General features: G+C 36.3%; 1 protein-coding gene, 2 long non-coding RNA genes and 2 other non-coding genes across 28 annotated transcripts; 3 read left to right on the forward strand and 2 right to left on the reverse strand.

Moving 5' to 3' along the window:
* Positions 1-90,196: 90,196 nt before the first annotated feature.
* Positions 90,197-123,901, reverse strand: LOC125170614 (uncharacterized). Of its 3 annotated transcripts, XR_007154071.1 has the most exons (8): positions 123,609-123,901; positions 120,565-120,885; positions 119,931-120,079; positions 110,484-110,672; positions 102,858-103,046; positions 98,745-98,787; positions 96,762-96,909; positions 90,197-91,693 (listed from the first exon to the last, which is right to left on the reverse strand). It is a non-coding gene; the product is annotated as an uncharacterized LOC125170614 (long non-coding RNA). The 3 variants fall into 3 exon arrangements; XR_007154070.1 differs by lacking the exon at positions 98,745-98,787; XR_007154072.1 differs by lacking the exons at positions 98,745-98,787; positions 123,609-123,901 and adding an exon at positions 122,149-123,271.
* CCDC91 (coiled-coil domain containing 91) lies at positions 123,451-477,228 on the forward strand. Of its 22 annotated transcripts, none has more exons than XM_047867305.1 (17): positions 123,451-123,667; positions 123,910-124,213; positions 125,396-125,464; positions 127,846-127,942; positions 204,586-204,628; positions 206,788-206,866; positions 250,002-250,162; positions 251,083-251,286; positions 252,216-252,320; positions 306,967-307,044; positions 334,452-334,559; positions 388,792-388,884; positions 388,994-389,062; positions 392,410-392,586; positions 420,028-420,141; positions 446,662-446,730; positions 476,133-477,228. In XM_047867305.1, exons 5-17 carry the CDS (start codon positions 204,599-204,601, stop codon positions 476,241-476,243), a joined length of 1,398 nt encoding a protein of 465 aa, XP_047723261.1. In that variant the 5' UTR covers positions 123,451-123,667; positions 123,910-124,213; positions 125,396-125,464; positions 127,846-127,942; positions 204,586-204,598; the 3' UTR covers positions 476,244-477,228. The 22 variants fall into 22 exon arrangements, with proteins under 22 accessions (XP_047723261.1, XP_047723263.1, XP_047723260.1 ...); XM_047867300.1 differs by having other exon boundaries at positions 123,455-123,667; positions 206,788-206,879; XM_047867307.1 differs by lacking the exon at positions 127,846-127,942.
* Positions 436,833-436,940, forward strand: LOC125171380 (U6 spliceosomal RNA). The gene has a single exon (XR_007154297.1). It is a non-coding gene; the product is annotated as a U6 spliceosomal RNA (small nuclear RNA).
* Positions 477,229-499,745: 22,517 nt separating the features above from the next.
* On the forward strand, positions 499,746-510,190 carry LOC125171269 (uncharacterized). The gene is made up of 5 exons (XR_007154237.1): positions 499,746-499,835; positions 505,024-505,213; positions 505,710-505,767; positions 508,454-508,672; positions 509,869-510,190. It is a non-coding gene; the product is annotated as an uncharacterized LOC125171269 (long non-coding RNA).
* A 63,853-nt stretch (positions 510,191-574,043) lies between these two features.
* LOC125171414 (U6 spliceosomal RNA) lies at positions 574,044-574,149 on the reverse strand. The gene has a single exon (XR_007154325.1). It is a non-coding gene; the product is annotated as a U6 spliceosomal RNA (small nuclear RNA).
* Positions 574,150-576,716: the final 2,567 nt, after the last annotated feature.

A 576,716-nucleotide genomic window follows, 5' to 3' on the forward strand; every position in this document is an offset into this window, starting at 1 on the left:
ATGAAACTGCTAGAAAAATGGTAGCAAAGACCCAAGCACAGCCTTCATAAGTATTGAACCGGAGCCATGATAATTTATGAGGTATACTGTGAGCCACTGGCACTGTTTCATACAAAGTACGTCTTACTGACAGAGCAAAGTTCACCTCCATTTATTTAAAGAAACTTCTAAAAGAGATTGTGGTGGACAATGCCTCTAGGTCTGTGCTGTCAAAATCACCTGGATTAAGCATTGTGGCCTGGCATTGTGATGAAACCTGCATTTGTGGTGGCTTATAAAAAGATGAGAATTACCTGTGAGCATTCTTTAAACATAGTGGAGCCTTTTCTGGGCTTGGTATATGTTGCCTCCTTTCCCCATCCCACAAATACTCAGATACTTGGTTGCATTGCACATGGTGGGAGGGTGAACATGGGCATGCATGTTGCACCCATGCACACCTCCCCCACATACCACATACCAATCACTGCTTTCGTTCAGTCCCTCATAGCCTCTCCTTCCAATTGTTCCTCCCCCACCTCCACAAGCTAGCCCTCTCTAGTAGCAACCCTCTGTAGACCTTCCCATTATTCTCTCTCTCTCTCACATGCATGCACACATGCATGCAAGTAAACCTATCCAGCTCTGCTCTCATCCCCCCAGTCTTCTTCTTTTTTTATTTATTATTTTTTTGAATATGAAATGTATTGTCAAATTGGTTTCCATACCCCCCAGTCTTCTAGGTGACAGCCACCTATACTGCTGAACTAATATGTTCTGATGAGATAATGAACAATGATGGCTTTATGTATTTCCTTTTCTCTTGCCTTATTTCAACAAAACCTTCTAGCTGTCAGTGCCTTATAGCATCATGGCAGAACCAGTAAAGAACGTTTTTGGTGGTTGGAACTTTTTTTTGCCTTTAAATCACACTGTTTAGTTGGTGGTTCTCAGGGGGCTAGCTCTGGGTCACTGCACTTGTTTGCTAATTAAGGAAGCATTCTGGCTAAAGCAAATCCTGAAATAAAGCATCGCATCCACCATTCTTGGCAAGGAAGTAGGAATTCAAGGCCAAAACAATGGAGAGTGACAGTGATTCACTTTGGTCCTGAGCTCCCAAGTCTGGAAGTTTCTATAAGATGCTCTGTTGCTCATCTAGGATAATGTTCATGTCTTACAAAAGTAAACGTCCCTACTAAGCCAGACATAACAGTGTCAGTAATAGTCTCTGTTAAGTAATGAGTTTGCTCTTTTGATATTGTGGGGAAAAATGATTAAGTAAAATAGCCAATTTGAACATTGAGGGGTATTTTGTTTTTTTGTTTTTGTTGTTGTTTTTGTGTTTTAGAATTGCTATGTACAGTGACCAACAGTAGTGTTTGATCTTTAGGCTTAGAAAGTAGAGTTGTTTTCATTTGTTAATCTTTCCCTGTATCACCATTTTCTTTCCTTAGTAATTCACTTTTCCATTCTCATTTTTGCTCACATCTACTTTCCTTATATTCCCATTGCACTCCTTAATGCTTCTGGAATTCTTTTCTTTCCTTTTCACATTCATCCTTTCTCCTTTTTAAGAATGCTTGCCCACCTTTTTACCTGATTGCCGGGTTCTTTTATCTTGCAGTACTGGTTCTCCTTATCTAGCTTAAACGCATCTTTCAAACCTACAAAGAGTGAGGCAAACACTTCTTGGCTTCATCATAATAAGTTGTCAGTGAGTCAGGAAATGGAACAGCTGGCTGTATGTTGGCATGAGCTTTACCTTAGCACTGGCCACTTTAGACTCATCACTAAACACATTCTTTTAGAATAAAGTTAGCCTGCTCAGCACACTGGCCATGGAGGGTATTTCTTATTCACACCATGGTTACCTCCCTGCCTTTGTGCAACCATGTGCAGACTCCTTATCCACACACAGACACACATGTGTTTACTCTTGTAAATGGGATTTGATATAGCCTTTAATTTGCAGTTTGCCTTCAAGGAATTTCATTGCAGTACTTTTAGATATGCTCCCTCAACTGAATCAGTTTTAATAAAACATAAATTAGTGGATGGGGGCTTAAATTTGCCAATCCAGATAAAGTGTACAGGACCATTGTAATGTGAGCTTTCTAAATAAGAATTTGCTGGATAAATATAATGCCTTGGGGAGAAGTTGGCAATATCATCAAGTAATTAAGGAGAAAGAAACAGTGACACCACCTTTGGAAGGAATCTAAGATGCCATATAATTCCGCTTTCTTCTTGGGAAACCTTGATTACTATGACATAGGTGCTCCAGATAAAACATTAATTTCAAGACCTTGAGGGAGGGAGAGATGGATTTGTTTCCAGTTCCAGAGCATATCGGTGGAGAAATCAAGACTTGATCTCAGTTCTTGGCAATTTATAGTACAGAAATTTGGATTTTTCCCCCTGAGAATATTACCTTAAAGTTACTATGAAATTCTTTATTCTTAAAAAAAAAATCTTCATGGAGTATCAGAATAGAAACATCTTTATGGTAGCTCTCTGGCCACCCAAACCCAAGTATTCATTGAGATGGACTCATATGAAGGCATATGGTAGAAAATAAAATATTTGGAACTATTTGATCTGACATTGTTAGTATATTGATGATATAGCCTTTTATTTTTCTCTTTCTGGCAACTCATTTTTAGTAAGCTTGATATATCCTAAACTTTTGTTGAAAGGAGAATAACAACTTTATTTTGAAGTTGGGCAAAAGTTCACTGGCCTGGAAGTTATTAAGTGGTTTGTCTCCTACTTATACCAGTGAGCAACCATTTATATAAAGGTGGCGATAATAGGAAGTTTCTTAAGCAAATGTACAGTATACTATAATTTAGGTTCATTGGTTCATATTTGTGTGCTTTTAAAGGTTTGGGGCAAAGTCAGGCAGATTAAAGCAAGACTTATATTGACTCATTAGGCCACCCTAACAATTCCATGAGCATTGACAACCATAAATACAAAGTGAAAAACAGAATTTAGAGCAAGAAAGGGATCCCTAGTTCATGTGACCTAACCTCTCATAGAGGCGCTGAGGCCCAGACAGCTCCCATGAAGTCGTCTACTCTGAAATTTGTACTCTTCTCTCAGTTGTCTGGTAAGATGTTGCTGAATAAATCAAATTTCCCTCACATTAGGAGGATACTAGTAATTTCTGTTTCAGAGCTGAGCAGTTTTTTCCCTCCAGTCTTTCTTAGAAAGAATTTGCTGGCAAATTGGCTAGGACAAGATATGGAGGATTTGGCCATAGAACAAGGCCTAAACTCCTGTGTGGAGTTTACTGTCTTATCCAAAAATTGCATCCTTGATTTCATAACTAAGTTGAGAGTTAAATATTCCCACAATTTGGCATGTGGGACCAGATATCTATGAAATACTTGATATCCATGAAAATGGGCAAGAGATAGATACTCCAGGTGTAGGAGAAATACAAATAATTTAGTGTTTGGCTTTTAAATGCACTGAATCCGAAAAATTCACTGGATTAGACTGAGTTTTCAAGTCCAGAGAAAATCTTTACACCATTCTATTTATAAACATAGAAAGAATCATATGAAATGGCCTATTTTGTAGGTCAAAAATGGTCAAACATCAGCAATGTCTTACAGTTCTACCCAATAGTATGTAATAAAGATGCACGGGTAACTGGAATGTGTCCATACATTTCTAATGACTATGGGTTTTGCATTTGTACTGGTCTTCTTGAGAGTTGGCTGCAGGGGCACCTGGGTGGCTCAGTTGGTTAAGGGTCCAACTTCGGCTCAGGTCATGACCTTGCAGCTCATAGGTTCGAGCCCTGCATCGGGCTCTGTGCTGACAGCTCAGAACCTGTAGCCTGCTTTGGGTTCTGTGTTTCCCAATCTCTCTCTGCTCTTCCCCTGCTCATGCTCTGTCTCTCTCTGTTTCTCTCAAAAATAAATAAACCTTTAAAGTATTAAAAAAAAAAAAAGAGTTAGTTGGCTGCTGTGAATTGATCATTCATCTTGAAAACTAGGAGTGGATAAGCCATAATCCTGGTCTGTCCTTACATATGTCTACACCTGACCCATGTTTGTACTCTCACCACTGCATTCATTTGTTCAGGATAGTCTCATGTTATTGCAGGGAAGCCTGCTGCCTACCTCAGAAGCAATCATGCTGCTGTTTCTATGCAGTGTGTCTTCCCCCACGCCTTGTCTTTTAGTTCCCCTCTTTGCATTCACACTGATGTGCTTCTAGAAATGCTCTGTTGCCTCTTTGTTCTACATGCTCCGACACTTCTGCTTAGCTAAATGATGGCTAATCACAGGAGGATAGGCTGCCAGCTTTTATGAGCACTTTGTGGGGAGACTATCTGACCTTTTTTTATTATATAAAAGAGTTAAGCCAGTTATTAAGGGAAAAGAAACTGAAAAGAAACCATATGAAGAAAGAAATGGCAAAGCAAACCTACTTATAAATCTGCCGACCTTTAATTATCTCGGAAGCAACAACTTCCTCATCATGAATGACGGAAGAAAATAAGGTTGAAGGCTTATCACCTAATGATAACCTTGTGTTGGCCTCAATTACAGGTTATCTGGTTTAATGTATTGGGATGTCAATTTCAGGAGCTCAGACCAGATTTTAGTGGTCAAGAAAGCAGGTTAGTCATAGAGTGATACAGAGAAGCTGATTCAAATACCCTCTTCTGAAAAAGGCAATACTGCTTGATAATTCAGGTTTTGGTCTTAAATCAAATAGGTGATGTTACCTCAGACAGTGCCAGAGCTGACATGTATTTGAAATGTCTAAATTTTGCTTCTTGAGTGCTTTAAATTCCTTCCCAATCCCAAAAGTTAAATTCTAAATGGTGCTCACCTTTACCTCTTTTCCTTTCAGTATATAGTAAAAATTTTGTTTGGAAAATACCAACCTTGCTTTGGCAAAGGAAAGAACTTATTTGGACTTTACAAAATGCGTCTCGCCACCCCCCCCCCACCCCCCACGCCAACCTTTGAGCATTCACCCAGAGCACTCAATAAACCAAACAAACGTTTTTGGAGGTTTGAATTTAATTATTAATTGTTATTATTATTTTTTTTCCTTTGGGCACACCTCTGCATTTTAAGATATACTATTATAAATGTTATCATTTCCAGACCAAACACAGGCAAAAAGTCCTGGAAGAACACAGTTTTGCAGATTAAAGATTTTCAGAAAAACTTGGATAAGTTGTGAATGAGCATTTACATTTTGGGGTGCTTAAAATAGAAAGTATCAAAATGTATCACTAGCCCAAATCCTCATCTGACCCAGATCTTTTCATGGTTATAGACCTTGAAGTTTGCCCTCCATTAGTCTGTCAAAGACCCCCATGTTCTTTTTAGGATTGATTTCTTGGTTTTTATAAAATACAAGGGTCAGTTTCTCTAAGGAAGTTGCTGTTTATTTGGTAAGCCTTACTAATCCTTTTCCATTACAACAAAAAGACAATACAGTTTATCAAAGAAGTAAAAACAGACTGTTGCTGGATATTTTCACATGCTAACTGGCACTTGGGTCTTGTATGTTTTGTTTTTGTGAGATATCTAAGTTTACATGAATAATACACTAGGAGGTTTGGATGATTTCTCAAACATTATTTTTGGTAGTTACAGAAACCAAACCCAAGAGGAATGTATATGTTTGTGACCATTTAATTACATTTCTATGGGCATAGGAGAGGAAACATCATTAAATCGATACTTAAAAGCACCTTGTTAAGGTGAAGCTAAACTCTAGTCTGTATGTCTGCAATCAGGTTCTTGTTAAGTTTTTTAACCTTTTTGATACTGTCATTCAAAAATATTTTGTATTCTTTTCCTTTTCTATTTATCTGATTTGACTCCAATCCATTTTGTGGTGTTGGCTGGCTTTTTGGGTTGAGTCAAATTTTCCATACAACCCAAAATTTCTTTGCTCTCACTCTGGGAATGTTCCTTAGGTCTAGACTAGAGAGCTGAGGAAGAGCTTGTATTAACCTGTCTGGGAAGCATGTTTGTGATTTTTTTTTTCATCTTCTCCCCTCCCCCTTCTTTTAATAAAACTAATAACCTGAGGTTTTAGCTGAAATAATGGAGATGATAAAAGTGGATATGAAAATGCACAGTAGCTACTAATCATGCTGAACTTTCTAGTAGCTCACTTGCCTAATGCTTTTTAATTGATAGAGCAGACATGCTGGGTGTTTGGAGATGAACTGATACATGCCTGGATTTATGTGGCCAGGAGGCTAAGTCTGTACTTGTTGGCTAGTGAGAGAGCAGAGGGGTCTCCAGCTGCGGTTGGGAATGACCTGCTGCTACAAAGTTCAGTCAGGGAGAAAAGTCAGTTTCCAAAGGGCAGTTCAGTCTGCAACACAACCACAAGTGTTTGTCCTCTGGCACCCCAAACACAGAACTCAAGCAATTATCCGGGCAAATCAAACCACAGTGTTTCATACTTTGAGGTCATCATGAAAGGTTATAGATGGTGAGCCCATGCATTTCTCTTTCTTGCTATAAGCTTTCGGTTCCCCCAAACATCATCCTTGCCAGCGCACCCCTTTTTTCCTAATATATATATATATATATATATATATATATATATATATATATATATATGTATATATAAAATCTTCTCGTGGTTGCTTTCTGGCAGTCTCTGGGGGTTTGTGAATTTCATATAGTTATTGCTTCTCCTTTCTCCTCAAATGACATGTAGTTTTCCTTAAAACAGCATTAAACTAAATGATCCCTATATTTTGATTTATTAGCATAGGAAAAGTGTAACCAGGTGGAAGAGAATAAAAAGGGAAAAGGAGGAAGGAGAACTGATATATGTTGAGTGACTGCTTATAGGCCAGGCATCCTACTTGGTATTTTGTGAACATTATCTCATAAACTTCTGTAATATAATCAAGATAGGTTTAATCATGAGGATAATTATTTCCATCCTCCATCTCAATTTAATTAGTAGATACCGCTCCATGCTTTTGATCCTCCTTTGGATGGAATGCTATGGATCAGACTTCTTCTCAAGACAAATGAATATGAGTGGCACCCAGGTGGTTCAGTCAGTTGAGCATCTGACTTCAGTTCAGGTCATGATCTTGCAGTCTATGAGTTCAAGCCTCGCATTGGGCTCTGTGCTGACAGCTCACAGCCTGAGCCTGCTTCAAGTTCTGTGTCTCCCTCTCTCTCTGCCTCTTTCCCTCTTGCACTCTGTCTCTCTGTCTCTCTCAAAAATAAATAAACATTAAAAAATCTAAAAAGAAAAATGAATATGCAATTGTAGCTATCATAAGTAAAACCAGTCTTTAAACTACTTTGTATACACAAACAGCAAACTTTATAGTTTGTGGCAACAATATATCATGGTGTATAGCAGGGGGAAAGACCTGGATTCAAATTAGAACTTTAATACTAACTAGATTACTTGAGTTGGTCACCTTTTATCCTTCTGTTTCTCACCAGTACAATGAAGGTAAAAATAGTATCTACCAGTGCCCAAGTGGAAAGCATTTTTATTTATTATTAATTATAATAATCACTATTTATTGTTAAATATCCAACTGGCATAGCAGACACTGGTTCTTAGAAGGTAAAATTAAAAGCGGATATAAGGAAGGTTATAAAATCAAGGATAATGTGGGTTAGGAAAGATTATATATAGAAGAGGCAAAAGTCTCACAAATTTTTAATAGTCTTTCATATTCCTCTTTCCTATTCCCACAGTTAGCTAGAGGCCTACCACCTCATGCCTGAATCAGATGGCGTCTAGTTCTACAAATGATTTCTGAATGTATTTACGTGCCTTATCATTCTAAAATATAGCTTTCATTTTGTCCTTCTCTCTACTAAAAATCCGCTCATCATTTCTCTTCTGCCTATTTGTTGAAGCCCACGTTTCCCAGTAAAGTGGTAAAAACCCTTAGGATCTGACTCTGTGTTCTAATCACTCTGCTTCCTAGGGTCTGTAGCACAAACGTCCTACTTCTTTGACTTGTAGCTTTCATATGCCAACTTCACCCTTCTGTCAGTCCTACAACATATAGCCCTATATTCCCTTGCTTGAAATTCTTTTCCCTTTTCTCTTCTTCTATCCAAATTCTATCCATCTTCCAAGACCTATATCCTTTGTATTATTCCATGGTGGACTAAATGGTGAGTCTAAATACAATGAGTATGGGCAGGACCTGTGAAGATGATGCAATAGTCATTTCCTTGATTAGACTATATTATATGCAAAAGTAGTCAGATGTCATTCCTGTAATAATGTGACATTGCTTAAGACTCCTTAGTAAACTGGCTTCAGAGAGTTGAAGCAAGAGGAAAGCTTTCCTGCTGGCCTTGGAGAAGCCCTTGCCATGTTGTAGAGAGAGCCATGTGACAGGAAACCAAGGGTGGCCTCTGGAGTCTGAGAGCAGTCCCCAGCTAACAGCCAGCGAGACAGAGGGGATCTTAGTCTCACAACTGCAATGAATTTGATTTGGCAAACAACCAGTGAGCTCAGAAGAGGAAGTTGAGCCTCAGATGAGATCCCAGTCCCAGATGACACCTTGATTTCAGCCCTATGGGACTCTGAGCAGAGGACCCAGCTAAAATGTGCCAGACTCCTGCCCTACGGAAGCTGTAAAATAATAACCTGTGTTGTCTTAAGCCACTAAGTTTGTGGCAATTTGCTACAAGCAATAGAAGCCAACGATAGTGGGTAATTGAAGGCTCCTTAGACCATGGTTGTGAGTTCTGATGTTTAGTTCCTGGAAGCACAGTGACTAGTTCATTGATTCAGAATTTTGTATACTTTCCCGTGTGTGACATAAGCATTGTTTCTGTCTAGGAAATCATTCCGAGAAATAGGGCAACACTGTTATAAAATAAGGGATTTATTGTAGGAATCAGACTTCATACAATTGTGAGACAAGCTGGGAAATTAAAGTCCGGACAGGAGAATGGGAGAATGAGAGAATTATGAGATTTACCAGTTCTGAAGCATTTGTGGGGGTGGTCATCTTTCTTAGCAATAAGAAGGGATAAGGAGAACAATTTATTCTTCACCTTGGACCTCTAAACACCTTGCTGAGATGGTGGGCTGACATTTTTTTTTAAGCCACATTATTGAAGTGCAATCAAATACACGTATTTGAGTGTATGGTTTGGTGAGTTTTGACAAATATGTGCACCTGAGTAACCACCACCACAATCAAGATACAGAACATTTCCATCACCCTAAATAGTTCCCTTGTCTCCCTCTATAGTAATAATTCTCCTTCCCTGCACCCAGGCAACTGTAACATTCTTTCAGTCACTCTAAACTAGTTTTCCCTATTTCAGAATTTCACATGTGTGGAATCACATTTTGCCCTCTTTTGTAATTGGCTTCTTTCACTCATCATAAGGTTTTCTGGATTCTTCCACGTTGTTTTTTTTTTTATATCAATACTTTTCCTTTTTATGGTTGAGTGGTATTTCATCATGTGGACATACCACAATTTGTTTATTCATTCAGCATTTGAAGAACATTCAGGGTTCAAATTTTTGGGTATTATGAATTAAGTTTCTAAGAACATTCATGCACAAGTTTGTTGTAAGTAAATACTTAGGTGGAATGACTGGGTACTATGAAAAGTGTATGTTTAACTTTGTAAGAAATTGCTGAACATCTTTATGAAGTGATTGTACAATTTTATACTTCCATCAACAAAATATGAGAGTTGATTTGCTACATTTCCTAGCCCAGATTTGGTATTGTCAGTGTTTTTAATTATAGCATCAATAAATATGAAATCGTATCTGGTGGCTTTCATTTTTATTTCACTGCTAACTAATAACATTGAGTATGTTTTCATGTACTTATTGGCCACTTATGTAACTTCTTATGTGATGCATTCCCCCCCACCAAATATTTTGGCTATTTAAAAAGTTAGATTGTTTGTCTTATTTTGCACTGTAAGAATTCCTTGTATGTTTTGGATATAAGTCCTTTGCACTGAAAGTATTTTTTCCTGGTATGTGGCTTGCCTTTTAAGTTTCTTAATGATGTATTTCAAAGACGATTTTTTTAATTTGATGAAGTACAATTTCTCTATGATTAGTGTGACTTTTCTGAGAAATCTTTGCCTACTGTAAGGTTGCAAAGACTTTTATGATTCTTTAGAACTCTCTTAGTTTTAGTCTTTATAATTTAGTCTATTATTTATTTTGCATTAATTTTGTATATGATAAAATTGGAAATGAAGAGACTATCCTTTCTCTGTTGAATTTCTTTGGTAACTTGGTCGAAAACAATTTGCCATAAAATTTGGATCCATTTCTGGACTTTTTATTCTGGCTCATTGACCTATTTCTATGTTTAAACATATGGCAATGCCACACTTTCCTGATTAGCTTTATAATAAATCTTGAAATCAGGAGGTGTCCTCCAGGTTTGCTCTCCTTTTAACAAAACTGCTTTAGCTGATACAGGTTTCTTCTGAATTTTTGATAAATTTTAGAACCAGATATTTAATGTCTACAAAAAAGGAGAAAGCCTTCTATCTGGGGTTTTGATTGGGATTGCATTGTATCCAAAAATTCATTTGGGAAGAATGACATCTTGACAATATTGTCTTCTAATTCATGACCATGATATATCTCCCCATTTACTTAGGCCTTCTTCGATTTCTCTTGAATTTTTTTTACAGTTTTCAGTAAGCAATGAATCTATTTTGTAAAACATATTTTAAGTATTTAACATTTTGGAGTCTATCATTAATAATATTATTTTAATTTCATATTTAATTTCTTTACTATTGGTATAGAGGAATATGATTAGTTTTTGTAATTTTCTTTGTGTTTTGAAATCTCAATAAGACAATTTGTAACTTTTTTTCATTCCTTATGATTTCTACATACACAGTCATTCAAATACAGACTTTTTTTTTACTCCCTATCCAATATTAATGACCTTAATTCATTTTTCTTGCCTTATTGCATGTCTGGGATCTTCAATACAGTGCTGAATAGAAATGGTGAGAATGTACATTCTTGTCATGCTCCTGATGGGGGAAAGGTTGGATGGATGGATTGATGGACTGATTTTGAGAGAGAGAGAAAGAGAGAGAGAGAGAGAGAGAGAGAGAGAGAGAGAGAGAAAGCATGCACCCAAGGGGGAGTCAGGGTCAGGCAGAGAGAGAATCTCAAGTGGGCCTCATGCTGTCAGCACAGACCCCAATGTGGGGCTCGATCTCACAAACCATGAGATCATGACCTGATCCAAACCAAGAGTTTGTCACTTAACCAAATGAACCACCTACGTACCCTGGAAAATATTTATTCTTTTACCATTGTTATAATTTTAGCAGTAATTTTTTTGTAGATGCCCTTTATCAGATGGAAGAAGTTGACTTAATTCCTGAGAGTTACTCTACTCTTAACCTCCTGAGAGTTATCATCATGAGTGGATATTGAATTTCTTTTCAAATTATCCTCTGTATGTCCTTTTTTTCTGTTAATATGGTAAATTATACTGATTGATATTTCAAAAGTTAAATTAACCTTGTAATTCTTGAAATATACCCCCAATTGGTCATGAAGTATTATCTTTTTTAAAAATTACTGGATTATATTAATAATTGGTTAAGAAACTTTTTGTTTATGTTCATGAGGAATGTCAGACTTTAATTTCTTTTCTTATAATGATTTTGGTTTTGGTATCAGACCAAATCTAGCCTCCTACAATATGTAGGGAGATGTTCTCTCATCACTAAAGAGTTTGTGTAAGACTTTTATTGTTTCTCTTTTAAACATTTGATAAAATTCAGCCTCGAAACAAATTGGGCTGGGGATTTTCTTTGTTGAGAGGTTTTTTATTTCAAATTCAATTTCTCTAACATATATGGGAGTATTTTTCCTGTTATTAATTTCTAATTTATTTCATTGTGGTCAAAGAACATATCATTTCAATAATTTTAGTTATATTGGGACTTCATTAATGACCCAGAATATATTCTGTTTTAGTGATCATCCTGTGTTCACTTACTGAGTATGCATTGTACCTCTGTTGAATGTAATATTATATATGTTAATATATATTATATATATTAAGTTGGTTGATAGTGTTGTTCACGTTTTCTATTTCCACACTGATTTTTAGTCTTCCTGTTCTTTAATTACTGAGAGAGGAGTGTTGAAATCCCCAGTAATTGTTGATTGGTCTATTTCAGTTGTCAGTTTTTGCTTCATACATTTTAAAGTTCTGAAATCAGTTACACTCATATTAGGATTATTATTATTTTCTATAATGTTTATTTATTTTTGAGAGAGAGAGAGAGTAGGGGAGGGGCAGAGAGAGAAGAAGACACAGAATCTAAAGCAGGCCCTAGGCTCTGAGCTGTCATCACAGAGCCTGACGTGGTGCTTCAACTCATGAACGGTGGGATCATGACCTGAGCCAAAAGTTGGACATTTAACTGAGCCACCCAGGGGCCCCTAGGATTATTAAGTTTCCTTTATGAACTGACTCATTGATTATCATGAAATGTCCTTTTTTATTTATGGTATTATATCTCGTCTAATTTATGTGATATAAGCACTAGTTTTCTTATTATTAATGTTTTCATGACATATCATTTAATATCTTTTCACTTTAAATCTACCTGTGTCTTTATATTTTATGTGAGTTTCTAATAGACAGTATATAATTGGGTCTTGATTTTTTGGTTTAAAGCCATTGCCTTTCCTCCCAACAAACAAAAGTCCAAAGCCAGATAGATGGCTTCACAGATGAATTCCACCAAACATCTAATTTTTTTAAGTGTTTATTTATTTTGAAACAGAGACAGACAGAAAGAGCACAGGAGAGGGACAGAAAGAGGAAGAGAGAGAATCCCAAGCAGGCTCCATGCCATGAGCATGGAGTCCAATGTGGGGCTTGATCTCATGAACCATGAGATCATGACCTGAGCCAAAATCAAGAGTCAGATGCTTAACCAACTGAGCTACCCACGTTCCCCCTAACAAACATTTAAAGAAGAGTCAGTACCCATTCTTCTCAAACTAGTCCAAAAAATAGAAGAGGAAGGAAAACATCCAAATTCATTCTATGAGGCCAGTTCTACCTTGACTCTAAAACTGGATAAAGACACCATTAAAAAAAAAAAGAACTACAGGCCAATATCCCTGATGAATGTAAAGGCAAAAATCCTCAATAAAATACTAACAAACCAAATCCAACAATAATTAAAAAAAATCATTCACCATGATCAAGTGGGATTTATTCCTGGGTTTTAAGGGTGGTTCAATATTCACAAATCAATCAGTGTGATACATCACATCAATAAGGGAAAGGATAAGAACCACATGATCCCAAGGGGCACCTGGGTGGCTCAGTTGGTTAAGTGTCTGACTTCGGCTCAGGTCATGATCTCTCGGTCCGTGAGTTTGAGCCCTACATCAGGCTCTGTGCTGACAGCTCAGAGCCTAGAACCTGTTTCAGATTCTGTGTCTCCCTCTCTCTCTGTCCCTCCCCCACTCAAATTCTGTGTCTCTGTCTCAAAAATAAACATTAAAAAAAATTTAAAAAAGAAGAACCATATGATCATTTTAATAGATGCAGAAAAAGCATTTGACAAAGAGTAACATCCATTCATGTTAAAAACCCTCAACAAAATAAGTTTAGAGGAAACACCCAACATGATAAAGGCCATATATGAATAACCCACAGCTAACATCATCCTTTATGTGGAAAACAGAGCTTTCCCCCTAAGGTCAGGAATAAGACAGATACCCATCATCACCTCTTCTATTCAACATAGTACTGGCGGTCCTATCCACAGCAACCAGACAAGAAAAATAAATAAAAAGCATCCATATCAGTAAGGAAGCAGTAAAACTTTCACTATTTGCAGATGACATGATATTCTATATAGAAAACCCAAAAGACAGCACCAAAAAACTTCTGGAACTGATAAATTAATTCAGAAAAGTCATAGGGTACAAAATCAATGTACAGAAATCTGCTGCATGTCTATACAACAGTAATGAAGAAACAGAAAAAGAAATGAAGGAAACAATCCTATTTACAATTGTACCAAAAATAGTAAGATACCTAGGAATAAACCTAACTGAAGAGGGGAAAAACATATACTCTGAAAACTATAAAACACATTTAAAAAATTAAAGATAATACAAAGAAATAGAAAGACATTCTATGCTTATGGATTGGAAGAACAAGTATTGTTAAAATGTTTATACTACCCACAACAATCTACATATTTAATGAAATTCCTATCCGAATACCAATAGCATTTTTCACAGAATTAGAACAAACAACTCTAAAATTTGTATGGAACTACAAAAGATCCCAAATAGCCAAAGCAATCATGAAAAAGAAAAACAAAGTTGGAGGCCTCACAATTCTGGACTTCAAGTTACAAAGATATATTGATCAAAACAGTATTGTACTCGCTCAGAAATAGACATATAGATCAATAGAAAAGAATAGAAAACCCAGAAATGAACCCACAAGTGTATGGTCTATTAATTTTAAACAAAGCAGGAAAGAATATCCAATGGAAAATGACAGTCTCTTCAACAAATAGTGTTGAGAAAACTGGACAGCAATATGCAAAAGAAAGAACCTAGACCACTTTATTACACCACACACAAAAATAAATCCAAAATGGATTAAAGACCTAAATGTGAGACCTAAAACCATAAAAATCCTAGAAGAGAAAGGTAGGAACCTCTTTGACATTGGCCATAGAAAATTTTTCTAGATATGTCTTGTGAGGCAAGGGAAACAAAAGCAAAAATAAACTATTGGGACTTTATCGAAATAAAAAGTTTCTGCACAACGAAGGGAACAACCAACAAAACTACAAAGGCAACTTATGGAATGCGAGAAGAAATTTGCAAATGGCATATCCAATAAAGGATTAATATCCAAAATATATAAAGAACTTGTAAAACTCAACACCCAAAAAACAAATAATCCAATTAAAAAATGGGCAGAAAACATAAACAGACTTTTCTTCAAAGAAGACATCTAGCTGGAAAGGATGTGTAGAAACGGGAACCCTCTTGCACTGTTGGTTGGAATGCAAACTGGTGCACCTGCTCTGGAAAATAGTGTGGAGGTTTCTCAAAAAATTAAAAATAGATCTACCCTATGACCTAGCAATAGCGCTGCTAGGAATTTACCCAAGGGATACAGGAGTGCTGATGCATAGGGGCACTTGTACCCCAATGTTTATAGCAGCACTTTCAACAATAGCCAAATTATGGAAAGAGCCTAAATGTCCATCAACTGATGAATGGATAAAGAAATTGTGGTTTATATACACAATGGAATACTACTTGGCAATGAGAAAGAATGAAATCTCGAGAGGAAGAGAGAGAGAGAGGGAGAGCAAGAGAGAGAGCGAGTGACATGGATGGAATTGGAGAGTGTTATGCTAAGTGAAATAAGTCACACAAAGAAAGACAGATACCATATGTTTTCACTCTTATGTGGATCCTGAGAAACTTAACGGAAGACCATGGGAGAGGGGAAGGAAAAAAAAAGTTAGGAAGGAAGCCAAACCATAAGAGACTCTTAAAAACTGAGAATAAACTGAGGGTTGATGGGGGTTGGGAGGGAGGGGAAAGTGGGTGATGGGCATTGAGGAGGGCACCTGTTGGGATGAGCACTGGGTGTTGTATGGAAACCAATGTGACAATAAATTTCATATTAAAAAAAAGACCAAAGAAGACATCTAGATGACCAACAGATACATGAAAAGAGTTTATCCTCACTTACAGTCAGGGAAATGCAAATTAAAACTACAATGAGATATCACCTCACACCTGTCAGAATGGCTAAAATCAACAACACAAAAAACAACAGGTGTTGGTGAGGATGTGGAGAAAAAGGAACCTTCTTGTACTGTGGATGGGAATGCAAACTGGTACAGCCATTATGGAAAACAGTATGGAGATTCTTCAAACAGTTAAAAATGGAACTATCCTACAATCCAGCAATCACACTACTGGGGATTTACCCAAAGAATACAAAAACTCTAACTTAAAGGGATACACACACCCCTATGTTTATAGCAGAATTATGTATACAATATCCAAGATATAGAATATGGAAGCAGCCCAGGTGTTGTTCATTTTTAAGTCTTCTTCAGTTGATGAATGGATAAAGAAGATGACATATATATATGTGTGTGTGTGTGTGTATATATATATATATAATATATATATATATATATAAAATGATAGATAATGGAATGTTATTCAGCTGTAAAAAAAAATTGTGATCTTTCCATTTTCAATGAAATGGGTGGAGATAGAGACTTTAATGCTGAGCAAAATAAGTCAGTCAGAGAAAGACAAATACCATATGATTTCACTCTTACGTGGAATTTAAGAAACAAAATCAGCAAAGGGAAAAGAGAGAGAGAGAGAGACAAATGAAAAAACAGACTCTTCACTACAGGGAACAAACAGATGGTTACCAGAGGGGAGGAGCTGAGGAGATGAGTTAAATAGGTGATAGGAATTAAGAAGTGCACTTGTTGTAGTGAACACCAGGTAATATATGAAATTTTTGAATCACTATATTGTATGCCTGAAGCTAATATAACACTGTATGTTACTAACTGGAATTAAAATAAAACTTCAAAAAAAACCCACAAAAAACACTGCCTTTCGATTGAGAATTTTAGTACATTTACATATAACATAACAATATGGTTAGGTTTAAGTTCATCATGCTGTATCTTTTTTGTTTGTTTTTTATCCCTTTCTGACTGCTTTTGAACTTTTTGGTAGTCTTTTTATTATTATTATTTGTTGGTATATCAGCTATTCCTCTTTGCTTTATTGTTTAGTGATTGTTAAATAGTTTAAAATATGCATCTTTAACTGGGGCACCTGGGTGGCTCAATTAAGCATCTGAATTTTGACTCAGGTCACGATTTCATGGTTTGTGAGTTCAAGTCCCATGTTGGGCTCTGTGTTGACAGCTCAAACTCTGGAGCCTGCTTTGGATTCTGCATCTCCCTCTCTCTCTGCCCCTCTCCCGCTTGCTCTCTCTCTCTCAAAAATAAAATAAAAACATAAAAAAAAATTTTTTCTAAGTATGCATCTTTAACTTATCACTTCATATGTAATTTAGGAAACTTAAAGGCGTATAGTTCCACTTTCCTCATTTTTTGTGTTATTGTTGTCCTATGTTTTACTTCTATGTATAGTAGAATAATCTCCCAATACTTAGGTAATATTTTTTACTTCAAATTTTCAATTAATTTTCAAGATATGAAAAATGAGAAAATGTCTTCTGTATTAACTCATATGTTTACAATTTTGCTTCTTTTTCCCCCTATGTAAATCTGATTTTTCATATGATTTTATTTTCCTTTAGCCTAAAGAACTCCTTTTAATATTTCTTGTGAAACAGGTCTGCTGGTGACAAATTTTCTCAATTTTGTTAAAAAACTTCATTTTTCCATTTCTTAAAAGAAGAAGTCAACACATATTATTATCTTTGTTCCTCTATGTGTAATATGTCTTTTTCCCCAATCTAGCTGCTTTTAACATTTTTCTCTTTATTACTGCTTTTCACCAATTTGATTATGATATGTCTTGGTGTGATTTGCTTTGTGCTTATCTTGTTTGGGCTTATTGAGCTTCTTGGATATGTGGGTTTATAGTTCACAATAACTTTCGAAAATGTTTGGCCATTATTTCTTCAAATATTTTTTTCTGCCTTATTCTCTCCTCTCTTTCTGAGACTTTACCTAAACATATGTTCAATCTCTTGATACTGTCTCACTTACTGAAGTTTTAAATTTAAGTCTCTTTTGTTCACTGTGCTTAGGGTTTAGATATTTTCTATTTTTCAATTGGTAATCTGATGTAATTGTAATTATCATTATACAGTTACATTCTGATAATCTAGCTGTATTAGTTTCCTATGGCTGCCATAACAAATAACCACAAAATAAGTGATTGAAAACAATATAAATCTATTGTTTCATATGTCTGGAGACTAGAAATCTGAAATGCAGGTGTCAATGAAGCCTGTTGGGGAGAATCTTTTGTTGTCTTTTCTAGCGTCTGGTGTTTGCTGGCAATCCTTGACATTCATTTTCTTGTAGAAGCATTTTTTCAATCTCTGCCTCCATTGTCACATGGCCATCTTCTCCCAATGTGTCTCGTGCCTCTTCTTATAAGAATACCAGTCATTTTGATTCAGCACTATTTTATTCCAGTATGATCTCATCTTAACGAATTACATGTGCAGTGACTCCATTTCCAAATAAAATTGCATTCTTAGGTACTGGAGGTTCGGACTTCAACACACCTTTTTGGGGGGCACACTTTGCAGTAAAGTTCTCATTTAGATATAACGTTTTTTACCCTTCTAGAAGTTCCCTTTAAGGTATATTTTCCTTTTTTCCCCCCTATATTACAATAGGTGTTTTAAAGTCATTGTTTGCTAACTCCATCAGCTCTAACATTTCTGACTCTGTTTCTGTTGACTGGCTTTTTTTTTTTCTTGGTGATAAGTGATGTTTTCCTGTTTCTTCTTGATTGGACATTACACTGTGAATGTTCTGTTTTTGAGTGCTGTTTTCTGACTGTCTTCCTTTAAACTTTATTGGGCTTTGTTATGGTCAGCAGGTAAGTTAATTGTGGAATAGCTTAATCCTTTTTCAGGTTTCTTTTTAAGCCCATTTTAGGGTGGGCCTAGAATAGCCATTACTCTAGAGCTGGTTTAATCCTACTACTAACATGTGACTCTTTTGGAGTCTCTATTGGATTCTCCCAATGTTCAGAGAGGTCTCTTTTCTCTGAATGGTTAGAACGTAAATATCTCCTTATCCTGTGTGAGCACGGTGAATTCATCCTGTAACTCTCTACTAATTTATCTTTGCCTGGCATCATGAAGATTCACTCTACGTATGTACAGCATATTAATCAGCAAAAGACTCAAGGGGACCTGAAGTCAGGTTTCTAGAGTTCTCTCTCTCTCTCTCTCTCTCTCTCTCTCTGCATAGCTCCCTTCCCTCTAGTACTCAGCCCCACATATTTCAGCTCCCTCATCCTCCTCAAATTTAGATTTCTGTGTGTAGTGCTACCAGCTGGTAAGTGCTTCCAGGCAGAAATCTAGGGTGATTCTAGGTCTTGTTTGTTCCCTTCTCTTAAAGATCACAGTCTTTGCTGATTATTGTCCCAATCATATCACTGTTGCTTCATGTGTTGTATCCAGTTTTATAATTGTTTATGGTGGCAGAAGTGTAAGTTTTATACCAGTGACTTTTAAGTAGGCTCCTCATCTTCAAGTACTTGTGTGTCTTCTCAAGCTTTCTAGAGTAATTGCTACTTTTTACTCACCACATTCAATCAGCATGATATCTTCAATATAGTGGGAAAGTGTTCGTTCTGTAGAATGAAGAGGTGACCAAAGTCCTGTGGACTAAGTTATAATTGAGTCTGGAGAATTAATATAACCCTCAATGGTAGTAGAACTATGGGAAATCAAACAGATATGCTCTGGTTAAAGAGTTTAAAGGGAATGCTTTACGCTGCTTTCTGGCCATGCTGAAAACAGTGGACCAGTATCTAGCTAATGTATAGATAGGGGTTGAGTCCTGCCTGTGCTCATGAATGCCTTAGACCATGTTGTCTATGGAATATCATATCTTGTTCTCCACCCTGCTTTTGGCATCTGCTCTTTTGTAGTCTTGGGAACACCTTGTGTTTTTTTGTACACTCTCTGTAAGTTCTTACTGACACATAGCCACTGACATATTGTGCAATGTTTTCCCTATAATGTATGCCTAATAAATATAAGAGCTTGAGAGCAGCTCAGGGAGACTTCTTTTAGCCATCTTCTCACCTCTCTTGACTTGTGGAGTCTTGAGTAATCCTTTCTGCCATCCTCGGCTTTGCTGAACAAAGCCAAAATCCGAACCCACAATTGGTGACTCCATTGTGATAAGCCAAACCTGCATAGAACAGTGAATGTATATTGGTGATTCTTCAAGCTGATCCTTGAAGATGAAAGCAAGAAGCTTCTGGTGGTCTTCACTAATAAGGTTAAAACAAAACAGTACAAAAGTCAACCAAACAAATTTTCACCAACTCAATAACTGTATACCAGCTGCTAGAGAATGTTCTAGGAAAGAGACTACATCTAAAACAGCAAGGGCAGTTTGAGTCACCACTTGATTAAGAGTATGATCATACACTATCATTTTTCAGAATCCATCTGTCTTATGCACAGGCTTACGAGGTTATTTGAATAGGGATGTGTTGGGAATCATCACTTACATATCATGGAGCAAATCTCTACAGTTCTTCTAGGAATGTGGTGTTGCTTTCAGTTAATATTTGGTGGGTATGGGAAAAGTTCTGGGGGTTTCCACTCAGCCTTTCTTACCATAATAACCCTCATTCTATAGGTCATAAGACAAATGTAGGGGTTCTACCAGTTGCCAAGGTTATAGATTTCAACCAAGCCTTCTAAAATTTTGAAAATAACCATGAAGTAATTTTGGAGACCCACTGGCCCATTGTGAGATGGACCTGACCTGAAATTACACTGATCACCTGACTTCCATTAGCCTGGACTCTAACTGGTGAGCCACAGTGTCTTTGGGTTTCAGGAGTTACTGTAAGTTCAGAGTCAATGTCAGATGATTTCTTTAAAAAGTGGTTATTTTCCCTTCTTCAACATATAGTCATCATGATAAATGGCTGTGGTCCCTTTGGGAAAGTCCAGGAAGAAGAATGATGGTAAGTTGATGGCAGGATACCAGCATTCTTTAGGCTGAATGCTGGCTTCTTCTAGAAGTATACAGTATCCCCAGGCTATCTTTATTGCTGATGTCTTCATACCTATATTGATATTTCTATATATTCCACCCAAACCAAGCTTCTTTTTCAAGGTGGGAGATAGGGGTGAAATGAAATCATGTGAGTCTGACCTCTTCACCTTACTCATTATTTCTTCTTACAATCCTTCAAACTGGATGGATTTCTGCTTTTTTTTTCCTCCATGAAAGGGTCTTTCGCATATCCATCTCTAGTTGGCATATCATCCCTCTCCTCTCCTTACTCTATAAAGGTTGATGGAAAACAATGCAGATGGGTATACATTTGCGGAAAGAGATAATAATATTATCCCCATTTATTAAACTTTATTAAAGCACTCACTAAAGTTTTTTTTTCATCTCTCTTCCATAGAACACCTGGTGCGTATCACAAGTGTTCTAAAGTTTATTTTGACGTAAACTAGACTATATACTTCTTAAGAGCAAGGACTGTTATTTCATCCTGTATCCTTATGCCTATTATACTTTTGGCACACGATAGGCACAAATTAAATTTTGTTGAATGCAGAGCATGAACACTTGAGTGCAAATGTAAACTAGTGTTATTATCAGCAAAAAGTCTGAGTTCTAATTGCAAAATTAGGATGATTATCCTGGGTTAGTAGTGACTGTGGGCCACTACATCGAAAAGGTTTTTCCAACTAGCCAAATCAGAAATCCTTCATGTAGCCTAAGGAAAAAAGTCTTGATACACTGAAGCCAATTATGTGAAGAAAGAGTTACTGGAGCTATTAAAACAAATGTAGACTGACACCCCCAGCTTTTGCAGGACAGAACTCAGAGAAACACTAATAGTTTTAATGATTCCATGTTTGAAGTCTGAAGTTCTGTGAATGAGTCACCTTTAGCATATTTAAATTTATTAACTCGTTTGCTTCTAACAATTTATTTTTGGAATCATCTTCCTTATGATCCAGTTGGGGAGTCTGGTAAGCAAGTACCACAGCCACGTCAGAGTTCTAGAATCAAAGGGAAATGTAAGACAGAACCAACTTCCTCTCCTCTAACTATTCCCCACTCATCCTACACATCTTCTTCTGTGGGTGGTTAAGTTTCTACTGTGGAAAGGAACTCTGAAGATTTGGGGTGAGAAGAGAAAGAATATGGGAAGAATGAGTAAGGAATATGGCAGAGCTGGTTTGCCTTCTAGAGCTAAATGTCTACCAATTGGGAACACATCTTTCCTTCATTTTATTTTTTTAGTCTTTTAGATGTTTATTTATTTTGAGAGAGAGAGAGAAAGAGTGCATGCATCTGTGTGCAGGGGAGGGGCAGAGAGAGGAGCGACAGAATCCCAAGCAGACTCCAAGCTGTCAACGCAGAGCCCGGGGTGGGGGGGGGGGTGGGGGGGGGGGGGCTCGACCTCCCAAACATTGAGATCATGACCTGAGCTGAAATCAAGTGTCAGATGCTCAACTGACTGAACCACCCAGGCTCCCTTCTTCCTTCATTTTAATTTAGTCCAAAGCAGAGGAATGAGGCATTCACAGAAAATAGATCTAGGTTTCCCTCCAAAAGTGAAAATAAAATTCTACTTCAATTTTTCCTTTATTGTGTCTGAGATTTCTCAGTCTTCTCTGCTTCAGGGTGTTCAATCACAAGTTTCCATGACAGCAGGGAACATGTATATCTTATTCACCAGCTATCCTCAGAGCTTTGCTCATATAAATAAAATTTTAATATATTTATTCAATTTAAAATTTTAAATGAAATATATACACATGCATTTTTTAAAGGCAAGCAGTACAGAAGAGTATGAAATACAAGTATTTATCCCTACTTCTTTAGCCCCCATCTCATTCCCGTGCCACCCCAAACCACCAAACCCTTCTTGGTTTTATTTATTCTGGTGATTTCCTTCATATTTATTGATTTATCAATTTTATATATCTTTGACTCTGCATTATAAAAGATGTGAAATTTACTTACCTTATACCATCTCCCAACCACCCCCCAATCATGTCTCAGTTTGTTTGTTTGTTTGTTTGTTTGTTTTAGAGAGAGACAGAGCATGAGTGGGGGAGGGGCAGAGAGAGAGGGAAACACAGAATCTGAAGCAGGCTCCAGGCTCTGAGCAGTCAGCACAGAGTGGGGCTCGAACTCACGAACTGTGAGATCATGGTCTGAGCTGAAGTGGGTCACTTAACCGACTGAGCCACCCAGGCGCCCCCAGGTCTCAGTTTTTATAGTCATGTTACTCGGTTTGGACAAGTTCTGGTTGAATGGGTGAGTGCACAATTCAGTTTCCTTCTTCATGTTTTTTTTACCAGAAGGAGGGTACCCTCTTTCGTAAACCACTGGAAGCCAGCCCTCTGGCGAACAGTGAAGGCTTCCCATGCTGTGCCATTGGGTTTTGGTGTTGGTAAAACCCCTCTAATATGCTCGATGAACTCCTGGTTAATTGTAAAACAGTATCCTTCTCAGAAACATCTGAATTTTATCAGGTCTCAAAGCCATGAGTTGAAGGAGGAAGTCCTGACACTAGAACTTTAATAAAATGTTTAGTCTTGCTCTTTAAATCCTTCAAGATGCCTTGTAGCTTCCTAGTGAGCTGCTGATTTGGGCTGAGTAAGATGAAGACAGTGGAACTTCTGCTTAGTGACTATGGATCACCAACTGTTTTTATTATGTCTGTATTCTGAGGCTTTCTCTTTGGCTGTTGTCAGATGTATCAAAACAAAACATCTCCAGGAAAAAATATCAAAGGACCTAAAATTAATGTGTTATTTCAGATTTCTTCTGTGCCAGCAAAAGAACATCGTCGCTCTCCGACTAATGTCTGATAATACAAGCCTTGCAGGCCAGCCCCTTTAACGTGCTGATTTAGGGCTCATGCCCATTTTCCTCTCTCCTCTTTTCATCTTTGTCTCTCTGATGCAATCAGCATGCTGGCCTTAGGCTCACCTCAGTTTTGTTTTATTTTTTAAGGAAAAAAACCTTTTGGTTTTTCAAGTGAATTTAAGATTTAACTCTTCCCTTTTACAATAGATTCCTTCAATCACAAAGTTGAAAAGTTTTTATTGAAATTTTGTCTCAAAGTGGGTCACAGAAAAGTAGATTCTCATCAGTGATCTACTTTGGTAGCACCATTTTGACTCTCAGCTGCGGTATCCTAAGGAAAGCATACAATTCAGAATTGAAGAAACATGTTTGAGTCCTCAAAGTGCTATTTACTTGCTAGGTGACTGTGGGTAGGTCACCTCAACTCTCTGAGCCACAGCTGTCCCAACTGAAAAATGAAGATAATAACACAGCACTTAGCTCACAGACTAAGTGAGCTCAGTTAGCTTAACTCATCTCAAACTTCCTGTGTCTATAATTAAGTTGTTGATCTTGTTCCCACTCCTGCTCTAGTTCAGTTCTTTCTATCCCAGTCAATAGCAACCCCAATCTTCTAGTTCCTTCTATCACACTCGATGCTTCTCTTACCTCAGATCCAATGCATCAGCAAGTCCTCTTGGCTCTGCCTTAAAAATATATTCAAATCTGATTCTTTGGACCATGTTCCTGACTGCCACCATTGTCCAAGGCACCATCACCTCTCATCTGATAACTGCAAGAGCTGCTTAACTGGTCTCCCTGTTTTACCCTTACCTCTCTCGGGTCTATTCTCGACACTTCAGCCAGAGTAATCTTTTAAAAACTGAGTCTGATGATGTCACTCCTTCACTCAGACCTAGCCATGGTTTCTTATTAAGGCTGATCTCCACATGGCTCATACTGGAACTAGACACCAGTTGTTAAAATATTGAAATCCTTCTATCCCTATTACTAGATAGTCTTTCTCCAAAGTCTCTTCTCCATGAAATTTCCCTTCAATTCACAAGGGGGGGTCTCCACATAATGCACCAACTCAAGAGATAATCCTTGGTACTTCAGAGGGTCCTCTAGGATGCTGCTTCCATGCTCTGGCCAGACATCCATGCTGATGGGTTGCTGTCTGTGTTGTATTTGCTGTTAAACATTTTGAACAACACCTTGTCCTCTTATTGAAAATAAAAGCCAAATCTCCACATTGATGGGATTCTTCGCTACATTTTTTTTACTGCATGTCCTACTACTACTAGGCTTGTTTATTCCGCATAAGCTTCTTGGCATTTCCTCAATCAAGCTAAGTATGCTCCTGCCTCAGGGCCTTTGCACTTGCTCCTTCCTCTGTCAGTAATGCCCCTGCACCAGATATCTGGCCAGCTCTTTTACCTCTTGCAGCTATCTGCTTAAATATCACAAGGCATTTTCTGATTGCCCTATGTAAAATAGAAACTCTGCCCCCTTCTCTACTAATACACCCTAATTATTGCTCTCAATTATAATTTTCTTCTCCACAGCATTCATCTCCATCTGGCATGCTATATAGTTCACCTATGTATTTATTTGTTATCCGTCTCCCTGGTCATCACCAACTAGAATGCAAATTCTCTCAATGCAGGAATTTTATCTATTCTGATTACTGTTTATGTCTCAGTGCCTAGAACAGCTTCTAACAAATAGTAAGTTCTCAATATTCTTTTTTCATTGAATGAACTACTCAGTGCTCAGTTTTCTTAATGAATAAGGAAAATAATACACCCAGGTAAATTGTGAAGATTAAATAAATAATGAGAAAGTAACTTGTAAGCTAAAAGGCCTTGAATAAAGGTTAGTTGTCATCAGTCTTCCCTTGTTGATAAATACTTGTAGACCACAGGTACCACCCCTAACACTGCTGACCACAATAGTCTCCATGTTTGAAAGGATCTCTAAATATTCTTTGCTAGTGTCCTGTGTGTCACAGCCCTGAATGACCCATGGTAGTGCATGTCCCTTAAATCCTGAGTGGACCACAGAGCCTTCTCAAGCCTTCAGGGCAAGGTGTGTGGGTCAGCAGCCATGGGAAGCACACAGCATGTTTTTACTAGCTCTGTAATGCTTCTCTTGTGGGCACATGCAGGGGTGGGGCCAGTGTCCATAGACATTTGCACTCTGGTATTTGCATCAATAAGCCATATAAAGGGAAGACAAAGCAGAAGAGGAAAGAGTAGACACCTGCTTTATTCTCCATGTCTGGGAAGAGAAGTCCAACAGTAATGATTGGTTGAGCATATGGCAATGTCTACATAACTTAACAGGAATGTTTTTAAAATTTAAAGATTTGCTTCAGGAGACCTTTTGGAGACTGATTAAGGATCATGGGGAAAGCATGCAGGGAGCTTTGGGTTGCAAAACATCTAAACCTACTGAATCCCTGTATCACCAGTTCCACTAAACTCTGTTATTATTCTCATGTCTTTAAAAACAAACAAGTAAACACAAACACACAGAGTGAGATGTACTGTGTATTTGGAGTCTAGAATGTAGGCCTTGTTCTCAAGGTAAGCCAAGGTAAAACTACTCAAGACCTGTCAAGGCATGTGGTTCATCCCACTGAAAGCACTGCCCTTCTTTAGAACCTCACACCCCCTTTAATTCAAAAAAGGGAGTTTGTGCCTTTACTATTCTCTTAAAATAAAAAAAAGAAAGGATAAAACACTAAAGTTGTTGAGTGTAGCCTGCCTTGTTACAGATTCCTTTTTCCCTCTGTACCTGAGGTAATGAAGGATTTTGGCATCTGTCCTGAATCAATCATGCATTTGTGGCAAATCAACATAACTCTAGAGATTAAAAGGGGAATCCTGCTTCACAGACCATTATTACAGGGATTAGACCCCACTACTCCATGCATGCTTGCATATTTGAGAGAAGCATCCTTTTACCAGTTTTAAGATAAATATTTAATTCTGCAGGGGTAGGAGTCTTTACGTTTGCACAATGATACATAGCTTTAAGTTAGTGGAAAATAATTTTGGAAAGCAGATCTTAGTTTCCATGTCATAAAAATATTTCTCTCTAGTATTTTGTCCTGACAGCTCAAACAAATATAATATGAGAATACTACCTGTGGCTTATTTTTTTTCTTTTGGTTTCTAATGCTGAATTTATAATCTTCTCTAACTTGGTGTGACCACACATATTTAAAATTCCTGTATCAATTTGATTCGCTGCCACATTTTCTTCTGTGTAGAAAAGGAAGTTACAGACCTCAAATGGCTTTTACGTTGTCTGTGTGATAAGTGCACTATACATATGGAATATCAGATGCCTCATTTCAAGGCTGCTCTTGACATTGCTGCTGCTAATGATTCTTCCATTTAGGAATATTTCCATTCCATACCAAAATTCTGTTGAGGGGGTAAAGGAAAGTGGTGAAAACGGGCACTCGACAGATGCCAGCAAGTTTCCCAGTTGGCTAGGATCACTGCATCATTCCAAAAGGGATGACTGGGGGTTGGAGTTGGGGGGGGGGCAGGGAGAAACAAAAACAAATTTTGGCAGACCCAAGTTTAGAAGAAAAACAATACTTTCACCGAATTTAGCCTCTGCTCTCTGTCATAGAAAATTATAATAAGTACAAGAGAATTGCATTCAATTTTGGTCAAGTATTATTCTTGGAATATGCATTAGTCAGAATTGGCCTCATTAGCAGGGCACTTTTTGAACAGCTATGTAGTGGTTCACAAAGCATGCAGACTCCTGAGAGGGTGTGATTCGAAGTTTAACAAGCTTATTTCACATTCGATAACATATACATTTCAAACCAGGACTCAAACCAGGACTTCCACTGAACCTTTACATGATGAGAAGTAGAGCAAAGTACGTTGACATATAAACATGCAATAACATTATCAGAATTGCCACAGCCCCTTAATTATACACCTACCTATTGAAACCACAGAGTCTATACTAGGCTTTTTCCCGCTTCCTATAAGTCAACATTTTCCATTAAACCTACAAATGCATTGAATTCACATACCAGTCCATGCTGAAGCACATGTTTTTATTTTGCTTCCCTATTTATAATCTTTATTTTGAAAACAACAATTGTGGTTTGGACTTACTGTGAGGCTGAATATTACACATGTAAAGGCTCATAATATTTTTTTTTTCTGGAGGCTCTTAAATCATTTTCAGCCATATTATCTGATTTGCCATCATCACGTCAGTGTAAAGTAGGTACAGCATACGTTTCCAAATACATTTGATGGATGAAGAAAACGAAGGTATAAGATTAAGCAGCTTTCCTGAGCCAACAGTAAAATTTAGGGGTATTTGGCTGAGTTAAAACTGGGCTGCAGAGTAGATCCAGAGAAGCATAGACATAGCCTGTGTCGTGATACTAATGCAAATTCAGAAAGTTGGTAACCCAGGGCAGAGAAGCCAATAGCTCAGAAAATATCAAATCTATTTACCTGGAAGAGGTGCTGGGGAAGATACCAGAGCCCTCACCTAAGAGCAAAGGTATTTCCAGCTGGTTGGGGCTTCTCCCTGAAAACACTGTTGTTGCCCTTTACTTCTTTCTACAAAGTAAACAAAGAAATGCTTCCTCTGGGTCCTGCCAAACTGTTTGTCTTCAAAACTGGTGCTGATTTCAACCCTAGCACGGAGGTACTTTCCTCAGTGACTACTTCTAGAAAAAAGATTGACCGAGTTGAAAGTACTCGAACTTCTGTCCAGATTTGAGGAGTGTATGTTAGCTTACTTAAAGATTTTTAGGTCCCTCTGAGGTAGCAGAGAAAATTATCAGTGCAGCTTGGTTCATTTACTGGTGCTGTTTTACACATCAGCCTTTCTCACAGGATTCTAGCATTCTCGCTTCTGGCCCAAGCCAGAAAGGGTCCAGGTGTGTGTAACTCAGTACTAAAATTAACATCTATGAACTTTTGTAGACCTCACATATTCAGGTTCAATTTTATTTTGCTAATTAGGTTCCAGGCAGGTTTTATTTCTTTTGAACCAAGTCATCCAACCCCCCCCCCCTTTTTTTTATCAAAGAATCTTGGTTAACTTTGATTTTTAATTCTCAGACACCCAACTCGTTGAACCGCCCATCCTGACTCAATACCCTGCTATTTTATTCCATATAAGGCCTTGAAATGTACTCACCTTACTCAGTGAAAATCCCTCTGGGATGGGGAGCTGCCAGCACATTAGAAATGTGATCTAAAGTCGTCTCTGCCCAAGGTTGGTCATATCCAGGTTAGAAGATATCAGGTATAAAATGAGAAAAAAATATTATCTCCCAGCACTTATCAGACCATCTTCTTACAAGACTTTTTCTTGTTTAGTTTTTTAGTTCATTTCTTGGTTTTTCTGGAAAAAATGCTGCAGTTATGTTGCTCACGCAGCCAAAAATCTGCACTTAATTGGGCACATAAAAAAACAGCAGACAGGAAGTCTATTTCCTCACAGAGAGATATTGTGGTTTATGGACTCTGCTTTCGTACTGCAAAGCCAGTGCATTATTTTATTTTTTAATACACTCCTGGTAAGATGTCTCTGGCAACCAAAAAGCTGTTTAAGTGCCCACCAGAATCAGTATCAGCCCAGGTAGAGGTACTTGATTACAAAATGTTAGTTTAATCTGGGTTTGATTTTGAATCAGTCTTAAGTTCTTTAATGTTTCTGGATGCTAGAGAAATAGAGAATTTAATATTTGTGTATGCACTAAGAAAGTTATACATATTTGTGAGAGAGACCGCAGCATCCCAGAAGTAGGGCTGCATTGAGTGTCCATGAGTTCTGGGAAAACATTTAAGTTGCCTGTAACTTCCCCTGCACACACCCTCAATCCACTCCCCTTGGGAGCCAGAGAGTTTCCTGAGGTCTATCAAGTTACAAAGGAGAAGGACGCCTTTATCAAATTTGGAAGATGCTTACTTTTCCAGTTGTCTTTCTATCTCCTTAGCCCTATTCTTTATATTGTTTCTTCTTCATGAATACCTCCTGCCTCCTGCATTTGAGTCATAATAATTAAATTCCTAAGAATACTGAGGAACTCAGAGTTTTAGAGTCCAGCTTCCCATTGACAGATGAGGAGAGTGAGACAAAAAGGAGTTCATGATTTTTTTTCTCCCCAAAGACCTGAAACTCCAGTAGCAGAGACAGGACTAAAACCTGATTTTTCCCTGACACCACACTGCCTTTCTGTGTGAGTGGAAAAACAAAAATGAAACTACTGTTCTCTTGTCACTTGGTTTGAGCCATAAAACTGCGTACATTTGGTTCTAGGCACTTTCTATCTGCTTGTCTTGGGCATAATGCCTCATAATTTGGAAAAATTATATAAGCCCCAATTTTTTCCTAGGGCATGTGAGAAACTGCCATTTGTTTTTAGTAACCTAGTGTCATAAAGTTAGTATGGGCCTAATCCCACTTAAAAGTTAAATGAGAGCTTTGTGTAATTGCTTTGCCTTTTAATTCAGACTAAGCCACAGGTAATCAAGTCTTTCTCTAATACCCTGGCTTTAGAGAAACTGAAATCCATTGGTTTGTACAGGTATCACTGGCCTCAAGCTGGAATTCTCTAATGCTCATGGTCAACTCAATCCATGGAGGGGATTTACGTCATACTAGTGTTTTTGCGTAGTCCTTTGTCTGGGACTAATTTTGACACTTTGCCTGCCAGAGAAGATAAAATTGGGGTCTTTTTCCAGTCGCTGCCCAATCCAGATTCGGTTGGGCACTTCATCAAGAGGATCAGAGAGCTTAGATGTAGTCTCAGTTTCTCAAACTTGTCTCTGATTCTTTGGCTCAGGCTTCAAAGAACTAAACCAAACAGGAAAGAAACTATTGCATATGGTCATGGTTGGATGTATTTTGATTTTGTACTTTTTATCCTTTGGTTGTTATAGAGGGGAATCATGTGTGGGGCTCAATATCTCTGCCAGCTGTTGTGGGGATTTGCGAGTGAGGAGCAGTGCTCCCTTATTTCTATAGGAATGACTGTTCTGGACAGTTTTATAGGAGTGATTTTCTTGGATTGTTCTGTCCTGACTTGGTACTAACTACCTCACAAAGAAAGGGAAAAATAATGATACTCATTATCATTTATTATCAAGTTCCTACTACTCATCAGGTCTGGTTCCAGAGTCTTCATCTATATTATCTTATCTTTCAAATCACCATATAAGGTAGCTTTCATTATTTTTATTTTATAGGTGAAGGGAGAAAAAATCAAGTTCTTTTCCATCAACCTCAAGATAAAGTCCAAATATCTTAATAGGAAGAATCAGGAAAATGTAGTGGTTAAGGTTACAGACTATATGGCTAGGCTACCTGCCTTTAAATCCCAGTCTGCCACTTACTAGTGGTGCAACCTCAGACACATTCTTCAGATTTTCTGTGCCTCAGTTTCTGCATATGTAAATGGAGACACAACCTAATGTGGTTGTTAGAGAGTTAAATATTCAGTGAACTTAAAGTGCTTAGAACAATGCCTAGTGCATAGTTCTAAATGTTAGCTAATATTATCACCATCATCATCATCCTTATTATTGCTTTTAGCAACAGGAATGTTGAATGAGACTTTATTATCTCAGGTTTCAGCTAAAGCTCAAAGTTGGGAACACTGGCTGATAAGTACTCCCACATTTTAAAGAGTTACTGCTAGATACATTTCTGTAGGACTTACTGAAATATAGCTGAGTGGTCCTGATTCTGTCACCCCCTACCACTTATGCAGAGAAAATATTAGAAATTCAAGAATCCTTTTAAGTAGAAAATTCACAGGATTAGTATGTTTCAAATCTAGTGGGTAGAACTGTGGTATTTCCCTAAGACAAGGGAAATTGGCTTTAAATATTGTGAGGTCCCTGAAAGGAGACTGGGACCTTTACTGCACCTGGAGGCTTGCTATGCTGGGACATCTGTAGGCTCCTCTGGCATTGTCCCTGGAAAATAGTGTGAAGAGAGAATTCTGGGAAGTCTGAGAGCCTGCTGACCAAAGAGAGTCATGCTTGCTTCTTCCCTAGTTGATTCTTTTTTCCCCCTAATTCCAATATAGTTAACATACAGCATCATATTAGTTTCAGGTGTGTAATATAGTGATTCAAAACTTCCATACAACACCTGGTGCTCATCATAAGTGCACTCCTCAATTTCCATCACCTATTTCACCCATTCCACATCCACCCTCCCCTGGCAACCATCAGTTTGTTCTCTATAATTAAGAGTCTGTTTCTTGGTTTGTGTCTCCCCTCTCTCTTTTTTTCCCCCTTTGCTTGTTTTTTCTTAAATTCCACATATGAGTGGGATCATAGAGTATTTGTCTTCCTTTGACTGACTTATTTCCCTTAGCATTATATTCTCTAGCTCCATCTCTGTTATTGCAAATGGCAAGATTTCATTCATTTTTATGGCTGAGTAATATTCTAGTGTATGTGTGTGTGTGTGTACCACATCTTCTTTATCCATTCATCTATTGATGGACCCTTTGGCCACTTCCATAATTTGGCTATTATAAATAATACTGCTACAAACATAAGGGTACTTGTATCCCTTTGAATTAGTGTTTTTGCATTTGGGAGGTAAATAGCCAGTAGTGCAATTACTGGGTCATTTCCCTGGTGGATTCTTAAGGAGCAGCCCTTATTGGTAGGGTGAGAAAAAGAACTAGAATGACACAGCTTGTACTCCCACAGTTTCATGTAGTGAGTACCCGTGGGCTTTCTGTGGGTCAGATGATGCCTTGAAAGCCAGATGGGCTTAGATCATCTTAAGATACCCAGCCCTGGGGGAGGATTGTCAACTGGGAGAGTGGAAGTATATGGCCAAGGTCAAAGAGAAGGTGACAGGAGTGGGCTGGAAAACTCATTAATTGTGTGAACTGTGGCTTGTGGAGTCTCCTGAGGAACCTACATCTCTGCTCTATGAAAGGGCTAGCATCTGAATGCCCATGACAGCCAGCCAGTCAGCACTAGTGTTCATTCTGAAAGAACTACAACAGCAGAACGAGTTAGGTTAAAATATATACTTTTATTTGTATTTCTCTATACTTCTCTTCCTCTTCCCTGACCCTGGAAGGGCACTGGATGAAGAGGGAAAGAAAAGACCATGATACCTTATCCAATGCAGATCACCAAGCCACATCTCAGACCACTTGGAGATTGGAAATTTTTTTAATTTTTTAAAATTCAAAGTTTATTATTTATTTTGACAGAAAGAGAGCACAAGTAGGGAAGGGGAAGAAAGAGAGGGGGAGAGAGAGAGTATCCCAAGCAGGCTTCTCACTCTCAGCACAGAGACTGATGCGGGTCTTGAACTCACAAACCGTGAGATCATGACCTGAGCTGAAATCAAGAGTCAGACACTTAACCAACTGAGCCACCCAGGCACCCCCCAAATTTTTAACGTTTATTTATATATTTTTGAGAGACAGAGCATGAGCAGGGGAAGGGCAGAGAGAGAGGGAGAGAGAGAATCCCAAGCAGGCTTCATGGCTCCACACTGTCATTGCAGAGCCCAATGCAGGGCTCGATCCCACAAACTGAGAGATCATGACCTGAAGCAAAATCAAGAGGTGGACACTTAACCGATCAAGCCAGCTAGGCATTCCTGTTTTTTAATTTTCTGTAAACAAACTCTACCCTGGCATCCTGGGAGATTGAAATTTTAATTTAGATTTAAGAAGACTTTTTCCTGTCTAAAAGTGAGTCCTAATTAATGAAATTAAACTGTTCTTTTAGCTATAAGTAATATAAAGGTTATGAACTCTGCTTGAAAGATTATCAAGGAGCAGGGAAGAGATATAGAGCAGAATGTATTTGAATTCTTAATATGAGCAATTAAATATTTTTAGTAACTTGCCCAAGACTACACAGCTTAAATGGCAGCATTTGAAAATGAACTCATGTCTAATTACCAATGCCATGGTATTTTTACTACATGGAATTTCCCCTGAAATTTTGTGGTAAAATTAACCAGAAGAATTCTGTTAAAATGTACTACAACTCTTATAAAAGACTCACTATATTTGCATAACATATTCAAAATGCCTTATAGAAATAAGCAAGAACAATAAGGGTATTTTGGCAGCTCCTTAACATTTAAGGCATGGTAACTTAGGGAAGAATATCTAATCATAGAAGAAGGACACTAGAATGACATCAGAGCTAAGATATACATATATTTCCCTGGTTCATGTAGCTTAGGTGCTGGGCAGAGCCAGAGGAGACATGTTTCTGGGCAAGGTACCTCAGAAGGTCTCCTTTCTGAAGCCTGGGTGTGATCTCACTCTCAGGTGATTACATGGACAATCTTAAGAGAGGACGTCTTTTATTTGGAATCTTAGAGAAAGGAAGCCAACTTTTTTGTAGAATTAGGTTGGAAGAGTGATCATTCTTGGCCCACTCAGGCTAAGCTGACATGTGCTTGTCTACCTAAGGACAGCTTGGAATACTGTGGTCCTACAACCAGGAGCTGAACCTGGGGCTAGGGTTAAGTGGATCACCCTCTTTTGAATGATGGGTGGGTTACAATTTAACACCCTTGTGAACATGGGGCAGAAAAGTGGCATCAAGCCTCACTACAAGTGAATCTTTCCTTTGGGAATCTAAGTCACACTGAGGTCCTTATAAAGACCAGAATGCTTAGTCTTAAAATCTATATCAAGACCAGAACCTTAGCTGTGATTACTCACACATGGAGCTGAGCAGAAACAAATGGTCTGTAAGGCATTCTTATAATTATAAAGGAAATATATTGCCAAAGAAGCCAGAAAACCAGCCTGCCAAAACCCATGACAAATCAACCCAACTCCTGGATCTATAAATTTACATCGACAAGAAGGGGAGTGTGGAAGCTATGGTGGCCCCAAGAAAGTATACTCTCCAGTGTCTGCTTCAGATGCAGCCATGAGAGACAATGGATAAAGGAAATCCTCCCAGAGATCTAATGTCACAGCTCCCAGAAAAGCTGACTGGAGGACTCATACCCCCAGCATGAGGGGTCCCTTCCCAACAGGACTTGATCAGTCTCATAGAATGATGGCAGCTCTGCATTTCCCATTTCCCCTTTTCCAGTGGGAGTTTTATTTCTGTCATCCTGTCCCCCACTCCTTCATTTTTATATTGGTATTCAGGGACAGATAATTTGTCTCATAATTATAGGCCACCATATTATAAAGAGCCACATCAGGATCCTTGATGTAGAGGGCTGATCTCATCCAGAGAATCCTCAATCTTGACCTAGATACAGGAAACGGATGAAGCTTTGGGATTGTATTCCTTGAGAAGGGATGAGGGTATTCTCTGTGGAGAATGAATAATACAAACATGTTCAAAGGGATGGAATGTGGCCAAGGCTATCAGCCATCCCTCAAGATCTGTCCTTTGCCCCTTGTAGATGGGGTGGCTCTGTGAAGTTCCACCTAATGGGTTATGCGCAGAAGCAAAGAACATAATTTCATACCCGCGTCTCCCTTAATGGAGGGACATGTTCTTCCTCCTTCCTCCAACCCATTGGTTGGAATGTGGATGTGATGAGGAGCTACCCAGAACCCTGCAGACACAGAACACCCTAGCCATGGTGGATCTTAGAGAATCCAAGTCCCTGGACAATCTTGTGGAGTCTTGGACTTCCTGCCTTTGAACAGTTACATGAGAAACAATTTTTTATTTTCTTTATGCAGGAGCTACTTGGGACCTTTGTTACATAGAGCCAAATTTTTATCTGTTCACTCATGCTTCTTTAATACAACCTTGAATACATACTGCTAGGGAGTTTACAGTTAGACCTTTCTTTTACTCCCTGAACATTAAGACCAGTTCCCCATACATTTTGGACTCAACAATACACAGCTAAAATGTAAACCTTATGAGGTCAGAGACCTTTTGTGTCTTGCATATCACCACTGTATTCCTGGTACCTAGTAGGCAATCAGTTTTGTACCTTTGATCCATGCTTGTAATTGATCATTTAATTACCCAATTCAGACATGTTTATTAAGTACCCAGTATTCGTGAGATTATGTGCTTGAAGAGAAGAAGGAGGTGGAGGAGGAGGAGAGAGGAGAGGAGAGGAGACGAGAGGAGAGGAGAGGAGAGGAGAAGAGAGGAGAGGAGAGGAGGGAGGGGCAGGGGAGGAGATGAAAGGCGAAGGGGAGAGGAGGGAGAGGAGAAGGACAAGAAGAAGAAAAGGAGGAGGAAAAAGGAGAGGTAGAAGGAGGGAGAGGGGGAGGGAGAGGGAGGAGGAAGAGGAGGAGGAGGAAAAGCAGTAGAAGCAGAAGCAATTATCACTGAGTACTGGGCATCACTCCAAGTGTTTTACACATGCATTTAATCCTCATACAAAGCAGATTCTATTATCATCCCCATTTACATATGAAGAAACCAAGGCACTGAGACTTGAAGTGACTTTTCTAAGGTCACACAGAAAATAAATGGAGTATCTGGGGCTAGAACCCAGAAGCCTCCCCTCCTAATCATAGTACCCTACTGCTTTTCCAAAGAGTAGGAAGATCATTCTTCCTGTTAAAAGTTAATTGAACCTCAAAAGACCACAGTACCTCTAATGCACATTCTGGAAAATGGAAGTTCATATTTGAAAATCACAAAGCCCATTTTAGACAAAAAGTATTATGCATTTGGTTTAAAGAGCAATTATTTTGTCACATAGTAATAGAGCTCCCCAAATGGCTAATTTTAATGCAATGGAATTAACTTTCAAGTACACAAACCTATTTTATAATTTTACAAAGCAACAATTTAATTTCCTGGTCATTAAGAAAAGGAAATTTTAGAGTCTTTACTAATTGTTTAATAATACTTTTGGCAAAATTAGAATACCATTTTTTTCTTTTGATAACTACTTCTTATATAAACCAAGTAAAGGAATAATTCTTTTCCAAAAATAATGTCCAAAATAATATAAAAAGGCATCTACAGACTAATTAATAAATTAAAAATGATTTTTTAAAAAGATAAATATAGTTACTCAAAGCACAGTTCTCACATGAAAAACTAACTGCTAAATGTAAAACAGCCTATAAAGTAGATGGAATAAAAAGAAAGTAGAAGACAAAGTGCTTATATTCAAAACGTTTAAAATCAACTGGACAGTTTCCATCATTTAAATGCTCCAATCATGGCCTATCTCAAGCTACCAAGGTGAGGTCACTAGATATAGAATTGGGAAGGAATGTGCCCAAGCTGGGTCCCTGGCTCATATGAGTAGGCTCCAGCACACCACTGGCTCATGAGTCAACCACCACGTTTCTAATACAAACACTAGTGCCTACACTGTGTCTGGTGTTGTGCTACAAATTTTAACAGGGACTACAAGTAGGATGTACCCAGGACTCTAAGAGTAAGAATGACTTGTGCAAGTTCAGGGAAGCATCTCCTCAGTGAAGCACTGTGGAAGAAAGGTAAAGTAGTCTTTGTCCTCTGGGAATTTAGGAAGACAAAACAAACACAGGAAGACATTTCAAGGGCCACATACAGACTTGATGGGCAGTGCCGTTTGCACATTTTAGGTGCTCAATCAAATACATTATAGTCCCAAATGAATATGAAATGCAAGCCACAGTCCTTCCTGTATAGAAATGCCAACCATCATTGGCATTTAAAATAAAAAGTATAGTTTTTATTTTTAGATTTTGTTAAGTACCTGTTTTCATTAATTTAGCCTATTTGTCTTTGCACTGTCAGAACTCGTGTTACTGTTTCTTTCATCTACCTTCTCCCACTCCAAAGGGGGTAAAACTGATGAGAAGAAACTTCTTGATCTGGTTTAGAGAAACAAAATCCAGATCCCTGTGGATTGGGCTTGAGAGTTGCCATCTGAGTTAATCCTGGCACATTACAGTTACACGATCTACGTTCAGTGTGAGAGCAGAAGTAGAGACTGCTGAAAGATTCAGAATGACAGCAACTGTGATTTGCAAAATGTTTTCAGAGAATCTTTAAACATTATACAGCCACTGACTTGAAGATATTGCAGGTTCGGTTCCAGACCACTGCAATACAGTGAATATTGCAATTAAGCAAGTCAATGAAATTTTTAGTTTTTCAGCACATATAAAAACTATGCTCACATTCCACTGAGTCTAGTAAGTGTGCAATAACACAATGTCAAAAAAAAAACAATGTACATACCTTAATTAAAATGCTTTATTCCTAAAAAATGCTAACCATCATCTGAGCATTCAGAGAGTTGTAATCTTTTTGCTGGTGGAGGGTCCTGCCTTGATGTTCATGGCTGCTGATTGATAAGGATGATGGCTGTTGAAAGTAGAGGCATCTGTGTGGCAATTTCTTACAATGATGAAGTTTGCCTCATAATTAGTTCTTCCTTTCATAAATAATTTCTCTGTAGCATGTGATGCTGTTTGATAGCATTTTCCCCACAGTAGAACTTCTTTCAGAATTGCAGTCAGTCCTCTCAAACCCCACCACTGATTTACCAATTAAGTTGATTAATATGATAAATCCTTTCTATTATTTCAACAATCTTCACAGCATTAGCACCAAGAGTGGATTCTATCTTAGGAAAACACTTTCTCTGTTCATCCATAAGAAGCAACTTCTCATCCATTGAAGCCTTATCAAGAGATTGCAGTAATTCATCAGTCACATCTTCAGCCTGCACTTCTAGTTCTCTTACTATTGCCACCACAATAGCAGTTTCTTCCTCCCCTGAAGTCTTGAACCCCTCAAAGTCATTAGTGAAGGTTGGAATCAACTTCTCCCAAACGCCTGTTAATGTTGTTACGTTGACCTCTTCTCATGAATCCTTTCCGAAAGGTTTTCAGTTGACTTTGCCCAAAGCTATCAGAAGAATCACTATTTATGGCAGCTATAGCCTTATAAAATGTACTTTTTAAATAATAAGAGTTGAAAGTCAAAATAACTCCTTGATCAATGGATGCAGAATGGATGTTGTGTTAGCAGGCACACTATATGTGGTGCATGTACATCTCCATCAGAGTTTTTGCATGACCAGGTACATTGTCAATAAGCAGTAATATTTTGAAAGATATCTTTTTTTTCCTGAGCAGTATGTCTTCACAGTGGGCTTAAAATATTCATTAAACTATGTTGTAAACAGATGTGCTGTCACACAGGCTTTGTAGTTTCATTGGATAGAGCATAGGCAAAGTAGATTTAGCATAATTCTTTTTTTTAAATTTCATTATTATTTTTTTGAAAAAAATATATTTTTTCAGGAGTAGAATTTAGTGATTCATCACTTACATGTAACACCCAGTACTTACCCCAACCAGCATCCTCCTTAATGCCCCTCATCCCTTTAGCCTTTCCCCCTACCCAACACCCAGCCAGCAACCCTCAGTTTCTTCTCTGTATTTAAGAGTCTCTTATGGTTTGTCTTCCTCTATGTTTTTATATTATTTTTGCTTCCCTTCGCTTATGTTCATCTGTTTTGTAACTTAAATTCCACATATGAGTGAAGTCATATGATGTTTGTCTTTCTCTGACTGACTTATTTTGCTTAGCATGATACACTCTAGTTCTATCCTTATTGTTGCAAATGGCAAGATTTTATTCTTTTTGAATGCCGAATAACATTCCATTGGATATATATATCACATCATCTTTATCCGTTCATCAGTCTATGGACATTTGGGCTCTTTCCATACTTTAGCTATTGTCGATAGTGCTGCTATAAACATTGGGATGCACGTGTCCCTTCAAATCAGTATTTTTGTATCTTTTGGATAAATACCTAGTAGTGCAATTGCTGGGTTGTAGGGTAGTTCTATTTTTAATTTTTTGAGGATCCTCCATGCTGTTTTCCAGAGTGGCTGCACCAGTTTGCATTCTCACCAGCAGTGCAAAAGGTTTCCCATTTCTCCTCATCCTTGCCAACATCTGTTGTTTCCTGAGTTGTTAATGTTAGCCATTCTGACAGGTGTGTGGTATTATTTCCTAGTGCTTTTGATTTGTATTTCCCTGATGAGTGATGTTGACCATTTTTTCATGTGTTGGTTGGCCATCTGGATGTCTTCTTTGCAAAAGTGTCTATTCACGTCTTTTGTCCATATCTTCACTGAATTATTTGTTTTTTGGGTGTTGAGTTTGACAAGTTCTTTATAGATTTTGGATACTAACCCTTTACTTGATAAGTCATTAGATTTAGCGTAATTCTTAAGGACCCTAGGATTTTCAAAATGGTAAATGAACATTGGCTTCAACTTCAAGTCATCAGCTGCGTTAGTCATGAAAATGAGTGTCAGTCTAAGGGTGCCTGGGTGGCTCAGTCGGTTTTGTGTTTGACTCTTGGTTTTGGCTCAGGTCATGATCTCATGGTCCGTGGGTTCAAGCCCCGCATTGAGCTCTGTGCTGACAGTGTGGAACCTGTTTGGTATTCTCTCTCTCCCTCTCCCTCTGATCCTTCCCCACTATCTCTTTCTCTCAAAATAAATAAATAAACTTAAAAAGTTAAAACAGAGAGAGAGAGAGAGAGAGAGAGTCTATCCCTTGATGCCAGGTGTGAACTTCTCTCTACCTATGAGAATCCTAGATGGAATCTCCTTCCAATAGAAGGCAATTTTGTCTACATTGAAAATCTGTTGTTTAGTGTAGCCACCTTCATTAATGATCTTACTGGATCTTCTGGATAACTCACTTTAGCTTCTACATCAGTACCTGCTGCTTCACCTTGCCCTTTTATGTTTCAGAGACAGCTTCTTTCTTCAAACCTCATGAGCCAACGTCTAATAGCTTCCAACTTTTCTTCTGTAGCTTTCTCACCTCTTCCAGCTTTCATAGAATTAAAAAGAGTTAGGATCTTGCTCTAAATTAGGCTTTGGTTTAAGGGAATGTTGTGGCTTGTCTGATCTTCTATCCAGACCACTGAAACTTTCTCCATATCAGCAATAAGGCTGTTTTGCTTTATCATTCATGTGCTTACTGAAGTAACACTTTTAATTTCCTTCAAGAACTTTGCCTTTGCATTCACAACTTGACTAAGTTCTGTTTGGCACAAAAGGCCTAGGTTTCGGCTTATCTCAGCTTTCCACATGCCTTCCTGACAAAGCTTAATCATTTCTAGCTTTTGATTTAAAGTGTGAGATGTGCGGCTCTTCTTTTCACTTGAACACTTACAGGCCATTATAGGGTTATCAATTGGCTAAGTTCAATATTGTGTCTCAGGAATAGAGAGGCCCAAGGAGAAGAAGAGAAATGGGAAAAAAACAGCTGCTTGGTGGAAGAGTCAGAACACACACACCATTTACTGATTAAGTTTGCTGTCTTATGTGGGCACAGTTTGTGATACTCCAAAACAATTACAACAGTAACATCAAAGATCACTGATCCCAATCACCATAATAAATACAGTAATGAAAAGTCTGAAATATTTCAAGAATTACCGGAATGTGACACAGAGACATGAAATGAGCAAATGCTGTTGGAAAGATGGCACCCATAGACTTGTTTGATGCAGGACTGCCACAACCTTCAATTTGTAAAAAAACACAGTATCTATGATGTGAAATAGAGCAAATGCCTATATTTGGATTTATGTATAATGGTAAATAGTACACTTAGTTTAGCAATGCAACTTTTTTGTGTGTGGCAAACAGGAAAGTAGTAGTATGTCATAGCTTTTTTCATCTATAAGGAATCTGAGGTTTTACCAAATCTCTTTTTGCTGCAGTTCTAGTGTTTCCTTCTGGCTCTATAGAAAAGGATGACGAAAAGATGGCGAAAAGGATGACGAAAAGCAACAGCAGTTTATTAAACAAAACTCAGAACCTCTGGCTCCAACTTTTCAGTTAGGCTTGTGTAGAAACCACACACTTTGACATAATCTCAATGCTTTCATGGAAGAGAGTGTTCAACTTTACTGGGCGCTGGTGGCCATGGCAATGGTCCATCTGATAATTTGGAAATGCAACAATATTGTAAGTGAAAGGGTGAAAGCTAAGGAGCAAGACTAGAAGCTCCTTGATCAGCTGCCCTTTTCACCTCAGATTTTCCTTCTGAAGTCAACCTTGAAGATTCACAGTGTCACTGAAAGATAGCTATCACCACCATCACATTATCCAACTGGTCAGGCCTTCAACTCTTTTCTACTGTCTCGGTAGATATGTGAACAAATTCTTTTCTTCTCAGTTCATTAGAGACAACATCAAACTTTTTCTAAAACACATGTGTAGTAACCTTTTGCCTACCCCATCTAAATAGTGGATGCTGTATTAAAAGATAACTAATGATATTTAAAAATTCTTGGAAATTTCAAAACTCATGAAAATATGAGTTTTACAGTACAGATTTTTTATCAAAACATATTTAACATCTCTTTCACTTTAATTTGGCTGGAACATTTAATTGGGCACTCAAGTTTTAGCTTCTTTTCTTAACTTGAATTTACGAGCAGTTTGGACATTAGACAACCTTACACAAACCTATGTGGTGAGGGCACTTCCAGTTGTCCCTACTACACATAGATTTGGTGAGCTGCTCCCTCCAGCCAATAGCACCTTGTAGTCTTCCTCTTCCCCATGTTTAAACTCCCAGCTGGTTGCCTCTGTACCTAGGATTCCCTGCACTTTCCCTTCTATCTCCTCAGGGGTCTATGAGAGCTTCTGGCTCACTGGATGTAAAAGGAATTTCTGGGTCACTCCCTAAAGATTTCTCTCCTGGGCTTTAGTCCACTCTTATCCCATATTGGGGATCTTTACTTTGCTATCCCCTGTCAACCCCCTTTCATCTCCCCTATTTCCCGCAAAGGATTCTTCCTCTCCTTCTCCTTCTTTCTCTCCTTTTCCTTCTCCCCCTCCTTCTCTTTCTCAATCTCCTCCTCCTTTTTGCTTTTGAAACATTCATAATTTATTTGTAGGACTAAGGCATTTGATACAAAACTTTAGAAAGCACTTGTGAAAGAATCCAATAACAGTTTAGTGATTTGCTTATTAAACTAAAGAACAATCCTATTTAGCGCCCTTCTCTGTAGGAAGAGATCTAAAGGAGTACATTCTGGAACCACAGTAGCTACATAAAGAAAGTTATTATTCTTTTTAATGTGCCTTCATAATCATTGTCCTACTTCAGCCACTCAGTGATCCTATGAAGAAAGACAGGTACTCTATAATTTTATAGATGATCAAACTGAGGCACAAAGAGACTAAGTCACTTGTTCAAGGTAAGCTCTTAGTTCTGGAGCACGTTGTTGAATTTAAAGGATTCTTCTTATCACTCTTTGTCTCCCTGTACTACTCATATTGTCTGAGGCCTATTCACAAACTTTATATACAAGCTGGTTCTATTCTTCAGTCAAGCCAATCTAGCCTCTCAGATGGTCTCTCTATCATCCAAGTAGTCTTAAAGGCTGACACCATTTTCTGGGACCCTCATATTTCACACCACTGCCCACTACCCCAGGATTCACCAAAGACCATCAACTCTATGTATCTCAAAGGTCTGCACCCAGTGAATCTTCCACTTAATTATCTTTTTATTTTCTTTTTCCATTTCACTTTTTTGTCCTTCATAGCTCAGGTGGTCTGCCTCCTCGAGTACGCGAGTACCATAATCATTACATTTTTTGCCTCTTTGCTTTTTCCTTTCTCATAGCAGGAAGAAAATTAAACATAGAGAAGAAAATAATCTTTCACATACGGTAAGGGAAATATATGAATAGTAAGTGTCACTTGTTCAATGAGTGAAATAATTTCAATTTTCAACATGTTGTATTTCAAAATTCTGGTGGTGACTTGCAAGCAACTGAAAATCGAATCTGATAACAGAGTAAGTGGCTATAGCTCTAAGAAGGTAGATCTGGAAGCACTGACATGTAGGAGGCAATCAAAACCATATGCACAGTGAGTTCAGTGGTGCAAATGAACACAAACAGCCTCTGGTCAGTGTTCAATTGTATAATAATTTATAGCTTAGATAACATCCATCATTAGTTTACACCATCTTAACATTTGCTATTATAGTATTTATAGGATCTTAAAGCTTATACTCATGTCACAGTGAATAGAATTTTAAGTCAAACAGACCTAATTTTTAAAATTGAAGTATAATTGACATACAATAGTCTGTGAGTTTTAGGTGCACATCATATTTATTCAATGTTTTTATACATTATGAAATGATCCCAACAATAAGTCTAGTTACTGTCTGTCTCCATACTAAATTATTATGATATTATTTACAGTATCCACTGTCCCTGTACATTACACCTTCATGACTTATTGTACGGCTGTAAGTTTGTACTTCCTAATCACCTTCACCTATTTTGCCTGCTCTCAACACCTCCCCACCCTGATAACCAACAGTTTGTTTCTGGCATCTATAAATCTGTTTCTGTTTAAATAGACCTAGTTTTAAAAATCAATTCTATCTTCCTCCAGATGTATGAACACAGACAAGTTAGCTTCATTCTTCTCAGCCTTAATTTTCTGATCTGTAGATAGGGGTATTAATAATACCTATTTGAAGTTGCTCTTGTAACATTTAGATTAAAGCAAATTAAATGATACAACATATGTACAATGCCTAAGAGAGTACCTAACAGTTAGTAGCATTTAATAAATAATAGATGTTGTATTAAAGATAGCTAATGGTATATTTATTGTGGCATAATTTCCCATATTGTGGAGCAATTTATTCTTTTTAAAATATGAGGATTAATTTAGGCTTTAAATACAAATTGTCATTAATACCATAAATTCCTGATAATTTGCACTTTTGTTTAAGTTCATTGTGAATAATACATGACCTAAACATTGAATGATGAACAATATTAAGGGGCATCTTTTTCTTCCTGAAAATTGAAGAACTAACAATATTTACAATATATAGAGAGGCATATATTCTTTTATTTGGAAGCCAGGTTTATCGTAATGAGTAAGTATTTATCGGAAACCCAACAGTTGGCAAGATGGTGGAATAAAAAGAAAACAGATGTAACAGGCATTTTTAAAGTAGGCATTAATCAATCTTTCCTTACTTAAGTAATTCAAAATAGAAATATTCATTGAAAATTTTTTCTGTAGTTATAAACTCAGTGCAATTATTATACTTGCAAAATATTGCAAAATATTATACTTCTCTTTGCAAGTAGGTAGTCTCCCATTAGCTAAGAATAGTGATGGTTTATGCTGGGTGAGAAAAATGCTAGTTTGCTTTGCTAATAATGCTCTTGTATCTCCTGGGAGGGGAAAAGACTGGTAAAAACTTTAGTGGAATGATAAATGTTCTAAACTCCTTTTTAATGGGACTTGTTGCCAGTTTCTATGGTTAAGATTTCTCAGTTACCGTATCTGAGCATGCTAGGGTTTTTGCTGTATCACTTGCTTCAGGCCTCATGCCACCCGAAAGTATTATAGGTGGAGCCATGTGAGAGCAATTTTCCTTCGGCACTTCCAGTAACTGAATCTCCTTGGATGGGATCCAAGAATAAAACCTTCTCTACCAAACTGCACACCATGGTGGGCTGTATTATATGTAATGAGACTCTGATGTATGTGTAATGTTTCTGTTTGTTGACGGTTTATGAAAGGATCTTGATTTCTGGTGAGTAAATTCATTGTCAAATCACTCACCCCTTGAAAATTCAGAATTTATTTCTTGCCTCAGAAGATCATTTCTAATCCAAAGGTAAGTTTTTACGTGGTTATTTTGAAAGGTGAAATAATCTTTTCCCTCTCTGCCTCATCCTATGCTAAGAAGAGAAATTGATACCGAGAGAATTTTCAGGTCTTGGGATTACTAGTTCATTATACCTCCTGGAATGTATAATGGTGTTAGTACTATCATTTCCATTTTGAAGGAAGGAGGGGGAAGAGAGCTAAGAAAAATAAACAGGTGGGCAAAGTATTGTCTCTCCAAGTTGTATCTTGTGTTGGTTACCACAGTAGCTTTTCTCGGACAAGCTTTTGTTCAATGTTTGTTGCTAGGTTACTTCATTTAAATCCCATTTATACCTAAAATAAGCCACAGGGTCATTATTTTTATTTTGAATTTTTATGTAAAAAAAAATAAAAAATTATCTGTTAACCTTTGGTGGCTTTTCAGTATACTAAATTCCTTTAAAATTGTCCATATTGGATCAGAATTCTAGTCAATTTTTTTTTCTTTTCCTAAAACAGTGATGTGAACACGTCAAATGACTTAGTGGTTCATCTGGCACAAGTAACTGAAAATTTGAATGCTTATCTGAACTTTATCTGAACTATCCTGAGTTTTCTTGGGTCTGTAAAATTGGAACTGAAATCTCATGGAAACTGGCTTTCTCAAGAAATTTTTGGTGAGCCAGAAATACTGTCAGAGCAGCCTTTCCCGTGGTGTTTTGGCAATTTTTACTTTGGCCCAGACAGAACCAGGAAGTTCAGAGGTGAATGAGAATGAAAAATAATGAAATGGTAACTGATCTTTTTTTTTTTTTTTTTTTTTTTGTACTTCAGAAAGATTCAGTTCAAAATCTTTAAAGACCATATCAGGTCAGTCTTAGTAACTATAGCCCTCATGATAAACACTAAGAGAGATGTGGGATGCTATTAATGACTCAGCCCATCAGTGGTAAAGAAGGAAATTAAAAATTACCATTTCTTCTTGTTTTTCACACTGTTTGGCTACAACATTATATATGGAATTGCAGTTTCTATGAAATTATTGGTCAGTTTAATTAGCATATTTCCCCTGACATTAGCAATGACATGGCAGATAGTTTAATGAATTAATATCAACTTTCCTTACCATATCTTAATTCAAATTCTTACCACTGAGTAGATTGCATTTCCATGGATTTTCATATTTAGAGGTTGAGAACTTATTGTTACAGCTTACAGAGTTTTTAGTAGATAATCAGAGATTTTCATGGAAATCAAGTTTCTATTTGTAAGCCAAATACATCTAGAAGATGCTTGAATTCTGTTCATAGAAGCATCCTGAAGGAGAGAGAGATTCTTATATATTAAAGCAGTAGTTCTCAAACCTTGGTCTACTTGTGGTACTTTTAAGTAGAGATGCCCTGGGGCACCTGATGGCTCAATAGGTTTAGCTTCTGACTGGACTCTTGATTTCAACTCAGGTCCTGACCTCACCATTCCTAAATTCCAGCCCCACATCCGGCTCTGTGCTGTGAGTTTGGGATTCTCTCTCTCCCCCGTCTCTCTGCCCCCACCCTGCTCGATCACTCTAAATAAATAAACTTAGAAAAAATTTAAGTAGACATGCCCTGGCCTAACCCCCATCCATTGCATCCAAATCACTGATCATGGAACCCATAGTACTGCATTTTTATCTTGTTCCACTGGTTACTTTGATGTGTACCAAAGTTCTCACTATGCACCATTGACGAGTGTTCACTTAGGTGTCATGATTGTAAAACGCAATTCTAAATGAAAAATTGTATTTATGTAAGACTTGAAGAGGCTATTTCTATCATTCTTGCTTTATGGTTGAAGGGACTGAGGCTCAGAGAGTTTCAATAGTTTTCATAGTTAAGTGGTGGCATTGAAACTCAAATCCTGCTCTTTTGCTTCAAGCTCTAGACTTTTTCACTATAACACCAATACACTGCAAGCAGGAGAAAGGAGGAACATCTGTGTCTACTACTGAAAAAAATAAAAAAGGAATGTTTGGTTCAAGAAAGATATACCATTATAAACATCAATAACACCAAGTATTTGACAGACATTTATTTCTAAATTACTTATCTAAAGAGACAGAAAGGTAGTTGAGACAATCCACAGATAACTTCTCTCAGATACCTATTTGTAAGTGCTCAGTAAATCATTTGTGATAGAGGGTTGACTTAAAGTTTTTGTTCTCTTTGTAAGCCTTTGCAAATCAGGGCAATGAAAGTGCTAATTGCCGATTCTGAAGGCTGTATTGTCAGTCACTGGGAAGAGTCCATCTGTCTTATTAGTCACTCCATTAATTTTGTGTTCATTTGTGTGCAGAGGCTTGGACAACAAAGAGACCAGGAGCCATGCTGAGTTATTCCATTTTAATTCAATAACATAGAATTCCTGTAGTGTCCTAAAAAGCCAACATTTACAAATGTCTGAAAATTTTCAAAAATCTTCATGAAATTAATGCCACCAAAAGATTCTTACTTCATTGTTTTTGCTGGCTGTATTTTAAAAGCCATTTACCTTCAGTGAACTAAGGGACTGGGCTTTGAATAAATGATGCCCTTTGGATCAGTTGTGTCTGTCTGCTCTGTGATTTGTACAGGATTGGCAACCCATCACCCTGGCCTTTCTCCCAGGCATTCATCTGATATGTAGTCACATAAGATAGGGTAGGGGCAGGGGGACATGAGGGCAGAGAGGGATGATTTCCAAGCTCAAGGATAGCCAGGGGGAGGGGTCTATCCCTAGAGGAAAAAAAGTAAGTAAAGTTTGTATGTAACTAAAATACAAAAGTAGGTAAGGTTTCTGAAAAACACTGAAATGTATGCAAGTTACAACAGACTGCCCTTAGGCAGTTTTAGCGAGTGCAATTGGCACTCATACAAAAGATAACCTAACCTGACACTAACCCTGCCAGTAGTTCAGGGATAATATTTTCACTAGGATGAACTGCTCTTGAACTGTTTCTGTAATTTATTTGGTGCAAACAGGCTTTCCTTCAACATCAGACATGCATGTCTTATGGCCACCCATTTGTTTATTGTAAAAACATATTTGTTATAGCCAATGCAAGCAAAACCCTCCTTTCCACTGGTGTTTGAATTCCCCCTGAAGCCTTCTCATACTGTGTACCACAGCCCTGATGACGAAGTATACGCAAGCTTGTTCCAAACCATGTCCCATGTTGTCTTTGGACTTATCTTCAAAATCTATGGCTAAAGAGCAACTCCTAGTGTTTTATGACCTTTTAGCATGCTGGTGCTTATCCTTTGGACTTGAAATGATTTTCCTTCTCTTGATGAAAATGTCAAGTATGCCTGAGGATCCAATCAGACACTGGACACTGGGCTAGCTGAAAAGAAAGGAGAACAGCTGGCTAGATGTAACAGAACAAACATGTTTTAGAAAATCATGGGAGTGTGGTAAAGATCACTTGGTAGAATCTATGTAAAGTGCTATAATGTATTATTAGTTTCATCACCATCATAGTCATTAATATATATTATATCCCACATGAGTTACCATACTTACCTTCTGGACTGATCCTGAAAGTAAAGGAGACCTTGGATGATTCTAGAGATGATGGCTTCGATAGATACTAATCAATTCCAGAAATATTCCCTTGAGTGGCTACTATGTGCCAGTAAACCATCCAGAAAAAAAATTATTTCTTTTGCCAAATCCAATTATTCTTTTGTATTTGGAATGACTCAATCCCCATCTTGTATTAGTAGAGCAGATTGTTTTAGGTTTATCCCCAAACTTTTGGATACCAACCATCTTTTAGAATGCCAAAAGAGTCCAAAGACCTAATGAGCATTTTAGACTTCATTTATGAGCCTGATAAGAAAAGGAAATGAGGAATAATTGATTTGTCTATTCTTGTGGCCAAGGAACTTCCTGGATAGAGTTGAAGTGATTCTACAGAAGAATTAACACCTTTTAAATAACATACAACAGGACTGTTGCTAATGTGTATGATGCCTTTGAGCAAATTAGAAAAAAGTGCCTCCTTGTGACACTTCACTTCAATTTGGAATATTGTTTTAATAAATATGCAAATCCATTACATCTGTGTCACTCTTTTAGATGTGTTTCCCTGTGCAGTGCACAACTTGCCCAACCATATGCAGTGGCTCTATATGGTGGCTATCTCAGAGAGTGTGGAGGGGATGCAAACAAATTGAACAACACATCAATATTAATGGGTACCCTCCCACAAGAAGCATGTGCTAATAATACTCTGTCACCAAACTACTGTAACTCTCTCCTTCTTTTTAGTTTTCTCCCAAACACATATTTAGTTGGGAACTTGAATTTATCTCCAACATTTGAACAAAAGCCATTTTTATTGCCTTTCCTTTTTAATTTCCCTAGATTTTTTTTTTGTCAATTGAAAGCTCTGGTTGTTTTCCTGATTAATCTAATTCCACTTTGCCTCTCATGGATTATAACCTATCCGTATTTCTCACTAACTTCCTTTTAAGAGATCTTCCTCAAAATCGAATGGATGAGAAAGCCCATGCATTATGTGACCACATAGTACTAAAAAGATATATAGATATCAGATATCTATATAACCCCTACATATCTGAAAACAGTGTGTCACGGAAATTCTGGAACCCTGTAATTCTAAACTAAACTAAAATATGCATATTTATTTTTCTGCCCTTATCCAATGTGTACTTTCCATCATTTTTGTTATGTACCTACATGGCAGAAAGAAGAAAGTGATTGCAAAATAAATCAGTGAAGGTCTTATTTTCTTTTCTAGCTTCAATATCTACTTATCAGAAAACCTCAATATCTAAACCTTTAGGTTGCTTTTATACTCAGGCACTTACCTCACAGATTTTGGTAAGACAAAACTGAATGGATATCTTAGAACTGGATTGATTTCAAAGGGTCAGTTTCTAAAAACATGAGCTTATCTTATATTTATCATAATTAAGACCTATGTGGAATGCTGTAATGTACATAATGCCTCCTCCTAAGTACATGAATCCTTCAACTGTTTGCAGACAGGTGTATAGTGTCCATAGTACCCACCAGTTGATAGAGTCATTCAGGAAGACTTGAGGGACAAAATAGGCAATAAAATTATCACAAAATCTTCTCCATAGAAGTTTGGGTTTGGAAGGTCTGGTTTATTTATCAGCAATCACTTGGTTGATGTGGTAATAGAATGAGAAAGAAACTTTATCAACTGCCATCCCTCACTCCTTTTTATCTATCTCTTCTCTATCCCCCATTTATTTCTACTTTAAAGTTATGGGGCACCTGGGTGGCTCAGTCAGTTAAGCATCTTGGTTTCAGCTCAGGTCATAATCGCGTGGTTTGTGAGTTCAAGCCTGTCAGCCTGGAGCCTGCTTTGGATTCTCTCTCTCCCTCTCTCTCTCCTGCCCCTCCTCCATTCACATGTTCTCTCTCTCTCTCTCTCTCTCTCTCTCTCTCTCTCCCTCCCTCTCAAAATAAACAAATTTTAAAAAATAAAAATAAAAACTATTTCTACTTTAAAATAATACTTTAGTCTATGGCATGGCCATTCCAACACATATAGTGGGAAATTGCTATCTGTCAAAGGCTAGCATACATTAAATATATCTGTCCTCAATTAGTTGGACAAAATAAACAAATGCAAATATATAGTAAGGATTAAGAAAGCCTCTGTTTTTTCTCCCTGAGCTATGCTCAAAAACTTCAGGAGCTTCTATAGAAGAAACTTAAGGGTTCCAAGGAGGTCAGATAAGGGACCTAGCAAGAGATATTCATGGTGTCCCATTCCTATTTCAATCAGAAGATATCTGCTTTTATGTGTCTAATAGTTTTGACTTATGTATAAGATTGCACTTGAACAAAGATTCAACCAATGCAATAAATAGCTTTGGAAACGCTTTGGCATTTAATCCTTAAGTAATTGCTGTACATATTCTCCATTCTAACCTTTGCCTCCATCTAAATCCTCATCTCTTCAAGGGCAGCCACTGTGTCATAATCAACTCTTAGGCTGGCATAATGCTTCTTTTTTTTTTTTTTTAATTTTTTTTTTTTTCAACGTTTATTTATTTTTGGGACAGAGAGAGACAGAGCATGAACGGGGGAGGGGCAGAGAGAGAGGGAGACACAGAATCGGAAACAGGCTCCAGGCTCTGAGCCATCAGCCCAGAGCCTGACGCGGGGCTCGAACTCTCGGACCGCGAGATCGTGACCTGGCTGAAGTCGGACGCTTAACCGACTGCGCCACCCAGGCACCCCGCATAATGCTTCTTAAATAAAAAGGTCTGCAATAAAACCCTTAAAACAATTTTATTGATGTACACCGAAAATAAACTAGCCACCCCATTTTTAATATAATTTCTAGGGATATTGGTTGAGTTTAGACTGATGAAGACTTGTCAGAGAAGAGTAGGGCAATCATAAAGTGAGTAATTTCCAAAAAACAAAATGGTTTTTAAAGCTTTGAGGAATGGCTGGTATGCCTGCATGGCATTTTGTGTTCTGAAACACTGGATGCCTCTAAAAGCAGCAACATTTCAAAGGACATTCTTTATTACTTATTTAATTACTACTTCTGTTTCCTTTTACATTGGTCCAGGTGTGCTTCTTTATTTGTCATCTAAGAGAAGAAGGAAATAGCTCTGCTTTTCATGTTTTGTGGAACATAGTCTAGAAAAAAATGTTCTTACACCTTAAGTGCCCAGCCTGTTACAAAAAGAGAAACAGGTAAATTGTACTCCGCATTTCCAATATCCATCCCCTTGAACTCAGACAGAGCCATGTGACTGATGAAACGTGACAGTAAGTCTCATGTGTCCCTTCCATGTGGAAGCTTGAAGCGATGCTACATGCTTCCCCCTTCTTTTTTCCTTGTGCAGCAGTTTCAGTAGTGCTGTGTGTCCCCGAGTGAGATAGATAATGAGGAACAGAGACCCAGCTGACACCATGGGCATTGTAGGGTGAGCAACAAACACAAACAACAACAGCAACTTTGGCGTTGGAAGCATAGGAGAGCGAAAAAGTGGTTTTTGGATGTATGTTTTTATTTTTGCATGTGGAGTCTGAGTCCAAATGTGTTATCAGACTCTTTTGTGGTCTTCCTGTGATCTGAGCCAAATCACTATGTACAAAAACAAACCACACTGGTTTCCAGTCCCCCCAAAAATCAGAGAAGGGGGAGATAGAACTAGTGCAGCTGTGGCAACAACCTTATTGTTCGAGAATGAGGTGTCTGATGTATAAGTGCCGAGGAAGTTGGAGTATGAGAAGAAGAAGCTACACATATCAGGACAGGGAATTTTTCATTTAATGGGAAGCCATTCTCGCGTTCATTTGTCGATTAGTTATTTTTGTTTTCAAAAATTGGGATGTAAATTTAAATCTCTTATTTTTACTAATTTAAGTAGAATTATGGAGTTCTAGAGTCTAGATTTAATGCTACCTTGGACCAAGTTGCTTTAATCATCTGGGGGCCTAGCACTCAACCCTTTCCAGCCCACAGACTATGTGTGGGCCTGTGATGGAGAATATCTGAGTGTTCTTCTTGGTAAGCATTAATTGCACTCCCATTGCCTTTCATGGAAAACTTGCCAGGAGCCCAAGCCAATATTTAGACTATTGACATTAATTCTGTCCCTCTCCCTCTCTAAGGTGGTATACAGTAACTTCTAAGATCAAATTGTTAGACAAGCAAAAGCTTTTTCAGATTTCCGATAATTTTATCTTTCATTTTATGCCAAAGATATAAATTTACATCCAGCATTTGCTATAATCACATGGCCCTCCACAGCTACCCAAGCAAGCAGCCAGCAGAAACAGGAAGTTTAATAAAACCCTATACTTCCATAAAATGTAGCCTGAAATGTGTCAGGGACCTGAGCCTCCCCTTCCAAAGTGATAAACTAACATTTTATTTTTTATAGTTGCCTATTAATCTAAATATATTTGATTTTTTAAGTGACAAAAGGAAAGACACTTCCAATGGTTACAGTCTTTGATATGAAAATGTATGTGGACATAAGTTTTCATCATTAATTACCAGGGTGTTTCAAAATAATACCTTTTTTTTGTTGTTTTACCAATTTCACACGAGCATAACTCTTGTATAATGATATTTATGGTCATATGTATATTTTGGAATGAACTGTGACATTTCATTTGTATAACATACATCATCATATTTGCTGCTTATCACGGAGAAAAAGTTTTTTCATAATTTCACTGTGATCTTTTTATTGAACATATAATTATAAAATCTTCTTAACTGTAACTGTATACTAAGAAGTGACAATTTAGAAAAATAATATGATGCTGACATATATACCAGAGGTTATAGACAAGGCTCGAAAGCAAACTGCTCTTTATGCTTTGTAAGGATTATGTCCTTATTTCTAAAATTCAATCATACAGGATGGAAAATAAGTTGTAGATAGTCATAAATAAAGGCATGAATGTGACGAAAAAGTTAGAAATGAAAGCAATGAGAAATTCAAAGAGTATTTAAAGGTTATCTGCCATAGAAACTCTTTAAATACAGAATGTGCAGTTTCTAAGTGGATGAAATTAAGATGTTCTCACCCTCTCTTTTCTTAGATATTACACAGGGGGCCTGGGTGGCTCAGTTGGTTAAGCGTGTGACTTCAGCTCAGGTCATGATCTCACGGTCCGTGAGTTCGAGCCCCGCATCCGGCTCTGTGCTGACAGCTCAGAGCCTGGAGCCTGCTTCAGATTCTGTGTCTCCCTCTCTCTCTGACCCTCCCCCGTTCATGCTCTGTCTCTCTCTGTCTCAAAAATAAATAAACATTAAAAAAAATTTTAGAAATTACACAAATAAACAAGAAGAACAGGAAATAAAAGCCTGAAGCTCAGTTCTACGACACTAAAAGATAATTTTAACCCTGAGCCTTGATAGAAAGAAGCCTCCCAGATCTTTTGGAACAGGGATGCAAGAAGATGCTGAGGGAGAGTACAGAGGCTGTGGATCTAATGTAAGGCGGGCAAAGCCCAACTCTTGTTTGGGACAACACAGTTGGATGAATTGTCTAACAGCAAAAGCTTCCTTGGACAAGGTTTGGTGAAAAGAAGGGTAAGGTAGGGCTGCTTGAAGAAATAGAAATACAAATAGAAGCCATGTTGTCAGAAGCAGTCTCTTGGTGAGACAGGGTAGAGAAAAAATAATGCACTGTGAGAAGCCCTGAAATATCAGTCTCTATTGGCTGGAGAGAGTAACTCGTTAATACTCAGAGGCTAGTGTCTTCAGAGTTCCGTGTGGTTTAGAATATAGCCCCCGCCCCCCTCAAACACACAGGTAGATAGTTTTGGAAGAAATAACTTCATTCAAATAGGAACTTTTAAAAAACTGCCATAGAACCATCCAAATATATTCTATATAATTATTGGAAAAATCATGAAGAGTGTTTGCCATTAATTTTTAAATGTTAAGAAGCTGTTGCTTCCATTAAATAGGAATTCCAAGTGTAGACATGAGAGTGTAGGAAAAATAGAGTGAGGCAACAGAATGTAATATAATTTTGATTGGCAATCTCACAAGAAGTGGAAGAGTAGACGAAACCATCAAAGAAATAAAGACCACGCTGGATGCAGCACAAAAGAGAATGCACTATAATAAAAACATAGGAAGGGACATAAAATATTGTAAAGGGAGCAAAATAGAATAGAAAGTTAAAAAGAGATTAGAAGAATTAGAAATGTTAGACCTGGAAAACAAATATAAAGGATCTAACAGACAATATCAACACTAAAAATAATGTTGTCTCCAAGAATGAAACATAAATTATGAAAAAATAAAAATATTTAAAGATATAATTAAAGAGAAGTTTGTAGTATTAGAAGTAGCCTTAGATATTTAGATTGAAGGGTCACATATAACATGAGGTAGAAAAAATTGCCTTAAAAAACAGAGAAACACACCCTGGTAAATTTTCTGGATTTACAAATAAAGAAAAAAATTACTTGAATATCTTGTCAAAAAGATAATTAAGATGGGCTTACAGAAAAGTTTGTAGAAAAGTTCATAGAATGCTAGAACATGGACAAGAAATAAAAAGAATAAACTAAGAATTTTATATCTGTCCAAATTTATTCAGAATAGGTAAAGATAATCCTCTAGAGGAAAACTTCCAGTCAACCAAGAACTGAATGAAAAAAAAAAAAAAAGTAGTGGAATGGTGCATTGAATCCATTTAACTGTCAACCCCAAATGTAAAAAAAAGGGAGAGAGAGAGAAAGTTTATATTTTGGGGGTGAAAATATTTATTTATTTAATATTTTTTAAATGTTTATTTTTGAGAGAGAGAGAGAGACAGAGTGTGAATGGGGAAGGGGCAGAGAGAGAGGGGATGCAGAATCCAAAGCAGGCTCCAGGTTCTGAGCTATCAGCACGGAGCCTGATGGGGGGATGTAAATATTTAAAAAATGACAATGTAACAAATAAGTAATTAACAGAAAACAAAAGACAAATATGCTTAAACACCAAAAAATATGCTCAGTCTCACAAGAAAAGAAATGGAAAGTTTGTAATGAATAGTAAAAGACCCCAAATAGCCAAAACAATCTTGAGATTGAATTTAGAGATTACTTAAAAATAAAATTAAAAAAAATCACACACACTAGGGGTGCCTGGGTGGCTCAGTCGGTTGGGTGTCCAACTTAGGCTCAGCTCTTGAGTTTGAGCCCCCCGTTGGGCTCTGTGCTGACAGCTAAAAACCTGGAGCCTGCTTCAGATACTGTGTCTCCCTCCCTCTGCCCCTAACCCACTCGCATTCTGCCTCTGTTCTCTCAAAAATAAATAAACATTAAAAAAACACTAAAAAGTTTCTATACATCAAAAGAAACAACAAAGTGAAAGGATACCCACAGAATAGGAGAACATATTTGCAAATCATATATCAAAGAGGAAGTAAATATCTGAAATATATAAGGAATTCATGTAACTCACTAACCAAAAACTAAGTCATTCAATTTAGAAATGGGCATGGGACATTAGACATTACAAAAAAGGCATACTGGTGGCCAACAGGTACATGAAAATGTGCTCAACACCACTGATCTTCAGGGAAATGCACCTCAAAACCACAATGAGAAATCACCTCACATCTGTTAGAATGGCTGTTACCAAAAGACAAAAGATAACAAGTGCTGGTGAGGATGTGGAGAAAAGGGAACCCTTGTGTACTGTTGGTGGGAGTGTAAATAGGTACAATGACTATGGAAAATAATATGGAGTTTCCTTAAAAGATTTTAAATAGAACTACCATATGATCCAGCAGTTCCACTTGTACATATTTATCCAAAAAAAGTGAAATCACTGCTTTGAGGAGATAGCTGCAGCCCCATGTTCATTGCAGCATTATTCACAATAGCCAAGACGTGGCAATAACCTGTCAGGTGACAGAGGAATGGATAAAGAAGATGTGATACACACACACACACACACACACACACACACACACACAGAGGAATATTATTTAGTCATAAAAAAGAAGAAAAGCCTACCATTTGCAACAATATGAATGAACCTTGTGGATATTGGTAAGCACAAACTATCAGTACACAAGGTATAAAACAGGTCAAAAAGTGCAGAGCAATGATGCATAAAAAAACAAAAAGAGAAAAATTATGCTGAGAGCATATTAAACACAAGATAAACATCTCTGTGATTAAATTCAATAGAATTCAATATACTGAAGACTTGGTCAGCTGGGCTGCAAGATAGGAAGCACATTGCAGGAGGTGTCATAGTTTAGCAGTTGAGAATGTAGACTTCGGTATAGAATTGCCTGGGTCAAATTTTAGTATTTTGCATGTTAGCTACATGACCTGGAACAAGTGTCATAACTTCTTTATGCCATGAATTAAAGATATGGCAAAAGATATGCCATACCAATATTAAGCAAAGCTGCTATCTTAACATTGATATCAGACAAGATAGATTTGAAAGCAAAAAGCATTAATGGAAATGAGGACTTCCCTGACATAACAAAAGTAATGATCCATGAAGAACGTATATCATGAGCTTCAAATTATATTCAATAGACAAAAACCAAAAGAGATATAGAAGCTCTATTTTTTTAAGTTTATTTATTTTGAGAGAGAGTGTGAGTGGGGGAGGGGCAGAGAGAGAGGGAGAAAGAGAGAGAATCCCAAGCAGGCTCCACACTGTCAGTGCAGAGTCTGATGCAGGGCTCAAATTCATGAACCATGAGATCATGACCTGAGCCAAAATCAAGAGTCAGAAACTTAAACAACTGAGCCACCCAGGTGCTCCTAGAAGCTTTAAATAAAGAAATTTATATAGCTCTATACTCCCCCCCCCAAGAAAAACATATATTTCTTGCAAATGCATATGGAATATTTTTTTAAATCAACTATGTGTTAGGTCACCAAGGACATCCTGATAAATTATAAGAAATTAATATATATAGACCACATTCTCTGACCATAATGCACTTAAATAAGAAGTCAACATTAAAAAGTAGTTTTAAAGAACCTATATATGTTTGAATTTTAAAATATTTCCTGTTAGGCAAATATTTAAATATAAATAACAATAAAAGCAGTACTATATATAACACCTGAGAAATATAACAAAATGGGTACATGGTAGCAAAAGTAAAGCCTTTAACATACTTAAAATAAAAAAAAAATGATTTGAAACAAATCAGTTAAGTGTTCAATTCAGGAATGTAGAAAAAAAGGAAAATAATAAAAACATTATACATGATAGGGAAATAATAAAGATAAGAGCACAAATTAATAAGTAGAAAATAAAGAAATAATATAGAGAATCAACAGGTCTCAAAACTAGAGCTTTAATGGAAAATTTAAAAGTAAAGAGCACATATAATCACTAATTAAAAGGAGACATAAATATGGATACAATAAAGATAAAAAAACAATAGGAACATACTAAATCAACTTAAAATTTAGTTGAAATGGGGATGCCTGGGTGACTCAGTCAATCAAACGTCTGACTCTTGACTTAGGCTCAGGTCATGATCTCATAGTTCATGAGTTCGATCCCCACATCAGGCTCTGTGCTGATAATGCAGAGCCTGCTTGGGATTCTCTCTCTCCCTTTCTCTCTCTCTCTCTCTACCTCTCCCCCCTTCACTCTCTCTCTCAAAATAAATAAATAAACTTAAAAAAAGAAAGAAAACTACAGAACAATTCCTAAATTGACATAACAATCTAAATAAAATATTACAAACTGAAAACAGTTTATTAAAACAACACATTCATCATGTTCAAGTAGTATTTATTCAAGGAATGCAAAACTGTTTCAATATCAGAAAATTTGTCAGCCATACTAGTACATAATCAAATCACAGATGCAGGAAAAGGTAACAATATTGATACACTTATTTATTTATTCAACAGATATTGATTTAGCACCTACTTTGTGTTAGGCATTGCCCCAGGTAATGGGGAATATAACATAAATAAACAGAAGCCTCATGGATTTTACATTCAAGTGGATGAATGGGAAGATAATCAAATAAACAGCTGAATTATATAATGTCATGCATGATAATTGCTACAAAGAAAACCAAAGCAGGATAATGATGTAGAATGTGATCAAGAGTGCTATTTTGAGCAGATACTTGGATGAAGAGAGGAAGTGAGACAAAGTTTTTACTCAGAGAGGACATCAGGCAAAGGGAACTGTGAGTGTGAAGTCTCCAAGCTAGGAGTATGTTTGGATCAAGGATCAAGGAGGAACATTTAGGAGCCTGCTCATTGGGATAAGAAGCAATATAACTTGGATGGAGTGACTGAGCAAAAGACAGAAGGTGAGATTAGAGAGATTGTTAGAATCCTGATCATTTTATGGTTTTGTGTGCCAAAATAAGGACTTTGGATATTATTCTTGATATAATGGAAACCCTTGGAGGGTATTCAGAAGAGTGACAAGATCTGATTTTTGTTCTAAATAACCTCTCTAGCTACTGTGTGGAGAATAGTCTATACTAGTGCAAGCATAATTGATATGAAAGCCAGTGAAAGGGGGTAAGCCAGTCCCAAGAAAACAGCCATATCCCAGACAAAATGCTTTGGTGACTTCTACTAGAGTAGCTGCAGTGGTAAGCATGATTAAATTGATTCATATATAAAATCTGGTAGCAATGTATTGATCACGGTTTTCCAAAGAAACAGAACCAATCGGATATATATGTGTTTTGTCATAAGGAATTGGCATGTACAATTATGGTGGCTAACAAGTTTCAAGATCTGCAGTTGGTAAGCTAGACCCAGGATAGCTAATGGTGTAGTTCTAGTCCAAGTCCAAAGGCCTGAGAACTAAGAGAGCCTGTGGTGTAGTTCCAGCCTTAAGGCTGGTAAGCTTGAGGCCCAGATAGAACCAATGTTCCAGTTTGGGCCTGATGGCAGGAAGAAAACTGATGTCCTATCTCAAAGGCAGTCAAGCAGCAGGAATTCCCTTTTACTCACTGGAGGATTAGCCCTTTGTTCTATTCAGGCCTTCAGCTGATTGGGTGAGGCCCCCCACATTAGGGAGGACAATCTGCTTTACTCTACTGATTTAAATGTTAATCTTGTCGAGACGCAGTATCACAGACATACTCAGAATACTGTTTCACAAAACATGGCACCCCATAGTCCAGTCAAGTTGACACAAAGTTAACCACCATGGCAAACTAGGAATAGTCTCTAGTAAGGAATAGCTATGAAAAACCTACAGATATCACACTTCAAAGGTGAAATTTTAGAAGTGTTCCCAGCAGCAAGACAAGGATTTCACTATAACCACTTGTAGTCAACAGAGTTTTGAAGGTGTCATTGAATAGAATACAAGAAGAAAAAGATTAAGGGTACAAAATTTGAAAAGGAAACAAAACCGTCCTTATTTGTAAACAATGTGATTTTAAACAAAGAAAATCCAGGAGCTCTTCAAGCTACTAGAATTCATAAGAAAGTTCTATAAATTTACTGGACTCAAATGAGCATGCTAAAATAATTGTCATTTCAACAAACCAGCTAGAAGATTAGTAGAAAGGAATACATATAAAATACCTAGTAATAAACCTAATACCTGATAGTTGAGATCTGTAAGAAGAAATTAAATATATTTGAAGAACAAAAAAAATATTTGAATACAGTCATGCATTCTACATTCAAAAATTGTAAAGATGTCGATTTCCATTCAAAATACTCTATAAAGTTAGTAAAACTCTAAACAAAACATGCAACTTTATAGAACTTGACAAGCGATCTTAAAATTAATATAGAAGCACAAAGAATCAAGAATAGCCAAGATAAATCTGAAGAAGAATAAATTGGGGGAGGGGGAAATTTGTCTGAGCAAATAAATCAAGAATTTATAGAGCTATAGAAAATGAGACAGTGTGGTATTGGCATAGGAAGAGACAAATAAACCAAAGGAACATAATAGAGAGCCCAGAAACAGATACTTGCATATGTGGAAACTTGAAATATGACCAAGGTGGCACTACAAATCAATGAGAAGAGGCAGGACTGTTCAATAAATGGTACTGGGACAATTAGTTAACCATATGGAAAAAATAAAGTAAAATTGGATCCCATTCTCACACCATATACAAAAATAAAGTCCAGATGGATTAAAGGTCTAAATGTTAAAAGCAGCTTTTGATAGAAAATATGGAATATCTTCATAGCATTTAGATGTGGAAAAACTTTTTAGACAAGACACAAAATGTAGAGCCAAAGATTGGTAAATTTGATGACACCAAGATAAATTTTAAAAGGCCTATTGTACTTAACAAAGACACAAAAACAAAATGAAAAAAGAAACCACAGAATGTGAAAAGATATTTATAATTCATATAAATGACAAAGGAATTTATTTATTTTTCTAAGTAACTGAATGGAAGAATGAAAAAATCCATTAACAGGCAATTCAAAGAAAAAGTAACCTAACACTAAACATATGACATGCTGCTCAACTTACCAATAATCAGAAGGGAAAAATAACAGTAAGACATCATGTCAGATTGGCAAAATTTAAGTAATGACTGTACCAAGAGTAACACTGATGCTCATAGACTGTTAGTAAGCATGTGAACTGGTACCACTACTGTGGAGAGCAATATTGAAATATTTCATCTCTAACTTAGCTATTCTACTGGTAGGTATATAGCTTGGAAAAAATTTCGCATGTATGGGAGGAGATGGTTGTAAAGATATTTATTGCAGGTTTCTACTGAAAACAATTTAAAATATTTTGTCAGAGAGAGAAGGAGGGAGAGAATGAGTGGGGGAGGGGCAGAGAGAGGAAGAGAGTGAGAATCCCAAGCAGGCTCCGTACTTTCAGTCCAGTGCCTGATGCAGGGCTCAAACTTATGAACCGTGAGATCATGACCTGAGCTGAGATCAAGAGTCAGATGCTTAACTGACTGAGCCACCAGGTGCCCCTCTAATGAAAACAATTTATTTTATTTCATTTTATTTATTTATTTTTAATTTACATCCAAATTAGTTAGCATATAGTGCAACAATGATTTCAGGAGTAGATTCCTTAGTGCCCCTTACCCATTTAGCCCACCCCCTTCCCACAATACCTCCTGCGGTATTTGTTCTCCAAATTTATGAATCTCTTCTGTTTTGTCCCCCTCCCTGTTTTTATATTATTTTTGTTTCCCTTCCCTTATGTTCATCTGTTTTGTCTCTTAAAGTCCTCATATGAGTGAAGTCATATGATATTTGTCTTTCTCTGACTAATTTCATATATATATACACACACCACATCTTTATCCATTTATCCATCAATGGACATTTGGGCTCTTTCCATACTTTGGCTATTGTTGGTAGTGTTGCTATAAACACTGGGGGTGCATGTGTCCCTTTGAAACAGCACACCTGTATCCCTTGGATAAATACCTAGTAGTGCAATTGCTGGGTCATAGGGTAGTTAGAGTTTTAAGTTTTTGAGGAACCTCCATACTGTTTTCCAGAGTGGCTGCATCAGCTTGCATTCCCATCTAATGAAAACAATTTAAAAGCAGAAATGTTATTCACTAGGAGAACAGATTAATAAATTATGATATAGTCATATAGTGGAATACTATATGGCATTTGAAAATAATGCACTAGAGATACATGTATTAAGGTGAATTGTCAAAAGCATAGATTGAAACGCAAAAAGCGAGTTGCAGAATGATACGTACAATAGTTTACTGTTTGAGTAAACTTTAAAAACCAATAAACATTGCCACCTCACGTAGTATTATTTATATTGATGAATATATAAATGCTGAGTAAAGATATAAATTATGCATGGGACTTATAAAACATTAAATCTGTGACTGTAGTAGAAAGTAATAAATTATATGTATCTTATAATTATATTATTTATATCTATTATTTATATGCTGATTATTTATATACCACATTTATTTTATATACATTACGTATATACATTTTATATATATGTATATATATCGAGAGAGAGATAAAAAACACATCCATACCATACTCCCGGCATGATTTCAATAAATTAAGAACTGATTTGGAGTGGTTCTTAAAGCATACAACAGTCCTACTTCTCAATACAAATACCACACACAATCCCTATCTTCTAGCCCCTCACTTGGCATGTGGAAGGCAAGGACCACTTTATATTTGTCTTTTTATCCTCAGTATCTGGAAAAATGAATAAAATAAAGCTTCTCAAAGTGTTCTTTGTATTTAGAATGTGATTGTCGGCAGTCTGCCATGTTTCTAGGGTGTATGTCAGAGGATTTCTGAGAAACCTGAACTATCTTCATAGAAGATGATTTGTTAGAGAATCAGATACTGCAGTTTTCAAATTAAATACACGTATCCAATGAAAATGATTTAAACTGGAAGCACCAACGTCATAGAACAATTTTCTACAATGGCTATTCTCCTTTCAGCTGGAAATAAACTTGGAAGGTGAGGCTGACACTAAAATGGAGAAGGGTGCCTTGGTGGCTCTGGCTCAGTTGGTTAAACATTGGACTTTGGCTCAGGTCATGATCTCAGGGTTTGTGGTTTCAAGCCCCATATCCAACTCTGTGCTGACAGTGCAGGGGCGGCTTGGAATTCTTGCTCTCCCTCTCCTTGTGTCCCCTCCTCCCCCCCCTCCCCCGCCCCCCCCCCCCCCCCGCCTCACTTTGAATGAATGAATGAATGAATGAAATGAAGGAGAAATTTCAGAGTCTAAAATAAATGAGCTGAACAGAGTTGCCCTTCCCTGAACATCTGAAGAGAAGCTACAGCTTTCATAAAGTGCAAACTACCGGAATTCCCTGCGCTGGTTCTTTTTGCCCGTTTACCGTGTGGCATCAACTTGAGAAGCTTGATTAAAACAGTTGTGTCAGAGGCCTTGATGAGTTAATGCCCAAATGGGTTTTTAAAGTCTTAATTCTTCATTCAACTAGTAATTAAAATCCAAAGCTCAACTCAGTTAAGACTTTTTTTCTTCCATTGAACAGGTAGCTTGCTTGTCACGGCAGGGGGTTTCTAAACTCTTTAAGCCCTGATTAAAATATTTTTACAAACACAAGACACAATCACCTGACATTATGTAGTTGCTTTTTTTTCTTTTAATCTTGTGGTAAAAATGTAAGCTGGTAACAGCAAAATTTTTTTTCTTTTGCACTAATTTAACTCTACCAATTAATTTTACTGAAGATTTATTTCATTGAAAAAGTGTTTCACACTGTAGAAAATTTGGGAACTACAGAAAAGCAGAAAATGGAGAATAAATAAAAAGTCCATAGTCCCCTCACTTAAAGATTACTCCTATTATAAAGTTGATGCATTTCCTTTATTTTCATTTAATCACTTCTGAATGCAGTTTTTTGGTTTGGGTTTTACATCATTATAACACACCACAGCATCATTTTTTGGCTTTTGTTTGTTTTTGCTTTTTAAGGAAGTGATAGAAACCTAAAAACACTTCCAGGCTAGTAGGGCTTACCTTATTTTATTTTATTTTTTTTAAGCAAGATATATAAATCAAACTTTGGTTGCATTTTCTTTGGCATGATTCTTAGCTAGATTTTTTAGCTCATTCTTTAGCTCATGTAGGACTTGAAAGGTTTATTCGTCAGGGAAAGAACAGGGACTTTGGAATCTCACCAACTTGGGTTGGAATTATAGTTTCACCTCCTGGTAACTATATGTCCTAAGTGTGTTCACTGTAACAAATATGCACATGGTCCACTTTTTGTATGACAGACACTATTATTCAGTCTGAAGCAATGTATTTAAGCTCTGAGAACCCCCATTCTTTACTCTGTAAAAGGAGAGGAATACACCCTCCCTTGCAAGGCTAATGAAGGTACTAAAGGAAATATAGGAGAAGTGTGCATCATCAAGTACAAGTTTCACTGAATGATGCTGATTTTAGTCACTTAGGAAAATCTCCATTGATTTTAAACACATTAGCATCAAATTACACACATGAGCGCTGTTAATGACAGAAATAATAGTAGTCAGTTACAAAGGAGCAGAAGAAGGTATTTTAAGTAAATCAACAAAAGGGTTTCTGGAAGATTTCACAGTAGCTGCTGTTTGCTCAGATCTATAGAAGTCCAAAAAGTTGAGACAAAGATGAGGAAGAAAAGAGGAGGTGGAAGGCAAGGAAGGAAAGATGAGGAGAGATACAGAAAGAGACACATAGATGGAGAGACAGAGACCCATACAGAGAAAGAGAGAGAGGGAGGGAGGGAAGGAGGAGGTGTAGGAAAAAGAGGAAGGAAAGGAGGGAGGGAGGAAGGAAAGAAAGAAGAATGGCTTTGACTTGAATAGGAAGACTAAAGAAATATATGCAGTATGACTTGATTAGAAGAAATGCAAATGTCTATAAATAGCTAAAGATACAAATCGTAAAAGAAGAGGAATGAACCTCAGATGAGAAGGAAATACTAAAGAGTAGCTGCATTGGCTGGTGGCAATAAAGGATGAATTGGTTCCATAGCTGGATGGGGTGGTCGTTGTGATTTTATTCCAATATACAAACATTTTAAGAACAAAAGCAAAACACTAATTGCCTCCTTCTGACATGGAAATCTGGAAAAAGTTTGTGTTACCTCAAGTCCTTCGGGTTAAATACCTTCTGGGAATAGTCTAACCCTAGTGACAGTGTATTATTCAAAAAAGTCCTAACGTTGGCCAAGCTGTCACACTCCACTCCTCTTCTCCATCTAATTGTTTTCCCCAGAACACCTCTGAATGGAAAAAGAGTTTAGGGCAGGTAAGCAATGGAAGCAGTGGTATGCCTTCCTCCCATCGAAGTGTATTGATTGTAATGAAATAAATAACCTCATTGTTGGGTTTGTCTCTCTAATCTTTTCAATTAAACACCAATGGGAAAAGGAATACACAATTTATAGCAGAATATATTTGTTTATCAGTACTAAGTTGCATTAACTTGGAGTTTTATTTTCTTTGTTGTTTGTAAAGGAGAGCATATAAAATGTAAGGGTGAAAAATGTACACTGTATAAACACTACTGAAGAGGTGAAACTCTGAACTTGGCTTTGGAGGCAGATGGTTGCAGGGATGGGTTCACATGGATCAGAGGCTGCCCTTCAGCAGCGGCTCAGATCCCTCCTCACAAAGGCAATGGAGCTTTTACTATAAAGAAGTGGAAATTCTTTTGATGAGTTTTCAGCGTAATTATTGAAACGCATATGTGTGCTCCTTGCCTGATTCTCTGGTTTCTAAGTTTCGGTTTTACCTCTTTAAGAGGATTACCAGCTCTTGATGGCACATTTGAATGTCTTTTATATTTCCTTCCCTCCTTTGACCTTCTCAGATAGGTCTGATTTGATCGTAGGTAAAGAATGGACCCAAATCATGACTTCTTCCATCCCTTAATCAGTTATAATCAGTACCACTTTTAACCGACTGTAAAATCCAGGGGGGGTTTCTTTTCTTTTCTTTTTTTTAATGTGAAAAGCTTCATCTTTACTTAGAGGATTTTAAGCTGAGGTATCTCTCCCATATATTGTAAATCCTTTCCTTTTATGAAATTTGGAGAAGAGTTTAAAAGAAGGCATTGAAAATAAAAAGATCTATATATACAAAATAAACATAAAAATCTTTAAGTATCGTTATGGCAAAATTACATTAGTAAGAAAGTAACATTAAAACAGAAAAGCCATTTCTACATAAAGCCAAATTTAAAAAAAAATTAAATACAAAGAAGTTCAAGTAGGAATCTAAACAAAAAATGAAATAAATGTATAAGGATTGCATGTATCTAGGGAATGATAACTTTTAAAAGAAAGATATACAAGAAGGGGCAGATATTATAACAGTAGTTTTGGGATGCCCTATTTCTAAATGTTTTCTTTAAGAATGAGGTTTTAATTATCAAAGGAATGTTTAAAGTGAATTATTGCATACATGTATTACTTTAAACAATCTATTGTGAATACCATGTATCAATCATTTTATACCTTTGAAGTTTATACTTTGACATCCTCAAAGCGATGAAGAAAAATCAAATTCAAGCCCCAGGGTGTAAAGAGGAACAGGGAAAGGTCAGGTTGAATTTTTTTCCATGTTAATGATGGTGAGAGTGGGTTTAATTCTTTATTGAACAAAGTGGACCTTTGTTTTGAAACAGCTTCTCTCCTTTAGAAAATTGGATGAAAACAGCCAACTTAACAGCAGATGAGAGAATTTCTTGCTGTGAGGAACAAATGTAATGCTTAATCAAATTAAGAAGTGCCACAGAAATCCACACAGATAGGATAGAATGCCAACTGGCTTGGGCACAAAACTCACGGCTTCGTTGAAAATATCCAGATGCAGTGAAAATATGACATCTCTTTAAATATCTTCCTCTCTCTTTTTTGTTGTATTGCAAACATTTTGATTCCAGGTTCTCCCCCACCCCCGTCACTCTCTCCCCAATTTTCTAATGGCATACAAATACCATAGTTTTAAATTCTTTGGCCTGTTACAACTGGCATAACTTGTTTATTCTTCTTCCAAGAAATATCTTATGTCTAACCTTTCTTCATATTCTGATGCATACTGATAACAAAAGGGTCTCTAGTACTTTTTGTTTCAGATTAGGAAAGAAAAAAATATATCATACATCATGTACAGTCCAAAATAAACAAAACTGAAATGCTCTTAAGCATCTGCTTTGCTCTAGCTTTCAAAGTACTAGATCTGTAAAGGAGGTTCTTTTAGAAAGCACTTTAGTAATAGAGTAAATTAAAGGAATAAAGATTTCTATTAGAAAAAACAACAATTTTGGGAGGGGCATTTACATTTTTTTGGTCATGTTTGGTAATTTATTTCCATTCTTACTTAAAAATTTGAGAATAGAAAGGTCTTATTTCAAATTATTGCAAAAATGTTTTTCTTTGATTAGTTAAAATGGTCCTTTAGATTAGAAACTGATGATAATAGAACGTATTGACTTAACGCTATTTTTAGCTTTTAGTTGCAAAGTAATATATCATTAGTCTTAATCATTATGTGACCTGCAGAAGTAACACAGGCATTTTTCTCCTTACCTCGCAATTTCCAAAATATATTGCTGTTAATTGAGAAGCATTTTTTCCCCATCCATATAAGGGAAAAAATTGCAACTTCCAATTTCAAGGTTTATAGATTTATCACTTTTAGCAGAAATAATTTTGAAACAAAAAATTGAAATAATCCAAATCTCATTGTATAGGTAAGTAAAAGTAGTCCCTCAATTATTTTCTTTTCCTTTTAAAACTAATCACTAGGTAACATAGGACTTTCCAGTAATTGTGGATTCTTTAGATTTTGGTTGCTGATTACACTGGTTTGTAAAGGTTTGTGTAGCTATAATATTGTGATAGGCATTCAATTAAGAAAAGAAATTGAAAAGTTTTTATCTTCTAAGTATCTTATAGATGAATTACAATCATTAATCACAAAATAAGTCCATACTGAATTTTAATGCTATAATAAATGTGCCCTTTGATTATACTTTTTATTATATGTAGAAAAGTTTCATCTTACTGTACACTTTAGTTAGTTTTATGGAGAATTTATCTTTGTGTTCACTATAACACTTAGGTACAGCCACATACATAGTAGACGCTTACTAAACAATTGTTCTTTGTAAGAATGTGAAGCCAATATCATTTCACATAAAATGATCTCACGTGAACTTTCCTGTTCATTTCCCAGAAAAAAAGATTTTTTTGAATAACTCTTGTCTCCTCCTGGCCTTATTTCAACTGTAAACACGTCCTTTGGCAGTCTTTGAGGTAGACTTTTCTGCAACTTTGTTTGCTGATTAATTTACTCACATTTAATGTTTCATTTATTGATGCCCCCATACATTCGTTAATTCCCGGTTACCCCAGGAGACCATTATGCAGGTAAGGACAATTATCTGATTTATATCAGTGATCCAACAACCAATATCTTTTACTTTCCTCTGTTTTGCTAACTCTGGAGGAAATTAAAACAAGTATCCTCCAAAGCGATGAAGGCAAAAATTACATATTTGCCCTTCTTCCCTCTTAGCATCTGACTTTTTTCCAAAATGAGTTAGTGGTTTCAAGTGTAAAAAAGTACTGAATGCTTTACATCACAATACCTTTTTTTTTACGTAACACTATTCACTCAAAAATGCTGTAGAATCCTAAACTCTAAAATACACACACATCTGGAACTGACATTCTATAGTTACGGACGCAAAGCCCTTTAGACCCCATCAGTTTCATTCTGCAGTACTGATTCTGCACCTATGAGAACTAAGCAATTATTGAGGCCAACAGTTGGAACAACAAACGTGTATTCTTGCTTTGACTCTGAGGAGAATGATAGTGTGCTGATCTGGTAAAAATCACCACAACAGGAAAAGCCGTGCAGGTGTACTCATGTTCGGCCCCCCTCCCTGACTCACTGCCATCTTGGGTATGGCTAGCCATTTTGACCATCATGTTACTCAAACGAAACTGCTGACCAAGGAATTTGCTGACCACCTACCTCACAGAAGTATTGTAAGGCTCAGCTGTTAAGCTTTTGTGAGGCAATCTGAAAACATAAGGCGCTGCGTAAGCGTTAATGGTACTGACTGAAGCGTTAATGGTACTGACTCAGCGAGGAAAGGGAGCACACCGCACATTAAATCAGGGGCATTGTTTCTTTCAGTCTTTTGTGGTCATTTCCTGAAGGGGAAAAAAGTACTCTTCCAGGGTGACCAGGTCTGAGCCTGCCCCTGGGAGGTAACTAAGAGGAATTTAAAGACCATAAAGCCATGAATGGACTGTATTACTTTTTTAATCTGGGGAAATCAAGGGTTTTTTTAATTAATAGAATTTTTTTTCAGAGCAGTTTTAAGTTCATAGAAAAATTGATCAGAAAGAACAGAGAGTCCCTACACACACACACACACACACACACACACAGAATTTCCCTTATTATTTATGTCTTGTATTAGTGTGGTATGTTTGTCATATTTGATCAGCCGATATTAATACATAATGATGTATTAATTGACTAAATTAATTGACTAAATTAATTGACTAAAGTCTATAGTTTTTACTTCATACTCTTTGTGATGTTCACTCTGTGGGTCTGAAAATGTTTTTGTTTGTTTGCTTTAGTGAGCCAGAATGGGGGAGGGTGCAGTCGAAATCACACAAACAATATGTGAGAAAGAATGACAAATGGCACCACACTTGGTTTTTACAATGGAGAATGCTTTACATCATTCACTTACATTGTAACTGAATATGCTAGAGAAGAGGGGGAAAGGCTGGAATATAAATGCATATTACCCTAGTCAGGATGATTACAACAAAATATTGATAGAAATTTATAATGAAAGAATATTTTTCTGGGGAGTCTAGAGTCGTGCAAAATTTATTTCAAGCAAATGAGGTGGGAGAAGTCCTTAAAACTCTCCCCCGTGAGGGATCAATAAAAACTTAAGATTAAACTTGGGGTGGGCTTTGGAAAAGTATCAGGGTCACAGAAAAAGGAATTTAAAGCAAAGAATATGGGAGGGTAATTTTGAGAGTAATTCATATCTTTCAAAAATAAGAGCCTGAAAATGTTTGAAATGTGACTTTATGAAGCCAAAAGAAATGTTGGAAAAGAGAAATGCTCAATCAGCATGCTGACTTTCTTATTTGGTTACCATTTTTCTTGTACAGAACCAGCCTTAATCTGTCCAGGGCAAACCCTTCACCTACTTCCCTCCAAGAAATATCAGTTTATGACTTATTATAACTATCAATGAAATATGGAGCCCTGTGAATGAAAAAGTATTTTTGTGAGACTTCTCATTCCTTACTTAAGCTCAAGTAAGGAGTTTGCTTGCAATTAAATTAAAAAAAAATGATCTTGAAGGCTGTAATAATGAGATGACATGAGAAAGAACAAATAGACAAAATACCAGGCTTCATTGAGTCTGAAACAGTCATCACCTGTAAGAAGCACTGTTATCTTATGCATCACTAAAGAAGAGAAAGCTTTCCCAATTATAATTTTAACAAGAATCTTAATTTGAAAGGTGCAAATAAGAAAAAAAATGTGCCTTAGAGTTGATGAAATACAGTTTACGGAGTAATCTGGAAGAGGAAGAACTTAATTCTTTCAGACTGTTTAGAAATGTATTCGATTGCAGGTAACCTATTAAAGGGATCCTTAAATAGTTTTGCATGCAATCCTCCACTAGAAAGATTGCTCTCCTTTTTTGCCATTATGTTTTGTTGTACTGAATGTTACTTATTTGCCAAAAACATTACTGAGTTGCTCAATTTTAATCCCCCAATCTTGAGATACTCTTCTTAGAAAAATTTTACCTTGAATCGGTGTCAGTTTGACTTAATTTCCAAGTTTCCTGAACTCACTGAGCTTCGGTTTTCTGATCTGTAAAAAAGCATCATAATAGTGGTGATTTTAAAAGGTTATTGGGGCACCTGGGTGGCGCAGTCGGTTAAGCGTCCGACTTCAGCCAGGTCACAATCTCGCGGTCCGTGAGTTCGAGCCCCGCGTCGGGCTCTGGGCTGATGGCTCAGAGCCTGGAGCCTGTTTCCGATTCTGTGTCTCCCTCTCTCTCTGCCCCTCCCCCGTTCATGCTCTGTCTCTCTCTGTCCCAAAAATAAATAAACGTTGAAAAAAAATAAAATAAAAGGTTATTATGAGGGACAAAAGGGCACAGTGCCTAGAATCTCATGAACAATAATAATGATACCAACTACTGTCGTAAAGGAACCAGACCAACTGAGTTTACCTTCTTTCTCTACCATTTTCTAGCCATGTTAACTTGGACAAATTGATTATTCTCTGCACCTCAATTTCTTCATCATTAATGGGTTAATGACGGTGGTCTTTCAGGTGCTTATAAGGGTTCAGCGAGGTAGCTAAAACACAATATGTCACCTTCCGTACATTATGCCAGCCATATTCTACTGATTCACTCAAAATGGGATACTAGTGCATGGCATCTATTAAGCATTTAGGTGTTCAAACACTCTATTGTCATTTACTCATTTAATCCACACAATAATCTTAGGAAGTAGCTATAGTTATTATCCTCATTTTACAGGCAAGGAAACTGAGGAACAGAGTAGCTAAGTAACAGTCACACAGCTTTGGCAATGCTGAGCATCATGTCCAGGCAGCATGGCCCCAGAGTTTGTATGCTACTCAGGCTACTTCCTCACAGGCCTAGACTTTACCCTTTGGAATAATATAAGGGAACCTGACAGGCCTTCTGCTAGGCTAAAACAATGTAGACATAACAATAACCTGAGACATGAGTGGCCACCACAGATGTGCTTTCCAGTGGAAGGCAAAGGCAAGGCATAGGACATGCTGTTAAAGAGGAGGATTGCTCACAGCTACAGCATTTGGCACGCAGCTAAAGTTGAGTCACTGAGAACTCTGCACAGCCACATAAGCTGGGGAATAACATGGAAGGTATTTAACAATCTGTATGAACACGTAAACCCAGTGTAATAATGAGCAATCCGTCCCTTAAGTTAACAAAAAGAGAAATAGTTCTAGGCAAATCTGGACATTTATGAAGACAGCCATGTTTCAGGATGAAAGGAATGAAATACTTGTGCTTGAAAATATTTAATAGACAAGTCAAATGAAGTTCAAGGGAAAGCAAGCAGATTGACTAAAATGGTATAGGGAAATGGAAAGATTTAACAATCCAGGGCTGAGAAAATGGCAAGAGAGCTGGTAAGAATGGAAGAAGTATGAAAACTGGAAAATCGTGTTAGCTTATGACCTTGGACCTCCCATTGTACTTGTAAGTAATAGTGCAGAGTTTTAAGATTTAATGTTTCTTTGTTTCGTGTGTGTTTATGTGGGTTCCTAAGCAGGATTGTAAACTCTGGTGGCTGCGGCGGTACAGTGGAAAGCACACTAAATTCGGGATCAGAAGAGAGTTATCTAAGACCTAGCCTGCCTCCCCAGCCAAATGCCCACAGACACACCACTTCCTCTGTGGCAAAGCTTCCTATCCGAGACGTAAAGATAAGAATATCTACTTCAAACAAGAATGCATATGGAAGCACCGTAACAAATGTGTACCACATCACAAATATGAGGTGTTCAGCAGCAGGGAATAAAACAACGACAGCAGGAGATTAGAAGAAAACACTTGAGATCTGAAGACCTGAGATCAAGACTTTTCATTCAGCAGGTCCGTGACTTTGGCACAGAATAATCCAATAATGCCACCTCACCTCTCAGAACTCCAGTTTCCTCCTCTGCAGAACGAGTTAATGGTACTCAACTACTTCAGTGGATTTTTGTGTGTGACACACAACAGCCCCTACACTGTACAGAGCATCACCGAATTTTCTAGAGAAGAGAACTGTGGGATAATGTTTTTTTTTTCTGTCATTGTTATAATGATTCTCGTAAAGTCTGTAAAAGTTCTGTATATGAAATAAAAATAAATATGTGTCGGTTGATGAATATAAGTACATAGTTATCTTAGTGGAAGAGAGCCATATGTCAAATAGAGAGCGGATCTGTTACCTACCCCAGAAGTTCATGTTGTAAAATGCCTTCATGGGAGGGTTGGGCCAGATGATCTCTCAATGTTCCTTTCAGTTATACGGTTCTGGGAAATCAAATAGAGACGGAACAAAGAACATAACAGCAGAAATGAAATTACTGCTTTTCTGTAGACAGTGCTATTTGTCTGAAAATTGTAAAATGTAGATGGGAAGGAGGAAATAACAGGTCTGTGATTCATGACACTGAATGTTAAGAAAAGGTGGGTTTTCTTTGTGGCTATAAAACAAACAAAAAAAGTATATAAACCCAGTGTTTAAATGTTAATTTGCTACAGCACATCATATGTTTATAGCAAGAATTTGATAGAAGCATCAGAATGAAAAAAAAAACACAAAAAACAAATCCTTTCCCATTGCTCCATGCTTATAAAGAAGACACCCAGCTGTCTCCAGCAATGCATATTTACATTTCTGCAGGGAATACCCTGACCCTTTTTGCTGTAGAGACCATGAAACAATGCTTCCATGATGGGTAACATGAAATATTTCAGAACAAAGGAAAACCTTGTGGTTTCTTAGATAAAGAAAAGGATACCCTGTCTTGCATTTCTCGTACTTGCTGCTATGTGCGTGGTTTATCTATTAGCGAATGTACCCTGGGTGCTTTGTGAACAGCCTTCAGACTTGCTCAGCTATCCACATTTTAAAGCAGCAATTTGAAAATCCAAAATGCCTACCACAGTATCTTATATGTTACAGATTTTTAGAGGAAATTCGGCCAACAATTAAATTAACAAGGAATTGATTATTCTTCTGAAATAATATCCGGGCACGGGACATGTTTCTTCCCAACCTTTCTTTCTCCAAACACACTTTCATCCACTTCGAGTTTACCTTATACTGCAGCATAAATCAGTGAGGAAAAAAAGAGCTCACAAAATTCCATAGCATTCCATTTTACAAACTGTAATAACTAGGCTGTTCTGTAAAATGTCTGGTCAGGGAAAAGGCTGAAAGTACTGACTAAAATGAGGTCTGAGTTTCTTCTGAGAATTAGAATTCCTTGTGCTCTTCCAAATCCTAGATGACATAGATAATGGAAAATTAATTTTAATGCTAATGATATGCTTAAATTGGCAAAGATCAGTAGTTATTATGGCCTGGGTTTTGTTCATGTCTTAATTTTGCCATTCTAAATTTTTGAGCAGGTTTTAAAGTACTTAATACAGCACTCCCCAGACTCTAGTGTTTACCTTCCTCCAAAACTCCATCTTTCATTATTTCACTTTCTTCCCACGCAGAGAAGTTAAGTAAGAGGGCTTTGGAACAAGACTACAACTGAATTCAAATCCCAAGGTTTTTGCTAGGCTGTGTGGCTATGGATGAGTTATTTGACCCCTCCATAAAATGGGATGATATCTCACAAGATGGTCATTTTTATGAGTAAGTGAGGAGTAAATGAGATGGTATGGAGAAAATGCTCTGGATTAATTTAAGGTTTCTGACAGATGTTAGTTATTATTACTCCACCTCAGAAGTGAAAGTTTGTGAATATTTAAACTTTTTTTCTAGCTGATGTTAGGAGTACTTTCAAGTGTTTTCACTTCTGGGTTATAATAGAAGTTGGCCTATTACAACTATGTGAAACTGATGAACTCTACCCAAAGGAAATAGATTATATATGCAAACTAAAAAAATTTTAATGAAACACAAATCTGAACAACCTTAGTAAACTGATTTTTTAAACTCCAAACTCTTTTGTATCTCTATAAAGTATGCCTTAAAAACTCTTATAGATGTGTGAGTTTGCAGTTGACTTTGGCAGTGGTGGTGGGAAGGACACTTTTGAGTAAAATCGAATTTTAGAATTGAAAAGGACCTTAGATGTACAAGCGTAACATGGACTCTGGACTTGGACTGCCTGGGTGAGAACACTGACTTACAGGCTTTGAGGCCTTGAACAAGTTACTCAACTCAACTACGTTGTCACTTAGTTTTCTCATCTGCAAAATGAGAATATTATTAGTATCCACCTCATAGTGTTACTGTAAAGATTAAACGAGTTAACATATTTGAGACTAGAGGGACGTCTAGGTTAAGCGTCTGACTCCTGATTTCTGTTCAGGTCATGATCTCACAGTTCATGAGATCAAGCCCCTACCGCCCCTCCCCCACCTCTCTCTCTCTCTCACTCTCACTCTCTCTCTCTCTCTCCAAAATAAATAAATTAAAAAAAAAGAATTTGAGAGTAGAATAGTGTCTGACGTCTCCAGTGAATTCCCATTAAATGTTAGCTATTGTTATTATTTATTATTATTATTTTACAAATGGGGCTATCAAGGGCAAGGGAGGAAGTGAATTTCCCAAGGTCATATTTCAGTTAATGGTAAGGGATAGGGTCCAGTATTTCTGATTTTCCATCTGTTGCTCTTTTCCCACTAACATCAATTTACTCTTGATCGTGGCCTTGCCTCTATATACCCTTCAGTTCTCTCACCCTGTCACCTACAGCTTAGCCAGTGCAGATCTGGTCATTGATTTTTATTGCTGGTGATGTCCAAAGATTAACTTTGGACAGTGAACAGGCGAATAGATAGAGTTTGAACTAGAGAGAGTTTGAAATTTCTGCTCAGTTCCCATCTATGGCCTTTTCTTTGCTTAACCATGAAATACACAAACAAAGAAAAACAGAAACAAAACTGCAGCAAAGCGAGAGAGGAATAATAAGAAAAATGTTCAAGAGAAATAAAAACTGTAGCTCTTGCTCAAAGATTCATGAGGAACTTGAGCGCACTACTTAGACCTGTCCCCAGACCCGCTAAACAGGGCACACAAGGAGAGCATTTGGGTGCAGATGAGCTGGAGAAGGGGCCTGCACAGTTTCCCCTGAGGAAACTGCCCTTTCAGAAAGAAGCGGCAGACAGAAAGGGCGGCAAGCTTGTGAGGGGGAATATGGTGAACCTCACTTGCTGCTTATCTCTTTGCACATCAGTGCTTCACCACCCACTGCAGCCCCTACCTGTTTAACCTCCTGTGTCACAATTCCAGGTGCACTCATCAGCGTGCAAAACAACACGTGTGAAGGTGGACAGATTTGCATAAGAAGATGGATAAATCAAACCCGAAAATGGGTAACGACATGAGCAAGTCATCAATGTAGGCTTGTAACCAACGTTTCCAAGCGAACGAGGTACTTAATAGTCTTTCTAAAAACGAGTGTGGCTTTCTTTTTTGAGGTTACATTTTTTGGCTTTGTTTTGGACAAGTCTTCTGAATTTATTTTAAATGTTAGAAATTGGGTGTCTGCTATTAGGAGGTTGCTTGAGCTTGGATGTTTGTGCTAAGATTTCTTTAGGCAACTTTTTCACCAAAACAGACCTAACCAGCCAAGAATGAATACCAGGGATGAGGGACAAAACCTGAAAAGCTCAAGCAGAAGCAGAGTTGTGTTTTTTTTTTTTTTTTTTTTAATCAAGTCTCCCATATGTATAACATAGAGGTTAAAAGTATAGATTCTTGAAGCCCTGTGACACCACTTATTAGCTGGGTGACCTTGAACGAGCAGCCAATGTTTCCTCTGCCTCAATTACTTTATCTGTTAAGTTGGGATAGTAATAGTCCCCTCTCTATGGGCTGTTAGGAGGATGGAATGAGTTAATTCAAGCGAAGTACTTACAAGACCTAGCATAAGGTGAACACTCAGTAAATGTTAGCTCTGACTCTTTTGAAGACGATCACTTGCATTGTATGCTATGATACACTCTCGTTTGTTTAAAATAAAAATAACAGATTTCTACCCTCAAAAAATCAAGCAATTTATCCATGTATCCAAGAAGAATACATTGAGGACATATTAAGGGCTGATGCAATGGTAGGCATTGCGAGAGATACAAAAGATAAATGAAACACACAGTTGGGTCTCAGGGAACTTAAGGGCTTCTAGAGAAAATGCATGAAGTAGAGAATGGTCCAATAATAAAATAAATATTTATTTAAAAAATATGTACTGACCAACTACTAGGTACCAAATTTTACTTTAATTAGCTAGACTCTAAATCCTGCAAGGTTGGTATTATTTTCACCATTTACTACTGTGGAAACAGGAACTCAGGGAGGTCAGGTAACATACCCAAGTCACGTGATTTGCAGGTAATATGACAGGTAGTAATTTGCAGTCACATAATTTGCACGAGGATTTGAAGTGAAGTCTGAATTCATAGCCTATGCCTTTTCTGCTGCACATCCATAGTTCCAAATCACTAAATTCGTGGTCTTGGCCTGGAAGTTGGTAGCCCCAGATAATAACTGGCAACCAAGGAGGAGCAGAGGTGGGAAACATTGTGTAGGGATGTTTAGAAAACGAGAGGAGAGAAAGATCTCAAAGAAAATCCAAATCCTTGGCTCTATATTGGAGAGCTTAAGCCAGGAAAGGACAAAGGAGAGAGGTGGGTTTCACCTCCTGTACCGGCTCTGCTTGTCGATGTCTGCTGGGATACACGGCAGAGAAGTGTTACCGATCACCTGTACTCAGTGGGAGGAGGGTCTTGTCCAGTGAGCAGTCTTCTGTGGGCACAAGGATGGGGCGTGGCAGTATGGTATCTGCAAGTTCCAGCCTGGGGTAAACAGTGAGCCAGAAAAGCAATTAAAGCAGAAACAGATGAGGATAATTAGAAGGGACAGCTCCAAAGGGCAGAAGGAGGCAGTGAAACTAAACAGAGGATTGAGTTATTTCTGTCCATCCCTTGATGTCTGGAAAAATGGCCTTTTTTGGTTCAGACTATGGTACCACGCCCTAAATAACACTGCAACTGTTCTCAGCACTGTCCCCCTAGTTTGGATTCAGTGGTATCTGCTGGATTCTGCTCCCGAATTGCCCTGAATAGGACAACAGCCTATTGGACATGTCCATGTGGATGTTCCACACATTCCTAACTCTACTGCATCAAAATTCAACTCCTCTGGGGTGCCTGGGTGGCTCAGTCGGTTAAGCGCCCGACTTCAGCCCAGGTCACGATCTCACGGTCTGTGGGTTCGAGCCCCGCGTCGGGCTCTGGGCTGATGGCTCAGAGCCTGGAGCCTGCTTCCAATTCTGTGTCTCCCTCTCTCTCTGACCCTCCCCCATTCATGCTGTGTCTCTGTCTCAAAAGTAAAATAAACGTTAAAAAAAAACGTAAAAAAAAAAAATAACGTTAAAAACGTTAAAAAAAAAAAACGTTTTTTTATAAAAAAAAACAAACAAAAAACCCAAAATTCAACTCCTCATGTTTTCGCAGAAAACCTTCTCCTTTTTCAGTATTCACCATTTTACTTTAATGGCATCCAATCCATCCATTCATCTAACATAGAAACTAGTTCTATGTTTAAATAATAAAAGGCTTCCCTCAAGCTTTCTGTTTCTGTTTATGTGCTATCTCTCTCTTCTCTATCCAAAGGCCAAATGAGTGGATTCTTTGGATGAAGATATGTCACTGCCATTATGGGGTGGGCAAAGAGCTGTCAGCGCATGGAGTCCCCAGGAAAGCCCTGCCGGCAGGTAAGCCAAAGCCGTGAGATTACCAGGGTTCATTTCCCATAACTTTATAACAATGTAGGAGGAAATATTGGAAAAGTGTATCTTTTGTGAGAGGAAAGAGAAGCAGAAAAGTTGGGGATATCCTAAAGCTTCCAAAAAGAAATGAAAAGGCACTAAGAAAAATAAACATTTTCTGCTTTGTTATTTTGTGTAGAAAATATTGTCATAAGGAAACAGGCTTAGGACGTTTTAACCCTGGCTGGAAAAAGACGAAGGCTGAAAATACAAATTGGACAGTCTTTTCTTCTTTTGTTCTGCTATCCCCACTAATCCTTGAACCACCTGGATATGTATCTCGATTAGACACGGCAGAGGTCATAATTGCATAATTTGGCTTTTCACTAAAGCCCTTATAAATTGAACTTTTATTGATGTAGCCCCAAAGCCTTGGTGCAATATTTATATTATGAAAGCACTGACATCATTTCATATAATTTAGTGTTCTTGGCATACTCAAGAGCCAAGAATAAAACCTAGGGTGCCACAGGTCAGGCCCAAGCTACGCAGGCAGGACTGTCTGTGGGAAACTTTTTCTGTGTCTGATCAGGTATAGATTAAAGGTGACACAAATTTCTTTCTTTATTTTAAATGTTTATTTTATTTTTGAGAGAGAGAGAGAGCACAAGCAGGGGAGTGGCAGAGAGAGGGGACAGCCTGATGTGAGGCTCAAACTCACGAACCATGAGATCATGACCTGAGCCGAAATCAAGAGTCATTCACTTAACTGCCTGAGCTACCCAGGCACCCCAACGTGCTACAAATTTCTAAATTTTATTTGTCCCAAGTTTAGTAGGGGTTTTAAAGGATAAATCATATAGGTCAGAGTAAAAGAACCCCATGTGTTATATACGTCAATACATGAGTTGCCCTTTTGAACTATGTTGCTCTATTCATATATATATGTGTATATATATATTTTAATGTATATGTATATATTTTTATGTATATGTATTACATATATAGTTAGTTGTATATATATGTATACATATATATATGTATATATACATATGTATGTGTATATATGTATATATACATATGTATATGTATACATATATAGTTATATGTATATATTTTTTTTTAATTTTTTTTTTTCTCAACGTTTATTTATTTTTTGGGGGACAGAGAGAGACAGAGCATGAACAGGCGAGGGGCAGAGAGAGAGGGAGACACAGAATCGGAAACAGGCTCCAGGCTCTGAGCCATCAGCCCAGAGCCCGACGTGGGGCTCGAACTCACGGACAGTGAGATCGTGACCTGGCTGAAGTCGGACGCTTAACCGACTGCGCCACCCAGGCGCCCCTATATATTTTTAATGTATATGTATATATGTGTGTGTGTGTATATATACATTTTTTTTTTTTTTTTAAATTTGCCATGCTACCCTGGGTGGGTCCTATAAGCTGCTCCAAGCTGTAATGTCCTCATCCATACAGCAGGGGCAATAATATTGCCTAATTCACTCACCATTTTGAAGATTAGGCTAAGCAATCCTGGCACATGGTGTGAGCTCAAATAATGTTGTGTAATAACAATAATAATTCTACCAGTGAACTATTAATTTTGAGACAAAGGAATGAACCCCTGGAAAATTTCTCTACTTCTATTACACAAAAGGAGAGGAAAAGAATATCTGCAAAGTACCCTTAATAGACAATGCTGGGATTTCACCTCGTTTTTCTTAGCCACCCCTTTTATCCCTTTTAAATCAAAGTACTGTAGGCACATAATCTGAAAAGTCAAGTAATAAGTGCTATAGGAATGATGGTGGAAACAGCAGCTACCTCCACTATTTCCTTTCCACCCAAATCCTGCTCCCCAGAGGTAAGCCTTTAACTCTTAGTTCTTCTGGCATTTTTAAATACCAGGCCTGTGGTGATATTTTTCTCTCTTTCCTTATATTTCAATATTAGAATGTATCCATTGACTTCTAAGTACGGGAGATAAGATGGCTGCTTTTTAAAAATTTTTTTTTTTAATGTTCATTTATTTTTGAGAGAGAGAGAGAGAGAGAGCGCACAAGCAGGGAAGGGGTAGAAAGAGAGAGGGAGACACAGAATCCAAAACAGTCTCCAGGCTCTGAGTTGTCAGCATAGAGCCCGACATGGGGCTCAAACTCATGAACTGTGAGATCATGACATGAACTGAAGTTGGACGCTTAACTGATTGAGCCGCCCAAGTGCCCCATGTTGGCTGCTTTTTGAATTTTATACACACACACACACACACACACACACACACACACACACACATCCTCCTTATCTATTAGGAGACTTACATTATATTTAGCATCTCTGTTTTTCCATTTTGATCACCATTAAGTCACATGATGTGCTGTGATTACATTTGACTTATTATACTTTTTAGTTGTCCTTAGAAGTAACACATAGCATGTTTTTGGCTTTGTTTTTTCAATTTCTTTGTTTTCTAGGTATATATTATTAATGTCCACTCAAATTCTGTCTTATCTATGAAACTGCTGTAAATGCAATCCCAAACATATTGGGTAATTTATCAATTCTTTTTTTTTTTTTTTAGTCACATCCCCTTCACTGTCTACTACTCTATTCCAATCCAAATGGGCTGCTCATTGGGAGTACTACATAGCTGCTCTTGGGATTTCCTTTGCCATCACCCTGGGATTTCTCTCTTCTGTTGGGGCTCCTTGTTGTGGGTTCCACATCTTCCTCTTTTTTTGATTTACTTCCCCATGTTAGTGGCACATACATATACTCCGGTAGCTAACAAAGATGCAGGCAAGGCATGTTGTTTGAGTCCTTACAAGGCAGAGGTTGCTGGTTGCTACCAATACTTCTCTTCTCTCAGGGTGACGGAGTATTTAGCTGAGCCCATGCTACCTTCCCAGAGTGGAGACTACATATTCCAGCCTCTTGAGCAGTTATGTGTGAATACTGTGACTGCAGTCTAGAGAGAACACTAGAACAAAAGCATAAGACCCTTCCATGAGAGAGAGCTGTAGTGCACCCTCTTTCATCGCTGGAATGTGGGCACCACGCTGAATGATGGGACGTGGGGCAAATCTAGGGATGATGGGGCAACAAGTTGTGAGGGGTCTGGGTCCTTGAAGACATCATGGAACAAGGCCTCAATGCCAGCTCTGGACTGCACAACCCTGTGCTTTTTTATATAAGAGAGAAATAACTTCTATTTGAAGGAATAACCTGATCCTACTATTATACCTTTCACGTAAGAACGTTTCTTTATCTTTACACTTGAGTGAAAATTGGGTTGAGTTTAGAATTCTAAGTTGGAATGTTGCCTTTCAGAATTTTGAAGTTTTTTTTTAGCTGTCTTCTTGCTTCTAGGATTGTTGAGAAATCTGTTGCTATTTTGATTCTTAATACTTTTGATATAAACTTATTTTTAATCTCTCTCTCTTTAGAAGCTTTCATGGTCATTCTGATATTTCAGGATAGCCTGCTTTGATATGGGTTATTTTTCATTTGTTGTGAAAAGAATTTGAAGGGGCTCTTCAAAATAGAGATTCATGTGTCTCAGTACTGGGAAACAATTTGTTTTTTTGGATAATTTCTTCTCCCCTCTGTATCTATTTCTGAAACTTCTATTACCTAGATATTGGACTGTTCAAACTGATCTTCTCAATTTCTTCTATGCTCTTTCATATTTTCAATCTCTTTACCTTTTATAAATCTATATTCTTCCATGCAACTCTCCTATTGAATTTGTATTTCTTCTATTATTTTTCATTCATAACACACTCTTTGTTCTCTAAATGTATCCTTTTCAAATAGCAATCTATTTTTGAAGGATAATGATCATTTTTTAAAAAGTATTCTTTTCCTTTTGGGGCGCCAGGGCGGCTCAGTCGGTTAGGCGTCTGACTCTTGATTTCAGCTCAGGTCATGATCTTACCATTCGTGGGCTTGAGCCTTGAGTCAAATTCTCTGCTGACAGTGCAGAACCTGATTTGGGATTCTCTCTCTCTCTCTCTGCCCCTCCCTGGCTCTCTGTCTTTCTCTATCAAAGTAAATAAACTTTAAAAAATAAATGAATAAAAGTTGTTTTTCCCTCTTTCCTGAATTAGCTATTCCCTATGAATTTCTTTTTGTCTTTGCTTTGGTCTCTGTCATGCTGGAGCTTTCTTCAAATATATATTTGGCCATATGTTCAAATATAAAAACGATCTACCAAAGAGCACACTATGAAGTCTCTGTGTGTGTAGGGCTGGGGAGCAGAAGTTTCTCACTGCTCACAATATAAGCTTTCACTTACATCTCCTATTTTAAATATGGTGCCTCATCCCTGACCACTACCTGGCTCCTCTTATCCTGAGTCTCTGTTAAATTTCTCCAAAGACTAAACTTCTAGTGTTTCTACACACTTGAAGAAAGCTAATCACCTGGTCAAATGAAGTTGGAGAGGAGATTAGGGATTTAATTTCTCTTACAGAAATTTCAACTGATCCACCTTCTTCTTTTTCTTTTTCTTTTTTTTCTTTTATTTTAAGTTTATTTGTTTTGAGACAGACAGTGTGAGCAAGAGAGGTGCAGAAAGAGAGAGAGAGAGAGAGAGAGAGAGAGAGAGAGAGAATCCCAAGCAGGCTCTGTGCTGTCAACTCAGAGACACACAGGGCTCAATCTCACAAACCATGAGATCAAGACCTGAGCCAAAATCAAGAGACGTTTAACCAACTGAGCCACCCAGGCTTACTTTTCAAATCTACCATCTACCCACTTCTTCGGTGGCATCTGGTGCCTCCAACTCCTGAGACTTTTCAAGGCTCTGCACTAGATTTCCACTTTCTCTTCTCTATTAAATCAGTTACCTCTCATATACTTGCTTTCCAGTTTTGAAAAAAAAAATGTATTGACAGTCCTTGACCCACTAACTGACAATTCATTGACATCATTTTGCCCTTGCCCTCTCAGAGCTTATGTTCTAGGGGAGGAGATAGATAATAAAAACATTTTAAAAATGTCTAATGGTACTAAATGCTATGGAGAAAAGTATATTAGGGTGAGGGAGTGTGTGACAAGAGTGCTACTTTTACATGAACTATGCAGAGGAGATCCTTCCCTTAAGGTAACATTAAACAGCAACCTGAAGAAAGTTAGGGAAGGAGATATGCAGACATCTAGGGGAAATGGGCTCCAAGCACAGAGACATTCAAATGTAAAGCACCTGAAGTAGGAGCAGGAGGTCCGCCTTTGTAAGGAACAGCAAGGAGGACAGTACGGTAGGAAAGGAAGTGAGGTCAGAGACTAGTGATTTGGAGACCAGTAGTGGTGACCGTATTGTTGCAGGGACTTGTAGCCATGACAAGGACCATAGACTTTAAGTCTATGGAGGCCACTGACAGGGTTTTGAGTAGGGAGAGGTTGGATTAAGCTTCTACTTTGTATCCAATGTTGTCTCCTCTCCTGTTTTCTTGGTCCTTATGAACTTTTTATCCTTTTATTGTCTATTGTGCTTTTCATGAAGTTTGGTTATGGTGTGCAAGAGTTCAATCCACCTATTTGACCAGAATTCTGAGCCTCATCTTAAGAATCTAACAGGGAGTTGTCTCAAAAAAATGGAATGACCTGCCTTGAAAGCCAGAAGCATGGATGATCACAGCCACTCCAAAACAAATGGAATTTTGCTTTCTGTGACTCCCTGTGGATCTACACAGCAGAAATGAGCTAATGAGACAAAGTACATTCTTGGAGTGTCCCACAGTACAATGGTTCTCACTGGGATTGGACCTACCCTCAAGGGGGCGTTTGGAAATGTAGCCACTCAGCCCAGAGGCATTGGAAAAGTGTGGAGACTCTTACAGTTTTCTTGCTGAGGGTTCCCCTTCCCTCTGCCACTGTTGTGCCACAAAGAATTATACTACCCCTAAATCCAATAGCAATGCCTATTGAGAAACAGCTTTAATCCTTTACCTAAGAGGGAATCCAGGAATCCCAAGCTCCTGTATCACTCGAGAATGTGAATGAGTCTGGGGTGCCTGAGTTTGGCTCTAACCCTGTGGCTTCTTCGGTGTCCTGAGTTACACATGGAGGCATACTGGATGGTTACATTTGAGTTCAAGCCTTCACTTTCCCTAAGTCAGACTGTGAGCTTCTTCAGGGAAAACTAGTGCATCTTGCATTCACCATGGTTGTAGTCACATAGTTTGTAAATAAATATTTGTGGATAACCCTGAGTTCTGACACTAATTTTATGGTTGAGGCAGTACTTGTGAAGCATGTATCTTCAATGTTGCCAAATCAGACTTGTGTCAATTAGCTCCTCTAATGAAAAATTAGTATGGCACATTTTGTTCTGGCTCCCGTGTGGTAACGCAACCTCCCTTCTTCCTCAAAACTCTGCGAGGAATAATTGCCACATGACTACAGAGCACCATGAGAGTGTGAAATGTTATGTAAGAAGGAGGTGAGGTAGGTCATTATTACATAATGCAGTTCTTCCTATCATGGCTTGGCTGTAACATGGAAGGCCTTGGAGGCAAGCCGCAGAGTGCAAACTGTGTCATCAACACACATCAACTCTGAATAATGAATACTCACCGCTTATAATCATAGATACAGCTGAGCCCACAGGAAATACCTAACCTGCAATCAATCTCCTCGTCGCTGTGGTCTGGCAGGACAGGTGATACCTGTCTTCATGAATTTTTGTGTGGGGAATTCATTTTCATTTCAGAATCAAAATCACAAACCTATATTGACCAGTTGGAAACATGTTGATGGTCTATCATGCTTTTATTTGTTTTTACAACAGCAACAGACCATCCATGGCCACCGCTATTTGTTTATATGACAGCATTTTTCATGTAAAAAGTTATTTTCTTTTAAAGTACTTTCACAATCTTTCACTTGTTCGTCTTCCAACAGTCTTGTGAAGGGGTTAGTAAAAGGGACTCGAACTTATGATAAATGGAGATTGGAAAGCCCAGGATGTTGAATAACTTGCTTACCGGTATCATGGGAAAGTGAATAAATAAATGGTTAACAACCTCATGGTGAACATCACAGTAAAAACATCACATTCTTTGGGAGATTATAGTGCCATTTCTTTGCTATAATAAAAACATTCGGTTTGGTTTGTTAGCCAATTCCAAAATCTTTATCAAGGACTTGCAACGTGTCAATGTGTCAGGCACTATGGAGACCAGGATGTGGTTTATGCTGTAGTTTAAATAACTTTTGAAATAATTAGACAATCCCTACAACCATGTAAAGTATATGAAAACAGAATAAATCAATACCTTTATATTTTTAAAAAAGATACATATTGTGTGTATAATTAATAGAACTTGCCTACAATTGGCAATCAAAAGAAGAGGAAAAAGTGTTAAAGAAATGAGGTAAAACACCATATTTTAATAGCATTAAACGAATAAGAATAGTAAATGCAAATGGCTTGTTTCAGTACTAATGTAATGCCTGTTTGGACTCTGTTGAATATTCAGAAATTAAGATAAAAATGTTGCAGAGTAATGTTTACTTAAAAGGGAAACAGGGATACTTACATATATGCTAGATGGATTAAAGATTTAAGCACATATCAGAAATGATAATATTAATAGAGGTAAACTGCTTTATAATTTTGAGTCAGGGATGTCAACAATCATAAAAGAAAGGATAAATAGATAAGTAGGTAAGCATTATAAGTTTCTATAATCAAAAGAAAACCTATACAGACTAATGCTAAACTTCACATAAGTTTCATGTTAGTATACCTAAGATACCTAAGATACAAGAAATATTAACAAATTAATAAAAATATATATACTCCAGGGGCACCTGGGTGGCTCAGTTAGTTAGGCGTCCTACTTTGGCTCAGGTCATGGATCTCACAGTTTGGGAGTTCAAGCCCGCATCAGTATCTGTGCTGACAGCTCAGAGCCTGAAGCCTGCTTCAGATTCTGTGTCTCCCTCTCTCCCCCTCCCCTGCTCTCATTCTGTGTGTCTCTTTCTCTGTCAAAAATAAATAAACATTAAATATATATATATATATATATATATATATATATACTCCATTTAATATACATATATATACACTCCAATAGAAAGGTAACCAAAGACCCTAAACAGGCAATTCACCAAAGAAGAAATATATATATGATTAACAAATGGGTGAATACACATTTTCCTTCATTAGTAACCAAAGAAATGCAAACTTAAACAATATTTTTCACATATTAGATTTGCAAAGATTAAAAGAATTCAAATATCCAGTGTTGATGAAGTTGTGAGAAAATGGACATGATCGTTGGTGGAAAGAAGTTGATCTGGTCTTTTTTTCAGACAGCAATCTGACAATAGATTCCACAAATTTTTATTTATTTTTTATTTATTATTTTTGAGAGAAATCGTGCATGCATGTGTGTGGGTAAGGCGGGGGAGGGACCGGGAGAAAGGGAGACGGAGGATCTGAAGTGGGCTCTGTGCTAACAGCAGACATCTCGGTGTGGGGCTCAAACTCAAGAACCATGAGATCATGACCTGGGCCAAAGTTGGATGCTTAACCTTCTGAGCCACCTAGGTGCCCAATTCCATATATTTTTAGAGGCATTCCCTATACCTATTCCTTAGCGGGAATTCTAAGGACAAACAAGAGCATTAAGAGTCAGATACATTAATATTCAAAGCAGCATTATTTACAGTGTTTTAAAAAGAGAAAAGTCAAGCAAAAGGAGACTACTTTCAAAATTATAGTTGGTCTATATTTCAAACTCAAGAGTGAAAATGCCCCCAAAGCCAAAAGGTCCAGAGATGAATCCTATTAACGGACGTATGGCTTTTCAGGAGGTTTTATATAAATGTAAATATATAATTAACACAAATGACAGCATATTGAACCCTCTGTTCTGATGTTTGTTTTTTCTTTTTTAATTTAAATATGTTGTAGGCATCTTTCTTGGGCTGAAGAGTTGATATATATAGTCATTGGTAAAGAAAAATATTTACCACATCAAGGAAATGAGGAAAAGAAAAGTTTACAAAATAGCATCATAGCAGTGATTCTTGAACGGAGAGATGGGAAAAATGAGAGAAGTGGATTTTTCATTGATTCTTCTTTGTCTTCTCTCAAAAAATTAGATTTGCTTTTGTAGAAGTCATGTTTGAGTAAGGTAGAGAGCCATGTTTACTTTGAGAAAGATCTGCAAATGGCCCTGAATCAACAGCTTCCCCCCAACCCCCCCACCTCTGGCCTTCATATAGACTCTTCCCAGGTTCAGAATCATGGATATAGATATATCTATCTATCTATCTATCTATATATATATATTTTTTTTAGGATAATAATGTACATGAATACAAGCACAGAAAAAATATCCACAAGAATGTTGACAGCAATTATCTTTGCAAGGAAAATATTCAGGTGATTTTTATTTTCTTTTATATATTTTTGGGGATTTTTAATAAAAAACGAGATTTTCATTTTAAAAAAATGAAGCAAACAAGAAGCTTGAAGTCCTTGAAAACCACGACTGGAGAAATCAGGTGACAGCAGCCCAATATGCAACCACAATCAAAACAAGCTAAAAAAGTTCATAACAATGGATATCTTCTGTACTAAACCATAATTACATGTTTTAACCCAAGAAGCTAGATAAAGTCAAGTGTATGGCATAAATGACCCAAAGAAGCAGAAAAAGTTTAAGAATCTACAGCTGGAAAATGATGATTAAGTGTCAAAAACATTTAAGTTTCTAAATCATGAATCCTATTAAAAACATATAATCATCCTATTAAAAAAAGGGGGAATGTCCCCATAAAATTCGTTAGGAATTTAAAAGAAAAACATACTTTAGATGAAGGACAGAAAACTTGGAATTCATTACCTCCAGAAGAGAATGGAGACTACATACATTAATGGGTTAAAGAATTATTGCATAACAAAATTAACATTAATTAAAGGAAAATGGAGAATTGGGGAGTATGGCTCTAAATACTTTAGTTTGAAATTAGGCAATTTAACCACACAATTCCCCATCAGATATCCTCTTACTACTCTTGCCAGAGACAGAGACCTGAGTTGGATGAACCTGTGTCTGATCAAAGGTCAAAGGCTTTTTTTTTCATTATAAATTCCAAATTAATGGAATATAAATTAATGACAGCTTACTATTTATTATTTGTACTCACAACTGGTAATTTAAAGATGTAGGTGAAATATTAATGGGATAATTTTTTTTATAGCCATGCTAAGAAGATTAAAAAATAACACACAGTTAATGCTAGTCTATTTCTTGTTTTCCATGCATTTGGTGTTCAAGTTTGACTTGCAGTTTAGTAGAATTTGGCTGTATTGTGTCTAGTGCTTCCGGTTTCTGGGCTTGGCAAAGTCACTCCAAACAAGAAGAGCAAGTCACCCCAAGTAAAGAGCAAAATTATTAGTGGACATATGAGCAACTATTACAGATAAAAAGGGGAAAGATAGGGTTCAAAGTGTTTAAGAGGTAAAGCTTTGACCAGGCCTATGGCTCATGGAGGTTCCTTTACTTTTATTTCCTATTGAGAGAACTATTCTTCCAACTTGTCACTGCTTTTTCAATCTGATATCACCTATCGTCCAAAGAAGGAAGTTTCATTTAAATGGAAATGTCTTTGCAAACTGATCTTAATCTGCACTTTTGACTATTATTCTTCACCCCATTCCCATCCGGAATTAGTAGAACTCTTCTTCCTGAAAAGCTTTATCCGGCATTACAATTATCCAGGTATTGGACTATTTAAGTTCATAATTCTTTGCTCCAAAGGTTCCCAGAATTATGACAAGTCATTCTTTTGTTAACATGCTTCTTTCCTTGTTCCCTTTTCTCCTGAACACACAAATACCTATTCTATTTAGAAGTTCACTCGATCTAGGCTCTGTTCCCCCACAATCTCCACCCCTGTTGAAGTCATAAGTTTCTGAATACGACCTGGTAGTCTAGACACACTGTTGATGTGTTTGTTGTCACGTACAGGATCTTATAAAATCAGAGACGTGCATGTAGATGCAAGCCTGCTAGAGGATTTTGCAAGGTAGATGGTGACGCACACGTCCATGTTTTGTTCTCTGGGCAGAATTGACCCCACAGGCTGTAAGATTGGATACTATTTTCCAAATATTTCGTGTGGAAGAATTAACAATGAGAAAGCCAAACCTAATTGCTCTTATTTCATCAGTTAGTAGCAATAGGCAAAAGTTTCTTTCAGTTCATGTACTTGTCTTGAGTTAAGTAACCATTTCTTTTGTTATAAATGAATCTGGTTCTTAACTGTTTGCTTTACTATGCAGTTCTCTGCTTCTCTGAAACTCAGCTTTTAAGAGATTTAAGAAAATTATTGGATAATATTACCTATTGTCCAAATGGTGCAGGAAAGGAATACCAAACACTTTCAACTAGCTGTTCTAATAATGTCTGTATTTATTTATTATTCATTCAACCAACATGCATTCAGCATGTATTACACGCCAGGCATAGTTTAAACTGAAATAAAGACATTTCTCAGGGACCTCAAGGGTTCATGGAGACCCCCCCATGTTATAAACTATGACACAGTGAGAAAAATGCTAATAGAGAGGTACACCTCCATGCTTATGGATGAAAAAAGTAATAGGAAGATGCACATGTATGTGGGGTGGGGGTGGGGGTGATGTTCATGGAATTTTCAAATACCGAACAGGAATTTGCCAGGTGCCTGAGAGGGGAAGAGTATTTCAGGCAAATGCATCAGACTCTCCAAAACCTTGGAGATGTGAAATAGCCTGGCATGTTTGGGAAACTGCAAAAAGACAGTTAAGGCTGAAGCAGAGGCAGTGAGTTAGGGAAAGTAGGGAGACACAATCATAAAGGGGGGGGAGAAGCCAGACTGTCAAGGACCTTTTATGTTTATCAAGGAAAGGAGCTGATAGGGGTGAAAAGTCATTGAAAGGTGTTAATCAGAGAAGTGTCCTGATTAGTTTTGTACTTTAGGTACCAGAAGCAATAGTGTAGAATACAGAATCAGGAGGAAAGGAAGGTGGGAAAGCCTGTAGGCAGGGAGGTCTGGTCGGAGGCTAGTGCAACAGGATAGGTTAGAAATGATGAGAGTCTGAAGAAAGACAGAAATTGTGGTCATGGAGTGGATTCCAGAGATATCCATAGACTCAGACTTAATGACCTACTGGGTAAGTGAGTAACAAAGAGGAAGTGATCCTAAAGCTTCTGACTTGGACACTAAAATCAAACCAAGTGGAGAATTGGAAAGAACATAGAGGGGATTTAATACTGGATAAGTTTAAGGTGTTGGTGATATATCTACTAAACGTGTCTGGTAGGAGCCTAGAAACACAAATCTGGAGTTCAAGGGAATGGTCTGTGCTGAAGATAAAAAGTCGAGTCATAAATACATGGTACCTGGTATTACAGGAATGGATGAGTGTGCCATGAGGAGTATATAGAGAACAGACATGAGCAAGGACAGACTCTTAGAGGAACACCAGGGCGTGAAAGGACCTAATGTAGAAAAAAGAAGCCAAGGAGGGGGAAGGAAATAGAGCAAATAGAGATAGAAGGTGATGAAGTAACCACTACATAAAGAAAGGCAGGCATTTCAAATGGAGTTTGGTAAATATTTTGAATTCTAGGAAAAATTTGTTGCAATAATAATTGACCAGTGCCTGTTAAATTTTGCAGCCCCAGGGCCTTTGGAGACCATCACAAGACAATTTTCTGAATGAAGGAGAGAGAAGCCAGATTGCAATGGATTCACAAGTGGAAAGGAGAGGAGTCAGTGACAACATCAGGGTTGGTTACTATCAAGAAGTTTGAGTGTGAACAGAGGTAAATGAAGGTGAGCTTTCTTTCCCTCTTCTTTTCCACTTCTTTTCTCTTTTTCTCTTCTCTCTTCTCTTTCTTCCTCCCCCTTCTCTTCCTCCTCCTTGTTCTCTTTCTGAGAAATAAAAGAGTTTTAAGCTACAATAAAGAGGTGCTATTCTAAAGAGATGCTTTTATTAGGGATGTTACTACAAACATCTGCTTTTGGGAACAATTCTTTCATATTAGGTTTTTCTCATCTGTAGTTATGTTTCTAAGGGCACTGATCTGTAGTAAACCAGCCTCTATGTTAATAGCCTTCTCCCTAAAGCAGAATTCTACTGTATTTACTTACACAGAAGCGTATGTGGAGTGAAGCCACCAGCTAAAAATTGCAAGAATACTGAAATTGACACTCTTTCAGCTCAATGTGTAAGAGTGCCATACTTATCATAGTCTTTTGAATTATTTTCTTTATTGAGTCTACTTGATAGATCAAACAGTAACTTTAAAACTACTCAATAAGGATTATTTTGTATAAAGTTGAAAGCATTATGGGTAATTTTATGACAATTATGTATAACATGCTCAAGTCTCTCCTCAGGTTTCTTACATATGTAAAAAGAAACAAAATGCATAAGGTGCTTTAAATCCATATGGTTCTTATATTTGGGAAACTTAAGACTGCTTTTAGATATTACCTTAGTAATCCTCATGGATTTTTAGGTTATTTTTTTTTCTGAATTCCATATCATCACCTCAGGTGGAAAGTAAGATATGTGTCATTATGACAAATTTTGCCTCTATCCCAGGAAATGTAGCTCTTGCAGACAGTTTTGGCTGACTACTTGGTTTTGAAAGTCCCACTAAAATGAACTACTCTGTTAACTGCTTTTCTACTCACAGCCTGTATTTTACAGGTGGGAAAACTTACATGTATAGCTCCACAGAACTTTAGGGCAGAGAAAAATATGGAAGGTTAGGACTGTTTGTTGCTCGTAACCGAAAAGGAGAGTAACTGGAACTGATAATAGAAAGGGTGCCATGAATCCAGGCAGGTTCTATCACTTATTTCTTGTCTCCATTTAATTTCTCTATATTTTCTAATCCTGCTTCCTCTGTATCCTGGTCAGTAAGGTAGAATATGGCCCAGGTTTACGTGCCATGACATTAAATATGCTCAACAACATTATATACTGAAACTTTCTCTCCACCACAGTTACTAAGCCTTGGGGAAGAGACATTGATTGATGCCAGCTCATAGTCCAATCAGCCATGGGCCAGAAATGAATGCATGGTCTACAATGGTTTTGGGGAGTATATCCCTGTAGCTTGGGGTAGAGTAGGAGTTAGTTAAGGGTATGGTTGTAGACTAAGCAGATATTCCAAAATGTGCCCATCAGAAAAGCTACTCCCCCACTTTGTCCACACCCCCTGCCACAAATATACCATTTTATAGGTAAGGAAACATTCCCTAGAATATTAAATTATTTGGCCAAGGTTATAAAATGAGAATTCCTAATCCAGTGCTATTTTGGTATGTGACTTAACTTTCTTGACGGTGGATGTATTAGCACTAAGAAACTTTACCAAAAAACCAGTTTGCTTCTCTTCATATCACTCTGAATCTCATAGTCCCCTTTCTCTTATTTTCCTATTTGTTTCTTTCTAAGAAATTAGAGAAAATGCTACATGTAAGAGAGACAATTTTTCAAAAGATCCTACCTCGGTAATATATTGACTTATCAATTTGTTTTTATGCTCAATAAGCATGTTTTATATACAAGTGGGAGGAAGGGAGAGTTGTCTCTAGAACATGAGGATGAAAGAATCAAAACACATGACTTCTACTCTCCCCAAATAGATTTCCTGAATAATCGAGAAAATAATATATCTATATATGAACAAAATAGACAGCATAAGCAAATGTATAGCAATGTAAGCCAAACTGCATGTAAATTTCTGAGGAAATAGAAAATAAGAAAAAGGATGAAAACTTTCAGTAAGACTTTCTGAAGGCCAATTTTTAATAGATCTTACAGGAAGATAGTGGTTATACCTCAGAGGCTGCACATTTATGGTCCACAGGTCAAATCAGGTTTACTTATGTTTTCTTGAGTAGTACTTTAAAAAAATAACTTAAATTGTAATGCCTTTTTTTGTGGGACCTGCTCTTCCCATTGAGCCATACTCTGGACCACTCAGTATTTTATTGCATTCTTTACTCTACCATGAGTATGTTGCCTGCCTCACCCTTGATGATATTCCCTGGATGTGGATTGCCACGATGAAAGAAATGTACAAATCATTTATTCTTGGGAGATGAATATATACAAAGGCAAAGAGCTGTGAGCCACAGATATGTGCATATAAACTAGGGATGTAGTAGAAACAGGCCTGCATGAAGCTAAGAGACTATTGGACTATTGGTGGAATTATACAAATGAAAATGGATAGTTTCAGAGGGCTCGGATGATAGAGGGCCATAAGCACTATGGTCAGAGAATTTAGATTTTTTTTTTCCATTAAGCAGTTTTCTGTCACTCTAAGTTCCTGTTTGAGAGTTACTTGAGTTATTTGAGAAAAGGTACTTGACTACCATATAATGGTTCAACTTGAGGAGGAAGATAGGAGCTCAAAACCGTTTCAAAACCTGTAGGAAATAACAGTTTGGATACGGGTGGTAGTTCTGACAATAGAAAGACAGAAAGGAGCACTGGCAGGTAAGAGAAAATGGAATCAGACAAGAACAATACAGGAAAAAGAAGTTATGAGGCTGCAGTTTCCTCAGAGGGTAAGAAAATTGGAGAGAAATGGCAGAATATAACATTCTGTTACAAAGGTGATGAAATAAATAAAAGCTGGTTTTCATATTAGCACACAGCAGCTCTCAATCCTGTTCGTGGGTCTATTTCCTGCCAACAGTTACTCATGGCTCCAGCTACTTGACTCTGCTGCTTGTCAAGAAAAGAACAGGCAGCCACATGGGGTCTTCTGTATTTTATTCATTACAGCTTCTTTTATTTGTTGTTTTAATGTATTTAATTTACTAAATTATTACAGATGTTTTATATTACGATGCTAATAAGAAAAATATGAAAAGATGCCCAACTTCTTTTAAGTCTGGTAGAAGTGGAAACATTTTTCCTTTTGCCTGTTCAAGTTTCAGTTGATCCTTTTTGAAAATGCTGACTGAAAATGGATGGTCCATACTAATTTCAAGTAGAAGGAAAGAGGAACAAATTTTAAGTGACATTTTGAAGAAATCATTATGTATTCGGCTTTGAGAAGGTTTGAGACATTGAGAATGTCATGAGGACCTCTTGAAGATGATCACAAAATGCATTACTATTCTTTTCTGGGATCTTCATTACTATTTGAGAACACTAAGTATACAGGAAATGCTTATAACATGCCAGCATTATTTGGTGTTAGTAGTTGTTGGAGTGTGTGAAAATCTTAGACCCAACTTTTGTGGGTGGCTTTTGTGGGAAGTACACTTCATGTTGCACAAAGGGAAATAGTCTCCCCAAGAACTGTATTTATGTGTGATTCATATATGTGGATTAGAACACTTAGGGGAAAAGCTCAACAAAAGAAAGCAACTTTCCCTCGGGGCTTCATGATTTACACAAATTAAATTTGTCACTGTTAAGACAGATAGAGCAGGCTCACTTAAGATCGAACGCTCCAAACCCTGGGCTGCATTAAAGCTCATGAGATAGCCACAGGTAACTACATTAGATTTTCTTTGAACTGGTCCTCTAATTGGAGCCCTGTCACTGCAGAAAGCAATTGAAATTTAATTAAGGGACAGGAAACTCCCAAGTCTAATTTTGTCCTGGAGCCGCTCTGTGGGTTGTCTCTCAGGACTTCAACAGCTGTTGAGTGAAGGTTTTGGCGCGGATGCTAAAGGCTGCCCCGGTGAGGCAGCTCCCAATCATGCTAGGGCATGATGGCTTATTTCTAGGTAGGCTAACTCTCCACCTCCGTAGACACTTTGTGTTACACTGATAGACTCCTGTTTGCTTTGATGCAGTTTGTAAGGGCACCTTCAAATAAGGGCCAAATGTAATCATTATAGAAGTAAGTTCTTTAAATTTAATCGTGATAGAAGTAAGTACTTCAACAAAGAACTCGCTTTTTCTTTCCTCTATTCCACTTGTAAATTTCCTGGTTGTTTCTGATACCAAATCCCCCCCAAATAGTCAGGTCATCTGAACTTCGTGGGGAACGCTGAAATGCAATTAAGTGAGAAAATGTAGAAAATATCTTTGCAAAGAGTGAAGAAAACTTAAGATGTTATCAAATATTCTTCTAACAAAAACAAACTTCTTGAGACACATTTATAAATTTCTGTAAGATTCATGCCAAGAGGATAGCAGAACTCCACTTCTTCCCATAGCTCCTTGGAGTAGACCCAATGTGCTGTCTTAGATAGGAGCATGTCTTGCTACTCTAGTGGATTTCTTTTAACCACTCCCCAGGCATGAGGAGGATCTTTAACTGCCTGATTGGCTTAGATTATTTGGAACACAGCTGATTTTTAACGATCCAATATACTAATCTGCGGAGCAACGTTGTATAAATATCATACCTACTGTGCAATGCCTCCAGGGAATAATAAAAACATTGTATTAATATTTTCATAATATGAAGAACTTAATTGCCAATGAATAATTCCTATTTTGTCATATGATCTAATATGTATATAACTACTTGCAAGTTGAACCGGACTAAATTTTTAGAATGGCTGAAGTCCTGAAGGTTCGATTCAAAATGACAGAGTCATGCAGTGGTGAAAGCCTGGGTCTCAGACTGAGTGATGTCAGAATTACCCTTCAGGTATAAAGCAAAGATTTTGAGTGCTGCTCTTGTTGGCATGTTTTCACTGATACATGTGTTTAGGGACATCAGATGGAGCAGAGGAGAAATGTGGTGTGTTACTTCGAACATATAATAAGCCATCGGACAACTGAAAGACATACTGGGGGCCAGCACTGACTGAACTCCTTTAACTGTTCTTTTCTTTGGGAAATGTAAGGGGGGTGGGGAGTTGGATGGGAATCGTTTTGACCAGATTGCTGGTGGAGGCTAGACCTTCACGCTCTACCGACACGGGTGATGGTGGATGTTCAACTTTTGGCATTGTTGGCAATCTTTGCATATGGAGGAAATATGATTAGTAAATATCCCCAACTCACCAATGCTGACCTTCTCAACATTGCTGACGCTTCTAAAACTGGAAGTTTTACTTCAAATGAAGAAACAGTGGGATACTTCACTCTTCTTCCAAATATGTTGTTTGAGCTTCAGAATCTCTCTGACATATTGTTACCATGTTACTGTGCGCTGTAGATGCAACAGACTGGTTAAAGACCAAGTCTTAACCGCAACCATGTATTTCCTTTGTTTTATATATTTAGGTCAGATGCTAAACATAGCTGTAACATATTTTCTTTGTGGTTTAATTTCCTTTGTGATTATTTCTTTTATTTAATGGGAGTGTAAAAATGTCCCAAGGACTAAAAACAAATTGCAGCTCATTTTTAACATAGGCACTAAGAGGTACTCTGTTAGTTTGCCTTTGGGTCAAGATTAAACTTTCAGGATCATTTCGGGTTAAAAATGCAACAGTGAGACATTTACATTTTCTTAACAAAACATAGGGGACTATATTCATGTGGCATTCTTTCATACCCCCTTGGGCCCAAGTCTTATAACAAACAAGGAATGAGAAAATGTGGGCTCCACAGTGACTCTCAGTATATCTCTGGTCTGCGCCTCCCCAGAGATGCCCGTGAGGCGCCTGCACGCAGCACCAGCCCGTAGCTTATAATGACTCCCCAGAGATGTGGAGGGATTCCTGGACATGTAAGAAGGAAAGGCAAACTAAGTCATCAGGGCAGCACCCCAGGACCACCATGAACTTCACAGCAGTGCAACGAGTGATGTGTGTCCATCTTCTAAGTGTTAAAGCTGCAAAGAGGTTTTTCATTACTATCCAGCTTATTAATGTGTGTTTGCTTCTGGCACTTCATTCAGTTTATGCCCTGATAGTGAACAGGTCTGTTTTAATGGTATGTGTAATTCTCATTTCTCAGTAGAGGTGTTGAAATATTTGCTTCTTAAACAAGACAGAGTTTTTTTCTTTCTTTCTTTCTTTCTTTCTTTCTTTCTTTCTTTGTTTTTTTCTTTTTTCTTTTTTTTTTTTTAACAGTTACTTACCTGTTCATTTAGTAAATAGCAGAAATATATATTTTTATCCTTTGGCCATTATGAACATAAAGTATTCATCAAATCCTAAAAGGCATCCTTAATAGAATATCCTTTGATTTTACCCAGGACTTAATATATTTAACACCTGGATAAATTTAGAGTTCTTTTGAACTAAATGAAATCACTGAGAATCTAACAGCTACCAGACAGCTGTTAATAGTTTTAACAACTACTTGCAGTTGCCCAGAGGAAAGAAAATGTGGTCCATATAAAAAATGCAGTGAATTACAATGGGAACAATGGTTTAACTTTAATAAAGGGGAGACCTGTTTATTTTAATAGGACTAATATTTCAATTGTTAAAAAATTAAAAATTATCATTTTAACTTCCTTGAATTAAAAATAATCCCTGAAGAAATAAATCCATGAAAAAAATTAGTAATGGCTTTCTTCCTACTCATATTCTCATTATGGTTGGAGAATATAGTTTGAAATGACATAGATATGTGCTTTTCTAAAAATATTTTTATTTGAATTACAAAGTGCAATTTTTTTCTAAAATTATACTGAGAGTCAATATTATATTAAATGAATGGCAAGATAAACATACAGACAATCTTAAACAGTCTCTGTCTTTTTCCAGGAAGATGTCGGATATTTAAGGAAAGGAAGACATAATTATTAAATGAATATTAGTCTAAAAATATGCAAAATTAATCAACAAAATCAGGCACTTACATAGCTGATTTTTTATTTTAATATTAATAAAAACTTTCCTAAGTTCATGTTTCTTCACCCAAGAAAGGTATAATCCCCTGCACCACTTACCTAATTTGTGAAGATGTATTTTATTATATAAACAAATAATTGGGTATAAACATGATTACACAGATTTAATTCACAATGTTAAATACTAACCATGCTGATTTTAATAAAAAATATTTCCCTAATAAAATCTTATTACTAACCTTTTTTTTTCATGAAACATGTGTTTCCACCACTTCCCAAGACCTGGTAATCGTTCATGCAAATGAAAAAAAAAAGCGTATGTTTTCCATAACACGCATAAGTTGTTCCACAAACATCTGGTAACGAAGCTTTGAAAGCTGCTAGATTCTGAGCCAGCCCAGGTGTTCACTACAACATCTCTAGAACTCAGCAATTGCCTGCAGTAATTTGTTGCAACTCGTATTGGCATTTTTACGGTTATGATGAGGCAAAGGGTGATGACATCATGTTCTAATGTTACGAAGGTGCTGTGAATTCGGTGTGAAAATTCCATCAATGAGTGATTGTTACTGAAATTGACTACATTGGTGGCCATCACATTTTGCCAACTGCAACATCTGGGCACAAGTTAGTAGTGGCGCACCTTGTAAATAACTTAATTGAAATTAATTGCCAGAAGTTTGCAGCACCCTAGGTAGTTTGTAAGTACCATTTCTTATTCTGCAATGTTTTGCACTTGGAGAATTTTGTATTCTCAGATTCTGTTTTAGCAGCTTGGGATGAAAGTGAAAAGTGTAGAAAATGTGTGACGAAACAGCAGGACCACAAGGAAATAAACATTATGTATGAGGAAGAAAACATTGCTATCTATCTGTATACCTACTTTCACTGATAAAATATTTTTCTCACAGAAGTAATTTTAAAATTAATGTATAAAGCAGTTTTTTTAAAAAAGGGCAGTTGAATGATTAGACATAGGTCCCTATTTCCCCAGAAAGAAACATCTAGTATTTTGCCCATGTTGTATTAAATGCTCACTGTGCTGATATAAACATGTGAAATTATTATATACTATAAAACCACATATTTGAAGAAACGAAGAAGCTGTTCGGTGGAAAAACTAGGAGACTGAATCGGAAATACGGGTCCTGTCGTTGCTGCCATATTCTGAAGCGTTTAGAATAATTTTCTAGGTTATTCATAGCTTCATGCATCATAAATCCAAGGAAAGGTAACCAAAAAATAACAAGGATACTGTAGTCAACAAAAATGAATTTTTCAATAAATAATGATGTCAATTCCTTGCTTCTTCCCTTCTTCACTCCTCTTACCTTTGAATTTTTGCTTTTTAAACATTTCAAGAATGGAAAGACGATTAAAGATATGAAATGTTGGTAGTTTAAAATTTGACATGAAAAACCAATTCATAAAGTTTACATTTGCCTTGAAAGCACCACAGCTTATATATTATAATATAAACTTCCATAATGCCCTCAATATTTCGGAAACTTTTATAAAATCTGTTTTAAAAAATAACTATTGTTTTGTTCTGTATGTTCAATAAGAAGATCTACAAAATTAACTTTTTTGACTTTAATGCAGGAAGAACTTTTTCTAACTAGTGTGATTCTTGTTATTTAAAGAAAAATTCTGCAACTTATATTTTTTCCACCCCTACCAAGAAGGTTAAAGCTAATTTTTTTGGTAAATCAGTAGTTATCCTGAGCCCACACTTTCTGAAACAACCAAATTGCTTTTTCTGCCCTTTTCCCTTTTATATTTCTTCGCTTTTGTGCTTTTGCACTTGCTTCAATAATCACTTATATCTGTGTTTTCTATGTAAATTAAAGTAGATAGGGGCTAGTTAATAAATATTCTAGAATATCTAGGACTACCAATTGGTATTCTTTCACATAAAATATTTACAATTCAAAAAATCTCTTCTTCTGAAAGGGGTGGGATATTTCAAATTTTATTTTTTTCTCCCTATAGCTCACTATAACAAAAAATTATACTTTATATAACAATATTTTGCTTTGTTTTTGATAACAGAGACCCTTATGTTCACACGTGAGCTTTTGATATGACAATACAACCTAGCTATTCCAAAAAAAAAGAAAGGATTTGAATTCTTTTTTGAACAAAAAGAAAAAAAATTGTATCTCTATACTTATTCATAAAAGCAATCTTAGTGCTTTGTCATAATGGACATATTGTTCAGGCAAAGTGAGTTCAAGGCACTCTGCAAATGTAAGAAAGGATTCCATTTAATCTTTGCTTTTGTTAGGAACAAGCGTGGAGAGTACGGGCAAAGAAGCAGCTTTAACTTATGGTTTTAATCTTAAATGTTTGAATCCCTGTAAGTTTCCCTGAGGTTAATATTTTAATGGTATCAGATCAAATTAAGTAGAGAATATGTGGAAGGAATGGCAGGCAATTAACAGAGCCATACAAAATCAATGACAGTTGCTTTTTAATCACATTTCCACTCAGCTGTTTTTTCCTACAAATGAATAGATTTTACAATAAAAATGTATAAATCTTTGGAGCTATAGATAGAGCTATATGATCTTAGGATAAATCTTTATGATTTAAGGAATAAAATAAGTCCCTGTTCTTAAGGATCTTGCTATTAATAACAACAGCTACATTTATTAAAGCTATAAAAGAGCCTGAAGTAGAGAGGTGAGTCAGGGATTTTTGCTAATGAGTTGCAGAACTGACTATTCCAGAAGGTTCTTAGGAGGCAGTCCTGAGCAGTGCTAGAAATAACGAACAGAATATGATTCAGATACTGAAGGCAAGCTAAAAGAGATTTCTCAACTGGATATAAATGAATAGTTTTAATTATTTGATAAAGCATTTTTCTTGCTATATTCCACCATTTTTTTTTCGTACATTGTGGTAAGAGAATGATTTCAGTCCAAAACAATTGCAATGGCCCTGAGAAGGTCCTAATAACATTTGGGTAGTAGAAAGGTTAGCAGTGTGGCAATTGATTTTGAAGATGTATTCTTTCATTCCATTAATTTTGTAGCACCTACCAGGCTCTGTGGATATGGAGGCCAATAAGGCTATAGCCTCATCCTGTACTTTGTGCTCATAATAACTATCCTAAACTATTGAAATATGTTAGTTACATTTTATTTTAAAAGACAGGTACAGAGACAACAAAGCAGACCTACAGTGTTAGATGTCAAGAGAATAGTTATGCTTGGAGAAGATGGGAGATGGGTAGAGAAATGAAGGGTACACAAAAGAGGCCCTTGAGATTTTGGTAGTTTGTTTTTTGATCTGTGTGTTGGTTCTATTTGTGCTTCCATATTCACTTTGTGAATATTCATTGAATATACGCTTATAATTTGTGCACTTTTCTTAAGTTATATATTTGTAAAAATTTACATAGAACTAAGGAGAAAAAAGAGAGAGAACTGTTTAATACATACTTAAAAGATATGCCCTCCTTTTTCTTTGTCAACCAAGTTTCGTCATCTTTTTGTTACTATTCAATCCACTACAACATTCTAGTATAGTCCATATGATAGGGGTCTCTATGAGATTGCTAATGACAGAATCACCATCTCTCATGGCCACTCTTGGCTTGGGTCCTTTTGACTTTTTAACCATTCTTTCTTTTCTCTAAATAAGATAGTTCAACAAAAAATTTTTATCTCCTAATTTGACTTTTGTGACACCATACTCTTCGGGTTCTTTTTCTAATTATTAAATTGTTCCCTCCTACCCCCTTCACTAGATTTTCTTCTAAACATTCCTTAGATATTGATGCTCTGTTTTTTTTTTAAATTTTTCTCTTTGTTTACCTTCTTCCAGGGGAATTTGATTCAGAGATTTTATTTTTGTTGTTTTTTTGTTTGTTTGTTTGGTTGGTTTGGTTTTAACTACAGTCTATTAATAATGCTCAAATCCTTATCTCCACCTCCAAAAACCTGAGATCTAGTTCCATATTTTAGATTGTCTACTTGGCATTTCCACCTATTTTTCATGTAAATATCCCAAACTAAGTAAGTTCCAAACTCAAATTATTGTCTCAACTCCAGAAGTCTCATTTTCCTCCTTTATTTCCTGTCTCAATTAGGAGTTCATCTTTAAGCCAGTCATCCAAGGTAGATATTTCTGAATAATTCTCTATTCTATCCTTTCTCTCTTTCAATTCCCATATGAATAAGCCACCATGTTGCTATTAGTACCAATTAAATATTTCTCAGATTGAGCCTCTCTTCTCAATTCCTTTGAAATAAGTATAGTTTGGACCTTCATTATCTTTTCCCCCCAGAATATTTTTATATCCTCATATGTAGATCCCCTGCCTAAGATGTGAAAATCCTTCTCACCTGTTTTTTACATTGTTGCTGGAGTCAGCACACTGCTATTATGTTTGCAGCACCATTCAAAGGGAACTTCCTGCTGGCACAGCACCAGGAACACAGTTGGCTAACTCTTCTTTTAACATCTTCCTTTTGAGATGCAAGAATGGCTAATCTCAGCAACAGCACTAGAATCCAAGGAAGGGTGCCATTCACCTGTCATAATGTTCAAGAGATTTCCATTGGTTATAGGGCAAGTGTAGCCACATTTTAAAAAATGACATCTCATATGTATTTTAACTAAAATTCAGGAGAATGTGATCTCTATAAAATGACAGAAGAGAGCAAGTATATAAATTAAGACAAAGGGAGGTAATTAAAAAAGGACAAAATTTCAAACTAGTTGAATTAGAAAAGAGGACATTTAGAAAATTAAAAATGCAATGGGATTTCAAATAATCTTCATAAGAAAAGAAGCAACAGTGCAGAAAATAAAATCAGCATTTAGAAAACAAATATGGAGAACAAAGCGTGGGAGAGGAGATGATAGATCTATATATTATCTATTATAAACAAGAGTGTAAAGACCATATGTCTTTTCATGTTATCTCCTTGTTCCTTAGAACAAATTTCTAATTGTAGACATATTGGGTCATATGATTTAGAAAAGTTTTAGAATGTGTTACCAAATTATCTTATGAAATGGTTAGATTTACTATTTTACCAATAGTGACTACAAAAACAAATTGTTTCCTATCCAAGCTCACACAACTATTACAAATCTTTAAAAAAAAAATCTTTCTTACCCTATTTTAAATCCCATTAATGTTTACCCTTAATCTTAGAAAATATTTTGTATTGGACATCTCTTTTTTTTTATGTTTATTTTTGAGAGAGAGAGGAGGAGACAGCATGAGGGGGGGTGGGCAGAGAACAAGGGAGACAGAATTCGAAGCAGGATCCAAGTTCCCAGCTGTCAGCTGTCAGCACAGAGCCTGACCCAGAGCTCGAACTCACACTCACAAACCATGAGATCATGGCCTGAGCTGAAGTCAGACACTTAACCAACTGAGCCACCCAGACACCCCTTTATTAAACATCTCTTAAGAATGTTTTGACATTTGCACCAGGTTTGCATCAATAATTCCAACAAATATTTAACTTTAACTCAGTGTTGAACTGCCATTGATGCTCATTTCAATTTTTTCATTATAATTTCTTCTCCCTTTTATTGTTTATTTTTATGCATTTCCCATTGGACAAGGACACATCTTTAAAAATGTTTTCATTAAGAATATTTAGATGGTATATTTTCTGACCCCTTGCATATATGAGAATGCCTTTCTGTTGACTTCATATGTATAGGACAGTTTAGCTGAGTTTAGAACTTTTGAGTAATAGAAGATTCTCTCAAAAGTAGGATACATTGTTTTCTTTTTCAGTGTTATAATAAAGCCCAGGACCAATCTGATTTTTACTCCTTTACAGGCAATCTGTGTTAATGGGCTGAATATTTTGTTTTGTCTTTGAAATTTAAAATATTTATCCTAATATGTCTAGGTATTAGTATCTTTTAATTAATTTAGACTGATTCAGTTATTGAACTATTTCCATTGCAAATGTACATGTTTCTTCAGCTTTGAAAAGTTTTCTATTATAATATTGGTTAAATTGAGAAGAAGAGCACAGATCAATATTTACTCATGGAATTGAGGTGGGGGGAAAGGGGGAAACGAGTAATAGAGGTATCAGGCCCTGAAGTTTTTGTGAGTTATTTCTAATTATCAAGCAATAGGTAATTCCCATGTGATAAATTTAAATTCTTTCAGAATACAGGAAAAGATAGAAATCTTCTCAATTCATTTTCTAATGCAAATGTAATCTTCGTAACAAAATCAAACAAAGATAACATAATATAACTGCAGAAATCTTTCATAAATATAATACAAAAAGCCCAACTAAATAAAATCTTTTTAAGTTGATAGTATATTACCAAATACACCAAAATGAGGTAGGGAATTTTTTTCAAATATGGCTTAATACTAGAAAACCTATTAATATAATTTTATCACATTAAAAGAAATTATATATTCATTGCAATAATACTGATCTTCTTAAATTGGACTAGATAGTTGTTCTCTTGACATTACTTTTCTACCCTTTTATTGCAGAGAAGACGCCACAGATAGAATTTGCCAATAAGAAGCCCTGACATGAGATTTATTAGGCATGAGAAGGAAAGGCCATTATTCTCTGGAGGCAGTTGCAGACTGACAAATGAGCACACATGAGATTTACACTGCTTTCTCAAGAATTCTTGAGAATTACCTGCTGTGGTGTTACAAACTGAAATCTTTACTTTTGAACTCCCTGACCTTTGTTTCCCCTGTTTTTCTAAGAGTTGCATAAGCCCATGATTCCTATACTAAACTCTTGGCACCTGAATTACATGGAGTGCCTTCTGTGTTCCTGGTCGATCCCTGATTGATAAAATACAGAAATTATATTTGATAACATTCAAAATCCAATGCCTAATCCAACTTATGTAATATATATCATATATAGTAGATCAAATTTAACAAGTACATAAAAAATTAATAAAACTTTTCTTAGATAAATCTTGAATAAGTGGAAAGGTGTACCTCATTCTGGGATGTTGAAGATTCATTATTATGAAGATATCAAGTACCTTCAAATTAATTCACATATGTAATAAAATTTAAATGAAAATTCTCATCAGAACTTTTTTAAAATTTTAAAACAATTTTTTAAAATTTGATAAACATTTCATAAAGCTTTCTTGAGAAAATAATGAGCAAGACTATTTATGAGAAAAGAACAATACATAGATAATTGGCCCAATGAACATTAAACCAAATTATAAAATTACAATAATTAAAAATGCAATACAGTGTCATGTCACCATAGACACAGATCAATAGAAGTAGAATAAAAAACACAAAATCTAGTATATATAGGAATTTAATAATAACAAAGCTGTATTTAATTTTTTGTTGTTTCTCCTCCACCAGATTAGTGAACTCTACTGGTGTGTTTCAATTTTTGAATTGACAAACAACTCCAATCCTCACTCCCTCATCAACTGCTTGGGGTTTGACATTTGGGTGCCTAGAATAAATTGCTTACAGTTCTTTTCATCCAAATAAGTGGGCTTTTTTGAAATGGTTCTTGTTCGCAGCCTTAAAGATATATTTGAAATTGAAAGACAATACTGTTAAAAAGTCCATACTACCCAAAGTGACCTACTGACCCAATACAATCAAAATCCTATCAAAATCTCAACAGTTTATTTTGAAGAATCAGGGAAAAACATCCTAAAATTCATATGGAATCTCAAGGGACCCGAATAACAAAACAGTCTTCAAAAGGAAGAACACAGTCAGATGTCTCATTATCTCCTGATTTCAAAACTTACTACAAAGCCATTCTATTTAAGAGTGTAGTATTGGCATACAAACAGATATACAGACAAATGGAATAGAATAAAGAGTCCAAATTACACTTTTGCACTTATGGCCAAATGATTTTTCACAAGGGTACCAAGACCATTAAATGGGGAAATGACAGTCTTTTCAACAAATGGTGTTGGGATAACTGGCAAGACACCTACCAAAAGAATGAAGTTGGACCTTTCCCTTACATCATATACAAAAATGAATTAAAATGGATCAAAAACCTACACGTGAAGAGTTAAAACTATAAAGCCCTTAGAAGAAAACATAGGGAAAAGTCTTTATGACATCAGATGTGTCAATGATTTCGTGGCTATGACACTAAAACAAAGGCAGCAACAACAAAAAATAGATAAATTGGACTACATAACATAGTGTGCGCACTACATAATACTAGTGTGCATTAAAGGGCATGATCAATAGAGTGAAAAGAGAATGGGAGAAAATATTTGCAAATCATGTATCTCACAAGGGGTTAATATTTAGAATGTATAAAGGACGACAGCCCAAAACCAAAAATCCCCAAAGAACCCAGTATAACAATGGGCAAAAGACTTGAATAGATATTTCTCCAAAAAGCTATACAAATGGCTAACAAGCACATGAGGAGATGCTCAACATCACCAATCATTAGGGAAATACAAATCAAATCCACATGAGATAGTACCTCACACTGATTAGAGTGACTGCTATCAACACCCCCCCCCCCCAAAAAAAAAACAAGTGCTTGCGAAGGTGTGGAGAAATTGGAACCCTTTTGCTCAGTGAGAATGTAAAGTGGTGCAGTAACTATGGAAAATAGTACGGTGCTTCCTCAAAAAATTAAAATTAGAATTACCATATGATCCAGCAATTCTACTTCTGGATCTATACCCAAAAGAATGGAAAACACCTTTGTGAAGAGATATTTGTATACCCATGTTCATAGCACCATTACTCACAATAGTCAGATGGTGAAAACAACCCAAGTGTTCAGTGACAGTAAAACTGATAAACAAAATGTGATATATACATTCAGTAGACTAGTATTCAGCCTTAAAAAAGAGAGGAAATTTCAACACATGCTAAAACATGGATAAACCTTGAGAACGTTGTTAAGTGAAATAAGCCAGTCCCAAAGAAACAAATACTTGATTCCATTTTTATGAGTTACCTTGGGTGCTCAAATTCATCCAGACAGAAAATGGTAATTTCTAGGTTCTGGGGGTCGGGGGAAGGAGGGAATGGAGATTGATTGTGTAATTGGTACAAAGTTTCAGTTTTGCAAGATGAAAAGAGTTTTAGAGATAAATGATGATAACGGTTGCACAACAATGTGAATGTATGTAATACCGCTAAACTGTACACTTAAAAATGTTTAAGATAATAAATTTTATGTCTATTTCATAATTAATTAGGTACATATGCAACTAAATATATATTGGAGATATATCTATAAAAGGGAAGACCAGAGATGTTTAATTCTCTTATGCTTTCTGATGATAACTATAACCTCATTTCCTGGTACCTCCCTTTTTCCCCTTTAGGAGAATACTAGCCAATGTTGTGACCTTTCCCACTGCCAGAAATCTTGGGACTAGCTGAATTTTCTACTCTCTCCTTGTTTTCTAACAAGTCAGTGTGCTCAGTGTGCTTCTTAAACTAGATACCATCCTTCCCCTCATGTGGTTTACAATCCAGGTTGAGGTGTATAAACAGCAAAAGGGGCAATCATAACAGAATGTGATGGTGTCAATTTCTAAAATGTTCACCTGAAGTCCTGATGGTACTGAATTCAGTAGGGCTTCCTATGGTAACTTAGCAGATGTAGGTGACTAAGCAAAGTGGTGTTAAGAATAGCATATTGCCTTACAGTTCTAATTGGACATGACATACACTGAGAATATCATATACAATATTCCAACAAGATAAAAGGCTTATTTTTGTTTTAAATTATATATGCATGAGAGCAGGGTTGAGAGGACATAATTAGCATATAAAAGACTCCTTTGTGGTTAACACAGAAAAAAATTTAAAGCTGCAGGGTCCAAGTATGGATAAGAGCTATTTGATTAGCAGGTATTTCAAGGGTCAAGAGTAAAAGATAGGAATATAGAAGTCAAATGAGGAATATAGAAGTCAAATGTGGAAAATTTACTACTAGACCTTTTTTTTTTTTTTTTTTTTGGTGGCTAAGAAACAAGTCCATGCCACTTATGATGTCATTTATTTAATTTGAGTAGAAAAACTAACAGATGAGATCAAGGCAACTACAAAACTTCCTATATGATTGAAAAAATTTCAACAAAAGCAGATGCTTCAACTGGAAAAGTTTCTTTCACAGCTTGGTTTCTGGGTTTTGTAACTGTCAGCAGAGTTGGGCAAAAATATAACAATGTATTTGGGCAAATGAGACTCCACCACAGGCTTTTTCAGCTAATACATAAAAAAAATTCTAAAAATATTAAAGGAAGTCATATTTAGTTCTTTTTGTTTATTCAACCAGATTGTTATTGATTCCTTTAAGTGTTGTATTATAGTTTTCTGTTAAAAAGAAAAAAAATGCACAGAATATGGTTGCATCAGTGAAAGGTTGCAATTCTTTCCTTTTCATTAAGCACAAATTCACCATTTGGTGATATTATGGTATTCTTAAATTTTTAGCAACAATAAGTGTAACAAACCTTATTTTCCTCAGTGGTGGGAGAACACTTTGAAATTTGCCCCATTTAACATAATGATGCAATTTAAGTTTGTTAACCCTGCGTGCTCAATACGTTCCTCTTAAAATTTCACATTTATAAATTTCAAAACATTTGAATAAGCATTTGTTGTTTGAGTAGACTTTTGGGGGTTTCAAGAGCAATGACTCCTCCAAATGTATCTTAATTAATTTAAAAGAACAGAGAAAAGTGAGTATTTAGCTTCATACAGATTTTGACTAGGATAGTCTAAGATTTTTGGTGAATCTATCAATTTATTTCCCAAGCCTGCTTCTCCTGTGTCCTATATTTCAATGAATGAAGTTGTCATTCTCCCACACAGCTCAAAACTTCAAACTATGTTTTGACTTCTTTTTCTCCTTATCCCACCCACATCTGCTTAGGTTTTAACTCATGCCAATTTTACCTTTACAGAACCTCCTACTTGCCTCATTTTCGATCTCAAAGTATGCAGGATTATTGAAATAGCCTTCTAACTCAACCCTCTACCTTTGGATTCTTACTTGTCTAATCCATCCCTCACAATACTGTAAGATCAATTTTCTTAGTATATAGGGCAAGTGCTAATTTAGGTCCGCTCCTACAACTTCCCATTGTCAGCTCAGTTTTGGGAGCATCTCATCCTCGTATTCAATACTCTCATGGACCTTGTTCACAATATAGCTCTCTAGCATTATTTCTACTACTACCTTTTACTTTCTCTTAAGCTCATAGGTCCTTTAACCTGCCATATCCATAATGTTTTCTTTATCTAGGATGTGCTGTTATCACTTTCAATATGTCTAAGAATTTTGCCTCAGCTGCAAGATTCAGCTGAGATTCTGAACCCTTCCCAAAAGCCTTCATGTCTCCATCCTCTGAATTTTCATAACATTTTATATGTATCTACTGCTTTGTACAATTCTGATCATGTATTTAATTTTTCACTTACACTTTAGTCCCTTGATAGATTTCAAGCTCATTTTGAGCAGGATTTATAGGTGCTTTATCTTGTTATATCCCACACTCCAATTGTTCAATAAAGTATTCAGTGAATTATTCAATTGTGTATAAGATTGAAAACTCTTGAGAATTCAGGTATGAGACATGTGAAGGAAGGCAATTTATTCACATTTGAATAATATTATGCATTTGTGAGTCTAAAGAGGAGAACTGAGTTTAGTAATCCCAAGACTATTGTCATAAATCTGAAACTATAACACAGGATTTACTAAAAGCTCATTACCTTATGTCTCATGTAGTGATTGATTAATTTCTCAGTATTAAGAATTCTATGTAGGGGGAATAGATACAACAAGTCTAACAAAACAACTTCCATAATCTATTGTCTTGCCTGATTTCTGGTTCTGATTATTTGACATTGTCCCATAGGAGACATCCAATGCAGGAAGCAGTAGGGCCGATTACTGCACACTGCCCTCTGGTGAGCCACAAGGGTAATCTGGAGGGGAAAATTCAGGGTTGAGAATATAACTCACTCTCCATGTCCAGGATGCCAGCTGGTGCCAAAGAATGATGTCACATTTTGTGATGTGATCACTTCTCTCAATTGTGCTCTCCTGAGTCTACCAGTTCTTTCCATGTAGGTCATCAAACGGCCATCAGCTGGTAAAACTTTCCTCTTCACTTAGCCAAAAATGGATCCAGAATACTTGTAATGAGTTTTACTAAACCAAGAATTTAAAAAAAAAAATTACTATTACTTCCACCATGACCTTTCTCTGCATCTTCAAATATCCCTTAGCATTGCATGAAAACAATGGTAAAAAATTTCTCCTCAGTTTGTAAGGAAAATGGACTTTTAGTAATTGCCATGCTAAATTCTTCTACATTCTCATTAACAAGTCCTATTTTATCTATAAAAATATAGAGCTTTCTTATTCTTAAAGAGATGGCCAAAAACCAAATAACCAACTTAACAGCATTAGAAGTACTATTTGACTTGGAAGGACAGCAAGTATATCTGGCTTTTGACCATATTAATACTGCCATACTGCTGGGTGATATTATTCATTTATTCATTACCACCTGACCAAATACTATCCATGACTAAAAGGGATAATTAAAAGTTTCAGAACAGACATGGAAATGCTCAAAACTCATATTCTAGGAAGGATACAAATAACCCAGTGACCAATGAGGTGTTTCATTGGTTTTTGCAATCAACTGTATTTGCTGTTTGTATGCAATGACGTTTGTTATTTTCTCATCTTATTCTTAACTTAGGGAAACTACATTTTGTATGAATGATGCCAGTAATGGGTAATCTTAAAATAAGTGGATATTGCCTTTCTGAAGAAGAAATAAAAAGACTTGCAGAAACATGGAATAGTGCCATCTTTTTGTTTGATGGCATGCTAATCTTGTTTAAAAAAGGAAAGTCCCCTTTAATAAAAATTTTGACTCTTCAAACTCCAAGAAACTGACCTTGCTTTAGAAGCCCATTCTAACCTTCTAAAATGAAAGCATAATTTTTCCTTATGTTCTTTATTATGTAGTTGAAAGTTTAAATTACTTTAAACTAAAATCCTTTCTTGACTCTCAATCTTTTAATTTTCTGAGGCTGTTTACATGCAAATTAAGTAAACTAGTTTTTACTTCTTGTTAATTTATTTTACTTTCAAGTAAAAAAAAACATTCTGTGGGAGGTTTTATACTGGTTTCTGCTGAATTGTTGCTTAAATGTGGGTGAAGGGATAAATGAATTCAGAGAGAAGTTTAAATAAAATAGCATGTAAGCTCCTTTAACCTCCAAAATTCTATGTTTCCCATGATATCATACACTGGTGAATACTTATTTTAAAGCTTTAAGTATTAATCATATATGTAAGATGTATTTAAGCCCAGTCTTTGTACTGTTGTATGTTATGTGACTGAAAAGTTACCATGAGGAGAACTGGTATAAACAAAATTTGTTTTTCACCACAGAAATAATGTTACTCAGGCTTTGATTAAATAGCTACCAACTCTGCCTAGTAACCATTTAATCAAACAGGATATATTGTGTATTTTTCATTATAGTAAACCCTTATAGAATAAAGTAAATATTCATAAATCAAACAGGGAAACTGATAGCATTATGTGTGAATTAACACAATATTATAACCTATTATATAAAGTTCTTCTTTTGCCTTTTCTTATGTCTAATTTTTTTTAATGGATACCAACCAAAGAGTGAAAACAACCACCAGGGTCATAGAATTTAAAAGGCTTGTTTTAAAATGACTTTGATTATTAGTGTATATGATGTTGACACCTTTTCCTCCTATAGGGCTTTCTAATTTAAAAAATTAATAAACTTTATTTTTTTTAAAGCAGTTTTAGAATCACAGGAAAATTGAAGCCTAACACATCATCAAGGGCCCCCAGTTAGAATGGAAGCATATGAAAGGCAATTTAAAAAATGGAGTTCTGTCCAAGGTTTAGCTTACAGTGGGTTCACTGGCTGCAACAGAAACTGCATGGCCTGCAAAGCCTAGAATAAGTTGCTAAAGAATGCATAGGTAGTGGGCCCATCATATCTCCATTTTGATTCACTTGTCTGGCTCCTCCAAAAACTGGATGGCACCTGGAAGTTGGCCATAGACTATCTCAAGCTCAATCAAGTAGTATCCCTGATCACAGCTACTGATGGTGCCAGAGGTGGTTGTTTGTTAGAGTTAACCCACTTTGTTAGAGTGAATTAATACAGCCTTAGGTACACAGTACATAGCCAATGATTTGTGAGTGCATTCTTTTCCATCTCATTCAGATTACAGCATCAAAAACCAAGTGTGCATGTACATGGGAAGAACAAATACATGTTAACAAAGCAGTAGCAGAAAGGAAGTAGAGGAAAGAGGGTCAAAGAGTTTCTTACAGTACTGGATGTGAGAGGGATTGATGGTTGTTCTCCAGAATACATTATCCCCTTCCTCTTTTGTAATAGAATCTCTGAGTTTTAGCAGGGCACAAAAGCTGCCCAGCTGAAAAAAAAAAAAAAAAAAAAAAACAAAACCAAAAACATTTCCCAGCTTCCCCTGTAGCTAAGCATGGTTATATGGCAAAGTTCTAGCCAATGGGATGCGAATTGAAGTCAAATGTGTGCCTTCTGTGCCATCCACTTAAAAATAAGAAGTATTACCTTTACTTCCTCCTTTCCCTTTTTCTGCCAGTTAGAATGCAGACATGATAGCAGGAGCCGGAGCATGTCAATCAGACCATGCAAAAAAAGCCATGTGTTAAAAATTGGGAGAGCAACAAGATGTGAGGAGGGGGTGATGGCTCTCTATGGAACCACCAGACCAGCCCTGGACTACTTTGCATGTGAAATAGAAATCAAGACTTTGCTTGTTTAAGTCACTATTTTCCAGCCTTTGTTAAAATTGCTTAAACTAGTGTCCTAACTAATGCAGACCGTACAAAAGCAATTAAGTGAGGTTGAACAGAAAGGTTTTGTGGAGGATGGATAATGAGTTTGTTGTGGAACATGTAATTTGCCTATGGGACATCTAGGTGCATATCTCATAGGCAACTGTAAGGTATATTCTGAACTCAAGAGATAATTGTGGCTGGAGAGTTAAAAAAAAACTTCCATGGGATCAAAGGTGGATAATATGCATGAGTTTTGTGGACATGTAGAATGCATTAATGTAGGCTGAGTGAGAGAAGACTCTATACAGAAGATGCCAGTGTATTCCAGAATCATGTGCATTAAGGAGATCAAGTTGGTGGACAGTAGAAAAAATTAACCACAGAGAATGGCTAAATCTGAGTGAGAAGAGAATAAAGGATGAAAACTTGTGGAACAGCTACTTGAAGTGGAGGATAAAGAAGAAGGGAGACCCTATGAATTGGAATGAAGACCTCAAGACTGGTCTGAAAAGTCAGAGAATCCACAGAGAATAATTTTGTTGAAGTTGATGGGGGAGTGAATTTCTGTAAAGAGACAGTGGCTGGTAGTCTCAAATGCATGTATATTTTAGTGAATATATATAGTTAGGAGCTATCTATCGATCTTACATTTACATGTACTGAATGTAAAGCATATTCATGTCACTATAGATTGTTAACAATCTTCATGCTATTACAAACTTGGGTGACATGTTGCCTATGCAATAATCACATAGTCATCAAGGATTTATAACATTTTACTGGAAAACAGAGCATACCATTGTTCATACTCTTTGTAACAGGACTCATATAATCCATATTTTACTCAAAAGCCTATCAAGTATTTTCATAAGAATCTAGATTTTGGGTATCTCCTATACCTAATTTTACTAAAAAAAAAAAACTTTGGTGAGGTAAAAGCTAATTTTATTGTTACTTAATCTTTAGGTACTATTATTTAAAGGCATTGTTAACATTTGTTACATTGTAATTTGGGGTAGAAAAATTAGGCAAATTATCATAATTATGTTGGGGCTTAAGACACATCTTAAGCAAAGATTCTGATAAATGTGTTAAAATAATACAAAAACTTATAATGTGAATAACAGGCAAAACAATATTTTAGTTGCTGGCTTTTAGTATATTCACCTCTTCCCCTACAAAAGCAGTGGGTTTGTGGCTTATTCCCAAAAACAGATTTACACAACTGCAGGTCTCATACACCCTGTGCCTTAATATCCTCATAACTTTATATCCTTATAACTATGCTTTTGAACTTAGAAAACTATTATCAAAGGAAAAATTGACTAGTCTTTCCTTTATTTATAAATTAAATTGTTGCCAGTTACTCCTGCAGTAACAATGTAAGAAATGCACAGGCAGAGTTGGTCTCCAATAGGGACAACTTTCAGATTGGTATAAAGACGTGGGATTCTCTTTACCATTAGGATTATTTAATATCCAAGACTTAAAGAAAGAGAAATAAATGGAAGGGCCTTCCACTGTTCATATGCAGTACTTGGCTTTTCCTGGTCAACTTAAAAAAGTGATCAATTCTCGGGAGAATGCTGCATGGGGAGAATGCTGAGTGGGATTCGACCATGGTCTTTCAAACTCCATTTTTCAAACTTCAGAGTTTTCTCATGATGTGTTAATTTTGTGGTGCACCAAAACTTTTGAAAAAGTTTAATTTAAATTCAATTTATCTTTATTGTAGCAGCTCTCACATGGCTTTCTGCCCAGAGTATTGCTTGCTCCATCTGCAAAAGTGGTAGAGTAACTTCTAAAGAAGCAATATGATGGTTTAATATAGATGCAAAACCTAGCTCACTTTTTGATTTTTCAATATTGTCATAAAAAGTACTGTTTAGCAGCCAGAGATGTGACATTTAAGCATTGGGAGTTATGTGAATAATTTAGGTGTTAGAATTAATCTAAAATATAAAAAAGATTCCAGCATTGATTTTTAATGTTTTTAGACAGTTTCATTCCACTGATGCTTTCTTTTTAAGGATATAATGAAGAGTAAAGGAAGTAGAGTGGACACATGTGCTTCATCTCTGAGTTATCATTTGGAGTACATAGTTAAATGCAACTCATTATGTAAATTAGTTTTTATTAATTTATCATAATGATTACATGGATGAAATGCTGGCTTCTTTTTGTGTATTAGGCACTGAGATAATAAGAGAAGAAGTTCATATTTTTTTATTGACATATAGTTGACATACAATTTTATCCTAGTTTCTGGCATACAACATAGTGATTTAACAAAGTGATGTACATTGCAAAATAATCAGAACAAGTCTAGTTATCATCTGTCACCATACAAAGTTATTATATTATTATTGACTATATTCCCTATACTGTACTTTAAATCCCTGCGACTTATGTATTTTATAACTGGAATTTTGTATCTCGTTATCTCCTTCACCTATTTGTCCCATCCCCCCAACCCCCAACTCTTTGGCAACCACCAGTCTGTTCTCTGTATTTATGAATCTGTTCCTGCCTTTTTTAAAAGATTCCATATATAAGTGAAATCATATATTTGTCTTCCTCTTATTTCATGTAGCATAATGCCTTCTAAGTCCATTCATGTTGTTGCAAATGGCAAGATCTCATTCTTTTTTATAGCTGAGTAATATTCCTTTATGTATGTGTACCACATCTTCTTTATTTATTCATCTATTGATGGACACTTAGGTTGCTTCCATATCTTGGTTGCTATAAACAATGTTGCAACAAGTGGGACTGCATATATCTTTTCCAATTAGTGTTTCCATTTTTTTTCAGATAAATACCCCAAAGTGGAATTGCTGGATTATAATGGCACTTCTATTTTTAACTTTTTGAGGAACTTCTATACTGTTTTCCACAGTGGCTGCATCAATTTACATTCCCATCAACAGTGCACAAAGGCTCCTATTCTCCATATCCTCATGAACACTTCTTTCTTGTCTTTTTTGATACTAGCCATTCTGATAGCTGTGAGGTGATATTTCATTGTAGTTTTGAGTTGTAAATTTCCCTGATAATTGGTGATGTTAACCATTTTTCATGTATCTGTTCGGCCATCTGTATGTCTTTGAAAAAAATGTCTATTCAGGTCCTTTGCTTATTTGTTAATCATATATATATATATACATATATATTTTTTTTTTGGTGTTGAGTTGTATAAGGTATTTATATATTTTAGACATTAACCCTTTATGGGACATATCATTTGTAAATATCTTCTCCCATTCAGTAGTTTTCCTTTTCATTTTTTTGATGGTTTCCTTCACAGTGCAAAAGTTTTTTAGACATTAAGGGAGTGATTTTTTGCCCAGTTATGAATCAAGCCAAACTGTGCAAACCAAAATGGTGGCTAATGACAACTTGCAAACTAGTGTGAAGTGAGAGATCATGTATCTCCTATATAATGGAGATTTCATAAATGGGTTAGATGCTGCACAGAATTCATAAGAGACCTGCTTAGAGGAGGGACCTGATTGAAGACTTTCTTAGTGTACTCTTTCCATATTTTATATATATTGTTCTAAAAACATATCTGAAATAGTTTCCATTGGATTAATGTGAAAGCTGAGTATCATATGAATCTTAAAGAACTGCTCAGGGACAGTACCTCATTTTCAGTCTCACTCTGGCATGAACATAGACAAAGGGAAAGCGAAGAAGGTGGAAAAAACTCCCATTTTAAGAAAATGGCAATTCATTTTCTGACATTTAATATGAAGACAGAGATACAAAATCTTTCTACCAGTTAAAACTCTTGGGATTGAAGGTAACAGAAAACCTAATTCACATTGGATTAAATGATAAATGAAAATTGTTTGGATAAATGAAAAGTCCTATAGAGGTGAGAGAAGCTTTAGAACTGATTTGATCAAAGCTTCAGCTCCATTTCTCTGAATTATATCATCTTTGTTCTATAATCTGTATCTGTTTTTATCCTCAGACTGGTTTCCTTTATGGTCACAAGATGACTATTAAAAGCAATAGGAATTACACGCTTTTCCGCTTGGATTCGCAGGAAGACAGAAAGTTCCTTCCAACAAGCACTGAACATTGGTCCTGAGTTTTGTGCCTATTGGATGATCCCTGAAGCAATTCTTATGGTTAGGGTAATGCCATGATTGACTTGGGACTGGGTCTGCCTGCCCCCACTTATGGTGGCAAGGGGTTTGGGAGTAACTTCTGACCTCCACCAATTAGGACTAACCGTGGAAAAGGTTAGGGTTAAGCTCATCCAATATATCTGAATACTACACAATGGGGGCAGAGTGAAATGCATGTTTGGATAACAACTGCCACATCCACTGTAGTGTACCCTATTGCTCACCACCACTGTAATTAGTGAGCATCTTCTTTCTGTCTCTGCAAAGTGTTATATCTTCATCTGGAGTTCCTTGTGCTCTAGCAACCAGTGACAAGTCACCTACTGACCACAAATGCAAAATGCAATGAAAGAGAAAGGACAAAGTAATTGCAATGAAAACTCCCAATTAAACAGGGTATATCTGGAAACATTACATAGTAGTCACTGATCTTTGTCATAATCTGTAGACAGGAGTAGTTAGGATTCCTGGATAGCAGTGGTATGGATTCTTTTGGCAGGTACTGTTTTGCTCTCGGTGTTCTTTATGGCCCCGTCCAAGATGGTCATTGGGGGAAGATGCTCTTTTTAAGAGGTTACACTATTTTGGCAGCTTATTTCCTATCAGGTTGAATGTAGAAGTCTGAGGCTTAAGATTAAATAGTCACAGGCTATTATCAGTCAGGCTTGAGGTTTATCTAATAATATATCTTCCTGCTAATATTAGGTTTTTGAACTAATTGCTTCTTGTTGCTTCTGTAGGCAAGTAACTATGGTCAGAGACCATGTGTAGTCCAAGTTTTTATATCTTGGAATTTCTCTTTACTAGTAGCCCTTCACACTCTGCCAGTCTGAATTTAGTTTAACGGCCCATCCCAAGATCTCAGTTTAATGGCATCTGCATTGGGGATATTCTAAAAAATGAACCTACAGTCGGGAGGGAAGGGCACAGTAATTTATTCCTTGTCTCCATAATAAGCGTGATGTCTCCAGTCACCTCCACAATGAGTGTGATTTTTCCTCCAGTTAAGCAGAAATTAAACTGTTCCATCGTTGGCATACTGAAGATTATTAGGATTTTAGACATTTTTTGTTTGAGGGTCTGAAGGGTGCTGTTCCTAAAAGTGCAGACTACGGAGTTTGCTAGCTTCTTATAACCTTGGTCATGCAAGGTAGGGACTGTCTCTGAAATATTTTATTCAATCTTTGTATCATGAACACCACTGGTTCATCAATGAGAGTCAATTTATAACATCCATTATGCTAATAGAGAGCCCCTAATTTCACTTATGAAAACCTGTTTATCACATCCATTGATTAGCAAAGCCTCAGGTGTTAATGGAAGATATGATAGCAGAAACATTTATGGTTGCTACGTTTGGAATGCAGTCTTTCTGAATAAATGCCAGCTGAATACATCTAAGGTGGGAAATCTAGATTATGGCAACTGACAACCATTAGGGGATAAAGTAAATTAAGTAACACATATGTGCACATTTATATCACATTACGTACAGGAAAGTATCTTGAGGGAAAGTATAATAGTAACAAATTCAAACTGACTTAACCAATATTCAATACACTATTCAGTAGTCAATACTGAGGAGAGTAGCAAAACGGTCAGACTCCATGCTGGTTTGATTTGAAGGCTCACATAATGGAACAATCGAGTATAGAAAGAGAAAGGGGCCAGAAAAGTGCTTATTTAAAAATTTCACAGTTTGTATTTTACATCCTTTTGCTTATATACAATGTTATAGATCTTTGTTTATTTGATCAAGGTTTTAGCTCCATTTCTCTTTCATTTTCTTGGTCACAAAATGACTGCCTTCGGCAACAAGGATCATATGCTTTCTCATTCACATCGAGAGGGAGAGGGAGCCATACTACACAATTTTGGGGCAAAAGTCCTATGATTGGTGCTCAATACCAAACCATATGTGGCTAAGGGAACATCATAGGTCAGGGTTATCCTGATTAGACTCACTTTGGGATAAAGGTGAGGTTAATTCCACCCAAATTTCTCAGGTGTGTGCCACACAGTGTGGGAAGAGTGCAATAGATTTTGAGAAAGCAAGTATCCGCTACAATCATTTTCAAAGCATATAAAGATACAACAATTACATTATTTTCTTGTTGGAGTAAACAAAATGAAACTAAACTCTAAACATACGTAGTAAAGACTCTGACTCCATATTTGGTGTTTGAAGGTTGACAACTTTCAAGCCTTCATCTGTTCCCTCTTGCCCTACATCTGTGCAGGCTGATGAGAAAGCCTGGGTGCTCCCTTCTTTGGTGCCAGTGGGAAATTCAAGCCACACAAGCCTTGGCCCCTACGTAGGAATTTTCACCCTAGCACCATGCCCTAGCCACCATAAAACCCCCAAGAGCCAGTCTCTCTTCCAACCTCCTTCCACCCTTCTCGCGGCCATTTTGGACTTTTTGGGAAACTTACCCTGCTGTTCCTAGAAAGTCTCATTACATGACCAATAAATCTTCTTACATCCTCTTGGTGCATGTGTGGCATCAGAAGTCTTGAAATGTGGACCAGCTTTTAGGTGGACATCCATCTCATTTCTGTGGATGACTGCAACTGCATATAAACTGCAATAGGACTAAGTTGTGGTGTTTCATTATTCTTACCAGCAAGTGTAGCATCTTCTTCCTGAATCCCCTACCTCTTTGAATGGCACCAGAAACCAGGAATACACCTTCAGTTCTTTCCTTTGTTTTTGCTGCCTACATGCCTTTCAAATCCTTTTAGCCAATTTCATGGGTACCACCTCTACTCGGGCTTCCACAATTCCTCATTCTAGTTGTTGTATCAGTCTTCTTTCCCTGTTTTTCCAGAGAAAAACCCGTTCCCTATCTAATAATCCAACCTGCACACTGCTGCTAAAGTAATTCTCCCCAACCCCACTTAAACAATCCATTTGTTTTCCATTGCCTACAGGATAGATTTCAAACTCCTTCACAGTTTATAAAATTCTCCAACCCTCTTGACCCATCTACAGTTCCCATTTCTCCTATCACATTCCCACACATTCCCACCTTTGCCTCCACTATACCAACCTCCACACTATACTTACCTCTACAGTTCATAGGCAAGGAGATACATACAAAGGTATATGTGCCTGTGTATGGAGCACTCTTTGTCTCTTTTTAGCTTGGCCAATTCCTACTGGTTCTTCAATACTCGTCTTGAGCTTGACATTTTTGAGAAGTACTTCTTGTTGAATGCAGGTTGAATGAGGTGCTCCTCCTCCACATGTTAACAATAAACTTGATTTCAGTGCTTGTTCTCACCCTATTTGATATGATTATCTATCTTTTTCTCCAAATTTGATCCTCTTGAGGGCAGGAACCATGTTTCTCATCTCAAAAGGTCACGATCTATTAGGGTGATGGGCCTGCAAATACATACATTACAAAGGTAAATAATAATACAAGATGGCTTACGAAAAATACCCTGAAAAGTAATAGAGTCATAAGTCCTAACGTAACAGAGGGATAAATTCTAGTACACTTAAGTTCTTGAAGAGATAAGAAGAGGACTATGGAGAAATTAGAACCTTCACACATTGCTAGTGAGAATGTAAAATGTTTTTCACTTTGGAAAACAATCTGGCAGTTTCTCAAAAGGTTAAGCAGAATTAGCAAATGGCTCAGCAATCCCACTCCTAGGTATATATATCCATGAAAATGTTATGTTTACCCAAAAACTTGTATATGAATGTTTGTAGAAGCATTATTTGAATAGCCCAAAAGTGGAAACAACTCAAATGTCCACCAACTGAGGAATGGTTAAGTGAACTATGAAAACATGATGTGAAGTGAAGGAAGCCAGTCACAAAAGACTACATATTGCATGATTGCATTCATATGAAATGTCCAGAATAGGCAAACCTAAAAAGATACAAAGTGGATTAGTGTTTGTCTAAGCCTAAGGGGCAGGGAATGGGAGGAATGGGGAGTGACTGACAAAGGGTACGAGATTTCCTTTTGAGGTGATAAATATATTCCAAAGTTGATTGTGGTGATGGTTGCACAATTCTGTGAATATACTAAAAACCATTGAGTTTAGACTAAAAAAGAAAAAGTAAAAATTACTATGTGAGGGAGGGAAAGACTTCATGGAGGTGGTGAAATTTGGTTCCACTGATAAACAAATGATGTGAAAAGCAGAGGCAGTGTGTTGTGGTGAATAAACAAATCCTTTCATCGGGCAGGCCTGGCTTTGGATCCTGCTCTACCACTTGGTTAAATTACTCTCCGTAACTCTTTATCCTTATCTAAAAAGTGAATATATTAATATACTTACTTTGGAGGATTAATGTTATGGCAAATTAGATAGTAGATTCAAAATATTTAGCCAGTCACATAAGATAATTATGCCAGCACATAGCAAATGTTCAATAAGTATTAGTTTCTATTATTATCGTAAGTCTGTTTAATATTGAATATTGGAGTAAGTGGGACAGAGGAAACATACAGACATATCAATGAAAACTCTCAGAAACTCATCTGAGGTTTCCAGCAGAAAGGGATGAGACACAAAATCATACAAAGGTAACTGTACTTGGTTTAAGAAGCATTTATTGAATATCTTTCTTCTAATCACTAAATACTATGATATTGATGCATATACAAAAACAAATAAGAAGCAGACTCACAGATATACAAATGAAAAGTGGTCTTTGACTTCGTGGTCTAGTAGATAGGTAAATAAATTTGGGTAAGAAAGCATCAATCTGCTATAATGGGAACGTGTTCATGATAGAAACACACGACAGAAAAAATGGATGTAGAAGACCGACTTTTGAGCTCAATATTGGGACTACTCACTAACCACCTGAGCCTCCACTTCCTGGAGAATTGTTAGGATTACTTGTTGACATTTTCCACTGCAAGTACACAGCAGAGATTATTAAAGGCTTGAGTCAATTTTGTTCAGTGGAAAGATGAGAAAATAACATCCAAAATGTTAAAGAATTCCTGTCATACAATGACTATGAATGTTCCAGAGATTTATGCTTAAAGTTCCCAGATTTTACTTGTTTATTTTTCCCACTAGGCTATAAACTCCTTGAAGGCAAACATCTTGAATGAAATCTGGTCCATTCTCAGATTGCCACAACTTAGTCCAGTAAGCCAAGTAGACATTTAATAAAAAAATTGCTAAATAAATGTTCTTCAAATCTCTCCCATGACAAAGATGGAAGAATCATTGACAAGTGACTTGCTAGTTGACTGTTCCTCTTTAACAGTTATTGACACTTTGATATGAACACACACAAAAAATCTATGTAACCACTCTTCTTTTGAAATAAAACCCTGACAGTTATGTCATTCTCTTTTCTTTTTCTTCAGGAGAAATTATTTGACTGAAGGCTTGGAAAAAAGTGGCTTGGCAGCTGAAAAGAAACTGTCTCTGAAACAGAGATGGCATATATAAGTTGGTGTGATCCGGAGCTGAGGCCAAGAACAAAAATAATTCTCAAGCAGAGTCTTTGACTGATGTCATATGGTCTGGAGAGGCTCTGGGTTTAGGTGCCTTCTGGTGCTTGAGTGTTCAGATATGCAGAGAAGAAATGGAGCAGTCGTCCAGTCAACTGTTTCTTGAGCACTTACTACCTGTCAGGCATTTGGCTAAGTTCGTTTTTATTGAACTCTGCCTGGAGGTGGTGAAAACATCAGGCAGGCTTTTCTCAGGAACAGTCCTATAGAATCCCAGATGGGAGTATCATTTTGCGGATGGTTTTATTTGCATACATTAGGCATAGGAACTGCGCCCGTCATTCTAGAGGAATGAGAAGCTATAATCAACAGGAGGTAGTTTCTGCGTCAACCCCTTTCAGAAGGCAAGCCTTCATGGACTACTCAAGCCATTAGAGGCGTGGCTCTGAAGATGGGGCCCTCAGCTCGGGTCACGTGACGCGCGTGTTGGCGTTGAGTGACAAGCGCAGCTCTGGGCGGGCCTTGGAGGAAATCAACTTCCGGGGGCAGAGGTGCTTGAAGCCGGGTGGTGCGTGGGCTATCCCAACTTGTGTGGCTGGGGTCGCGTTCCCCCACGACGGGTTTGGGGTCGTGCCCCGGGTGTGCGCTTGCGGGGCCGTCTGCTGGGGTGGCTCACCTGGCTGTTTGGGTGAGCGGCGCGGAGGCGGCGGCGGCGGGAGCCAGAGCGGGGAGCAGGTAAATGGAAGCTCGCCTTCCGGGCCTGGGTCTGGGGGGCCGGGGCCGCGTGAGGCGGGGGCGCGCCCGAGGCGGCTTGGGCGCGGGCGGGGAACGCGGCCCGGCTTCCGCCTCTCGCTAGCTCCGGCCTCTCCCCTCCGAGGTGGCCGGGACCGGGAGTTGGAGGTGTGACCTGCTTCGGGCTGGAACGGATTCCTGCTGCCTCGGCCCTGAGTGCCAACCGGTACTTGCTCTGCCGGCAGGTTTCAGCCCTTGTACATTCCAGAATCCAATATTTCCGAACGTCTACGGACAAGTGCACGTGATTATTGTGTCACCGAAGCTCCCACCGAACAGAGACTTAGATCCTTGCCAAGTTTTCACCGATGGCGCCTGATTTATGTTTCCCCCTCTGCTTCGTTGTGTACACCGGCGTAAAAGCTCTACAACACCTGTCAGCCACATTACCTTATAGATACTCTGGGCCACATGTTGCTATACAAGGGGCATTTTGAGGTTACGGCAGGAGCCAGTAACTTTCCAAGTGGTGAGGCATCCTTCATCCCTGTAAGTGCGCCCCCTTTCCCCACAATAAAGATGTTTCTTCCGTCTGCCCAAGTTGTATACTGTGGTGGAAAGCTTTGGACATGAAATCTATTTCTGGCTTCACTTTAAGGAGTGGTAACCCTATTAAAAGTAGAGCTGGATGTTTTTTTGGTAGGATGGTGTTGCTGCTACTTTTACTTGCTTCCATGATGCGAGTTGGGGCAGAGCCTGATTTCCTGGAGGGTGAAATCCTGGCCACAGCTGTAGGTGACTCAGCGTCCCCTTAAGAATTCCGACTCTTTTACTTCCCTTCCCTTCTGAACTGTGCAGATATTGATACCACCATCCTCTCCAAATATTTATCCGGGCGGTAGTTGGTGATGGCTTTTGGGAGTAGTTTAAATGCTGCCTGGTGGAATGATTGGGTTGGGCTAACATTTCACCGTACAATTTAAGACAAAATACCCAGAATATTTAGTTGGGTGGGACCACAGGGAGTGACAATAGATTCACTTTGTTCTCCGACATCAGAGAGTTCTACACTTCTAATCATCCCATTTGCCCTGTGCTACAATTTCTGTTGCAATGAGGGAATTGGCTGTACTTACTGTACCTGTTAGGTAAATAGAGCAAGGGGGATGCCAGGGAGAGCGCACCTGTGTGGTGCTGGCTAGCCAGTAAATTGTGTGGTCGCCAATTGCCCTGGTTACAAAGTTGGCTGGCTAGGGTTGTTCCGTGTGCTTGGAAATCTTATTATGAATTGGTTTCCTAGCAACAGTATAAGCCAAATGGAATAAACATAAAACAAAGTGATGAAAGTTAAAATTTACCTCTTTTATTACATGGGAAAATGTATCTTCTTATTGGAGTAATCAGCTCAAAACTTTTTAGAGCTTTTTGTAATCATTTTAATACTTACACCAGAAAAAAGAAACTGCAGAGTCATCAGAGAGGGACAGCACTTACTTATTTTTTTAGTGACAGGACAGCACTTTATTATTATTATTATTATTATTAGTGACAGTAAAGAAAGAAAAAGAAAGAACGATGGTTACTAATGAGTTGATCTGAAGGTTAAATGGATAAATAGGAATTTGCCAAGTAAGAGGCACCCCTAGCTTGTAGATACATGACTCATAAAGTATATAAGATTGTTACAAATAAAGAAAGCTATTTGAAAGTTTATTGTATTTCTCTTAATAGAAGTTGGGGTGGCAGTGCATTGGGCTGGATGAGACCATTTCCATTAGTAAATTGCAAGTGAAATGTTAGGTAAGTTGTTTCTGAATTCTGGCTCATAATCACAATGTTCCTTTATCAACCTGTTGCTTGTGACCTTTGGTCTTGTTAGCTAATCAAATTTTGTTATTTTCTGTTCAAACAGAACTTAATAAAAAAGGCAACTCTTTTTAGGTTAATTCTTTGTATCAGTATCTGTTCTTATTGATAAATCTTGATGGTAAATTGATTTTTTTTATTTGTAATATTTCTAAGGATTTTTTGGTTTCCTCACTGTCTTACCCCCACCCCCAAACCCAGTGAACTGGAGGTAGCTCATTTAATTTGATGTGTAATTTTCAAAAGGGCATGTCCCGTGTCCTTTGAAATTTAGGTTTATTGAGGTATAATTTACAATTAAAATCATCATTAGGTCAAAAGTTATATGTGGATCTTTGACAGTGAGAGGGTTGGTGCCTCTAACCCTTGAGTTGTTAAGGGGTCAGCTGTATTTCATTTTCTTGTCTGATTGCACTGGCCAGAACCTCCAGTATGATGTTGAATAGGACAAGTATGAGTAGGCATCCTTGCCTTGTTTTTTTATCTTAGTAGGTAAGGCATGTAGTCTTTCACCATTAAATAGTTAGCTCTAGGTTTTTTGTAAACAGTTTTCATCAGATAGGGGAAGTTTTGTTAGCCTCTAGTTTGCTATTTTAGCATGGGTGAATATTGTATTTTTTTTCATTGTGGAAATCATAGTAGATTATAGTAGAAAATTGGGAAATAAAGAATCCTATGAAGAAAAAAACGCTAACCCATTTCTGTTAACATGAAATAAGTTCTGCAAACATTTTGCTGGTTTTTCTTTTGGTCTTTTTCTTCTGAAAACATTTTAAAAACAGAATTGTAAATATTGTTTTATATTTTTCTCTTTTCAGTAGCATTACATTGTAAGTGCTCGCTACATCATGAATTTTTTGATAACTTGATTTGTAAGTTCTTGATTTATAGTTAAGCTTTCCTCATTAGAATTAACATTAAACATTTTTGTGCATAACTCTGGTAAGATTTTTTTTAAAGTTTATTTTTTGAGAGAGCACCTGTGTTTATGAGAGTGGGGGAGGGGTTAGATAGAGAGAGAGAGTGAATCCCAAGCAAGCTCTGCCCTGTCAGTGCAGAACCTTACTACTGGCTCGAACCTGTGAGATAAGGACCAGAGCCAAAATGAAGAGTTGGCTTAACTGACTTAACTGACTGAGCCACCCAGACACCTCTCTTCAGATTCTTAATATACACTGCCTCTTTGTTTTATTTGATATTCTTAGAATTTGTCCTCTGCGTTATTTATCGTAATAAATTTTGGAGCAAAATGTGGTAGTCGACATATTGACTTTCTGGGCATCACTTTAAGATAGAATCCTAGAAGTTTAGAAACTCAGAGTACCTTAGATTTTATCTAGTTCAAACCATTTCTTTTATAGGTTTAGAGTTTAAAATGATTGAACAGCTTTCCTGCATACATTGTTTTTTTGCTGCCAATAATCTAGATAGAATTCTGGATGCATTTAGTGTAGTGTGAAATACTTTTCATGTTCTTTTGATAAGAATTATGGAAATCTTTGAGCCTAGCATTATATAGATGCATATGCAGAGTTTCTAAAAACTCCTTGTCTGTTGTTTTATTGAATTCCACCCAGTACCTTTCGAGGTAGGTAGTATTTTTCCCACTTCATAGCCAGAGAAATTGAGTCTCATACAAGTGAGCAAATTTATCCAAGGTTGCATTAATAGTAAGTCGTAGAGCAGGGGTTTGATAAGAAGTCTTCCTGAATTTTCTTTTATTCATATGCTATACTGCCAATACTGAGTTCTTGTAAGTGTTTTGTGTATCTTGTGTTTATTCTGAATCTGTTTTAATTTTGATGCTTAGAATAAACTCATTAAGCAAATTAATAACTCAACATGAGATGGTATCAGTCACTTGTAAAATGTTTATCCAAATTTATGTCTTTGTATATTTTTAAATTTTAAATTAGTTAGACATTCTTTACCTGTACCCTCTTTTTTTTTTACTGTTACAAAGAGTGTTAGCTATAGGACGTATAATCCTACTTAAAGAATTAGGGATATATTTAGTATTACTAGCAAAGGATATAATTTTTAAAATTTTGAAATGGGAAGCATTTTTTAAAATTACAGGTTTAATAGATGAAGAGCAGAGTTAATGTTATTCACTTTAAAATGCAGCATGTAATAATTCTATCGAAGTGGTTTTCCTTAGAAGGGTATGTCCGTTTTGGTATTTACGTAACTCAGTCCAACACATTGTTGTCATATAGAGTAACTATACGAACTAAGTAACCACTGTTTTGTAAAGCATGAAGTCACTTTTTCCGGCTATTTGGGGAAGACTGACTTTTTTCCCCCTTTGCCAGCCTTGTTATCATTGACCATGTGCATCTCCTACCAAAAGAAGGCCTAGCTAATGGAGAGGCCAGCCAAATTGCCTTTTATGTTGTGTCCAACCTTGTGGTAAGATTTGCACGATCATTTCAAGATGCTTTACTTTTGTATTATGAGAATTCAGAACTTCTACCATTGTGGTAAGGATAGTGTTGCGGTATTATGTAAGATCCATTAATCTGTGGATGTGCTTCACTGATAGGGACTCACATGAATATTACTAGAAAAGTACATGGGTAAGGGCACCTGGGTGGCTCAGGTGACTGACTTTGGCTCAGGTCATGATCTTGTGGTCAGTGAGTTCCAGCCCCACAACGGGCTCTGTGCTGACAGCTCAGAGCCTGGAGCCTGCTTCGGATTCTGTCTCCCTCACTCTCTGTCCTTCCTCTGCTCACACTCTGTCTCTCTCTCAAAAATAAATAAAAACAATAAAAAAAAAACTACATGTCTACATGTGTAGACATCATTGAAGATAGTTGGTAAAAGTGAGAGTGTCATTATTTTAATTATGGATTTAATAAAGACAACTTAACATGAGGTTATACCTTTCATTCCAACAGTTTGCCCACATTGGACATGAAAAATTGAAAATAAGCCTATGAAACCTGAATGGCATTAAATGGGCCACCCATTTGAATCACAGGACAAATTGAAATGAAGATTTATTTTCTATTCTGCTGAATGGGAAAACAGTGTTTATTAACTGCTGATGGTTTTCATGAGGCATTTAGATATTTTAAGTTACTTATTTTGTCTGTTATGCAGAAGAGGTATATTTTATTAATTTCTTTTTAGGACTAGTTTCTGCTTAAAGTGAATGGTGTAAAATATCTCCTGCTTATTTAGTATATGTGATTTTTTTTCCATAGTCATATTAGTTAAGGATACTTGTATAGTACCTTTTGTTGCAAGAACCTTTTGTAGGAGACTTTATCTTCATTGGTGTACTGAGTTTTATTTTCTATAGTTCCAAATTTAGGTGTTACTGATCTTGCTTCTCTTGTTATAAATAGGAGAGGTAAGAAATGCCACAGGGTTATTCTCAGTGTCGCAGTCATGCACATACAAAGTGATTTCCATATGGTTGATGAGAAGTCCTCTGAGCACTTAGAATCTAGTCAGATTGCAAAATGTTTTATGGTGTGATTCCTACAAAGTACTTAGGAGTAGAAAATCTTATGAACAAGTGAGGCAGCATATACATGAAATTTTTAGATGATTTTTCTTTCACATAGCAGGACCATGGATATTATCATAGTTACTTTCATCTGAGCAAAATAATTTAGCAGATTGTTTAGGTGGTAAATTGGGAATTATAAGGTGGATCTGATTCTTTAACCAGCATATACTTTTTTTCCCCCACTTAAAGTATTCCAGAAGGCATCTATTGATGAACTGTGCGTGCGTGTGTGTGTGTGTGTGTGTGTGTGTGTGTGTGTGTGTGTACTTTGGGAAGTATACTTTGGGAAGTAAACTTAGGGTAGTTTTTCGTCATTATTTCTTGCAGTATTCTTTTTGCCCCTTTGTCTCTTCTGGAACTGCCATAGTTTTTATGTTGGCATGCTTGATGGTTTCCTACAGGTGTCTGAGGATCTGTTCACTTTTCATTTCTTTTTCTTTCTATTCCTCAGATTGATTAGTCTCAATTGAGGAGCCCAAACATTGGCCCCTGGGTAGGTTTGTCTATTACCTATTGAATGTATTGAGTGTATTTATTGGTGTATAACACACAATGTTAGTCATGGAAAAGAAACAGAGGCATTTAGAAGGATAAAGAGTGATCAAGGAAGAAATCAAGACAAAAGCTTTAGCATTATTAACAGAAAGTTGGGAGTTAGAAAGGAGGAGTTATTGATAGGCTGAGAGAATAATGAGTGGTTTGGGATACTAGAAATTTCAATAGGGGTGAATAACAGGTTCGGTAGGAATGATAGGGTAGTACAAATAGAAGTATCAAAGTTGTAGTAAGAAAATGAATTTTACAGGTTAAAATCCTGGAATTGAAGCAGTTATGTCAATATCACAGGTATCATAGGGACTACCTGTGTTTATGGACCAATTACTGCAATGATATATTGTGATGTATGTAATGGCAGTAATAGTAACCACTATTTTTAAGTATTGATAATGTAGCAAGTACTGCTCCTGGACACTTTCAAACATTTTTTAAAACACTTCTTTTTGATTATTTTTTTATTGAGGTGAAACTTACATAACATAAAAGTAATCATTTTAAAGTGTATAATTAGTGGCATTTAGTACATTCACAATTTTGTGGAACTCTATCTGGTTCCAAAATATTTTCATCACCCCAGAAGGAAACCCAGCACTCATTAAGCAGTCATTCCCATTTTCCCTTTTCCCCAGCCCCTAGCAAACACAATCTGCTTTCTCTATGGATTCACCTGTATTTTGTGTATTTCATATAAATGAAATCATATAATGTGTAGCCTTTTGTGTCTGATTTCATCCACTTAGCATAATGTTTTTGTGGTTCATCTATGTTTTATTACTATTCCATTTCTTTTTATGCCTGCATAATTTGTTATATATATAATATATAGCACTTAGCACACTTTGTTTATCCATTCATCTGTTATGGACATTTGGATTTCCCCACCTTTTTGCTATTGTGCTGATTCACTATTGTGAATAGTGCTGCAATGAACACTTGTATACTAGTATTTGTTTGGGTACTTGTATTCAATTTTGTTGGGCGTATATGTAAGAGTGAAATTGCTGCATAATGTGGTAATTCTGCGTTTATCGTTTTGAGGAATTGCTAAGCTATTTTCCCACGTGGCTGTATATATTGTATGAGGATTCCAATTCTCCACATCTTCGTCAACACTTGGTATTTTCCTTTTTTCTCTTTGGTTATGGCCATCTAAGTGGGTGTGAACTGCTACCTCATTGTGGTTTTAATTTGTATTTCCCTAATGATAATATTGAGCAGTTTAAAGTGTCTTTTGGTTATTTTTGTATCTTTCTTAAAGAAGTGTTTATTAACTTCTTTTGCTTATTTTGAAATTGGGTTGTTTGTCTTTTTGTTGTCGAGTTTTAAGAGTTCCTTTTTAAAATTTTTTATATATATTGGAGAGCACATGCAAGTGGGGAAGGGGGCAGAGAGAGAGAGAGAGAGAGAATTTTAAACGAGCTCCACGCTCAGCTCAGCACAGAGCCTTATGTAGGGCTCCATCCCACAATGCTGGGATCATAACCTGAACCTTAGTTCGACACTCAACTGACTGAGCCACCCAGGTGCTCCTGAGAGTTCTTTGTGTATTCTGGGTACTAGACCCTTATTAGATATATGATTTGCAAATGTTTTCTCCCATTCTGTAGATTGTCTTTTCCCTTTCTTGATAATGTTCTTTGATACAAAAAACTTTTAAATTTTGATTAAATTCAATTTAGTAAGTTTTTCTTTTGTTGCCTCTGCTTCTGGTGTCATACCTAAGAATCCATTGCCAAATGAAGGTCATGAAGATTTGCCCCTATGTTTTCTTCTAAGAGTTTTGTAGTTTTAGCTGTTTTATTTTGGTCATTGATCTAGTTTGAGTTAACGTTTGTTAATTGTGTGAGATAGGAGGTCTATGAAATTTTTTAATTAAATATTTCAAACCTTTAGGGTAATAATACTGCATATATTTTTGTATCCACTTATATGGTGCTTGCAGATTCTGGGCACTGTTTTAAAGATTTTACAAATAATTAACTCATTTAATTAATATCCAAGTGTACTCACCACTCATTTTTTCTCATATTGACATTGCCTTTTGCTTCATATTTTTAAAAAGGAATAATTACTATTGCTATAATTTACACCCTTGAACCCATCCTCTTCTCTCCTTGTCCAAAGTGTAGCACTATTCTGAAGTTGTAGTTTATCATTTCTTACATGCCTTTTTAACTTCACTGTGGTTGTGTATCCATAAGAAGTACGTGTGATGTCTTTTTAAAAAAAATTCATAAAAATGGTGTCATATTTTGTGTATTTTGCTGCCACCTCCTTTGTTTATTCAACAATACATTTTGAAATTTATCTATGTTGATACATATAACACTAGTTATTCATGTTCATTGATTTATCGTGTTGTATGACTTTTACTAATTATTAATCAATTTCCTCTCTTTAAATGACTTCTAGGTTATTACTTTTTTTTTCTTTTTGCTATTTTAAACAACCTGGCAATGAATTTTTTTCTTCACCTTCTCTGATGCACATGAATTTTTCTAGGTTCTGTCATAGAATTTGCTGGTTCTTACTGTAAGAACATCTTCAAGTTAAATATTACTAGATTATTCTCCAAAGTCATTGTTCCAATTTTTACTCTTACTATTAATATCTGAGAGTATGGCTCTCCATCCTTGCCAATACTTGGTATAATTACTTTTGCATTTTTTGCTAACCTGGTAGATATAAATCTCATTGTCACTAACATATCTTTGTCCCTGATTACTAGTGAGATTGACCATTTTTCCACATATTTTATTTCTGTCCCTGATTACTAGTGAGATTGACCATTTTCCACATACTTATTAGTCACATGGATAATTCTGTGAATTGTCTATTCATATATTTGTCATTTTAGTGGGAGTTTAGAAGAGAATGGTGGTAAACATGGATGTTCAGTACTCCATATTTAACTGGAAATGCCTCCTACTCATTCTGGCTTTGGATGCAAGTACTCAAGGCTTCTGCCTGTGAGAGAACCTTAATTGACCTTCCAGAGAAGTTCAGATTCCTTTCTTCCCTCAATCTTTGCAACACTATGTGGTTGCATGTATTTTTAAGCTTATTTCTCTCTCTTTGCCAGACTTGACGGCAAGGGCCAATTTTGCTTACCATTATATCTTTAGCACCTCACAGGTGCCTTGAACATCATAGGTGTTAGTTAATATTTGTTGAGTTAATGAACAAAGGGAAAATCAATGATGAATGAGGGAGCTGATATACATAAGACATTCTGAAGGAGCCAAGGCATCCGAGGAGATGAAAGCATGGGGATGGGCATGAGATTTCAACACTTCTAAACTTTTATTGTAGTTTACATTATATATTGATATTTTCTTTACTAGTCTAAGTGGCTGTATTGATCATTATATTCTTCAGTAGAGCATGGTTGGTTTTTATTAAATAATTGTTGGATGAATGAAAATCAGATCTTAACTGACTTTAGGTTTTAGAAATGGATGCTCCACACTTCAGATTGTTGATAGTATATTATTTTGTTTATGAAGTTACTTAGTTACCCCAATATATTATTGGTGTATATGATTTTACTTGTGTCTTTGAATCTCAGGCATGTCTTTTGTAAACAGTACCTTATTGGATCATATTTTTTATGCATTCTTCCAATTTTTGCCTTCTAATTAGAGTTTTTATTAACCCTTGTGCATTTAATATAGTTACTGGTAAGATAGGACTTATGCTTGTCATTTTACTATTCGTTTTCTGTATGTCTTAATGGGTTATTTATTTATTTTTTTTGGCTCCTTAATTCCTGTATTACTATTGCTTTCTTTTTTGTTAAATAGATATTTTCTAATGTGCCATTTTAATTCCTTTGTTTCTTTTACTATATATTTTTTTGAGTTATTTTCTTAGCAGTAGCCTTGGGGATTATAAACAATATGTTAATTTGTAATAGTCTGTTTGGTGTCTGTTTGGATTAATACCAGCTTAATCTATAATATAGTTCTATTTCTTCCCCTTCTTTTTGCTATTGTTGCACAACTTCTTTCTACACTGTATGCCTGTCAACTCAGATTTGTAGTATTTGCTTTGTGCAGTTGTCTTTTAAATCAGATATGAGAAAAAAAAGAATGACGAAAAAATATACCTTTGTACTGTTTTTTATATTTACCTATGTAGTTACCTTTACTGGTATTCTTTATTTCTTTATGTAGGTTCAAGTATTGTCTATTATCCTTTCATTTCAGCCTTTAGGACTCCCTTTAGTATTTCTCATAGATAAGAACTGCTGGTGATGAGTTCTCTGTTTTTATTCATTTGGGTATGTCTTAATTTCTTCATTTTTGAATATTAGTTTTGCTGAATATAGAATTCTTGGTTGGCAGTCTTTTTCTTTCAGCACTTTGAATGTGTCATCCTACTGCCATCAGGCCTTCATGGTTGCTTATAAGAAATCAGATTAAAAATCTTTTCTTGGATTCCTTGTATGTGATGAGTTGCTTCTCTCTTGCTCCTTCCAAGATTCTCTTTGTCTTTGGCATTTGAAAGTTTGGTTATGATATATTGAAGTGTGGATCTCTTCACATTTATCCTAATTGGAATTGTTGAACTTCTTGGATGTGTAAAGTAATTTTTTCATCAAATTTGTGGACTTCCATAGCCTGATTTCTTCAAATATTCTTTCTGCCTGTGCCCCCCCCCCCCCCTTTTTTTCTCTCCTTTCTTTCTGGTGCTCTCATTATGCATTTGCATATGTTGGTATGCCTGCTGGTTTTCCACAGATCTTTGATGCTCTGTTCATTTTCTTCATTTTTTTTTTTTTCTTTCTGTTCTTCAGACTGGATGATCTCAAATGATCTGTCTTCAGGTTCAGTAATTCTTCTGTCAGCTCAAACATGCTGTTGAGATCTTTTGGTAAATTTTTCATTTCAGTTGGTGTACTTTTTAACTACAGATTTTTTTTGTTGTTGTTTCATTTCTGTGATTACTGTCTTTTCATTAATATTCTCCATTTTGTGAGACATGGTTGTCATAATATCCTTTAGTTATTTAGGCATGGTTTTCTTTGGTAATTTGAGACTATATCAATGAACACATATAAAGTAGTTGTTATTGATATCTTTGTCTAGTAAGTACAATGTCTGGGTTTCCTCAGGAGTAATTTCTATTGACTGCTCCTTCCCTCCCGTATATGAGCTATACTTTTTTTGTTTCTTTGCATATCTCATACTTTCTGTTGAAAACTAGATATTAAAAATTATAGATATATAGTGTATGTAATTACATATTATATATTAGATGATCCATAAGTGTATTGTATGCTAAAAATGTATAATATATATGACATGGAAATTTTGGATATCAGATTCTCCTCACAGGGTTTGTTATTTTTGCTGTTTGTTGTTGGTATTATTGCTGTTTGCCTGTTTAATGACTTGGAGAACTCTGTAAATTCTGTATTCTTTGTCTTGTGTGGTCTCTGAGCATTATTGTCTGTTATATTATGCTATTTCATCTTTTATAATTGGGTATTAAATAGAGGAAATAGGGCTTGTGCATTATAATGAAAAAGGTCATTGAATTGTCAAAACGATTATGCTGGAAGGGGAAAGTAAAGAAGCGTTTATTGAATACTTACTATGTGCAGTGCCGTGACATATTACTTGGAGAAATTGGATTTTCTGGTTAATATATTTCCTAGTAAAGAAAGCCCACCAGAAGCCAAGTATTTTTTGCTTTGGTGAGAATCTCTTATACTTTAACTTGTGGATTTGAATGCCTTAGTAATCCAAGGTAACTGAATTCTTTTCTTCCCTGTTCTGTCCCCAAGCATTGAGCTGACTGGCTTAGCATCTTACAGTACCTGAGAGTCATCATTGGGAATATTATTTCCAGTGCTATAGAAGAGATTGGGATGATTGTTATCTTCAGTTGATAGGAACATGGGGTTAAAATGTAGTTGTATTATATCTTTGGGTTCTTAGAAAGTAAACATATGTGAGTTTTTGTATTTTACTTAATTTGCATCACCTTTGAATTTGAAGAAGACATAAATGGTTTGCCACTATTTGTAAATGTTACGAGAGATGCTTTTTTATATTTACATTAGTCTGTCCTGAGGTGCATTTATTTTTTTGCAGTGAAGCATACGGACATTTCTTTGAGAAGTAATGCCATATTTCACCAATCAGAATTCCCAAAACAAGTAATTTCAAGTTGTCATACTCGTCATGAATTTAAGGATATGAAGGACCTGCTTAATATTACTAAGTTTTTCACAGGAGAGTGTCAGGTTAGGTATTTTCAAGGTGTATCTCTCTTTTTTCTTTTATTTCTCTTACTATGTTTGAATCCTGTGTAATTTTGGGCCAGGTATGTATTTATTTACTTATCACCAGACAGATATCCCATGCTTGGGTGCTGTATATTGCTGCCAGAGGCAGCAACATAAAGTTGTTGAAGGTGATAGAATGTGTTTCTAGAAGTATAGTTAATTCTTCTGTGGTATCTAGTTAATGTAAAATACAAAACACCAACCAAAGACATTTGTACACAGTTAAGGAAGTATATGTTATTAAATGAACTTAGTAAATAAAAATAGTGTCAGTGCCATCACCCAATAGCTAGCATTTTTTGGACTTGATTATATATTTACTCATAGAGGAATAGCATGAGTTGACATTTCTGTAGGATTCTGACAATATGGCATATAAAAAATGTTGGTAGTGTCTAGATTGCCTTTTGGGAAAGCCTTGGATTTTTAGTTAAAATGGTGAAGAGAGAAAGTCTTTCAAATATTGCTCATAAGGGGTCAGGTTTGTTAGGGATATAGCCAATTGTAAAGGGAAGGAGAACTTTAAGTGTGTTTTAGACATGAGTATTGGGTTTTTTTTCATTGACACACATATTTTATTATGTTTTTCTGGAGGAATTAGAGTCTGTAAGCATTAAAAATCTTTCATAGATAAATTTTTACTCAATTAGTAAGTTTGGTAGTGAAAAAATTACAGGTAATTCATACTAAAGTTAGGATCAGATTTTAAAAAAATTATCTTGGTGATGGTACTGGTACTTTAAATTGGAGAAGAAATTAAAATTAGTGGTTAGAACAAGTTTTATATCATCATGGAAAAAAGTGAGCAAATGAGTCCTTTATGTGTTTCCCTCGATAAACAAGTCTATTTCAGTTAAAGGGCTTAATTAGCAGACCTCTGATAAATACATAAACAAGGACTTAATAATTGTCAAAATGGAGCTTATAAAAGTTAAAATAATGGACAACTGAGATACGTTGAGAAGCAAAATTCAGTTCAGTAGAAATCTTTATTGAGCCCTGACTATATTTCAGGTACCTATAGTAGCTACTGAAGGATACAGAAATAAATGCCACTTGGTCTTCAAGAACCTCACAGTCAACTAGTTGAGAGTAATATAAGCTAATACATTGTAGTGAGGATATAGATTGGGAAGGTATGGGCTTCTGAAATTTGATCAGGGACATGTGGGAAGACCCCGATGAAGCTGGAGACATTGAGGCCCCCAATTTTGATGAGTATTCTTTCTTTGCCAGGAGGAGTGCGCCACCCCCCCCCCCCCCCTTCAGTGTTGGTGACCTCCCCATCTGTTGGGAGCTTTTTTTCTTACTCCCCAGTGGGAATGACTTCTCCACCTCTGTTTGAAGTCTGAGGGGATTCATTCTGAATTGCCTAAGGGAGCTGTAATGGCCTCCCCTGAGGCAATTGCCATTGTAAGAAAATGCTGATTCTGGGACCTCATCAAAATAAAAAGCTTCTGCACTGCAAAGTGAACAGTCAGCAAAACTAAAAAGGCAACCTACAGAATGGGAGAAGATATTTGCAAAGGACATATCAGATAAAGGGTTAGTATCCAAAATCTATAAAGAACTTACCAAACCCAACACTCAAAAAACAAATAATCCAGTGAAGAAATGGGCAAAAGACATGAATAGACACTTCTCCAAAGAAGACATCCAGATAGCCAACCGACACCTGAAAAAATGCTCAACATCGCTCATCATCAGGGAAATACAAATCAAAACCACTAGGAGATACACCTCACATCTGTCAGAATGGCTAACATTAACAACTTGGGCAACAACAGATGTTGGCGAGGATGCAGAGAAAGAGGATCTCTTTTGCATTGTTGGTGGCAGTGCAAGCTGGTGCAGCCACTCTGGAAAACTGTATGGAGGTTCCTCAAAAAATTAAAAATAGAATTACCCTACAACCCAGCAATTGCACTGCTAGGTATTTATCCTAGTGTTACAGGTGTGCTGTTTCGAAGGGACACATGCACCCCAATGTTTATAGCAGTACTATCAACAATAGCTAAAGTATGGAAAGAGCCTAAATGTCCATCGATGGATGAATGGATAAAGAAGATGTGTATATATGGCAATCAAAAAGAATAAAATCGCGATTTGCAACTATGTGGATGGAACTGTAGGACATTATGCTAAGTGAAATTAGAGAAAGACAAATATCATATGACTTCACTCATATGAGGACTTTAAGAGACAAAACAGATGAACATAAAGGAAGGGAAACAAAAATGATATAAAAACATATAAAAACAGGGAGGGGGACAAAACATAAGAGACTCATAACAGAGAGAACAAACAGAGGGTTACTGGAGAGGTGTGGGAGGGAGGATGGGCTAAATGGGTAAGGGGCATTAAGGAATCTACTGAAATCATTGTTTCACTATGTGCTAACTAATTTGGATGTAAATTAAAAAAAATAAAATTAAGTATTATCTTGAGAAAAAAAAAAAAGCTGATTTCCTTAGACCGGCCTCTACCAACCCCTCTTTGCTTCTAGATCTGTAACTAGATTCAAATCCCAGCAGGCCTCTAAAAGTGAGGTTTAAAGTGTGACTCATGAGGAAATGTGCTATACTCCAAAAGAACTACTTGAGTTTTCTGATTATACAGACAGAAATCCAAGTAATATGCGTGGGAATGGACACTTCCCAGGGAATCCAGGGAATATGCGTGGGAATGGTGAATATGGACCAAAGGTAGGCTTCAGTAGACTTGGAGATTGGGATGTTAGAGTGGATTTGTCATTTAAGACCTATTCACCGAGACTAAAAGGGTCTAGAAGAGATACCTTTAACCAGTACTAAGAGAAATATATTGTGAGAGGTCCCTGGCATCCTTGAGCTCTGTGATTACTGTTATGTATAGGCTAGGCCTTAGAATGCAGTCACTCAATTGGGAAACCTAAGTGCAATGGGAGTAAATGAATTCCAAGGTGGTACGGGCCAAGTAGTGGTACTCAACTGCCAAAGGTAAGGTGAGCATGGTTTGGACAGCAGAATCAAAGCAGCAATTAAAATAGTCTGTTTTATCTAGACTAGTGACGTTGGCTACTTGATTGTGGTGTTCCTGGTGAAATAGGAATGCTTCTAAATTCTTACTTGATTTGTATAAATAGAGAAGTTCTAGTACAGGTGAATAAAAATCTAGCCTGAATCATAAAAACAGAGTCATTACCCTTCAATCAATTCTTAGACTTGAATATTTATAGATCCAGAACCCCTTGAATGAATGGATGGCAGCGTCCCCTTAAGGAAAGACCCTGGTATATGGCCAAAAATTTATACTGTCAATTTTTCTTCAAGTTTTCCCCAAAGGGACCTGTGGCCCTTTACCAGGGAAATTGTGCACTGGGGAGAGAGTTAATTAGACTTTTTGGAACTACTGGACACTGGCTCTGAACTAACACTAATTCCAGGAGACCCAAATTGTCCTTGTGGTCTACCAACAGAATAGGGGCACATGGGCGTCAGGTGATGAATGAAGTTTTAGCTTAGATCTGTCTCACAAAGGGTCCCCAAGTCCATCCATTGGTTATTTCCCCAATTTCAGAATGCATAATTAGAATTGATATACTCATCAGTTGGAGAATCCCCATTTTAGTTCCTTGAGTAGTGGAGTGAACACTAAGGGAGGCCAAATAGAAGGCCAAATAGAACTGCCTCTACCTAGGAGAATAGTACACCAAAAGCAATATCTCATTACTGGGGAAATTGCAGAGATTGGGGCCACCATCAAATAATTGAAACATGCTGGGATGGTGATTTCTGGCACATCCCCACTCATTGTGTGTGCATCCCCATTCATCTTGCCCAGTGCAGAAGACAGATGGGGCTTGGAGGTTAACAGTGGATTGTTGTAGGCTTATAACCAAATGATGATTCCAGTTGCAGCTGCTTTACCAGATAGGGTTTTACTGCTAGAGCAAATTATCCCCAGGTACCTGATATGTAGCTGTTGATCTGACAATGCCTTTTTTTCCATCCTTGGCAGCAAGGTCCAACAGAAGCAGTTTGCTTTCAGCTGGCAAGGTCTAAAATACATCTTCACTGTCTTACTTCAGGAATATATCAAGTCTGAAGTCCAGTGTTATAAGATAGTTTGCATAGATCTGTTTGCATAGAAAAGGAGTCTCCTTTTACTTCCATAAAATACCGCGTTTGTGTATTAAATTGATGGTATTATCTTGATTGGACCTAATGAGCATGAAGCAGCAACTATAGACTGATTAGTAAGACATTTGAGTGTCAGAGCATAGGAAATTAACCTGATAAAAGTTCAGGGGCCTTCTGTCTGAGTGAAATTTCTAGGGGTCTAGTGGTATTGTGTAGGTGTAGATACCCTTTCTTTCTTTTTTTTTTTTTTTTAAATTTTTTTTTTCAACGTTTTTATTTATTTTTGGGACAGAGAGAGACAGAGCATGAACAGGCGAGGGGCAGAGAGAGAGGGAGACACAGAATCGGAAACAGGCTCCAGGCTCTGAGCCATCAGCCCAGAGCCTGACACGGGGCTCGAACTCACGGACCGTGAGATCGTGACCTGGCTGAAGTCGGACGCTTAACCGACTGCGCCACCCAGGTGCCCCAGATACCCTTTCTTTAAAAAAAGTTTTTTTTAAATGTTTATTTATTTTTGAGAGAGACAGAGTGCGAGTGGGGGAGGGGCAGAGAGAGAGGGAGACACAGAATCCAAAGCAGGCTCCAGGCTCAGAGCTGTCAGCACAGAGCCCAACACGGGGCTCACACCCATGAAATGTGAGATCATGACCTGAGCTGAAGTTGGATGCTTAGCTGATGGAGTCACCCAGGTGCCCCTGTAGATATCTGTTTTAAGTTGAAAGGTGAATTATTGTATCTGGCCCTTTCTACACCCAAGAAAGAGGCACAATCCCTAGTAGACCTCTTTGGATTTTGGAGGCAGTGTATTCCTCATTTGGGTGTGTTATTCTGACTCATTGACCGAGTGACTCAAGAAAGTGCGAGTTTTGAGTGTGGCCCAGAACAAGAGAAGGCCCTGCAACAGGTTCAGGTTTCTGTGCAAGCTGCTCTGTTGCTAGGGTCATATAATCCAGCAGATTCAATGGTGTTTGAGGTGTCAGTGGCAGATAGGGATGTTGTTTGGACCCTTGAGCAAGCCCTGATTGGCGAGTCATAGTGCAGGTCTTTAGGATTTTAGATCAAAGCCTGCCATTCTTGTGGACAATTATGCCTTTGTGAGAAGGAGCTGTTGGCCTGCTACTGGGCCTTCAAATCTGCTTAAGCAGAGGCCATCAAGTTACCATGTAACCTGAGCTGCTTATTGAATGGGTAATTATCTGGCCCACCAAGCCATAAAGTTGGGCATGCACAGCAGCACTCTAGTCAAATAGAAACAGTATGTATGTGATCAGGCCTGAGCAGGCTCAGAAGACACAAGTAAGTTATGTGAGGAAGGGGCTTAAATGCCTTTGGTCCCTTTTTGCTAGCATTTTCTTTTTCTAAGACTGTACCTATAGGCTCATGGGAAGTTCCCTCAGGTCCACAGACAGGAAGAAAAGCCTTGGACATGGTTTATAGATGGTTCTGCATGAAATGCAGGTACCACCTGAAAGTGGACAGCTGTACCACTACAGTCCCTTTCTGGGACGTGCCTGAAGGACAGTGGTTAAGGGAAATTCTTCCAGTGGGGAGAACTTAGGGCATTGCACCTGGTTGTGCACTCTGCTTGGAAGGAGAAGTGGCCAGACAGATGATTGTATTCTGTTTTGTGGGTTATGACCAGTGGTTTGGCTGGATGGTCAGGGACTTGGGAGGAACATGATTAAAAAACTGGTGACAAGGAAATTTGGGTAAAAGATACGTAGATAGACCTCTCTGGACAAACATTGTGAAAATATTTATGTTCCATGTGAATGCTCACCAAAGGGTGACCGCAGCAGAAGAGGATTTTAATAATCAAGTTAATAAGATGACCCATTCTGTAGATAACAGCCTCTTTCCCTAGCCATCCCTGTTATTGTGCAGTGAACTCATGAATAAAAATGACCTGCGGGCAGAGATGGAGGTTACACATGGGCTCAGAAACGTAGATTTTGACTTATCAAGACCTGCCTGCCTGATTATAACCAATGCTGAGTGCTCAATCCATCACCAGCAGAGGCAAACACTGAATATGACACCATTCCCTGGGGTGATTAGCCAGCTAACTGGAGGCAGGTTGATTATATTGGACTGCTACCATCATGGAAATGGCAATGATTTGTTCTTACTGGAATAGACACTTACTCTAGATGTGGATTTGCCTTCCCTACATGCAGTGCTTCTGCCAAAACTACCATCTGTGAGCTCTACGGAATGCCTTATCCACCACAATTGTATTCCTAACTGCATTACTTCTTATTAAGGAACTTATTTCAGCACAAAAGCAGTACAGCAATGGGCCCATGCTTATGGAATTCATTGGTCTTATGTTTCCTACCATCCTGAAGCAGCTGGCTTGATAGAATGGTGGAATGGACTTTTGAAAACTTAATTTACAGCCCTAGCTAGGTGCATCAGTACTTTGCAGCACTGGGGTGAGGTTCTCAAGGAAGTTGTATTCTCTGAGTTAGTGGTATGTGGTATATGATGTTGTTTCTCCCATAGCTGGGATTCGTAATAGGTTCAGGAATCAAGGGGTGGGAATGGAAGTGGCTCTGTTCACTGTTATCTCTAGTGGCCCATGACCAAAATTTTTAGTAACTATTTCCATGACTTTTTGCTCTTCTGGCCTAAGGGTTTTAGTTCCAAAGGGAGGAATGCTTTTACAGTGATGCCACTGAATTGGAAGTTAAGACTGCTGCATTGCCACTTGGACTCCTCATGCCACTGAATCAACAGGCAAAGAGGGGAGTCACTACTGGCTGGGTGACTGATCCTGACTATTGGGGGAGAAATTGGACTGCTGCTTCACAATAGAGGTAAAGAAAAGTATGTCTAAAATACAGGAGGTATTTAGGGCGTCTCTTGGTATTACCATGCCCTGTGATTAAGGTCAATGGAAAACTAAAATAACCCAGTTCGAGAGAAATACTGATGGCCCAGACCCTCAGGAATGAAGGTTTGAGTCATCCCATCAGGGAGTCATGACCAACTGAAGCTTTTGCTAAAGACAAAAGAAATGCAGAATGGGTAGTGGAATAAGGTAATTATAAATACCAGTTACAACCATGTGACCAGTTACAGAAACAAAGTCGATAATAGTTACAAGTATTTCCTTTTAATTTTGTTATGAGGGGCGCCTGGGTGGCTCAGTCGGTTAAGTGTCTGACTTTAGCTTGGGTCATGATCTCACAGTCTGTGAGTTCGAGCCCCACGTCGGGCTCTGTGCTGACAGCTTGGAGCCTGGAGCCTGCTTCAGATTCTGTGTCTCCCTCTCTCAGACCCTCCCCCGTTCATGCTCTGTCTTTCTCTGTCTCAGAAATAAATAAACATTAAAAAATATTAAAAAAATTTTTGTTATGAATCTATTTGTGTGTGAATATATATACACACATAAATTTTTAAATTCTGATTTCTTTATGTAGCATAAAATACATTGAGCGTATACATAGTATTTTAAGTAGTGTCACTTTTATGTCATAGTATGTAAAATTTGGGATATCAAGGAGAAGAGGAAATACCACCCTCAAGGACTTTATCTCATCTTCTGGGGAAGAGGTTAGTGTGTTTCCGGATGTACACAGGATAGTTGTATCATCTTAGGCTTAATTATGACCTTGTTACTGTCCTTATTTGGAGATTAAGTGTGGTTTAAGGAGATGTGTATGGGTGCCAAGTTGAGTAGGGATGGACTTGTGATGGTTAATTTTATGTTTCTAATAGGACCATGGTGTGCCTAGATATTTGATCAAATTTTACTCCGTCTGAGTGTATCTGTGAGGGTGTTTCCCGATGAAGTTAACATTTTAATTAGTAGATTGCCTTCCCTAATCTGTATGGCCCTCATCCAATCAATTAAAGACCTGAACAGAAGAAAAAGCTGAATAGGAGGGAACCCCTGCCTGATTGCTGAACTGGGACATTGCTCTGCTTTTGGACTGGAACTTACATCATTGGCTCTTCTGCTTCTCAGGTTTTTGGACACAGACTGGAATACACCATTGATTCTCCTGGGTCTCCAGCTTGCCAACTATAGATCTTGGGTCTCCTCAGCCTGTATAACCTCATAAGCCAGTTCTTTTAATCTTATTTCTCCCTGTCTCTCTTCATATATACAGTAAAACCTTGGATTGCAAGTAACTTGTTCTGCCAGTGTACCAAGTAACTTGTTCCGTGTGTGTTTGGCAAGATGAGTGTTCCAGAAGATGAGCAAACATTTCTAATAATAACTTGATAAATGAGTGATGTCTTGTAGTGCATGGTATGTGACCCTGAATGTCACATGATCATAACTGAGCTGATGGCTCTTCTCTTTCTTGCTCACTGTGGGATTGTGGGTGATTGTCAATGCAGTGTCACATTTCTGCGAAATCCTCAAAAGTAGGCAAAAGCAAGTGTCGTTGGATAGGTTCTTTGTTAAAGTTGCACGAAAAGAAAAAGATTCCATTGAGCCAATAGATAGCAGTGATTTTGTTAGTGATAGTGAAAGACATCTGCATAATAACCCACCTCTCTCTTGTCTCCTTCACACTAGCCACAGAAGGTTTTCAAAGGTAAGTGCAGGTTAATTTATTTTTCTTTATATTTTGTATTTATTATTTTGTATTATAGTATCTTAATCATTTTTATATGAGTATTTTTGGGTTGTGGAACGAATCATCTGAGTTTTCATTATTTCTTATGGGGAAATTCACTTTGATATACAAGTGCTTTGGATTACAAGTGTGGTCCGGAATGAATTATGCTTGTAAACCAAGGTTTTACTTTATATTTATCTGTAGGACTCTGACTAGTATACCCACCATAAAAGTAAAAAAAAAAAAAAAAAAAGTATTTTTCTCCCAGTACAACCAACAGGTTGTCTTTGGCATAGTGGAATGTCAAAAATGGGGCTATTAAAAAATTTAAATACTGTATGATCATCTTACCACTATATATCTCAAGAAGAATTGCCTTGTAGTTTACTTAAGAAATTACCTTTATTCCTTATAGTATCCAAAAGCCAACTTGAATGTAGGGGTACCTGGATGGCTCAGTCAGTTGAACTCCCAACTTCGGCTCAGGTCATGATCTCATGGTTTGTGGATTCCAGCCCTGCATCAGGCTCTGTGCTGATAGCTTGAAGCCTGGAGCCTGCTTCAGATTCTGTGTCTCCCTTTCTCTCTCTGCCCCTCCCCTCCTTGTGCAGTGTCTCTTCCTCTCTCAAAAATAAATAAATAAACATTTAAAAAAAAAAGAAAAGAAAAATGGTATAATCTATTTAAATTAAAAAAAAATGTTTATTCATTTTTGAGAGAGAGTCTGAGCACAAGTCGGGGAGGGGCAGAAAGAGAGAGGGAGACACAGGATCTGAAGCAGGCTGCAGGCTCTCAGCTGTTAGCACAGAGCCTGATGTGGGGCTCGACTGAAACTGTGAGATCATGACCTGAGCTGAAGTCGGATGCTCAACTGACAGAGCCACAGAGATACCCCAAGAGTATAATCTATTTAAAAAATGACAATATAGAGGGGAGCTAAAAAAAATAATAAAATACTTTAGATGATAAGTCCTGTATAAGGAGAATTTATAGTAAACCTCTTAGAAATCAAGTCTAAGACCTCAGAATTAGAGACACATTTAAGTAGTGTAAGTAGATTAACAAGTATATTGATATTTAATCGCAGTTTATAATGATTTCTGACAACCTGCTTTTGGCTTAAACATATTTTGTAAAACTTAGGTGCTGTTATAGCTGTCATTCCCTGAGTTTTATATTGTTTTTGTTTTATTTTATTAACCCATGTGTATTTAATGTAGTTACTGGTCAGATAGGACTTATGCTTGTCATTTTGCTATTTGTTTTCTGTATTTCTTAAGTGGGTTTTTTATTTATTGTTTTGGTTCCTTAATTCCTCTATTACTGCTTTTTTATTAGATATTTTCTAGTGTGCCATTTTAATTCCTTTGTTTCTTTTACTATGTATTTTTTTAGTTATTTTCTTAGTGGTGGCTTTGGCAATCACTTTGGTAGTATAGACATTTTAACTATTTTTTCTTGCAATCTATGAGCATGGAATGTCTTTCCATTTCCTTATGTCATCTTCGGTTCCTTTCATCAGTGTTTTATGGTTTTCAGAGTATAGGTCTTGAATTTCTTTGGTTAGGTTTATTCCTAGGTATCTTATTATTTTTGGTGCAGTTAATTTCTCTTGCTACTGCTTCATTCTTGGTGCATAGAAATGCAACAGGTTTCTGCACTTGATTTTTTATCCTGCAACTTTACTGTTTACCAGTTCTAGTAGCTTTTTTAAAATTTTTATTTATTTTGAGAGAGAGATAAGAGCACGTGAGGGGAGTAGAGAGAGAGAGGACCACAGAATCCCAAGCAGGCTCTGTGCTGTCAGTGCAGATCCTGATGCAGGGCTTGACCTCATGAACTTTGAGATCATGACCTGAGTCAAAGTCAAGAGTTCAACACTTAACCGATTGAGCCACCTAGATGCTCCAATTCTAGTAGGTTTTTGGTGGAGTCTTTCAGGTTTTCTATATCATGTCATCTGCAAATAGTTTAAGGTTTTACTTTTTCTTTAGTGATTTGGATGCCATTTATTCCTTTTTGTTGTCTGATTGCTGTGGCTAGGACCTCCAATACTATGTTGAATAGAAGTGGTGAGAGTAGATATCCTTGTCTTGTTCTTGGTCTTAGGAAAATAGCTCTCAGTTTTTCCCCATTAAGGATGATGTTAGCTGTGGGTTTTTCATAGATGGTCTTTATTATGTTAAGGTATATTCCCTCTAAACCTACTTTGTTGAAGGTTTTTATTATGAACAGATATTGTATTTTGTCAAATGCTTTTTCTGCATCTATTGACATGATCGTATGGTTCTTATTCTTTCTCTTATTGATGTGATGTATTATGTTGATTGATTTGCAAATATTGAACTACTCTTGCAACCCAGGAGTAAATCCCACTCGAATGTAGTGAACGATTTTTTTAATGTATTGTTGGATTTGGATTGCTAGTATTTTATTGAGGATTTTTGTCTGTATGTTCATCAGGGATATTGGCCTGTATTGGCCTGTAGTTCTCTCTCTCTCTCTCTCTCTCTCTCTCTCTCTCTTTCTCTTTTCCTGTGGTTTCTTTATCCAGTTTTGGTGTCAGGGTAATGTTGGCCTCATAGAATGAATTTGGTAGTTTTCCTTTGTCTTCTATTTTTTGAAAGAGTTTGAGAATAGGTATTTACTCTTTAAATGTTTGGTCAAATTTGCCCATGAAGTCATTGATCCTTGAATTTTGTTTTGGAGTGTTTTGATTACTGATTCAATTTCTTTGCTGATAATTGTCCTGTTCAAGTTTTCTATTTCTTCCTGTTCCAGTTTTGATAGGTTATCTGTTTCTAGAAATTTATCCATTCTTCCTAGATTGTCCAGTTTGTTGGTATATAGTTTTTCATACTGTTCTCTTATAATTGTGCATAATTCTGTGGAGTTGGTTGTTATTTCTCCTCTCTCATTTGTGATTTTATTTTATAAGGTGCTTTCTCTTTTTTCCTGCTAAGTCTGGATAGAGCTTTATCAATTTTATTGATTTTTGTTTTCAAAAAACCAGCTGTTGATTCCACTGGTCTGTTCTTTTTTGTTTTTTAGTTTCTATATCATTTATTTCTTCTCTAATCTTTATTGTTTACTCCTCCTGCTGGAAGCAGGCTTTGTTTGCTTTTCATTTTCTAGCTCCTTTAGGTTGTTTTTTTTTTTTTTTAATTTTTTTTTAACGTTTTTATTTATTTTTGAGACAGAGAGAGACAGAGCATGAACGGGGGAGGGGCAGAGACAGAAGGAGACACAGAATCGGAAGCAGGCTCCAGGCTCTGAGCCGTCAGCACAGAGCCCGACGTGGGGCTCGAACTCACGGACTGTGAGATCGTGACCTGAGCCGAAGTCGGATGCTTAACCGACTGAGCCACCCAGGCGCCCCGCTCCTTTAGGTTTAAGGTTAGGTTGTGTATTTGAGATTTTTCTTGCTTCTTGAGATAAGCTGTCTTGTTATATACTTCCCTCTTAGAACTGCTTTTGCTGCATTTCAAAGGTTTTGGACCACTGTGTTTTCATTTGTTTCTAAGTACTTTTTATTTCTTCTTTTGTTTCTGGGTTAACCCATTCAATGTTTAGTAGCATGTTCTTTAACTTACATGTATTAGTGGTCTTTCCAGATTTTTTCTTTTGGTTGACTTCTGGTTTCATAATGTTGTGATCAGAAAAGATGCATGGTATGACTTCGATCTTTTCGAAATTGTTGAGGCTTGTTTTGTGGCCCAATATGTGATCTATTCTGGAAAATGTTCCATGTGCATTTGAAAAGAATGTGTATTCTGCTGTTTTAGGATAGAATGTTCTGAATATGTCTGTTAAATCCATCTGATCCAGTGTGTCATTCAAAGCCATTGTTTCCTTGTTGATTTTCTGTTTAGATGATCTGTCCGTTGATTTAAGTGTGGTGTAGAAGCTCCCTACTATTATTGTATTATTATTGATTAGTTCCTTTATGTTTGTTATTAACTTTTATATGTTTGGGTGCTCCCATGTTCAATGCATAGATATTTACAATTGTTATATCTTCTTATTGGACTGTCCCCTTTTTTATATAGTGTCCTTCTTTGTCTCTTTACAATCATTGTTTTAATGTCTATTTTGTCCGATTTACGTATTGCCACCCTGTCTTTCTTTTGGCATCCATTTGCATGATACATCATACTCCATCCCCTCACTTTCAATCTGCAGGTGTTTTAGGTCTAAAATGAATCTTTTGTAGGCAGCATATAGATGGGTCTTGTTATTTTTTATTCATTCTATCACCCTATGTCTTTGAATGGAGCATTTAGTTCATTTACATTCAGACTCATTATTGATGGATATGTATTTATTGCCATTTTATTATTTGTTTTGTGGTTGTTTTCTGAAGATTTTCTATGATCCTTTCTTGCTTTCTCTTTTTCATGGTTTCTTTTGGTCATGTTTTACATCCTTTAATTTTGTGAGTTCCTTGACAATTTTTTTAATAGAAATATTCATTTTTACTGCTTGTGTGTGTTCTGCCTTCACACTATCATTTTTGACCTTCCTTTTTCATTTAAAGAATCCCCTTTAATGTTTCTTGCAGGGCTTGTTTAGAGGCCATGAACTCCTTTCATTTTTGTTTGGGAAACTCTTTATTTCTCCTTCTATTCTAAATGTATCATGCCACTGCTTTCTGGCTTGGAAAATTTCTGCTGAAAAATCTGCTGATAGCCTTATGGGGGCTTCCCTTGCATGTAACTGTCTTCTTTTGTCTAGTTGCTTTTAATATTTTCTCTTTATCACTGTATTTTGTCATTTTAATTGCAATATGTCTTGTTGTGGATCTGCTTTATTGTTTTTATGAGGGGGAGGTTTTCTGTGCCTTGTGGATCTGGATATCTGATTCCTTCCCCAGATTAGGGAAGTTTTCAGCTATTATTTCTTCAAATAAATTTTCTGCCCCCTCTTCTTTCTCTTTTTTCTGGGACTGCTGTAATAGAAATATTATTACCTTTGATAGAGTCACTAAGTTTTCTAAGTCTGTTCTCATTTTCCATAATTCTTTTTTCTCTTGTTTGTTCAGCTTGATCACTTTCTGTTATTCTGTCTTCTAAGTCATTAATTTTAATTCATTCCTCTGCTACTTCCATACTTCTGTTCCTTTCATCAGTGTTTTCTCTTGTTTTGTTTACTGAGCCCTTTATCTCTGCTGTGTTATTCCAGATTTCTGTGTTAATGGTCTCACTGATGTCCTCTGGTCTTTTATCAAGTCTAGTTCATATACTTATGATCATTGCTTTAAATTCTCCATCAGGCATGTTTCTTACATTTGTTTTGCTTAGATCTCTGGCGTTGGCCTTGTCCTATTCTTTCATTTGGGACAAATTCCTCTGTCTACTCATTTTGTCTAAGTCTCTGTGCCTGTTCCTGTGTTTTAGGAATGTCAGCCATGTCTCCTGTTCTTAAGGGTAATGGCTTTATTAAGAAGAGGTTTTATAGAGCCCTGCAGTGTAGAGTCCCTTGACCCCATGGCCTGGTGCCTCTGGGAGTATCTCCAGTGTGTGCTGCATGCACTCTGCTGTTGTGTTCTGACCACTTTATCCTTCAGGGCAGTTGCCTGTAGATGCTCTCTTTGCTTATTGTGGGCAGTGTTTGGTCCCTGGGCTGCTTATGGTACATGGTTAACTAGGTGTGCTCTGGTCTGCTTGTGAAATGAGATCGTCCATGCTGTATGTTTGTGGGCTATTTGCCTGCCTTGTCTCCAAGAGCAGCTCCAGTGCCCTCTGGGCTCTCCCTGAGCCAAACACACTGACTTTTAAAATTCTAGCCCCACTGGTTGTAAGAACTCATGAAATTCAGCCCCTCTCACTCTGAAAGCTAATAGTATGGGGATTTGTTTTCCCTGTGCCCTCCCCTATGTGTTAGTCTGCCCTTCTCCATAACCATGGCTTCCTCCCCACTGCAGCAGCCAGGGTCCATTTTTCTCCCAACCTGCTTCTCTGCATTCTGCTTTCTTCAGTGTGGTCTCTCCTCTACCTTTAGTTGTGGAGTTTGTTCTGCCAATCTTCAGGTTTATTTCTGGGATATTTAGGATGATTTTATAGTTATCTAGTTGTATTCGTTGGATGAGTTGAGCCTGCGGTCCTCCTACTCCACCACCATCTTTCCCTTTTCTCTTTAAGCTTTTATTTTTATCACAATCTCATTTTATATTATTGAAAATAGTCATTAGGCCCCTGTTCTCCCTGCTGAAAGCTAAGGTGTTAATTAAATATATTGGTGGAATATTCGTGAATAATAAAATGTAATCCTATGCCAAATAAAGATACTGCTTAAATTAAAAGGAGAGGAGAAACCCATGAACAGTGGTACTCAGTACTCAGTTTGTTTTTGTTTTTTTAAAAGTAAAGTAATTTGAAGGAGTAATCATGAAGACTATAGGATTTCCCCTTTCATAAAACATTTTTAGGGAAAAAGAATGATTGTTTTGATGCTTTCAGCATTTAAAGCTGGTTAATTACCACACATTCTTTCCATTGTGATTGTGTAGCAATGTTGAGGTCTGGAATCATGGAAATAATTTCAAAACTTTTTTTTCTTTTTTTAAATCAACTCTTAGTAGAGTTCTTTCTCTGTTGGTTCTCAGGCTTAGAAAACATATAGTGATTTTCTAAGCAGGGCAAATCTGTGTTCTTCCTGCAATTCAGTTACCTTAACATGGTTTCAGGAATTAAAAGAAAATGTATATATTGTACTTCAAAAATATTACAGAACTCAGTTATTCTAATCAAGAAAGGTGTGCCATCTTTATGGGAAATTATGTGTAATGAGTTGTAGACTTTGTCAACTCTCTGGGAGGAAGGCAACCATAATAATTGAATAAAGCACCATTAATTGGTTATATATGTGAAGAAGTTGAAGCATGTATTTTTGTGTTAGGAACTATAGCTTTCTTTTAAGTAGTTATTTGTTCTTAGCCATTCTTTTTTTTTTTATTTTTTTTTTAAATTTTTTTTTCAAACGTTTTTTATTTATTTTTGGGACAGAGAGAGACAGAGCAGGAACGGGGGAGGGGCAGAGAGAGAGGGAGACACAGAATCAGAAACAGGCTCCAGGCTCTGAGCCATCAGCCCAGAGCCCGACGCGGGGCTCGAACTCACGGACCGCAAGATCGTGACCTGGCTGAAGTCGGACGCTTAACCGACTGCGCCACCCAGGCGCCCCTGTTCTTAGCCATTCTTAACATAGTGGACAATTGGTCAGAGTAGTGCTGTTCTAATTGTTCTTCATCTATGAAACCCAAACTGAGTGTTATTGATGACTTCACGTGTGTGTGTGTGTGTGTGTGTGTGTGTGTGTGTGTGTTGAGAGAGAAAATCATTATGAGGGATGTAAATAGCCTGTTACTTTTATTTTAAGAGTTTCTTTGTTTTAGCTTTTCTGAGTATCATGAAACTACTGTTGTAACTGGGTACAGTGGTGCAAAGACCCCTGGTTCTGGGGATCCTAAACAGAACAGGGTCAGCCACTTGCTACTGACAAAATGGTGGTGAAACAAGAAAGGAATTTATTTGAGTGAGGCCAACACCGGAAAGACAGCAGATTAATGTCTCAGAGACTGTCTCCAAAATGCTGAAAATAGTTCCAGGTTTATATAAGCAAAATGTGGGACAAAGTCAGTGGGTACATGCAAGTGGGCAGTAAATGTCAAGTTGATCATGGTCTTGGAATCATCACATTGGGTATTGCTGGTGTATGGGCATCCCTTTTGCTTGAGGGAGTAGTTTCAGTTCCCATCAGGGAGTGCTTTGCCTACAAGGTCTTTTGCCTGAGTTAAGAGATTAGCTGGAAAGAAGAATTTAATGAATTGAAGTTTCAGACTGAGGTCAAAATGGAGGTAGTTGAAATCCTCTATTACTATCCAAGACGTCAGAGAATCAGTTATAATGATGGTGGAGGAACCAATGCTTAGGAGAATTGCACTTTTGTTTGTATCACTACCACTGCTTTCCTTTTACCATAGCACATGTGTCTTTCTCTTGTGGTAAGAAAATTATGGTAAGAAGATTAAATAAGCTCTTAATGTGTTACCAGGGAATATGTAAAATGAGCTAGATGATAATATTGTGGTACGGACAGTAGAGATGATATGACAGAATAGGCCACGTAATTGAATATGTGTATATTTAAAGATATACATATATACCTGTATATATATTTCATATTAAATTGCATGGGAATATTGAAATCCTCCACTCTGTTGTGTCTTTGAAGTACCCTAGTGTAGTACTGGTTTGCACACAAATCAAGTTTGGTTGTGCATATTTAAGTTGTATGTAGCTCTTGGGAAAGTTTTAGGAAATTTTCTGAAATAGTAATTTTTAACTGACTACCTAATCTATTCATACTTGGAGATGTGCTTCACATTTTTTCCTATATATTTGAAAAGTTGAAGTCAGTAAGTCAATCAAAAATAGTAAGTATTTATTACTGAACAACAAAAAAGGGCAAACTTTTCAGAATGGCTGGAAGAGACAGATGAGACTGGAAATGCAAATTTGAGCCAGATTAAGGAGCTATAGGATCTTACAGTCAGAGTACCAACACCATAATGGTATGATAATAGTATGTAATCATTCTGTTATGTAACAATTTGAAAAAATAAGTTTTGTGTGTATGTGTGACAAAGGGTGGTAGTATGATAGAAACTTAAAAAGTAAGACAAACTTATACTAAGTAGAAAGATGATCATAATTTGGGTATGCCTGATAACTTCCCCAGTCTCAGGCAGCCTAGCTTACTGTACAGAGCTTTAAAAAGCCTGATGTAGTGATGTCCTGTATTTCACTTTGATCTAAGGTTATCTTTTTTTTTTTTTTTTCTTATTACGTCTATTCCACCCATCCCTGTTAATTTTCCTTAGTTTTCCAGTTTGATGACTCCATGATCCTTTCTCACTTCCTCTGTCCTGTGTTTGATCTTTTGGACAACCAATTTTAAGCTTACCTACATTAAGCACTCTGAGGCAGTTTGAATACTGTACACCTTTTTTCTCTAGTTTTCAATCCCTCCCTAGTTTGGTTTTCGTAGCAGTTGTAGTTCTACCTAAGATAATTTTTCCTCTGGCCTCACTTTTTTTTTCTTTTATTTTAATGTAATTTATTGTCAAGTTGTTTAGTATATAGTGTATACAGTGTGCTCTTGGTTTTGGGGGTAGATTCCCCTGATTCATTGCTTGCATACAACACCCAGTGCTCATCCCAATAAGTACCCTCCTCAATGCCCATCACCCATTTCCCCTTCCCCTGCATCAACCCTCAGTTTGTTCTCTGTATTTAAGAGTCTCTTATGGTTTGCTTCCCTCCCTCTGTTTGTAACTATTTTTCCCCTCCCCCTCCTTCATGATCTTCTGTTAAATTTCTCAAGTTCCACATATGAGTGAAAACATATGATACCTGTCTTTCTCTGACTTATTTCACTTAGCATAATACCCTCCAGTTCCATCCACATTGCTGCAAATGGCAGATTTCATTCTTTCTCATTGCCAAGTAGTATTCCATTGTATATGTAAACCACATCTTCTTTATCCATTCATCAGATGGACATTTAGGCTCTTTCCATAATTTGACTATTGTTGAAAGCGCTGCTATAAACATTGGGGTACACGTGCCCCTATGAATCAGCACTCCTATGTCCTTTGGATAAATTCCTAGTAGTGCTATGGCTGGGTCGTAGGGTAGTTCTATTTTTAATTTTTTGAGGAACCTCCACACTGTTTTCCAGAGCGGCTGCACCAGTTTGCATTTCCACCAACAGTGCAGGAGGGTTCCTGTTTCTCCATATTCTCGCCAGCATTTGTTATTTCCTGAGTTTGTTAATTTTAGGCACTCTGACTGGTGGAAGGTGGTATCTCAGTGTGGTTTTGATTTGTATTTCCCTGATGATGAGTGGTGTTGAGCATCTTTTCATGTGTCTATTTGGCCTCACTTTCAAGAAATACTCATTAGCTGGACTACCTGCCTAATGTGCTCTTTGTACTTTGTGCTCTTTGTGTACTTTGCTCTTTGTGCTAGAGGAAGGGACTTAGCACTAGTGACAAGTGTTGAGGCTGTGATGAAAACTCAGAGTTCCTTTACACTATTTATTTATGTATGCTTTGATTAAAAAATTATCCATTTTATTGAGGTGTAACATTTATACAACTAAAATCAATAATCTGGTACTATTAAAATATTAAATAAATCAAAATAACCAGTAATACTTTGATGACGTTTGACAAATATTTACATATAAGAAACCACTACTACATTCATGATATAGAACATTTCCATCACTTTGAAATATTTTCTTATGGCTATTCACAATTGATTCCCATCCTATCATTCCTGGTTCCTGACAATCTGATTTGCTTTTTGTCATTGAAATTTTGCCTTTTTTTAGAATTTCGACCAATTTCACCTGAAAGAAACATTGTAGATGTCATTTTGTGAGTTTTTCTTTCACTTGCTGTAATGAAGGTTCATCCATGCTGTCGTGTATATAAGTAGTTTTATTGCTGAGTAGTATTCCATTGAATGGATATACTACAGTTCCTTTATCCATTTACCAGCTGAGGGACATTTGAGTTGTTTCTGTTTTAAAATTTTTTTACTATTATGAATAAGACTACTGTAAGCATTCTCTGACAGGTTTTTATGTGGATATATATCTTCATTTCTCCAGAAGTAAATAGCTTAGCTAGGAGTGGGATTTCTGGGTTATATGGCAAGTTGTATGTTTAATTTTATATACTACTGTCAAGCTGTTTTCCAAAGTGGCTGTACCATTTTTCATTCTCAGCGGCATCATGTGAAAATTCCAAGTGCCTACAGTATCTTTGCCAAAGCTGATATTTTGGGCTTTTTAATTTTAGTCATTGTAGTAGACGTGTTCCTGCATCTTTTAGTAGGTGTTTGCCTATTTTAGTAGATTTTTACTTGCATTTTGGTATTAGTTTGCATTTTTCTAATGACTAATGATGAGGACTTTTTTTCATGTGTTTTAATTGTCATTCTCATACCTTTTATGAAACTTTTAAAATATCTCTTGCCATTTTAAAGAATTGAGTTCCTCTTGTTATTTAGTTCTAGGAGTTCTTATATTCTAGACACAAGACCTTCATCATATATTTTTAAAATATTTTCTCCTAATCTGTGGTTTGCCTTTTTATATTCTTAACATTACATATAGTTTCAAAATTTTAAACTTGTCAAATGTATATAGCAAAATTTATCATTCTAATCATTTTTAAATGTACAGTTCAGTGGCATTCAGTACATTCACATTGTTGTGCAGCCATCATCACTATCCATCTCCAGAACTTTTATGTTATTATAATTGGTATTGTTTATTTTAATTTTCAGTTATTAGCTCCTAGTGTATAATAAAGTGCAATTGATTTTCTTATTATTGATCTTGTATTCTTCATGTAACTTTTTAGCAGATTCCTTAGGATTTTCTATGTAGACAATAATGTTGCCTGTGAATAAAGATAATATTACTTCTTTTCTACTCTGCATGCCTTTTATTTCTATTTCTTATCTTATTACACTAACTAGGACCTCTGGTGAGAGCATGTAGAGCATGCATCTTTGACTTCTCAAGGATCTTAGGGTGGGTGAGGCATTCACTCTTTCACCATTAAATATGATGTTAGCTGTGAGATGATGATGATGATGATTTTGTAGATAGTCTGTATCAGGTTGAAGACATTTTCTTCTGTATTCACTAAGATTTTTTTTTTTTATCATGATGGGTTTTAAGTTTTGTCGACATTTTTTCCCCGCATTTATTGAGGTGATTATATGTTTTTTTCCTAGGGTGATTTATATTGATTTTTTAAAATATATTCAGTTAAGCTTGCATTCCTGGGATAAACTTTACTTTTCATGATATATTATCCTCCTTATATATTACTGGATTTGATTTGTTAAAACTTTGTTAAAGTTTTTTGCATAGGTGTTGATAATGGGGTATTATTTTGTATTTTATTTTGCCTTAATGTCTTTTTCTGGTTTTGTTATCAGGTTAATACCACGTATCAGTTCACTATTCTATTTTCTGAAAGTTTGTGAAAAATTTGTTTTTTTCTTATATTTCATACAATTCTTCAGTAAAGCCTTTTGTGCCTAAAGTTTTTTTTGTGGAAGGTTTTTAACTGTGAAATCAACTTTAATACATCCAGGGCTAGTCAGTTTGTTTTTCTAGAGTGACTTTTGGAAGTTTGTTATCTTTCAAGGAATTTGCTCATTTCATGTAAATATTTGAAAACATTTGCAAGAAGTTTTTTATAATCTCTTATTCTTTTAAATTCTGTGTGATTTCTAGAAATGTATTGATAATGAAATTCTTTCATTTTTGACATTGGTAATTTGTGTCATTTCTCTTTTTTGTTTTCATTCTGGGTACATGTTTATTAATTTCATTGATATTTGGGAAAAATCCTCTTATGTTTTCTTTAATTTTGTCTGCTTTATATTTTGTGTTTTATTGATTTCTGTTCTTTGTTATTTTCTTCCTTTTGCTTGCTTCGAATTTAATATGCTTTACATTTTTAGGTTGCTTAAGGAGAAATCTTCGATTACTTGAGTCCTTTCTTCTTTTCTAAATATAAGCATATAATGTTTATAAGTTTTCCTCAAAGCGTTTTTCTAGCTGCACCTCACAGATTTTGATATGTTATATTTTCAGTTGCACTCAAAATTTCTCTTATGATTGATTCATAATGGGTTATTTAGAAATATGTTGATAACGGGGGGAATTTCTAGATTTCTGTCATTGATTTTTTAATGTATTATTTCTGTGCTTAGAGAAGATATTTTGTGTGATTTCAGTTTTTTAAAATGCATTGAGACTTTGTGGCTCAGAATAGCATCTATTTTTAAATGCTATATGTGCACTTGTAAATAATGTCTATTCTGCATCTGAATGGTAGAAGTTTTCCAGAAATGTTAATTAGATTAAATTGTTTGATAATATTGTTCAAGTCTTGTATCCACTTACTGATTTTCTTTCTTATTTTATCATTACTTCAAGAGGACTGTTGATATCTCTAGCTATGGTTATTGATTTACATATTTTTCATTTCAGTTCTGTCACTCCTTGCTTCATTTATAATGAAGCTATTATTAGATGCATACACGTTTACGATTGTTATGTCTGCTTGATGAGTTTACTTCATCATTATGAAACCTCTTTATCCCCAGTAATCTTTGATCTGAAGTCTAAATTTATCTTTTTTCATTTATTTTTTTTCCCTAGCTAAAGTGAATTTCTTGTGGCATATAGTCAGGTCTTGCTTTTTATTCAGTGTGACAATTTCTGCTTTTTAAGTTGTTTAGACCATCTGTATTTAATGTGATTAACAATACAGTTGAGTTTAAATATATCATTTTGCTAATTATTTTCCCTTTTCCCTGCTTTTTCTTCTTTTCCTAACTTATGTTGGGTTTGAGGTTGTTTTTTGTTTTTGTTTCTAATGTTATGCCCATTATGGGGTTTCTACGTGTATATTTTGGCTAATTCATTGTTTTAGGGTTTGCAGTATATATCTTTCGTCTACTTTCAAATAATACTCTATTTCAAATATGGTGTAAGTATTTTACAACAGCATTCCTCCATATCCTCTCTCATCATTAATGGTGTTGATATAATTTGTTTACTTCTACATATTCTTTAAAACCAACAAGGCATTATTGTTGTTTTTGCTTTATGTAGTCAGTTATCTTTAAAATTTTTAATTTATCCTCATAGTTACTATTTTTGGCACTCCTAATTCCATTTGCACCAATTCAAATTCCAATCTGGTTTAATTTTTCTTCTTCCTGAAGAACTGTATTTAGCATTTCTTTCAGTGCAGGTTTGTGGCAGAGAATTCTCTCAGCTTCTGTTTGTCTGGAAAAATATTTTTATTTCCCTTTTAAATTTTAAAGATAGTTTCTCTGGACAAAGACTTATATGCTATTATATTATTTTCCCTTATACTTTAAAGATACCTTTCCATTGTTTTCTGGCTTGTATGGTTTTGAATAAAAAGTATACTTATATTCTTATTTTAGTTCTTTTTTTTAATATAATGTGTCCTTTTTCCTGCTTAAATTAAAATTTTCTCTTTTATTGGTTTTCTGTGATAGAGTATGATGTGCTTTAGTGCAGTTTCTTTATGTTTAGTCTGCTTGGGTGTTTAAATCTCTGGTTTTCTAGTTTATAGTTTTCATGAAATTTAGAAAAAATTCAACTATATTTCTTCAAATATTTTGTTCTATAACCTTCCTTTATTTCTGGCTTTCCAGTTACACATGTTTTAGATTACTTGATATTATCCCACTCTTTTTTTTTTTAAATTATTTCTCTGTATTCATTTTAAGTAATTAGTATTGCATTTTTTTAAACTTCATACCTTCTTTTGCTCAGTGTTTCATTTGCTAGTAATCCTGTTCTGTGTATTTTTTATTAAAAAAAATTCTCTGGAAGTTCCATTTGAGTCTTTTTCATATCTTATATGTCTGTCATCATCATGATCATTTTTTCTTCTTTCTTACGCATATGAAACATACTTGTAATAGCTGTTTTTATGGCCTGGTCTACTAATTCCATCATCTTTTTCATTTCTGTGTTGCCACTAAGTGCTTTTTCCCCTGGTTATAGATCATATTTTCTTGATTTTTTGTCTTGGTTTTATCTTTTCTTTTTTAAATTTCTTTTTATTTTTAATTGAAGTATAGTTGACATACAATATTGTTTTAGTTTCAGGTATACAACATATTTATTCCACAATTATATATATTATGAAAAACTCACCATGATGAAGTGTAGTTACCATGTGTCACCATACAAAGTTATTACAATATTATCTTCCTTATGCTGTACTTTTCATCCCTGACTCATGTAATTTATAACTGCAAGTTTGTGCCTTTTAGTCCCCTTCACCTATATTGCCCATCCCTTCTCCTCCTCCTTTCTGACAATCACCAGTTCTCTGTATTTATGAGTATGTTTCTGTTTTTTGTTTGTTCATTTGTTTTGTTTTCTTAGACTCCACCAGTAAATGAAATCGTATGGTATTTGTCTTTGTCCTATTTCACATAGCATAATATCCTTGGTTCATTGATTTTGTAGCAGATGGCAAGAGTTCATTCTTTTACATAGCTGAGTAATACTCAGTTATGCACATGTATCACATCTTTATGTATTCATCAATCAGTGGATACCCAGGTTTCTTCTATATCTTGGCTACTGTAAATAGTGCTGCAGTAAACATAGGGGTTTATTTATATATTTGAATTAGTGTTTTCATTTTCTTTAGGTAAATACCCAACAGTGGAATTACTGGATTGTATGGTATTTCTTTGTCTTTTTCTTTTCTTTCTTTCCTTTTTTTTTTTTTTTTTGAGGAACCTCCATACTGTTTTCCATAGTGGTTGCACCAGTTTACATTCCCACCACGAGTGCATGAGGGTTCCCCTTAGTTCATGTCCTTGTCGACATTTATTATTTCTTTTTCATACTGATCATTCTGGGAGATGTGAGGTGATATTTCATTATGAGTTTGATTTTCATTTTCCTGATGATTAATAATGTTGAGCATCTTATCATGTGTGTTTTGGCCATCTGTATGTCTTTGGGAAAATGTCTGTTCAGGTCCTCTGCCCATTTTTTAATCACATTATGTTTTTTGTTTTTGTTTTGTTTTGGTTTTGGGTTTTTGGTTTTTTTTGTTGAGTTGTTTGAGTTCTTTATATGTTTTGGATATTAACTCCTTATTGGATATATCATTTGAAAGTATATTCTCCCATTCAGTAGGTTGCCTTTCATTTTGTTGATGGTATCCTTCACTGTGTGAGTTTTTCAATTGATATAGCCCCAATTATTTATTTTTGCTTTTGTTTCCCTTGTCTGAGGAGACAGGTCCTGAAAAATAATGCTAAAGGTAATGTCCAAGAATATACATTATATGTTTTTGTTTTTGTTGTTGTTTTGTTTTTTAAGTTTTATGGCTTCAGGACTTCTATTTAGGTCTTTAATCTATTTTGAGTTTATTTTTGCATATGGTATAAGAAAGTGGTTTAGTTTGTACATAGCTGTCCTGTTTTCAAGCATTATTTACTGAAGTGAAGGTCTTTCCCCATTATCTATTTTTGTCTTCTTTGTCATAGATTAATTGACCATGTTAACATAGATTTATTTCTGGGCTCTCTATCCTGTGCCATTGATCCATGTATCTGTTTTTGTGTCAGTACCATACTGTTTTGTTTACTATAGCTTTGTTAGTATAGTTTTGAAATCTGGGTTATGATACTTCCAGCTTTGTTCTTCTTTCTCAAGATTGCGTTGGCTGTTTGGGGCTTTTTGTGGGTCCATACTAATTTTAGGATTCTTTTCTTCCAGTTCTGTGGAGATTACTATTGATATTTTGATAGCAATTACATTGAGTCTATAGCTTGCTTTGGTAGTGTGGAAACTTTTACAATATTAATTCTTTCAATCCATGAGCATGGTATATCTTTTCATTTATTTGTATTGTTTTCAAATTTCTTTGATGCAGTTGTAAATGGGATTGTTTTCTTAATTTCTCTTTCTGCTAGTTTGTTACTAGTGTTTAAAAATACAGTAGATCTCTGTATATTGACTTTGTACTCCTGCAGTTTTACCAAACTCAATTTATTAGTTCTAATAGTTTTTTTTTTTTTTTTGAGTCTTTAGGGTTTTCTACATATAGTATAATGTCATCTGCAAATAGTGACAGTTGTATACATTCACCAATTTGGATGCCATTTATCTATTTATTTTGCCTATTTATTTATTATTTTGTCTGCTGCAGCTATGACTATCCATATTATATTGAGTAAAAGTGGTGAGAGTGGACATCCTTTTTTTATTCCTGATGTTAGAGGAAAAGCCTTCAGCTTTTCACCACTGGGTATGATGTCAGGTGTGGGTTTGTCATATATGGCCTTTATTATGTTAAGGTATATTCCCTCTAAACCCACTTAGTTGAGAGTTTTTACCATGAACACATTTTGAATTTTTCCAAATGCTTTTTCAGCATCTACTGAGATGAGTATTTTTTTTTTTTTTTACCAATCATTTTATTGATATGATGTATCACATTGATTGATTTGCTGTTACCAATCTATCTCATCCTTGACATAAATCCTACTTGGTGAATGATCCTTTCAATATATTTTGAATTTTTTTGTAAATATTTTGTTGAATATGTTTACATCTACATTAATGGGGGATGTTGGTCGATAATTTTATTTATTCTTATTCTGTAGTGGTCTTGTCTGGTTTTCATATCAGGCTAATGCTGACCTCATAGAATGAATTTGCAAGTATTCCTTCCTCTTCTGTTTTTGGAATAGCTTAAGAAGGATAGGTATTAATTCTTTAAATGTTTGGTGGAATTCACCTGTGAAGCTAACTGGTCCTAAGCTTTTGTTTTTTCGTGGTTTTTTGATTACTGATTCAGTTTCATTATTAGTAGCCAATCGGTCTGTTCATATATTCTTTCTGTTTTAAAATTTATTATTATTATTATTATTATTATTAATGTTTATTTACTTCTGATAGAGAGAGAGACAGAGAGGGAGAGAGAGAGGTGTGAACGGGGAAGGGGCAGAGAGAGAGGGAGACACAGAATCCAAAGCATGCTCCAGGCTCTGAGCTGTCAGCACAGAGCCTGACATGGGTCTTGAACTCATGGACCACAAGATCATGACCTGAGCCAAAGTCAGATGCTTAACTGACTGAGCCACCCAGGCACCCATATATTCTTTGCTCTTGATTCAATCCTGGAAGACTGTATGTTTTTAGGAATTTATCCATTTCTTCTAGGTTGTCCAATTGTTGCCATATGATTTTTTGTAGTATTCTCTTGTAGTCCTCTGTGTTTCTGTGGTGTCAGTTCTTTCACTTTCATTTCTGATTTTATTTCAGTCCCTTCTCTCCCCTTCCCCCCCCCCCCCCCATGAGTCTAAAGGTGATATCAGTTTTATTTCACTTTTCATAGAACTGGCTCTTAGTTTGTTGGTCTTTTCTATATTTTGGTCTCTGTTTCATTTCCACTCTGATCTTTATTATTTCTTTCCTTCTACTGTGGGCTTTGTTTTTCTTGTTCCTGTGAGTGTAAGTTTAGATTACTTATTTGCAATTTTTTCGTTTCTTGAGGTATACCTTTATGGCTATAAATTTCCCTCTTAGAACTGCTTTTGCTGTGTCTCAAAGAGTTTTGAACCATTTCATTGGTCTCAAGGTATTTTTTGATTTCCTCATTCATTTCTTTATTGACCCATTGGTTGTTTAGTGTTATATTGTTTAGCCTCCATGTATTTGTGTTTTTCTTGTAATTGTAATTTATTATAATTGATTTCTGCTTTCATAGTCTTGTGGTTTGAAAAGATGCTTGATAAGGTTTCAGTCTTCTTAAATTTATTGAGACTTGTTTTGTGGCCTGACATGTGATTTATCCTGGAGAATGTTCCATGTGCACTTGAAAAGAATGTGTATTGTTTTTGGATGGGAATGCTCTGCATATATCTGTTTAGTCCATTTCGCCTATTGTGTCTTTCAAAACCACTGTTTCTTTTTCGTTTTTCTGTTTGGATGTGTTCATTGATGTATATTAAGGCCAGTTTTCCCCTTTATGTTTGTTAATGTTTGCTTTTTATATTTTGGTGCTTCTATGTTGGATACATAGATATTTTCAGTTGTTTTATCTTGTTGGATTGATCCCTTTTTTATTATGTAATGACTTTCTTTGTCTCTTATTACAGTTTTTGTTTTAAAGTCTATTTTGTTTGATACAACTGTTGCTACTCCAGCTTTTTTGTTTGTTTGTTTGTTTTGTTCCATTTGCATGGAATGTATTTTTCATCCATATGTGTCTTCAGGTCTGAAGTGAGTCTTTTGTAGGCATGATATAGATGGGTGTTGATTTTTTTATCCATTAGGTCACTCTAATGTGTGTTGATTGGACCATTTGAATCATTTACATTTAAAGTAATTGTTGATACATATGTATGTATTGGCATCTGTTAATTGCTTTCTGGTTGTTTTTATAGTTCCATTCTATTCATTTCTTCTTCTCTTGCTCTTTTACCTTGTGATTTGATAACTTTTTTAGTGTTATGCCTGGAGCCCTTTCCCTTTATTTTTGTATATCTATTTTTTTTTAAAGCTTATTTTATTTATTTTAAGAAAGAGAGAGAGTGAGCAGGGGAGGGGCTGAGAGGGAGGTAGAGAGAGAATTCTAAGCAGGCTCCATGTCAGTCCAGAGCCCAGCATGGAGCTCAGTCTCAAGAACCATGAGATCATGACCTGAGCTGAAACCAAGAGTTGGATGCTTAGCCAACTGAGCCACCCAGCTGCCCCTATTTTTTCTGTATCTATTATAGGTTTTGGTTTGTGACTACCAGGAGGTTCATATATAACATTCTAGCTATACAGCAGTTTATATTAAGTTGATGGTTGCTTAAGTTCAGACATACTCTAAAAGCACTTCGTTTTTACTCCTTCCCTCTACGTTATACATATACGATGTCTTTTTTTCCCCACATCTTCTTATTTTGTATATCCCTTAACTAATTTTTGAAGATGTAATTGATTTTACTACTCTCTTTTAACTTCATACTAGCTTTATAAATGATCTACTACCATTATGATATGTTTATATTTATCAGTGATATTTTTTCTCTTCGTAATTTTCTTTTTTCTAGTATGATCTTTTTTTCACATAAAGAAGTCTCTTTAACACTTCTTATAAGGCCAGTTTAATAGTCATGAACTACTTTAATTTTGGGGGGGAAACTCTATCTCTCCTTCAGTTCTTTTTAAAAAATTTTTTTTTTTCCAACGTTTATTTATTTTTGGGACAGAGAATGAACGGGGGAGGGGCAGAGAGAGGGAGACACAGAATCGGAAACAGGCTCCAGGCTCTGAGCCATCAGCCCAGAGCCCGACGCGGGGCTCGAACTCACGGACCGCGAGATCGTGACCTGGCTGAAGTCGGACGCCTAACCGACTGCGCCACCCAGGCGCCCCACTCCTTCAGTTCTTAATGATAACCTTTCCAGGTCGAGTATTGTTGGTTGTAGGTTTTTTCTTTTCAGCACTTTGAATACATCGTGCCACTCTTTTCTGGCCTGCAAAGTTTGTACTGAAAAATCAGCTGATAGCCTTGTTGGATTTACCTTGTGCTGAAGTATTTGCTCTTTTCTTGCTGCTTTTAATATTCCCTCTTTATCTTTAATCTTGGACGTTATTATTGTGTGTCTTGGTGTGGATCTCTTTGGAGTCTATCTTGTCTGGGGCTCTCTATGGTTCCTGGTTTATTTCCTTTTGCAGATTAGGGAAGTTTTCAGCTATTATTTCTTCAATTAAGTTTCCTGTCCCTTTCTCTCTTCTCCTTTTGTCTCATTTCCTATGATGCAAATGTTGGTACACTTGATGTTGTTCCAGAAGTCCCTTAACCTCTACCCATTTTTTAAAATTATTTTTTCTAGGGGCGCCTGGGTGGTGCAGTCGGTTAAGCGTCTGACTTCAGCCAGGTTACGATCTCGCGGTCCATGAGTTTGAGCCCCGCGTCAGGCTCTGGGCTGATGGCTCGGAGCCTGGAGCCTGTTTCCGATTCTGTGTCTCCCTCTCTCTCTGCCCCTCCCCCGTTCATGCTCTGTCTCTCTCTGTCCCAAAAATAAATAAACGTTGAAAAAAAAATTAAAAAAAAAATTATTTTTTCTTTTTGTTGTTGAGTTGGGTGGTTTCCATTATCCTGTCTTCCAGATTGTTGATCTGTTCTTCTGTATCCCCTGTCTTGTATTGACTCCCTCTAGTGTAGTTTTCATTTCAATTATTACATTCTTCAGCTCTGATTGGTACTTTTTTTTACGTTTTTATTCTCTTTGTTGAAGGTCTCACTGAGTTCATACACTCTCCTCTCTAGTCCAGTTAGCATCTTTATGACCATTACTTTGAACTCTTTGTCAGGTAGATTTCTTACCTCCATTTTGTTTCATTATTTTTATGAGGTTTTGTCCTTTTTGGTTTGGAATTTATTCCTCTGATCCTCATTTTGTCTGATTGTTTCTGTGTATATTGGTCAGTTATATACTGCTCTGGAAAATAGTGACCTTATGTAGAAAACTTTCTATGGGTCCCAGTAAAGCAGTTTCCCTTGATCACCAGAAACAGGCATTCCAGGGGTGTCTCCTGAGTGGGCTGTGTGTGCCTTCCTCTTTTGACTGGGCCTCGACTACTACAGTTGTGCTGGTAGGTATGGCCGGCCTTCTACAACCTCCCCCCACTTGGAGTTGCTTTAGAGGCTGCCTGCCTCTGAGATGTGGCAAGCTGGCATTTGCTCTGGAGGGGTGCCTGCTGGGATGGGCAGGTTAGTAGGATGGGTCTGCAGGGGCACACTTGGGTGGGGTGAGCTGTTTTAGCAAGGAAGATGGAGAGTGTTAGAACTGGCTCTTGCCTGTGTCAGGCCACCTAGGCTGAAGGAAGGCTAGAAAAATAACTCCTACCAGTAATTCTGTTCTGGGGGAAAGTTCCTGTTGACCCTTGCCCCTCTGGCACATGCCCTAAAATTAGTTGGTACATCTCCTTCACCTATAGAACCCAGGTGCTCTTCAAACTGCTGCCATTGTGCTTGGTCTTGGATGAGTGATATAGTGCTCTGGCCCTCTAAGACGGATCTTGGTTTCCTATACCTCTTTGGTTCTCTTGGAGTTATACCTGCTGATTTTCAAAGCTAGACATTATGAGACTTGTCTTCCCAGTACAGCTTCCTAGGGCTCAGTGTATCCAATGTGGGGCCTGATCTTCTTGCAGTGGGTTTTGTTCCTGACCACTTCTCAGTCCCTCCTGCCCTTCTTGATGTGGCTTTTTCTTTATATCCCTGTGGTCAAGAGCTGTTCTGCTAGTCTTCAGGTCATTTTCAGAATGAGTTGCATTATGTGTACTTTCAGCCTCAGTATGTCTGTGGGTGGAGGTGAGCTCAGGATGCTCCTACTCTGCCATCTTCTCTGTAGTCTCGTTCTGATTTTTTTTTTTTGAATGGCTGTTGATTTTGATTGGATTCTGATAATTTGAATTTTCACTTGTTGATTGCTAAATTTTGTTGTATTATTTCAAATAGTGTATATTGTTCCAGTTCTCATTTATTTGAAATCAGTTGGATTATTTTGAGGTATATTTTAAAGATTTGTTAGTGTGGGTCCAGAACAAGCATATTGTAGGACAAGTTTAACCCCACTACTAAGGAGATGCCCTCCTGAGGATTCAGCTGAATCTCAATGCATTACAAGGTTTATCCACTCTGACTAGTAGGAACATAAACTGTTGCCAGCTGTGTGTGAGCTCCAGCTGTTGTCCCATCTACTCACTTTTGTTTGTCTTTTCCTAGCCTTCTGTAGTTTTCTGTCACTCGTGTATGGGTTTTACTCATCCCAAGACTTGAGCAGACTTTTTTGAGATTCTTACCCAGTGTAGTTTTCTCACTTCTATGCAACTAGAATTTCTAGTTGCCTTATAAACTTAACTTTTTGCCTTATAAACTTTTAACTCTGTTTCCTTAGCTCAGTTTTGCTTGGGTTCCCCCACTATGTCTTCTAGTTTGTAAACTGACTCCAGGTTGTAAGCAGGGCAATTATAGTGCTTGCTTTACTTTTTTTGCTTTCTTTCAGGTATTACAATCCTATGCTGCCTGTTGTCGAATATCCAGAACCCACTGTTCCATATATCTTGTTCAATTTTCTAGTTATGTTAGTTGAAAGTTAAGTCTGGTCCCCATGTCTCCATTTTGATTGTAAGTAGAATGGTATCTCTATACTGTAGTTTAAACTGTTTTTCAACCTTTGTCATACTTTTCCTTTGAAGTAACTATAGTACAGAAGATAATTGATCCTGTAGGAGTGGGTCGCACTCAAGATGTCTGTGCGTAAACTGCTGGTGATAGGAAATATGTGTTTTATTTTTTCTGTTCACTCTTTTTATCTTTTATTATATTTTATATTTTATAAAGTATTTTATAAAAAGTAGAGTGTCTTCTTGTCCTTAAGTCTTTGTGTAAAATTTACACACTAGGAATATGCACTATATTTTTTGGTAGTTTCCTGTATCTTAGACATGACTTCCCACTCTTAGTAAACGTTGAGAAACAGACATTTCTCATTTCTGTATCCGTAATAGATTATTATAATATTTAGAAAACACACACTCATTTTGGTATAATGTGAAAAATTTTAGTCTAAAAGATTTATGCTGTTTGGTTAATTAGAGATTCCCTAATAGAGAATAGAGTATAGTTGCAGGGTTTTCTTGCTCATTTTCTGAAATGAGTCTAATCTGATCTTTCTCCAGATCTGTATTCTTTCTGACTAGGTGACAATCCCAGTGCTCTCTATCCTTGGCATTATTCTCCTTTTCACTGTATTGAAACTATAGTTTATAAGATAGCTGCAGTTGCCCTTGGAGGGCTCTAATGCTTTGGCTTTTTAGGATTCATGCATGTGGTGACAAATACCACCAGTAACATCATCTCTAAAGGATGAGGACTATAGATATGTGCAATTTAAAATTATTTCTTTTGGAAACTCATCTATTTTTCCATTCTTTCTTTATTTCTTCTGGAACTTATATGTGTTCTTCAAGGTTATGCAAGCTTTGACAAGCTGTGCTTTGCCAGCCTATCCAAGGGAAAAGTCAGCACCTTATATAGAGCCAAAGTAGAGGAGAAAAATCCCCAATTTTTATGTCATTGTGTCGGGAAATGGAAAGCATAGTGGGTATGTGTGCAGATATATGTAAACTTGTAGCTCTGCATGCTGTTGGGTCTATATTGTGTTCTTTTTATGTCTTATAGGGACAATATGATACAGGCCATGGTAAAAAAAGGTTTTTTTTAATTCACTTTTTAAAATAGGTGGATGTTGGGGCACCTGGGTGGCTCAGTCAGTTAAGCATCTGACTCGGCTCAGGTCATGATCTCGTGTTTTGATTTGTGAGTTTGAGCTCCACCCTTGGCTCTCTGCTGTCAGCACAGGGTCCACTTAGGATTCTCGGTCTCCCTCCCTCTCTGCCCCTCCCTGGCTCGCATGCTCTCTGTCTCAAAAATAAATAAATACTAAAATAGGTAGATGTTTTTGTGATGCTGACTGTCAAGATAAAATTTCTATTTTTAGTTAATGTATCTGGTATCTATATGATATTTATATACATAAATGAAATGTTTATGTAGCCTTTGCATTTTACCCTAGACTTTGTTGTGTGCTAGCTTGTGTTTGACTCTGGTTTCATTTGGCCTCCTTTTTCTGAGACTTTACCTATTAAATGTACACAGCCTACCTTCTCGTGTTCCAGTGCAACTTTATGTTACTCATCTACTTTTTTCTTTTGCTTGTGTCCTGGACAAGATTTCTCCCTCTATATTTATTCTTTTCTCCTTTGAAAGTCACCTCTTTGGTATACCATTTCACTAGGGTATTATTATACAATTTGATAAATTGAGTAATTCTCATGTATTAATGATACTGCTACTGATCTTTTATTTAATTTTAAGAGTTTTTAGGCTTTATTTTTTCCTTTTGCATTTATTGCTGTTTTCTTTTTTTTTATATGAAATTTATTGTCAAATTGGTTTCTATACAACACCCAGTGTTTATCCCAATTGGTGCCCTCCTCAATGCCCATCACCCACTTTCCCCTCCCTCCCACCCCCCATCCACCCTCAGTTTATTCTCAGTTTTTAAGAGTCTTTTATGGTTTGGTTCCCTCCCTCTCTAACTTTTTTTTTCCTTTCCTTCCCCTCCCCCATGGTCTTCTGTTAAGTTTCTCAGGGTCCACATAAGAGTGAAAACATATGGTATCTGTCTTTCTCTGTGTGACTTATTTCACTTAGCATAACACTCTCCAGTTCCATCCACATTGCTACAAAGGCCATATTTCATTCTTTCTCATTGCCATGTAGTATTCCATTGTGTATATAAACCACGATTTCTTTATTCTTTCATCAGTTGATGGACATTTAGGCTCTTTCCATAATTTGGCTATTGTTGAAAGTGCTGCTATAAACATTGGGTACAAGTTTCTGGGTTTTTTTTTAGATTCTTACCATGAGGAAAAGATATGTCTTTTTAAAACAAGTTAAGTAGTCTCTTAAAACCATCAGGTTCTTGGGGAAAATTGTTTTTCTTGAAACTCAGGCCAGCAGAGGTATGTCTGTATTGTTTCCTTGGTATCTACAAGTCAGGTATTTTCATGGATGTTCTGCTCGTCCCAAAAAGAGAGCCTAAAGCTGAGTTTTTCACTTGGGGAGTGCTTAAATGCTCCACAAATCAGTGACCAGATTTGTTTCATTTTGTGCCCATGTGGTTTCTGTGGGTAGTTTGTTGTTTTAAAAACTTTCAAAGAAGAGCATTTTTTTTTTCCTGGCAATCATGTGTATCCCATGTAAGTATTTTTCATTATTAATAATCTTGAGAAGAACCAACTCCAGGTCATAATACATTTGGCTAAAATCATAAGGTTTTATCCAGTCATCCCATATGATTTGTGTCTGGTTTGCCAAAATCCATTAATTTGAAATTCCCAAAGGGCAGAGTAATGGTTTCCTCTCCTGTTTCTGTCACCAACCTGATTTTATAAATTATTTCTATCAATTTTGTGTAAATTAATAGTCTTTAAGAGAAGTTCATGAGATATATAGATTTAATTTCTTCTAGGCCTATAGGCTGGTTTTACTTTGGGGTGTTTCCACCCCTTCTTTCATACTCTATATAGAAATTTCCCTTTCTGTTTATGACTTGAATTCCAGCTTTCTTATTGTGTTTTGCTTTTCATCTTCTTCCTCATTTAGGCTTAGTGGTTAGAAATCTTGTCTTTAATTGAATTTCAAAGTGGTTGAGTTTTTGTCATTTTCCGTTCTCCTGTCCAGCAGTGAGGGTTTGCTTCTGTAGGTATGCTGCAACCTTTTAATAATGAATTTGGTTTTAAAGAGAAATTGAATTAAATTCTTGAGTTATTTCAGAAAGTTGTAACATCATGCTATTTATATTTCTGGCCACAGTGAGGGTTTTCATGAAAATGAAGTTTTGTAGTGAAGTTTTTCAAAGTGAAGCTTTTGTGTCTCAGCTTGTAGGCATGAAAGGTGTCTTTAGGATTTGGCTAGCCCAGAATTACAATGTTAAATAGTCCACATAAATTTTTTAGTTATTAAGTGAATACTATTTATAATTAGGAAGTAAACAGAAAGAAAACCTGAAGAACCCCTTCTCTGAATTTTCTGATTTAACAGAGGACGAAACTGAAATCTAGATAGATTCCGTGACTGAGATAATCTGCAATTTAATGGAAGCATTAGGTCTAAGCGCCTAGAGCCCTGACCCCCACATCCAGTGCTCTTTCCACTCCCTTGGAATCTCTTACTATCTTATCCCTAATAAAATAACAATTTAGTGTAAAATGTGATAACATTCTGGTTTTAAAATACTCTAATACATTTTATTTTTGTGATATAAGTTTGAGTGATGAAAGCTTACAAATTCATACCACATTTTCCTCTTGTCCTATAAAAACAGTATTGTCTTTGAGGTTATCATTTGGTTTAAGCCTATTCTTCATTGTATTAAAGTAATTTTTAAAATTTTCCAAAGCTATGAAAACATGCAAATAAGAACTTCCTATTTAGCATTTATTGATAGCCTATTTAGCATTATTTCTTTCCTGTCTTTCTAACTGAACCTATTTTCTTCAGGCATCTAACCCTTCTTCACATGAGTCAGAAAAAGGGGTCTTCTTTCCTCGATCCAGGATTGAGAGTCTAAGTGAAACATGGAAATTCCCTTTCTTTGCTAGTGACAGGTTCAAAGATGGGCAGATCACAATCTCAGAATATCTTGGTCACTTTGTTTCCAGCCTGTTGGTAAAGCTCCACACAGGCACTCAGCCAGGGGAGTTTACAGAGAGTTCCTGAAGCTTTGACTTGTAGTGCTTAGAACCTGCTGTATCTGTGTGCTTCCTCTTACATTTGACAATGGTTATACATTTCCTTATTGTTTAAGCTCGTTTGCTTTTGGAATTTCTGTTACTTCTGGATAAAAAGTATGCTATCTGATGTATCTCCTAATACTTTATTTTACACTGTGAAAGATGATTCAGTAAGAGATTTTGGCTACTAAATTGATGTGAATTCAAGGAATAGGGGAGACTTTCAATAGATTTGAAACTAGAAGAATCTCTGAAGAGATTTGTGACTGAGAGAATTATAAAATCAGGGCTCTGTAGGCATCATAACCCATTGTGGTTTACCTTTCATCTTTTAGCTCCACTGAACTTTTCCTTTTAAACCACTGACTCCCTAAATCCAGTAGTTTCTGTTCATTCCTTATCTTCTTTGACCTCTATTATGCCTGTTTCTATTCTTGTACAGTTTTTCCTTATTATTTCTAGGGCATTATTCTGTCTTTGTATATTCATGATCATCTCTTTTAAATTTCTTTTACTAACTTACTTTATTTGACCTATCCCTTGAGTAGTAATGGTTTTCTATGTTGTTGTTGTTGTTGTTGTTGTTGGCCTAATTAAAAAAAAACCCTTTTATTGTTTAGAATAATTTTAGATTTATAAAAAATTGTGAACTCAGTACAGAGAGTTCTTATATACCCTACTCACAGTTTTTCCTATTATTGATATATTAGTATGGTACATTTGTTAAAATTAATGAACCAATGTTTATACACAATTACTAATTAAAGTACATGACTTTTTTCAGATTTCCATAGTTTTTATCTACCTTCTTTTCTCTATTCCAGATTCCCATAAAGCAGGATATCATATTACATTTAGTTGTTATGTATACTTAGGTTCTTCTTGGCTGTGATGATTTTTTAAACTTAACTTGCTTTTGCTGACCTTGACAGTTTTGAGTAGTACTGGTCTGGTGTTTTATAGATTGCCCTTCAATCAGTTGAGGTTGGTCTGATGTTTTACTCACATTTGGAATGAAGTTATAGGTTTTTGGGAGGAGACCATGTATGTAAAATGTCATTTGATCATGTCATATCAAGGGTACATACTATCAACGTGACTTAATCATTGCTAATGTTGACTTGAATCATTTGGCTGAGATGGTTTTTGTCAGGCTTCTCTGCTTTACATTTCTTCTTTCCCCTCCTTTCCATATGTATTCTTTGGAATGATGTCGGTGTGTTCAGGCCATACTTAAGGAGTGGGGAGTTCCTCCTTCTTGAAGATAGAGTATCTGTATAAATTAATTGGAATTTTTCTGCATGGAAAAATTTTTCCTTCCTTCCTTCCTTCCTCCCTTCCTCCCTCCCTCCCTCCCTCCTTCCTTTTGTCATTTATATCAATATGGACTTGTGGATATTTATTTTCTACTTTATTTGGCCTAATTTTTTAATTACTGTATTTATATTGATGCTTTCTAAATATGTTTATCTTGGCAATTCTCACTTCTGTTTTAGAAAGAGCTCTTTCTAGTTAACTCCCTATTGGACTGTATTCCACTGGCTTTTGTTTTTGTTTTTGTTTTGAAACTTTAATTTTTTTTTTCAACATTTTTTATTTATTTTTGGGACAGAGAGAGACAGAGCATGAACAGGGGAGGGGCAGAGAGAGAGGGAGACACAGAATCGGAAACAGGCTCCAGGCTCTGAACCATCAGCCCAGAGCCTGACGGGGGGCTCGAACTCCCGGACCGCGAGATCGTGACCTGGCTGAAGTCGGCGGCTTAACCGACTGCGCCACCCAGGCGCCCTAATGTTTATTTATTTTTGAGAGAGACAGAGACAGAATGCGAGTGGGTTGGGACAGAGAGAGAGGGAGACACAGAATCTGAAACAGGCTCCAGGCTCTGAGCCATCAGCCCAGAGCCTGACGCGGGGCTCGAACTCATGGACCGCGAGATCGTGACCTGGCTGAAGTCGGACGCTTAACCGACCGCGCCACCCAGGCGCCCCTGTTTTGAAACTTTAAATGTGACCATATTGCCTAGACTCATACTAATCATTTTATACCTCATCTTCTTCATTTTATGCCTCATTGTCCTACCTAAACTTTCTTTTCTACCTGCTTTCTCAAGCTAGAAACCAGTGGAATCTTTTAGTTTTCCTTTCCCTTTTACAACCCCCATTAGTTGCTCTTATTTGGATTATATTTATGTCTTTCATTTCCCTAAAACTAACCTATTACTTCCACCCTTAATCCACATTGCTTCATAGACCTTTTTCTAAAATACATGTCACTTATTCAGAATACTTACATCCCTTCTCAGAATCCTTCAGTGAGTTCTGTCTCTTGACTCTAATTTAACTGTGATTTTAGGCAAATTACTTGGTCTTTCTCTAGCCTAAGTTTTCTTTTTTAGAAAGTGTAGATAGATAATGATAGACATCTTCTGAGGATTAAAAGTGGTAGCATATCTAAAGAGTTTAGGTATGTGTCTGATACAAAGTAGTACACTGTACAAGATAGTTATTTTTATTGTTTTATGGCTCCAACTCCTTAGAATGACCTTTCACAATTTGGCTCCTACCTACTTATCCAGCAGCTTCATTTGTAGATATTCTTCTGCCATGGGCACCTTGTCATTCAACAGTTTCATATTACTCGTATTTTGGGTTTGCCATACTATGTGCTTTTTATACCTGTCCTTTCTCACATGTTCCTTTGTCAGAAGTGTTTTTATCTTTCTTGACTAACAGGAAAAAGTGGCTTTTGCATATCTCAATATTCAACTTAAATATTCCCACCATGCAGAGTTAATCATCACCTTTTCCTATTCCTGCCACTATACCATGTGTATAGATATCTAACGTATACTATATATATGTTTGCAAGTTTGTCTTTGTTAAATTGTGACCTCCAAGGGGAAAGGAGTAAACTTAATTTGTCATTACATTGCCAGCATTTAATATCACTCAGTTAAATTTGTTACATAGACTGCCTTGCAAGTGCTGAAATCATGTCTAAGTATCCTTTACTAATGGTCAGCAGGCTTCTACTTGAACCCACCCTGTAGTGGCACATTTATAATTGGAGAGGTGGTGATTACTTTTAGCCGGGTCTAAATTTTAGAATTTTAATTTTATGTAGATTTTAAATCTCTTTGCTTTTGGCTTTCATTTGTCTGTTCTTTGGAGCCATCATTAGTCTGCGCATTCAGCATTGTGCAAATATTTGAGCACCAAATATGTTTGAAGTACGTTTCAAAAATCTCTTGGTTAGAAATGAAATAAACCTGAAACACTCCAGCCTAAGAAAAACAAGTTTGACATTGATATTCTCCAGACTTTTTTTGATTATTTACCTCTATCAGGTATCAGGTATACGTCCAATATTGGTGTGTTTATCTACTCATTGTGTGTGTGTGTATGCATGTGTGTATGACTATAGTCATACGTACATTATAAAACAGACACAAATATAGTACTTCGCCAAAGATAATATAAAATACGTGTATTTTATTTTAGATGGAGTATTTCTTCTCACATTCTGATGGATCGTCTTGCTTGTCTCCTGCTCCTCCTCAGGGTGGTATGTGCACACCATCTTAAAGACGTCTGATCTACGTAATCAGACTCTGTTATGGGTAGGGTTGGAGCTGGTCTTTGGGATGACTGAAAAGATTCATATGCCTTCAGGAGATTTGCTTTGTTTTTCTTCTTAATTGCTTCACTCTTTCAGACCAGCTTCTCTCTGGGGCTAGGGCCATGGTTGCTAGCTTTGGGCTTGAGCCTTTACAGCTTTCATTTGTTTATTGAACAGATTCCGAATGGAGAATGTAGTCTGTGCCAGGCACTATTCAAGGTATTGAAGATACAGCAATGAGTATTAAAAAGAAGTATATTTAAGTGATAAGTGCTATGTAGAGAATTAAAGTAAGATGATGTGACAGTGATTAAGTGACTGCTTAAGAAAGCCTTTGTCCAGAGGGAATGTTAAAGCTGAGATCTGAATCAAAAGAAATAACTAGCTCTGTAAATATCATGAAGAAGAGCATTCCAGGGAATAGCTTAGGCAAAATATTTAAAGTGGGACTGAACGTGCATGCTGAGGAAGTAAGATAAGGTGGTGGAGTTCATAACTTAGTAGATAAAGAGAGTTTTGTGAACAGAAAAGGAAGGGGCTTCCTCCCTTCTATATCTAGTTGGAAACATCCCAAGGAAAGATTGATTGATTGAGCTATAGTTTCCTATCCTTAGGACTAATTATTAATTGTGTTATTTTATTTAGTTCACTTTGAGCAAATTGCCCACCGTTATGGCTAGGAGAAGCTTGGAGGGAAGGGTGTTGGGTTGGCAAAATTAAGAGATGCCACTTACTATGTGTGCCTTATAGTACAAGGGGTTTTCATTTTGTTATCTAAGAGTTCTGTTTTAATACATTTGAAGATAGCTATTGTTTCTTTGTTGACTTTTTATGAAGGCTAAACTTTTGTAGTTTTTTTCAATATCTCTTCATTCTTCTCTGAAATAAGTCTTTAACAACATGTATTATTTCAACAGTACATGGTAGTGGTGAGGGTGAAAGGTGGAAAGAGAAAATGAAAGTCTCAGTTCATTCTTCGAATATATCCATTCTACTCCCGGAACAGCCATTCATGTGTAAAGGATACATGTAATGTGATGATTCTCTGTACTTTATTTTCTAAGACAGGGAAATTGACCAGTGTATTTTAGGAAGCATTTTTTAAGTTAAAACAAAAAGAGTTTTCAGATGTCTCTGCATAACGGAGAAAACTTTAACTCATATTGTTTCATCTTCCAAATATTTTGAGTGATAGTTTTGCCTATTGTTTTTTGGTAGTATTAAAAACTTTGATCCAATATGACGGTTGCAGCTGCATGGTTTGCATTTTGAATAGTAGTGGGTGGACATAATATTGATTCATTGGTGGTATTTACCATTATGGGAAAAACTGGATACCAGATTTTGATGTTTCTGAAATGATGCAGTTTGTAGCATATCAGCACTATGTGATGTTTTGTAACAATCTTAATTTTTTTTAGTTTATTTATTTATTTTAAGAGAGACAGAGAGAGCATGAGTGGGAGAGGGGAAGAGAGAGGGAGAGAGGGAGAATCCCAAGTAGGCTTCACGTGGTCGGTGCATAGAGTCCTATGTAGGGCTCAAACTCATGAAACTGTGAAATCGTGACCTGAGCTGAAATCAAGAATCTGTCTCTTACCTGACTGAGCCACCCAGGCTCCCCAACAAGCTTAATTTTTGAAGTCACGTGGAATAGGTGTCTATAAGGAAGCAGGAGAGTCTAATTTCTATAAATTAATATGATGTATACTTTTTTTTTTAACATTTATTTTTGAGACAGAGAGAGACAGAGCATGAACGGGGGAGGGTCACAGAGAGAGGGAGACACAGAATCTCAAACAGGCTCCAGGCTCTGAGCTGTCAGCACAGAGCCCGACGTGGGTTCGAACCCACCGACAGTGAGATCATGACCTGAGCTGAAGTTGGACGCTTAACCGACCGAGCCACCCAGGCGCCCCTGATGTATACTTTTGATAAACTGTACAATAATTGTATTTGATACCATGTTCTTTTTAAGAAATCATGTTATTATTTATTCAATTTATAGTGCTTGAGCTAAGTTAGGTTTGATTTCTAACCTAGAAAGAACTCTTACGTTAGAGTTCCAAGGTGAGCCTCATATATTTGAGTATATTTTTATTTTTTTTAAATTTATTTACTTTATTTTAGAGAGAATGTGAATGCTCATGAGAGCAGGGGAGAGGGTCAGAGGAAGAGAGAAAGAATTTCAAGCAGGCTCCATGCTCAGCATAGAGCCTGATGTGGGGCTCGATCCCATGACCCTGGGATCAAGAGTCAGACACTCAACTGACTAAGCCACTTAAGTGGCTGAGTACTTAAGTACTTAATTAAGTACTAAGTACTTAATTTAGATATTGAAATGCTATATATTATGGATTTTAGAAGCTTTAAGAAATTCCCTAAAAATAGAGATCTGTGGTAATTAATTGGCTTTACTACTACTACTACTACTACTACTACAGAATTTTAGCAATGCCTTTCTGTATTGTAAGTTTGGGTTTTGAATAATGGGGTGTGAGAAATAAATTGGAAATCTTGTCTCTGTGGGTTGGAATCTGGTGTGGCTTCAAATGACAAACAAAATATTTTAGCATGTACATGCCAGGTAAAATTTCAAATGGATTTTCCATAGGGTATAAACTTTTGAAGCCAAATAATATAAAGGGATTTTATACTTACAGGCAGACTCCTGTTGAGTTACATTGGTTTTGTTAATTTATGGTGGGGAAATCAATAGCTGATGAAGCAAACAACTAAAGAAATATCTTGTACAGTTTGTTTCTGTCCATTTATGACACGTTGTTTGGGGAGGAGTTCTGAGGTGACGTGTAAGACTTGGTATCCTAAAAGTCTGGTGGGTTTTTTCTTTATATTTTTAAAATGACAGGTGTATTTCAAGATCTAGAATATCTTGTTTTGCTTCAAGGAATTGTCCTAGAAGAATTGAAATTAGTTTCACATTTATAATTATACTTAAATGAAGATATATATGTTTTCTTCTTTTCTTCTAATTTATTTGAGAATTTTAGGAAAGGAATATTGTGCTGCTAGTAGAGTGGCCGGGGTACAAGGGTCTAGGTGAATTTATTGTCTTTCAGCTTGCATTATTCTTATTTATATGAGTGGCTGGAGATGTCACATGTAATTTGAGGTCTACATCTGGTTTTATGTTGAGCGAATCTGATTTAGGCTCGGCTATCTTCAATGGTGATTTTCCCAGCTGTAAATTAGGAATTTGGCATAGAAAACTGTGTGGTTTTGTGTAAGTAGAATTCAGATTGTGATGTTTTCTGTCACTTCATAATTCTAATTTTAGAGTTTCGGTTTTTAAAGCAGAATAATTCACTCCAGAAAAGTCTAAAATCTGATTACTCATATATTGCCAGGAACATTGATGGTCAATGGTTTGAGTCAAACTGAGTATCTTTTATTAGAAATATGGTGAATAGTTTTACTCATCCACTCAGAATTGTAGCCATGAACTTTATTTTGTTTTCTTGATTTCAAGTTTTTATTTAAATTCTAATTAGTTAACATATATGGTAAAATTGGTTTCAGGTGTAGTGTTTAGTGATTCATCACTTAGTATAACACGCAGTACTTTTCTTTCTTGTAAAGACTACAGGAAACCCTTTGTATTTGCATTCTCAAATGTCTTGGAAGCAGAGATACTACGGGATTTTTCCTTCACTGGTAATAAAAAGGGAGGAGTAGGGGATAAATGTGCAGCATGAACCACTCGTTGCTGTTTGCCTTTCCTTAAAAAAAAAAATTCACCTTTCAAATTAGTGGTCTGAAGTGGACAGACCACTGGAATATGGCAGGTACCACAAAGTCTTTCCTTGTAGTTATTACCTACTTGTGCAGTGCCATCTATTTGATTATAAATGCCTTGAGGATTGAGTTTACTATATATTCATCTTTGTATTCTGTTACACTTAGCTCCTCACATAACTTACACAGATAAGTGTAGCGGGCAGTTGAGTTAAATTGGATTGGCTTGAATTGGAGGGGATGAGGATTAGGCAGATGGGAAAACAGGGCTAGTCTGAGGGAAGTTAAAAGTCTTTTAGTCCTTCTAGATACCTTGTTTTAGTTTAAGTAATCAAGATGGTGATGTTTTATTTACCTTTAAAACCGTTATAGTTGATGAATCAGAAATTGTAGCGTATCCTTCTCTGTTGCCAGCTGGCAATTTACCTTTCAATACGCTGTTCTGGTTAATAATTCTGGTGGCTAAAAAATACCATTACATATATTGTTTCAGAGGATAATTCTCATGAATTAATTTCTAGACTAACTTCTTCAGTCTTTTTCTGCTCCCCACCTCCCCATTTAAAAAACGAATGTGGAATTTGCATATATTGTGAAATGTACAGATAGGGGGTGTAGAATTCATTGTGTTTGACATATATATAACTGTGTACTATATACTCCAATCAAGATAGGAAATATTTCCATTTTCCCAGAAAGTTCTTTCGTTGACCTTATGCTGTCTCTATAGACCATTTTACCCCATCCTCTGATCCACTCTTCTGATTTCTTTTACATAGGTTAGTTTTACCTGTTATTGAACTTCATATAAATGGAATTACACAATATGTACTCTTGGTGACTGGCTTGTCACCCAACATGTTTTTGATTTTTTTTTTTATTATTAAGTCTGTTGCTTTAGTCTGACACATAACATAAAATTTACTGTCTTCACCATTTTAAAGTATACAGTTCAGTGGCATTAAGTGTAATCACGTGGTGTTATCATCACCACCATCCGTCCACAGATCTGTTTTCATCTTGCAAAACTGAAACTTCATCCTTATTTCTTAATTAAAAAAAAACAACGTTTTCTAAAAAGAACATAGGGAAAAAAGAAAAAAAGCATAGGGGTGCCTGGGTGGCTCAGTTGGTTAAGTGGCCAACTTCGGCTCAGGTCATGATCACAGGGCTTGAAGGCTCCTGAGTTTGAGCCCTGTATCGCTCTGTGCTGACAGCTCAGAGCCTGGAGCCTGCTTCAGATTGTGTCTCCCTCTCTCTCTGCCCCTCCCTGCTTGCACTCTGTCTCTGTCTTTTTCTCAAAAATAAATAAATATTTAAAGAACAAAAAGAGCTTATATTACAATCTCCTTTATCCAACTCGATTGGATATTGCTTATAACATTTTTTTTTTTTTGGCTGGAGTGGTTAGTCATAAAAATGTTATGTATATACCTTAAAACATAGTATATATTTATAACCCAGTGTTTTGATATTAAGCCCACATCTTTTCTATGAACATAGGTCTCCTGATTGAAATTAATCATGGCCTTTCTTAAATCACATCTATCACCATTATCTTCAATATCTAGTTTCATTTTCCTTTTAGGTATGATGAGACAGTTGAAAAATAGTCCCAGTGGTTACTGTTCTAAATTTTCTAGTCTTCTTGAAAATATTTTTTTAAAAAGCAACTAGACTTTATCAAATTGTTATGAAATGTTCAACTTACTCAGGGAAATGATGACTTCCAGTTCTTATAGATTTTAAAATATTTAATCATATAATTATATTAGCAAATAAATTGGATTAAATATGTTTAGAGCAAAACAACTGATTCTTACTAGTGTATAGTCAACTCATGGGAGGATAGGTATAGGGTCATGTCTTAGTAGCCTTGACACTTTCCTTCACACAGTAAGAATCAAAAGCATTGGGGCATATATGTTTCTTTCATGATTAATTTATGAGTTACTTAATGGAAGACAAAGAAATTTGTACTGTAGATACTAAGTTGATAATTTAAAAGTCTCTAGAAGTTTCATTATTATACTATAAACAGGTAGTCTGCTGTCTTCTCTATTGTCATAGTGAGTTTATTTGTACATAAAATTAAATTGTAGTTTTGGTTTGTTATCTGTCGTTCAGCACAGAACTCCCAAAACTTAGTTGCTTAAACAACTATTTTATTTTGCTCACAATTTTGTGGGTCGGGAATTTGGGAAAGATTTTGATGGCTGTGTACTGTTGTGTCCTCTAGCACTGAGGCTGCCATTTCTGGAAGAGTGGGAGATTCATTAGGTGTTTATCTCTTGATGTGGTCTCTCCACATGGCTATTTTGGGTTACTTTACAACATAGTAGTCTTAGGATAGTAAAATTTCTTCTGTGGAGAAGCATCATCCAGAGCAAGTTTTCCAAAGTACAGGAAGTGAAAGCCATCAATTTCTTAAGGGCTAAGCCTAGAAAATGGTACAGTGTCATTTCTGTCACATACTAGTATTCAAAGCCATCATGGACCTCATTCAAGGCATGCCATAGATTGGCCATTTTAAATCTGATACAGGCTTAAATGGTGTATACAATTGATGACATTTTTATTTTTAAAGGCCTGAGAATATTTCTGGTGGATGTCAGCATTGAAGTCTGTGGAAGAACACATGGGTCTATATTTAACTGATTCAAATTATAAATGAATATGAAACATCTGGAAAGAGTAAAACTGATGAAGGGTAGAATGCTGGCAGCAACATCATTATAGTAATGGCTAATTTATCAGTTCTAATTTATCAGTTAAGTTCTAATTTATCAGTTCAGCTCCTGTTCTACCGTTCAGTTTGAGTTATAGTGCTTCATAGCATTAAAAAAAAAAAAAAAGGAGGAAAACAAAGTACAGTAACATGAATTTGAGTTTTAATCTTTTGGCAGGATGCAAATCCCATTTGGAGTCCTGGTAAAAGACATTTTAGACAACAGTGTGAGTTGGTTTTAAGTGGACTAGGTCATTTTAAAATAAATTTAATGGTTGCCAGTAACTGTTTTCTTCTTTATTACTAATGCTAGAAGTAGTGTCATTTATGTACATGTTGGTAAAATTTACTATTGATTTTAAATATAGTATCCTTTATCATCTCTAATGATAAAGGAAAATCAGATCTTCTGAGTATCATTTCATTTCAGTAACACACTATGGTCTTTTTTGATGATCAATGAAGACTCAGGGAAGAATATCTAAAATGGTCATTAGAAATAATTTATTTCATTAGGCTTTGTTGTACTTTGCTCTTCGAAATAATACACTTTTATTAAGATCAGCCAACATTTGAGCATGTGTTATGTTTTGTTAGATCTGAGAATATCTAGGTCAAAGAAAGTTGATTTACTCTGTCAAATGAATGTAATTAATAATGTTGTTGAATTAGTTTTTGAATAAAGCAGGAATGGAAATACTCTTCCTTTCCTTGTGATTGTTTGGTGCTGGCACCTGTTTTCCTGATGGTGTCAAGAAGAATTACTTTCAGATGTTAAATCCACTATAATTTTAAGAGATCCTTCTCTTTAGGCAGAGTGGTATTTCCAGTGACTTTTAAAACATTGTTATTAGTTATGACTCATTAAATTTCTTATGTACTTTTACTCTGTTACATAATTCATAGAAATTAATATTTTTTGTAGTCATTAACTTATTTCCCTTATTTTATATAAATATATATTAGGTAGAGGCAGTTTTCTGTGGAAGAGTGTTTCTGTTTGGTTGTATTCTTTTATATATAATATAGATACCATGAGTGACAGTATAAAATTACAGTTACAAGCTTAATGTCACTGTGTGTTTGTATGTATTTTAATTTGGGTAATTTCTTTTGATTTATTTTGAAGTTTACTGATTTTTTTCTCGTTATTCTGTAGAGTCATGATAAGCCCAAAACGAATTTCCTGCTCTGATAGTGTGTTTTTAATTATCAGCATTTACATTTTCCTTTTTTTTTTTTTGGTAGTTTCCATCTGTCTGTTGATATCCATTTACATATGTTTTCTAACTTTGCATTATATTCTTATATTATGCACAGTTGCTTTTTTTTTTTAAGTTCTTGTCATCTGGATCATTTCTTGGTCTAGCTTTGTTGATTTATTTGTGTCTTGAGTCATTTATTTCTTCCTTTCTCCTTCCTTTCCTTGTTTGTCTTATAATTGTTGTCACCCTCTATAAAGAAGAGTGACATAAATTGTATTTATACCATAAATTGGACATACCTCTTTTTCTTCAGGTCATTGATGTTAGGGTTTCTAAAATATACTAAATTAATGCATTATGAAACTAAGGCAGATATGTAATAAATTGACAAACTAATTCAAAGGAAAATGCATTGTAAGCCAAAACATTTTAAATGCTTTTAAAAAAAATGTTCATTTATTTTTGGGAGAGAACAAATGGGGAGGGGCAGAGAGAGGGGGATGGAAGATCCGAAGCGGGATCTGCGCTGACAGGCTGAAAGCAGGGATCCCATTGTGGGGCTTGAACTCAAGAACCACAAGATCCATGACCTGAACTGAAATCAAATGCTCAGCCAACTGAGCCAGCCAGGTGCCCCTTGAAACATTTTAAAAGAGAAATATTTAAGTTTCATTTTACATACTTTTTGAATGTATGTATGTATAAGAAAACCTTTTTATTTTAAAATAACTATAGATTTATAAGAATTTGCAAAGATAATACAGAGAAGTCCTGCTTATTACTTACCTTCCAGTTTCCCAAGTGGTTTCATTTCGTGTAACTACAGTACAATATCAAAACCAGGAAACTGATATTGATAACAATGTGTGTGTATAGTTTTGTGTCCTTTTATTGCATCTGTACATTTGTGTAACCATTACTACATCAAAATACAGAACTGTTCCATCATCAATAAGATCTCCTTTGTACTACCCTTTTATAGTCACTCCTACTCCCTCCCTCTCCATCATTCTTTAACTTCTAGAAACCACTCATTTGTTCTCCATATTTACAACTTTGTCATTCTGAGATTGTTATATAAATGGAATTAACAGTATGTGACCTTTTGAGATTGGCTTTTTTTTCATTCAGTGTAATGCCTTTGCATCCATTCAACTCATTGCATGTTTTGATAGTTTTTTTTTCCTTTTTCTTTTTTTTTTTTTCCTTTTTAATGCCGACTAATACTTCAGTGGTGTGGATGTGGCACAGTTTGTTTATTATTTTAGGACATTTTGGTTGTTTCCAGTTTTTGGCTATTAAAAATAAAGCTATGAACAATTACGTTCAGATATTTGTGTGGATGTTAAGTTTTCCTTTTTCTGAGAAAATCCCCAGAAGGTCTACTGCTAGATCTTATGGTAAGTATTGTTTAACTTTTAAAGTAACTGACAAATACATTTTTCAGAGTGGCTGTACCATTTTATATTTGCACCATCAGTGTTTGAAAGATTTTTTCTCTACATTTTTGCCATCATTTGGTATTGTCACTGCTTTTTATTTAACCGTTCTAATAAGTGTGTAGTGATATTGCACTGTTTTCTTAATTTACATTACTCTAATAACTAGTGATACTGAATGTCTTATAATTTGCTTAATTGTCATTCTCTGTGTGTATCCTCTTTGGTGAAATGTTTATATTTTATCCATTTATCCATTTTCTAATTGGATTTTGTTTTGTTTTGTTTTGTTTTACCATTGAGTTTTGAGAGTTCTTTATGTGGACTTGAGTCCTTTGTCAGCAGATACGTGGTTTGTAGATATTTTTTCCTAGTCTGTAGCTTTTATTATGGCATTGTATTTCCTTTTCTTTTCTTTTTTTGAAATGATTTCAGACATATGGAAAAGTTACACATAGTCCAAATAATTCCTGTATACTCTTCACCCAGATTTCCCTAATGTTAACATTTTACCACATTAAAAAAAAAAAAATTCTCTCTGTCTCTGTGTCTCTCTCTCTCTGTATGCATCTGTGTGTGTGTGTGTGTGTGTGTGTGTGTGTGTGTGTATACATACACATATAGGCAAAAAAATATACTTATTATAACAATAGGAAAACAGTCTGAACAATAGAAATACAAAAATAAAGAACCTCTGGATTTGGTCATGATGGCGTAATACAGATTGGATTACCATCTTACTATATTTTTACTTTTTTAATTTTTAATTACATCCAAGTTAGTTAACATATAGTGCAATAATGATTTCAGGAGTAGATTCCAGTGATTTATCCCCTATGTATAACACCCAGTGGTCATCCCAAGTGCCTTCCTTAATTTCCCTTGCCTATTTAGCCCAACCCCCCACCCACAACCCCTTCAGTAACCCTCAGTTTGTTCTCTATATTTAAGAGTCTCTTGAGGTGCCTGGGTAGCTCAGTCAGTTAAGCTTCTGACTTTGGCTCAGGTCATGATCTCACAGCTTGTGGGTTTGAGCCCTGTGTCGGGCTCTGTGCTGAGCCTGGTACCTGCTTCGGATTCTGTGTCTCCCTCTCTCTCTGCCCCTCCCCTGTTCGTATTCTGTGTCTCTCTCAAAAATAAATAAACATTAGAAAAAAATTTTAAAAAGTCTCTTATGTTTTGTCCCCCTTCCTGTTTTTATATCATTTTTGCTTCTCTTCCCATATGTTAATCTGTTTTGTATCTTAAATTCCATACATGGGTGAAGTCATATGATCTTTGTCTTTCTCTGACTAATTTCGCTTAGCATAATACCCTCTAGTTCCATCCACATAGTTGCAAATGGAAGGATTTCATTCTCTTCGATTGTGGAGTAATAATCCATTGTATGTATATATACCACATCTTCTTTATCCATTCATCCACGATGGACATTTGGGCTCTTTCAATACTTTGGCTATTGTTGATAGTGCTGCTATAAACTTGGGGTGCATGTGCCCCTTCGAAACAGCACACCTTGGATTATCATCTTACTTCAAATGACTATAATACTGGACAAGATAATGAAGCAACTATTTTTAGGCATTCAACAAGAGACAGCACAGGGCTATGGTCCTTGAGAAATAGGAGGCATAGGAAGTTTTCCCTGACCTAAGCAATGGATACCAACTAGGGTAAAGGAAACAGAGGTTAGAATTCCAACTGATGCAGTCGGAATTTGCAGGCAGGGTACTGGAGAGGGAGTTGCATAGAAGTAACTTAAGAAATCTGCATAGGGTTTCCTTTAAATGTTAAAAATCTTAAATACATATGCACCTAATAACAGAGCTTCAAAATACATGAAGGAAAAAGTGATTGTGTAGGACAAAAAGACATATTTGCAATGGTAGTTGAAGTTTTTCTCTCTTACTATTTGTTACAAGTAGAGAGAAGAGGTATAAAAAACTTGAACACTTTCACCAATGTGACCTAGGTGACATTTGTAGACCGCTACATTTGTAGACCACTGTACCCAGTAGTTTCAGAATATACATTCTTTTCATATGCACATGGGATTTTTACCATATCTTTCTTTTGGGTATGTAGTGGAGAGCTTCATGATGGACATTTGGATTGTTATTGTGTACTTTTAACTTTTTTTGTGTTCAGTGGCTATGAAGTAGCTGTAGCATTCCATTGTTTTAAAATTTACATTTCCCTGGTGATCTTTGAGGTTGAGAGTCTTATTTATTCAACAAAAATACATTGAGCACCACCTCTATGCCAGTTACTTCTAGGTGCTGGAGATAAATTGGTGACCAAGCTGGTAACAATTCTTGTTCTTGTGGAGGTTCTGTTCACTGTGTATGTGGGAGGCAAACAATAATTATAATTCAGTAAATATGTGAAAAAGTGGTGAGTGCTGTGCAAGGAAGGAGGAATCAGGAATGCTGAGGGGAAGGTTTTATCATTTAACATTGGATAGTTTCAGTGGAAATGATACTCGAACCAAGACCTGGGAGAGGTAAGAAAGGCAAATAGTTGTCTGAGGAAAGAGTATTCCAGGTAGAAAGGATAGTCCATGCAGTCTTAAAGCATTAAAAAAAAAAGCTGGCTACTTGTATTAATATTATCCAAAATCAACTTAAAAATCATGTTAGGGCTTGGTCATTTTATAATGGTAAAAAGTTAACTTTATAAAGAAAATATAGCATCAAATATACAGCAAAAAATGGGTAGTTATGTAGAGAGAAAGTGGTACTATTATAGTGAAAAATTTTAACTGACCATCGATAAAGGTAAAAAAAAAATCAGCAAGGATGCAGATCTGAATAATACACTTTGTGTACATACATAGAACTTAGTATATTTAAACTAAAAAAGACATATAGTCATGGCTAAATCAGAGATTAAAAAGATAATGAGAAATAAAAGGCATGTTAATCAAAAGGAAGAAGTAAAATTGTTTTTGTTCACAGATGATATGATATTATATGTGGAAAACCCTGAAATTACACACACACACATAAATTGTTGGAACTAATAAATGAATTCAGTGAATCAGCTGGATACAGAGTCAATACACAAAAACCAGTTGCATTTCTATACAGTAACAATGAACAATCTGAAAAGGAAATTAAGAAAACAGTTCAATTTACAGTAGCACCAAAAAAGAATAAGATACTTAGGAGTTAACTAAGGATTGAAGGCTTATACAATTAAAACTATAAAACATTTCTGAAAGAAAGACGACATAAATAAATGGAAAGGCATCCCATGTTCATGGATTGGAAAATTTAAGATTCTTAACATGTCAATACTAATCCTAAATGATGTACAGATTTAATGCAATCTTTATCAAAATCCCAGTGATATTTTTTGCACAAATAGATAAACCATCCTAAAATTTATATGGAATCTCAAGGGACGCTGAATAGCCAAAGTAAACCTGAAAAATAGAACAAAGCTGGATGACTCACATTTTTTAATTTAAAAACTTACTATAAACTAAGCAATCAAAATAGCGTGGTACTGGATAAAGACAGGTATATAAATCTGTGGAATAGAATAGAAAGCCCAGAAATAAACCTTCCCATATATGGTGAAATGATTTTTGGTAGAGGTACCAAGATCATTGAATGGACAAAAGAGAGTGTTTTCAACAAGTAGTTCTGGGAAAAGTAGATATCCACATGCAACAGAATGAAGTTGGAATCTTTACTAATAGTATATACACAAATTAATTCCTAATGGACCCTTGATCTAGTGTAAGACCTAAAACTAAAAAAGTTTAAAAAAAATAGAGGGCAAAACTTTGACATTGTATTTAACAATGGTGTCTTCAATATGACAGTAAGGTGTCTTGCATAAGCAAGAAAAAAAAACCAAATTAGACTTGATGAAAATATTTAAAAGTTTGTGCATCAACAGGTATAAACTGTCACCAGTAAAAAGTTAACCTAAAAAATAGGAGGAAATATTTGCAAATAAAGGATTAATATCCAGGATATACAGAGGGCTCCTAAAACTCAACAACTGAAAACAAAGCACCAGATTAAAAAATGGGTGAAGGATTTGAATAGACATTTTTGCAAAGAAGGTATGCAAATGAACTTATGAAAAGATAGTCAAAATCATTAATTTGCATTAGGGAAATACAAATCAAAACTATAATGAGTGGCGCCTGGGTGGCTCAGTCAGTTAAGTGTCTGACTTCGGCTCAGGTCATGATCTCATAGTCCATGAGTTCGAGCCCCGCATCAGGCTCTGTGCCGACAGCTCAGAGCCTGGAGCCTGCTTCGGATTCTGTGTCTCCCTCTCTCTCTCTCTCTGCTCATGCTCATGCTCTGTCTCTCCCCTGCTCATGCTCTGTCTCTCTCTGTCTCAAAAATAAATAAAAACATTTAAAAAAATTAAAAAAAACCCTATCCAATAAAGAAGAAATAGTAAGTGTTGATGAGGATATAGAGAAATTGGAACCCTTGTGTGCTGTTACTGGGAATGCAAAATGGCGCAGCTGTTGTGTAAAATGGTACAGTAGTTCCTCAAAAGTAAAACTAGAATTACCATGTGATCCAGCAATTCCACTTCAAGGGAAATACCCAAAAGAATTAAAAGCAGGTTCTTAAACAGGTATTAGTACACCAATGTTAATAGCAGTATTTTTCATGATAGCTAAAACATGGAAACAACCCAAATATCTATTGAGAGGTGAATGGATAAACAAAATGTGGTATACATTAAACTATTATTCAGCCTTAAAAAGGAAGGAATTTCTGTCATGTGCAACAATATGGAAGAACTTTTAAGGACATTGTGCTGTGTGAAATAACCCGTCACAGCAAGGCAAATACTATATTATTCCAATTATGTGAGATACTTAGAGGAGTCATAATCATAGAGACAGAAAGTAGAGGAATGATTGTCAGGGGTTGGGGAGGAGGGGAATGTGGAGTTATTGTTTAACATGCAGAGTTTCAGTTTTGTGAGATGGAAAGTGTTTTGGAGATGGATGGTGGTGATTGCACAACAGTATGAATGTTCTTTATGCATTGTATAAGCTATACAGTGTACTGAACTGTACAATTAAAATGGTTAAGATAATAAATTTTATGTTTATTTTAGCACAGTAAAAAACAATATAATGACAATATTCTTAGCGACTATATGTCAACTGTTTTTTTTAAACTTAGTCACATTTCTAGAAAAATATTGAGAGAGAAATTAAAAGTCTGAATCATCCTATAATTATAAGAAATAGAATCTTCCCACAAAGAAAGCAACAGGCCCAGATGTTTGCTAAGCAAGTTTCTACCAAAATTTTAAGAAATACATTATTCCAATCTGTTGCAATCATTTTAATTAATAGAAGAGGGGTATTGCACCAGCTAGTTCTGAAAGCCCTCCATAACCCTGATTTCTAAAACAGATGAAGACATTACAAGAAATGAAAATTACAGGGGCAACTGGGTGGCTTAGTCAGTTAAACATCTGACTCTTGATTTTGGTTCAGGTCATGATCTCACAGTTGTGAGATCTAGCCCCACATTGGCTCTGTGCTGAGTGCGGAGTCTGCTTGAGATTCTCTCATTCTCTGCCTCTCTCTCAAAATAAATAAACCTTTTAAAAAATGAAAATTTTCTCATGACTGTAGATGCAGAAATCTCAAATAAGATATTAGCACATTGAAACCAACTTTGTAAGAGAAGGCAGACACTATTGCCATGTTGGGTTTATTTCAGGTATACAAGAATGGTTTACTATTATATGATCCATAAATGTAAATGATGACAGTAGATTAAAAAGAGAAAAATCATGATAACTTCAATAGATAACAAAAATTTGATAATCAATGTAAATTCATGGTAAGAATGCTTAGTAATTAGGAAAATAGGGAAATTCTTTAATCCACCGGGATAATTAAAAAGTCATCAGCACATAGCTTTTGAAGTGGGGAAATATTAAAAACATTTCCTTTAAAAACAGGAATGATATAGGCATGGTTACCACCCATCTATCACCCATTCTAGTTATTATTGCTACGTAACAAGTCCTGTTAAACTTAATGACATAAAACAGCTATTATGCTCATGGGTTCTGAGAGTCAGACTAAGAAGGCTTGTTACTGATCCACCCTTGGTAATACATCAGTGGTATGACTTGAACACTAGACGATGACTAGGGGATGGGATCATCTGGAAGTATGTTCATATATCTGGTGATTTGATATCAGTTGGTAGTTTGGGGACTCAGGCAGTCAGTTGGAAAATTTACATATGGCTTCTCTATGTGGTCTGTCCAGATGGTGTGGTTTGGCCTTTTTCACATCATGGCAGCTAGGTTCTAAGTGCAAACAGTACTAGAGCAGAAATGCAGTGCATTTTTATGCACTATCTGGGGAAGTTATACAGTGTTAGTTCTGGTGTTGTGTATTGGTTGTGGAAGTTGTAATTATCTACATAGATTCAAGGGGAAGGACAGAGACTCTACACATCATTGGGAGAAGTATGAATGTTCTAGTCTTAGAAGAATATGTGAGTTGCGAGATGTTTTTGTCCCTATCTTTGGAAAATATAATCACCTTGCCTCTTGTGTTGGAGGACATACCAATGCTTTAAGATAAGAAAAATTAGAGGTGTTAAATTTGGAAAGGAAGAAATGAAAGTATTATCTGGAGTCAGTATGATCACTTACATGTAAAGTCAAAAGAATATAGGTAAATTATTGGATGTAAGAGTTTTGCAAAGATGAATATATATAGACAGACTAGTATACAGAAAGTAATTGCATTTTTTGTAACAGTGACAGTTAGCAAACATACTTTAAAAGGACGTTAAAATAGTGTCATGGGATATCAATATCTAGTAATAAACAGCAAAGACATGTAAGACTTCTTTAGGGAAAATTGTACTACTCTATTAGTAGACATTAAAAAAGACTTAATCACTGTATATTTGAGTTGTAAGATATACCATGTTCATGGGCAGAAGGCTGAATATCAAAGACTTCATTTCTACTGAAATAATTCTACATCCAGAAACAAATCCACTTATTTATGGAGCTTTGGTATCTGATAATGATGGAATATCAGATTAGTGAGGAAAGAAGTTACTATTTAATAAATGAAATTGACAAAAAAAATGGATCTCTGCATCCACCATATATAAAAGTTAAATTGCAGATTGTTTAAGTATGTAAGTGTCAAAAATAAAATATTAACTTTGTAGAAACTATGGGTGTATATCTTTTAGACCTAAGGATAGTAAAGGATTTAAAAACAAAGGCTAAAAATTGCAAAGTTATAAAAGAATAAATTAATAGAGTTAACATACTAAGAATTTTTGTTCATCAAAAGCTACCTTCAAGGAAGTGAAAAAATAAGTTATAAAATGGAGGATATTTGCAATATACAAAGCTGACAATGATTAATATCAAGAATATTTTTTAAAAGTTGTATAAATCAAAAGTCACAGACAAAAAGCTATTTCACAAAATAGGTATTTCACAAAAGAGTATATGGTAAATAATCATGAAGAGATTTCAACTTCATTAATAATTGGGGAAATCAAATTAGGTATACACAGTGAGATACCATTTAAAACCAAGTGTTGGAAAGGGGGAGGATTCACAGAACTTTTATACATTACTCCACAACTACAATTTCTGCAACCATTTGGAAAATAGTTTTTCATGATCCCGTGAAGTTAAATTTAGACAAACTTTACAACCCAGTGATTTTACTTGTAGGCATATACCCAAGAGAAATACTGTGTATATACAAAAGTAGATGTCTTGGAGAATGTTCATAGCAGTTCTGTTCTCAATAACAAAGTAGACACTCAAATGTCTACTGACTGGAAAGTGACCGAATAAACTGTGGTATATTATGGTAGTTAAAAAATGAATGGTAGCTGAAATAATACTGGTGACATAATATGTGAAAAAGTTGTCTGCCAAATTTATATGTCATGGGATACCCTTTAAAAATAGCCAAAATAAAAATAGTATACTTTTTGGTAGTAGTTACAGATGAGATAAAACTTTATTAATTTGAAAGCAGGGGAATGATGAAAAATAAATTGAGAATTGTGTCCTAAGGAAGGGTTACATGTAATTTATTGTTAGGATCTTTAGTTTATGCTTGGTGGTGGGTTTCCATAAGCTGATTTTATAAAAAAACAAAAGTAGTAATAATAATAACAATAACAACAACAATACCAGATGCTTTAGGGCAGGGATATGACAGGGAGGCCATGTAGCTAGAACAGAGTAGGTTAGGGGGAGTTATAAATAAGGTCAGGGAAGCACTGGGGGCCTCTAATTAGATCTAATAGAAGAAAAAACACATTCTTAACAGGGGTTTAAAACTATTTATGAATAAAGTATTTGAACACTAAGTTTATAATTTCACTCTTGTCTATCCAGAAGAGTTTTGTGGATATTGTATCAGAATAACCATGTTCCAGGTAGATGTGATTAGTAAATATATCTATCCAGATAAATGGGACTTCACTATAAACAGAAAAAAAAATGTAAATGAGAGCATTTGAAACCATAAAAGAAGTGAAACACTTTCTTATTGGAGAGAGCATTAAATTTGTGATCTTCTGCACCTGATAATGTCAACACTGTTTTTACTGTGTTGTTGTATAATATTTTTCTCTATTTTTTCTTGTATAGTGTTTCCTTTTATACCTTAATATTGTGATATAATTGTAGGCTTTTTATAGAACTTATTTTTACTTTAAAAATTTTTTTTCTTTTTAAATGTTTTTTATTTTTGAGAGAGAGAGAGGAGAGAGAAAGAGCAGGGGAGGGGCAGAGAGAGAGAGAGAGAGAGAGAGAGAGAGAGAAAATCCGAAGCAGGGTGCAGGTTCTGAGCTGTCAGCACAGATCCCGATGTAGGGCTTGAACTCATGAGTCATGAGATTATGACCTGAGCTGAAGTCAGATGCTTAACTGACTGAGCCACCCAGGTGCCCCCTTATTTTTACTTTTAATGATTAATGCCAATGCAAGTCACAGCTTTGTCTTCGTGCTTACTTTGCTTATCAGTGAGGCTCCAAAGTTCATGCCTTAGAGAGATGGATTTTTCATTCTTAGTTTGAAAGCTTTGGAGTTGACATTGACATGATGATAGTCTTAGAGTTTAAAACTTCATTGTTTTGTAAGGAGTTGTCCAGTGTGATAAATGGATTGGAGAGCAGGATGACTAGTAAGTTCTGATAATTTTCAAGAAATAGTGGTAGATATCTGAATCACAGGGATGATTACTAGAGGAGAAAGGAAAGGAAGAGTGGAGAAACTAATATAGGATTGAATAACATACTTGACTACAGTGTAAAGCAAAGAATAAAAGGTGATACCTAGCTTCTGCATTTTGCATGGATTAAAGAATGATGGTAATATTATTGACTGAAAATGACATATTCAGAATAGAAAATATTTAGAAAGTTCTTTTTTTGTTGTTGAAACTTAAAAAGAAATTTTTTGGTTTTTTTTGTTTTTGTTTTTGTTTTTTTATGGGGCACCTGGGTGGCTCAGTCGGTTGAGTGTACAACTTCAGGTCAAGTCATGATCTTGCAGATCGTGAGTTTGAGCCCCGAGTCAGGCTCTGTGCTGACAACTCAGAGTCTGGAGCCTGTTCGGATTGTGTCTCCCTCTCTCTCTGCCAATCCCCTACTCAACGTTCTCTGTATGTCTCTCCTTTCAAAAAATGAATAAACATTAAAAAAAAATTATCTTTTTTTTAATGTTTATTTTTGAGAGAGAGAGAGAGAGACAGAGAGACAGAGAGCCCATGCACGAGTGGGGTAGGAGCAGAGCAAGACTAGGACAGAGGATCCAAAGCAGGCTCTGTGATGATAGCAGAGAGCCCAATGTGGGGCACGAACTCGCTAACTGTGAGATCATGACCAGAGCTGAAATTGGAGGCTTAACCTACTGAGCCACCCAGGTGCCCCATTCAGGAAGTTCTTTATGAAAAAGAAAGGAATTTGATTTTAGTCATAGAATAATATATTTAGAGGATCTTACAATGCAATATCTTAGAAGTCGTGTAATAATTTTTTTCATTTTACATATGAGGTCACTGAGGTCGAGAGAGGTGTGGTGATTTGGCCAGAGTCACATGGTTCAAATATAAATTCTTATATGACTGCAGGGTATGGATGTATTAGTGATGAGGATGGTAGCAGAAACTAGGTTATAAAGGGTCATTCATTCCGGCCTGACTAGTTTCTAGATTTTTTTTTTAATCTCTGCAGCAAGGGTTTCTTCTACGGTTTGTCTGCAGCAAGGTCTTCTATGCTGTTTTCAAGCCCAGCTAGTATTCTTATGACTGTTGTTGTAAATTCTTGTTCAGATATATTGCTTCTATCTATTTTGAGCAAATCCCTGGCTGTGGTTTCTCTTTGATCTTTCTTTTGGGAAGAATTCTTCCATCTTGTCATTTTGTCTAGGATTCTGTCTTTTGCGTGTTATGAAAGCTTGTTATGTTTCTTGCTCCTGAGAGTAATGTTCTATTAAGAAGGGGTCATACACTGTCCAGGGCTTGGCACAAAGGTTCATTAATTTCTTGCTAAGAATTTTGACTTCGTAAAGTAACAAGGCGCCACTGAAAGGTTTTAACTAGGTGAGTATTTAAAAAGATCACTTGGGTAGCAGAGTGGAGAATGAGTAGAAAGGAGAAAATTGGAAACAGAACTGTTTTGAAGGCTGATGGTATAAGCCAGATGAAATATAATGGGGCTCTAACTAGAGTAAAGATTTGGATACTGAGTGGAGGAGATGGATTCTAGAGGTGTTTAGGACGTAGGATTTGGTTATTGATTGGATGTATGAGGTGAGAGAGAAAAGGAGGCAAAGGTGACTGCAGGATTTTGTCTTGGCCAGCTGTTTTGTAGATGGTAATACCAATCACTGGGTGAAGGTATTTTGGAGGAACAGTAAATTGACTTTGATGGGAGAGATCTTGAGTTCAGTTTTGGTTGTACTGAATTTGAGGTGCCTGCCAAATTGGAAAAGTGACTATTCAATTGTCTGTTGTTTATGTGGGTCTGGAGCTCAAGAGGTGGATCTTAACTAGAGATTTCTTAGCTTATATTTTAAGTGATTCTGGGGAGTGTTTCTGAAGTGAGATAAAAAGAAGGGGTAGGTTGGAGTATTTAGGAACACCATCATCTAACTGGAAGGCAGAGGAACCTACAAGGGAGATTGAGAAGAAGCAGCCAGAGAAATAGGAAGAAAGAGGGAAAAGAAGTATGGTTGTCTTGTAAACCACGGGGTGAGAGTGTTTTGAGAAGGAAAGACTGGTCAAATGTTGTTAGTGTTCAAATAAGACAAGGAATTGAAAGTGTCTTTTTGCATTTAGTGAAAAGGAGGTAATTGGTTGCAGGCATGGGCTGTAAGAATACAGCACTTATGAAGTTGAGCTGTGAAAAGGAGAGGTCTGTGGTTGGAAAAGAATGTGTAGTTGAGGATGGTTTTGCTTTTGTTTTTGTTTTGTTTCATTTTTAAAGATGTAGGAACTGGAGCATGTTTCAGTGTTTTCAGAAGAGCCAAATAAGAGGAGGAAGTTCAGTATTTAAGAGAAAGAATGATTGAGAGAGCCAAGTCTCTGAAAACACAGATGGAGGAATTAGCTTTAAGAACACAGAGGGATTCCTCCTTCAGTGTGAGCAGAAGAAAGTGGGATAGCTTGGTACAGATGCTGGTAACTATAGTTTTGGTAGAAAGAAGTTAAGGAACTTCTCTAAAAATGCCTTCTGTTTTAGCAGGAGGATTGGTCATGTGTTTTGAATACAGAAAGGAATGAAAAGGTTGGAAGTTTCAGGAGTATTGAGAATCTTTGACATAGTTTCTGGAGAATTAGAAGAAGTGGCTTAAAGAGAGAAAAAAATGGGTATGGATAGGCAGCACTGTGAATCCAGCGAATTACAGTGAATTGTCTTAAGTTCTCGGCAGAAGTTAGGTAATTGGGTATTGGTGGTGGTTCTTGGGGAGAGCCATTATCAGTTGCCTTGTACCACTCCAGATTTGAGTCAGTTGAGAAGTAGAACCAAGTCATAGGAATCAGAAAAGTGCTTTTATTATTAAAGGTTTAATGTAAATGTGGTTTGGACTGAGGTGGAAATGAGGTCTCTCACAAGTTCTCTTCTGAATTCCTATTACTCATCTAGTCACACGCTAAAAAACATGTCTTCATGCTAAGGAAATGAAGTTTTTCTCTGATGAGCTTCACTCATGGGAGCTGCACTGGAGGAATAATATGTTAACGGGCACACAGTTCCCAGTGAGAAACACGAAGAGCTTGTACTGTGTATGCACAGTACTGTGTATGGGAATTCTATACATTAATCTCACCCAGTAGGACACCTATGGATGTCCTCCTGTCACTTATTTTGATTATTTTTCTCTTGGAGAGAAGTAAAGATGAGAAAGAGACTGTAGTATTTCTTAAATCTTGTTTCCTTCTATCTAGAGGACTGTGTCCTCTTTTAAAATGTGAGAAGAGGTGATATCTACCCACTAATACTCATTGAGGGCGGAGATTTTGCCAGATAGGGGTATAATTCATACAGTGAGAATTTTGAGTTGACAGTAAAATAGCCATACAAAAGTATTTATTATTTGGTTGGAAATATATGACTGAACCCAGTGAGGTGGTTAATTTTGGAAAATTTGAGTGGAGCATTAAGATCATGAGAGTGAATGCACTCTTTCAAGGAGAAGATAATGAGACAGGATCATAGATCTATCAGCTGAGGGAAAGATTGCTCTGAAGGAGTTAGAGGAGGTAGAAGAGTTAACCAAAAAGGTTGGAAAATAGAAGAATTAGCCAAAGAGTTGGAAAATAGGTAAGCATTTGGAGAGTCTAAGTGTTTTGCAATTTTTGTTTCTTGTTACCTGCTGGGATATGTAAATTTTCTTGAATGAAGGCTGGCAAAGACAAAAATTTAAGTACAGATGAAAATTACATAAAGGAAAATATTTAGTTACTAGAACTATTAATTGTTTTGGGGATGTTTTCCTATCTGATCATTTATGAATAGAATGTTTTTCAGGTAGTGAATATCTCAGTTTTTTTAACTTGTGACGATATTTTGCCATTGGCAGTGGTATTTATAGTATAGCAATTATTTTGTAATTCTGCTTCATCCGGGAAGTGTCAAAGTTATTATTAATCCTAATAATAATTGGACACTTAAGAGAGAGGAGTGTAGCAGCATAATTTCTTTTAAGATGTAGGCCTTCAAACTCATGCCTTAATATGCATAGAGCTGTTTTAGTGCTAGCAACTTGATCCTCTACCACTCAAGTTCCAACATGTTTTTCTTGGAGAAGTAAAAGGGGAAGGGAAGTCATGTGGGAACTATTAGCAACTCATTTGTTTTCATTTAGTGGTTTATTCCAAAAGCACTGATTCAAAAATATTTTTTGAGACCCTACTATGTGCTAGGAACTGCTCAGTTGAAGGTACCAGAGAGTTAAAAGTAGATAAAATTGTCCCGACACTACCTCAGAAGAGCTTACAGAAAATTAGGTAAATAAATAATATCCTTGAACAGATAAGCCTGAAATTCTGATCTTAGATGGTTAGACTCTTTAAGGTAGTTCAGTCTTAGTGGCTATTAATTTTTAACCTTAACTAAGAGGTGTGTGTGTGTGTGTGTGTGTGTGTGTGTGTGTGTGTTTCCTTTGTTCTGCTTTCTTCTTAACAATTTATGTTTGCCCAGGATGGTAAAAAAAAAATCACTTGTTTATTGCTTCTAGGAAACATGGCATGAAAAAGGATCAAATGGAAAAATACTGTGACTGTGAGGATGTTGGTTAGCCAGTAGTTTTTCAGATGGGCTAGAGATTGAAGTGCTAAGTGGACAGTGTCAACTAGTAGGACACTTTGGGATGATTGAATCATTTGGATGATCTCCGGAGATTGTACTTTTTGAGTCACTCACCTAAGGTTTTTGTTTTTTTTCTCTTAGACTTTTTTTCCAGCTCTGGTGTTTGAGGTACGCTTTTCCATTTTGTATAAACACTTACAATAAATGTTATAAAGGAGACTAACATGAAAAATTTTAATTTTTTCACTGGTTAAATACTAATTTAAAGCATTTATGCCTTTGTTTATAGTTTTGTTAAAAGTAACTTTCCCTGAATTTTATTTTTCCAAATATTTTGATAGAAATAATAGATGGTTGGTCATTGTGCCATGATGTCTTCTAATACTGTTGTTAAAGAAATCAGTTATATGTGCCCACAGTTTAAAGTTGTAAAATACTTGTTATGAAACATAACCATCTCCTATGCCTGCTCTTCTCTTCTAGCCTCTCCTTTTCTTGTTTTCTAGAAGCAAGATGTTTAGTACATATGGTTGATAATTTTAGTGTTTACCAGTATATCCCTAAACATGTTTATTATTGCTACTTCTTCATTTTTCAGTTTCATACCCAGCAACTTTCCAGTATGGAAGATGAAGCTTTAGCTGTCTTTCATCACCCTCTCTACACTTCATACCACATGCTTCTTCTTTCTCTTAGCTTTCCGATATGGTTTTAGTATAATTTTCGTGCCATTAGTTATTCATTGTTTATTATTGCCATGTAAATAGTATTCATGGCTAAAAAATATAGTACTGTTATAATGTTTACTTTTCCTGTCCAACGTATTATTTTTTCTTTTTTTAATTTGGTTAATGTTTTAATCACTAATTCAACTCTTAATTCTCCCACAGTTGTTTAAAATTACTCTCATGATATGGTAAAACACATGAGAGTCTATTAATTGGATTTGCTTGAGTCCTCCCAGGAGCTTTCTGATCTGCTTTAATTTAGGTGGGTTGCTCTCTGTTCTTGTGTTATAGATAGCTTGGGAACTCACTTTACCACTATTCTGGGAGAATTTCCTTTGGTTTTCACTTTGGTTATATCACCTATTTTCTTTTCTAACCCCATTTCTTCCTTGTGTCTTATTCCCTTGGTTTACTCTATAGAATGGGAAATAAAAATTTTGACACTTTGAAGTATGAATATGACTTTAGTCTTCCCACACATTAGTTATTTGTTGGTTTGGCTGATTTTAGAATTCTATCTGCTAATCATTTTCCCTCATAATTTTAAAAGCATTGTTCCCTTGCCTTTCACCTTCCAGCAATGCTGTTGTGAAAACTCTAATGTGATTATATTCTTTATTCTTCGTACGAAACCTATTTTATCTCTCTGGGAGCCTGTAGGATCTTTTCCTTGTCTCTACTGTGCCTTAGTGTGGGTTTGTTCTTCTATTTTCTTGGATAGTTGAGGAACTATTAAATCTGGATATCGTATCCTTTAGTTTTAGAAAATTCTCTTTTTTTTTCTCTTTCTTTCTTTCTTTCTTTCTTTCTTTCTTTCTTTCTTTCTTTCTTTCTTTTGGGAGATAGAGAGAGAGAGAGAGAGAGCATGAACAGGGGAGAAGGGCAGAGGGAGAGAGAATCTTAAGCAGGCTCCATGCTCAGCACAGAGCCTGATGTGGGGCTCGATCCCATGACCCTGGGATTATGACCTGAGCTGAAATTAAGAGTTAGACACTAACGGGCTGAGCCACCCAGGTGTCTCTAGAAAATTTTCTTGAATTATTTTGTTGATGATTTCTTTCCTTTTGTTTTCTCTACTTTGTCTTTCTAGAATTCCTGATAATTAGATATTGCATATTCTGGACTGGATCTTTTAATTTTCTTATGTTTTTACTCTGACTTTACATTTCTTTTTCTTTTATACTCCTCTTTTAATAGGAATTTCCTCAGCTTTAGTTTCCACCCTGCAATTTTCATTTCTGTAATCATTTTTATTTTCAAGACCTTAGTCTGGGTGCACATCCCTCTCTCATTTCTTCCCCCTCTTCCCCCAAATGAAGGCTTCCTGTTCTTATTCCATGGATGCACTATCTTCTGTTGTTAATTCTCTGAAAGTACTAGTTAGGGTTTTATTTTTTGAAAATTTTCTTGTGTAGTCTCTGTTTCTTTCTCTTTGGTTTGGTCTCTTATTTTTTATATTAGATACTTTCTTCGTATCTTTTATTGTCCTTGGCCATCTGCTCATATGTAAGAGTGAAACACTACTAATAAGGTAACAAACACTTATATAATACTTAGAATGTATCAGAGACTGTTGTAAGTGCTTCATCTATTTTATTTATTTAATCCTTATAATGACTTTAAGAGCTAGTTACCATTATTATTAGTAGTAGTAGTACTAGTAGTATCTCTGACAGATGAGGAAACTGAGGTACACAGTGTTTAAATAACTTGCCCAGTGTAACACATTTAAGTAGCACAACTAGAATTTGAATTGAGGCAACCTGACTTGATAATCTTTTCTTTTAGCCTTTATACTATTCATTATTTTACTGAAATCAGGAGCAAATTGGAAATTTTCTGCATATGGATAGGATTTGTCAAAGTAGTGATAGCTGAGTGAACTTTTTTTTTCTTTGGAGGTGCCTCTGATGACATCCTTTTCATGAGTTGATTAGATTCACCAGAGAAGAATCTTCAACTCTGATGACTAGAGATTGAAACCTAGCTGCTGGCAGTTTGGTTGCCAAGTGATGAAAGAGGACTGGGAGAATGGGTCTCAGTACTGAATACAACTTTGACTTAGTCCAGCTGTCTCGGTGTCCTCTAATCCAGAGACCCTTGGCTTTACCCTGTCCAGGGAATAAACCCAGTCTTCTGCTGTGATGAAGAACTATAAGTTTTCCTGTTGTGCAGATTGTAGAAGGGGATCTTGGGATATATCTGCCACTTTTATTTTGAGTCTTACCTTTACACAACTTTCATTGACATGCATTCCTAAGCCTTTTGTGGATTCTTTGATGTAAATGTGATTGATCCTTATTTTCCGCACTAGTAGTTTTAGATTCATCTTTCTTGTATTTGCTTTCAGAATTTTTTGCAGTATTCTCATTTCACATTCTCTTTGACCCTGTGTTTATGCAGAAGCAAACAATCAAAACAAATCTTTGCTATCATTTAGGAAAAGACTAATAAAATGCATGTTCTTAATGTGCCATTTAAAATTCTTTGTTAGGTCTGTTGAAATAGATTTCTCAAATATCTCCCCCCTGAAGCATTTATGATGCTCCTACTAGATATATCACATCTGTAAATCTTTCCTTCCACCTTAGACACTTTTTCTTCTTTCTTAAGGCTCTTTTATAGCTCATGTTATTAAAATTTGCATTTTTTTTTAACACTCTTCTCCCTACCCCACTCTTCCTAGACTGTAACACCTTGAGGATCTTGACTGCTCAGTTCTACAGAGTCGCGTAATAAAAATTTGTTACATTAAGTGTTGTATGTATGTTTTCCTTGTAAAATATCAGCAATATATTAAATACTGAGAATAATAAAGGAGGGAATTTATATACTAGCACAACAGAAGAGATCAAATTCAGATATAAAGAAGTCTGAGAATTGTTAAACTAGATACTGTGAAATCTTTCAATGTAGATACCTAATCATAACAAAGTATGCATCTTATCTCCTGCCATGACACCAAAAGATGAACTAATGATCTGCCAATTTTTTGGTCAGGCTCATGACTCTATAACTTATGTGACAGGTATATTTGGTGTTGCTGTATTATAGTTGTAATTTAATGGGATATAATGTTAAATGCTAGAAATATTTTAAAAAAGGATAAATGCGTTTTAGATAAAATACTGTTTTAAATGTGATGGAGTAGGTAAATCTGTAAAGAAGACCACACTTGTAATATTTCTTTTTAAAAACTAATTTTTGTGTTTTGTATTTAGTAAAATTGATTTTCACAAATCAGTGCTGTTAATATTACTTCCTCCTGCTCTTTGTAAGGCTTAGAAAGAAACAGCAACTATTGCAGGATTTGAAAGTAAATTATTTGGAGAAATGTTAATGCTTTAAAATAATATTTCTCTAATTATTGTATTTTAAGAAACTCAAGGCACATTTATTCTTTTTTTTTAAGTTTATCTATTTTGAGAGAGAGAAAGAGAACCAGAGAGGGGCAGAGAGAGAGGAAGAGAGAGAGTCCTAAGTAGGTTCTGCACTGTCAGCGCGGTACCCAAAGCAGGGCTCCATGTCTATCTCACAAATCATGAGATTAGGACCTGAGCCAAAGTTAAGAATATTGGATGCTTATCGGACTGAGCCACCCAGATGCCCCAAAACACATGTATCTTTTAAAATGTGTTAATATTTCATTTCTTTGAAAATAAAGTAGAAGACTACCATCTGCATTTTAATATGTAGAGGTTGTTGGGGTATGGAAAACATCAATGGTCGTTAATACATTCTTTTGTAGAGTTAAATCAGTACTTAAAAAACTGATGGTGTTTGGTTCATTACCACATGCAAACAAGCTGAAATGATTGTTAAATATGGCTATTTGTTTTTGTTTGCAAGTTTTCTGGTATCTTACAAATAATTTATTGGGATGTAATTTACAAAACACATAGAAGCATTACTCTAGAAATTCTATTTTTTTGAAACCATATTATTTGGATATAGTGTGGTAGATGCTAAAAATATTTTTTAATTGTCTACTGAGATTCGTGGGATACATGTGGAAAACACAAACTTATTGTTTATAGTTAGACTTGGTTAATTCTCAGTATCCATATCACTCTTATTTCATAATTTCTTCATAAAAAATGTAATCACATACAGATTTCTATTTGCTTGAGACACAGAATTAATGTGAATTCCATTTTAAACTAACCACCATCCAAAGTTTCTGAAAGTCTGGTTTGTATTTTTTAAGTGTTGTATGTGGATGACTTGGTTAGCTCTGATTTTTTTGAGAAATACATCTTTAAAAAATTTTCATCAAACTACTAAATTGTAGGTAATGGGACAACAGTGGTATCTCATTTTGATTAATTTAATGTCTTTCCTTTTTATAATGTACTTCTGTCTACATATATTCCTTTATTACCTACTGTGTTTCTGTGAATATAAGTTTTCTTTGTCTATTAAAACAATCCTTGAGATTGTGTTTTACTGTGTATTTTTCTCTGACTAGTTTTTGAATTTATTTTTGAAGGCATTAATATTAATTTCATTGACAAGGCAAGACATGACTATAGATGACTACTGCTTCATCACTTAAAGCAAAGTGCCTTAGAAAATCCCTTTAGAATTATCGCTTAACATGGTTTAATTTGTTTTGCTGGTTTTTTAAGAAGTTGGAGAAGGTTGTTTTCCTATAATCAGGTTCATCTTGTATTAGTGAGTCAAGGAAACTATAATTAATAATTTGGATAGTTCACTTTTGAAAGATAAGAAAGGAAACCAGTTATTGACTAGAATAGTACTTGGACCACTGAATCACAATTTATTATAAACTTATTTTTCATCTAAATGTATACCATCTATTGCTTGTTTTACTTTTCAGGGCTTTTTGGTTTTTTAGTGGTTTGTTAGATAAAAGCTTTTTCTTTTTATTCTTCTTAAAGCCCAGGTACTCATGTTTTTTTCCTTCCGTTTTTATGACACACATTTAGGACAAAATAAAGCATGTATTATCTTAACTGCTTGTCTGTCTTAACACAGTTTAAGTGTAAAGAAGAGAGGAATTCAGGATATTCACTTGTGTTTTTCTCTTCGCTGGTCTCTCGTGAATACATGACTTGATTTATCTTGATCAGCCTAGTAACTTGCTCCACATTTTTCCAAAAGTGCAAAGTAGTTTCAGCTAAAAATACACATATCAAAATGCTCCAGAAGTTGTGGCCACAGCTCAAAAATGCTGATCAATTTTGAAAATCTAAATCAACCTCGGCCATGAAACCGAGGGAAGAACCTTTGTGGTAGGGGACAGATTTCCAAAAATTCACCACAGTCCTGTTCTTAGCTGGAGTTTGTGCTGATGTTGCCAGACAACTGAGGAATAGATGCAAAAAGCAGGAAGCATTATTGAATTGAGCCCTAGCGCCAATTTGGGAAAAGCAAATTAAAATGTAAAAGAATATTTTTCCACTCCTGGCGTCTCAACACAAATGGCAAAATACATGGTTGCTGAAAAAGTCACAGCAATTGCTAATTTTGCCTGAATGGCTAATTTTGCCAAAAAACCCCCAGTCTTTTTGCATTAAAAAATGCATACCCATATAGTTTTTAAAAAGTAGTTTCTTAAAACCCAAATGAAATAGTTTTAGTTTGCAAGTCAAAATGTATATACATTTAAGTAAGAAAAATATTTTGACGTAAATAACTGTGTGTGTGGGCTTGTTTCAATGTCTTCTGATATTTTTCAGGTGTACTTGAAGAATGGATGATGATGATTTTGGTGGTTTTGAGGTATGTGCAATTACCTTATTTTGCTTATGTAATTGCTTTAACTTTGTGGGATTATAATGGAGTATACTATTTTGAAAATGTATTATCTGTCATTGGTACTCAGGATCATTTCTGGATCATCTTTAATGTAAAACTGGAATAAAAAAATGAAATCAAGGAGAATTAAAATATATCCCTTTTGAAAGATAAAAATGATTTATTATTATTGAACATCTGGCCATGCCCATCAGAATGGTTTGAATTGAAGCAATTAAGTGCTACTAGTGGAAGCATTAAAGAAGTTGTAAAAACTGTCAGCTGATGATTTTGCTGGGATACATGTCTATTAGGAAATACTTGTGAGATGAGGGATGAGTATTGCAGATCTGTCACATATTTTCATGTTTACACCTGTAATGATTTGATGTAGTATATTAAATACGTAGCCTTTTGGTGGCTTATAGAGCTAATTAGTATGTTTGTGTTGTTAGATTATTCTCTCAGGTTTGAGTTGGATGCTTTGTAAGTGGAAATTGTTAGCTGAAGAAGCACTGTCTTTTCCGTAATCCTTTTCAGTGTGTGTTCATTTTATTGAAATATTTTGTAACCCAGTTATTTTTATGGAGCCAGTATAGTCTTGCAGGAAAATCTCTGGATTAGGAGTCAGGATGCCTGAGCTCAAGTCTTGGAACTACTAAGTGAGCTCTGTGATTTTTTTTTTCCTTTTTTTAGTAAGATTTTCACCTACTTTGGAATTTGGTAAAAAGGAGATTGTTTTTTAAAAATAGGGAGTTTAATTAAAGACATTAATAGAAACAAGATATTAAGTATATACTCAGTATTCTGAAAACCATGAAAGAATGGTGTGAGTTTTTTTAGATTAGGGTCCTTTTCTCGTCCATTGATCTTTTTATCTGTCAAAATGGAGGTATTTGGAATATGAGCATACCTGTTTTATTTCATCTAAAACTGGTGTTTGTTTAGCACATTTGTATGTTTTTTTCCATTTTCTTTAATATTTTGGGTGTTTTTTGGGTGATTTAATCTTTTACTGAAATGTAACATTTAAAATTTTGTTAAAATTCCTTTCATTTTGAGGATAATATATGTTTCAGATATCATCTTAGTTTATTGTTTAGGAGTTGTCAGTTATTTGAAGGTTAAAAGTTAGTTTGGCCTCCTTTGTTTAAACCATGCTTGATTTATTATATCAGAGAAAAACAAAGTGGGTAGTTTACCTCAGAGTAAAATTATATTTCATTGTTACAGTCAGTGGATCTATTCTTTTCAGTATTAAATATTCACAATGTTAACCAATTATTCTAATTTAATTGGTTATTAGGTTTCTTTCTTTTTGCATCCAATTGTAGAAATATGGAAGGTCTCTGTCCTTGGTCATATAAACCATGTTCATTTTTCATAGTTTATAGGTAATAATTACTATATTTTGCGTCACTTAGCTTCCATGGCAGATTGTCTCGATTGACTGCTTTTTGGCTGACAACTCAATGCGGAATCCAAATTGAAATTCTGGCTCCTTTTCTCAGTAATAATTTTGCTGTGACCTGGACACTTAAGGGAGAGAAAACTCTTCACTCTTACCCACAAACTCAGCATGCAGTAATTGACTGTCCTTTACTTTTAAAACTGTTTAGTAGGAAGGCTTGTTAATTTAAAACACCAGCTTTAGGAATTCTCTATTAGAGTTGATTGCCAGTAAATCCACCTGGTAGATTATTCAAGAATATAGATGAATCCTATTTCTTTAGATTGATCTCGATTAGCTTTTGTGCTAATTAATGAAAAAGATTTGGTGTTGATACTTTTAAAGTAAAATATATTTTTTCTTACATACACGAGCAAATTTGTGGTGAGTTAGTTTAGAGTTCTTAGGTATAAAGCTCACAAGTGAAAATGTGATGAAGGATATGCAAAATAAAAATTTCATTGGCACGAGATATATTTTAATAAGGAAGGAAGGTTTTTACTTAAAAATAATGCAGCCTGAGTACTGGGGGTGGTGAGTAGTGGTTGTGGTGGTAGCAATGAAGACTGAAAAGCAGTTGAGTAATTTGGAAGGTATATCACAGAGAATATGCTTGTAGAATTTGGAAGGCTTGATTGCAATTAGCATTTCTACTTTTTAGATATTCTAAAATAAATTTGCCTTTTTTTCCTAGGCTGCAGAGATTTTTGATGGTGGAAATGGCGAAACCCAGACTACGTCTCCTGCTATTCCTTGGGCTGCTTTTCCTACAGGTACTACTATGCAGTAAGAGAGGTTTTTCTTTTTTCTTTTTTTTTTTTTAATTTAACATTTTTGCCTTTTCTTTGAAAGCCTTTTTACTTTGCACTTGGCCTTCTTTGATCTGAAAAATGGAATGACCCAGATTTAATTTAGGTTTTTCTCTTAACAGATTATAAATTGCATAACAAATTCTGCAGTGTGGCTTGAGGCATGATTCCAAAAATGATATCATGAACATTAAATGAAATTAAAGTATAATTTACATTTCTTAACTCATCTTAGTTTTAGGAAAAATGAGGTACCAAATAATATTTTTAGACTGCCTGGTTAATTAATTAAAAAGACTCCTTATTCTTATATTCTAAAAATATTCTAAAATAATTTTACATCTTCACCAGTATTTAAATTTAGAAGTGTTTTTGTTTTTTTTTTTTTTAGGAAGGTCATTCATAAGTATTAAAAATAAAAATTTAGCCATCCAAGATATCAAATGCAAAAATAAATTCTAGTGTTTAGAGATATTTTATGGAAGACCTAATGTTCAGTATTAATATAATTCATGTATAAATAATATTTTGAATTTTCTAGACTTTTTGCTCTGCCAAATCATTGTAAAATTGGAGGTAGAAGATAAAAGGATCCTTCTTTAACAGCTCTGTTTAGTCTTAGATTATTAGAGTTATTCATCCTAAAATGTTTTTCTAGTGCTTATTATGCATTAAGTACTAGGGGAATGTGTCCTTTACTTCAAGAGAAGAAAGGCACATACGTACTTGTAATATGAAGCAGATTTGTGATTTGGGAAGAATGATGATTTCGTCATCCATTCATTTTAGCAAATGTTTATTTTAGGCCTCATATGAGTCAAGTACTGTCCTAGAAGGTCAGTATATATTATCGATCTGGGCTTTGAAGGATATTTATGATTTCAATAGGCAGAGAGGGGAGAATGGGGAAAGATTTTGAAGAGAGAAGAATAAATGAAACAAAGGTGTAAACATGGGAAAGTATGACCTAGTTAGGGTGCTCATTCTTGTTTGAGGGCTTTATGTTTGTTGTTTCCTTTGCCTGGAATTTCTCACCTTGTTCCCCATTGCCACACTCTCCTGCTCCCTTACTATACTAACTCCTCTGTTTTTTATGTGTTGTCTTTTGCTTTAATATCTCTTTTTCTGGGAGGCCTTCCCAGAGAACCTTCCCACACCTATGTACACCTATTTTTTGACTTGCATTTTAGGTTGTAAGTTTTGTGACGTTAGGTGCTATGTCTGTTTGTCCTGTTGTTATGTCTTACATGTCGAACACAGTGCCAAGCTTATAGCTGGCCCTAAATAAATATTCATAGAATAATTAAAGAAAAACATGAATGAATAGCTGAATGAATGATGACTAGGGTGACAGTGGAAATCAATAGGAAGAATTGGAATAATGATATTTATATAACAGTTTAGGATTTTCAGTGTGTTGTCACTTTTTTGCTTATTGTAAGGTAGATAGGCCAGCTTCAGTATACCTCTTGTACAAAATGATGGTTTATAAAATTTTGGAGTTTGATACAGATATATATGTTTAGGAATGAAATCTAGTCTTTCAGATTATATTTCCATTCTTTTTCAATAACTCTTTTGTGGAAAAAAACCCCATCATCAGGGCTGTCTGGGTGACTGGATGTGAGGGAGAAGGAGAAGTCAAAATTGATATTTGAGATTTTAAGCCTTGGTTCTGAAGGAATGGTATTTCCTTGAACAGAAATAGAGACTTTTATTAAAAAGTTAATTTGGGACGGTTTGAAGCCTAATGAATTTGTCCTAGATGTGTATTTAAGGTACCTAGAGTTCAGGAGAAAGGTTAGGGCTGGAGTTCTTGGTTTGGGAGTTTCTTCATGGATATGATAGTTGAAGTTGTAGGTGATAACTGGAGGAAACAGTATGTAAAGAGAATAGGGTTAAGTAGAGAAATTTAGATGTCCTTAGTTGGGGAACAGGAGGAAGAAAAGGACAGAAGGTCGAGAGAGAAGGAGAGTATAGGCTAGGCATCAGGAGTAGAACATTTCAAAGAAGGGATGGTCACTGGTATCAAAGGCTATATGTAGCGAGGTCAATGAGATTGGAGACTGAGAAAAACCTCACAGTCAGAGGCGGCTTTTAAAGAAATGGTTTCAGTAGATTAGAAGTTGAAGACAAATTGTACTTCTTTACTATGTGTGAAAGCAAGAACAGAATCCATTTTGCTATAATTATTGTGGCAGTGTAATAAAGAATTGTATATTGTGGGCAGATTATCTAATTCCTGTTCTCCAAGAGTGAATGTTATATGTCCCATCTATGTATCTATATATCTGTAGGTCAAGTCCTCAAAGCCTAATTAGAATTAAAGAACAATTCCTTTAGTGTGCACATGCATACACACACGCACGTGCGTGCACACACACACACACACACACACACACACACACACAGTTTCTCCCTTACTCCCTTAAAAAGTCAGATCTGAAGTCTTTCTGAATTTCCTTGGTGACTTGCAGAAGTGGAGGTAAAGAAACCTGGCCACAAGCTAAAGTTAAGACATGGCAGATGTTTGCTCAGCCAAAATAATCTTTCTCTTTTGTTGAAGATGGTTTCTCTTCCTCTGCTTGCTGGTATTGTATTGTTTGCCTCTGATTCAGGTATCCGAAGTTGTTTAGACAAGAGTGATCTGAACATCCTAATTAGTATAACAATTTAATCATTTCCACACCAAAGTCCAGAGAAATAGGAAGCTTTAAGAGATCTAAAGTAGATTCTTTTCAGTTTTAGAAAAGACTAATATTCTCCTTTTGTCTGGTTTTCTACCTACATCCTAGCAGTCTGTAATCTATATGAAAGATCTTTTTAAAAGAGATGAATATTAACCAAGTTTTACTACATCTTAAAATCCAAGAAGATTACTCAGAAACATTTGGTTTAAGTTTTTAAAGTACTTGGGGGAGAATAGAAATTTTCCTTTTCGAGATTAGGATAAAAGATTTTAAGCAAAGAATGTAGTAGGCTTAGTGTGACTAATGATTATCTTGCTTTAGGGCTGGCAGTTAGTTGGAGGATGATTTCATAATAGCAACTGGGATAATTAATTTATCATGTAAACAGTGTCTGTTTATAGCTTACAATACTGTTAATGAATCGAGGTACCTCAAAACATGCATCTCACTGTACTATTAGGATCATTTACACAGTGGGACTTTTTAAAATGCTAGTTTCTGTGCAGAGCTGAGGATGATATTAAAAGGTTGCCATTGAGAATAAAGGAAATTCACATGTTAATTTTGTATACAAACTGTTTCCTGTAAGCCTGTATCTCATGGCATTTAACCATGTATAGCATTTAACCTGTAAAACGTGTCTCCACACTTCCATCATCATGGGAGTTGGAGAATGTAAGTAAGAGACAAGTGAATATGAGGTTATCAATCTCCTTTTCTTTCTGCCTTTACTGTCAGTACAAGGGTGATAATTGTTACTTTATTTTAGTGAAAGATACTCAATGAAAACAGTTGCCTTTATCAAGCATTTTCCTCTCTATTTCATGGCCTTTCCTTCTAGCTTTATCTTCCATGGTTATTCTTTTTGAAGCCTGTAGCCAAACTTTGATCTGCATTTTGTTTCTGGATGATGTCTATTATCACTTTGCCATTGCTCTGATTTTCATACCTTCCCTCATCTCCTATCTGCTTGAGTCTCACTTTTCTTTCAAAATAAGGCATAGAGCTTTTACTGAATCTATATTTCATAACTCTTCTTTCTTCTGAGCTATTATATCAGTTTTTTTCTGCACCACTTGCTTGGGACTTAGGTCATGCCAGTTGGTATTTTTTTTTTAATTGTGGTAAAATGACACAAAATTTACCATGTAACTGTTTTTAAGTGTATAGTTTAGTATCATTAAGTATGTTCACATTGGTGTGCAGCCAATCTCTAGAACATTTTCATCTTGTAAAACTGAAACTCTAAAGCCCTTAAACAAAACCACCCATTTGCCCCTCCCCCAAACCCCTGGCAGCTACCATTCTACTTTCTGTCAACTCTAGGTAACTCATGTAAAATAGAATCATAGTGTATTTGTCTTTTTGTGACTGGCTTATTTTACTTAGCATAATGTTCACAGGGTTCATCCATGTTGTAGCATGTGTTAGAATTTCCTTCCTTTTTAAGCCTGACTAATATTCCACTATGTGTACAGACCACATTTTGTTTATCTATTAATACATTGATGGACACTTGGGTTGCTTTCTTTGACTGTAAATAATGCTGCTATGAATATGGGTGTACTAATTTATATGAAAAAATGTATTATCATTATGACTGCTACCTTTACATGTCTACTTTAAACTTTGGTAGGTAGAGACTATTTAAACCTTTATGAATTCTAAATACTTAGTATAGTATTTTACCTTGATAGTAAATAATGCTCAGTAATTATTTCTTGATGATTAGTAGAACACATTTGCTTTCAAAAGTAACTCTTTTCAAAAAAGTTTTTAATTCCAGTTAATTAACATATGGTATTGTATTAGTTTCAGGTATACAATATAGCGATACAACAAGTAACTCTTTTTAAGTGTTTTTACTTCTTTGGAGGTAATTAAATAGTCTTTCAACCACAGGGTAGAGGAAGCAAACCTAAACTTGCCTTTAAAAATACAGTAATCTTGGAAATCTTAGATAATTACTCAAATATGGCAAAGAAGGTATACTCTACGGTTCACTGAACTTTCATGGTCATTACTAATACAGACAAGTGACCTGGAAATAATGATTAACAAGAGTAGTCACAGATTTGCAGAAAAAGAGAATCGCTATTTTGCTGTTTTTTTGTTTTTGTTTTTTTTTCCCTGATTTCTTGTCTGGTCTTACTGTGTGTTAGCAGGTAACAGTCGAGAACAATAGAAGTTAGACTAAATTTTAGTTGACAAATATTAGGGTCTAGACGTAATAATAGTATCCAGTTTTCTTTTTTTCTTATTTATGTTTCTAAACATTTTTCCAAAGGAAAATCATTCCAGATTCTGCATAGTATATAAGATCAGAAAGTTTTTGAGTTATAAACTCATAGAACTGTATTTTGTAGAATAAGAGTTTTTCTAAGGCAAGGAAATCTTGTTTTTTGAAATCATCTTCAAGTATCTTTTACAAATTTGTATAAGACTGGTAGTGCTCTACTTTTTTTAGAAATTTGTTTTCCTAATGTTTATTTATTTTTGAGAGGGAGAGAGAGAGGGGGAGAGAGAGACAGCCCAGTGAGGGAGGGGCAGAGAGAGAGAGGGAGACGCAGAATCTGAAGCAGGCTCCAGGCTCTACACATCAGCACAGAGCCCTACGCAGGGCTCAAACTCACGAACTATGAGATCACGACCTGAGCTGAAGTCAGACATTTAACCGACTGAGCCACCCAGGTGCTCCGGTAGTGCTCTACAGAATATGGACATACATATATAGATGGATATTCTAATTTCTTCTCTTTTCCTCATTTTTACCTTTCAATGCAATTTGTCCTCTCTACCCATACCTTTCTGAAGGACTTTCTTTTTATTTGACCTTACAAGTTCTAAGAACATTAGACTGTAGTCTTAGTTTGGGTTCAGTATGTTTTCTGATTGCTTTCCAATTGCAGCAGATCCAAAGTTTCAGAATCCATGGGATTTATTTAAATTAATTCTTTAGTTTTTTTGTTTGTTCATTCGTTCACTAATTCACTCATTTATCAAATGTTTGAAAGTCAGCTGTGTATCAGACACTGAGTGCTGTGTGCTGTAGACCTCATTCCATTTTCAGTGATCCCATATGGAAATTGTCAGCTCAAATCACTGATATCTCATGAAATGCATTGTTAATATTGATAAGTGCTTTTATCAATAACTTTAGCTTCAAATATTTGATACAGGTTTCATGAAAAGAATATTCGGTCAGAAAGTATTGTCATGTTGCCATTGTGTACAATGTGGGTGGTGCTGTTTTAGAGGCAAATGACTGTTCACTTTTTACTTTTAACTTTAGAAATATAAATTGTCTAGAAGGCGAGGTGGGAGGCAAAACCTTGAATACTGTCCTTTCCAATATGTTTCTAAGTTCCTTGTAGCACTACACAGAACCACATTAGAATGCATTGACCATCAAAGGGAAAAACAAGCGGTCTAGATAGATACTTTAATCCAAATTAGCTCCTTCAAAACAGCTTATATAGAGGGCAAACTAAACTGTCTGTCACAAGCCGACCCTTTAGAAGGAGTAATGGGAATTGGACCAGCAGATGTTGAACCAAATAACTTAGATGTGGTTCACTTTGCATCTGGAGCTATTTGCATACAAAGCCAACAGGAAAGTTCAAACATTTTTCTCAAGACATTGGCAGAGAGAAACCTGGAAGACAGATGCCTTTTTGATTTCATGGTTCAGTTTTTCCATTCTCCATTCTCCTGGCCAGGAAAACCTAGGACAACAAATCGGTCATTTTATTAATATCCCATTACTCTTCTTGCTAACCCTGTTTTTCCAGTAGAATCTGTGTTACACATCTACAAGAGCTCAGAACCTGAGTCCACACATTTTTGTTTGAGAAAACATTGTTGTGATTTTTTTCTTCAGAATAATCTGTGGTTGGTACATAGTCATAGTAAACATTAACTGAATTCATTGGTCTGATCTATATTTTAGGTTAAATTTGAAAGTGACTTATATTCAAATACCTGTATTATAATAGGCAGTATGGGTGATGTTTAAAAATTTCCCATCCGTTCAACTTTGTATCCAATTAGACATTTTTTGCCAGGATGTAAGCTGGATTTCCATGGTAGTGTAATAATTTTGTAGTATCTTTATACAGATTACTTGAATGGATGATTACCAGATACCTTCCTTTTGCTACTTTCTTTAAGTTTTTCTTACTTCCCAGATTATTAACTCATTTTTTTCTTATTCTGGAGCCAGTTTTTATAAATGAGAACTAAGATGATAGTTTCTATGAAGCTATGAGTTATTGCTATACATGTAATATTAGTTTTCATGGAGGCTTTCAGTAATTTCTGGAAGTTCCTATCTTTATTAATACATATAGTATGGACTATATCAGTGATATTTGTTATGACCTTGAAGATTGGGTTTATAGTGTGGTTTAGAGTCAAATAACTCTGACTGTGAAGTGAGGAGTACTGGCTTTGCCTTCAACTAACTGTGTAACTTCTCTGAAACTCAATTATTTAATCTATAAATCAAAGAACTAGATGGTACCTAAGTATTCTTCCAGATTTTGAGTTCCAAGTTTATCTTTTCATTTTTTTCTGTAATATGAGAAGCTTCCACTAGGTGAATCATGGTGCCTGGTTTTAACTTCATGGTCCTAGTGACACAGCACTAATCTAATAAATTACATTTACTCTATAAATAGTTATAAACATGGAACAAAAATATGAATATGAAATACTATCATATATAAGAGAAACTTGTTTTTTTCTATGTATTTTAATTATTGTCAGCTACTATTTAAACTGAATCTTACAATATTTTATAGAACAATCTTTATGTGTTCTAATTCTGAACTTGCTTTTTAAAGACAGTGGTTTGATTTTTAGGATATTACAGAGTACATTAAAATTCTTAAAAATAGAGCTTTATAGGGATTTTCTTGTATTAATGAGAAATGAAGTTTGGCAGCAAATCTTGTTTCTTTAAGATGAAGATAGTACTCTGACTCTTTATCATCATAATCCTGAATTAGCCAAAAAAATTTTTTTTCATTAAAAAAATTTTTTTTAATGTTTTTATGTTATTTTTGAGACAGAGGGAGACAGAGCATGAGCAGGGGAGGGGCAGAGAGAGAGCGAGACACAGAATCCAAAGCAGGCTTCAGGCTCTGAGCTGTCAGCACAGAGCCTGATGCAGGGCACGAACTCATGGGGCGTGAGCTCATGACCCGAGCTGAAGTCAGACGCTTAACCGACTGAGCCACCAAGGCGCCCCAGCCAAAAAAAAAATTTTAAGCCCTTTTTGGCTCAATGGCTCAGTAAGAGTAGGAATCATTGCTTAGTGCTTTTATGCCAGTTTATAAGTTTCTGTTTAGCTGTCTTTCTGACTTATGTTTCTTTGGTGTCAGAAAATACACTTTTTATTGTTTTTGACAGTCAGGCATATACACACATATGTAGTAGTATAAAAGCATGAAAGAAATGGGATATGAAATTAAAATTCTACAGTGAAAGTTTCTTTTCTATCCTGGTCCTATAATCCCACTCCCTTGATATAACTTGTTTTACATTTTCTTTTGTACAGGGGAACAAAAACATGAATGCCACTTCCTTTTCTTTTTACAAAGATGACATTATACTGTTTATTCACACTAACACCTCTTGCTTGTTTCTCAATAGTAACTTGGAGATCTTTTTACAGGAGTATTTACAGATCTTCCTATTTCATTTTAAGAGTTGCACAGCGCTCTTTTGCATGGGTGTGCCGGCATTCATGTAACTAGTTATTTTCCTCTCAGTTTTCTGATGTTCTTGCAATGAATATTTTTTCCCCTTGACTTTTCCTATTGTTTTGTTTTTGTCGTTCTCTTCTCATTTAACATTTTAGTGAGACTTGTTTTATAGAAGTATCCATTTATTGAGGTGTTTGGAAGCTTGCAAGTTGTGTTCCCATATTCAGGATTGTTTCTGGAGAGAGATCTCGATACAAATTCAGAAAAAGGGATGCAGTGAATATTCTTGTATGTATTCTGTTTTAAAATGGGTGACAGTTTATATTGTTTCTGTGATTTAATGGGAAGGTTATTTAAAATTAGCACATAGTTCACTACTAATATAAGCAATTAGCATACTTGTTTTTTTAACTCTAAATAATGTAAAATTTTATATTTATATGGTCACACATGAATACACATTTGCCATGTTGAAGGTGATGTTAATTTTATGAGTCCTTTGAAAATGAAATCTTTAGATGGTCATGGAAAAATTAATGGTAGCATGGTAGGTTGAAATGCTCTTTAGATGTCACATTCTATTTTTATGTGTAAAATGTTAGAAGTTGTTTATAATATCTCCAAACTAGAAACAACCCAAATGTCAATCAAAAGTAGAGGCTTAATATTTAGGGGTATATTTGTATAACAGAACACTATACACCTGGAAAATTAACGAGCTCCAGTTACATATAACAACATGGAAGAATCTCACAATCATATATACTGTCCTTAGAGTATCTTTAAGGGATCAGTCAGAGGTCTCAACTGACAAACTTTTCTATAATTTCTGATCCTAGTTCTGGGATCTTTGAAGTCTAGATGATCAGCTTCCTTTTGGAACAAGAATTTTGGAATTCTTGTTCTTCCTGAGAATGGGGGCTACGTGTTTTGGTTAGGAAGCCAAGTTGAGAACTCGTTCAGAGTGAGCCCCATGTCTGAATCTTCGAAGGGCAGTAATCATTATCCTGTTCACTCTAGGCTGGCATGGGATAGGGAGCAGGGAGTAGACCTTAGATATGGGTGCTGTGGATGAATAGTACAGTGTGAGACTAGAGTAAATTTCAGTTTGGCCTAAAGTCTCTGGTATGGAGATGAGAGGCCAAGGCCAGATCTGAAGCTAACAGAACTGCTTGTGTCACTCTCTCCTTCTCCCCTGCTTTCCCTTTACCCCTGAGATTCTTGTTTTAGACTCCTAGGCCTAACTGTAGCTAGAAACAATAAGTTCTTCTATTTTGGGAAATCTCAAGTGACCAGATGGCTGGGGCCTGCAGGAACATGAGACTGACAGGACAGTAGAACCAGCATAACCAAAGGCTCTGACCTGCACTGTGCACACTTAATTTGATGTCTCTGGACACCAGTGGTGTCTCTAATGAACATTGTTGTTGCTCCTGAGGATTTCAAAGCAGCTTGCATTGATTTGCTCAGCCAGGTTGAGTTTTCTGGCACTTCCTTCTTTGTTTTGAAGGTTGGGTATTTGATGGTATCAAACACTGTGTCTGTCCTACTCTCCATGCTATTTTCTGCAGACACTGCTTTCCTAGTGTTTCCTCTTTGGGGAGTGCCATGATTTCATGAGATTTTTGAGTCTTCTGATCCTTTTCTCCTCCTGTTTCCTCTTGGTGGTTCTTTATTCCATGACCCATCCATCAGCAAATTCTTTAGGTTACTTTTCTTTTTTTTAACCATTCCCTTAACATTGTGTGAGCATGCATCAATTAAAACATAAGGACATTTTTGCCGACAGAATTGTTCATTTGTCTAGTAAATAAACATTTTTGAACTTATCAACCCATTATGTTCCTAAAGGAACAATATTAAAGTATTTTAAATTCTTGGTCTTATAATCTAAATACAAGTACTTTGCTTTGGTGGAAATATGTTTGATAAAATTTGTGAATTTTATTTCTCCTGAATTTTTAAAGATGGACAGGCCTCTCCTTGTTTATGATCCTGTTTGAAGTTTAGGTGTGAGACTATTTACTTCTACCATATTTTAATTCATTTTTTTTCCTATTCAATAAGTATTTATTGTGTACCAAATACATGGGAAACAATGGAAAACAAACAAAATAGAAAATGCTGTGACTATTCAATTAACATTTGTTAGGTGGAGTATAGATGAGTTGTAGTTCAACAGCAGACCACCAGAAAATTGAAATAGAGAAGTTTTTCAAATATTAACATTCAAGGCTATAAGTTCCCCTATGATTATTACTTTAGGTACATTTTGCCAGTTTTGTTGTTTAAAAAGTCCTTCAATGATAAATGTTTTCAAATATTCAGAAAGAACTGATGTTTGTTATTTTAATTAATTAATTTTTATTTTAGAGAGAAAGAGTGTGTGCTGGGGGGAGAGGGGCAGAGGGAGAGAGAGAATTTTAAGCAGGCTCTACACTCAGCATGGAGCCCGACATGAGGCTCAATCCTATGACCCTAGGATCATGACTTGAGCCGAAATCTAGTCGAACGCTCAGCCGACTGCACCACCCAGGCACTCCTGATCCTTTAGGTATTTTAAAAGTATTTATTAATTTCCAAGCATGGGGGTTTTTCTGATTATTTTTATTGTTGTTATTTCTTAACTTGATTGCCTTATGGCTAGAGAAAGTAGTTTAATAAAAATTATTTATAATTTATGAGACTTTCTCTGGAACACAGTGCTGTCTGAGGATGAGCAGCATTGACATCCCCTGGGAGCTTATTAAAAACACAGGCTCAGGCTCTGCTCTTCACCTGCCATTCCAGAATCTGCATTTTAGCAAGATCCCCAGGTGATGCTTAATGTACATGAATACTTGGGAAGCCTTGATGCACTAGACCTGTCTAGATACTAGATTTGACAGTTGCAGGATGCACATATTTTATATAAAAATTAAATTATACAAGTATTATAATCTCTTATGATGGTGGATTTTATAAACTTTTTGAAGTTGTGTAACTTTGTGCTTTGTCTCAAGATTATGTTACTAGGTGCATTCATATTTTCAGTATCTTTCTGGTGTATTGAGCTTTTATCATTATGTAGCAATCTTTTTATATATCTCTGGGGTTTTTTTTTGTCCCTCAAACCTACTTTGTTTGATTATAAACATAACAGCTTTATTTTGATTAAAATTCAACTGGTATTTCTTTTTCTATTCTTCTGTTTTTCAACATTGCATTCTTGTGTTTTTTTATATATGTTATTCATAAAGAGCTTAAAGCTAGATTTTGTTTACCCAGTCTGACAGTCCTAGTTTTTGAATTGGAATATTTGTCCATATATGTTTTAATGTAATTACTGATGTACATATGTAGTTCTTTTTTCTACCGTTGTAGTTTTGGCTTTCTATGTGTAAGGCCATTTTATGTTTCTTCATCTTCTTTTTTAGCTTTTTTGAATTGATTTTCCTATTCCCTTTTTCTCCTGCTCAACCAGTTTGGAAATTATGTACTCTGCTTTGCTTCTTTTGGTGGTTTCCCTAGAAATTTTAACAAGCATTCTTAACTTGCTAAAGCCTGAAGCAAATTAGTGTCTTTATCCTCCTCTTGAAAAACATAAGGACTGTGGAATCTGAACTTCAATAATTTTCTCTCTGGTAATTATGCTATTGTTGGCAAGTATTTTTTACATATTTATTCCCCAGGATCTGCATATATATCAATATATAATATATATTTAACTCTACAAGGCATTGTTACTATTATTATTGTTTATTCAAAGTATATTAGATATACCTGCATATTTACCATTTTTTTCTTTATTTCTCCTTGCAACTTAGACTCTGCATCACAAGTCACTTTCCTTCTGCTTAAAGTTCGTCTTTGAACTTGAGAATTTTCCACAGGGGGGACACTGGCGAATTCTCAGTATATACTTGCTTGGAAATGCTTGTGCTTGTTCTTATTGGTTAGTTTCACCTAGATAGTTCTAGACTGACAGTCATTCTTTTCCCCCTGCACAATATGATTATTACCCCTCTGTCTTCTGATTTCCATAGTTTTTTTTTTTGAGAAATTAATTGGGTCCATTAAGTTTTGCTTCTTTGAAGTTAATCGGTATTTTCTTCATGGCTACCTTTATGATTTACTCTTTTGTAATTGGTGTTCTGTAGGTTGGCTGTGGTATAGCAGGTAGGGATATGTTTTATTTGCCTTGCTTAGGTTGTGTTGGGCTTTTTGAATGTATTGAGTTGAATCTGTGGATTCAAGAAGCCCTGTGATCTATAGATTCAAGAAGCCTTACAAATCACTTATGGAAAATTATATCATTTCTAGGAAACTCTCAGCCATTATCTCTTCAAATATTTGTTTTGCTTCATTCTCTCTCCCCTCTTCTTTTGGAACTCTAAAATTAGATAAATGGCAGTTTTCTTCTTTTACCCTATCTCCATGTCTGTTAACCTCTTCTTCACATTCTGATATGCTACAGTCTGAGCAATTACACATATATCTTTCATTGCACTAATTCTTTCTTCATCATTGTCTAAGCTGATGTGAAACCTATACATGAGCTTATAATTTCTTTTTCTTTCTCTTTTTCTCTCCCACTCTCTTCTTCCTCTCCTTCTCTTCTTCCCTTCTTTCCTTCCCCTTTTCCTTTCCGGTTTTTCCTTTTTGATCTTCTCTCCTCCTCCCCCTCCCTCTCCCTCCATCTTCTGTCCTCTCCTTTCCGTGATTCATTGCATTATTAGATACAGGCTACCTTCTTTTTTGCGTTCTAGGATGGCTATATTATTTTTAGTTCACTCTTACCAGGAGAATATAGTCCTTTGAGGTCCCAAATTTGTGGGGGAGGTCCCTTGAGTGGGGTCCTGAACTTTTACTTTTGTCCACTGTGTCTTTAAGGTCTTGAGAAACAAAGCTAAGTTTTACAAGCTTGACAAATGTCTTCAAGGCAAAAAATTGCTTATATCTTTTTGTTACATAATTTACTTAATTACTAAATTAATAGTTACGTAATTTTTGGCCTGAGTGTTTCTATTTTGCAAGATCCACGGTTAAGTTGATATTTTAAAAATATTACTCTATACTTCTAATTGCTTTCTATGGATGGGTTAGCCAGGTATGTAGTCTCTCATACTTTTTGAAAGAGAAGTCCTAGGATTTTTATTTTTAAATTAAAAAAACTCTTTACCTATATAACCTACTTCTTTGGTGACTGGTTTTCTTTAATTTCATTTAAGGTAAAACAAAAATACTGACATGAAAAATTAAGCTTATAGACTCTTGTTTGCTAGATTCTGATAATTAGTGTATGTCTACTGCCAATACATTGTGTATTTTAATTTATTTCAGAGTCTTATACCATCACTAATTTATTTGCTATGGCTTAATTAAATATGATGATGTCAAATGTGCTTATATTAAAAGTCTTTTTTTTCTGTAGCACCTGGGTGGCTGAGTTGGTTGAGCATCTGACTTTGGCTCAGGTCATGATCTCATGGTTTGGGAGTTTGAGCCCCACCTTGGGCTCTCTGCTGTCAGCGCAGGTCTTGCTTCGGATTCTCTGACTCCTCTCTCTGCTCCTCCCCAGCTCACGTGGGCTCTCTCTCTCTAAAAAATGAATAAACATTTTTAAAAAAAAGTCTTTTTGGGGTGCCTGGGTGGCATAGCTGAGCATCAAACTCTTGATTTTGGTTCAGGTCATGATCTCATAGTTTCCTGGGTTTGAGCCCTGTGTCAGCCTCTGGTTTGAGAGTGTGGAGTCAGCTTGAGATTCTGTCTCTCTCTCTCTCTCTCTCTCTCTCTCTCTCTCTCTCTGCCCCTCCCCTGCTCACACTCTCTCTGTCTCTCTCAAAATAAATAAATAAACTTAAAAAAAGTCTTTTTTTCCTTATATCCATGAAATATGTAAATTATAAATTTATATCCCTTGATTATCTTTAAGAATATTGGTATCTTTACACTAACTGAATATTACATATATATTATATATATAATTCTTACAAGTTTTGATTTACATTTTTTTAGAAAGAAAAGGCATTGTTGGTCATGATAGTGTTTAGAGTTTAAACCTGATATCATTTTGGATTCATTGGGTGTAAACCAAAGAAGTATATTTATTTCCTAGGCTCTTTTACGGTTAAAGTGAACTAAATAGACAATCATACTTCACGTGTATAATAAAAATAATTAGTTGTCTTTTTTCTCTTGATGGGAAGGATATGAATTACATGAATTGTTTACTTCTGGAAAGTAGTTCACATTTTTATGTTTCTGTTGTACAAGTGTATAGTTCTGAGTGTAGCCCATGAAGTGGTAAACAGCTGGGTTTGACAGATAAGTTGTAATTTTTGCCTTATTCAGAGTGCTGAGTCAGTCTTAGGTTTTTGATTCTGGATTAGTCTCTCAGTTTCTTGGGGAAACTGAATTTTAAAGTTTTCATAGAAGCACAGTGTTTTTGTATGTCTGGAAGTATAGATGTTTAACTGGTTTGATTTAGTTGTAAAAGCTCTTCATTGTTTTGTTTATTGCAAATATTAAGACTTCTTTGTAGACTCCCCCAAAAAATCTAATGTGACAGGATCCATATTGTAAACTTTTCTGTGTTTGTTGAAATTTATGTAAGTATATTTTATGGGTTAATATATAGCTATTACATATATAATTTAGAGAAATTTCAGTTAAAATTTTTTTTTAATGTTTATTCATTTTTGAGAGGCAGAGAGAGATAGATCATGAGGCGGTGGGGGGGGGGGAAGGGCAGAGAGAGAGGGAGACACAGAATCCAAAGCAAGCTCCAAGCTCTGAGCTGTCAGCACAGAGCCTGACATAGGGCTTGAACCCATGAACTATGAGATCATGACCTGAGCCAAAGTCAGACACCTAACCGACTGAGCCAGCCAGGCGCCCCAAGAAATTTCAGCTTTTTGATTTCAGATTTTTAATTTTATAATTACACTTTACTTACCTGCTAAGATTTATGGGAAATTAAATTTCAGTGATTTGTTGTTAGTTTTCCTAAAGGCTAATTGAAGCTGTATTTCATTAGCCCATAGCTTATACTGATGTATTTACAGGTTTGTTAAAAAACATAAACATTTCTATGTAAAACCGACTAAGGTGAACATTAAAATTAATAAATGTTTTGGAAGTGGAAAGGTCTTATATTAAAACATGTTTTTATCAGAATAAAGTACAAACTCATGTTTTTGCTTAGTTTATACTTTTTAATTATAATTTTTTTAATGTTTATTTTTGAGAGAGAAAGAGAGAGCGTGAGCAGCAAAGGGGCAGAGGGAGAGGGAGACACAGAATCTGAAGGAGGCTCCAGGCTCTGAGTTGTTAGCACAGAGCCCAGTGTGGGACTCAAACTCACAAACTGTGAGATCACCTGAGCCAAAGTTGGATGCTTAACAGACTTAGCCACCCAGGTGCCCCTTTAAATTTTTTTGAGACAAAGCGCGATCGAACTGGGGAGGGGTAGAGGGAGAGAGAGAGACCTAAGCAGGCTCCATGTCCAGCATGGAGCTTACTGCAGGGCTCGATCTTAGGACCATGAGATCATGACCTGAGCTGAAACTAAGAGTCGGATGCTTAACCAACTGAACCACCCAGGTGCCCCCAAACTCATCTTTTTAAAAGTAATTCACATTTTAGAGGTATATAAATACCTTATTATGATAAAGGGGAATTTCTAATATTCATCATGAGTTCTATAGATACTATATGCCAATGAAGTGAGATTTTTTAAATGGGGTTAGTTAATCATTTTTGGTATATCAAATGCTTTGTCTTGAAATGACATTGGCTTTGGTTATTCCAGTTGTTTCGCTCTAGGGGAAGCTGAATACAAGTATGTTGGTCAGTACTCTTGGTCTCATTCTTTTGCTTAGTGCATCAGCTTCCTCTTCGTTTTCAGTTCTGTCAAACTAGTTCAGATTTATAGAACATCTCACATGAATTATGGCAAATATTATCTTAACTGATTCCTTTTCTCCTAATTCATACTGTACATGGTTTCCAGAATAGTCTTTATATAGAGGAGTTCAAAACCCCTAAGCTCTTTTGTCTCATTTTCCAAATCCACCCTTATCCGCTAATGGCCTAACTATGTTGACTTGTCATCACTATTACCCTTGACATACCAGTGGTCCAGTAAAACTGAAATTACTTGCCTTTCCCAGCAGGTCTTTCTAGTGTGTCCCTAGCTCTGTTTTTTCTTGTTTTGTTCTCGAGCTGGAATATTCTCCACTACATGTTCAAGTCACACCTTTCTTTTAAGGCTTGGTTTACATGTCTCTTTCTCCACTGAACTTCTTTAACCCCTTCAATTTCTGCCAGAGGAAATAACCTTTCTTTTCTATTAATTACTGTTTTGTTTTATCTATGGCATTTTATTCTGTTAGTTCGTCTTTTTTAGGTTGATGGTTATGCCAGCGCATACCCCTGTTTTTTTCTACATCTGTAATCCTTGCTTTTGGATTCTTCACTTCATTATCATCTTCTTTCTCCCTTCCTCTTAAAAGTTGTTTTCTAGGGTTCTGTCCTTGCTTCTCGTATTTTTTCACTGATGAAATCTTTTAATTGAGGGTATTTAGGTTTGTGCTTTTACTCTTGCCCTTCTTCAGAGCTTCAAACTTAAAATTTCAGCTGCTCTCTAGCTCTTTCTATCTGGCTGTTTTTCTTAGGTACCTTAAAGTCAACATATCTAAATCTTATCCTCCTTTTTACTGCTTTAAACCTACACTCTTCTAATGTTTCTTTTCTCACTTAGTAAAGTCAGCATTCAGTCAGGTGTACCAGCCAGAAAACGGTTATTTCTAAGTCTCTCTCTCTCTTTTAATTTCTTACAACTAGTTGACTAGGGCCTCTGTAATCACCATATTTCTTTTGGGCTTTTTACTTTTCAATTATGTTGCCGTTCCCTTAAACATATTCTGTGGTTTCATGTCTCCATACCTTTTTTTTTTTTTTGAGTGTAGTTGACCCATTGTTCATATGCTCTTCTCTTTGCCTAGAAAGTACCAGTAAGAATTATACAGACTTGTCTATGAATCCCAGCTTCACCATTAAGAGCTCTGTGATCTTGGCCAAGTTAATTAGCCTTTCCAGTACCTGTTTTCTTGTCTGTAAAATGGTCATAATACCTGTTAAGAAGAAGTATTCTCAAGATTAAGTGTGAATACACATATGCATATATACATGTATATTATATAATCTACATTGTATATCTCTACATTGATATATATGTAGATATCTAATCACATATATATATATATATATATATATATATATATATATATATGATTAAAGGTGATAGTATATACTATTAAAGATTAAATGAGTATGCCTGAGATGGTGTTATTTAAGTATTTTCCCCTTTCTCTTGCTTTTCCTTTATCTCACAAGCTACATGTCCCATCTAGGGATCACATCCTTTGTGAAGACTTTCTTATAAAGATAAAGATAATCTTTTTCTTCTTTGCACTTAGACTTAATCTTCTACATCTTCTATTATTATAATTTGTTTACATGTATCTTCACTACAATGTGATCCTTAGGGTGGCAAACTGTCTTATCTTTTTATCCTCTTTTTAGAAACCTTCTAAATATGGCGCGTATGAAACTCATCAACTTATATACAAAATTCTGTGTGCATGAGTGTATGGACCTTTCTGGAGAGGAAAGTTCATAGCTCCTTTTAGACTCTCAGAGTTATCTGTTACTTAAAGAAGGTGAACACTCCCTGTGCCAGCACATGGTATGATACTTGCACTCTGGGGCACTCTTTTATCTAAATATATATTATATACATAAAATGTAGTATTAAATCATTCCTGTTAGTCTAAAAAATTAGGCTTAGCCTAAAATATGTTACATCATGTCTTTGTTTGTAAAGAGCCTATTTTTATCTACCTGCTATATCAGGGTTGTTCGGGAATATAAACAGAGGAAAATAAGTGCTTTGAAGACAGTAAATCTCCAAATATATTTAATTAAAAAAAAACATTGTCTCAGAAAACATTATGATATGAGCACATTGTCACCTTTAAAGTCAGAATGGCTAAAATTAACAATTCAGGAAACAACAGATGTTGGTGAGGATGCGGAGAAAGGGGAACGCTTTTGCACTCTTGGTGGGGATGCAAACTGGTACAGCCACTCTGGGGAACAGCATGGAGGTTCCTCAAAAAATTAAAAATAGAACTACCCTACCACCCAGCAATTGCACTACTAGGTATTTATCCAAATGGTACAAAAATGCTGACTCTTAGGGGAACATGAACGCCAATGTTTATAGCAGCACTATCAACAATAGCCAAAGTATGGGAAGAGCCCAACTGTCCATTGACAGATGTAGTGTAGATAGGTAGATAGATAGATAATGGAATATTACTGGGTGATCAACAAGAATGAAATCTTTGCTGTTTGCAACAATGTGGATGGAACTAGAATGTATTATGCTAAGTGAAATAAGTCAGAGAAAGACAATACCATATGATTTCACTCATATGTGTAATTTAAGAAACAAAACAGATGAACATAGGGGAAGGGAAGGAAAAGTAAGGTAAAAACAGAGAGGGAGGCAAACCATTAGAGACTTTTATTTTAAAAAAAAATTTTTTTTCCAACGTTTATTTATTTTTGGGACAGAGAGAGACAGAGCATGAACAGGGGAGGGGCAGAGAGAGAGGGAGACACAGAATCGGAAACAGGCTCCAGGCTCTGAGCCATCAGCCCAGAGCCTGACCCGGGGCTCGACCTCACGGACCGCGAGATCGTGACCTGGCTGAAGTCGGACGCTTAACCGACTGCGCCACCCAGGCGCCCCAAGAGACTTTTAAATACAGAGAACAAACTGAGGGTTACCGGAGGGGAGGTGGGTGGGCAATGAGCTAAATGGGTGATGGGCATTAAGGAGGGCACTTGTTGGGATGAGTACTGGGTGCTATATATAAGTGATAAATCACAAATTCTATTCCTGAAACCATTATTACACTATTTGTTAACTAACTTGGATTTAAATTAAAAAAAAAAATCAGTGTATAGAACAGAAAGTATGTGACTCTTTTTTCTAGGATTTGGCCTATTTAAGTAAGAGTCTTGCTCTTATTTTTATAATACTGGAGGATCTTATAAAGTTTAATGTAATATTAGGGACAGAAAGAACTTTAGAGAGTTCAGAAAGCATTCTTTTTTTTTTAGGTCTTATGTGTGAAAACATTTTAAATAATTTTTCATATTACTTACCCATTCTTCTGCTCTCTCAACTATTTCTAGTAGGTCCTTAACTTTTTCCTTGTACACATTTCTTGTTTGAAATTACCTACCTGCTGTGTGTTTTACGATTTAATCTATGCTGAAACACTACTTTCACATCCAGAAACTGGTTATAAAAACATTTTGTGTATAAGGTAATTATATTCTGTCTTATTCTAGATGTCATTTATGTTGGATGGGTAATAGATAATACAGAATTTTTTATTTTTTAAAAAAAATTTTTAATGTTTATGTTAGAGAGAGAGAGAGAGAGAGAGAGAGAGAGAGAGGGAATGAGCAGGGGGAGGGGCAGAGAGAGAGGGAGACACAGAATCTGAAGCAGGCTGCAGGCTCTCAGCTGTCAGCACAGAGCCCGACGCGGGGCTCGAACTCACAGACCGTGAGATCGTGACCTGGGCCGAAGTCGGATGCTCAACCAACTGAGCCACCCAGGCGCCCCCAGAATTCTTTTTGTAATCCAGATGTCTGAAACAATTATGGTTGGGATGTTGGATTAGGAGAACATATAAATAGGTTAATGACTCCTACTTCTTTATGAGCATCTTCCTATTAAAAACAATTGCCAATTAATGATTGAAGAGTCACAAAACAAGATATTATGCAATATGGCTTTCTATTTAATCTGGGAGATTTGTACTATCCATTTTTCTGTCTGTGTTGTCTTTTTTCATTTATTCATTACTTTGTTCAAGAAAGGGTTTAAAGTATTGGGATGTTTGCTGGCAGTGGTCTGTTTGGTTCAAATAAATTGGAAGGCTTTAAAAAAATATTTATTTATTCATTCATTCATTCATTCATTCATTCATTTAGAGACAGAGGCAGAGAGAGAGAATGAAAGAGAATGTGTGCAAGCAAAGGGAGAGGCAGGGGGAGGGGCAGAGAGAGAGAGAGAGAGAGAGGAGAGAGAGAGAGAATCCCAAGCAGGCGCCGTGCTGTCAGCGTGCAGCCAAGCTTGAGCTCACAAAACTTTTGAGATCATGACCTGACCTGAAGTCAAGACTCAGATGCCTAACTGATTGAGCCACTCAGGTGCCCCAGGAAGGTTTTTATCCATTAAGCACTTGTGGGAATATTTGAGTATTATATATTGTGTGGACATGGTATTTGTATCATACATGGTTTACTCAGAGAAGCAGAACCAGTAGTAGATACATATCGAGAGATACATTGCAAGTTTTGAAAGATAATTTTACACGATTGTGGGGACTGCTAGGCAAGTCTGAAATCCATTGGGTAGGCCATCAGGAAGGGCAAGTTCAAACTGTTAGGCACAGTTTGAAGCTGCAGCCCAAAGTGGAATTTCCTCAAGTAAAAAAACCTCAGCTCTGCTTTTGAGGCCTTTCAATAATTGAATCAGGTCCACGCATATTATCTAGTATGATCTCCCTTACTTAAAGCCAATGGATTATAGGCTTTAATCATACAAAATACCTTCACAGCAACACCTGGATTAGTGATGCATTGAAAAACTGGTGACTGTAGTCCATCCAAGTTGACGCATCAGAAGACAATCACATTATTCTTATTCTTTTGTGTATGTCTGTGTATCTATTGTAAATTTTATGATAATCATTTAATTTCCCCTTAGTTCTGCCATTAGAAAGTAGCTTTCAGTCAGGGTATTTTTTAGGAAGTAGCTAAAGTTGTAATTAAAGAAACTATTTTAACCTAATCTGTTAATCTTATTTCTGTTATTGCAGTTTTGTAAGTTTCTCAAAACTGCTGTCTAATGCTGCTGAAAGGACATACTTTAGTTTGACTTCTACCATAGGATCCTGAATTTAATGTCAAAAATGAGATAATCTGTATGTATAGAAAGGAGTTGTAAATCTTTTAATTGAAAGATAAATGTTAAGAGGTAGCAGGAGGCTTCGTAATATAATTTAAAGGTAAAAATGTATATGTAGCACAAGTAAGAGACAAAACAATGAAAAATAACTATATTCAAAATATTTACAAAGAATAAAGTAAAGCCTTGAATGCTACCATTAGGTTGGTAAGTTTTTCTTACCTTTAATGGTTTTCATCATCCTGTTGATACCAAACAGTTTTTCTATTCCAAAATAAGTCTAAATAATATGATGTAAGGAGCATTCTGGAGTAGTGATGCTATTCGTCATAGAAGCTGAAATATATGAAAGAATGCAAGTTGTAGAATCATTGATAATTTTGCTAATCTTACAAGATTATTCTGAATTGCCTGTAACTCTAAAACTCCATTTTAGTTGCAAAATATCTTTATTTTTTTATTTTTTACTTTTTATTTTTAAAAGTTTTTATTTTGGGGGAGAGTGCAAGCAGGTAAGGGGCAGATAGAGGGGGACGGAGGATCTGAAGCGAGCTGTGTGCTGACAGGCTGACAGCAGCGAGCCCGATTTGGGGCTCGAATTTACAAGCGGTGAGATGATGACCTGAGCCAAAGTCAGACACTCAACTGACTGAAACACCCAGTAGCCCCTCATCTTTATTTTATTGCCATTTTTGCTTTAGATTTTTAACTTTAAAATATGCATGGCACATTGTTTCATGAAAATTAATGTTTATATATTGGCAACGATATGTCTTTCTAGGGTGAAATAAGCTCTTTTTGTTGTATCCTGGTGGAGGGAACACTTTAGAGGCACATTTGAATAATCTTTTTTACAAGTAGTCAAGCTGCATGTTATTGTTTCAATTGTTTGTTTCTTTCCAAGATTACTATTGTTAATAGATTTAAGTCTCTAGTCTCTTTAGATTCATATAATCTTATAGGTTGCCCACTGTTTTCACTTGGATGTCTCTTAGACGTTCTAAATTAACATGTCCTTCTCTAAAGATACATCTTTTGAGTTACACCTTCTGGTTCTCTGCCCCCTGGGAACATGATGAAGTGGAATGCCATCCTTGTTACCAGGCAACAGGATAAAAAATGACCCTGATAAATAAGTTATGTCTTGTCTAGGGGCTCTGTGAATGAGCTGTATGCACTTGGCTGGAAGGCATAGTTTAGGACTTTCCTGAGTACGTTAATTTTTGTAACTAAACATGTCTGTTTTGAGACCCTCATAGCAATGCCCATTAGGTTGTTTCAAGAGATTCTCTTATGGAGCTTGTGGCTGACTTCCAAGCCAAAATGGGCTTCACCCTTGCCTATGAGGACCTTGTCTACTTGCACATGAGCTGGGACTTGGGTTGAGGGCAGAGGCTAAGCCTTTTTATTGCTGCTGGAACTTTTCTTGTGAAAGAAACTTTTGATGTTGCTTGGATGCTATGTTTCTGTCCTATGTATTACAAATGAGTCTGATGCCCCTTTATGGTCCAGGATAGTTTTAAGAGTCCAAGTGTCTAGGTGGAAATAAAAGACCCTCATGTGGGTATTACAAAGTCCAGATCCGAACTCCTCCTTTTCTGCCCTTTTTTCCAGCAGCAGGCTTTTCCATTTTAATTGTTGAAAACTGCATCCTTTCATTCACTTAATCAAAATGCTAGGAGTCATCCTTGATTCTTCTTTTTCCTCTTCTGCGCTACATCTGAATAATCAGGGAATCTTGTTGCCTATTCTTTCAAAATATATACAGTATTTTGTCAATTTTTAGAACTTCCACACTTATCCTGGTTTGGGTCACCATTATCTCTTGAGTGTTTTACTGAAAAAGCATACTAAACAGATCTTCTGCCCTTGCCCACAACAGTCTATTCTCAACATAGCTAATCCTTTAATACATAGGATCATCTCTACTAACAATTAAAGTGACTAATAGAAGTGCCCTAAAGGGTTTTGTTTTGTTTTGTTTTGTTTTGTTTTGTTTTGTTTTGTTTTGGTGGTAGAAAATTTATTTCTGAGACAGGTATTTCTCTCAAAATTTTAGGGTATTTTCTAGGCACATATTTGCTGTTATATGTGGAATATTAATAAGCTTTGCTTTCTTGATAAAATTATACCACACTCATGATAGCTTTTGAGGATGCCTGATGCAAATTAGGTTTTCTGCACTCTTCTAACACTCCCTGTTTTTACCCTTTGTGATTGTACCTTTTTGTACTTAATGTCTATCTATAGAAATAGCAATTATCAGTCAGTCTTTCTCCATCTCCACAAATATGGCCAAGCTTTACTTAGTTTTTTTGAATTGTGTAATCTGGGACAAAAGCACACTTTTATGCATGGTCAACAATGAGGATTAAATAAAAGTAGGTTTATTCTGAAATGATATGTTTATTTGTTTTTTTCTCTTCTCTGTTTTCTTTTTCTTTTCTTTTCTTTTCTTTTCTTTTCTTTTCTTTTCTTTTCTTTTCTTTTCTTTTCTTTTCTTTTCTTTTCTTCCTTTTGCCTGGACTTCATACTACTCCCTGTGAAATAGCAAATACTGTTTATTCCTGTAAATAGCCTCTAATGAAGCAAAATTTTTAATCTCTGAAATATAACTCTGTTTTCATAAACTTGAAAAGTTTCATGGAATGTTCACCCAAATGGTATTATCTTATGGAGGTAGGGAAAGAACTGCTATTAGGAATCAGGAAAGGTCCATTATAATCTTAATCTGTTACTGTTTAGCAGGATAATTTAGGCAAGTCACTTGAATTTTTTTAGTTCTCATTAACTGTAAAATGTAAAATTTCTTATATATGCTGTCTTGGTTACAGGTACTAGGATGTTGTATCAACATGTTAATTTTGGCACACTTTCTTGAAAGAATCCTCAGAGATGGGCACATCTTTTTTCATTAAATTTGCCTCTGTTCAAAGTTGGGAACTGGTTCTTGCTGAGTATATATATATAAATACATATATTTGTATATTAGGTTGTATATTTGTCAGTATATTGAGAGCAGATTCATTTTTCAGAGATAGACGAAGCATATTAAGCTTAAATATAGAACCAGAATGCCAATTTATTAATTTACAATGAGAAATTTCTCTGCCAGATAATGGAATATTCCATTCTCTACCTATAGGCAGAACAAATGGTAACCAGATTGTGATCAGAAGGTGTGTGGTGAACATGGAATTAGAATAAATAAATTGAATTTAATGACTTATGGTGAGAGCGTGTTTCTTTCACATTATAGAAGTGGATTTGCCAAGAGGACTGGAATAACTTAAAATGTTGGCTTAAGTGTCCTTTTCCCTGGATAATACTTGGATGAACTCTGCCAGTATTTGTCTATATATCTTTCCTTTTATTTAAGTTTGTGTAGCTGATCAACCATTCTTCTATCTGGTTGCTTGTATTTTTTATTTAAATATATTGGATAAATTAATATTTTATATTTCACTCTTTTTGCCTTTGGAATGGTTCTCTTTTATTTAGGAAACTTTGCATACCTATATGATTTGATCACCTATGTGATGATTCTTCTTGATAACTTTAGTTTTTAAAGCAATTCCCCAGTCATTATATTATTTGATTGTCATAATTTTTTAAAATGTTTGTTTGTTTGTTTAAAGAGGATGTGCACATGTGCGCACACATGGGGAAGGGACAGAGAGAGAGAGGGAGAGAGAATCCCAAGCAGGCCCCATGCTGTCAGCACAGAGCCTATAACGGCTCAATCTCATGAACTGTGAGATCATGACCTGAGCCAAAATCAAGAGTCAGATATTTAACTGACTGAGCCACCCAGGTGCCCCAGAGTTTTTCTTTTTCTAAACTATACCCTTCATAAACCATAAATTAAGCTTTCATCAAGTCAGTGTTAGACAATTGTGTTTTATTTTTTGTTAATTATAGATGGAAGACCATATTACAGTTAACTATCACTACTTTTGGTGAGTTGAATACTGAATATTCTAAACCTTAGACTGACATATCCCTTAAATGAACAATTCATAAGGCTTTGCACCAATTCCATGAGTTTGTAAGTATATGTTTTTTTAGCATTTGTATTTCTTACTAAAATTTTCATTTTTGGGGGGTGCCTGGGTGGCTCAGTTGGTTGGGCGTCTGACTTTGGCTCAGGTCACGATCTCACGGTTTGTGGGTTCGAGCCTCATGTCGGGCTCTGTGCTGACAGATCAGAGCCTGGAGCCTGCTTCGGATTCTGTGTCTCCCTCTCTCTCTTCCCTTCCCCCAGTCACACTGTCTCTCTCTCTCTCTCTCTCTCTCTCTCTCTCTCTCTCTCTCTCTCAAAAATAAATAAACATTAAAAATTTTTTTTTTAAATTTTCACTTTTTTGCTTAAGTCTTCTATGCTTATCAACAAGCATAACTTTGGTACTTAATTGGACTCTGTGACAGACATTCCTTAGGTGAAGGCATTTGCCTCTTTATTTTTATTTTGAGATGTAAACCGTTTTCAGTTTACTTCAGTTTATGTTTCATTAATTTTAATGAATATAATGACAATAGATCTTAAAATAACATTTCTTCTGCATTTGAGCATATACAATTTCTTGGAGGAAAAGCTGAGAGTTTAGGTGTCTAATAGCTGCTGTTGCTTTAAACTTGTTGGAAACGGGATATAAAGACATCCAGCAGAGTTAAGAAGTTTATGATAATGTAGTAGGCCCAAATTTTGCTTTAGAGAAGGCTGGTCTGGGGTTGTTGAAAACTGTTAGGACTATAACGTTTATAAAAGCTATATACATGTTTTATATACACAGTCATTAGATGCTGGCTAACTTTGATGGGAATTCTTAAATATAGCACTCTATCGGGTAGTATAGATGCTTCAGACTTAAATGTGGGCAAAATACTGCAAAACTCTAAAGTGAACAGTTTCATTTGTTTTTAAAACTTTTTTTTAATGTTTTTTTTTTGTTTTTTTGTTTTTTTGTTTTTTTTTGAGAGACAGAGAGAGACAGAGCGCGAGCAGGGCAGGGGCAGAGAGAGAGGGAGACACAGAATCCGAAGCAGGCTCCAGGCCCCAAGCTGTCAGCACAGTCTGACACGGGCTTGAACCCATGAACTGCAAGATCATGACCTAAGCTGAAATGAGACGCTTAGCCCACTGAGCCACCCAGGCGCCCCGTGAACAGTTTTATTTGTATACAATGATGCTCATTCTTTGAAAACTCTGAAGTTATTTTGAGACTATTTATTTCACTTTAGGAGGCTGAGTTAGCTTCTGACAAATAAGAATTTCTTTTTGTGATCTACTGTTACTTGTCGGTATGTTGCAATGAAGTTTGTTTATATTTCTATTTTATGATTTAGGTAACAAGAGAAAAATATTTTAATTTTAAGGCACATAGTGATTAAGTCAAAAGTATTAATATACATTATAAAAAGATTTAGAGCACGAATATCATGGGCATATAGGAAGAAAATTGTGAGAATAGTAGTTCTTTTCAGAGAATAAGAGAAGAAATCTGCAATTGAAGAAAAAAAGTACACATAGAATTGAAAATATCTCCACAGCTTAAAGAGAATAGAAATTGTGGCAAGCTTTACATTGAAGGCTTAACGAAAGAGAGGAAAGAAGAAGTAATTGTGAGACTTGCATTTTGCTAATATTCCCATACTGTAACTACATTTCCTTTACCATTTGAGTAACTGGAAGGGTGGATGTGAACTTTAAAGTAGTTTTGTTTTCCATTATTTTGTTTTCTGTTGGGAATAGGATATGGTTAAGAATTTGAGAACTGCTGGTTTTACTTTATTCTTTTAATTGACATTTATAAATTACTGCATATGTGCTATTCAGGCATGTTTTTCTTTTTAGACTTTGAATAACAGAACAGTAACTTCTGTTGTTGTTATCATTTAAATATACATTTCATTGAGAACATTAGTTTTATTAAATACTTAAGTTTTTATCTCTCTTTTTTTTCTAACTTTATGCTTTTACTATTAGGTGGTCTATATTTTGATTCCTTGTCTTGTATTTCTCATTGTTTACATCCTAAATGTGTGCACACACACATACACTTGCATGCACACACATACATACACAAATGGCAAAGATATACATGATTTTAATTAAAAAATTTTTTTTTAATCTTTATTTTTGAGAGAGAGAGAGACAGAGTGTGAGTGGGGCAGGGGCACAGAGAGAGGGAGACACAGAATCCGAAGCAGGCTCCAGGCTCTGAGCTGTTAACACAGAGCCTGACGCGGGGCTTGAACTCACAAACGGTGAGATCATGACCTGAGCTGAAGTCGAATGCCCAATCAACTGAGCCACCCAAGTGCCCCGTAATTTTTTTTTAATCATTGTGGAAAGAAGGGTGTGAGCTTTGGAGTCAAACAGACGTGTATTCTGATCTAGCTGTGAGATCTTGGACATAATAAACTTTGAATCTTAGGGTCTTCATTTATAAAATTGTAGTTTTGGTAAGGATCGAATTGGTTGGCACACAGTATTTCTTACAATGCCTGGTGCAAACTATGTACTCAGTCAGAGGCAGTTCTCTCCCCTTTATTTCACTTGGCTTAACTGAAATTTGAGCTATTCTTTTTGGTCATAAAGAAAAAACTTTTCAAATGAAAACTATGCATTGTTAACACTGAGCAGAGGTCTCAGGGTTATCTGATTCTATCCCTGTTTACCGACTTTGAGCTATTTTACATTTTATAGTTTTCTGTAACTTATATGTAATTGATAGACATGTAAATTCTGTGATGTCTAGTAGAGTTTTGATCGACTTCCTTCTCTCCTTTGGGGAAAAAAAATTCATGTCCATTGCTATTCATTTCAATATTCCTTAATCATCATGAATTTGTGCTATTTTGGATTTTCCTTTGACTGATTATAACATTTCCTTGGTTCCCTCGTTGTTGGAATAGAATAAAATCTTTCCTGTGTATTCCCTTTATATCTCTGAGTCAAATTTTACCCTGTGTTGGGACAATTACCCTTTTATGTTATATTTAAAATATTTAATATGTAAATATTTCCAAGAAATATCTAAATAAATTCTCAAGAGTAAAATTGGTTTATTAAACACCAATTATGTGTAACACATTAGTATTTTATTTTAATTATTTGATATTTGGGATGTTCCAACAGTGATATTAACTCTGCAAACAATGGGAGGCCTTTCCATAATATCTAACCAGTTAGTACTTTAGATAAGGATTTATTTATTTATTTTCATTATTTCAATACTGATGGGATATTCTTGGGGTAAATTTTCCAAAGTAAAAGGTTGCAGATCTTTCATTGTCTTGATAGTAATGGTAACTCTGCAATTGTAGTTTGAATAAGTGAATAGGTAATAAAGGAGTCACAAAAAGAGCACAAGCACTTTTTTCCCTTTACTACCTCATCATGTTGTAATGAGTTAAAAAAATTATGTATGTATATGTATAATTGACATATTATATTCATTTCAGGTGTACAACATAATACTTTGATATTTGTATACAAGTATACTTTGAAGATATTGTAGGTTCAGTTCCATACCAGCACAATAAAGTGAATATTGCAATAATGAGAGTCAAATGATTTTTTTGGTTTCCCAGTGCATATAAAACTTATGTTTATATTCTACTTTGTCTCTGTTAAGTGTGCAATAACCTTATGTCTTTAAAAATACATACTTTAATTAAAAATCTTTTTTTAATGTTTATTTATTTATCTTGAGAGAGAGTGTGAGAATGTGTGCAGGAGCAAGGGAGGGACAGAGAAGGAGAGAGAGCCCCAAGCAGGCTTGAAGCTGACAGCCTCCCCCCAACTTCCATGCGGGGCTCAGTCTCACTAACCATGAGATCATGACCTGAGCTGAAATCAGGAGTAGGATGCTTAACCAACTGAGCCACTCGGGTGCCCCAATTGAAAAATCTTTACTGCTAAAAAATGCTAACTATCATGTGAGCTTTCAGCTAGCCATATGTAACCTTTTTGCTGGTAGGGAAGGTTTTGCCTCAGTGTTCATGGCTGATGATTGATCAGGGTGGTATTTGCTGCAGGTTGGGATGGCTGTGGCAGTTGCTTAAGATAATAAAAAAGTTTGCTACATCTATTGACTCGTTATTTCGTGAACGAATTCTTTGTAGCATATGATTCCATTTGATAGCATTTTACCCACAGAACTTTTTTCAGAATTAGAGTCAGTCCTCTCAAACCCTTCCACAGCTTTGTCAGCTAAATTGATGTAATGTGTTAAATCCTTCTTATCATTTCAACAACCTACACAGCATTTCACCAGGAGTAAATTCCATCTCAAAAAAACACTTTCTGGGGCGCCTGGGTGGCTCAGTCGGTTGAGCGACCGACTTCAGCTCAGGTCACGATCTCACTGTCCGGGAGTTCGAGCCCCACGTCGGGCTCTGGGCTGATGGCTCAGAGCCTGGAGCCTGCTTCCGATTCTGTGTCTCCCTCTCTCTCTGCCTCTTCCCCGTTCATGCTCTGTCTCTCTCTGTCTCAAAAATAAATAAACGTTAAAAAAAAACACAACACTTTCTGTGCTCATCAGTAAGAAGCAACTCCTCATCTGTTACAGTTTTGTCATGAGATTGCACAAATGCAGTCACATCTTCAGGCTCCACTTCTAATTCTAACTCTCCTCCTATTTCCACCACACCTGCAATTACTTCCTCCACTGAAATATTTAACCCCTCAAAGTTATCCATGAAGGTTAGAATCCATTTCTCCCAAACTCCTGTTCATATTGATATTTTGATCTCTGTCCATGAATTACAAGTATTGTTAATGACAACTAGAATGGTGAATCATTTCCAGAAGGTTTTCAATTAACTTTGCCCAGATCCATCAGAGGAACCACTGCTGATAGCAGCTGTAGCCTTATGCAATGTATTTCTTAAATAATAAGACTTGAAAGTCAAAATTATTCCTTGATCCATGGGCTGCAGAATGGATGTTGTTGGCAGGTATGAATACAGCATGAATCTCAATTTACACGTCTGTCAGAGCTCTTGGGTGACTAGGTACATTGTCAGTTAGCAGTAATATTTTGAAATGAATCTTTTTTTCTGAGCATAGGTCTTAACAGGGGGTTCTAAATATTTAGTAAACCATGTTGTAAACAGATGTGCTGTCATCCAAGCTTTGTTGTTCCATTGATAGAATATAGGAGAGTAGATTTAGCATAATTCTTAAGGCCCTAGGGTTTTTGGAATGCTAACTGGGCATTGGTTTTAACTTAAAGTTACCAGTTGGATTAGCCACTAACAAAGAGAATCAGCCTGTCCTTTGAAGCTTTGAAGCCTGGCATGGACTTCTCTCTAGCCATGAAAGTCCTAGATGGCATCCTCTTAAAATAGAGGAGTAGATGCTGTTGCATGTACAATGAAAATCTGTTGTTTGATGTAACCACCTTGATTAATTATCTTAGCAAGTCTTCTGGATAATTTGTTGCAGCTTCTACATCAACACTTGCTGCTTTACCTTGCATTTTTATTTTACAGAGATGGCTCCTTTTCTGAAACCTCATGAACCGACCTCTGCTAGCTTCATACTTTTCTTCTGCAGCTTCTCTCATCCTTCATAGAATTGAATAGTTAGGGCCTTGCTCTGGATTAGGCTTTGGTTTAAGGGAATGTTATGATTGGTTTGATCTTCTTTCCAGACCACTAAAACTTTCTCCATTTCGGCAACAAGGATGTTTTGCTTTCTTATCATTTGTGTGTCAATGAAATTTTCCTTTGCATTTACAAATTGGTTAATCATTTGGTACAAGAGTCCTAGCTTTCAGCCTGTCTCAGCTTTTGACATGCTTTCCTAACTAGGCTTAATCATTTTTAACTTTCTATTTAAGGTGAGAGATGTACAACCGTTCCTTTCACTTGAACGCTTAGAGGCCATTGTGAGGTTATTAATTAGTCTGATTTCAGTATTGTTGTGTCTCAGGGAATAGGGAGGCCTGAGGAGAGGGAAAAGGATGAGGAAATGGCTGGTTGGTGAAGCAGAACAGACAACATTTATTGATTAACTTTGCTGTCTTATATGGGCATGATTTGTGATGCTCCAAAACAATTACAGTAGTTAACATTAAGATCAGTGACCACAGATCATCATAACAAATATAATAATGACAAAGTTTAAATGTTTTGAGAATTACCAGAATGTATCACAGAGACATGCAGTGAGGAAATGCTGTTGGAAAAATGTCATTGATAGACCTGCTTGATGCAGTGTGGCCATGAACCTTAAACTTGTAAAAAATGCAGTATCAGCAAAATGGAATAACGCGAACTCAATAAAATGAGGTACGCCTGAATATTGCAAAATGATCACTACAATACTTCTAGTTAACGTTCACATGTGATTACTTACTTTTTTTTACGTATGAGTATTTTTTAAGATCTGTTAGCAACTTTCAAATATGCAATTCAGTATTATTAACTTTAGTCACTATGCTGTACATCACATTCCTATGACTTATTTCGCCAGTATTTATTTCTTGTCTTTTTGGTAATAGCCATTCTAGTATTACTGTTCCTTCGAGGTGTGGGGTGATATGTCACTGTGGTTTTCATTTGCATTTTCCATGTGATTAGTAATGTTGAGTACCTTTCATCCACCTTTTGGGCATCTGTATATTTCCTTTGGAAAAATGCATGTCTATTTAGATTCTCTGTCCATTTTAAAATGGGATTGTTTGGTTTTTTGCTATTGAGTTGTATGAATTCTTTATAATTTTTGGATATTACCCCTTATCAGATATATGATTTACAAATGTCTTCTCCCATTCGGTAGGTTGCTCTGTCATTTTGTTTATGGTTTTTTTTTAATGTACAGAAGCTTTTAGTTTAATGTAGTCTCACTTGTTTATTTTTGCTTGCCTTTGCTTTTGGTTTCTACAAGAAGTTCGTAAGTACCCAGCTTCCACAGACTGGGAAGTCAAAAACTGCCTCAACAAATCAGTTTTAACATACTGCTTTAACTTAAGTTGTGATACATGTTTTTTCCTCCTCTTTGGAAATTGCTTAGAATTTGCCTGTGTTGGGTCACTTTTGTGTGAGCAAGAGTTGAAAGATTACAAATCTCAGATAGTAAGTTGGCTTAAAGATATATTTATGGTTCTGAGATATTTCTCCTATAATTTTCAAAATTATTAGAGTCATTAGATACTACTGCCTGCATTTTATTAGTTTGTTTCTTTTTTTTTTTTTTTTTGGTTGCTATGGCATTTTCTTCCTACTATGATAATGAAGAAATAGTGGGGATTTAAGTAGATTATTTTTTAATTTCCCTGTTCAAAAAGCTTTATTATATGATATGAATTTGTGTTGACCATTCTAGTGATGGATTTTGAGGACTCTATTTCTGTATGTCTCTTTTATGAATTGAAACATAGTTTTTTAGTCATGTGCATAATTCAAAAAACTTCTCATTATAATTTGTAGTGTATGGTGTTGCCAAACTGCTTTTAGGAACACACCATTATTTCTCAGAGAGGCAAGGAGAGGTGGAGCCTGTATTTACAGAATACTCTGGAGAGTAGTTAAAAATAACTATATTGGTAGAAATTTCATGAATTTTGTAATCCCTCTTTTATTAAGAAAGTGACTGAATCTATTCCTTGTGTTCTTGTGTCTTAGCCTTTTAAAAGCTATTATATATTTCTCCTTAAGTCTCTAATCTAGATATCCTAGGTAATATCTTGACATCCATTAAGTAGTAAATCAAGGGGCATTTCTTGAAGGGAACCTTCTTGGATATAAGTAACACTTTTCTAAACACTGTTTTCTGCCACTTAAAATAAAAAAACCTATCCACTTATTTTATATTTACTAACAAACCTTCATATTATTATTATTATTATTATTATTATTATATTTAGATAGTCCTCAGTTTTTGCATATTTTTTGTTTTCTGTAACTGAGTGATTTCCTTACATGAGTGAAGTTCAAAGTCTCAGCAGTGAGCTCTGAACCCAAAGAATGGGTTCATGCATAGACCTGATAATAAATTAGGATATCAGAGGATTTAAGGGAGATAGCAGTTTGTGTAAGGTAATCACCAGCCTCTATGAAGTGAAAGTGTGCTGAAAAAGAGGAGCCTCGATTGGATGAAAGAATGTCTGGGGGTGCCTGGCCTGGGTAGCTCAGTCAGTTGGGCGGTCGACTGCATCTCAGGTCATGATCTTGTGGTCTGTGAGTTCAAACCCCGCACTGGGCTCTGTGCTGACAGCTCAGAGCCTGGAGCCTGCTTCAGATTCACGGTCTTCCTCTCTCTCTGCCCTGCCCCTGCTTGTGCATGCACTCTCTCTCTCTCTCTCTCTCTCAAAAATAAATAAACTTAAAAAAATTAAAAAAATAGAATGTCTGAATGAAAAAGTCCAAAATTATTTTTTAAGTTAAAAGTTGTAAAAACGATTACCATTTTGTTCATGTTCTCTTTGTGAATTATTAACCATTAGCGGAGATCAACAGATTTCTTTGGGCACAGTTAAGAGTGCATGAGAGCATTTACACCTGTTTCTTGTTTAGATTTTACAAGAGTTATTATGCTTATGTAAACAAAACAGAGTTGACCACAGGCGGAATTACTGGAAAAAAATTGCATACTATTTGGAAACTTGGTCTTCCTTTGCTTATGCGGTGTTCTGACGTAGTGGGCTTTTTTTTGTATTTTAGAAGAGGTCTGTTAATGAAAAATGATATGCCCGATGACTTTGCTGATTACCATTACAAAGTGAAAGATGAAGATGCGCCATTCATTGCACTTTTGATTAGCTTTATAGCTGTAATGAGTATATGCTGACCTTGTATTCTCTGTCTTAGAAAACCAAGGATTTCACATTTGAAATGAAGCAAATTGTGTCTGTACTCTTTCTTGCTTAAGATTTAAAAGCAATCAAACAAACAAAATACCCAAAGAAACAAGATTTTGTATATTTTCACTTCTTAAAAAAATTTGGCCGAGTTTTTATGTAGATGATGTTGCTGCTGGTTATACTTGATCTTATAAAGATTTTTAACATGAAGACTGACACCAGTCAGCTTTTTAATAGACCAAAGAATACTGTAGCAGTTTGAAACTTTAACAGCTGTATGTTCTTGGCTAGGTGAGAAGATAATTATATTTTACATATTGGCATTTGTAATTTTCTAAGCAGACATGTGAAATGTGTATCATCATTATTATTACATTTTTTTTAATGTTTATTTTTGAGAGAAAGAGAGTGAGACACATTGTGAGCGGGGGAGGGACAGAGAGAGAGGGAGACACAGAATTTGAAGCAGGCCGAGACTCTGAGCCGTCAGAGTCTGATGTGGGGCTTGAACTCACGAACCATGAGATCATGACCTAAGCCAAAGTCGGATGCTTAACCGACTGAGCCACCCAGGTGCCCCCATCATTATTATTGAATAATATTTTGGTCTCTCTCTGTATATGGACAGTATTTCCCAATGTGCCTTTTTTTTTAGGGTAAATTACTGTCATTGGATGGTCACCTAAAATGCAGGAAAAATGTGTGAATTATAGCACAGTGAAAAAAACTTAGAGGCTTAACTGAACATATCTAGTTTCCACTTAGAGAGTAATACATTTATATGTTCTCTTTCCATGGCACTACCCATTTGTTTTCTCATTTTATTTTTAAAGTAGGATGTGGATTATGACATATTCAGTAAACATTCATATTATTCAGTTAAACAAATGCCTAAAACTTCCACTAATACCTCATAAGTTGAAAGCATATGTAAATTCTAGGCATTTGAGTTTCAACTTCTTTTGTCTCTGGAATAAATATTGTGATTAGCAGGCTGCCACTTAGGCTTGCACCTTCAAATCTTGTGTTTATTAGTCTGTTGCTGATTCTTGACATCTTTTCAGAAAAGCATAATTTATTTGAGTGAACTAATTCATCCCTATTTATTTTTAGTTTGAATTAGAGTTTCTTCCTATCTTACTTACCCAGAGCAAGTTTTGATCAGTGGGATAACATAGCTCATCAGGGTACTACAACCAGGAAGGGCACTGAAACAAGAAGTCTTCAGAATTAAATTTTTAGGTATGTGTACTTATTTTTTTCTGGGTTATATTTGAAAATTACACTCATGAATCTGCCATTTAATTTAAGAACTAGAATATTACCAATTCTAGTACTCTTCTGTCTTTTCCCTATGCCTTCCTCCAAAGGGAACTGCTGTTTTAAATTTTGTGTTATGTTTTCCTTACTTTTGTAAATATATTGTTTATTGTATATGTATGTGTATCTCTAAAGAGTTTTGTTTGTTTATGTGCCTTATAAAAATAGGTCAATACTGTGTAAACTCCTATGATTTACATTTTTCCACCCAAATTTATGTTTCTAAGACTCTTCCGTGTTGTTGCATATACCTATAGTTTCCTTATGTTCACTGATGTAAAAACTCTAATGTATGATTATGCCACAGCTGACTTAGCTGTTCAACTGTCAGTAGGTATTTTGGCTGTTCTCACTTATTTGCTATTATGAAGAGTATTGCTGGGGGTATTCCGATACTTGTTTTCCATGATATCAAGTCTTTATTTGGCAGTTCTGCACAGGCAAGACTTTTGTTTAGACTAGGTAGTTTTTTCCCTTACGAGCAATTCTTCAGATCTCTTATTTTCTATTGTATAATTTCTCTTTTTGCTCTTTCCTGTTTTTATTTTGACTTACAGAAAAGCAGTAAGAAGTGAAGAAAAGATTCCCGTATATCCTTCATCAATTTTCTTTAGATATTAACATATTACCATATTTGCTTTATTTTTATTCTTTTTCTTCCTTCCTTCTCGTTCTCTTATTTTTTCTTCCTCTTCTCAATATTTAGCATTGTTTTTGTTCTTATGCCTAGGACATATAGTCAAAATACCATGTCCCAAATTAATTTGGGTTAGTTCTTGACCTCCACCCCTCCCCCTCCCACACTTTGTGGTGTGAGAAGATTATTCATTTGAAATATGGTTTAGTTCATTTATTACTCTTTGTATTTTATTTTAGGATTCAATCCCTTTATTCCCCTGCTTGTTGATTTTAGTGTTATTTTACTATGTTTACTAGTGAAACATTAACATGGTTTCAAAAGTCAGAACCATATTAAAAAAGCACACTGATAGACAAGGTATTTCCACCATCCCTTTCTTCTGTTTTTCCACTTCATATCACCTGTCTCGCACCCAGCAGTCTCATTACTTTTGGCTTTATTCTCTTCCCTGTGTTTGTTTTATGACAAATGAGTAGGTGCATGCGTCTGTGTCTTTTCATGTATTTAAGGACTGTTTGTGTATTTTCTTTTTGGTGACTTGTCTGTTCACATTTTTGCCCAGTATTCTATAGGCTGTTTTTTTCCTAATTTTTTTCCTCTCAAGTTTTAAGTGTTTTTAATATATATTAGGAATATTATTCCTTATCTGTGATACATATTATGTATCTTTTTGTTTATTAGCTTTTAAAAATTTTATTGAAGTTAAGTTTTGATACCTACAAAGTTTTTATATATTTATTCTCTAGTCACATTTGTTAATTTTTTCTTTTATTGTATCTGGAATTAAGTTCTAGTTAAAAAGCCCATTAGTACATGCAAGGTAAAGAGGAACTCACTCATATTTCTCTTAATATTTATATGGTCTCAATTTTTAAGTATTTGGAGTTCTGATCAACTTAGAGTTTACTTTTTTGTCTATAGTGTGAAGTAGGAGTCTAATTTTATCTCTTCCCCATGGCTAATCAGTTGTCCTTGCACTGTCTATCTTTGCCTTAGTGATTTGAAATGCCATTTTTATCACGTATCTAAGTTTTACACATACATGGGTCTATTTCTGGACTTTCTGGTGTATTCTTTTGGTCTGTTTATTGCTGCACCAAAACAACACACTGTTTTATTTATAAAGGGTTTATCGTATGTGTTAATATAATTTAAAATACAGTGTGTCTTAAGGTCTGTACTATGTTTTAGTATAGTTTAATTTGGTATATTATAATGAGGGGGTAGTATCTTCCTTACACTTTTGCATGTTTAGTATTTTCCTGCCCATTTTTGCATTTTTACTTTTCTATGTGACCTTTAATGTCCATTTGTCTAGCTCATTTATAAAAAAGCCTATTGATGCTTTTATTGGAATTATATTAGGACTGTTAATTAACTAAGGGAGAATTGACATCTTTGTGATGTTTAGTTGCCCTATCCAGTTCTAGGATGTCTTTTCCTTTTTTCAGGTCTACCTTTGAGTCTTTCAGAAGTGTTTTAAAATTTTCCTCAGATTTCATGTTAAATTTGTAACTAAGTACTTTATCTTCTTTGTTGTTATGGAAGATAGTATTCTTTACCATTATATACTCTAAATAGTTATTGTTTTTACAGGTGATTGCTATTTCGTTTAAGTTTATATCCTGCTACTTTATTGAATGTGTGTATTGTTTTAGTTAGTAGGAACATGAAATAGTTGTCTTCCTTTTCCTGTTTTTATACTTGTGTTTAATTTGTCTTTTTTGTCTGCACTGGCCTGTCCCTTTAGAGGAATGTTCCATGGTGTGGAGGTAGTAGTCATCCTTGTTTTGTTCCTGTTCATTTAGGAAACAACTTTGGTTTTTTTCCATTAATTAACATGCTGATTTTAGGACTAAGGTCTATATCATGTTAAGAAAGTGTTCATCAGTTCCTATTTTCTTGAGTGTTTTTAACAGATACGGGTATTCAGTTTTATCAGAAGCATTTTCAGAGTCTTGGCAATAATCATGTCATTTTTATCTTCAAATCTGTTAATATGGAGTATTTTGTTAATGAATTCCTTAATAGTGAACCAGCCTTGCATTACTGGAATGAATCTAACTTGCTCATTGCATATCATTTTCTCGATATGGTATTGGATTCTTTTTACTAATATTTTACTTATAACTTTACCTCATTGTAAGTGATACTCTAAAAATCTCTAATTATTCTTTTTTTGTACTGTCTTTATCAAGCTTAGCTTTCAATGTTACATTAATGTTACATAACACTAATGACATTTTCCTTTATTTTCAACGTTCAGTAACAATTTTAGAGCATTAGGATTATTCATTTTTTGAATTTTTGATAGAAATTTTCTTGAAGTGCTTTATCAGTGGGGTTGTTGCCTGATAGCTTTATTTTTTTTCCAAAAGAAGTTGATCTATTTTTAAGAGGTTTTTTTTTTTCAAGCTCTAATCAGAACAACTTTTATAAGCTACATTTTTGTGGAGAATTGATCATTTTATTTAAGTTTTCAAATTAATTTACTTAGAAGCCTGCAGAGGAGTTTTAGTATTAAAAAAATTCTTCTGCTTTAATTATTTCCCCTTGTCATTTAATTTGTATATTTGTACCTTCCCCCTTTTATTTAAAAAAATTTTTTTTAATGTTTATTTTTGAGAGAAAGAGAGCATGCAAGAGAGAGCGGGATGGGGCAGAGAGAGAGGGAGACAGAGGATCCAAAGTGGGCTCTGCGCTGATAGCAGCAAGCCTGATGTGGGGCTCGAACTCACAAACTGAGATCGTGACCTGAGCTGAAGTCCAGCGCTTAACCGACTGAGCCACCTAGACACCCCTCTCTCTTTTATTTTGAATAAGTTAACTACTATTTTGTTTGTTTTTTATTTTTTAGAAATTCAGGGATTTTGTTAATAAGATTTACTTTCTTAGTCTACTTCAGTATTTGTATTATCTTTATTTTCTTTATTATGCTTTTTGAATTTTCCTTCTATTTTAGTTTGTGAGCTAGGCATTTAATTCATTAAATTTTTTTAATTGATTAAAGTGTTCAATACTTAGATTTTTTCCTAATCATTGGTTTAAATGTATTCCATAGATTATATATAATGTTTTGATTAAAATTATTTCTTAGAAATTCTGTCATATGTTGATAGTGGGATATTTAAATTGTATTATGGTTGGGTGGTAATGGAGCAGGTGAAAAGAATCCTGGATAATCTTGTTTTGAATGTTGAAAAATGATAATTTCAATGACAACTGCCATATACTGAATATTTACCATGTACCTATCCGGTACAATGAAGTGATTTATATACATCATCTAATTTAAACTGTATAGCTTTGTTTTGAACTACTTATTATTTCCCCATTTTCAGATGAAGAAATTATGACTTAGATGGGTTTAGGTAATTTGCCCAAGGCTGTGTAATGAGTAAATTGTTACTGTTTAAATTTATTTATTTTTTATTTATTCCATTTATTTTTTTATTCCATTTTGTTATTTCCGTTTATTTTTTATTTATTATTATTTTTTTAAGTTTATTTATTTTGAGAGAGAGAGAGGACACGAGTAGGGTAGGGGCAGAGAGAGAGGGAGAGAGAGAATCCCAAGCAGGTTTGGCACTGTCAGTGTAGAGCCCAATGCGAAGATTGAACTCATGAACCATGAGATTATGACCTGAGCTGAAACCAAGTGTTAGATACCTCACTGACTGAGCCACCCAGGGGCCCCAAATTTGAATCCATTTTTGACTCTACAGCTCTGGCTTTTACTTAGGTAGTATATTGTGAGGTCACAGAGGTATTGAACAGTATGGCATAATTAGAACTGTTAGTAGCACAGTGTGACTGCAGTGAGGTTGGCACTTAATGGTATCATTTCTGGCTTGGGCAAGTAGTTCTTTGACGTGCTGTTAATTAAGATGGAAAGCATGAAGCAAAGCAGGTTTCTATAAGATGATGGGTAAGTGTGACATACTACTAAGCAGCTAAATGGAACTGTCTGGTAGTTGGGTAAGTATATGGGACTGGAGGGCTATAGGTGGTGTGTGCTGAGACATATGAATTTAGATATTATTAGCTTGTAGGTCATTATCTAAATAATAGGTTTTGAAAGTGGTAATAATAATGTGGACATTGGGAAGATCAGAGGGTGTAGGGAAGAGTGAAACTTAAGATTGAATGGAGAGGAGCACCTGGGTGGCTCAGTCAGTTGAGCGACCGACTTCAGCTCAGGTCATGATCTCATGGTTTGTGAGTTCAAGCCCCGCATTGGGCTGTGCTGACAGCTCAGAGCCTGGAGCCTGCTAAGGATTCTAGGTCTCCCTCTCTCTCTGCCTCTCCCCCACTCATGCTCTGTCTCTCTCTGTCTCAAAAATAAACATTAAAAAAAAAATTAAAAAAAAAAGATTGAATGGAGAAAGAGCCTGAAAAGGAAACAAGAACAAAATAGTCAAACTGTTCAGAGGAAATATAGGAGATGGTGGTATCGCAGGTGCCAAGGGAGGAAGTTCAGAAACAGGGAGGATCATGATAGCAAGTGCTCTGGAGAACTAAAGAAAGATCAAGTAAGAAGTGTTCATTTAACTTAATAGTAACTGAAAGGAAAATTATTATCTTAAATGATGGATCCAGTGGAGTCATGAGGGTTGGGGGAGGAAGAAAAAAAAAATGGAGCAAATCATTTGGAGACAAGAAGTTTGGTTCTAAAGGGAAAGTGTGGTAGGGTGGCGGTAGCTAGGGGAAAGTGTGAGGTTGAGGGTTCCTCCCTGCCCCTCTTCCTACTTTTCTCCCTCAGCCTCTCCCTTCCTCTTCCCCTTACGTATCTCTTTCCTTTCTTTTCCTTCTCCTCTCCCTCCCTTTATTCTACCCACTTTTCCTTCATGTTTTTCCTAATATGATATACTTGAACATATGTTACAGAGTGAGAATTTAACTTGGGACAATTTGACGTCTTAGATTATGGCTGTAAATATGAGTGACATAAAGAGATTTTAAAATGTTCAAGTATTAGATCAGAATGATATTTTGAGAGTTTCTTGAACCCAGGGGGCTCCTGGGTGGCTCTGTCGATTAAGAGTCCAACTCTTCGTTTCGGGCCAGGTCATGATCCCACAGTTTCGTGAGTTGGAGCCCTGTGTTGGGCTTTGCGCTGGCAGCATGGAGCCTATTTGGGATTCAGTCTGTCTGTCTGTCTGTCTGTCTCTCTCTGTCCCTCCCCACTCCCCAACTGGTGCTTTCTCTGTCTTTCTTAAACTAAACTAAAAAAAAAAAAGACAAATTCCTTAAGTCTCCCCTTAAAAAAACAAAAGTTTCTTGAATCCAGGATCATAGTCACATATACCCTTTATGCCCAGAAATAAATGTAATTGTCTGACAAATTTTAATGATCTTTGAAGTAGTAATGAAAATAATACCTGCACAGTGCTAAGTGTTTTACATACTTTAGTCAATTTAAGCCTTATCACCACCTCTTTGTCAGTTTTACAGACAAAACTGAGGGAAGTTAAAGTTGCTAGTTGTTCTACACCTGCTACGGCAATATGATTCTAGAGTTTATGCTGTTAATCACAAGGCTGTATTCCCTCTCAGTGTACTATAGTACTTATTTTCATGCCTTTAAAAACTCATTAGTAATATTTTTTGTTACAAATTATAATTCAGAATTAGAAGCTAAACTATTTTGACATTATAGGGAAATCTGTTAGCATACCGAATAGTGAAGATTAGAAAAAAGAATTTCGGAAAAAGGTGTATCAAGTACAAGCATGAATTGAAATTCTGGTTTTCTGTATTTTAGTTAAAATAGTGAAATGTGTGTGGGACAGGTAGAATCCCTTATACAGTATCTTAAAATTCAGCATTATGACACAATAATAGCATAGATAAGATAATTGAATGATCCTATAGGGTACCAGTCAGAAATTGATATATTCTTTAGTTTTTAAATACCTAATGACCTTATAAATGTCTTTCCTCAGAGAAAAATGCAATTTCCATTGTGAGCTGCCTTCCAGAATTTATGGTAGAACTTCACTGACGTTGCCACTGATGCCAATGTGGAATAAAGGTCTTTATAATTTAGAAAGTCAAAATGTATACATGGGTTACTGCTAAAATTCATTTAGTTACTCTTCCTAAACTTGAAAGCACATAATGCAAATACTTTTGAATTTTTAGAAGAACATTTGAAAATAAAGTAATATAATTTTTGTATTTTATCCTTATCAGTATTTTTGTCTTATTTCATCTTGGCAGGTAGCTTTCCTTTCATGACCTTTGTATTTGAACCTAATCACAATCTAGTAATGTTTTGTTGTCAAACTAATTTCAACATTACTTTTTTATAGAAGCAATTCAAATAGATTTTAATATGAAAATTCTTTTGCCTATTAGAAGTTAACACAGAGGCAGTTGGATCAGCTATTTTAAAGTAATGATTCCTCCTTTTAGGTCAGTTTATTGTAATAAATATTTAATTGATTTGACTTGCCAACTGGGTCATAGGGCCATTGCCTGCATGAATGCATCTGTCTTGCTCGTTGTTACCTTCTCAGTGCCCAATGCCTGTGACTAGTATGCACACTAGTGCTTTTTCTTAACTGAATGTAGATGGGTGATACATTTGAGTACTTTCAGTCAGAAATGCACTGCTTATGGTAGTGTATTCTTATGTAAACACTAAGACACTATTACATTGTTTTATTGCCTAGGTCTCACATGGAAATGTCATGTTAAATTTAGAAATACTAGTTTTAGGTTTCAGAGAATGGTCCCTATGGAATAGTCCTGGAATCTTCATTTTCAGTCTCATTGCTTTTACTTCCCTTATCCTTTCTCCTTTCCTTCCCTCTATTCTCTTTCTTCCTCTCAACCTATTCTTTCCTTTCTCTTTGACAATCCTTTATTTATTTATTCTCTAGTATCTGGAGTCCATCTTTCTCCAGCTTCTCCTGAGATTATACTGGACCATGACCACTCTTCTCCTTCAGTTGGCTGCCTGTCTTCGGAACCCATCATTTCATCACCAGAGAATACACACACAGATGACAGCATTGTCAGTCAAACTGTTCCTAAAGCACAGGTAAAGACAAGTGTATTTTGTACAAGAAGTTTGCACGCTTAAAAAATTGCTTGCTGGTTTAAATGAGGGCTTTCTGATTTTTTTTTATTTACTTATTTTTCTGAAAGAAATATTTTATTTTGACTTGGAGGCTAATATCTATAATTCCAAAAACTGAATAATATGTTTTGTGGCATAATTGCAAAGTATTTAAGTAGCTATAGTTACCAAAATACAGTTTTGAGTATATCATTTGTTAAAATTGGCTTAGCTTTGCATTTCAAATCTTGGACTTCAGAAGAAAACAATAATTACAAAAAAATATTTCTCTATTCAGGGAAGCTAACCCTGTGTTTTTAGATATTAGAATGTTCATTTCAATTTTAGAGTAGAAACCAAAAAGACAGTAGTCATGGGGTTTATTCATTCACATATTTATTGATCCAGGCATTGTTTTAGACGTTACAGTTAGTCCAGATTTCAAAAGTGAAGTACACAACCTTGAGTCACCTGTTATCTTTACTAGAGAGTGATGATCAAGTAGCAGTTATTGACAAATTTCAAATTCTGACTTACAATTTAAAATATATACAAATTCTGGATGTGTGTATAAATTTAAGGACTGGTGAGTGTCAGATGTGTGTATAGTTAATTGTATGCCTTTAAGCATAAGAAAACGTTTTAAATTTTTAGTGCTTTGCTTGCAAAATAATAAATGCTTTGACTCTAAAGTTTAGAGACAGTTTATTTCTTAACTACAAAGATCAGGTTGTTGTAAGTTTGAGGTCTTCTGTTGATTTACTTAAAGGGTGAAATAATTTCAGAACCTTTGCTACAACTTAATTTCCAAATGTGGTTTCTGGTGCCCTTTGGATGTTTTCATTATTGGTACAGTGTAAACTTTCCCTCTTGTGTATTTTTTTTTTTTTAATGTGGTTTAGATTCAGCAATCAACACACACTCATCTGGATATCTCACTTTTTCCATTGGGTTTAAATGATGAGAAAAGTAATGGAACAATTGCTCTGGTGGATGATTCTGAAGATCTTGGAGCCAATGTATCAAACATACAGCTTCAGCAGAAAATTTCAAGTCTGGAGATTAAACTCAAAGTTTCTGAAGAAGAAAAACAGAGGATTAAAAAGGTATATTTACATTTGCGTAAAAAATAAATGTTTGAATCGTATAAGACTTGAAACTTGATATAGTCCCAATGTCTGATTAAGAACTCATGAGTTGGCGCTCCTGGGTGGCTCACTTAGTTGAGTGTACAACTCTTGATTTTAGTTTTGGTCATGATCTCAGGGTTGTGGATCGAACCCCTCATTGGGCTCTGTGCTGAATGTGGAGCCTGCTTAAGATTCTCTCTCTCTCTCCTCCCCTCTCTAAAATAATTTTAAAAAATAATAAAAAAAAATAAGAATTAATAAGGGGAAGAAGATACTGTCTTCCCTTGGCTGTAGATTTAAGTTAGTTTTATGAGTGTATCACTTAGAAAAGTCTTTGATAAGCAATTGCTAATCTTAGATATGTACTTTTAAAGATATGAACATCTCTACTAGATTTTGTTCCTCTAATGTTTTTCTTCTGATTTATTTTTATTTACTTTGAAAACAGGTAGTGTTGTATTTCTCATATGATTAGAAGATGTATAACATTGACTTGTCCCTATGGGAAGTTACATATCATGGGATATTTGCCTAGAGTACTTAGATACATAGCTATTTTAGTGAATTATTTATTTACGTTCTCATTTCTTTTTCCTACAAATATATCTATAAAAAGACTTTTGCAAATTTATAGAAAGTATATGTAGAGATAGTTTGTGCTGATTACAGTTAGTTTAGATGCTATTATTCATTTATTAGTGTAAATAATTTTGGTGTTATGTTAATGTTAATATTGGTCTTGAAATGATAGGGGGGCATATAACTTGTAATATTGTTGAACTTTAAACCACACTCGTGTGAGTTCTTTCCTTACCAAATGTTTTATGCTGTGTTCATTGAGAACACTGAATATATTGTATGCCATTATAAAATATTATAACATTTATGCTTGGATTTTTCTTTAGGATGTGGAATCATTGATGGAAAAGCATAGTGTCTTAGAAAAAGATTTCCTTAAAGAAAAAGAGCAAGAGGCCATTTCTTTTCAAGATAGATACAAAGAACTTCAGGTAAACCCGGTGAATTTAAAATTTAATATGTGCGTCTTTTGCTGAAGTATGTAGTGTAATTTCAAAAAGTGTTTAATAAATACTTTATGAAGGGTCAGATGCTTGCTTAAATATGTAAAATAATTAACCAACAATGGATGAAATTGATGATAAATGCCATTTTGAAAAGTATGAATCTGTGAGAAGCCCTGAGTGCTAGTTGAGACTCAGTTTAGTGTAAGATATGGTTTCTGATGGATGAAACTTAGAAATTGATTTTTGGAAAAAGAAGAAACTGATATTCTGATTTTTCTTACTATGATTACATTGAAAGAACTTGGAATCCTGTAAATTCCAAACTGAGATATTTAACCTTTTTCATAAATTGTAATTAATGTCTCCTCTTCTTCCCCCCAAATTTTCTTAATAAACTTGTTTCTTCTACACTTTCCCGTCTCAATAATTGATAGCTCTGTATTTGCAGTTGCTAAGGCTGATACATTTACTAACCATGTCTGTTCCTTTATCAAAACTTATTAGTTCTACCTTCAAAATGTCCAGGTTTTGACTGTTTGTCATTAGGGTCACTATTCTAAGTCATTCTTATCTCTCCCTTGGAATACTAAAGGCTCTTCTGACTAAACTTTTTGCTTCTGTCATTGCCCACTTACAGACCATTCTTCCCATTGCAGCCAATGTGATCTGTTTAATACTTAAAGCTGATCATGTGTTTTCTCTGCTCTGAAACCTTCATGGCTTCTCATCTCACCCAAATTAAAAGCCAATTAAGTCCTTAAAATGGTTTGCAAGGCAATGCATTCTCTTTTATACCTCCCTCCCCATCTTTTCCCTGCCTCTTTCTCCTCAATCATTGTGGCTTATCCCTATGTCTGGAACACTCTTCTCTCAATTCTCTGCATGGTTTTCTTTCTTGTATGATTCAGATCTCTGTGCAAATACTACTTTATCAGAGAAGACCTTTCCAGATAATACTGACATCCCTATCAACCTTCCCATTCTGTTTTGTTTTTCTCCATAGCACTTTTTACTCTTGACAAACTATATATTTAGATGTTTATTTGCCTAGATCATTTTAATGGTCTCCTAAGTGGTCTTCTAGCCTGTACCCTTGCTCTTCTCCTTAATGAGTTTTTATTGCAGCAGGTAATGTTTTTAAAAATGTAAATCAATTCATGTCCCAACCTCAATTCTCAGTCTCCTTCCAATATAAATCTTCTGGCTTCTCCAATTTTTCCAGCTATTTACTTACACCAAAGTTCTTAATAAGGTCCAGGTGAATGTGTGAGTCTGTGTCAGAGAGGGCATTCCTTGGCTGTTGGAGTGGTGAGCGGAGGGAAATGGTTTGTGATTCATTCACAGTCTCTCTGACTGGAATGCTCTTCTGTCTGCATAGATCTGTTAAAAGAAAGAAAAAAAGCAAAACTTGAAAATAAGGGAAAGGGTGAGCTGTGTTCCTTCACTGCCTTACGGGGATATTGTTTAATAGATTTAGGATTATATTAGAGAATGTACTTTATTTGACTCACTGTTTACTATTGATTGGAACTCAGATATGTTGACATTCCATGTTAATTTTTTTTCCAGAAGAGACGTAAGTAATATCTGTTAGAAAAGATAACTTCAAAAATACTCTTTATTGCCCTATAGGACATTGGTGAGTTTTTGTCTCCAATCTACCACTCTTAGTCTAACACACCATTATTTAAGTTTTCTCTGTCTCTCTCTATATAAGAAGTATATATGGAACATATAGATAGAAATATAGAAAATATAGAAATATAGACTATATATAGAAAACATGGAATATATATGAGATATATGTGTGATAAATATATATACACACATACCTTCAAATGCTCTTTGAACCAGTCTTAACATCTGATTCCCTCAATCTTAACACAAATTATTCATTTATTAATAAATGAGGAGAATAAGTTCTTGGCATATGTTCAATTTATATTTATACAATTCACATTTTAACTGTTTGAAAATTATACTTTTAACATTCTCACTGAACCCTAGCCTCCTTCAAATACCTGCTCAAGTGCTACTTTCTTGTGGATGTTTTCCTTGACCATGCAATAGAAAATAAGACCGTCTGTAAATGGTTAGCATTTCCTAGTTACCTTTCTTTGCTTTTTTCCTCTTCCTCTTAGCATTTATTCACCTGTTACTTTGTTTTGATTTGGTTATTTTTTGTTTTCTCCCATCAGAATGTAATCTATGAGATTAGGAACTTTCCTTCCCAGTACGTAGAGCAATACCTGGCATATAGTGTGAGCTCACTTAATATTCTTGAATGAATGAATGAATGAATGAATGAATGAATTCACTAATATAATGCCGCCTGCTCCCCAAGGGCTAATTATGTTGTGTACAGCCACACTTACCAGCCCCATACTTGGAATTCTAGTGTTTATTGAAAGATGTAGTACTGAATACTAAAAGAATGTTGTGTTTTTTTCTGCCTATACTGAGTGACATTCTGGGCCCTTTAGTGAGACATATACCTTTGCAAATTCAGTTTAAGTTTTTCAGTCTATCTATGAGAACAGTAACACACCTGAGATACGATTGAAGACCTACATATACTTTGACCTTTTCACCGTAAAGACCAGTATAAATTCCAAGTGGTATTTTCATGGTTGTCATTTTGCTCTCACCATTAACAGTGATAAGAGTAACAACTTGAGTCTTGAAAACTCACATTCAATTTAAAAAGATCTGTCTTTTATAGGAAGCAGTACTTCCAAAGAAAACTTTTTTCAGATGATTTTGGTTCCGCACCAAGAAGGGTCTCTTTCCTTTTTATACCATGTGAATAAAAGGGTAAATTGACTTATGGAGTATTTTATCACCTTGGCTAGGTAAGTGACAAAAAAAATGTATTAGGTGGTCTCATAGCCATATTGAACTAAAAGACAAGCATGCTATTTAGCAAAGCTTTTGGTTGTTGTAGGTCTATGGCTCCATGTTGTTCTCTACATTTTTTTTTCAGTCTGCTTTTGTTCAGGTTGAATAGTTTTTATTGTTTTATCTTGCAGTATACTAATTTTTTTTCTGACCCTTTCATTTTGGTTTTGAGTCAGTTTTTGCTGTTTATTTAGTTTAGTATTTTTCAGTTATAAAATACTGATTTGGTTCTTTACATCTTCTACTTCTTTGCTGAAACTTTCTTTTTTCCTTACGTTTCGGTCATATTCATAATTACTTGTTTAAGCATTTTTGTAATGGTTGCTTTAAAACCCTTGTCAGATAATTTTAACATTGGTATCAGCTTATTGCTGTCTGTTCACGGTGTTTTCTTATTCAAATTGAGGTTTTCCTGATTCATGGTGTGATGAGTGGTTTTTAATTATATCTTATGCATTTTGGGCATTTTGTATGGCACCTCGGATCTTGATTAAATCATGCATTTTAATTGGTCTCCTGACACTGAACATTTGGGGAAAGGTAGACGCCACTTTGTTAATCTCAGGTGTAGGATGAGATTCCAGGTTTCCTACTTAACTGCCTTTAACCTCCTGGGTAGGAGCGGTACCTCCCTACTCCTAGGAAACAGTGGCATTTCAGGCCCCCCATAGGCTTGGCTGATACCACCCTGCTTGGCAGGAAGAGAGATACCTTGTTACTCCTCTCCATGTGCTTGTACTGATACCATGGAGCAGGGAGGTCTTGTTACCTCTGAATGGTTGTAAAAGTTCTGGTTTCAGCTTTTTCTGACACAGAAAACGGGAGAGAGCCTCCTTGTGTCTGGGTGGGGGTTCAAGTCCTTAAAATGCCTTTAAGTAAATTTGGTCTTCTCTGTTATCACCTCAGGGGGTGGGGGGTGGGATGGAAACCTCCCTGTAGCTCCTTAAGGTGGAAGTCTGGGCTTACTTAGCACTTTGGCCTTTGCTCACAGAGATGGACTGGCGTCCTATTTTGTTTTTTTCCGTGGGGTTCCGCTGTCATCAAGCTTTTACTATCTAAAAGCTTTTTGTTCTGCGGGGTTGCCCTAATTGTGGTCCTTTGGCTAGAGAGGTATCACTTTTCTGGGGGTTTTTGTTTGTGCCCATTGGTATTTCCTGGTTGCTGACCATTCCAATACCCAATTTGGGATGTATGAGGCTGAAGGAAAACTCCCAGAACTTATTGCTGCATCATTCCTTTTTGTCCCCAGGACCCTAGATCTCTCTTCTTACCATCATCTAGAATCATCCTACATTTGTTTTAAATATAATGTCTAGGTGTTTTAGCTGTACTTATTGAGAAAAATAGGGAGAAATGCATTATTTTCTCTTTGTAAGTGGAATAGAAGAGGCACCTGGCTGGCTATGTCAGTAGAGCATGGGATTCTTGGTCTTGGGTTGTGAGTTCGATTCCCATGTTGGGTCTAAAGATTACTTTAAAATAATTTAAAAAGTCTTTATAATTGGTATAGAAAAGAACATTCTGAATTTAAATATTCTTTGTTGTAGCTATCGTAGGAAATTAATTTCAGTCTTAAAATACATTAAAGCAGATATTTTTAGTACATTTTTTAAAGAAATAGTTTACATAATCAGTGAGTCATTGTAAATAGAGGAAGGGCAAATAAAAATGTGGATAACTCGGGGTGCCTGGGTGGCTCAGTCAGTTGAACATCCAACTCTTGATTTCAGCTCAGGTCACAATCCCAGGGTTGTGGGGTTGAGCCCTGGGTCAGGCTCCCTGCTGAGTGGGGAGCCTATTTAGGATTCTTTCTCTCTCCCTCTGCCCCTCTCTTCTGCTCTCTCTCTTTCTCTCTCTCTAAAGTAAAAAAATATATATGGAAAAGTCAAACTGGGAAGCTGGGAAATAATTCATAAGTCTCTATATTTGCCTTATACTTATGAAGTTTGTGTAAGTATAGTTGTATGTGTTAGACTTTCTGGAAATGTATTTTCGATAAAAATATTTCAATTGTATTGTAAAGACAAGGTTCATCAAAAATTTATTAGTATTTACTATCTGACCTCCCTTCTGGGGATATAGCCTTTTTTTCCAACTGATAGGAAGCTAGTTCAGTCTAATAAATTTTTAGGAATAGGAGGAGATATAATTAAATTTGTATCAAAAGAGACCATTGTGTGTTAAATATATATATATATATATGAAATACTAGTAAGAGTGTTTTTTTTAATTTTATTTTTTATTTTTTAAAATTTACATCCAAATTAGTTAGCATATAGTGCAACAATGATTTCAGGAGTAGATTCCTTAATGCCCCTTACCCATTTAGCCCAACCCCCCTCCCACAACCCCTCCAGTAACCCTCTGTTTGTTCTCCATATTTAAGGGACTCTTATGTTTTGTCCCCTTCACAGTTTTTAATTTATTTTTGTTACATTCATCTGTTTTGTCTCCTAAAGTCCTCATATGAGTGAAGTCGTATGATTTTTGTCTTTCTCTAATTTCACTTAGCATAATACCCTCCAGTTCCATCCATGTAGTTGCAAATGGCAAGATTTCATTCTTTTTGATTGCTGAGTAATGCTCCATTGTATATATATACCACATCTTCTTTATCCATTCATCCATCGATGGACATTTGGGCTCTTTCCATACTTTGGCTATTATTGATAGTGCTGCTGTAAACATGGGGGTGCATGTGTCCCTTTGGAACAGCACACCTGTATCCTGTGGATAAATGCCTAGTAGTGCAATTGCTGGGTCGTAGGGTAGTTCTATTTTTAGTTTTTTGAGGAATGTCCATACTGTCTTCCAGAGTGGCTGCACCAGCTTGCATTCCTACTAACAATGCAAAAGAGATCCTCTTTCTCTGCATCCTCGCCAACACCTGTTGTTGCCTGAGTTGTTAATGTTAGCCATTCTGACAGATGTGAGGTATATCTCATTGTGGTTTTGATTTGTATTTCCCTGATAATGATTGATGTTGAGCAGTTTTTCATGTGTCGGTTGGCCATCTGGATGTCTTCTGTGGAGAAGTGTCTATTCATGTCTTTTCCCCATTTCTTCACTGGATTATTTGTTTTTTGGGTGTTGAGTTGGATAAGTTCTTTATACATTTTGGATACTAACCCTTTATCTAATATGTCATTTGCAAATAATCTCCCATTCTGTCAGTTGCCTTTGACTTTTGCTGATTGTTTCCTTTGCTGTGCAGAAGCTTTTTATTTTTTTTAAATTTTTTTTTCAATATTTATTTATTTTTGGGACAGAGAGAGACAGAGCACGAATGGGGGAGGGGCAGAGAGAGAGGGAGACACAGAATCGGAAACAGGCTCCAGGCTCTGAGCCATCAGCCCAGAGCCCGACGCGGGGCTCGAACTCACGGACCGCGAGATCGTGACCTGGCTGAAGTCGGACGCTTAACCGACTGCGCCACCCAGGCGCCCCAGAAGCTTTTTATTTTGATCAGGTCCCAGTAGTTCATTTTTGCTTTTGTTTCCCTTGCCTCCAGAGACGTGTTGAGTAAGAAGTTGCTGCGGGCAAGATCAAAGAGGTTTTTGCCTGCTTTCTCCTTGAGAATTTTGATGGCTTCTTGTCTTACATTGAGGTCTTTCATCCATTTTGAGTTTATCTTTGAGAAAGTGGTGCAGGTTCATTCTTCTATATGTCACTGTCCAGTTTTGCCAGCACCGCTTGCTGAAGAGACTGTCTTTATTCCATTGGATATTCTTTCCTGCTTTGTCAAAGATTAGTTGGCCATAGGTTTGTGGGTCCATTTCTGGGTTCTCTATTCTGTTCCATTGATCTGAGTGTCTGTTCTTGTGCCAGTACCATGCTGTCTTGATGATTATAGCTTTGTAGTAGAGCTTGAAGTCTGGGATTGTGATGCCTCCTGCTTTGGTTTTCTTTTTCAAGATTGCTTTGGCTCTTCGGGGTCTTTTCTGGTTCCATACAAACATTAGGATTATTTGTTCTAGCTCTGTGAAGAATGCTGGTGTTATTTTGATAGGGATTGCATGGAATATGTAGATTGCTTTGGGTAGTAGTGACATTTTAACAATATTTGTTCTTCCTATTCAGGAGGTTGGAATCTTTTTCCAATTTTTTATGTTTACTTCAATTTCTTTCATAAGCTTTCTATAGTTTTCAGTGTATAGATTTTTCACCTCTTTCGTTAGTTTTATTTCTAGGTATTTTATGGTTTTTGGTGCAGCTGTAAATGGGATCGATTCCTTGATTTCTCTTTCTGTCGTTTCATTGTTGGTGTATAAGAATGCAACCGATTTCTGTGCATTGATTTTATATCCTGAAACTTTGCTGAATTCATGAATCAATTATAGTAGTTTTTTGGTGGAATCTTTTGGGTTTTCCATATAGAGGATCATGTCATTTGTGAAGAGTGAAAGTTTGACCTCCTCCTGGCTGATTTGGATGCATTTTATTTCTTTGTGTTGTCTGATTGCAAAGGCTAAGACTTCCAATACTATGTTGAATAACAGTGGCAAAAGTGGATATCCCTTTTGTGTCCCTGATCTTGAGGGGAAAGCTGTCAGTTTTTCCCCATTGAGGATGATATTAGCGTTGGGTCGTTCATATATGGCTTTTATGAACTCGAGGTATGGTCCTTCTATCCCTACTTTCTTGAGGGTTTTTATCAAGAAAGGTTGCTGTGTTTTGTCAAATGCTTTCTCTGCATCTATTGAGAGGATCATATGGTTCTTGTCCTTTCTTTTATTGATGTGATGAATCACATTAATTGTTTTGAGGATATTGAACCAGCCCTGCATCCCAAGTATAAATCCCACTTGGTTGTGGTGAATAATTTTTTTAATGTGTTGTTGGAGCCAGTTGGCTAATATCTTGTTGAGGATTTTTGCATCCATGTTCATCAGGGAAATTGGTGTATAGTTCTCCTTTTTTAGTGGGGTCTCTGTCTGGTTTTGGAATCAAGGTATGCTGGCTTCATATAAGAAGTTTGGAAGTTTTCCTTCCATTTCTAGTTTTTGGAACACCTTCAAGACAATAGGTGTTAACTCTTCCTTAAATGTTTGGTAGAATTCCCCTGAAAAGCCATCTGGCCCTGGACTCTTCTTTTTTGGGAGATTTTTGATTACTAATTCGATTTCTTTACTGGTTATGGGTGTGTTCACATTTTCTATTTCTTCCTGTTTCAGTTTTGGTAGTGTATATGTTTCTAGGAATTTGTCCATTTCTTCCAGATTGCCCATTTTATTGGCGTTAATTGCTTATAATATTCTCTTATTATTGTTTTTATTTCTGCTGTTTTGGTTGTGATCTCTTCTTTTTCATTCTTTATTTTATGTATTTGGGTCCTTTCCTTTTTCTTTTGATGAAACTAGCTAGTGGTTTATCAATTTTGTTAATTCTTTCAAAGAACCGGCTTCTGTTTTCATTGATCTGTTCTACTGGTTTTTTTTTTTTTTGGTTTCAGAAGCATTAATTTCTGCTCTGATCTTTGTTATTTCCTGTGTTCTGTTGGTTTTGGGTTTTATTTGCTGTTCTTTTTCCAGTTCCTTAAGGCGTAAGGTTAGGTTGTGTATCTAGATCTTTTCTTCCTTCTTCAGGAAGGCCTGGATTACTATATACTTTCCTCTTATGACTGCCTTTGCTGCATCCCAGAGGTTATGGGTTATGGTGTTATCATTTTCATTGGTTTCCATGAACTTTTTAACTTCCTCTTTAACTTCTTGGTTAGTCCATTCATTAGCAAGAGTTTTTAACGTTTTTTTTAAAGTTTGTTCATTTTAAGAGAGAGCGCACAAGCAAGGAAGGGACATAGAGAGAGAGAGAGAGAGAAAGAGAAAATCCCAAGGAACCCTCACATTGTCAACATGGAGTCCAATGCAGGGCTTGAAATCACGAATGGTGAGATCATGACCTGAACTGAAACCAACAGTCGAATGCTTAACTGACTGAGCCACCCAGGTGCTCCAGCAAAAGTGAGCTTTTAAATAGGGAATATATATTAAATTTCATGCTTGAATTATGGCGTGGCAGGCATCCTTCCGCACTCTGAAAGTCAATATATTCTCTGTAGCATATGGCAATCCATATATTTTGTATATTAAGACATATATAACATATAGATCTTATAAATGTAGAACTTAATGAAATAGAAAAACATTTCTGTTATCTGTGATGACAGAGTTAATATATTGGTGCCTATTTCTGTATGGTATCTTAAATAAGACCAAACATTTCAGAATACAAAGAGATAGTACTAACAAGACTGGATCAAATTAGCTGAAAATCCTTTCTCTTTAAAAATGTTGGTATGCTTATGTTTTTATAAGAATAGTATGTTTATTGTGGAAAATGTGGACAATTCAGAAAAATAAACATAAAAGAAAATTCCTACCTATTCATCACCATAAACAAGTCAGGTATTTTCATGTGATCTCAATATAGGGCTCAAATTTTCAGTTTTGTAAGTAAATCTGCCTGTAATTAGACCATTGTTGGGTGTGCCTTTAAGCTTTTAGTCTACCAGATAAAGAGTAATTAATAAATGTAGTGTTTGAAAAACCTTGAATGAACTTTTTTTTTTTTTTTTAAACATTAGCTATTACAGAGAATTCTAGCAGTGTTGTTTTTTGTGATATGGTCTAATTACCAGGATAGGTGGAGGGGTGTGAATGTGCCCATTACAGAAGGAAATAATGAATACTGTGAACTGTGCAGTACAATGGGGGCGTGCACTACCTCTCCTTTCCTGTTCTGTCCAGGGTGTGTAGCCTCACCGCCTCACCCGAGGAAGACAAGTGAGTCATGCTGCATTTGTCAAAGGGAGCTATTTAGAGGACTTTTCATGAAACTTGAATAGAGAACTCCTCTTAGTACAACTTGGATGCCAATTTCTTTTGTCTTCTTTTTCTGACTCCCATAGCAAGTTAGTCTTTAGGTGTGAGGAGCACTGAAGAAATTGGGCATCTTAGCAGATCACAACATCTCATAATGCTGCCACCTTAAAAAAAATGAATTAACAGACACAGCTGGTTATTAAACTATCATCTCTTATAGTTGTCAGAAATGTTAGCTATGGCTAGCTTTGGGCATTTTCTGGATAAACTTTTTAGAGGCTGGGCCTATTCTTCCAAGTGCCATTTCCTATTGAAATGCCTCCTGGTTATAGTATGTTGATTATTCTGTTTGGGAATTAATTAAAAGAAAACAAAACAAAAACAATTATGTGAAAATACAGTTTTCATTTTATATAGTGTTTAAGCTGATTTCACGAATGGAATTTATACTGCTTCAGGTTTCTACCTATATTCTGTTGCTGATATCACAGGTTATACTAATTAATATGAATAGATATTATTCTTAATGTTTTTGTATACTTTTTAAAAGTGAATACTAGTCAGATGTTGGATGGTTGGACCCTTAGCCAGAAGCTATTTTGATAATTGTGCTTTATGGCACTTGGCTGAGGGTAGATTTGAGCAGTGGCTTAATACCTCTGAGCATGTAGCTTGGGGAGGCAATATGCGAGGAATTACCCAATTTTGCACAGGTAACCCAAAATGTAGCTGCAGTCCTGCTAAGATGTAGAGTATGCTGAAGGAAATACAGATTAAGCTTCTCTTGAAGACATCCTATTCATTCATCGATCTTTAAGGATGATTAATAGCATTCTAAAGAAGAGGGAAAAAAATGAAAGGAAAATAAAGATTTTATGTTTTGGTTGGTCTCATGTGCATTTCATTTAATACTGTATTGAAAAAATATTTTTATTTTTGAGAGAAAGAGAGAGAGACAGAGACAGAGTGTGAGCAGGGATGGGGCAAAGACAGGAGACACAAAATCCAAAGTAGGTTCCAGGCTCAGAGCTGTCAGCTCAGAGCCTGGTGTGGGGCTTGAACCTGTGAACTGCGGGATTATGACCTGAGCTGAAGTTGGACACTTAACGGACTAAGCCACCCAGGCACCCCATTTTTAATACTGTATTTTAGATTGGGTGAGATATTGGGAAATGAATACATTTCAGTTGTTAGGAAACTCATCCCCTTTAAAATCTTTATAAAGGGAGGGGCACCCTGGGTGGCTCAGTCATTTAAGCCTTAGACTTCAGATCAGGTCATGGTCTCAAGGTTCATGGGTTCAAGCCCTGCATCGGGCTCTGTGCTGATGGCTGGGAGCCTGGAACCTGCTTCAGATTCTGTGTCTCCCTCCCTCTCTGCCCCTCCCTTGCTTGCATGCTGTCTCTCTCTCTCTCTCAAAAATAAACATACATTAAAAATTTTTTTTAAAGATGAAAACCTAAAAAAAAAAGTAAAAAATCTCTATAAAGGGGGAGTCATTATAGCAGATGCATCTAAGAATTTTCTTTCTTATTCCAAAATGAATTGTCAAATCCCGTGTAAACTGGGAAGACTTTTTTGTCAAACTGTATTAAAAAAATTAGCATTGAAGCAACAGGTTTATATATTTTTAAGATTTATTCAAGACAAGCTGGTAGAATTACACATATAAAAAAAGCATAATTTTGAAGATACTTTATTTAATGTGTCAGTTATACATTTCTTAAAAATAAGATTTTGGATCAAAGTAATAAATTTGAAAATATTGCTTTATGTAGTAGTTTTCACTGATTTCTTGATTTTATCACTGATTTGACTTCCTTTAAATTTTGAAGCCATAGTCCTCAGTCATGGCTCACATTAGAATCTCTAGGAAAAGCTTTAGAAAGTGCTCCAAAACTCTCTCACCAGTTAAATGATGTGTGTTCAGGTGGTTAAAACAGCAAAAGCACATGCAGTACAAAAGGTATACCTGTACTGAAGAGCTCACTCCTCATCCCCTGAACAATCCACTTATTTCCTCTTCTCAGTAGGGAACCACTGTTGGTTCCTTTATCCTTCTAGAATCTTTCCTAATGCATACAGAAGCCAACTATGAATGAACAAATGAATGAATGAATGCATAAATACCCTTACTGTTTGAGATGATTGAGAAATGTACTTTAATTATTTGTTTTAAAAAATTTCCTCCATATTTAAGAGTATTTCTTGGAGGGGGGCATTTGGGTGGCTCAGTTGGCTGAGATTCTGACTCTTGATTTCGATTCAGGTCGTGATCTCACTGTCCCTGAGATTGAGCCCTGCCTCAGGCTCTGCTCTGACAGTGTAGAGCCCGCTTGGGTCTCAGTCTCTCTCTCTCTCTCTCTCTCTCTCTCTCTCTCTCTCTCTCTCTCTCTCCCCTCCTCCTCCTCCTCTCCCCAATCCCCGTCAAAATAAATATTAAAAATTTAAAAAAGTTTTTCTTGCAGGCCCTTCCATAGTGGCTCATTAAGAGATTTCTTACTCACTTTCCTTTTTACAGTTATCTGAATATATTATTCCATTTTTTCTATTATGAAGCATTGCTGTCAAAGTCTTAATTTCAGTCTATTTTTTTGATTATTAATTTTCTTTAGAAAAACAAATTTCTAATTTGTTTTGTTTAAAGTCAAATAATTTTATTAGAATATGCCTAGTATTAGTCAGTCTGGGTTGATTTCCCTAGATTCACAATGTATCCTTGTAATATACATAGTTTCAATTCCTTTTTTAAAATTTCAGGGAGTTTTTATTAAATTATAAATTTAATCCTTGTTTTATTTCTTATGTTTTTTCCCCTCTGGTGACCCTTATCTTGTATGTGTTGGATAGTGTTTGTCTTCTGTTAGCTTTTAGTGTTGAGTCTTTTTCATTGCTTTCTTCATTTCTTTTTGACCTAAAACATGTTTCCCCTTGTATTTTATTTCTCTTAAGGCATTTTCAATTTAGCTTATTTGGTCTTATGTTCTTTTTAGCTTAGTCATGATTTCTGAAATGATTCATTCTATTATAAATCTTTCCTGAAATTTCTCCTATCATTTGAGTCTTTCTGTATTATGATTTATGTTGTTCCTTAGTTTATCACTTAATATCTTTTAGTTCATTTTGAAATATAAGTGTGGAGTTTTAAATTTCTTTTTTTAATTTATATTTTTGCTGTGCTTCTGTTTTCTGTAAGGCTGTCATTTGGTTCCTTCTTTTATATATATAATGTTCTCTGGGGTTTGACTTTAATACTTTTCTGTTATTTGTTTTTATACGACGTTAGTTTTCTTGAACTTTTAAAAGAGAAGAGTGGTTGAAGATAGTTTTATGCCCTCATGATTATGTAGTTCTCTGTATAGCTTTTAACAGATTTTAACAATTTTAACAGATTAAAAAGTTGTTGCCACATTTATAGATTTTTCTGACTGTTCCCTTTAAAAAAATTTTTTTTTACATTTATTTATTTTTGATAGAGAGAGACAGAGCACAAGTGGGGGAGGGGCACAGAGAGGAGACACAGAATCCAAAGCAGGCTCCAGGCTCCGAGCTGTCAGCACAGAGCCCGACGCTGGGCTCAGACTCCCAAACCATGAGATCATCACCTGAGTCGAAGTCGGATGCTTAACCGACTGAGCCACTCAGGCGCCCCTGCCTGTTCCCTTCTACTTTTATCTTGAAACTCTCTTTTTCTTCTCTCTTTATTGTCACTGGCCTGGTCAGTTTAGATTCTATTCTCAGCTATTTCTCCTCAGTCTGGGGCTTTCTCCTGAAATTATTTAGTGTTTATTAGACCCCGGGTCTGCTAGGCCATTGATAACTTACTGAGGACTACTTATACTTACTCCCTATTGGAATATATAGGCCCTACGGTTTCAGCTGCTCTCCTTATATTGGCCTGCTGACCTCTCTGGTTAATATCTGTTAGCTCTTTTGGAGTTCCCATGTCTGTCTGATAGCCTGTTGCTTTCGTCTTTCTTGCACAAAATCTGTTTCCATGAAGGTCTTGGGACTGTTCACAGTTTATCTTTACTTGCTCGTATTTTGACAGTCATAGAACCCTGTGACATGTATTTTTGTGAAAGCTATTGCATATGAGTTTTTGATTCTACTTCTATAGGTGCCCTGTGTTTTTGTGAGGGACTTTTGAGAGATCTGAAAACTGTATCACCACTACTGCCATGTATCCACTATCCACTCACTGTTGTTTATTTTTGAAGGGAATTGTCTGTGATAGGAAGGGTTACATACATGCTATTACTGAGGATGCTTACCTCTTATGGAATTAGCAGTAGTTCGTAGGGAGTTGGAGGACCCAATCACACTTGATAAAATTTGAGGGAAAATACCATGTTTTATTTTTGTATACTATTATTTGATACTTGTAGGTGCCTGTGAGAATTGTTGAAATGAAGACAGTGTCTAGAGAATAAAAAAAATGCTTGGGATACATTTATGCTTCTGCTGCTTTATGCTTTGTTTTTGTTTTCAGTTTTATAGAAAGTCAGTTATATTTTCCTCAGAGTCATTTAATTGCTCATGTTTCATTCCATTTTTTAAGTAAAGATAATAACTTCAAAAATTAATTTGAGGGGTGCCTGGGTGGCCCCAGTCTGTTAGGCGTGGGATTCTTGATTTTGGCTCAGGTCATGATCTCACAGTTTGTGAGTTCAAGCCCCACGTGAGGCTCTGCGCTGGCAGCTTGGAGCCTGCTTGGGATTCTCTCTCCCTTTCTCCTTGCCCCTCCCCTGCTCACACTCTCTGTCTCTCTCAAAATAAGTAAGTAAACATTAAAAACAATTAATTTCATGAAGAGGGTATTTTTGAGTGTATCTATGGAGCTACTACTTATTTGATTCTTTGTTTTTCTACGCATGTAACTTGTATTTGTACCTTTTTATCCGCCTCTGTAGATACAGACTACAACATCATAATTGATATACTTAATAAGGACCTTAAGTCATTCTCTCCCACCTCCAAAAAAGTATTAATTATCTTACGAATAAACTTTGTTTTATACTATTTCTCCTCATTCACTATCTTCAGTCTCTAATTTAGCAGTTAGCAGTCTTTCCCTAACTTAGGTGGTTAGCAACTTTTTAATGAGGATCATTTTTAGAAAATAAAAATTGTATGTTTTTTTCAAAATGAAAAAAGCTTAATCTCTTGTTTATAAAAACGTTAGCTTGTTTGGTACATTTTAAACAATGGGACAAAATTATGAACATTTTAAGAAGCTCCCCCCAATTTTATGATCAAAATAGACAGTTTTTTTTTTTTTTTTAATTTTTTTTTCAACGTTTATTTATTTTTGGGACAGAGAGAGACAGAGCATGAACAGGGGAGGGGCAGAGAGAGAGGGAGACACAGAATCGGAAACAGGCTCCAGGCTCCGAGCCATCAGCCCAGAGCCTGACGCGGGGCTCGAACTCACAGACCGCAAGATCGTGACCTGGCTGAAGTCGGACGCTTAACCGACTGCGCCACCCAGGCGCCCCAAAATAGACAGTTTTAAAAAGAAATAAAAACAATTTCTTTAGTACTTTTCTAACCAATGTAAAAAAATGTATACTTTAAAATTGGATTATTTGTTACAGTAGTAGTATGAAATTAATGTGAAAATTGAACTTTTAGTCCCCCAAAATGCCAAGATTTGGGGGCATTTTTGAAAACTGTAGTTTTTTGAAATTTCATGCTTATTCATATTTGAAGGCAGTATGTGATTTTTCTCATTCCTGTTCTAATAGTTCAGAAGTCAAATTGTTCTTTTACTTACCAAAACTTTTGAAGTCATTGGAAGAATACCATCTTCCATTCTACAGGCTAATTGGCCATTGCGGGAATGTTTTCACTCCCTCACACAAGAATAGAAATTTAACTTGTTTGCAGTATTTCCTCAAATCTATGCTGACATACATTTTTTTAAGACACACCATCAATTTATTAATAGATTTTTTTTAAGTTTATTGAGAGAGAGGGAGGGAGCGAGGGAAGGAGGGAGAGAGAGAAAGAGGGAGAGAGAATGAATGAATCCCAAGCGGGTTCTGCACTGTCAGTGAGCCCAATGCGGGGCTTGAACCATGAACCGTGAGATCATGACCTGAGCGGAAACCAAGAGTCACATGCTTAACTGACTGAGCCACCCAGGCAACCCAATAATAGATTTTGAGGGGACAGAAAAGACAACATTAAGTGTGTATTTCCATACATCCTAATTTTGGAGATCTTAAAGTATGATAAAATATACATCTTTGATTTGATGCAGTACATAAAATTTGTGTTCCAAATACTTTTCGTATTTAGCATTTGTAAGTAGTTTAGTTAGAAATATAAAATATTTAAAAACAATGAAACAAGTAAACTGTTTCAGTCAGTTTAAACTAAACTTCAACTATTTCAGTAATGAAATGAAGTGTTTTCTCCTGTTTTTAAATTTAAAAATAGTTCCTCAATTTAAATGAATTAGCCTCGTTAAAGAGATTTCCAACAGAAAAAAAATATTAATACCAAGAAATGGATTGAGAGTCTATCTTAAATTTAAGTCCTATCTAACTTCTCAATATGATTCTGCATAAAATATCTTCAGCAAGCATGTATTACCGCTGTATACTCACTTGGTTTTAAATTTTTTAGTCATTTTTAATTGTGAGTGATTCAAGCCTAGATGCTAATTTCATAGCTATAATTCCTTTAAAAGTTGTTAGTACATGTCGACTTGAGATTTGTGCTAATGCAGGGAATTATTTGGACACATTTTAGAAATGCTGTAGAATTGTCATGATGATACTTATTCTGTGACATTGAATTTTGTCTTTATTATTATTTTTAATTTTAATCTTTATTTTTGAGAGAGAGAGAGAGAGAGAGAATGGGGGGGGAACAGAGAGAGAGGGAGACACAGAATCTGAAGTAGGCTTCGGGCTCTGAGCTGTCAGCACAGAGCCAGAATTGGGGGTCGAACTCATGAACCGCGAGATCATGATCTGAGCCAAAGTCGGGTGCTTAACCGACTGAGCCACCCGGGTGCCCCGTCTTTAATTTATGTTAAAAATTTAAATAACTTTTAAAATTGTCTCTTTAGCATATAATTAGATAAAATATAATTTTAGTATTTATTTATAGTCATTCCATATGTTATTAGGATGTTTGTAAGCATATTTATCACTTTGGGGGATGTTTTATCTTCTTTACTAGATTGTAAATCATCCAAACAGTATTCTTAGATTGCACACAGATTTTTTTGTATCCACTAATGTTTTTGAGAAGTGCTTAGTGATTATGTGTGTGTGTGTGTGTGTGTGTGTGTGTGCGTGCACAATGGTATTGCCAAAAAATAGGAAAACATGGACTTACAATGTGGGTAAGCCTCATTCTCATCCAGTGGTGAGGCAAACCTTTTATTTTTGAATACTCTAGTTTACAATCTCAAGGGATATATTTACTGTATTTCCTTACTTATCTGAGGTCAAACTCTGACCTCAACCATTCTAGAACAAAGCCACAGGCCTCAACAGTAAATTGACAGACTGGTTTGAAGCAAATTTATCTAAAATCTATGTATTTTATTTGATAGGTAAGTCATGGAGCCTTTGTCTCTCAACCAGACAATTGAGTATAAAGAAGTAAAGGCTACCCAGACTCATAGTAGACCAGAAATGAATGTTGAAGGAGAAGACACGCCCAAAGCTTCAAAATCTGAGAAATTTTTGAGTAGCTTAGGTGGCTTCCAAGGTCTGTGTTTTCTATTATTTGTTCAATGGATTATTTGTTTAGGACTTTTCTCAGGCAGGAACATTAAATGTGGAAAGAGGTGACTTTAGGGATATTTGCTATGTGTTAATAGATAAGAGTTGCTTTGTATAGCTCTACTGTCCCTTCTTCTTTACTTGTTGAGAAGCGTGTGTACTTTTATATATTCTGTCAGAAGGAGGGGAGATACTGTAATTTTGATGGGAATGCACAAGGAATTTACTGTCTAAAACCTTTTCACAATACAGATATAGTGGCTTAAATCTACAACTTTGGAAAGATGATTGTATACAATAAATGCTTTCCGAGCATTTTATGATTGGTTTAGCTTGTTCATTACTACTTCATCTTCATGCTTCACCTCTCAGCTGACAGGCCACTTCCCGAGATAGCTTTCTTCTGACTTCTCTAGCTGAAGTAGTTCCTCCTTTTCCGCCTTTCTCACTCCTGGTTTACTTTCCTCAAAGTAGTTAGCAGAATACTGTTTATGTATTTATTGTTTGACTGTTCCTCCTTTCTCCCAGAATGTAAGTTCCTGGAGAGAGATATTTTCCTCATATTTAATCATTACATTATCAGCTCCAAGAATAGTGCCTGACACATAAAAAATACATGTTGGTTGATTGATTGGTTGACTGAAACGTGGGCTTATGGAGTGCTATAGATTCAGTCTTCGCCTCTCCTCTCCCCCTCCCAGATTCGTACGTTGAAGCCCTAACCCCTCATGTGATGGCACTTATAGGTGGAGCCTTTGGGAGATAATTGGGCTTCAGTGAGTTCATGAGGGTGAGGTTCTCATGAGTGGGTTAGTGTTCTTAGAAGACAAGATACCAGAGAGGCTGGACACTCTCTTCCGTGTGTCCTGTGTGGACACAAATAAAGGACAGATTTCTGTAAGCCAGAAAGCTCTCACCAGAAACTGACCATCCTGGCACCTTGATTTTGGATTTCTAGCCTCCAGAACTGTGAAAAAGTAAATTTCTGTTATTTAGGACACCAGTCTGTTATTTTGTCATGGTGGCCTGAGCAGACTAAGACACAGAGTGCAGGTATTCTATTTTTAAAGTTATAATGTATTATTTCATCATCCATTTAACACTGTTGTCATCCATCTCTATGCTAACATTTATTTGGATTCAGTTTTAAAAAGATAAAAGTCAAATATGTCTTAGTTTATAAAGTTTCTAAAGAAACTTACGGTTTTTGAAGGAAGTTTTTGTGATAAAAGTATTAGGCACGTTGTGTATTTTCTTTCAAGCTAATACATGTATGATCCTTGTATCCTATTAAATAACATCTTATAAGAAAACAGTAGATTTGGTTTCAGCTGTGGATACAGAGTAGAGAGCATTTTAATAATGAAAAGTAGAGGCAAATATACTACTTACTCCATCTGCTTCTAAAATTACCGACTAACTGCCAGGGGGTTTCACAAGTTACAGCGGTGTCTGAATTCACAGAGCAGCACGAAACCTGCAGTCTGAAAAAGGCAGCCTTCATGGCAAACACTAGCCTGCTCTTTACTGCATAGGAATTTATGGATGTGGCAACAGCTCCAATCCTGCTTCTGCTTTAAGAATTTACCAAGGACCTCACACATTTTTGAAATCTTTGACCCCTCTTTTGCTTTCAGTTTCATTAGACTTTTTCCTTCCATCAGTTCAAAGCTGTTCCCCACTTGGTTTTTTGAAGTCTCTTTTATTTTGTTGTAGTTTCTTTTTCCCAAGTAATCTGCTTCCTAGACAGTTTCTTTTTCCTTTTCTTTTTTTCAGTAAGTGTGTATTTTATGTGTGTCTAAATATATGGTCTCTTGTTTATTATTTCTTCTGTCTTACAAACTTTCTCTTGCTCTTTTTCTTAAAACACATAATTTTTCTAACAGCATAATGTAGTGAAAAATTCAAGTATTTTAGAAAACTGTCATGTTGTAAAAATTGCCTATAATTTTATACCTTACAGATAACAACTTTAAGACTATCAATTTGTTCACTACGCTTTTTTACAAATTTACTTTCACAAAGAGATAAATGAGAGTGACGGTTTTAGCACATCCTTGCCTATACTAGATTTTATCAGTATTTATAATATTTGTCAATTAGACAAGTAAAATGTATCTTTTGCTCTTTTAATTTTTATTTTATTAGTATATATGATTTTTTTTTGTACGGCTATTAATCATTTTCATTTCATCCCTGAATTTCTGCTATCTCTCTTCTGTCCATTAAAAAAAGTTCTAATGAAGCACCTGGGTGGCTCAGTTGGTTAAGCATCCAGCTCTTGGTTTCAGCTCAGGTCATGATCTCACAGCTTCATAGGTTTGAGCCCCGCATCAGGCTCTGTGTTGGCAGCCTGGAGCCTGCTTGGGATTCTCTCTCTACCCTTCCCCCACTGGCACTGTCTCTCTCTCTCTCTCAAAAATAAATAAATAAACTTTAATAAAAATAAAAAATTCTATTTATCTTATTTTTAATGATATATAGGAACCTTTATATATATGGGTTATTTACTGTTTACACTTTACAATATATTATGAAGATTGTTTTTGATCTATTTATTTTTGATGTTGATGGTATATTTTATAGCAAATTTAAAAAGTAGGGTAGTCTATTTTGTATGAATTTTGGGTTAGAAAATATTTATCCTTGTTTTATTTCAGTATTTTTACAATTTCATTTTACATTTAACTTCTGATCCATCTCGACTGTCTATTGATAAGATGAGGTAGGGTCCAATTATGATTTTCCCCAAGTGCCTAGCTTGTTGCCCAAACAATATTTATCAAATAATCCCTCTTTCCCTTCCTTATTTGGAATCAAGTACCTTTGCTTGACATGTACTATATTTCCATATATGCTTAGATATATTCTAGACTTTATTTTCATTTCTGTTGGTATGTGTCTGTTCCCATAGTAGTACTAGATACCTTGTTGTAATACTATTGTTTTATCGAACATCTAGATTTAATAGGACTATACTTTCTTTTCTTGACTAATCTTTTAATCTCCCAATTAAACCTTAAAATCATTAAACAAGTTAAATTTAAAAAGAAAACCCTTGGGATTTTGATAGAAGTTTTGTTAATGTCTTGTATTTATGTATATAAAATTGACATTATTGTTCATATTTAATCTTTCTACTTAGTAGGTATGTTTCTCCACTTATTCCAGACTTCTCAAATATCCCTCAACTGTGTTTTATAGTTTTCTTCTTATAGCTCCTGGACGTTTACTGTTAACTCATTCCTAAAAATTTTGCATTTTTGTTTGCTTTGTGTATAGTAATATACTCCTTATCTAGAATCGGATTTCCCTTAATATTACCCTGCTTTCAGTCTGGAGGGTTAATGCTCTTGAGCACCTAAAATTGCTACTGATTTTGTGCTTAAATTCAGCACACAAACTAGAATACATATACTCCCCCAGAAACTTTGTCACACAGTGAAGATAGAAACATACAATTTCATGGTGAAATGAATAAAAGAATAAATGTAAGCAGTTGCCATATAAGCTGATGAGGTTTAGCATGGAGATAGTGTACAGGGTATGGAAGAGCACAAAGGAGGAAAACTCATTAAATTTAAGACTCAGAAGATGAACAGGTCTTTTTCAGGTGTTCAAGGGAGGCAGGGAGATCTTACAGAGGAAGCAGCATTTGTGAAATCCTGCAGTTATGAAATAGCATGACCTGTTTGAAAAATTGCTAGTTCTAAGGTTTCAGTAGAGGATTTTTGATTTTGTATATTAGCATAGGATATGAGGGAGAAACATTTTAGTATCTGAATCTGAAGAGGTAGCTGGAGGCTGAAAACACTTTTAATAGTTCAGTAACATTGAACATACTTGAATGTTGGAAAGATATTTCTTGCAGGTTATGAGTTGGAGGGAGATGAGATGGAGTTAGGGAGACCTCTCTGGAGCTTGATGGACTAGTCTGAGAGAAATATGATGGAGATATTAATGAAGTGGGGAAAGTGCAAATAAAGATGGGGAAGGCAGAGATTTTGAAAGGTATGTAGGCAGCACAACTTAGAGAATTTAACTGTTGGGAGTCAGGAAGAGGATGGAGTCTAGGATGGCTTGGTTTTCAAGTTTGCAGAATGCTTTAGGCTCTTCTTACTCATAAACTGTCCTTCTGAAGCTTCTTTAAACATAGGATTCATAAATATTGATTATTTCATTTACCCTATTAATTAATAACAGTGATGTAATATGAAATTGGTGGAGTAAGGGACTATCAGAGGTGGACACAATCTCTACTTGCACTTAATCATTAAATCTTCTTGTTTCTCTTCCTCAGTCTCTCTCAAAATTTTAATACGTTTTCCCTCATCAATGTCGTTACTCTAGCCTGGGGAGCAACCACCTTTCACTTGGGTTACTTCATGGAATTTTGCTTTGCTCTAATTTAATCCATGCTGACCCAGAATAATTCTTCAGATATGGTCATTTCATATGATGTCTTAAAATCCTTAAGTCGCTTTCTATTTTCCTTAGGATTAAGGCCAGCCTTTCAAAATGACTTACAGAGTCTCATTTTCCTTGTGTGTAAAATAGGAGTAATAATAATAATACTTCCTCTTTGGGTTATTGTGAGGATTAAATGAATTCGCGTTCTGAAGTGTTTAAGAACACTGCCTAGCACATAGCACTATATAAATGTTTGTTCGTGTTTTTTGTTGTTGTTTTGTTTTGTTCTAATTCATGTTATTTTTGCTACTTGTTTAGTATATTAACTTGATATTTAGACTGTAAGAACCATGAGGTTCCAGTATGGCTGGAGCAGAAGGAATGAGGGGAAAATGGAGGAGGAAATAGTCACGTACCTAATAGAGGTGAGGCACGAGATGGAGAGAGCTGACTTTTGACGTTTACTTAGGGAAAACTATTTTTATAAAAATATGTTTAATTTTACATTAAAATATTTAGATATAAAAATGTGTTTAAAGAGGATGCCACAGTAGGAAGTACTATAAGAAATAATGGACTTTATATGCTGCAAGACAGGATAGCTATTTAGTTATTGTCATTTTATAGTATGTATATCCTTTGCAAATGAAATCTGGTCAGCAATAGTAAGTAACATTCTTCATTTCTTTATGAGTGACTCAGACATGGCTCTGCATACTCAGTTTCAGCTCCTTTTGTCCAAAATATTTCTGTGGCAGTCACATTTTTCCCGCCAGTGGATCTCTCATTTTTTTCTCTGTGCCATTCCAAATATGGTGATTACGTTCTGTGTGGAAGTGAAATACAAGTCTATCTTTATTCCTCTACAATTGTGAGATATGGCTGTGGCTCAAACTAGGATTAGTTTTTAAGGAAGATTAAACTTGGTGGACCATTTGGGATATTTCTTTTTTTTTTTAATGTTTTTTTTTTAAATTTATTTTTGTGATAGAGACAGAGCATGAGCAGGGGAGGGGCAGAGAGAGAGGGAGACACAGAATCCGAAGCAGGCGCCAGACTCTGAGCTATCAGCACAGAGCCCGACGCGGGGCTTGAACTCACGGACTGTGAGATCATGACCTGAACTGAAGTCAGACAGCCAACCGACTGATCCACCCAGGCACCCCAAGGAATATTTCTTATATAATTCATCTTTTGTACACTTTCAGGAGATTTAATGCTGTAATGATTTTTAAACCCGTTTTCTGAGACAATTTTAAGCCTCCATTCTTTATAGAAAATTTCACAGCTAGTTTTTTACATTTTGCTTTGCTTTTAAGAAAGGAGAGCTGCTAAAAATCAGTGAAACAGATTTTATTGTATATAGAATTCAAGGAATGCCCTTGTAACATGTATCCTTAATAATATAGAGATGCTCTGCTAATTTGAGCACTACAATTTTACTTTTAAATCTCTATGTCTTTCAAAGCCATCACAAATTTAGTTGATGGTTGAATTGTTGTTATCAACCTTTCAAAGAATACAGGAAAAATAAGTCTTACAGCTATTCCTATCTATTGTATATCATATCTAGAGAGAGAGGGCTGGACTATATTTCAGCTCAACTTCCCATTTCAGTTATTTGTAGTTTGGTTGTTCTGCCGCCTACAAACAAAAATTTTTCACATAGTTTTTACATTTCCTTATTTGCAGCTCATTTCTTTCCACAGAATTCTTGAGTATATAAAAAAAAATTTAAACATTAAAAAGTATAAACTAAAGAAAATCAGGATTAGGGAATATACTGATAGGATGGAATATTAAGGCCAAGAGAAAAATCAGGACATGTATAGTTACTTCTGAACACTTATTAAGATTGAGCCACAGGTTTTATTCTCATCACTTTTACTAAATGGAAAGGGCAAATCATAATTTCTAAATAAAAGCTTACTGCTTCCTTAGTGGAAGATGCATAGAAGTTCAGTAGAATTTTCAGAAACGAGGCTTTGGAATTTGGATGAAGGGCTTATGTTCAAGCAGTATAGTTATAGTGAGTGAAAGGTATAATAGGAGGATAAAACTTGTTTCTTTACCCATACTGATGTTCTGTTGTTCATTAATGGAGAGGCATCACATTTTCTACATGCTAGTGATGAAAAAATGTAATTATTATTGTATTTTGTGAAGGCATTATATATGAAGTAAACAGATGTCAGTTTTCTTTTAATTTAACCTCCCTTTATAAATGAGGCAGTGGAATCCCACAAGTCGAATTCAATTAAGAAATATATTCCTAATCTTTGCTTTTTAAAGGCCACTCAGTTATAGGATAATTTCATTGAAAAAAGATGCTTAAAATAGGATATTTTCCTTCAATTGATGGTTTGAAGGTAGAGGCCAACGATAAGCTTCAGACAAAGGAAAAGAAATGAGAAATGATGGTGTTTGGGGAAAAATTGTAATCCATTCACTTTCCACTAACCTCATAAAATTGGTCTTTTTCAAAAATAGAAATGCATTTTTCATACCTGGACTCTACATATGATATTGAATGGAAAATAAAGAAGTCTTCCTGAAATAATACTGAAGAAAGCAAATTAAAATGTGAATCAGTTCCCTGTTATGTAAATAATGATTCAGTTCAATGTTGGACTTCAAGGGCCAATAATTTTTATGAAAGTATTACTAAAGCAAGGTGTTTGGATTGGATTTTAAAGTCTATGTCCTTTGGTTGACTTTCTTTCATTTTATTCATTTTAGAGTACTTGTTTATAGTATTGTGGCATTTATTTCATTCCCAGTGAATTCTTGCTTTTGCATCGTGGGCACAAATATGGATATACAAGATCTAAAACCTAAAGATACAGTCCATACACAAAGCTCTTTTTCCATATGCTGTCAACCCTGTTGCATATATCTAAATGTATTTTATTTTATATCATTGAGGCTACAGATGCCACATATACTTGGCACACTTTTTAATTGTATAGGAACAGTATCAGTAATTATTGACCAAATGATACAGAAAGTATACATTATCTGACATTATTAAGACCATTTTGCCTAGCATTGACATAGTTGCTAAAACAGTAAGAGAGCGCCTAGGTGGGAACACTGCTGGGTTTTGAATAGCAGCTAGATTGGTAAATAAGGCAGCTGAGTAGCTGCTCTTTGGAGCTTATTACAATCTAATGGGTTATCGGTGTTTAGTTACTACCATTTGTGCTTCAAAGCTTTGCCCTTTTTAAAAAACAACAACAACAACTTAGTCATGGGAGAAAGTCTTGACAGGAGAATATTAGTCATCACCAGTGCAGATCATAAAATTGATTTTAGCCTGTTTTTTTTAATTTTTTTTTTATTTTAGCAAAAAAAAAAGTTCATGTTCCCAGATTAGAATTTATTTTTATGTTTTCAGTTAAATATCCAAGTCCAGGCATCTGTGATCTGGTGGTTTTTCAATTTATTAAAAAGATCAGGAAATATTCTTGGGTAAAGAAAGTCACTTGTAGATTTCTTTTGTATTTATTTCACCTTGGTCATATAAAAACTGATGAACTGCAGGCTAAATACTGCTTTCTAACCCCAAAGGCATGTTTAAACGCTATCTTAACTCCATGCTGTGGTTTTTGAGTTGTCAGTAATCTTCAGGATGAATACTGTGGACCAGTTATTTGGAGCCAACGTAGTATCCTCCTAACAGAGGTTCATGTGAGGAAAAAAAGTCAGGCTGGGCTAAAATTATAGGACAAAGAAGTGAAAGTATTGTGTTCTATGAAAATGGTGATGGTGTTGTAGTTTTTGCCATAATTCCGTTTGGAAAATCATTTTTAAAACATACTGGAAGTGCCACAGATCTTGAAATATAATTTTGCTTTTATTTTGAAGCCTAGGACATAATGGGAATGATAGTCATAACAAATTAGTCTGTTTTTGGAAGGATTACTTTGTGTGCCATAGTTCTTCATCCTGAGCTAGGAGACAGTTCACTCTTTTTGTGCAATTGTATTTGCTCCGATATACTTACTTAGTAAGCATAAGACAGGTAAAAGTAGAACAAATATCCATTCTATTAAATACATCATTTGGAAAAGTTTGCAAAGATTGGGATTATTAATGTTTGTTTAGTATAAAATCGACCGATCTGGTTTGATGCCCATTCCTCCCCTCTGACTATTCTAGGCTGTAGCTCCTTTAGTGAATTGGGAAGAAGTAGGGGAATGGGTAAACACCTTTACAGTTTTAGGTACGGTGTGAGGCATGCCTGTTCTCCCTCTGGTTAGCTCTCTCTGTTTGGCCAGTGATGGCCCCTATTAATTTCTTGGTCCCCACACAGATTATGCATGGTTTTCCTTGAGCAGTGCTGAGATTTACCTCAGCAATAGAGTTTGTTAAGGACTTCTTTTAATTAAAGAGGTCATCTCCTGGCTCTATAAGTGGTCGAGGGTGCCAGTCTTTTCTCTAGATGGTCTGATTGCTCACTTAGTTTAGCAGCTGCCTAAGCAAGTCAAGAGGATCCAGAGTCAGGAGAGCCTCCAAAGACAATATGAGAAATTGACTCCCAGTTTTTTCCCCAACCCATTATATAATAGCCATCTTTAGTCTTGTTGACATGGGCTCTCTTTTAGAGGGTCTCATGCCTTCAGATATCTCCACATCAAAAATGGGCACTGGTCACTTAATTTATGTATGCTCACAGACTCCAGAGGACTCCGGAGGGTCCCAACAACTCCCTCACTGTACTTGGCTTTGTACCGATGGCGGGATGAAGGTGTGTCTGCATGTTTTATAACTCAGCAAGTATGGGGAAAGACCAAGATGCCAGTCTCTCTTTCTGTGAGTGGTTCTCTTGCAGGCTAAACACATGTACTTCTGGGGGAGGGGAAGGAGAAACTTTTCTCCATGTCCTTTCCATAAGACTGCAGGCTCCTATTCTTTCCTTATTCCTTTCGTGGTAGCAGTGGCATAGGCATTTGAAATTGATTAATGACCAGTTCTGCCAACGTTTAGTAAACTCTGGGAGTTAGAGGGCACATTGTATATCCTATCTTTAGTTTTGAGGCTTAATTGCAATTCTGAAATCACAGAAAAAGTCCTATCAACATCATTTCACAAATTTTGTTCTTTTTTATTCTTTGTCTACGTGCGTGTGGTGGAGGGAGGAATGTTTGGCATAGTGGACATGCTTTTTGTTTTTTGTTTTTTTTGTTGTTTGTGCCTGAATGGCTTTGTCCAGAAATTTTACTGGCTGTGAGATAAATATTTGTGGGTAACATGTTTTCCTACTTTATTTGGGATCAGCTTCTGATCTGTGAGGTACAACTGTGAGGCTTCTGATCCTCTGTGAGGCCTCACATTTCTGTCACAGGAGGCAATAGTTTAAGTCCAAGAACATTCAGTTGAGACAGTATTTAGATGTATTAGAATACTTGGGCTCTGACCTCTTCACAGATTTTGTTAAATGTTTTCTGTCAGTGTACCTGTTTGGTTTTTTATTTTTATTTTTTTTCCCCTCTGGGTTTAATACTTTTGAGCTTTGGGCCTTTTCCTCACCATAGTGGGTAGTTTTGAAGACTTTATTTTCATTTACCTCATGTAGCAGCCGTGTACTCTCCATTCAGAAGAAGAAAAAAGGATACTGACTGCTGGAAAAAAGCTTTCTGAGACATTGGAAAGCTAGAGGCAGAGAATCCAGCACTAACTCCTTTTCCTCTCCCAATGCCCCACCCCTTTTGTGGCCTTGATGATGCTGACTTTGGTTTAGGAATTAGGAGACTCCAATGCTTATAAACATTCTCTTAGATGGAAGGTCATGGATTATTAATGTAAGTTCTTCCAGAATGCTTGATATAAACCTTGAAAATGAGACAGGTTTTAGTCAGATGTTTTCTCAGATCTGGCAGGACACCGTGTACCTTAGCATGGAACTGAGGACTAAGGGAAACAATATGCCTTAACTAAGGTGGTAAATGGCCACCTCACTTTTAAATAAGGTATCTTTTCTTGGGTAATTAGATTAGGAAATTAAAGGGGGTTCTGGCCAATGCATAATCTACCTGAAGATAGTACCTCAGTTTGTTTCTCTTGAGAATATTAGAATTTTCAGAAATTTGCCAGTGAGACTTAGATGAATATGGGTGGGAGTGGTGCCATGATACGCTCTTCTGTGCCCCTCTGGAGTTCCTGTTCTGCTAATTTTCTACACTACATTACACTATCTGGAAAAAAAAATCTCATTAGATATTGGGAGAGGAAGGTAGTGTGCCAGAGTTTATTCTGCGATCTTAACTTGCCATTTCTTTAATTTATTTATATATGTATCAATTTACTATTTCTGTGTAACAAGTTACCTCAAAGCTCAGTAGATTAAAATGGTAAACATTTATTATCCTTCATGAATTTATGGATCAGCTGGTTCTGCTGAGATAGGCAGGGCTCTCTCACATATCTGCAGTCAGTCAGTTTGCAGCTGGAGGCAGACACATCTAGCCTCATCTGTGGTGGTTGGCTGCCTGTTGGCTAGGGTGACAGGTGAATAGGCCACATGTCTCTCATTATCTGGTAGGCTACTACAGATGTGCGCTTGTGCTGGCTGGGAAGGGTTCCAAGAACATCAAGAGGGCAAACTTCAAAAAGCAAACGCTTTTTGAGCTTTTACTTGCTTCATATTTGCTAGTAACTCATTGAACCACATGGATTTCGTGACCATGTCCAGAGCCAGCATGGAAAGCCACTACCAAAAGAGCATGGATCCTGGCAGATATAAATAATCGAGGCTCTTACTACAAAAGCACATTATTCACAATTTTTATATCATCAGACTTGTTTTCCCTTTATTTCTTTATTTTACTTTTTCTTTAATATTTGAAAGGCCCCTTTCGATGGTCCCTTTTAAGCAGAGTTTTTTTCAGTTCTGGAAAGTTCTCAAATTTCTTCATTGTTATCTTTTTACCCCCCATGGAATTCTTATTCTAATACAGTTGATTCCCATTGTTCATGTTAGTTACCTTTCATGAAATCACTACACACACTGACTGCTTTAGCTAATACTAACCATTGCTCTTAGGAGAAATACAAGGTTAGGTGTTAGGTTCTTAAGGGCTTCTGGTTACAACATTTTCAGCAACTGATCAGTATATAGCCTTATTTTATGTGTGTTTCTTTTAAAATCATTTTATTTAATATATGTTATTGATTCATTCACATTGACCTCACTGTCAACAACATTGTAACTCATGCTTGAATGAAACTGAACTAACACAAATATTTCTCTGTAGGTCATATCACAACCCTCCTGCACTTAGGAACACTAGATCACACTTCAGCACTAATGCTTGGGGACCATTTTAAACAATGATGTCAACAAGCACAAATGCAAAAAACAGGACAGTGAATTGATTGTGAAAAAGACCGTGATAGAATGAGAGCTGAAACAAAAAGGTGGAGATCCTCACCTTGTTTGACCTTACCTGGGACATACATGTTGGGCACTTCAGGTTTATCATCACTCTGCACGGCCACAAATGACTGCTATCAAGTGCCTAGAGTATTAATTTTGGAGTTACAAATAGATTTTGTTTTATTCATGGTTAAATTTTAAAAGTATTTTATTTAAATTCTTTAACCATAGAACTCTAACATATGGCAAACATCTTCCCATCCCTCTTTTCTTCTTTCTGTTTTTGTTTTTAGAGATTATTAAATATCTGTTAACATTTGTTTGGTGGAGGGACAGCTTTTTGAGGACCAATTCTTACATGTAAACAGTGTTGCTATCATGGTCTATAGGCAAGTCAGGACTGTTTGTCCCTATTAAAAAACCGAGAGAAAAATAAATAATTTTTTTCTTCATCGCATATTTAGCAGAAATATTTGCCATAGATTTTAACTTCCTCAGAAGTGATTTTGGCTTATTTTCAGAGAGTAGTGTTTGAGTTACCTTTAAGCAAAAGATTAAAAAAATTAAAAAAAGCAGCTCCTCTTGCTTTTTTCTTACCCCTAACCCCATTCCCAAAGAATCACAGATCATTTTATCTAATTTCTTAGTAATAAATGGGAAAAAATAAACAGGCAACTCCCAGTCACTAGGGCGCTAATTTAAAAGAACGGGATACTCCCAGAGTGGAATTGGCTGGAATATTTTATTCTTGTCTAGCCTGGATAGCTGTGAGCAGAAAATAATTAGTAATTGATGGCAAGACAGGAAGAGAATCTGATTCATAGATACACACAATCAGAATAATAAGTATTGGAAAATTGGGACATACTCATATTCTACTGCTGTGATTTTTGAAAGAGTTTCTTAAGTTCTCTTGGAACAAACAAGATTTATACTGTATATTATTACACATATTGGACCTTTTAGCAGTGGTTACAGTGTGATTTTTGTAGTTGTGGTTACATTATCTCTTAAAGAAAACTTGTAAAAGGCTTAATAATTCAACTCCACAATTTTGTTTTAGACTAACATTTGGCAGGGTTAGGCTTAGTCCATTGATGACTAATTTATTTTCTAGAGCTTGAAGGATTTTGTTCAAATCCTAATAAATTGTTATTTCTAGCATGCATGATATTTTTTATGAAGAAGCATTTTGGGAAATGTTGTAAATTTAAACAGGAAAAATAGGAAAGTCTATCATTGCTTATGCTTTTGCAGCCACAGATAAATTCATTATTGAATCACCTTAAAGATGAAAAAACCTAGCCCTTGCCAGAATGCTCTGTTGGAAATTTTTTATTTCTGAAGTAAAATGTGATAACTATTTCAAATTTTTATATTTATATGGATCATTACACGTAAATTTCCATTTTTTTAGAGTTGCTGCTAAAGAACATATTTTCCATTTTTCGATGTATTTATTCAAATGCCTTCTGTAAAAAACCCTTTGTTTTAATAGTGCTATTTTATCTGGATGATATGCAGAATACTTTTCCAGCATCATTGTTGGTTCGAGTTACTGAGTGTTTATTAAAGCCTCAGTATCAAGTAGTTTTTCAATGCCAATTGTCCCTGGTTTGAAATGGTAAATTTTGCTATCATTCTTTCAAGTTATGGCATAATTTCAAAGGTAATCCCTATTCCTTGGAGATGTGTTTCCCATGCCAGGAATCATAAAATTATCCATAATACTTCCACTAAATAATGTGCATTTGATGTTTTTCTTTTTAATGAATGTGGTCAGAATCATACGAATTATATGCTATTATCTATCCGACATAAACATTTTCTCATATAGTTATGAATTCTTTACAAACATAACTCCACGATATTCCATTATAGGAATGAGCCATAATTTCCAAAATTATCTCGTTGTATGGTTAGATTATTATTTTTCTTTTCATTACTATTTTAAAATCATGCTATCCCAGAATATCTTTATGTAGAAAAGCCTGTCTTGATCTGTGATTTTCTTTTTAGTGTATATTATTAGAAGAGAAATTACTGGATTAGAGGATGAAAATGTAGAGTTAAATCAGTCTCATGAAATGTTGGGCCAAGTTAAATCATCAGTCTTTGGCTCATACTTGACTTACTGCTCAACTTAAATTATACTTAAAAATTTTTGTTATTTGAAACTCATAGAATAGCATCACCTTAAATTTTTGAATTTTTAAATTCAAAAAGTATTTTCGAATTTAAAAAGTATTTTCATCAGGTACTCTTTGTTTGTTTTTTACCTGTTACTTATTCCCATACTTTGAACATTTTCCTTCTAGGATTGTAATATTTCTTACCAACTACTACTGATACTTTTATGTCATAGGTTTTACTGTGAATATTTTTCCTAGATTAATCACTTAATGAACGCTTAATAAGTAGTTAGCAACAAATCACCAGACATTGTTAGGGGAAAAAGCTCTGAACCCAAGAGACAAAGTCTTGAATATATATAGTCTGCCTTTTAGTGGCAGTGTAGGCAAGGAACAAATAGATAAATTTATAGTTTGTCAGGACATAATAAATGCTACTGAAAAAAAATGATGCAGAATAAAGGAGCTGAAAAATGATAGGGTATAATAAAATAATAATGGAAAACCTTTCTCACAATAGGCTTTTTGGAGAGAAAAGTACAGACCTTATGGATGTTGGGCATATGTGGGAGGTGGGGCAGGTAAAGGAAATTGTGTAAAGGTAAGGTTCTATTTCATGTTTTTAGAAAGAGCAAGGAGGTTGGGTTGCTGGAAGAGATAATCATAGTGTATAAGATTAGAAAGATACCATAGTGCCAGATTATGTAAGGCCTTGTAGGCTAAGGTAAGGCCTTTGGATTTCACTCCAATTTACACGGAAAGCTGTTTTAAACAAAAGAGTGATTCGCTCTAATTAAAAAAAATCAAATTACTTTGGCTGCTCTGGAGAAAAGATACAATATAGGTGGCAGAAAACCTGTTGGAGGCTATCGCTGTATTCCAGGGAAGAGAAGATGGTTTGAACTAGGTAGCAGCAAATAAAAGTGGTGATTGAATTCTGGTATATTTCTAAAGCAGAGCTGGTAGGGATTTCTGACAGACTACTGTGAAGCATGAAGGAGATCCCTTCAGATCTTTGGTCTGAGAAGCTTGAACAATTCCCATTGACTGACATGGAAAATCTGAGGGAAGAAAATGTTTGATTGGGAGAGGGAATCTGTTCAGCGGGGAGAAAGTTAAATTTGAGATGACTTTTAGTCATCCAGTTAGATATGTAGAATAGGCAATAGGTATAAGAGTCTGGAGCTAGAGGCTTGGGGCTGGAGCATTTAAACAATGCAGCTAGATGAGATTAGCTTCAACATAAATGTCAGTAGAGAGGTTTGAACCCTAAGAGGCTATATTCAGCCAGACATGAGCCAGAATGCTGAGGTTTGAATTTTAGCTCAGCTTCTTAATAAGCTTTAGCTATTTGGTTAAGTTCATGCTGCTTGCTCCTAATGACCTTCAATTTCCTCAACTATAAAATAAGAATAAACATAGTACTTATTAGGGTTATTGTGTTATGTGTGTTAAAATGCATACTACTTAGAGCTATGTTTGGCACATAGTAGACTCTATATCCGCGGTTCTGAAACATTGTGGTATTTAGGACCATTTTACGCCTATCAGAATTGTCGTAGATCCCAAAGAGCTTTTGATTATGTGGGTTATATCTATTGATATTCACCATATTATATTATAAAACTGAAATTTAAAAAATATGTGTTAATTTATTTAAGAAACAGTAGTAAATCACATAGAATAACATTTTTAATTTTTTTTTTAACGTTTATTTATTTTTGAGAGAAAGAGACAGAGCATGAGTGGGAGGGGGCAGAGAGAGAGGGAGACACAGAATCGGAAGCAGGCTCCAGGCTCTGAGCTGTCAGCACAGAATCCAACAAGGGGCTTGAACCCACGAACAGTGAAATCATAACCTGAGCTGAAGTCGGACGCTCAACCGACTGAGCCACCCAGGCACCCCTAAAATAACATTTTTAAATGAAAACATTACTATATTTTCCAAACTAAAAATGAATTTAGTGAGAGGAATAGCATTGTACATTTCTGCAAATCTCTTTACTCTCTGATTTCATGGAAGGCCTCTGGATTCTCTTATCTTCTGGTTTGTTCAGTCTTTGGTGATATCACAGGTTTTTCCATGTTTGGAAAAATCCATTGTATATTCATGAGAGAATGAGAGTAAAAAGGACAAATAATATCTCAGTATTTTTATGAAAATAGTTTGAGTTTGTGAACTTTCTGACAGTATTGCAGGAACACCAGTGAATTAGAATTCTGCGCTGTTGTAACAGCCCACATTCCTTGGCTCATGGCCTCCTTCCATCTTCAAAGCCAGAAATGACTGGTTGTGGCTTTCTCCTATCTCATCTCTCTGACCCAGAACGTTCTTTTGCTCTCTTCCACATTCAGGGACTCTTGTGATGGTATTGGACTCGCCAGGATAATCTCCCTATTTTAAAGCCAGCTGATGGCAATGCTAATTCCATTTGCTACCTCAATTCCCCTTTGCCATGTAACCTGAGATATTCACGGGTTCCAGGAATTAGGATGTATTTATCTTTGGGAAACCATTATTTGGCCTATTACACTCAGGATTCCTTTGAAAACTTCAGTTCTGTGTAGCCATTTCTTGTTATTAGTTAATCATCCCCATTATCATTACTTCTGGAATTTGAAGCACTCCAGTATTCGGAGAAGATGAAGAAGAGTTAATAAAGGGAGATTTTGGATGAAGTAGCCAGGAGGGTAGAAGGAGAACTGAGAAGTTGGCTGTCTTGGCCAAGAGAAGACAGAGTTTCTGAAAGGAGAGAATGGTCCAGTGTGTCAGATGTTGCTGAAAGTTTAGTTAGAAAGGAAGACTGAGAAATGACTATTGTATAGGTGTGTTAGGCAAAATAATGCTCCTCCCATCCCCAGATGTCCACATCTTAAACCCCAGAATCTGTGAACATGTTGCCTTCTATGGCAAAAGAGACCTTACAGATGTGATTAAGATTCTGTAGTTTGACATAGAGAAATTGTCCTGTATTATCTTGTGTGGGCCCAATTTAATCACATAGCTCTTAGAAGTAGAGGAACTTTCATGGCTGTGGTTCATGTGTGCGTGTGCATGTGTACGTGTGTGTGCATGTGTGTGCGTGTGAGAGAGAGAGAAAGCGAGAGATAGAAGAGAGGCACAAGAAGAATTTGACACCCTGTTGCTGGTTCTGAAATGTAGAAACTGTGTGCAAGGAACTGAATTGTGGCAACAGCAACGAAAGGGATCTTCCCTAAAGCCTCCAGAAAGGAACACAGTCTTGCCTAGCACCTTGGTTTTAACCCTGTGAGACCTATGTTGACTTCTAACTTATAGAACTGTAAGGTAACAAGTTGGTGTTATAAGTCATTAGGTTTGTAGTCATTTGTATGGCAGCAATGGAAAACTAATGCAGTAGGCCATTTGTTATCTTGATGAGCAGTTTTGGTATTTTGGGGCAATGAAGCCTGCTGGAGTGGATTTAAGAGAGTGGGAGGAAGGGAAATGGAGGCACAAGGAGTAGAGACAGTACTGCAGTGCATGTGGGATAAGGGATTTTTTTTAATAGAAAATAATATTATAGTTTCAAAAAATATTATAGCATGTTTATATCATTATAGGATTGATTGAGTTGAATGTGAAGATTGATGATCAAGTGAAGGAGGTGAGGAGGGGAGGGGAGTTGAAAGTCCTTGACTAGATAAGTGAGTGTGTGGGAGCCAGTAATTAGTAAGAAGTGTTATCTTCTGGTGGAACTGTGCTCTTCAGTTCTTTATAATATGGGTATATCTTGTTTTATTGCACTTAGGTTTTTGGCAGCCTTTGAGCAAATCTATTGATGCCTCTTTTCAACAGGATTTGCTTATTTCATGTCCCTGTATCACATTTTGGTAATCCTCACAATATTTCAAGCTTTTTCATTATTATTATATTTGTTATGGCAATCTATGATCATTGGTGTTTTGATGTTACTATTGCAATTGTTTTTGGATACCATGAACTTCACCCATGTAAGGTAGTGAGCTTAATAAATGTGTGTGTTCTTACTGCTTCAGCTGGTCTCCTCTCCCTCTCCCCTAGGCCTCCCTATTTATTCCCTCAGACACAATAATATTTAAATTAGTTTAATTAATAACCCTACAATGACCTCTAAGTATTTAGGTGACAGGAAGAATTACACATGTCTTACTTTCAGTCAAAAGCTAGTGGGGCACCTTGTGACCCAGTTGGTTGAGTGTCTGACTCTTGATTTTGGATCAGGTCATGATGTCAGGATCATGGGATCAGGACCTGTGTTGGTCTCTGTTTTGAGTGTGGATCCTCCTTAAGATTCTCTGTCTCTTTGTCTCTCTCTCTCTGTCTGTCTCTCTCTCTCCCTCGCTCTGCCCATCTCCCCTCTCTCAAATGAATAAACACAAAAGCTAGAAATGAATAGGCTTAGGAAGGCATGCTGAAAGCTAAGGTAGGCTGGAAGCTAGCTTATTGCACCAAATAGTTAGCCAAGTTGTGAACACGAAGGAAAGTTCTTGAAAGAAATTAAAAGTGCTACTGTTGTAAACCCATGATTGATATGAGTAATAAAACATCCTTATTGCTGATAGGGAGAAAGTTTTAATAGTCTGGATAAATGATCAAATCAGCTACAATATTCCCTAAACTGAACCTACTCCAGAGCAAGGCCCTAACTCTTCATTTCCATGAAGGCTGAGAGAGGTGAGGAAGCTAGGGAAGAAAAGTTGGAAGCTAGCAGAGTTTAGTTTATGAGGTTTAGGAAGGAGGCCATCTCCATAACCTCAAAATGCAAGGTGAAGTAGCAAGTGCTGATGTAGATGCTGTAGCAAGTTATCCAGAAGGTCTAGCTAAGATAATTAATGAGACTAAACAGCAGATTTTCATTGTGGATGAAACAACCTTCTTTTGGAGGAGGATGCCATCTGGGACTTTCATAGCTAGAGAGAAGTCTGTGCTGTCTTCACATCTTCAAAGGACAGGCTGACTCTCCTATTAGGGGTTAATGCTCCTGGTGACTTAAAGTTGAAGCCAACGCTCATTCACCATTCCAAAAATTCTAGGTCCCTTAAAGAGTTTGTTAAATCTACTCTGCCGGTGCTCTATCAACGGAACAAAAAAGCCTCGATGACAGCACATTTGCTTATAACATGGTTTACTGAATATTTAGAGCCCACTGTTGAGACCTACTGCTCATAAAAGAAGATTCCTTTCAAAATATTACTGCTCATTGATTACATACCTAGTCATCCAAGAGCTCTGATAGACGTGAACAATGAGATTCATGTTGTATTTATACCTGCCAACAACATCCGTTCTGCAGCCTGTGGATCAAGGAATAATTTTGACTTTCAAGGCTTATTATTTAAGACATACATTGGGTAAGGCTACAGCTGCTATAGGTAGTGATTCTTCTGATGGATCTGGGCAAAGTTAATTGAAACCTGGAAATGATTCACCATTCTAGATGTCATTAACAATACTTGTGATTCATGGAAAGAGGTCAAAATATCAACATGAACAGGAGTTTGGGAGAATCGATTCTAACCCTCACGGATGACTTTGAGGCGTTCAAGACCTTGGTGGAGGAAATACTGTAGATGAGGTGGAAATAGCAAGAGAGCTAGAATTAGAAGTGGAGCCTGAAGATGTGACTGCATTTGTGCAATCTCATGACAAAACTGTAACAGATGAGGAGTTACTTCTTATGGATGAGCACAGAACGTCGTTTTTTGAGATGGAATCTATGCCTGGTGAAATGCTGTAAAGATTATTGAAATGACAGAAAAGATTGAGAATAGTAAATCAACTTAGCTGGTAAAGGGTTTGAGAGGATTTGACTCTAATTCTGAAAGAAGTTCTGCTGTGGGTAAAATGTTCTCAAACAGCATCACATGCTACAGAGAAATCATTCATGAAAGGAAGAGTCAGTGTGGTAAACCTATCATTGTTGTCTTATTTTAAGAAATTGCCACAGCCACCTCAACCTTCAACCATCTCCCTGGCCATTAAAAAGCCATGAACATCAGGGCAAGACCCTCCACTAGCAAAAAGATTAGGGCTTGCTGAAATCTCAGATGTTGGTTAGCATTTTTAGCAATATATATTGTTTAAGTTCTATTTACTTTTGGAAGAGAGAGAGAGTGCACAAATGGGGGTGAGGAGGGGCAGAGAGAGAGAGAGGAGAGGGAGGAAATCCCAAGCAGGCTCTGCACTGTCAGCACAGAGCCCAATGAGGGGCTTAAACCCATAAACTATGAGATCATGACCTGATCCGAAGTTGGACGCTCAATTGACTGAGCTACGCAGGTGCCCAGCAAGAATTCTTAATTAAGAATGTACATACACTTTTTTTCAGACGAAATGCTATTGCACACTTAATAGACTCCAATATAGTGAAGACATAACTTTATCTGCACCGGACACCACAAAATTAATTGACTCCCTTTATTGCAGTGTTCCCTTTGTTGTAGTGGTCTGGGACTAAACCAGACATATCTTTGAGCTGTGCCTGTATTCATTTCCTCCTATTTTTTTGTTTTAAAAGAGAAAAGGTATCATATGCTCTTTTACTTAAGAACGTATCTTAGATTATTTCATTTCAGTGTAATAAGTTTCTTAATCTATTGAATAAAAAAACTTTTTTATTTGGTAAGTTCCCCATGGTAATAATTTAAGTGGTTTCTGACCTTTTATTTCAGTCCCCTTGTACAGGTAACCTTATGCATTTGGTAGACATTGTTACTTAAAATGGAGAGTCTGGGTTTTATGGTTATTTATTCATTTACCTTATATAGTTATTGCAGAGTGTAAGATCTAACGCAGGTAATGCTTCCATCTTTAGGTCTTATTAAAATTATAAATATAGTTTAAAGAGTCATATAATTCTCAACACTTTATGATGAAAGCAACATTTCCAGGTGTTTTCCCTGCTCCTGCCATTTTTCTGCCCACCACCCCCAGTAGCAACCACTTTCTTTTTTTTTTTTAATGTTTATTTATTTTTGAGAGGGAGACAGAGTGTGAGCAGGGGAATGGCAGAGAGAGGAAGAGACACAGAATCCTAAGCAGGCTCCTGGCTCTGAGCTGTCAGCACAGAGCCTGACTTGGGGCTCAAACTTGTAAACCAAGAGATCATGACCTGGGCCAGAGCCAGACGCTCAACCGACTGAGCCACCCAGGTGCCCCGCAACCACTTTCAACATGTTAAATTAGTATTTTTGCCCATATATATATTTTTCTTTCTTTCTTTTTGTTTCTTTTCTTTTTTTCTTTTTTTTTTTTAGATTGAGAGAGAGAGAGAGAGAGTGAGCAAGCAGGGGAGGGGCAGAGGGAAAAGGAGAGAGAATCGTAAGCAGTCTCCACATGCAGTGCAGAGCCCGATGCAGGGTTTGATCTAACGACTGTGAGATCATGATCTGAGCCAAAATCAAGAGTTGGATGCTTAACTGACTGAGCCACCCAGGTGCCCCTATGCCAGTATTTCCAAGTAGCACTCAAAATATATTGCTACTTTTGGATATTTTATTTGCTATAAATTCTTGTGTCCAATCTATACTTAGAGACCTTTATTCTTTCACTATAGTTATATCATAAATGTTATCAGATCAGTATTTAGTATTTACATTATAATGGTTATGTAAATGTTATTGATACTTAAATCACATATTATACTTGCTTGTCTTTTCTTGATCAACCTTTTATTTATCTTTAAGGGAATATTATTTTTTGTGTATTCTTACTCATTATGATTTTTTTCATGCAATTGTTCTGTTAATTTTTATTGTTAACTCATATATATTGGATCTCAATTAATTAAATTTCTGGGCCCTACTTGAGAATTCTTTCACAGGTGTTTTATGCTTGTTTTTCTTGGGAGCAGGGAGTATCAGCTGGCCTGGCACTATCCTGGTACATTTTTCAGGGTCTCTATTGTACTGTAATTGTCTAATAACTAGTTATTTTTATTTGGTGCCACCTTAGGACTTGCTATTCTGATTGAAAATCCTGTAATGGCCTTGTCCTTGAGACAACTTTGACTTTTTAGGAATGCTTCCTGTATAAAAATTGGGTTTCAGTTCACGCTTTTTAAAAACTATTTTGCTCTTTGGAAATTTCCTTACTTTCTGTAAACCAAGCAATATTGTAAATATTAAGCTGTGTGGATGATCTAGTTGTGTTTTTCCTGGAGGCCGTTTTAAGTTTGTATTAGTGCTGGAGATAAGTTCCTAGCCCACGTTTGTCCATTGTGGAGGAACTTGAGGCATCCCTTTAGTGTATAATGTTTGGATCTCGGAAGTTCCTTGTATGAACTTTGTTATTTGGATTACAATGTCTATTATCTCTTCTCTGTAACACCATTATTTGGGTCCTGGATCCACTGAATTGTCTTATTGTATCTGTTTCCCATTCCTTTATTTCTTCTCTCCTTTCTGGAGAAGAGAAACTTTCACTTTACTTTTCAATTCTTCTACTGATGTTTTCATACATACTATGTTTTGAATTCCCAAGAGTTTTGCTTGTTCTTTGAGTCTTTTTTTTTTTTTTTATAGCATTTGGTACTTGTTTTATGGATATCTTTTATTTATTTGAAGTTGTTGATGTTACTATTTTTTTATTCTTACATAATGTTTCTTTCAAGATGCTTTTTTTCCCCTTTTTTGTTACTGTTACTGTGTTCTGGCTTTAAAAGAATTTTTTTTAATGTTTTTATTTATTTTTGAGACCGAGAGAGAGCATGAACGGGGGAGGGGCAGAGAGAAGGGGAGACACACAATCCGAGACACAGAATTCGAGCTGCCAGCACAGAGCATGATGCGGAGCTTGAACTCATGGACTATGAGATCATGACCTGAGCCGAAGTCGGACACTCAATTGACTGAGCCCCAGGCGCCCCAGCTGTGTTCTGGCTTTTTTTTTTTTTTTAAAGTTTATTTATTTTTGAGAGAGAGAGAGAGTAGGGGAGAGGTAGAGAGAGAATCCCAAGCAGGCTCCCTGCTGTCAGCTTGGAGCCCAATGCGGGACTCGAACCCACGAACCACGAGTTCTCGACTGGAGCCGAAATCAAGAGTCGGACGCTTAACCGACTGAGCCACCTAAGTGGCCCATTAGAGGCTTTCTTTAAATGACGGATCCATAGCTCACTCTCTGTCTCTTTCCCTTTTTTTTTTTAAGTTTATTTATTTATTTTGAGAGAGAGCATGCACGCATGCATGTGAGTGGAAGAAGGGCAGAGAGAGAGGGAGGGAGAGAATCCCAAACAGGCTCTGTGCTGAGAGCACAGCCTGACACAGGCTCAATCTCATGAACTGTGTGATCGTGACCTGAGCCCAAACCAAGAGTTGGACCTTAACTGACTGAGCCACCCAGCCATCCCCATAACTATCTCGTTTAAATAGTGGGGCACAGAAGGTTGACTGGAAGTTCTGTGTTAGTGAATGGGCTTGTTATAGAGGAGGCTTCACTGTAGGGTTTTCTGACAAGGTTGTTGATTGTCACTTTTCCATTGTCAGTGTTTTTAAGCAGGGCTGGCTTCATGAGCATGCATCTTGTGCAGTTGCACAGCGCCCTGTGATTTCAGAGGTACCATGCTTGGTTTACTGATGTACTGTTGCCATCTTGAAATTCTTAATTTTTAAGTAAGGGCTCCACATTTATGTTTCATACTGCGGCCCACAAATTATGCTCTGGTCCTATCTTTTCTTCTAGATTGTATTACATTTTGAATAGAAGGCCTGTTTAGTCTCCTACCTGCTGAGGATAATCCAACTACACAGGGAAAGATTTCTGGGGTTTACTACTTGATATAAACTTTCAGTAATTCTCCTGTTTTCAGTGGTGGTCTTGCCTTCATCTGTTCCTGGTATTCCCGTGTTGCCCTCTCCAGAGAATTGTCCTTTATTCTTCTACTGTAATTGTGTAGGAGTAGTCTCAGTCCAGGCTTGCTGTATTTCTGCTGGTACAACATTCTTAAAAACCTCATGCATCTTCTGTGGAAGTTGAGGGGATTCATGCCTTAGACAGATGGGTTCTCCACAGATCTTTCTACATAATGCTATTTATTTTTCTGGCAGATGTTTGATTGGGTTCATGACTCACATAAGTAGTTTCTTGAGCAAACACTGTCTGACCAAACCTTTGACCTTCTCTCAGAGCCATTTATTGATGTGAATTTCCTAATTCTAGCATCATTTGCTATTTGGATAGACTGAGAACCTCCCAAATGATCAAGTGTTGGTTTCTTTTTGCTTAACATATCCTTTCTCTATTTATCTCTTTCTTCTTGCATTTTACCATATGCAGCAAGGAGAAAACAGACTACTAAACCTTCAATACTTTGCTTAGAAATCTCAGCTAAATATAGAAGTTTTACTTTCCACCCAATAGTAGAACACAATTCAGCCAGGTTTTCTATCTTTCTATATAACAAAGATCACCTGTCACCTAGTTTCCAATAACATGTATCTCATTTTCTTCTGAGACCTCACAGAAGCATCCTTAACATTCACATTTCTACCAAGATTCTGTTCATGATGATATATCATTTTTCTAACTTGATAGCTTTTGCTACTTTACTCTTCACTTCCTTCTGAGCCCTTACCAGAATTGCCCTTAACATCCGTATGTCTACCAGCCACCTCTTGAAAGCACATGAGGTGTTTTCTTGTCTAGCACCACAGGATTCTTCCAGCCTCTGTCTACTACCCAATTCTTAAGCTACTTCCCCATTTTTAGGTGTTTGTGTAGCACCCCTATTCTTGGCACCAAAATCTGAATTACTTTCCTGAAACTGATATACTAGAGTTCCATCAACTTAGTGGCTGGAAACAGCAGAAATTTATTCTCTCACAGCTGTGGAGGTCCTAAGTCTAAAATCAACATGTTGTCAGGGCCCTTCTCCCTCCACAGGTTCTGGGTGAGAATCTTTCCATGACTCTTCCTGTGTCTGCTGGCTTGTGGCAGCATAACTCCCATTTCTGCCTTATCTTCACATGGCTTTCCCCTTTGTATCACTGTGCCTCAACTCTCACTCTCCTTTGTCTTAGAAGGAAACTAAACAGTACTTAGGGCCCACTCTAAAATCTGAGGTGATCTGATCTTATGATGCTTAATTGTATCTTAGTGAAAACCCTATTTCCAAATTTTATTACATTCACAGATATCAGGGATTAGGGCCTATCTTCCACCTATGATAAGCACTGAAGGTGAATTTCAGTGTATTTAAAATTGTGAAAGTATATTATAATATTGTGGACAGAAACACTCACGATATAAAAACAAATGACCAAAACATATAGTGATTTTTCTTGTGAAGCCATTTTTCTTCTCTTGAGCAAGCTATTAAATATTTTAGAAGCTGTATTATTAGAAGGGCCCTTTCTATTACCAGAATTAAAATACAATCAAACTTTGGAGGGTAAGCTTAAAATGAAAAAAGTCATAAAAATTGGAAGAGTTTTAGAGAGGTTCACATCCTTATTGATTGTTATGTTGTTTGTAGATTTATTGTATGTATAAGGCATAAGTCTTTTCTTTAAACATTGGCTGGCGAAGGATTGTTCTTGGGTACTCTCAAAGTAGGGAGGATTTGTTGTAATCATCCTGGTACAAGTGGTGCAGCCCTTTTTATGATCACAAGCTATGTGCTTGTCTGTTCTTTCCTTTCTCCTTGCCTTTCTCCTTCCTTTGTTCCCTCTTTTCCTTCATCTCTCTTCCCTCCTTTCCGCTTCCTTCTTTTTTCCTCTGCTTGGCTTGAGTTAGTTTTGTTCATCTGCTTCTCAAAGCACTTTGTTTTTCAAAATTTTAACAAAGTTGATGATAAATAGTCATTTCTTTTAAATCTGGTGCAGAGTGGAGTTTATACCTTTCCTATTGGAGCGAATAATAAAGTGGCATTGAAGTAGCAGTTGGAATAGGACCAGGCCAATCAACAAATTAGCCAGGAATTTAGCCAGAGTTATGCAAGAGGCGATTATTCTCAGGCTGTGCAGAATTTGACAATTCTTGAACAGATTGCCATTGGTAGAAGAGATGTGCTAATGGAGAAATGATAATGGCAACAATAATGGCACTGTTGTAAACGTATCATCCTCTTTTATGAATTTCACTGGTAATTGTTTTCATCTCCAGAGTGATGAATTAGGTGTGACCCGCTTATGTATTCTTGATTTTCTAACTGCTAATTCCTTTCCTTCAAGTTTTGGTTTAGACGTGGACATAATATTGTTACATATGGTTTTGTAAGTTAGGGTATAGAAAATTCAATTACTTCTTTGCTAGTGTGAATAAATTGTGGGTTTCTTTGCATACCTTCATCATTGTATTTGTTTGGAAACTTCCATAAGGAGTTTTTGTTCTCTTGTTTTTGATTGAGAGGATTTAGCAAAGCTGATAGTTTTGGAATCTGTTTGCTGATGAAATCCATACAGTGTGTTAAGGCAGCCATTAATGGGCTAGGTCCAGAGTTGAAAACTAATTCTTGGAAAAATTTTGGGAATCTTAAGCTAAAAGCACAGATATATTAACCTATGTGTTTCAGTACTGGGTATAGTTTACTATGGCGAAAGTGCTCTATTTCCATTTGTAATACTACTTTATACCTTTAAAGTGATTCTTACACGATTTTGTTACTTTTTTTCTCCTTTTTTATGTTTGGCTAAATATTTGAATTCGTCTATGGATTGACTTGGTATCATTTTGAAGGATTTTGTTATAGGCTGTTATTTGTTACTCATTGTATAGAGGGACTAAGAAATGAAGTAGAATGAGGAGATAAGAGATGAAGCATTTGTTCATTGGGAAAGACTTCTTATCGTATAATGCTGTGTCATGCCAGTGAAGCCTACTTTTTTAAAGAAATTAAGTAGGCCTGTTGTAATTGTCAACTATAGGGTCAGTGAGAGATGGAGAAATGGTGTTTTGTCATTTTTGTTATGTTTTGACAAAGTAGATGCATATGGGATTATCTGTTCTTATTTGTGCTTCTCTGACATTTATAGTTAGGCTACTTCGGTGTGTTGGATTCTATAGATTTTGGTGTGTTAGTTGTGGTTCTGACCATTTCTCAGTCAGAACCTTTTCAGTGCATTGGTTGGTTGTTATCCCATTATCTTTATTTTGATTTCTTGCCCTGCAAATTTCCTTTTGGAATATCTGGAAGTGTTTATAGCTGCCTTATCCAATATAGTTGATTAGTTGTTATGAAAGGGATGTAATCTTGTGGCTTCAGAGAAAGTGGTGAAGCCTATATTGGAAAACGTTTCTCAATCAGACATTATTAACTAATTACCTTGTGTAAATTATGTTCACTCTAATTATAAGCTTGCTCTTGGCCAAAGAATTTAGAAGGTGAGAAGCAACTGCTTTCTAATAGGTGGAATATAATGGTTAATTGGTCTTTGAAGTTCCATTCCTTCCTTCCTGTTTCTTTCTTCTCTCTCTTCTTAAGTACTGTAGTAAGTCATTCCAAATACATCAATCAAATATTGGCTTTTGACCATCTGTGTGGCACAGGATCCTGTTACTGTGCATTTACTAGATGTGATTAATATGGGTTGTTATACTTGGTTTGTTAATGGCCAACAATAATATAATGTTAATTGAGAAAAGTTTATCAGTTTGTGCCATAAGCTTAATTTAAAAAATTTTTTTGTATAAATCTTGATTCAAATGCCCAAAATGAGTTTGTCATCAGTATAAAAAAAAGGGCTAAAACCCCATTTTTGTGTGTGAAGTACTTATATTTGTTAATTGTATAGTTCCTATTTATATATGTACTTATTCAACAAATAATTTTTCAATACCTATCATGTCCAGGCATATTAAGGGTAGTAGACTCATGTGTATTTAATAATTTTTCCAAGGAGCTACTATCTGGAGTGGTTATGGGTAGTAGAGAATTGTTAGAATGTGCTTTTGATACTCTTTGAAAAGCAACTTACTTTACACCTTTCTTGTCAGACCAAAATTTCTGGTTGGCAGAATAATTTAATGAATAACTAAGTCAAGTTTTACCAAAGAGTAACCAGTTTGTGCCATACTTTAATCAGAATGCATGACTTATGGCATATGAGTCTGTGTGTTATTGAGTTTTACATAGAAAACAAATATTTTGATAAAGAGTTGGGAATATACTCAAGTTAGTTCAGTCTTTGATGGGATATTTTTCAGTGAACTTTGAGCTATCAGCAGATCTCTTTCAGTCTTCACCCTGCCCTTACAGAACTAAGTGGCCTTGAACAAACTACTTGACCTGTCTAGGCTTCAGTTTCCTCATTTACAAAATGACTGCATTGGAATGGCTTACCTTTCAAGTCTCTTCTTATTTAAAAAGTCTATAATTTTATTTAAGGTGAAAGCATTTTCCTGAATCTTCCCTTTCTAGTGATGCTTTTGGGTTTGACATTTTGAAAGAAAGTTATCATTGTGGTTAAATTTGGTTTTGACTACTTTGAAGATAGGTTGTAAATTTTTGGCTCTATACTCTTGAAATAAAAATTTCAGGCCATGTAGGACTATCTGGTTATTCCTGTGTTTTCTTTTGGTAACTAGGCAGCCTTCTGTGTTATAATGTGGTTGTATGATTATGGTCAATAACTTTGAAGTAAGCAAAGGGAGGTCTATTGGTCTAGTTTTAGCATACTGTATCATAGAATAGCATGAAGAAAATTGGAAGGGTATTTTAGAAAATGATTGAATCCAACTCTCATTTAACGGATAAAGAAACATGCCCAAAAATATTTGTTAATTTATATGCTGAGCTTGTATCAGGAAAAGAATGTTGATCATAATCTCATTCATTCACTTAACAGACATGTATGTTAGTCTATTAAGTAACCTCCTTTTTGAAGCCCAGGTTTTAAATACATTTTTAATACACTTATTATGGTAGAAAATTATCTGTCTTTGATGAAGAATGAAACCTCTTTGTCACTTCCCAAATATATTTGGCCTTCAAGTCCTGTCCACTCCCTCTCTTCTTTATACAGGGCATCATTTGGGATACATATATTCAATGGCAAGTAAAATTTCATCTTCCCGAATTGAACTTGGATTTCTTTCAGATATCCATGTGAAAACCTTAATACATAGTCGGATATATATATCTGGGGATCAGCCATGACAAGGTTGGAGATATAAATTAAGGAGTTGCACATAAATAATATTTAAGGTAATAAAATTAATTTAAGGTCCGTTAGAGGTTGAAGAAATTAAAGAGGAGATCTGATTCCCAGGGAACCTCTACATTTCAAAGTTATGGCAGTGAAAAGACAGAAGAAATAGATAGGAAGAGAACCATGTAAACAAAATATTCCAAGAAGGAAGGGGTGGAGTTGGCATGATGATGGCTGAAGCAGTGACTGCAGGATTTTTGAATCTTATCAGATTTTCTTGCAAAATTAGACTAAGATAGTTAAAGAAAAAAAAGTTTTAAGTACTGTATTCAACAACAAAACAAGTAGATGACACTTGTTTGAATGAATTCTAAAGCCTAAGCAATAGAGCTGAACTATTGACAACAATGAGACATATATGTCTATCACATCTGTGCTAGAGTAACAGAGCGGAATATAAAGAGGGTTTAGGATGGTCCCAAGTGCTTAGTGATCCAGACAGAAATTGCTGCCCCAGAAGAACCATTGCCAGCAGAGTAGAGGACTTAGAAGACAGATCTGAGGATAGCACTTGAAACTCTAAGAGTTCTCTGAGGCCTCATTTCTCTTGGAACTAAATACCTGGTGAAAGCACCCTTCTTGAAGCACAGAGGTGCATGGTGAAGGGAAATGGTAAGGAGTAGCACAACACACTAAAGGAAGGAGAATGTTCAGGTACGGGTAGAGGAGGGGCTCAGAGAAAGCAGATATCAGAAAGTACAGGAGAAGTGGCTACCCTGATTATAAACACACACACACACACACACACACACACACACACACACACACACACACCACACGCACTTGTGCACTCATGCATGCACATTTTATTACCTTGTAATAACAGTAGAAGAGGAAGCCCTAGAATTATAAAGCTAGGGAGGTTGTTCAGGTCCATTTCATTCCTTATTCAGGAACCTCTTCCTAAAAGTCAGTTGCAACATGGGTAAGAGAAAAGGACTGTGGTGAGACCGTGTACTAAGATAGAAACATTTTGAAGAATAGCATAAATCAGAAGTAGAATGGTTCAGAAATGAGAAAAGATAACAGTTAAATAAGAAGAGATAACTGACAAACACAAGAAGAGAAGTAAAATTAAAAAAAAACTCACAAAATGAGGACTAAGCTTGAAAGAATAACACAATGAGTGCAGCGCTGTAGGAAGAAAGAAAAATAAAAGATGGAACAAAGAAAAAAGAAATATCAAATAAATGAAGAAAGGATTTGAGAGAAAGGAATAATTATAAGAAATAAGCAAAACGGACCCAGTATGTGTATAACTGCAGTTCCTGAAGAAGAAAAACTGAAGAAGTGAAACAAGTATATGAAGAAACAAAATTAATCAAACTTTCAGGAAATAAAAGAAGACTAGCACCTTAGATTTTGAAAGTATACATGTATATCTGGAGAATAGACCCCAGACAGTTGATTGTGAGAAATATTCTAGTGACTTCAAAGAAAGTAACTTTCAAAAGAACATTTCAGATATTTAATTATAATCACTTCTGCTTTTTATAATTTTGCCCAGGACAGTTCATATTTATGCTTATTATTCTTATATTATTATTAATACTAACCCCTGTGCTCTCAAAAGTCACCCAGTTTGGAAAATAAATTTTAGGCAACCAAAATGTAAGGTAAAGGAAATTACATCCATCTGAGACTTTTAAAAAGCAAATTTCATGCCAAAAAATAATATAATACAATTAAAATACTCAAGGGAAGGAGATGTGAGTTGAGGATTTATGTACGGTTAACTAATGTTCAGTTTTAAAAGATGCAAATGGTTCTCAACATTCAAAAACGTAAAGAATGTTATTCTAATGGTCTTTTTATAAGGAATCTTCCTGACACTTCAATGTATTCCAAAAAATAAAATAATAAAACCAGCATCTCTGATAAAAATGAAACAAAATTATAAATGAATACAAAATCAAAGAAATAAAACACCACCCAGCTTAGAAATTAAAATGACATAAACATACTATTTTTTTCTTTCATCAATTTTTAAATTAACATAAAATTCACATTATATAATATTCATCATTTAAGTCGTTTTAAAGTATGTAATTCAGTGGTTTTTAGTATATTCACAATATTGTTAAACAGTCACTAATATCTATTGCCAGACATTTTTATCACCTCAAGAAGAAACCCCTTATGCAGTTACCCCTCATTCCCCCTCCTGCAGCACCCAGCAACTGCTAATCTACTTTCTGTCTCTGGGTTTGCCTATTTTAGACATTTCATATAAAATGGAATCATGCAATATATGGCTTTTTGTGTTTGAGTATTTTCATTTAGCATAATGTTTTCAAGGTTTAGCCATGTTATAGCAAGTATGAGTACTTCATTCCACTTGTGGGTGAATAATATTCTATTGCATGGATAATTCTGCAGTTTATCCAGCCCATTGGTGTCATTTGCATTGTTTCGCCTTTTGGCTATTATTAATTACGTCATGATGAACGTTTGTGTACAAGTTTTTGTGCGAATGTATGTTTTCACTGCCCTTGGGTGTATAACTAGGGGTGAAATTTCTGGGATATTTGGTAACCCTGTATTTAATTTTTTGAGGAACTGCTATACTCTTTTGCATAATGGATGCACCATTTTGCATTTTCACCAGCAACGTGTGACTGTTTCAGTTTCTTCGCTTCCTTGCTGACACTTTCTTTGTTTTGTGTTACAGCTATCCTAGTGGATGTGAATGGTTTTAACTTGAATTTCCATAATAGCTAATGATGTTGGGCATTTGTGTCTTTGGAGAAATATCTATTTAGTTTTTTACCCATTTTAAAATTTGTCTGTCTTTTTGTTGCTGAGTTATGAGACTTGTTTTTATATATTCTGGATATTAGAACTTTATCAAATATATTATTTGCAAATATGGAGCGGGTTACCTTTTTGCCTTCTTATTAGTGTCCTTTGATTCACAAAAGCTTTAAATTTTGATGAAATCTAATTGATGTGGTTTTTTTTTTCTCATTTGCTTGTGCTCATGGTGACTTATTTTCAGAAACCATTGCCTAATCCAAGATTACAAAGATATGCACCTATTTTTCCTTCAAGAGTTTGTTTTAGCTCTTATATTCAGGGATTTATCCATTTTTAGTTAATTTTTATATATCATTGAAGTGGGGTTCCAGATTTATTACTTTTTGTGTGGATTCAATTGTCCCACCATCATCTGTTGATAAGATTATTTCTTTGCTATTGAATTGCCCTTGTTACTTTGTAAAAATTAGTTGATTATAGACATATACACTTATTTTGGATCTTTCATTTCTATTTTCCATTGAACTAAATCCCTGTCCTTATACTAGTACCATACTGTTTGGTTACTGAAGCTTTGTGCTGAGTTTTGAAATGGAAAACACAAACCCTCCAACTTTGCTCATCTTTTCGAAATTGTTTTAGCTATTCATAATCCCTTGCAATTCTATGTGAATTTTAGGATCAGCTTGTCTGTTTCTGTAAAATAAAGCCACTAGAATTTTGGTAGGGATTGTACTGAATCTATAGATAAATTTGGAGATTAGTCACAACACATTATGTCTTCCATTCCAGTAACACAGGATATCTTTCCACTTACTAAGTTTCTACAATTTTTTTGTAGTTTTTAATGTAAAAGTTTTGTATTTCTTTGGTAAAATTTATTCCTAGGTACTTTTTCCATGATATTGTAAATAGAATTTTTTTCTTGATTTCATGTTTGGAATTGCAAATGTGTAGAAATACACATGATTTTTGTGTTGACCTTTTATCTTATAACTTTGCTGAACCTGTTTATTAGGCCTAATAGTTATTGTTTATTGGATCTAATAATTCTGTACTTTCTAGTATATATAAAAACATGTCTTCTGAAAATAGGAATGGTTGCATTTCTTCATCTAATCTAGTATTTTCTTAGGATACCTTTTATTTATATTTTTTTTATTTTTCTTGCCTAATGCCTTGTACAGTGTAAAATAGAAGTGTTAGGAGTGGACATCCTTATCTTGTTTCTGATGTTAAGGGAAAGGCTTTTAGTCTCTTGCCAATAGTATGATGCAGATGCCTCTTATCAGATAGGTTGAGGATGTTGCTTCCTATTTTTAGTTTGTTCACTATTTTATCAAGAAAACATGTTTGATCTTGTGACTGTTTTTTTGCATACTGAGATGGTCATGTGTTTTTTTTTCCTTTTTTTAATATGGTATATTAAATGGATTGCATTTTGTATGTTGAACCACCTTGGCATTCATGAGATAAATTCCACATGGTCCTTCGTGCATAATCCTTTTAAAATGCTGTTGGATTCTGTTTGTTGCTATTTTATTGAAGAGTTTTACATCTATATTTATAAGGCACATTGTTTTGTACTTTTCTTGTATTGTCTTTATCTGGCTTTGGATTAATCTAACACTGTTACTCAATCTTTTATGTTATCAGACTGAAGATAACTATTATATTTTTCATCATCTTTTTATTCCCAAAGTCAGCAGTCTGGCACTTAGTAATTGTATAAATTAAATATGATGCTTACTGAGAAAATTTGGTATGAAACAATGGCATCTGGGAAAATTTTAGGTCATCAGTAACTGTATATTCATAGTACTTGGGAGAATCTACATTTTCTACTTTGATTTATGATGAATATTACTGAATATCTCCATATCATTTAAAAATTATGAAGTACATATTGAATATAATAGTCAAAATTTTAGTTCTGATATGTAAAATGATTATCGAAACCCATTATGTCAGTAATGAGAATTGTCAGCATAATCCAGATAATTCCTTCTCTCTAGAAGATACAGCCATGGATAAAATGTTCACTGTGATTTAAAATGTAATGTCATAGAACATTTTGGTTACTTATGTCTCTCAAGAAAATACCTGTTATATGAATTGCTCAGTACATTGTACTCTGTGCTTTTTTTAAGCACATCAGTACTTTTTTAAATTAATGATTTGTGTCATTATTCAGGACTATAGTTATTGAATTATCAAACCTGATAATTGAAATGGTTCATATTTATCTTTAATTTGTAATTAATTAGGTGAAAGTAGAATACCTTCTCAGTTTTACTTAGTGGATCTAGGGTAATTTGCTTTGCTCAGACCAATTAACTCTAAGGCTTTTGACTTTTTTGGTTCCCAGTTTTCTGAATTTTAAACTGAAGAGACGAGTTAGTAATAGGTATTGTCAAGAGAGAAAAAAAGTAAATTTTTATTTTATTAGTTAAGTTTGGAAAATGCTGGTTTTGGTAAAGTTCAACATAATTCCTTCTCGGTTTGTCCGAAGTTTAATATGTTAATATATGCTGTTCATGTCCATAGTTTGACCATAGTTGCCTATTTTGTATGAGCTTCTTCTAAATCCTTGGCCTGAAGGTGGAACATAAGCATCCCAAGAATTGCCTGAGATGATCCACTATGATATGGAAAGAAGATGTCAGAATACCTATTACTATTTACATTTTTTTATCTTGAAAAGAGAAAAATCTGTGTTAATATTTAGCACATGGATTGATGCTTTTTGTCCTCCCTAAGTCCTTGTATGAAACAGTCACATATTATTTGTGAGATATCCTGACATGAATGGGAGATCCAAAGTGATGAGTTGGTAGTGATACTCTTATTTATTTGCTTGTTTTTAGTGTAAATAGTGTATCACTTGCTTAACCAAGTAATTGGACTATTATTAGTGTTTAGTAAAATAACTCTCATAGAGATGGAAAAATGACTTCAGAAAGATTGCTGAGCCATAGATTGATAATCGTAGCAACAAAAGTCTGTATTTATAACAAGTGCCTCTGGTGATTCTTTGCGTTTAGGCAGTTTTGGGAAATAGTGATTTAGTCACACTGAGGTATATAAAGGGATGTACCGGAAAGGGGGATTAGATGTTAATAATGAAAGAGAACCTGTTAAATCAGTAAGGTCTAATACATGAGGGGAGATGATGAATGAGCAAGTGGCAGCAGTAAAGGGACAAAAATTATTGGCATTATCTTTCATTCTAAATATAGTTGAAGTTTAATTTTCTCTCAGAGTCCATCAGGGTGATGATGCAGTCATTCAGGGTTACAAGCTGGCAGAGGCTGTGCCATCTGCAGAACCTGGCTTTCATTGTCATCTTGGGCATTCACATCCAGCAGCAAGTAGGGGAAGAAAGGCAATGTGTGGAAGACTGTGTGGGAGGTTTTTGTGATTCAAACCTGAAATTCTGTATGTCACTTCTCCCAACCTGATATTATTAAAATAAATCCCACTTGGTTGACATGTGTTATCCTAGTAATATATTGCTAGACTCAATTAGCTTATACTTTGTTTAGAATTTTAATCTTTGTTTAGAATTTCTGTATTCATAAAAGAATGGTTCATAATTTTATTTTCTTTTAAATATTTTTGCAGAGTTTAGTATAAGGGATATACTGTCCTAATAAAATATGTGGGGAAGTATTGCTTCATTTCCTATTCTCTGGAAGAGTTCGTGTTTGTGTAAGATTTGTTACTTCTTTCTTTTTAATTTTTTTTACTAAAAAAATTATTTAATGTTTATTTATTTTTGCAAGAGAGAGAGACAGAGCATGAGCAGGGGAGGGTCAGAGAGAGGAAGACCCAAAATCCAAAGTAGGCTTCAGGCTCTGAGCTAGCAGCTCAGTCCGATGCGGGGCTGGAACCCATGAATCACGAGATCATGACCTGAGCCAAAATCGGACTCAACCGACTGAGCCACCAGGCGCCCCTGTTACTTCTTTCTTAAATGTTTATTAAAATCACCTGTTAAGTAATCTTGGCTTAGAAATTCTTGGTCAGAAGTTTTTTGCTTGTTTTTTTACATTAATGAAACATCAGTTTCTCTTAGGTATATAGGACTATTCAGATTTTTTATTTCATCTTTTTAAAAATTTTGGTAAGTTGTGCTTTTTCCTAGGAGATTTTAAATTTTATCTAAAATTTTATTTTTGAAATATTGTATAGTATCTTAATGTTTTTTAAAAGAAGTATATGTAGGTAAATGTAATATCCTAATTCATGTATGATGTTGGAAATTCGCATTTTTTAATTTTTCTCATTTTATTTTTATCATCATACTGCATTTCCCTTTTTTTCTTAATTTGGATTATTTTTTTAAAGATTCTCTTTTGTTACATGTCTATTTAATCTTTTTACGCTGTCCCATGTTGTTTTAAATGCTTTCATTTTTTGGTGGGTTTTTTTTTTTTTTGTATTTTTTGTTTTGTTTTGTATTTTGTGTTTTCCATAGTTTTTTCCTCTCTTTTTATTGTAGTCTCTTCCCCTGCCCCATCTTTTAGGTCTATAATCCTCCTTTCTGCTGTGTTTCATTTACTGTTTACCTCATCTTTTGAGTTACTAATAGTGCATATTTCTCAGCTGTAAAATACCTATTTCATGAATTCCAGTTCTCTGTTGAAAATCTGTATCCTATCAATTTTCTTTATTTCTTCTCTACTTTCTTGAACATATGAATCATAGATGTTTTAAACTCTTTGGTAGCTAATATATAAATCCTCCATGGGCCTATTCTTTGGTCTTTGTGTTTTCTGTGTTTTGGTCTCATCTGTTGTCATCTCTCTGATACTTTTGTATTGAAAGCTATTCAGAGTGTTTGAAAAATTAGAAAGTCTTTGTAGGATATTAACATTCTCCAAAGAGAGTTCATCCTTTCCTTTCCTAAGAAGGTAGAATGGGGAGGTGATCACCCTAAACCAGTGGTTCTCCAACTTTGTTATGTATTAAACTACTGGTATACATATATTACTGGAGAAGTAATAAAAAATATGTAGAAGCCCAAGCTCATTGAAGTAACACAGGCCTTCCTGTCTCTTGATTCAAGTCCAGAATTGCCAAATGTTCCAAGAGACAATGCCATTGCCTTATGTTTTCTCATTTCTGAGTATGGTTTTCCTCTCTCAGTTTTTGTTTCGCTGTAAGTTTTCATTGTTTCAGTCCTCCCTAATACTTTTACACAGAAGTTTATTTTTTCTCTCTTTTAGCCAAAGCATTGATGTGCCACAAACCACTCAGTCATTCATGAATGCAAAAGTCAGTGGTTTTAGTTTATAAACGAAAGAACAAATCATGGTTTATTTTTTTGTTTTTGTTTTTCAGGACAAGCATAAACAAGAATTGGAAGACATGAGGAAAGCTGGTCATGAAGCTCTCAGCATTATTGTGGATGAATATAAGGTAGAGATTTGGGAGTCTGTTTTCTTTTTTAAACTTTAGCATACTTTCATAAAACATTTATACACATAGGCATATGCAAACATACACAAATTATAAAATTACAGTAGTCTTATTTTGGTATACGTTTCCTTTCAATTGACTGATGTGTTAATTGAAAACATAGTAGATTACAAAGGTAATGCTAGATGTTGCTCTGCATTTGAGAAGTTGTGGAATTTTTTAAGAATATAGAATCTGAAGCTGAAGAAATTCAAGAACAAAATACTGTAGAATTAATTGCTAGATTAGATTTTTTTCTTTGCTGTGGTTCTACCTCTTTTAGAAAAAAAAGGCATGATATAAATCTGATAGATATTGTGGGTGAAGGGGATTAAGAAAAAAAATGTCGTGGGGCACCTGGGTGGAATAGTCAGTTAAGTATCCAACTCTTGATCTCAGCTCAGGTCATCATCTCATGGTTCATGAGATCAAGCCCCGTGTTGGGCTCTGCACTGACAGCATGGAAGCCTGCTTGGGATTCTCTCTCTCCCTTTCCCTGCCCCTCCCTGCTCTCTCTCTCTCTCAAATAAATAAATAAACTTTAAAAATATTGTTGTGAATATTGTTACAGAAATCATGATAATGTCAGCATCAGGGACATATACAATATTACTCTCTGATTCTGTGTCTGCATAAGCTTATTCATTTAAAGCAAACTGAGGACTGGTATGTTGCAAACTTTCAAGATGACCTGAACTTTAAAGAGTTTGTGCATTAGTTGTGTCTGATGGATGTAAATTTGCCTCCTAGTTCACTTTGCGTCAAGAACTAATATTGTGAACCTAATTTTCTCTTATTGGTGTTGTAATAACTTATCAAAAAAAATCTTTTTCCCCCTAAATTTCATGTTGTGTCATGAGGAATGTGTTCTTGTTGAAATCAAATTCAAACAATTCTCCCCAGAGGTAACCACTGTTAGTGTTTGATGTGTATCTTTCTAAAGGTTTTTCTCCATTTTTTCATAAGTATATATACTATACCATATATATATACACATATATATGTGTATATATATGTATATATATAGTATATATGTACATATATATACATATATACATATATATACATACACATAAGTATATATACTGTATATAATATCATGTTATATAATTTTTTTTATTTGGTTTTACAGAAAATGTTATTCCACTCAGTCTCTTCTTTTGTTTCTGTGTTTATTCACCATGACTTGGAAATATTTTAGTATCAGTATGTATCAACTTTATTTTTTCATACAATAGTGTTCCACATTATATGTATACCATAATTAACTCTACCTGTATAGGTAAGCATTTCGTTTTCTCTTCGTTTGTTCATTACTACATCAATTTTTTTTAAAATCCTTCTACCACATGTGAAATACAGAAATTTTTTATTATTGATTAACCTTCATCATTGGATTTGGTAGGAACAATGTCATTTTAGTTAGCTAATAATTTATTTTCAAAAAGCTTCTTGTAACAAGTCATTTGAATAAAAGTAGAAAAAGAAGTAGATCCAGAATTATTTTAACTGAAAGCACTTGTTTGTTTTTTTTTTTTTTTAAACTCAAGGTAAATAGTCTAGTTAGTTATGTCTTGGGACATGAAAGGTGATTTTTGTGACCACACCCAAAGTAGAAACTGGTGCCATTGTTGAGACAGTCAAGTTTTTGCAGCTGTGATTACTCTTTTTTTTTTTTTTATATAATAGTGAATTTTTAGTCCTTCTAATATAAACCAGCTTTGAGTTGGGTAAAACTATAGGATCTATTTTGAACTATCATCTTTTTTTTTCCCTGATGGCTAAGGGTGGGAAGAATTAAAATACTGGAATTTATATAATTTTCTTAGTGTATTAAATGATATATTCTTAGGTGAAATTACATTTTACTTATTTTTATTTATGAATTCTAAATTAAATATTTTGAAAACATTTACATTGCGTTTAGTTTACACTTGTCTTTTTATGAACAGCTCAGTGTTTGATATTTTAAATCCTTTTTGATTCTAGCTCCACATATTTCATTTTCTGAAAGCAAGTTTATTATGTATTGAATTCTTGGGGTTTTTTTATGTTTATTTATTTATTTTGAAAGAGAAAGAGCATGAGCAGGGGAGGGACAGAGAGAGAGAGAGAGAGAAAGAGAGAGAGAGAGAGAAAATCCCAGTTTGTTCCCTGTATTTAAAAGTCTCTTATGGTTTTCCTCCCTCTCTGTTTTTATCTTATTTTTCCTTTCTTTCCCCTATTTTCATCTGTTTTGTTTCTTAAATTCCACATATGGATGAAATCATGAGATATTTGTCTTTCTCTGACTTACTTATTTCACTTAGCATAATACATTCTGGTTCTATCCACGTTGTTGCAAATGGCAAGATTTCATTCTTTTTGATTGCTGAGTAATATCTATTATATATAAAAACCACATCTTCTTTATCCATTCATCAGTCAATGGATATTTGGGCTCTTTCCATAATTTGGCTACTATATACATTGGGGTGCATGTGTCCCTTTGAAACAGCATTTTTGTGTCGTTCAGATAAATACCTAGTAGTGCAATTGCTGGGTCATAGGGTAGCTCTATTTTTAATTTTTTTTTATGTAATTTATTGTCAAATTGGTTTCCATCCAACACCCAGTGCTCACCCCAACAGGTGCCCTCCACAATGCCCATCACCCATGTTCCCCTCTCTCCCACCCCCCATCAACCCTCAGTTTGTTCTCAGTATTCAAGAGTCTCTTATGGTTTGCCTCCTTCGCTCTCTGTAACTTTTTTTTCCCCCTTCCCCTCCCCCTTGATCTTCTGTTAAGTTTCTCAGGATCCTCATATGAGTGAAAACATACAGTATCTGTCTTTCTCTGCCTGACTTCTTTCACTTAGCATAACACTCTCCAGTTCCATCCACGTTGCTACAAAAGACCATATTTCATTCTCTCTCATTGCCAAGTAGTATACCATTGTGTATATAAACCACAACTTCTTTATCCATTCATCAGTTGACGAACATTTAGGCTCTTTCCATAATTTGACTATTGTTGAAAGTGCTGCTATAAACATTGGGGTACAAGTGCCCCTATGCATCAGCACTCCTGTATCCCTTAGGTAAATTCCTAGCAGTGCTATTGCTGGATCATAGGGTAGATCTATTTTTAATTTTTGAGGAACCTCCACACTGTTTTCCAGAGTGGCTGCACCAGTTTTCATTCCCACCAGCAGTGCAAAAGCATTCCCCTTTCTCCACATCCTCACTCGTATCTGTTGTTTCCTGAGTTGTTCATTTTAGCCATTCTGACAGGTATGATATGGTATCTCATTGTGGTTTTGATTTGTATTTCCCTGATGATGAATCATGTTGAGCATCTTTTCATGTGTCTGTTAGCCATCTGGATGTCTTCTTTGGAAAAGTGTCTGTTTATGTCTTCTGCCCATTTCTTTACTTGATTATTTGTTTTATGGGTGTTGAGTTTGATTAGTTATTTATAGATTTTGGATACCAACCCTTTATTCATTATGTCATTTGCAAATATCTTCTCCCATTCAGTAAGTTGCCTTTTAGTTTTGTTGATTGTTTCCTTTTTTGTGCAGAAGCTTTTCATCTTGATGAGGTACCAGTAGTTCATTTTTGCTTTTATTTCCCTTGCCTCTGGAGACATGTCTAGTAAGAAATTGCTGCGGCTGAGATCAAAGAGGTTGTTGCCAGTTTTCTCCTCAAGGCTTTTGATGGTTTCTTGTTTAAATTTAGGTCTTTCATTCACATTAAATTTATTTTATGTATGGTGTAAGAAAGTGGTCCAGGTTCATTCTTCTGCATGTTTCTGTCCAGTTTTCCCAATACCCTTTACTGAAAAGACTTGTCTTTTTTCTGTTGGATATTATTTCCTGCTTTGTCAAAGATTCATTGGCCATACATCTGTGGGTCTATTTCTGGGTTCTCTGTTTTGTTCCATTGATCTGAGTGTCTGTTTTTGTGCCAATACCATACTGTCTTGATGATTACAGCTTTGTAATACATCTTGAAGTCTGGGATTGTGATGCCTCCTGCTTTGGTTTTCTTTCTCAAGATTGCTTTGGCTATTTGGGGTCTTTTCTGGTTCCATACAAATTTTATGATTGCTTGTTCTAGCTCTGTGAAGAATACTGGTGTTATTTTGGTAGGGATTGCATTGAATGTGTACATTGTTTTGGGTAGTATAGAGATTTTAATAATACTTGTTCTTCCAATCCATAAGCTTGGAATGTTTTTCCATTTCGTTGTGCTTTCTTCAATATCTTTCATAAGCTTTCTATAGTTTTCAGCCTACAGATCTTTTACCTCTTTGGTTAGCTTTATTCCTAGGCATCTTAAGGTTTTTCGTGCAGTTGTAAATGGGATTGATTCCTTGATTTCTCTTTCTGCTGCTTCATTATTGGTGTTCTGAAAGGCAACTGATTTCTGGACATTGATTTTATATCCTGCAACTTTGCTGAATTCAGGTATTATTCTAGCAGTTTTTCATCTGGAACCATAGAGACCAGAAGGAAATAGAACAGTATTGAAATAAAATAACTGTCAATCCAGATTATATATCCGGTGCAAATACACTTCTGAAATGAAAGGAAGAAACCAAGATGTTCCCACTTGAAGGAAAACTAGGAGAATTTGTCAGAGGAGACCTACTCTAAAAAAATGGCTAAGGAAATTATCCAAGCAAAAGGCAACGATAAAGGAAGGAATTTTGGAACATTAGGTAAAAAACAAAGGAAAGGACAAGACTGTGGGTTAATGCAATAGACTTTCTTTTTTTAAGTTTTTAAAATTATGTTTGTTAAATTAAAAAATATGTATAACATTGTCCGGTGTGACTTTAATGTATGTTAAGGAAAATTTTAAGAAAATTATATCATCAACATGGGAGAGTAATAGACATAAGGAAAAGTAAGGGTTTTACACTTGATTTGAACTGGAAAAAAAGACAACACAAGTAATGGTGTTATTTATTTATTTTTTTTTTAAGAAGTAATGCAAATTTATTTACTTCTACAGTCTATTCTATGATAAGGCTTGGGATTATTTGGAGTTTGATTGCAAGATTTGAAACTATCAAAATCATTTGGAGCCAGTTTACATTTGTATTTCAAAAACTATAGTACGTTTTCTCCATTTTTCACTCTGATTTCTAAGAACCTGATGTAATCAGTAGTGATCAAAACAGAGGAAAGTTTACTATAATTATATATTTTGATTTTGAGTAGGCTAGTGATATTTTAACATTTTATAATTTTTTATTTTTGAACAACTTTACTGACATATAATTCATTTATTATAGAACTCACCAATTTAAAGTTTATAATTCAGTAGTTTTTAGTTTTTCACAGAATTATACGGTATTCACCACAGTGTAATTTCAGAGCATTTTCGACACTCTACATGAAACCTTATTTCTGTTAGTGGTCATTTTTCACTCCCTGACCAACTACGTGTTTTCCTACCCTTGGTAACCATTAATCTACATTATATCATAGTGACTATAGTCACTATGACTACATTATGTTTTCTGGACATTTTGTATAAGTGGAATCATACAACTTGTGATCTTTGTGATTTATTTCTTTCACTTAGAATAATATTTTCAGAGTTCATCCATATTGTTACATGTCTTAGTATTTCATTTCTTTTTTATTGTCCGGTGATACTGCATGGTATAGATACACCACATTTTATTTATCCTTTCGTCAGTTGATGGCCATTTGGATTGTTTTCACTTGTTGACTATTAATGAATAATGCTATGTGGATGTATTTTATTTCTCCTGGGAATATACTTAGGGTTGGAGTTACTGGGTTGTATGATTATCTATGTTTAACATTTTGAGGAACTACCAGAATGTTTCTGGTTGCAGTGTTTTATATTCCAACCAACAGTGACTGAGAGTTCTAATTTCTCTCCATCCTTACCAACACTTGTTATTTTCCTTTAAAAAAAAATATTTAGCCATGCTATTGGGTTTAATTAGCATTTAAGTCTTTAATCCATCCTGAGTTAATTATTATCTATGGTGTAAAGAGGGTACAACGTTTGTTGTTGTTGTTGTTGTTGTTGATAATCCAGTTATTCCCAACCTCATTCATTGAAAAGACTGTTTTTCCTCATTGAATTGTCCTGCGACCATTGTCAAAAATTAATTAACCATCTTTGTGAGGATTTATTTGTAGACTCTCCAAGTGAGATATGATTTGCATTGAATATATAGATCAATTTGGAGAGTATTGCCATTTTAATAGCATTAAGTTTTATGATCCATAATGATGAAATGTCTTTATTATATCCTTATTAATTCCTTCCAACAATCCATTGTAGTGTCTCCTGTGTACTTTATTCTTTTTGATGCTATTGTAAAATGAATTGTTTCTATTTCATGTTCAGATTCTTCATTACTACCATATAATAATAGGATTGATTTTGTGTATTTGTTCTGATATATAAGTTCATTAGTTCTAATAATTTTTAATAGATTTCTTAGGATTTTCTATATATAAGATCATGCCACCTGCACTTTTTCCAGTCTGGGTGCCTTTTGTTTCTTTTTCCTGCCTAATTGTCCTGGATAGATGTCCAATACCATTTGAAGAAAAGCTGCAAGCACATACATCCTTGTCATTTTCCTGATCTTAGGGGGACAACATTTAGTTATTAGCCATTAAATATGATGTTTTAAGTGAGTTTTCAATAGGTGGTCTTTATAAAATAAAATATAATAAATAAATAAAAATAAATAAATAAAAATAAAATAAAAAAATAAAAAAAATAAAAATAAAATAAAAAAGTAAAATAAAAAAATAAATATTAAACAAAATCAGTCTTGCATTCCTGAGATAGTCTCACTTCGCCTTGGTATATATATGTTTTTTATGTGTTGCATTAATCTATTAATATTTTGTTGAATATTTCATATCTTCATTCACAAGGGATATTGGTTTGTAGTTTGGTGTCTATTAGGTTTTGCTATCAATGTAATACTTTACTCAGAATGAGTTAGGATTTGTTCTCTTTTTTTTTTAAACTTTTTGGAAGCATTTGTAACAGATCAGTATTAATTTTTTTGTTAAGAATTTTGTAGGATTCACTAACACAACCTGGTGGTAGCAGACTTTTCTGTGTGGGTGAGTGTGTGTGTGTGTGTGTGTGTGTGTATGTGTGTGTGTTGTGGGGGGTGGGCAGACAGGGAGAGAGAGAATTCCAAGCAGGCTCCACACTGTCAGCACAGAGACTAACATGGATCTCGATCCCATGAACTGTGAGATCATGACCTGAGCCGAAATAAAGATTCAGACGTTCAATGGATTGAACCACCCAAGAGCCCCTGTTTTTTGTGTTTGTTTTTGTTATTGTTTTTTTTAACAAATTCATTCTCTTGCTATTGATCTCTTCAGATTTTCTGTTTTCCTTCTGAGTTTGGTAATTTTATCTTTCTAGGAATTCACCTCTTTTATCTTAGCAGTCTAATTTTTAGCATGCAGTTGTTTATAGTGTGTTCTTATAATGCTTTTATTTCTGTAAGGTAAGTACTGATATCTCCTCTTTCATTTCTGATTTTGTAATTTGAGTCTTTCCTCTTCATTTGGTCAATTTATCTAAAGGTTTTTCATTCTGTTTGTGTTTGCAAATAATTAATTTTTTTTAATTTTTCTCCCATTTTCTATTCTCTAATTTACTAATTTTCACTCTAGCCTTTATTTTGCATGACTTCTTACTTTGGCTTTAGTTTGTTATTTTTCAGGTTCGTTAAAATGGATAAGTAGATTATTGAGATAATATCTTTTTTCTGACTTATGTAATCTTTTTCTTTTTTAAAAAAGGCATTTATATTATATTTCTTTATATAGGCATTATATTTAGGAATTATATTTCCTCTTGATTCTAGTTTGTTTCATCCCATAAGTTTGTTATATTGTATTTTCATTTTAGTTCGTGTAGAAAAAGTTATAATCCTTATTGTGATTTCTTCTTTAACATATTGTTTCTTAGAAAAGTACTGTGTAATTTACACACACACACACACACACACACACACACACACAGATTCCCCAAATTTCTGGTGGTTATTAAATTCTAATTTAATTTCATTGTGGTTGGAAAATTCTTTTTAATTATTTTACTTGGGTGGAGTGTTCTGTATATGTCTCCACATGTATACAGTTGGTTCATAGTGTTGTTTAACTCTTCTGTCTGCTGTTAGTAATATGCTTAATTTTTCTATCCTTTATTGACAGTGAGTGTATCAAAGTATCCATTATTCTTGAATTCTTTGTTATTGTGTTGGTTTGGTTTCATGTATTTTGGGGGTATTTTGTTAACTGCATATGTCTTCTTTATTGTTATATATTCCTTAAGTATTGACCCTTTTAGTATTGTAAGATGTTTGTTTTTATCTCTGGTATGATTTTTTTTTCTCCTAAAGTCTATTTTTTTCTTGACCTTATTATGTTCTCTCCAGGTCTGTTACAGTTTTTATTTGCATGGTATATTTTTTCCCATCCTTTTACTTTCAACCAGTGTGTATCTTTGAATCTAAACTGTCTTTTGTACAGATACAATTATGTAGTTTTTAAAAATGTAGTTGCTTTTTTTATTAAATATTTTTGAAATGTTTATTTATTTTTGAGAGAGCGAGAATGTGCAAGTGGGGGAGGGGCAGAGAAAGAGGAAGACAGAGGATCAGAAGTAGGCTCTGTGCTGACAGCAGAGAGCCCACTCTGGGGCTCAGACTCACAAACCATGAGATCATGACCTGAGCTGAAGTCGGCCACTTAACCGACTGAGCCACCCCAGCACCTCAAAATGTAATTGCTTGTTAAATCAATTAAGAGAAGAGCAGAGAAGAAATATTCAATTATTTTGTCTTTTAAAACTACCCACATGATTAACTTTACTGGCATGTTTTGTTTCTTCATGTCGATTGAGTCATTTTCTGATTTTACTTGTTTTAGCCTAAATGTACTTCTGTTAATATTTACTGTAACTTGTGTCTACTAACAAAGAATTTATTTTGAAAGAGCTTTAGTTTCATTTTCAATCTTTAAAGATAATTTTCTATCTTTGAAAGCTTTTTTTTTGTTTTCTTTTGTTGGATATATATTTCTTGTGAGACAGACTTTTTCTTTAGTTTCAGCACTTTGAAAATGTCATCCCATTCCCTTCTCTCTTTCATTGTTTCTGATGAGAAGTAAGCTGTTAATTTTTTTGTGGTTATCTTGTATGTGATGAATCATTCTTCTACTGTTCTCAGAATTGTTTTTGTCTTTCAACATTTTGACTATAATATGTCTGGGTATGTATCTCTTTTAGTTTTTCCTACATGGAAGTCACTGAGCTTCTTATATGTGTATATTGTATTTCATCACTGTGGGAAGTTTTTAGCTATTATTTCTTTAAGTATTTTTTATTCTCTTCTTTCTTTGTGTTACTTTCATTGTATATGTGTTGATTCACTTAATAGTGTCTCACATTTTTCTGAGGCTTTATTCATTTTTCTGTATTATTTAAGTGCTGTAGTTTAGATTCCATGGTCTTTATTGATATTTCTTCAGATTTACTGATTATGTCTTCTCTCAGTTCAAACCTACTGTTTAAAACCTCTGTGAAGTTTTTCATTTTTGTTTCACTTTTCTACTCCAGAATTTCCTTTTGTTTCTCTTGTATAATTTCCCTCTTTGTTGATACTGTGTATTTTATGAGATGTTATTTAATTGTTTAAGCATGGTATCCTTTAGTTCTTTAAACATTTTTATAATTGGTGCTTTGAAGTCATTTTCTGGTCCAGTCTAATATCTGGGCCACATTAAAGGTAGTTTTTACTGACTCCTGTTTTTCCTGTATATGTGATGCAGTTTCATACTTGTTTCCATGTCTAGTAATTTTTTACTGAAAACTAGACATTGTATATCAACTGTAGTAGCAATTTTGTGTTTTCAATCCTCAGGAAACTTTGTGTTTTTGTTTGATCATTTAGTGAAGTCTGTTTCTTTTGAAATGTGCAACTTCTGATTTTGCTAGACAGAGCAAAATGGACATTGACATACTTATTCTGACTACCAGAAATGACTGTTTTAAAGCCATGGTCTCTTTAACTATTTCTTTCCTGATTTCCGTTTTGTGATTCTGACTTGTCTCTATTTTATCGTATCTTGCTGTTAGTTTCTGTTAATTTCTAGTTGATTGCTCTATTGTTCTGCCAGTGCCCTAGAGTGTCCATTGATCCAATTATAGACTAGTTATAGATCATTCCTTTTGGCAGAGCTGGTTTGTGTTCCAGAGCCTCGCTGTAACCTGTCATAGAACCTATAGACAATGCATAGGCCCTGGAAGAGTAGGATACTTAATTTGCTCTTTATTGGTTTCCTCACCCAGAGCCCTTTCACAGCTGGAGCTGTGTATGAGGGAAGGAGGGTAGGTACTATTCTGCTACATGGTTGCCACTGTTACTCAGTAGATATCTTCTATGACATGGAGTTCACAAGGATGGGATAGTCCAGTGTTTATAGCTGTTAAATATCTCTGTAATAGTTCTCTTGCTTCAGCAATGTAGGAGAGATGGGAACTGGCATTTGACTTGTGAGCTCAACTGAGCAGCTGTCCTGCAGTCAGAGCTGTGGAGGAAAGGAGGATTGCATTTTTTACCAGCTGCCTATTTATGTGATATAAGTCTTCTGCAGCATGGAGCTGTGGAAAATAGGATCTATTAATGTTTACCAGCTGCCAAGACTACCAGGAATAGTCTTTTACACTAATAGATTGGGGATGATGGGAACTGTCACTCAGCTGCTGAGCCTGCTGAAACAGTTCTGCAGGGCTCAGCTGTGGGTGGATGCATGAAGTCCCTAGAGTTTAGTATCATAGTTTCCCCTCTGTTCCTACCAGGTTTCTATAAACTTCATTGAATAAGTATTGCTCAATTTATTGTAAGCCCTTTGAAAAATCTCCAGAGACTTTGAATGATTGTTTTTGCTTAAAAGATACCTATCTGGGGTAGAGGTTTCTCTGAACTCCTAATATCATAATTCCAGAAGTCCCACCCCAGCCCCTCTTATATCTTTTCATCCATATTAAAATAGTGGTTAGTTATTACATATGTTCTTCATTTAAAAATTATTATCTTGGGATCAGTGAATAGTTGGGCGTCATGGCATTTTTTTGTATTTCTCACTGTATTAATAAGAGTTAAAGATTTGTTTACATCGTCTTGTCATATATGAGTACCTCGACCCTTGGATCATTGCTGATTTCTTGTTCTAATGCTTTTCTAAAATGTGATACTTTTTTATGTATTAAATTCTAATACTGTGCCTCTTAGGGATTTTAGAATGTTTCTGGGTTTTGTTTCAGCAAATTACCATGGATTCAAATATTAATTTAAAGCTTAATAATTTAAATATGAGTTGTACTTTTACATTGGTAATCAAATAAAAGAAAAAAAAAACCCTTAATTTCAAATTCATTTGGTTAGCAGACTTTGTGTGCCTAAGACCATTCAAATGAAATAGCACTTTTTAAAGCTCCCAAATGATGTGACCAACAGTTTGTGATTTTAAAACAGAAATAAGCTACGTTATAATTTAAACTTTTCACAACGAATTGAAAATTCCGTTTTGCCTTTAATTAGCCTCGTGTAGACATACCTTGGAGGTACTGTGGATTTGATTCTAGACCAGCACAATAAAGTGAATATTGTAATGATTCAAATGAATTTTTCATTTTCCTATTGCATATAAAAGTTATGTGTACACCATGCTATAGTCTGTCACGTGTGCAGCAGCGTTATGTCCAGAAAATATACATACCTCAATTAAAAAATACTTTATTTCTAAAAAATGCTTACCATCATTTGAGATTTCAGCTAGCTGTAATTTATTTTCTTTTCTTTTTTTTAAAGTTTACGTATTTATTTTGAGAGAGACAGAGACAGCGCAAGTGGAGGAGGGGCAGAGAGAGGGAGGGAGACAGGAGAATCCTAAGCAGTCTCCCACTGTCAGCACAGAACCTGACATGAGGCCTGAACTCACGAAGCTGTGAAATCACAACCTAAGCCGAAACCAAGAGTAGGGTGCTTAACAGACTGAGCCACCCAGGCGCGCCTAGCCATAATTTCCTTTTGCTGGTGGAAGGTCTTACCTTGATATTCATGGCTGCTGACTGATCAGGGTGGTGGTTGCTGAAAGTTGGAAGGCTGTGGCAATTTCTTAAAATAAGACAGCAGTGAAGTTTGCCACATCAACTGACTCTTCCTTTTATGAATGGTTTCTCTGTAACATGCGATGGTGTTTGATAGCATTTTACCCATAATAGAACTTGTTTCAAAATTGAAGGTAGTCCTCTCAAGCCCTGCCACTGCTTAATCAGCTAAGTTGACCTAATATTCTAAATCCTTTCTTGTCATTTCAACAATTTTGACAGCATTTCACCAAGAGTAGATTCCATCTCAAGAAACCACTTTTCTGTGCTCATCCATAAGGAGTCACTCCTTATCTGTTAAAGTTTTATCATGAGACTGCAGCAGTTTAAATATAATAATAATGAAAAAGTTTGAAATATGAGAATTACCAAAATATGAGAGAAAGACATGAAGTGAGCAAATGCTGTTGGGAAAATGGCGCTGGTATACTTGCTTGATGCAGGGTTGCCACAAACCTTCAATTTATAAAAATGCAGTATCTGAAGTAAAATAAGATGAAGCACAATAAAGCAAGGTATATACGTGTATTCAATGGATTAGCTGACCGTATCAAATTGGAATTCAGTTCTTTTAGTAAATCCTTATTCATACAACTTCAAACCATCCATTACAGGAACTGGGTGAAGAATATCTACAATTATATAAACAACTTTGAGATCCAAACCTATTTTGTACTATTGTGTATTGCACACTCATATTTTTATCTTTTTCTAACTTTAATAATGATATGTAATAATTTATATGTTTTTAGTCTATGAATTCCCCAAAGAGGATTGCATTTCTACAAAAATTTCTACTTTAAGACAGCCACGTACTTCTGTTGGTAGAGATAACTGATTATTTTAAAATCAGACAAACTTGATCAAAGCCCCAGCTCTGGTACTTCATAACAATGTGACCTTGGGAAGTTCCTTACATATGAATTCTAGTTTCCTCATAAATATAAATGAGGGAATAAACCATAGAACCTATTCATAGGAGTATTGGGATGATCCAGTAAGATAGTGTATATTGCTTGGCTGATAATAATGCTGTTAATAAATATTAGTTATTACATATATCATTGTTTTCCCAGCTTTTTAGCATAGCAATTTCAATGCATTATCATTATCTTACAGCTGATTATTAATTAGTTTACTTTTCAAAATGACACAATGTGAATTCTTCTTTCAATTTTCTTTTTAGAAATATCCACTTTAAGGGAAAGAGATTGTGGACCAGCCCTTCATATTCCTGGGCTCCTGTTAAAAAGCCAGTGTTCTTCTGTTCATTTAGAAAATAAATAACTTGCTCCAGATTGATGAAAGGGACATGTGAAATTCTGTTAAAGTACAGCAGAAAACAAAGCTAAAATTAAGCTAATGTGCTATATATGCCAACTTTTCCCATAATGTTTACTTAATTTTCTTTACTTTTTCTTTTATGTCATGATTTTTAAAATCTTTTATTCTGATAGTTAACAGCAGTAAAGTAAATGTAGATCTTGGAAGGCTTTCCATAGGAGCATGCCACATCAAAGATTGTTTACATAAGAATTTTCCTTTACTTGTTTAATTGTGCTTTTGTCTTGAAATTGTCATTCTTCATGATACACACTGGCTCAGACTTCACAGTTCTTTCATGTCTGTAGTTTTCTCTATCAAGGATTACTATCCAAGATGTAGACTATCTTAATTTTTTTTTTGAAGATAACAAGCAGCTGTATTATTGTGAGCACTTTTTGTTTAAGTTGTCCTTAACAGTTGTCGCTGTCAGGATTTCTTAATCCATTGGTTCTCACCTTTTTTCGGCACATAATAAATTACTTGTGATGCTTTTTTGAAATGCATATGCCAAGGCAGATTTCCTCTCTGGAAATTCTAATTTGATGTTGATAGGATCCTAGTATCTATATTTTCTTAAAGTTCTAAAAGTCATTCTGCTACCCTCTCAGGGGCAAGTTATTCATTGTCTTATCCCTTCATATTTATTTGCCTGTCAAACTATTCTATTTCAACCTGTTTCCGTGTTTTCCCCATTTTTGTCATCTAATATTGAACCTGCCAAGGTTGGGTATATGTGTGTGTTTCCCATTGAAATCACTGGGAAATTCTTCTGTAGAATAAAGATGAGAGATACTCTAACAGAGTTTAAGTGACTTTAGGATGGACTGCTCTTTGATTTTGAAAATTAAAAAGGTAGCAAAAGTTTTAGATATAACCAAAAAACTCGGATTTATTCTACATTAATTTTTTTAAACTTATGTCTTGGTTTTGCCAATGTGGGATTAGTGATCATAGTAAGGAAGAGGGACTTCCAAAGGTAGTCCAAAGGTAGAGGGACTACCAAAGAAAGTAATATATGGAAAAAATACAGGTATATTTGCTAAAATAGATTTAATTCTGTAACTTAAGGAATAAGATGTCTTATTTTTTTAAATTTTTTTAACGCTTATTTATTTTTTTTTGAGACAGAGAGAGACAGAGCATGAATGGGGGTGGGTCAGAGAGAGAAGGAGACACAGAATCTGAAATAGGCTCCAGGCTCTGAGCCATCAGCACAGAGCCCGATGCAGGGCTCGAACTCACGGACCGTGAGATCATGACCTGAGCTGAAGCTGAGCTGAGCTCAACCCACTGAGCCACCCAGGCGCCCGATGATGTCTTATTTTTTAAAAGAGAAATTATCTCACTTTCTCCACCTCTTACACAGATGTGTTTGTTTCTTTTTTATCTTTTTAGAAGTATCTCAATATATATTCAGTTAATGCACTGGATATAAGCACTTGAGCTAAAGCTATTTTAGATGCTGACACATTCTTAAAATGACTTTTCTTTTTATCCTAAATAACTTTTGGGAAGAATTTTCCAAAGGAAGTAGTAGTTGACTCAGTGTGTTAAAGTTCAAAGCTGGAACTATTGCTAACATGGCTGTTGCAGTGAGTGGAAAGTGCTCAAGAAATTAAATTCAGCATATTGCTTTTATTTTATCTTACTTTGAGTCTTATTCATTAAAACTTCCAATTTGACACAAATAAGATATGAACATATTTCTTGGTTAACAGTTTTGTTTTACTACTGTATAGAGACAATGACAACAGGCTCCTCCCCCCTTCCTTGTGTGTGTGTGTGTGTGTGTGTGTGTGTGTGTGTGTGTGTGTTTGTGGTGTTTGTTTTAAGGTAGAACAGTTAGAAAAGGAGTTTTCCCTTGTGAAATTTTTCTATACAGAGTTTTTTATTTCATCCTGAATTTACATTTACAAGTTATTTTCTTGGTTCTGTCACAATTTGTGTATTTTTTAAATTAAATTATACTCTGTTGTTTTTATTGTTTAAATGTAAGGAATTTGGATATTTTTCAAACCATAGCAGATATGAGAAGCATTGAAACTTATTGAATTTTGACCTAGTTAACAGATTAGCAAAAAATGGTGTATAGAATAGCCTGAGGGGCACCTGGATGGCTCAGTCGGTTGAGCATCTGGCTCTTGACTTTGGCTCAGGTCATGATCTCACAGTTCATGAGTTCAAGCCCACATCAGGCTCTGTGCTGACAGCACAGAGCCTGTCTCTGTCTCTCTCTCAAAATAAATAAATAAACTTAAAAAAAAAGAATAGCCTAAAAAGTGGGCATTTAGGTGGCTCAGTTGGTCACGCATCCAACTCTTGGTTTCAGCTCAGGTCCTGATCTCATGGTTCGTGAGATCGAGCCCTGCATTGGGCTCTTCACTTACAGCATGGAGCCTGTTTAGGATTCTCTCTCTCCCTTTCTCTCTGCCTCTTCCCCCACCCTCTCAAAATAAATAACCAAACTTAAAAAAAAAAAAAAGGAATAGCCTGAAAAAGACAAAGAAGAAAATGTAGTTTGGTTTAGGATTTATATGCACACACCAAATAAATTATAACTATACTGATTTAAGATGTACTCTATGTTTCTTGGCCCTCTTGTGCCTAATCTAAACATTTTCTGTGTCCATTTTTTGGTGATACGTAGTTCCTGGTCATCGCATTCTTCTTAAAGAGTTTTGTATACAGTCTTCTCAAAATCTGAAGCTTTCTTTTCTCATGCTGGTGTTTTGTGTACACATGTTTCAGCCAAAGTATATATACAAAACTTATCCTTACAGATATCCTTATAGATATCTACACATCTCAAGATATTCCTATTAAACTAGATATTTACACACACACACACCCATTCTTCTTTTAGTCTCTATTTCAGAAGCGTGACTGATGTATTGATCTTTAATTCTGTGTATTACAAACCAGATGCTAAAACCCAAAGAGTGCTTGACACATTAATAGTGCTTGTAAATACCATTTTGACCACTTTAATGAGAAAATAAGAATGAGTAGATTCTTTCTAGTCTTAGAACATCTCATGAAGAGAATTTCTCATGTATTTGTTTTTTCTTCTTGTTACATTCAAATATGAGTATTGAATCAGATATGCCAGAATTTTTATATATTAGGCACATGAATTTTCTGCTATTCATAGCAGATGATGCAACATTTCTACATAAACTTAAGTTTTTCTGAAATTATCTTGATTAAAATTCTTGATATATTCATTTCCCATGTTAACCAACCTTGGTTTTATTGAAAGTGTCAGTCTTTTCCATTTTCTGTAAAGGTTAAGTATGTCTGAAATACCTTTTGGTAGGGATTGCTTTGAGTTTTAGCAGTGTACCATATGTTAAATGCCAGGTTGAAGTATCACATGCCTGCTGTATTCCATTTTTCAAAGCATCTACTTGCTAGTGTTTTATTTGAACTCTTAAGTTGTTTGTACTGTTTTATAAGGGAGAGCACATTACATTTAGGAGACTAGTTTTTCCCAGGGTGTAGAATTACTTGTATTGTATAAAGTTCTGCTCCAAGGAGGGGGAAACAACTTTGTTTTCTCTTCTTTTGATATTTTCCCTTGATTAAAGATTGCTAGCTTTTTGTGCAGAGAGGGGAGAAATAAATATTTAGGATGTGTGAGACCTGTCCTATATCTTTTTTTAAATTCCATTATTTTGTTAACCCAAAGGTATGAAATAAATTTATAGTTTCAGTTATTTGATTGAACAAGGATTCTCATAAATTCCAGCTTTTATCGTATGATCAGATTTTTCCTGGACAAATACGGATGTTTGCTGTTGCCAATAGACTTTGGCCTAACAGCATGCTAGATACTAGTGATTGGTTTGGAACTAACGACTTGGCTTGTCCATTCTTATCCCTCCCACCAAACTTAACCTCAGCAGAGGATTGAGAAAGTTTGGTAGTTGAGAATAGCTCTGTGTGCCTCTGAGTTTCTTGGGCTAAGCCAGAATTTTGCATGCAAGGCTATTCTTGTGGTTTTTCCAGCCATGCCAAAACCAAAAGGCGTTGGAAATCTTGCAAGAGAACTTGTTCTAATATAGATTTAAAGCTTGCTTTTTTATATTATGAGTGGTATATCAGCCTGAGAGTCAAAGGAATAAAGGGTAGAATACTTCATACTGTATTGAGGATATAAATTTCAAATTTCTGCTTCAAAGCAGATATTGAAAAATATCTCCAAAGATTAAAAAAATGTAAATTTGTGGGATTTATGTAGTTAGTTGTTTCTTAAGACATGTAAGACCTGCCTTTTCCCCATTGGTTATTATTGGCTTACCTTCTAAAATGCATTTTGAATGCTGTGGGTTCAATTTTTATATCACATCAGGTTAATGTATGTAACTAATGTTGATCACATTTGAAAATTTTATCAATATGAGTCCTGCACACCCAGATGTTGTTGATTCATTATAAGATTTTTGCCTATTATCATAAAAATATATTATTATCATAATAATAAAAAATATCAAAAATATTATCAAGCTACTCTATCATAAGTATCTTCCATTCATAATAATACTGTCTCTCCATATTGACCTGAATGAAGTTTGACCTATTCTCATGGGACTGAAAGTTTTTTTCCAAATTTTCCTTTTATCTAAGCTTATTAAATCGGTTTCTACATCTAGTAATAATGCTGGAAGAGTGATTATATTCTTTACAGAATATAATTTCTGTAACTATTCTAGTCAGTGTAATATATCAGTTATGTAGTTCTCATTCTCTCCTTTTTCCAATGACCTGAATTGTCAGCAAGGTCTATCTGGATTCAGGCATTTTCAGTGTTAGTGCCTAAAAAGTGTTAGGGGAAAAATTGATGTGTGTGTTACAAATTTACTTTTATTAATTTCTATTCTTTTTCTTTTCTTTTCTTTTCTTTTTTGGTCACCAATATTCCAGTTAGTGAAAGACTGCATATCATAGTTCTTAGAGGCAGAAAAGATAAACTGATGAAAGTTTTTCTTATTCAATTTTTTAAATCCAAATGAGGATCTCTCACAACAAGCTATTTTTAATTTTTTAAATCTTTTGCCTGTTTGAAAGGATACAAGAGAGGACTGATTACCTATATTCTTTGAATGATAAGACAGAGACTCTGAGGAAGGAAAGCAGAGATGTAATAGCCAGTGACATTTGGGACAGTAGCATCTTAAGATGTCTGTGACGTTTGTAATTAGTGTGCTACCCAGTATCAGAAGGCTGGTTTTGATTTTATATTTAAGTTCTTGTTAATCATCAGCTTTGGGGATACTTTATATATGAGAATATAGATTTTATACCAAGGATAAATTATCAGACCATAGGATTTACCCTGTTATTTTCAAAGTTATTTTTTTTGACAAGGTAACATATGTACGCATATGCAGTATAAAATTTGAAAGATATGGAAGCATCAAGTTCAAGGATTATTCTCTTTTCTTGCTTTAGCAATATATTCATGTAACCAAATGTTTTTAGTAATTAATCCATGGTAACAACCTAATGTAGGCCAATGTTCATCTAGCAAGCACCACTTTGTGCCATTTTCTAATGGTGAAATACTTCCATACCAGTTAGTATATTAATAATTCTTCTGAACCACTTTAATGATTTTGTTCCTTCCTCTGGGGCTTCTCTCTTACCGCATACAATCAAGCTGGAGCTTGGCATTGCAGGAGGTTTGGTATGTGCTCCATTACCGGGGATGGATTTCTGATTGTTTGGTGCCCAGTCTGGTTGATTTTAAATCTTTTACATATCACCTCAAATATTTTCACTTCTGTAGAAAAAGAACCCAGTGAAAGTATTTTACCTTGTCATCAACATTATTCTCTTTATGATGGAAAAAAAAAACATAAAGGAAAATTTAATCTTTGTTAATAAGTCCTCTAATAAAATTGGTTTTAATGAAAACTCTAATCTCTCTCCATGTTGATGGCTTTACAGTGGGAAAACATTCTTTTCTAATCTTTGAGGTCTATATTTAATGAATGATGAATCTCGATTAATTTGGAGGAAAATGCTTCACTTTAATGATCTTAAATCTAGTAAATGAAAAAAAAATGTTGATCCTCACTTGTATTTACCTAGCATCAGTTATCATGAAAAGTAAGGAATTTAGTTCTCAGATACCAGCAAATGGTTAGAATAATCCTATATCGAAGTATCAACATAAAGAATTAAATTAGCATTCATAATTTCACAGAACTCCTTTGTCATCGGCAGAGAGGAAACTCTATTATTCTCCCCCTTTATTAAAGGTAAAAAATCTTACGTAAAGAAGCATAGTACTTTTATCAAACACATAAGCAGAGGAAATTTTATATAAAAGCCAGGTCATTCAAAGTGTGATGCAGGGCTCTATTAAACCAGTTATACTGCCTCCTTGGAACATTAATGCATGTGTATTTAAGCCAAATATTTCTGACATTGAGATAAGTTTCTTTTTTCCCATGGTCTCTGATATGTCAGAAAATGAGACGCATAGTTTTTGCTGCAACCAGGTGCTCTGTTGTTTTAGTCACAATTCTTTTTTTTTCCTTCCCTCCCTCCCTCCCTCCATCCCTCCCTCCCTCCCTCCCTCCCTCCGTCTCTTTCTTTTCTTTCTTTCTCTTCCTTCCTTCCTTCCTTCCTTCCTTCCTTCCTTCCTTCCTTCAACTGTAGCTCTTACTCAAGTCACAAGGAACAATATTGTGGCATCTGAGGGTGAGGCATATCCATATGGCAGCTTTTCAGAAGTTTAAAGTATCTGGAGGCAGACATGCAGAGGCTCTGTGCTGTACTTAATTTTAGAAACTTCTTAATTTTAATGTGTTGTCCATGGCACAAAAGAAATTTTCACTGGGAGACTTTTGTGGTGTTTGAGGTAACAACTCTTATGTTACTAGAATCCCTTAACAACAAGGCCAACAGGAATGATTCCCTCTGTCCTGAAGATTTTCTTTGGCTTTCACAGCGTCCAAAGCACTTTATAACATGGCTAGACTATATTGAATTTCCATGTTTAGATCTACACCCATAATTTAACATTTTTCTTTTTGAATTATATAGTACTATTGTATGCAATTCAAATACATAGAAAAACCTGAGGATCACTGCAATTCCAAATACTTGAAATCTGTAGCAGGATACATTTTTTGTATCCTCAACATGACCTTGTTAATTTTCCTTTTTTAAATGAAGGAAAAGGGAAAGAGAAATCTTTTGTTTTTTAATCCATTTTTCCCCATAATTTTAGGTAGTAGTGTTTGTCCTGTTTTTTAAAAAGAACTATGACCAAATTCATCACTATCACTCCTCAGACATACTTTCAAGAAAAGATGCACCTTCATTCTCCCCAAGAGAAAGTTGAATTTACAGGACCTAACTTCTGCCAGCCAGGGTAGCAGGAGATCATGAACTTAAGCCTGAATTTGCAGCCAGTTTTGAGTAAATGAAAGCCTTAAGTCCATACCGAAGTCTTTTCTATAGAGAGTTATACTTCCTAATCCTCCTTCCGTTGCACTTTTAAATCACCTCTCAATAATAGGTTTTAATCACATTATTTGTGATTAATTAATCACATTATCCCAACAAAATTTTTTAAAATATCTAAATATTGTTTTCAGAGATAGCCTGATGTTCTCTTCTAACACATCCATATGTATATATCTCAACTGGATTACTAGCTCACTCACCAGAGGCCTTTTATATATATATATATATATATATATAGTGATACATCAAACCTCCACACTACAGGTCATGAAAGCTATAGATTGATGTCTTAGGCCCCCAAATAGGCAAGAGATATTTTTGATTAGTCAAGAGTCATTGAACACTAAGACAAGTTGGAAACCAGGCTCAACATTTGGAGCCAAATTTAGTCAGCTGCCATCATTTGGACACTCTTGTCTTAATTTTTATAGTCTTTGTTGCCAATCTATTTATAAAATGGAGAAAGTTAAGTATTGTAAATGAACTGCATGCTAATAGAGTGTCCAGATGAAGTTCACGTATTACTTGCCAGATATACTTGTAAAATATCTATGGCACTTTGTTGTGAGAGTATGAAAAACACTCAGCTTGTTCTTATTAGGATTAACTCCTCATTACCAGAGAGGAAAATTGCATGACTCTTATTTATACTAAATAAAAAATGTTTTAGGCATGGTACATTAATTATAAGTTCCTAATATGATTGTATCTGAGTTGCCCACAAAGATCAGTGCTATGGATTTTTATTCTTTCACAAATTGTCCATTGGTGGAGAAAGTTTTAATAGCATTTGAGTGCTTTTGCTACTTTGCTTTGCTTTGTTCAAATATATTTTAAAAAATGGTTTATAGATGCTTCCTTGTTTAAATCCTTTAAGGGTTTCTCTTCTCATTGCAATTAGAATAGAATTAAAATGCCTTTTGATGGTTCTCCATAGTTCTGGTCTTCTACCTACTTTTCTGATCTCTGATTCACTTTTCAGGCACAGGGTCAACAAGACCACAGTTCTTCTGGTAAGAAATTTGACCTGGTTAAGGATAAAAAGAAGTCTGGTGTAGCTATAGCATCTGATGGAATTCTCTGGTTCATATGATCCACATTGGCCTTTTTTCTAGTTCTTGAACTCATCAGCCTTATTTCTACCCTTGGACTTTGCATTTTTTCCTTTGATGGAAATGTTCTTCCCCCAGACATTTTATATGGCTGAACTTCTGTTCACTTGTGATATCTCAACTCTATTTGTGCCTCTCCACAGAGATCTTTCTTGACTATCCTTTTTAAAAATGTCTTTTCCAGTATTTAAAAAAAAAAAATTTTTTTTAACGTTTATTTTTGAGACAGAGAGAGACAGAGCATGAACGGGGGAGGGTCAGAGAGAGGAAGACACAGAATCTGAAACAGGCTCCAGGCTCTGAGCTGTCAGCACAGAGCCCGACGAGATCATGACCTGAGCCGAAGTCGGCCGCTTAACCGACTGAGCCACCCAGGCGCCCCTCCAGTATTTTTTTAAATCCTGTCTTTTTCTTCATAGCCTGTAACATCAGAAATGGTTTACTGTCTAACGTCCAATCTTCCTTGTCTTCCCCACTCTCTCTGTCCTGTTGCCAATAATGTAAGTTCAGGAGAGTCAAGCTCATGTCTGTTTTGTTCACTCTGTATCCCCAGTACCTAGAGCAGCACCTAGAATAAAGTATACATTCAATAAATATTAGTTGAATAAATGAAGATTAAATAAATGATGAAGGGGCTGTAAAAAAAGAGTAAGTGCTTAGTTCGTGAAGAGAAATCTGTTTCATCTGGGTAGAACAGCTAAGACAAACCAGGAACAAAGTGGGTGGATCTGAATTCAATTCCTTGTTCCGTGGAGTCATTTTATATGATTTTGGGCATGTTTCTTAACCTCAGTGCCTGTTTCTTTATCTGTGAAATAATGAGGTAGAGCCCATGGAAAAAAGATGGATGAATTGGTTGGTAAAATGACTGAGATTCATCATTTTTCCAAATGTATCTCAGTCAAGGAGGCTCTCCTTTTCGATAACAAACTTGCTTGTAATATGTTTGAAAAGCTGAGATAATATTATAAGATTGCTAATAGTTTAATAGCCTTGCAAAATTTAAAGTAATAGTTTGTTTAAAAAGAAAAAAAAACATGAAAGTATCCCTTAAGAGTTTTAATGTACTCATTTTGCAGATATCTTTTAGTTTTGCTTATTGTATTTTTAGTTAAAAACTGGAAAATATCTGAAATATATTTTTGAAAAGCAAACTTATGTTTTTTCAAGAAAGGTGAAATTGTGCTTGACTTCAAATGACCCTTTGCAACAATTATTTTGTACTACTGTAGTCAAAAAGCTGAACTAAGAATATAATTACAGACATCATTAACATCAAAGTTCTAATAGTTCATCTATAAAGAGGAAAACAATCAGGCTTGGACATGCCAAAATCATGATTTATTTCTTCAGTTCATCCAACACATATTTGTCTAATGTCTTCTGTGGGTGAGGTACTACTGCAGATATATTGGGTAGGTACGTGAGTGAATTGAACAAAAGATGTTCTTCTAGGGCTTAAATTTTAGTCAGTCTATTTATTCTATCCTTTACTTCCAGCTTGCTCTGTAACTTTATACCTTTCTTCATTTGCAAAGTATGACTTAGAGGATTGATACAGAAAATTTGGGGGTGGCTTTTAAAATCATGTAATTACTGTTGCCTAAAATTAGCTACAGCGTGTTCTTTTGAGGTTATATCCTAAATACCAACATGATATTAATGTTTTGGAGACCATCTGGTTCTTCAGACACATCTGCTTTGCAAATCTGGACAAGTCATTTAATTTGATCAGGCCGGATCAGATCTGTAAGAATTGGACTATTTCAAGGGAGAAGAAAAACTGGATTTGTTGAGACAGTAGACTGTAGTTTGGGTTGTAGTAGTATATTTTGGCTACACTTCTCCTTTAAATTCCAGCATATATTCAGTTCCATTAAAAATATGTATCTACTGCTTATGGTATTGGTTGGAGTAGAGTGGTTTTTGACTTAATATATTTATTTTCTATGAGTCTAATAATTGTAGAATTTATAACATACTTTTCCTTCTAAGAACTTTGCGGTCCTTCACACACTTCCTTTTATTTATTCAGAATTTGTCCTATGGAGTAGAAAGGATGGACATTTCTAGTCAAAAATAATAACTTAAAAATTGAAATACTTGGTAGGGATTGAATGTGCTTAGCAACAAATTTGGTAAATGAACTTGGTAGTTACAGTTTGAAGCTTAGTGAACTTTCCAGTGAATATTGGTATTGTCCGTAATATGATTTCTATAAAAAATATTCATCTTAGTACAAGGATCATCATTCACCAGATACCTATTACATGTGTGCGCTGTGTATGATTAATAGCAAATTATAATTCCTGCACTAAAGGAACCTACACTCTTGTTCACATATTTGAAATTCTTTTCAAAGAGGTATGGTTATTGGTTTTCCTTAAACTCAATGAATTAAATCCCCTAGGATGACACAGGCCATCCCTGATAGAACTGAGGCTAAAACCTAAATATGTTGAAAACTAATAAAACTTGCCCTGCCTTTAATAACATTTTTTTCATTACAGAATATGTGGATACATCTTTGTTTTTCTCCTCTACATACCATGAGTCTTCATGCTGTATCTTTGTTGAGAGTAGTTTAAAATAGCTTATAAAGGAAATAATTCTTTCAGACACCTCTTTATAATGTTGTTCCTTGTATCTTTGATATTTATAGACAAAACTACGGAGGAAAAAAAATGCATTGCAGGGAAATGTTAAGATTAATGTTCATTTTTATACTTACACAAAATACTAAAGGCAATTACTATCGTATATTACATTGGAACATAACTATCCAGTTATATAATGATGGATCACACTGTAAAAGCAGGTGGCTAGTGTCAGTTTGTGTTTTCAGCGTGTCCATAATGATTAATATTGTGGTTGTAAGTCAAGTTTTTGGAAATTACCTGTTTTGTTTGGACTGTGGCACCGATAATACAGTGTTGAGTAGTATTAGACCAAATTTTAAAACTCTCTTGTTATTACATACAAGGTTTTCTTATATCTGGCACCTGCTTAGTTTGCTACCTTCCTGCCTCCACTCTTAACTCCAACTATTCTTATCTATTTAATATTCTTTGCATATAACAGTGAACCTTACAGGCAGGCTTCGGGCATCTTTTCTTTAATACATACATTGCATATTCCTGTGGTGTGTAGTTATCTAGAGAATGTTTCTCTTCAACAATAGACTGCACTCAGTGAGGAGAGACTTTTTTTTAAATCCTTGTATTCCTAGTATCTTCCTTCATGTCCCTTCTGCAGATGGGTGGATTTAAGTAACTGAATGGGGCTAAGATGAGAGGTTTGAACTATATAAAAGACTGGTTACTTCTGCATAGCTTTTCGCCATGTTCCATAACCATAGCTTTGGCTCTTATTTGACTCATTGTCCTATAGTAAGTACTTGCCTCCTTGAAGTTTGGATGAAAATGAGCATATGGTGTACAAATAAATTACTAGAAAAAAAATACTGTTTAATTGTGTTTCTTAATAATGGTGAGAAAATGTTTTGTTTCACTAACTTACCTGTTCCTCCAAAGGAGGAATCTACTAAAGATCTATATAATCTATGAAGTTTACTAAAATTGGTTAAACTGTGACATTATTTGAAACCATGGCAAATAAGAAAGTGAAAACAGTTTTTTCTATTAAGCAAAACAGTCTGTCATATCCAAATTCCCAGAAAAGAATGGCATTTTTCTATCTATGAAAGATGTCATGAATATACTCAAGAGAATTGTTTATGACTATACTGTTCTTTAAATTTCCTGAAGTCCAACGCTATATTATATTTTCCCAAAGGTAAATTATAATTTTACATTATCGAATCACAGTTTAAGTGGTTAAATTTTGTGGCCTTATATAAATTAATCATTATGAAATCTTTAGAGGATGTATAATGAATAAATGAAGGGCTAAAGCAGTTCGGTAAAGCACTTCTTTAAATTTTGGTTAAATCTCAGTCAGAGCTTTATTTTCCTTTACTAATTTGCTAGTAATTATGCAGCTTCAGAGTGACAACTATTGAATTATAGGAGTGGTAGCATCATCAGACAGTTTAACATTTGCAAAAGAAAGTTAATTATCTGAAAATTTGAGACTTATCCTGAGGTTTAAAAAATATTTTTGTGTAAGTTTTTAAAAATACATGCATATTTATTTATTTAGCTCCTTAATGCATGTTGTTTCCAACCAAGTAAATCTATTTTCAAAACAGAGATTATTGAAGAGATTTGGCTTATTTTTCTTTTCTTGGTGAATGTGCCAAAGGTCTGTTTTCTATAAGACATGTGTCTGTTTCAACTTACTATTTTGATTATGAGTAGTTTATTATCCAGAGAGACCTTCAAAAATAGAATATTTGCTAAAGAATTCTTATGTATATGGTTGAATACATATTTTAGAATGATTTAGAATTTATAAATAGCATGTAATATAATATTGGGAACATGTTAAGTATAACATATAATGCTTTCATAAAAAGGAAAGAAAAAAGATAATAATGTATTAAGCATTTCCAATAAGGAAGTGAGTGGGTGGAACATCTTCAAATGCTGATTTGGCTTCCCTTAAGATAGTGTTAACGTCTTTATATTTAGCTGACTGAGGTTCCAGCATTTACACTACCCACTTAAGTTTGTCCAGTCTCCCAAGTTTTATTACTCCTTATGAATACTGCCTTGAGATTCTGACTTCCACACTTTGACTTCTACCTTTTTATATTAGGGGCGTGAACTTCCTGGGGGGCAGTTCTTTTATGTATGAAATTGCTCAGAGTTTCCATCTGCTTTCACTTGACTTGTGGTCTTGAAGATCATGCTTGGCCCATGGGATATTACAGTGTGCCGAGAGGATGTGGAGTTTTGTCAGCCAGTGAAATATGTCTGTTTTTTTTTTCTTTTTCTTTTTCTTTTTTTTTTTTTCAGCAGCTTTCATACACTCCTCATCCTGTGTGGTCTTCACCGAACTGAATTTATATTTAACAGAACTGCTCACCCTCTTTATCATCTTCTATGACTTGGCCTTTTTTAAGGAGAAGGTGTGTGGAAGTAACATCGGAGCCAAAAAACTGTAGTGTTGGCAATAGGAAAACTTAAAACTGAAAGCTTAAAGTAGGTTATATATGAATGTGTTCAATATTCACAAATGTGTATTTTGTAATGCAGAAGAGTGTTGTATTTCAGATATGTACAACTGTCAAAAAAAATTCCCATGCCAACAGTAGACTCCAAGTTTTGTCTGAGATCCAAATGACTTTTTTGCTTGTTTTTAGGCACTACTGCAGTCTTCAGTTAAGCAACAAGTAGAAGCTATTGAAAAACAGTACATTTCTGCAATTGAGAAACAAGCACACAAGTGTGAAGAGTTGTTAAATACTCAGGTAATAAAATTGCACATCCATTATATATTTATACTTTTCTGACTCTCCTCCCCTGAGAGCTCTATAACTGTTTATTCAGTTTCGTGCCATTTACTTTCCTTGGTGTATTTTGGAGGAAAAAACTATGCTTATGTAAACTCTATGTTAAAGTTTGGGAATTTTATGAAAGACTAAAAATAGAGCTAAAGGCCTAAAATATGTGGCTTTCCACCAAATTAATGATTCTTATGTTAATTTCTGAGTTATAGTATTATTCATCAAATAACAGAGGCAAAGAGATGACTGTGAACGTATTATGGCATGTGAAATGATTTTTAGTGCTATGAGATTTGTAAATAATATTTGCATTTTTGAAAGTACTTATTTATGTTTAAGTTACGTTTCATTGCATATAGACATTGGTTTCTATTTTAATTTTTCCATTAAATATGTTTCTTTTCTTGATTTAATGTCTTAGAAGACATAAAGAGATGATTACATTGAACAATCAGTTGAGCATTTATGGAGGTGTTATAGTGTAAATAATATATTCAAGAAATTCCCAGAAACACTTGTAAATAACGTAAAACTTGGTAGGTGAAAATAAAACCAGCTTTGTTTAAAGGAACTCTTTTATATCATGAGAAAGCATACTGAGAATTTGGAAAACAAAGTTAGGTGTAGAATTTAAATGGAGACATAAATATGCTACCCTATTACCAAGATTAGGGTCAATTCTATTAAATATTTTTCAGTGTCATTTTAATAAATGGCTTGGAAGAAGAAATACATAGGGAATTTTATAAATTTAATATAACAACTATACTCTTTTGGGTGTCGAAATACTAGGTCACCAGAACTATGAAGTGTATGACTTTGTGAATGGATAGAACAATCATGGAGAAGAGTTAAGGTCACAGAACTGTGAAATAGCATAAAGCATGTATTAGCCAGGGCAGGGCAGGTTATGCCCTGTCTCTCTGGCTTCAGACAGCAAAGACTTATATCTTACTCATGCTACAGATACAGATACAGTGTCTTGGGCCCTAGTCCCATCTTGTCTTCACCCTAGTGTAGTTCCTATGTGGAACAATACCTTTTAACATTGCAGAATGAATAGAAGCCCAAATATCCTACCAGTAATTAAATATTCTGGACTGGAAATGACGCTTCCACTCTCAATTTATATCAGTAGTGCTTTACTTCATCATAATGAGGTCAGGTAGTGAGATCCTACTATGAGTATGAAAGGGAGGGAACAGGAAATATTTGGTAAACAGCATTAATTATGCCACAGTTGGCTCTTATGGTTGCCAAATATTCCCAGTTTCCATCTTACTGGCAAATTTGCTTACCCTGTCTCCTTGGGAGAAAATCTGAAAGTTCTTTCCAAGCTATGGCCTCAAGCTCAAAAGTCCAGGATCTTTGGATAATAGGTAGGGAATGATGTACCATACTGTCTACATTATCAGGTCCAGATATATAGTCCCTTTTGATCTAAAGAACTAGAAACTAAAATACATGTTGTTTACCTTCAACATATTTAGTATATAGTAGCAAGATAAAGGTATTTACTGTAAACACCCTCAGTAGGAAGGATGAAGAATCAGATGAACAGCTGTCATTAGTATGTAGCAATTCTAAAATCTCAATGGACAGATTAAATAACGTGTGTTATGGGGATAGGATTGCTCTTTGATTGACCATGATTCTGTTTAGGCTTTAGGGACAGAGTTTCTAGTCCATTGTTCTTCATGATCTTGTAGGTTTTAAATTCTTCAATATCTTTGTTGACAATATCTAATATGAGTATTGGTGAGTATGCCATTTCTTAGCCTGCTTTTTGACTGTAGAAAATTGGGAGACATGGGTTACTTTAGATGGCAGATTGTGGCAGTTCAGAATAATGGTTCTTTTGGCTCCTTATCTGTTTGATTACAATCAGTTCCATTTGTGAAAGGTAAACCCACAGTTATTTTAGAGAACTACTTCCTACATTTAATTTGTTTATATGATTTTACCCCTATGGTTGCCCATTTTTCTATGTCTCTCTCTTTTTCTGATTAAAGATAACTTTGTTTATCAAGCATGGGTTTAAGAAATTCCAGGGGTCTCTTTCTCCAGACCATTTGTTCCAAATGAAAGTATATAGAGGACAGTAACAGTAATAGGCTTATTAGGTCTGTGCTTGGAGACATTTTAATCCATTGCATCCTTAATAGTGGGTGTAGCTAACATATACTTGATTCAGTACTTGCTGTAAGAAAGAATGTAGTTGGCCTTTTGTTGCTCAGAGACTTTCTCAGTTGTTTCTTTTATAAGTTGACATTGGGAAGATAGTTATTCCTGCAAGTCCTCAAATTTCTGAACTTTTTTTTGTTACCTGTAATTCGATTCTTATGAATTGTCTTCTTCTTGTGAATTCATTGCTGACTTTGTCTTTTTCTTACAATGCCTTATCAAAAATAGCCAATAGCAGAGCTAATAAATGAATTCAGCAAAGTTGCAAGTTAAAAGATTAACACACAAAAATCAGTTGTATTTCTATACATTCTTGATGAATATTCAAAAAAGAAATTAAGAAAGCGATTCAGTTTACAATAATATCACATTAAAGAATAAAATACCTCGGAGTAAAGGAGATGAAAGACTTGTCTGCTGAAAACTACAAAACAGGCTGAAAGAAATTAAAAATAACCTAAGTAAGCGGAGGGATATCCCATGTTCATCGACGATTGGGAAACATTTGGTGAAGAACAGGCTAAGACTACCTCAGGATATTTAGAGTATGATATACAGTGTGACGAAATGCCATTTAAAAACCAAACACTAAAAGGGGATATGATTAGTAGGCCAAATCACATAAAGTATATAAATGGTGATCCCACACTTGTTTTTCTAATCATATTTCATTAGATGCCATTTGAAATTTGAAATTAATAAATTTAATTTAACAAAAATAATAGCTGGATGGTTCCTTAGGAATAATTTAATTTAGCCTGTGTGTGTGTGTGTGTGTGTGTGTGTGTGTGTGTGTACACATGCATACCTTTCCCTTTTTTTATTGTTTTTTTTTTTTCAAATTGAGAATTTAAGGGAAAAGCAAGTATATTCAGAGTAGTTGCAAGCAGATGCTCAGAAATCTGGCTGTTTGACTTTGTCACTTAACTGTGTACTATGGAATGTCCTTAGCCTCTCTGTGCCTCATTTTTCTTACCTGTAAAATGTATATACAAGTAATTCCTACCTCATAGTATTGCTATGAGTATTATATGACATCAGACCTGCATAGTGCTTAGAATAGAACTTGGCACATTCTAGGTGTTCAGCTGGTATTGGCTGAATTATTATCATCTTTGCTATTCTTGGTCAAGATCATTTGTATGGCTCCTCCCAGAACCAAGGTTATGACTCACGTTTTCTAATTTCCAGTCTGTAGTAGAAAGGCTACTTATTTGTAGTTCATGTTTTATCTTGTGTTTGATTTAAAAAAGTGGTCTTTAAATTTTTATACATTTGTCTTGGGGCCTCATCTAGTATTTGAATGCTAGACCAACTTTTTGTCCTTCTCTCTCTTCCTTATTTAATGAGGGCCTTTTTTATGACTGGCATTCTGCTGGATTATATGAATATAATATGAACAAGACACAGCCCTTTTATTAAGCAGGTGGAAACATGACATTATTGTAAAACTATGGTAAGCTATGATAGAATAAATAATTATGTTATATTAAAGGGTATGTAGTTCCTTCATATAGGGTAAGGGAAGACTTATTGGACTAATGATGAGTTCTCTCAGGGTTCATGGGTCTAAGTGAGGTCAAAACTGAGAACTTAGCATGAGAGAGGTAGATGGAATAACGTATTCACAATCCTTTAAATGAGAGATTATAATATAAATGCTTGGCAAGGGTGGGTGAGGCTATTTAAGACTGCCAAATGAAAGATTATTTTATGCAATAGAAAGGATAATAAAGGACCTTGCCTGATGGGAAATTGGGTCCTTAAGACATTACTAGAGACATGACATTTGTTTGGATTTACATTTTAGTCATAATTACTCTGGCTAAAGTTTATAAAAATGAATTGATGAAAGACAGTATGAGAAGCACATAACAGCCTCTTAAACAGCCATTACAGTTATCCAAGTAAGAATGGTGGTGGCCCAAAGTAAGGTGGGTGCGTGGGAAAGAGAGATTTTGATGGTTTTGAGTCATATTAAGGGAACAGAAACCAGAGAATATGTGGGAATAAAAAAGAGGAAGTAAATGTTGATTGATAAAGGATATATTTACACACACACCAACACACACATTTTATATACATAAATATGTATTTATATACATAAATATATTTTTGTGGATGATGACCAGATTTTTGGTTTTGGCAGTGCAGTGAAATAGGAAACTTAAGACCTGGAGCATGGTTAGGGTTGAAAATTTTGTGTTTTAGACATGTTGAGTTTATAGTGCCTGTGGAATATACAAGATCAGAGTGCATAACAGAGTTGAATACAGAGTCTAGAACTATGAGAAATCTGGTTTTGAATTAATTTGCCAGTCAGAAGTATATAGAAGGTCATTGAAAGTATGTCTGTGGATGAGACCAGAGGATATATAGAATGAGAAAATAAATTCCATCTAGGGTCCTGAAGGACCTCAATAAATAATGGATAGGCTAAGAGAGCTCATGAAGGAAACTGTAAACTGGCAAGAGAAAAAGGAAGAAACCAAATGCCTAGTATACCTAAGTCACAGGAAGAGAGCATTTTACAAAAGAGTGAGTGGTTAACATTTTCAAATGATGTAAAATAAGTAAGTAAGGTATGGATTTACAAATGACTGCTGGATATGACAACAAGAAAGTGTCATTAACAAGAATAGTTTCAGTGGAATGGTGGAGGATCGAAGTAGATAATCATATGAGTAAAAAAGAAGATGAAAAAATAGAAACAGAAGGTAAGTCTTTGAAAAGCTTATTAGATCATTAAAATAAGACAGCACACTGTAGGTAGAAGGAGCTATGAAGGGGAAATTTTATCTTCCTTGTATTTTGGCCTAGAAGTTGAACTCATTTAAACTTGCTCTTATGGGCAAGAGCCAAGTTAGTAAGACTAAAGATTTAAAAAGAAAAAATGGATAGACCAGAGTACCCAAGAAGGAGGAAGTAATGAGTGGAGGTTAACCTTTATTAGGTAAGCAAACATTTTGATGTGTGCGTGTGTGTGTGTGTGTGTGTGTGTGTGTGTGTGTGTGTGTGTGACTGGGGGTGGAGGGATGTATATGTGCATAGATGTAAATTTTAAATATTATTTATACTTTTGAATTGTAACACTCATAAATTTTCTTAGTTCCTTTCTGTCAGCACTTGTAAAATCCAAATTTCTGTGAAGGATATGTACAATTTACTATTTAAAATCTCTTAAGTGCTATTAACAGATTTATATATGGAAAGTTACCCAAGCACACAAAATAAACTATCTATATTATTACTTGCAGTGCCTTGTCAAAAATGTCCAGTAGCCACCAACACATTTTTTTTTAAGTTTATTTATTTATTTTGAGAGAGAGAGAGAGAGAGCACAGGAGTGCACACAAGCAGGGGAGGGACAGAAAGAAGGAGAGACAGAATCCCAAGGAGGCTCTGCACCATCAATGCAGAGCTCACTGCAGGGCTTGAACTCACGATCTGACCTGAGATCAATAGTCTGGTGCTCAACTTACTGTGCCACCAAGGGGCCTCCCAGCATACATTTTTTAATGTATTATCTTCCAGTGTCTTCCCTAAGAAATACAAGTTATCATTTGAATCCCGTACCAGAATGTAAATTCTGTGAGAAATAGATTATGGGTTTATTCTGTATTTTGCTGGATCACCCAAGCCTATCAACTTTTTTGTGTATGCTCTAGGTGCAGGAAAATACCCTCGTTATTGAGAGATGTATACACCTGTTTATCCACTGTCACAATCAAGATACAGAACATTTCCATCAACCCAAGACATTATCTCATGCCCTTCTACAGTCATCCACCCTCAACGACCCTAACCCTAGGCAACCACTGATCTGTGTTTGCTACTATTGATTAGTTTACTTGCTTTAATAACAGTTGGTTGATGGGAAGCCTGGGTGGCTCAGTCGGTTAAGCATACGACTTCAACTCAGGTCACAATCTCGTGGTCCGTGAGTTCGAGCCCCGCGTCAGGCTCTGGGCTCATGGCTCAGAGCCTGGAGCCTGCTTTGGATTCTGTGTCTCCCTCTCTCTCTCTGCCCCTCCCCCGTTCATGCTCTGTCTCTCTGTGTCTCAAAAATAAATAAACGTTAAAAAAAAATAAAATAAAATAACAGTTGATTGAGCCGCCGAGTCTTGATTTTGGCTCAGGTCATGATCCTTGGGCCTTGGGATCGAGCTCCACATTGGACTCCATGCTTAGTGTGAAGCCTGCTTAAGATTTTCTCTCTCCCTGCCCCTTTCCCCTGCTTGTGCTCTTTCTCTCTCTCAAAAAAAAAAAAATTAAAAATTAAAAACAAACAAACAAACAAAAAACAGCAATGTCACCAGATACTACTAAATGTCCCCTGCGAGAATGGGGATAGTAAATCACCCCTGGATGAAAAGCACTGCTGTGATCTAGTTTTCTATCTGTACACCAATACCATACAGCTTTATTACTATGACTTTATGGTAAGTCTTAAAATTTTATGTATAAGAACTTTAATTTTATTCTTGAAAATTGTTTTGCTAGTTTAGATAATAAGCATTTTCTTTTTTTTTAAATTTTTTCTTTAACATTTATTTATTTTTGAGACAGAGAGAGATAGAGCATGAACGGGGGAGGGGCAGAGAGAGAGAGAGGGAGACACAGAATCCGAAGCAGGCTCCAGGCTCTGAGCCATGAGCCCAGAGCCCAATGCGGGGCTCGAACTCACGGACCGCGAGATCATGACCTGAGCTGAAGTTGGACGCTCAACTGACTGAGCCACCCAGGCGCCCCGATAATAAGCGTTTTCTTTTACATACATTCTATATTCAGCTTGTCAGTTTCCATTTAAAAAACAAGCCTGTTGTGATTTTGATTAGAATTACATAATCTATAGCTTAATTTAGAAAAAAAATGCCATTTTAACAATATTGAATCTTACAATATCCGTAAACATAGTGTTTTTCTCCATTTTATTAGATCATATTTAATTTCTCAATAATGTTTTGTGGTTTTCAGTATATAGGATCAGGTATACTTTGTTAAATTTATTTGTAAGTATTTCATTTTTAGAATACTCTCATAAATGGAATTTTAAAATTATATTTTCAGATTTTCTTTGCTAGTGTATTAATGCAATTGGTTTTTTGTATATTGCTCTTCATCCTGAAATCTTGGTAAATTCACCTTTTAAGTCTGTAACTTTTTTGTCAGTTTTCTAGGATTTTCTCTGTACCTTATAATGTCATCTGGAAATCACTCAGTATTCCATGTTATTTAGGATTATACTTTGTTTGCGATTTGTATGTCTTTCATTTCTTTTTCTTGATATTTAACTGCTAGGCCCTCCAGTATAACATTTAATATATGTGGTGACAACGTCTTGACTTATTCCTAATTCTTAGGGAGAAACCATTTAGTCTTTAACCCTTAAGAGTAATATTAATTCTAGGTTTTCCATAGATGCCATTTGTTGAGGAAGTTATCTTTTATTACTATTTTTCTAAGAGTTTTATTTAAATCATGAGTGTTTAGTTTTTGTTCATTTATTTTTCTGTATCTATGGACATAATCGTGTTTCTTTTTTATGTAATGTTATATATTATATTATTGAATTTCAAATATCAAACTGGTTATGTTCATGGGATAAATCCTATTGTTAATGAGAAATTTTTATTTTATATACTGAAAGATTCAGTGGGATAAAATTCTGTGGAGGATTTTTGTGTCTGTGTTCATCATGAATATAGGTCTGTAGTTTTTGGTTTTGTTTTTGTTTTCTTGTAATACCTATTTCTAGTTTTGGTGTCAGTAAAACTGGCCTCATAAAAAAGTATTTCTGCCTTCTCTGTTTTCTAAAAGGATTGGAATAGGAATAGTATTATTTTTCTTTAAATGTTTGGTGGGATCCACTGGAGAAGCCATATAGGTATATAATTTTCTTTGTTGAGACAGTTTTTAATTACTAATTTTCTGTTTATTAGTTTTAGTAATTTATGTCTTTCAAGAAACCTTGCTTTGCACTTAAATTGTTAAATTTATCGGAAAAATATAATGGTGTTTTATTGTTCTTTTGTAAGATTTATAGTGATGTCCTTTCTTCTTTTCTTCATAGTGGGAATTTATATCAATTGGTTTAGATTTAGTACTTTGTTAATCTTTTTTAAGAAGCAGTTTTTGGTTCCATTGATTTTTTTCTTTCTTTTTTTTTATTTCATTGCTGGTCTGACCTTTATTATTCCTTTGAGTTTGATTTGCTGTATTTTTTAAAGTTCTCAAAATGGAAGTACAAATACATGATTTTAGAGCTATCACGTTTATGCTAATAGCCAATTTGACTATATTCCACATATTGTAATATGGCATGTTTTCATTTTCATTTTGCTTGAGATGTTCAAAAATTTCTTTAAGATTTTTGTTTAACCAATGAGATATACAGTAAGTTAGTTAGCTTCACATTTTTATTTAAATTCCAGTTAGTTAACATACTGCGTAATATTAGTTTCAGTTGTAGAATTGAGTGATTCATCACTTGTATACAACACCCGGTGCTCATTAGAAGTGTGTTGTGTTGTTTACATTTCCCATATTTTGAGATTTTTTTCTAGCTTTCTTTTTTTTATTGATTTCTAATTTAAATCGTTTTGCATTGAGAATATATTCTGTATTGAATCATTTATTTTCAGTGTATTAAGACCTGTTTTGTAGCTTAACATATATTCTATCTTTATGAATATACTGTGTACATTTGAAAAGAATGTATATTCTACTGTGGCTGGGTAGAATGTTCTATAAATGACAAATTAGGTCAATATGGTTGATGTTTTTCAGTTCTTCAAAATGCAGTGATTGTATTTTCTTCTTTCAGTTACTGAGAAAAAGAGTGTTGATCTCTCCAATTGTAATTGATTTTGTCTATTTCTTTCAATTCTGTCAGTTTTTTTTTTTTGTCTTGTATTTTGGTGCTTTATTGTTGAATGCATGTGAATTTATAGTTGTTAAATCCTCCTATTGTATTTCTTCTCTTAATATCTATTTTGTATTATAATAACATAGTTAATTTAACTCTGTTATGCTTACTAGTTATATGGTCTTTCATTTTCCATTCATTTACTTTAAAATTATCTGTGTCCTTGAGGGGTGCCTGCATGACTCTATCAGTTGAGCATCTGACTTCATTTTGGCTCAGGTCATGATCCCAGGGTCGTGTGATCAAGCCCTGCATCAGGCTCCTTACTGAGCACTGAGCCTGCTTAAGATTCTCTCTCTCTCTCTCTCTCTCTCTCTCTCTCTCTCTCTCTCTCTCTCTTTCTCTCTCTGTCTGTCTCTCTCTCATTCTCTGTCTCCCTTCCTCCCTCCCTCCCTCCCTCCCCCTCCCTCTGCCCCTCTTCCCTCCTCACACTTGCTCTTTTTCTCCCTCTCAAAATAAAAAAAAAAAGACTGTTCTTTCACACATGAATTTTCTTTGTACCCTATTAAAAATTAATAAGATATGTGTGTGTTTATTACTTAACTCTCTATTGGTTCCATTTACATATCATAACTCCTATACTCCTAGTCTTGAAGTCAGGTAGCAGAAGTCCTCTAATATTGTTCTTATATTTCAAACTTGTTCTGACTAGTCTGTGTTCTTTGCACTTACATATAAATTGTATAATCAGCCTGTCAATTTCTACCGCAGAGCATGCTGAGATGATAGGAGCTGTGTTTACTCATATCATTTCTGCCACCAAATGTGTGAGTTTCAACATCAAGCAATTCTCCAGTTCCCCTGCTGGTTGTTGTATAAGTCAATTTAATTCTTCTCTTTTTTAAAAAAAAGTTTATGTATTTATTCTGAGAGAGAGAGCAGGGGAAGGGTAGAGAGAGAGGGAGAGAATCTGAACCAGGCTCCACACCACCAGCACAGAGCCCGAGGTAGGGCTCAAACTCATGAACTGTGTGCTCATGACCTGAGCCAAAGTCAAGAATCAGATGCTTAACTGACTGGCCACCCAGGTGCTTTGTCAGTTTAATTCTGACAGTACCCAGCGTTAGTGCAAAGTTCAGATTAAGGGCTTAGTCCCATAAGACTTACCCCACTTCATATTCCAGTTGCAAGTTCTATGCATTCTGTACTCCTAACCAACAGGCTATGAGTCAGGGAGCTCCTGTAACCCCCTCTCAGTCCCTGGACCTCCTGTATTTCTGATCAAATGGCTATAAATCAAGACTTTCCACAAGCCCCTCCTGAGGTTTGATAATTTGCTAAAACAGCTCACAGAACTCAGGAATGTGTTTTACTTACTATTACCAGTTTATTATAAAGGATACAGCTCAGGAACAGCCAAACAGAAGAGATGTAAAGGGTAACATGTGGGGGGAGCCAGGGTATCGTGGAGTTTCTGTGCCCTCTCCAGGTGTGTCACTCTTCCAGTTTACCCAGTTCACCAATCTGGATGCTATCTAAATCTTGTTTTTATGGAGATTCCATTACATAGGCATAGCTGATTAAATCACTGACCATTGATGATTGATTCGATCTCCAGCCCCTCCCCTCTTCCTAAAGGTTGAGGAAGGGGGTAAGGTTGAATGTTCCAACCTCTAATCACATGGTTGGTTCTTCTGACAGCCCCATTCTGAAGCTACGTTGGGGTCCACCAAGAGTCATTTCATTAACATAAATTCGGGCATAATTGAAGGGGGCTTGGTGTGAATAACAAAAGATACTTCTTTTACTCCTATCTCTAAGGAAATCCCAAGGCTTTTAGAAGCTCTGTGATAGGAGCTTGGAATGAAGACCAAATATATATTTCTTACGCTGTCACAGATGTTGCTTGGGATTGTGTTGAATCTATTTGGACGTAATTGACAACTTTACAATGTTGTCTTGTTACCTAAGAATATGGTATACTGCTCCACTTATTTAAGTATTTTTTAATTTCTGTCAGTAACGTTTAAAATTTTTACTGTTCAGGTCTAGCACATCTTTTCAGATTTACTCCACAACATTTCTTCTTTTTTTAGTGCTGCTTTGACTTTTATATTTTTTCAACTTCAATTATTCAGTGCGTGTTGTACAAAAAAATACAATTGTATATTGGTCTTGTATTCTGTGATGATGCTAAAATCACTTGTGAGTTTTAGCACCTTGTTTTTGATAGAGTCTATTGGATTTTCTACATAGTCAATTATGTTGTCTGAGAGTATAGATATTGTTCCATCTTCCTTTTAATTTAATGTCTTTTATTTTTCTTAACTTACTGCACTGGCTAAACCCCTAGTACAATATTGAAAACCTCTAGTACAATAGTACAATATGGAAGGATATCTTTGCCTTTTGCTTGACCATGGGAAGAAAGCATTTAGTTTTTCATGTTAGCTCTAGATATCTTCATGAAAGCTCTCTACTAGGTCGAGTATTTTTCTTTCTACTCCTGGTTTTTATTCTGGGAATAGATGTTGGATTTTGTCAAACAAATACATGTATAACTTATGTTATATATGTATATGTATTTTCTCATAATATTCTCTTGTTGTCCTTTTATATCTGTAGCAAGTTTTGTGATGTCTTTTATCTTATTCCAGGTATTAGTAATCTGTCATTTTTCTCTTTTCCTGATTAGTTTTGTAGAAGTTTATTGATTCTTTTAATCTTTTCAAAGACCAGCTTTTGGTTTCATTGATTTTATTTTTTGTGTTTTTCTTATTTCTATATCATTGACTTATACTCTGACCTTTATTATTTTATTTATTTAGTTTAATTGGATTTCAGTTTGCACTTATTCTGGTGTCTTAAAACAGAAGCTTAGGCCATTGACTGATACTTTTATTTTTCAGTATAAGCCTTTAGTGATATGTTTCTTTCTAGGTACTACTTTAGGTGCATGTCTCACATTTTAAAATGGCATGTTTTCATTTTCAGTGACTTAAATATGCTTTTTAATTTTTCTTTTGATTTCTTCTTTTATCCTTGGGTTATTTAGAAGTGTGTTATTTAGTGTTAAAATATTTTCTGGTTTTCTACATGTATCTCTTTTGTTGATTTCTAATCTTATTCTAATGTGGGCAGAGAACATTATGTGATTTAAATATTTTTTTGAGATTTGTTTTATGGCTCAGGATATGCTCTGTCTTGGTAAATATTCCTTATCTACTTGAAAAGAATGCACATTCTTCTGTTGGAGTTTCTTTATAAGTGTCATTTAGATCAAGTTTTTGATTGAGTTGTTCAAGTCTTCTCTATTGTTACAAATTTTCTTTCTTCTTGTCTGCCACTTATTGAGAGTCAAGTGTTGAAAGATCTGACTGTGCTTATGGATTTGAGTAGTTTCCCTTGCAATTCTATTTTTTTGCTAGTGATTTTGACACACTTCTATTTAGTACATAAACATTTCGGATTAAGTCCTCTTAATATAATTTTCTCTTTAACACTATGAAATGCCTTTTCTCTGATAATGTTTGTTATGAGATCTGCTTTGTTTGATATTAATATAGTTTCTTCACCTGTCTTTTGATTATTGTCAGAATAATATATTTTCCCCTATACTTTTACTTTTTCCCCCCTTTACTTTTAATCTATTTCTGTCTGTATGTTTAAAATGGGTTTCTTACAGGAAGCAGGTAGTTGTCTCTTACTTTTATCTAATCAAATAGCCACTGCCTTTTTATTATGTGGGATTTATTTGTTTGTTTGTTTGTTTGTTTGTTTGAAGTAGGCTCCATGCCCTGTGTGGAGCCTATAAAGGGCTTGAACTCAAGACCCTGAGGTCAAGACCTGAGCTGAGATCAAGAGTTGGACACTTAATGGACTAAGCCACTCAGGCACCCCCTTTTTATTGTGTTTTTAAAACTCTTTACATTTAATGTGATTATCAATACTTTGATATGTACCATGCTGCTATTTGTTTTCTGTCTGTTCCATGTTTTCTTTGTGTGTTTTGTGTGTGTGTGTGTGTGTGTGTGTGTGTGTGTGTGTGCCTACTTTTGGATTATGTTAATGATTTCATTTTATGTCTTTTGCTGGTTTATTATGTACAACTCTTTGTTGTGTTATTTTGTGATTAGGGAAGGTTGGCAACATTTTTTTGAAAATGGGTAGATAATAAATATTTTAGATTCTCTGCTAAAACTGTGTTAACTCTGCCAATATAGTGAGAAAGCAGCCATAAACAATATGTAAATGAGTGACCATTGCTATGTTTCAATAAAAGTTTATTTACAAAATCAGACTACAGGTTAAATTTGAACCAGAGACCATACTTTGCCAAACTTTTTAGGATCTTGAGTTCTTAATTTCCTCTTTATGGTAATTTTTCCCCTCACATTAGCTTTCTCATGAAAATCCCTTGGATTCCTTAGTAATGTTCCCTTTCCTGCAGAGTCTGATACAGTAGATCCATTGGGACAAAAGAATATATGAATGTTATGAAATTGGCAATAGCTATTTTTAGTCAAAACCCAGCATATTTGGGGGCTTCAATGTGGTATTTTAACAAGAATCCAGGTATTTGTGAATATTTTGTTTCCACAATATTAGGAAACATCATTTGGGGCAATGTTTTCTAAGTTTCTTGATAATGAGAATAGTGGGGATATTTGTTTACTATTCAGATTAACAGGATTCTCCTCTATTAATTTTTATTCTTAACAATTTAGTTGGAGCCCAAGACAAATCAGGTAATATCTATGAGAGAACTTTGATAGACACTGTTTTAGTATTGCCTTCATATTGCTAATCTTCAGCATTCCTTCTTCTTAATTTCTCATCCTTCAAGTTTCAGAATTGTAAGAGGAAAGAATCCCATTATTCCTACTTTCTTAGGTGTTTTTAACCTCAAACCAGTTAAAGGGATAGGTTGGAAGAAAGGACATGTAATATTTTGATATTTTTGTGGACTAAGAAGCTACTTCAAATGATATCTTTTATTAGTAGTTTGGATTAGGACAACTATAGAATTTCTTTGTACTTATTTTTTAAAATCTGTAAATTAGAGTTAATTGTAGTATCTAATAGGTGCTATATAAGGATTAAGTGAAGCAAAGTGTCTAGTATATAGTAATTACTCAATAACTTAGTAGCTGTAGTTCTATGGGAAAATCTCTAGATTTAGTTCTTTTGTTATCTGTGATTACTTTTATGCAAAGGGATGTCCGTTATCCTGAAATACAAGAAATCATTCACACATTCATTGTTATTTTTTAAGGTTTTTTATTTGAGAGAATGCTTAGATTTTTTTATGTGGTTACAATTTCCATTAGCATTTGGTAATTGATTTTTTCAAATAATTTCCATACAAATTCTGGAAAATTTCTCTATCAATTTTGAGACTTCCCGTGTCACATTTTATTGTAATTTTTGGTAACTAAATAAAGCAAACACAAAATTAGTATAATAGGCATAGCATTAGATTTAACACATGGTTTTGTAGCAGAGGAAAAATGTTTTTTTCTAATATTTTCCTCAGTTCTCTGGCTGGGGCCTTGTAAACTGAAGTGACAAAAGACAGATTAACAAAGAGATGACCATATATATTTACTTAATGTACTTTTTCATGACATGGGGACTTTAATAAGGAAATAAAACCAAGATACAATAAAACCTGAGCATTTTTATACTAGAGTTGATGAAGAGTGGAAAGTCATCGAAAAACATGATAGGACAAAAGGCTATAAGCAAAGCGAACTGGGGGCAATTTAGTAAGACCTGTTCATTTGGATTCTTGACAACCATCTGTCTTCAGAAATAAGGAAGCTCCTTTTTTTCTGGGTATAGGGTAGGCACTTCTGACTACTTCCCCCTACTTGCGTCAGGGGGAAAGGAGAAGGTCAGAGGATTCTTCCTGCACCTTCCATTTCTCACATCCCTTCAGCCTAAAATATTTAGTATGTCAAGGTGCCAGAGTCTTGGATAGTGTGTTCTGAACCCTGTCAATTTCATTATGACATATTTGCTTCAGACCTTTTAAATTTGGGGGGAAAGTACTATCTCAACTTCTCTGTCATACTTCCTTTCCTCTTCTCTAAAGGACAAATATTATACAGGCTTTACCACGTTTTTACTCTTGCCTCCATGTACCCATACTTGTTCAGTATTTAATTCTAGTCCTTAAATTCCCCCAAATATTACTGTGATTATTTACATTTTTATTGTGATGTGCTCACATGTTTACAGATTTTTTTTTTGTTTACCTGTTACTGCTTGCCTTCTCTCCTTCATGAGTTCAATCTACTTCTTATAGTCTTTATTAATTATGAAGTAGAAACTTTAACATTTTTTTTCTGAAACTTTTTATTGTACCATAATTTGTGAAAAGAATTTCAGTACTGTGTAAAATACTATAGCAGTTGTTTTTCCTGAAGGTATTATTCCACTGTCTTTAATGTGTAATGCTTCTTCTGAGATGCCTGATGTTAGTTCAGTTATTGATATTTTATAGATCATCTGTCTTTATGCCTTGGTTATTTTTCATAGTTCGTTCTTATCCCTGATGTTCTATAATTTTACTCTGATGAGCTTATAATATATCTTTGAATTTAGTTTTTATACATCCTGTGCAGGCATGGCAGTGATAGTTAACTACCCACCAAAATTTGTTCCTCTTTCTTAACATATGGTTGTAACAACTAGCTGGCATTCCCCGAGCAGGTCTTTTCCTTTGCCTTTGTGGAGTTGGTGTCATTCATAAAGGCGTCCTTTTGCCTATATCCTCCCATGAAATACCTATCAAGTAAAACCACTAATATGAAATAATCCCTTTCAGATTCAACAGTTTAGTTTAGATTATGATTTCTCTACACAGTAAACAAAGTTCAGGTAGCTTAGTTTTCCACCAGTGATTGGGGAGTGCAAGTAATGTGTGTCATTCACTGGCCAAGATGGTTCAGAACTAGATGGGCGTTGTCATATCTCCTCTTTGCCTGTAAGAGAAAACATTAAGGATTTTGGCAATGGCAGAAACACATGTGTGAGGAGATTGGGTTTGTGAATTATCACTTGGAGGGAATCTGCCATTCAAGACATTTCCATGAATAACAAAGAAAACTTATGTTGTTTTTAGTCAGTGAAAATTTTGTAATTTGTTGATAGCAGCTAGCATTACCTTAATATATCAAGACTCATTTGTCATCATTATCTTTCAAAAACTTTGATACTGTTAATCAAATATATATTTTTAGAACCCAGACTTTATCACAAAAGTATATATATATATATATATATATATATATATATATATATATATATATAAACCTGTTGCAAAGCTTAAAAATAAAAATATTATAGGGGCACCTGTGTGGCTCAGTTGGTTAAGTGTCTGACTTAGGTTCAGGTCATGATCTCATGATTCATGAGTTCGAGCCCTGCATCAGGCTCTCTGCTGTCAGCTTAGAGCCTGCTTCAGGTCCTCTGTTTCCCTCTCTCTGTTTCTTCTCCCCACCCTCCAAAATAAACTTAAAAAATAAATGAATAGAGTATCATAATAAATATAGGCAAGAAGTCAGACAGTTTGAATCTCACGTAAAAATTTCTTTGTGTTTAGGACAAGGTAGAAGAGTTCATTTTAGTTGAAAAGTGGGTAAAATTTAATATGAATGTATGAAAGTATCCAAAAATATAATTTAAAAGAAAAAAAGTACCCCAACATTTAAATAATTGGTTTAATTTTTAAGATTAACTTTGAACTGGAATGCATTTAAAATGAAAGAAAATTATATCTGGGTTTAATTAAGATTAAGGAATGGGTGATTTATGCTTGGTCTCCTGAATATCACATGGTTTTTTGTGTAGCACCGGCATTTGATCATACTAGGCTTTTTATTTCAGTATAAGTGTATTACATCTCCAGATCACAGGAATGTTTAAAAATATTCCTTGCATTCATTTAGAGGAAAATTGATAATGATAGATTGTTACAGGACGCCCACTCTCATTCTGCTTCGGCAGAGAAGAAAAATATTGTGGTCTTGGCACCTATAGGAGAGGAAAACTTTTTACTCTACCCTTCTAGGGTCTTTCGCCTGGTCTATTAATTAAATTGATATAAGACAGATTAACAGGAGAAAAACAAATTTAATTAAGTGTATACGGGAACCCCATAAGAATGTGATACCCACAGTCAGTCAGGCAGTTGAGGCTTACATGCTATCCTGAGCTAAGGAGAAGGGGGTACAAGCCTGAGATTTCAAAAGGGAGGAACATAATTCACAGGAAGATAAACAAGGAAAACAAATGTTTGCCATGCTTTACAGATACTGTGGGATACGGAGAGGAACTTGCTCTGTGGGCCCTGCCAAGCTTCGCCAACAACGCCCCCCCCCCCCACCCCCAGTTTATTACTACACCTAGCCCATATTCTTTTTTTTTTTTTTATAATGTTTATTTTTGAGAGACAGAGAGAAGAGCATGGGCAGGGGAGAGGCAGAGAGAGAGGGAGACACAGAATCCGAAGCAGGCTCCAGGCTCTGAGCTGTCAGCACAGAGCCTGATGCAGGGCTCAAGCTCACTGACCATGAGATCATGACCTGAGCTGAAGTTGGATGCTTAACCAACTGAGCCACCCAGAAGCCTCAAAGCCCATATTCCTTGTAGTTATCTCTGATGTTAGTTCTTTTCCTAGACCAAGCCTCTATCTAAATTCTTTTAGGCAGTTAAGGGGGAGCTGAAAGCTCTTCCTGAATCTTTTGGGCCTAGAATGACTTCAGCGCAAAGTAACCCACATCTCAAAGCAGCCCATTTGGCAGGGGAAGCTTGTTCTGAACACCTTCATACCTTAAAAATAGAAAGAAAGAAACAGAAAAGTACATGGAGAAAAGAACCTAAGGGCAAGAAAGTAGTAATAACGCAAGTGCCATGTTGTTAAATCACATGCTAGTGAGATTTTACATGTGTGAATCTTTTAGAAACAATGAGAAAACTATTTCCCCTTGTTTAAGGTTTTAATACTTTAGAACAGAAATCAAATATTTTGGTGGAGGGGAAAGGTAATTTTCTTACTGGCCAGAACATTTGGAAAACAATTAAATGGATATAAACCAAGGGTTTCAGGTATAATTAGGTAACATTTTGGTAATATTACAGGCTAAGATACTGAAAATTATTTTTTTATAATCTACTTTAAAGTTTGACTCTGATTTTTTCTCCCCAATTAAGTCTTTCAACTCTTGACATCCAATTTAGGAGTCAGTTTGTAATGCTAATTATTTGTTTATAAAGTTGATTTTAAAATGAGTATTTTAAAGCAAATTTTATTATGAATAAGTATATGTTTATGTAACCATAATATACAAGGTGAAAGGTGATTTTATGTATAGTATTATGATTGGCAGATAATATATTTTTTAATTAATTTTTGTTTATTTTGAGAGAGAGAGAAAGAGAAAGTAGAGGAGGGGCAGAGAGAGAGGGAGAAGAATCCCAAGCAGGCTCTGTGCTGTTGTTGGCATAGAGCCTCATGTGAGGCTCAAACTCACAAACCGTGAGATCATAACCTGAACCGAGGTCAAGAGTCAGACACTTAACCAGCTGAGTCACATAGGTGCCCCTGCAATTAGGCTTTTAAAAATGAAAATATTCATTAAGAAAGCTGTGTGTATTTTAAAGTTTATTTTTTAGTATAGAAAAGATTTGATTTGAATTAAAGTTTGTCTCTCTACCTGAAAAAATTTGTTGCTGAAGTCTATGTAAATATATAGTGGTTGATGATCAATACGGAAGATATGATTTAAAAATCCCAGAATAAAGTAGAAAGAAAAGAGTGTTGAAATTACTTTCTGAAGAATTTCATCATATGTTACAAAATAAGTCTATCTTTTTTTTCTGATACTATTCACTACAAAAGCTGAATATAATTGTCAGGCTAATTTTTGAAAATTCAATGATCTATGTTTTGTTTTTTAACTTGTGAGATAATGTATCATAAAGCAGGATGGCCATTAGAACTTTATGTTATATTTGGATGAGGAGTTAGCACCTAAATAGCATTCCCCATCCAGTTCTCACTTGGGGCTTCCAAAAATCTCAAAAGGATACTGCTCTTTACATCTGATAAACTTCCAATTAACTTTTTGTCTTCAAAGCATTATTTCTGACAGATAGGGATTATGCTCCTGTTGCTGTTATAATTATTGCTGCACTGGTTTGGTATGTATAGGTATGTGTTATTTGGGGAACTGTATTTTTCTTTTACCAATTGTTGCCTATCCAGAAGCTTCTTATGTGCAATCAGGCATATTATTCAAGAGGGTGATCATCACAGAGAGAGCAAATGTTAGTGAATATGGAAAGAGAGGTAGTGAGGTTTAATAGATACGGATGCAAACACAGAACAAGGTGAGACAGACTACCAAAAAATATAACTAAATCAAAAGATCAAAGCCAACAGGAGATGGAGGCAGGCCATTTCGTGTCTGTAATCACTCATATACATAATATCACATACATAATAAATATTATATAATTGTAGATATAGTTTGGTGTGTCTGGGTACTGATGAGTATGGATAAGACATCTCTTAACTAAACTTCAGTCAGGCTCCTCTAAACCCTCTTCTTTACTAGGTCTCAATTTTGGCCCCATCCTTGCCATGCTTGCATAGCCCGGTGTACTTTTCCAAGAATCCTGCTAAGTCAGGTTGGAGAATCCCCCCCGACCCTTGATATCTGGTCAGTTTCCTTATCCTTCATCCTTGCTACCTAAACACCTTGGCTAGCCCTCAGCAAGAATTCTGTTACATCAGTTTAGCAAGAATCACTCCCTGTCCTTGATGTCTCATACTAATTTTCAATCAACCAATCCCCTCAACCTGCATCCCTGGCTGTAAATCCCCTCTTGATCTTCTATTCAAGTTGAGCCTAATCTCTTTTCCATATTGCAACAATCTTGGATCTATCACAATAGACTTGAATAAAGTCTTTGTTACTGTTTTAACCAGTATCAGAATAATTTTTTCCTTAACAGTATATATATACTTATACCCAGATAATGTTAGGTGGGCTCATCCAATCAATTGAAGGCCTTAAGCATAAATACTACAGTTTCCTTAAAACAGAAAAATTCTTCCTTAATAATGTAACACAGAAATCCTGCCTGAGTTTTCAGTCTGGCTGGTGCCTGCCCTAAAGATTTCATACTTTTAGCCCCTACTAATTGAGCCAATTCCTTAAAATCAGTCATCACCACTGACGCCCTCTTTCTCTCCTTTCCTACTTCCTCTTTCACTTTCTCTTTCTTCTTCCCTCCTTCCATGTCTGCTATCAGTTCTGCTTCTGTAGAGAATCTTGATTAATGCAGTTTGTAAACAAAGTTTGTATTTATTTACTTATCATTAATATTGCCATGACTTTTTAAGGATGCTTAAGTGCTTTGTTGTGCTTTTCTCTACATGCTTTGTGCTACTTGTCTATTGGAGTTTTGTCTAGCCTGTTATATAGTCCAGAAAGTTCTGGAAACCTGTATTTGGTTCTGTAACTCTTACTAGCCTCTGTTACTTTAAATAGTGTTGTTTGGATATTTCAAATGTTTTCTGGAAGCCATATGATTGATTGATTGATTTAGGTAGATATTGAGGAATTCTGGTTGTCATCTTTACTGTGTATTTCCAGAAATACTATAATTACATCAAAGTAGTCAAAGTTTAGTTTTCTGATACACTCAAACAGTTCATCCAGTTATATTAATTCATCACTTTCTTGGTAATTATTTTTTATGCTACTCTTTTGTATGGTAACACATAAAAACATAGGTATCAAAATCCTAGTTATAGAAGAATGACACATGTAACCAGCTCTTTTTTCTTTTTACTTAATTTTATATACAATGGTTATAAAACAGTAACAACACTAATTTTATTACTTTTATGAGTTAGGGTATTATTCTGATCCATTCTTAGTACACCATCAGGATCACTGGAGTCTCATTCTCATAAAATAGGAAAAAAAAGGTATGCCTTGAGACCATTTATCTGCCAGGAAAAACACATTTTTATTACCTGCTAATTACTGTCCCAAATGTATATAGTGGTATGTTAGCAGATTGTGGCTAGCCATAAAATTGTTTTTCTCTCTTACCACATATTTCACTTTTCTTTATTCTCCACATATAGTAAATTTAAGAAAATGAATAAAGAAGGGAAATTTTAAATTGAAATTCCTACACAGAAAATACAAGGAAGCATACCTTCTAATTTTCTTGAATGCATTCTTTGAGAGAAAAGACAAATCATCATTCTAATTTAAAATAATGTAAGTAATGTTCACATTAAGAAAGCCATGGGAAGAACAGTCCTGCTTATTGTTTGGGGAATCATTTGTAAAGATGATAAGGAGAAATTAGAACTTCTTAACTTCTTAATTCAACTTCTGTTGAATTTTGTTTTCTCTGATTCCTATGTTGGTTTTTTTGTGGCGTTTTTGTTTTTACTTCACTAATCTAAGTACAAAGATGACTCTTCTTGACAAAGAACACAATTAAAGGAGAATAGAAGCCTTAGAGTACTGAAAAGGTTAGAATTGTGCACCAGCCTCCTGATAATAGGTACATAATTGTCTGTCTAGGTGAATTGTGATCAAGGAACTTGCACACAGAAACAGTGAAACATTTTCTGTTATCTTTTGAGGCATTTGAAAAGAATTATCTGAGTGACCTAGACTACAAATGGAAAAGTACTCTTAAATTTAAAAAAGAATATTTCATAAATTGGTAATTGTAAAAATGGTTCTTGTACGGATTCCAGAGTGGATTGTTAAAGAAAGAACGGTAACTTCAGGAAATGAGATTGATCTGCTAAGAAAATATTATCAGGCTAAACTTATGCTTTTGGGGGACAGATTTGCTAGGTTAGTAAGGAAAATGAGGCAGAAAAAGTTATCCAAACTTTAATAAATTAAGTCTCTCATAAGATCAATTGATAAATAAAAGTATGAAATATATGAAGTCAAGGGCATTAGATAAATTGATGAAATGAGTGTAAAAATATATAAATTTATGGATTGATATCCACTTAAGGGTTTATAGTAGAATGCCACAGTACTATCTTCATCCTTATTCTGCTCAGTCTGGTCATGATTTATATGAAAATATTGAAAGCATGTTTTCACATTTGTATATGGCATGAGGTTGTATTTAAAATATTTAAAGAAATGTTTTTAATCTATTTATTTTTGAGAGACAGAGTGTGAGTGGGGGAGGGCAGAGAGAGAGAGAGGGAGACACAGATTCCGAAGCAGGGTCCAGGCTCTGACCTGTCAACACAGAGCCCAATGTGGCGTTTGAACCCACGACTGTGAGATCATGACCTGAGCTAAAGTCGGACGCTTAACCAACTGAGCCACCCAGTGCCCCTGCATTTGAAATATTTTAAAAGACTGGGGGTGCCTGCGTAGCTCAGGGTACTATCTTCATCCTTATTGTGCTCAAAATATTGAAAGCATATTTTCACATTTGTATATGACATGAAATTGTATTTAAAATATTTTAAAAGGCTGGGGTGCCTGGGTGGCTCAGTCAGTTAAGCGACCGACTTTGGCTCAGGTCATGATCTCACAGCTTGTGAGTTTGAGCCCTGCATCTTGCTCTGTGCTGGTAGCTTAGAGTCTAGAGCCTGCTTCGGATTCTGTGTCTCCCTCTCTCTCTCTGCCCTCCCCACTCACACTCTGTCTCTCTCTCAAAAATAAATAAAAAACATTTTAAAAAATTTTAGAAAAAAGTATTTTAAAACGCTAAAGTAATAGTATTATACCCAAAATGAAATTTAAAAGTAATAAATATTAGTGGCTCAAAATTAAAATTTAATTTTAGCGTTTCTAGAGGTTTAATAGCCAAACTTAGCTATACCACATGTATTTAACATTTAGGGTGTTATTTAACAGTAAGTTTTAAAAAGTAATATAATTTAGTCTGATGTAATTGAAATTAGTTTTCTGAAAAACTGAGGAGAGACCCACTCTAATTTGAATTTATATCCCATAATTCCCTTTAGTACTAGTTGTCATGGTTGTAAAAGATTGTAATCAAATTGGAACATATTTAAAGTATAAAGGATAAAAAGTTGAAGGGAGCTGAGAATGTATAATATGAATACTGTTGAAGGTATTGAAATAAGTTGCCCATTTAGAAAACTTATATGAAAAAAGAGTAGACTTATTTTGTTTTTTTTTGTTTTTTTTTTTTTAATTTTTTTTTTCAACGTTTATTTATTTTTGGGACAGAGAGAGACAGAGCATGAACGGGGGAGGGGCAGAGAGAGAGGGAGACACAGAATCGGAAACAGGCTCCAGGCTCTGAGCCATCAGCCCAGAGCCTGACGCGGGGCTCAAACTCCCGGACCGCGAGATCGTGACCTGGCTGAAGTTGGAAGCTTAACCGACTACGCCACCCAGGCGCCCCATAGACTTATTTTGGAACATAATGGAACTAGGGTCAATGTATTGAAACTAGAGGGAAATATTTTAACATGAAACTACAAAGTTGTTTTAGGGTTCACCTGTTCACATTGGTGTGACATTGATATGAAATCAGTTTTATGAGACCATTCTACCTATAAAAATGGCTATTTCATATGGTTCAAGTTAATATAAAGGGATACTGAGTAAGCAGTGTTCCTTGAGGTAGCAAATTTCCTTTATCTGGATTAACTGAGAGATAACATGGACAATGTGTATATATACAGTGTATATATGTGTGGGTGTGTGGGGATACACACACACACACACACACACACACACACACACACATAATGTGGAAGTGTTTTGAACATTGGATGAGTAGATTTAGTGTCTTTTTTTTTTCTTCCTTTTTTTCCCTTTTTATTTTAGAGAGAAAGAGAGTTCAAGCAGGGGAGAGGGGCAGAGAGAGAGATGGACTCTTAAGCAGACTCCACACCCAGCATAGAGCCCAACGTGGGCTCAATCCCATGACCCTAGGATCATGACCTGAGCTGAACTCAAGAGTCAAAAGTTCAATCTATCAAGCCACCCAGGCACCCCAGATTAAGTGTCTCTTAAGTTCATTTCTGGTCCCAAGATTTTGTGATTCTAGAAACTGAATTGCATTTTGCATTTATTGTATGTACATTTGCTAAATGGGGATCCAGATAGACATGGACATGACCGTAGTTGATGTTGTTGACTTAGAATGCCCTCATTTGACTAGGTACATAAACATCTTTTACTAAACTTAAGGACATATTAAGAGAATATTCTATGTAGTGGTGGGCTGTTTAATGCTTAATTGGAATTTTTTTTTAACTATTTGTCTTTACATTGACAACCTTTTCTTTTTAAACAAGATTTTATGTCTGTAAACCAAAATCTTGGATATTTTTCTTCAGACAGATTGTTTTCTTTGAAATATCTACTCTGGATAAATTTAATACTTTGGGTAGACTTAATTTCTTATTATTTCTTATTATAAAAAAAGATCTTTATGGGTGCCTGGGTAGCTCAGTAAGTTAAGCATCTGACTCTTCATTTCAGCTCAGGTCATGATCTTATGGTTCGTGAGATAGAGCCCTGCATTGGGCTGTGGGCTGACAGTGTGGAGCCTGTTTGGGATTCTCCCTCTCTCTCTCTTTCTCTCTCTCAAAATAAATAAACTTAAAAAAAATCGTTATACTCAATACTCTATCAAGTATAAAGAATTTAATAAATCAGATTGGAAATCTATTCATTATGTTGGTACCTTGAGGTTAAAGCTCATAAATCACAAGTTTGATATTAGATGAAACACAGTTTTATTACCTGGACTCTCAAAAAAAGCATTGTTTCAATAGCCACAAAGGTTATCTGAATCAAGCTCTGAAATAATATTCTGAATTTAAATTCTCATCATTTGAAGGACTTTCACGGTCTCTTTCAAGAAATGATGATCCATTAAGTATCCCAGAAGGTTTTTTTTTTCCCACAGATGCTTATGAGTTCTGCATCTATCCTTATCGTCTCTTAGCCATTGTAAATAAAGCCTGTAACACTTTGATAGTATTAGTGTCAATGACAGAAGAAATAAATAAATAAGTAGGTGAAGTAAGGGTTAAAATTCAGATCATAAAAATATCAGATTTATAAGTAGCTGTCCAAAAAAGCATGTACAATTACATTATACAATATGTACATGCTCTAAGCATTTTACTACATTAACTCATTTAATATTTATATTTCACTTTGGATATTACTGGAATAAATGAAATAGACTATCTCAAACAGAACTACATGAAGAATTTGTAGTCAAGCCCCAATGTAATTCTGACAGCTGTCTTCAGAGTAGAAGGGCCTGGAGTAAATGGAAGTCTCTAGAATGTCAGCAGCCTCCAACTATTCCAGAGCACCTTCTTCTCTTTACACCACTGTGCTGTACTATCCATTTTCATTTTTCTCCCTAAAATGACCCTCTTTTCCTAGTAGCATACGCTTGAGGAGTTCAGCTTCTGGTAAAAGCCCATGTGTGATTTTTCAGGTCTGACCATAAGCCATTCCAAAGGCTTTACCTGGCAGGTCTCACAAGGAAGAAACTACACTCCCCACACTAGACTTGGTAGACAGCCAGTGGATTGTAGTCTTTGAAGTGAGTTGTGTTCAACTATTCAGATCCATCTGGCTAGCCATGGACTTCACATATTTGCATGTCTAGCTCAGGCACCTTCTTTCCTAGACTTCTTTATCTGAGTGTTGTGCAGTTGTCTTCCATTGCTTCTGCCTAGGCCTACTTATTAGAAGGAGGGGAAACCTCAAAGACAGTTTTCCCCACTCTAATTCAGTTATTCAGTACTTTTCCACTCCTCATCCTCTATCCCCAAGGTCCTAAAAATGCCAGAGACTTTTGTTTAGGGCTCCCAGAGCAGGGAGATTACTCATTTCGGCACTGATTCACGTGGCCTTCACCTTGTGTGCAGTTCTTGCTGGAGGGTACAGGGGGAAGGAAGGAATAGTGTTTTCTCTGGTTTTAGCCACTTGCATATACGTTCACAATAAGTGATTAAAGCCTTCTCTGTTACTTTCTTTCATTTTGGCTTTTGTTGCTTAATCAGTATTTCCCACACCTGAGATTCACTCTCTGCAGATCAGCTGAGTTCTGACAAGCTAAGGCCATGGTTCTCAAAGTATAGTCCTTGGGTCAGCATCTTCAGTATCTGCATCAATTGGAAGTTTGTTAGAAATGCAGGTTTTCTAATACTACCTCAAACTACTGACTCAGAACCTCCATTCTTAGGCCCATCAATCTCGAACAAGTCCTCCAGGTGATTCTCATACATGCAAAAGTTTAAGAACCATTAATAATGTTCCCATTACACATTGTTTTGTGGGGCTTGATTACCATATATTAAGTTCTCATATACCTGGTTCTGTCCCATATACCTGGGTCTGTATACCTGGATTACTCTTTCCTTTTATTCTTGCATAAATGTCATAGTATTTTTAGACTATGTTTTATTACAGTTTGGTATGGCAAATCTCGTCTTGATTTTTTTTTCTTTCAATACTTTAAACATTTTACTACACTTTTTTTTTTGCTTGCATAGTTTCTAAAGAGAAAAGTCTATTGTAATTCTTATCCTTTTCTTCTTATAAATAAAGTGTTTTCTTCCCACTCTGGCTTTCCTCAAAATGTCCTATTTTCTTTGAATTTGTTTTTCTTTTTTTGGCATTTGAATATGATACACATAGCATGGATTTTTTTTTTTTTTGTATTTATAGTCCTTGGTGTTCTTTCTGCTTCCTGGATCTCTGATTTTATGTGTGTCATTACATTTAGAAAATTGGCCATTATTACCTCAAATATTTCTTCTTCATTCTGTCTGTCTTTTCCTTTTGGTATTTCAATTACACATATGTTATGCCTTTTAAAATTGTCTCACAGTTCTTGGCTCTTCCATTCTGTGTTTTTGTTTTACTTTCCATTTTTTTTTTTCCTTTAGTTTCCTTTTTCCCTTTGCACTTCAGTCTAGGAAGTTTGTATTGGCCTGTCTTCATGATCATGATTCTTTCCTTGGTTAAGTCAAATCTCATGATTAACCCATCAAAGGAATTCTTCTTTTCTGTCTTTTGTTTCTAACATTTCCTTTTGTTTCCTTCTTAGAGTTCCCATCTGCACATTATCCACCTGTTCTTGCATTGTAACTACTTTTTAAATTAGATTCTCCAACATATTAATTATTTTTAATTTTAAATTTTCAGCCTGATAATTCCAAAGTTTCTGTCATATCTGAAACAGGTTCCAGTGCTGTTTTGTTCCTTTAGACTTTTTGGCCTTTTAGCATGCCTTATAATTTTTTTGTTAAAGGATTAACATGGTGTATTATGTAATAGGAATTGAGATAAATAAACTTTCAGTGGGAAGTTTTGTTAATTTCTCTAGGAGTGAGTAGCTGTGTTTAATTGTTTTCTGTTTCTGTAAGTTTCCAGACTGTTCAGATTCCTTAAAGGTCCTTGTTTTGTCTCCCCTGTTGCCTTTGGCTCCCCTAAGAACTCCTTCTTGGGTGGAGTCTGCATCTCACAGCTCTTTCAGCTGTTATCTAATGTCATGTACTAGAGTCCAGTTGGTTTGGTGACGAGGTATTGGGGAGGGAAAGCCTTCTATAATCTTATGATTACATCTCAGTCTTTTAGAGGATCTGTGACCTTCTAAGTGTTTGTTGGCTTTTCTCCCTTTATGTGAGCCAAGAAGACTAGAGGGGCCTGGAACCTTGGTAATGTCCTTCCTCTTTCTTCAATTTTATAAGATTTTGATAAAGTCTTTTTACCTAAAGAAAGGCTTTTGTTACGAAGAATGCTCAGGGTATATTTCACAATGGCTATTATTTTTTACTCCCCTTGCCAGAGCCATAAGGGAAACTTCCTCAGTGCTTCACACTGAGATCCTGGTGGCTTTCTTGGAGAAAACCCCACAAAAATGTGGGGAACCCCCTAAGACATCAGTTCCCAAGAGTTTCACTCCCATACTCTTCTTCATTCAGCCTCCAACAGTTTTTTAAATTTAGCATTTAAATCTTCCTACCAGTGTGTGTCTCCAGCAGCTTCTGCTGTAGGTAAGAATATCTTGGCTGTGACTAGATAGATTTGCCTGTCACTTTAGATTTGGGGTTAGCAGTTTGCCTTGTGTCCATTCTCTGGTAGATCTAAGGCATATATCTTTTATTTGTTCAGTGTTTTTCTACTTTTAAGAATTAGAATGATGACTTCCATGCTCTTTCATGTCATGCTGAAACCAAAAATGTGAATGTATGTTTTTATTATTTACTTTACCAAACTTGTTTTAACCATCAAAACTTTTCTTAGATTAAAAGTTTCTATTGAAGACTTTGCTAACAAATAAGACCAATAAGGCGTAATGACTAGCTGATGTGGGTATGGGGATGTCTAGTACTCTTTTGGACAGAACTTGAAAACTATGTCCCTACTAGTAAAGTAATCAGAACCAGGACTGAACCCTTTGGAACACTATTGTTTATTTGTCCAGCATTCTTCTATTGATGTTGCTACATAAGACTGGTTTTTTTTTTGTTATATGATGTGCTTATTCATGCCCATTCACAGTGTTTACTGTGTGCCCTCATGTACTTCATAGAAATATAGTTTATTTGAGAGAGAAAGAATGGAGTATGTTCTGTTTTAAAATCTGTGCTTTTTGTGGCTCTAGAAAATAAAATGTTCTGCTTGAAGAAACTCCCGTTACCTAGGAAATATGTTTATCTTGCACAAGGAAGAGAAAGAAGCACTGTCTTTATTTTCTACATTGTTTCTCTGGATGGATGTATAATCTTTTAAGAAAATATGTAAAAGTGTTTTATATGATTACCTATCTAAAGAACATTCAAGGTATGATAATCTTTCCCAAGATGTTACTCTCCAGTTTTTATTTCAGGATAATTATAAGGCTTGTGTGAGGAAATTGCCAGATATATCTTCAGTGTCCTTACAACTTCAGAGTCTTAAAACTCTCAGCTAAATTTTGAGGAGTGGGGTTGGTGTCTGATATATAATTCTTCTTATTGACTTTTCAATTTCTGTCATATATATGCTTCTGACCTATTTTTCAACTGAACCAGTAATTTAGTCCATTACTGGTCTGTGTAAATCTTACCCACAGCTATTTCCCAAGGTGGTTTTGGGTCTAACGAGTGGTTGGTGTTGATGTCCAGCAGGAAATCTTGCAAACCAGATGATTGGTGTGGTTCAAACTGTAACCTTGTTAAAGCATTGGTCAGGTTGCACTTAGGAGAGTTATTTAATTAGTTTCCCAATAATATTTGTGTACAGTTTTTAGGTGACCACCACTTTTTTTTCTTTCATCATCGTTCAGAAAAAGACAGTTGCCTGTTGTTATCAGAGTCAGATATTAATCCACTACTCTTTTTTCTTTAAGTTACCTTTGGGCAATCATTTTAATAACTGCTAGAACTTCTCTTGAACACTAGTATCTATAGTGATACCATAAATTTAAATTAAGAGATTTCAATGTACTAAGCACTGTACTAGAAAGCTTTTTTAAAAAATATAAGAACATTCTCTGCCTTCAGGAAACAGTCTTATAATGTGAGACATGAAAAATGAATTATAATACAATATAATAATTAATACCATACACTAGTGGTAGAAACAAAATACTCTAAGGTTACAGATAGGAGAGTAGGCACTTCTTCTGGAGTTTTCAGAGAAGAATTAAAAAGGGGTAACATTGTTGGGGCGCCTGGGTGGCGCAGTCGGTTAAGCGTCCGACTTCAGCCAGGTCACGATCTCGCGGTCCGTGAGTTCGAGCCCCGCGTCAGGCTCTGGGCTGATGACTCGAAGCCTGAAGCCTGTTTCCGATTCTGTGTCTCCCTCTCTCTCTGCCCCTCCCCCGTTCATGCTCTGTCTCTCTCTGTCCCAAAAATAAATAAACGTTGAAAACAAAAATTAAAAAAAAAAAAAAAAAAAAAAAAAGGGGTAACATTGTAATGGGATTTGAAAGAGTAGCCTTTTTACTGGAAGAGAAAGTAAGGATGTTATAAGTAGACAGAAATAGTATGAGTTCAAAATTAACATAAAATATGTGTGTATTTTTTTCTTCAAGTTTACTGAAGTATAATTCATATACAGTAAAATCAACCCATTGTAGGTGAATCGTTTTTGAATTTTGACAGACTTCAGAAGTTTTACAGCTACTACCTAAATCAATATTAAAAAACATTCTCTTGACCCTCCAAAGTTCCCTCATTCCACTTTATAATCTATGTGTATATGTATTTCTAAGGGATATGGAGTAGAATTTTTGAGAGAAAAAATTTTTCAGTCTTACTTTTCTGATACTGAAAAATTTTACCCTGTGTGGTATAATTTACCAAGAATTTTTTTTCTAGCCTTCCACATTTGGGTTATTTATTTAGTTAGGTGTCTTGGTAAATTAATTTGGGAAGCACTATTATAAAAGTTAATCTTTTAAAAATTTACAGTTATGTATTATTTTTAATTAAATTATAATACCTATTTCCATTAGTAAGGGGAAATGATGAAATTTAAAAACATAATATTAAATACACTGCCTTTTTTGTGATAAAGGCCAAGTCATAACCAAAGAAAAGACTGAAGATTTTAAAAGGAGATGATAAGGGGTGACTGGGTGGCTCCGTTGGTTAAGCATCCTACTTCACCTGAGGTCGTGAGCTCATAGCTCATGAGTTCGAGCCCCACATCAGGCTCTGTGCTGACAGCTCAGAGCCTGGAGCCCGCTTTAGATTCTGTGTCTCCTCTCTCTGCCCCTCCTCTGCTCACACTCTGTCTCTCTCTCCTTCAAAAGTAAACATTAAAAATAATAATAAAAGGACATGGTGGAAACAGAACAATGGGAAGAAGTAGCTAAACTTAGTGTGTTAACATACAAAACACTTAATGAAAATAGTATTCTAAATATGTAGAATTTTATTTTGTTTTATCAGTCATTCTGAGCACATCCTTGTGTAGTTTTCAAAAAGCACCTATAGTCACTACTTTATTTTTTATTTATTTTTTTTTCAGCGTTTATTTATTTTTGGGACAGAGAGAGACAGAGCATGAATGGGGGAGGGGCAGAGAGAGAGGGAGATACAGAATCGGAAACAGGCTCCAGGCTCTGAGCCATCAGCCCAGAGCCCGACGCGGGGCTCGAACTCACGGACCGCGAGATCGTGACCTGGCTGAAGTCGGACGCTTAACCGACTGCGCCACCCAGGCGCCCCTATAGTCACTACTTTAAAGAAACTCACAGTATGGAATGGAAATTGATTTCTAGCATTATATTTACATAAAACTTTATTAAAAAATAGACATTCCATTGAATATGCTGTAAAGAAACTGTATATTTGAGAAGAAACCTAAAATGATGTTTATAGATTCCATTAAATTTCTCTATTTGAAAATATTATTAGAATTCACTATTTAAAGGATAATGAATTTCATTAAAGAGTGGATACTCTATCAATGGGTTCTACTGTAATGAAGTACATATTTAAGTGTTAAGGTAGAAATGATTTTATATCCCTCTTCTCTGTGAAAGAGAAATGCTCTGTGCATGCCTGGTGTGTCCTGTAGCTTCTCAGCCCTACAGTTAACTGTGACAGATAGGTGTGTCTAATTCAGCATAAAATTGTATTTTAAATTACAAAAAAAAAATCCAAGTATGATGTTTTTTAATCTCTTAATTATTGATTCTTAATGATTACATCATGGTCAAAGAGTGATGTTTAAATGTCAGTGAATTTTTGAAATGCAATAATTCCCCACTGTTTGTCAAATTTCTATAAATGTTTTATGTATGCTTCAAAAGAATATGTATTTTCCACTATTGGTATAGTGTTACATATATATCCATTAATCAAACCTGTTAGTTGTATTCAAATTTTATGTCACCCTGCCCATTTTCCACTGCTTGACCTACTGATTATTGAAAGAAATACATTAAAATCTCCTACTATAATAATAGAACTACCAGTTTTTCTTTGTGGTTCTGTTTTTGCTTTGTATATTATGAGGCTATGTTATTGTGTGCATATAAATTTAATTTTTTTCTATAATCCTGGTGTCATTTGTAGTGATGTCTTTATTTGGGGAAATGCCTTTTGCCTAAAATCTTTTGTTGATATTAATATGATTAAGTCTTGTTTTGATTAGAATTTGCCTAAAGCTCTTTAGGCACCCCTCATGTGTATAGAGCGTTCTTATATATGTCCTGCCCTACACATGTGCAACCTTCCCTACCATTAATATCCCACAACACAGTGGTACATTTGCTACTGTAAATATCTCACACCACAGTGGTATCTATATTGATAACCTCATTGTCATCAGAAGTCTATAGTTTACATTAGTGTTCATTTTTGGTGTATTACATTCTGTGGGTTTAAACAAATATATAATGACACTTTTCCACCACTGTAGTATCATTCAGAATAGTTTCACTGAGCTAAAATTCCTGTGTGTTTCACTTGTTCATCTTCCCTTCCACCCTATCCTAGTAACCAGTAATTTTTTTTATTGCCTCCCCAGTTTTGCCTTTTCCAGAATGTCATATAGTTGGAATATTACAGTATGTAGCTTTTTCAAATGGACTTCTTCCACTTAGTTATAGACATTTAAATGTCCCCCATGTCGTTTCATGGCTTGATAATGCATCTCCTTTTGCAGTGAATAATACTCTAGAGTCTGACTGTACCACAGTGTATTTATACATTCAGCTGCTGAAGGATATCTTGTTTGTTTCCAAGTTTTGGCAATTATGGATAAAGCTGCTATAAATACGTGTACAGGTTTTTGTGTGGGCATAAGTTTTCAACTCATTTGGGTAAATACCAAAGGATGAGATTGCTGGATTGAATGGTAAGAGTATATTTAGTTTTATAAAAAGCTGCCAAAGTATCTTACAAATTGGCTGTACCATTTTATGTTCCCACCAGCAGTGAACGAGAATTCTGCAGCCTCACCAACATTTCATCTTGTCAATATTTGGGATTTTGACCGATCTAATAGGTGTGTAATGATATCTTGTTTTAATTCGTAATACTGAAATGACATATGATATTGAGAACCTTTTCATATGCTTATTTGCCATCTGTGTCTTTGGTCAGATATCTATTTTTGGGTTTTGCCTATTTTACAATTGCCTTGTTCATGTTGTCAGTTTTGAGTTTTGAGAGTTCTTTGTATATTTTGATTAACAGTCCTATAAGATGTGTCCTTTGCAAATATTTTCTTTCAGTATACAGCTTGTCCTTTCATTTTCTAGATATTTTCTTTGTCAGAGTAGATGCTTTCAGTTTTTATGAAGTCCAGCTTATACATTATTTCTTTCATGGATTGTGCCTGTTGTATGGTATCTAAAAAGTCATGGTCATACTCAAGGTTTTCTAGGTTTTTTTCTTATGTCATTTTCTAGGACTTTCATAAATTTTGTATTTTACATTTGGGTCTATGATTCATTTTGAGTTAATTTTTGTGAAGTAGGTAGGTTCTTTGTCTAGATTTATATTTTTGCACGTGAATGTCCACTTGTGTTAGCACCATTTGTTGAAAAGAGTATCTTTGTTCCATTGTATTGCCTTTGCTCCTTTCTCTCAAGATTAGTTGACTATGGTTATAGAGGTCTATTTCTGGACTCTCCATTCTATTCTGTTGATCTGTTTGTCTGTTCTTTTTCCAGTACCACATTGTCATTATTACTGTAGTTTTATAGTAAGTCTTGAAGTCAGGTAATGTCGGTCCTCCAACTTCGCTCTTCTCCTTCAATATTGTGTTGGCCATTGTGAGTTGTCTTCCCACATAATTTTTTGAGTCAGTTTGTCAATATCCACAAAATAGCTTGCTGGTATTTTGATTGCCATTATGTTGAATCTATAAGTCAAGTTGGGAACAACTGATACCTTGATAATAGAGTCTTCTGGAATATATTTCCATTTACTTAATTGTTCTTTGATATCTTTCGTCAGAGTTTTGTACTTCAAATAATGGCTTCAGATACACATTTATTATCTCGCAGTTTGCATGGGTCAGGAATCTGGGCAACTTTGTTGGGTCTTCTTTTTAGATGTTGCAAGGCTTTATTGAAGGTGTTGGCCAGTGTTACATCCTCATTTGAAGTTTGGGGCCTTCTTCTAAGCTTGTTCAAGTTACTGGCACAGTTCAATTCCTTCTATTTGTAGAACTGAGGCCCCCAGCTTCTAGAAGCTGTCTTCTACATATGTGGTTTAAAAAGTGGCCCTTGCTTTTTCAAGGCCAGTGGCAGGCATTTCTGCTGCTTCAAGTCTCTTCTTTTATAAAATGCCTCTTTTAAAGAGCTCACCTGGTTAGATCATATGCACCCAGGATAATCTTCTTTTGATTAGAAAGCTTATTTGTATCTTTAAAAATCCCCTTACTTTCTGTCATATTCTATTGGCTAAAATAAGGGAAAGATAGAGAATATCTACAGACAAATCTACTAACATCATATTTAATGGTGGTGACACACTCAAAGCTATCCTGATCAGATCAGGTACAAGACAAGTATGCTCCTTCGTAACCATTTCTTTTCAATATTGTAGTGGAAGTTCTAGCTCAAGCAGTAAGATGATAAAGGAAAAATATACCTATTGTGGGAAAGAAGAAACAAAACTCCCTTTGTTTGCAGATTATATGATCATCTATGTAGAATTGAAAGAACTGACAAAACAAATTCTGGGGACTAATAAGTGATTATAGTAAGGTTGCAATATACGGAAGTCAATCACTTTCACATATACCAGGAATAAACAAGTGGAATTTGAAATTAAAACTACAATACTATTAGGGCGTCTGGGTGGTTCAGTTGGTTAAGTGTCAACTTCAGCTCAGGTAGTGATCTCACAGTTTGTGAGTTTGAACCCTGCATCGGGCTCTGAGCTGACTGCTCAGAGACTGGAACCTTCTTCAGATTCTGTGTCTCCCTCTCTCTCTACCCCTCCTCTGCTCATGCTCATGCTCATGTTTCTCTCTCTCTCTCTCTCTCTCTCTCTCTCTCTCTCTCTCTCTCTCTCTGTGTGTGTCTCTCTCAAAACTAAATAAACATTTAAAAATTTTTTCATGCAGTACTATTTAATTAGCAAGCAAAAAATTGAAATACTTAGGTATAAATCCAACAAAATATGTCCATGATCTATATGAGGAAAACTATCAAACTCTGATGAGCAAAATCAAAGAACTAAAAAGATATAGAGATATTCTATATTCATAGCTAGAAAGAGTCAATATTGTCAAGGTGTCATTTCTTCCCAAATTGGTTTATAGATTCAATCCAATCCCAATTGAAATCCTAGCAAGTTATTTTGTGGATATTGACTAAATGATTATAAAATTTTTATGAGAGAAAAAGATCCAGAGTAGTCAACAATATTGAAGCAGAAGAACACAATTAGAAGACTATCTGAATTCAAGACTTAAAGTAAAGCTATGAAAATCAAGACTGTGTGGTATTAGTGAAAGAATACACAAATAGGGGGGCGCCTGGGTGGCGCAGTCGGTTAAGCGTCCGACTTCAGCCAGGTCACGATCTCGCGGTCCGTGAGTTCGAGCCCCGCGTCGGGCTCTGGGCTGATGGCTCAGAGCCTGGAGCCTGTTTCCGATTCTGTGTCTCCCTCTCTCTGTGCCCCTCCCCCGTTCAAGCTCTGTTTCTCTCTGTCCCAAAAATAAATAAACGTTGAAAAAAAAAATTAAAAAAAAAAATACACAAATAGGACAATGGAACAGAAAAGGGAGCCCAGATAGAGACCCACATACACATAGTCAGTTGATCTTTGACAAAGCAGAAAGGGCAATAAAAGAGAGCAAAATCTTTTTAACAAATGGTCCTGGAACAAGTGAACATCCACATGCAAAAGAATGAATCTAGACACAGACTTTATACCCTTCACAAACACTAACTCAAAGTCAATCATAGACTCAAATGCAAAACTCTAAAACTTCTAGAAGATAACAGGAGAAAACCTGGATAATCTTGGGTTATGGCTATGACTTTTTAGATATAGCACCAAAGGGAAATTCCATGAAAGAAAGAATTATTAAACTGGATTTCATTAAAATGAAAAAAAAAAAAAACTATTGCATGAAAGACAGTGTTAGAGAATGAGAAGAGAAGCCACCGAGTGAGAAACAATTTTTGCCAAAGACACATCTGATAAAGGAAAGACTATTATCCAAAACATACAAAGAAGTTTTAAACCACAACAATAAGAAAACAACCTAGTTAAAAAATGGGCAAGAGATCTAAATAGATACCTCATCAAAAAAGATATAGAGATGGCAAATAAGCACATATGAAAAGATGCTCCATATCATGTGTTATTAGGGAAATGCAAAGTAAAACAACAATGGAATATCAATGCACACCTATTCGAATGAACAAAATCCAGAACACTGACAATACTAAACACCGTAAGGATGTGGAACAAAGGGAACCCTCATTCATTGCTGGTAGGAATACAGAGTGGTACAGCTACTTTGGAAGACAGCTTCACAGTATTTTATAAAACTAAACATATTTTTACCATATGATCCAGCAATCATACTCCTTGGTGTTTATCCAAAGGAGTTGAAAGCTTATGTCCACACAGAACCCTGCATACAAATGCACAGATGTTTATAGCAGCTTTATTCATAATTGCCAAACCTTGGAAGCAACCAAGATGACCTTCAGTAAGTGGATAAATTAACTCTTTTATATCCAGACAATGGAATATTATTCAATACTAAAAGGAAATAATCTATCAAGCATGAAAAGACATGGAGAAATCTTAAATACATATTATATGGAGGCCCTTAAATACATATTACTAAGTGGAAAAAAGCCAGTGTGAAAAGGAGTTTTCCTCGTATAGCTTCTGTACTTCTGTTGTTAGTTTTATGCCTAAGTATTTCAGTTTGAGGGATGCTAATGTAAATTATAATGTGATTTTAATTTTAAATTCCACTTGCTGCTGCTATATAGGAAAGGAATTGATTTTGTATCTTAACCTTTTATCCTGCAACCTTATTGTAATAGCTTATTGGTTTCAGGAATTTTTTTGTCAGTTCTTTTGTATGTTCTACATAGATGACCATGTCATATGTGAACAAAGACAGCTTAATGTCCTCTTCCAATCTGTATACCTTTATTTCCTTTTCTTAGCCTATTGCATTAGCTAGGACTTCCAGTATGATGTTGAAAAGCAATGGTGAGATGCAACATCCTTGCCTTTTTCCTGATCTTACCTGGAAAACTTATTTTAAAAAGTTACAATGATAACTATAGTTTTTTTGTAGGTGTTCTTTATCATATTCAGCACATTCCTTTCATTCCTAGTTGCAGAGAATTTTTAATGATGGCTATTGAATTTTGTCAAATCTGCATGTGTTGGATATGACTATATAATTTTTCTTTATTATGTTGATGTGATGGATTACATTGATTTTGGATGTTGAACCAGCTTTACATACTTGACATAAATCCCACTTGCTTGTGTAATTTTACACATTTTTTAAATTTAATTTGGTAGTGTATTCTGTTGGGCATTTTTTGTATTTCTTTTTGTATGGTTTTGGTTAAGGTAATGCTAACCTTATAGAATAAGTTGGAAAGTATTCTCTCCTCTTGCTTCTGGAAGAGATTGTAGGTAGGCATAATTTACTTCTTAAATGTTAGGTAGAATTTACTATTGAACAAACCAGGTCTTGTTGCTTTCTATTTTGGAAAGATTCTATTCAGAGTGTCTGTTTTTTCTTGAAATTTGTCATATTGTAACATTCAAGGAATTGGTCCATTTCATCTAGGTTATCAAATTTGTAGGTATAGTACATGGTATTCCTTTATTATTCTTTTAATGCTTATGGGATCTATATTGATTGATCTGTATTGATGTCCCCTCTTTCATTTCCAGTGTTAGTAAATTTGTCCTCACTCTTTTCTCTGTTAACCTGGCTAGAGACGTATCTACTATATAGATCTTTTCAAAGACCCAGCTTTTGTTTATTTTCTCCATTGATTTATGGAGGAGGGGTGGGAAGGAATTCTGCTTTGTCTGTAACTAATAGAATTAGTGTTAGCAAGGTATATTTTTTTTCTATCCCTTTATTTTAATCGAGTTGTGTCTTTATTTTTAAAGTGGGTTTCTTTAAGACAACTTATATCATGTCTCTTATTTTGATTGACTCTTTCAATATTTGTCTGTTAATTAGTATATTTCAAACCATTGACATTTAATTTGATTATTGATATAGTTGAATTAATGTATACTATATTGCTACCGTTTCCTATTTGTTGCCCTTGTTCTTTGTTCTCATTTTTGTCTTTCTCAGCTTTTCTTTTTTATTATGGTTTGAATGGAGCATTTTATATTCTCTGCTTTCTTCACATATCAATTATACATGTTCTTTTACCTATTTTTTATTGGTTGCCCTAGACTGTGTAATATCATTTACAACTAATCCGTGTCCACTTACAAACAAATGCTATACCTCTTCACATGCAGTGCAAGTACCTTATAATAAGAAAGTATTTCTAAATATTTTCCTGTCTGTTCTGTGTGTCATTCTTGTCATTCATTTCATTTATACAGATAAAGATATCACATATATGTGTGTTTTAATATATAGAGACTATATATGTGCACACACATCACATATAAAAACATACATAATAAAATACATTATTGCTGTTGAGCAAACTGTTACTGGGTTGAGCAATCAAGAATAAGAAAAATTTACTTTACCGTTATTCTTTCTCCGATGTTCTTCCTTTATGTAGACCTGAGTTTCTGACCTATATCATTTTTCTTTTCTCTGAAGAACTTTCTTTTTAAGAACATTCCTTGCAAGTCAGGTCTAATGGTAATAAATTATTTCAATTTTTGTTTGTTTGAGAAAGTGTTTCTCCCTCACTTTTGTAGAATAATCTCACAGGACATAATTTTAGATTTGTGGGCTTTTCTGTCATTACTTTAAATATTTCACTTTATTCTCTTATTTCCATCGTTTCTAAAGAGAAGTTGGGTATAATTCTTATCTTCCCTCCTTTAGAGGTTAGGTATTTCACCCACCCCCCAGGCTTCTTTCAAAAAGTTTTCTTTACCTTTGATTTTCAGCAGTTAGAATATGATATGCATGGGTGTATTTTGGGGGGGGAATTTATTCTTTTTTTGTTCTCTGAATCTTCCTGGAGTTTTTGTTTGGTATCTGACATTAATTTGGAGAAATTCTCAGTCATTGTTACTTGAAATATTTCTTGTGCTTCTTTCTCCTTTTCTTCTCCCACTGGTATTCTAATTACATGTCTAGTATACCTTTGTAGTAATCCTATAATTCTTGGATAATTCTCTTCTGGTTTTCCTTTTTAGTCCTTTTTCCCCCTGTTTGTTCTCCAGTTTTGGAAGCTTCTACTGATGTATTATTAGTACTGAGCTGTATGAGTCCCTTATATATTTTGTATATTAACCCCTTATCAGATATATGATTTACAAGTATTTTCTCCCATTCTGTAGGTTTCCTTTTTATTTATTTATTTATTTTTTGGTCTGTTTTTTTGTTGTTGTGTCTAAGCTTTTAGTTTGATGTTGTCTCACTTATGTTATTTGTGCTGTTGGTGCCATATCAAAAACAAAAACAAAAACGCATTGCTATAAGACTAATGTCAAGGAGGTTTTTCCTGTTATAGGATTTTTAAGGCTTCACGTATTGCATTTTAGTCTTTAATCCACTTTTAGTTATGTTTTGCATACAGTGTATGATAAGGGGCCAATTTATTCTTATGCATGTGGATATCCAGTTTTCCTGATACCATTTATTGAGGAGACTGTCCTTTCCCCATTGCATGTTTTAGCTCCTTTGTCAAATATTAGTTGATCATATGTGAATGGGTTTATTTTGGAGCTCTTGATTCTTTTCTCTTGGTTGGTATTTCTATATTATGCCAGTATCAACTGCTTTCATTACTATAGGTTTGTAATATAGTTTGAAAACAGAAAGTGTGATGACTCCAGTTTTGCATTTTTTCCCTAGGTATTGTTTTGGCTACTCAGGGTCTTTTCTGGTTCCACACAAATTTTAGAATTGTTTTGCTATTTTTGTGAAAAGCACAATGGAATTTTGATAAAGATTACATTGAATTTATTGATGGCTTTGTATAGCATGGAGATTTGGACAATATTAACTATTCCACTTTGTGAACACGGGATATCTCCGTTTATTTTTGTCTTCTTCAAATTCTTTCATCAGTGTTTTACAGTTGTGTACATATCTTTTATGTTGTTTAAATTTATTTCTTAATATTTTATTGCTTTTGATGCTATTGCAATTGAGATTCTTTGATTTCTCTTTAATTGCTTTTAAATGTCATTTATTTTGAGAAAGAGAGAAGGAGGGCACAAGTGAGGGAAAGGCAGAGGGAGAGAGAGAGAGAGAGAATCCCAAGTAAGACCCATACTCACTGTCAGCACCACAGCCCAGTACAGGGCTTGATCCCACAAACCATGAGATCATGACCTGAGCCAAAATCAAGAGTCAGAAGCTTAATCGACTGAACTACCCAGGTGCCTCATTTCTCTTTCAGATAGGTCCTTGTTAGTGTATAGAAGCACAAGTTATTTTTGAATATAGTTTTATATCTTGCAACTTTACCGATTTTATTTATTCTAACACTTTTTGGTGGCATCTTTAGGATTTTGTATATGTAAGCTCATATCATCTGCAAATAGTGGTAATTTTTCTTCTTCCTTTCCAATTTACATGCCTTTTATTTTTCTTGCCTAATTGTACTGGCTAGGACTTCCAGTATTATGTTGAATAGAAGTGCTGAGAGCCTTGTCTTGTTTCTGATCTTAGAGGAAAAGCTTTCAGCCTTTCACCATTAGAGATGTGATATTAGTTGTGGGCTTGTTATATTGGTCTTTATTATGTTGAGGTATAGTTCTCCTATACCCAAATTGTATGTCATGTGTTTATCATGTGAAGTGTTTATTATGCTTATCATGATAGTTTTTATCATGTGCTTATCATAAGAACATTCGTCATATTTGTCATGATAGATGTTTATCCCAATAAATATCATGAAAAGATGTTGAATTTTATTAAATTATTTTTCTGCATCTACTAAGGTGAAATTTAAAGTGAGTACCACTGAATAGTACTTCTATGTAGGTATGTTGGTAAACTGTCTTTATTTTTTGTTTTTATCATAATAAACATTTCTTTTTCATTCTTATAGTTTTACTTACATATGTAATTCTGAGTTAATACTAATGACCATTTTTTTTTTTTTCAACGTTTATTCACTTTTGGGACAGAGAGAGACAGAGCATGAACGGGGGAGGGGCAGAGAGAGAGGGAGACACAGAATCAGAAACAGGCTCCAGGCTCTGAGCCATCAGCCCAGAGCCTGATGCGGGGCTCGAACTCACGGACTGCGAGATCATGACCTGGCTGAAGTCGGACGTTTAACCGACTGCGCCACCCAGGCGCCCACTAATGACCATTTTTAATAAGTGATTAATTTTTTCTTTATGGCTGCTGACACAGAATCTCTTTTTGCTTTAAGTTCTGCTTTTATACCATAATATTACTTGGTATGAGTTTTTTTTAAATTATGTTACATATTGGGCTTTAATATGGAAAATTGATTCTACCTCCTTCTCTCTGTTATTTCCCTACAGAAGTCTAATTTACTGTGTTAGTTTTTTTTTTTTTAATTTTAACTTTATTTTAGACAGAGAGAGAGAGCACAAGTGGAGAAGAAGGGCAAAGGGGGAGAGAGAGAATCTCAAGTAGTCTCCTTGCTCAGTATGGAGCCTGACATGGGTTCTGTCCCATAACCCTGGGATCATGACCTGAGCCAAAATCAAGAGTCTGATGCTCAATCAACTGAGCCACCAGGCACCTCTAAACTTTCTTGATCTCTATTCAGTGTCTCTCATATTTCTGTAGCACATTATTAATTTTGTTGTTTATATTCTTCATTTTGTATAATCTCTTTACAGGTCTTCCTTCCTGTTCATACTTTTCTGCCTAAACTGAAGTTTAAGCCAAACATTGAGCTTTAATTTTCATTTTATGTGTATTTAGTTTCCATATTTTATATTATTTTTCCCGTGTACATGTTCATTTTTATGGTGTCTTATCTCTTACTCATACTTTTTTGCACTTTAAAAAATACATTAAATGTACTTTTTGCATAATTTATATTGACTCATTCTGGTGTCTGCTGTTTTAAGGTCTGATTCTGCACAGCTTTCTTCTCACATTCATGGTAGCTTGTTTTCTTGGGTATTTTGTGTTTTATGTTTGTGAGATCATCTTTATTGGAATTTTAATTTTGATAATTCTTTGATGCTTAGGTTTAAGGTCTGTTCTTCCATGGAGGAATTGCTTTGCTTCTGATAGTCCTTCAAGGTAAAGTTTTAATTGGGGATTTTTGAGATACAGGGTGCATAGGAATTTTTATCCCAAATCTGCAAAGGAAGTAGCATGAGTAGCATGTGATTATGCATTATCAGTGAACCTCCCCTTTCCCCCTGCACCCCTAACTGAAAACAAAAATCTTTCACCTTCTCTTTGCTGTGTGGGTTTTTTCTAGCCTACCTACTTAGTGTGTTGCCTTTCAGGCATTGTAGCTTTATACAAACAAGTCTCCTAACTTTCCCCTTTTCAGCCCCTAGGTTTTGTTTCTGTTTTTAAGCATGGTTCATTTTAAACAAAACTCAAATATTTTAGCATTGTTTAGATTTCCTAAGAACAGTCTGTATCCAGAGCTTGTTTACCTCCTTGAATTTGTGCTTTTTATCAGTTTTGCCTTCTTACTTATCAACTTAGTAATATTTAAAGAGTTGTTTTGTATTTTTTATACAACACTTCTGTACTGGGTCTTCCATGGTATATTTTGTGTCATGTAATCAGAAAAGTATAACGTTCACTTTTTATTTACCTCTTGTTTTATGTAAATGTAAGCATTATATAAGTGTTATTAATGAGCTTTAATAATTACATTCATAATTATTTTAAAATTGCTAAAATGAGGGTGTGTCTGGATGGCTCAGTAAGTTGAGTGTCCGACTCTTGATTTCAGGTCAGGTCATGATCCAAGAGTCATGGGATCAAGCTCCGTGTCAGGCTTTGCACTGAGTGTGGAAGGCTTCTCTCTCTGTCTCTGTCTCTGTCTCTCTCTCTCTCTCTCTCCTCCCCCCACTTTCCTCCCTCCCTCCCATTCTTTCTGTTCCTCTCCTCTGTTCACACTTACTGTCTCTCTAAAAAATAAACAAACAAATATAAATAAAATTGCTAAAATCAGTAAATAGCCTGTCAAGACAATAGTGGTTTAAACCACAACTTCTCAAACCACACATCTCATAGTAAAAATCTAAGATGTTCTATAAAAAAAACATGTTAAGGGCGCCTGGGTGGCGCAGTCGGTTAAGCGTCCGACTTCGGCCAGGTCACGATCTCGCGGTCCATGAGTTCGAGCCCCGCATCGGGCTCTGGGCTGATGGCTCGGAGCCTGGAGCCCTGGAGCCTGTTTCCGATTCTGTGTCTCCCTCTCTCTCTGCCCCTCCCCCGTTCATGCTCTGTCTCTCTCTGTCCCAAATAAATAAATAAACGTTGAAAAAAAATTAAAAAAAAAAAAACATGTTAATAAAATACTTCTAGGAAGCATGTGTACTTTCTTCCTATCTAGTAGTTTAAAATACTCATCACCTTAATAAAGATTCTACCTAAAAATGCACAGCTCTTTATATATTTTCTTAGATCCATAAAACTCTTTTTAATTGTAGAAGAAAATAAGTTGGTTCTTAACATGTTGAAATGACTTTGAAGATAAATTAGATTGGAAAAGAATATATTAGGGTTAGATTATGGAAGGTTTTGAGTTTCAAATTGCTGATATTATACTATAGGCCAATAGGGACAGATTTGACAGTTAACATTAAATATTTACCCACAAAATTTACATAATCAAGACTACCCGTATGCCTGTGTTTTTCTTTACCTTATAAAATTTAACAAAAAAGAGTAAATTGCTTATGAAAAATTCTTCATTTTCACGGGTTTTAATTTGTTTTCTAAAATGTAGGCAAACAAATGTTAGATTAATTAATTATTATCAAATATTTTATGCACATCTTAGTCTTTTCCACCATTTTCCCCCTATGTATCAAGTCATATTCCTGCTGCCATTTAAAGAAGTTCTATTCTTTGGGGCGCCTGGGTGGCTCAGTCAGTTAAACGTCCGACTTCAGCTCAGGTCATGATCTCACAGTTCATGAGTTCGAGCCCCACATCGGGCTTTGTGCTTACAGTTTAGAGCCTGGAGCCTGCTTCAAATTCTATGTCTCCCTCTCTCTCTGCTCCTCCCCGCTCATGCTCTGTCTCTCCTTCAAAAATAAATAAAAACATTAAAAAAAAAGAAGTTATTCTTTGTCTTTAACTAGACTGATACTAAATTTAGAAAAGAATAATATTCATCTACCAGTTTCCCAGTAAAGCAATGTTCTTTTTACTGTTCTCGTCCCTTTCAATATTTATTCAAATATATATAATATTACATCTTTATAATAATGATGATGGCTTTAAATAATCTTATGTTTTTTCTTCAAATAATTGTATTTTATAAACATAATTCTATTATTTATGCATAGTTTTATTATGCTTAATGATCACGATACTCCTTTTAGTTGACATACTATCATTTCTTGTACTGTACCCCTTTTTTGGACATTTTAAATGTTTTGGGTTTTACACTTTTATAAGGAATTTTGCCATATACATCTTCATACATATCGTTTTTATTCTTTTGCATTATAAGCATTCTCCTACTTTTGTACAAGATGTCTTTTTGAAAATATGCTAACACTGATTAATAAACTTACCCAGTATAAGGGTTTTCATTCCCAAGACATCTAAAAACTATGACATCAGTAATTACACCTTGCCTTTATAGACAGATCTCTCAGTTATATTATTTCAGTATTAGAGACCTTATATAGACTGTCCTTAGTTCATTGAATATCCAATTAAGGGCAATAACTCATCCATTTCAGCAAGTTTAATGATTTCCATATTATCATAATTGTATTTATTTTATGAAACATATGCCTTTATCATTTATGTCAGTACTTTCCTTTTTCTGCTATTTTATATGTATAATATATATATGTGTGTATTACTTGTGTGTGTGTGTATGTACGTTTACACACACACACATAAAGAAAATGGGTGAAACAATTTTCGACACAGGAAACACAATGTAAACAGTAGGAGCTGTGCTCCTGAAACTGATTTTTGTCTGGCAGATCCCCATTCTGTAATAAATTAGAATATTCCTTTGTCAACTTTTTTTTTTTTAAGTCTGATTCTAACTAGTTTAGGGATATTACTGTGCAGGGTACAAAAATGGAGTTATAAAATCGACAAGCATGAAAAATTGAGAGGTAAGTACATAGTATTTTCTGATAATAAATTTTAAGAATAGGAAGCACAGACCAGACTTAAGGACAGTTAGTATGCTATTAAATTGGTTCCTGAAAGTACTACAGCAGTTGCGTTATGCTTTTTTGCTAAGGGAATCGTCTTATATACATGGGTCACTTATTTCAGATGTCAATTTGAAAGGCACTATTATATTGAAACAAGCTTATTTTATTGTGCTTAGGTAAGTGGAAGGAATGATAGGGTTAAGATGTATTTTCAGAGGGTATTTCACTTGAAAATGGTTGAAGCAGAAATATTCTATTTAAACTTAGGATTGGGACATATCCTAATTTTCCATTTAATAAAATATACACTATCCAAATAAAGAAACCTCATTATGGAAATATAAACTAGTCTTACCTTTTTTTTTATGCTGATGTATCACTCAATTTAAGAGGAATAACTAATTTGCTTATATTTTTCATGCCTATTAGAAATAAGCCTATTTCAGTGAAATAAGTCTAGTGTAGCTTATAGTTTTATTTTATTTATTTTAAGAAGTTTATTGATATTGGGCTTGTGGTAACTGCTTTGAGTAGATTTAATATCAGTTTATCTGTTTTAGGTTTTCTTTCTAAACAACATAGTTTTTAAAATGTTGATTTATTTGTTTTGAGAGAGAGAGCAGGGAAGGGGCAGAGAGAGGAGGAGAGAGAATCCCAAGCAGACTCTGCCTGTCAGCGCAGAGCCCACCACAGGGCTCCAACCCATGAACCATGAGATCATGACCTGTGCTGAAATCAAGAGTTATACGCTTAACCAACTCAGCTACCCAGGCGCCCCTCTAAACAATATTTAATGTGTTGGCCCATGAATGGGTGAAATGTCTGCAACTCACTTTACATTAAGACATTTATTAAATTTATTTAGTGTCTTTAAAGTCGTGTTAAATGGAGGCATATATGAGCTTGTGCTTTAAAAACCTACTAGACCACTTGATCTTATTCAATGTCTGTACTTTATAGAAAGTATAAGATGATGCTTGTTGAGTTTTAATTACGTAATAATATGCTACATATACATACACCACACATGAAATTATGTGAAGTTTTTTGGACCTGTGATGGATAACCGTATACCTGAATATGAGCTTTCATGATTGCTTAGTCTATAATTTAACATGCAAAAAACTGTCCATGTATGATTGTGATTAAATCTTTTTACAGTATCTCTTGTGACTCACATTCCAAGAAAAAAGAGAGTTTTAAATATTTTTTAGAGGAACCATGTAAAAACCACATAACCTCCATATTTATATTTGAGTCTGCATCAAACATTTTTCTCTTGGAAGAACTCCTTCCAAGAGGAGGAAAAAACAATCTATTTCTGAATGTCTTTATGCTTTAGGCTAAATTTCAAAGGACTGTCCTTGAGATTCTTGCATTAAGCATCTACTCTATAAGATTAATGGAACTGTGTAGTTTGCATTTATTGTTCCAATATCCTAAAGAAAAAAACACTAAAATTTCAATATAATTTTAAGAATCAATCAATAGAATATTTTAGATAAGCAAAATGTCATCAGCTCTTCACTGTTCTTGGGTGAGATTTCCTGATACAGATTTCAATTAATTTTCATAATGCCTATTAAAATGCTATAAGGGCATGTCTTGCAAATTCTATTGAATGTTCCTCTGAAGTTTTAAATATTTAGACACAAATCTTATGATTGGATGTTGCCAATTGGCTCAATTTTGGCTCTGATGCTGGATGCTGGAGAGCCATTTCTAGGATGCTGGAACTTTTGGACAATTAAGGAATTCTGTATTGAGGCAGAATGCAGGAGTAATACAAATAATCCCCAGATACATTTCATCCTTTATTTTAGATAGAATAAAGGAAGGCTGAAATCTTTTTGGCTAAGCTGTTTCTTAACATTATAATTTCTGGTTTGCTGTAATTAACTGAAATAACCTCTGGCCCAGAGAGGAAAGGCATCCCTACTTTTGGCAGCATCTCAGACAATGAACAAACCTCAAGTCCAGTGCACTTTATACTACAGTCCTATAAAGACTGCAGAAAGAGCTATAACCACTTCCTTTTTGTGCAGATAATGCTAGTAATAGTTGGAAAGGAGTAGTACAGTATCAAAAGTAGAAGTAGCACTTGTAAAGATGTTCAACATGCTTAGAGAAATGGAAAAAGCATCACAATGAGATACCATTTCACAATTACTAAGATGACTATCATAAGAAAAAAAAAGAAAGTAACATGTTGTAGAGGATAAGGAGAAATTAGAACCCTTGCACATTGCTTGTTGAAAGATAAACTGGTGGGGTAACTGTAGAAAACAGTTTGGTGGTGCATCAAAAAATTAAACATAAATTACTATATGACCAAGCAGTTCTGCACATAGGTATATATTCAAAAGAATTGAAAACAGGGACTCAAATACATTTTTTACTCATGAATATTCATAGCATATTCAAAATAGTCAAGAGTTGAAAACAACCCAAGTGTCCATCAACAAATGAATAAATAAAATGAAAGTAGTATATTCACACTATAGAATATTATTCAACCATAAACAGGAATCATGTTCAGATACATACTACAACATGCACAAGGCTTGCAAACATTATTTTAAGTGAAATTACCCAAACCAAAAGGTGACTACTATTTGATTCCACTTATATGAAGTATCTAGAATAGGTAAATTCATAGAGACAGAAAGTAGATTAGAGGTTACCAGGGCTGGGGTGAGGGGAAATTTCCCTCCAGCAACCCTCAGTTTGTTCTCTGTATTTAAGAGTCTCTTATGGTTTGCCTCCCTCTCTGTTTTTATCCTATTTTTCTATCCCTTCCCCTATGTTCATCTGTTTTGTTTCTTAAATTCCATCTATGAGCGAAGTCATGTATTTGTCTTTCTCTGACTTTCTTCGCTTAGCATAGTACACTCCAGTTCCATCTATGTTATTGCAGATGGCAGCATTTCATTCTTTTTGATTGCCAAGTAATATTGCATTGCATGTGCGTGTGTGTGTGTGTGTGTGTGTGTGTGTGTGTGTGTGTATCAATCACACCTTCTTTATCCATTTATCACTTGATAGACATTTGGCTCACATTATCTATAGAAGTTCATAATTTGGGGTGCCTGGACGGCTCAGTCAGTTGAGCATCTGACTCTTGATTTCAGCTCAGGACACAATCCCAGGGTCATGGGATTGAACCCCATGTCAGGCATTGTACTGAGTGTGGAGCCTGCTTAAGGTTCTCTCTCTTCTTCTACCCCTCTTCCCTGCTTGTACTCTCTCTATATAAAATAAAATTAAAAAATCGTTCATAACTCTAATAAGTAAAAATTATGAACACTTACAATAGGTGTGATGCTATATAAAACATTTGATATATTTGATCAATCATCAGAACAACCCTATAAAGTGGATGCTAATCCTCATTTTTCAGAAGATCAGTACTGAATTTCAGGTTTAAAAAATGTGTCAAAGACCACATGACTAGAGTAGAACTAGCAAGGAGAACTAGTATTTGAATCTGTTTTTTGTGTCTTGTGATCCATAGTTGGTGCTATTATCCATTATGTTCAAAGTATAGTTGAATGGTCATGGTCAGATTCTACAGAGAGGACTTATTCTAGAGGGCAAGTCTAGAAACAGGAAAGACAGCAGTCATGTTGAGAACAAAAATGCATTGCAATCTTAATTTAGGTCGAAAAAAGAAAGATTTTGAAAAGTTTCAAAATAGATGTCTAAAACTACTGCTTGTAGTCTTGGATAGCCTTTTCCCCAGATTCAAGTATTCTATGACAGGAATGGCCTTTATTCCTGATTATAAGGTCTACTATTTAGTAATATCCACTGAAATGAATTTGCATGGATTACAAAGTTAATACTATAATTCAGTGAAAGGTATTTTCAAAATTATTATTGGAAAAGGGTATGGATGTTCCTTCTTAGGCCTTTACTTTTAAGTAGCAACCAATATTTTCTTCCATATGCAAAAATTTTTTTTTTCATAAATGAACTGTATTATCTTATGAGCTGCTTGACAGGAAGTCTAGTTAACATTTTTGAGTACCAGATGTATTACCTACATTACTTCATTTAATTCTCATAACTGTGAGGTTGGCATTATTAGCCTGACTTACATTTTCCTTTATTATGTAAGAAAGGCTAAGCTAAAACAGAAGCTTAGAAAACTTTAAGTTGTACCTTCCTTAAGTGAAGAACTGGTGACTGACTCCAGATCTGTCTGATTCCAGCGCCCATGTTTGAGGCAAACATGATAACCACTACACTATGGAAACAAGATTGCAGTGTCTGTGTTAGTTCTAATGAGATATATTGCCTCCCAGGGAGATGCCCCCAAAATATAAATGGAACTGAAGAATACCTTTTTTTCATCTTACAGAAATATATAATGCAGTCTTTATAATTGGCTACTAATAAATTAATCTATTCTTTCAGAAAAGTCTTTCCCTGAAAGTGTATGTGTCTTTTAAAAAGAGAAGAATGTGCTATCTGATATAGGCATTGATTCCTGAGCAAAGTTTTTGGCTCATTGTGTATATTTCTTGGCATTCCAGTGGAAGAGTCTCACGTACCTAAATATCCTACAGTCTTGCTTAAAAAAAAAATTATTCTTCAAGGATGAGTGTTTTCCTCTTCCCTTCTAGTTTCTATGGTCTTGCCATCTCTGTTACCTTCCTTTAAGGGGCCAGATGTAGGGGGAGGGGGAACCATGACCAAAACATAACTATAATTCTGTATTTTTTTCTTATAAATTATAAGGCTAGGTGATTAGTATGAATGTATGACTGAAACCTAGAAAGTCAAAGAAACAATCCATAGAGATGGAACAAAAAGAGCCCTTAGTTGTATGTTGGTTCTAGAGAATCTAGTGTAAAGTCTGTGATTTTGTATTCAGCCCTTAATGGGTCCCAGTCTCAGTTTTAACTGTTAAATAGTCCTATGAATGTAAGCAATTTATATTACCACTCTGAAACTCAGTTCGAAAATCTGTGAAATGTAAGTGGTAAGACATTTCTGGGTTGTTGTGAAGATTCCCACTAATACTTTAAAGTTCTTAACACAGTGCTTGACACATAATGTTCAGTCAAAAGATAAGATGTGATTAAGTGTTTTTTTAAAAGTGGTCCTAAATCTAGATAAGTATGGTAAATTAAATATACTCATCTCTTCTACCTTTCTGTATGTCTCTCCCCTCAAAAAATCACTAAAATGACACTAAAGGGGGCCCAAACAAACAAATAAAAAACAATAAAGAAACTAGCAAAGGTAAGAGGTAGGCAGTATCATGGACTTAGCAGAGGCTAAAACATTGTAAGCTTAGTCCATTAAGGTGAAGTTCATATGAGGCAGGCTGCTCTTTCCTGCAAATCCCAAGAGTGCCTCAGGAAATAAGGGCACCAGGTGCAAAGCTGAAGGAATGGTTGAAAGTCACCCTGCGGCCTATCATTCTTAATTCAGATAATTACTGTACACCCTAGCAAGACAAAGGAGTGATCGTACATGATACTCTGACCACATAAAGAGGAGTAAGGCAGGGACTAAAAACTGAGAGATTAAATCAAAATCCATTTTACAATGAGCTTTTCACCCCCATCCCCTTTGCTCATATCACTCCTAGAATGCTGCATATTTATTTGCCTTACAGCACCAGTGAGAAGATTGGGGAATTTTTTTTTTTTTTCGAGGCCAAAAGAGCAGCCCAAGAGAATGTGTATAGACATGACATTTGGGAATTGCCACCACAACCAGGAAAAAGCCAGCTTTTTTGTACCTACTGTGAAACTTGCCCACATACACAGAATTTCTTACCAGCTTTTTTGTGTCTGAAATTTTAGTATGCATGAACTGAAAAAGATTACCAAACATTGGAGAAATGTCTTAAATGAGAAAATTACCAACTCAAACAAACAGAAAAGGAACTCTAGAGCAGAGCCCTTGCCCCTACCCTCCTCGCTCCAAAAAGTTATAATCAGTACATTCAAAAAGAAGAGAACAGAAAAGATGCAACTAAAATTCCCATTTTTCAAAAAGGGAGTATGATGAGATAAGCAGCAATGGTTGGCCCATAGCAGATACCAAATACTGCTGATGTCTCTCTTCCAACAGTGGGATAGTTTCTTGGTTAGTTGCTCATCCAGTCCATGATTCTGTTTTCAAAGAGAATCTGCCTTATCCTTTGCCCTACTATTGTTTTTCTGGAATACAGTGTGAGGGCATGCCTCAAAATATGAACCATGCTCAGTTATCAACCAGCCAGTACCATTCCTAGGAATATTTCATAAGGCCAAAATTGTACAAGTTCCCAAAGATGCATCTTTATATTGTTCTCGATTAGCTTCATTTTACAAATTAACTGTGTTTAATTTTAGGGTTTAAACATGTCATTTAGCATTTTTCTGAATCATCTCCCTAATATTAATTATTATTTATTCAATAAACTATCTTATTTAATATTATTCTGAAAAGAACAAAATCAGAAGCATAGATTGGTCAAATGCAAGTGAGGCCTTATCTGACACATAACTTGTAATAACTTTTACAACTTGTAGCTTTTAGTTTTAGGTAACATCTAGGTACTACTGAGGCCACTTTTAGCTAGTAGGTAATTATTACTGTTGATAATGAGTACACAGATAAGATTATTGCTGAAGTGATTCATTAGAGACCTGGCAATTTACTTAGCTTCTCTGAAGTCTCTGATCACTCATCTGAAACAAGAAAGAATATTGCCTGACTTAGTTTGTTATGGATTTAATGTGATACAGCCACATACAAAGCCCCTTTAACAACGCCTGACATCTTAAAAAAGCTCCAAAAATGTTAACTACTGTTACCTATATTTATAAGTCAGTAACTTAATTATATTTTCTCAAGTATAATTTCTCAATTATATTTTCTCAGTAATTATATTTTATGTAGGATGCTTCTTTCCAATGGTAATTTAGGGTTTATTCTTATAGAAGAAAGCTCAAAAATAGTCTTCCATTATAGTGTACTATTAGAATTAAGAAATAGAGTTTAGGAATGAATTTTCTAAAAAGTGCATTGTCATTTTAGCTAATGTACTAGTTCTTAGACCACTAGAGAAACTTGGCCTACTTACAATTAATTAATGATTTCCATTAGTCTGACTTATTAACATAACAATTCTTTTTAAGAAGAAATAATTTTCAAAGTTATTATTAGCTCTGAAAAGTTTATTTTGTAGTTTAATCCTAATAGTTTTTATTGGTTCTATTTTGTTATGTTTACCCCTACCCCCAAAGCCTAAATTCAATATTTTTTGGTCTCATATAAGAATTGTATCATTTTTAAGTCTAATTATTTAAGTCTAACTAATAATCATTTTTAAGTCTAATTGTTTACCTGGTATAAGATTTTTTAGCTTTTTTCTTGCGTGTGTATTTTAAATAGGATTAGATTTTTTTTTCTGATTCAGTGACATTTTGTGTGCATCTAGACTTTACATAGAATACAGAATTAAAGTCTCAGTTATGACGTAGCATGTGATAAGTCTACTGATTTGTTAGCTGCTTTTCACAAATTCTTATGGTACCAATAATTTCTCATAGGCATGCCATGATTAATATCACAATTTGGATTTGTTTTTAATGAAAAAACACATCTTGTGATTTTTCTTATTTTCTTGAAAAATAAAGGTAAAAAGTAACATTATAATTAAAAATAAGAATAATAGATTATCTTCCCAGGCATAACTATTTTGGTGACTTCATCTCCAAGTAAACTGCCTCCTTAAAAAATACTTTACATCAGACAACTTCGAAAGACATTATAAAATATTGGGTGTTCAAGTAAGTTCATATTTTAAGGAGGCTTCAAAATCAGAGAAATCAGAAAAAGTATTCTTATTTGCCTGTAGTAACTGAATGAGAAATCTGTGTGAGTAGGCATATGTATTTTTCTTTGGGATTGTGTTTCCTCATAAAAGTACTGTTCCAGAACAAGTATCTGGCTTCTCTATATTGAAGATATTGAGGATACAAAGGTTGAATTTTCTTAGAAAACTTCAAACTCTGAGTGCCTACTCCATGATAACTGGCTGGTGGTTGTGTATGCTTTTTCACTAGCACATTGGAATAAAAGTAAATGTATGGATTCTGTATATTGTTACATTAGCTACCACATAAATTCCTTTGACTGTTTTTATTGATTTATTTCCTGAATCTATGGCAAAATCTTGAAGTACAATAATTTTTCAATTTCTTTTAGTGCTTTACTAGAAACACAAATAATATGATAGTTGTTCATCAAATATCAGTTCTTATCTGATTGCTTCTTTTGCTGCAAACTAATAATTTTAGTGAGTAATTTTTCTAAATTTAATTTTGATGAAAGATATTTAATACTTTTCTGATTTATTTTCCAATTTGGAGTAGTTGTGCGTAAGTTAGATCTCATATCATGTACTTTGTTGAGTTTGGAGCCACAAAAAGATCTCTTGGCCGATTGAAGAAAGGTGAATTCAGTGGGGTTTTTTTGGCATGTATGCCTTCATTTTAGCAATCTTCCCATTGTTTCCTCTAGTGACTACTTCAGTAGAACCAGACAAATGGATTCCACAAGCTGTACTCCTTGTTGATAGATAATTGGTCTCCGAACCATAATCATAATCCATTTATCTTTCCTTATAGCATCAGAGGCTCCTTGAAATGCTAGATACAGAGAAGGAACTGTTAAAAGAAAAGATAAAGGAAGCTTTGATTCAACAGTCTCAAGAACAGAAGGTAATAACTTTAAGTTTGCTCAGAGTGTAGAAAGAACGTGTTCTATTACCTCAAATAATTACCTCAAATAATACATTCACTGTCTACCCAACTGTCTTATCGTTTACAGGTAATATTGGAAAAATGTTTAGAGGAAGAAAGGCAAAGAAATAAAGAGGCTTTATTATCTGCTGCAAAGGTATTTCTATCTGTAATAATGGTTTTCTTTGTAAGTAAGTGGAATTTAAAAACTGAGTTCATAGTATAGTATAGTCAATCTACTTTTTTGCATAAAACCTCATTACAGAAAAATGAGAGTTTTTTTCTTTCTTGTTTTTCCTGTTAAAGTTAGGATATTGCTGTTCCTATTATTGTTAAATTTAGGAATAGAATGACATTGAAATATTGTAGATTATTAATTGTTAAAAAAGAATATATGTTGGGATACTAATAAACTCTTGGTATATAATAGGTATCCTCACAAATAACGTATGAGCATGTGTGTATATATATATATATATATGTGTGTGTATATATGTGTGTATGTATGTATTTATAAAGATTTATGTTTTTGGGGCAGCTCAGTTGGTTAAGTGTCTAACTTCAGCTCAGGTTATGATCTCCCGGTCCGTGAGATCGAGCCCCACATCGGTTCTGTGCTTACAGCTCAGAGCCTGGAGCCTGCTTTAGATTCTGTGTCTCCCTCTCTCTCTGCCCCTCCCCCACTTTCTCTCTCTGTCTCCCTCTCTCTCTCTCTCTCTCTCTCTCTCAAAAATAAACATTAAAAAATATTTAAAAAGATATATGATTTTTAAAGTCAACTTTGAAATACCTCTTCTAAATAGTATGCCCGTGATATTAAATATACATATGCCAGCAAGTACATATAACAAGTACACTAACTTTTGAGATCTGGATTTAAATTTAAATTTAGTAAAGCAAATATCTGAAAAGTTTAATATTTGCAAATCTCTGTGCCAGGGGTGGAACATGAAGGATGACGATGATTTTGTCTTAAAATATTTACAGTCACGTAAGAAAAATATTACTTATTACCAATAAGGCAAGGTGGAATGCATTAAATTACTATGAGTATATAGACAGTATTTCCATGTCATAGGAGTTTTTTAACAATAAACTACTTTTTTTTTTAAATTGTTTTTTCAACGTTTATTTATTTTTGGGACAGAGAGAGACACAGCATGAACGGGGGAGGGGCAGAGAGAGAGGGAGACACAGAATCAGAAACAGGCTCCAGTCTCTGAGCCATCAGCCCAGAGCCCGACGCGGGGCTCGAACTCACGGACCGTGAGATCGTGACCTGGCTGAAGTCGGACGCTTAACCGACTGTGCCACCCAGGCGCCCCAATAAACTACTTTTAAAATTAGCTTGAAGGATGACTAATATTCTGAATTGTGAGTCTGAATTTTATTCTACAGGTAAGGATGGAAACATTGAAATTTTGAGTGTAGGTATGATATAATGCTAACTTATGTTAATTTGGGGGAAATTAGAGGCAAGGAAAGAATAGAGTGTGTCCAAAGTCTATGTAAAAGATAGTGAGTGGCAGAAATAGAGTAGTAGTAATAGTTTAAAGGAAAGAAATAGACAAATTCTAGAAATAGGAGATGGAATCAGGATATATGTTTGGTGTGGATAATACAGAAGGAGGCCATGTTGGAACTCCTAGAGTAGTGATTCAGAAACAACATGGAAAGTGGTACTATTTCTTTGGTATAGTTTGAGATGCCTGTGATATATTCAAATAAGGTAAGTAGGCAACTAAATCTACCTCACAGCTCAGAGGAGAAAGGAGACCTGAAGATGCTAATATAGTTTATTTCTTTTTTTCAGCAAACAGATGGTAATGGTAACCACAGAAATTATTGTTATGTATAATCACCTCACAGGAGAGTATAGAGTAACAAGAGATGCAAGGTCTGAGCATTGAAAGTCCAAAATTTAAAACCCAGAGAAAGAAGGAAGTTATAAAGAACTGAATAGAGTCAGCCATATAAGTAGAAATAAGAGCAGCATGCTGTTATGCAAACCAAGAAAAGGAAAACAGAAATAGTCAAGTATGTAAAATGTCACTTCAACATCAAGATAAGTAATGATTAAAAAAAGAAAAAATTGTTATTTGGATTTAACAAAATGGAGAGCATTGGTGAGCACCGTAAGAGAGTAGTTTCAGAGAAGAATCGTAGAGTAAAACAGGAGTTCAGAAAATGGTAACTCAGCTTTGAAAACTTGTGTCAAATTTGGCTAACTGGAAGAAAGAGAAGAGTGTTAACTGTGGACATCAGAGGTGGAAGGACCATGAACATTACTGCATCCCAAAGTATGATGGTTTTCTAGAGAGAAATTCCTATGTTTGAGTTGCAACTGAAGTTGGTAACTTTTATGGAACACCATTTTAGTGAATAATAAGGGTTATGCAGACTTTAGTATTTGGCAGACATTTTCTCCAACGTAAATAGAGTGAGCCCAGCATCTCCAGAAAACTAACAGTTTTTGTTGCCAATGATAAAATTTGAGCTTTAAAGCAAAATTAGAATTTTGGAAAATTTGTATCTGTTTTCAGATAGTTAAAGACTTTTATTATGAAATTGATGGTGACATTAACAAATTTGACCTTTTTTGTTATGATATAATGAAGTGTGTAAACATCTAGAGGAGATGCATAATTTATTGAGTTAATATTTTCCAAATAAAAATGTTGAAAAAAATCACACATAGATAAAGGACTCATTCAAAGTGCAAGAAAAGATTGTAATATAGTAAGTAGCAGAATACGAAGATTTCATTGCCATTATGTGATTTTCCTTATCGCAACTACCCTTTAAAAGCTATCCCTTGATAAGTTTCAGTATGGAATCACCAATATTTACAAAGATATAAACTCGCTACTAAATACTCCTCCCTTTTCTACTACATGTCTGTGTGAGACTGAGTTTTCTTTACATACTTCAACCAAAAACCATTTTACAAATTTAAAACAGAAGGCCGGTATGAGACCTAAATTTCTTCTATTAAGTCAGGCATTAAGGAGGTTCACAGATATTCTTTTCACTTCTAAATGTTGGAAAATATAGTTATTTTTCATAAAAGATTATTAATATACAGAACATCTAATGTTAATATAGAGTGAATTAGTATTTTTATTTTGTCTTGGTTTGAATTTCTGATATGGTAATCTTAATATGTATAGCCAGCATAAACAAAAGTTCTTTTAATTACTCAGTAACTTTTAAGAGTGTAAAGAGATCCTAAGACCAAATAGCTTGAAAACTGTTACTTACTAAGGTAAAGCTTAGTTTCTTTGAAGTTTACATATGCCTTGGAAATAATGTATGGATATTTGTACAAAAACAAATATTTGATTCTGCACCAGGTATTAAGTGCATAAAAACAGCAGTGTCAGAACTAAACCCTATGGGATTCGAGTTTGTACCTTTTAAAGGTTAACCCAAATCTTTCTTATTCAAGGACTTATGCAGTCACTCATTCAAATATTTTCATTAGAGTCATTATTTGTTTTGAAGCTTGAGAAAGAAGCAATGAAGGATGCAGTTTTAAAAGCCATAGAAGAAGAAAGAAAAAATCTGGAAAAAGCCCATGCTGAAGAAAGGGAGTTATGGAAGACTGAACATGCAAAAGATCAAGAGGAAGTATCTCAGGCAATTCAGAAAGCAATACAAGAACAGAGAAAAATAAGTCAGGTTAGTAAAATTAACTCTTTGTAACTGTCTTTTTCCTTGTTTTGCTCAAAATGAAGTTTCCTTGTTATTTATCTTAAAATCACCTTAGTGAACATATCAGTTTAATTATTTTGTCTATAATATTAATATTTTATACTGATAATTTGTAGTATATCAGTATACTTCTGCTTTCAGATATTGAAAATTCAGTAACTTGGGGCGCCTGGGTGGCTCAGTCGGTTGAGCGTCCTACTTCAGCTCAGGTCACGATCTCACGGTCCGTGAGTTCTAGCCCCGCGCCGGGCTCTGTGCTGACAGCTCGGAGCCCGGGGCCTGTTTCAGATTCTGTGTCTCCCTCTCTCTCTGACCCTCCCCTGTTCATGCTCTGTCTCTCTGTGTCTCAAAAATAAATAAACGTTAAAAAAATTTTTTTTAAAAAAAGAAAATTCAGTAATTTATAATTTTCTTGTGACTATTTTTTAAAAAGTCAGGATCCAAATTTGTGTCTAGTTATTGCAACTATGTTAAACCTCTGGTTTATTTATTTTTTTCCTTTTTCACATACACACATACAGAGACCATCAATATAAAGTATTATATATGAGTAGAAAACAGTTTGATTCCATTAATTATACCCAATATGTGTATCTATATATCTGTAGTTGATACTGATAATTAATAGGACCTCACAGATAATCCCCATGGTTTCATAAAAGGTATCACATATCAAGTATGGCCTGCATACAAAATAAACTTTTGTCTACTTATCTGAACGATTAAAAACTACATTGTTTTCATTTCCCATAACTGAATTTGCATGGCTGTATTTTCCATGTATTTAGTCTTTTTGTTATGTAGGCAATCAGATACTTGAGTAAATCTTTCCTTAAATAAGTATATAAAGCAAAAGATAACATTTATAGAAGTCTTTGTTTTCCATGATCAAAGCATTATATATACACCACTGTTTATTCAACCATACATTATGAATGTAGCTAAAACGACTTGTACCAAACAACCTGGAAACTTTTCTTATGATTAATTAGCCAATCTAAACTCAGTGCTCTTAACATCCAGGGTAAATGTTATACACTTTTTTAAAAATGTCACTTAAATTTATACTCAAGAGCACATAGTTACTCATTTGTTATAAAAATTAAACAGATCTTTAGGTAGTATTTATGGTAAGATAACAGTTGTGTGGTGACAGATCTCATTTGTTTATTTCCTGGCCTTTTCATTTTGAGTAACGATTACTTTCTAATTCTTTTTGTAATCTGTTGCTAGTATCATCAAATGTATATTGAGCACATAATGTATGTAAGATGTTTAATTGTCAGTTCGGTTGGTTGGAATTCTGTACTAGTAAGGTCACGATCTTTGGTTAAGTTCTGATTCGAGAGAGTTTACTTAAGACTTTTTGTGACCACAGACCACTCCTCTAACCTCACATAGATGTGGGCTATTAGTCACCGTGAAATTGGGCAAGAGGGCATGAATAAATCAGCACATGGTCATCACTCAAACAGAAAAGTATATATCGTAAAGGGCATATTTCTCTGCTGGTTTGTCGGGGGCATTCTTGTCTCTAGAAAACACTACAGTGTATAATATACTTTAAGAATTGTTTGCCACAGTTTCAGAGTACTGTGAAGATAATCCAAGCATGTCATGAATAAATGCATTGTATTTATTTTCTTTCCAACGTTTGCATATTTTCCATGCATGTGAGAGAGAGAGTATGTGGGTGTGGTGTGTGTGTATGTGTTTAACTGCCTTGTGGTTAAGAGAATTGAACAGGGAACATATATAGAAGAAAGAACAATGTTTCCAGTTAACTCTCAAATTTTCAAATATGAGGTGGTCATGTCAAATGTATTCAGCTGCCTTCATTTTCATGTAGTTGTAGTAAAGAACTACCACCAAACACCTGTCATTCCCTTACCTCCTTAGAGCTTCATAGTCCTAGTCTAGAAAATTGACAAATTACGTTTCTTGGGAGCCATATGAAGCTCATTTATCTTTTGTTTATTTAGGCCGGTAGGGTAAGCAAACAAATTCACATGGTCAAATCTACTTTTCGGTGTTTCACATTAATAACTGAAGTGACTGCCTGCTATGTTCTAGGGACTGTACTTATTTCTGGTGACAGAGTAGTAAGAAGGAGAACAACAACTTCCCTGACTTCTTATGAAGAAGACCGATAGGAAAGTATTAAAGATATAATGTGAGGTAGTGATCAGTGTCATGTATTAAAATAATGCTGTGTAAGGGGCTGGAGAGTCAGGGAACCAATATGTAGACAGGATAGTCAGGTAAAGCCTATGTTAGGAGTTAGCATTTGAGCTGAGGCCTGCGTTGAAGTGAGGAGTTTACTTTGTGAATAGTTGGGGATAGAATGTTTCAAGCAGAGGAGTAGCAAGTGCAAAGGCCTTGAAGCAAAAAGATGTGTGGTGTAATTAAAACTGTACAGTACTGTTATGGATATAGAACAGACCAATGGAATAGGATGGAATACAGATAACACAGATTTTTCTGTAATTTATAAATCTCTTAATCTGAGTTGCATGGAAGGGGCCCATACAGTTGTGAATCTAATGAAATTATGCAAAACTGTGTGTATGTGCAGATTTTTCTGCAGAAATGGCCCATAGTTTTTATTAGATTCTCAAAAATATCTTACTAATGAACCCAGAAAAAAAAAAAAAGAAAATAATTGCAACTGGCTGCCCATTTTGTTCTGCATTTTGTGTACTAAAATGAATTTCAGGTAGATTAAATGTTTGCACTTGTAAACTGAATGTACTAAAAGGAAATTGGGGGACACCTGGGTGGCTCAGTTGGTTAAGTTTCTGACTCTTGATCTCAGCTCAGGTCATGATCTCAGTTTGTGATATCAAGTCCCATGTCAGGCTCTGCACGGAGCCTCCTGGGGATTCTCTTTCTCCCTCTCTCTCTGCCCCTCCCCTGCTCGCTTGCTCTCTCTCTCTCTCTCTCTCTCTCTCTCTCTGTCTCTCTCTGTCTCTGTCTCTCTCTCTCTCTCTCTCTCTCTCTCTCTCTCTCTCTCTCTCTCACACACACACACACACACACAAAATAAATAAATAAGAAATTGGGTAAATATTAATATTCTTTGAAATGGAGAGGCTAAGCACTTCAGGACTGATAAAGATATTAACCAAAGGTTTCAACAAGCCAGGGAATATTTATTCAGCAAAAATAGTTAAATCTCACCAAGAACAGCAAGTTTGTAGATTTTTAACTTGCTTTATCCCCATCCCCTTCTCCCTGGTTACAAGGTAGTTTTAAAAAGTAGTAGTCTTTTGCACCTGAGTGGCTCCATTGTTAAGCAGACGTCTGACACTTGGTTTCAGCTCAGGTCATGATCTCACGGTTCATGGGTTAGAGCCCTATGTTGTGCTCTGCACAGATGGTGTGGAGCCTGCTTGGGAATCTGTCTCCGTCTCTCTCTGCCCCTCCCCTGCGCACTCTCAAAAATAAATAAGTAAACATTAAAAAACACACACACAAAAAAAAATAGTAGTCTCACAATCATGGTAGCTATGAAAATCAGCAATGTAGAAGCCACTGGAGTGGGCAGACTAAATTTGGAGCTCCACAAGAAAACCTGTCTCCAGGGAATTACTACTAGTTGACCTATCTGGCAGCTTCCCAGAAATTTCCCATTTGCTTAGAGCTTGCTTAGTGGGAAAAGCCCTATCCTCAGAATGTTTGTGAGAAACAGTGAGTGGCAGATGTATAACCTCTGCCTAAGAAAGAAATACCACTGGATCAAACAAAAGCCTGGCCAAAAAACCTAAAAGGGAAATTTGGGAAATACGATTATTATAGGTGGTTTTGAAAAGCTCTGATTTTTAAAAATACTCCTGGAAGGGGTGCCTGGGTGGCTCAGTCAGTTAAGTGTCTGACTTCAACTCAGGTCACGATCTCCTGGTCCGTGAGTTCGAGCCCCGCGTCAGGCTCTGGGCTGATGGCTCAGAGCCTGGAGCCTGCTTCAGATTCTGTGTCTCCCTCTCTCTCTGACCCTCCCCCGTTCATGCTCTGTCTCTCTGTGTCTCAAAAATAAATAAACGTTAAAAATAAAATAAAATAGGGGCGTCTGGGTGGCTCAGTCGGTTAAGCGTCTGACTTTGGCTCAGGTCATGATCTCGCAATTCGTGAGTTCAAGCCCCGCGTTGGGCTCTGTGCTGACAGCTCAGAGCCTGGAGCCTGTTTCAGATTCTGTGTCTCCCTCACTCTCTCTCTCTCTGACCCTCCCCCGTTCATGCTCTGTCTCTGTCTCAATAAATAAATAAACGTTAAAAAATTTTAAAAAAATAATATAATAAAATAAAATAAATAAAATAAAATACTCCTGGATTTCTTGAAGGTCACATACATGCACAAGGTTGTGCACATGCCCAGGAAAGACCCGAAAAGACCCTACCTAATCTCTCACCACTGGCTGATTTTGCTTCTATTCAAGCAGAAAGTGAAGGCTAAGGCAGGGTTGTAAACTGGCAGTGTTGAAGGTGTTCCCCAACATGCAAACTCCCTTGGCAAATGATGGATCACTTAACTAGTTCAAGGTATTTAGGGAATTCACTGTCTAATTATTTGCTGACCACTGAGGTAACCCAGCAGGCACTTCAGTGGCTATACATAACAAGGAATACAGACTTGGCAGAATTAGTCCAGAGAAGTTCTTAGACAAATAACAGCAATTCCTGTTTGGAGGCCCCAGGGTGGCTGTGCTTAGAGACTACTTAAATCATGTGTTGAAGAAGAAAAGGCCCTAACCTCTTATCTTGTAGTTTATAATTCTCTTACAGCATGAATCGTATTCAAATACCTACTTATCTTACTAACTGTCCCACTGAACTGAGAGCTTCATAAGTGTCTCAGTCATATTGATGCACTTAGGAGGCCCTAGCCTAATGTGTAGCTCATAGAATGTGTTCCAGAAAACCAATCATTGCCGTTAAATAGCAGTCTCCAAAATATACAATTAACTCAGGAGGATGACTTACAAGACTTAATTGTATTCATCCAAAATTCTCAAGTGAATGTATAGACATCATTTCGTTAATTAGCCATATTAATTCCATGGAGAAGCAAATTGAAAAAAGCAATGAAGTATTACAGGTTGGTTTGTAAAAAATTCCTCCAAGTTAATTAATTATCCTAAATTACCTAAGTTGTAGGACCAGAAATGTATTTATAAATAGACTTTACCCTTAGGCTACCAGTGATAGGAATGTGAAATTCTGCCTCTTGAACTTGTTCATAGCCTTAAAATCACAAGATTTTAACTGTGAGTTTCGGATTTATACTTAATGTCCTTGTTACGACTTCTAGGAAAATACCTGGAATATTAGACATTACAAAAGTTGACAGAATGTTATTGTTTCTTTTAGCGATAAAGAAAGCAGTAAGGATGCTTGGGTGGCTCAGTCGGTTAAGTGTTTGACTCTTGATGTCGACTCAGGTCATGATCTCATGGCAGTGAGATGGAGCTGGCGTTCCCCACACCCCCTCCCTCCACTCTGGCTGGGTGTGGAGCCTGCTTAAGTTTCCCCCCACCTCTCTTCCTCCCTCTCATCCTTCCTGTGTCCCTCTCCCACTTTTGCGCTCCCTCTCTAAAGAAAAAACAACAACAAAAAACAATAATAATTCTCTATGGTTAAGCTTCACTTACCTGGCTTTATTCTATACAAATATTTTAGGCTACTAGCTAAAAATTTATTTTTATGGAAGTTTTTCTTCATCTTTGGCTTCAGGAAACAGTAACATAATAGTAGTAGTGGTAGCAGTGGTACTGGATGGAGACAGCAATAATTCTACCACCATTGGCTACCACTGAGTGCTAAGTACCAGGCAGTTTTCTAATTGTTTCTCATATTTGATCTCATTTAATACTCACAACCACCTTACTAGGCAGAAACTGTTGTCCCCAGTTTTACAGATGCAGAAATGAAAGCTTAGGACGATTATGTAACTTGCTCAAGGCCATGATAACTCCTTAGAAGAGATAACAGACCATATTCACAATCAGGCAGTGTCACTCAAGAGGCCTTGCAACTCACCCCTAAGCTTTCCTCTTCTTCCCAATGTTCTCATCTTAGAATAAAGCACAATCTCATTGATTAGTTAACGTATAGATAATTTCAATAGCAAAAACTTAAAGGGACTATGTTCATTAGTTTATTCACTAATATTTATTGTTGATCCTCTTAGAAGTTTTGGGTGTATAGCATCAAACAAGATAGACAGGGCCCCTAGGTACTCATGGAACTTACATTCAAGTTGAAAAAGACTTACAATGAATAAGGTACTTCCACATAGTGGTATGGACTATGGAAAGGGTTATGTGTTTGACTGAGAGGGCGGTAGAGGTCTTGTTTAGATAAGGAAATTAGAAAGAAGCCAGACTCAAAAAATTTACATGTTACAATTCTAAATAGAATATATGAAATTTTGAAGAAGGCAAAACTGATTTGAGAGAAAAGAAATCAGTAATTGAGGGGGAGGGGCACTTTTTGAAAGTGATAGAATTATTTTAATCATAATTGTGATTACATTTGATAAAACTTACCAAATTATGTATTGTATAGTGATAAATCTTACTGTATGCAAATAATATTTTAATAAAGCTGTTTTTTTTAAACAAGTAACTATCAGAATAAATTATTGGATATATGGCAGTTTGAGATGGTGAGGAGAGTTCAGTTTCATCAGGATAAATAATCCAATTTGTGCATATTAAATTTGAGGTGCCTCTTCATAAGTTTAGAGGAAATGTTGGGTAGACAGTTAGAAATGTGTGTCTGGAGTTTAGGTGCATTGTCACGGCTAGAGATCAAAATTTGAGAATAATAACCATATAAATGGTACCAAAGTCCAATACATAAGAACAAAAATTTTCTGGAAGGGCCGGACCCTGCATGACATTTTTGTACGGAATGTGGCAATCTTCTTCCTACAAAAAATATGGCCACTTCAGATTAACTGTGTAGTAGTGGAAATAGTCTCACACTTTTGATGGTTGTATTTCAGGGGATATTGTGAAGGTGTTAAAGTTACTGGTGCTTTCTGTATCACAGTTACCCAGATCCAGTGGCCAAAGCTTCATCTACATTTTGTAGGAAGCTCAGGGTTACAAGTATTAACAAGCAGCTCCTGCCATCTTCTGCCCAACTCCTGTCTGATTTCAGAGGTCAACACTCACTCTGTCCTCTCGTTCTTTGGCAGCTACATGATCCCTGTAGCCTGGAGAACTACCAACTGCTTGAGTACTGACTGAAGGGATGACATTAAAAAAGCCAGGAAGCTGTTTTTTGTTTTTTGTTGTTGTTTGTTTGTTTTAATTCTAATACGCAGGTCACTTCACAGCACTCAGATTTTTTTTTAATTAAAAGAATTCTGGAAATAAACCAGAGAATTAACAGGAATTAGCATGTTAGGCCACTAAGTCACACTAGAAATAAGGAAGGAATGGGGTGTGGCAAAGTGGAAAACAAGTAACTAAAATTACTCTGAAAAGCCTAAGGAAGACAAACAGCTTTTACTTTGTAATTTACCTCTAGATTTTCTCTGTGTTAACACTGACATTAACTGAAGAGATAAATGATAAACTATAACAGAAAACACAATTTCTAAGGACTGTGGCACATATTTCTCCGACTCTGAGAGATGACTTTGGCCTTCATCACAAATTAAGACTGATCCTTAGAGTTGATTGTGGACTGTGTGTTTTTTTCTGAAATATTCAGAGGAGAGTTTATGACTCTGGCATTTTTGGTTAAATTCATTCTGTATCCTTTGAAAATCGCTTTTAACGAAAGGAAAGTACATTTGTTATTGACACCGAAATGGACAAAAAGAAAGGAGTCATTAATTTTGCTGTTCTAGCAAAGTCCTGTAAAAGGACTCCAGAGCATACAGACACTTAAGCTATGTCTGACGTTGGAAGCTCTTCATAATAGTTTATAACCACAGCCACTGTAATTTGGGGTTATGTTTTCCCCCAAAGCCACAGACATTACAATCAGTGGTTAAATTTTCTTTAAGAAATTTACCATTGCCACCTGACCCTTCTTTTAAAAAAGGAAATAGCATTTCTATTTTAGCTTAGCAGGCCAGATAATTTCACAACACTGAAATAATTTTTCTGTCTTGATTTATTTAGTTTTGATTCATTAGTTTTTTGGGGTTTTTTTTGTTCTTTTGTTTTTTGGGTTTTGTTTTTTTTTTTGTATTTACAAAACTGTGATAGCTGTCTGGTTATTTAAAGGTAAGATCTTGGGGCACCTGGATGGCTCAGTCCGTTAAGTGTCTGACTTCGGCTCAGGTCATGATCTCACAGCTTGTGACTTTGAGCCCCACGTCAGACTCTGTGCTGACAGCTCAGAGCCTGGAGCCTGCTTCGGATACTGTCTCTCTCTCTCTCTCTCTCTCTCTCTCTCTCTCTCTCTGCCCCTCCCCCCACTCATGTTCGGTCTCTCTCTCTCTCCTTCAAAAATAAATAAACATTAGAAAATTTTAATTAAAGGTAAAATCTTAATTACACTTTCGTCAGAATCATTGCATTTAGGGACAAGTGAACAAACAGTTCACCAAGTTACCTTCTCATCTCTCAACACCTTTCCCTCCTGCTCTATTTCCTGTATCATTCATTGAGATAACCACCTACCAAGTTGCCCTGTCCAGAGAACTGGAGATTTTCCTGATCTCTCCCTCTTTCCTCCCCATTTTAATACCTTTCAATCATTAAAACCTTTCCATTTTACCTAATAACAATCCTTTAGCACATACACTTCCAGACCGCCTGCTGCCACTGACTTAATTGCAGTTCTCAGTGTTTACCTTGACCTCCTACATTGATTTCTTTGCTTCCAGTTTTGTCCCCTTCCAATTAGGAATAAAAAATCAATGAACTTTTAAATTCTTCAGTGACTCACCGTAGCCTTTAGGATAATATTCAAGCTACTTAGCATGAACTATAAATCTTTCAGTGACCTGGCCCCTACCAGTTCATCTTCACCATTCTGCTGCACACTTCATGCTTTTAGTACCAAATTGCTGGTACACATACTATGCTATTTGGTGGTGTTGGGCCTTTAGTCATACTGTGCCTTCACCCTAGGATACCATTGCTTTCCTACCTTGCAGAAGCCAGTGTTATTTAATAACTTAGCTTTTTTTAACCTGAAAAACTTCTTTTTACACTTCCTAGATAGAGTAAATCAAGTGATTTTTCTCTCTTTGGCATTCACTATATAAGTATACCACTGTCTAGGTATATTCTATTTAGAGTATCTATTTCTATGTCTTCTCCACTAGATTTAAGCACCTGAAAAGTAGGAGCTGAGTCTTGAAAACTGCAATAGATTATAAGATGGTACATGACCAACACTATTTTAAAGAGACTTAGTAATCTTTAAAAAGTGGACTTGATCTCCATCAACACAATTTGGCTCTTTGACAGTTTTGGTCGCTTTTAAATGGGACTTTTCACCAAAAGTAGTGCTGGGTGTTATGATCCCTTTAAAAAATGTATTAATCAGATTATCTGTTGGGTGCCAAACTGAGATGATGATTCTTCTTGTTGCTATTCAAAGAAATACTCAGTAACCAGGAAGAAAAAAGAGTACTTTGAAAAGCTAGTATAGATTTGCTGTAAGGTGATGAGTGGGTGCAGGAGTTCAAATAGAATTTTTAGGTGAAATAGTACACTTTCTTTCACTGGTCTGATGGAAGCATCACACTCATTTCCATATGCCATGTTTTAAGATCGTTCCAAATCAGAAGGAGATCAGCTTATTTATTGGTTTCTCTTCAGCATCTATTCCTCTCCTCCCAAAGTGTTACTTTTTATTTCTTAGCTGTATTGTTTAGGTGAGATTTAACCTACTTTTTAATTTAGACATAAGCCCTTATTAGGCTAATGATTATAGCCTACGTCCTCCATTTTGTAACTGGCTACATTTTGGAACTTGTATCCTCAGGTATATAAACACTGTCCTTCATAGTAAGAAAATGGGAAAATCCTTGGAACTGTTAGTAACCATCCTGGGACCATATGTGTAGAACTTTTGTGAAAATGGATCCTACACCAGAGGCAGAGCTAAGAAGTGGAGATGCATCCTTGATCACATTGTTTGAACACTAAAGGAAGCCTACCCTTAGTTCTTTCATGTTCTTTTGTGTGAGATTACAAATTCTTTTTTAAGTTGGTCTGTGCTGAATTTTCTGTTACCTGTGGTCAAAAGAATAATTGCCAAAATAAATATGCTAAGAAGTAGGTGGGATTAGATTTGAGTCCTACCCTGTGCTCATGTAACCTTGAATAGTTTTTAAAAATGTGTGGGGCTCCATTTCCAGTTCTGTCAAGTGGGATTAATAATACCTGCTTTACAGAATTGTTCGAAGGCCCTTGGAAATGTTTTAAAATAAAAACTGAGATAGATTTGTCAAACAACTTTAGAGGCTATAAAATGTCATGCAAATATTAGGTGGTATTGTGGTCAAACCAGTAATGGAGCAGGAAACCTCGTCACATACTATAGAAGGAATTGGAATATTTAGTTCAGAGAAGAGAAGAATAAAGATATGCTAACATTCTTCACCTGTTTGAAGGACTGACATAAAATGAGTTTTCTTCCAATTTAACTGAAGGGGGGGACAATTAGAAAAAGTAGGTAAAAAAAAAATTTGAAATACACAAATTTTTAAGCTTTACAGTGTAAAGCTATCAAATCACAAGTTACCTAGCAAAAAAGGGTATCATTTTTATCCAGGATTGTGAAGAATGGATTGATTGGATGGAAGATTGAAGAATGTATGCATTGAGAATATAATTTCTACTGTCCTTTTTTGGTCTAAGGATCTCAGTTCCTATTCTGGTGTCATCATAGGCACATGGCAATTTCCAACTCCACAGATTTATACCTAGTTACTAACATTCCAAAAATCTGCCATTCTTATAGTCATTGAAATGCCCTTTTAGAAATAATTTGCCCTAAAGCCCCCTTTAAAGTATTTACATTGCCATTTTTTAAACATATAACTTAAGCAGCTTAAGTTAATACTATATATACCTGGGTTTACCTGACTCTCAGAGTGGTTCTGAGGATGAAATGAAAATACACATAACTATTTTGTTAACTTTAAACACCAAATATCATTGCTTTTGTAATTTTATTTTAATACTTTTTATATTATATTTTACTTAACTCTGCTGTGTCTTTCACACAGATCTCTGTTAGGGTCCAGAATCTTTAATTTTACATATCATTAATGAGTTTTAGTAAGCCAGCTGAAATTCATTAACTTAGCATAGCATAGTGTCTGGAGCATAGTGTGTGTTGTTACAGAGATGGCTGCTGCTGTTTTTGATGTATTATTATTATCCTCATTATTATTAGAGCCATCTTAATCACTTTTGTAGTTTTAACACCTACCTGAGTGCTATGAATGATAAACAGTGAGCGAATGGATGTTTATTGTAATTACCTAAGGCTGTAGTTTGCAGACTACATCAAGATGCCCTGGGATGCTGCAGGATATTCTAAAAATTAGAGGGCAACACACAGATACTTGGGATCTTTTGGAAACCAGGTAACCCACTAGGGTGGCAATACTCATTTGTCTTACGTTACATTACGTTCTAGTACATCATATCTTAGGGAAGTTGGGTTTGGTAGTTGCTGTGTTCAGAAGTAAGTACCATGCAGATATCCATGTGGAACAAATGAGAGTTTTATTATCTGATCTTATGCCAAGATTTAAGGAGCTAAGCAATTCCAGCTATGTACAAAATTCTCATGAAAAAGTAGTTTAGGTAAGGATAAAATTGAAGTATTGTTATTTCAATTTTTGTGTATCTTTTCAAATGGCTGCTATGTTGCGACCTAACTAGTTAGTAAATGAAACAATGAGGTATTTCTTTTGGCCTAGAGGGCATTGTGAAAAAAAATTATTGAAGAAGCAAGGGAGCTGTGAACTGAGAAAAGTTTGGGAAGCTTTAACTTAGTGTGTACCCACCATACAAGTGCTCTGGGAAACACAAATATAAGATACAGTCCCTACCCTTAAGTAGATTTTCTTTGAATTGGAGAAACAAATTCACTCATTCATTGAATATCAACTATCCATCTATACCCTGTACCAGATACTATATTAGAATTCTAGTAATGAAGAGTATGAACTGTAATAAATATAATCCCTGATTTCAAAGGGATCTCAAGTTGATAAGATAGACAAGTAAAATAGTTGTTACAATTCCAAATTATGGAGTGCTTTGAGATATAAAATACAGGGTGCTCTTTGAGCACATACAAGGAGTGCTGAGTTCAATCACACTGTGAGAAGATGTGGAAGGTCTAGAGCATTTCAGGGAAGGCTCTTACAGATGATGATGCTCAGACTGAATTGTGCAGAAGGAGTACATTTGATCATCAGAAAAGAAGGCTAAGGGGAAATCACTTCAACCAAAGAGCATGGCATGACCAGGGAACCGCATATTGAATCCTTGCTCTACGCATGACAAAATGATAGTTTTTGCAAAGATTGCAAACATGAATGAGACTTTGCCATTGTCTTGAAGGACCTTACAATGAAGTAGGAAATGTGTCACATCCATGAATTGCTCTAATGTGAGGAAGAAGGAGATAGGACAAAAGCACATGTGGCTGAGGCATTTGTTACAAATTACCATTGTAGTTATCGCTAATGGGCAAAAGCATGAGAAAACTTTCTGCAGCATACAGGTGGTCTTTTTCTTGATCTGGGTAGTGGGCAAATGGGTGTATTTGTATGTAAAAATCCATTGAGCCAAACAGTTAAGACTTGTTATGATTTTGAGCCAAACAGTTAAGTTTTTGCTATGTATAAATTTCTTTAAAGCTAAGCACAAAGGAAAAACAATGTAGTCATTATTAAAATAGTTATTTACTTAAAAATTTGTGTATTTCAAAGGAAAATTATAGTCTTAAATATGTATGTTAGAAAATAGAAAAGACTGGCCAAGAATGGGCTAACACCCAATTTATGAAGACAAAAAGAAAGAATAGAATAATCCAAAGAAAATAGAAAGAAATAATACAGTTTATGACAGAAATTCACAGCATGCATCAGTAAGTTTAAAATACTGTCATTTCTTAAGAGGCATAAAATTCACAAATCTTTGATCAGATTGATGAAGAGGGATGTTATAAATAAACATCATCAGAGGAATGAATAAAGTGACCTAACACAGATGCAATACAAATTTTAAAGATGACATAAGCAATATAAATGACTTAATATCAATCCATTGTAAAGCTTTGATGAGATGAAAACTTATCAAGATAAATATAAATCCCAGAACTGACACAAGAAGAATTAGAAATGCGGAATAGTTCTCTGGCTATAGAAGAAACTATAGTTTTAAAATATGCATATATCTCTAAAAATAAATGTGGATATACTCCTTTCTAGTATATGGAACTTAATTTACTTCCCCTTGAGTGTTGGCTGGACTTAGTTGTTCATTTCTAATGAATAGATTATAGAAAGGGGAAAAATGTTAACTTTAGACTGGAGAAACCTGGCAGATACCATGTTAACCAAATGATCAAGGTTAACATTGCCAGTATAAATTATGTTTAAGACCATATTCCCCTGATATGATATAAGGAGAAGCATGCTTCATCTCTATAGTATTCTTCCCCCAAATTGTAACTCCAGTCTATTCATTAGAAAAAGATAAATCCAGATTTCTTCAAAATACTTGAAAGCTGCACTTCAAAAGTATCAATGTCCTAATAAGGAAAGACTGAGAAACTGTCAGATATTAGAGATTAATGAAATATGGTCTCTGAATGCAACGTTTTACCCTGCATTAATCCATGAGAGAAAAATATTAGCGGAAAACTTGGTGAAATACAAATAAAATCTTCAATCTATTTACTATTATTATTTGATGTTAATTTGTTAGCTTGATAAATTTACCTTAATTATGTAAGATGTTAATATTAGGAGAAACTGGATAAAAGGCACATGAGAACTCTTGTACTATCTTTGCAAGTGTCTGTAAATCCAAAATTAATTCAAAATAAAAGTTTAATATATTTTTCCTAACACATACGTAGTTAAAAAGAACGGAAAGAATACTCATTTTTATCCCTTCTAAAACTCCATTGTAATTTTACTCCCTTCTAAAACCCCATTGAAATAAAACTCTATTAAAATGGAGAACTAAACTGGAAATAAGAAGACCAATATATATTTTAGAAACTCCTAAGGGCTTTCTTGTTAGTGATGCCAGAAACTTCTGGAAGTGAGAATGAACGTGAGGATTCAAAACGAAGGAAAGTTTAAAGTCTATTTAATAATTAGGCCCCCACTCATTTTTCCCCAAGTCTGGAAGAAAACTGGGGTTAATTCTCTGGAAAAAAAAATAAAAATAAAAGGTAGGGTCTCTGGGGCAGAGATCACCAAAGCAGTGTTAACATTGGGTTGGGAGGAGAGCAAGGTGAAAAGTTTCATGCTGCTTATGGAGAACCTTAGCCATTTTTCTATCCCAGCTCTAAGAATGCTGACAACCAGACAGGAAATTGGAAGATTCTTTTCTGAGGAATTTAGACAGCCCAAGATAAAAGACCTAAATATATTGGTATCAGAAATTGCCCCAAGGAAACAACCCAGCCAGATTACTCTGCTATTAAGATCACAGTCCATAAACCACAACTGCAAGCACAGAGATGTTACTCAGCATTTTAGTGCTCTACTCTTTAAATATGAGCATAAAGTCAAGTTTGAACAGAAAACTTCCCATGAAAAACAAGGAATAAAACAGATTCTGTAAAGGTGTGGAAAGTTAAAAAAAAAAGAAAAGAAAAGAAACTCTCATTAAGCTTCTTAAAGGTAGGAGAAGATCTTACATCTACGAAACAGGAAGAACATGCTGTTTGTTAAGTCAATTAAAAAGATAGAAATGTAAAATTTAGTAGAAAGTTAAAAAAAGAAAAAGTCAGAAGATGAAGTTGTAGAAGTCTTCTGGAGACAAAGGTGTAAAAATACAAAGAAACTGAAAATAAGAGTGGAAAGAGTAGAAAATTAGCCAGTCAGTTTAGGAGGTTCATTAACTGAGTTAGAGGATTCTTGGGAAAACAAACAAACAAAAAATAAAACAAAACAATAAAAAAAACAGAACATAGAATGCAAGAAATAACATTTATTGTTATTATTAAAGTATATCTCCCAAATTGAAAGACTTGAGTTTCTAGATTGTAAGACCTAAGTTTCTAGATAAACCTATACCTAGCTTTGTCATGAAATTTTTAAGAAATAAGGATGAAGAACATGTGTGAAATTTCTTCTAGAAGGAAAAGTTTATGCAATTGAGGAGACATCAGAATGTAATCAGACTTCTCAAAAACCTTTAAAACTGCAGAAATTTCCAAGCTAGAAATCCACACTTAACCAAACTATAAATTAAGTGTTAGGGTAGAATAAAGTCATTTTTCCAAGGAAATAAAAGTTTTACTTCCCTTGTGCCTTTTCTCAAGAATCTCTTGGAGGAGGTGCTCTGTCAAACAAAGAAGAATTCAGTGGTATCCAGAAAGCTGGAGTTATAGTTCAAGAGAGATGCAGTGAATTTCTAGAAACGTACCTGAGGGAGATCCAGAATAGACAGCTATGTAACAGACCTAGAGAACAGCCAATCCAGTTTGGAGATATGTCCACGAGATATGTCTCCAAGAAGATAAACATAATAGAATGCTTGGGATCTTTGAATATACTGAAAAGAAGGTATTTAGACAACTAGATAAGAATTTGGGAATCAATTCATAATGCTTATTTGCTCAGGCCAATGGTAACATTGTATCATTTCTGACCCCATGTCTTCAGAGACCTTAACCTGTTTTCACTTTCTTTGGCACTCTGTCCGGATGCTGTGTAAAAAACCCTGAGCTAGTCCGCTGGAGAATGGGAGACACTGGAAGGAGAAACAGGCCTTCCTACCTAAGGCTACTCAGGAATAGCATCCTTTTCAGCCCCAGCAGTTGATTTCACATAGGTGGAGGACTCCAGCCAAGGCTAAAAGAACTGCCCAGCTGAGCCCAGCCCAAATGGCCAACTTGCAGAATCATGACCTAAATCAGGGATTGGCAAGCTTTTTCTGTAAGGGGTCATGTAGTAGTAATTTTAGCCTTTAGGGGCCAATATTATTATGATAGTAATCAAGACTATTACGTAGGTCCTTACATAACAAGAGAAAAAAATCTTCATAAATTTTATTGATGAAATTGAAAATAATGAAAATATTTTTTAATATAAATTTAGTGGCAATAAAATTATCTTTGGGGAGATTAGCATTTTGCTTATTTGTGGTTCAAAATTAGGTATCCCCATCATGAAAAATGATTGCAAAACTCATTTATTAATTTTGATATGTAATGAGGTTCTACATATTTCATGTTTAAAAATGTCTAGCACAGATCAGTACTATCAAATGTTGATATCAGTCAGTGAGCATATGATTTTAATTGAACATGTCATTACAGCACAGATTAATTACTTCCAGTTGAAAGTTTCTCAGCTGTGCAGTAAATGTAGATATTTTATTTGCATTTGCATCAATGCCTGAAAACACTGGTAGAACTGTAGTTTGAACTCATAAATTTGTATAGCATTGGAAGTCTCACTTCTTTTGTTTAACTGTAAGGCAGCTTGACTTGACTTACGATTCAAGCACTCATTTTCTAAGGTGCATTTCCACAACCATGTGCAGCTGTTTAAATGATACATAATTGTGGAACATACATACATTGTTCATAGAAAAGAAAAGAAGCGGGGCACCTGGGTGGCACAGTCGATTAAGCGTCCGACTTCAGCCAGGTCACGATCTCGCGGTCCGTGAGTTCGAGCCGCGCGGCAGGCTCTGGGCTGATGGCTCGGAGCCTGGAGCCTGTTTCCGATTCTGTGTCTCCCTCTCTCTCTGCCCCTCCCCCGTTCATGCTCTGTCTCTCTCTGTCCCAAAAATAAAATAAAAACGTTGAAAAAAATTTAAAAAAAAAGAAAAGAAGCACACAGTTGCCCCAGAAAATTTTTGATACTATCATTTATAGTCCACAGACCAGAATTGAGTTGATTGCTGAGATTTGTCCCGTAAATAATTTAACTGTGTTTGCAATCCTTAACAAAATTGCACTGAGAAAGAACAAACAACCACAGGTCTTTTATTAGTTCATGATCCTATGATTTCTGAAATGTGTGGTAGGTTAATGGATACTAAAGCATAACTATACTTTTAAGCAATAAGGAGAAATTACAAATCTTACACAAAATGTCACATAAACTTTTAACCCTAAATGATATTCATCATGACCTATTTAATTGTTATAGTATAGAAACTGATACCAGTCGTCCAGTTTTGTTAAGAAATTAGTATATAGAAAACTCCTTCTTCCACATTTAAAAACTAGCTGTATAACCATTTGGATATGATTTCTTGCATATATTTAGATAAAAATATTTAAGATATGACAAGAAACATAACTGATGCATTTTAACAAACTATAACATATATGCAAATAGATGTTTTTCCTTCCAAACTATTTACTTACATCAGTGGTTCTCAACAGGAGGCAATCTAGTGAGTAGATGCTAGATCTGCCGCTTATCACAGGACCTCCCCCCACAGCCCCCAACAAAAATTGTCCTTTGTGCTAAGGCTAAGAACCCTGCCGTAGAGAATACACCATGTTCCAGAGGTGTAGCCATTACTAAAATATTCTGGAAAATAGTCTTTCTTTTTTTTTTTTTTAATTTTTTTTTTAACATTTATTCATTTTTGAAAGGCAGAGAGAGAGCACGAATGGGGAGGGGCAGAGAGAGACAGAGTGCGAACGGGGGAGGGGCAGAGAGAGAGTGAGACACAGAATCTGAAGCAGACTCCAGGCTCCGAGCTCCAAGCTATCAGCACAGAGCCCGACGCGGGGCTCGAACTCACGGACTGCGAGATCATGACCTGAGCGGAAGTCGGCCACTTAACCAACTGAGCAACCCAGGCGCCCTGAAAATACTCTTTCATAATCACTTATGTGATCATTGTTGGCAAATTTCTTGTGAGGTAATTTTATTTCAGACTAATTCTCATGTGTCAGGAAATTCAACAAAACATGAAGGCACTTTGTATACCTGCACATAAAACTCACTAATTGTTTCCAACTAATTAAGATTTTGGTGTGGTCAGAAAATGAATGGCTTGGTTACCAGGAAGATGGCGGCATAGGAGGATGCTGGGCTCACTGCATGTCCTGCTGATCACTTAGATTCCACCTACACCTGCCTAAATAACCCAGAAAACCGCCAGAGGATTAGCAGAACGGAGTCTCCGGAGCCAAGCGCAGATGAGAGGCCCACGGAAGACAGTAGGAAGGGCGGCGAGGCGGTGTGCACTCCATGGACTGGTGGGAGGGCGCCGAGGCAGAGGGGCGGCCCACCGACCAAGCAGAGCCCCCAAGTCTGGCTGGCAAAAGCAGAAGGGCCAGACGGAGTGTGTTCCAACAGCAAGCGGGACTTACCATCTGGGAGGTCATAAGTGAACAGCTCTGCTTGGAAAGCGGGAAGGCTGGAGGACAAAGGGAGGGAGAGTTGCTGAGCCCCGGGACGACAGAGCTCAGTTTGGCGGGGAACAAAGGCTCTAGCCAGCGCCATCTCCCTCACCCATCCCCCAGCCAAAATCCCAAAGGGAACCAGTTCCTGCCAGGGAACTTGCTTGCTCCGCCCAAACACCCAACGCTGTGCTTCTGCGGAGCCACCCCTCCGGCAGCGGCAGCGGGTCTGACTCCCTCCCGCTGCCACAGGGCCCCTCCTGAGGTGGATCACCTAAGGAGAAGCGAGCTAAGCCTGCCCCTCCTGCCCCCGTGCACCTTGCCTGCTCACCCCAGCTAATACACCAGATCCCCAGCACCACAAGCCTGGCAGTGTGCAAGTAGCCCAGACGGGCCATGCCACCCCACAGTGAATCCCGCCCCTAGGAGAGGGGAAGAGAAAGTTCACACCAGTCTGACTGGCCCCAGTGGTGGGCTGGGGGCAGACATCAGGTCTGACTGCGGCCCCGCCCACCAACTCCAGTTATACACCACAGCACAGGGGAAGTGCCCTGCAGGTCCGCACCACTCCAGGGACTATCCAAAATGACCAAACTAAAGAATTCCCCTCAAAAGAATCTCCAGGAAATAACAACAGCTAATGAACTGATCAAAAAGGATTTAAATGATACAACAGAAAGTGAATTTAGAATAATAGTCATAAAATTAATCACTGGGCTTGAAAACAGTATAGAGGACAGCAGAGAATCTCTTGCTACAGAGATCAAGGGACTAAGGAACAGTCAGGAGGAGCTGAAAACCACTTTAAACGAGATGCAAAATAAAATGGAAATGTCCACGGCTCGGATTGAAGAGGCAGAGGAGAGAATAGGTGAACTACAAGATAAAATTATGGAAAAAGAGGAAGCTAAGAAAAAGATAAAAAAATCCAAGAGTATGAGAGGAAAATTAGAGAACTAAGTGATACACTAAAAAGAAATAATATACGCATAATTGGTATCCCAGAGGAGGAAGAGAGAGGGAAAGGTGCTGAAGGGGTACTTGAAGAAATAATAGCTGAGAACTTCCCTGAACTGGGGAAGGAAAAAGGCATTGAACTCCAAGAGGCACAGAGAACTCCCTTCAGACGTAACTTGAATCGATCTTCTGCACGACATATCATAGTGAAACTGGCAAAATACAAGGATAAAGAGAAAATTCTGAAAGCAGCAAGGGATAAACGTGCCCTAACATATAAAGGGAGACCTATAACTCGTGACTGATCTCTCTTTTGAAACTTGCAGGCCAGAAAGGCATGGCAGGAGATCTTCAATGTGATGAACAGAAAAAATATGCAGCTGAGAATCCTTCATCCAGCAAGTCTGTCATTTAGAAGGAGAGATAAAGGTCTTCCCAAACAAACAAAAACTGAAGGAATTTGCCACCACTAAACCAGCCCTAAAAGAGATCCTAAGGGGAATCCTGTGAGACAAAGTACCAGAGACAACGCTACAAGCATAAAACATACAGACATCACAATGACTCTAAACCCGTATCTTTCTATAATAACACTGAATGTAAATGGATTAAATGCACCAACCAAAAGACATAGGGTATCAGAATGGATAAAAAAACAAGGCCCATCTATTTGCTGTCTACAAGAGACTCATTTTAGACCTGAGGACACCTTTAGATTGAGAGTGAGGGGATGGAGAACTATTTATCATGCTACTGGAAGCCAAAAGAAAGCTGGAGTAGCCATACTCATATCAGACAAACTAGACTTTAAATTAAAGGCTGTAACAAGAGATGAAGAAGGGCATTATATAATAATTACAGGGTCTATCCATAAGGAAGAACTAACAATTATAAATGTCTATGCGCCGAATACCGGAGCCCCCAAATATATAAAACAATTACTCATAAACATAAGCAACCTTATTGATAAGAATGTGGTAATTGTAGGGGACTTTAACACTCCACTTACAGAAATGGATAGATCATCTAGACACACGGTCAATAAAGAAACAAGGGCCCTGAATAAGACATTGGATCAGATGGACTTGACAGATATATTTAGAACTCTGCTTCCCAAAGCAACAGAATATACTTTCTTCTCAAGTGCACATGGAACATTCTCCAAGATAGATCATATACTGGGTCACAAAACAGCCCTTCATAAGTTTACAAGAATTGAAATTATGCCATGCATACTTTCAGACCACAATGCTATGAAGCTTGAAATCAACCACAGGAAAAAGTCTGGAAACCTCCAAAAGCATGGAGGTTAAAGAACACCCTACTAACGAATGAGTGGGTCAACCAGGCAATTAGAGAAGAAATTAAAAAATATATGGAAACAAACGAAAATGAAAATACAACAATCCAAACGCTTTGGGATGCAGCGAAGGCAGTCCTGAGAGGAAAATACATTGCCATCCAGGCCTATCTCAAGAAACAAGAAAAATCCCAAATACAAAATCTAACAGAACACCTAAAGGAAATAGAAGCAGAACAGCAAAGGCAGCCTAAACCCAGCAGAAGAAGAGAAATAATAAAGATCAGAGCAGAAATAAACAATATAGAATCTAAAAAAACTGTAGAGCAGATCAACGAAACCAAGAGTTGGTTTTTTGAAAAAATAAACAAAATTGACAAACCTCTAGCCAGGCTTCTCAAAAAGAAAAGGGAGATGACCCAAATAGATAAAATCATGAATGAAAATGGAATTATTACAACCAATCCCTCAGAGATACAAAGTTATCAGGGAATACTATGAAAAATTATATGCCAACAAATTGGACAACCTGGAAGAAATGGACGAATTCCTAAACACCCACAGTCTTCCAAAACTCAATCAGGAGGAAATAGAAAGCTTGAACAGACCCATAACGAGCAAAGAAATTGAATCAGTTATCAAAAATCTCCCAACAAATAAGAGTCCAGGACCACATGGCTTCCCAGGGGAGTTCTACCAGACGTTTAAAGCAGAGATAATACCTATCCTTCTCAAGCTATTCCAAAAAATAGAAAGGGAAGGAAAACTTCCAGACTCATTCTATGAAGCCAGTATTACTTTGATTCCCAAACCAGACAGAGACCCAGTAAAAAAAGACAACTACAGGCCCATATCCCTGATGAATATGGATGCCAAAATTCTCAATAAGATACTAGCAAATCAAATTCAACAGCATATAAAAAGAATTATTCACCATGATCAAGTGGGATTCATTCCTGGGATGCAGGGCTGGTTCAACATTCGCAAATCAATCAACGTGATACATCACATTAATAAAAGAAAAGATAACCATATGATCCTGTCAATTGATGCAGAAAAGGCTTTTGACAAAATTCAGCACCTTTCTTAATAAAAACCCTTGAGAAAGTCGGGATAGAAGGAACATACTTAAACATCATAAAAGCCATTTATGAAAAGCCCACAGCTAACATCATCCTCAATGGGGAAAAACTGAGAGCTTTTTCCCTGAGATCAGGAACGCGACAGGGATGCCCACTCTCACCGCTGTTGTTTAACATAGTGTTGGAAGTTCTAGCATCGGCAATCAGACAACAAAAGGAAATCAAAGGCATCAAAATTGGCAAAGATGAAGTCAAGCTTTCACTTTTTGCAGATGACATGATACTATACATGGAAAATCCGATAGACTTCACCAAAAGTCTACTAGAACTGATACATGAATTCAGCAAAGTTGCAGGATACAAAATCAATGTACAGAAATCAGTTGCATTCTTATAAACTAATAATGAAGCAACAGAAAGACAAATAAAGAAAATGATCCCATTCACAATTGCACCAAGAAGCATAAAATACCTAGGAATAAATCTAACCAAAGATGTAAAAGATCTGTATGCTGAAAACTATAGAAAGCTTATGAAGGTAATTAAAGAAGATATAAAGAAATGGAAAGACATTCCCTGCTCATGGATTGGAAGAATAAATATTGTCAAAATGTCAATACTACCCAAAGCTATCTACACATTCAATGCAATCCCAATCACAATTGCACCAGCATTCTTCTTGAAACTAGAACAAGCAATCCTAAAATTCATATGGAACCACAAAAGGCCCCGAATAGCCAAAGTATTTTTGAAGAAGAAGACCAAAGCGGGAGGCATCACAATCCCAGACTTTAGCCTCTACTACAAAGCTGTAATCATCAAGACAGCATGGTATTAGCACAAAAGCAGACACATAAACCAATGGAATAGAATAGAAACCCCAGAACTAGACCCACAAACGTATGGCCAACTCATCTTTGACAAAGCAGGAAAGAACATCCAATGGAAAAAAGACAGTCTCTTTAACAAATGGTGCTGGGAGAACTGGACAGCAGCATGCAGAAGGTTGAAACTAGACCACTTTCTCACACCATTCACAAAAATAAACTCAAAATGGATAAAGGACCTGAATGTGAGACAGGAAACCATCAAAACCCTAGCGGAGGAAGCAGGAAAAGACCTCTCTGACCTCAGCCGTAGCACTCTCTTACTCGACACATTCCCAAAAGCAAGGGAATTAAACCGAAAATGAATTACTGGGACCTTATGAAGATAAAAAGCTTCTGCACAGCAAAGGAAACAACCAACAAAACTAAAAGGCAACCAACGGAATGGGAAAAGATATTTGCAAATGACATATCGGACAAAGGGCTAGTATCCAAAATGTGTAAAGAGCTCACCAAACTCCACACCCGAAAAACAAATACCCCAGTGAAGAAATGGGCAGAAAACATGAATAGACACTTCTCTAAAGAAGACATCCGGATGGCCAACAGGCACATGAAAAGATGCTCAACGTCGCTCCTGATCAGGGAAATACAAATCAAAACCACACTCAGATATCACCTCACGCCAGTCAGAGTGGCCAAAATGAACAAATCAGGAGACTATAGATGCTGGAGAGGATGTGGAGAAACGGGAACCCTCTTGCACTGTTGGGGGGAATGCAAATTGGTGCAGCCACTCTGGAAAACAGTGTGGAGGTTCCTCAGAAAATTAAAAATAGACCTAGCCTATGACCCAGCAATAGTCCTGCTAGGAATTTACCCAAGGGATACAGGAGTACTGATGCATAGGGGCACTGGTACCCCAATGTTTATAGCAGCACTCTCAACAATAGCCAAATTATGGAAAGAGCCTAAATGTCCATCAACTGATGAATGAATAAAGAAATTGTGGTTTATATACACAATGCAGTACTACATGGCAATGAGAAAGAACGAAATATGGCCCTTTGTAGCAACGTGGATGGAACTGGAGAGTGTGATGCTAAGTGAAATAAGCCATACAGAGAAAGACAGATACCATATGTTTTCACTCTTATGTGGATCCTGAGAAACTTAACAGAAACCCATGGGGGAGGGGAAGGGGAAAAAAAAAAAAAGAGGTTAGAGTGGGAGAGAGCCCAAGCATAAGAGAGTCTTAAAAACTGAGAACAAACTGAGGGTTGATGGGGGGTGGGAGGGAGGGGAGGGTGGGTGATGGGTACTGAGGAGGGCACCTTTTGGGGTGAGCACTGGGTGTTGTATGGAAACCAATTTGACAATAAATTTCATATATTGAAAAAAAAAAAAAACCAGGAACAGATTTAACTATAGAGAACAGACTGATGGTTACCAGAGAGGTCATGGGTGGGGAGATTAAGAATATACTTATCACAGTGAGAACTGAGTATCATTTAGAGTTGTTGAATCACTGTATTGTACACCTATAACTAATATAACACTGTATGTTAATTCTACTGGAATTAAAATATAAACAAATAAATAAGCAAGTAAGCCTCTACTGAACACCTGTGTGCATAATAAAGCTTTCCAAGTTCCAAAAAAAAAAAAAAGAGAGAAAATGAATGGCTTAAACTTTACTTTTGTATTATATCCAAAGGAATTTATTTATTGACCAGTATTTTTTAAGGATGACATCACAACCTTGACTGTCACCTAATTCCCAAGTGGAGAGGAGAGTTGAATTAAGAGATGCTTTCCTTGAAAATGGTTTTTTATCAGCTCAAAAACCAAAGAGGATTGTCAAAAATGTGGATTGAGCAAATATAAACTCTCAGCCCCCAAAAGCCAATGGAAAAACAGATTAGCTAATTCTTCATGTTTTTTCTGGATATATTCCTTTTTTTTAATTAATGCTTTTGCGTTCAACCAAATAAATTTACTGATCAAATTTACTGATATGACCCCTGCTAATTAGAAATTTCTAGTTGAGGGATGCATGGGTGGTAGTTGGTTGAGCATCCAACTCTTGATTTCGGCTCAGGTCATGATCTCATGGTTCATGAGTTTGAGCCCCACATTGGGCTCTGGGCTGACAGTGTGGAGCCTGCTTGGAATTCATTCTCTCTCTCTCTCTCTCTCTCTCTCTCTCTCTCTCTCTCTCTCACACACACACAAAAGAAATAAATAAGCTTAAAAAATAAAGAAATTCTAGCTGATATTTAATGTGGCATGGACTTGTCTTTTACATTCAAATAATCCTGGTCTACAGTCTCTGCAGTTCTAAAATTCCAGAGACCCTGAAACTTAAGGATTGTTATAACTCAGCTGTTGGCAAACCCTAACCTGAACTAACATGAAGCTTTTTATATTTTTAATTTACCCACACAGTGTGAATGCTTACTCTTTACTACAGAACTGTTGATGTGTTGTATTTCAGGGGGCTTAGTAATATTTTTTGCATTTCCAAGATATGAAAATTTTCAGTTCAAATCAGTGTGAAACCAGTAAGAATTGTAATAGTAGATGATTTTATTTTAAATAATTTTGTTTTCATTTTTGTCTTTGAAAAATTATCATAGGTTTTCAACTTTAATCTTTCCAAGTCATTAAGGAAACAGCTTAATACTCTATTATTTATAAATGGAACTAAAGCTCAATGTATTCAGTGACTGAAGATAAAATAGTAACCATTTTCAAAGTCACCAGCGTTATAAGGATTTTCAGATTTGTGACTTAATTTTATATTTTGGATAATGAATACAAAAAATTATGAGTATATCAATATTGAAGTGGGAAGAGAAGATATGATCAAGCAAATGATAAAATGATATGTATACTGCTTATATTTCTGTGAAAAATGCTGAATATCACATAATAATCTTTTAAAAGTACAGAATAAATTAGATGTCATTCTCCCTCAAATAAACAATGATTTTTAAAAATGGGACTAAAGTTTCTAAGACAACTGTAAACATATTCAAACACAAAATTCATTCCTGTCTTTATCCTAGCAATGAAATATTTATACTTAGCTTACAAAGACCCTACACTTTGTTATTTCTACTTCTCACAGATGAAAAATGTTGTCGACAGACCTGTTCCATTCAGCGGCCCCCCTTCCTGTTTTGATTATGATCCCACTTGTCATTAGGGTCACATTATGAGAAAGTTAAAATGTCTGACATGTTTGCTACAATGCACTTTCATTAAAAAAAAAAAAAACTAATGGGACTAAATATAATCAAAGATGTAAAAAAATAGCCATTTCCTTGGGCTGCTATTGGGGGAAAAAATGTGTACAAAATGTCAGAAGCTGTAAGAGAGCTCAAAAATTATATCCTTTCACCAGAATGATTCTACTTCTTGGACTTAGAGATATCTAATATGCTTCACAAAAATACATATATGAATGTTCATCACTGCTTTATTTTATTAAAAACAACCAAAATACACATGAATAAGGATTGATAAAATAAATTCTTATACATCCCTGTAATGGAATATAAATCATAGTATGGAGGAATATATAATGGGTTAAAATATTCAAAATATATTTGGAGTGTAAAATGCCAGAATTAGAAAATAGTATATACAGTTTGCACCCCACCCTCTTTATACCCAAGTGTGAAGATGTGTGTGTATTGTTTTGTGGTAATAATTTTCTGTATCTTAAAATTTTCTGCAGTAAACATATTCACAATAGGAAATTCTTAATAATATTTCATATTTCCTGGGTTATTTACACATTCCTAAAATTATTTGGGGAAAAACTATACAAAAACAAGCATACACCACAAAGTGAAGAGTCATCAAGAATAACAAAATGAAGCAAATATCCCTACCAAAGTTCCAGGCATCTTTTAACTGATTGCCTGTAAAAGAAGGATGCTACCTATATAGATAAGTGGAAGTTAACAAAGTCTGTTTTGTGTCATTCGTCCAATCCATCAAATGCTATTTTAGCAGACAATATACTTCTTGAAGTGTTACACTTCTTTAACTTTAGCCTTTTTCTCCTTATCTGAAATTCTGAAATCTCTGAGGTACTTGATTATAATTTCAGTAAAAAAGGAAGTACCACTTTTCTCCCTAGATTTCTCATTTCAACTATTAGCACACAGGGTGGAATTTTTACCTCTTATTCATGGTGTCCAGCTCTCAACATCTTAACCTGGCAGAAGTAACAAACTAGCTGTAAATCTTCACCCAGACCACACTTGATTACTGTATGATGGGAAAATTAAACGTGAATAAAACAGCTAGAGCATTAGGGTGTTCTTGGAAGAATAAACACAAGTTGGAAGTCTTATGTGGATAGTGCAAAGTACAGGAAGGCAATCAATCATGTAAACATCAAATGAAAGGTTGGTGAGGAAGCCATTGGAGTCTGTCAGGCGCTCCCTGCAATAAATGGCTTATTCCATTTCTTTTCCCTTTCACTCAGCTTAGAAAAATGAATTCTGTAGAATCTGCAATATCCTAGAAGACTTTGTAAATTCTTATTCCTGTTTAAAGATAAGCTTTTGAACAGAATGAGGTCAACCCATTGAAGAGGAGTTTTAGTTTATATAAAAGGGACACAGACATGTCATAGTGCACACCTCCCTGACTTTTTCTCCTCCTCCCACAAACAGGAAACTGTTAAGGCAGCAATAATAGAAGAGCAGAAGCGAAGTGAAAAGGCTGTGGAAGAGGCAGTGAAAAGAACAAGAGATGAATTGATAGAGTATGTAAAAGAACAGAAAAGAGTAAGTATCCCCTGAAGGGTTTTCATTTGTCCTTCCATAAACTGAAACATTGCTTTCATACAATAGCAGGGCATTAAAAAATATTTATGTCCTTTGTCAAGCTAATTTAAGAACCTCCAAGATTATTTTTCTGATGTAATTGTATATTCTGATAGTTGTATCTTTAAACATAAATTCCATCTGTCAACAAAAAAGCAACACTGAATAACTTCTTGCTAGACTTCTAGAAGTGACCTATATATAGCATTTCCAACTAAACCACCTCATAAGAAGAGTAGACAGTTTTAGATTAAGTTTTTTGCCATAATATTGTTAATTTCTTACACTATTTGTTGAAATTTACATACACCCTTTAGGCCTTCTATGTCAACACCACTGTGGTTCTAGTAGACTTCAATACAGTTAGCAAGTTAAGGCTCTTCTGTCATAGTTCCATTTCAGGAACATAATTCAGAATATACTTCTCAGAATTCAGATTACATATTGAAGCTTTTCAAAATAAATGTCACTTCAGTGCATTGTGGTCATTAATATATGGGTTTGAGCAGTGGCCGAAAATAATGAGTCAAACGTAATTTGTAGTCTTTACAACAAATCTTTAGACTTCTTAAGTAATAACCAAGATAAGATACACTTAAGATGTTTAATATAATATCTGTAATAAACATATTCTATTATAGTATATAATAAGTTACATAATAAATTTTCTTATATATGCAATGTTTTATGTTTTATTTATATGTTTAGTATAACATGTTATATATTATAGAAGTAACATGTAAGGATTATATAATATCAGGTATAAATGTGTAATATAAATATTATGTACCATTTATCCTGTGTGTTATATAATATAACATATAATAAAAACATAAATAAAACATAAAACTGTGTGTGTATGAGGAAACTTGACACATGATATCTAAATTTAATCGGTGATCAAAATAGCAAAATAAATAGAAAATATAAGATTATGTTTCAATTGGCAGTAAAGTGGAAGGCCAGAAGTACAGTAAAAAGTGCATGACACCGGGTTAATCACACACTCTTAATTTGAAGTCAAATTAGGTATGATACAAAGAAAATTCTCTCCCCTCAATTGCTACCATTATGTTTCAACAAAGGAGAATTTGTTAGCAGAGTAAAAATTGCTAATTAGGCTTTCTAGGTAAATCATCCATTCATAGAAGCATTTTGTATGGGACTAAATTTTTACACATGTTATCCAGGTGTCTTTAGAAGCAGTTTCACCCAAATAAATTCAATAAAACCAATAAAGAGGTGCTTAACCTTCTGAAGAGAAAACTCTGAGCCAAAAATAGTCAATTGACTTTTCAGGAAGTGATATATTCTCAGAAAACTGCTATTTCCATATGTATCCCCAGAATGCTTATTTTAAATCGTCTGGTTTAAAAGTAGTCATGCAGCAAAGGAATTATAGATGCTTTCCACATATGTACAGCAATTGCAGTAGTGAAAGAACTAGACTTCAGATAAATTCAAGATGTCTTGTGGGTGCATCCTTTTTTTTTTATCAGGTTTTCTTAATAATATATGACCAATCCTTACTTGAGTTCTAAATCTGAACAAGAGATTGTAGAACAAAGCAAACCCATTTATACCATTATTTTAGTATTTTTGTATTATTTAGTATTTTTTTTATCAAAATGGGACATTTTTCTTAAAAAAATCAAAATGATACTACTTTCTCATCAAAAGGAGTCATGTGGCTGCCATAAGAAATATTTAAAATGAGAGCAAGAAATGCCCTTATAGGAGTTATCTGGTCTCTGGTAAGCAAAGTAACCCTTGAAGACAACTGACAATGAACTCTGCCACTTTAATCTGTATGTTCTTACGAATCGTATTAAAGGATTACTATTCGTTTGTATTGGGTAAACCAGTTCTCACATGTAGAGACATTCATTAAATAACAGCAACAAAATCATGAAAACATTTGACTCTGTTTGCACCAAAGTTCTACTTCTTTATGCTTGTTCCTGTATATGGTAAGGAGAATACACCTTACCTTACAGAATTGCTATGAGCTACTACGTATAATAAAATAGAACAGCTAACGTAAAAATTCAATAATGTGTGCTATGATTTTTATCATTTTCACTGCATTAAGGAGAAGAACAAACTCTTAGTAGCATTATTTTTTGTTAATTAAAAATGTGCATTTTAGAAAGTTTTAGAAAATTTCTTCTGAAGTTTACAGTGTGATTCTGAAAGTTTATTTTACTCTTGTTACTAGAATCACAGAAGAGTAGGACTGATTTATTCAGTGTGCTAGTAGGAAGTTTATTACTTCCACTTGGAGATTTGGGAGTTTTTTTTTTTATAACACATTGTGGAATACTTTTAACATTTGAATGTTTCCATCTCTTCAAACAGAAAAGCTATAAAAAAGGAAAATGGATAAAATATCTGAAATGGAGGACCAACTATTTACTAGACCTCTTTTTTATATAACTTTTTTAAGAATTTAGATTCTCTATACTCTTCTTCTTTCCAAAACTGTATTTCAGTGTTTCAAGTTAATTTGTATGAATATCTTTGGGCTTGGAAATTTTTCACAAAAAATAAGATATCTCATAGCTTACAAAGTCATAGTTAGAAGAAACAAAAGTTTTTTAGCAAATTCATAATCTTCTAGTCTCTTTCCAAAAGAGCAAATTAGGGCAACTCATCTCTACTTCTTCCTTTGTAAGATGGATTTCTATTTGCATCAGAGAAGAACACTTTTCCAGAACGAAAATTTTCCTTTCTCCTCTCCAGCTTTTTTTAACTAGAGAGTCAACTTGAGATTTTTAGCATTAGACACCTCAAAAGCCCTATAGACTTTGGTTCCAACTGGGCTTACATTCCAGTCTGTGAAGTAATCTTCCCGTTTTGAAGTTTTCAGAAATCTTTGAAGGAAGAAGTCTAATGTTTTGTTAGTTCCTGTCTTTATATGTCTTTTGTCCTAAACAATTTTTCCTTTGACATCATCTTACCCTTACCAGATTCGCTAAACGGCTAAAATGAAGACTCTTTTCCTTACATCTTTCCTTTCAGTTTTTTGCTTTTAAGAGACAAAGAAACACAGAAAAATCCAAATGCTTAACTTTTCAAATAACTTATAACTTGTCCTACACAGTATAAGATTCAGTAGAATCACATTATCACCATAGAGGGTAACATTGCTTTTTCCATATATCTGCAGTCAACAAGTTTTTAATCAATTATCCAATCCTTTTAAGTATTACAGTTATACTAGGGATTAGAATTAAAATTGTACAAGAATTAGAATTATACTGAGAAAATGTCTTATAAACACCACTTACTAGTCTTTCTTGTTTCAAATCAATGGAGGTGTCACCAAATTTTGTAAATACTATTCGTCTGATCTGAGCATCTTTGACAGGACAAAGGGGCTACCTATACATGTACTAATTAAGTGAATTATAATTTTCACTGAAATTGGGGCACCTGGGTGGCTCAGTCGGTTAAGCGTCCGACATCGGCTCATCTCATGATCTCGCAGTTTGTGAGTTCCAGCCAGGCTCTGTGCTGACAGCTCTGAGCCTGGAGCCTACTTTGCATTCTGTGTCTCCCTCTCTCTGCTCCTTGCCTGCTAACACTCTGTCTCTCTGTCTCTCTCCCTCTCTCTCAGAAGTAAATAATCATAATAATAATAATTTACACTGAAATTGCATCCTAAATTATTTGCTAAGTTGGCTACATGGTACTTATACTGTTAGTCCAAGTCATAATAATAACCAAAAATTAGTATGGAATCAAAATATCCAAACAAGGAGAGCTTTTTAAGTGATCAATCAGAAAAATAATTCAAATTGATAATGGATCTGTCCCAGTGATAAAAATGCCTTCCTTTTAAGTATTCGAAGTAATAGGGTTTTTTTTAATCCTCTGTAAAGTCTACCTTGTTAAGCTCAGAAGAAATAATGATTATATTGAATTTGCAGTCAGCATGCAATTGAAAAGCTAGTGTTTTGCAGCTTCAGCTCTTGTACGTTTTCTATCAGTTGATGAAAATTATCTAATTTTCAAATAATCTTATAAGTCTTCTCTATAATTTTTACAGCCGCAAAGAAAAGATAAATAGGATCATCTGCAAAGATTTCAGCAGGGTACCTTCAAGTGTAGTGCTTTGCATTGGAATGTATTTCATTAAAATTTAAATTTTGGTTTAAACTCTCTTGAATCATTATAAATTCTATATTAGAGATTGAAAACTAAAGCTCAAGGTTCAAGTCTGGTTTGCTGTTTGTTTTGTAAATAAAGTTTTACTGAAACACACAGCATACCCATTCATTTATGTATTGTTTTTAGCTGATTTCGTGTTTCAACAGCAGAGTGGTTTGAGAGACTATCGGGACCATATAACATAAAATATTTACCATCTGGCCCTTTATAGAGAAAAGTTCATCAATGTCCATTCTAGACCATCAAAATCATCTTGTGGGGAAAATTTCTTCCTGTCAGGCCTTTAAAATATTTATTCTTTCATTGTGCCTCATTGTAACTAGACAATAGAAATTCCATAGGTGCCATTCTGGAAAAGACTTCTCTCTCGATATTAATTGCCAGGTAAGGTATTATATCAAATCTTGGGTTTAGTGCCAGAAACTTTATTTTAGACTAAAGGAGATTGTAGAAAAATGAGATAGGAAAGACCACATCCCTTGACTCTTCCCTAGGGAGGAAGAATTTGTGGTTTATAATGACCTATGGCCCTTGGAATAAAATGGAGTGTTCCAACCCATCCCACAAGTTAAGACTGTTACACATGAGCTTGCTATGAGGGAGGAAGTGTGAATAACATTCAGCAAGCAACAACTACTCACAGCCAAGCAGTGATTCCTAAAAAATAAAATCTTGTCCAAATGTAATAAAAGATTATTTTTTTTTCCTCTTAACCAGAATTATGGCCTGTGTTTTCTAAGTCACCTCCAGGAAAATAATCTTCACTTTAGAGGATCCTTTTAATTTAGATCTTTAGAGAAGACTAAGGAGCAATTATCTTACTTCAAAGTTTTTGTGGTCAAGTCATTGTCAGAATTTCTTAATTTTAAAAGGACTCTTTTAATCTAGTTTTGCTATGTATTCTTTAGTGTTTGTGTCTCAGACTATTTATTAAGAGTTAGTATTTGGCCGAAATGAACTCTCCAATCAGTTCTACAGTTACTTGACTTAAACATGATTTCAAGACAGTTATTTAACGCCTTGTGGTGCTTGACTTTTCTTCTCTTAACAATATGGAAGTTCCACTGTCTGATCTGTAATGTCTCTTACACCTCTAAAATCTATCAACATTGTGTGTAACATTTTCCTTGACAACTGGTAAATCTTTCGAGAGGCTTTTAATTCTTGGTATAAATCAGTTGCATCATACTAGTGATTTTATACATTATTTATGCATTAATGTGGAAAAGGACACTTTTGAACATCCCCTGGTCTTCTGCCTCATTTTCAATGATCTGTCAAATTATTACAATGACAGTTGGCTTCATTCTTCATTTTCATTCTAATTAATTAGCCTAATTAACTTGCTCCTACTCATCCTGGGGTAGGCTGTATCATCACCTATGCAAGAAGCATCTGCCCTTCTAACTGTACATTTGGGTATCATGTCAGAAAATGCTTCTGTCTGATCAAGGCCTAGTAAATTGAATGTACCCTCACATGTACTTGCTGCCCTTTCAGTCGTACCTCATTTTTTAATGCCAAAGGGAATTAAAGCTTCTGCACACAACCTGTATTTTAAGGTCATGCATAAAAAATTTACCTTCCAAATTTATAAAATTTCACCCATTTCAAATGGCACAATAACAAATAAATAGAAAGGTAGATAGATTTAGAAATAGCCAGTGCAAATCATTTTGCCACCTGATATTTCACTAGCTCATAAATTTATCCTCTCTAGATATAAAGAACAGAAAACTTAATTCAGAGGAGGGTTAGTGAAACCAGTGAGGTGAATAGGTTTCAAAAGTTTATGTAGTTTATAGAGGTGTGGTCTAAAAAATTATTCATTTTTTTCCATCTTGCATTCTTTGAAAATTTATTTCATACAGTATACCTTAAAATAAAATTTATTGCCATCCTTCACTTTATATTTTAACAGTCTTCTTGACCCTCTTTCTTATTTTGCTATACTCAGTTGCATAAGAATAACCTTAAAAAAATTTGCTGACATGTGAATAGTCATGGTCTCTGGTGAGGGAGATCACTGTTGATCATTTCCATTTCAACAGTGGAGTAATTGAAAAGATAGATACAACTTCATGCTGCATTAAAGCCAATTACTATATCTGTTTCAGGAAATAACAACATATGTTCCAACTTGGAATTAAAATAACAATTTAATTAAGTACACATAAGAACTAATAGGTATACCAATTAATGTACCTGTTTGGGGGATAGTATTTTGTTTAAAGAAAAAAACTTCTAAATCAAAGTACAGTAAGTAAATACTTCTGTTGAGGTCATTTAGAATCTAAAAATGCTTATCTCTCTTTTTGTGTAGCAACTTAAACTATTCATTTAAATAATTATCCAGTCACTTCTCAAATTATCACAATGACAGTTGGCTTTATTCTTCAATGAAATGTTTTAACTCTTTTTTAAATACTCAAATGACTTTTCTCCACCAGTACGCTATACCAAAGTTATTAAAATTTAGATGGTGATAAGAATTGATTCAAAACAAAGACAAATCAACAAAATGTCAACTTCGAGTCATAGCTTGTGTCAGTTAGGAATTGACACACCTGATGGATATACTATCATGGAAGGCCTAGCATGGTATAGCATTTGAGATGGACCCAACCCAGTGAAGCTTTTACTCAGAACGTCTGGATATCTCATAATATAAATGGTGAGCAACTGGTCAAGAAGGAAAAACCAGAGGTCAGACCTAGAGGAAGCAGTAGCTATCAAAGGCCTCAAAATTGAAATGATGATAACAGTGATGATGAAAGCGAATACTTATGTACCATTTACCATATTCCAGGCACTAGTCTAAGGAGTGTGTGTGTGTGTGTGTGTGTGTGTTCATTGTTAAGAATATTACCAGCCACCAAATCATAAAACTAGAAAGTGATAGTCTGGCTCTGGAGCCTGAGCTGTTTACCAGCAATCTACCTATGTGAGCAAGATACAGCAATAAAGAATAGCAATAAAGAATTATCTTATTATGATATGACTGTTAAAAGAACACCTAGAAATGTTCGGCTTAAGTGGAATTGAAGTTGTTGAAGTGAAGTGTTCTGTATCAGAAAACAATACAAAACAAAAACCATTTATTGAGTGCCAAGTTTGTCCAAAATATTATGGCAGCTGCTTTATTTACACTGTTTCACATAATCCTCAAAACAACTCTGAAATAATATCTGCTTTTTGCAGACGAGGAAAATTGAAAGTCAGTGATATTTGATCATGGTGCAAGATCAGTAAGAGAGTCAAAATTTTAACTTGGTTCTGTCTGACTGCAAACCATATAGGGAGATGCCCCAGTAGCTCCTTAAGTCTGATTAGATAATTTGCTTTCTGCATTACTTTTCGTACAGTAGTCTAGGATTGTCAGTTTCTCCACTAGCAGGCTTTTAATCCCCTTTCTACTTTTCCAGGCTCTATTTGGATAAATTAAATAAATTAGCTCCATCCAGACAAATGAGGAAGAAAAGTAGAAAAACAAGGATAGTGTACAGTCATACAGAGTTCACTTGGGAAATTGCTTGCAGTTATGTATTGCATACAATTTATAAGTTATTTTTAAGTAGCTTTTTCACCTACTGGGAACTTCTGAGGACCCTAGCAAAGACTATTCATTTAGATAGCTTAAATATTATTTCTGCAGGGTTTTGAGATTTGATTTATATAGCAAAGAGGACTGGTATTTTTCTAGTTGGCGTGACCGTGTTAGGTAGTAGTGAAAGATTGACAAAGTCTTAAAATGAAGTTTTATGAAACGTACAACATAAATTAAGCTGTGACGTTAAAACCACCACCAGCTTATGTGATAGCAGTGATAAGGTAACAATAACTTTGCTTTGTCTTTTTTAAAACCATTCTAGCTCTATTATTCCAGGTGGTATTATCTCTGTCTTTAGTTCTCATAAAAGTCTTTATGGGTATATTCAAGGAGTTAGTACACATTTCTACTCACATACAGGCTAATGCCAAACTCCCTTAAAATTATACTCCTGTAGGAATTAAAAAGAAAACTAACATGTCAGATTATTTCAGTCCTTTAAAATAGATCCAAATATACAAGTCATTATTGCAAACAAGTTTTTATGTAGCGAATTAAGAAAACTGAATCATGATCCCAACATAATCTGTTTGAAAACCAATTTTGTTAAATTTTGAAGTTAGTTGGCATGGATAATATTTTTTTTTACAAAAACTTGATTTTATATTATTTTAGCACAGAACTAAGTAGTATAATCCTAGTATTTACTTGTCTGACACTTCTCAATGGCTCTTGATTCTTAATTTAATCTTGCTAGAAAGATGCAGTGTTCAAACAGTAACAATTCAGGCTTTGCACTAATATCTGCAAGAGTTTCTCGTAAAACATTTACAAATAATATAACTTTCTCTTGTGTACTTTGAACAATTGGCTATAGAAATTATATCTGTGGGATTGTAGACTTACTCTATAATAAGTTAATGTTCTTTATATTACTTGCATATTTATGAATATCTGTTGTTTCCCATTCTTTGACTTATTTTTTAAATGTATAAATAATTAAGAGATGAGTTATTTTTCATGTGCTACTTTTTAACTGAAATTCTTGAAATGACTATTATTTCCTTGTCAAAATTTACTTTCAGTAGAAAGGAGATGGTATTATTACCAAAAGACACTAGTAGTTTTTACATTTCAACTACTTGATTTATTATATAGTTGTTTTCCATCATATGTATCTCCTCAGCCATCAGTTCTTTCCTTTGAAAAAATAGCAAAAATAACAATTTGGTTTGTAACTAATAGTGCCTTGGAAACAGCATGAAAAAATCATTTTCTAAGAGATGCGGTATTTTTCTTCTCATATGAAAACAGAGAAAACCTCCTTGACATTCTGTTCGTTGCTGATTCATATGCACTGACATGACCTCTCTGTGCTCCTGTCTTGCTCTGGAAGCTTTGTGCTCCCTCTTTAAAGGAAGGCCAATTATTTAATACATGTGAACTCTAGTCTGTAACAGAGAGGAAGCAGATATATCATTTATTATCATCACATTATTTCTGAATGAAATCCATTAGATTATGGGTGAATCACATGTCTGCCTTAGTCTTTGACTAGATTGTCAGACAGTTTTTCTTATTTTTTAGAATAAAGAATACTAAATGGATAGACAAGACATAATTGTACTTCTTTCTCTGGGATTGATGCAGCAATGTACATCTCTTATTTTATCTCCTTTTAAAGATATTATTCTGTATTCTTTTTCTAGTCATTTTTCATCAATTCTCCTCATCATTGATTGGTTCAGTTGAGATTCCATGCATGAGATTCCATAATCCTTAGTTTTATACATAAAGGTGCAGCATTCACATGAGTTTACCCCCTAAGAACTAATTTTTATCATTGCATCCCTTTAACAGAAAATTTGCAGTTACCCTGATTAAGATCCTATAAATATCTGACAAGTTGTTGGTCTACTTGAAAACTGTTTATTTTTAAAATTCAGATTGAATTCCTAATTTTAAGCAATAGAAGTTGACTCTGACTGCTTAAGCAGAAAAAGGAGTTTATTTATTAAGAGGTTATTGGGATGGGAAAATGGGCTTTGAAATTCAGCTTCCAAAAGCAAACCCCAAAACCATGACATAGAACTGGCCTCATGAGGAAATCTCATTGCTGCTGCTTCCCCACCAAACTCCCCCCAAACTTATTGCTTTCACATCCCCACCTAACACCACTTGTGTATCACTGACTGCATCTCACAGCCTCTCGCTAAATCTCTGCCTCTACCCTCACCAGTTAAAAAAGTCCCATATGGAGTTTCATTCATCAGATTGCTCATTTCTTACTGAAATCTCATGGGTGTAAACCGGGTTGGTAGACCTTTGATCACATGTCTGCCTATATACTGGGTACAAAAACAAGCTAAGAAAATACTCTGTGCATTCTGTCTCACAGTGACTAAACTTATAAGCATAGGATATCTCCTGATATGTTAAGGGTTTTTCCAAAATGCCAAAACAAGAAAATATGACAAACATACACTATCCTACATTGCTTGGCTATTCAACATCAATTTATATATACCCTTTGCTAATACTTAAACCTAACCTTCAAAATAGACCCTTCTTCCATACTTAACAATATCAGGTAAACATCAGGTAACATCAGGTAAAGTAAGAGCAAAATACTTCAGCTATCCCTTATAAAAACAAAATGTGTTCACAAAGGGAATGGCCTGAAATCTGTTGCAGCAACCTACCACAAGGCAAGTATAGCTGAGAGTGTGAGTGATCTGATCATATGATCTCTGCTGTAAGAACTTTCTCAAGTCTCATTCCATATATGTCACAATCACTTAATATGGCTTGCTACTGAGCATGCCTAATTTAATAGTTCAGTGAATCAGCTAAACCAAGTTCATTTGGGGCAGATCAGGTCACATTTATTTTTTCCACAGTCCAATATACAGACTCTAATAGAACTTAATAGCAAGCTAAACGCTCCTTTCCAAAGGGACACATTTCCTGCCTGATGGATGTTGCTCCAAAACTTTAGAGATCTCAGTTGGGATTCCTCAATCAGAACTTGCCACAGGCTCCATCTAGCATTCGGATAAAATATTGGCAGTTCTAAGTACATTGAATCAGTAGATCATGAAGGCCAGGTAGATACTCTGTAGCCCGGATTAACTAGGAGGGCTCCTTTTTCCTCTTGTGCCCACTCATAGCTGTGGACATTCAGGTCACTTTATAAATAGGTCAAAGCAAGATTCCCAATGTGATATATATTACTTTCAAAAGACACATGCCACTGCGCCTCTTTCTTGGTGGCAGGAGGCACAAGGCACAGTTACTTTCAACTTTGTAGAGGTTATCCTGATACGCTTAAGATCACTGGGCCCTCCGAAACTTCACCGAGGTGTAGCTCTTATATATTCATATAATGTGTCTCCCACCTTACTACACTTATATTAGACTTACAGATGTGTTTAACATATCTGTACAAAGAATCCTGAATACTTATTACCTCCAGCTTTCCAGGTCCTGGAGACATAATGTCATCAATATAGTTGTCCTATGTTTTGGCGAGACAGTAATGGTCTTTGTGAAATATATTGCAGTTCAGAGCCAAATAATTTATATAACCCTAAGATAGAATGGTTTATTGCTCTATGAAAGCAGCTGTTACAGGTGTTCTCTCTCTGTTGGGAAAGAGGAAAAAAAATCATTTGCAGATTAATAGTCATATACCTGGTGCTGAGAGCTTGAGTAAAGAATGTACATCTGCAATAGCAGCTGCTTATGAAATCACTATCTGATGAAGCCTCTGGTAATCTACTATCCTTCTCCAGTGCCATTTGTATACTCTGTGTGTTTAAGGTCCTAGTGGGCTGAATGTGAGGCAGATTCAGGGTAAAACTCCAGTCATCATTTTATTCCTACAATCATCCTTTGTGACCACTAATCCACAGTGGTATTCTAGGTCCCTTGTTTTTTAGGATTAGTTCAGAGCTGTTATACAACAGTACTCAAAAGACCTGGTATTTCCCTTTCTTCAGTGCAGTTACCTTGATGAGAAAGGCCAAGCTCACAGTTTACAGTTTACACCTCTGATGTCATTACAAGCTGTATCTTTAGGAACTTGCATTCTCTTCTTTGCTCAGAAAGCTCTGAGTCTGCAAATAATTGACAGGACTAGAAATTGGAAAAAATGTTATACATTTTTGTTGTAGTGGCTCAGGACAGGCATCTCTTCATTAAACCTGGGAATCTTATAATTTTATTAAGTTGGAATTTTTTGATGCCTATCTGTTATATGGATCATTTGATCAAGTAGCCAAAGCCAATGGTCAGTGTGGGCCAAAGCATTCGGATTACAACTCAACTCCATGGAAAGCAGCATGAGCACTTCTGGACTATAAAAAATGGACAGTGTTGTCCACCAGTGCTGGCTTTTCCTTCCCCGGGATCATTCAGGAATAGATCTTCGCTGAGATTTTTGTCTTGAACTGAGAATTTAGAATTGTGAACATTTCATTATCTTTTTTAAAGCTGTGCTATGGAAAATTGTGGTTTATATACACAATGGAATATTATGTGGCAATGAGAAAAAATGAAATATGGCCTTTTGTAGCAACGTGGATGGAACTGGAGAGTGTGATGCTAAGTGAAATAAGCCATACAGAGAAAGACAGATACCATATGGTTTCACTCTTATGTGGATCCTGAGAAACTTCACAGGAACCCATGGGGGAGGGGAAGGAAAAAAAAAAAAAAAAAAGGTTAGAATGGGAGAGAGCCAAAGCTTAAGAGACTGTTAAAAACTGAGAACAAACTGAGGGTTGATGGGGGGTGGGAGGGAGGAGAGGGTGGGGGATGGGTATTGAGGAGGGCACCTTTTGGGATGAGCACTGGGTGTTGTATGGAAACCAATTTGTCAATAAATTTCAGAAAAAAAAAAAAGCTGTGCTATGGAAATAAAAGCAAGTAATTTTGTCTTCTTCGCACTCTTTATATTGTTGTTCCATATTAGTAGTCTCTGGATCTTCCGAAGTCTTGCCGTCATTGATCACTTCATTTCAAGTGACTGTACGTAGTAATTTTTTACTTTGCTACTATGCAGGCCGCCAAATGTTGCTTTTTAATTTTTTTTTCTCTTTCAGAAAACTGGCTGGAATTTTAGAGCCATCAGCCCTTAGAGAGCCAGAACTAACCATAGATCTTTCTGATAGTCCTGAGGTTACATTGCCTTCAGCCGCTGCTTAGTAGCCATTTAGTGTCAATCAGGGTTTTTCTGGCTACTTAAACAGTAAAAAAGCTTATTAAAAGGAAATTGAATAGTTGACCAAATTGTTGAAAGCCGGAGAACCAGGATGATGGTTAAGCTTCCGGAAACAATACCAAAACTACACCACAAAACTTGTTCAAAGATAAGTCCTTCTTTGCTGCAACATTCCCATCAAGCACCAAAAGAACCCATTGCTTAATGCAACCATTGCAATATCCAACAGTTGAATGTGTCTCATCCATACGAGCAAAATGGTTGATCTACAGAGCTTCCTTCCTCTTGTTCTTTCTGAATCAAAGTCTATTACAGTCAACTCTGATTAACAGAGCCTTGGGATTAGAGCAGGTTAGATAACTAAGTTTTCTGAGTTTTACCTAGGGAAGTCATACCTCATAAGGCTAGAAATTCATCAAACACAGGAAGGGTATCAAAAATCACAGAACATTATAAATGGCCACTACATATTTTGGGAATTTTTTCCAAGTTGCTATGGTTACTGTAGAAATATTTTTCCAGCTTTTTAGTCTCATGGCTAATTCTAAATCTGATCCTTTGAAGTCAAACTACATGGGTTTCATTCTTACTAAATCAGGACTTTAGCAGTCGCCAGGTTCATCAGACATCTTGTAGAAAGTTTGCCACTTGGACACCACAAGTTCATACTTTCTCAAATAATCTGAGGTTTCTACAGTTACGCCTAAGTGATGTGACACTATTCAGAGGATATGCAGTATTTGGATAGATAAGGTTTTTGTTCCATGTATTTGTGCTAAAAATAGATAGTTTTAGAAGATATATATAAATAGATTTTTTTTTTTTAAGTTTTAGTGATTAAATTTGTTCTTGCGTTAACCAACGATTTTTACCTTTGGTGATTTAGGGACATCTTTTATACATTAATTATAGTACTTGTTTTCATAGAGTGATGGCCACAAAGATTCCTGAAGTAGAAAGAACTTGATTAACTTGTAATTCACCTAGATTAAATTTTAGTTGTCTCTTGTGTCCTTGGAAACATCTTTGTTCTCTGTATTTACTTCACGCTCTTATCAGTGGATCTATTTCTTCTAAATCCTCTCCATTTTCTTGCTGTCAAGCCTGTTATCCATGACCTCTGCTATGTTTTTCAACTCTGAAGAAACTAAAGAAAATAAGAAACTAAATAGCAAAGTACTCTTTGTTGTATTTAAGTCACATATGTTCTAAGTCTGAAAAAGGAGAATCTTTAGTCCCTAACTGTGTAATAAATATATAGGTTTTGTTCTGTCTATTTTCACGGATCCTTTTTACTTCTGTCTTTGTTTGAGATTGTGGGCTATAGAAGATTATGGCTGCCCAAACCCTGGCTGCCAGTCAGAACATTATTATACTAGTAAGTTTCAACATTAGATCCCTCCAATCCATTTGAGGCTTTTCCAGATAATGTTTTCCAGCCTAGATAATTTTCTGAACGTTGGAGTTGAAGTAAAATATTTTAGGATAAATCCTATATCCAACATTCAGTGTATGTTGGGATCGATTCATTAAATGATCCCACTAGTCTTGACACCAAGATTTTTCAAATTTTCATATTTTTCACATGCATAATGTGATCATTACCTTGTACCAGGAACATATTAATCATAGTTTCTTTGCCATTTTACAAGAATTTTAATGTCTGCTTTTTATTCATCTGTGGGGACATTTGGCATATAAAATAACTTTGTTGCTTAGTTTTTCCTTTATAGTTTAGAGTGCTTATTCATTTAAGATTTAGTGTGACTATAATATATTCAACACTTTGCTTTTGTCCTCAATATTTATTCCATTCCTGTGGTTCACATTTTCCTCTTCTTATGTATCATGTGTTGAAAATGAAAATATCTTGTCTGGGGTGGAGCTTAGCCACTGGACTAAACAAACATGCTCTCCTTCTGCTCTTAGTTGATTTTAGTGGTTAAATTACTAAAAAATCCTGTTAATAAAAAAAGAAGTTTTACATCTACCTTTCTTTATTGTGTACTTTAATAGTTAGTAAAAGTCCCTTCCTTTCAACTCTCCCACCAAAATGCAACTTGTTCACTCATATTTCTTTCATGTTTAAGACTCTGACATTAGTAGTCAACAGATTAATGAAAATGACATAGACTTTCAAGAATCAAAGTTTTTGAATTTAGTGAAAGAAATTAAACCACTTGAGCAGAGTTTCTAAAAGTCAGAGGGTATCTATTATGGGCTATCCAAGGCATGTTCTTCTTACATCGATGGCAGAAGTGCAAGAGGGGAAACCCAAGAATGTGAACAAGTTTTTGACTGTGTCACCTCTGACATCTTGTAGGCCAAAGCAAGTCATAGGGCCAAGCCCAAGGTCAAAAGGGAGAAAAGTACATTTCACCCAGTACTAGGCCAACCATGTTGCACAGTCAAATCAGTGCAACATCAGTGGAGTGGAAAACTAATCCTCCCATGGAGGTGGAGAAAAAGAATGGGTTAATGGTTGCCAAACAGTAATCTAATCTACCAAATAAACCAATCTCGGCAAGCTACTCTCTCTTCTACTAACATTACTTTATCGTATCATGATTCCATTTTATTTTCTTCTTAGTATATAACATTATCTGAAACTATTTTAATAGTTTATATTGCATTTTTCATTCAATCATCAAATAGCATCAGCCACCTAATATCTACTAGGAAGTACTGTAAGTACTAGAGATGCATCAATTAAAAAAAAAACAGACAAAAATCTGTATTAATTGTCTATCTCCCTCATTAAAGTATCTTGTCTATTTTGTTCACCACTGTATTATCAGTATCTCAGAGTAAGCCTGGCACATAGCAGATGTTCAAGAAGATTTTGTTTTGAGGCACCTGGGTGGCTCAGTCAGTTAAGCGTCCAACTTCAGCTCAGGTCATGATCTCATGGTTTGTGAGTTTGAGCCCCACGTTGGGATCTGTACTGACAGTGCAGAAGCTGCTTGGGATTCTCTTGCTCTCGCTATTTTGCTTTCAAAATAAATAAATTAGAATTTTAAAATAAAAAGAAAAGAAAATTCTGTTTCATGAATGAAGAAATGACATTAAACATTTATGTGACATAACTCCATTTGTTTAGATCCTCTGCTTATTAGGCAGCTTTATGATTATGACTTGTTTACAACACAGGGAAGTTTTTATACAGTCTGGTGAACTTGACTTACTGTGACTCTTTTGAGAGAAAGATTTGTGCTTAGTTAGTATTGTGGAAATCTGAGGTCTTTACCTACACAGCTAAAAACCAGTCCTTCAATGTAGTAAACTCACCATGGTAAAATCACCCTGAGAAACTTAGAGATAGATACCATTGGCTAAGTATACTTTTAATTCCCTTCTAAGCAGATACATAGCAAGCACAGAGGATATGTGAAGAGTGAAATTAATACCATTACCAGGTTTTGAATCATGAAAAGCTGTGCTACCCATTTGCTTTGGGCTTTTAAAGCTCTGTTTCAATAACTTTTTCTCAGAAAATGTATATACTGTACAAAACTAAGAAAAACTTAACAAAGGATTGTCAGTAGATCTATTCCATAGAGATTTGAACTGCCTTATCAACAGTCAGCACAGGAATGTTCCCAACTTCCATCCCTGAAGCTGTAATTGTTTTATTTCTACACTCAACCTATTAGTGTCTAATAGTGTACGGTCTGGCCAATTTCACATTTAAAATTAAAGCAGTCAGTGCTCACGTCAGCGGCACATACACTAAAACTGGAACAAAACAGAGAAGATTAGCATGGTCCCTGTGCAAGGATGACACATGAAATAAAATCAGCAATTCTCATATATGCTGTAGGTTCTTAAGACTTTCTCATACGTTAGGCTGTGAAAAATATTAGATGCCCTTGATAAAGTCTTTCAAGAGCTACTACCATCTGCTAAAGAATATACTATGATTTAACTACAGGAATTTTTGTTTGTTTGTTTTTAATAATTTATTGTCATTTTAGCTAACATACAGTGTATACAGTGTAGTCTTGGCTTCGGGAGTAGATTCCCATGATTCATCCCTTACATACAACACCCAGTGCTCATCCCAACAAGTGCCTTCCTCAGTGCCCATCTCCCATTTTCCCGCCTCCCCAACCCCCCCGCCCCATTTCCATCAGCCCTCAGTTTGTTCTCTGTATTTAAGAGTCTCTTATGGTTTGCCTCCCTCTCTGTTTGTAACTTATTTTTCCCTCCCTTCCCCTATGGTCTTCTGTTAACTTTCTCAAATTCCATATATGAGTGAAAACATATGATATCTTTTTCTGACTGATATATTTCATTTAGCATAATACCCTCCAGTTCCATCCACATTGTTGCAAATGACAAAATTTCATTCTTTTTTTTTTTATCACCAAGTAGTATTCCATTGTATACTACATCTTCTTAATCCGTTCATCAGTTGATGGACATTTGGACTCTTCCCATAATTTGGCTGTTAACTACAATAGTTCATAATAAAATATAAGTGATTATGAACTGTTTGATAGAATTGGTGATGTAGCACTGTTGAAAAATAAGATTTTGTACAATATTATACCAATAAAAAATTTCCCAACATTTTTATTGCCAACAGAGTATTATTGATTTCTACTGTATAGATTTTACATATTCTATTCACTCATTAACAATTGCTGATTTAATATTTATATACTAAGTATATATTATAAGTAAGATAGACATGATGTCTACACTTCCAAGGATTATAGTCTTAGAAAAACTGTAGTCTGGGGAAAACCAGAAATTGCCACCCATGTGAAAGTGCTGAGACAGAAGTGGCACAGGGTGCTATCGAAGCACCTGGAAAGATGACCTAATGAAGTCCTAGTGGATCAGAGAATCCTTCTCAACATAACGATGTGTAAGCTAAAACTTTAAGAATTACTTCTCTCTCCCTATATCTAATATATAGGGGTATCTATCTTTAAAAATATATCCAGATTCTGGGGCGCCTGGGTGGCTCAGTTGGTTAAGCATCCAACTCTTGGTTTCGACTCAGGTCATGATCTCATGGTTCATGGGTTCAAGCCCCATATCAGGCTCTGTGCTGACGGCACGGAGCCTGCTTGGGATTCTGTCTCCCTCTCTCTCTGCCCCTCCCCTGCTCGCTCTCTCTCTCTCTCTCAAGAAAAAATAAACATTAAAAAAAAATTAAAAAAATATATATCCAGATTCTGACCACTTCGATTGCTTTCACCACTGCCCAAGCCACTGTCAGCTCTTGCCTGGACTTCTACACAAACCTCCTAACTGGTATCTTTACTTCTTTTTTTTTTTTTTAATTTTTTTTAAATCTTTGTTTATTTTTTGAGAGAGAGGCAGAGTGTGAATAGGGAAGGAACAGAGAGAGAGGGAGACACAGAATCTGAAGCAGGCTCCAGGCTCTGAGCTGTCAGCACAGAGCCTGACGTGGGGCTAGAACTCACAAACTCTGAGATCATGACCTGAGCCAAAGTCAGACACTCAACCGACTGAGCCACCCAGGCGCCCTGACTGGTATCTTTACTTCTACACTTGCATTGAAAAGTCCTTTTTGAAACTTCAGTCAGATTATATCACTCCTCTGTATAAAATCTTGAAATGAGTCCATGTCACTCAGAGGAAAACCAGAGTCATTGCAGTGGCCTATAGGGCTCTACGTCATCTTGCCTCCTATTTCTTCTCTCATCTCCTGAAAACACCAAACATAACAGTAAAAATACTACAACTTTTTCACAGATTTTTAGTGTCATACAATACTCAATTCAGTGTTTTCAAAATTTCACTAAACTCTGGAAATTGGAAAATGAGCCTCATGATTTAATAAGTAGAGTTAACTATGCTGTGTTTCAGATTTCACCTACATATTATTTTGAGGTATCTTTTTCAGCTCTGACAGCCATTGAAACCAAATGTTGGGGTACCTGGGTGGCTTAGTCGGTTGAACATCCGACTTTTGATTTTGGCTCAGGTCATGATCTCACGGTCGTGAGATCGAGCCCCATGTCAGGCTCTGTGCTGAGCGTGGAGCCTGCTTAAGATTTGTTCCCTCTCCCTCTGCTCCTCTCCTCTGCTTGTATGCATGTTCTGTCTCTCTCTCTCTCTCTTTCTCTCTGCCTCTCAAATTAAAAAAATAAAAATAAGTGTTAAACTACATCTAGAGTCAAATTGCTGTATCAAGATTTTCAAATACAAGGAAGCATTATTCAATTGCATTAGCCTTTTTTAAATAGTACATATTTCATAACATGTATAACATATTCCTAGAAAAATACAATATGTTCATAAATTAAGAAATAACCATTTTGTTGGGCCATGGAGGTTCTATTTTAGACCAGTGGTCTTTTCCACACTTATGTCTAAGAAAAGATAAACATAAAGATTTTTTAGAGAGCCATTATAGTAAGGAGAGCACTTATTTATTGAGAAAGTTGCACTGTTTGTTGAAGACTCTCTATTTATTGTTTCATTTCTCTTAATTGGAAGACATGTTTGAGAGAGAAAATGAAGATGAAAACAGATGCAAAATAGTTGTCATAATTGATTTGTACCACAGTTACTTCAGTGCTAAGTTTCCAGTTATTTTAAAATATACCTCACTCCTTAAGACCTTTGATATAACACAGGATGGTGTTTTTTCTCATTTGTTTGGTTTTATTGTTGTAATGTTAGGAAAGCTATAAGCTTAGGAACTATAGCAGAGAGCCAGTAAGACTCTTAAAGCAATTTAGAAAATAGCTAGATTGCTTAGGGAGTAGTCAAAAAATGAAATATCTTTTAGAGCAACAGTGATAAGCTATTTATTTTTCTAGAGAACAGGACTGAGATGAAATTCATGAGTAAATTCATTAGTAAGTCAAATATCATATTTATATGATGCAGAAGTATTATGAAATCTGACACTCATTTTTGAGATCTTATGGGATGATGAGTCTAAATACATATTTTAAAATGAGTGCATTGTACAAGGCAGCACACAATTGTTGTAATACATGACTCAGCCTATCATTGCTCGGAATGTTCAGAGAAGGGAACGTGAAGAAACAGGGCCAACTGTGTAAAGACCATAGTTCTTCATCTAGCACTACAGAATTGTGGCAAACAGTGCTAATTACCTACATAAAATAAAGCCTCTCCTTCTGCTGAGTTAATAGGATTCCAGGGTTTTTAAAGGCAGCAGTGTATACAGTCACAAACAGCCTCCTCCTCAAACTCCTCTTCAGTCTTTAGTGGCCACGTAACCCAGTTCTGGCCACTGAGGTGCTAAAGAGTCTACTGAGTGAGGTTTCTAAGAAGCTTCTTTTTTTAGTAAAAACTGGCACACTCCTTTGGCAAGTATGCTTTGCTTTTCCTTTCACTTCCTTCCTGTTTAGTACATAAACTAATACTTGAGGATGCAACAGCCATCTTATGATCAAAGGGAACTATATATATATATATATATATATATATATATATATATATATATATAAAATACACACACACACACACACACACACACACACACTAAAGAGCCCCATGCAAGAAAATAGTCTGTTCCTGGACTGCTTACCAGCTCTGGACGGCTTACTCCCAGAGACCATGGTGCATTAAATAATAAATTCTTCTTTAAGCCACTGTTTGTCAGATTTCTGTTTCACACAGCTAAATACACCTCTGACTGATAAGAAGGGTTGGAATTTAGATAAGAAAAAAGAAATGAAGGACAACCAAGCGTAGAAGTCATAAGTGACAATAATATGAGCACCTAATTCGGAATCAGAAATGGATGTTACTTATCTGAGTACAGTGTAAAGACTAAGGCCTCTAGAGTAAAGTTTGTATTGAATCAACTACTTTTAAATATATAAATTGCCTTATTTATTTTGGGGGAGTATTTTAAATTATTTTATTTGTTATCTATGCATTATCTGAAAGACATGGCATTCTTCTCTCCATTTTTCTTAAATGGAGGCAGAATTCCGTACGTCCATGCCTTTAAGTATTCATTAGTCCATAAGTCAAGTGTAGACTCTGGTATGCTTTTCCCCATTACTTAAAGACCCCAAATTGTCATCTCAGGTAAACCCTTATAACAATTTTACCTGTCTTCCAACAAGTTTACACCACAGAAACGATATATTCAAATAAGAATTAGTTACCTGAACTGGTTGTAGTTCTCAGCAGCATTGTGACAAAGGACCAATCTAGGATTGACACCCAGTATTAGTTCAGTGGAATCATATTTTTAAAAGCATGGTGCCATCTCTTAGTTTCCTTAGCTATAATATAGCAGCCTCTGATTTAAACTAAGGAAAAAGAAAATTCTCAAAAGTAGTAAAATATGCAAGGTAGTGAGTGTTTTAGCTTATTGTACTTGAACTGAAAAATGTCAATTTAATGAAAGGAGAAAAACTTTGCTTGTCCATTCCCATGTCTGGGCAATGGCCTCCCATCAATTATGCAAGCCTCTGGTATCCTTTCAACAAAATTTCTTTTTCTAAAGTTAGCCTGATCCAGTTCTATTGCTTAGAACCAAAAAACCCTACAGATACAGAGTAGCTATATCTTACATCTGCATATATCCTATAACTTCATAAAAGTAGTTAGCATTCATCTGGTCTCTGGTGACAAACCGCTAGTAGAGTTTTATGTAGGGAATAGTGGGAATCACTGAGATGCCTCATTCCTCTGCTCCCCATGAGAAGTGAACGAATGATTAGATGCAGCTTCACACTGAAGAACATTACTCTGTGTTCATGGTTGAAATTAGCACCTTCTAAATCTCATAGCATGTTTTGAACTAGACTATAAATTTTAAAATTAGATTCTGGCTTAAAAAGTACCCACTGAAATAATTGATGACACTTGAATGTTTCTTAAGAATAAGGAAGGATATATATATTACCATAAGACATGGTGCTGAAACTGTCACTGCAGCAATCTTTAACTGATGAGTTCCATTATGTGTTCAATATAGCACAATCCATGATATAAATAAATCCCTTGCAACGAGCATCCTTAGACTGTACAAAATGTAGAATTGCTAACTAGTAGGTTGAGAAAAGAGGACATACAACTGAGAGGAAAGAATAGTCAAAGACCACCCTGAATTAGTTGCTTCTTTACCACCGGGGGGGTAAAGTATTTCCTAGGAAGATGAATAAATTATGTAATCACTAAATATTTCCATGCCTTCTATAAGTTAGGTGGGTTTTTTTTTTAGGAAGATTTTGAACTAATTATTGAACTATATGCATGGAAATGTTTATGTCACTTAGAAGATTCTTATGCATGTATTTCACTCATCATATGTAGATCAAGAAAAAATGCCCAGTGGGGCAGGTAATCAACTTCAGTGAAGTTTAGCAGAACAGCTTCACTAAGGCTATAAATTAACCTGCCATTTTAGTTTTGGAAACTTGCTGCAGAATGACCAATTGGTCATGGTGCTGTAGAACACCCTAAACTGTACGCACTACAGTCGGTAAAGGCTGCTTCAGTAACACTGAAGATAGGAACTGTTGCAAATTTTGGTATCCATTAATGGACTTCTTTTCCCCTGTTTTTTCACAAAAAAAACTGGAATTGGGCATAATTATTCTGTAAGAACAAGGAAATCTTTGACCTTCTTAACTACCCACTTAAGTTTTCCAAACTTTCTTGCTCAAAGAACTCTTACCGTTTGCCCTTAGAATCGTTTGCTCTGAAGTGCAGGCAAATGAGTGGAGCTCCAAATTTTGTACACCGAGTGATGGCAAAGAATATTATTTCTGTGCCCTGCACTGAAATGCCATCTTAATGGCTTGTTCATAGTGCAGCCCCGCTGACAGAGGCATGATACTCCATGGCCTTGAAAGATTCATTCTGGGAAGTGAACGCTAAAGCAACTCAGAGATTGCCATTCTGTCTTCCCACAGTGAAAAATGAAGTGGATCAAAGCATCTGTAAAGCAAAACCAAAGTGATTATTCATTTCTTTCCTTGTTTAAGAAACATGCACTTTCACTGCTGCTACACCCCTCTCCTCTGACCCTGGATGCCAGTAATTGCAGATTCAGATTGACCACACAGAGTCTGACCCGTAGCTATACCCAAAGAGCAACCACATCCAAGACACAGAAGGAAAGCCAAAAATAATGAAAGCCTCTGTATCTGAAAAGATTCTTATTTAAGATCTCAGGTAAGCCTATAGAATTGTGGACTCAGGCAATCAGACATCAATCAGACATTCAGTTTCTTTTCACTTGCCTTGTATTTCTTGAAGCCCTACCAAGAAGTGCTCCAACAGAGAGCAAACAGAGATGACTGCTTAAACAGCACCTTTGCTCCACAGAATTTTCTTTTAGGTAAACAGTCCTCAGTTCCTATGTAGACTTCACTGTGTGGGGATATGTATTAGGGCTAAAACCAAAAGCCAAATCAATGATAAACGTATTTCTGAAAGCAGAGAGAAGTCACTAAATCTTATTTGCACTTACTATAATTAAATATCAATTAGATTAGATAATTTATGCAGATTTCAGATATGGCTGGTATATATAGAGTTTTTTTGGTTACAAGCAATAGACCTGGATCAGGCTAACTTTAGGAAAAGGGATTTTGTTGAAAGGTTATCAGAGGCTTATGGAATTGATGGAAGGCTGTACACCAGACATTGGCATGGCAAGATAAATAAATCACCTTTGGGAATTCAGAGGCAGCAATGTTAACAATGGTGTTACAGTGAAAAGTAAACTGGTCAGGGTAGCATTACCAGGAATGGACAAAACTTACCATTTTCTGTGTTGTTTCTCCACTCGGTATATAAATTCCAGAGAAGGAGAATCTGACTGGGTTGGTTTCGGTTACATGCCTGCCCTTTGGCTAGGGGAGGGCAAGACACCTAATTACAGTCCACCGTACTAAATCCAAGGGGTAAGAATTAAATCCCCAAATGGAGTTCAAGTTGCCGTTAAGAGGGAGAACTAAGATGCTGGAAGCCAAAAAGCAACAGATGTTCAATATAACTATCATTTATTCAGTGTGCATAGTTTACCAGTCACTATTTCATATGCATTATCTTATTTAATCCTTAAAACAGGCCTCATAGTAAGTTACTATTTTACATGTAAGAAAACTTAGGCTTTTGCAGCCACTCTGGAAAACGGTGTGGAGGTTCCTCAAAAAATTAAAAATAGATCCTACCCTATAACCCAGCAATAGCACTGCTAGGAATTTACCCAAGGAATACAGAAGTGCTGATGCATAGGGGCACTTGTACCCCAATGTTTATAGCAGCACTTTCAACAATAGCCAAATTATGGAAAGAGCCTAAATGTCCATCAACTGATGAATGGATAAAGAAGTTGTGGTTCATATATACAATGGAATACTACTTGGCAATGAGAAAGAATGAAATATGGCCTTTGTAGCAACGTGGATGGAACTGGAGAGCTTTATGCTAAGTGAAATAAGTCATACAGAGAAAGACAGACACCATATGTTTTCACTCTTATGTGGATCCTGAGAAACTTAACGGAAGACCATGGAGTGGGGGGGAATTACAGAGAGGGAAGGAGGCAATCCATGAGAAACTGTTGAAAGCTGAGAATAAACTGAGGGTTGATGGAGGGTGGGAGGGAGGGGAAAGTGGGTGATGGGCATTGAGGAGGGCATCTGTTGGGATGAGTGCTGGGTGTTGTATGGAAACCAATTTGACAATAAATTTCATATTGAGAGACAGAAAGAAGAAAGAAAGAAAGAAAGAAAGAGAGAGAAAGAAAGAAAGAAAGAAAGAAAGAAAGAAAGAGAAAGAAAGAAAAGAAAGAAAACTTAAGCTTTGAGAAAGGTTAGGTAACTTACCCAAGGTCATACCACTAGAAAATGGCAGAATTTGGGACTCCAGAGGGAACAATCCTAACAACTAGACTCCATGCTCCCACTTGACAGACTTGTGATTATCATTGGTGACAGTATATCCTGAGCGTGTTTCTCAGGGCTAAAATACAAAACAATTTTATTTTAAATGCTATGTGTAGATATATTAAATCTACCAGTAGTACTATACAATGTATAAATTCTTTATTTGAATCAAGCTTTGGGAATAAATGTTATGTAAATTCAGAAGTGTAAATTTGAAAATGATTTTTTTTCTCTGATGTGAATTCAGGCTTTAGTTTCTTAATATAATGAAGGGTTTAGTTTCATAATACAATGAATTTAGCAGTAAATGACAGTTGTGAGCCTGCAAATCACAAGCTTTATACATATGCTTGCTACCTCTTGGTTTGTAGGGATGTGATTAATTGAGATAAGTTCCAGTAGTGACTGCCATCTGGACCAGAAAAAGTTGCATAAAATAAAATGAACTACTATACCCATTTTTACTGGTAGCATTCTTTTCAATCTTTGGCAAGTTAGTTTCCTTCACAGAGCTCAATTTCCCCATCTGTAGTAAAGAGATACTAATATTCCCCATAATCCCAAGAATGTAATGAGATAATGAGTGTAATATACTTCATGACCTCTAAACCAGGGTTTCTCAGCGTTGGCTCTATTGACCTTTTAAGCCAAATAATTCTTTATTGTGGGAGGCTGGATAGTCATTGTTGGTTGGATGATTAACATCATTCCTGGCCTCTATCTAATAGATGGCCAGTAGCACCCATCCCCTACTGACAAACAACTGACTCCAAAATCACTAACAATTTTCTCAATGATACTATTCTGTTTATCAAAATAAGTACCCTAAATTATAAAGATATTTTTCCAGGGGACTCAGAAACTATTTTGAATGTTTTTTAGTTGTCTTCCTACCCTCCCACAACTTTTCTGAATTCCTTTTTAGGGAAAGGAAAGTGCTTCCCATTGAAAGCACTTTCTGGCCTCTTACAGCTCTAGAAGTTAATGTCTTTATGCCATATCCACATCTAATAATCAGCTGATACTAGTACAGCCTTACCAGTTTGTCTTAAGGCAGATGCCCCCACAAAAGAAACTCTGAGATTGAGATTTATGTGCAGGAAATTTATCAGGGAATACCCTTAGGATCAGTACCTATGTGGGGAGAAGGAAATAGGATTGAGCAAAGGGAAGAGTTGCAATATAGTTTATACAAGGGCTTCAGCTAATTCTGTGGAGCCTCAGAGCTGGGGTGGCCCTTCAGAGTTGGATCAGATCACCTTGAGGCCAGGGGTCTGAACTTTGTACTCCCACAGCAACCAGTCATTGAATGTAGTAGTCTCTTAGAGAGAGGGCATGACCTTGGCCAAGGTCTCAATTCCCTGAGAGGGACTCTGCTAAAACCCACCAGTCACCAACAATCTCGGCAACTAGGGGAATTGGTATGTTCATCTTGAAAGTAGATTCTTGGTAGTGCACTACAATTCATCTTTTGCACCAATCAAATCCACTTCCATTATTTAAGTTCTTGAAACTGTTCCTTGAGGATCGTTTGGTCTTTGGTCTTCTTCTGTGGGGAAACCTACAAAAGGAAAGTTGGTGAGATGAGCTAGTAACTCTTACTTTAGCTGATCTCAAGGCCACAACTAATTCTTATCTCCCTCCTCTACTCTTTGTTCTAGATTCCTCTTACTCTTGGCCGAACTCTGCTGTTTCAGGGGCTTAATGATGAAATAACCCCAACCGCATCTGTAAGACCTCTAAGATTCTGTTGCCATGTGTTTCTCAGGCTATAGCTGTTAAACTTGTCTGTTTACAGTAAAAATAGGCAAAGGAGTTCTAAGAGATGCCCAACTGGATCACCAGGATGTCATTGTGTAATTGTGTAACAGGCCTTGTCTCCTCTTTTGTTTGTTTGTTTGCTTATTTGTTGCCCCTATCTATTTTTTTTTAATTTTTTTTTCAACGTTTATTTATTTTTGGGACAGAGAGAGACAGAGCATGAACGGGGGAGGGGCAGAGAGAGAGGGAGACACAGAATCAGAAACAGGCTCCAGGCTCCGAGCCATCAGCCCAGAGCCTGACGCGGGGCTCGAACTCACGGACCGCGAGATCGTGACCTGGCTGAAGTCGGACGCTTAACCGACTGCGCCACCCAGGTGCCCCACCCCCTATCTTTTTTGATCAGGATCAATTACCTCTGCCTTCTTTCCTTGCCTACTGTTCTTGGCATGAGGAGCCCAAAGTGACCAGTTAGCAATAATAGCTTAAAGTTTAATGAGACTTATGTTGTGTCCTTTGGTGGAATATCATCACCCTTCTAGGAATCAGTACCTCTAAAGCCTAGGGTCTGCAGGAGTGAGAAGCACAGATTCTCCAATTCAGTTATTAAGAATATGATGATAAATAGGGCCACTCTTACTGCTACCTCTTAGTTCCTGGACCCATGAATTCTACTTTTTGGAAACACAGCTCCTTATAATGGTTGTTGACTTAAAGCGTATTCTGTATCCTAGAGAATGAATTATAGGATATCATCTCCAAGGAGCCCTAGCTGCACCTTTAATAGATCATTCCCTCATTCTGTCAGGCCAGCAGGTTTTGGATGGTGTAGTCTGTGATAGCACTTCTACTGTCTGCCATAGCAATTACGGCATTTCTGCTTCATGTTATACGGACCATTGCTTTCTGTATTCTTCCAAGAGCCCTCATAGCAGCATCTTAGCATCATCTCATGTGATCTTGCTAGGGTATTAAATCCTATGAGAGAATGTTTCCATATCAATAATCTCCGTTATCTAAACTCAGTCTATCTCCTCTTGATTGAGTACTCTCTCATATATAGTGTCCTGTGCCCTGCTGGTATTTGCTTGACTAGGTCCTACGGTTCCTTTGAGCGATAGTCCCTTTCTTCTCTTAGCAGAGAAGATTCCTAGGCTGGTGTATGATGTAATACTCAATTCATGACCTTGGTGTGGGGCCCACATCTTGAATAGGTAGGTATAAATCTTAGTGGTGGGATGTGAGTGGGGGTGGTGGAGGCATGTGTGTCATCTTGCAAGGTGGAAGGCTATTTATTGTTTTCAAGCAGCAAGGGGCTGCTATTCTCTAGACAGAAGTGTTACATACATCACAATTTAGTAGACCTTAGTTCTGGATGATGACATGAGTGACCTAGTTTATGTTTTTAATATAATTGTTTTTATTAAGTTCTCTTTTAAAAACTAGTTTGTATAGGGGCGCCTGGGTGACTCAGTTGGGTTAGCATCTGATTGCTGGGTTTGGCTCAGGTCATGATCTCACGGTTTGTGAGGTCAAACCCTGAGTTGGGCTCCATGCCTTGGAATTCTATACTCTATATATTTACTGTACTCTCTCTGCCCCTCTCCTGCTTGTGCACGCGCATGCACACTCTCTTTCTCTGTCTCTCTCTCTCTCAAAATAAATATACTTTAAAAAAAATAGTATGCATAGATTATCAGTGTGTAATTAAAGATGCATAATATTTAAAGATATACCCTGTATAAAAAGATATGTGTGATAGCTAGCTAGATACCATCCAAATAAAAACATTTGGATTACTTTTCAAGGCTGATAATGAAGATAAGAAAGGGAGAAAAGGAATGCTCTAAAGCACAAAATTACAGAATTTCTATTGCTTGTAATATGAATATAGTATTTTTTAGGTTTCAAGGCTACTTCTAGCACAAAATGTTTGGTGAAGGAGTATTATTTTCACTTAGAAGTAAATTCTGTGTCTTTTTTTTAATGTTTGTTTATTTTTAAGAGGGAGAGGGACAGAGAGGGAGACCCAGAATCTGAAGCAAGCTCCAGGCTCTGCGGTGTCAGCACAGAGCCTGATGAAGGACCCAAACTTGTGAACCACAAGGTCATAACCTGAGCCAAAGTCAGATGCTCAACCGACTGAGCCACCCAGGCACCCAAATCTGTATGTCTTGATCCAAGAACTCTTCTCACATTTCTAGACCGCTAATAATTTTGAAAGGTCTAGCAGCGTATCAGTACTTACTCTTGCACTCTTCTGAGAGTATAGTCATACCAGCAGGGAGAGGTACCAGTGTTGAAGGGAGGGTAGCCACCAGAAGTTGAATCTTGAAATTGAAAAGGGTGGAGAAGTTGGTTTTTAGATAAGAAATGGGAATCAGAAATAGTTTTCCTGAAAGTCTTTTACAGTCCCTATCTAACTTGCTAATTCTTTTCACATAATTACACTTTGAAAAATAGGTGGATAATGATTTGTTTCCTAAGTTAATTTGTCATTTGTTTTTGACACCTCTGTTGTATACTTAATCCTTTGGATAATATAAATATGAGATAATCATTTTTCCCTAGAAGAACACAGTATCTAACCTTCCTTCCTGTGAAGTATACCTGAGGACATGGGATTAGACCTGCTATGTCTAAAGTAGGTTTCTTGATTTCCACCACCTATCTCCTGCCAGATTTGCTCCTTCTGAAGCCTTTCTTTTCTCAATATCATAGCAGTCACTCAAACCATAATCCTGAAAGTCATTCTCTTTCCACAACTTACATGGTCTTCCAACAAAGCTGACGAATATACTCTAGAATAATACCGAACCCATCAACTCATCACTGTCTTCCCATTGCATCCTCTCTAGACCAAGCCAGCATCATCTTTCAGAGGGTCAAATATGCCTCCAGAATATCTTCTGAGTATATCATTTTATCACCATCTCCACTCCTGTGTCATAAGACCAAGACACCATCATCTTAACCAAGACTACTTGCTACCAGTTTTGTGCCCACTGACCCTGCTACAATACATTTTTCATGCAGCATTTTTGAAGCATAAATCTGATCATGTCATTGCCAAACTTGAAATCTTCCAAAGGTCTGCCAAATGTTACCTTTTCAAAATGTCCATCCCTGACCATCTTAGCTAAAATTACTCCATACTTTTCTCCTTCCACCTACCATGCTCTACCACCGATGCTTTTTTTTTCCTAGCACTTAACCAGTGACTGAAGTTATTTTATTTACTGTTTTAGATAGTTGCTTTCTATTTCTCTCTAAGAATGGCATGTTTTAAAGGAAAAAAAAAAACCCATATGTTCCAATGCAGACACCAGTGCCTGATATTTTATAGTCATTCAGTAAATATCTGCTGAATAAATGAGAGTGGAGGTCATGGCAAGTACTGAGCCTGGGGTGATTCCCTCTTACTGAAAAGGAGTCTGAGGACAAGCTGTACTTATTTTGTTTCTTTGTTTTATGAAGGACCCCCTGCACTGTGTCTGCATCTCATATGTCAGTTTTATGTTGGAAAAAAATGTGTTGGTGTGGTCCCTTGCTGTCATGTTGCTGTCAGGCTTCTGTCTCCACCATAACCAATGAATGTTATTTGTCACTGGCAGATGAACATGATTTTCAGCCATGAGAAAATAATAAAAGGTTCTTAGTTCTAGGGTACTCTAGGATTTTTTATGATGTTTTCAATAAAACGAGTTAACCTCTGTTCTTTCATTTTACAGAATGGCTCTGAATGTCATTAAAAACACACGTGTTTGTGACTAGATGGATTTCAGTACTTAACATCTTGTGTTAATCTTATTTTTCAAATCCCACTGCCAACCACTTCAGCCTGGCCAGACCACCCATATGGGTTTCTGTGATGCATTCTATTATGAATAGGTTCTTTTTACCAGTGGATTTTTCCTACCTTATCTACAAATGTCACTTTTCTGCTCTCAAGGGAAAAGATACCACAATGAGTACCAAGTCTATGCTCCCTATCAACTTGAATTTTTTGTCAAATTTATTTTCCTTTTTCTCACATAGGAAAACTCCTTACATCAGTAGAAAGTCTATTCTCTCTAGTTCTAGAATCTAATTTAAGAGTGGAAGAGGTGCATTCCAGGTTAGAAGTAGAGGGAATGTGGATATGTGCTCTTAGAGAACTCAGAATTAATGCCATTTCTCTCCCATTTCCTGCATTTCCTTTTTTAACGTCATTGACTATGTCAAGCATGATGTATTTACTGAGGCCACCTGTCTGTGTAGCACTATAAAAGGTATTGTGGGATAAAGCAGGCATTGGCCAAACATGACTAATGGGCCTAATCCAACTTGCTGCCTCTTTTTCTTTTTAAATAAAGTTTTATTGGAACACAGCTACATTCATTTGTTTACATGTTATCTATGGCTGCTTGCATGCTACAAGAGCGGAGTTAATTGTGACAGAGACCATATGGCCTGAAAAGCCTTCGTTATTTATTATCTGACTCTATACAAGTAAGTTTGCCAACCCCGGGTATATAAATCATGTCCCCCATTCTCATAGTTTCTGAATTAATTGGGTCTGTTGTGAAAACATGGAGTAACTGGTAAATCAATACCAAATTGTATGATCCTGAAGAGAACAGATACCACAGAATACTTCTTGGTTGGAAAATAAATCTCATTTACAAAGGAACTGATGATTTTAAAATGATGAAATGCAGAGAGATTTATTGTACTGCCTTTACTCGATAATCCTGTGCTTTTCTTTGTCAAGACTTAGGTATGCTATGAAAATTAAAAACAAATTTAAAACTTTATTAGCAAATTTTTTCCTCCATGCTATATGTCCTCCATAACTATATGTCCTCCATAACTCCCCCAGGTAGAAATAGCACAGGATTCTTAAGATCACAACATAACATGCCTGGCGCATCATAGATCCTCAGCTATGTTTATATAAATGAAAGAACACGCAAACTATAAAGGAAGAGAAATTCTGTGCAAATAACAGCTAATAGTATTGAGTATTCATTGTGTGCCATCTTGGAAAGGGGTTTTTCGGCGGGAGAGAGACTGACTCTTAAAAAGTTAAATGGTAGTTGGAATGTTAATTACTTCACTTAGTGTCTGATGCATGGCACATTATAAGCGCTTGATAACTTTTTGCTGTTATTATTTAGTACATATTTTCTTTCAGACATAGTACTAATTATGCTGAGGTGCATGAAAATAAGCAAAGCATACAAATTAACCCTTGATTGCATCACTCTCCATCATTAAGAACACATTGTATTTGGGAAATACATAACAGAGTGATTCACATTAATGTAAAACTAGCTGATTCATCAGTGTAGAAAACATCTTTTTTTTTAATTAAAGAAACATTTTTTGTTATGCTGATTATTAATAGCTTACTAATATCTTTTACATATCAAGAGAAAGTAGCTATTGTATATGAGGTTGTAAGTACTCACCTGCTTCCTTTTCTAAAAACCTTTTATTATAGTCTAACATAAACTCTAAGAATAGCGCTCAGTGAATTTTCACAAAGGAGGCACACCTGTGTAACCAGCACTGTGGTCAAGCAGAATATTACCAACATGCCAGATTACCTCCTTCCAGGGCTCCTTTTCAATCACCACTACTCTCCCAAGGGGAACCACTCTCCTGTCAAAGGAACAAGCATTATAAAGACTAATCGAGGAGATGCTAGCATGTCCTTTTAATAAGTCCACAGATTCTGTTAGGCCTTTGAGAACAATCTGTCATTTTAAGTAGAGAATAGTCTTCTGACACTAAAATATTTTATGCTAAATATGTCAAAGTTCTTTCTACATCATCTGTAATGTGCTTTGACATGTTTAATATGAAAGCTTTCAGGGGCAGACAATTATTTTCCTCTTCTTAAAACAGAGAGTGAGGCAGGGTTGAACTACATGAAAAGTTCATGATTGGCAACAACAGCAGCAACAGTCTGGAGTTTTCACTAGAATGTCCATTAGTCAATCATGCAAATTTAGCTAGGCCTGGCAACGTGGAAAGTGAATTTAAATAGATCTCTGTTCTGCCGTTACCCCATGCATTCAGGGAGTCTTAGTTTTTGTATTTTCCACTAATGTCTGTGAAGGAATTCATATCTCCCCTTCCTTCTGTTCTCGAAAGGCCATGCTGATCTACCTCGGCAATTAATTCTATACTCTGAGTAACATGAATGAATATCCAAGAAAATGCTTTGAATGAAAGCTATCAAGTTTTCTATTTCTTAGGGTTATTCCCTCATCCTAAATTTTCTTTGTTTTACTTTATGCTATATGTTTTTAAATTACTTCAGACAAACAAACAAAAAAAGGGGGTTATTATAATTCTTGTTCCCAAATGTTTAGTTTGGCATCTGATGCAAGGCCCCAATTGCAGGCTTATGTGCCAGAAGCTCAAGCTGAAAACCAGAAAGTAGTGGGCCGGCTTGAGATTTGAACTTGGGAGGAGTGTTTATATTTTCCCAAGGGCCTCATTAACAAGAACCCAAGCCCTCGATGTTACTACCAACACATTTTAACTCTTGTTTTGTGAAGTAGAGTGTCATCTTATGTATACACATCTTTATCTTCTCTTCCGCCTCAATTGCCTTGTAAGCACCTCAAAAAAGTCTAACAATAAATCCTCATCAAATTTGAAGTTGTGTTTTTGTTCATAGCCCATGGCAAATATTCACACAATAGAATTTTATTCTTGGATATATTCAAAATGAGAAACAACTGAATTGTCCATCAGTAGAGGGCTGGTTAAATAAATTATGCTACAGTGGAATGCTGTACATCCATTAAAAAGAATATTACCTACATTTGTTGATATGGCTCCAAAATCTCCTGAATTATCTATCTCTCTGTATATGCTATATTAGAAAATATATTTAGGGGCGCCTGGGTGGCTCAGTCGGTTGAGCATCTGACTTTGGCCTAGGTCATGATCTCGTTGTTCCTGAGGTCAAGACCTGCATCAGGCTCTGTGCTGACAGCTCAGAGCCTAGAGCCTGTTTCGGATTCTATGTCTCCCTCTCTCTCTCTCTCTCTGTCTCTCCCCCACTCACATTCTGTCTCTCTCTCAAAACTAAATAAACATTAAAAAACAAAACAAAACAAACAACAACAACATATATGTATATATGTACATATATACATATACATACATATATACATATATATATATATTTAAACAAGTAAAAGACAATGGTGATTGTCTTCTCTGGGAGGTAGAATGGGAAAGATTATGCCTCCTGCTTTATACTTCATTGTTTCAACATATAATATATTGATTATGTCATAGCTTTAAAAAGAGAAAACCAACTTAAATACATTGTTGTGTTGTTTTGTGTCTGTTTTTTATATGTCCAGTATTTCAACCCTTTTTATTTTATTTTTTTAAGTCTATTCAGAATCCTCTCCAGAGCTTTGGCTGGAGGGGTATATAGGTTGGACTTGAGTGTTCTAGACAGGAGTAAGCTAAAGTTTTGCTTTCCCATTTGAACCATGCCATACTTAGAAGGAAATGCTGACCAATGAAGTCAATGCCAACACTGACAGTGGTATCGAGGTCAGAGAGAGTTCTTTAGCTCAGTTTCCTACTCATTCATCTGGGTCTGTTTTGTGGCTTTAATAGGATTAGAGAAACATTTACATTGAGGCTTTAGGAGAATTTTCACACTGCTCAGCTCACAGAACAATATAAACCCACAGGATTAGGGATGGTGTTTATATAAAGTCAGTAGGGTAAGATGAGTGCATACACCTGGTTATCTCCTAGTTTTCTGCTTGCTGAGGAAGGCACTCTGAGATAATGGGAACAACAATGTAAGTGTAGGCAAGGGCATGTATTTCAGGAAGACACATATATTTTAAGGAAGTTCTACCTTTTTAAAAAGAAAGGAAAATCCATTTGCAAGTGATTTGTTGAAAACAAGACTGACATGGAAAATAATTTGCCTCTCAAATATATTGTTAGCATTTGCTTAATCTGCCATATATTCTTCACTCTTCAACCTTGCTTTTTCCTGCCTTTTGAGTCCCATAAAGATTGAAGTTATTCTTTCTGACTCTGATTCAGAGACCCATATTGCCTCTTGTAATTTAGGTGAATTGCTTACTGCAACACTAGAGATAAGATTAACACCCTCAGGAAACTGAGAATGCTAAGAAATAGTATCCAATTAGGACCTGTGGCAGGTTGTATTTTTCAAAAATGATCATAGCAGTGTTCCCAATCCACATTCTCCCTGTCAGTTGCTACTCCCCATCAGTAAGCACAGTCTATATCCCCTCCTCTTGAACGTGGGACTGAACTTTGGGCCTGCCTGAACAAATCTGATAAATAGGACACTGAGTGATTTTGAGGCTAAATCAAACAAGGCAATAAGGGCTCCACTCTTTTTGTGTCTTGTAATAATCACTTGTGAATCTAGCCATCATGCTGTGACAAAATTCAAACTGGCCTATTTGGGGCAACAACATGGAAGCCCCACATGGAAAGGAACTGAGGCCTCCAACCTCCAGCCAGCATCAGCCACCAGATGGGAGAGTGAGTAAGCCTTCGGCTGAATGTAGCTTCTAGTCTTCACGTCTTCCAGCCGAGATCCCAAATATCACGGAGCAGAGGCAAGCTGCTACAGCTGCACTATGTTCAAATTCCTGACCCACAGAGTTCATGAGCATAATAAATGGTTGTTTTACACCACTGAGTTGTAGGGTAATTTGTTTTGCAGCCTTAGTAACTGGTACGGGGCCACTTCTCCACTCAGAGATGGATAAGGAAGTATCTGTAGACAAGAGCAAAATTCTTTTCGAGAGATAATTTTATATCTTCATGGTGTGGCCTGGATTCAAAGAGTAATTTTTAAGAGGCATATGTAACTAATATTGAGATGCACAGAGAAGAGGGGGCAGAGAACTTGTTATTAAAAACTGTCCGAGCAAACAGAGCTCATGCATTCAGAAACCACCGGAAAAAGTCTCTGTTAGGTCCAGTTAAGCACTCTGTGTGATTCCATGCTGTTTCAAGACTTGGAATATTATCTAGACTGTAGGAGCCATCCAGAAAACTGTCTTTCAGAGAGATTTCAACATGTCATTAACTAATTCTTCCAGCTTCAGAAGCACAAAATAAGCAGTGCCAGAAAGCAACATGGCTGGAGTTTTCACTGCATTAAATAGATCTGACAAAGTTTAGAAAATGAATGATTCTCAACAGCAACAATTTTCAGTGATAGAAATTAAGAAACTTGACATTTTTTTCATTTTATTGTTAAAAATTCCAAAATGTGTATAATTTTCAAATAATTTTATAAGTTACTGTTACTAATTCTTTTACTCCTCCATTTATTTTTATTCTATCTATGTACCATGAAAACAAAGCATCTACATACTGATGCAAACCTCTATTTCATGTGATATTGTATTTTATTAATAGATGATGTACATTTAAAGAATACCATCACTAGTGTGCTAAGTGCTTTGTAAAATAACTTGCAGTTTCTTTTAATCATTTTAAATCCCTTGTACATATTACTTTTTGTGAAGGCAAAAGTACCATTTGTTGAAATTCTTGAAAATATATTACAGTATTTTTTCTAGTACACAGTTGCTAAAATAAATTTAGTAATTATCTCTTCTCATTTTGTTCTTTATTTAGTAAATTCAGCAAACATTTAGTCAGCCCTCATTACATGCCAGGTACTGTTCTAGACTTTGGAGAGGCAGAAGTAAATACATCAGAATCTATGTCTGGTTTCCTAGGGTTTTCTTAGGGAGCCTACATTTTAATGAGGTATGAGGCTGACATTAAACAAATGTGTGATATTTGTGGATGTTACATGCTTTTGGGATCAGGGTGATGAGTTAGTGATGCAGCTGAAGAGCAGGTGTGCTGTTTAGAAGTGTGTGAAAGCAGGCCTCAACAATGAATTGAGGTTGGCATGTAGAGAGTGATGAGGTCATGCAGTTATCTAGAAAGATATTCCAGATGGAGGGAACACCAAGTGCAAAGGGCTGATACAGAAAGGAACTTGGTTATATTTGAGAAAGGGCAAGGAAGACAGGGTGGCTGCAACCAAGTGAGCAAAGGGAGACCAAGTCAGAAAGATGTGCCAGAAGGAAAGTGAAAAAAAACTGATTCATTGGAGTTGTAGCTCTATCAAATGCTGCCGATATGTCCAGTAAATGTTGACTTAAACTTGAGTAGCCCTTAACTAATGTAATCTGATGAGCCCACATTGAAGGGACTTCAAAATTATAATTTAATCTCTAGAAGGTATCCGATTTGGGATTATTTCATTTTTTTAACTTTTAATATATATATTTCAGAGAAGTAAAATAGAGTGATCATTACAAGTTGTAAGCATAAGATGTATGCCTAGGATAAAAATGGGGGACCGGTGGTTGAATACAGAAGTTTAAGAAAAGAGAAGGAATAGTGTAAAAGTTTCAGATGTTTGTATTTTGTTTAAATAAGTGATGTGGGGTATAAATAGGATATATCTAAAAAAGTAAGCAACTGTTCTATTTATAGATGTCAGCAAGTATAATATAATATGCTGAAAATTCCATCCTTTGTAAAACTGTATAACTTACAGTAAATAAAAGGTTAGATAGCAACTTAAAAATGTGTAAGGGGATACAAAACCAAAATATTTAGAGACCACTGAATTAAACCAATTTGAAAACAGTGTCATACATTTGTAAGGTACTAATGTGTAGTTAGTTTACTCTATTCCATGTGACACAGTGTGTCTGTAACCTTTATCAGCCATTTAGAAAATGGTTATCATTGGCCATACGTGTGTCCAGGAAAGTAATATTGGGATGGGACAGTGTAAGTTCTGTTCAAAGAACTCAAAGCACACGGGTCAGTAGCACTCATTCTCTCAGCAAACTATTAAATATTGACCAAGAAGAAGATATTACTCTCATTATTTCCTTGCAATATGTGATATTTGGACACTATTCATTAGTGAATTGGGGCTAATGATAGCCCCAGTGCCATATTTGATCTGGGAAATTATATCAGTGTATTTCTTTACTATTCATTATACTTGATCTATAAGCAAAATACAGGTCTACATGAAGTTTTAATCAAGCTACCTGCTTTTAATAATGGCATAATTCTACTTCAGAATATTTTCATTAAGTCTCTTCCTTTTTTTTGATTTATAGAATTGTAACTGGCTCACCCATATTCAAATCAGGCACCTGTAATCTCTTTAATTAGGAGCAAATTTCCAAAACAGTCTTTATTTTTACATTAAATGTGTAATGTACAAATTTACACTTCACAGTAATGTACACTTCATTTTCATTAATAGTTTGCTTGCCTGTGAAATATATACCCTTTGAATATTTTCTTCTAGAATAATTATTCTGTTTTTGTCCATTTGTCAAGTAAGTTATGATTAATTTTTCAGTAACTCACATTTCAAGTGTTTGTTATTGGTAACTATAGTTATGATATTTTGATTAACTGATAAATATATTTCTCAATTCTACTTTTCCCTTTTTTGCATTACCAAAGACTATTGAGACGTATATAGTTAAACATTATGTGGTTCCCTTTATAAGAACTCTAGAATACTAAAAATATAACCACTCATAGGATCCTTAATATTTATTGTGTTCCCCCTCCCACCTACTTGTTTTGGATAAAATAGCAGGGTAATGAAAAATGATTTTGAAATGTTGCTTTGCTGTGTTTCTTTTTCAAACTTTATTTGAATAGATAAAGATGTGGCATATAGGGGTGCCTGGGTGGCTCAGTCAGTTAAGCGTCCAAATCTTGATTTCAACTCAGGTCATGAACTCATGGTTCATGAGTTCAAGCCCCACCTGTGCTGGAAGCTTCAGGCCTGCTTGGGATTCTCTCTCCCTCTCTCTCTGCCCCTTCCCCCCTCGCACACTCACTATCTCTCTAAAAATAAATTAATAAGCATTTTTTAAAAAAAGAACATGTGGTGTATATGTGTATGACACACATACACAATGGAATATTACTTAGCCATCAAAGAATGAAATCTTGCCATGTATTATAATTAAGGTAAATAAGTCGGAGAATATACTATGTGATTTTACTCGTGTGGAATTTAAGAAACAAAGCAGATGAACATAGGGCAAGAGAAAAAAAAAGAGAGAGGGAGAAGGAAGCAAACCATAAGGGACTCTTAACTATAAAGAACAAACAGGGAGGGAGGAGGATGGGGGAATCGGCTAGATGGGTAATGGGTATTACGGAGGGCACTGGTGATGAGCACTAGGTGTCATATGTAAGTGATGGATCACTAAATTCTACACCTGAAACCAATTTTACCATGTAAGTTAACTAGAATTTAAATAAAAACTTAAAATTAAAGTGCGTTTCAATAAAATACTTTATTAAATTTTTAAATAAAAAAAAAAGAAAGTTGTTTCCTTAGCCTCTCCATCGGCTTTACTGTTTGATTTGAACAACAGGCGTATTTTGTGGTCTTTATTACACACAGGTATTTTGTAACAATTTTCTTATCAAACGCTTTTGTTCATGTTCCCTGTATTTTTAAATATTTTAGGATAGGAATAGTCTTTTGCAGTATTGTTCATTCTTCCAACACAACTTACTAGAGTTCATTTTAAAAGATACTCTCCCCACAAATATTATTTTCATTAAATCTTCACTTTCTTCCATAATGTATTATACGTTAATTCATTGTGACAGTATGAGTTCATACTCTGGAGCCAGGAACTTACATGTTCTGTAAGTATGGTTTTACTACCAATTCTCAAATGTAGAACTTTTTAATGTTTTAATTTCCTTGTTTGTAAAATAGAAGTGATGATCATAATTTAGTCAGTTCTTACCTCTCATTCTACTTTTGTTTTTAATTTCTTTTTAATGTTTATTTTTGAGAGAGACCGTGAGCAGTAGAGAGTCAGAGAGGGAGACAGAATACAAAGCAGGCTCCAGGCTCTGAGCTGTTAGCAACAGAGCCTGATGCAGGGCTTGAACCACTGAACCATGAGATCATGACCTGGGCTGAAATCAGATGCTTAACCAACTGAGCCACCCAGGCGCCACCCCCCCACCATTCTACTTTTGATACTTCTTCTGAAAATACAGCTGACCCTTGAAGAATGCAGAAGTTAGAGGTGCTGACATCCCACAGTTGAAAATCCACGTGTACCTTTTGACTCTCCAAAAACTTAACTACTGATACCTTACTGTTGACCAGAAGTCTTATCGATAACATAAAAGTTGATTCACACATATTTTGTATGTTATGTGTATTATATACTACATTCTTATGATAGGGAAAGCTGGAGAAAATAAAATGTTATTAAGAAAATCATAAGGGGGTGCTTGGCTGGCTCAGCTGGAAAAACATTCAATTCATGATCTCAAGGTCGTGAGTTTGAGCCCCATGTTGGGTGGAGAGATTACTTTAAATAGGGGCGCCTGGGTGGCTCAGTCGGTTAAACATCCAACTTTTGACTTTGGCTCAGGTCATGATCTCACAGTTTTGTGAGTTCTAGCCCCATGTCAGGCTCTGCACTAACCCTGCAGAGCCTCTTGGGATTCATTCTCTCTCTCTCTCTCTCTCTCTCTCTCTCTCTCTCTCTCTGTCTCTCTCTCTCTCACCCTCTCTTTATCCCTCCCCTGCTCATGTTCTGTCTCTCTCAAAATAAATAAACTTTTAAAAAATGATTTAAAAAATAAAATTAAAGAAATAAACTAAAAAAATAGAAAATCATGAGAAAACACATTTGCAGTACTGTACTATAAAAAATCCACATATAAGTGGACCTACATAAATCAAACCTATGTTGTTCAAGAGTCAACTGTATTGAACTAACCTGATGAAATTAAGGAAGGAATGTTGAGTCCTAATATCAATAGTTTTCACCACTTTTTGTGAACAGTTCTATACCAGTGACTGACCATTGCGGGTCATTAGCTTTTTCAGTACAAGGAAGCTGTGTGGAATGATCATCAAATAATGAGATGAAGTCCACCAAGAGAAGGAAAAACACCAGTTAGCTTTCTTTGCTTTCTGGAACTTTATCTCACTTTTTGATGATGGTTCCACATTGTGCCTCAAATAGAGCAGTTGTGATTTTGTTTCCTGTCTACAGGATACATGTAGATCATTATCTACTACACTCCCAAAGGTCTCAGTCCTTCTGCTGTCCTTCACTCAAATATGTCTTTTCTTAACTATGGTTCAAGTATCCTTTAAAAATTATTACTAGATTGATAATTTTTACACTAATCCACGAACTAATGGACTTTTGGCAATCCCAGGTTTAAGTTTACAAGAGGAAGACTACTTCTGCAGAGATATCTAAGATCTTTGTTCGTGTGGTGGTCTTTCTCTCTAAATATCATCCCTAACTTTTCCCAGTTTCTCAGCCAACGATTCAGGCAAGGCTAGACACTTCCTTTATTTTTATGTAAAGCTCTCCCATCATTAAAAGACTACTTCTTTTAAAAAATGAAGTTTGTATTTCTGCATATACTCACCATAAATTTAAGAAATGTACTTCAGTGTTTTCTTTGAAGACATGCTATAAAATGAGACCACCATATAACTTTCTTAAAAACACTTAACTTTTTAGAGTATTTTTAAGTTTACAAAAAAAATTGAGAGGAAGATACAAAGGTTTCCCATATACCCTCATCCTACACGTGCATAATCTTCCCCATTATCAACATTCCCCCACCAGAACAGTGCATTTGTTAACACTCAATGAACCTATATTGACCCATCATAATCGCCAAAATGCATACTTTACACTAAGGTTCACTCTTTGTGTTGTATATTCTGTGGGTTTGGACAAATGAATAATGTATCTATCATTATACAGAATATTTCCATTGCTCTAAAAAACCTCTGTGCTTTGCTTATTCATCACCTCCTACCCCACCCCTGGCAACCACTTAAGTTTTTGCTGTCTCCACAGTTTTGCCTTTTCCAGAAGTTTTGCCTTTTCCATTATACAGTACACAGCCTCTTCAGTTTGACTTACTTCACTTACCAATATGCACTTAAGTTCCCTGCAAGTCTTGTCATGGTTTGATAGCCGATTTATTGTTTGTGCTGAATAATATGTCATCATTTGGATGTGCTACAGCTTATTTATCCGTTTACCTACTGAAGAACATCTAGTTTGCTTCCAAGTTTGGGCAGTTATGAATAAAACTGCTACAAACATCCATGTGCAATTTTTTGTGTGGACATAAGTTTTCAGCTCCTTCCAACTCCTTGGTATTTGGGTAAATGCCAAGGAATGAGATTGCTGGAACATATGGTAAGAGTATGTTTAATTTTGTAAGAAACCACCAAATTGTCTTCCAAAGTGGCTGTACCATTTTCCATTCTCACCAGCAGTGAATGAGAGTTCTTGTTGCTCCACATTTTCATCAGCGTTGGTGATGTCATTGTTCTAGATTTTGGCCATTCTAATAAATGTTTAGTGGTATCTCATGTTAATATACATTTCTCTGATGGAGATCTTTTCATAACTTATTTCCCATTTGCATATCTTCTCTGGAGAGGTGTTAAGTTCTTTGGTCCATTTTTAAATTAGGTTTCTTATTGTTGAATTTTAATAATTCTTTGTATATTTTGGATTACAGACTTTAACAGATGTGTCTTTTCAAATATTTTCTCCTCCTCTGTGTCTTGTCGTCTTACCATCTTGATACTGTCTTTTACAGGGCAGAGATTTTTAATGAATCTGAGCTTATCAATTATTTCTTTCATGGATTGTGCCTTTTATATTGTATCTAAAAAGACATCACCATACCCAAGGTTATCTAGGTTTTCTCTTCTGTTATCTTTCAGGGATTTTATAGTTTTGCACTGTACCTTCAGGTCTACAATTAATTTTGAGTTAATTTTTGTGAAAGGGTAAGGTGTATGTCTAGATTCATTTTTTTTGTCCTGTGGCTATCTAGGTGTTTTAGTACCATTTGTTGAAAAAACTGTTTTTCCTCAATTGTACTGTCTTTGCTCCTTTGTCAGATATCAGTCCAGCTATATTTATGGGGGTCTATTTCTAGACTCTCTTCTGTTCAACTGATCTTTCTTCAATCTGTTCTTTCACCAGTACTGCGCTACCTTGATTACTGTCACTTTATAATAAGTCTTGAAGTCTGGTAGTATTGGTCCCCCAACTCTTTTCTTTCTCTTCAATATCGAGTTGGCTATTCTGAGTCTTTTATTTCTCCATATAAATTGTACAATCAGTTTATTGATACCCAAAAATAACTTGCTGGAATTTTTATTGCATTATTTTTATTTTTTACTATTTTTATTTTTATTTTTTACCATTCACATACTCTTAAGCTATTACAGGAGATTATATTCCATTGGTTGTTTTTCAGTCCCCAAATTAAAAATGGCTAAATTGCTGGAAATTTTCATCTCATTCACTTAACATTTTGAGCTTATGCTCGAATTCTTGAGCTTATACTCTAAAAAGTAAATTTTTGTTTCTGATGTGATGGTAGACATGCACAGTGCAAAGTTGATACCTTTGTCACTGGGATCTATATCTGTCTCCTAACAAAAGAAACTAGAAATAACAGCATCGGTAAGTCCAGAGGTAAGCAGTTTAAAGCTGGTACAGAGCCTTAAAAAAGTCATAAATGATTCAGGATCCTTCTGTCTTTGTACTTTTTCTATCTTTAGCACTGACTTACATTGTTAAGGCTACAGAATAATAGCTGGAGCTCCAGTAAACACATTTGTGATGGAGGAGAAAGGAAAAATGAAAACATTAAAGGAAAAAGAATTTGGGATAGGAGTCTGTCCCATTTTTAAGGAAATCCCCTGGAGGTCCTACCCAGTAACTTACACTCCCATTTCTTGAGCTACCCCTGGCTGGGAGGGAGTCTTGGGAGTGATGGCTTAAGGATATTCCTATTGGTCCTAGAACTAAACTAAAATTTTATTGGTAAGAACAAGGAAAATGGAATCTTGGAAAGAGAACTCACACACTGTGCCATATTTCCTGACTTCTGATACCTTCTGTTTGGTGGGTGTTTAGCGTTAATTATTTTTCAGCATCTTCTATTTGAGCAGGTGCTATTGCCATTTTTAGGCAGCAATATCCAAGTTTAGCTTTCTTAATTGAAAGCAAACTTCCTTTACTTGTTTACAAGAAGGAGGAAGGTTAGGGTTTTCTTACATTCCTTGTTCCAGCTGGGAGGCAGCAAGGGATTTTAAAAGGACTGACTGGGTGTTTGCCCACTTGGTTTCCTCAGTAGGATAAATCTGTTTTAAAATGTGCCAGACAGATGGTATTTTTTCCTTAAGGCTTCACTGATCAAGTGCACACCATAAAATCCTGAATGAAGAGGAGGAGCGGTACTCTATATTTTAAATGAGAGAAAAAAGTCTATTCACACTAACTTCCATTTGGTTAAACGATGCTTTGTTCCATTGGTTCAGTTTTGAATGCTGAGGAGTTCCTAATGGGAATCAGATGTGCATGACAGCTGTGGAGCATCTCACACTGTATACTTAGCCAGTTATATCAGTAGTAATGGAAATACGAAGGTAAGCAAGTGAAGACTGTTTAAGTCTCAAAAGTACCACAAGGGTGAGATCCATACCATACATTGCTTTTACAAATGTTTGCCTTTTCTTTTGTTATGGACCTAGCAGGAAGTAAGTAGTCTGTTGTTTTTATATACAGCCGCTGAGGTTTATAAGTTCTTTAAGGCAGTGATTTCTTTTTTTTTTTTTTAACATTTATTCATCTTTGAAAGAGAGAGACAGGGTGTGAGTAGGGGAGGGGCAGAGAGAGAGGGAGACACAGAATCTGAGCTGTCAGCACAGAGCCCAACGCAGGGCTCGCACGACTGAGCCCCCCAGGCGCCCAGGCAGTGATTTCTTATATGAAATATTTAATATGCCAGTTTTTCTTTAAATACTGCTGTTGCATTTTCAGGGAGCTATTTGTGTATTGATATAACAGAAACCTTCCTGAACCTATTTAGGAAGAGAAGATGATCACATGTTTCAATGACTATCTGTAGGGCTTTTGGCATCTTGACAGGTTTTTGCACAAGTGTATGCAGTGCAAGAATCTCCTACATATTTCTAGCAAAACAGGTATTATGGCAAGGACCCCAATCATAACTGCAGTTCTTATCTGAGCAGGCAGTGTAGTATTGCGGTTTAGACAATAGGTTTCGTGTCATGCTCCCCTGGATTTGAGTCTTGGCCCTGCCATTTGGCCAAGTTATCAGTCTCTAAGCCTCAGCAGCCTCATTCACAGAGTTTCAAAAGAATAAAAATGAGAAAATACATAGTTTATGTTTCCCAATGGTGCCCTGCACTTAATGCAATCTCCCTGCCCTGAGCCTGGGCTAGACTGAATGAAATCGGGTTATGAAAAGATTGTGGCTTTTGTCTTGGGTGCTCTCTCACTCTCTTGGTGTGCTTTTGATCCCTCTCATTTTCTCTTGGATTGCTTGCTTTAGGAAGTCAGCTGCCCATATTATTACGCAGCCTTGTGGAGGGCTCACATGAGCTCTGTTAGAAATGGATATTTTGAGGCCTGCCAACAGCCACGAGAGACCTTGGAAGCAGATTCTTGCCCAGATGAACTTTGAATTGACTATAGCCAAGCTGAGAACTTACTTGATGGCAACCCCTCAGTAGAGACCAGGAGCCAGAGGCATTCAGTTAAGCAGCACCCAGTTCCCTTACCTACAAACTGTGAGATGATAAATATTTTCTGTTTTAAACCACTAGGTTTAGGGTGATTTGTTACACAATGACAGGCAACTAATACAACACATAAAGATGTTCATCTCTGCCTGGCAGGTAGCAAGCACTACCAATCAAGAATTAGTCGGGGCGCCTGGGTGGCGCAGTTGGTTAAGCGTCCGACTTCAGCCAGGTCACGATCTCGCGGTCCGGGAGTTCGAGCCCCGTGTCAGGCTCTGGGCTGATGGCTCAGAGCCTGGAGCCTGTTTCCGATTCTGTGTCTCCCTCTCTCTCTGCCCCTCCCCCGTTCATGCTCTGTCTCTCTCTGTCCCAAAAATAAATAAACGTTGAGGGGCGCCTGGGTGGCGCAGTCGGTTAAGCGTCCGACTTCAGCCAGGTCACGATCTCGCGGTCCGGGAGTTCGAGCCCCGCATCAGGCTCTGGGCTGATGGCTCAGAGCCTGGAGCCAGTTTCCGATTCTGTGTCTCCCTCTCTCTCTGACCCTCCCCCGTTCATGCTCTGTCTCTCTCTGTCCCAAAAATAAATAAACGTTGAAAAAAAAATTTTTTTTTAATAAAAAAATAAATAAACGTTGAAAAAAAAATTTAAAAGAATTAGTAACACTATTCTCAAAACAAGACGAGACTTATTTCAACATTATGGGATTATTGATCATGCACTGTAAATCATTTTCAGTGTCACATAAGACAAAATTTATCAGTCATCTGACATTATAAAATAGCATGGGAAGACAGGACCCAGGAGGTCATGTAATTCTTTCTTCTACTTCAAAATAAGATGAAATTTGAGTTGCTGAAGGTCAAAACAAAAGAGGAGATAGATAGTAATTGGCAGATGTTCCTTAGATTGACACAAAATAATTGCTAAAATCTTTTAAAGATGAATTGACAAAAATGTGAGTTTGTGTTTGTTACTTGAACATTTTGTTACATAGCAGTATCTATTTATATCTTTATGTTTATTTAATTTACAAAAGGCCATCCTACAGATTGCAGTATTCGCAGTAACCAAGACCTTGAAAAAATAATGTGGGAAAAGGTTGTTTCATCGTTTGGGAGCATGTAACAAATTACATTAAAAACTTTATGTGGAATGTCATATTAAAATCAGTCTTCTGCCTTGCCAGAATCAATCCATCTTATATTTGAGATAAACTCATAGCTTGCCATTGAACTCTAAAAAGTAGGATATGGAACTTATTAATGGGTAAATATAACCTTATGGCTTAGAGCCCTAAGATAGAATTTCTGCATACTACTACTACAATTTTGTTTACCTTTCCTTTTGTTTTTCTAAAATTTCCCTAAATCTATGGATTTCTTTTTTTAAGTTGTTTTGGAAATTTTTATATTTTCTTTGGAAATTGTCAGAATTGGGACTAAAGCAGTTGTTACCAGAACCTCCCCCCACCAACCCCGCGCTTTTTTTCAAATTCATTCAACTTCGCATGGGGAAGCTCATATCCTAAAGTCTAGTGGCTACTATCAGGCAAGTAAGAGTAAAATCTTTACTCACTACTACAGTACATCCTTTTCTGGCCAGCTGTTTGTTTCAAGATCGAATAAGGTTGTATTCCAAGGTGGTTTGCCTGCACGTCAGAATCTGGAATGCATATTGACTTATTCTGTCCAGATGATTTTGCAAGGAGCAAAAATGAATATTCCCATAGCCCAGTGGATTCTATGGTAGTTTGAGATGAAAAGACAGGACTGCCCAAATATGTAGAACTTACTTTAGATGATTCAAAAACAGAGAATTTACTTGCCCTAAGACATCTTAAAACAAAACAAAAGAAAGCAAAAAAACAGTTCTTCAGTTGTGGCCAATAAGGTTTAAGACTCTTTATACCCGTTTTTCATTTACTCTAAAAGAGCATCTGTAATTCATCTTGTGCATGGTAGAAAGTTACACAATTTCTTTATATGTTGACATTTTTTAACTGTATAAATAGTCAGACTTGAAATATACTTTAAAGTTGAAAAGTATCCTCAAAGAGAAAAGGAGATGAGAACTCTGGATTGAAAGTCTTCCTGGGACGTGAATGATGACCTGTAAATGTTCTGGTAAAGAGATTAGGCCTCCATTTTCTGAAGTTCATGGTTGAGGCAGTTGGCACTGCCTTAGTTCAGACCACTGCCCTGACTACATTGAACCTGTTAGAGTCAGAGTTATTCTAAACATGTATTTTATGTAACATTATTAACTTAAAGTTGGTTCAGAGTCCCTTTCAACATGATTTACAATAATGACATAGTTATATTCCCAGAGAGGGGATTTCATGTCTAAACTCAAGCTTTATATACAATATATCCCTCTTGCAATCAAATTTTCTTATCTGAAAATGTCAAGAAAAGACTATTTTAAAAGAGAAACTCTTTATGGTTAATATACCAGTAATAAAACAGATAGCATAGAATCTCCATTAATGCAACTAGTAATGTTATACAAAAGTCTAAAGTTTCTTAGGCTGAAATGATGAGAAGCAGAATTTGAAGATACAAGAGAAAAGTAAAGATGGTCTTTAGAGCAAAAATATTTAGATGTCATACAATAAAAGTAATCACCACTCAAGAATAAATTGATCTTCAAGTCTGTCAGCCCTTATTATGATGGTTTCATAAAACATACCAAACCACTACAGTTATGTTTACATATTAAGTTTTAAAATCGATCTGCAGTCTACTTCCTTCATGTCTACACTGAGGCTAAGAGTGGTGATGTCACCACACCCAGAATAGTTCTCTGCACCTTCTAGGAATGACTCTTACCTACCCATTGTTAAATACTTAGGGAGGGCCTAGAATGTACTTGATACGTGGTAGAGTTTTTTTAAGCAAAGATAAACTCAGGTTGTAATACATTTAAATACATTTTAAAGAAGCATATTTTTTAAGTGTAGGAAGACATACAAGTTTGTGAAACTGGTCTCTTAACCACCCAGAGCATCAATTTAGACTATGAAATCTCAAAATATCTTCTCGCTAAAATTCCATGCTTACTTATAAGAGGATACTCGATCAGTGTAGTCTTCTTCCTATATTTGCAGTTTGTTTTGAGTCTACAGGAGTTCTGAAGAAAAATAAATTTGTGGAGCATTTTTCCAGTTATGCTTTATGCACGTGCACACACACACACACACACACACACACACACACACAATTCCTAAGTTTAAAAAAGTTGGAGAAATGTTACCATACTGTAGCCATTTTCGCAATTCAAATGTTTATGAGCACAAAAGCTCTGAGGAGTTCTAAAGAAAAGAAACCTTTTTAATTCCTCATTTCCCAAGCTTACCTGACTAAAAAACCCTAAAACAAAAATAGAACATGTGCTACATAGAAATGATATTTTACACATTGTGGGAAACACTACTCTCATTTGTAAGGACCTCAACAACTTAGAAAAATCATTGTTAGTAGTTTCCTTGGGCTGCTATAACAAAGGACCACAAACTGGATGGCTTAAAACAACAGGCATTTATTCTTTGACAGTTTAGCCTTAGAAGCTAGAAGTCTGAAATGAAGGTGTTGGCATGGCCATGCCATCTCCGAAGGCTCCAGGGCAAGATCCTAGCTCCTGCTGTTGCTGGCAGTCTGATGCATTCCTTGGTCTACAGCCACATCACCCCAGTCTCTGCCTCCATTTGCACATGGTGTTCTTCCCTGTGTCTGTTTCTGTGTTTCCCTGTCTCTTGAGTAGGACAGCAGTGATTGGGTTAGAGGCCATCCTAATCTGGTATGTATCTCTTGCCCTGATCTCCCTCCTGAATTACACTCTTCTATCCAATATCTGACTTATCTGATAGGATTAGACAAACCAACCCCGTCTAAAACAAAATTCTAGTTTTCCTCACTCCAGCTGCAGTCCATCATCAGTAAATGGCAATACCATTCTGAGAATAACCTTTTATTTCTCTTCTCCATTCATCCACACTTCTAATCCATCAGCAACTCAAGTTGGTTCTATCTCAGATATGTTCCAAAACTGACCTACCATTTAGCTTCCCCTGGAAGTGGTCTGAGTAACGTTGTATCTTGCGCACACCAAAAGTCTCAGAACTGGGTCTTCCTCTTCCGCTCTTGCCCCACTACAGTCTGTCATCTCCAGTAACAAAATGTGGTCTTTTTCTTTTTTTCTTTTTTTTTTAACGTTTTTAATATATTTTTGAGACAGAGAGAGACAGAGCATGAACGGGGGAGGGGCAGAGAGAGAGGGAGACACAGAATTGGAAGCAGGCTCCAGGCTCTGAGCCATCAGCCCAGAGCCCGACGCGGGGCTCGAACCCACGGACCACGAATCGTGACCTGAGCTGAAGTCGGACACTCAACCGACTGAGCCACCCAGGCGCCCCAAAATGTGGTCTTTTTCAAACCTAGAGTGTGGTCATACTCCTGCTCAACACTCTCCAATGCCCTCCTACACCTAGAGTGTCCTACATGCTCTGGCCACTGTCTTGTTTCTTTGATCCTCCCTCCTTCTCCCCATTGCTCATTTTGCTCCAGTTTTACTATATGTGTTGCCCATCCTTAGTCAAACCAAATCCGGACCTACATTTCGGACCTCACTCTTGAAGTTACATCTGCCGTAAAATTTTCTTTCCAGATGCATTTGCATGGTGCCTTTCTTCCCTTTCTTCTTTCAGTTCTCTTCCTAACCAAAAGCTCTCACCTTGGTCTTTGTCAAGTACTACTTTGTTATTTTTTATACTACTGATCTCCACCTGAAAAGTATTAGTTTGTCTCCTCAAACTACAGTATAAATTATGATAAAACTGAGTATTGTCTGATTCATCACTGTATTTCCAGTGCCTATAATGCACATCGTAGGTGACAGAGAAATATTAAATAAATGAGCAAATGAAAGAATGTATGAATAGTCCTAAGCAGACTTTCTCCACTACAGTCAAGCCTCCTTCTTCAGTGTCTCTCAATAGTCTATCTTTGTTCTCCTAACCTGCTTTCCTCAAATTGCTAACACATCTTCTCCTCTTTATCTAAGGAAATGCTCTTGATACTCTGAGCACCTGTTCAAGTCCCACCTCCGTGAAGTTTTCACTGCAGCCCTCCTGCCATGATCCCTCCCTGTCTGTCATCTTCCATTAGACTCCATCTTTACACATCAGCATCTAATTGTTCTTCAATTACTGTGTGTGTGTCTCTCCTGAAAGATTATAAACTTCTTAAGGACAAGGACATCATTATTTTATACTTTTAGTGCCCAGACCTCAGAGCAATCATGTACAAAGAGTAGGCGATTCTGACTTTTTTATTGATCAACTGATTGACTAGCTGATTAATTGATTACCTCAATCTCCAACATGTAAATGAAACAACTTGAGGGCCTGTTGTGAGGGGAGGTGTATAATAAAGTCAGAAAAAGAGGGATGTTCATATCCAGATAACACCATTAAAGGGTCGGCATTGTAACAAATAAGTGACTAAAGAACTATTTCATTTCTTATTAGAAGGTAAACAGTCTTTCTTACCCAATATGATGATGTTAACTGGAAAATCTGCTTGAGTAATCACAGTTCCAGATCATCATACTTGACCTTTCTTCAGTGCTCATGAAAGAGTTTGTTAGTGAATGTGAAAACTGAATCCATAACATGTACTATTACTAAACTGATAACATTTGTTTATGAATCACCTTCCATCAGTGAATTTGCCAGATATCCATTCTAGCTTTATTAAAAAATTAGATCACTTTGTAAGCATAGTTTAAAATATGGTGGAGGGCAGGTTAAAAAAGTAACATTGATAAAGGTAGACCTAGTATTTTCACATCTCTTGGTATATGTTGCTGGTAGAGGCCCAAAAGATATTGAAATTAGTACTAAGTGTATTATATATATCATATATATAAGACATATAATATATATATTCAAAAACAATGTATTAGATTTTCTGGGATGTAAACAGTGCTCTTAACAGTACTATTAAAATAACCTACATAAGGGTGCCTGAGCGGCTCAGTTGGTTAAGCGTCTGACTCTTGATTTCGGCTCAGGTCATGATCTCATGGTTGTGAGATCAAGCCCTGCATCAGGCTTTGTGTTGAGTGTGGAGCCTGCTTGGTATTCTTTCTCTTTCTCTCTCTCTCTCCGCCCCTCCTTGCTCCAGAAAAAAAAAAAGCCATACTTGTTTGTAATTGACTTTGAATTGTGCTTTTTAGACCAAGGTATGTTCACCATCCATTGTATTGTATTTTGGGACGAAAGCTTATGTCTAGACATGTTTTTCTTTTTCTTTGCCATAGCATGAAATACTAATGGAAAGGTAAATCTAATGCAGGGAATTACTAGGAACTCATGTGTTCTTTTTTTCCCCTCCTAATCTTATTAATATTAACTTCTGGCAAGTAGTATGCTCTGAAATGGTTTTCAGCAGTATGCAAACTCAAGAGATGCAAAGAGGGGGAAAAATATTTATAAAGCACAGGTGTCTATTTCTGAGACCTCAGAATTTCCAGGTTATTTCCAGGTATCTGAAAGAGCTGAATAAAGGCTGAAGCAACAGAAAATGAAGGGAAAACAAAGCAGTTAGAGCTACAGTGTTATTAAGAGATTGTAAACCCCATATCCAGAAATGTTTGCCACCACTACTCTGGACATAATATATTGTCAGCACAAAGTCATAGAATACAAATCTTTGATTCACTTTGAAATGAAAGTCACAAATACAGGACTAACTCCCAATCTTCAAGGGGCAAAAAGAGTTGAATATTTTGCAGAAATCTTCTTGCCTCAATAAAGGATAATAAGGTAATGCCTAATAAGACAGAAGCTGTTGAAATTCAGGAATTTGCCATGAACATCAGCTTGATATACTCGTTTCAGAGACAGGAATTCACTGTCTTCATAAGAGAAAGATCTTAAGTGTTCCTCCTCACAGATATGATGTTATGTATCATGCCCAGGAAGCACCACCAAATTAGAAGTTCAGCTCTGTGATGGCCCAATTTATCTAGGGGATCAGTGTCACCTTATTGCTCCTTGAAGTGTTGAGTTCCTGTTGATTCAATGGATCCCTGCCTTCAGAAAGTCCTGGAGAGGCTTAGTGAAAGATGCAAAATGAACTTTGGAGCTGTCTAACCCCAAAACCAGTATGGCCATCATCATATAATCCACTAATTCCATAAGCAAAAGAAGAGAAGTGCTTGATATGTTTCAGTAAACATTTTATCAAACCTTCATATATATATTATGCTTTTAAAATTTTTACAGAATATGTATTCATTCTGAATGGATAAGTAGAGATGATTATTGTTACTTAGCAACAGTCACAGGTTGCGTGTTATGTGAGCTTGTGTGATAGGCCTTCTAAAGCAGAGAAGTTTATCCTCCATCTCATATTCAGAAATTCTAATATATTCAGTTAAATTTCATTTTAATGGAACTCCTGATTATTCTAGGGGCTTCTAGAAGACTGAACTATTAAAGCTAACACTTATTATATATGAACATGAGTTATGAAACTTAATTGTAAAGCAAACACCCATGAAGCCACCTCCAAAATGAACCCATGTGTCTCACCCAGCCTGACACTATCCTCTACATACAACTCCAGATACAACCATCCTCATTTGTGATTGCATAATTTCCTTGCCTTAAAAAGAAATATATTATTGCCTATTGATGTAACTCAAAATAATACACTTTAAAATTTTGCTTGGCTTTGTGCTATATGAAAAAAAAGGACATCAGACTATCTCTAGTCTGACCACTTCCATTTTAAATTCAATTTTATTACAAATATTCACTAATTTATATTCTTCTGAAATATTTGATGGTATAGTTAGTAATATGTTTCTTAACATGCAATGTATTCAGGTTTATTATAAAGTTGTAATTAAGATAGCATTATATTTGTGTAGGGACAGGTAAATTGTCTATTGGAACAGAATAAGGAGACTAAAGACAGACTCTTGCATATATGGAAACCTGATTCAAGGTAGAAATAACACTGCAGATGACATATGCTTTGGCTCATGCATAATTTTTAAATAATTTTTAAGTAAATTTTAAATAATAAAATATCCATTTTTATATAAGTACATATAAAATTATAAATACACAATGGAAAAGTATGCAACGATTTAAGAGAAGAAAACAGGGGTGATCCTCTCATACACTGCAGATTGGACTAATATATTAGTATCCTCACTCTATAAAGCAATTTGGTATTATCTATCACAATTTAAAATATGCAAATATAGGGGCGCCTGGGTGGCTCAGTCCGTTAAGCGTCCGACTTCAGCTCAGGTCACGATCTCGCCGTCTGTGAGTTCAAGCCCCGCGTCGGGCTCTGGGGGCTGATGGCTCAGAGCCTGGGGCCTGCTTCAAATTCTGTGTCTCCCTCTCTCTCTGCCCCTCCCCTGTTCATGCTCTGTCTCTGTCTCAAAAATAAAAATAAACGTTAAAAAAATTTTTTTAAATATGCAAATATGATGTAGAAATTTCACCTGTTAGAATCTGACCAAGAGACAGCATCAAAGATCTTTTCAAAGGAGTGCACTCAGGTTGTTAATGTCCTTGGTGCTTCAAAAACAAGACAAAACTGGAGTAAATGGACATGTCTATCAGTGAGGAGAGTGGCTACATAGATCATGGAACGCAGTCAAGTAATGTCTTAAATGAGATCGGGAAAATTTCAGTAATAAAATTTCCACTAAAGCAGTTGAAATAAAGTGATTGTATGCACTCTCCCATAGTTAAAAATTATTAAGATCTGGATCAAATATTTTAAAAACCTATCTTTAGGGGTGCCTGGGTGGCTCAGTCCGTTAAGCGTCCGACTTCAGCTCAGGTCACGATCTCGCCGTCTGTGAGTTCGAGCCCCGCGTCAGGCTCTGGGCTGATGGCTCGGAGCCTGGACCCTGCTTCCGATTCTGTGTCTCCCTCTCTCTCTGCCCCTCCCCCGTTCATGCTCTGTCTCTCTCTGTTCCAAAAATAAATAAATGTTAAAAAAAATTTTTTTTAAAATAAAAACCTACCTTTAAATGCTTGAAAACATCCCAAAATGGATAGAAACTGGGAATGGACTGGAGTTAGTTATTAGTACACTCTGCTGTACTATTTGAATTTGGACCAAGTGCAAATTTTTTAAAACTACAAGTATTTATATTTCAATTTGTTTTATATATATTAAAATAAAACTTTTAAAAATTCACCTTAATCTCCTACATATTTTTTAGATTAGGTCGAACTTGTTTTCACTTTTAGAATTAAACATGTATCTGTCATTTCCTGGTAGACTGCCTTGCTCTGTTTGAGTAACTATTTACTGATTCATTCAATCTCAGTAAATATTTACTGAGGGTCTAACATGTGCCAGACCCTCTTCTAGTTGCTGGGGTACAATAGTCAGCAAGACACACAAGGTCTCTACTCACTGGGCTTTTATATTGTCATGATGAGCTGTCTTGTTGAATAGACATGTATAAGCAGAGGTATATATTCACCTAAAGGTATATCATCTGAGAGAAGAAGGGGAAAATAAAAACAGGAAAAAGGATGAGGAGAAATCCTATTTCTGTATGTACATTAATGTAAAACTGTTAGAATTGAAGGGACTCTTAGTAGTGTTCAATTTGTTTACATGAGCATTTTGCGAAATACAATGCATTTTTATTAACTAATTTTTAGGATATTTCAAAGTTTTAATCATCCAGTTTTTCAGTCATTTTGAATGTCAGCAGATTGTAGAAGTGGAATTGAACAGAATTCTTGGTTGGATTTTTTTCTTTTATGTTGGGGAAAGCTTGTCAGAAGATTATGTCAAATTTCACATAAGTATGAAAGGTATATTCTGTGAAATGGAATTTACTTAACTTTGTGAATTCCTTCATTGTTTTCTAACCTATAGGCAATGTGTTGTCATTGGTTATTTTTATACCAGGGGCAAATTTATTTTTCATTTAAGTTTTTAATTTCAATTCCAGTATAGTTAATATACAGTGTTATGTTTCAGGTATACAATATAGTGATTCACCAATGCTATACATTACTCAGTGCTTATCATAAGTATACTCTTTAATCACCATCACCTATTTCACCCATCCGCCAATCTGCCTCCTCTCTGGTTGCCATCAGTTTGTTTTCTATTGTTAAGAGTCTCTTTCTTGGTTTGTCTTTCTCTCGTTTTTTCCCTTCACTCATTTGTTTTATTTCTTAAATTCCACATATGCATGAAATCATACGGTATTTGTGTTTCTCTGACTTATTTCACTTAATGTTATACTTCCTGACTCCATCCATGTGATTGAGAATGGCAAGATTTCATTCTTTTTCATGGTCACGGCTGAATAATATTCCTCTTTGTGTGTGGGGTGCACACACACACACACACGTGCGCGCGTGTGTGTGTGTGTGTGTGTGTGTGCTGATCAAATGTATGCTATTTCTCTAGTAACTGAATACTAATACCAATTTTAAAATTATAATGATTATCACCTCACTTTAGATAATATAGGCCAGAATTAGTGACTACATTGTCTCTGAGTTTAAAGCACTATTTGGTTTTCTAAATCATCTTAAGCCCTCATCTAGTGGGCTTCAGTGGCATAATATTCCTTACCCCTCAACTAAGTGTATTTTTTTTTCTCTTTTTCTCTCCCTCTTTTAAAAAAAATCAACAGCTTGATCAAGTCATCCGCCAAAGAAGCCTGTCCAGTTTGGAACTGTTCCTCTCTTGTGCTCAGAAACAGTTAAGTGCTTTAATAGCTACAGAACCAGTTGACATTGAATAAAGAGAACATGACAAGCAAACCCACACTGGCAATGGATAAATCATTAGACCTCTAAAATACATGCTGTGAATTCTAAAGATGCTTTTGTTTTCTTTCCAAACCTTGCAGAATTCATTTCCACTTCAAGGGTAAACTAAACCAATATTTAGAAGAACTATCACAAGATCTAATTTATTTTCTCTTGTTTTCTCCTTTACATTTACTGTTATTTTCATAGTAGTAGGAGCAGCAGCAGCAACAGAAAATAAAATGTGACCCAAAAACCGTTGAAAATTGCCACATTACCAAAAGTTAATTAAACTTCATATTCTCTGGTGGCCTATTACATAGTATTTGGTAAAAGTAGTAAATACCTTTACTTATTGCTTCACAGTGGCTCCTGATAAGATTCTGGAATGTAGCCATACATTTATTTGATTTTGCGGATAAACAGCATGGATTTCCACATCACTAATTTATCTGTGTAACTGGGATATAAAACACTGACGTGACAGAGTCATTCTGATATTACCAAACCCCTTTTCTATAGAGGGATCTATGTATTTTCATTGGTAGTGATTAAAAATACTGAACATTATTATATTAATTCAGCTTTGATCTGATGTACCACTTAAAGGGGTATGTGTGTGATATATGCTTACTTCCTGTTTCTGTTCTTCGGAGTCACTATAATTCAATAAAATCATTTTTCTTATTAATCCTATCATGAACTTAATCTCTAGAAAGATAATATAACTTAGCCATTTGTAGGAATTCAGGTACAATATAAAAGATATGAAATCCTTTCCCATTACTTCATAATGTATTTAAATTATGAGCAGTGTACTTTAATGCAAAATCATGAGTCTTTTTAACATCAGAATTAAAATGCTGTCATTAAAATGTATGCAAACATTTTGTCTTGTTTTCTGAAATGCTTCTATTTCCATGGGCTTTGTACTTTTCTGGGATTTCTCAATCTAATAAAAAGAACTCCAAAAGCTTACTTGGTTATTATTTTTCCTTTTTTAATCTTTCAAAAATTGATTCTTTTAAAAAAATTTTCTTAAACTTCTATATTTATGGATGATGATGTTTTTATACCTCCACCTAAACATTTGAAATAAAATTTGCCAACAGTCGTTTTTAAGTGTTGATAACTACTTAGTTTTCTCTTATAAATTTTAATGAGAAATTAAACAGCAACATAGTAAATCAAGGAGGAGGGCTTTTAATTCAGGAACAAGCCAATAACACAATGTTATAGTCATATTTAAAATCAGTTGACTCTTAGGGCACCTTGATGGCTCAGTGGTTAAAGGTCCAGCTCTTGATTTTGGCTTAGGTCATGTCACGGTTTGTGAGTTTCAACCCCAGCCCCAACTGGGATCTATGCTGACAGTGTAGAGCCTGCTTGGGATTCTCTCTCTCTTCTCTCTCTCCCTCCCTCTCTCTCTCTCTCTGTCTCTCTGCCCTTCCCCCTCTCTTGCATGCATGTGCGCTCTCTCGCTCTCTCTCTCCAGATAAAGTTTAAAAAAAATCACTTGACTCTCTGTCATCAAATTTGAAATGATAAGGTATTTTACAAGTCGCTTAAATGTTAATTAGATGAAAATGAAGCATAGGTCACTGATACTAAGACTCAGACTAAGATCCAGAGACAGTGGAAATGTCAAGAAAATCTAGTCTATACCTCTCTTTCATGCCTGTACCACCACAGATTGATTTTTTTCTCTTCTGTTTGGGGTTCCAGCTTTGCTATTGGCTTAGACTAATTGTTGTCTGAAGTAATTTGGAACAAATTGGTACTGATCAGTCTACAGGTATTTGCAGAATACCCACCAAGCACAAGAAACTCCTGGATTGCTACAGTGCTTTTTTTTTCCACAGAGCTGCCCTTAAAGATAACTAAGAATAATCATCTGGGCAAAGAATCAATTATTTGAGTACATTGATCCTTCCAAACCGAATTAGCCGATAATCTGTTTCAGTGATGTTCAAGTTACGGATTTCCTCTTTAAGAACTGTATTCTCCTTTTGCTCTGGTTATCAAAAGGACATAGACCATCTCCAGTAGTACTCACTAAGAGAATTAAATGCTTCAAGACTGTGCCATGACTAAAGCTAAGAGTTTTTCCCTGAAATGTGAGCCCAAAGTCTCAAAGAAAAATACCCAAATGTTTTGTTTTTAAACTTTCTTTGCCCATTGTATGATTCTGCTAATTATTTTTATGTAGCATTTTCTACCTTTATGTTTAGGTGACTAAGGCACCATTCTGAAAGGCTGAGAGGAAGACAGCAGTTAGATGTTTTGAATGATAAAGCTTTATCAAAACAGTGACTGCATTTTTAATAGCATGCTTGAGGGTTCATTAGTAGAAAAGTTTTCTGCCCCTGCAAATGAGTATCTTCTTTGTGCCAAGTATTTTCACATCTTATACCAATACCCTATAGTTTAAACAGCCCTGTGAAGGAGATGATCTATCCATATTTATTAGTGGAGAGGTATTTACTTGCTCATGCATGATGAATGACCAAGTGGAGTTGGGATTCAACCTCAAAGCTTTCAACATGCAGTTTACTCATTCTAGTACACTGGAGATGCTTAATATTCTCTCTATGAGAAGATATCTGAAACTCTCTCTTCCATGTAATCTCATCACACTATTTTAATCTTTTAAGAGGAAGACTACCCTCCCTCCTTGTAAATAAACCTAGTTGGAATTCTGGCTCTGCCTCATTCTAATTGTGGAATGTTGAACAAGTTGCCTGACCAATTTGAGTCTCCATTTTCTCTTTGTGAGGTAGAAATAGCGATTTTTATAGGCTTTTTGTGAAAATTAAATTAAGCTTTTAAAATGCTCCATATACAGGCCATGTTGGTGTGGCCACCAGTTCACAATTACTCCCCTTTCTCTGGGAACTGTCCATGAGATACAAGTGTGGTTACCCACACACAACTGGTTAAACAATATGGTCCAGCCTCTCTGACCTAGACTGATCCACAAGTGAAGATCTGACCTCAACTGGGCCTCCTGTGCAGAGTCATCTGGTGAGACACTTAACTACTTTACCCTACGGAACCAGAGATGAGAACTTCTGAGGTTGAAAGTCCCCTGATCCCTGCCTTGCCTGAGTCCTGGATTCTATGAGATACCCAAATATTCTTGCAGTATGCCAACACCACTTACTTTTTTCCCCTAAGCTAGCCAGAGCCAGTTTCTATTCCGTGTAACCAAAAGAATATTAATCAAGGCAATCCAGCACAGAGCCCAGCGCATAATCCCTGGATACTCGGCACTTGTAAATTCTTCATTTCCTCCACCATAGTAATCCACATCCAAAATGGGAACACTCTTTGATTTATTTTAAGGAATGTTAAAAATATAACTGAACCAAAGCCCCTATTGTCTAACAAAGCCAAGTAAATCACAGATACCTAAAACTATGAACAAACAGTGCCCTATTTAGAACTTCTCTGTCACTCAGAATCTGGAGTAGAGGTTTAAACTCAGCTTTGCTAAATGCTGATTCATGTTCCAATTCAAAGGAGCCTTGCTCAGTGATTGCTCTGAAATTAAAACCAGAACAATGTCCCTATGATTGGTGTTATTCTGCACTGAGTCAAGCATCTATAATGACTTTTTTTTTTAATCTGGCAGTTAAACTGAATGGAATCAGGAAATGCTATCTATGCTTTAAAAAACAATAAAAGCAAAAGAATTATCTGTTCACCTAATTTAAAAGATAGCCTTTGCATATTAAATCCTGAACAAGGGGGGTGGGGGGGAAGCCATATGTAAAAACCTGGAAAACATTAAAAAGCCCCAAGAGAAAAAGGCAAGTTGGATCAAAGCATCTAGCTCCTAGTCTTCTGTTTACATACCAGCAAACAACTCTACTGTGTCTCCAAAGACTCTGCTAATAAGAAGCAGAAAGCCAACGTGTTCTGAGTCCATGGGCCACTTACTTGTAGCATCACCACCAGCATCACATTAAGTGGGCAGAAACTATATGAGCACTGCCAGCTGGGACAGCCAGAATTTGTTTAAGCCCGGCAAAACTAAAACCGTTCCTTCTATTTAATTGAAAACTAAACACATTTTCATACACCTCATCTGCCACAATGCAGGGGCTACTTGGGCATTAATCATTGCTCCATAAATAGAAGGAAAAGTGCTGGTAAAATTTCCCTTGCTCTTCTCTAGTTTTCTGTTTTCCTTTTCTCAGAAGCATCCATTCTCAACAAGTTGATGACCTTTATTTTTTTTTAATGTTTATTTATTTTTGAGAGAGAGAGCATGACCAAGGGAAGGGCAGAGAGAGAGAGAGACACACACAGAATCCAAAGCAGCCTCCAGGCTCTGAGCTCCCAGCACAGAGCCCGACACAGGACTCGAACCCATGAACCTCAAGATCATGACCTGAGTCAAAGTCGGACACTTAACTAACTGAACCACCCCAGCGCCCCAAGTTGATTCCCTTTAAATTGTACCTCCCCCATCCCTGCATGTTACATACTGGACTTTCGTATGGAGTATTTATAGAAGCAAATATTTTGTGTTAATTGTCATTTTTAATTAATCTGTGTTCTTAGTTTTTGTTGTATAATCTCTCCTCCGTAAGGGAGAACACATATCTGTTTCATTTATTGTGTCTTAAAGGCATTCCATAGTGCCTAGCCTGTGGTGTGAACTTCGTATATAATTGTGAGTTCATAAATAATTGAATCAATCAAGCAATCGATCATTGCACTTGTAATATAATAAGTCAACTAATTCTGAGATAGTGGAGTCTGACTACTAATTTAAAGGACTGGCTATGATTACTGTATTTCCATTTTTTAAATGTTTTTATTCATTTTTGAGTAGGGGAGAGGCAGAGAGAGAGAGAGAATCCAAAGCAGGCTCCAGGCTCTGAGCCTTCAGCACAGACCCCCTTGCGGGGCTCAAACCCGTGAACCTTGAGATCATGACCTGAGCTGAAGTTGGACGCTTAACCAACTGAGCCACCCAGCCACCTCTAACTACTGTATTTCTAAATGAAGGTTTGGTAGGAAAGTTACCTCTCATAAAACAGTAACCAGCCTTCAATGAATCAACAAAACTTCTAAACACTCTAAGCTGAATTCTGTACTTCCAAATGCTACTGAAATGACTAAATCACTATATCATAGCTACTAGAATGCAGCTCAATTAATAGAGATGTGCTACCCAAATTTAGAAGCTCTTCTAAGGGTGGGCAGAGGGAAGAACATCTGGAAAATGATGTGTGGAATAATTTCTTACGGTTCTAAGAAGTGCCTGGCCCTAAGAGTAAGAAACAGCTTTCTGTTGAGTGGGCGGTAAGGTAAGTGTTAGCCTCACTGGTCATGGTCCATCAGGTTTCGTTACAAAACGAAATGAGGAAGAAAGGCTGGAGAAGAGATTGCACAGGGTTCTGTGATCATGAGTAAAAGATTCAGAGGGTCCCATTGGAGTTGTGGTTGAGAGGAGAAGGAAGGTGTTTAAGAGTGGAATAGGTCAGGGAATGTCCAGAGCAATGTGGTGTGAGAGTCCTGATCACAGAATCCAAAGAATATCTGATAGGCTTTTAAAATCCACCTCTAACTCCCATTTGTGAAATGAGCTGGTCTTGTATTTTTGAGAAATACACAGAAATCAAAAAACAAACTCATTCAAAAGGTAGGAAAACTTGACTCAGTCCTGGCAAACATTCGGTTCTCAGAAGTCTGGGAGCTGACTTAAAAGAAAAATCTGAAGCCACAGAATGTACAAATCACTAATTTCAACAGAGCTCAGATACTGAAACAGATTGTAGAAAACTTGTGTCAAGATATAGAAGTAATGAATTTTGAGTTTTTGCTCTTTCGCATTGGTGCTGTTCTGTAAAATCCCTGGTAACTGCTAGACACCAGGGAAAGCACTACCCTGTAAAGTATTTTTATCTTTCTTTTTGCCTGTTTTCCATAACAACCCAAAATGTAAATATTTAATTTAAGCTATAAAAAATTTAAACAATGATTCAGGTAGTAAAATTTTAGTTCTTGTCTCAGTGAGCTGTTCTTTAAAATCCATCCTATGTTATAAATTTTATAGGCAAACCAGTATGTTTTTAAGCAACACATATTTCTCTTGCACTTTTCTTTTTGTCTCAGAAAGCAGGGGAAGAACTCTTGCACTTTGTATCAAATGAGAACTGTTTTTGAAATGTTGGTAGCCGTTATATAAAATGAAGTAAACTAGGTGGAAATATCAAATCAGACTTTTTAGAAAACTCTGGTCTGTTCTTTCAACACAATCCAGATAAATAACCAGCTAGCTAAAGTTGTTGAAAAATGAGATTCGTTCACTTTTATATAAACGAAATTTTGTCAGTATCAGGGTAATCGACCTAATACAACCCTTTGTTATGCTGGTAGTTCCTCACCTGAAGGAATTTTGTGTTCAGAAGTGTTTTCTCCCTATTCCTTATCATTTGAGATTCATACTCTCTATTAACACATATTAAGTAGTCTAAAAATTCTGCATAACCCATAATGCAGTGTTGTATGCACCTTCACCTTAAATGTAACAGGGCCAGTGCCCTCCTTGTTTTAGTCTCTCTTTCTATGTGATCCCATCTGATTCCCTGGCTTTTTATATATTGCCCGTATGCTGAAGACCAACAGATTTGTGTCTCCAGCCCAGTTCTCTGAAGTCCAGAGCCCTATCTTCAGCTTCCTACTTAATATTTCCACTTGATGTGGTACTTCGCGTACTAAACCCAATGCTCTTCGCTCTTCACCACCACCCCTCCTCTGCTACTCGGAAGTCTTTTCTCTATCTTTTGTAATATTTCCCATCTCAGCAAATGTCAATATCATCTCCCCCTTTCTCTCTTTTCTCCCCGCTCGCTCCCTACCACAAAGTCAGTCCTGTCAGTTTTCCTCGAAGGTTTCACCTGAATCTATCTACTTTTTCCCATTCATTTCACTACTACCTCCCTGACCAAAGCCTTCATTATCTCTTGCCTAGACTTTTAAAATAGTCTCCTAAGTGATCCCTTGCTTCCGTTCTTGCTCCCAAATAATCAGTTCTTCACATTACAACTAATGATCTCCTAAGACCTAAATTTATTGAAACAACTAATGTCTCTGTGGGAAAACTCATTCATAAGTTCACTTTGAATGCTAAGAATGTAAACAATGTAGTAGGGATAGAATAAAGTCGTCGGTGGTGGTTTGTGTCATTGCGGCAGAGATACTAACAGGATGAAGTACAGATGGTAAAAGCACGACTGGGTTGAAGACAAGGAGAAAGTTGGTAAATGAATGGCTAAGACACCTGCAAATCTCCAGTGGGTATGTATGTACCTGGGAGCCAGCTGGTTCCTTTTTCACCCTCTTTTCTTCTGTATGGCTTCAGGTTTGACCTGCCTGCCTCTCTTTACTATGACTTACTCTGCAAAGCAGAGTGTCTTTCCTCGAAGGTTTACTGTGGAACAGAATTCAATAGTACAAATATCCACACGCTCTTATGTAATCCTTTCAAGATTGGTTAGGAATTTTATTTGTGATGGTGGCAGAAGTGGAAGTAGAAAAGATACCCTTTTTGGGGCGCCTGGGTGGCGCAGTCGGTTAAGCGTCCGACTTCAGCCAGGTCACGATCTCGCAGGTCTGTGAGTTCGAGCCCCGCGTCAGGCTCTGGGCTGATGGCTCAGAGCCTGGAGCCTGTTTCCGATTCTGTGTCTCCCTCTCTCTCTGCCCCTTGCCCGTTCATGCTCTGTCTCTCTCTGTCCCAAAAATAAATAAACGTTGGAAAAAAAAAAATTTAGAAAAGATACCCTTTTTTACCCCTAGCCCTTGAGGTAAAGATAAATCTTAATATAGAATTGTGTATACTGCAAAAGAATATGTGGCTTCAAGTTATTCTGTGCATTTTCTGACTGAGTTAAGGTGTAGAATAAACAGGGTCCAGGTACAGAATAATGAAAGAATAGCCCTGGCTTGGGGCACAAAGGACCAACATTTTCTCAGCCTTAATTATCCTTCTGGGGAGGAGGGACGGGCTTCTCAGCCCTCATGAAAAGAGCTTATTTTCTCCTTGCCATGTGGCACCACCAATCTCACCATTATGGTGAACATGGACAAATAATGAGAAAGGAAGCATAAATAAGATGGGATAGGTATCATGAGGGATAAGATATGACAAAATCCAAGAGATTCCAAATAGGAGCAGTAGGAAAGAAAAGAACCATTTCACTGCCTACTGCTTGCCTTAGGTAACAGTTTCAGCCTGTCCTTTCTTGAAGAGCTATTCTAATGAGTATGCAGTTGACCAGTAGAAATACTTGAGAGGTGCAATGTGTCAGGTAACCCTTGGGCAATCAACTTTTCTTCACCAAGCAGAGATCACTGTCAGGTGGCCATGCTTCATTCCTTTATAAAATCGAGAACATGGAACCACAACATTGGAGCAATTCCATTCCCATGAAGTAAGTCAAAATAAGGAGTAAGAGTAGAGGCACAAGACAGTATTCAGTCTTACATTTTGTGCCAGAAGTATTTTTACAAACTTCTTAAGGAATAAGAAAAATAAGGGGAATATATGTTAGTATGCTCAGTGAGAAAAAAATTATAATTGAATACCTTGACTGTCAATCATTTAGCCAGACTTCCTGATAGAAATTATGGAGATGATGGAAACTGTATATTATATATGCTTTATGTAATGATAGTAGCCACTAGCTGTATGTGACTCTTGAACACTTGAAATATGGCTAGTGTGACGGAGAAAACGAAATTATTTCATTTTATTTTGTTTTAATTAAATTTAAATTTATATAGCCAGCTGTAACTAGTAGCTACCATATTGGAGAGAGTAAATCTAGAAATTCCCTTGCCAGAGGAGAAGGAATGACCAGGTTATTTTTTCCCTGATCTTTAACAAATTTGTTTTCTTATATCCTTTTTAAGATTGAGAGTAGGCATGTCACCAGTACATAGGCATATGAAACACTCTAAGAAAAGGTATGTCACCAGAAGGCTGGGAAGACTGTGATTGATACGTTATGTAATTTTATCATGAGTAAAGGGTAAAAGAGACTTTATTGAATAATCCTCCTACTAATGTATCACTCTTGGGGCTAGGAACATTTCTAGTTTAGTGCCTACAAGTAGAAGGGATTTCTCTGATCTTTGGCCAAAATTATCCTAAAAATCAGACACTCATCTTGTAAATTTGAGGAACCACTATAGAATCAGTCTTGGCCTGCTTTTGCAAGTAATGAAGATCCATATGGTTTTAATTTTAAAAATTAAGCAGATTGAATAACTTCATTATTCAATTAATTTAGAATAACTCAAAGTATTCATTATTCAGAAATTAAATAATAAGGATTCAGACTTCCATAATGGATATTTGGTTAATGAAAAATAATGTCTTAGTTATGAGTCTTCAAAAATATTTTATTCACACTCTTTTTCTAATAATTGAATTTGTTGAGAAGTAGCTTTTCACTTAAAAATAATTTATTGAGCTCCTATTTTGTGTCATGCATTGTGCTAGACATATTACAACTACTTAATGCTTTTTAAAGAGGAGGAGGAAACTAAGGCTGAGAGACATTCAGTAGTTCACCAGTGATCACAGCTTGTCAAGTGTGAAGCTAGGTTCCAACCCAGGACTGCCTGATGCCAAAGCCATGCTTTTCAAAAGGGAAGATACTTTCTTTTGCCAGCTACATTCGCCTATTTCATTTAACCTAGCCACTCAAATCTGTTTGGATTCACTTTTGTAATATATCTCCCTTTAAAGGATGCTGATGATCTTTCTCAGTACAAACTTTAGGCACAGTCTCTTGGCAACCTGATTATGCTGAGTGGTGTATCACCAAAGCCTCTACCAAAGCCTGTGGCTTTCTTGGAGAGTCAGGGTTTATGCTGATGGGGCAAAGTGGTGGGAAAATCATTTCCCTTCTAAGCCAAATTCCCTTTGATTACTATTGTTTACCTGGTGGGAAAAGATTTATGTTCCACAAGTCAAGTAAATCAATACTACTTAATACTGGGATTTAGCCTATAGTTATATTAGCTAAATGACAAGAAAGCCTGGCTGAAATATAAGGAAATCAACAAGCTACAAGCTTAGCTAATATAAATGTAACAATAAAGGTTCTTCCAAAAAACTCATCTTCTCCCTAATTCTAATCAATTCTCAAATCTCTGTCCAAATCAATAACATAATAGCATGATGAGCATTATAACCTTACATTTCAGCATAGAAAATAGAAATGACTGAATCAACATAATCTAATTCTGTTCTAAATCTTAGTCGTAGAGCACAACACAGAGCCAAGAACCACTAGCTCCTTTCCTTGAATTTTACCTATTAATTGAAACTGATACAACCCACCAGTGATATTAACATCAGAAACTACATCATGTATTAAGAATTTGGAAATATTCGATATTGTCCCCATTGCAAAACTTAACGGAGAGAAGATTTGTGTTCTTCCCTTTTATAATTTATCACAGTTTATGCAGGATGGAGCCAGGCTGTCTGGGTTCAAGTTTCACATTCATCATCTATCTGCTTAATATATAACCTTACCATGCCTCAGCTTTCTCACTTTTAGAAAGAGAAGGGGCGCCTGGGTGGCGCAGTCGGTTAAGCGTCCGACTTCAGCCAGGTCACGATCTCGCGGTCCGTGAGTTCGAGCCCCGCGTCAGGCTCTGGGCTGATGGCTCAGAGCCTGGAGGCTGTTTCCGATTCTGTGTCTCTCTCTCTCTCTCTCTGCCCCTCCCCCGTTCATGCTCTGTCTCTCTCTGTCCCAAAAAATAAATAAACGTTGAAAAAAAAATTTTTTTTAAGAAAGACAATAGAACTCCCTAAGGTTGTTAGAGGGTTAATACATGTAAAGCCATTAAACCAATGTCTGACTTGTAATTAAGAGTTGTTCTGTATTCATAAAGAAAAAGAAAGTGCTGTTTACATGACCTTTAAAATTTCTCATTATTTTTTGTTAACATTTTTCATATTGATGGAATGTCATTTTTTAACTTTTAGAAAACTTGTGTTATGTTGATTCATTTGTTCTGACTGATAGTTTTTCTTTTCTGTTAAACCATAGCTTAATTTATTGGAAAAGTATTTATGATCTGTCGTCTTTCAGCCAGATGTCCCTTTAGCTTCTAAGAAGCTTAGAATTCTGAGAAACATCTTCAGAGAGGGAGCATAATAACACTTTACTGAATGACTTTTTCTTCTGGTGGTAGCAAATACTTTGAGAATTCTAAAATGCTCTTCAACTGTTCTCTAAAATTAAACTGTGAACATCTGACTGCCATGCAGCCTCCATATGTCATTGTTGTGATTGTCTCAGGTGTTTCCCTTGAACAGAGTTAGTCCCTCAATCTCTTCATTTTCCTCCCCTCCTCCTCCCCTTCTCCTCCCCCACCCTTCTCCTCTTCCCCCAGTCTGCTGCATTCCTGTCTGCTGTGAAGAGTGGTGACAAACACTAATCTGAACTAGACCACAGTCATATGAAGTCAGAAGGAGGACTTGGCCTTGTCTCAAACCTAAAGCAGAGGGTAAGGGTGGAAACTTCTGTCTTGTAAATAGCGAGCCACCCAGAGCGTAAGCCCTGAAAACATGTAAATAACACTAAGTCCCATAAGCTTTATTCCTCAATTTTGTCATGCTACCTTTGCCAGCTAGTTTGACTGAGTATGATTTGCAATGTTATTTTATTGAACATTTTTTGACAATTTGAATACAGTTTTGAATGTAATATTAAATCCTCTTCTGGCTTGGCAGATTGCAAAATTGCACGCTCTGTCTACACATCAAATTCTAGGTCTGGAGGGGAATTCAGACTTGATCTAGTCCAGCACATACAGAAAGTACTGCATTTGAGCTTTCCCATAGCACATGGTATTTCAAACTATCCTAAATTACATTCATACAAGAAGATTAATTATAATATTGAAGATGCTTTCACACAAAAGTTAAAATTAAGCTTGGCTTCCATTTCTTATAAATTCATGCAATTTCTTCTTCAAGGATCACTAGCCAACTCTAATGGCTGAACCAGTAAGTTTAATCACACCTCTGTGACTGAGGAGGAAACTATCATAAGTTATGTTAATAATTTAGTTCTAAATTCTTTGTGTCAGGCTTGGGATCGGTCCAGTTTTTAATCCATGAGGGATCTGGTATTGAAAAAGTCCCAGAGAAAAGCTATTCTAAACAACTCTGAGAGAGTCAACTCAATTCTGGCAACCATTTTATAGAAGTTCTGTGATGACCAGAAACTATACTGGCACAATACTTCCAGCTTTGGCCTAGCATGAATGTAAATCATAATTATATTATGTTAGAACATTTTTCCTAGAATTCCTCAAGGAAAAAACATATACAATCAAAGGAAGGGAAAATGGCTTTAATCAAAGTCCCAGTGATTGTAGACCATATATTTCATGCCAGAATGAAACTTACCTCAGAACATAATTTAATCAGCTTACTATTGGGTCTCCTATCTTCCCAGTTCTATTATTTGTATTTTTTATTTGGATATCAATTGACAAACAAAAGACTGCTTTAAAATATTAGATACATGTTGTTTTAAAATAAACTCACATTGACTTTTTTTTTTTTAATTTTTTTTTTTCAACGTTTATTTATTTTTGGGACAGAGAGAGACAGAGCATGAACGGGGGAGGGGCAGAGAGAGAGGGAGACACAGAATCAGAAACAGGCTCCAGGCTCCGAGCCATCAGCCCAGAGCCCGACGCGGGGCTCGAACTCACGGACCGCGAGATCGTGACCTGGCTGAAGTCGGACGCTTAACCGACTGCGCCACCCAGGCGCCCCTCACATTGACTTTTAAAGTTAGCTGTAGTTAGATTAAAAATGTATTCAAGCTGGAATTTTCCTTCATAATCATCACCTAAGATCTGTTATTTTTTTACGATTAAGTAGTTTCTTCACCAATTTATTTTTCTTTATATTTCTCCCCCTCTTCAAAGAAGCTTATTGCTTCTTATGTGTTTCCTTGGAAACCATTTAAACTGTATCATAGAGACTTCTGGTCTTATTGTATCCAGTTCTCTTCTGTTTCCGGGACACAGAGTGGACTATATTTCCCTAAACCACGAGAGTAAAGTGGAGCAGCGCCACCATCTAATAGTCTTCATCATCGGCTTCACAGAAGTGATATGTGTCACACCCATGCCAAACACATCTAACTCTTGATGCCAGTCCCAAGGTCTCTTCCCATGCTGGGGGGCAGGGGAAGAGACCTGTACTGAGACTGTGGATCTACAACATGTAGCTGACGCATGAAGGACAGTTGGCTTGGAGGGTTGCCTACATCCACAACTGATTTTAATTGAATGAGAACTAAACCAACTGATTTAATTGAATGAGAACTAAACCTTTTTTTGTGTATAAGTCACTGAGATCTGGGAATTTTCTGTTATTGCAGTATAACCTGGTCTTTTTATTTTATTTTTTTTTTTACCACTTATTTATTTTTGAGAGACACAGAGAGGCAGAGTATGAGCAGGGAAGGGGCAGAGAGAGAGGGAGACACAGAATCTGAAGCAGGCTGCAGGCTCCAGGCTGTCAGCACAGAGCCAGATGCAGGGCTCAAACTCACAAACCGCGAGATCATGACTCAAGCCGAAGTCGGACGCCCAACTGACTGAGCCACCCAGGCGCCCCTAACCTGCTCTGTCTTAATAACTGGAGGAGATAAACCTCAGGAGAAAATCAGGCCTGTTTACATTAATACTTCCTTGAGAATCTAAGACCCTTGAGAATCTCTGGGTCTTGTTCCAGAGATCAGATCAACTTCAACGATTAGTATTTTCCAGTGTTTCATGTTTGTAGGCACTACACAAGATACCCAGAATACAAACATGATGAGGATACAAACCTTTGCTGTGAAAGCACATGCCAGGGTTACGTTTAACTGTTCAAAGTTGGAAAATTTTACTAAACACTTTTACTCTTGCCAAAAAAAGTGTATTAATCTGAAAGTGGCGTGCATACACACACACACATACATTGGGTGTATGTCATATATTGTCATGCATTTGCTCTGTATGAATGTTATAAATATATATGTGTGTATATATATATATTTGAAGGGGTACAGGCAGAGACAGATACAAACCACCACATTCCTCAGTTGATCTTTCACTACATTCCAAAATCCAGGCCCTGGATTATAAATAAATTTGTAATCAGTGTACTTGTGATCTACCTGACACTATCTTACGCAGAATAAAAAATGGCTCCCAGATAAAGGGAAAATTGCATAATTCATTTCCAGCTAGTCCATAACTGGTAACTTTCCTTTTCTTTCTTTTGAAGGATGGGTTGAACTTGTCTGAAATGAATTAGTGCAATAAGAAAAAAAATGCCATTTAAAGTTTATTTATACATTGTATTAGCAATTCTTTGTACTAAAGCACAGATTCTATTGAATTGCTGTTAATGCCAGAAAACTGCTATTTAATCACATAGATGTTTCATGGTTGCACTTCAGCCTATGTCTAGCCTTGGTTTGTTCCTGGGTGCTGACAAACATACCCTTCATACTTTATGTGGGTGAAAACATTAATTAATGGAAATTCTGGGCTTAGCTTTTCTTCATTTAGTTGAATAATCTAGCTCTTGAAATTATCAATACTAAAGAGAACTATTAATGTTTCTATCATACTTTTCATGACTAAGGTGTTTTTATTTTACATGCATTTTATCCCTATGATACCTGCTTGGAGCGGCTAATGGTGTTATTATGCTACACAGTAGGAAAGTAAAACTAATGACCTTTTTTAAGACACACAGGTATTAAATGAACAAACTACCATCCAAACTCCAGTTTGTGCTCTGATGACATACGTCATCACATTTTTTAATATAAAAAAATCCTTCTGCAAATATTTTTCTTTATACGATATTCTTTTTTAAGCCACAAGGATTGAAAACTCCAGGTTACTCTTGGAAATGCCTAAATAACCTCTAATAGCATTTCTGGAGGGATGGTCTGTGAATCGCCCACATCAGAATCACCGGGGATACCTGTTAAAAATGCAGATTCCTGTTTTTTTTACCTAAACATTCCAAATCAGAATCTTCTGAAGAAGGCTTCTGAAATTTTCATTTTTTAACTTCTGTTTCAGATTATTTCAATACAAATAAAGTTTAAGAATTTCTACTGAAACTTCTACTTAAATAATGAATTACAATCATTATTCCTGAGCACTGTTACAGAGACGACTCTGACCTTATCAAAACAATACCTCAGTAAACCCCCTTATGTTTGACCGCTTCACCTATAACAAGAACCTGAACAGTGAATTAATTTTAACTAATGGTGGGAGCCAAAGAGATGCAAATGGTAAATGAAGAGCAAAGGGATAATGAGAGGAATCATTTTTTTCTTAATTTGATGTATAATTTGAAGAAACACTGAACATAAATATACTCAAGGGTAAAGTTTTTTAAATGACATTGAATGTTGGCTTTGCAAAATATTAAAAAAGTGTAGATTCAAGGATTCTGCTAAGGAAGAATTTGAATATACAAATAAAGATGAAGCAGGTGGCTGGTGGGGAAGTTAGGCAGGAGGTTGTCTATCACTGGATGGAAAGAAGAGAAAGAGGGGTGTGGAGAGCAGCACTTGAAAAAAGAAAATAACCTTTACACACATTCTTTAAACCCAAGGTTAAGTGGTAGTATCCTGTTTTGCAGCTTCAAAATTTGAGTCACAGAGAAGTTCCACGAATTGCCAAAGGTCAGTTGGTTAGTCAATGGCAGAACCAACCCCATGCTCCAGTGACTCCAAACCCACTGCTTTTTCCACCTAATTATAATGCAGTTTCTTTTGTTTTAAGCCTTCCAAACAGTTTTCAGCCCATCTGAAGATATCATATCTAAGTCAGTTCGAATTAATGTGGCAGGACCTTGGGTAACCACATTAGTATTTTTGAGCCTTTCTTACTATTTTTTCTCTTCAGAATAATTACAAACTGCTGTGTTTTAATTACAGTGACTTTTAGGATGCTCTAGATTTCTTCCAAACAGTTGGTTTTTGTAATTTCTCCCTCTATCTTTTCATCACAAAAATTCTAAACTCTCCTGCACCCCAGTGGATTTTCTCCTTAAGAAGAAACACTGATGTAGTCCATCTGAATGGCATGATGGAGGTGCACAGAAATAGTCTCTGTCGAATATGAGATGTAAATGCTCTCAGGTAACTCTCCTTCTTTGAAAGCGATGTAAAGCAATATTGTTTTCAAAGCCACTTGGAGGCAATTTACAGGCAAGAAACAAGATGGTCTGCATAAAAACAATAATTCCTATTTCCTTGTGTTACCTGCATGTCGCACAACTCTGTAAATTATTCATAGAAACAGAACTTAGGAAAAGGTAGTAGTTCTACAATATTCTGTGATTAAAGAACCACTGAGCATCCCTTACTTGGTTGATGGTAAGTATCTATATTTGTTTATAAAGAAATATAATGTAGCTCTAATGGAATGGCTCCTATAACACAAAAAGAAAACAGCTAATTGTATTACGAAGGCAGCAGGGCCTTTCCACCAATGACCCAAGAGACAGTTTTTTCTTCCCATTAAGAATCATCTCCCTATGACATATTTAGTAAAGAAAAGAGACTATTTAGTTAATATTTGTTTCTGAATCATCCCTGATTGCTGCCTCACCTGAGGTATGTAGTTCTCCTCTCTCCTCCTCAGTGTGTCACATCCACATTGTCAAAGGATGGCCAAGAAGAGGTGAACAGGGGCCTTGCTTGTATTGATAGTTCTGTCATTTCTATCTTCTTCTCTTTTGTTGTTGTTAAGGTATAACTGACATGTAAAAATTTATACATATTTAATATTTACAACTCAAAGAGTTTGGGGTAATCATACACCCGTGAAACCATCACTGCCATCAAAGTCATAGACATACCCATCACCTCCCAAGGTTTCTCCTAACCTACTTTGTAATAATAGTAATAATGGTAATAATAATAATAATAATAAGTCTTTATAATAATAATAATCTACTACTGTATAGCAAATCTCTAGAACTTATTTATTTTACATAAATTAAACTTTACAATCTTTATTTATCACTTACCCATATTCCCTTAGTCTAAGCCCTTGGCAATCAGCATTGTACCCTCTGTTTCTATGAGTTTGACTATTTAAGGTTTTTGGTACAAGTGAGATCATATAGCATTTATCTGTCTCCCTATGTCTGACTTATTTCACATAGTGCAATGTCCTCGGGGTCTATCCATGTTGCTACAAATGTTAGGACTTTCTTCCTCTTTTAAAAGTTAATAATATTCTTTTGTATATATATATCAGATTTTCTCTATCCATCCATCTATCAGTGGGCATTTAGGTAGTTTCCATATTTTGCCTATTGGGAGTAATGTTGCAGTGAACATGGAAGTACAAAGTATCTCTTTGAAATCCTGATTCCAATTCCCTTGAATAAATACCAAACGAGATTGCTGGATTTTGATGATAGTTCTATTTTTAATTATTGTGTCATTTCCTTGTTTACTGCCATCTCATAAAGTTATAGACAGGTAGCTGGCTGTTCTTAAGCTCTAGTGGAAACAAAAAAGAATTGTGGTGTATTACAGGAAAAAAAAATTGACTATCCACTTATTTCCATAGTCCAGGAAAGATTCCCCAAATTAAGTCTTTACAGGCAGTATACTATAGCCATTCCTGTTCCTAACCTTATTTCTTGATTTCAATTTTACTTTTCTCTCCCAAATATAGTGTCTTTCTTTATTGCTTTGCTCCTTGAAATCAACACCTACTTTTTGGGAAATTTCATTCATTCACAGGGGTTATCATCCCAGGATTCATTCACCAAATTCATCAAATTTCTTAAAGTCTAAGCTTATTCTTGGAACCACTAAGAATTATACAGTAAACACAACAAAATTTATGAGCTGCAACAAAAGTGATGCTTAGAGTGAAATTTATAGCATTGAATGCATATATTAAAAAAGAAGAAAGATATAAAATCAACACTCTTAGTTGCTAGCATAGGAAACTAGAAAAAGAAGAGCGAGTTAAATCCAAAGTGAGCAGAAGAAAAGAAATAAGAATTAGAGCAGAAATCAATGAAAATGAAAATGAAAATAAGAAATAAATAGAGAACACCAATAAAGTTAAAAGCTGATTATTTGAAAAGAGCAACAAAACAGTAAGCTTTTAGTCAGGCTAAGAAAAAGAGAGGACACAAATTGCTAATATCACAAATGAAAGAGGGGTCATGACTATAGATCCTGTGGATGTTAAAGAAACCTATGAACAACTCTTTGTCCACAATTTTGACAGCATGAATGAAATAGTCCAATTCCTTGAAAGACATAATTTGCTCAAACTGACACAAGAAGAAATAAACAATCTAAACAGACCAATATCTAGTTAAGAAATTAAACAAATAATTAATAACGTTCCAAAACAATAAGCACCAGGCCCAGATGGGTTCACAGAGAATTCTACCAAAGATTTAAGAAGGAAATTATACCAATTCTCTACAATCTCTTTAAGAGGATAGAATCACAAAGAATATTTTCCAATCCATTCTAGGAAGCCAGTATTATCCTAATACCAAAACCAAACAAAGACATTACAAGAAAACTACAGACCAATATCTCATGAATATAAATGCAAAAATCTTCAACAAAATATTAGCAAACTAAAACCAAAACAGTTTAGAAAGAAACACAATGACCAAGTGTGATTTATCCCAAGTATGCAAGGCTGATTCAACATTCAAAAATCAATTAATATAATCATTATATCACATGCCACTGATGATATCACCATTAATCATATCAGTAGATGCAGAAAAAGCACTAGATAATATCCAGCACTCATTCATCATAAGAACTCTCAGCACACTAAGAACAAAGGAGAACTCCTTCAACTTGATAAAGATATATCTACAATAAACCTAGAGCTAACATCACACTTAATGAGGAACCCAAATTTTTCTGACTAAGGTCAGGTACAAGGCCAAGATGTCCTCTCAACCACTCCTTCAACATTGTACTGGAAGTCCTTGCTGATGCAACAAGACAAGAAAGGGAAATAAAAGGCATACGGATTGGAGAGGAATACATAAAACTGTCTTTGTTCATAGATGACAAAATCATCTATGGAAAAAATGTGAGTCAACAAAAAAACTTCTGGAACTAATAAGCAATTACAACCAAGTCACAGGATACAATTTTAATATACAAAAGTAAATTGCTTTGCTATATACCAGTAATGAACAAGTGGAACTTGAAATTAAAAAATACAACACCATTTACATTAGCACCCCCCCAACTTGAAATACTTAAGTTATAAATCTAACAAAGAGGTAAAAGATCTCTATGAGGAAAACTATAAAACTCTGATATATGAAATCAAAGAACTAAATAAATATAGATTCTTCATGTCATGGAAAAGAAGACTCAATATTGTCAAAATGTCAGTTCATCCCAATTTGATCTATAGATTCAATGCTATCCCAATCAAAATCTCAGCAAGTTATTTTATAGATATGGATAAATTAATTCTAAGGTTTACATGGAGAAGCAAAGGATCCAGAATAGCCAACACAATATTGAAAGAGGAAAACAAAGATGGAGAATTGACATTACCAACTTCAAGACTCACTATAAAGCTACAGTAACAAGACAGTGTGGTGTTGGCAAAAGAATAGACAAATAGAGGGGTGCCCGGCTGGCTCAGAGGAGCATGCAAATCTTGACCTTGGGGTTATGGTTTCAAGCCCAATGTTGGGTGTGGAGATTACTTAAAAATAAAATCTTAAAAAAAAAAAAAGAATAGACAAATGCATCAATGGAACAGAAAAAAAAAGCCCCAGAAGTAGACCCTCATAAATGTAGTCAACTGATCTTTGACAAAGGAGCAAATGCAATAAAATTGAAAAAAGAGTCTTTGGACAGAAAAGGACATCTACAGACAAAAAAAATGAATCTAGGCACAGATATTCCCCCTTTACAAAAATTAAAATGGATTACAGACCTAAATGTAAAAATCCAAAACTATAAAACTCCTTGAAGATACCATAGGAGAAAAAACTAGATGAACTTGGATTTGGTGATGGCTTTTAAGGTACAACACCAAAGGCATGATCCATGACATAAATAGTTGGTAAGCTGGAATTCATTAAAATTAAAACTTCTGCTCTTTGAAAGGCAATGTTAAGACAATGAGAAGGCAAGTCACAGACTGGGAAAAAATATTTGCAAAGGATACATTGGCTAAAGGACCATTATGCAAATATAGAAAGAATACTTAAAACTCAACAATAAGAAAACAAACAACCCAATTAGGAAATGATCTAAAGGCCTTAACAGACACATCACCAAGGAAGATATATAGATGGCAAATAAGCAAATGAGAAGATGCCCTACCCTGTGTTATCAGAGGAATGCATATTAAAACAATGATGAGATACCACTGCACACCTATTAAAATAGCCAAAACCTGGAACACTGACATCAGATGCTGACAACACTCATTGCTGGTGGGAATGCAAAATGATGCAGCCACTTGGAAGACGATTTAGTGGTTTCTACAAAGCTGAGCATAATACCCTTACCATACAGTCCAGCAACTGTGCCCCTTGGTATTTATCCAATGGAGTCAAAAACTCATGTCCACACAGGAAACCTGCATGTGGACGTTTATAGCAACTTTATTCATAATTGTTAAAACTTGGAAGCAAACAAGATGCCCTTCAGTAGGTCAATGGATAAACTGTGGTAAGTCCAGACAGTAGAATATTATTCATTGCTAAGAAGAAATGAGCTCTCAAATCATGAAAAGACCTGGAGGAAATTTAAATGCATATTAGTAAGTGAAAGAAAATCTGAAAAGGCTATATACTGTATGATTACAACTATGTGACGTTCTGGAAAAAGCAAAACTATGGAGACATTGAAAACATCAGTGATGAGGGGGACAGCAGGTGAAGGGGAAAGTAACGAATAGCACAGAGGATCTTTAAGGCAGTAAAAATACTCAGTATGATACTCTAATAATAGATAAATATCATTATACATTTGCCCAACCCTTGGAATACAAAGAGTCAACCCAAAGTAAATTGTGGACTTTGGGTGATTATAATGTGTCCATATAGGCTCATCAATTATAATAAGTGTACCACTCTGGTGGGGGATTTTGGTAATCAGGGGGGCTATGCACATGTGGGGACAGGGAGTATTTGGGAAATCTCTGTATCTTCCTCTCAATTTTGCTGTGCAACTAACACTGCTTTTAAAAAACTTAAGTCTTTTATATAGAGAAAGAAAAAAATGAGAAAAATATAAACTACAGCCTTTTAATGCTGCTTCCTTAGCCTCACAAATTCTGGTCACGGATTTGAATCTATCCCCTGGATTGGCCTAATTAAGCTCTCCTATAGATGTTGCCTTTCCTACCAGTCTCCATGGGGTGGACAGGCTTCAGTTCTGAGCCGCTCTCACTCTCCCATCATGTTCTCCCCTGTCTCTGCAAAGGCGAGTGAATTACAGATAGGCCATACTAATGCAGGCACTGAAGAAATGAATTAGTTCAGTTAATAAGTTAAGAAGTGTTTGTGTATGAATCCTTAGTAATATGATCGTTTTATGATGCTATAAAATCACTTCTTGCTATAAAATCACTTGCTTGAAACATAAACATGTTTCAAGAGGAATCGGTAATGTCAGAAGATTGCGCTGGGATTTGGGTGAGGTTTCAAGGACGTGTGTTCAAATTTGGTAAAGATATTGGAAAAAATAGCTTGGATGTTGCCATCATTTAAAATAAACTGTTGGGGGGCACCTGGGTGGCTCAGTCGGTTAAGCGTCCGACTTCAGCTCAGGTCATGATCTCCCAGTTCAGTCCGTGAGTTCAAGCCCTGTGTTGGACTCTGTGCTGAAAGTCAACTCTGTGGCTCAGAGCCTGAAGCCTGCTTCAGATTCTGTGTCTCCCTCTCTCTCTTCCCCTCCTTGGCTCATCCTCTGTCTCTCTCCCAAAAATAAATAAACATTAAAAAAATAAAAAATAAATAAAAAAAAAATAAAATAAACTGTTGGGGAACTTGTGTGGCTCAGTCAGTCAAGCGTCTGACCTCACCTCAAGTCGTGATTTCATGGTTGGTGAGTTTCAGCCCCACATCGGGCTCTGTGCTGTCACCACAGAGCCCACTCAGATCCTCTGTCCGCCCCCCCCGCCCCCTCTCTTCCTCCACTCGTGCTCTCCTCCTCTCTCTCAAAAATAAACATTAAAAATAAATTAAAAAGAAATAAAAATAAATTTTAAGGGAGAACAAGCCTCCCCCACATCTCATGCAGCCTTCCATATGGAGGGAGCTTACAAGTGTAACTTCCATTTCTCTTTGCCCCTTTAGTGACTTGGCTCAAGGCAGCTACACTGGTTTTGCAAATTGGTAAATTTGAGGTAAATCTAGTGGTGACTAATAACCCTGTCCTTCTTCTCTTTGGAGATGAGCATCTACCTGAGAACTTGTCTCCACTGTTCCGCCTCACCAGTGAGAGGCCTGGCCAGACCACCACTACTGCCACTTATTTGACACCTTGACATTCAGCTGGATCTCACCCTGAGCTGTGTCTTCCAACTTCATTTTAGTCACTGGCCTTTATCTCTGCTACTCCCATGTCTGATTCTTCAAAATACTTATCACTCTCACATGGAAGCAAGATGCTATTTTATTAGGTCCCTGGCCCTCAAAGTCTCTGTGAACTCTAAATCTTCTTGGGAGTCTAGTAACTACAGCACTAGCTCACATGATGGAGATAAAGAGGATCTAAGAAGTGTTGCTTTTCAAGGTTAATACTCTTTATATTGGGTAGAACACACAGTAGGTGACTCTTCCTTCAATCCCACATAAACAGATGAGACAGAGAGAGTCTCCAGTCCCCAGTCAGTGGTACAGACATAAGAAAGACATTGGCTGGAAGGCCTAAGAGGGGGAGGTTAAGGCTTTAGCTGAGCTTTAAGGAAAGGGTGGTACACACATTCCAAAAAGTGCAGTGTGCTATTAATGGAAAAATAAGCACATCAAGCTGGTTCTGTTGCAAATATGTATTTATAATTACATCCTGTAAGTAACTGAAAACTCTGTCATTACACTAAAAAATGTGAAACCTGCTGGAGCAGCCGAGCGCACGGCACGGCAGCGGCTGCAGCATCAGCCAATTCTGTCTCACCCGCTCCACGGACAGGACAGCCCGTGGTGATGTTCACCATGGGCTTGGGAGACGGGTTAGCACTAAAGAAAAAAGACAGAAGCTCTAAATGTTGATGCCAACACCCGGGCCTCTCCGTGCGACCGCCGCCAGCGAGCAGGCTAAGAGAAGACGGAAGCGACTCTGAGAACTTAAGAACGCAGTTGCTTGACCTGCGCAGGGCAGCCCGGGTGGGAGCTGAAACTCCGCCCCGGGGCGCACCACCGCCCCACGGGAAAGCCGGCTGCAGAACAGACATGCGCACGCTGCACTTCGGCAAAGCCTCAGAGGCAGCCCCTGGCCCGGTTGTGAGCTGCCGACCCAGGCCCTTAGGTAAGCACAGGAACGGGGCTCATCCCCAACAGGAGGCAGTAATGGAACAAAGTCGCGGGCAGGAAAGCACTGGAGGTGCTCCGAGGAGGCAGGTGGGGGAAGGGTTCTGTCTATACACCATGGTTAGCCTTGGAGGGTCACCTGAGGCCACTAGCTCCCATGAACGGCGTGGGCCCCTGTGGCGCCGTGACCTCACTGTTCCTCTCAGCAGCCCACTGATGGTGCGGAGGTGCTCTTGCATAGTTTTTCTGAGCAGGGTACAGTGTCCGTGCTGAGCCAGTCACACGCTCTGGCTCAGGCCTCCTTTTGCTCAATATCAGGCACTTGCATTGCTGCTGACCAGAGACCTGCCTGCTGGTGTACGCTGGAGAAAAACGAACGCCAACACCAACCTTCCGTTTGGGAGACAGGGGAGCCATTTACAGGCTCCAGAGAGCTTTCCTGTCCCTCTCATTTCCTCCTCGGGTCTCTTTCGGGTGTGCTCAGGCACAACTGAAAGATCGAATGCTGGCAGACCACATCTGGAAGAGTGTACATCTGGCACTCTCACCCACACCATCTCCCTGCCTCTCACCCGCACAGAACTAAAGATAGGGAGTCAGGACACCTGCTTCCAAGCCCCCGGCCTGCCATTGACTGAGTTCGAGGGCAACGTCATGGGTTCACTTCTCTGGGCATAACTGTGTATGAAGTGATTTCTGAAGATCCTTCCAGCTCCAAGATACGTATTTTTATTTTATTGTTTTAAATATTTACTATTTTTGTGAGGTGAGGGGTAGAGCGAGAGGGTGAGAGCAAGAGAGAATCCCAAGCAGGCTCCATGATGGTAACACCAAACCCTCCGTGGGGCTCGGTCTCATGAACCCATGAGATCATGACCCGAGCCAAAATCAAGAGCCTGAGGCTTAGCTGACTGCACCACCTAGGCACCCCTCAGCTCCATGATACTATTATCCTGTGACAACCTGGAGAAGTAGACAGAATATTGATACCCTCCATGAAAGTGGAGACCCTGCTGTTCAGAGAATTTAATGATTCTGACCCTCAAGTTACCCACATGGTAAGTGGGTATGTCTCTGAACACTTCATGTAGTGTTTTTTCCACTATATCACACAGACGTGTGTATGAGCACACACACAGATTAACCGTGACCTGCTTCACTTTAGCTCAGATAACTAGACACAGATGAACAAATCCACGCTTTCAGTTAAATGACACTAATTACTTGGACAGTATGTGGCTAATTAGATTTCAGGAATTGACAGCTTGCAGACAGAATTTGTCCTAAAGCCCCATTTTATTTGGCTCCCAGAGTGTTTTCTATGTATTAAAAAAAATATGTTGCTCTCTCTTCAATTGGGCATATTTTACAAAAAAATCCACATTTTCAAATTCTCTTCAACAGATCTGGCAACATGACAATAATTGGCTGAAATGGGTTTGTCATATTGTCCTTTCAGTTAGTGTTTTTCAGCCTTGGCATTATTGACATTTTAGGCTGTGTGATTCTTTGTTGTGGGGAGCTTTCCTTGTATTTGGAGGTGTTGAATAGCATCCCTGTCCCTCACCCACCTAATGCCAACGGCAGTAGCCCCTTCCCACTGTGTGACAACCAGTTGTGACATTGCCAGATGTCTCCTGAAGGGCCAAACTGCCTCAGGTTGGGGGGTTGGGAAACATTGCTGTAGGCATTTGACTAGTGAACCCTGGAAAGCGAATTTTCGAGCCGGCAAAGATGGAATGAAACCTTCTCCTTTTATGGAGTAGGAAACTGAAGCCCATCCAGAGAGATGTTAAGTAACCTACCCAAGGTGGCACAACTAGGACAACTAGTGAAAGTGCCAGGACTGGGACCCAAGTCCTCTGAATCCTCGTGCAGTGCCCTTTCCCCTCAACCTGCTGCCTCCCACACTACCCATTGCCTGCCAGCTTCTACCTGCTCTCCTTGCTGGCGGGATGGTGGCTTGTTGCTCTCCCACATGTGCAGTCTGGTCCCTGCCATTGGGTTTGGGTCACGTGGAGCAACTCTTCACTTACATGGAACATCTGGGTCTAGGCAGTCCCTGTTGTCTCACTCAGATAGAAAGGGGAATTTCATAAACATTACTTTATTCTCTGTTCCAGTCACTTGACATAGGATTTTCCTCATTCCCAGTCTGGTTAGATCACCACTCTCTTCTGCATTCTTCTGCATTCCACAGTTCCTCTAAAGCTACTTACAAAAAGTGCCGCCAGAACCAAATGTTTGTTTGAAGTCATTTGTCACTCTGAAAACCCCTCTGGAATGTAGTCATTATACAACAGTTGGATGACATTGTTTATACACTTAGGATTTGTTTCGCCATCTCCAGTCTCGTCCTTTTTTTGATAAAATCAGTTTAAGAACATAGTACTGATTTCCCACAAGAAATATTTTCTTTTTAGAATAAAAGATTCCTCTGATGTCAGAAAGTTCCTGCCAAGGCTCACTGGACCAGGAGCCTCCAGTGCTCGGGTTTTCATTGTGGCTCTGCCACATATGGGCTAAGCAAATCTGTAGCTTTCTGAACCATAAAACACTGAGTTCGGGTGGCCTCTTAGATCCATTGAAGCTCTCACATTGAGTTCTATTCTTATTTTATCATTAGTTGAAGAGTTCATGTGAAATTTCTCCCTTTATTGAGTCCTGTTCTGATTGGTCAGGCTATTTCATTTTTGACAGAGAAAGCCCCAGAGCCTATCTTAAAATATTATTCCTTTCCACACCCACAGGGTGACTTTTCCATGGTTTAACTTGAAATTTTTCTAGTTGTTGGTGAAATACTATCTTAGTACTTAGTACTTTGCCAAATGGTCAAGTAATTTTCACTCGGGGTATGTCCTTCTTGGATGTCCTGCCGACTGTAAGAATCATTCGAGTGAGGAATGATGGCATGAGTCACCCTTTCTCCCCCCACCGCCATCAATTCTCCCTCCCAATATGGTAGGACATGTCTTATGTCATCCTGTATTGTGATCTGGAGTTTATGGAACACTGCCACGTGACCACCCACTACTGCAGAGTCCCACTCTGAAGTTTGTGCTTAGTGTTATGGTTTCTATTCTGGATATATAACTCTTTGGCATGGTTTCCTACTGTCTTGGCTTCTGATTGTCTTTTCCCTTTCCTTTCCTTTCCTTTCCTTTCCTTTCCTTTCCTTTCCTTTCCTTTCTTTTCCTTTCCTTTCCTTTCCTTTCCTTTCCTTTCCTTTCCTTTCCTTTCCTCCCCTTCCCTTCCCTTCCCTTCCTTTCCCTTCCCTTCCCTTCCCTTCCCTTCCCTTCCCTTCCCTTCCCTTTCCTTTTTTTCTTTTTCTTTTCCTTTTTCTTTTTCTTTTCTCTTTCTTTTTTTTCTTTTTATTTCTCTTTTCTTTCTTGGAACTTGAGGAAAGACTCCTTGCATGAAAGGTAATGATAGCAGCATGGCAGTGTATACAAAGGATGTGAGTAATGTCCCCCTGTATAATGTTTTGGGTAGGCTTGCTCATGAGGTATGTTTGCACCAGTGGACAAGGGGAAAAAATTCACCAGAAGGCCAGATTCATGAATTGAAAAAATGAATTGGGCATTATGGGCAGACTACAATTTGGACTCCCCCAACACACACCAGATGGTACATGTAGAGCTGAAAGACTGCTCACCAGTGATCACCTGATCGGGATTGGTTGGGGGACCGGGCAAGGCTGGGCCCACAGATGAAGCCTTCACTGCCTAAAACCCAGCAGGGCCAGAAGGCCAGTGCAGCGCCGGTCGCTCTATTTCCAAACCACAGCCACTCTTAATCAGACCCACGTTGTGAGTCTCTGTGTGGAGATACACGCACCTTTTTCTTTTGTCTCTATATCAAGAATGAAATAAAATCAACTTATTTAAATTTTTGCTTATTATAAAAAAACACATTACTATCGATTGAACATTGACTTTGTGTCAAACATTCTACCTATATTGTTTTGAGGATAGTTGCTAGCTGTCCTGGAGTATGTATTCTCTTTTCCTTTGTTAGCAAGACAAGTCCTGATTTTTTTTTTTAATTTAAATTCTAGTTAGTTAACATACAGTGCATTATTGGTTTCAGAAATAGAATTCAGTGATTCATCACTTACAACACCTAGTGCTCATCACAAGTGCTCTCCTTAGTACCCATCACTCATCTAGCCCATCTACCACCCACCTCCCTCCATTGGCCCTCAGTTCTCAATCATTAAGAGTCCCTTGTGGTTTGTTTCCCTCTCTTCCCATATGGGTGATCCCACTAGCCAATGGGATGCGAGCAGAAAGATATAAACAACTTACAGTTCATACCCTTAAATTTAGGGTAAGATTGTGCCCTTCCCTTCTCCTTCTTTTTCACTGGCTGGAATGTAGATGTGGAGACAAGAGTTGGGAACAGACAGTTTAGCCCTGAGGTGAAAGCTATGTGTTGAAGATGCAAAACAGGATCCGAGGAGCCTGGCCCCAAACTGGGGAGCTATGCTGTTAATTCTGGACTCGTTGGGTTCAGACTGTATCATGAGAGAGAAAACATCCCGCCTCTTTTAAACCGCGGTTATTTTGACTTTTGTTATAATAGCCAGACCTGTTTTCAAACTCATAGTGGCATTCATTTTTATACTCTTTGTGCAAATAAGCATGTACACCTCAAAGAGATAAATAATTTGCCTGAAATTGCTTATGGAACAGTCCCCTCAAGCAGCTCAAATATGATACTTTCTCTTAGAATTCCTCTCTGGTATGGAAATGCCAGTGAAATCATGCAGCTCTTTCCCCACACCACAAGAATAGCCAAATCTGAATGACATGTGCATCCCGGAGCATCTGCCTGGCTGAGTGGGTGAGGGTACGTTCTCTGTCAGCCTCCATCCTGAAGTCCCACCACGGCAGAGGCTGAGTTAGTTTTGAGGTTCAGATAGCCTATGTGGTAAGTCAATAAATATTTCATAAAAAATGGTCGTCTTCACTTAGTATCAATTTCATTACTAGCATTTTATCCTTAAGGGCTTATGTTTGGAGTTTTGTATATTTAAAACAAAGTTATTTAGCACCAGAACAGAGATTATGTTGCACGATATTTTATTTGCTTATTTAACATTTTTAAATATGTGTTCGCGAGGTTTGGGTTGTGACAGCTATCATGGTATCTCTGACTTGTTTTGTTTTGTTTTTTTCTTTCAGGGCTACTGAGGTCCTTACTTAGGAGATTCCAAAAAGAGATATGACCGCCAGCGTTTCTTCAGTCCTCTCTGACAAAGAAGACGATGCATCTTCATGGTGATCTCAGCGCTTCTGATGCCATTTGGAAATTCGGAAACGGCTCATTTATATCTGTGAGCCATAACTTAATCATCTTTGAAGCTGTTTCCAGGTAAGTCAGAATCATGATGGCAAATAAAGCGAGAGGCAGAAGGAGACATTTCTTCCACTTCTGCGTATGAGTGGGAGTGACTGAGTCATGAAAGCCAAAGCTGGGAATGAAAGCAGGGACCAGATGAAATGGCAGGAAAGCCAAGATAGCAAGGAGGGAGGGATCAGGGGTCAAACAAGCAGGGAACCAACCAGGCTGGGGAGGGTTCATCTGCACCAGCTTTGAAGCTTTTTGAGGTTGGGGGAGAAGGAAAGGGTTAAAAGAAAATTTAGAGAGCTTTACTTGATATGAATATTTTACTGAATGAGAAAAAAAGGTCACCGTCAGCAGTGCTTGAGACCCAAAACTGGTATGAAGTTCAGAGGCATGATGTTATAGGATGGCTTATAAACTGACAATGAGGAAGTTGCTTAACCTTTACAGTGATTGGTTATTATGGTGGGGGTTTCCAGATGGCAGGGGATTGGTTAAAAGTGCTTTTCTTATACCATTTTAGGAGGACATTTTAAATTTCTGTTATGATTATCAGTGGCATATACAAGAAATAACCTAAGGTAAGTTTCATGTACACTTAGAAAAGAAGCTGCATTTAGTTTTGCTTATTTGGCATAAATGGTTCTGTTTGCTTGGGAGATAGATGTTCAAGGCTGATCTCCATCTTATTTTATTTTAATTCAAATAAATAAAAACTGTTGAAGGTCTACTATGTGCCAGACACTGTATATTATCTAATCAAATTTTCACGTAAATTCTTTAGATGGTATAATTACCATTTCTTAGCTGAGAATGATGGTCTTCAGAAGTTAGCCCAGTGATGTCACATGACTGATGAATAGTAGATCTGGGATTCAGACTCTGGTCGGATTCCAAAGCCTGTGTTCTTTCTGTCTACAGCAATGACTCCAGAGTCAGAAGCCAGCCAAGAGAAGGCAGGTTGGAATGAACTGGGTAGAGCTGACAGGGAGTCAGACGTGGACTTTGTGTAACCATATGGGGACAGGGTATCCTCTGGCGCAAGGCTTTTAGGGAGTAGACTGTCTTTGGGGAAACACATTGGTAAACTGCCCTGGATGTGGGCCAAGAGATCCCAAGCTCAAGGTCTAGAAGATAAAGGCAAAACCAAATTTCTCTACAGAGGAAGTCAACTAGGATTTGGGACGTAAGCCAAGAATTTGACAGAAGAGGGGAGGAGTTAAAAGAAAAGAGGGGGCCGAGTACAAGGTGGGAGGTGGAAGCTACAGGGAAATGTGGCCAGGGAATGAGGTCCTGGTGATGAGGTACCTGAGAGGCTTTGAAGACTAGAAATGTGCAATATTTAGTCATAAGCAGATTGGTCACTGCACTGTTGACTCCAGCAGTTGTCTGAATTGTCCTGTAAAAGTATGTCACACACACTTGCACAGCCTTGTGTTTGAGACAGGCTCACGTGGAATGTCCCAACAGGAAAACAGAGCGCTGCTTAGTGTGGAGGAAGAGGCGACAGTAGAAAAGAGAGTAGGCATAGAAAAGAGAGGGCTCCATACATGGAGCGATTAAGCCTCAGCCAGAGGTGGCCGGGACAGTTATAAACAACCTCCTGCCCACATGTCAAAGATTAAGGAAGAGTTTGAAAGAGTTGCTGAATGGCTTACCTCATAAGGCATGAGAATTCAAAACAGTTTCATTTAAATATGAAAGGGAAAGTTGACTTTAGCTGACATCTGGTTTATGAAAAGAAGATATTTCTAAAAGAGCTACTCAAGGATGAAATGGGTGACCTTGGGCAAGCAGTAAATTCGCCATCCTTGGTAACGTTTAAGCACAGATAATAACAAAACCCAGGCATGGCAGTGGCAGAGAGGGACTCAGGTGTTGGAAGGGACCAACTATACAACCTGTTGAATTCCCTCACAACCCTGAGAGTCCAGATTCTAAGTCTATAAATTTGTAAGTCTACAAATTTGCAATTTGTAAGGCTCCTAAGTGAATTAAGTAGCCAAGCAAACAGAACCATTAACATTGGAGAGATAAAGTTGCCTTACTATTGAGACACACTTCTGGGTCACTCAGGACTTTCTCCTATGCTCCCTGACACTCCATTATGAGTGGTGTGGTTTAGGCAGCCCAGGATTTGCTTTTGGAGCAGGTGGGCTAGTGTGCCTGTCTGAATAGGGATTCAGGCTTCAGTGTCAGCTGAAGAGGAATCTAACCTTGTTTGCCTTTTGAGATTTGTGTCTGAACCTGACCACCCTTTGTCCCAGTTCTTTAGTGATGTCCGAGGGCTGGAGGCCCCTCAAGGGAGTGAAAGCCCACCAGCGTCATGAGAGATGGAAGAGAAAGAGAGAAAGAAGCAGCAGTCTATGGAGAAAGTCAGGAACAACTAGCTCCCTTTTCTCCCTGGCCTGGCCAGAAAGAAAACAAACCAGATGCTGCTTCAATCCTAGACTGTTTGCAGGCACAAAGTATATACCAATGGCTAAAAAAAAACTAAGAATATTATATTAAAAAAAAAAAGCTTCCTGGATTTTCTCTCAAAATGCACCCAGAAACCCAGAATAGTATATTCCCGCAAGTTGGAGAAAAATACCTAAGTAAATATGATATCCTGCCACTGCTCAAATTTTGAATCAGCCAGGGATGAAGATAGCTTGGGTACATGAAATTCATAGATAAACCATAAACTTACAAAAAGCAGACTTTATTGGTTTGAATTTCAGCTTGTAAGGTATTTCACCACCCACTCAGGGTAGAACGACAGTGAGTAGTCAGAAGTCACGAAGGAGGAGGAGACGCAAATAACTTACATCAACCACAAACTAGATCATCAGCCCTGGAAAGTTGACTGTAGACCTCAGACAGTCTCTGATATTTGAATTAAGATTAAAAGTTCCCATATGAAGCCGGTCTAGGAAAGGCATTCTTGATGACTCTCTCAGACTCTCATGTGTTAGATTCCTCCACTGAGTGGGACTGAACACGTCTCGGGGGTTCACACCCACTCAGATTAGGTTCAAGAGGCTAAGCAGTTCAGTATTTGCCCCAGAGCTTCCTTCCTTTGCGGTAACTAGAAGTCAGTTGACCACCTCACCTAGGAGTTCTGGAAGAATTCTGAGTCCCATGTAAGCTGCCTGTCAGCTTCAGAAATGGTTTTCTTCCAAGAAACTATTTTTGAGTTGTGAAAAATGTTAGCACACATGACCTCCTGTTCTTCCACGTTATGAGCATTTTGAAGCCATTTCTCCAATCCAGATGTCGTGCTAGGTTCTGCAGATACAAAGATGAAGACACCATCGATGCTTTGGAATAGCCTGGAGCTTAGTCAATACAGTGCTCATGCGAACAAGATGAAAACCCAGCAGGCTAACCACTAAAGGGCAGAGTGTACTGTGCACGCAGGGGCTCTGGAATTTGGGAAAGGCCTCCCAGCAGAAGAGGAGCCTCAGCTGAGCCTCTAAGGATGGTTGAATGCAAGTTAATCAGGTGAGAAACAGGGAATGGCATTTCAGGAGGCAGGAATGGTACCTTGCAAAGGTACAAAAGAGGGAGAGATTAGGACAGTGGCATAAGGAGAGCAAGTAGTGCCAGGGTCAAAGCAGTACATTGTACCCTCTGGCTACCTAAGAGTTTTCCTGGAAAATGAACAAAGGCATGGCGAAGCTCAGGTGCTTTCCTGCATTTGACATTCAACAAACCTAGAGATACCAACTCAGAACAAAAGGAAATGACACACCCTGACTGGTTTCTTTGTGATACCCCAAGACAAGCGCCAAGGGACTTAGAGATTTTTGTCTCTGGAACAGTCAGGGCTGCTCAGGTGTGTGTGACCTGCAGCCACACAGCGCTCTGTGCTCAGAAGCCTTTGGACTTGGGCGAATCTCTGCAAGTGCTGTCTTGAAATTCTTTAATACATCTTGGTCAGAGGGCCCTTCATTTTCATCTTTCACTGGGTCCCCCAAATAATGTAGCTGATCCTGAGAATAGGTCATTTTCAAAGAATTTAAAATAGTTCAGTACTGTCATATACAAAGTGGAAGGAGGGCAAGGTGGCTGAGGAGGTTGAGAAGGTAGGCAGTGGCATATATGGAAAAGCCTGGAAGCCTTGCCTTTAAAATTTGCCTGTGGGAGAAGGATAGTCATTGAAGACTTTGAACAAGAAAGTAATGCAAAGAGATTTGACTTTTAGATCACTCTAGTGTAATGTAGGTGATGGAGTGGAAATGTAACAGTTTTTCCCATATGAAATTAACACCTTTTGTTGTTCAGATTTCATTTATCAGGTCTGAATTTTTGATCCATGTCAAAATGCAAAGGTCCCTGAGAGGAATAACTGCTGCTATGGTTAATGTACATCTTAGGGTCAATTAAGATAGCAAGACCTGTGAGTACTTTTGAGAACTGGAGGTCGGAAAGAGAGAATGGAAACCAGGAGGCCGAGGGTTCTGTATGGAGGAGGGGACCTTAGAGAGGCTGAGCCTTTAGAGGGAAGCTTATAGGCTTTTTCTTTGTTTTCATTTTTCACAAGACCAGCCTGACCCACACGTAAGATTTTTTTTTCCCTAAAATTGCTTTTAGCACTCCCTACCTAGAGTCATTTAGTGCAGCGGTTCTCAAAGTGTGGTTCCCAGGAAAGCAGCATCAACATCATGTGTTAGAAATGCATTCTCTGCCCATTTTAGGTACACTGCTCAGAAACTCTGGGGGCAGAGACCCCGCAATCTGCTGATACCAGCCTTCCAGGTGATCCTCATGTAGCTAAGACCTGTTGCATCATCGTGAGTTATCTATGTCCTTGGAACTCACACATGACCAGTGGAAGTGCCTATCTGGTATTAGAATGGAGAATCAAAAGTGATTTTCATACCAAGAAAAAATTTGGCTTTGTTCTAAACATGCTTTTCATGGAAGTATATTCAGTGGGTGATCTAAGGTTATGTATGATTACAGTGTCTTCATAGGTGATAATTCCATAGTTCCAGAATGACTATAAAAGGTCATGTATTATTGCACAGACTCAGAATCATAGCTGCTGGAGCTAACTATGCCATTTAGCAAAACAAGATAAAGATGATTCTTTTTTGTGTATGCAAGCACGGTTGTTATATGGGAAGCATGTTTCACTTGTACCGTCATCTTCCAAAGGAAAATCTTTGCTGATAGTGCTGGAATTTTCATTTCTCTGCGCCTTACATTATACCAGTAGTGTCACGGCTATGTTAATACATATCCAAAAGTTGCTTTCGTTTACATAGTCTATAAAATTTCTGAAATGCAGTCTAAGTTGCTGTTAAAACCAGCATTTCTCAGATTCTTTCCATTGTCCTCCATGAGTAATCCAATATACATGGAAGGATAAAAGAGTAAACACTTTTGTGATAGTCCAAATTTTTCCAATGGAATTTTAAACAATTTGACAGTTCAGTCTTGTTAAAAAGTGATATGAAATAAATGCTTCTTAGCAAACAATTGTCCAGTAAATATTATAATTCTGTCTCATATTCTCACAGTGGATTGCTTTCTGAGTCTTTCAGTGGAATTCTTTCAAATTAGAGCTCAATGATCTTCTTTATATTTTATCCAAGGTTTGAAATACATGAACCTGTCTCTACTTACTTGAACAATGGCCTCTATTATGGTGTCTTTTTCTTTAAATCCAAATATTATACTCAGCATTTTAGGAATTCCCTATTCCAAATACAGGCAATTAAATTGTCTATAAGTTATTCAGAGCCCTAGAAAACGAAATGAAATAGGAGTTTGTACTTTGAAATGAGTTCAAAAATGTGTACCATTTGTCAATGCTAGACTCTGTCAAATAGTCCTCATTATCTTCTGGTTCTGCTGTTAACAGACGAAATAATCTGACACAGACTTCTCTAACAAAAATATTTCCTTCTAGGAGGAGTCTGGCCTTTCTCAGCAATCAGGATTCAAATTCTTGACCTTGAAGATGGGAGAGAGAACAGAATGCTTCTTGGTGCCACTCTAAGCTGGATGAAATTTGAAAACATCCCCCAGGATGAATAGGGGAACATGCATTGAAATTTGCATTGCTTTTAGCAAAATCTAGGACTAATTTGGAGCGGAGAGCGTGGTACTCCAGAATAAGAGAAAACCAAGTGTGGAACTTTGGAATCCCTGGAGATGTTGCCTGGGGACAGGGCTCAGATGCAAGGTTCACATCACTAGCCAAAGAAGGCAAGATGATTCTGAGTTGAGACCAGAACAAAAGTGGTCATCATCCTTTCCTGTTCAGTGACTATTTACCCCAACCTCCTTTGCATTTGCCCTTTTAATTTAGGATCCTGAAAGTGTGATTCTGTTCCCACCCTCTCGTAAACTTCAGTAAACAAGGAAGTAAACAAGTGTTTATTGAACCAGCTTGAAGGAATGAAAGAATGGTGGTCTCCTTAATCATTTCAGGATACTTGAATATTAACCCAAATGAATTTCTAATTAGTGGACTTTGAGACAGTGTGAAGAAAGTGTCTGGGAGCAAGAGCCTCTTTCTAAGAGCAAAGGGGCTGGGGTTACAAACTCATTTCTTTTCTCCCCAGCTGCCTCGTCCACCTCTTTCCACACATTATCCTTCTTGGCAGGGAGCAGGGGGGATAGGGTATCCGTCAACGCCACCATTTTCCTCTTCCATCAGATCACCATTTCCTCTTCCTTGTCTGGTGCCTGAAACCCTCACTGTCTGTCTCCATCCATCAGTGAAAGGGTGGGATGGCAGAAAGTGGGAATTCCCTACTGAACACTTCTACTTAGATATCCTAGAGGGACTATAAATACCATCTGAAAAATAAACTCCCTACATCCATACCTGCTCTTTATGTTGAAGAGCCTCTGTTATTATGGTATCATCACCCAGTTGGCCAAGTGAAGAGTTTGGAGATACTGGCTTCCTTGGATGGTAGTTAAACTACCATGGGGACATGCGGGGGGGGGGGGGGGGGAGTTGTATGCAGCGTGAAGAGTGAGAAGAAAAGGTATTTTGGAAAACAGAGATTAGGTTTCAGCCCGGAACATGTGGAGAAAGGCAGGAGCTAGGGTCTGAAGGGCAGGCATGGGGCGCCAGAGCCCAAAGTAAGGCTAGGAAAACCTCAGCTAGAGCGGTGGCTAGAAGGTGGGTAAAGTGAAGAGAAGAGGGGCAACTACAAGTGTCTTCCCTGGATGAGGGGCACTTCTCTAACCCTCCAGACTTGAGAGGCATTCTCACTTCCTTTCCTGCTCAGCTTCCAGTGACAATGTTTCCATGCTGAAACACCCTAATGCATGTGATTGTTTCAGAGACAAGTTCTGGAAAGGACATGGTCCCATCTCCTATTGAACCCAGTCCAACAAACAAACCGAAAGTAATCAGAACTAATTCATATCTTTGCTCAGTCTCTCAGGAAACAGGGAAAGGTGGAGCTGAGATAGACAAAGTATGTTTTCATGCCCAAGAAAAGTATCAAATTGTTGCACAAATCCATTCATCCCTCATTCACCACTTTTCATACTCCTCACTTCCTAATATCTTCTGAAAATCCCCACACTCCCAACTCCCAACTTCAGTACCCACTCACTTTCTAATGTAAACCTTCCAGCTTCTCCAGATTGCCCCCAGCTATTTACTTACACCAAAATTCATAATAAGGTCCAGGTGAATGTGTGAGTCTGCGTCAGTGGGAGGGATCCTCCCTGAGTCAGGGAAATGGGCTGATTCACTCACATTGTTTCTGCCTGCAATGTTCTTCCTTCAGCTATCTGTATGGCTTTTTTATAAGAAGAAAAGGAGAAGAAGAAGGAGGAGGTGGAGGAGAAGGCAAACTTAAAAAGGTGAGCCGTATGTCCTTTCAATGTGCCACGGATACATTTTTTAATAGGCTTACACAAGAATGTGCCTTATTTTACTCACTGTTTACTATGGATTAAAAATCCTAGATGTAGTGAAGTTACTTGTTATAGATTTTTTTTTCCAGGAGAGACCCAATTTCTGTCTGTTAGAAAGATAACCTCAAAGAATATAGTTTATATAGAATATAGTAGGACGTTAACCAGTTTAGTCTCCAATGTAACATCCTTTCTTAGTTGAGCACTCCGTTGTTAAACTCCCTGTAAATGACAGATTTTTCAATGCCCTTTTGAACCAATCTTAACATTTTATTGATCCTTTACTAACTACTGAGTAGAATAAATCTTTGACATACGTTCAGCTTCTATTTATGCAAGAGTCGCTTTTTGACTGTTTGAAAATTATACTTTAACAACTCTTACTGAACCCTAATGTCCTTCAGATACCTGCTCAAATGCCACCTTCTTGTGGAGGCTTTCTTTGACCATGCTATAGAAAACAAGACCCTGTGGACATGCTCTGTGTTTCCTAGCTCTGTTCCTTTGTTTTATTTGCCTCACAGCATTTATGTCTACCTGATACTTCATTTTGATTTTTTTTTGTCTCTAGCCACCAGAACGGAAGCTCTGTGACCTTAGACACTTTGTACCCCACTGCCTGAAGTGATAGCTGGCATGTAATGAACACTCAATGAACATGGAATGAAGGAATGAATGAACATTCTAGTATCATGCATCCCTGCTCCTCAGAGGCTAATTACATTGTATACAACCACACTTGTCAACCCTACACTTGGAATGATGGTGCATATTAAAAGGTATGGTCCTGAAGTTGTATTTTTTTCTGTCACCATTGAGTGACTTCTTCTGGGTCCTTTAGAGAGACAGATACCTTTGCAAGTTCGGTTTTCCATTTGTTAATGGGACCATAACACACCTGAGAAACCATCTATACCCTTGCATGTGGCACTTGAACTTTTCAATGTGGAGACCCATATAAAGGCCAATGTAAGTGACATTATCATTGCTGTCTCATTGCTTCGACTATTAATAGTGATTGTCAACGATGACAACTTTCAGGCAGTATGAAGCCTTCCAGAGTGTTTTTTTTTCTTCCAGAGTCTTCAAGACTAATATTCAACCTAAAAAAATCTTCCTCTTACCAAGACAGCACTTCCTAGGAAAACGTATTTTTCAGGTAATTTTACTTCAGTACAAGTGGGCTTCTCTCCTTGTACAGCACGTGAGTAAGAGAAGAAACTCACTTATGAAGTACTTTACTACCTTGTCTAAATAAGGGAAAAGAAAATGTACCAGGAAGCCTCAGAGCCAAATTCAGCTCAAATGCAGGCATCCTCCTCAGCTACACCTCTCAGGAAAGCACCTCCTTTAAATACATATTTGTACCACTTCAACATCAGAAAAACTTGGTATTTTCCAAAACAGTTTTTCTCCCCTGCCTAATAGCTAGAAATTTCTTAGGAGTGAGTGTCTTCCCTAAAACAACAAACCATCTTCTTTTAGCTCTGTGCCCTCAGAGAAAATAAGACAGCCTCAGAGATTTGAGTTTCCGTAACCTCAGCACTTGTAGACAGTAAGCAGACTAGCAGGGGACTTCACCAACAGTTATGATCTGGTGGTACAGCAGGAAATCTGTTTTTGGAAGCTAAAATCAATGGGTACTCCTTGAGCTGGGAAGATTCTGAGGTTTAGCAGCTTAGATAGCAGAGATGGTAACATGCTGACAAAGATGGCTGAAGCCATACATCAGGGAGCAGTCCTATTGTAACTACATTAGGAACACTCCAATGATTGTAAGCATAGAATATCTCTGTCCAAATTCAACAGAAATTGTAAGAAACCTCAGATTACTTCTCGGAGGAGCAGGGAGCATCGTCTATGCTAAAATCAGAAAGTGGAGTGGCCTGGAGGCCTTCCTAGAGAAAGGTTGGAAGTTACCAGGGCATTCGAATCAGTCCACCTTGGCAGGAAGACCCTAAGATTGCTTTTCGACTCTTCCTCTGGATACTCCCTCTTTAAATTCCTTAGTGACTGTCTCCACTTTCCCAGATCAGGTCAAATATCTTAGCAAGTGGAAAATACCCTCTTATTATAAAACAAAAATATGGAGGACTTCTGCCCCATGCCTCCAAAAGATTGGTTAATGGGTGGTTACATTTTTACTGTCTTAGTGTAAGGCTAAGTGTGCACTTTGCAGGCTGATGAATTGGAAACTTCTCTTCAGTAGGTGACAGCAGGCCTGCTTGAAAATTATTTCTCCTGTCAAAATAGTACTGATAGTAATAGCTACTATGCATGGAGAGAGCATAGTGGTAAAGAGCATGGGCCATGGAGTCAGATGGATTCCTGACTCTGCTGCTTACTATTTGTCCATTACCTAAGCAAGTTACTTAACCTCTGTATGTTTTAGTTCGCTTGACTATAAAATGGAGATACACAAGGAAACTAACAACGGCAAACGATTTCAAATGTTTGCTAGGTACTAAACATTATTCTGGTGTTTTGCCTTCATTAACTAATTTAATGTGTTCCATGACCCCATGAGGTGCGTACCTTTGTTATGTGATTCTTGAGTTTCCTGCACTCTCCTGCCTTGAGTTCCAGAGACCCTGGACACCTGTGAAGGAGGATGACGTGCTTCACGGGCATTATCTCATGTAATCCTCACAGCACTTTTATGAGGAGGGCACTATTATTTGACCCACTTCTGCTTGAGAAAACTGAGGTGCAGAGGTTAAGTAACTTACCCAAAGACAGTAAGTAGCAGTGCTTCGAAAAATAGGCAGACCATGCTGTTAATTATTAGGCATCATAATATTTGTTCCCCCAGAGCTCCCCCTGTTTGTTAAAGGGGAATGAAACCAACTCAAATCACATGTTTGTGAATGGGAAACATTTAAAAAGGATGGCTGAAGAGCTGCCTCCAGTGCTTGCATCAAAATAAACAGAACTGATAGACACAATCAAAATCTCTGGCTTTAATTTTGTTGTTGTTGGGTTTTTTTCCCCTTTGGTACAGGATTTTATGATGAAGTTTCCATGAGAAAAGGGATCCTGTGGTCATGTAAAATAATCAACAAAAAGAATGTAGGAAAGGGTACTGGTAAGCCATATGAGGAAATCACTAACAAGATGTTTGTCTCCATACTGACATGAAATTACCCAAATGTATGATTTCACAATCTACAAGATGGCAATAAACTGCCCCTAGAGGGCGCCAAAGTGATCGCTCGCTCTCTCTCTCTCTCTCTCTCTCTCTCTTTTTTGCAAATCTGTGTCTGTAGATCTGATCTGGACCTCCTGCATCTCTGAGGGTTTCTGGATGGTCCTTAAAAAGCCCCTCAGGGCCTTCCTCTGGTTTGGGGTGTGGGCCACAGTCACCCAGAAAGCTAAATGCAGCCTCTGGGTGATAAAAGCCCTGCGGTAAACTGACTTCCAGCTAACCGCAGGGCAGGCGAGAGCGTCTAATGCAACCACAAAGTGGTTTGCTGGCACAGAACTTTCCCAACCTTTGGAACAAGATACCAGCGGATGTTGTTTAGTCTCCATCTTGGAAATCTTTCTCTCGGCAAGAGGAAAATTCTGATATCCATCAGTCTGAAATCAGCTGGGCACAGCCTTAGGTGGAGGCAGGGGGGCAAGCATGTTGTTTGTGGGATCTCACAACCTCAAAACCTATGGTTGTAAAGGAACTGCTTACCCAATTAATTATGAAACAGGCAAGGATACAGACACTGGCGGGGATCAACAAACTGCATGTAGACTAGCAGAGCTCCTTGAACTATGACATTTTTTTTTTCTAAAAATGTTAAGAGAAATTAAATTTTAATGCAGAATTAGGGGTGCTTGATGAACTTCTGGAGTCTTCAGTATGCATGCAATACCTAGCATCTTGCTGTCAGCTCGACATGGACTCCTAACAGATGTCCTTTGTCAAGGTCGCTGTGTTGAGCTTGAACAGAACCACTGACCTCATGCAATCAGGCTGCTGCATTGGGATCCCTGTTCTGAAGAAACTGAGATTGACAGTGTTGAGACCTTGAGTTTTTTTCTTTACAGTATCGCCACTGCTTATTCTTCAGCCCTGCCTTTGAGCTAGAAATTGATGTACTTGGCTGATGAGACTAAATTACATGAAAGAATGGCTTTCATCATATTGCTCAATTTAGGGATTTCTTTCATTTCAAAGGCAAGGTTAATTACCTCTAGAAAATGTTAAGCAATTATCCACTAATAATAGCAGGGAAGATGCTCCTGGAGCAACCAATTCAAGGTGGAGGGAGGATTTGTGAGGAAGGCAAGAGACTTAGATTTGAATTAGCGCTGAGAAATGAAAACTATGTTAAGCTTTTAAAGACTTTAATGGGGAGAGACAAGACTGTTGCTTTAGCCCTTCAGCAGCCTTGGCCGTCAGTTTATCCTATTTTTTTTTTTTTCCAGGACTTGGAGGAAAGACCTAGTTGATGCATATTCCCTGTGATTTTTTCCTGTAACCGCTCATAACCGAGGGTGGAGGGGGCTCAGGTCTCTGGCAATCAGTGGGATATAACAAAGGTGTGGGCTCTGCATTAAAGGTGAAGAAGAATCTAGTCTGAGACTTTTCAGTTGCATCCAGGGATTTCCTATATTGCTGTATATTAGAGTACTCACAGTTCGGAGACTTGCTCTTGGAGTTCAGTGATGAGTGATGTCTTCCAAAAGCCTGGGCCCTTCCACGTGCACCACACACACACACACACACACACACACACAGAGTGCTATTTTATCTCTCCCTCTCATGCTCAACTTCAAGTCATTGTACAATGATAAAGCTTCCAAGTAAAATTATCTGCCATTTGCTCAGCTCAAGATCCTATGGCAGGTGGACATAGAAAGCTGAACAATCAACACTCTGTTCTTTCTTTGATTCCTTTAGTTCGAGAAGGAAGCCTGCGGTTCTTTGTGTACAGAAGCTTGTTACCACATGCTGGACTTTCTCCCTGTTGCGGACATAGTTCTCACGCAGCCCCAGGATTCCTTAGCATCTGGGAGGAAAGCTGGTCAGTAGATACCAGAAGATGCTTGGAGGAGTGGGCCCAACCTGGTGCTGAAGTGGGGGCAGTTGAGATACTTCTCTATCCCAATAAGGCTTCAATGCAGGGGATACCAATTCTAAAAGCAATGCTAGCAGGCAGCTGCCTGCTGTTCAAATAAAATCCTGTTGCCACATGAATGCATTTCAGTTCCTTTCTCTCCAGACAGAGCAATTCCCAGATCTCATGGGCTAACCATAAGATGATCTTAGAACCCCCAAATTATAGCCCTTTAACATTTCAGTATTAATCTCCTGTGTGCTTAGGCCTAAATACGATAGAGTTTACAGGAATTGATCTTTAAATTGAAGCTCAGAGTTTCAAGGATTCTGCAAGGGAAGAAATTATTTAGTTGCTGGGAGAGAATTATTTATTTGCAATTATGAGCATTGAGAAATCAGGATTCTCATTTCTGACAGGTAGCAACCACCATCAGTATGTGGTGCCTATTTTGGACAGTTTAGGACCTGATGTTAAAGCCTACCTTTAAATATTGAAAGTAAAGAAAAATAAGAATACATCATGTGACAAATCTCCCAGGTAATGCAAAACAAAATATAAAACTTTTCTAGACAGAGAGTGAAATTAGTTAAATTCATGTTACAGAAACCACACAACCTAAACAGACTTGTTTTCCTTCTTTTTCTTCTGTGAAGTTCCAAGGGCATTTTGTCCACTAGGCAAAGCTCAGTTACCAACCTTTGCCTTTTTTTTTTAACCACGTTCTAGCTTGGTCACAACTGTGGGTCTACCTGTCTGTTTATTCCCATGTCTGAAATATCACTAAATGTTACATAGATGAGCTGGAAAGAACAGTCAGAGACTCTTAGTCCCATCCTTCTATTTTATAAACAAGGAAACAGAGACTTAGAGAAGTGGAGTAACTTTTGTAAGGTCTCACAGCCAGATAGTGGCAAAAGTGGGATGCAAATCCAGACTTCCTGACTCCTAGTCCCAACAGTGTTGGGATGCAGATTGTACACACGACGTGAGATCTTCCTTGAAATGCGACATGACACCGTAAGACCCCAGGCAGAGCGCACCACATGCAGCCACAAAGGAAAGGAGTGAAGCAGGAAATGAGGAAGAGTTTAATTTGGAGGCTGTGTTTCTTTGCATCCTCTAAATATTAGCTCTTAGGCACAAAGCGCCATTCTTCTGACCCAAGAAATCACCGCGACATTGAAATTACCACAGATATTGAGCTAAAGGTGTTCTTAGGTCCACATGAGATGCCATGGAGTTACTACATTTAAACCTAACATAAGTAGGTTATAAAAATATAAATATAAAAATATTTAAGGGCAAGTTTCTTTAAGCATTACAGTGTAGAGTTGGTCTGTGCTGATAAACTGATGCAGGTCTGATGACTATATAGTACTCATTCATTCATTCATTCATTTCCTCATTGACTCATTCAACAATTCCTTGTTGAGTGCCTAGTCCATGTCAGGCAATGCAGTGGTGATCAGGACAGGCATAGCCTTGGCTCCCTTAGAATGTATAATTTAGTGGGTACAATGGGCACTGTACACATATTTGCAGTAATTTATGGTGGAGCACACCACAGAACTTCATGAGGAACCAAGTCCCTAGATTGACATTCTAACTCTGGTTTTTCATGAAGGTAGTTTGGAAAGCGGTAGAGACATTTGGGTTGTTATAATCCTGGAGGGACTGTACCCACCTTTAGGTATAAGGAAGCAAAGATGGATATTTTGTGCTTTGTTGCCCTGCCGTGCAATGTAGGGATTTTCCCCACATCCTTTGAGACCTTTCACAAAGGTGAAAAACCTGCTTTTAATTACCCAAGCCTAGACTCTAATTCCACTTATAGGTCTACATGAAGTATCTTTTGCACAGCTTGAACATATTAGGAATGCTCAAGGAATGAGTCCATGTGGAAGACATTTTGTTTTGTTCCCTTATGAGCACTGTCCAGACTTTCATAAGAGTGTGCCACTGGTAGCAATGCTGCTAATAAAACACAACTCTATCAGGTTACATTTAGAGCTATCTCAGCCATAAAGATGGAGCATAGAGGTATATCAAAATTCATTTGCAAATATAAATTACTTTCTTTTCATTATTCCATTATGTTAGGACAGTGTGTTGACTATAGCTTTATTTTACTTATGAATTTCATTTCTGGTTGGTTTGTGAAGGAAAGTGAACAAGATCTCAAGGACCAGGAAGAGAATTCTATTGTTTCTCCTCTCTAGTGTCTAGGAATGCCTTTGATGGTGTCGCTTAGCTGACAATTGTTGTGGCTGTGTCCACTGAATGGTTAATTGTTTAGGTAAGGTACAGGGGCTTTCAAATCTTCTCTTCTCCTGTTTCAATGACTCTGGCATCAGAAGATGACAGACTGAAGAGAAACCCAAACACATGAAGGGATGTAGAAGGTGTGACTGCCTACCTCTACGTTAATTTTTGGCTGCACAATCCTGAAAGCATATATCTATCTAGATTTTAGTTTACTGGAACACAACACTCAGAATTTTTGTAACTAGTGTATATGCTATGGAACTAAAGTCACAAGAGAGTTCAGGTGCCAGATGGTGGCAGTGAATGCAGGGAGATCCAGGAGCCCATAAGTTTAGGAACACCAGCCTTTTTACAGTTCTACCTGTGACTCCACTTTTCTGGCTGAGGCAATGCAGGACAGTCTGAATCAATGACGAACATGTAATAGATTGTGGACTTAACAGTAATGTTTAAAGAGCTTCAATGTACCTGGGAATTTCACATCCTCGAGCACCATGATGTTCTCAGGCACTTTTCTGATAACCTCTTATTTCCTAACCTTCCACAAAACAAAGATGTAGCAATGCAGGTTATAGCTGACAGACAACCATCTTCTTTATAGATGGAGAGAGACAGCAAGCCCTTGCTGACTCAATTTTATTCCTGTTGCTATTTGATTCAGCTATTTGATAGCTTAGAGTTGGACAAGACAGAGCAGGATCCGGGGAAGACAGGCATTAAAAAGAGCACATAGCCCTGAAAGATGACTTCCCTGGAATCTTTGACTGCACTTGAATATAGGGCAGACCTGGCCCCTGCTAAAGAACCTCCTGATATCTATAGTAGCTTACAGTTACCAAATCACCATGGTGCTTTCTTAAAGAAGTCTGACTCAGTAACTAAACTTCAAACTTTAACAACTTGTTGTTGTTTTGGGTTTTTTTTTTAATCTTTACAATTTTGACTCTCCAAAACTGAATGAGGGCCATAGAGTTGGAGTTTGTGATTCAAGCATTTTTAAAATAATGTTAGTGTGGGACTCCTATCTCTGCTCTAAAAAGAAGCCTATCAGGGCACCTGGGTGGTTCAGTCAGTTAAGCGTCCAACTTCGGCTCAGTCATCATCTTGCAGTCTGTGAGTTTGAGCCCCGCGTCAGGCTCTGTGCTGACAGCTCAGAGCCGTGAGCCTGCTTCGGATTCTGTGTCTCCCTCTCTCTCTGCCCCTCCCCCTCTCACGCTCTGTCTCTCTGTCTCTCTCAAAAATAAATAAACATTAAAAAAAATTTTTTTTTAAGGAAACCTATAGCAAGAGAACACTTGGGATTTTTTTACTTTGGGGATGTAGCCCCTGCATGTGAGGTCAGCTCTCCTGGTAGCCGGGATGAGATGACCAACTTGTTTTGCCAAGGCCTCCAAATTGTCTCAAATGGCAACTAATTTTAGTTGAAATGGACTTAATCCAAATTCGAACCAGGGACTGAGAAGAGCAAGGCTCCATATCCCATTACAAGAGCTATCCAGATTCCCCATAATACTGTATATTAAATCCTTATAATAAGCTGCTTTGTGAGTCTTGGTGCTCGTTCAGTATTTTCATTGCAGTGATTACCCTATGGTCTGCTGGCCAGCTGAAGCTGGAGTCCTCTTTCCCTTGATACGTTTCCATAACATCTCTCATCGGCCCAGTGAAACTTGTTGTTAAGGGCAGAGCTAATCTATTGCAGCCTGCCTTGCTGCATCATGCCAAGAAACTTGGTGTGTTTCTTTCAGCTATTTCTGTGAGGACAGTTCACTTCTTTGGAAGAGTTTTAGCTCCATCGAGTCAGTGAACAATCCAGCTGCAAAGAATAGCTCTTGAAAACAGCCTCCCCAATCCATCCTAAAAGTGGGCGCCCCTAGCCTAGACTGACACCAAAATGAAGGTGTTATTTCATATAGTGGGTTTTAACATGCATGCATATGGATATTTAAATATCCATGCATTCCAAAAGAATCTGTGGGAACTTTTTAAAAAAGTACCAGGATTTACATATCCTTGAGTGACATGGTTTCCTATTTCCAGGCCCACCTCTGCTGCCCACGGCTCGGGCTACTTGTTTGTAGCTTGTTAACTTTGTTGGGCGCTGGCAACAGAGAGGGTTGAGACAGCTCCAGGCTAGTAGGATAGAGCGACAAATAAACTAGACTTTTGTGTGATATATGTACAGGAGCCAAAAAACTCAACAATACCAACCAGTTTGAAGACAGCCCAATAGAGTTTGCTTTAAATTCTAGGGCTGGGTAAGTAAACACATTTGTCAGCAGCTGGGCAGAGGGGAGGGTCCCTGACAAGGGCTGAGCAGTGTGGTCCTCTCACCTGGCAGGAGGGACCTGGAAGATGGGTGGACATCTGACTACATCCCCTGTCTCGTGCTCCCACCCTCCATCTGGCTTGTCTCTCACCCTCATGTTTTCTCTTAGCAGCTCATTTATGAGACTTTCACCTCTGTGATTTGTCCCATCTATTGTGATTCCCTGGCACCCACTGCTCTTGGCTTCCTCTCCCATCTTGGACCCTGTGTTGGGAACAAGGTTTGCTCCTCTGGCTTAGCATTCTCCCCTCACCGATGATCTCAGCCTCACCCCAGGCTGTCCTCCACCTGATCCCTTGTCTCTGGGCTCAGGGAGTAGGTGCCAGCTCAGTTCCAGCCACACCCTTGCTCCGTTCTTAACAGGGCCAAGGGTTTTTGTTTTGTTTTGTTTTGTTTCCTCTTCAGGTCCCACCCTTACGCTCTTCCTGCCATTTTGAAACAAAACCCAATGCTTTAGGCCCCGATAAAACAAACAAACTGACAAATATATTAAAGAGCCAAGTCTGGGTCAAAAATCAAAGCAAAACAAAACTAAACCCTAGAGAACATTTCTTTTGTTATAGGATTTGTGCCTTATATTCCCAGTCCTCATGGTGGTAAGAGATATCAGTGTGGTAGATACATGAGAAGCATAAGGCCAAAGAAAAGCTGCTGAGGACGCACCCCAACCATAATCCTTGTACCCAGAAGAGGCCTCCGTTAACCAGAGCTCTTGTGGCTTATACCTTCAGGACATTTTATACCAACACTGTCAATAGAAATATAATATTAACCACATACCTAGTTTTATTTTCTAATAGCCACATTAAAAACAGCAAAAAGAGGGGTGCCTGGGTGGCTCAGTCAGTTAAGCACCCAAGTCTTGATATCAGCTCAGGTCTTGATCTCAGGATCGTGAGTTCAAGCCCTGCATTGGGCTCCATGCTGGGCGTGGGGCCTACTGGAAAGAAAGAAAGAAAGAAAGAAAGAAAGAAAGAAAAGAAAAGAAAGGGAGAAAGAAGGTAAGAAGAGGGAAAGAAAGGAAGGAAGGAAGGAAAAGAGAGAGAGAGAAAGAATTTTAATAAATTTTGTTTAACCAAACATACCTAAAACATTCTCATTGCAAAATACTACACAAAATTACAAGATGAATTAGTTCTAGGAGTATGCTGCATGGCATTGGGGTACTAAATAATACTGTATATTGCACTTGAAACTTTGCAAGAGGGTAGATCTTGTGTTGTGTTCTTACCACACACACAACATTTTTGGAGGTGATGGATATGTCTATTACCCTTATTGTGGGGATAATTTCCTGGTTTTATGCATTATGTCCAAACTCATTAAGTTGTACATATTAAATATGCATGGTGTTTTGTATATCAATTATATTTCACAGAGCTTTTAAAAATTATTAATGAGATGATTTACCCCCTTTAATTATCATACTAAGCCTTAGACATATCCATTCAAATGCTACATTTTCGAGTGTAATATAGTCCTACCAAAACAAACTTGTGTTTCATGGAAAAATATTTTACATTGCTTAAGCTTCTTTATTTAAACTAATTACAATAAAATAAATGAAAATATTTCTCAGTTGCCCTAGCCACATTTCCAGTCCTCAGTAGCCACATGTGGCTATAGCTAACGTATTTTACAGCACAGCTTTATAAACAAAGGTGCTTACTTGTGAGCTGTACCTCACATCAGCTCAGCAAAATGCAGAAACTTTTCTCCCCATTGAGACAATGACAGTCATTGAACAGGGGAGGAGGGAAGCAGGTCCCAAACCCAACTCCCCTGGTCTTTCAAAAGTCTTCACAAATGACATGAATTCGCAAATTATTTCCTGTAATTTTTACTTTTCTTTTTAAGCTAAACTTTCTTCAAAGGAAAAAAAAAAGAGCAACTCAAATACAACACAGATGACATTTACCAGTAAATTATATATATTTTTTAATCCATAAACTTGCCATCTTGGCAACCCAATAAATTTGCCAATTAGTGTGTAAAAAGTAAACAGAGCACCAGGCTCCATAAACATCTCTTGAAGCATTAGTTCATGCCTTGGGTCTCTTTTCAGGATGAATTAGTCTTAAACATAAGATTTCATCTACTCTAAGGCTTCAACTGTTGTCTGTTCATCACATTGCAAGCATACCTTGGAGATATTGTGGGTTTGGTTCCAGACCACCGACAATAAAGCAAATATCGAAATAAAGCCAGTCAAATGAATTTTTTGTTTTCCCAGTGCATATAAAAGTTATCTGCACACCATACTGTAGTCTATTAAGTGTGCAATAGCATCATGCCTAAAAATATGTACATACCTTAATTTAAAAATGCTTTATTGCTAAAAAGTGCTAATCATTGTCTAAGCTTCCAGCAAGTCCTAATCTTTTTGAGGGTGGAGGGTCTTGCCTCGATGTTGATGGCTGCTGACTGATCAGGGTGGTGGTTGCTGAAGGTTGGGGTGGCTGTGGCAATTTCTTAAAATAAGAACAATTTGTTTTGCCACATTGATTGACTTTTCCTTTCATAAAGGGCTTCTCTGCTGCATTAGATGCTGTTTGATAGCATTTTACTCACATCAGAACTTCTTTCAGAATTGGAGTCCTCTCAAACCCCACCACTGCTTTACCAGCTAAGTCCTTTCTGTCAACAGTCTTCACAGCATCTTCACTGGGCGTAGATTTTATCTCAAGAAACCACTTTCTTTGCATATCTATAAGAAGCAACTCCTCCCCTGTTAGAGTTTCTTTCAAAAGATGGCAGCAATTCAGTCACATCTTCAGGCCCCACTTCTAATTCTGGTTCTCTTGCTATTTCCACTTCATCTGCAGTATTTCCTCTGCTGAAGTCTTGAACACCTCATAGTCATCCATGAGGGTTGGAATCAACTTCTTCCAAACTCTGATTATGTTATTATTTTGACCCCTTCCTCTGAATCATGAATGTTTTTAATGATATCTAAAATGGTGAATCCTTTCCAGAAGGTTTTCACTGCCTATAGCAGCTATAACCTTATGCAATGTATTTCTTAAATAATAAGACTTGAAAGATGAAATCACTCCCTGATCCATAGGCTACGGAATGGATGTTGTCGGCAGGTTTGAAAACAATATGAATCTCATTGCACATCTCCCATCAGTGCTTTTTGGTAACTAGGTACATTGCCAATGAGCAGTAATATTTCAAAAGATACGTTTTTTCCTGAGAAATAGGTCTCAAAAGTGAGCTCCAAATATTCAGTAAACCATATAGTAAACAGATGTGCTGTCATCCAGGCTTTATTGCTTTGTTGGTAGAGTACAGGCAAAGTAGATTTAACATAATTCTTAAGGGCCGCATAATTTTCAGAATGGCTAATGAACGTTGGCTTCAACTTCAAGTCACCAGCTGCGTTAAGCTGCTAACAAGAGAGTCAGACTGTCCTTTGAAGTTCTGAAGCCAGGCATGGACCTCTCCTCTCTAGCTGTGAATGTCCTAGCTGGCATCTTCTAAAAGAAAGCTGTTTTGTCTACATTGAATATCTGTTTAGTGTAGCCACCTTCATTAATGATCTTAGCTAGATCTTCTGGATAACTCACTTCAGCTTCTCCATCAGCACCTGCTGGTTCACTTTGCACTTTTAGGTTCTGGAGACGGTTTCTTTCCTTAAACCTCATGAACCAACCTCTGCTAACTTCGCACTTTTCTTCTGTATCTTCCTCACCTCTCTGAGCCTTCGTGAAATTGAAGAGTTAGGGCTTTGCTCGGGATTAGGCTCTGGTTAATTAGGCAATGTTGTGGCTGGTTTGGTCTTCTAACCAGACCTCTGAAACCCCCATATCAGCAATAAAGCTGTTTTACTTTCCTTTCATTGATGTGTTCACCAGAGTAGCACTTCTAATTTTCTTCAAGGACTTTTCCTTTGCATTCACAATGCGGCTAAATGTTTGCTGCAGGAGGCCTAGCTTTTCAGCCTATCTTGGCTTTGGACATACCTTCCTCACTGAGTTTAATCACGTCTAGCTTTTGATTTGAAAGGAGAAACATGCAACTCTTCCTTTTACTTGAACACTTAGAGGCCAAAGTAGGGTTACTAATTGGCCTGATTTCAATGTTGTTGTGTCTCAGGGAATAGGGAGGCCCGAGGAGAGGGAGAGATGGGGGAATGGCTAGTTGGTGGAGCAGTTGGAACATGTACAACATACAGGGATTAAGTTTGCCATCTTATATGAACACAGTTCATGCATTTGGCCCCAAAACGATTATAATGGTAACATCCCAGATCACTGATCACGGGTCACACTGACAAATATAATAATAATAATAACAATAATAATAACAAAGTTTGAAATATTGTGGGAATGACTAAAATGTGACACAGAGACATGAAGTGAGTACATACTGTTGGGAAAACGCAGCCAATAGACTTGCTCGATGCAGGGGTTGCTACAAACCTTCAATCTGTAAACAACACAATACCTGTGAAAGGCAATAAAGCCAAGTGCAGTAAAACAAGGCACGCCTGTGCTGAGAGCCTGCTATGTGCCATTCTCTGTTCCTTAATGTTTAGGATCATCACACGAACTTCCCATTGAAAATGCTTTGTTTTCCCGTCCATGACTTCCACTTCCAGCCTTCTGTTCAAGTCTCCATCCCTTCCAAATAACAGTATTTTCATCACAGTCTTTATCTGGTGATCCAAAGGCACAGCATGGGACAAGGACTAAGGCGCAGGTGCCTTATTTGAGGTGTCAGCTCACAAGGAGGAGTGTGGGACTGAGAAAAGACAAGAAAGGAGGAGGGGCAAGGAAAGAACGTGCTATTGATCTCATTACTAGCACCTGCAGCTGAGAGGCTCAGCCCTACTGGGAGCCCTCAGGAGTTGCATGGCACGTGCTTCAGATTTGTCCCCTCAAAGGGCAGAGGCTGGGACATTTATCCACCAACTTGCCTTCCTTCTCAGTTGATGCTACTCCCCACCTCAAAGTCATAAATTCTCACACATTTCTGGCCATTTCCATGCTAGGACTTTCCAAAACCATGAGGAAGAACACCAAAGCCACTTAGCAGTTCCTTGAAGCGGGACACTGATGGCCTATGTGGGAATTGCTCACCATAGCTACAGCCCGAATCACAGGTGCTCTGGAAGGAGGTGAAACCAGGTACCCTCCACCCCCAACCCAGTCTTCCAACTCTGAAAGCTTAGAGCTGCCCTTGTATTTGCCTTTGGTCTTCATCCTTTTCTCTCCTTCTGTTAGTGCCAAATCAGGATTAAGCCCACCTGCTAAATTTCTTCTCCAATCTTACTTCTGCTCTATATCAGTTACCTCATCTAATGACAAACCTTCATCATCTCTGGTCTGCAACCACTTCCTACTCCATCTTTTGTGTCCATGCCTTCACCAAAGCTGTTTTTCCAAAGTATGAATGAATGATTTCAGGGGCTTCCCATTGTTAACAGCAGGGGTGACAAATAGAAATGCCAACTCTTTTTAACTGGAAACCATTCTCTGGGAGTGTCATGTGGAAAAGGTTTCTAAGAGCATGCCTAGTCTGAGTGAGAAAAGTGGAATGACTAATTCAGTGTTGCCAGGGATGAGAAAGGGGGTGAGCTGATGTGCTGGGTAGCCACCAGCCAGAGTCACGTGGACCACCCAGCTTTTTTTACATGCATTCAAGAACAGTCAGCATCTGGAGCACCTGGGTGGCTCAGTGGTTAAGCGTCCATCTTCAGCTCAGGTCATGATCTTGGGTTTGTGAGTTCAAGCCCCACATTGGGCTCTGTGTTGACAGCTCAGAGCCTGGAGCCTGCTTCGGATTCTGTGTCTCCCTCTCTTTCTGCTCCTCCCCTGCTCATGCTCTGTCTCTCAAAAATAAAAATAAACATAAGAAAAAAAGGAATAGTCGTCATCCGACTGCAACCCATGTCCTTCACTGCAATCATGTAGAGCTTTGTGCCATTTTCTGAATTAGCCCTGCTCTTTCATATCTTAATGACCTTGCACTCCCAGTTCCCTCTGCCTATAATGCTTGGCCTGGCTTATGTTCCATTATCCCTCAAGGGACAAATCAAAATATACCTCACTGAGAAGACATCTGTGTCTTCAAAGAAAATGAGATCCCTATCACCCCAGTTCCTCTGATCATCCACTGCTTTCTATTTAACTTTAATTCATGTATAGTTCTTCGTGTAATTATATTTTAATGGAGTATCTGCATCTGCCTCCCCATATGTCCACCATCAATTAAACAAACAAACCAACACTAATTTTATTAATCCAGGTTAGCACTGCAAAATCCTCAACATGGAATGGAGCTTAAGCTTATATTCTCCTATTCCAAACTCCCTATTCCAAAATAAAAACATCGGGCTCCACAGGACAGTTTTAGCCAGTAAACCTGGTCACTGGCAGGCCCAACAAGAAGGTAGTGGTGCCTTCACCCTGCATAGACATGCACAATGGGATACAAGCTGTGCCTTAGCGCGGGTCATAAAGCAGCAGGCAGAAATAAACATTGACCATAAAAAATAATAAGACAGCAATAATCCTAATATATATTTTATATTGTTTTAAAGATTTTTTTAGGTAATCTCTACACCCAATGTGGGGCTCAAACTCACAACCCTGAGATCAAGAGTCACATGCTCCACCGACTGAGCTAGCAAGGTGCCCCTACTTTATGTTTTTGGTAACAAAAATAAACTAACATTTCAAAAAAAAAGAGAAAGCAGATGGAGAAAACCAATGTGGAGGAAAACAAAAGCAACCTAAAAGCAAAGGAAGTTCAGGGTAGTGATAAACATGAGACTTTGCTAAGAAAAAATGAGCTACATTACATGTTACATACTTAAGAGTAACCACTAAATAATAGGAAATAGAATTATAAGTTCAATTCCAACAAATGGAAAACCAGATTCAAGAAAGCATCCTTATTCCATTGGAAGAGAGGAAAAGAGGAAGATTAAAAGTAAAACACACACACACACACACACAGAAACCATGGTAAATGAGAAGCAAAAAATCAGGTGGAAGAATTAAGTAAAAAAATTTTTTTTAATTTTAATGTTTTAATTTACATCCAAATTAGCATATAGTGCAACAATTATTTCAGAAGTAGATTCCCTAATGTCCCTTACCCATTTAGCCCATCCCCCTCCCACAGCCCTCTTGTAACCCTCTGTTTGTTCTCCATATTTAAGAGTCTCTTATGTTTTGTCCCCTGCCTGTTTTTATATTATTTTTGCTTCCCTTCCCTTATGTTCATTTGTTCTGTGTCTTAAGTCCTCATATGAGTGAAGTCATATGATATTTGTCTTTCTCTGACTATTTTGCTTATCATAATATGCTCCAGTTCCATCCACATACTTGTAAATGACAAGATTTCATTCTTTTTGATTGCTAAGTAATACTCCATTGTATATATATACACCACATCTTCTTTATCCATTCATCCATCAATGGACATTTGGGCTCTTTCCATACTTTGATTATGTTGATAGTGCTGCTATAAACATTGGGGTGCATGTGTCCCTTGGAAACAGCATACCTCTATTGAGTGGATAAATGCCTAGTAGTGCAATTGCTGGGTCCTAGGGTAGTTCTATTTTTTATTTTTTGAGGAATCTCCATACTTTTTCCAGAGTGACTTCACCAGCTTGCATTCCCACCAGCAATGCAAAAGAGATCCTCTTTCTCCACATCCTTGCTGACATCTGTTGTTGCCTGAATTGTCAATGTTAGCCATTCTGACAGGTGTAAGGTGATATCTCATTGTGGTTTTGATTTGTATTTCCCTGATGATGAGTGATGTTGAGCATTTTTTTTTATGTGTCGGTTGGCCATCTGGATGTCTTCCTTGGAGAAGTATCTATTCATGTGTTTTGCCCATTTCTTCACTGGATTATTTGTTATTTGGGTGTTGAGTTTGATAAGTTCTTTATAGATTTTGGATATTAACCCTTTATCTGATATGTCGTTTGCAAATATCTTCTCCCATTCTGTTGGTTGCCTTTTAGTTTTGCTGATTGTTTCCTTCACTGTGCAGAAGATTTTTATTTTGATGAGGTCCCAATAGTTCATTTTTTCTTTTGTTTCCCTTGCCTCTGGAGACGTGTTGAGTAAGAAGTTGCTGTGGCCAAGATCAAGGAAGTTTTTGCCTGCTTTCTCCTCAAGGATTTTGATGGCTTCCTGTCTTACATTGAGGTCTTTCATCCATTTTGAGTTTATTTTTGTGTATGGTGTAAGAAAGTGGTCCAGGTTCATTCTTCTGCATGTTGCTGCCCATTTTTCCCAGCACTACTTGCTGAAGAGACTGTCTTTATTCCATTGAATATTCTTTCCTGCTTTGTCAAAGATTATTTGGACACATGTTTGTGGGTCCATTTCTGGGTTCTCTATTCTGTTCCATTGATCTGAGTGTCTAGTTTTTGTGCCAGTACCATATTGTCTTGATGATAACTTTGTAGTACAGCTTGAAGTCTGGGATTGTGAGGTCTCCTGCTTTGGTTTTCTTTTTCAAGATTGCTTTGACTATTCAGGGTCTTTTCTGGTTCCATACAAATTTTAGGATTGTTTGTTCTAGCTCTGTGAAGAATGCTGGTGTTATTTTGGTAGGCATTGCATTGAATATGTAGATTGCTTTGCATAGTATTGACATTTTAACAATATTTTCTCTTCCTATCCAGGAGCATGGAATCTCTTTCCATTTTTTTGTGTCTTCTTCAATTAATTTCATAAGCTTGCTATAGTTTTCAGTGTATAGATTTTTTCACCTCTTTGGTTAGATTTATTCCTAGGTGTTTTATGTTTTTTTTGTGTGCAGGTATAAATGGGATTGATTCTTTCATTTCTTTTTCTCTTGCTTCATTGTTGGTGTATAGGAATGCAACTGATTTCTGTGCGTTGATTTTATATCCTGAAACTTTGCTGAATTCATGAGCCAGTTCTAGCAGTTTTATGGTGGAATCTTTTGGGTTTTCCATATAGAGTATCATGTCATCTGGGAAGAGTGAAAGTTTGACCTCCTCCTGGCTGATTTGGATGCCTTTTATTTCTTTGTGTTGTCTGATTGCAGAGGCTAAGACTTCCAATACTATGTTGAATAACAGTGGCTAGAGTGGAAATCCCTGTCTTGTTCCTGACCTTAGGGGGAAAGCTTTCAGTTTATCCCCATGAGGATGATGTTAACATTGGGTCTTTTGTATATGGCTTTATGATCTTGAGGTGTGATCCTTCTATCCCCACTTTATTGAGGGTTTTTATCAAGAAAGAATGTTGTATTTTGTCAAATGCTTTCTCTGCATCTATTGAGAGGACCATATGGTTCTTGTCTTTTCTTTTATTGATGTGATGAAACACATTGATTGTTTTGCAGATATTGAACCAGTCCTTCATCCTAGGTATAAACCCCACTTAGTCGTGGTGATTAATTTTTTTAATAATTGTTGGATCTGGTTGGCTAGTATCTTGTTGAAGATTTTTGCATCCATTTTCATCAGGGAAATTGGTCTATAGTTCTTTTTAGTGGTGTCTCTGTCTGGTTTTGGAATCGAGGTAATGCTGACTTCATATAAAGAGTTTAAAAGTTTTTCTTCCATTTCTAGTTTTTGGAACAGCTTCAAGACAATAGGTGTTAACTCTTCCTTAAATGTTTGGTAGAATTCCCCTGGAAAGCCATCTAGCCCTGGACTCTTCTTTTATGGGAGATTTTTGATTACTATTTTGATTTCTTTACTGGTTATGGGTCTGTTCAAATTTTCTATTTCTTTCTGTTTCAGTTTTGGTAGTGTATATGTTTCTAGGAACTTGTCCATTTCTTCCATATTGCCCATTTTATTGGTGTTAATTGCTCATAATATTCTCTTCTTATTGTTTTTATTTCTGCTGTGTTGGTTGTGATCTGTCCTCTTTCATTCTTGATTTTATTTATTTGGGGTCCTTTCCTTTTTCTTTTTGATAAAACTGGCTAGTGGTTTATCAGTTTTGTTAATTCTTTCAAAGAACTAGCTTCCGGTTTCATTGATCTTTTCTACTGTTTTTTTGGTTTCAATAGCATTAATTTCTGCTCTAAACTTTATTATTTTCTGTCTTCTGCTGTTTTTGGGTCTTATTTGCTTTTCTTTTTCCAGCTCTTTAGGGTGTAAGTTTAGGTTGGGTATCTGAGATGTTTCTTCCTTCTTCAGGAAGGCCTGGGTTGCTATATACTTGCCTCTTATGACTGCCTTTGCTGTATCCCAGAGGTTACGGGTTATGGTGTTATCATTTTCATTGGCTTCCATGAACTTTTTAATTTCCTCTTTAACTTCTTGGTTAGCCCATTCATTCTTTAGTAGGATGTTCTTTAGTCTCCAAGTATTTGTTACCTTTCCAAATTTTTTCTTGTGGTTGACTTCAAGTTTCATAGCGTTGTGGTCTGAAAATGTGCACAGTATGATCTCAATCTTTTTGTACTTATTGAGGGCTGATTTTTGTCCCTGTATGTGGTCTATTGTGGAGAATGTTCCATGTGTACTGGAGAAGAATGTATAGTCTGCTGCTTCAGGTTGAAATGTTCTGAATGTATCTGTTAAGTATATCTGGCCCAGTGTGTCATTCAAAGCCATTGTTTCCTTGTTGATATTTTGATTAGATGATTGGTCCATTGTTGTAAGTGGGGTGGTGAAGTTCCTACTATTATGGTATTATTATCAATGAGTTTCTTTAAGTGTGATTATTTGATTTATACATTTGGGTGTTCCACATTTGGTGCATAAATGTTTACAACTGTTAGGTCTTCTTGTTGGATAGACCCCTTGATTATGATATAATGCCCTTCTTCATCTCTTGATACTGTCTTTATTTTAAGGTCTAGATTGTCTGACATAAGTACGGCTACTGTGGCTTTCTTTTGTTGACCATTAGCATGATAGATGGTTCTCCATCCCCTTACTTTCAATCTGAAGGTGTCTTTAGGTCTAAAGTGGGTCTCTTGTAAACAGCATATAGATGAATCTTGTTTTCTGAACCATTCTGTTACCCTATGTCTTTTGATTGGAGCATTGAGTCCATTGACATTTAGAGTGAGTATTGAAAGATATGAATTTATTGTCATTATATTGCGTGTAGTGTTGGAGTTTCTGGTGGTGTTCTCTGGTCCTTTCTAGTCTTTGTTGCTTTTGGTCTTTATTTATTTGTTTGTCTTTTTTTTTTTCTATCTGTTCTCCCCTCACAGGGTCCCCCTTAAAATTTCTTGCAGGGCTGGTTTGGTGGTCACAAACTCCTTTAATTTTTAAACTTGTTTATCTTTTTTAAACTTTTAAAAATCTTTTTTAAACTTTTTACTTCTTCTATTTTGAATGACAGCCTTGCTGGATAAAGAATTCTTGGCTGCATATTTTTCTGATTCAGCACATTGAATATATCCTGCCACTCCTTTCTGGCCTGCCACGTTTCCGTGGATAGGTCTGCTGCAAACCTGATCTTTCTTCCCTTGTAGGTTAAGGACATTTTTTCCCTTGCTGCTTTCATGATTCTTTCCTTGCCTGAGTATTTTGTCAATTTGACTATGATATGCCTTGTTGATGGTTGGTTTTGTTGAATCTAATGGGAGTCCTCTGTGCTTCCTGGAATTTGATGTGCGTGTCTTTCCCCAGGTTAGGAAAGTTTTCCAGTATAATTTGCTCACATAACCCTTCTACCCCTATTTCTCTCTCTTCCTTTTCTGGGACCCCTATTATTCTGATGTTATTACTTTTTAATAAGTCACTGATTTCACGAAATCTTAAATCATGTTTTTTTGCCTTAGTCTCCCTCTTTTTTTCTGCTTCATTATTCTCCATAAGTTTGTCATCTATATCACTGATTCTCTGTTCTGCCTCATCCATCCTTGCCACCATGGCATCCATTGGAGATTGCAGCTCAGTTATAGCATTTTTTAATGTATCCTGAGTAGCTTTTACTTCTTCTATCTCCACAGAAAGGGATTCTAATCTATTTTCAACTCCAGCTAGTATTGTTATTATTGTGATTCTAAATTCTGGTTCAGACATGTTGCTTGTATCTGTGTTGGTTAAGTACCTGGCTGTCGTTTCTTCATGCTCTTTCTTTTGGGTTGAATTCCTTCGTTTCGTCATTTTGAAGGAGAAAAGGAATTAATGAAGTTAAAACATTAAAATTAAAAAAATACTAAAATTAAAAAATTGAAAACACACACACACACACAAAAATCAAATAAATAATGCTAGATCCTAGGTGTGTTTTGGTCTGGGTGTTGAAAGGGGCTTGATAGAGTAGAGAAAAAAGGGGAAAGAAAAAAAAAGAAATTGTTTGAAAATTTGAAAAAATGAATATGCTGAAGTAGACTAAAATGAAATGATGGATGTAAAATAGAATTTGAAAAAATTTACACAAAAGTAAAAAATATGGTAGAAAAAAATTAAAGAAAAATATTTTTAATAAAAATTGAAAATAAATATGATTTTTCTTTCTGTATCAAAAAAAAGAAAAGAAATGAAAAAGAGAAAAAAGAAAAAAAGAAAATTTAATAGATTGACTGGTGAACAACTGAAATACTACTTAAATTACTTCATTTTCCCCCAGAAGTCAAACTATGAAGCGCTTTATAGTCCATAAACTAAGCTGGCAGAAAGACTTGTGCTCCTGAAGAGCAAGATTGGCCCAGTTGGGCGGGGCTTAGTGTAATGGCTCTGTTCTCCACTAGATGGCGTTGCTTAGTTTACTGAGGTAGATTGTTGCCACGCTTTTAGGTGCCTGTGCACATGCGCGCGTGCTGTGATAATGGCGTCGCCCAGCTCCACTCTCTCTAGTATTGGAACTCTGTTCTTCCCGATCAGGATTCGCACACCCATCCTTTGTCTTCGGTTTTCGTCCACTTCCGCTTTTACACAGTCCCTGACCAAGCCCCAGGCAGAACCTTCCTCCTGAGTTTTGTCTCAGATGTGACTGTTTTTCCCGACCCCTTCCTTCTGAGGGACTGCGGCTTTGACCCATTGTGCCCCTCTGCGGGAGGGTCTCACTGAGCAGTGGCCGGGTGCCAGCCACACCCAGGAACATTCACGGGACCGTGCTGCTGCTGAAGCCCAGAGACTGCAGCTGGGTGCCAGCCCGCCCCAGAGAAAGTTTGCGAGATAGCATAGCAGCAGCAGCGTTTCAGGGATTATGGCAAATCAGAACACACATCTGGCACCTGGCTTCACCCTTAATGACCTTGTTCCAGCACCAGCGAATGTGGTTGTTCTCCCGGGTCCACTGGGGCCTTGCCTTTGGGGCACCCACACAGCCTCTACCCCGTGTCCTCCTGGCAAGGGAACCACCTCTTCCCGTGTGGCCTGAAGATACCTGGACTCCACTCTGCTCCTGGGGATTCACCTTTCTCACCAGAGCGCTGCCAGGTATTGAGCTGCAGAGCTGCAGACTCTGCGCTCCCCCTGTTTATAGTCTTAATGGAATTTAAACCCTCTCCTTTCTCCTTTCTCCTTTCTCCCTTTTTAGTTCAGTCCTTGTGGCTGTTTCCACTTTTCCACTTTCTCTCGAGCTGCTTTTTTTTGAGGGAGGGTGCTTTTCCCGTATTCTAACCCCCCACCCTGTTTCCATCCTTCCAAAGTGGCTCCCTGCCCACGGCAGCTTCTCTCTCCCACTGTTCACCTCTCCGCGTCATGCACCTGCTGAATTCTGTGGTTCAGGTTGTGTAGATTGTTGTGTTCTTCCACAGATGAGTTTTCTAGGTGTGCAGCATGGTTTAAGTTGGTCTGGCTATATTTCATGGATGGGAGACACACAAAAAACTTCCATGCTGTTCCCCCATCTTGGCTCATCCCCAAGAAAAAACAAGAATCAAGTAAAAATTTATTAAGAATCACAATAAATGCAAATGGAGTAACTTTGTCTAATTAGAGAGGGACACTCTTACATTTGAAAACATAATCTAGCTCTATTCTATTGATGAGAGACCCGGTTAAGGTGAAATGACCCAAAAAGGAAAAAAAAAAGGATGGATAAGAATATAGCAGATATACTGACCCAAGGAAATCTGATGTCATAAATATCTATCTCCATCAAATAAAATTAATGTTGGGCTACAATATAGCCCATTTGCATTTAAGCAAATGCAGTATAGCTATGTGTAGCAATAAGGATAGATCTCAAAAACATAATATTTAGTAAGTAAAACAAGTTGATCACAAATAAACAACATGATATGATCTATATATAATTTAAAAATGTATACAAAGCAACACTATAGTTACTTGTGGATATGTACATAAAAATGTAAAAGAATTTTCCAAAAAAGGCTTAAAGGCTATATACCAATTTATAATACTGATTACCTCTTAGAAATGGAGAATATTTTGAAAACGGGTTACAGATTAAAGAGTACTTTTATTTTCCTCTGTAAGTTTTTAATATTTTTTCTTTTAAGAAGACAATGTAGTCATACATTAGTGTAATATCTTTTAACATATTTCCATAGGAGAAAAGCTGAAAGCAAATAAGGCAAAATGTTATTAGTATTTAACTGTCAATGGGAAAGATAAGAATGTCTGCCATTTAATTCTTTGTACTTCTCTGTATTTGTGAAATTTCCAAAAAGAAAAGAAGAGAAAGGGAGAGAGGGATGAAGCATGGGGGGAAAAAGCAGGAGTAGATGATTTTTCCCACTATTATTGTTTATAATTACAAAATAGACAAAGGCACAGGCACCGAAACCCAGAATGTCAAGAAGACCTGGGAAGATTCACAATTGGTCCCAGAAGTGAAAATTTCCAACCTTCTTTACCATGGCTTGTCTAAAGTAACCAACGCTCACAGTACTTAGTGAAATAATGCAGAGTTTTGACTGCTTTTCTTACCATTTTTCTCTATTCAAAGCCAAGTGCCTCATTAAAAGAATCTTCAATACTGGGAGTTACCAATGTGCTACTACTTTCAGATTTCAAAGATCCAGGGGAATAATATTTCATAAGCCTATAAAAAATGTTAAAAGTCTTTTGCCATTTAATTACATTACACACAGTTATGGCTCCCCACTTAATGGCTGCTGTGTAAGAAAAAGAGGGTTTTGGTAAAGTCCAGAGTGGCCTAGTAAAGCAAGGACTACTACATTTTATTGCTTCGTGTAACTTCACTTACAAGATATATTTGCAATAAACCTTGCACAATTTTTCATGACCATGTGTACAGGCAAAACTGAGAAAGTGGTTAATAGCTGTTCCATTTAAATATTAGGAGCGCGTTGCCGTGTTCTAACTCATCATCTGGAATATTCTGCTGCCACTGAAATCATTAACCAGCTCTAGTTACAAAAAAAAAAAAAGCATTACCCTTAATTTTCACCAAATGACTTAGATAATTAATGTCCAGTACTGAACAACTTTCCACATTGCTCTTTTCATATATTACAAATCTATTGTATTCTCTTGAACAAAATTTTTAAATCAGTCAACTAAGTTTTTCTTGAGCATCTATCGATTTTCTCCCTCCTGCTACCTCAAAAAATCATTTGATTCCAAAACTTTACGTGTGTGTGTGTGTGTGTGTGTGTGTGTGTGTGTGTACATAGACCTGAATCTTTTTAGAGGAAAGTTCTGGGTTTTTTTTAAGGTTAAAGCTTTAGTGGAAGAAACAGGCCTTGGAAGGCAGATTTTACTTCATGATTTTTCTAAACATTATTGAAATGACACTTAAAAAGCACAAAATAGTGCAGAATGACACTATAGAACTACAAAATAAAGTAAATCCATAACCATTTAGGAGCAAATGGACAAGGATCATCAGCAGGCGCGATGTGTTGCTGACTTTCTAGAATACAGGAAGCAGGTAGATTGCGGGGAAACCTCAGCCACTAAAAAGAGGAAGAAATTGGTGAAACCCAGTTTCCTTGTTGAACCTCAAATAAATTCCAAGCATGGTATTAGCCAAAAATCAGGGGCATAAGGTGGGTTGGGCATGTGGGTATGAAGCCGCAGGTCTGCTGTGAAACACCTGATTCACCTGCCTCCTCATCCTCCACTCTCTTTCCCCACCTGTGTATGGACAGAGCGACTGACAGTGGAAGTTATCCACAGGCAGAAACCAAAGAAATGCAAAGAAGTTAAACTAGCTGCCTGGAAATAAGCAGGATTTGGGTGTGGATACATTTCCATGGCAACTCTTTTCTAATTTTGGCTAGTAATGACCACTCAACCAGTTATCCCCTGGAGACAAGATACTTACCCTGACCTGTATACACAGTTCTAGAACAAACCTCCACCTGGTAGAAAGGTTTGCTGAGAAAATAGACTATTCCTCAGTGGAGGAACTTGACTATCAGTCTAATTTCTTTATTCCAAACATAAACAGGCAACCAAGACAGTTGAAGAAAGCCAATGGCATACAGACAAGAACTGAGAAGAAACACACAACAATTAACCCTAAAGAAATGGAGGTAATTCAGAAAACTGAAGAGAAGTTTTTAATAAATTGGGAAATTTATTAAATCCAAGGACAAGAAAACTTTATTTGAATTGAAAACTACCATGGCCAAATTTTTCAATAGAATGCTAAAAGAAAACTCATGGAAGTCATCCATATTTCAGAACAAAAAGGCAAGAGAAGAAAATGTAATATGAGCTTTCAGAGACATAGAGGATTAATTCAGAAGATGAAACATCTAGGAGAAGTTACAGAATCAAAGCACAGAGAAAATAGAGGGGAGAAAATAATTTTTTAAACTTTTGAAGGAAAGTCTCCTAAGCTGAAGAAAGACATTAAGTTTTTTTATTGAAAGGCAATATAGAAGACCAAACTGGAGTGAAAAGATACCCATCTTAGTACCTAGACTACTGAAGTCTTTAAACACAAATGATAAAAAGAAGTTACTAAAAGGATCTACAGAGTGGGGAAAAAACGAAGCAGGCAATATGGAAAGGAATAAGAATCTGATTTGCATCCGCCCCCTCTTTTTTCAGATGTGTTGGATGCTAGAACTAGTGAGGCAATGCCTTCATAGTTCTGAGAGAAAATTCATTTAAACTTAGAATTCTATACGGAGTTAAATTATCAATCAAATCTGAAGACAAAGTAATGACATATTGAGATGTGCAAGGCCTGAGAAAGTGTTCCTCCCTTCTTTCTATAAAAAGTTCCTTCAGGATGTGCTACTGCAAAACCAAAAAGGGATCCAAGAAAGAGGAAGGCATGAGTGTCAAGATCCAGTTGCCTTATCAGAGAAATATTATGAAAAGAATTCTTAGGATGCTTCTGTGTGGCAGGCCAGGAAAGCAATCATTCAAAATTAGAATGGGAATGGGGCGCGTGGGTGGCTCAGTCGGTTAAGCATCCAAGTTTGGCTCAAGTCATGATCTCATGGTTCATGAATTCAAGCCCCATGTTGGGCTCTGTGCTGACAGCTTGGAGCCTGGAGCCTGCTTCAGATTCTGTGTCTCCCTCTCTCTCTCTGCTCCTCTTCTGCTCTCTCTCTCTCAAAAATAAATAAACATTAAAAAAAATTTCAAAATTAGAACAGGAAGCCAGAGTTTGAGGCAGAATGTCTTTGAGAAAAAATGATACTGATTATAACAGACAAAACTTGAAAAAGCTGGGTGTGCTTGGTGATCATTAGAAACACATTATTACCCTAAGAACTGTAAAAAGGAAAAGCAAACAAAGAAAAAGAAAGATAATTAGAAATGCTAAGAAAAAAAATCAGTACAAGAAAGTTAAGGTGTAAATATAAAGGAAAGTCAAAATTACAAAATTTTTGAGCAATTAACGGAATGAAGTAACAGAATTTATTTGAATTTAACATTTGAGATAGGTTCCTGTATGAGCCCACATTTCATGTTGTTGATTACATTTGCTCTTCCCACTTTCAATCACACTGTGTGTATCTGCACTCATTAACACTTGCATGATCATGATGCTATCAATGTTCAAAATCCTTTTATTGACAGTACAGAAGACTTAATTATAGATACTGAGCAAAACATATTTTGCCAAGTTTGCTATTTTTGGAGTTCTGGTACAGCTGACACAAATTCAGAGGTAGCAGAGGTGGGACAGAGAGAAAAAGAAAAGTGCAGGGAAATTCATTTTCTAATCTTTAACTTTTCTGAAGAAGTAGATATAGAGGTTTTAGCATGTCATCTAAAGATAAAAAGATCCCCAAAGAACTAAAAATATAACTGGCAAATATCAGTAGACATAGATGAGAAAAGGAGGTAGAGGCTATCTTGGGTAACCTAAGTCTGTGCCTTTCAAAGTGTATAGAGGCCGTTTTGAGTACAGAGATTGCCAAGGGGACTTTAAGCAGGAAATTAATGAAGCGTTGGGGTTCCTTACTCCTCCAGGCTCCTTATGCAGCCTGGAGATGTATACAAACTGTCAGATGAATACTTTTCCTTTAAAAGAGTTCCACAGAGTGAATACCTTTCAGGCTCCACAAAACCTAAACCTGGCCCCTTCTGGAGGTGATAAATTGAAGAGGTTGAACAACTCACCTGTGGGGAAAGATTTAGGGAGATGGGGTTGTAAGAAACTTTGTCTTTCAGTGTGACTCATTAGTACTGCTTAAACTCTTGAACACGTGCATATGTTACTTGTTTGGCAGTATAATTTATTTTGGACTATTAGAATGTTTGCCTCCTTTTCTGTGCTCATCGTATTTCCTCTTTGTGCCCCAAGGTCCATCCCTTCCCCCATTTCCCTTCCACCACACCTTCCCTGAAATCCCCCAGCCCCCACCCTAAACAACTAGACTGAGTCACCCACTTGGGGCACATAAAACAAAGGCTGCAGATACTTTTATTAATTCCAATAGACACTACTCCAAGTGCAAGACAATTAAGGTGATATTTGCAGAACAAAGTTTTTTGTTTGTTTTCAATCTCTAGAGGGTAGACTAAAAAATGCCCAAGTGCTGATGAAGACAGTGGAGGCAGGAGTCATGATACATGAGAATGAGACAAGACACTGACATGCATGCTCCGTTGCCAGTGCGCCTGGAGGTTGAGTTAATGCCTGTTTGTCCTTCTCATGGTTCTTCTTGTCTAACAGCCAAGGGCAGCTGAGGCCCCTGGAGGAGAGAGAGTTGCTTGCACACTTGGTGGGATGATTGATAGCATGAAGGGTAGCCCTGAGCCCTGACCAAGTGAGTGTAGACAGAGGCAGGAAAATAGTGACATTGACTGACTGTCCGAGTCATAGGTATGCCTATTACTGTGAGCTTCTGAAGGGCACGGAGTGGAACTTTAGTGCCAATTCTCTCCCACCTCCCCCAACAAACACATTATATATATAATATGTATATTGCATAAAGATATTTATTTATTTATTTATTTTATTTATTTATTTATTTATTTATTTATTTAATTTTTTTAAAACTTTTTTTAATTATTTTTTTTTAACGTTTATTTACTTTTGAGACAGAGAGAGACAGAGCATGAACAGGGGAGGGTCAGAGAGAGGGAGACACAGAATCTGAAACAGGCTCCATGCTCTGAGCTGTCAGCACAGAGCCTGATGCGGGGCTCGAACTCACGGACCGCGAAATCATGACCTGAGCCGAAGTCGGCTGCTTAACCGACTGAGCCACCCAGGCGCCCCTAAAGATATTTATTTAAACATATTAGATCTTAGATCTTAGAGATATTACATTAGATATTATATTAAATTATGTATTAAAGATACTATATTTACTTAAAGGTATATATTTCTTTGTGCAAAAATATTTACCCATCTTTGGCTTTTCCAAAGGCTGGTGTGCTAAAACTGATGTGATGGGGTCAAATGGTGTGAACATTTTAAAGTGCCTATAAATAAATAAGTAAATAAATAAATATTAAAAAAATTAAAAGTGCTCAGTATATCGTGCCTAATCGCTTTCAAAAAGCCTGTGCCAGTTTCTACTTCTGCTGGCAGTGTATGAGCCTACTTCCTCTAGGCAATGCTATTTAGTTTATTTTTTTTAATATGAAATTTATTGTCAAATTGGTTTCTGTACAACACCCAGTGCTCATCCCAACAGGTGCCTTCCTCAATGCCCATCACCCACTTTCCCCTCCCTCCCACCCCCTATCAACCCTCAGTTTATTCTCAGTTTTTAAGAGTCTCTTATGATTTGGGTCCCTCCCTCTCTAACTTGTTTTTTTCCTTCCCCTATTTTTACTGTTGGTTATTTTCAGAGACTGCACAAGGGGGAAAGAATTTAGATTTGATTCTGCCTCTGCTTCTTGGTCGTCAAGTGTCTTTAGAAGAGTCCCTTCATCTAGCCAGGCCTCAGTTTCTTCACGTGAAAATTAAGCCAGCTTTTCTCATTCTCTTTGGCAGTTTTGTGTCTCATTCCCATTAGTTTTCATCCTCACCCTCTAGGATAGAACATATTCATAATCAAGTGGCCTCATTATGAGGGGCTGTTGGGGGTAATTACTGAAGCAGTGAGCACAGTCTACTATCACAGCAGCTAAGCAGAGTGCTTCCAACTCAAGTGATGGAACACATTTAGTTGCAAAAGAATTACTTTCAGGCCCAACCTAGCTGCCTTCCCTCTTACATTTCCCTTTCCTGTTCCTAGAAATGCCAACCTTAATCTCCATGTGACAACATTTTCACTCTTTATGGAGTTGACATTAGTGGATTCCTTCAAATAAGTGACATTCCTCTGTTACTTTAATTCTCACGGTAGAAACAGTTTCTCAGTTTCTCTACTTACTTTGCTGATAATTGGGATTTGGAAAAACATAGAATTGTGCTGAGAAGTGCTGGGAAGGAAATTACTCATGGAAACACTACACTAATCCCTACAATCGCAATCTCATTTTAGAGAGAGGTCATTTGTTTTAAACAACCAATGATATAAACTCACTCTACTTTGGGGGCACCTGACTGGCTCCGTCAGTAGAAAATGTGACTCTTGACCTCAGGGTTATAAGTTTGAGACCCACTTTGGGTGTAGAGATTATTTAGATATAAAATCTTTAAAAAAATAATAAACTCATTTTTCTTTGTAAAACGATTTTTATCATATCTCCAATTTTGTTGTCACACAAGCCTGTATGACTAACTTCCTTACCCTCAAAAACCTAGTCTCTGATCTCCTGATCCCAATGGCTTATTGTGATGCAAGTCTTATAAACTTGCTTGGTAGGCATGGTTGGCTTGGTGAGGTGGCTTCTTTAACAGGAATTCTAATAGCCCTCCAAGTTGCCATGTGTCCTTCTTCCCACCACAATGTACTGATTGACTAACCTTCAAAGCCCAAGGGTCTACTGATTTCAGAAAATGTTGTTGGGGAGAGAACCTTAATTTGAAAAACTGGACCCACAAACATTAATCCATTGTATAAAAATGTATTCACCACATAATAAGAGGCACACATCATGCTAGTATTGGGATCATAAAAAAGAATGAGACCCAGCATCTTCCTTTGATGAGTTTATATAACATGATAAAAATATGTGTTGTTATAGAGCTATGTATCAAAGAAGTGGAGTGAGAGTTTGGTAGAACCTCACAGAGTATGGTCCTAAAGATGGGTAGGAGTTCATGTGGGCAGAAAAGGGACAAAATACTAGTTTCAAGGACTAGCACTCCTTAGGCATTTCCCTTAGAAAATCCTTATGGAGGGTGGTAGGATGTACAAAGGTCTAAAGTGTTTGCAAATTACAAAAGAGTTTAACGTGGCCAGAGGGAAGTGTGCATTAAGCAGAGTTGCCATTGTGAGGTGAAGATGGAGAGAATTTTTTCTATCCCAAAAGGATGGTAATACAGTCACATAGGCCCCATATGTCATGCTAAGTTTAGATAATCTGTGCCTAGTGGAAAATTATTGAAGGTTACTGAAATTATTAAATTAGCTACGCCTCATTACATTCCCTTATCCAGCAATTTGATAGAAGAGGCTTCTGAAGCTGTTCTCTGTGATTCTTGGTTCTGTTAGTTAGAAAACTGTCAATTCAAGAAATTTATTTCGAATCCAATTCTCCTGAAGAAACCAACTTAACTGCTCCGATTTCAGTTTTGCTCAACAGATATTTATTTAAGAGTGTCCATGTGCCAAGCATTATGCTAGTTGTTGTGTGTGCAAGATGGGGAAGGGACAGTCTCCATCCTGCGTCATTTTATAATCTAACAAAGCAACAGACATCTGATCAGATAATATCAGAAAGAGTGTACAAAACACTATGGGCTTGTGCTGGTTGGGCTTTCATGGGTATAATGAAAGATTTCTTAGATTCTGTCATATTTGACTAAATTTACTGTGGGTCATTAATAAATCAGAGTCAAAATTCCAAAGGTTAATAAGGTTTGCTAAGAGTAGACGAGGACACAGATGCTGAAGTAATTTCTCTGTTTCTCATCCTGCTTCATGAAAACATATTTTAAAAAAATAGGTGATTCTCATTTGGAATTCGGAAACTATGCAAAAGGGTAAGCAGTTTCAATATCAAAAGTAAATTATGAATTTTCTGGGGATTTTTAAAAATGTGATTTTTAGAGTAATTGAATTTTTAAAGTTGGAATTCATTTCAAAAATCGACTGGTCGAACTGCCTTATTTACCTAATGAGGGAGCTGTTCCCAACTACTTTAAAATGTGTGTTTCAGGTTAGACATAGCACTTCTTTGTTCATATTTGAACGATTCATTTTAGTTACTAATTCATTGGTGAACATAATACCTCTTCTGTGTAGTCCGTCAGTATAATTCCCATTTTTTTAAAAAAAGATGAAACACAGAGAGGGTAAGTAATTTACCAAAGGCCACACAGCCAGACAGTGTTTGAGAAAGAGCAGAATTCAAAGTTCCTGATTCCCAATCCAAGATGCAGTTCATTAGGCCATGCAACTTCCTTTTGAAAACAGTTATAAACACTGTAAGGCATTTTTTTCTTGTTTTAACAAAACATGTTGTCACTGTTTTTTATACTAAGCCCTTGGAAACTCTGGGAATGAACTAGTTTCCTTGCAAATACTTTTTTTTTTAATCTGCCCACACTTGTTTATTATCATAGGGCTGTTCATGAATGCTAGGTTGCTGGCATTGTTTCTTTTTTTAAGGGGGCAGTGAGTCATTTACTTTTTGAAATGTATATCTAGAATAAGATTGGTATTCTCCTATTTTGTGTAATAAAACTTGGTCTGTATTGGTAAAGCACTATGCTCAGAAAGGCTCTCTTGCTAGTCTTACTGTGTATATTATTTCTGACCTTGTTCAAAATATTCTGTGTGCAAGGTATTGAAGTCTTGTAGGGTAGCATCTTCTTACCTTCTCTTTTAGTCCCTTCATTTATATGTGTACTGGAAGAATAAAAGAAAACAACAATAACTAAAAAGACAATGAAAAAGGCATTTTGAGACATCCAAGCGAAAAGAAAGGGTTCTGGGCCCATGGTAAAATAGCACCTAAGCACCAAATACTCTCTTTTCTTAATCAGAGGTTTCCTGTCAGCTCATTTTGTTACTGGTACTGGATCAATCAACAAATACATGTCTGTAATACATGGTTATTATCAGGATTGTTTCCCCTCTTCCTCTTGCATTTTTGTTCTTTCTCCCATCTGACCACCCTTTCCCTCCTCCTTCCCTTCTCTCCTCTTCCATCCTTTTCTTTCCCATTATTCCTTTCCTCTCTCTTTCTTCCTTGAGTTCCAGTTACATACCAGGAACCTTGCCAGGCACTGGGAGGTAAGATTTAAGACATACACCATGTTTACAAACATCTCATTGTCTAGTATTGTGGTTTTCAAAGAGTTTTTTCAACCATATTCACATAGAAAAGGCAACTTGGCTAGCACCGATCTTATTATTTATTATCATTTTTCACTAAAAACAAAAGAGATTGGTGATAACAAAAAATTAGAGAGGAAATAATGTCATGAACACTTTACTTAATTTTCATTATGGATTAGGATTGCAGACCCTTGAGCTCAATGGCCTGAGTATGAATACTGACTGTCCCTGATGAGATATTTCACCTTCTAGTACTTCAGTTTATTCATCTGTGAAATGGAAATGTTAATAATACTTATATTGTTTGGTTGTTGTGAGGATTGAAACCGATAGAAAAAATGCCTGGTACCTAGTAGGCATCATATAAGTGGTAACGATTATTTCGGTTACTATTATTATTAATACCAGTCCTAAGTCATCGGAAAAATAAGTCTGTGCACTTAAAAATAGAAGGAAGGGGGCACCTGGGTGGCTCGGTTGAGTGTCCGACTTTGGCTCAGGTCATGATCTCATGTTCGTGGGTTTGAGCCCCATGTCAGGCTCTGTGCTGACAGCTCAGAGTCTGGAACCTGCTTTGGATTCTGTCTCCCTCTCCCTCTGCCCCTCTTCCACTCACACTCTGCCTCTCTCTCTCTCACTCTCTCTCTCTCTCTCTCTCTCTCTCTCTGTTTCTCTCTCTCAAAAACAAATAAACATTTAAAAATGTTTTAAAATAAAAAATAGAAGGAAGTTTTTACATTTCAGCACATTGGGAGGACTGTCATGATTCTGAGGGATGAGGACCACATTTGAAAATCAGGTGTTAATAAAAAAATTAGTGTTAGAGATACTGCGCTTGAAGCATGTTCAGGACAAGTTTCAATGGGTGCACAATGAAGAGAAAGAGAAAGATCTAGCCTTGTATATATTAGTTATTCTAAGGAAGGATTGGAACAAGACAACATAGAACCTAAGAAAAGAGCACCAGAGAAACGAAAACACAGAAGGGATTTACTGACAGAAAGCCCACAGAGGTTCCTGTCTCAAAGGACACTTGAGTTCAGGGTACAGGCAGAGGACAGATCTTATGGCCTGAGTTCAGCATGTGTTTTCTCTCTCCCCACTTCCTTTCCTTGATTCTGAGAACCAGGAGTGATATCCCTATGGGAGACATTGTAGGACATACTCCAGTGACTTAAAGCATAGTTGGATTATCACCCTAATATATAAACAGTAGCTCTGATGTTTTTGGGTGGTAGGTTTATTTTCCTTTCCTTTCCTTTCCTTTCCTTTCCTTTCCTTTCCTTTCCTTTCCTTTCCTTTCCTTTCCTCTTTCCCTCTCCCTCCCTCTTCCCTTTTCCCTCTTTCTTTCTTTGCTTTCTTTCTCTCTCTCTTTCTTTCTTAAAACTTTTCTTATAATGTTGTTACAAGCAGAGAATCATAGATTGTCTCTTCATATTCCTACTCTCTTTCCACCTAGAAAGTGTTAGGAGAGGCAATTCTCCATGGGCCCTGAGTGCCCCTGCACATGTACACTGGATATGCCAAGCATGCAAGGCTCTGGCCACTCTTTACCTAGGCCGTTTCTCAACTGCCTCATAGTTTACTCTGTAGTTGTATTTGCAGTTAGTGTAGTCTCAGGATTGTATTTGCAGTGGTGACCTTGAAGGATGAGATAACATCTCCCTTCAGGCAAAGAGTAGTCTTATTCACTATACCCTGTAAAAGTAATAAATACCTCAATAGTCATTTATCCTCTTCTATAATTCAACAAAATGTATTTGCAGAAATCCATTTAATCTCATTTGTGTCACCCATGGGACTTGGAGAGTCATAGGGAATCAAAGCAAACCAATATGAAACTCATGCTGCCTAGTGCGCAGTGAACAATAAAGTCCTTTGTCTCTGACCCATGAGTTTCATGTCTTATGCCAGCAACCATCCATAAAACAGTAACAAACTAACTTGTCAGCTTCCCAATAGAGTAAAATGTGAGTCCATTCAAAGACAATGACAGAAAGTACATCTGGAACCTTACAGCTAGGGTTTCTTCAATGCAAGGATTATATAGGAGTTGTATAAATTAACAGCAGACATTCATGACATGTAGCCTCTTTCTTCTTTTAAGAAGCATGTACTGTGGCTGGACAGAAGAAACTAATACTAATTCAAAACATGAGGGAATATGATAACTCAAACAGCTATCATTCTGTATACTTCATATTTCAATTCTCTACTCTTCCCACTCTACGGCAAACATATGGGTACTTCGCTTCTTAATGATTTTACTCATTTTGATTATTGTGCCTTCATAATCATTGAATTTTATAATATCAGCCAAAAATAATCTAATGAAATTACCTCACACTTGTGAAGGTCTTGCTTATGGACCCAAATACTTGAAATCTAGGAACCATGGCACCAACTACCTCACCACTATGGGAATGGTCTTCCCAATGGGATGGGGATATTTGAAGTCCACTGGTTAGGCTTCATTTCCTTTCGACTATACTCAGATCTTCACTGCAATCATTTGTCTCTTAGCTACTTTTTTTCTTCAGCTTCTTTGGATAACTTTTCTCCTGCCTTCTCTGAGTGACATTCCTTTAGAAATGTTCATTCATTTAATTGGACTAAATGCACATTCAGGAATATGAACTTTTTTTTGCTCAAATCTCTTATGTCTTGATTTTTATACTTTGGTAGTAAGAAAGAATTTTTCTTGGTTAAATACGTTTAACTAAGTTTTAACTATATTTATTTAAACTATAAAATTAATATAGGCTCATGGCAAAAAAATAAAAATAAATTCAAACACTGTAAAAAGGTATTAAATGAAAAAGAAAGGCTGATCTATGCCCTCTTTTGCCATACCTCATTCTCTCTCCCCCAATATAATAACTTTTAGCTGTTTCTATGTAGTCTTTTAGACATTTTCTGTTCAAATATAAGTAAATATTTTTCTACTTTGAAAGTTTTTTAACATAGATGGGAATAGTCTAAAAATATTTTTCTGAAAATTCTTTTCTTCTCTTTAACAATATCACTTAGCCCGTGTTTCCAAATAAACTCAGCCATATCAACCTCATTATTTTTATTAGATGTGTATTATAATACTATTTGGATATCCACTAGAATAAATACTTAACAAACACGAACATCTGTGTGTGTGTGTGTGTGTGTGTGTGTGTGTGTGTATCAATTATGTATAGGTTCCTGTGTACCTATGTGAATAAAAAGTGCATAAAAGAATTTATGCACTTTAGATTTTGATTAATACTGCCAGACTGTATTAAAAGGTAATTTTATTTCTCCGTGGTCAGTTTAGAGAGGGACAGGCACCACCACAACCCCTGAGAAATGACAACACATTGCAGAGCCTAACACTGATGATTTTAGATATGGTCAGATGAAGGCCACTCGGCTAGTGGAGACTTTCAGAACAGAAACGTTATACCATGAGGAAAGAAATGGGGATTTAGCCTAAGGACAAGTAGAGTTGGAACAGAGGGGCCAGGGAAAGGGAGAGAAACAGAGGTATAGCTTTTGGAAAGTTGACATATACAAAGGAGGTGGGCTCTGAGAATGAAAAGAATGTGGGGAAAGGGAGTTTAACTGTAATGTTCTAAGTTTCTAAGAAAGGGAATGTATTTGTATGCTACTTATGTAGATAAAATCAATGAAAATAAAAAGAAAATTAATCTGACTTCTTCATATGGAGAATAGTAGGATTGATGTATGCAATAGGCAGATTTCACCTCATCTAGAGGAAGAGCTTTCTTATAGTGACTAGAGCCCATTGGGTGTTCTGACAGACACTGAGTGAACAACCCTCAGGTAAGGCCCTTCCTGCACTAGGGGAGAGGAGGTTGTGTTAAATGACCTCTAAGACTCTATTATACTATCATTCCTTAAACTAACAATTACTGTTTACTTTGTACCAGGTGTTCTACGAGAGGGCTTAATGTGGGTTATCTCATTTAACCTCACCATGACTCTGTGAGGAAAAGAAATATTATTATATATATTATTTCTCTTCAACAGACAATGAAATCACAGTTGAAAGCCATTTGTTTTGTTTCATTTTGTTTTATTTGTGTTAACCTGAACTTATCCTCAATCCTGTTGCTTCTAATCCAAGTCTTGGTTTAAACATGGTGACTCACAGACACCAGCCAGTCACAACATTCTTTACTGGGAAGATATAATATACTGAGAAAATTTGCCTCATGATGTAGTTTGCATAAATACTCTGCAGGGAAGAGGGACGGATTCTTCATTTGAAACATAATAACTGATACCTACCATTACTGGATACTGTGCAGGGTGCTAGGGACATCGTGGTGACTGAGACCCAGTCCCTGTCCTCAGGGAGGTTTCAGATTAGTGGGAGCAGCAGGCAAGTTAACAGAACATTTCAAAGTATCAAGGGCTTGGCTTGGAGCTAACACAGAGAGTGAACCTCCTTCCAAATTTGGTGGCTCAGGGAGGACATTCTAGAATGGAAGGGCTGTGAATCTAAAATTCTTACCTTGAAGGAAGAGGAAGAATTACTTAGAGTGAGAGGGGGCGGGTGGGTCTTGAGATGGGCATCAGAAGGAAACGGAAGGGCTGAAGCTACATTTTTGGCCAACCTCCAGAAGTTTAGTTTGGCTGGAAGGCACTGTGGGAGGGGCCTGAGAAGCTTAGGTCTTAGCTGGAAAAGCAGGCAGAGCCTTTTTATGGCCTAGCTAATGAGTTTGGACCTCTTCCTGAGGGCAATGCTTACTTACATTTATATAATAGCTTTATTATGTATTTATAATATAAAATTGCAGTTATACTCCCCTATGTCCAACAATAACCCCTTCATATTTGAGGTAACTTTAAATTGGCTGCATTTTATCTAGAAGCTGAAGTTCAGCCCTTTCCACATCTAGTTTAAGTAAGGCAAGGAATTGGAGCTCATGTTGACATTGACATGCTGTCTCTTCAGACTACTTCACTCAGCAAGCTTAAAAACTCAAACTGAAAGCAGTGTTCCCACTAACCTTCATAGATGAGGCTGGAGTTCAGGAGTAGAGCAGAAAGGGTCTGTCCAGAAGGAATGCTTCCACACATTTCAGCTGTGGAGTTAATCCTCAGCGCCCTGTGGGAAGATGAGAGGCAGATCAAGGAAATATGGTCAGTTAGATCAACAGCCTTAGGGAAATCTTTGCTCAGCTTCACTTTCCTCAGCTTAAGGAGGCACACAAAACCCTGGTTTCTCTCCCTTATGCTATCCCTACACCCCAGGCCTGGGAGCCCATCATGTGTCAGTCACCCTACTCAACCAAATAATGCACTTCTTACTGTGGTGTGGGCATATTACTCCTGGGGGTGAATTCTGGAAATCCATTTTAGGATGCTTGTTTCTTGTTGGTGAATTTCCTGTTTATCCCATGAAGTATTCTGTAGAATTTGACATTAAAAAACCCCCCACAGGCTGGTAGTCTGAATTCTTAGAGATAGGAAATACTTCTATAAAAGAACTCCTAAATAATTCTAAAATGACCTAAGTGCCCTCTTCTCTGTCAAAGATTCTACTGACAAAAAAGCCTGTTGCTTCTCTTCAAACACCTCCTGGTGAAGGATATCAGATAATGCAAGTATTTCCCCCCATTTCTAATCTTCTTATTTTATGATTTTCAGTTTTACATGGAAATATATGGCATCTGGTGAAATTATCTCATCCTATCTGAATTTAATTCCTTCCATCAGGGGACCCATGTAGATTTCCACTGACTTCACTAAAACTGCTGCATATGTGTCTTAGTCAAATAGTGCCCCATGGGGTTCTTTATATCATAAAATAATTTTTCCACAAAGAAGCTTGCACATGAAATATTTATATTCCAGTGGTGAAGATCCTCCCCAATCCTATATGTGCTGGAGGCAATAGCAGCTCTTCCTTCCCCCAGTGAAATCTTATGTATATTGAATAAAATAAGGGATTCAGAGGTTTCAGTTTTATAGTGAGCCAGGAAAGAAATAGTTTGTGAATGTATGAATAAGACTATGAGGTCAGTATAAAGACTCCAAGGAGGGACGTGGCATGTATAGGGCAGTGTTGAATTTAAAAGAGTTAAAAATAAATACACATATACATACACACACACACACACACACGCATGCACACAGGAAAGATGCATTATAAACATAGTGGCAAATGGCAGGCAGTTAGAAGGCCAGCAGGTGTGAAAGATGACAGTAAGCAGTGCTGGTTGCAGCAAAGGCAAGGTTTTCTTTTCTTTTCTTTTCTTTTCTTTTCTTTTCTTTTCTTTTCTTTTCTAAGTTTTATTTCTTTATTTTGAAAGGGAGAGGGAAAGAGAGAGAGAGAGCAGGAGGGGCAGAGAGAAGAAGGAGAGAACATCCCAAGCAGGCTCCGTGCTGTCAGCACAGAGCCTGATGTGGGGCTAGATCTCAAGAACTGTGAGATCATGACCTGAGCTGAAACCAAGAACTGGATGCTTAACCGACTGAGCCACCCAAGAACCCCAAGGCAAGGTTTTCTGTGAAGTGATGTGAGATGTGAGCCCTAACTAATGGATTCCCATCTGTGCTACAGTTCTTATTGAGAGACTTGTCACAGGGTTCTAGGAGCAGAATCTTAGGTGATCCAGTTAGTAGGTCACATACGCACAGACAGGACAGTTCATCCTGGGGCTGAAGATTGGCTTGGAGATAATCTAAAGTTCTTTCCAGGGGGTAGCCGCTGGCTTCACAGATAAAGAAGATCAAAGCTAGTATGTATCAAGTTAGATGTATGGCAAACTGAGTACTTGTACCTCATCTATTAGTTTAGATTTTTATCCCGAAGTGCTCCCTACTGCAGTCAAGTACAATGTGTGTCCAGAATATCTATTTCTAAAACATACTGATGTGTATCTAGGATGATTCAGGATACAGAAGAGAAGAACTTGGGATCCAAATTTGCACACTAGGAAGAACTGATACCTACATTCTTAAGTAGGATATATTTGTTTCATAATGTGTTGTAACCAAGAGCCACAAACTGGATTTCTTAAGACAATAGGAATTTATTCTTTCACAGTCTGGATGCAAGAAGCCTGAAATCAAGATGTTGGCACTACTGTTTTCTTCTGAGGGCTCTGAAGGAGACTCTGTTCCCTGCCTCCCTCCTAGCAGCTGACATTCCTTGCTGTGTAGATGCCTCACTTGTATCTCTGCCTCCTTCTTCACATGGTGGTCTTTGTATAAGGACACCAGTCATATAGGATTAGGGCCCACTCTGCTCAAATATGACCTCAACTAATTACATCTGTAATTACCCTATTTCCAAGTAAGGTCACATTCTGAGGTACAAGGGGTTAAGACTTCGACATATCTTTTGGGAGGATATAAATTCACCTTATAAAACAAGGTCAGTGGTGAATACAGGAATCTTTGGGAAGTTGTGTCATAGCTGACGGTTAAGAAAACTCACATATCTGTCTATGCAATCTTAATTTGAATATGAACCTTATTATAGTCTCCAATGAGCTGCTGATGAATCCATATGTCTCCTACTATTTATACTTGAAAAGCAAAAGCAATGAAAAGAAACAAAATAATTATATATAGAGAGAAAGAGATAGAAGAAAAAAACATGGATGGAAAGTAAAGAAAGATAAGAACTTCCAAAGTATTTCTTGCTATCACAGATGTTGTATGAGTTCAATCAAATCTTAATATTCTACCTAGATTTATAGAACTTCAAAAACAGAAAAAAACATTTTTCAAACATATATATGAAACCTGGAAGAGAGAAAAAGTCCTCAATAAAAAGCATTGTGACATTTCAAAAGCATCCTGTGCTTTTACATGAAATTCAAAGCAAATTTTAGAATTTCTATTTTCTGTGAAAGCCTATCAGTTAAAGAATCATAATAATGAATGGGAGTAGGCTGCAGTCATGGCTCTTTCACCACTACTGACTCACCTGTTGGATTCTAGCAAAATATGCCAATACCTCTTCTTCTAAGAGGAATGTGGCCTTCTGTTTCCTGTGCACAATAAGGCCCTACATTGTGCCTGCAAGCCCGTGTGTGCAATATGTACTACATTGTTGCCCTCAGGGGTTTAATATAAATGTAACATCATGTTGTGCTAAAAGAATTTCACTGTGATTTAATAACTAACATACTCAGAGGGAGTCATCATTTAAAACAGCATAAGAACGCAAGAACCGTTTGGCTGATGAGAACTGAGCCAATTGGGATCAACTACCCTGTCATCATTCATGCAACAGAACATAAATATAGATCAGATGAAAGAAAATGTGCAGGTCAAATGCAATGGGTTGTTCCAAACTGTCACAACTGAAAGATAATGCTTTGCTTGAGTTGAGAGGAAGAAATAAGTAGACATTTTCTAAACATTAAATACCAGAGTGAAACCAAAGCTTTTGAACTGAAGCAACTGCCTGAGTCTAATGACTTCATTTCTGCCTTGTAACCTGGGGAAACAAGATGTCAAAAATAATCCATTAAAAAACGGAGCAAGAAATGTACAAGACCTCTATGGAGGTAACTATAAATCTTTACCAAAGACATAAAAGAAGACTTAAATAAGTGGAGGGACATGCCATGTTCCTGGTTGCAAATATTGTAAAGATGTCAAATTACTCCAAAGTAATTTATAAATAGAACATAATCTCAGAATTCTAATGATATTTTAGGGAACTTGGTGATTTGGTTCTCAAACTAATCTGAAAGAGAATACTTGCAAGAAGAGTTAATAGAAAAAAATCAAAAGTAAAACAATTATGGGGGTCTTGCTTAATTAAAATTATGTATAAATAGTACATACTTTCAGAATTCTAATAATATTTTAGGGAACTTGGTGATTTGGTTCTCAAACTAATCTGAAAGAGAATACTTTCAAGAACAGTAAATAGGAAAAAAATCAGAAGTAGAACAATTATGGAGGTCTTGCTTAATTAAACTTTGGGGGGGGGTTACTGGCGTATGAATAGGTTAAAATTGATCATTGAAATAGAACAAGTTTCAGTAATCAATCTTTTCATACTTATTAATTTTGATTTTGACAAAGGTGGTATTTTGAATCAGTAGGAGAAATAATGCCATGGGAAAAGCTAGTAGTCTATGTTGAAAGTGTTATAGTAAGATGCTTTGTCCACCTCACATCATTCATTTAAGAAAATCCTGACGGATTGCAAGTGTGAAATGTAAAAAGTGATTACAGAAGTATTAAAAGGAAATAAGAGAACTTTAAAAATCATACAGGGAAAAGGCTTTCCTCCCCCACCCAACCCAGAAGCTATAAAATAAAATGATAGATTTAATTACATAATATTTTTAGAGTTCTGCACTCAACAGATATAAAAATGCAAGACTGAGTTGCAGAAAATATCTGTATCATATAACATAAAGATTAATACTCAGACTATATTAAAGAGCTTCTACAAATCTGGAAGAAAAGGTAAGCAATCCAAGAGGATAAAGGTAAGGTCACAGTAAGTACTTCACAGTAAAACTAGTAATTTACAAAGCAGATATTCAAACAACTAGCAAACATATGGAAATAAATGCTCTATTTCACTACCAGAGAAGTATAAATTAAGCACAATAAAATTTTTTGCCTATCAGGCTAGCAAAAGTGAAAATAATAATACTGTTATTGGTGTTATGGCTAGGATACAGTCACTTTCTGTGAGAATATTCAAAACTTTTCTTTGGAAGCAACTTGGTAATATCTTTTAGAATATAAAGTGTGCCTACTTTTTGATCCCATAATTTTACTTCTAGTACTGCATTTGAAAACAGTTCAAATATGCATAAACATAAATATACAAGGATATTAATTTCATCATTGTTTATAATATAAAAAAATTCAAGTTGAACAAATGGCAAATAATACAGGAATGATTGAGCAAATGAAGATACAATCTTAGTATATAACACTATACCTGCAGGGTTGGCTAGGTTACGCTGCTATGAGAAAACAATCTCAAATTCTCAGTAGGTTAAATAAGCAAATATTTATTTTTCACTAATGATACATACTCATGTGGCTCAGCTAAAGGCTGTACTCTGTGTCCTCCACACTCTGGGACCCAGGCTGTTTTATCTGCCACTATTTAGAGCATTACCAGTCACTATGACAGATAGAAAGAAAGTGCTGAATTGCATATATTGAATCTTAAAGCTTCTACTTCAAAGAAATGTGGGTCACTTATGGGCACATTTCATTTCATAAGGTGGCCAGACCTAACTCCATGGGCAGAGCAATTGTTTCCTGATATTGAATTGAATTAATCAGCATATAACACTAATGACTATCATAAACATTATGCAGCTATTTAACAAGAGAACATCAGATCCATATGTACTATCTATAACATGATATGCAAGCTAAGTGAAAAAATATAAAATAAAAACAAGTTGCAAATTCTGGAAAAACAGTAACATTTGTTGAATTGTACACTTAAAATAAGTGGATTTTATGGCATGCAAATCCTCTCAATTTCTCAAACAAAATTGCAGAACCTGTAAGTATTACTTAATATTGCCTTTGGCTCCTGTAACAGAGCTCAACTATAGTGGCTTAACAAAAAGAGGTTTTTGCTTTTCATACAAAACAAAACAAAAAGGTCTGAACATAGGCAGACTAGGGTTGGCTTAGCTGCTTGAGAAGTCCTCGAGGATCTAGGCTTATTCTAGCTTCCTCTCATCCATTCATAACATATGGCTTTTCTCTTCACTATTGAAAGATGGGTGCTTTATCTCTGAGCATTGGGTCATCTTCCCTGCAGGCATCTTCAAGGGATGAGAGCAAATGTTCTATTAGTTGGACACATTGCCACTCCTGATAAAGTTGAGGTTTTGTTGATAAGAAAGAAAGGGAGAATGGGAGAATAGATATAGGGTAGATAACTAGCCCTTCTTATATCATACCCTTTTCACTGGTAATATAGTATGAACATTATCCCATATCATTATTTTTTCCTTTCAAATATGCACCATAATTTATTATACCTTAATATAATTATTGGACATTATTTCCATTTTCATCATTTTACATAATGTTGCAATTAGCATTCTTGTACAAAAATTTGTCTAAATCTCTGTTTCTTTAGTATCTTTTGGGGATGATGAATCAAGTTTACAAGGAGTTTGAGGTGTTTTTTTTCTTCCACTTCCAAATTATTATGTAGTAAAACCTAAAAATCTTTTAACACTTAATAGTTACTCAGGAACTAAGCAAATCTTCCCTAATTTAAATTAGCACAAAAACTTTACTCCAGGACTAAAGACTATTTATTAAGAATTATAAATGCTCAGAGTCAACATTCAGAATAACAGTTTTGAGGCGCTCTCAGTGATGGTGTGACTTACATACGGTGGTGGTGGAGGAAGGTGGCAGTGTAGACTAACAGTAGTGTCCGCAGCACTGCTGATGGAGGGAAGGGTACTGGCTGGGGATGGGGGTGAGGATGGAGGAGGTGGTCGTGGTGGTGATGAAAGTGGTTGTGAAGGATGTGACAGAGATGATGATGGTGAAGGCAGATGTATGTGGCAGAGGTGGTAGTGAAGGAAATGGTGAAGATGTTCTGGAAATAAGATGATTATCACATTACTCATCACTGTCATTGTCACAGAATAATTTATAGGCATTTCTTAAGCATTCTTCCACATCCTGTTAGCGTCACTTCCTACCATGGCCAGCCATTGTTGTAGCAAGCAGTTCTGTGTAGGCTTCCATACTTCATCAGGTGTACTTCATCAAGAGTGGTTTTTACTGGATCTTTGCTTCATACTTCTTACTTCCTCTCCTGGGGCTTTGGATACTACAGCATGGGATGCTCGTGGACCCAGGCTTGCCACTTGTGCATCCAGAGTCCAGAAAAACAGGGAAGTTGATGCCCCGGGAGCTATCGTTGAAAGTGATAGTGTGATGTGATATCGTTGAAAGTGTGATGTGAACTGATAGATGAATGCTTTCTAATTTTGTTCTCTGGGTAAGCCATCCAAACATGTATTTCATTAAGCTCTTCCAGAGAATTCCATAGAATTGATCTCCATTTCTCATACTGGGGCCAACACAGTAATGCATCTTCTTATTGACTTTTTCTTATTCCCTGCCCAACTTTATTCCACTTTTTATAGCTACTTTCTAGAACTGCATCTCAAATTTAGTACCTGATCATAGCCTTTGTTTTAGATTCTGCTCTTAAGACAACCCAGTCTAAGGCAAACAGTAAGAAAAACTATTTCAAGAAGGGCTTTATCAGAATGACACCACCCAGGTTGGTCATCCATGGTTCAGAAATTTGTTTTTATTTATTCACATATTGTAAATTTGATCCATAGGATCTTGTCCTCCATGAAACCACTAGTGAATCTCCAATACGTAACACAGTCTCTAGCACAAAGTAGGTGCCCACTAAAGCACCATAAATGAATGAAAGAATGAATTAAAAGTAGCAAATTTTAAAGCCCAAGTGCCAAGCTTACACATACACACACCTTTCTTTTTTAATTGTTTTCTTTTTTTTTAAAGTTTTTTAATGTTTATTTTTTATTTTAGAGAGAGAGAGAGACATACACGAAGCCTGAGTGGGGGAGGGGCGGAGAGAAAAGGAGACACAGAATCCAAAACAGGCTCCAGGCTCCAGGTTCTGAGATGTCAGCACAGAGTCCGATGCGGGGCTCGAACCCATGAGCAGCGAGATCATGCCCTGAGCCCAAGTTGTTAACTTAACCAACTGAGCCACCGAGGCTCGGTTTTTTTTTTTTAATGTTTTTTTAATTAAATTAAAATTTAATTTTTTTAAAATTTTTTAAAATTTAAAAATTTTTAAATTTAATTAAAAAATTAATGTTTAATTTTTTTCTTTTTTAATGTTTACTTATTTTTGAGGGAGGGAGGAAGAGAGAGAGAGAGAGAGAGAGAGAGAGAGAGAATGGCAGTGTGAGTGGGGTAGGGGCAGAGAGAGAGGGAGACACAGAATCCAAAGCAGGCTCCAGGCTCTGAGCTGTTGGCACAAGCCTGATGTAGGGCTCAAACTCATGGACAGTGAGATTATGACCTGAGCCGAAATCAGACACTTAACTGACTGAGCCACCCAGGCACCTCCCTACACACACATTTCAATCAGGCAATGGAATCCACTTGCTAAATCAAATTAAAATTAGAAAATTACTTCATGTATCCAGAATTAGAATAGAGTTGTCATAATATAAGAAATAATACCGTGAGCAAAAGCTGTTCAATAGAACAACCAATCCAACATGAACAACAGTGTGACTTATTCAGGGTACCCTCTGAAAAACAAAATACAACTATATAAACCTAGAATCTTATTCTCAAAACTTTTTTCTTTCTTTCTTTTTTTTTTTTTTTTTTAACTCTGTCAACCTATCCTGTGTTTTCACTCCCCAGTTTGGTAGTAATATTACAATTTTCAAGTCTAAATTGACCCTCTTTAACCTTGGTTGCATTTAAGGGTGTCTTTGTTGGTCTCTACATAATCATAAGGTGACTCCAAATCACAATACAAAATAGGCTGTTGTAGGTCCATTCTTGCAGAAAGCTCATTTCATAGACCATATATGAATTGCCATAAAGCTTACTGTTGGGTCCTGTATAACTGATGATTTTGGTCTTGTAGTCCCATGGCTCACCCTCTGCTAAAGAGGATAGACTCTATCCCCTCAATTTTTTTTTTTAAGTTGCAGAACATGAAGACTGGGCAAGGCCCACTGGACCACCTACCCTACCACCACACACACACACAAATCTTGAGAAATCTTTTCTCAAATTAATAATCATTGCTGAGGTTACAGTTTTAAAATATTGATTCTTATATTTTGATTTCAGTTCAACAAATGAGTTGAAATAAATTTAAAACACACATTTAGACTGATTTTTAGAACATATTTGTAATTAGCCACAGGACCACCTACGACATATTGGACCACCAATGGCCCTGAGATCACAATTTGAGAACAATTTATCTGTACCACAGCAAATGTACATTCTGGCAGAGAATGAAGTGAAATAAATATGTTTCATATTTGTTAATTTAGCTTTCATCTTTTTTAAAACAAACTCTTTTTTATCCTTCTTGATTGGGTTGCAAGGAGTCAGCTTTAACAACGTCACCTCCTCTAGTTCTGGGAAAACAGAATCTAGAAAAAGAAGGAAAAGGCTAACCATGGCCTTAAAGATCCAGCTTATAGCTGACTGGTGAATCTGTTAGTAGTGAGTTAACCATTCCAGAGAGCTGGCTGAGACAGCTTTGTTCATGTTTCTGAAGGTGATAAATTTCTCTCCATAGGTGTGTTACTGCAGTTCACATATATTTGCTCATTCATGGGCACTGAAAAATTTAAAATGAGTTGTGGCTGGGACTGCTTGTTGCTACTCTAACGTCCATTCTGCCATTCCTTTTGATATTTTGCCCTACTAAAGGTCTAGATTCTCCAGTATCCAGTACTCCCTCCCCCATTCACTTAGGTGTGGGCCTGTGACTAAGGTCTGACAACTACGATATATTATGATGTTGTCTTGTGTGGAAGTTCTAGGAAGCCTTCTTGAGAGGGGACGGGAAGCATGAGAACTTCTTGATCACCTCCTTCTTCTTGCTCCCTGACATATGGATGGAAAGATAAGAAGGTGAAGAAATGTGCTAGGACCTTAGATGTGCTAAAGATGATGAAGCAGCAAGTAAAAGGGAGCTGAGCACCACTGGCATTGCCACAAAATGGGATGGAAATGTGTATCTGATTTGAACCACTGTTATTTGGGTTTTCCTGATCTGTGCAGTTAAACATAATCCTAGCCAACACAGAAGGGAAGCCAAGATAACTTGTCACTTGGGAACATAGGGCAGCATACCTATATGTTCCATCCTGCTTTTCTGCCTGTACTCCCACCATGTATCTGGAGGCTGGAGGAAGAGGTCATGATTTGGTCATGATTTGGTCTCAGGTCATGATTTGGTGAGTACAGTGCAATCTCTCCCTTTTTCTTTACCTCATTGTCACTTTTTGTAGGAGTCACTGTAACAATAACATACCAGGCTTTCTTTTCTTTTCCTCCTCTTCTTTCCTTCCCTCCTTCTTTCCTCTCTCTCTCCCTCCCTCTCTCTCTTCTTCCAAATGTCCTTCCTATGTTTGGGAAATTCTCCTTTCTATGAGTCTTGGTGGGATCCACACAAAATAAAAACAAAACAAAACAGCAGTATTTCCTTTGCCCTGCTGCCTTAATAATCATCTAATCATATGTACCCATGTGGGTACTAATGACCCAAAGTAATGACACAAAGTCATTTTGGAACTAATGACACAAAGAAGTAGGAGTGAAGGGTTCTCTCTGGAGACAGTTGCAGGGATGGTAGCATTCTTCAAGGGCAGCGGTGGCGGGGAGCCAACTATGACAACTGCCAATTCCCTTTAACCAACGACATAAAGGACCATTTCTATATTTGGACAGGTTGAGTTTATCACCCTTTATAGCAAGGGAGTATGTAAATCATAGAGAACCATGGGGTGTCTCAATAAAAGGGTGTTGGAAAGAACTTATTATAGGATTTGGAGTTTGGCTGATCATTTCAGGGAAAATCAAAGAAGGGAGGATTCACTCTAGACAGGATACTGTCAGAACAAGGAGCAATTCTATGATTCAGTATCTCAATCTTATCCATAGGGATAACTGCTAATAATCTACCATTACTGGTAACATACACAGTTGATGAATACATATTTTGTTATACATATCATATATTGCATTCTTGCAATAAAGTAAGCTACAGAAAAGCAAACACTATTAAGAAAATCATTAGAAAGAGAACATATATTCATAGTGTTGTAGTGTATTTATCCAAAAAAATCCATGTATAAGAGGACTATGCAGTTCAAACCTGCATTGTTCCAAGGTCAACTGTACTAAGCTTTAAAAATATCCTACCAAGTATAAGAGATGGCTATATCTTCTTTAATCCCCACAACAACTGAAATGGATGCCTTTTATTAGTGCTATTTTATACCTGAGAGGACTGGGACTGGACAGATTAAGTCACTTGTCTTTATTATAGGGGTAGCACATGTAGGAACTACCTTAAAGCAACATGCCCATGTATGCAAATGAATATGGTAGCATGAGAACTTCTTGGTCACTTCCTTCTTCCTGGTACAACATTTGGCTTTATTTGACTTTCTGACCATACTTCAAAGAATGCAGCCAGATGGAGAATTTCTGGGGCCATGAGGCGCTGGCGGGGCACGTAGTGGTAACTTGTGCTGAGAAAATGTGTGCACTTGGTCTGTGCCAAGTTCATTGTTCCTTTGCAGGCCGGGCCATGAGGAGAGGCCACTCAGTGTAAAGGGCACAGGGCCTGGCTGGGACGCAAGGACTTAACCTTTAGAAGCAGAAATGTGTTTCAGTTTTCAGGTTCAGTTCACGAGGCAATGAACAAATTATAACATTAGGTTTTCTCCTCAATTCCATCCGAGGTGGGAACAGTTGTGGCAGAGAGTCAGAGATATTCTCACTGGGGAAAAAATGGTCTTGAGACCGACCTTGTGGAGGAAGCTGGATACTTAAGGGGAAGAAGAGACTGTTGTTACCAAAGCTTTTCTCTAGCACACCAGAAAAAGGGAGTCCTGGGAGGTTAGGGTTCTTGGGATAAAGTTAAGGATGGCTTCTATCTGGGGCACACTCTTTGCCTTGGCCAGGGAAGCACACTTGAAGGTATGTAGACACAGACATGCATGAAAGCTGAGAAGGCTAAATACCTACCTCATGCATGCTTTCTCTGTTCTACATTCTTTCTTCCACTTAGTATTTATACATTATGATGTCTCATAAACAATAGCAACAACAACAGCTGTTACCATACAGGACCTACTATGTAAGTATGGCAATATTCTAAGCAATTTTTGAAAATTGACTTAGGGGCGCCTGGGTGGCGCAGTCGGTTAAGCGTCCGACTTCAGCCAGGTCACGATCTCGCGGTCCGTGAGTTCGAGCCCCGCGTCAGGCTCTGGGCTGATGGCTCAGAGCCTGGAGCCTGTTTCCGATTCTGTGTCTCCCTCTCTCTCTGCCCCTCCCCCGTTCATGCTCTGTCTCTCTCTGTCCCAAAAATAAATAAACGTTGAAAAAAAAATTAAAAAAAAAAGAAAATTGACTTAATCTTCAAAACCAATTCTTGACATACTTGACAGAGGGTACCATCATTATCCCCATTTTACAGATGAGAAGGCTGAGGTATGGGGAGGCTAAAGACTTTCCTATGCTCATTCAGTTAACAAGAAGGCAGAACCAGGGATCTAATGTAGGCATTCTGACTCCAAAGCGCATGCTCCCAACACTGCCTTTTGAAAAATGCTTTTTGTGGCACTCCAGGAGTAAACTGAACAATAATGGAAACAATCTCTTTTCTTATAATTCAGGTTTAACTCAGGTTCCCCATCATGAAATGAGCATAATTTTATGGTGATTACTTATATAATCCATCATGGGATTTTGGAAACATGTTTAATGTTTGTACAGCACTTGGAGGCCCATTAAACGTGCAATAAAATGTAGACAAAGAAACATTCTCGGCATTGCTTATTGATGATGGCAGTGGAAGTTGAAGTTTCCTTTAAGGGTTTTTACTACTCCAGTGATTCCTTCTTTGTAGTATTTCCTATGGCCCATTTTTCTAGGTCTCCCATGGAGAAGAAAATAAAATGGCTGAGTGAAACCTCCCACCTACATTAAGTTAGCCACTCATAACTAACTTCCTTAATCAAAGGTAACCCTCCTTTTTTGATTAATCATCTTTTTATAGTACACTTAAGAGGAAAAAGAACCAAATGAAAATATTAAGTTGGAGGCAGCACAAACTAATTCGATAATATTGCCATTACAACTGAGTAAAGAAATACATGGAGCTCCCCTGGAAATATTTTTCCTGTGAAAATTTATGCCTTTTCTAAAGGGTGTGTGCAAGGGGGTGTTTTTCTTCATACACTCTATGTGGATGTAATGAGTAAATGTTAGCTTTGTGCCTTTTTTGGCCCATTAGGAGTCACGCACCATGGCAATTTACAAACAAGAGGGTGAACAGGTAGTCAGGGCCAAAAGACATTTGATGAATCAGAAGAAAATGCAAATGATTTATAAAGCATAATCTGCCAGCTGAAATTGTCATGTCGCACTTCTTGGGAATACAGTCACCCCCTAAGTAGCCACTGGTTGAGTCATGTTAGGTTGGCTATTATCTTTAATGATTGGGGGCCACGGATTCACCCACCATTTGCAACAAAGCACTCTAATATTTTTCGGGAGTAAAAGCACTTTTCACTGGCTGCTCCAGAGTAGCTGATTGAAGTAAGAGCCAAGCGTGTAAACGACCTCCTGAAAGAACTGGCAGGCGTGAAGAACATTGAGCCCCAAAGCACGAGTTGTTTGCGAGGCGCTCCTCCAGCTGAAAGCTGGGGAGGGGAGGCCAGCGAGCAGGGAGGCAGGGAGGCAGGCGGAGGTGGGCGGCTGTCTGCGGGAGAGGGGGAAATGTTTACACAGAGCAAGTTAAAAGGTGGACAACAGACAAAATCCTGGTGTGGGGCTGCTCTAGGGTGAATTTGGGAGGTACCTACTTTGCTCCCAAGAGGAAAAGAGATGTTAAAGCCAGCAGCATTTCAACCTAGAAGCATCTTTGCCATTTGGGGTTAAAATCTTTGCTTCGTTGCAGAGCAGGCGCTAGCTCCCCTGCCCCTAATTCCCCTGGGCACAAGGAGTGCAGAAAGTTTTACTTGGTAGGTGAGTTGTTTTTATGTGAAACCATTTTGGCCAAGGTGGGGATTTTTCACTTGGGTGTCAGTGGTGCCCTTCTGATGTTTATAAAACGGAGCAAATGTACAGTTTGAACAGTTATTTTAGGTAAAAACGTCAATTTCTTCATAGAGTCAGGCACTCTAAGTTCTGTGTTTGAGACAAATTCTTAGATTTTCCAGTGTTGAGAAAACTTTCACCTTGCTTCATGCAGTTCTCAAGTTGAGTTATGACCCTGACATCCCTCTGCTCTCTAAAGTGCACTGATGGAGGTCACTTGAAAACAACTAAAAAAGAAGACAATGTAATGTTCTATCTCGTGGTGGTGGGGAAGAGATAACACAGATTCTTTCAAGGTGGAATTTCCACTGACAACTGACCTTAGCATTCATTTCTTTTTGAGACTGGGTCACCTTGCTAGGAACATCCCATTGGGTGTCACTGCCTCGACATTCTGTGTCTTAAACCCATATCAGAGCTCTTTCTGCCTCAGCTTCTGCTAACTAATATACTTTCCCGACTACTAGATTGTCCAGAAAAATTTGTCTGAATCATTTCCATCGTCCTTCTGGTTTTTCGGTGACATCTTTTGTTCCATTTTGAATGTCTGAAGTGGTCTCCTGATCTAAATTTCTGAAGTGGTCTCCTGATCTAAATTTCCTGTATTTCTCTTTTCACTTGTTTCCAAAGCTGTTCAAAGTCACTCCTAACCAATGGCATTACTATCTTGGGACTTGAGGTGTTGAGTAGTCTTTGTTTCTCTACTCTCATGACTAACAAGACTGATGTACTGTCAGAAATGGTTCTAAGCAACAACTCTGAGTATAGTTCAGATGAGACCCTCTGTACTTCCTCCAGACATGCTGGTGAGCCCAACTGTAATCTGTTGTATATTGTGTACATTTTTTATGTGTTACTTGGCTGCATTTCTTGGAAGTTATCTGTCTTCAATGTTTGATTGTCCACTTCATCAGTAAGTCCCATTGGATGTCTAACCTTGTTCTTTGAAGTGAGAAGTAATACATGACCTTTGTACAAATTTCAAATAATATTGAGGCATATAGAAGGGAGACATAAAAGTCCTTCTTCACCAGTGTGAGTACCAGTGTAATTTGGTAGATTTCATTTTCTTATGCACTTAAGTTATTTGTGGAAATGGGTAGGGAATAAACAAATAGCAAAAGCTCCATTTTAACTTTCCAATCAAAACTAACCACAAAAGATTTGAAGGGGATCCAGAGCAGTGTCATTCACCTGTTAAACAAGACACCAGTAACGTCATCTTTGACTACTTGTTGAGCTTCTTTACTTTTGGTTAAGAAAAATCTGCTTTTGCTTTTCCTTCTGGAGTCTCATGGATACAGTCTTTTCCAGGCTCATCCTTGGTTATCTCTGATCCTTCCCCACCACAACTTATCACCAGTGTTTGTTGGTTGGGTGCTGGAACCAGAGACCTATGCCTTCCAGGCAAGTAGGCAAGCTTAAGGGCAGGTGCTCTCCAGATTTCAAACAGAATGAAAATAGACTCTGCATTAGAAAAATTATGCTCTACCTTGATCTTCTCCATTGCTACTGTACTTTCTCGTTTATTTTCTCTTTTTGTTTTGAGCCCTCCTCTATAGATGCTCTTCATCATGAACACACATTGTCTTGAATTGTACTTGGGCTATTCTTATATCCCTTGTTACATGACCTTCACCCCTGCCTTTCTTTATAATTGCAGAATCTAAGTTTTAACATGAAGTCCGCAATCACTGGTGTCTACATAGTGACAATTTCCCCAGTTGTCTCTTCAAAACACCATAATCTCTAAGGAAATGAAGCTGGTTGTTCACTGTATACCAGAAACAGCATTTGGAATCTTTGGTTGTATTATACACATATGATTAAGTTTGATCTTGGCTGCACAATAATTACAGTGAGAATCCTTCATAGAAAGGAGATTGATTCTTCACCCTTGTTGTATCGGTGAGGATAGACCAGGTTCTGCTGCAGTTATAAACAACCCCCAAATCTCAGGGGCTCAGATAAACAAGGTTTATATATTGGTCATGCTACATGTCTATCTGGGACTGATGTAGGGGCTCTGCTCCACATTATCTAAGGAAATCTCCTATCATCTTGCTCTCCAAACACTGGCTTCAGATGTGATAACTTTATGTAAAGCTATGGGGTGTGCCCTTCTGCAGTGATTCTTGTTGGAGATTTTGCATTTAGACTTATACTTCACTTACATAATCTTACCTTTGCAAAGTTGTTGCCTACCCTTCTGTCCTTTGGGGTTCCCTAGTTCAGTAGTCATTTCATTAACCTTTTTAAAGTAAATACAGTTGTAAGAGAAAAAAACACACTCCTGATCTTGCTTTGTCAGTCTTGAGAACTTCCAGGGGATGTCTCGGCCTTTCTATTTCCCATATTTTTCTCTATCTGGTTCATTAAATTTATGAAATACTCTGATATTGTCACAATTTTTTCTTTTCACTTTTTTAAATCCAAAAATTTTATACTCTGATAGAGAGATATGTTTTGTAGCAATTTTTCCAGACTCTTATTCTAACTTCAACACGTTTTTCCTGTGTCCTGTGTATTATGCCATTAGAGATATTCAGCTCCTCTAAAATCTTTTCGCTACTTAGGTTTTCTTCTCACAAGTGGCTTCCATTTCCTGATTTTATTGTTTGTTTTCAGTCCTTGCTTCATGATCATTAATTCTGTCTTGTTTTAAAAAACAATTTCTCCCACTTATGCTGTTTTTCCTTACTACGGTGTCATAAAAGAATGACACATAAGTAGTGTCTTATGTGCAAATATATATAAACATACAGTAAAACCTTGGATTGTGAGTAACTTGTTCTGTGAGTGTTCCACAAGACAAACAAACATTTCTAATAAATTTTTAACATGATAAATGAATGATGTCTTGCAATATGAGTAGTACATGTCACCGAATGTCACATGATCACAACTAAGCCAATGGTTCTTGAAATTCACTTCGATATACAAGTGCTTTGGATTACAAGCATGTTTCTGGAATGAATTATGTTGACAAACCAAGGTTTTACATATATGCAAATATTTATGTGCATACCTGACATTCTCAAAGATAATCACATGCATTGGGGATGCTGAAAAAGATGTTTCACCTAAATGAATATTTGGAGCATTATTTTAAACGTTTCTTCTATTAACTACTGTCTATACTTACATCTCTGGTTCTCTATGAGATAGGGCTTATAATTCAATTTTTATATAATTTTTACCAAAACTGCATTAATGTATTAATTATCTAATGGTGAACCAAATTGGAACTTCCCTACCTGGGAGCTTAGAAACTTGTTATTGACCTAATATTATTAGGTCAATTATTAATTCATTCCCAGTTTATGCCCCTGCCTAAGGACATATATAGGATAACTTAATCAAACACAATTTATGCCTTTTATTGCCTAATTCTACACCTGTATGATATGTATTAAGAAAGATACATGGGTGTGATCACAAGAGTGCTAAATATGTTTACTTATCTCCATCAACACATAATATCTTCCTATGTGATATATATACTATGTAAGGTGGTGTTGTGTGTGTATGCATGTGGTTTAATTTGGAAGTGCCTAAGAATGACATATGGAGACCAGCTACAGAGCATTAGCTTTTGCCTTAATGGCTAGAATGATCCTCGGAAATGGTGCCCAGTTTGAGGTTAGTGGATGGGGGTCAAGAGAGACCGAGTCTTCAGGGTGCTTCTCATCTTTTATCATCATCATCTGTCACGGCTGCTCTGTTGCATATAACATTTTCCATTCTTTTTTTGCCCCTGTGTTCTGGTACTGCTCAACAGCAGCAACCTGTTGATTCTGGACTGCTAAGTACTCCTGGCTGGCATATGAGGCTGCAGGGTGACTTAACTGTGGGAGACAGACAGAATTGTTTCCAATGTACACCTAAGGAGGCCCTCAGCAAAGCAAACATTGATTTTGGAGGAGTATTTTTTTTTTCTCTATTTGCTTGCTGCCAGGGGACTCTAAATAGGATTCCTATTTTTTCCCCCTGTTAATATTAACCCATGTAGAGACTGAATGATAAAGTTCACGCCAGTAGGTCTTGCAGGATGTTGTAAGACGCCATCACCTTCCCGAACAGAGTAACTCCTGGTGAGGATTCAGTAGGTGGTTGAACATGAACTAAAACCTTGGAGGCAGCTCTGAGTGCCTGGGTGGCCTCTGGTTTACTGCTGGTTCACTGGGTTCCTCCTGCCTCAATGGGCCAACTCCCAGTATTATAAATCATATAGATGTGAACTTCTTCCTGAAGTAACTTGTTTGCTTTATTTATTTGGAAAATTTCGGTAACTGCCTTCTCAACGGCCAGGCTGTTGAACTTGCCATAACTGAGGCTTACTCAAGAATGTTTAGTCTTAACACTGTGTGGTTTCCTTTAGTGACTCCTGAGCCACATTTTGAAGAGAGACGTGCTGGTACTGAAGTATGGTGAATTCACTTCCAGGTAACCTAGGGGCACCTCAGAATACCTTAGGTTTTGAGACAGAGTGGGTGGCAATGGTGAAGTGCAACCTCTCCCCAAACAAACCAGGCCCACACGACCATAAACATACCCACACCCACATACACCTTGATGTTTTAGGGGTTGAATATGCAAAAAAGGAATGCCGTTTTAACAGGGAATTTTTAGAGTAATTTTTAATATTTTTAATGTAGAGATCATCACGTAAATCTCCCTTCTGAAACAAACCTGATTCCACTTCGTCTTGGTGCCTTACGTGTCTTAAAAAGTGTATTTGAATAAAAGAAAATAGGTGCCTTAAAATGAATAAAATCATTCATTGGTAGCAGTGATGTGAGTTTACATTTGGGGCTCCCCAGCCAAACTGTCAGAAAAGACCACATTATTCTTTGTAATTTGCCAAACAGCTTTCTGGTGGAGAGCAGAGTAAGACAGAGAGTGGAGGTGGAGAAAATGGGGAGGGGGTTAATATTTAAGGGTATGTCTAAAATGCAGAGGCTACTTGTATGGTTTCTATACCTGGGATTAGTAGGCAAATGAGGGAATTTTGGCAAACCTTTAAGTCCGTGAAAAATTTCCTCTAGCTTTTTAAACTAAAGTGGTTGTGTAACCTGTGTAGGAAAATGCAATCATTTTTTAACATCATGTGGATGCATAGTGACATTTTTTGTGCCTAGATTTTGGGACATTTCCATGTACTGAATTGCATTAGGGGGGAAAAAAGGGAAGGAGGAGGGATGCACTGTTCAGGAAATTTGGTGCTCACAATGCGTGGAAAAGGCAATGTCTTCCAAGACTGTTGCATGCCTTCTGTTAGCTTTTATGGTTAAGGCTAAGGGGGTCACTGATGCTTTTCTTACATCCACCCCTCAGTATCCCTAACAGCCTGCAGTTTTTTAGATGGTCTCTTTATATTATACTGTCAAACGCTGAACATCTTTGTATCTGTGCTTATATTCCTTCCCTAACTCTTTTAAAATGTGGATTGCTGTCCAAAATCCTATATTCTAATAGCCCAAGGCAAAATATGGAGATAATTAGAAATGCCAACTTTATGATTTATCAAGGGCTCCTGAGTTCCTTGGGGACCGAGTGTTATGCAGTGTATTTATTGTTTTGAATGTACATGGGATGACAATGAGGAGGCAGGGCTTAGCAGATGGAAGGAGGATTAAAAAAAATACAGAGGAGATTGTAGCAAAAGATGGCAGTCCAGGAGTGCCTGGGTGGCTCAGTTGGTTAAGCATCTGACTCTTGATTTCAGCTCAGGTCATGATCTCACAGTTGTGGGATCAAGCCCCTCATTAAGCTCCATGCTGATGGTGTGGAGCCTGCTTGGGATTCTCTCTCTCCCTCTCTCTCTCTGCCCCTTTCCCCCACTCACATGCTCTCTGTCTCAAAATAAACAAATAAATAAATAAACATAAAAAGTACATACGGCAATCCAATCAAGTACAATGGCTTCCATCGCTTTTACCCACTCAATTTAGACCAACAGGGGACTGTAAGGAAAAGTGAAATTTCTCTTTCACAGTCCCTTAGATTTCCATGTGTGTGTTTGTCTAAAGGTAGGATTTTCTTTCAAAGAACGACTACACTTTTAAAATCTTCTGAAAAAAAAAATAAATAAAATAAATAAAATAAAATCTTCTGACTAGTAAGAGCATAATTAAGGTATTGTGAACAGTCGAAATAGGCTCTTAAATAGAATGGCTCCTTGGCTGAGTTAGAACTATAAACTGAAAATATTAACACAACTGTTCTCATTGTAAAAGGCAGTATCAAAACACTTTAAAACAGTGCTAGCCAAACATTATTGTGCATGAGGATAATTTGGAAAGCATGTTAAATGCAGATTCCTAGGTTCTACCTTTGAATTTCTCATTCAGAAGGCCGTCAGTTGGGCATGAGAATTTGCATTTCCTACAAGCTCCCAGGTGAAACTAAATGCTGCCCTGGCTTCCTGGATCACACCCTGAATAGCACTTTTGTAAAACATTGTTTTTGTTTTAAAATGTTTTAAAAGTGTTTGAAAATGGAAAATGGGGGTGAAATAGGGTGGTGGTGCACCAATAGTGGGGGTTAGGTGGATATTTATTTAGATGGGCAACTCAGGCTCATGCCATGGTAAGAAGATTTGGTAGAAGGACCAGGTTTTAGCCCAATATATGTCTGAGGGTGGAAGATCTTCAAGCCCATTGTCCTGCACGGTGCTTGTGCTTGGGAGAAATGCCAGCTGAGCACTGAATTATGAACTTAAATAGACTGCACCCTTCATGTGCTCTAATGCAGCCTAAATGGGAACATTTCTGTGGTTCCCTAGCAATAAAGGACATGCTGACTGCAGGGCTGCTTGTGAACTAGGACACCACATGGCAACCAGAAGCAACAGCAATGATGACCTCTAGCTATCTCCGTGCCTTGCATTGTTTTTGGAAGCAGGATTATATACATGGAATGAGTGAGCCCCAAAGTTTTTAGACAATCTGGAAATGGGTGGGAAAAGGAAAAGTCTTGGAGGAGAGACTCTTTTCCTGCTAATAAGATCGGGTATGGGGAGAAGGTTAAACTATTAGTTGTAATTCAATATGACATAATTGGCAACAAGTTTGCAGAGTGTAATACACTGATTTTCAAAGAGATATGTCAGGTGGGAGATTGGAACCATGAAGGAAACAAGAGGCAAACATGGGTATAGCATCCTCAACAGTGTCTAGAGAAGAAAGTGGGCTCTGATACAAACGAGTATTTTTTCCTTCTGGAAATTCTTTGTCCTAGCATGGAATAAATTCATCAAGGTAATTTTAGCTTGATAATGCCTGCCATTCTAATCACCCAGCTCAGTCCTCTGGCTCAGACTGCATAGTCATCAGTGGGTTTTTCATCTCCACAAAAGGACTCTTGGGATTTTTATAGCAATTACACTAAACCTATAGATCAATATGGGGGAGAATCCACATCTTAACAACATTGAATCTTTTAGTCCACTAACATAGCATATTCTTCTATTTATTAAAATCTTTCACTTTCCTCAGCAATGTTTAGTAGTTTTCACTGCATAAAGATCTTTCAGTTGTTTTCATTAGATTTATTCTAGGTATTTGATGCATACTGATGCTCCTATAAATAGCAGTCCTTTGAAATTTCACTTATCAATTGCTTTGTTTTTGTTTTTACTTGTATAAAGAAATACAATTGATTTGGGTCATGTAAGAGTCTGACTCCATGTTTTGATGTTTGACTTCTGACTTCTTATAAGCCCAACTTCCTTTTTCTCTTCTGTTCCATCTCTGGGCATAATTGATAAGAAAGTCCAAGTGAGCTCCTTTGGGACATATGGGAAATTCATACTTGGCAAATTCCCAGTCCACCGTCAGGGACTTCTCTCCAGTCCTGCCCCCTTGACACTCTAAGGCCCAACCCACTCTCTCTGCTCTGCTGAAGCCTGCCTGGACCTGCTTATGCCCTTTCCGCTCTCCCTAGGAGTCCCTTGTTATAACAATAAACTTTCTTTCAAATTCTCTAGGTCTCTGGATTGTCATCAGCCTCAACATTCTACCTATGAATTAGGAAGGGTTATAGCCTACCTCTGGGAGTAAACACAAAACAGGGTATATTTACCTTGTATTTAGCAACCTTCCTAAATTCACTTACAATTTCTAATCATTTGTAAATTATTTTGAACATGCTATATGTACAATTATATCATCTGTGAATAATAATATTTATTTTTCAATCTTTTATTCTTGAAAATATTTTTTATTGCTTCCTTGACCTAGTGAAGACTTCCAATTTTGGAAAGAACTGGTAGTTGTAGAAATCTTGTCTTCTTGCCATGCTTAGAAGTTAGGGGGTGGAGTGGTCAATATTTTACCACATTATGTTAGCCATTAAATTTTATTTTGTAGATACCTTTTATCAGGTTGATGAAATTCTTGGTTGCTTCTAGTGTGTTGAGCATTTTCCTTTTAAATAATAAATGTATGGTGAATATGATCAAATATGTTTTCTGTATTTATTGAAATAATCATATGGCTTATCTCCCTTGTTCATTTACTAGGTGAACTATATTGGTTGATTTTTTCAGGTAAATTTCACTTAGTTTTGATGTATTTTTTATATAAAATTAGATTCTGTTGGCTAAGGTTTTACTTAATATATTCATATTTGTATATATAAGAAATATAGGCTCATATTTTCCTTTCTTAGTTCTTTTTAGATTTTAGTATCAGAGTTTTGCTGGGTCATAAATGAGTTAGGCGTTGGTGAGTTGAGTGTTTTGCTCTTCTTTGGGAGAATTTTTGTAAGATTGGCATTACTTTTGCTAGTAGGAAGAATTCACCAGTGAAATCATCCACACTTGGAGTTTTGTGTGTTATCCTTGCTCAGGAGCCATGCCAATCTCCTCTGTATCACTCCAGTTTTAGTATAGGCACTGCCACAGCAAGTACTACACCTGGAATTCTTATGAGAAAATATTTTTAATAATGGATTTGATTTTTTTTTAAGATGTATGCATGTACAGGTGTTTCATTTCTTCTGGGTCATTTTTTGGTAAATTCTATTTTTCAATATTTGAGCACTGTATTTTTCAAGTTTTTTGGCATAAAGTTGTTTATAATATCCTCTTATTATCCTTTTGATGTGCATCCGATATGCATGGATGTCCTCTGTTTATTCCTCATATTAGCAATTTGTGTTCCTTCTCTCTTGTTAAGTGTTAATCAGTGTTATTAATGTGTACAAAGAACTAAAGCCAAAGCTTTGTTAATTTTTCTACTTTATCAATTTCTCCACATAATTTTATTACTTTTATCCTTCTATTTCCTTTAATTTGTTTCCCCTTTCCAGATTCTTGGGTTAGAAGTGTAGGTCATTGATTTTAAATCTTTTTTCTGTTCTTATTTGTATTTAAAACAATATATATCCCTGTAAGCATTGTTTTTGCTGCATCCCACCAATTTTGATATGTTGTTTTTTTATTATCATTCAGTTCTGTATATTTTCTATTGTGTCTTGTGATTTCTTCTTAAATCTTTTGTTTATTTAAAAGCATGTTGCCTAATTTCCAAACATTTCAAGATTTTTCTAGTTATTTTTAATTCCACTCTATAATTTAATTCCATGTTGGTCAGGGGACACACACTTATGATTTCAGTTCTTGGGTTTTTCTGTTGTTGTTGTTGTTTTTTTTTCCCCTCTCTCTTTTGAAAGAGAGAGAGAGAGAGAATGAACAGGGAAGGGGAGGGGCAGAAGAAGAAGGAAAAAAAGAATTCCAAGCAGGGTCCGTGCTCAGCACAGAGCCCCACTGGGCTCCATCTTACCACAGTGAGATATTGACCTGAGCCAAAATCAGTAGTCCGATGTTGAACCGACTGAACCACCCAGGCATCCCTGATTTCAGTTCTTTGAAATTTGTTGAGATTTGCTTTATGACCCAGAATAAACTTTAAAATAATGTCTACTTTCTCTTCAATTATTGAATATAATGCTCTTTATCTGTGAATTAAGTCACATTGGTTAGTTGTTTTATTCAAATCTTTTATGTTCTCACTGATTTTTTTGTGTTTGTTTTATTAGCTCTTGAGATTGTGTCAAGAACTGTCAATGTCTGAGAATTCATTCCATTTGCAATTCAACAAATAGTTTGCCACAGTTGCATGCATAGCTTTACTGATTATTTGAATTTCATTTTATGTAAACTTCTTTTGTATATACTTTGCTTTTTCTTTATTGTGTGGTTTTCTTTTTTAAAAATATAAGTAAGAGTTTATAAGGTGTTGTTTTGTTATATATTGAATAATGTTCCTTTAACAAACACACACATATATATACTTTAAAATAGCTTTTTTTAACCAAGGATTATTTAAACTTTTCTTATGATGTCTTTTATTGAAAAAGTGTTCTAAATTTTAATCTAGTCATTTATGTAGATTTTTTTCATGGTTTGTATTTTCTGTATTTTGTTTAGAAAATACTTCCTTAACCCTCAGTCATAGAGATACTCAATTATGTATTTTTTTAACTTTAAAGTTTGCTTTTTATATTGTCTAAAATCTGTCTAGAATTTATTTTTGCATATGATGTGAGTTATCTACTATTTTTTTCTACATGGTTAACCACTTAAATTTTTGAATATCCTATTTTTTCCCATTTATTATCATTTGACCTTTGTCAAAATTCAGATTTCATTTATGCATAAGTCTATTTGGGAATCTGTATTCTGTTTTATTCATCTATTTGTATGCCTTTTATCACTGTTTTAATTACTAGGTGTCCATGACAGTTTTTAATATCTTATGTAAGTCTTTTCATCTTTGTTTTTATTTGTTTTTAGTTTATTTTGAAAGAGAGAGAGAGAGAGAGAGAGAGAGAGAAAGACAGCACATGCACAAGAGGGGGAGGGGCAGAGAGAGAGAGAGGGAGAGAGAATCCAAGCAGGCTTTGCATTGTTAGTGCAGAGCCTGACAAGGGGTTCAAAACCAGGAACCATAAGATCCTCACCTGAGCTGAAACCAAAAGTTGGTTTAAGTGACTGAGCCTCCCTGTAACCCCTCATCTCTGTTTTTAAAATCTGTTTTTAGTTGTTCTTGTTTATGCCTTTCCATGTGGGTTTTTAGATCATCTTGTCAAGTTTTACCCACAAGAACCAAAACTTACTGAAATTGCATTGATTTTATAGGTTCATTTGGGAGAGAGTTGATATCCTTAAATTTTATTATGTAGGAACATAGCATAGATCTCTACTTATTTGGGTAGATAGTGTTCTTCAATAATTTTATTTAAACGTTTCTTTAAAAAATTTTGTACATGTTTATTAGATTTGTTCCTGGGAATATTGTATTTTTGTTCCTGATACAAATTTTTTTCTACCTCATTTTCTATTATTATTACTGGTTTTAGTTATGCTATTTGTTTTTAAGCATTGATAATTTATCTAAAAACTGTGCTAATTCCTTATATAAATTTAGTATTTTTTATGGATTTCTACTTTTTATGGATTGCTATGAAATCTATT

The sequence above is a fragment of the Prionailurus viverrinus genome, chromosome B4 (assembly GCF_022837055.1).
Source record: "Prionailurus viverrinus isolate Anna chromosome B4, UM_Priviv_1.0, whole genome shotgun sequence".
Taxonomy (NCBI): domain Eukaryota; kingdom Metazoa; phylum Chordata; class Mammalia; order Carnivora; family Felidae; genus Prionailurus; species Prionailurus viverrinus.

Bases quoted from the DNA above. Each gene is read 5' to 3' on its own strand.
- CCDC91 (XM_047867295.1), top strand. From the start codon at position 175,087: ATGGAGTATTTCTTCTCACATTCTGATGGATCGTCTTGCTTGTCTCCT. The intron at 250,163-251,082 runs GTAAAGACAAGT...AATGTGGTTTAG, and splicing joins AAACTGTTCCTAAAGCACAG to ATTCAGCAATCAACACACAC. The intron at 392,587-420,027 runs GTTAGTAAAATT...TCCCACAAACAG, and splicing joins AACAGAGAAAAATAAGTCAG to GAAACTGTTAAGGCAGCAAT.